At 43.5% G+C, this 576,716-nt stretch overlaps 7 protein-coding genes and 1 long non-coding RNA gene across 19 annotated transcripts in view; 5 read left to right on the forward strand and 3 right to left on the reverse strand.

Annotated features, from left to right (window-relative positions):
• Window positions 1-1,088: 1,088 nt before the first annotated feature.
• RAB11FIP4 (RAB11 family interacting protein 4) lies at window positions 1,089-119,037 on the reverse strand. Of its 2 annotated transcripts, XM_030862101.2 has the most exons (15): window positions 118,857-119,037; window positions 85,575-85,662; window positions 82,809-82,897; window positions 18,168-18,397; window positions 16,267-16,461; window positions 15,610-15,744; window positions 15,309-15,344; window positions 14,069-14,168; window positions 13,696-13,799; window positions 12,470-12,610; window positions 10,396-10,477; window positions 9,466-9,603; window positions 9,213-9,371; window positions 7,954-8,097; window positions 1,089-6,866 (listed from the first exon to the last, which is right to left on the reverse strand). In XM_030862101.2, the coding sequence occupies exons 1-15, from the start codon at window positions 119,013-119,015 to the stop codon at window positions 6,750-6,752; spliced, it is 1,917 nt and encodes a 638-aa protein (XP_030717961.1). In that variant the 5' UTR covers window positions 119,016-119,037; the 3' UTR covers window positions 1,089-6,749. The 2 variants fall into 2 exon arrangements, with proteins under 2 accessions (XP_030717961.1, XP_060146195.1); XM_060290212.2 differs by lacking the exons at window positions 82,809-82,897; window positions 85,575-85,662; window positions 118,857-119,037 and adding an exon at window positions 43,467-43,609.
• Window positions 119,038-131,804: 12,767 nt separating this feature from the next.
• NF1 (neurofibromin 1) lies at window positions 131,805-382,220 on the reverse strand. Of its 8 annotated transcripts, XM_060290045.2 has the most exons (59): window positions 382,021-382,213; window positions 326,309-326,452; window positions 324,473-324,556; window positions 320,448-320,638; window positions 315,660-315,766; window positions 311,281-311,348; window positions 310,961-311,036; window positions 310,051-310,208; window positions 297,156-297,329; window positions 296,569-296,691; window positions 296,239-296,313; window positions 294,607-294,636; window positions 291,129-291,260; window positions 283,459-283,593; window positions 279,773-279,886; window positions 269,299-269,378; window positions 267,631-267,754; window positions 265,823-265,984; window positions 264,417-264,666; window positions 263,792-263,865; window positions 263,481-263,564; window positions 256,978-257,418; window positions 256,436-256,575; window positions 256,070-256,192; window positions 255,512-255,595; window positions 254,647-254,763; window positions 253,315-253,496; window positions 252,984-253,195; window positions 249,698-249,859; window positions 249,457-249,560; window positions 243,529-243,664; window positions 239,563-239,625; window positions 234,781-234,939; window positions 234,146-234,243; window positions 232,746-232,892; window positions 230,262-230,408; window positions 227,479-227,589; window positions 179,665-180,097; window positions 178,738-179,078; window positions 176,131-176,333; window positions 166,911-167,104; window positions 165,383-165,523; window positions 164,948-165,227; window positions 164,252-164,466; window positions 163,952-164,013; window positions 163,694-163,808; window positions 163,059-163,160; window positions 161,668-161,808; window positions 158,560-158,686; window positions 156,693-156,824; window positions 155,550-155,685; window positions 154,228-154,385; window positions 150,855-150,977; window positions 150,315-150,445; window positions 150,057-150,157; window positions 148,634-148,776; window positions 148,237-148,283; window positions 146,788-147,004; window positions 131,805-135,487 (listed from the first exon to the last, which is right to left on the reverse strand). In XM_060290045.2, exons 1-59 carry the CDS (start codon window positions 382,078-382,080, stop codon window positions 135,345-135,347), a joined length of 8,556 nt encoding a protein of 2,851 aa, XP_060146028.1. In that variant the 5' UTR covers window positions 382,081-382,213; the 3' UTR covers window positions 131,805-135,344. The 8 variants fall into 8 exon arrangements, with proteins under 8 accessions (XP_060146028.1, XP_060146031.1, XP_060146030.1 ...); XM_060290048.1 differs by lacking the exon at window positions 146,788-147,004 and having other exon boundaries at window positions 382,021-382,220; XM_060290047.2 differs by lacking the exon at window positions 150,855-150,977 and having other exon boundaries at window positions 382,021-382,217.
• On the forward strand, window positions 182,547-186,874 carry EVI2A (ecotropic viral integration site 2A). 2 transcript variants are annotated; one of them, XM_070044444.1, is made up of 3 exons: window positions 182,547-182,771; window positions 183,228-183,297; window positions 185,256-186,874. In XM_070044444.1, the coding sequence occupies exons 2-3, from the start codon at window positions 183,295-183,297 to the stop codon at window positions 185,973-185,975; spliced, it is 723 nt and encodes a 240-aa protein (XP_069900545.1). In that variant the 5' UTR covers window positions 182,547-182,771; window positions 183,228-183,294; the 3' UTR covers window positions 185,976-186,874. The 2 variants fall into 2 exon arrangements, with proteins under 2 accessions (XP_069900545.1, XP_030717960.1); XM_030862100.3 differs by lacking the exon at window positions 183,228-183,297 and having other exon boundaries at window positions 185,256-186,871.
• Window positions 189,185-197,835, forward strand: EVI2B (ecotropic viral integration site 2B). Its single transcript, XM_030862095.3, has 2 exons — window positions 189,185-189,297; window positions 196,089-197,835. Exon 2 carries the CDS (start codon window positions 196,104-196,106, stop codon window positions 197,457-197,459), a length of 1,356 nt encoding a protein of 451 aa, XP_030717955.1. The 5' UTR covers window positions 189,185-189,297; window positions 196,089-196,103; the 3' UTR covers window positions 197,460-197,835.
• On the forward strand, window positions 201,989-204,714 carry OMG (oligodendrocyte myelin glycoprotein). Its single transcript, XM_060291035.1, has 2 exons — window positions 201,989-202,153; window positions 202,995-204,714. The coding sequence occupies exons 1-2, from the start codon at window positions 202,151-202,153 to the stop codon at window positions 204,324-204,326; spliced, it is 1,335 nt and encodes a 444-aa protein (XP_060147018.1). The 5' UTR covers window positions 201,989-202,150; the 3' UTR covers window positions 204,327-204,714.
• Window positions 382,221-445,722: 63,502 nt separating the features above from the next.
• On the reverse strand, window positions 445,723-480,599 carry LOC132594126 (uncharacterized). 2 transcript variants are annotated; one of them, XR_009560318.1, is made up of 4 exons: window positions 480,486-480,599; window positions 453,214-453,288; window positions 449,369-449,499; window positions 445,723-445,805 (listed from the first exon to the last, which is right to left on the reverse strand). It is a non-coding gene; the product is annotated as an uncharacterized lncRNA (long non-coding RNA). The 2 variants fall into 2 exon arrangements; XR_009560317.1 differs by having other exon boundaries at window positions 479,608-480,570.
• Window positions 480,600-480,701: 102 nt separating this feature from the next.
• Window positions 480,702-497,285, forward strand: WSB1 (WD repeat and SOCS box containing 1). The gene is made up of 9 exons (XM_030862085.3): window positions 480,702-481,040; window positions 487,526-487,694; window positions 488,526-488,794; window positions 490,110-490,241; window positions 491,552-491,652; window positions 493,906-494,078; window positions 494,585-494,698; window positions 495,745-495,852; window positions 496,128-497,285. The coding sequence occupies exons 1-9, from the start codon at window positions 481,001-481,003 to the stop codon at window positions 496,285-496,287; spliced, it is 1,266 nt and encodes a 421-aa protein (XP_030717945.1). The 5' UTR covers window positions 480,702-481,000; the 3' UTR covers window positions 496,288-497,285.
• A 65,621-nt stretch (window positions 497,286-562,906) lies between these two features.
• Window positions 562,907-576,716, forward strand: part of KSR1 (kinase suppressor of ras 1) — a 150,690-nt gene continuing 136,880 nt past the window's right edge. For both annotated transcript variants that reach the window (XM_060290110.1, XM_060290111.1), the window contains exon 1: window positions 562,907-563,490. In XM_060290110.1, the coding sequence (XP_060146093.1) occupies window positions 563,260-563,490 (231 nt within the window). In that variant the 5' untranslated portion in view covers window positions 562,907-563,259. The remainder of the gene's footprint in view (window positions 563,491-576,716) is intronic.

A 576,716-nucleotide genomic window follows, 5' to 3' on the forward strand; every position in this document is an offset into this window, starting at 1 on the left:
CAGCAGTTGCTTCCAGATAGCTGGGGTAGGGGAGGCAGGACCAGTCTCAAAAAAAAGTAGTGGCAAACTAAGAAGGAAGCCGTTTTTGAAACTGGGGTGCAGGGCCAGTGCTCAGGAATTGGAGACACCTGGCTGGCAGCAGAGGGGTCCTAAAAGGAGTGCGGAATGGGGTTGTCAGATAAAATACAGGACGCCCAGTTAAATCTGAATTTCAGCTATACAATGAATAACTTTAGTACTGCTTGGGACATACTTACACTGAAAAATTATTTATCTGAAATTCGAATTTAACTGGGTATCCTGTATCTTGACTTGCAGAATCTGGCAACCCTCAGGAAGGGAAAGGCGCGTTAGGAGGATGGAGAGAGTAAAGGTCCAGGTCACAGAACGCCCAGTGTTGGAAGAGGACTTTGCTGTGAGCCCAGGAGGCCGTGTGACTCCGATGAATGGGGCACCGTCTGCCCACTTGGGCAGACCTATAGCACCTGGGCCTGTGTGGGGAGCTAAGAGGGCCTGGGCTAACAGAAAGGCAGACTCACCTCCAGAGAGGCTGGGCCTGTGAACCCTGTTGACACCTGGAATTCCATAACCACCACCAGGGGCAGACAGGAGAGAGCAGGACCCTGGGGGTCCGGGCCACCAACCTGGAGCACCTCCAGTGCTTGGCGGGACCCACGCTCAAGTGGAGGACCTGGGCCTGTGACCCAGGGGAGCCATGGGCGCGGACACGGCAGAAGACGACATGGGGACCCCGTTAGCGAGCAGAACAAGTTGAGAGCCCTGGGAGGCCCCTGCTGGGAAAGGGAACGTGGCTGCAGTGAGGACACAGTTTTCAAACGTCACAGCCCCGAGGGCTGGATGGTGCCGTTATCAGGGCTTCTGGGATGCCCATCTCCTCTCCTAGGTGCTGTCCCGAGGACAGGCTCAAAAGAGGGTCTGCAGGGTGAGCCCCTGCCCCCAGAGGGGCACCAGCCACCCTGGTACACTGGATGAGGCCCGCTCTTCCTATGGGAGACTGACCCCAGGAGTTCTGGGACCAGGCCTCACCTCTTCCACCCTCCCTCCCCTACCACAGAAACACCGTCAAGTCAGGCAAGAAGAGCAAAGTGTTTATTTACACCTGGGTCTGTACGTGAGCGTTCCCGAGGGAGCCTGCCTCTGAGAGCCTGCTCCTTCTTGGCAGACAGCTCGGGACCCCAGGACGCAGCCTTGGAGCCTCCCCACCCTCTCCCCACCCTGGGGCCTGGAGGTGGAGGTCTCCCTCCAGCCCCAAAGCTAAACCTGCTTCCAGACGGAGGCTCCTGGGGCAAAAGACTCAGGTGAAAACCCACGATGCGTCAGAGCCACCCGACAAACCCTCGATGAGCCTCACATGCAGCTCAGCCCACCCGGGCCCCGGAGACCCCAGCCAAGAAAGCGGGAAGAGCCGGGGACGAGGGAGCCAGCGGGCTGCGAGCCAGTCCTCAGCGACGCCTGGTCCGACGGCGGTCCTGACCTCACCGGGGATTGAATGGCACCCGGGTCTGAGCACCTTGGGCAGATGAGGAAGAGCTGGGCAGCTGTCAGTGGCAGGCAGGGGATGCAGCCAGAAGCCCCTTCCTTCTGCCTGTTTGGGGTCCGCAGTTGTTTAGACACCAGATGGCGATGGCCCTGAACCCAGGCCCAGTACCAAGCACTGGAAGCGGCGCGGCTGGAGCTTCTCCCGTGGGCTGGGGTGCCTCCTCCGAGGGGCCCACAGAGCGGCCGCAGACCCACGACATCGCGGCCGGGCCGACGCCCAGCTTAAGAAGGTGCGCTCTGCCGGCTATAGGTACTGACAACACCGACTCAGGGAGGGGGCTGTGGGAGAAGCTGCTTTGCACAGAGTGAGCCTCTTCTAGTGTGCAAGGCGCCTAAACAGCGGCAGGCTGGACGACGGGCTGAGTGAGACCACAATGAAACACCTGTCCCAGGTCAGCAAGTCTGCACGGCTGAGCGAGCGGAGGAAGCGGAGCTGGGGCCTGTGGACGGGCGTGCGGGGGGCGGGCGTCGCGGGGCGGAGGCACGTGGACGCGAAGGGGGACGCTATGTACACTTTACAGGGCTTGGGTAAACAGAGGTCGTAGAAAAGGGGGCAGTGGAAACTCCTGTACAGTGGTGACAGGGGAGAGAAGGCACAAGGACAATGACCCCAAACCATGCAGACAAAACACAGCCTGTGCAGCACAGCAAAGCAGAAGGGCCCGGAGAAGGCACGTCTCCCCAGACGACAGCACCGAGATCCTGCAGGGCCGGCGCCAGGGTGCCTCTCCCAGCCACCCCCCTGCTGCTGGCTCCGGGCAGACATCCCTCCCCCTCCGTTACAATCACAGCGGAAAGAGGAGCCTACGAGGTCGGAGCACCAACGTCATGTGGCATCAGGCTTCGCAGGGTCTACGCTTCTAGAAACACACCTTTCTAGAAGGCAGCCTATTTCCCAGGTAGGTGGGGCGTGGCAGGAGGGCAGGGAAACAGGCCCATGGCTCCGGCCTCTCCTGCTCCCGTTCATGGGCGCACTCAGAACAGGGTGGCAGGGCCCGGAGGTCCCTAAGGTCAGCGGAGGGAACGGACTTGCGCAAAGTCACCCAGGAGGGCATGGCCCCTCTAGCCTGAGGCCTCTGGCCAGCCTGAAGCATAGCATTAGAGGAGCTGCTGGCCTAGTCCCAGAGGAGGAAAGGCGGGGCGGGTGCCAGGGCTGCAGTCCCGAATGGCCCCTCTCCTTAATCTAAAACCCACCTCAGCCCTGAAAGAGTTGCTGTAGATCTGCCGGGCGAACAGCCGTTTCCTTGGCACTATAGCCATCCCGACGCTTCCCCTGTTCCCATCGCATCGCATCTAAAGTTCGCTTTTAGGTTTAAATGCATTAAACACACATACCCAGCAGCACAAAAAGAGGGCTTAATTTCTTCAAGGTCCCACAGGCCCCACCGGCCCCTGAAGGCCTTTGCCCGTTATAAGTCCCTCGCTGGAACAAAAGAGCCGTCCTGACCCTCAGGACCTGGCTCGGCCAGGAATCCAGCAGATTAGCGCCTGGAGCCTCCAGGGCTGGGCGGGGATGCTGGTATGGCTACTAACAGGGGAGGTGCTGGGGTGACCTTTAACCCCCAGCCTGAAAACAGATCAGAGGCAAAACCCCCAAAGCGGGAATCCCCGCGGGCTCAGCTGTGCAGGTGGGTGGCTGCTGTTTCGGAGGCTGCTTTCGGCACCCACCCGCCCCTTCCCGCCCCCACTCCGTTCTACTCCCACTCTGGACTGTGTCTGATACATCCCAACACGTGCCACCCACCAGCTCCACGAGCAACAGGCAGAGACCGGCCCACTAGGGTTCGCTAACCCCTAGGCTAGTGAGAACAGCTGGATCCACCCATTCCTGAAGGCATCTGGCCTCCCATCCTGGGGGACGAGGGGTCAGCGAACGTCTCACCATCCGACATCACCATCACAGGAAAAGCCACCAACATCCCAGCAGGTGAACCCGCTGTTATCCAGCACCTGGGTTAACAAGCCCAACAGAGGTTTTCCTCTGCCTCTGGCCAGCAACCCCCGTGGCTGCACTCATCACCTGGGGAGCTCTTTAAACAGCTGGGCGCCTGGGCCACACCCACACCAATTAAATCCAAATCTCTGGGGGCTCAGGCAGCAGCATTTAAAAAAATCTCCCCAGGTGATTCCAATGCACGGCCCAAGTTGAGAAGCCCCGTTTCAGGCCCAGGAACTTTGCGAGGTTGTCCAGTTTTGTGTTTTTAATGGGTGAGAAATAAAGTGTATTAGGCGTTTCTAGATCAAGGATAATTTCCCTCTGACAATTCTTGAAGAATCTATGCATTTAAGATAACTTGCCTAACTCTGGCAATTCAAAGTTAATTTTTTTTTTTTTAAACACTTGCTGGTTCAACGAATTTTGCTGGGGCTCTGATTGAAGGCAAGGATAGCCCAGAGTCATGTAAAATGTGAATCTGCTGCAGAAGCCGCTCCCCACACCCCCAAACACCTCTAAACTTCACACAAGTTACTGTAATCCCTACTTGGTACAGTCGCCAGGCTTGGCAAAACCAAAACCCTCATGGGGCACCCAGTTAAATTATAATCACCTGGGGAATTCTTTAAAAAACAACAACACTGATGCCTGGGCCACGCCCCACACCTACGGAATCAGAACCTCTGGGGACTGGGCCCAGTTATCAGAATTTTAAAAGCTTCTCCATTTAATAAAATGTGTCCCAAGTACTGCAGGGAACACCTACTGAGTCATTTGCTTACCTGAAATTCAGATTTCACTGGGCATCCTGTATACTATCTAGCAGCCCCGCCGCTGAGAGACAGAAGCAGAACCCTCCACCGGAAAACAAAGGAAGGAGAAAACACAGGAAGAGAGCACGTTCTGCCCCACCTGGACCAGTCAGTCCAGCTCTGGAACCTGCCCAGAGGCTGTGGGGCTGGGACCCCTCCAGCAGCTGCCCCCCTCAGGCTAAAAAGCTACAGGCTCTTAAAAAGCCAATCTGATACATTCTGGCTGAAGTGAGAAGGTTAGATTTAACATGGGGCGTGTGTTAAGTGGAACTCAGTCTCATTTTACAGTCAGCCCGTTCCAGAGACCAGGTCCCGAGGGGCCTTCCCGACTAGCACTTCCCGCGGGAGTCCGCTCCCGTGGCGCCCCCTGCAGGCCGACAGCTTTTTCCACCGCTTTCCCCTTGGCCGAGATTCCTTCCCACCTTGTGACTTTATTAACTCAGGCCTCTGCGGCCTCCCCTGGAATTCCACGTCAGGGCGGGCAACACATCAACATGCTCATCCCTGGGCGAGTCCCCCACAGACCGGGGTCCGGATCCGGCTGGCCTCTCCGCAGGATGCCTCCCTGTAAAAGCCAGACCAAAGCCACCTCGGGATTCATCGTCTTTCCTGTCCTTTAACTCATGCCATTCCTCCCTACTAGCAAATTCTCAAGAGACCCACTCCTCGTGCCTTCTTTCCACCGCTGCTTCCGCCCAGACCCCTGGGGGGCCCAAGGAGACCAGTGTCCTTAGGGGGTTGAGAGACTCCCAGGAGACTGACCCCTGCCCTCATCCTCCTGGTGTGCGCGGCCCCAAAGTCCTGGATCAGACCAATGCAGCCCCACGATTTGCTGCAGGAAACAGATGCCATGCATACGCTTAGAAAGAAATCGCGAACTCCAACAAAAGCAAACGTTGGCTGGAATGGGACGAACATCAGTCCTGGCCACCGCCCTGCTCTGTGAGCGGGAACACACTTGAGGCCCTAGGTCCCCTCTTCACCCTCTCCTGCCGTCTCTCCTTTGAATACACCCCTCCCCAAGATGCCCAAGCTTTCCTGTTCACACTAGAAGTGCTGAAGGAAACAAGAAACTGCAGGGGGGAAAATAAGACCATACATTGTTTATATGTATTTGGATTAAGGAAACAATTCACAAGCCATACAAAACTGAGACACACTGGAAAACTCAAAGGGAAGTACCGTATCTACTCCCAGCCACCTAGAACCAAACATCACATGAAAGATCCAGAGGGTGAATTTCCACCACGTGTCACCAGGATGGAAGACTAAGGTTTCCCTGCAACTTCCCCAACCATCTCTCCCACCAGCACGGCGTTTGTTCCCCTGGCTGAGACCCGAGTACAGGTGTGTTTCTAAAGGCTGGAACACGGGGCCCTCACCACCCAACTGAGCCAAGCCCAGAGCTTGGATTCTGAAAATCCAAACCCAAGGCCATTCCCAGGGACAGGTAAGCAAGGCCCACTTCTAGCCCGAGGGAGCTGTCGAGAGGGTCCATCCATGCCCTCTCTTAAAAGGCATCCACAGGAAAGGATGCTGACAGGGACCTGAGCGTGCTGAAAATCGTGTCTTGAAATCGTGTCTTTGGTTGCCCAACGCCAATGCGTGCCTTAGACTGTCCCCAGCCTCCTTCCCCCTTTCTTTTAACCCTTCATGTACACCCAGGTGAACGCTGCTCATTTTTCAGTGTCTTAAAAAACAAAAAAGACAGAGAGGGAGAGGTAGGTGAGCAGGGATGGAGAAGTTTGCGGGGAACTCTCAGAACGCCAAGAATTCTCAGGATGAAGGTCGCCCCCTCCAGCTCCTCCACAAACCTGAGTCCTTGGGACACATTGTGCACAGCCTCACACGGGCTGCCGGCTGGGGGTGGGGGGGCTCGTGAGGGGCCCCTACGCGTTCCCCCCATACGCTCCTTCTTCCTCTCCGAGCTCAAGCACCTGGGCCTGAAAGGTGGCCGAAGAGGTTGGTGAGGCATTTGAACTCCTGGAAAAGATGGTAATTTTGCTCCCACTCCCAGGGGGAAACAGGGATGTGGTGGAAGAGCCTGTCTCACTAGAGTACTTTTTAATCCTGGTCCCCAGAGGTAGAATCATTTTATCCAGTATCTGAAACACAAGCTTCTAGCTCTCATCGTTACAGTAACTCCTGACTGCCGACCTCGCCGCCGCCCACCTCAGGGACCCTCTGCCCCACGCAAAGGGACCACAAAGTGCAAGGACGGCTAACAGCACAGATGGCGCCCGCGGCCACGGCCCACGCTCACCCCTTGCTGTGCGCATGGCCTCCCCACATACACACCAGTACACGTTACACCACCGTGGCCAGAGACACATTTACAGTGTGCGTGGGAGCCCGGCCTGGGCCGCATCCTCAGGCAGGATCTGGCCCTTAATCCCGGGGTCCAGGGGTCCCGAGGCCGCTCTGCAGCCAGGCCCCTCGTCTCAGTGCTTGATCTCGAGGATGGAGGGATTGTGGTCCAGGATGGCAAGGATAATCTTGTCCATGTACTGCCTCAGCCGGAAGTTGATCTCCTCCTGCTCTTTTAGGGCTTCCATGAGCTGAAGGGAACGAGAAAGAGAGGTCAGAGGCCGGGCCGGGGCTGGGGTGTGGGCAGAGCCAGTGCCCCAAGACCAGCCTCAGCGCTCGGGGCCAGGGCATGAGTCTAGGGCATCACACCCAGGGAGGGTTAAATACGAAGAGGCCCAGGCCACACCCCCAGAGAGGCTCATATCACCGGCCCACGGAGGAGTCCAGGTGTGGGTGATTTTCTGATAAAGGGAGAGAACACTGGCCAGAGGCATTTATAGTCAGGAGTGACATCCAAAGTCCTTAAGACTGCCAGCTCTTTCCTCTGCCTGGAACGTCCCTCTCACCACCCTCCGGCCCTGCCGTTGTCCTTCTCCAGGTCAACTCCTGCCGTGTCCTTTAGGCTGTAACTGAAATGCTGCCTCTGCCCGCAGGCTGGAGGCTGGTGCCCGGCTCACATGGGAGCTCCTTGAGGCCCAGGGGCCAGCTCTTAGCTGTGTGTCCCAAGCACAGGGTAAGAGTTCAGTGACTCATGATTCGTGTTGAAATCTAATCTGGGTATTTCGGAGGCCTGATCTTTCATAAGCACACCCCAGTGGGGCAGAAAGAGTGGGCTTTGCAGCTACAGACCTGGGTCCCTCTCCCTCCGTAAGTTGGGTGATCTTGTGTCCTGATCTCCCGATCTGTGACAGGTAAGTGTTCAGAAAGCCTTCGAGTTCTCAGAAGATTAAGTGAAGACATACCGCAAGCAGGTGGCCAAGAAATGCTAGCGTCCTTCCCCTCTTGACTTGGGGGAGGGGTCATCCAGCCTCCCCTGGATTATAAGTTGATGAAATCAACTGGCCATTTCGGCATGTTCCTGGCAGAGTGAAGACTCAAAACTCCATTCTGCTCCCAAACCCATATGCTCCTCCCACCACGTACAGGAAATCGGAGCGGATTTAACTCCACCTGCAGCCTCCTTGCCTCACCGCTCTCCCCTGTCACTCGGGGTCACTGCAGATGGAGACTTCGAGGGGCCAGGCCCTGGGCAGCCTGAGGCTTGTCGTCGAGACAGGTGAGATGGGGCAGGACACATGAGCAGCCAGGCTCCACGGCGAGAGCTGCTGGGCACCTTACCTCATCACGAGAGGCCGTGTCTATTTCCGCAGCCAGCGACTGGGCTTTGGTCTGGGTGGCAAAGAGGTTCTTCGCTTCGTAGAGGCTGAGGCTCAAGATCTGCCCGTTCAAGTCGTCGTTCTGGTCCCGCAGCTTATGATTCTCCTGGGGAGGGGGACAAAGGCGATACCAGCTCCCACCGGAACCCACTTCTCCGCAGCCACTGCTCCCTGACTGCCACCAGCACCCTCTCCACCCCTTGGGCGTGTGTCATGGCCCGTCCAGGACACCCACAGATGACGGGGCATCTGCCACGCTTGAGGGGGAGGAGAGCTGGGTCCTGGGAGGTCCTGGGGTTCTGAGGAGGAGTTAACAGCCCTGCTCAGGGAGCCAAGTTTCCAGACAGGGGCATGGCTCCAGGCCACCCCTTCCCCCCTGGCAGCCAGAAGAGGGGCCCCGCCCACCCAGTGGCTCCTTCTCCAACACTGGCCCTTGGTGAGGAGAAGTGATGCTCTAGATCTCTGGGCTGACAGGTCAGCTCATCTCCGTGGCCCCTCCTGCAGCTGGGCTCAGGAATCCCGCTCTTGGGAGTGCTTTCCAGGGGCACCCTCGCTCCTGAGTACAGCAGGCCCAGTACTGTCCTGCCCAGACCCTGGTGACCAGCCCTGCACTCCAGCTTTTGCCTCAAGGCTCCTAACTGCTCACACTTGGGGCCTAGGGCGCCCCCTCGTGGCTGAGAAGGGCTGGGGTTTAGGATTGCTGTGGGAGCAGAACCTCCAGCACCTCTGCTTCCGGGGGTCGGTTGGGGGGTGGTCAACTCAGAGTCTCTGGGTGCGGGCTTCCCGCACCATCATGCCCTCGCTGGGTCACTGCCCTACCCTGATCCCGCTTCCCCCACCCCCAACTGGTCTCCAATCATGGGAGTGCTTGCGGAAACCATCTGAAACGGAATCCTGGGCGCGGGGTCTGCTCCTGGGAGAACGCAACGCAGCGAGGCACTATTGGGTGGCTGGGTAGAGCCTCCTCCCACACCCCTCGCGCCCAGGACAGAAGACTGGTGTCTGCTTCTTTTCACGGATGCTGAGCAGAGCCCCTGGGATTTCCATCTGCCTCGGCTGAGCCGTGAGACGGGGACCAGTAGCCCTGACAACGAGGGTGTTGGGAGGAGCAGGCAGTTTCGTCGGGGAAGGGGGCGCTACGGCTCTCGGCCCCTCACAGGACACCCACCCGGAGGGGACCTGTACTCCTTATCCCGTGGGTCAGAGGCTCCCAGGGCCCACCTGCTTGAGCCGCTTGACCTCATGCTCCAGCTCCACCTCTCGGGCCCTGGCATTGAACTCGCCCAGGCCGGAGGACGAGCCGCGGCCCCTGCCCGGCCGCTCGCAGTCCAGCTTGTACATCTGCAGGTGCTCCAGCTCCTTGCGCAAGTCCTCGATGAGCTGCGGGGGCAAGAGGCTGGTTGGCGGGAGCAGGGGGCGGGGCATGCGGGGGGGGCGGGGCGGGAGCCCTGGCACCTGCCGGCCCGGGACCCACCTCCTGCGTCGCCTCCCGCTCCTTCTGGAACTCAAGGCGGTTCTGCCGCAGCTTGTCCATCATGCGCTTGTACAGGTCCATCTCATCCTTGAGCCGCAGGCTGGTGTCCTCCAGCCGGTCGGACATGCGCTGCCGCTCCTGGAGCCGGGGAGACCGGGGCAGGGGGAGAGTTCCCAGGGGGCCCGCTGTGCTCCAGGGGCTTTGCTGGGGGCCGGGGCAGCCACCTCGACAAATGGGCCATCAGATCAGCCCCTTGAACAGAGCCCTCCGAGGCACGGGTTAAAGAAATGGCCCGATCCCCTAGGAGTCTAGAGACACAGCTAGAAAAATCTCCGGTCTCTGAAGCCTTTCAATGATGCCAGATGGACCCGAATAAGGTAAGATGCCCTGGACTTCCCTGGTGGTGCAGTGGTTAAGAATCAGCCTGCCAATGCAGGGGACACGGGTTCGAGCCCTGGTCTGGGAAGATCCCACATGCCGCGGAGCAACTAAGCCTGTGAGCCACAACTACTGAAGTCTGTGCACCTAGAGCCCGTGCTGCGCAACAAGAGAAGCCACCTGCTTGCTGCAACTACAGAAAGCCCGTGCACGGCAACAAAGACCCAATGTGGCCAAAAATAAATAAATAAATAAATAAAATAAATTTTTTAAAAAAGGTAAGACCCCAAACAGAAGCTAACCTCTTTTTTTTATTATTATTATTTTCCCCTGTAATACAAGGAAATAGATATTCACTATAGAAAACTTGGAAAATAAGAAATATGGAAAAATGAATTATTCATGTTTGATGCCTTTTTTTTTTTTTTTGGCTACAGCAATTTTATTAGAATTTCAGAAACTAGAAACTAAAGGCCTCCGATGGCCCACGCAGCCTCTCTGTGGATTTGGCTCAAGATCCAAGTCTGAGCGACGCCGGGACCTGCTGCTTACCTCATCCAGCTTCTCTGTTTGCGACTTCAGCCGAGTCACTGTCGTCCTAAGCTCCGTATTTTCTTCCTCTAATTGCTGCACCCTGGGGAAAGGAGGAGGACAAGAATGTCAAAAATGGAGATTCCCTTACAATTTGACAGTCTGCAGCAATTCTCTGCTCCCTGGAGGGTACATACCAGAAATAAAAGAGAGAGAGAGAGAGAGAGAGAGAGAATATGAATAATTGTTCCAAATGGTAATATGGCTTTGAGCTTCCTGTCATCCAAGGCAAAATGGTAAAGACCCTGAGTTGTTATTATTTTTGGATAAAAGGAAACACTTGTTTGTGAATGAATAGGAACATAAGGTTCTTTCTGCATACTGCTTAGGGCCTGAAACACCCCCGGGGTTGGGGAGGGGGTAGGCAGTGGTATTCTTCTGCTAATGGAGAGAGTCCTCCTGTGGCATCTGGGGCAGGGCCCTCCTGTTAGGATTCACCATTGGAAGGCAACCTTCTCCCCCGCATCTCCCCCAGGGCTCTGCCCTCCAAGCGATCGCTGCAGCTGCCTCTGACGCCCACGGGCAGTGGTTCCTCTGTGTTAATGTTCACCAGGACTGTCCAGGTCAGTTTTCAGTGACCTGAGAAGAGGGGTAGGTGAGTTGGGCCGTTGGCCAGTGGCACCAGGACAGTGCAGGGCCATTTCTGGTAGGGCATTCCCTCTCCTTCCCACTGTCATTGTCCTCCTTCGTGGAGAGAGGGCTTCCTGGCCCCCGCTGCCCTCTGGGCTCCCCAGGAGACGCCCCGGGCCAGGGCCTAAGGGGGATTCAGACCACCCCACCACCCCCCAACGAGGCCACCTCTCTTGAGGCACAAAGCACACTGCAGACTCTGGGAGCGCTGCCTGCAGCGTCTGTGGGAACAGCGCCCCCTGGAGTTGGACAGGGGCACGGGTTAGGGGACAGTGCTCGGCCTCGGCCCTGGTCCGCACCCCCACGGTCTTCTTCCACCACCTGCGTCCCAGCCACCTCTCCCAGGCCAGCCGACCGGCCGGCTGTCAGAAGCAGGCAGAGAACGTGATGCTTAGTGAGGTACCTGCCTCATTAAGGAACAGATGCAAAACAGCAGCTTCTAGAACACCCGTGGGAACTTAAGATGAAGCCCCGGTCGATAAAGGGGACAAAGCGCGTCTCAGGCACCGGGGAGCTGGGAGGCCTCACCCAGCTGCACAAGGGTCCCGCCCACCAAGCTCCTTTGGGCCTGCTTGACCTCAGCAGGCAGGGGACCACCTGCCTGCCAGCTGTGAGGTACAAGGAGGGAGCCCACCTCCCAACCCACCCTCCACCCCGGCTGGACCTGTCAGACTCCAGAGGCTCAGCTCAGAGACCGGGGCCACAGGGGGCCTGAGAAGAGCAGGCTAGCCATCCTCTCTGCCAGGGGCCCAGGTGGCCTCCCTGGCCTGGGTCGGGGGAGGGCCTTGGCATCGTCAGAGCCCTCACCTGTGTGCTGTGTTCTGACGTGCATCAGCCGACCTGCCTTCCTGGTCACTCTCCAGGGAGGGCTGACAGATGGATACCGAGGCCCAGAGAGTGACCGAGTATGTCCAACATCATGGAGCTAACGCGTGACCAAGCCAGACTCCCAGGCCCGTCCTCTCCCTGCCTGCCGCAGGTTCCAACAGCCATGCTCCAGGCCCAGGAGCAGCCCTGCTTATCCTTGGTCCCTGGGGCCTGGGGTCAGTGCGCCCCAGTGTTCAGGGTCGGGAAGAATCTGACAGCAGGGGGCGCTCCAAGCCTGGACATCAGACCCAGTACAGGACTCAGGGCAAGACCACTGTGTGTGTGTGTTTTTTTTAACCTATTCTCCTCTTGACAGACAAGCGTCGTTTCCAGTTGTACCTACTATGAACATTCTTTTACTTGCTTCCTAAAGAACACATCCAAGTGTTCAAGTATCAAAAGTAGATTTCCAGGAGGCGTCCCCTTGGGGCTCAGTTTTCCCATCCATACAATGGGAACGGCACCTGCCCACAGGGCAAGAGCTGGGCGTGAGGGCGCATCAGAGGGCAGAGGGCACTGGGCCATCCCGCGGGCCCACCTGGTATTCAGCAGCTCAATCTCCGTGCTGCGCTCCCGTTCCAGCTTGCTGTAGGCCTCACGGTGGCGCCGAACCTCCTCCTCCAGGGCCTGCTCGGCCGTGGTCTCCTGATCCTTCACCATCTCCTCCAGTTCGTGCACCCTGAGGAGAGGGGCAAGGACTCCAGTGCAGGGCAAGCTCTTGTGGCCTGACTCTCCTCCCCGCAACCCAGGCTGCGACCACTGGGAGCCCCGGACCCCAAGACCCTGACACCCCGACTGTGGGCCGGCAGCTTTGCTGACAGATGAATGAGGGACCCCACAGCAACTAAGGAGAGGTGTGCCAGCCACACCCGCCACCGGAGCTGGGAGCGGGCGGCCCTGGCAGTTGAAGGGGTTCTCCCAGGGCGGGCACAGAGAGGGCGGCCTCGCCACAGTGGATCAAACAGCCCTCAGGCCTCACCTACTCCTTCTGCCCCCTTCCTTCCCGGCTGGTCCCCCTCTGATCAACAGCTCAGCTCGCTGGGCACCCTGACCGCAAAGACAGGCACATCCTGGCTGGTGGTGAGCCTGCCAGAGCTGGGTAAGGCCAGGCCCCACTGTGGACATCGTAACCCACTACTGGTGTATCAGTGTGGGGCACCTTTCACTGGCAACAGCCCCTCCATGGAGCTGAACTTCTGGGCTGTACAAGAGGACTCATCTTTGGGCCCTACGAGGTTGAGGACCAGACCCTGGACGGAGATCAGTTTACCAAGTTTATGCCATCCTGTGAGGACTACACCATACACGCACCACCGCACTGAGTCACGTTCAGTGGGCCTCTGTTGGGCGGAGAGCGCAGCAATGCCTGGACCCTTCCCCACCGGTGGCAGGTGTGAACCCCCAACTTGCACCAGCCTCTCCCTCTGCAGAGCTTGTCCCTCAGAAGGGAGGTCAGGCTCTCATCGTTGTGGGACAGAGAGAGACAGGAAATGGATCCCAATTCTTCCCTTTCACCCGAGCTGGGGCTGCAGACCTGGGGGGCCGAGGTCAAGCTCTGCCTGTCTCCCTGTCCCCAAAGACCTGTCCTCCTGGGCACCCAGTGTGGGCAGGGCCCACAGCCAGGGGCTGACGTATCACAGACCCTCAGAGCTAGAGGGACCTGCAGGTTGCCGCCCCCCCCACCTCACTCCGCCCAGCTTCTCCCGGGGGCTCAGCACACGGCCCACCCTCCACGCCCGCGTCCCAGCCAAGGCCAGGCCTCACCTGTGCACCAGCTGTGTGTTCTCCTGCTTCAGCTTGCTCTTCAGGTCCCCGTTGCTCAGGCTGTCATTCTCCAGCTCTGTCACCTTCTTTTCCAGAAAACTCACCTACCGTAGCAGGGCAGGGGTGGGGTGGAGGAAACCTCTAAGTCCACAGGACTGAGAACTTAGTGGGACTGACGGCTAGGAGTCCCGCATGACTGTGAGTGAAGAGTCGTGCTGGGTGGGGCCGGGCATGGATGTGCCCATGTGATCGGGGCCACCTATCCCCGACTCCTGGGCAGGGACAGGGTCTCCCAAGTCCCCAGGCGGCCGTCAGGAGCCCCTCCCCCCACCCCCGGGGGCCCACGTCACGTCCCCCACCCGACCAGGCCCACCTTCTCAGTGATGTCGTTATCACAGGAGTCGATGCTGTCCCGGAACAGGTCCTCGGTGCTGCCATTGCTGCTGCTGAAGTTGCTGCTGTGCATGAGCTGCCTGCACACGGGTGGGGGAGGCACGTCTGGCTGCAGACTCAGGCTATGGGGTGGGGGAGCACCCAGGACCCCAGGGAGGGTGCCCTCACCCAGTCAGGGGAGCAGAGCGGCCTGACCTCTGAACTCAAGAGATCATTGTGCTCTGAGGACGGCAGACGGGGCTCCTGAGCCCCAGCAGACACGGCCGGTCCATCAGAGCCCTTTCGTGCTGCGTCAGTACGCTGTGCACACCAGTGTTCCAGCCAGCAGCTGCCGCAGACCAGAGCTGGTGCAGGAGCCCCCCACCCCGGCCCCTTCCACCTGGAAAACCGCCCCGTGCAGGCAGCCTGGTACCACAGCCCCGGCAGAGGGCCCGGGCCGCCTGAGACCACCCAGCCAGCTCCCGCTACATCTCTGGGGACCCAGGTGGTGGGCAGGGGGAGGGAGACCCACCCAGGCTTTGCAGGACGGTGGGACGGTGGGTCGGTGGCTGGGACTGGAAACGAGCAGTGCTGTCCAGGTAACTCTTGCCCGAGGCAGAACCCAGCCGCTTCCCCTCCCAGCCAGCAGCCAGGGTCTCAGCCCAGAGACTGTCCCACCCCAGCTCCTGGACACTTGCTGGCAGCTCCCAGAGCCCCGGGTGCGGAACTGGGGTGAGTCTGCAGGAGAGCGGGCGCAGGACCCTGGCAGGTCCAAGAGGTCAGCTGTGCAGGATTTAACCTGGGGCAGAGGGACCAGCTCCAGTGGGGACACTCACGCCCCATCCCTGCCAGCGGGAAGCCCAGGGCCTCTGCTGGTAGAGCTGCCTGCTCCGGAGTCCAGGGAAAGGCACCGGCAGCCGTGAGGGCAGCTGTGTCTCTCAGGGCACCCCCGGTGTGCCTGCCTGAGGCGGAGGCAATGGAGGGCTTGGAGAGGCCGCCCGCTGCCAGAAGGGGCAGAAGGGATGAGGGACGGGGTAGGCAAGGAGGCCGGGCCCGCTTTCTCGCAAGTGGAGCTTCCTCTGCCTGCACCGCCTGGGACGCCTCATCCCCCTCTGCACGTGCAGACGCATGCAGGGCACTGGCTGGGTCTGGGCCGCTGGCACGGAGTCGGCCACCCTGTCAGCAGGAGTACAGCGAAAGGGGACAGCGTTCAACCCGCACTACCCTGAGGGAGGCCTTACCGTCCAAAGGCTGTGCTAGAGATCTTCCGGTTGGGGCTAGAGACAGAGAGTGGGGTGGGGGGAGAGAGGGGGAGAGAGAGGAAAGGATGGTTGAACAGAGAGACCTTTAGCCCACTCCTTCCTCTGCCCCGGCTGCAAGAGATCAAAGTGTGGGCGAGGCTTCTTCCTGCCCTCACTAATCAGCTTGGCCCTGAGAAGCAGCCCCCGATCACCTGTCAGGACAGAGCGGGGCCACCTTCCCCGCTGCTTCTCCCTCTGGTCCCCACCCTACCCGCCCCTATGCTGGGCCCCGGGGCCTCACCTGTTGGCCTTCAGGTTTTTCAGTCGGGCTTCCAAATCATTGAGCAGGTTGATTTTCTTGCAGCACTGAGAGCAGTAAACATCCAGCAATTCGCTGTTGTACGCGTGCCGCATCTTCCTAGGCGTCTGCCCCGCGCTGGGTCATGAGAGGGAAAGAAATCACTTTCTGAACTGCTGTCCAGGCTGGTGCCCTGCCCTGTCCTGCTGAGCTTATTACTAGATTCTCCAAGACCTGTGAGCCTTGTGTGTGTGTGTTTGGGGGTCGGGGGGTGGGGAGTGAAGTACAGCAATAGATCTCCCTCCTCCAGCGCTCTCAGAGAGGAAGCCAATGACTTATACCCATTTCACAGAGAAGGCAACTGAGAGCTAAGGTCAGAGTAATGACTCAGCTGCGTGGAAAGGTATCAATATGCCACTTGGAGGCTTCGGCCTTCCAGGTTTGGCTGTGTTTCTTCCCCAAGACAGAAGGAAGGAGGAATTCCAGATCCCCAATCAGCGTGCAAAGGCAGAACCCCCCACGCCTCCCCCCCCCACCCCGGTACAGGAGCAGAGCCCAGTTAGCTCAGGACTCCGCCAGCTGAACCCCCGCTAGGATGAGGCTGGACTGGTTCTGCCACTTTTCCTGGACCCCGAATGCCACTCCAGACCAAGGCGCCACCTGGAGGACACCGACGAGCCCAGGTCCGAGTAGACGTTGGTCCTGGTCTCGTCGTCAGGGCAGGGGCTGCTGGGGGCACAGTCCACGTCATCCGCCTCCCCGTAATCTTCGAACTGCTCCTCGTTGCTGATGAGTGAGGCGGTGGAGTGTGTGGAGAGGTCCGACGTGGTCACGGACGGAGTGTGGCCCAGGGACCTGAGTGTAAGACAAGGGTCGGCTGTGAACGAGGCGCCACCAGAGCCTGCGGGGCCCAAACTGGCCACACCTTCCAGGAGGTCCATGGGCGCCCAGATACCAGGAGCCTGATGAAGGCTGTACTTCTTGGCCTGGTAAGCACACTCCAGGGACCTTATCCTAAGGGAAACACCTCACCACAGAAAAGGTTTCTGCACGAGAGATGTTCAAACCGACGCTGCCCTAGAGCAGCCAAACATTGCTTACAACTTAATGGTGTATGGACAGCTACACTGAACTAGCTGTTAAATTATACTATATGTCAGTAAATGAAATGGTCACATAAATTATGGACTCTCAAATCGCTGTGGATAGGTTTGTAAAAAATACTGGCAGTAATGTGGAAAAATTAAAAGCGAAAGTTTTTTTTGATTGAAAAACGTTCTAAAAATTAAAACTAAACTTAAAAAAATTATTTTGAAGTTTTAAAAATTAAACTAGAAGTTAGATATAAAATTTTAGACATAACAAGTCTAAGCATGTAAAGGGTCTACACAGAAGAAGGTAAAGCAGGAAATAAAAATATTTAAATGCTTCCCTGGTGGCGCAGTGGTTGAGAGTCCGCCTGCCGATGCAGGGGACGCGGGTTTGTGCCCCGGTCCGGGAAGATCCCACATGCCGCGGAGCGGCTGGGCCCGTGAGCCATGGCCGCTGAGCCTGCGCGTCCGGAGCCTGTGCTCCGCAACGGGAGAGGCCGCAGCGGTGAGAGGCCCGCGTACCGCAAAAAAAACGAAAATGAAAACAAAAAACAACAATGAGCCAGTAGGCAGGATGCTTCTCCTACTCCACAGAGCGGATTTCTAGTCCAAAGAAGCCTAAGGCCACAGAACACAGGTCAGAGACCCCAGGCCTCTCACGGGTGACCCAGTGTGGCCTGGGACAGAGTCAGTGGCTGGCTGAACCCTGTCTAAAACCTAAGAACAAAGAAGTACAACTAACTCATCACCTGCCAAAACATATCCTCCCTCGAGTCGCTGTGCAGCAGCTTCTGTGTATCCTTACTCGTAAACTGGGAGCTCTCCAACCTGCTGATAAGCCTGTGCACTCAAAGAATGGGAAACAGTGATTTTCAAACTGTGCCCCTGAGGAACCCTGGTTTCCATCTAAGAATCACAGCCTTAACGATAGGGGCTGAAGATCAAGGCTCCGGGCATCTCCACCTTATTTTATTTATTCACTTATTTATCTGTCCTTGGGCTCCTGAGCGCCTCGGGTTGAATTAGTCACATTCCTCGCTGCTTTCTCCTGTAAATTTCACTAAACCTCTCGGCACCGCCACTGGCGGCCTCCTGGTGACTGGCCCCGGACAACAACGGCAACCATCAGGTGGCAGGTGATCAGCCCTATGACCAGCTGTCCTTGCCTGGCTGGCCGCCAGTGCAGCGGAGGGACCGCCCCCGGGAAGCAACACGGATGAACAGCTCCAAAGGGCCCCTCCTCGACAGTGGGATTCCCAGAGACCCTTGGGTTTGCGAACCCCTGCACTGAGGAAATGTACTAGGCTGAAACATATGAACTTGCCTTTTTCTTGAAGGTCGAACATGATTAAAAATCGACAATTTCGTATGGTAAGATTGACACCGGAAGCCCTCTCCTCCCTCTCCAAATCTCCGGCCGTGACCATCACCTTCTCCCGACAAGTGGAGCTCCAGGCAGTTTTAACTCACTTGTCCTCTGGAAGGAACAGGCCCCCGAGCCCTGCCTCCTTCTCCTCGGCAGGAATCCCGACCGGCCCCTCCAGGCTCCGGCTGCTCTCCGCGGGGCCGTCCATGTCCGACTCCTGGGGTCCCTCGGGCGGGGCCAGCGTCATGGCCTCGTCCTCATCCACAGGAAAGAAGCCGGACTCCCTGGGGAGGAGCTCGCCATCAGCAAAGGTGGGGTCTGGCACCTCGCTGCCCTGGGGAAGACAGAGGGGGGTAGCGCGAGTGAGCCTGGCTCCCCGAGGCGCAGCACCGCTCCTCAGACCGCAAGGACGCCAGCAGGGCCGGGGACGGCGGGGACGGCGGGGACTGCGGTGCCGGGAAGCCCAGACACTGAAACCTCGGGTGTGAGACCCTGGCAGATGATTAACCTCGGGGACCCCTCGTGCAAGGCCAGTGAGGGGTGGGAAGCTCCGGGACAGCCTTCCATGGAGAAGGGCCACAGCCAGGCCAGCTGGGCTGCTTGGCAGGGTCCCCAACACAAAGTCTGCACAAGAAACCAAGTGACCCCGAGAAAGCTTCTTGGTGATTAGAAAGGCACAGCCCCAATGACAATGACTCTGGCCTAGCAGAGCTTGATGCGGCATGATAGGGGACTGCCCAGCATGGGGTCTGCCCCCCACGGTTCTGGGCATGTCAAATAGCATCTCTGAACCTCAGTTCTGGCCTCTGTAAGTTGAGAATGGCGATGGAATCTTACAGAGGGATCACTGTGTCACAGCAGGACCTCAGTGGATAAGTCTAGGCCACAGATCTGCCCCGGCCCTGTCACAGCCAAGCTGGGGAGCAAGAATTCTAGGTCTTTCAAGTCTGAGCTTTGGACTGGTCCTCGGTGCCCAGCACCCTGCCCGGCAATGTCAGCGCACCATAAAGATTTGCCCAAACCTTTTGCTAAAACCATCTTACAGGAGAAGAGCTCTGGCTTTATTCAGTTTACCGAGTCCGAGAGAGGCATATCTCTACACACCATATCTCGGGGCTGCTTTGCCCCTGAGGAGCTGGGAACCTTGGAGGTGACAGCCTCCACCTGCTCCCACCGGAGATGTCAACTCTTCCCCAGGTTCTTCAGCGTGCTCCTTAGCTAGGGCTGGCAGGGTCCCCGTTAAAGGTGCGTCCTCCAGCCCCGGGACCACAAGAAGAGTGACAGTAAGAAGGGCTGTGAAAAGCCTCGGGGCATCTCAGACAAGAACAGGATCAGGGACATCCAAGGAAGGTGGTCAGCGAACGGCTTGGCTGTGTCCGCCCAGACGTGTGCAGCTGTCCAGGGGGTCTGTCCCCACCAAGACACACGCCAGCGCTAAGAACAGACGGCGATTAATGAGCTTGGCTCCTGCCTGTGCCACGACTCGGGCTGAGCACCAGATGGACCAATAAAGCCGGCAGCAGGCAGCCAGGAGCCTCTGACTGTGGAGGCCGAGGGGCTGTGTAATTAAACTCCCCCCTAGTGCTCACGCGGCCCTCTGCACCTACATGGCACTAATCAATCCCGCACAGCCCCCAACCTTATCAAATCTTGTGTCCTAAGTGAGCTCTTGTCTGCAAGCCCGGAGCTGTCCCAGTAGAAAAGAAAGGGAAACCAACATTTACAGAACCACCGCCGAGTTCTGGAGACCGAGCTACGAGTTAATATATTACCCCATTTGTGCTTCATGACCCTTCAGGACAGGGATTCCCATCCCTATTTTACTAACGAGGAAGTCAAGGCTCAGAGAGTTACCTGCCAGAAGTCCACTGGCCGGTAGGCAGAGGGTCCCACCTGCCTCTGGCCACCGCTGGCTTGGTTCCATTTATCACTGACGCAACCCACGCTTCACGGATTTTCAAACCCCATGGTGACCATGAGGAGAGACACATCACAGGAACACAATACTAATTATGAAGCCCAGGCACTCCGCCTAATGCTGCGACTTCCACATGCCGCCCCCTTCCTGCCCCCAGCAGGGAATGTCCGGGCTAGTGGGTGGTCACCCGGAGAGAGGCCCTCCACGGAGAGCTGGGGCTCGTGGAGAAGCAAGGTGCGTGTTCTGTTCCTCCACCTGCAGCTTTTCACCCTCCCAGACACACGGCAGGGCAAAGGCAGCACTGGCTGGGAGTCCCTGCTCTGTGGCTCACAAGAGGGCTTGGTCACTTTGCAAGTGGGTGTTTCTTCTCCTCCTCACAGCCCTGAGAGGTGGGTCTCCTTCCCCCTCTGTGTAGGGAGGTGAAGTGACTTGCTTGGGGCCACGTGGGAGTCAGTGGCAGGGCTGGGACTGGCCTGTGAGTCACCATCGCCCATGCTTTCCCCCTGGAACCGCGTCAGCAGGGGTCCGCAAGAGGCTGCCGCCCACGCTGCCCCCAGAAGGCAGGCAGGGGGCCAAGTGGAGCCCAGCACCTGTGATTAAGCATCTGGCTTGGCTTCTGGCCAACTCACATCTGCCTCACTGGACACTGAGATACAGAGGCCACGTTTCTGCCAGGCACTCCGTCCCAACACCCAACCCATGGTACACCGGTGGGACCAACCCCCTCACCTGAGGTCCCACAGCGACATACCCATAACTCCTGACACCTGGCCCAAGGCCCTGCCCCGGGTGGAAAGAGTGGTCTCGAGTGGCCTGTCTCAGCCACAGCAGGGGCAGCAGGAGGGGTCAGACACCCCACAGGGGTCCCTCCCTCCCAACTAGACCAACACCTCCTGGGCATATTTTTACCCTCTGACTAAGCAGAGTCCACACCTGCCCGGCCCTTCACACTTGACAAAGCATCCTGTCTGTCTCCCACACACACCGTTCAGCTCTCAAAGCAGCCCTGGGAGAGCTCCGGGGAGTGTACAGGGCAGGATGAAGAATTCATCTTCTCCATCTGACACTCAGGGAAGATGAGACTCAGAGAGGGAGGGGACTGCCTGGAACTTCCTGGCTACAGAGGGACCTGAGACCTGGAGCCAGGCTCCCGACGCGCCAAGTCCCAGCCCCTCACCCACCCCGACACCCCCCCTCTGCTACACACGTATGCACACACGCTCTCGACACGCCAGCCTTTTCTCTTAAAAAACGGCTGCTCTCCCTACGTCCACATCTCTTCATTCAAGCCACAACTGGTTGCCCAAGGAAAGTGGAAATTTTAACTACAACTTCAAACCCATTTCTAGTGCAGACGGTCCTCCAACTTACAGTGGCTCGACCTACGATTTTTTATTTTTATTTTTTTGCAGTACGCGGGCCTCTCACTGTTGTGGCCTCTCCCGCTGCAGAGCACAGGCTCCGGACGCGCAGGCTCAGCGGCCATGGCTCACTGGCCCAGCCGCTCCGCGGCATGTGGGATCCTCCCAGACCGGGGCACGAACCCGCGTCCCCTGCATCGGCAGGCAGACTCTCAGCCACTGCGCCACCACGGAAGCCCTCGACCTACGATTTTTTGACTTTACAATGGCGTGAAAGTGATAGGCATTCAGTAGAAACTGTACGTCAAAGTTGGAATTTTGCTCTTTTCCCGGGCTAGCGATGTGTGGTCTGACGCTCTCCTGATGCTGGGCGGCCGCAGCTCCCCGTCGTCACCCGATCACGAGGGTGAACCACCGATGTGCTTACAACCATTGTTTTTCACTTTTGGTGCAGCGTTCAATCAATTACGTGAGCTGTTCAACACTTAATTTAAAAATAGGCTTTGTGCTGGGTAATTCTGTTTAAGGTATTCTAGGCGAAGTTATGATGTTTGGTAGGTTAGGCATATTAAATGCATTTTCCACTTATCGATACAACGGGGTTACATCCCACTAAGATCTGTAGTTCCCCCCCCCCCAGTTTAAATAATATAAAGACAGCTATAAGAAAAGTAACTAACCGTATACCTTGGTTAGTCTGGGATGGTACCCGTTTGGCTTTTCTCCTGGACAAAAGTGGCCCTGTCACCCGTGCTCCTTCCTGGGGGCCTGGGTCCCAGCCCAGCTTCCACTCTCCCTGGCCCGCCAGGGAAGGGCTGAGTGTAGCACGGGGTTGGGGTGGGGAGGCAGCGCTGCTGAGGTTGGGGGACAGCCTGCTCTGATCCCAGACAGCTCAGGAAGGGAGGCAAGCAGGGATGGCTGCTGGAAGGCAACCTCTCACCCCACCTGGAGCCATCAATCCCTGGCTGGGAGAACCGAAGTCACAACAGAAACCCTTCTGAGCCAGTTTCTTTTATATTTTTTAGATGAAGTTACAGAGGAAGAGGAAGAACTCATCCATAATAAAAGTACCGTCCTCACGGGGTTTCCAGAAGGCCTGAGAAGATGCTGCACCTGACAGCAGGGGCTTCCTGAGGCCCAGTTACCCTCCAGTCAGGGCCCTGGGCTGGTCGGGGCCCCCAGGGAGCCCCCGTGTCACATGTGCTGCTGTGAAGAGGAAGAACTCTGGGGAATGTGCAAGAGCTAAAGAGTAATCTGCCTGGCCTGGGCGTGGTGAGGCAGATTCTCCTGTTGCTCCAGGATTCCAGAGTTCCCAGACAAACCCCAGGCCGATTCCCGACAGCAGGAAACTGGGCTGCGGCAGCCCCGGGATGGAGCTGGAGGAAGGTGGGGGGAGAAGGAGGACATCGCTCCACGGGGCACCTCCTGCTCGTGGGCACTTCTAGGCCAAGAACCCCAAGAGCTGCCAGCCCGCCCCAGGCCACCTGTCCACATCCAGACCTCCCTCCGCGGCAGCGAGCTCCTCGGGCGTCAGAGGACGCCTGGTGGTCCCGGATCCTGGGCCTGCTCTGGAGGGGTGGCAGGATCAGGGGAGTGGGTAATGGGATTTCACAGAAAAGGGGGTGCCTGATTTCTTGGGGGGGCCTTTAGGGAAGGGACGGTGTCCTCAGCAGGTAGCTCCAGGCAACATCTGTGGGTGACCCATGTCCCCAGGGCTCTGTTCCTCAGGACCCAAAGCCAGTCCTGCACATGGAGCTCCCTGTGCCGCCAGGGCCACGTGGGCGTGGCTGGCATACGTCCAGCGCACTCCAGGTCACCTGGAGGGGCCGCAGGACACCCCTGTGAGTGGGGTTGGGTGGCGGTGCTGCTCTGCGGCCTGGCAGACTGGGTTTTTAGTCCTGGCTGGCCCGGCCACTCACAAGCAGTGGGACCTTGGGCATGTGACCTCTGAGCTCCTGACTCCTTACCTACAGAATGGGGACAGTCATCCCTACCTCAGAGGCTACTCTAAGGACCACACGTGACAATTTTCACAGGCACCAAAGAGCTGGCAGCTGTGGAAGCATTAAATCCTGATCCGGCCTCCTTAGGGGCTGCGTGTTGCAGAAGCTGAGCTGCTCCTGCAGCCCATGGGTCCCTGGCTAGTCAACCGGTGAGATCCTGGACAGACAGGAGGCCAGGAGGCAGGTCATCCTCCAGAGGGTTTCTGGAGAGTTCTGAGGCCCAAGGCTGGGCAAACATGCCCTAGCCAGCCGCTCCGGCAGGGCAGGTTCTCCAGCCCCCCACCCCCGTCTCTGGCTGGGGCTGGATGCCGCCGGCCGGGGCTGGAAGTGGGAGCCTGGAGGCACAAGCCTGCCCGTGGGGCCTCCTTCTCCTGTCTCAGGAGCAGCCCTCACCCGCCAGCAGGCCCCAAAGTCACATCTTCCTCTGTAGCAAGTCGGCACGAGCTGAATTCAATGGCTGGTGTGAAGGCCAAGCATCAGTACCCGTGGGGCCCTTCCAGGCCTCGGAGGGGCCAACAACGCCCCACTGGCCACACCCTCGGAGGGGGTGCGGCACGGCCCAGACTCGACCGCCTCCTTTGGTCCTCCCCCTACCCCACTTGGCCCATTTTCCTGGCAGCTGACTCCAGGTGACCCCATTTCCACATTCCCGGGGAGAGGGAAGCCCCTAAAGGGGTAAACATGAGGACGTCCACATCTGAACCCCACGGTCAGCATCACAGGGAGCACAGGGCCGGTGATCAGCAACGGGGCCCGAACTGCACCGCGGATGGTTAGCTGGCGAGAGCCCAGCGCGGGAAGCCTGAGGCCTGGGCGCGGGTCCCCGCTTGGTCGCTGGCTGGCTGTGCCCCAGCTGTTGGATTTCTGGGCCTCATCTAAAAACAGGGATGGCGATACCTACCTGGCAAGACTGCCCTGGAGAATAATAATGCCTCACACCTCACGGATGCCTGGAAACACGGCGAATAGCGGGGGGCGGGGTGGCGTGAGAAGCAAAACTCTGCAGGCGGACTGACCGGCTCAGATCCTGGTCAGTCCACCTGCGCTGCGCTACCAGCTCTGCGCGCTTAGGTTTACCGAACTTCAGTGCCTCAGTTTCCCCATCTAGGGAATGGGGTTAACTATTAGCATTAAACGAGTTGGTACATATTCTAAGCAGAAAGTGCTCATACCTGAGCTATTATTATCTTCGTTGTATTGAGAAAAGACAGCCAGGGGTGCATGCTGGCCTACTGGTCTCTCTCCAGCCCCCGGGATCCTATCCCTCCGACCCCGGTGGCACACGGTGTGAAGGTAGGCTGGGTGCAGCTTCTGGAAGCCAGACGCCCCATGGTGCAAAGCCGGCCCTCCAAACAGGCCAGGTGCCTCTTTTCTCCCCACCAGGGTTGTCTTCTGCCCACTGTCTTGGAAGGTCTCTCTGAGCATTAATTATAGCCTTTATTAAGTGTTAGGATGAGATGCTGCCTGGGTGAGGGAGTCCGCGAGGCTCCCAGGCTCTGGCTATCCACCCCCAGCCCTGGCAATGGCTCTGCTCCCCAGGCAGTAATGTGGAGCCAAAGAACAGCTCCATGGGGACAGGGCTGGGTAAAAATAGCTCGGGCGGGCACATCCCAGCTTCCCATGCTGCCAGGCACCAGTGGGCACACGTGGAACCCCCTGCAGGGAAGGTATGGGGGGAGGGATGGACACAAACTAAGCCCAGGGCCGGGGAGAGGCCAGCCTGCCACCTGGCGAGGCTGAGCAGGCTTGAGGGGCCTGGGGGTGTGGGGAGTCAAAGCCCTCACCCACCCTCCCAGCCAGCCAACAGCCCAGGAACAGTGATAGGCCCGGTCAGGGTCTCGCTGCGTCCTTCCCCAGGTAGCAGACAATTCAAGTGAAGGAGCTAACTTGTTGGTGCCAACGCCCCAGGTGTGCAGGGAGGGGATGGGGTTACCTGGGCCAGGATGCACTACACACCACTGTGGCTCAGCAGCTCCCATCAAGCAAAGACGGTGGCAGCAGAGATTAGCAGCCATGCAGGCTGTCCCCAACGCCCGTCCTGAAGCCAGGCCTCGCCCTGCAGGCGGCTGGCGCTCATCAATGGCTCATAGGAGACTTTTCAGCAGAGGGTCGCCCGGGTGCCAGTCAAGGGGTGAGGGTGGGAATAAGAGGGATTTCGGGGTCCACACAGAGGGGCTGGTGCCTCAGCCTTGCCTTCGGAACAAAAGCAACCTTGACTCAGATACGAGGCCTCAGCTTGCCCACCACAGGGCCGAGGGCAAACCTGGGAGCACCAGGTCACCAAACTATTAGAGGTTATCCCCCGTCTCAGCCAGCCCTGGGGACTGACCTCACACTGCGAGATCGAAGCTCTGCAGCCCAAGCTTCCCACTCTGATGGGGAGGCCAAGGTCAGGCAAACAGACAGACTGCCACCCCCAAGGCTAGAGCAGAATCCCCTCTAGTGAAGCTCCCTCCCAGGGGTGGGGCGCCCAGAGCAGCTTTCAGGCTGTCTCCTCCCGGCCCGGGGCTCCAGGATCCACCTCCCGAACCCTCACTTCAGGGAGGGCACCACCGGCAGCTGAAGACCACCCTTGACTGGGCTCCCGCCGGGAGTGGATCTCAGCGTAGACGCCCTAGCGGCCACACTCCTTTCATCATAGAGCAGACCCGCAGACCCCGGGCGGGGGACGATGGTGACGACAGGAGCTCCTCAGGAGCTCACTATTGGCCTCAAGTGGGCAACACCAAGAGGGTCTGACGCTCCCATCACCCCCTGGAGGGAGGCACTAAACCAGCCTGTTTTGCAGGTGGGGGGACTGAGGCTCTTGGGCAGACTTGGTTCAGTCCAGGATCTGGCCTCCACCAGCTGTGGAGCCTCAAGCTGGTAATGAACGGAAGAGAAAGTCATGCTCGTGTTTCTCAAGAACCCCATTTACACACAGCCAAGGTGGTCAGATGAGTCAGTCTGCTGTTGCACACACCACCACCACCACGGAAGGGGTGTGGAAGGGGTGTGGAAGCCTGCACTGCCTTTTTTCAGTGTTTTAACTGCAACTCCTCAACTGTCTCTCTGCCTGATCTCCACACCCTCCCCGCAGCACACACACTGCTGCTAAGGTAGTGCCCCAGGAGTGCAAGGGAAAGGAGGGCATGACGTAGCTCCCAGAAGAACTGTAGAAATGAGGGATGCTGGATTGGCCGCCTGGCAGCCAAACTAAGGCCAGAGGTGGGCGAATCCCCTGCGGGGCAGCAGAACAGAGGGGCTGGAAGTCTTAAGGGTTGGGGTGAGATTCTGAGGCAGATCCTGGCAGCGACCACCCAGGCACTGGCCAGGGGTCTTTTGTCCGGTTGACCTGAATGTCCAGTCTGCCCTAAAGGCTGTGGGGTCTCGCTGAACTGGCACCAGAGCTGGAGACCACTCCATGCCCATTCAGACCTTCTAACCAGCTCCCCGGGGTCCAAGTTCACCCACCACCCTTCGGATCAGGACGAGCTTCCGATGAGCCTGGTGACAATGAGAGGAGGGCTGCCCGAGCTTGCTGCCGGAGTGCAGTGTTCACTGAGGATGAATCAGCTGGAGTTTTGGCTCTGTGTGTTCAAGGAGGGACAATCTGCGGGCATAAGTGGCACTCGAGTCCCAGGGGTGTGGGAAGGGCCAACAAGATCTGCTTTCCAAGCCCATTAGGCAACGGGTCAGACCCTGGACCCCGCTGGAAATGCCGCTCACACCAGGGCCATAGCCCCACCCAGGAGACACTCTGAGCCCTCTGTCCCCACTTCTGTTCCAATAACACATTTGAGCACGTCAAAAGGTATCAGTTAAAAAATAAAAATAAAAATGTGTTGCTAAAAATCTAATGGAGAAGAAAATGGAAGAGGAGAATACTTAAGTCATCCAAAAGGATTCAGGAAAAGGGAGGAAAAGAGAATCAAAGATCAGATTGGAACAAACAAAAAGACACATAATAAAGAGCTCAACCATATCAGTAATTCATTAAATGAAAATTGAATAAACCATCCTATTAAAAGAGAAATATTGTCAGACTAGATTAAAAAAAAACACGCCGGGCTTCCCTGGTGGCGCAATGGTTGAGAGTCCGCCTGCCGATGCAGGGGACACGGGTTCGTGCCCCGGTCCGGGAGGATCCCACATGCTGCGGAGCGGCTGGGCCCGTGAGCCATGGCCGCTGAGCCTGCGCGTCCGGAGCCTGTGCTCCGCGGCGGGAGAGGCCACGACAGTGAGAGGCCCGCGTACCGCAAAAAAAAAAAAAACAAAAACTACATGCCATTTACAAGAGACACAATTTAACCATAAGGACACATGTAGGCGGGAAATAAAAAAAGATACACCACGCAAACACCAACTAAAAGTTGGAGGGGCTATATTAATATCAGACAAGAGATAGAGAGACATTAAAAAAACGATAAAAATCAATTTAACAAGATGTAACACTCCTAAGCATTTATGCATCTAATAACGTGGTTTCAAAATATACAGAGCAAAACTTAACTCATCTCTCTCAGTAAATGATAAAGCACACAAACAAGATAATGAGAAGGGAGACAGAAGATGTGAACACAAGCTAGACAGGACACAAATATAACATTACACCCAACAGCTGTAGAATAAAACCATCAGATCAAAGGTTGATGAGCATTTGGATACTTGCACAATACCAAAGAATCACCCTACAGATTACTGCAACCCCGACCCCACCCCCAGTACCACTACCGTGGAATAAACAGGCTACTGTCATTTTAGTGCAGTGATCAAACCTGGCACCGCTAATTAGGACCAATCACACACCGGCCTCCTGATGTGTTCCATTATGAAGGACACAGCATCACCTATCACATAGTCTTTACAAAACATTTAATCCTAATGAAGCCTTAAAACCTAACCTCTACTAAATGGGAAAGCAGGGGACACAGAAACAAGTTACACATCACCACGGGGAAACAATCGGACATAAAGAATGTAGCACCTTCTAAGACAACCGGCCTGGTCTTTTCCAAAAGAGAAAGTCATAAAGAAGAGGGAGGGTCCCTGACTTCAGACTATACTACAAAGCTACAGTAGTCAAGACAGTACGGTACTGGCACAAAAACAGAAATATAGATCAATGGAACAGGATAGAAAGCCCAGAGATAAACCCATGTACATATGGTCACCTTATCTTTGATAAAGGAGGCAAGAATATACAGTGGAGAAAAGACAGCCTCTTCAATAAGTGGTTCTGGGAAAACTGGACAGCTACATGTAAAAGAATAAAATTAGAACACTCCCTAACACTGTACACAAAAATAAACTCAAAATGGATTAAAGACCTAAATGTAAGGCCAGGCACTATCAACCTCTTAGAGAAAAACATAAGCAGAACACTCTATGACATAAATCACAGCAAGATCCTTTTTGACCCAGCTCCTAGAGAAATGGAAATAAAAACAAAAATAAACAAATGGGACCTAATGAAACTTAAAAGCTTTTGCACAGCAAAGGAAACCACAAACAAGATGAAAAGACAACCCTCAGAATGGGAGAAAATATTTGCAAATGAAGCAACTGACAAAGGATTAATCTCCAAAATTTACAAGCAGCTCATGCAGCTCAATATCAAAAAAACAAACAACCCAATCCAAAAATGGGCAGAAGACCTAAACAGACATTTCTCCAAAGAAGATACACAGATTGCCAACAAACACATGAAAAGATGCTCAATATCACTAATCATTAGCGAAATGCAAATCAAAACTACAATGAGGTATCACCTCACACCAGTCAGAATGGCCATCATCAAAAAATCTAGAAACAATAAATGCTGGAGAGGGTGTGGAGAAAAGGGAACCCTCTTGCACTGTTGGTGGGAATGTAAATTGATACAGCCACTATGGAGAACAGTATGGAGGTTCCTTAAAAAACTAAAAATAGAACTACCATACGACCCAGCAATCCCCACTACTGGGCATATAACCTGAGAAAACCATAATTCAAAAAGAGTCATGTACCACAATGTTCATTGCAGCTCTATTTACAATAGCCAGGACACGGAAGCAACCTAAGTGCCCATCAACAGATGAATGGATAAAGATGTGGCACATATATACAATGGAATATTACTCAGCCATAAAAAGAAACGAAATTGAGTTATTTGTAGTGAGGTGGCTGGACCTAGAGTTTGTTGTACAGAGTGAAGTAAGTCAGAAAGAGAAAAACAAATACCGTATGCTAACACATGTATATGGAATCCAAAAAAAAAAAAAACGTCATGAAGAACCTAGGGGCAAGACAGGAATAAAGACACAGACCTACTAGAGAATGGACTTGAGGATATGGGGAGGGGGAAGGGTAAGCTGTGACAAAGGGGGAGAGTGGCATGGACATATATACACTACCAAACGTAAAACAGATAGCTAGTGGGAAGCAGCCGCATAGCACAGGGAGATCAGCTCGGTGCTTTGTGATCACCTAGAGGGGTGGGATAGGGAGGGTGGGAGACGCAAGAGATATGGGGACATATGTATATGTATAACTGATTCACTTTGTTATAAAGCAGAAACTAACACACCATTGTAAAGCAATAAAGCAATAAATAAATAACATTCAATAAAGATGTTAAAAAAAAAGAAAAGGGAGGGGGATTCTTCTAGACGAGTGGTTCTCAAACTTTAGAGTCATTTGGAGAGTGCAGTGGATTGTTAAAACTCAGACTGAATCAGTTTCTGATTTAGTAGGTTTGGGGTGATGTCTGAAAATGTGCATTTCAATAGGTTGAAATAGGTTTTTTTTTTTTTTCAAGTGCATTTCTAACAAGTTGTCAGGTTATGCTGATGCTACTGGTCCCAGGGCCACACTGGGAGAACTGCTGTTTTCAATTACCCAAGAGATATAAAAACCGAACGTTATCTTTGATTAGATCCTGGTTCAAGCAAGCAAGCCAGCAAACCACCACCCAGCTGTGAAAGATCTTCTGGGGACAAGCAGGGAAACTGGAATATGGAGCAGATACTGGGTGATATCAGGGAATGATGCTCGAGTTTGCTAGGTGTGTTAACCGTATCTAGTTATGAAGGAGAAATGCCCTTAGTTTTAATAACATCTTCCCGAATTTTATTTCAAACGGCTCAGAAAACAATCTCCCACACAGACATAAAGCAAATACGGTAGCAGCACCGGGGAGCACCCGGGCATGAGAATCCTTAACGGTGCAGTCTTCCTCCACAACCAGCTCCCTGATGGTCTGTCCTGGCTGCAGGGGCTGATCTGGGCTCCCCGTGAAACACTGTGGGGCTCCCTTGTGTGGTGATGGAGGCATGGCTATTGCAGGGGCTGTATGGTGGGCTCTGGAGCCACGAGGGCTGGGGAGCAGGTGCTGTGAGCCACTGCAGGGCACTGCTTACGGCAAAACCTATGGGAGTCATGCAGGTTGGTGGCCGAGAATGGCGGCCAATCCCACCCGCAGTGGCCTCCCATAATCAGTTCTTACAGGTCTCATTGTTTTCAACACGTCAGAAGTAAACCTTACATACATAGAGCGTGAAAGACAGTTGCCCCAAATTTGCTGAACTGGTTAAGGAAAAGTGTAAAATCTCTCATAAACTTAGCTCCATTTAAAAGGAATATGGCGGGACATCCCTGGTGGTCCAGTGGTTAAGACTCCGCGCTTCCACTGGCGGTGGGGGTGGGGGGTGGGGAGGGTGGTGCGGGTTCGATCCCTAGTCAGGGAACTAGGATCCTGCATGCTGTGTGGCGCAGCAAAATTAATTAATCAATTAATAAAATAAAATAAATAAAATGCATGAAGGATCTGAATAGACTTTTAAAAAGGTTTTAAAAATAAAAGAACTATGAAAAGGGGCAGCCACCCTTTAAAAATGCTATCCTAGGGCTTCCCTGGTGGCGCAGTGGCTGAGAGTCCGCCTGCCGATGCAGGGGACACGGGTTCGTGCCCCGGTCCGGGAGGATCCCACGTGCCGCGGAGCGGCTGGGCCCGTGAGCCATGGCCGCTGAGCCTGCGCGTCCGGAGCCTGTGCTCCGCAACGGGAGAGGCCACAACAGTGAGAGGCCCGCGTACCGCAAAAAGATAAAATAAAATAAAAAATTCTATCCTAAAGGTAGAGTCAGCGGAAAGAGGGAGCTCAGAGGACCAGCACAACATCCTTGGGTAAAACCAGCGCTTGAGGATAAGAGCTGAAGGGTGAGCAGTCTAGGTTACAAAGGACTAGATCAAGAGGCAGGGGCGGTCAAGCTGTAAGAATGTGAAGGGCCCCTCATCAGTGGCGGGCCTTTGCCTGAAGGTAGAGCTACCTCCCCTCTTGGGCTCTCCCTGGGTGCCAGGCTCCGCTCCCCCTCCCCCTCCCCCCTCAGAGGATGATTCCGGAGAACCTTTCTGTTATGGGCAGAATTGTGTCCCCCTCGCCCCCCAACCAGCAGTCTCTTAGAATGTAACTGTGTTTGGAGACAGGGTCTTCAAAGAGGTAATTAAATTAAAATGAGGTTATAAGGGTGGCCCTAATCCAGTGTGACCAGCGTCCTTATTGGGAAATTAGGACGTGGACAGACACAGGCACGCACACACAGACACACACACACACACACAGACCTAGCTGAGGGGTCTCCACACAGCCTTCCTAGAGAAGGAGGAAAGAGTATTAGTTTGCTAGGGCTACCCTAACAGTACTCCCTGGTCAAGGTCAATTCAATTCAACCTCCATAGAGAACTAACTATTGAATCTCCAGAACCTTGTCAAGAAACTTGGGATTTTTTTTTTTTTTTTTGGTCAAAGGAATTGTTGGCTTCCCTTCCATGATCATTTTGAGATACCGCTGCTTCTAGAGAGACTGTATCTGCTGACACTGAAGCCTGGTGGATCTACGATTTTCAGGACAATGTTTCATAAGCACTTTATACACGGATCTAAGTAAATTATTTCCACTTCTTGTGTTCTCTCAATAGCATAGGTATTATAGCTTCGTTGTAGAGATGCGTGTGTGCAGTTCAATCACGGGCACTTAAAACTGCAAAGCCAATTTTTGTTTGCCCAGAGCTGTACACAGTGTAGTCATAGTACAAATATAAAAGTTATTTTGCCTAAATAGTGGCTGGTTGACAAGAGATCAGCAGTTAGCCCCGGAACCACAGAGCCTCTAACCCTGGGCCAGGCCGCCTCTGTGGCCAGCAGTGCCTAGTAATTTGGCAAGATAGTGCCAGTTTCTCCATGCCAGGCAGTATTTCTGGCTACTTGAAATCTAGGGCAGACTTCTTCCCTCTGTTGTGGTCAGTTTAGGAAGGAGGGCGATCTACCACTCCTGGGACACGTGGGCACCCTCCTCGGCTGTGATGCCAGCCAGAACCAGAGTCCCCTCCCCCGCCCCAAGGCTGGCTGTCTAGGGTCAGTGATGGTGACCAAGAGGCCAGGCACATACTGCAGCTGAATTTGGCTAAGTGACCCACCTCCAAGGAAAACCACGGGGGAGGTGGTCCCAGGGTCCACTTTTGCTCCCACGGGCATCAAGCCCTTGATGGGGTCTAACCGTCCCCACAAAGCCCAGGGCCCCAGATCTGAGTGCCCTGGTGAAGCTACCCCTGAACACGAAGGATTCCAACAGGCCAGCTAGTCTCCCCCACTGCCCCTGAAGTAGAGCCAAAGGTCTTGATTTTCAAAAGAGAACATGGAGGCAAACTGTTGGGGATTATGAAAACAGAACTTCAACTGCTTCCACATCTGGAAACCAAACCCAGCGGCCAGCCCCAGGAATTCCAGGCACGTCAGCCCAGAGAGGCTGCAGGTCAGGGGAGGTGTTTCCTGTTGGCCGAGTACCCCCAGCCACCTCCCCGAATCCACACGCAAGATCTGTCTGCAAGAGGCCAGGTGGAGCCGCACCTGAGAGGAAGCCAGGAAAGGAAGGCAACACACGGGAGCGCTGACCACGCGGTCAGCGTCTGCTCCGTGCTTCACTGGGGAGGGTCTCGTTTTCCTCCCCCCAAAATCCTGCAAGTAAATACTGTCTCCTCCCTACAGATGAGGACCCTGTGTCCAGAGAATTTAATCCACTCTGCCCTGAAGTGATGCTGCCTGTGATTTAACTTCCATTGCCGCCTCTAAATTCTCAAAAAAGGATTCCCCGAGTACCCTCCGGGAAGCCCCAGTTCCCACCAGCCATCATATCTACGGCTCTTCCTGAGGAAACCACGGCCCAGGTGGAGAGCAACTCAAACATCAAAAGCGAATCCACAGGCCGCACATTGAAAGGGGGGCCCATCAAGGGCTCTCCTGGCTCTCTGAACAGGCAACTATTTTGGGCTACAAATTATAGCTTTGAAAGATGCGGCCGTCTGAAGTGAGGGCTTGATTACTCACACAGCCAAGAGTCTGTGGGGCTTGTCTTGGGGGCTCCCCGTGTTACCATCCTGATAAGAGGAGTTTAAAGTGAAGTCTGGGGAAGGGATATCAGGGGCCAGTCCTCTGCCCCCGAGAGCCCAACAGGTGGGCCCAGCCGCACTCCTTCAGCAGGGCACCCTCAAACGATGTGATATAACCTCCCAGGGGGCACACCTGGGCCGAGCTGACAGTCCAGAGCTAGGCTGGGTGCCCACCCCAGCCCCCCTCTGCCACAGGAAGCCTCGGGCCTTGAAAGGCCAAGAGGTGCCAGGGTTTACCCACAGCTGACGGCCAAGGCTCCTTCTGACCCGTCTTCCTGGAGTGGACAGGGTGGGATCAGGCAGGCCAATGACACGGTGGCGACTCTCCTCCTCCACACACCACAGAGCCCCCCTGCCAGGCTCTCTGCTTTTATAACCTTCCGGCACCTTCCATCAGCCCAGAGTCCCCGGCAGTGCTCCCGGCAGGCTCAGTCGAGGTGTCCCTTTTTGTCCTGCAGCCTTTGCCAGGTCCAGCTATCCAAGCTGCCGGTTCCAGGGGTGCAGCCCTGCACTGGGGCCACCAGCGCACAACTGGCCAGGGCTCAGGTGCCTTCCCAGGCGCCCCCCGCAGTGGGGACGGGGAGAGCACTAGGTCCCGCCAGCAGCCATAGCTTGGGGCTCAGAGGCGGGAGGCCCCCAGGGAGTCCTAGAGTACTGAAGTCCCTCAAGACCCCCACTGGCCACGGAACCAGGTCCTGACTCGCAGGCAGCACACACAGGCCCCGCGGCAGTCTCGGCCTCAGGACACGACCCCAAGCTCCTGTCCGGCTTCTCCCCCCAGCCCCCAAGCCCTGGCACGTGATATCCCTTATGCGCGAAACACAATTCCACCCTGAGTCACACATGCCTGTCCCTAAACAAGCCCCAGTTAGAAAGTCACTGTATCTGGGAGGCCAACGCCCTCCACCCACCCTCCACCTATGCCCCTCACCCCCAGGCCCAGAACTGAGCTTCTAGAGCCCTCCAGCCATCTCTGGGCCCCCTCCCTCCGGTGAGCCCTGTCTCTGCCCGTGACTCTCCCTGGGGCGCGGGGTAAGGAGGCACACGCCAGGCTGGGTCCTCATCCTCACCTCTCCTGCCCCTCATGTACCATTTTAAGGAGAGAAGGGGGAAGCTTTTCCATCCCAGCCTTGGCACAGCTAACCCACTGGCTCCCCCTGTCCCCAGCCAGGAGCTGTGTGGTAGCCTTGCCTCCTGGGGGTCCCACAGGGGCCACCGCACCAGGTATTATAGGCTCTTTGAAAGCAAAGTTCTGCGCCACCTGCAGCTCTGTTTCTCTTAGGGCTGGTTTAATTCATTACACCCCTTGGTACACCCAAAGGACAGAGGTCCACCTTTATGCCAGAGACCCAACACCACCTCATCAAAGGGGGGCTGCGAGGGCTTCCCTGGTGGCTCAGTGGTTAAGAATCCGCCTGCCAATGCAGGGGACACAGGTTCAAGCCCTGATCCAGGAAGATCCCACATGCCGCGGAGCAACTAAGCCCGTGCGCCGCAACTACTGAGCCTGTGCTCTAGAGCCCACGAGCCACAACTACTGAGCCCGCGTGCCGCAACTACTGAAGCCTGCGCGCCTAGAGCCCGCGCTCCGCAACAAGAGAAGCCACCGCAATGAGAAGCCCACGCACCAGAACAAAGAGCAACCCCTGCTCAACACAACTAGAGAAAGCCCACGCGCAGCAACAAAGCCCCAGCGGAGCCAAAAATAAATAAATAAATAAAATAAATTTATTAAAAAAAAAAAAAATTGGGCTGCCAACCCCTGACACTATATACAAAACTAAGGAAGTGGGGCTACTGGCTTTCATCAGCATCTTGAGAGGCAGAGAGGAGACCTCTGACACAAATAAGCTTTAAGACCACTGCCCACTCTGAAGGGTCTCCCTCCAGCCACCATCTCTCACTGAGCCCTCAGCCCGCGGCTCCCCCAGCCCTGCTCCTCCCTTAGGGAGCAGCACCCCTTGTCAATCTCACCCCCCACAGGTGCCAAGGCACTGACTGCTCACCCCATTCCCTCCCCCTGCAGCCCAGCCAGGCCACCCACCACATCCCGCTTATACAGGCAGGTCCCCATGCCTTCACCCGTGCTATTCCCTGCCCTGAACTCCTCCATCTGTCTCAGGGCATTTGCTTGGAGCGACACTGTCAGCTGGCACTCCCTGAGCCCTTGGCACCCAGCTAAAGAAACACAGGGTGGTCTTAAACATTTGAGGAAGACCAGGAGAGAATGCATCTATTAGGCACCTAGCACGTGCTGGGTGCTCCTGTGCGTCAGCCATCGTTCAGATGCGAAAACTGGGGCTCAGAGAGGTTAACCAATTGGAAAAGGTCACAGAGCTAGCTGGACTAGGGTTTGAACAAGGTCTGATTTCAACACAGCAAGGAAGGTGCAGGAATGCTAAACACACTTGGAGATGGCAGGGTCCAACACTCAGCATTGGAGCAGCCTCTCAGGCTGAGCCCTGCAGGCCATGGGCACAGGAATTAGCTGGGCTGGTGGCACCAGAACTTGGACTTGAGCTGAAGGTTGCAGGGACCACAGCCCACTAGACCACTGACTACTGTCAGCTGAGGCTCCTGGGGCTTGTGCCACCCTGGCCACAGGGGATAGCCCCCTCCCCTTCCCACCACAGGGAGCTTCAAAGAGGCTACATGTGGGAAGATTTTACAGAAAGGGAGAGGAGAGAGATTTGAAAGAAAATTGCTAAAGGGAAACATGTGAAAATGAAAACTCAGACAAAGTGGGAGGAGGAGGGAAGGAAGGAAAAGATGATGTTTAAGGATTGTCAACTGAGTCAGGAAGCCAAGATATGAAGGCCAGTTTCCCTCTGCTACCTTGGGGAGGCCAAGGACCCACTCCCTGCCTTCATTTTCCCTTTCAACCCAGGTGGAAGGGAGCAGTATGACCTCAGACAGTACCCAGCAAGAGAGAAACAGGGAAAGGTGCCTCGCACACAATCCTGATGACTGTGGAGCCATGACCCGCATCTGGTAGAGGAACAACCCAAGGCTCAGAGAGGTTGCTCTACTTTCCCAAGGTGACACAGCTTCTGAGCTGTAAAGCTGGAAACTGAGCCCAGGTCTGCCCAGTATCCAAGCTCATTCCCTTGAACCACATCAGAGTGTTGCTTTATGAATCCTCCCACCACTACAAGGTGGCTCTACTTCCTTCCTCAAAGAAACTGGGCAAATTATGTAAATTCTCTAGTGGTTACCTAGTTTCTGTGTTTCATCAAATCCAAGATGTCTTTGATTTTAAGATGCACTGTTATCTCGAGTGTACCAAGAAATGGCACTGTCAATTAAAGTATAACATACCAGCAAATGTATGACACATAGCAACTTGAGATGTTAAAACGTGAGGAAAAAGTTATGTCTTAGAATCTATAAAATACAGTGCGACTATTGGTGGGGAACGGGGATTCAGCCAGTTCCTTTGTGTGTGTGCGCGTGCGTACGCCGAAGGGTAATGACAACTCCGTGCATGCACGTCCGCGCACGCGCGCGCACACGCACACACCTGCTGCTGTGGGCTCCTTCTTTGCTAATAACTCTTGCAGATAATCACACAACAGTGTGCTGGCCAGACCTGCCTTGTCAACAAGAACGCTCATTTCGCCAGGAGGCCATCCATTCAAGGTTACTCAACACTGTCAGCCAGAGGCTGTCCTCACCACCACCCACCTGACCAGTCAGCCCGGCCAGCCTCGCCTCAGTGGAGCTGCAGACCTCTGAGCAGCCAAGCGAGACAGACAGGCAGGTCTGCTCCTTGGAAAACTACCAAGGGCAGCCACTCGACGTGGCCGGGTGGCTGCAGAGCCCACACCTTCCTACCTGGCCCCTCTCCAGATCTCCTGGGGCCTGCAGCCAGCCAGACCCACAGTGCTTCAATAAGGCAGGGACTGTGCTGGCAGCCCTGCTCCAAGCTGGCTTTTCCAGCTGAGCACAGGTGGACAGAGAGGCAGGTCCCGGCTGGAGGCAAAGGGCAGTGCGCAGAGGTGCGGACCCACTCTCCTGGGTAGAGGGGCCACGGCCGGCAGAGCAGGCGGCCTCTGGGAGGAAGGAACCGGCACAGTTCCCCACCAAGCCCCGGGGAGACGGCCGTCACCTGGGAACGTGCTTTGCATCTCATTCACAGACTGCCTCTCGGGCAGGCGCCAGTCACTTCACCCAGCCCCAGAGTCTGCATCTGCAAAGGCCAAGTTGGTTTCTTTAAAAGCACAGAAGCTGAGGAAGTGGAATCTTGCTCCTCCTGTCCTCGGGTAGCCGAGTTTTTCCCCTGCCACCTTCCTGTTTTGGGGCTGACATCTCCCCTGCAAGAACTTCTGTTAGGAGCTAAGGTTATCAGTCACAAGAATCAAACCAGCAGAAGCCTGAAGGAACTAAAAATAACAGCTCGCTTGTAAGCCAAGCATTCTTAAGTGCTTTTCATACCTTTACATATTTGATCCACGTAACAACCTTATGAGAGAGGTAATAGCATCATTCTCTTTTCACAGACAAGGAAACGGAGGCAGAGAGAGGTTAAATGATTTGCCTAAGATTCCGCACACACAGCACTGGCAGAACCAGGACCTGAACCCAGACAGCCCAACTCCGGAGCCCAGGCTCTCAGGGACCACACTATCCTGCTTCTAGCTGCCTAACCGTCCACCAGGCCCCAGCCAAGCGTGTGTCAGAACCCGCTCCGGGTATTCTAGGTCACAGCAGCTCATTATACCTGCATCATCACCCTGTGAGGTGGATACTATTATCACTCTCATTCTGGGAGTGGGGAAACTGAGGCTCAGCAAGGCGAGGTAGCTTGCCCAAAGTCCCATAGCTAGCAAGCGGCAGGGCCAGGACCTAGACCCAGGTGCTTCCTGGCTCTGACACTTTTTCTCTATTTTAAGAAAACAGGCATTGGGTTACCGAGCATGAGATGAAGGCACCTGTGCTTTTTGTTTTTTTTTTCTTTTAGCCGTACGCGGGCCCCTCACTGTTGTGGCCTCTCCCGTTGCGGAGCACAAGCCCCGGACGCGCAGGCTCAGCGGCCATGGCTCACGGGCCCAGCCGCTCCGCGGCATGTGGGATCTTCCCGGTCCGGGGCATGAACCGGTGTCCCCTGCGTTGGCAGGCGGACTCTCAACCACTGCGTCACGAGGGAAGCCCAGCACCTGTGTTTTGAGGCAGGTGTTTCTCCCAGGAAAACCGGTGTGCAGGAAGGAGAAACTTGCTCCTGTGTCTCTCCTATCCTAAGAGGGAGACTGCAGTCTGGTGCTGAGAGCAGAGCCCTCTCAGCTCTCTTACCCCGGGTCCACTGCAGACAGCACTGGCCACGTGACACACGTGAGACCCCTTTTTATGGTAATTAGGCCTGCAGAGCGCAGGAGGGTCGGGGTGACAAAAGATGACTCAAGAGCGAGAGGGTTCCCACCCGCTCTCCCACTCCAGCTCCGCTCAGGCCTTCCTCTTCTGGATCCCTTACAAGAGAAAAGCGCCCACGAGCAGAGCCTCAGATATTAAGAATAACTGCTACGGAGCTTTGCTTTCGTTTGAGTCGTGTTTACATTGCTGGGAAAGAACCCACTTGCCTGGGAAGATGAAGCAGGTTGAATCAATGAAAACAATGCCCAAGAGTCGGGCAACTTCCCCTTTCCTGAAGGAAGTCAAGAAGGGGGGGTAGAAAAGTCGGTATTACTCGCACCGCCTGCCAGACGAAGCTGGGCTGAGGTCACCCGGAGCCCCCGGCTCTGGACCACCGAGCTACCTCCTCAGACCTCCACGCGCCCCTCAGAGGATGCACTGATTTCTGGATGCCTATTCTCTCCTTCCACTACACACACACACACACACACACACACACACACGCGCGCGCGCGCGCGCGCGCGCTTGGGGCCCCCAGCTATACAGAGATCAGGTGCGTGAGCACCTCGGCTGGGCCCCTAAGGAGACCGGGGCACAGAATTGAGCTGCCACCTGGCCATGAGCAGCGGGAGTGAAGAGGGCGCCCAAGGAGGAGACGAGGAAGCAGAGCCCGGGAGCGGCTGGCCAGAGCGCGGACCAGGGGCGGCTGCCCGCTACCTCGTGAGTCTTGAGCGCTGCACCTGCTGCACCCCCGCTGCGCTGGCCCGTGGGGACGGGGACAGCCCCGACCGTGATCCGCCTGCTTAGACAGCTGTACGGACAGCACCCCGGTGGTTTTGGCTCGTATCAACAGTCTGGCAAGGACGGTTTCCATATCCACTCAGACAGGCTCATCTGACCCGACCCGCGCTAAGGGCAGGAAGTCCATGCAGCGATGGCCGCATGCAGGCACCTCTCCCCAAGGAACACCTTCAGGCCCAAACCCCTCAACAGCAAGGGTCTCAAGAGGACAGAGCACTGAAATGCATTCTGTGCCCGGGAGTTTCTAACCTCAGCTGTGCTACCTTCTCCTCCTGGGATTCCGGCTGTTGCCTGGCCGCGTCAGGCACCCCTGGCCTCTCTGTCCCGTCCCCTGGCTCACTCTCCAGTCACAGCGGCCTCCCTGCAGGTCCGCGGATGCACCTCGCCGGCCGCGGTCCTACCTCAGGGCCTTTGCGGTTGCTGCTTCCCCTGCCTGGGCCTCTTTGGTCAGAGGCCACCGTCTCAGCGAGGACTGCCCTGCCAACTCCGTTTAAAAGCACAGCTCCTTGCCCAGCACTCCCCAGGACCCCGCGTTCGCTCCTGCCGCCTCGCACGCTGCAGGTTTTACCTGCTTGCCTGCCCTGTGCTGCCATGTGAGCTCCGTGAAGGCAGGGACTGCTGCCGGTTGGGTTCACTGCTGTGTCTCCAGTGCCCAGCACAGAATCCAACACGAATTAGACGCTCAAATATTGCTGAATGAATGAATTGCCTGTAGTGGGCAATGTGCCTGGTGGGGGCTGGGTGAACAGACATGGGGAAGGATCTGTGCCCTGGAAGCCACCTGATGGAGGGGACTGTGTACCACAGCCAGGAGACACGTTCACACAACGTCCAGAAGGATGCCAGGTGCATGTGCCCAGTCCACACGCCTGTCCCATGCCCGGCTGGCCGTGGGCACGTTATCCAGCTGCAGGACTGGGCAGTAGGAAGACCTGAGCAGTCCTCCTCATTCGAGGGGCCGATGACTTGATGCCGTCAACGCTCAGGTGCTGAGTCAAGACACAGAGGACCCCAGCCCAACCCCAGGAATCCTGCACGCCCAGCAAGACCAGGGCACTGTGCCCACTGCCAACACCGGACAGCAGGCAGATCAGACAGATGCTTCCTCTTCCAAAGGCAATAAGCCTTGCGCCGGGGGGCAGGGCCAGGGCACAGGGCCAGGGCACAGGGCCAGACGGTGGGCTCCATCTGCCCAGGCTGTCCCTCCCCCGCCTAAGGTCCTGAGTCCCTGAGGTGCCTACTTCCAGGACTTGCTCACCTGCTATTAGGAGCCTCCCCCCTGCTCCCCTGCGCCTCCTCCCTATCCACACCTAAAGTATAAGAAGTGAAGTGAAACTGTGAAGCCCCCTTAGAGCAGAATCAGCTGTGAAAACATCCCTTGGCGTAACAGGCCACCTCAGAGGAGAGAACGCAGCCCTAGGAAAGGAAGTTTCCAGCCACTCTGATGTGGGGTGGGGAGGGTGCTGGAAGGTGAGAGCCGTGAAGGCCCCCGTAAGCAGCTGAAGAGACAGCCCTGGATGTGAAGGTAGCCGGACCCACCAGGAGGGGAGGAGGCTAGGAGAGGCCATGAAGGGGCCAGTGTGCTTTGGGAAGGGTCCAAACGCTCTGAAGAGAGGCCAGCAGGGAAGGAGAGTGGGGGCCAGGAGAACACCCACCAGCAAGCTCTCAAGCTGCAGCCCAGTGCCTCCCCAGTGCAGGCTGCTCCAGGCACCCTAATTTCTCCTCCTTCCTGCCCTTGCTAGACTGAAAGTCCTTTCTATGCACAGGCTCCGGATAGTCTCTCTTACTGGTCTTGCTTGGGGCAAAGGTCTCGCCTCTTGCCTGCTCACCTGGCCTGCTTAGTCCGGCCCCTCCCCTGAGCACTGTCTTATCTCCCGCCCGCCTTAGTCATCCACCCCACCCCTCCAGCAAAGCCGGAGTCACCAAATTACAAAGCTGTTCCCCAGCAAGCATGTGCCCAAGCAACGGCCTGCTACCCAAGAATCCCACAGGGGACGCACACGCCTAGTCATGGGGGCCTCAGAGACAACCCAGATCAACTCTGCCTGAGGGCTGGGGACACAGTGTTGGGCAGGGAGCGATCAGACCCAGTTTATCAGTCTCCCACCAGCCTTCAAACACCTTGAGGGGAGGGAAGTATCTGCATGTCGTAGCCCTTGGGCACGTAATCGGCATTTCACGAATGCCAGGCAAGCAGGGTAAGGTTTGGGCCAGTCTATCTGAGTAAGCTGGTGCCAGGTGGGTGGCAAGACCCCAGTCAATGGCAGTGACTCAAGGACTCCACAAAGGCTGGGTTACACGGTTACAGGGAGGGAAGGGAGGGAGGGGGAGAGAGAGAGAGAGAGAGACAGAGAACTCTACTGCAGAGGTCTGAGACACACACAGCTGGTACCCTCCCCCCCCGGCCCCCTGGCAATCACTGTAACCACACTGCACCAGGGAAAGGACCTGGGGGTGCCCCCTCCCAGGAGACCCTGCGATTAGCACCCGCCTCCAGGCAGGGAAGCCAGAGGTTTGGTGGATCCGCAGAAACCAGACCAGAGAGCTCCCACCCAAGTCCTATAGGCTGAGTGCAGGAACTCGGCCCCCTCACACTCTTCTGAGGAGGCGGCCTAACCATCAGTCAAGGGGTACTGGCATGTCCCTCGGGGCTGAAGGATGTGTCACCTCCAGCCATCTGTGGGAGAGCAGGGCTAGCAAGAAGGGGAAATGTGGAAAGACGAACACTGGAGCGTGCACGGCTGAGAAGAAATCAAGTCTGGGGCTGGGGAGGGTTCCTGCGGCACACACACTGTTCTCCAGAGGCTGCTCCCCCAAGACCTCAGAGACGCTTGTCGCCCGCAGAGAAGCGTCTGTGACAACAGAAACTACTACCGGGGCGGACTTGCCGGCTCTTGCGGCCCAGAGAGCTACGAGCTGGGAGCCCGCGCGCACCTCCGGCCTCCGCAGCCTCTCGGCTGGGAAGGAGCAGGGCCCTGTCCCCAAACACCGAACTAGGCTGGTCCTCCCTCTTGCCTGGCAGGGACCCTCGGAAACGAGGGAAGCCCGGGAACGGTGTTGCCTCCAAAAGCTACGGGAAATCTTCGGCCGTGCAGAGCCCGCTTCGGGACTCGGCGGGACCAAGGGAAGGGAGCTGGGGCAACACTGGTCCCGGAGGGGCAGGCACGCTGGGAGCCGAGGTGGGACACGAGGACGCGGGATGTCCCAAGGGAAGCGTCCGGGCAAACGAGCCTCTTTCCCGGCCAACTGGGTCCCCCTAAAAACACTTTCTGAAACGGCGCCGAGGAGAGAATTGGCCTCGTCTCCCCGCGCCCCAGGGCTAGTGCTGCCCAACCTCGCACCTGGGCGCCGGCAGAGGGTCGGAGGGGGAGGCGGGGGGGCGACTTCCCCGCTCTGGCCCAGCAAGCCGGGGGCAGGTAACCCGACCTCCCCGGCCAGGGCCGACAGGGCGGACCCTGCCGGGGCGGGCGAAGTTCCGCGCTCCGGCAACTTCCCCGGTGGCGGGGCCGCGGGCCGGGCCAGGTGCGTGTCGCCGGAGCCCCGCGACCCCAAGCCTCCCGGCCGCCGCTTACCTGGCCCCCGGGGACCGGCGGGGTGCGCATCCCCAGTCCGGCCGCGGGTCGGTGTGCTGCCGAAGGGCGAGAAGTGGGCGGGTGCGGGTCGGCGGGGCCGACGGGGATGCGGCCGGCCGAGCGGAGGGCGCAGAAACAGTCCGGTCCGAGCCGCGGCTGCTTGCCGGGTTCGGCACCAGTTGAAGGCGCCGGCCCCGCCCCCACCCGCGCTCGTTGCCGGGAGACCCGCGTGGGCCGAAGGGCTCTTTGTATCAAAGCTGCCGTGACATCACAAGGCGCCCGGGCTCAGGGTTCGAAGGGGCGGGGCCTCGCGCTGGGGGCGGGGCTAGAGGAGGAGGAAATGCGGCCAGGGAATCCGAGCCGCGGGGGGCGGGGCCCAGGTAACCCCGCCCCCTAAGGTAGGGGCAGGTGGCTGGGGCGGCGCCGACCATTGGCCGCGTGGCCGCGGGGCGGGCCCAGGCCACTGCACTCCTCACCGGGCCCCAGGGGACGCTCCGGAGGTGGAGCTCGCGAGGGTCCCTGTCGAGCCCGCGCAGCAAGGTTACTGCTGCAGGGATTTGGGCGGCCGGGACCTTGGGATTACGGGAGACGAAGTTTGTAAATTCAAGCGCCTCTCGGGCGGGCGCTGTGGCCGCCGCTGCCTGTTCCAGGCTACTCTGTTTGCTGTCCGCGCTTCCTGGTTCACATCTGCGGACGCGAACGAAGACCTGCCAACAGCCCGCCACCACCAGCAGCCTGAGTCTGGTGACTCCTAAATTGATTCTCATCCTGAATCCCACCTACAACTTTCCCAATCTTTTCGTGTAAAGTCAAAACTGTCTTTATAACCAGTACGGGAATACAAAGAACCAAGCGGCAACAAGAACTAAAAAACAAAAGAAGGAACGGACTCCTTCTGTTGGATCCTAGTACATATAATTTAAGTCCAAAATGTGCCCCCTCATAACTCTTCATTATGCTCCGGATTAAAAGAAGGAAAACTGTAAACCGGCAAATTTTGCAAGTGTGGTTTCCCTTTGACTTGACGTTGTATTGTGTAGCTGGGGGAGGGTGGGGAGCGGATTTATCTTCCTAATTGTCTGGTTCAGGCCCGTATGAAGCCACCTTTGCTGTCCTTGAGTCCTCACTGACCAACAAGGTGGCATTTTGGTATGGGCAGGACCCTTTCGTACAACTCCAATTCTCTCTCTCTCTCTCTCTCTCTCTCTCTCACACACACACACACACACACACACACACACACACACACACAGCTTTTCAGCCCCCTTGTCTCTGGCTCTCTGCTCTCAACTTCCTTCTCCCCAGTATCTCCCTTGCAAATAAATTCCCAGCTACCTTTCTGTTTACCAGGGCCTGTCTCTGAGGCAAAGCATCCCACTGGGGTTCCCAGACCTGCTGGGGACTCTCCAAAAAGGACAGTATTAGTCAGAGGGGGGCCTCCTGGCAAGGGCTACATGTGGGGGCGAGGCTGGGGTAGTGTGGGTGAGGTGGAAACGCCATCACAGCTGGCCCTCTCCTCCCTGCTTATGCCCTGCAGTTCAGAGATCTATGTGCGGAGGCCACAGGCTGTTTCTCACCCTAGTTTGTGTCCACCCCCACAGTCCCTAAACACGCAGGAGCACTGTGGTGTACCAGAAAGAGCACTGGCTTTGGAATCGGACAGACCTGGGTTTGAATCCTATTTGCCAGCTGTCAGTCTTAGGACAAGTCATATAACGTCTCAGACTCAGTGTCTTCATCTGTAAAATGGGAATGGCACAGTCCACCTCATGGGTTGTTTTGCACCCTGGCCCGGTGGGTACACTTGATCTTAGGCATTCATCAAAGGTGTGGTGTGTGAATGAGCCCATGCACCCTGGGCCTGCTCTTTCTGCCTTCCCAGCTCCAACCTGAGGCCTTAGCTCAGCTGCCTTAGGTGAGGTTTTAGGGTGGGGCTGAATTCAGGGTTTCTATCTCGGCTTCCCCTTTACCCTTCCGCGTCTCATGTTGCCCCTAAGCAGTGTGGGGCTCCAGAAAGCAGGTCACTTGACAGGGTCACGCAGAACTGGGGAAGAGAAGCAGAAACCTAAGGTGATCATTGGCTTTCTCCCAGAGAAGGTCAGTGGAGAGTCAGACCTGGCTTCCCTACCCCCACCAGGGGGGAACGTGATGGACACAGTCCAGAGCTCCATGGATGGGGGCTGCTAGTGGTCCCTCTTTATTTTTCCCCAAACTGGTGGGGTGGGGAGCATCTCCAGGTATTTGTCCTGAAAAGTAGCATGACAGAGAGGAGTGTCACAAGACATTAGCATCGGACACACTGAGTTGAAGCCTGCCAGTTCTACAATTTGCCGTGGGGAAGTCATGTAATGTTTCAGAGCCTCAGTTTTCCAACTTTATAAAATGGAAACAAGACCTTTCCTCTTCCAGTTGTGAGGTGTAAATGGAATGATAAAAGAAGTGCCTAGGGGACTTCCCTGGTGGTCCAGTGGTTAAGACTCCGCGCTGCCAGTGTAGCCGGCGTGGGTTCGATCCCTGGTCAGGGAACTAAGATCCACATACCGCGCAGCCAAAAACAAAACAAAAAACAAAACAAAAACAAAAGTAGTTATTATAATGCCTCCTGAGCTGCAAGCACTCAATAAATACCAGCCGCTAGTTACTCCCAGTGGCATGAATGAGCCCCAGTCTGACCCAGTGATTAGGTGCAAGAGCTCTGGAGCCAGAACTGAGGGTCATTTCTTGGCTTTACCACATTGTAGCCGGATGACTCCAGACAGGTTTAATTCCCAGTGTCTCAGTTTCCTCATCTATCTGGGAGATAATAGTGGTACATATTTTAGGATTGGTGTGAAGATGAAGATAATCAGGACCCATAAAATACTTAGAACAGGGCCTGGCTCATAGCAGGTGCTCAATAAACAGTAGCCATTATCAATTACCATATGGCAAGAAGCTGGCGAGGAACTAGGGGGAGGATTAGAACCTCAGGAGGATTAGAATTCTCAGGAGAACTGAGGCCATTGACTTTCTGGAGAGGCCCTGTCATCTTCCATAGTATTCAGGGAAGCAGTGATAGTTTTGGGGCGGGCGGGAGGGGGTGTGGGGAACTACTGTTTCTGAAATGGAATGTGGGAACTAAGGGCTCCAGCCCAGACTAGGGCACATGGAGAACTCACTGTCATCTGATCAAGAGGGGCCTGAGACACAGTTATTAAGCAATATAGTTCTGTCTCTGAGACAGCCCCACCTACGAGGCTGGGACAAGGAGGGTCTTGAGGTAGCTACTCTGGTCCCTTAGCATAGCTGTGTTTTAGATGTCATAGACTCTAACCATGTTAAGCTAGGAAGACTCTCTGGGTAAGTATCAAAAGTACTTGTCCCCCATTCTATGAATGGTAAGACAGTGGCTCGGAGAAGGCTGGGAATTTGTCCAATGCCACACAGTGAGATACCAGATAAGCAAGGACTGAAACTCAGGCTCCTGACTGCCAGTGCCGGACCCTCTCCTTCCTACTGATGGGGTCAGACAGGCTGGGGGTGGGGAGTGGCAGGGAGGTTACTCCCTCACAGTGCTTGTCCGGTGCTGTGAGTCTCCTAAGGGGTCTGACTTGTCTTATCAAGAGAAAGAACAATCTCATTAAAATCAGAAACCCAGGACTTCCCTGGTGGTCCAGTGGGTAGGACTGCGCTCTCCCAATGCAGGGGGCCTGGGTTCGAGCCCTGGTCGGGGAACTAGATCCCGCATGCCGCAACTAAGACCTGGCACAGCCAAAATAAAGGAATATTTTAAAAATAAATAAAGGCTTTAAAAAAAAAATCAGAAACCCTCTCCCAGGGAATGTATCCAAGAGTAATTTTTAGACTGCAAGTCCCTCTGATTAATTCTTTTTATGTCAGGAAACTGATTCTGCCATTGTTGATACCAGAATACTCCCATGACGCTGAATGCCAAAGCCAGAGAAAAGCCAACAGAACACTGACAAGCAGGCGTTAACGATCCTCCAGAAACTTACGGGGGCGGAAAACACATGGTCATCTGGGTGATCCAGGTGAGGGAAGAGATCAGTAAATTCTCTCTGTACCCCGGCTATCTACCTATGTCTACTTTCCTTCTGCTGTCACCACGCAGGAGTTAGCTCAACAACAGAGGGTGTAAAGAGGCAACGTTTTGCACATGTTTGGGGCCATATGGAAGGCCAGGCTAAGCATAAAGGGCATCACTGTAACAGGAAAGAGCTCTCTGAGCTTTACCCAGTGTTGACATTAGCCAAACAACGACTCCCAGTCGTTCCCAATCTGCCGCTTGCAACAAACAGAGCCCTTCCACTCCAGCAGGGGCCTGTCCGGGGGTCTGCACTGTGTAGGGAAGAGGAGGCATCTGGGACCATTCCTTCCTCTGGAAAGCTGCGGCTTGGACAGCACATTACTTCCCATCCTACAGCACACGCTCTCCCAGGAGCAGATATTGGACCAGGTGTGAGCCCCAGAAACATGAGCCCCCTTCCACTGGCAAACACCTCGGGGCTGGTGGCTGTCCTTCGGCCAGGATGCCTTCAGCAGTCTGCCCTGGGGACTGGGGTCCTGCGTGATGTCTGGCTGGACATGGAGCAGACGGGGCAGGACCAGGTCTTACTGACTCTAGAACTGGGCTGAGTGTTCAGAAAGGCTGAGCTCTATTTTTGTCAACCTGTGCAGACGTAAACAATGGGTTTTCTTACTCACACAAACCCAATAAGAGGGGAAAATGGTGAGAGAACCTCGTTTCCTCTGACTCATCCAATCATCTAAGAGGAGATGGTGGCAGGTGAGGAGGAAATGGAACAAGGTCTTCTTTGACTTGCATCAGGAGAGGACAAGGAGGGAAAACTTCCCTTTCCTGTACTCTCGGTAACATCAGGTGACTGCAGACCCTTGAGAGCATAAACAAGTCTCCTCTGTTTCAAATGCCTCCCCCCACCCTCCCTACCACCTCCCAGACCTGGCAGCCCACATCGCTGATTTTAGGAGTGAACAGTGAAGCCACAGTTCCAAAACTGCACTGCACACTAGCCTCACTTGGGGAGCGTAAAAAAGTCAACGCCCAGGTCACACCAAGAGCAAATGAATCCAAGTGGCTGGGGTGGAAGCCAGGCGTTAGCCGTTTTTGGTTTTTGTTGTTGTTTTTTTGGCCGTGCCACGTGGCATGTGGGATCTTGGTTCCCCGACCAGGGATCGAACGTGCACCCCCTGCAGTGGAAGCGTGGAGTCTTAACCACTGGACTGCCAGGGAAGTTCCCCCCCACCCCACCCCCCCAGCCCACCCCCCCAGCCCCCCACCCGCCACCAGCCGTTTTTAAAGATTCCCAGGTGACTGCAATGCCGCAAAGTTTGGGAACAATTGAATACTTTGCCAAAGGCTTGCTGACTACATCAGGAGTTGGAGCGATCGCAGGGCAAGGCATCGCTCATTAATTCATTCATTCCGTCATTCATTCACACATATTTAATCACGATCTTCTATGGGTCAGACCCAGCTGGAGATATAGCTGTAATCAATAGTCAGTTCTTGTGGCCCTTGCTTTCTAGTGGGGGAAGTCAGACAATGAACAAATAAATGAATGGATGATGTCCATGACACGTGCTATGAAGGAAAACGAAGCAGGACAGAAAGACTTTGGGGGCAGGGGACTATTTTCACCCTGGATTTAGGCACCAATTTTTGCTTTGGAAAGAGCAGCTGAGCCCTTGCCTGCTGTCCTGGACTTTACCCTGCTGTCTGGCTAAAACAGCTTTCCCTTGACAATCAGTCCTCAAGGTCCTGCCTTCCACCCCTCACAGGGCACCCTGCTTACCTCTTTCCCTTAAGCTATTTCTTTAGGTGGAGCCTGGCATCCTCGGCGCACAATGGTCTCCACTCCTTCTCCCCCTTTGTCAGCAGTAATATCAGACACAGGGCCTGTGCGAGGGCAGTGATCCACTAAGGATCATTTATGTGCAACCCACAGATGGATTTTAGGCTTATGAGTTGAGCTAGAGGTCGTGTGGAACCCCAAACTCAGAGTCCGAGGCCCTGGATTTGAGGCTTGGCTCTGCCACTTATAGGCAAAGGGCAAGTCACTTTAGCTCACCAAGCCTCGCTTTCCTCTTCAGTCAAATGGAGAGAGTACAACTTTGTAAGGCTGGGCTGTGCATTAAAAGAAGGTCAAAAACTTTTGGAAAGTGTTTTGCAAATAAGGGAACTCTTTAGAAATTAATATCATCTAGGCCGATATAGACATGAAATCACAGCACATTAAAGCTGGAAGGGATCCCATTTTACAAATGGAAAACTGACGCCTGGAGAGAAGAAATGACTTACAGTCACAAAGCTTACTAATGGCAGAAGGGTCCACACTGACCCCAGAAAGGGGTGGTGGTTGAGAGTAGACTGGGGATGCTGTTTGAGTATCAAACATTTTGCCTCCTCTGTCCATTAGGCAAACTCCTATTCATCCTTCAAAACCCCACTCAGGTGTGAACTGCCATGTGAAGTCTTCCCCTCTCCTTCATTGAGAGTAAATGACTCCTTGGCTTCATGATTTCCATGCCTCAAACATAAATTATGCTGCTGTGAGGAACACAATGTATGTCGGGATTGGCCTCCTGTCAGGCTCCCTACTGTACTGTATGCAATTCCATGTATACAATGGAATATTACTCAGCCATAAAAAGGAACAAAATTGGGTCACTTGTAGAGACGTGGTTGGACCTAGAGACTGTCTCATACAGAGTGAAGTAAGTCAGAAAGAGAAAAACAAATATTGTATATTAACTCACATATGTGGAATCTAGAAAAATGGTACAGATGAACCGGTTTGCAAGGCAGAAATAGAGACACAGATGTAGAGGACAAACGTATGGACACCAAGGGGGGAAAGCGGGGCGGGGGTGGTGGTGGTAGTGGGATGAATTGGGAGAGTGGGATTGACATGTATACACTAATATGTACAAAATGGATAACTAATAAGAATCTGCTGTATAAAAAAAATAATAAAAGAAAATTTAAAAGAAAAGAAATATTGGGCTTCCCTGGTGGCGCAGTGGTTGAGAGTCCGCCTGCCGATGCAGGGGACATGGGTTCGTGCCCCGGTCTGGGAAGATCCCACGTGCCGCGGAGCGGCTGGACCCGTGAGCCATGGCCGCTGAGCCTGCGCGTCCGGAGCCTGTGCTCCGCAACGGGAGAGGCCACAGCAGTGAGAGGCCCGCGTACCACACACACACACACAAAAAGAAATATTTATTGCTTCCAAAAATGTATTTTGTGGAGCCCCCATCCTACTGTGAAAGCAAAAATGGGCTCTGTGGTCGAATCCGCAGGCGGAACTCTTGGTTCCCCCTTGGAGACGTCACAGAGCACTTGAGCAGGAGAGAGACCTTCCTCGCTTTGTTTGAACCTGGGGTTTTCTCAAGGCTGTCCAGCTTTGGACAGGATCTCTTCTTCTCATTTAACTTCTAACAACAAGAGGACTCGGTGTTGTAAGGAACACACTTGGGAAAACAATGCACCAGGCTCCCAACATACACTCACACTCACACACACACAACAACAACATGATGTTATTATCTTCATTTTAAAGATATGAATAGCAAACACCTACAGGACACTTACTGTGCATGAGGTTCTGTTCTAAGGGCTTCACATGACATTAACTCATTTAACTTTCACAACAAGCCTATGAGGCAGGTATTATCCCCATTTTACAGATGGGGAAACTAAGGCTCAAAGAGGTTACTCAAAGACATAAAGCCAGTAAGTGGAGAGCCAGCCTTCAGACCCAGGGAGCTGATCCCAGAGACTGATGCAGCAAAGAAAGGGCGGCTCAGATTTGTAAAATAACTTCCCCAAAGCAACCACAGTGGAACCAAGGCCATGCACTCATGCATTCACTCGTTTATTCATTTATTCAAACAACGTTCACTGAGCAGAAACCACAGGCCAGCCACCTGGAAATATAAGAAGGGGATGCAGAGCGCCGCCCTCCCCCCTCCCCCCAGCACCACTGGACACCCAGGGCTGTGCGCTAAGAGGGGTGAGGGTGCCCTGCCAGGCACCGGCACATGTGCACACATGCGTGTGCTGGGTGTGTGAGTCATCAGAGAGGCCCCGCACTTGAGATGCTGGGGTCTAAGCGCTGCCTCGGCTGCTGTGGCAGCTGTGTCCCTGAGTGGCAGTTTCTGAATACAAAGGCTCCGGGAGGGTTGTGGGGTTCTGCACCAGCTCTTTCCACTCCCCACAGGAGCGCGGAGGCTGTTTCAAATGAGCCCCGAACACAAGCCCAGGCTCCTTTCTCGGTTTTACAGCTTGGCAGCCAGGCTGCACTCTCTGTTGGGTCACTGCGACCCTGCCCAGAGCCGATCTGGGCCGTAGCCTGCCCACCGCCTGCCCTCATCTGTTCTCTGGCAGGGTGGGGCCCCGAGGCCCTCTGAGCCCCCTCTCCGTGGTCACGGCCCCTGTTCACAGTCCTGTGAGCTCTCCCTGCATCTCTGTTCTCAGCCGGCACTTAGGACCTGCACCAGGGACGCTCCAGGGTGGAGGTCATTAATCTCGGGAATTTAGCCGGCTCCTGAGAGGAGACAAACTCAGAAAAGGCTGGGAGTGGACGCACACAACCTTACATCTTTTTTAAGGTCGGAAGGACATATCCTGAAGGGCCTGTAATTCTACTCGGAAATCACAGTCCCCCACAATTTTCTCCTACATTATCTGGAGATTAAAAAAACACCCCAAACCCACAACAAACAAGCCACCCCATAAATGAGAAAAGTAGGGCTGTGGGCTCTTCACGATGACAGCCCATGAGTGAAGGGGGCTGGGCAGGGCCAGGCTGCCCCTGAATAAACTGGCGGGTTGGGCTCATCTGGAGGCTGGAGCTGGCCTCCCTCTCAGGCACACACACCTCGTTTGTGCCTTCCCTCCCGGGGCCGGGCTCGGCAACGGGAAACCAAAGGCCCTGGCCCCAGGACACTGAGTCAGTGTTTCTCCCACTTAGGGGAAAACCGCAACCTGGCAGGGCTCAGTGGCTGCAGCCAGATGGATTGAAGGAGCCGCTGTGTTCAGGTACAGACACTGGTGAGGCCGAGCCCAGAGGAGGCCAGCGCAGGGGAGGGAGGGGCTGCCCTGAGAAAGAAACCTTTCTTCCAGGCCGGGCCCCCTGCTGTCTCACTGGACCACAAGGCCACATTCATGGCCGGGAAGTGCTCGAGCGCCCGGCCAGCCAGGCTCAAGCTTCAGCTCTGCTTCCCATAGCTGGCGTTCAAGTCAATTCCTGCCAGCCTCTGATCACAACATTTTCGTCAACCAATCAATACATAACTTTGTTTTATGCGTGTTTGTTTAAAGACACACGTTCTTAGATGTTGTTGATTCATTACCGTTGAACTCACAGCCGAAAGCATTATAATTCATGCTTAAACAAAGCTTCCCTAACACGTATTTTCTCCATAAGGTACATCATAGCCTCCCTGCGCTTGGGAACACTAGACGGTACTTCAGTACTACATCTGGGAGTCATTTTAAACAGCGAAACCCACCCCCCAAAAAACACCCACAAAAATGCAAAAACATGGCACGAAAAAGACTGTTAAAGGGACACTTGTTTACAGAATGAGCTAAAAAGTAGAGTCACATCTTGTTCGACCTCAGTCGGGCGACTCAAATTTTCATCCCTGAGCATGTCTGCAAATGAGCACGAAAACACTGTGAGTATTAATTTGGGGGTTACAAATACATTTTAGCAAGTAAGCAAAGTTGCAAATATGGAATCTGCAGAAAATGAGGATCAACTGTATCTGTGTTACAGGGTGACTGAGGGACAGGGTGGGAGCCGAGTGTTAAATGAAATAACTCGTGAAGAACACTTACAGATGTAGGCCAGTGGCACAGTAGACCATGCATCTGACGGCGATTCACAAAAATACTTAGCACCGGGATAGCTCCATACCTATCTGTACTGCCGCTACCTCTATTACCTGCTGACCGGGTAACGGACACCTTTGCTGTTCCTTGTGCTTTCTCCAGCTAGGGAAGCCCAGAGCCCAGGCTTTTTAAGTTAGTTTCCGGCTGGGTTTGAATCACACCTTTGCCGTTTGCTAGTTGGGAGCCGTCAGGCTAAGTCGGTTCTCCTCCTTTCCATCAAGCACTGCCTCCCCACTGCTCACACGCAACTGACACTGTGCTTAATAGAAGCGACCGGAAGAGACCCGCCTCCTGTCCCCTCCACACGTCTGCACACCCACCTGTGCAGGTGCCTTAACTGCCTTCTGACCGCTGCAGTATGTGGTTCCCAGATGGACCCTGTTCCTCAGATCCTGGGCGCCGCCCCCTTGAAGGTTCTCTGTCCCTGCGGCCACCTCACGCCCAGCCGCTCTGCATCACCAATGTCCCTTTCTCCACTAGTTCATCTCCATACCAGATTATGCCCTGGCTTTGAAAATCCCTCCCTAAACCCCACAGGGTGTAAATAAATAAACCAGGGCCACGTGGGTCCTCACCTCACTGCAGCACTTGACCCAGTGGACCTGGCCCCTTCACTTTTCCAGCCTGGCTTCTAGGACGCCAGCCCTCCTGGTCTCTTCCCCAAGGAGTGATTTCTCTTTTTCCTAGGGCTCCCAAAGGTTTATGTCCAGCCTGGACCTCTCCTCCGAGGTCCCAACTATTGTATCCAATCGTCCGTGGAGGAAGTTTACCGAGGAGGGAGTTAGGGATCAACGCAGCAAGGGAAGCAGGACGGGGCAGAGGGAGAGGCGGACAGCAATGCGGTTGTTAATGAGGTCTCAGACGACCCCACAGCTGCTCTGGCGCTGGGATGGCCCTTCAGAGCTGTCCCCCCAAAAAGGCAAGGGGACGAAACCCTCGCATCCCCACATGGACCAGTCGTGGGATGCAGGATGCCCCCAGGAAGGGTCTGTAATCTTGGGCCTTGGCCGCAGCCTGGGGAGGGCCTGCTGCGGCCGGCGCTCCCGGCAGATGGGAGAATGAGGGAGGGGCTCTGACCTAAAGGGGATCTGGACGCACATCACTGCATGTGAACGTCTTCAACTCACCCTCCAGTGGGCATCTCGAGTCACATGTCCACAACCAACTGCTGAATTTCCCTCCGAACCCGGTGCCTCCCTCAATCCCCCTCCCCATGCTGCAGCCCAGCTCAGCACAGGGCACCAGCATCCACCCAGGAGCCCAGGTGAGAACCGCAGGCTGGTCCTTCAAGACTCCTTCCTCCCCCCAACATCAGCCAAGCTCACTTCCTCTCACCACCCAGCCCGCCTGCCTGTCAGCGTCCTTGGCCAAGCTGCCACCACCTCTTCCCTGGACGAACGCACAGCCACCTTACTGGCCACCTTGATGCCAGCGCGGTCTTGACACCCGCCCCCCTCCGCCCACCCCGGGGATCTCTTTAAAACACCAAGTAGGTCTTGTCACTTCCCAAGGGAAAACCTTCACCTGGCCTCCACGACACCCAGGATAAACCCTATACTCCCCCACCCCGTCCCGCCCGGCCCCTTCCTCTCAGGCGCCTCTGCCCCACCTTCCAGTCCCCCCCCCCCCCCCCCCCCGTCTCCATCGCCTGCCACGGCGGCCTTCTTGCCGGCTCTCAAATCAACCAAGCTCTTTCCTGCCTCAGGACCTTTACACTTCTCTGCTTTTGGCCCCACCCCCAGCTTCACCCGCCTCCATCCCTTATGTCTCTAGTCCCCTCTAGAGATGACCACCCCCCCCACCACTCCCTCCCCTTCACTCTCTGTAATTTCTTCGAAGCACTTCTCTCTTTTATAAAAATATGTATTTATTTAGGCTGTGCCGGGTCCTAGCCGCGGCACGCAGGCTTGCAGCATGCATGCGGTGTCTAGTTCCCCGACCAGGGATCGAACCCGGGCCCCCTGCATTGGGAGCGCGAAGTCCTACCCACTGGACCGCCAGGGAAGTCCCCTCAAGGCACTTCTCTTTGTCTGCATTTACATTACTGACAATTTTCCTGGGTATGGTCTTGCCTTCTCCCCTTAGAATAAAGCTCTTGGAGGCAGGGACCAGGTGGATCTCCAGTGCCCCCCACGCAGCTTGGAATGAGTGCCTGGCTGAGCCCTGTCAGGAAACGGGACCCATCCGGGGTGGGTGGGAGGCCTGGAGGTGGAGACGGTGGGGTGCACACAGTGGAGGTGTCAGGGAAGCTCTTGGAACGATTAGCAGGACTCGGCCTTCAAAGCCCAGCCTGGTGCAGCCAGTCCCCTGTGCTTGCCCTCCGCCCCCCAGGGCAGAATCCGCTGCCCCCTCCTGGGGTACAGCTGGAGCACGCATCGCTGTGGGTCTCTACATCCTCGTAGACTGAGCTCCTCCAGGAGGGACGGGGCTGTCTCTCCACCAGCCTGCCCCAGGGCAGCTCCCAGCCAAGGTCCGGGGACTCGAGCTCCGGTGAGTGGACTTCTTCCTGCTTGTGACTCAGCGTGTGAGGGCTTAAGCCAAGGAACCCCACCACCTGGCACGGCCAACTGCTTTCGGACACAAGTCTGGACCCAGCCAGCAGGGCGCACTGCCTGCCATCTCAGGTGCCAGGCGAGGGGCCGGCCAGCTGGACGGTAACCGGGTGGCAACTCTCATCTTCACACCTGGCACTGAGAGCTCGGTCGCTGCTTCTGTCGCCCAGACCTCAGCTCGGTCCGTCAGCTCCCCGGCTCCTGTCAGAGCCCGCTCAGGGCAGGACTAGGACACGGCTGCCTCTCTCCTCTCCAACAGACCTGACTGTGGGTCCCAAATCCACCACTTCCCAGCTGGGCGACCTCAGTCCCATTAGCTGTAAAATGGGAATAAAATTGTATCTGTCTCGTGCGGTAAGGTCTCTAAGGCGTTTGCTTCCCACGACCTCAATATGAGTGTGCTTGGCATTACCACCCTGGCATTGAGTTTCGTGCACAAATACTACAACCCTGGACACTTTTTAAAAAGTCTCGTCTCCCACAGACATACTTTTGTCACACATAATTTTAACACATTTGCTTCAGCTTTTAACGCGGGCTAATAGAAATATGACACGTTTCTGTATTTAAAAACAATAATGTTGGTTACAAAAATAATATTTCCAGACTTCCCTGGTGGCGCAGTGGTTAAGAATCCGCCTGCCAATGCAGGGGACATGGGTTCGAGCCCTGGTCTGGGAAGATCCCACATGCCGCAGAGCAACTAAGCCAGTGCATCACAACTACTGAGCCTGTGCTCTAGAGCCCGCGAGCCACAACTACTGAGCCCGTGTGCCGCAACTACTGAAGCCTGTGAGCCTAGAGCCCGTGCTCCGCAACAAGAGAAGCCACTGCAATGAGAAGTCCACGCACTGCAAAGAAGAGTAGCCTCTGCTCGCCGCAACTAGAGAAAGCCCGTGAGAAGCAATGAAGACCCAACACAGCCAAATATAAATAAATAAATTTATTAAAAAATAAAATAAAATAATATTTCCATAGAAAACTCCATCTACTGTGTGGCCCATTGTCTCCTCAGTCATGACCCTCTCCATAAACTCCTGTCAGGTTCAGGGATGAGTCTTCACAAGCTCATCTGACACTCTGAGTCTTAGTGTTCACATCTGAGAAATGGAGATAAAAGCACCTACCCCAAGATTGCTAAGAGGGTCTCTCAATAACAGGTTTCTAGCACCTAGCAGAGTGGGTGGCACATTGTAGGTGCTTAAGGAATGTTGGCCCCATCCTGCCCCGCGCCTGCCTACCTGCTTCCCTCCATTGGATCATGGGCGCTATGTTTCCTATCCCCCCTTCTGCCACGCCTGTCAAACCCAGGAAGAAGCTTATTCCCCTGCTGTGGTTTTCTGGGCCCAATACTTGGGCTCCTCCTGCTTCCCTACTTGTCTTTTGAACTCTGATCTCTGTCTTATGGTTTGAGTGCATCTTGTACCTCACGCTGTGAGCCCCTCCAGGCCTCCAAGGTAACAAGTGAAAGAGCATCAATGGCCCCTGCAGGAATAAGTGCACCAAGTGGGTAGACCAGAAAGCCAGGACAGGGCTGGCGTCTATGGCCATGGGAGCTGGGCCTGCAGAGCTACACTCACGATGCAGGTGCCTGAGGACACCAGGAGCGCTTTCCAAGTCTGGGAGACTGACTGCTCTTGGAGTCTGATACCCCAGGGAGGTCACAGCCACTTTGGAAGTAGTGTGACCTCTGAGAACGCCTTGAGGTCCCATGAGCCTACAAGGGCATCTGTGCGTTTGTGTCAGCCATGTGGTGTAGCTGAGAGAGCAGGAAGGCAGTTGGGTGGAGGTTTGAATCCCAGCTCTACCACTGAGTACATACATCAGCTCAGGTAAGACCACCTCTCCCACCTGGTCTCCATTCTCTCATCTCAGAGTTGTCTAGGGGATCAAACAAGATAACATTTGTTTAGCTTCTAGCTGGACCTGGTCACTGTGCCAGACTGCCTTCATGATGGACATGCTGAAATTAAAGTAATAAGAATCCTTTCCTTCGTTTAATGTATCAAGAAAGGCCTTTCCTTATATCCCAAGTCAAATGATTTCATTTTTCTCTCCCCTAGAGATCACCTAGCACATCTTCACCTTCTCACACCATCACCATTCCATTTGGGATTGCGTATTTGTGTAATTAACTGATGGCCTGATTACCCCTCCCAGACTGAAAGCGCCAGGAGGGACCATTTGACCCCAGACCTCAACACGGACCCGGCCCATCGTGTGCACTAACTATTAGGTGAGCTAGTGAATGAACACATCTGCCAGCACCGAGCATGGTGCCGCAAGCGTAACACTGTACACACCTAATGTTCACGACAACCCTGAGAGGTGATAAGACTAAAAGTTAACACTTATGAGGGGGACTTCCCTGGTGGTCCCGTGGTAAAGAATCCACCTTCCAGTGCAGGGAATGTGGGTTTGATCCCTGGCTGGGGAACGAAGATCCCACATGCCGTGGGGCAACTAAGCCTGTGTGCCACAACTACTGAGCTCGTGCACCTCAACGAGAGAGCCTGTGTGCCGCAAACTACAGAGCCCATGCGCCCTGGAGCCCGTGCGCCACAACTAGAGAGAGAAAACCCGCACGCCACAACTAGAGAGAAACCTGCTTGCTGCAACAAAGAGCCCGCATGCCGCAATGAAAGAGCCCGCGTGCCGCAACTAAGACCCGATGCAGATCAAAATAAATAAATTAACTAAAGAAAAAAAATCAAAAAAACACTTACGAGGGCCTTACTCTGGGCCAGGCACTGTTCTAGGAGTTCCACACATATTAGCTCATTTGATCCTTCATAGTCCTACCAGGTAGATGTGTACACGTGAAGCTGATGAAACAAACGTCTAGGACACTTATGTGCTCCGGAGGGGCCCTGCCAGTGTGTTCAGATGGTCATGTGCTTTGTAAAGTGTGCAAAAGGAAGCTACAACAAGATCCTTCACCTTAAGGATGACTCCACACATTGTAAGAGCTTCAGGCCCCACAAAATCTGGATGTTCCAGAGCAGAGGCACTACTCTTCCCATTTCACAGATGAGAAAACTGAGGTTCAAAACAATTAAGTGACCTGCCCAAGGACATTCAGAGCCAGGATTTGGATGCAGGCCTGCCTGCCTGCCTCTCAAGCCCTTCCACTCTGCTGCAGGCCTCTCGAGTCTAGGAAACGGAGCCCTGGACCGTGGTGACATGTGTCTGCCCAAGGGCAGCTTCGCAGCTGTGGGTTCTGAGCGGAGGGAGGAAGGGACGGAAGGAAGGAGGGAAACAGAAGCTCTGATCAGAAGGGTCCCAAGTCCAGAGCCCAGAGCCCTGAGCCCCAGCACTTGGCGGCAGAATCCTTGTTAATCCTACCATCTCCTTCTCTACCCACCCCCTTGTGACCCAAATCTACTGTTTGCTTTTGCAACTCCTGAAAGCACTGAGAGCAAACTGCAATGAACCAGCCCAGCTCACCCCAAATAAACCTGCTCTCTGTCCCCTTCCCCTTCCTGGGCCCCTCCATCCACACGGCAGGGCCCAGCCCGTCTCTAATGCCAGGCTAAGGCAAACAAGAGCTGGCACATTCTGCCCTCGAGGGCAGGCCTCCCCTGGCTGTTTTGCAAAGGGCCGGTTTCAGCTGCCCGGGCATTCAGTTACCTTCATTAGAATGGGCCCTGAGAGCTGGCCGGGCACTGACCGCTCGGGCAGATTCTATCACAGCAGGGATGAAAGAAGAGAAAAAGAGTGGTAATGGAGCTGCCTCTCCCCTGGCCACTGAGAGGGAGAGGGGTGGGTGGTGGAAAGAGGAGGGGGGCCCAGTGCCTGCCAGGCCCGAGGCCAGGCCCTCCAAAGGCTTGAATGGCCTTGCTCAGTTCCTGAGTCCTCAGGGCAACCAGAGAGGTACTGCAGAGCCATTTCTGAAGGTGGGCACCAGCCGGATGCTGGGCCAAACTTCCCAATTCCAGCAGAAACACTCAGACGAGAACCGTCAGAGAAAGACTGAGGGTGGCAGCGGGGAAGGGGAACGCTGGTAAGAAACCACTTTCCAAACACCAGAAAGCTCGAGGAAGAGGCTCTTTTAAGGACACCTGGACTTTACTTTCTTTCCCAGACAAGGAAGTGGCACAAGGACCAGGAAAACATTCTCTTAGACCAAAATGCAGAGGTTTTAAGTGAAATTTCTTCCACCAGAAGTTGAAAGTAAGCTCTGAGTACAGATGGGCATTGCCGTAACCAAAACGGAGCTTTCGAGACTGAGGGTGGTCGTGTCCCCAGAAGCCCGTGTCCCCGTGAGGGACTTCTGGGACAGAGGTGGCTCTGTACGGCCACTTGGTTTCCAGAGACTCTGCGTTCCTGGCTAAAGGAATTGATAATCTATCCTAACCCAGAGTGTGAGTGAGCAGTTGGAAGCATGGGGAACGGTCCTTCCTGGCCAATCCGTGATCCACCAGCAGAGCTGCAGCTAGCAGGCAGGGCTGGGAAGGCTGTAGGCTCCCAGGCAGGGACTATGTGGGACAAGGGTTGAAGCCCAACCAGTCTTGCTGCTTGGTGGCTGTGCGACCTTAGGACAGTCTCTTAACCTCTCAGCATAATTTTCTCAGCCTGTAAACTGTGCATAATCATAGTGGACATGTCTGTAGACCTTACTATGTGCCAGATACTAATGAAGCACTTCATCTGTATTAACGCATCGAACCCTCACAGCACCTCAGGAAGGAAGCCTGGCTTCCCCAACCTACAGGTGAGGAAACAAAGGCACCAGCTGGTGAAGAAACAGGTCGAGGACCCAAAACTTGTAGATGCGGGATTCGATCCCAGGCTGCCTGGGTCCAGGGTGCATGTGCTTATCCATGACAGGATCCTGCCTATGTCCCCTTCACCTGGGACCTACTGGTGTCAGGTGTGCCTCATAAGTGATGCTTTCAGTGAAAGAAGATGAGTCAGGGGCTGGGATTTTTTAAATTTTATTTTTTTTGCGGTACGCGGGCCTCTCACTGTTGTGGCCTCTCCCGTTGCGGAGCACAGGCTCCGGACGCGCAGGCTCAGCGGCCATGGCTCACGGGCCCAGCCGCTCCACAGCATGTGGGATCTTCCCGGACTGGGGCACGAACCCGTGTCCCCTGCATCGGCAGGGGTACTCCCAACCGCTGTGCCACCAGGGAAGCCCCAGGGGCTGGGATTTTGATGCAGGACAGGCGCAGAGCACAGGGCTGGGGCTTTCGGCCCAATGGGGAGAGTCCCCAGCAATGTTTCCAAACTTTGGTCAGATGACCTTGCTGAGGGTGCAGATCCCCGGGTCCACCCCAGCTCCTGAGTCAGGCACCAGGGCCCAGGGATCTGCATTTCACGTGGAAACACTGGCTGAGGGGTGAGGTCTCTGGAGAACTACCCTTAATTCCTCCCTGGCTGCAGCGGTCATAGGTGGCAGGGGAAAGACCTCAGACCCCAGAGTCAGGAGGACCATGTTCCAGCCTGGCCCCAACTCACCACTGGGGAAGTCCAGGACCCTGTGTGGTCTGTTTCCCCATCTGCTGTGAGATGAAATGCTGTGAGATGAAAGCATCGCACCAGACGATCTCCATGGGCTCTGCCCTCTGAAATGCTGCAGTTCTGAGCCTACGGGGCCCTGGCTGAGAAGATCCAAACTCGCCCACCCCACCCCGTTTCTCTACTCTCCGTAATGAGGCTGCAGCGCTAACGTTTCCTTTTGATTCTGGGCTCCCAGAGGGAGGAATAAAAATAAAATAACCATGACAGTGACAGCTGCTCTGTCCCGAGTGGGCCCACACGGGGGGAAGAGCGCCACCAACCGTGGCCAACTTCTGCTGCCTGATGAGGCCAGGAAGGCTAGGGAGTCCCCACGCTGGCAGCACAGGTCTCCCCAAAGCCACCAACACACACATGGGACGCCCATTGAGCCCGTGTGTCTGGTAGAGGAGGAGAGAGGTACGTGTCAGCAGCCCCTGGCCCTGGAGGTTCAGGATGTGCCTGCTGGGGACCTAGGCTGGTGTTCCGGAGACTCCTGAGGCCATGCCACGTGACGCTGAGCCCTCAGTGACCCCGACTCACTCTGATCCGGTGCCCACACCTGCCAGGCCCAGCCTGCGGCTCTGTCCCCTCCATCCCACTCAACCTGAACACTCCCTGAAGCCGGGGAGTACCACTGTGCCCACTTTACAGATAAGGGAACTGAGGCCGGAGAGGCTGCAGGGCCAGTGTGAGGCAGCACAGCTGACAAGTGGCAGGGCTGGGGCTCAGACCCCGCCCACCTGGAGTCCCTCGCTCTCCACGAAGCTGAGCTGCTTCTCAGCGGGTGTTCATCACACAAGGGCACGAGGCCCCAATGCGCTTACGCCTCCAGCTTCGGTGGGTTTCGCTTTCTCGGCTTCAAGGACGGTTTGCTGGAAGCCGGAGCTGGCACCCAGCCAAGTAAGAGCAGAGCAGAGGCAGGCTTACTGATCAAAGCCCAGCTGAGGTTTTGGTTCAAGGACCAAGGTGTGGAGGCAGCACCTCCAAATGCCCAGGCATCAACTGGGAGCTGGCGTCAGGGAACGAAGTGTTGGGTCAGGCCTTGCAACCAGCCAGCTCTGGGACCTCGGGACAGTGCCTTTCTCCCCTGCGCCTCACTGGGGCGGTCCCAAGGCCTTAAATGCTTCCCTGCACACTTCCAAGCCAGTAACCCTAGACCCTCTCTAACGTACACCCATCCACACACCGGCCAGGCCACCTGAACCTTATGCCCTTCCTCTCACCAAGTCTTACTTACAAACACAAGCAATAAAACAGCTTATGGGTCCAGCGATAAGACAGAGAAGGGTGATTCCCAGACTTCTCTGCACATTAAAATCACCTGAGGAGCATTTAAAACTCTCCACGTCCAGGCCACACTTCAGGCCAGTGGAATCTGGATCTGGGCATGGGACCCAGGCACCAGCACATTTTAAAGTCCCCAGGTGATTCTCGCTCGCAGCCGAGCTCGAGCCCCAGTGACCGGCGGGCGCGCATCTCAGACTTCAAAAGAGCATGTGAACGGGCCACTGCTGTCTTGTTAAAAATGCAGATTCTGACGCAGCTGGTCTGGGTTCAGCCTCAGAGCCTGCAGTTCTAACAGGCTCCCAGGTACCATCCCCGGACCACACTACCAACAGAAAGGACCTGGCGTGTTGGTGACACAGTTTGCTCCTGAGGGGAAGACAGGGTTCCCTGGCCAAGTCACATCACCCTCTTTGACAGTCCCGAGGGACATCAGTGTATCAAACTGAGGCATCTTACACCCATTTATATCTGATTGGTTGGGTGGCTCACGGCAGTGCCGGGCACCCTGGTGGCGGTTCTTATCAGCGGGTGTTATCGGTGCATCTTAAGGACCGGCTGAGGGCTCTGTGGAGAGGATGGAGGTGCAGACAGGGATCTGAGTCAAAGGCCAGGCCTAGGCTTGTGTGTGTGGAGCGGTCCTTCTGCCTCACTTGCACACCTGCTCCTCTGTGGCAAATGGCCTTAGGGTACTGCTCAGACAGGTGGGGCTGGGGAGCTGGGGATGGTGGGGTGTATGAGGTGGGTGAGGGAGCTGCCGGGGGTTACCCTGGCTACAGTGGATGGGGGTGCGTGGGTAGGGACCACGAGCGTGTGGGGTCTTGGGTGGGGAGCCGTGGGCAGTGAGGGCTCAGCACTGGGTTTACAGCAGAGCTGTTCTTCACGAGTCGTGTGTGCTCCCTCCTGTGAAGTGATAAAAAAAAACATAGGCGATTTTGCTTCCGTGAAAAAACAGTCCCGGAGAGAAAGCCACCTGCTACTGCCAGTCATGGAAAGTGAAAAAAAATGAAGAGGTCCAAGAAATTCATGGTTCTTTGCCAGAAAAGAGAAGTGAAGTAGTAATATTTATAGCCACCAATGTTTCTAGCGCTCTGCTTTCTGTCAGGCTCCACCACATCCTAACTAATGCCACGGGCTTCGACTTGGTCTCCCCGAATCCTCACACCGAGCCTGAAGAAGAGAGCACCAGGCTCGTGCCCATTTCACAGACAAGGGAACTGAGGTCCAGAGACGTGACAGGACATGCCCAAAGTCTCACTAGGAAGGGGTTGAGCCGGGATTCAGACCCAGGTCTTTCTGACCCCAACGTCCATGCTCTCAACGTGATGCTCCACACTCCTCCCACGGACAGCAGACACTGACCACCTACCACAGGCCGGGTCCTAAATTAAGCATTTTAAATTTTTTTTTTTTTTTAAACAACAGAGAGCCCAGTAAGCCAAGACACTGAACATGAGTCTCCAATGCGCTAACTCTCCCACCAGACCCAAAGACTACTTTTTCTTTTCCTTTTTTTTGGCCGTGCCACGTTTCGCAGGATCTTAGTTCCCCCACCAGGCATCGAACCCGTGTCCCCTGCACTAGAAGCATGGAGTCCTAACCACCAGACCGCCAGGGAAGCCCCAAGACTGCTTTGGACCCCGAAGCCGACCTTGAAGTGTTCCACCCCATGCCCCGAGCCGGCATTAGCACGCCAGTCTGCCCCAGCCCAGCCTGGGCCTGTTCTGGGAAGGCGGCCGGCAACCATCCTGCCCAGGATTTCCTCCCTCCTGGGGGAGGAAGCTGCTACCACGTTCCAGTCCACTCTGGGCCCTTCCATCCGGAGCCCTGCTCTGTACCTGGCACCATGCAGGCTCTGGGCACCCCAGGCGGGTGCAGAGAAATGCCAACCCCTCCTCTGCCTAGAACAGAGGAGCCTGGCTGGGACAGGAGGAACCTTCCCTGCCGTGGGGGCGGGGTTGGTGTGGAAGGGGGAGGCTGTTTCCAGTGGGGTTTGGGGGAGAGGGCTGGGAACGGGTTCAGGCGTGGCAACTGAGCTCTCCCCAAAATGGTTAGTGCTGCAGATAGAGCAGAAGGCAATCCTAGGGGAAAGAACGGCATGGGCAAAGCCTAGGAGTCGGGAGGGCAGGCAGTGTTCCAGAAATACTGGGCAGATCAATCAAGCATGAGAGGGGGAAGGGCAGAAAGGTTTTGGTCAAAGTGACCAGACATTCACCAGGACCTAGGACGTGCCAGACACCAGGGGACAGGGATGAATGACAGACAGCCTTGGCCTCCTGAAGCTCAGAATCTAATGATAAAACTATAAGCCAAGCATTTTATCCTCATTTTACAAATGGAGACACTGGCCCCAAAGAGGTTAAGCCCAAGACGATAGAGCCCACCCATCTCAGAGGCAGGACTCCTCCCCCAGGGTCCTGCACAGCCGGAGGGTGCTTGTAGACCTCTGGCAGCTGGCTCTGGGGAGAAGGGACTTGGAGGAGGGTAGGACTGGAGAGGTGACACAGAGGAGGGGGGCAGGAGACACCAGAGGTGGTAGATTGGAGACAGGAAGTCAACAGAGAGGCTATTGCAACAGTCAGACGACCAGGATGAGGGCCAGGACCAGGACTGTCATGTTTAGCTGCCCAGGTTGTGCACTGCACAACTCCCAGAGGTGCCATTCCCACGGACGACAGAGAGATTAGTCCTCCCTGAAGTTGTGTAGCACAGGGACCCTCCTAGTAGATAGAGGGACCAGACTCACACATGATGGTGTATGTTGCCACGAGCCTTTTGGTCCCTGCGTAACAGTTGCTGACCAAACCCACACTGTTATCACAGGCCACGTTCTGCTTCCTCTGGGGAAGCAGTGGCAGCTATGCCCCAAACACATTTCAAACACATTTCGCACCACACTCTGGGCTACCCACAGGGCCCATCAGTTCCGCATTTCTGTAACAAAGATGCTGGTGCACGAAGGGTTCCCAGAGCAAAGAAGGCTGGCAACTGCCTTCACCTCCTGCTGGGGTCCCAGAGGTACACGTGAGCATTCTGAAGGCTCTCAGAAGTCCTGCAGCCAAGAAGCTGCTCATCTTTCCTTGATGAGTTTCTCAGACTCCCTCTCAGAGGAGCCCCCTTTCTTTCTTTCTTTTTTTTTTAAATTAATTTTTATTGGAGTATGGTTGCTTTACAATGTTGTGTTAGTTTCTGCTATACAGCAAAGTGAATCAGCCGTAGGTATACATATATCCCCTCTTTTTTGGACTTCCCTCCCATTTAGGTCACCACAGAGCACTGAGTAGAGCCCCCTGGGCTATACAGTAGCTTCTCACTGGTTGTCTATTTTATACATAGCAGGGTATATATGTCAATCCCAATCTCCCAGTTCGTCCCACCACCCCTCCTTCCCTCCTTGGTAACCATAAGTTTGTTCTCTACATCTGTGACTCTATTTCTGCTTTGCAAACAAGTTCATCTGTGCCATTTTTCTAGATTCCACATATAAGCGATATTATACGGTATTTGTCTATCTCTGGGGCACCTTTTAGCAATCCTGGCACAGCCCTGCACAGGCAGGCTGGGTGTGGCCAGCCTCCTTCACCAAGCAAAAGGCTTTAGGACCCTCTTTGTGCAGGTCAGGGGCCACGTTCAGGCTCCAAAGGTAGTAGGAATGGGCTGGGGGAATTCTTCTGCCTTCTCTCCCCAGCCCAGGCCTCACCTCAGCTCCTGGAATACTTAGTTTCCTTCCTTTCTGTGAAAGATTGTCCTCCAGCAATGCAGATCCTCCAGATGAGTTGCCTTTGATTCTAGGCAAACCCCTCAGGGCAGATGAGTCCCTCTGGTCCTTTCTCCCAGGTTGGGGGGGGGCGCGGGGGAGAGAAGTGAAGAGAGGCCCGGGAAACTCGAGAAGCCTCAGGAAAAGTGGATGCAGAGCTGCTCTCTGTGGCATCTGGGGTCAGACAGGTGCAGATTAAAGTCCTGGCTCTGCACACTGCAGTCCTGAGACCTTGGGCAAGCGACTTAATTGCTGTGTGAGCCTCAGCTTCCTTACCAGTAAAATGGGTCTAATGGTACCTACTTGGCAGGGTTGGTCTGAGTAAACAGGACAGGGGTGTGGTGGTGATAGAGATTAGATATGTAAACTGCCTGAGTAGGGCTGACATTCCATCTGTCCATCCCCAGCCCTGTCTTGTGTCTGACTCATGCTGAGACCTGAGGCCAACTGGAAGGGCCTCCTGGTGCTGGGACTGGAGATATCAGAGGGCCAGAGAGAGATGGGCTGGAGAGAGAAAGATTGGATAGACAGGGACAGAGAAAGAGAGAGCGCACAGGTAGAGAGACAGAAAAACAAGTTAAGAGAGAAGGGGTCCTGGTGGGGGGCGGGGTGGTGGTGTGTGTGTTGGGGGCACCGTGCTGCTCCCTCTGGGTCTGACTCCCTCCTCCGCCTTCCCACCCTCTCCTCCAACCTGCCACCCAGAAAGTGGGGTGCGGGAACTGGCAGTGCCGCCCGGAATTGGGCACCCTCTAGAGGAGGGGAAGCAGAGGGGAGGGGCTAGGTATGCCTCAGGGAGGGGGCAGGGGTCATGGCCCAGAGCTGGGGTCCCTCAGGGAGGGGCGGGGGTGCAGCCTGCTTGTTCCTATACCTCCCAGAGAGGCGAGTTCCTGACTCCAGGAAGGCCCTCATTCAGCCAGTCAGCGAACACTGACCAAGTAACTCACTCAGGCCCAGGACTGGGCTGGGCAGAGCGAGCAGTGAGGCTGGTCCCTGCCCCTGGGAGAGAACAGTCTAGACAGAGGGAAACGTGGAAGCCACTGGGGCCCACCCTCCAAATTCCCATTCTTGAACTGCTGGTCCTAGTGACCAACCAGAACAAAACGCTTGCTATCCAAATTTTGATGAAGCTTCCCTTCTTCCCCCAGTTCTGTGAATCGTGCCCACCCCTGCTGAGTCAGCACACAGCCCCTTCCCAGCAGCCCTCCAAACACAGGCTGGCCTCAGGGTAAACATTCCCTGATCCACTCCCAATGGCCAAGCCACCCTGTGCCCCCCTCCCCGAAACCCCCTCTTGCCTCACCCTTGAGATGCTTGGAGATCTTACGGTGAGAGCTTCCTCCCTGTTGCCATGGGCCCCTCCTCCTATTTCAAGAGTTTCTCCCCTCACCGGCCAGCTTGGAATAATCCTTTCAATTAGTCTCTCCTTATTAAATCCGAACTCCCCCCACGCCCCCCACCCCCGCCACCGAACTCATTTTTTGTTGTTGTTGACATCTGTGAAATTATTTACAATAAGAGACATTCATAGCTGGACTAATAAGATAAAAAATAAGCCCGACAGAAAAAGCAGGTAAATGAGTAAATTGTAAGTTGACTCACCATTAGCTCTAAGTTTTCTAACTACCAAGACAAACACGGGAAAGCAAGGTTAGTTACAACGCAATTCTTATTATCCGATGAGAGAAGGAAATCATTTCATCAGGAAAGACTTTTTTTTCTGGTGCAAAATCCTAAAAAGAATGTATTAGATCAAAGCGTGCAAAATGGCAAATTGGATAAGGTTTCCAGCAGCAATTTTAAGGAGGCTGAGGAAATATTCTGTTTGGCCTTACGCTGAGCCAAGGGAATAAAAACAAAATGCACATCCGTGAAGAGGTTTTTGTAATAAGGTAAGATGAAACAGTGCTTTCTGACATGGAAATGGATACCAGGAATGGAAAATCTAAAGGAATGGGGGTTAGTGTGTCCTCAGGAATACTTTCTCCCGTATCACTCTTCCAAGCTGAGTTTCTGCCTGTAAATTCAGGTGCAGCCCCTTTCCAGGACTCAGCTGATGTTTACTGCAGCAGATAAAGGTCCTGACGAGCCTCTGCCTGGGTGCCCGACCCCTCACCCAGCTCAGGGGTCCTTTCAGCCTGGATTAAAAATTCCCTTGAGGAAAGCAAGAATATTCCAAGTCACAGCACAGGAAGAAGCCCAGGCAGGGTGTGGTAAAGGCAGCTGTTCTGAAACGGGTTCTGGATGTAAAGTCTTGGCATCGGTGTTGAGAAGGTGCTCAGCTTCCCAGCCCCCAGGGTCAAAGGAGCCCTCTCTTTCCATCTAGGTACAGCGAGTGTGTACAAAGCAGGGGCTGGGCCAGGCTCTGAGGCTGGGACTTGTGCAGTGTCCCTCCTGCCCATCCGCCCTGTGCTGATAATCAAAGAGGCTTGGGGAGGGTCATAAACCTGGGACACGCACAGAGCCCACAGAAAGTTCCCCTCAAGAAGCAGACTTCTTGCCGTGTCTCACGTTATTTCCAGTCATTTTTACTGCCCTGGTCAGGAAGGGAACGCGGCAATGACCAGGATGGGAACAGCTGTTTATCCCTCTTATAAAATGTTTGGGCATTTTCCCTCAGGCTCAGTGGGTGTGGTTTTCATGCCCTCAGGCCCTGCCTACCCTGGGAGATGGGTCTGACACAGGAGTGGGCCCAATTCTGGGGAATGCCCCAGGGGGTGAACCTCCTAGCTGTGCAGGACCAGCCAGCAGGCGGTGGGGCTGTGAGATGCAGGTGTAGAAGGAAGCCTGGGACATAGACATTGCCTGTCAGTCCCTTGTCAGCAGCCCTGGGGCAAAAAGTATTCAAGTCTCACAATCTGTGCCTTGTGGGCTGAGAGATTCCAGCATTTTCTAGGCAGTGTACTGAGTGCTTTGCTTGTACTCTCATTTCTCGTTTTTTATAATAACCCTATGCAGAAGACACCAATTACAACCTCTGTTTAGCAAGGGAAGAAAGTGAGGCTCAGAGAGGTTAAGTAACTTGCTCAGGATGGTCCACTAGTAAGCGACACGGTCGGGAGTCAAATCCAGGACCCTCAGACCCCAAAGCCAACGCTCTGCCCAAGTTTTTTTTTTCTATTTTTTGCGGTACGTGGGCCTCTCACTGCTGTGGCCTCTCCCGCTGCAGAGCACAGGCTCCGGACGCGCAGGCTCAGCGGCCATGGCTCACGGGCCCAGCCACTCCGTGGCATGTGGGATCTTCCCGGACCGGGGCAACGAACCCGTGTCCACTGCATCGGCAGGCGGACTCTCAACCACTGCGCCACCAGGGAAGCCCTCTGCCCAAGTTTAAATCAGCCCTTTGCCTCTGGTGCTGGCTCTGCCCGTAAGTGCCTACACTCTGAACCAAAGCCTGTGGGAGCCCCTCAGCTTCCCAGTTCCCAGCCTGGTCAGCTGTCCTGTCCTGCACCGGGGCAGTGAGCCCGGCCTGACTTCCCCCAGACAGCACGCCCCCAGGAGTCTGCTTAAGGAAAGGAGCGCGGAGGAGAGAAAACAGAGCAGTGACAGAGCAGGCGGCGGAGCACGATTCCTGGGAGGGAATGTCTTGTCTGTCACTGTCACGGTAGCAGACATGTGGAGACGGAAAACCACGAGGGGCTCACCACATGCGGAGGTGACAGAGACTGCTAGAAACAACACTTCCTGGCAGAGGGTGGGAGGGGCAGAAGCAACGGGAGCACCCCCAGGCTCTTTCCACATCTTCCCACGCCACTGAAGGCGCTTGCAGGAGGTGCAGTCGGGCGACCCCAGACCTACTGGATCAGAGCCTGCCTTGTGTTAAGCCCCTGAGTGAGTCGTACACACACTAAGGTTTCAGAGCCCAGGTGCAGAGTCAGAGCAGAGTCATCCCCCTTTCAGCTCCTTCCTATGCCCTCCCCGCTCCTCCCCACCCAGCACTGAGTGTGGTTTTACAGCCTTTGACCTGAAGGGGGCACCCCTCAACTGCTCCCAGGCGGGAGGAAACCTAGCCCTCTCCTCCCCGGCAGAGCTGACCTTGCACAGCAGAGATGCATCCCTCCAACACGTACCGCCAGCTGCTCCGTGCCGGCACTGTGCTTGGCGTGGAGAGCACAGCAGTGAGAGAGGCAGGCACAGCCCTCCACCCACGTGGAGGAGACAGGCAGGACACACGTAGACAGTTAAGAGTGTGGCACACAGTGGCGCAGGCTCTGAAGGAAATGAGCAGGGTGTTATGACAGTGACAGGGGACTGCTGTAGAGGGGTTCCTTGAGATGAGTGGGAAGGGAAGGCTTCTCTGAAGAGGTGACGCTTGTGCTGAAACTTGAATGATGCAAGGGCAGCCGTTCAAAGACTTGAGGACGAGGGTTCTAGGTAGAAGGAACAGCCAGGCAAAGATAAGAAACTAGCTTCGGGGGTTTGAGGAACAGAAAACAGGCCAGTGTGGCTGGAACAGCGAGGATTATGGGGAAGATGGGATGGGACCAGGTCAAAGGTTCAGGCAAAAGTGAAAGCTGGTAGGTCACAGTGAGAAGTTGGGGTTCAGGATTTTACCCTAAGAGGACAAGTGATTAGAACATCTTAAGTGGGGGAGTTCTAGGACCTGGTTTAAGAGTTTGAAAGGACACTCTGGCTCTTGTAAGGAGGAAGGGAAGAGAGAGCGCGGGTGACCAAGTAGGGGGATGGTGTGAAGCTCTGACGGGGTGTAACGTGGAGGTGGGTGAAGGGGACACCTCGGGACGGGACGGATCCTGCAGATAAAACCAACAGGCCTTGCGGATGGGTTGGCTATGGGAGGAAGGAGAGACATTAAGCACAACTCAGTTCTTGGTCCGAGCGGACAGGTGGGTGGCGGTCCCAGCTCCTGAGATGGAGGATGGGGCAGCATCAAAGCGCTTTGGGCCAGACGGGTGTGAACCGGCCGCTAGGCGTTAGTGCCGTTCGTGCAGAGGGCGCTGTGGCTCCACACGGGAGTCCGAAGCCAAAGGCAAAACCAGTGGGGCGGCAACCTCTTGGGGGCCTCAGGTGATGGTGCACATACAGCGAAAGGTGGATGAACTATTCCGGATTAACGGAGACTAAAGAGACGTGACAACTAAATGTAATGTGTCATCCTGGATTGGATCTGAGATCGGACAGAAAAGCTATAAAAATATTGGGAAACCCTGAATGTGGAGTTTATATCAGCTAATACATTGCTGTATCAGCCACAGGTGATGAGTGTGTTGCGGTTATCGAGGAGGATATCCTTGCTCCTAGGAAGGGTCAAGTATCTAAGGAGGAAGTGTCATAATGTCTGCAACTAACTTTCAAATGGTCCAGCCCCCATCACCCCAAAGAAGTGTGTATACAGGGACGCACACAAACGCAGGGAACGCAAACTGCCAACATGTTAACAACCGGGGAACCTAGGGGGGCAGATCTATGGGCACTCGTTGCACTGCTCTCACAACTTTCCTGCAAGTTGGAGGAAAAGTACATCTGGTGGGCCTTTGTGAAGTCAGTGTGATCTACTCTCCGTTCTCTGCAGGGCGGCCTGAGCTCTCAGAAGTTTGCAGAACTGGGTGGCAGACGAGGAACTCTCTCAATGAGATTCCTGTCTGGGCTCTGACACATGGAGCCCCCGCCCTGCTGACCCAGAGTCCCCGTGGGCCCTTGCAGGCCTCCCTCTGGGAAAGCAGTCATGGCTCACTGGCCACCAAGAATGCTCCCTGCCCGGGCCTGAGAACCCAGGCGGCCCAGTTCTACGGGGGACGGACACCCTCCAGCCAGGGCCCTGTAATCCTGAGCCACTCTCCCCAGAGGATACTTCCGGGGCCAAGGGCAGCCGACATTTGAACACACACGCTGTGCCAGCCATTGGCCATTTTCAAGGTATAAGACTCTTCTCCCCACCCCCAGCCTCTGCGTTCCATGCTCAGGGAAAAGAAGTGTTGATGTAAACTGACCAGAATCCAGGACGTTGTACGGGTCATGGCTTCGTGGAATCCCGTGAGGAGCTTTAAAAAGTGCTGATGCCTGGGTCCCACCCCTAGAGGTTCCGGGTTCATTGGTCTGAGGGACAGCTGGGCACCCAGAACCTTAAAAACTCCCAGAGATTCTAATATGCCGCAAAGTCTGAGCATTCCTAGCTTAGATCCTTGGCTTGCAACGTTGGGTGTACATTCAAGTTACTTGGGGAGCTTTTAAAAATAGATGAATGGGGCTTCCCTGGTGGCGCAGTGGTTGAGAGTCCGCCTGCCGATGCAGGGGACGCGGGTTCGTGCCCCGGTCCGGGAGGATCCCACATGCCGCGGAGCGGCTGGGCCCATGAGCCATGGCCGCTGAGCCTGTGCGTCTGGAGCCTGTGCTCTGCAACGGGAGAGGCCACAACAGTGAGAGGCCCGCGTACCGCAAAAAAAAAAAAAAAAAAAAAAGGAGTGTCCTGGAAGTTGGTCTCAGTGGGCCAGCTGAACCCAGCCTTCCTAGGGTCGGAATGGTCAGGGGCAGAAGATGGGGGACAGATGGTCCAGGACAGACCAAGGCAACCATCAACATTGGCTCTGCTTCTGTCCCAGCCACCTTTGCTTTAATCAGAATTTAATTACTTCTCAAAGATATGACTTAAGGATCTTTTTATTCTTACAGAAATTCTTGGGCTTCGGATAAGTAAATTATTCTTTCCTTTGGAAGGAGAAAGGTGTTGGAACAGAAAAAAAAAAAAAACCCAAAAAACTGGGGCCAAATATGAGAGGAAAGGATCAAGTAAGGCCCCTCCCTGAGCTAGGAAACACCCTCCCCCCTCCCCTTACCAGCATAAGCATGGTACCACCAACCTACACCTTCACCAGCACAGCTGAATCAGAGGCTGTCAAGAAAAGTATTTTTAGAATTCAAAAGTATCATTGTTGCAAAAGTGGTTTTAGAAATGCTTGCTTCAAAATGGATGAAATTAAGCAATGGTGGACTTGGACCTTCATGTCCTACATACCCCCAGGCCAGCTCTGGAGAGAAGCTCAGAGCAGATTTTTAAAAACTGTTCTGGCAAGACTGGAGGTTGACCAAGCTCCTTCTGCTTATGAGCAGAAGAGCCAGGTTGGGCTCAGGCTGACGCCCTCATTCCCAGCAAACCCCGGTTTGTTTTGGCCTCCGGGGACCCCTTAAGCATAACCTTGTCAAGAGCTTCTGGTTCCCGCGAGGTGAGTTGGGCAGGAGGGAGGGTAAGAGGGGCTGAGGGGAAAAAGGAAAACTGGATCCTTATCTCACCACAGACATCAAAATTCACTCTGTGGATCAAAGCTTTAAACATGAAAACCAAATACATAAAATAAAAATAAAACAGAATATAGTGTCACAGCCTTGGGTAGGAAAGTTTTCTAAGCAGTACACCAAAGGCAGAAGCCGCAATGGAAAAGATTGAGTTGGCTATAAAAACCTTTTAGATTTGCTGTCATAAACAAGGTTAAAAAGAAATGACAAGCTGAAAAAATATTTGTGAGGTATGTCCAAAAGTTAATATTTCTACTTCTTTTACATCAATGGGAATGAATACATCTATGGAAATGAGGGTGAAGGATGTGGGCGGGCAACTAATGAAGAAAGAACTCCTGGTGACCAATAAAGGCAATTTAAGAAGTTCAACCATATTATAATTCAAAAGAGCAATCCTAATTTTAGCCTCTCAATGAGAAAGATTTGAGAAAGCAGAACAGCCAGTAAACAAAGGGTAGGAGGAATCTGACACGATCTTGATGAAAGATTAATTGAGACAACTTTTCTGGAAAGGAATTTGACAGATGTATTAGAAATTTTAAGATTTGTATCCTTTTGATAAAACGGTTTTTAGCTTAAAGGTTGGCAAACCTTTTCCGTAAAGGGCAGATAGTAAACAGTTTAGGCTCTGTGGCAGCCACTCAACTCTGCCATTGTGATGGGAAAGCAGACACACAAGGGTGAGCAGATGGGCGTGGCCATGTTCCAATAAAACTTTATTTACAAAAACAAGCTGCTAGATTTGGCCCACGGGAACTGTCGTTTGCCAACCTCTGGCTTGCTCTAAAACAATGAGTGCTTCTGTGGGGAACAATTTAGCTACAAGAGTGTTTAAAACACTGCTTTTGTTAATCCCCCGAAGTAGCTTAAGAAAAAAAAAATTATATATATATGACCAATAATAAGGAACTGGTAAATAAATGTGGTTGTCTTCTTGCAATGAAATATCATGCAGCTATTTAAATTTATGCAGAAAAAAAGAATATGGCTGCATTGTTATATAGATTAAGCAGGCTAGAAAATAGTTTGTAAATGAACTATTAGAACTAATAAGGGAGTTTAGTAAGGTCGTCATGACAAGATCAACACCAAAAATCAAAACGTCTCCTAGACACTTAGCCGTAACCAATTAGAAAATATCATGGCAAAAAGATCCTACATGTAACAGTGACAGAAATTCTAAAATAGAGTCACCCTATGAAGAAATGTGCAAAACCTATATGAGAAAATCATAACACTTTCCTGAAGGGCATAAAAGAAGGCCAGAAAAGATGAAGAGATTTACTATGTTCTCGGATGAGAGAATTCAATACTTTAAAAAGCCAGTTCCCTTCCACTGATGTACAAATTTCAAACAAAATCTCTAGCAGGATTTTAAATGAATTTCGACAAAAAAGAGTATTCTGGAAGAGAAAATATGTAAGGATAACCAAAAAATTTTTAAAAATAAAGAATGATGAGGGAGGCTTTTTCTATCAGATATCACACTGTAAAGCAAGGGTAACTGAAACTGGCTTAGAAAAAGGTAGACAAATAGATCAATACAACAGACCAGAGTCCAGAAAGAGACCCACGTTACACGGCAATTTAGCTCCCGATAAAGGGGTGAGATTTCAAATAAGTGGAGAAAGAGGGACTATTCCACAGCAGGAATGTGAACAGCTGGCAACATGTGGAACATAAAAATGCCAGATATTATCCTCACCAAAACCAAAAATAAGCTTCTGGTGGGTCAAAGAGCTAAACATAAACACTTTTTGTCTAAACGTATTTGAAAAACATATACAGGAGAATAGTATGTTTATAACCTTGAGGTAAAGGAGGCATCACATAATACACAAAACGTAAATGGCATAAAAGGACTGATAATGACGACATCCGAACTTTAACATTCTATGCAATAAAAGACACCAAAATTAAAATATAAGCAAAATGCATAGACTGACAGAATATATAGAGATTTTGTGTATATAGATTTCATATAAATCAATAAGGAAAAGACAACCCAGGGACTTCCCTGGCGGTCCAGTGGTTAGGGCTCTGCGCTTCCACTGCAGGGGGCACAGGTTCGATCCCTGGTCGGGGAACTAAGATCCCACATGCTGTGAGGCAAGGCCCCCCAAAAAAAGAAAAGGAAAAAAAAAAAAAGGAAAAGACAACCCAACAGAAAATGAGCAAGGACTATAAAGAGGCAATTAACAAAAGAAGAAATCCACAGGCCCAGTGAACAGAAGGAACGATGGTCTCCTTCACCAAAAACGGCAACACAGATCAAAGTGAGAGTGAGTTTTCCTCCATCAGATTGGTGAGCAGGAGAAGGGAGGGGAGAGGAGTAGAAGGGGGGCCTGTAGGTAGATGGAGGACTTCCAGGACTGGCAAAGGGCTGAGAATCCAGGCACTCTCTCATCTACTGTTGGATGATACAATTGGTACCGTCTTTTTGGAAGAAAAATTTGGTCCCATTGATTAAAAAATAAAATCTGCATACCCTTCGATAGAGCAATTCCATTTCTAGATTTCAAATCCTAGAAATACTCAGAGAAACGATCTATGGCACGTGGATAAGGGTGTTCGCTATGGGCACTGTGCTGGGTGCGAAGGAGATGAACTCAGCTCGAGCTCTGCCACCACCAGGTGAAAATGGTGTCGCCGTGTGGGGAACATGGAGCTGTCCTGGAGGGTGAGGTTAAGGCAGGGATGACAGAGGGCACAGGGCCCCAGGGAAGCTCAGCACAGGTTTCACTCCAGGCTGGGGGCAGAGGGAACTAGAGAAGGCTTCCTGGAGGAGGAGGTACCTACTTAAGTCTTAAACGATGAGCAGAAGTTATCCCAGGGACAGTGGGTGGGAGGCCATCCCAGGAGAAAGAAGAACTTGTGCAAAGTCTGGGAGGCAAGAGAGAACAGGGTCTTTTCAGTAAATAAGGAGCAACTGGGTGTCACCAATTTCGGGGTGTGAGAAGTGCGGCAGTGAGAGGTGAGGCTGGAGAAGTGGTGGATTTTATCCCACTGGTGATGAGGGGGCCACCGAAGTGGGGGTGGTGACAGCTCCTTAGGAGGATCCTGAGGCGACTGTGGGATGTGGGTCTGGAGAGAGAAAGGCCGGGGACGATGAGGGGCCAGGAGGCAGCAGAGGGAGAGGGGCGAGGGCTGAGTGGGGACCAGAGGACTCAGGCTGGCTGGATGTGGGGCGTCAAGGATGACTTTCTGGCTTAGGGGCTGGATGATGGTGACACCATTCGCTGGGATGGTGGTTACACAAGAGGAGCACCAGGTGGCCTGACACCCTATTCATTTTATGGGGTTCCCTATTAACCAGCCCACGTGGGAGGACGAACCAGGATCTCACATGAGGGCTTATAAGTCAGATTTCATCCCACTGCCCCCTTGCCTTTAAGGCCCGAGGGTGGGGCTCTCTGTGACTGCCCATGTCCCCACCCTACAGAGACCCCTACACCATAAGGTCTGGGAGCTGCACAAAGGGAGCGCAGTAGCAGCCCGCTAAGTGGGCCAGCCTCACGACGGACTCCCAGGGCGTTTCCTGAGACCTCAGCCTCGGGATGCCAACCCACGGACCCCTGCGACACCCAGCACCCCCTCTGACCAAACTCAAATCCACATGCATCAGAAAACTTGCCAACAGTTGGATTTACCAAGCCCTTTTTGCGCCAGGGTGCAGCAGGCTCTAAGGACACAGGAAGGGTGACATCCAGTGAGTTCAAGAGCTGGTGGGACAGATGGCCAATAGGCACGAAAAGATGCTCATCATTGCTAAGTATTCGAGAAATGCAAATCAAAAGTACAGTGAGGGCCTCCCTGGTGGCGCAGTGGTTGAGAATCTGCCTGCCTATGCAGGGGACACAGGTTTGAGCCCTGGTCTGGGAGGATCCCACATGCCGTGGAGCAACTGGGCCCGTGAGCCACAACTACTGAGCCTGCGCATCTGGAGCCTGTGCTCTGCAACGAGAGGCCGCGATAGTGAGAGGCCCGCGCACCGCGATGAAGAGGGGCCCCCGCTCGCCGCAACTAGAGAAAGCCCTCGCACGGAAACGAGGACCCAACACAGCCCAAAATCAATCAATCAATCAATCAATAAATAAAACTACAGTGAGGTACCACCTCACACTGGTCAGAATGGCCATCATTAAAAAGTCTACAAATGATAAATGCTGGAGAGGGTGTGGAGAAAAGGGAAACCTCCTGCACTGTTGGTGGGAATGTAAATCAGTACAGCCACTATGGAGAACAGTATGGAGGTTCCTCAAAAGACTAAACATAGAGTTGCCACATGATCCAGCAATCCCACTCCTGGGCATATACCCAGACAAAAGTATAATTCAAAAAGATACATGCAGCCCTATGTTCACAGCAGCACTATTCACAATAGCCAAGACACGGAAGCAACCTAAATGCCCATCAACAGATAAGTGGATAAAGTAGATGTGGTATATATCAACGATGGAATACTACTTAGCCAGAAAAAGAATGAAATAATGCCATTTGCAGCAACACACATGGACCTAGAGATTATCATACTACGTGAAGGAAGTCAGAAAGAGAAAGACAAGTACCATAGGATATCCCTTATACGTGGAATCTAAAATATGACACAAATGAACCTAGCTATGAAACAGAAACAAACTCACAGACATAGAGAACAGAGTTGCGGTTGCCAAGGGGGAGGTGAGGCGGGGGAGGGATGGATTGGGAGTTTGGGATTAGCAGACACAAACTATCACATATAGGATGGATAAACAACAAGGTCCTACTGTAGAGCACAGGGAACTATATTCAATATCCTGTGATAAACCATGATGGAAACGAATACGAAAAAGAATGTATATATATGTATATGTATAACTGAATCACTTTGCTGTACAGCAGGGAACACAACATTGTAAATCAACTATACTTCAATTAAAAAAAAAAAGAGCTGGTGGGATGCAGGTGCACCTACCCAGACAGACTTGCACTGCCTGGAGAGCAGGCCCAGAGCGCCTGGGTGACAGCTGGTGTGTGGGGGCTGGGTTCCAGGGGGCCTGGAAGAGGGGTGAACGGGGTGGGTGCCCTCAGGCTGCCAGGTTTGCATCTGTTTACCAACCAGCACCACAGAGTGTTTCACTACTTCACTACTTTAACTATGACCCTCTCGTCAAGTGTTGACGTCAGAGGTCCCTGCCCCACCCTGGGGGTGGGGGGAGGCATGCTCCTCTGGTCCCATCCTACGTCATCCTCGCTTGGTCCCAAACCACTCCTCCCCTAGCAGCACCTGGGAAGCCCAAGTAATGATCCAGGCTCCCTCTGGTTGGCTGGTCTCAAGCTGACCCCTAGGGGACAGCTGGGACACAGCAGGACCCTGAGGGCTGAGCCTGCAGGATGAGGACGTGCCCCAGGCCAGCCCCCTCAGCTCCCCCCAGCCTGAGGAGCTATGGTCTCGCCCCTCGTGGCCTTTAGCCAAATGGAACCCCGAGCTGCTCAGATGGTGCAGGAGCCTGAGCAGGGAGGGATTCATTCACACTACGGGGCCTCCAGGCCTTTTCAGCCCCTCACTGTGGGAGCCCACTGGTCTGGCAGGCTGGCTTTGCGCACTGCCCCCTCAGCCCTCCCAGCACCGAGGAGCCTGTCGTGAGGAACAGAGCCCCAGCCCACCACGCTGCCCACCGGGCGCTCACGGACAAGGCTGCCCAGCGTGCCCAGGGATCGACAGCCACCTCGCTGGGCTCCGACCACCCGAGCCACCTGTCAGGGCCAGACAGGTCGGGGGCAGAAAAGAGTTCACAAGGAGGGGCTTACACCTAAAGTCCCGAGAGAGGAGATGAGGGGGGCACTGGGGTTGCTGGGATTCGATCGACCTGATCTTTCTGCTTTTCTGTAACCTCCACATGTTGCATTGTGGAGAAAACAATATTGCTTTAAAAAGAAGAGCACTCTCGGGACTTCCCTGGTGGCGCAGTGGTTAAGAACCCGCCTGCCAATGCAGGGGACACGGGTTCGAGCCCTGGTCCGGGAAGATCCCACATGCTGCAGAGCAACTAAGCCCGTGCGTCACAGCTACTGAGCCTGCGCTCTAGAGCCCGCGAGCCACAACTACTGAGCCCGTGTGCCACAACTACTGAGCCTGTGTGCCTAGAGCCTGAGCTCCGCAACAAGAGAAGCCACCGCAATGAGAAGCCTGCGCACCGCAAAGAAGAGCAGCCCCCACTCGCCGCAACTAGAGAAAGCCCGCGCGCAGCAACGAAGACCCAACGCAGCCAAAAATAATAAATAAATAAACAAAAAGAAGAGCGCTCTCTCAGAGGCCAACTCCTCCACGCCTATCTCTCCCCTTTTCTCCACCTGCCAGTGTGGCCGGCCTAGTGCGGAGGCCACGAAAGCAGCCCACAGCTGCAGGAACGGGACCCGGCCCTGGTGCCGCTGGCTGGTGCGGAAGCCCGGCTAGGGCTCCACTCTGACCTCCAGCTCCTCACATGCAGGCCTTTATTTTGACGTGATTTTGAAACACCGGTAGCCAAGGGTGTTGGCTTCAGCACCATTTCTCAGCACCATTTCTCACTTCAGCACCATTTCTCACACGAATCCCTAAGACACGGCACTGGGAGGAAGGGGATTCTCACATATTAGCAGCCTGTTTTCCCACTGAATTTTCACAAGACGGGTATGGCGAGCCCTGTTTTACAGGCTCTGAGGAGTTGAGCGTAACGTGTCCGGGTTTGCAGGGCTCATCAGTGGCCGAAGCGGGGTATGGACCCAGTTCTGACTGGTCCCACAGCCCACCTCGTTAGCCCATTTCCTGTTCAGTCCACGAGGGCCCCGCTCCAAGACTCCCAGGACACTCTCAGGGTTCGTCCTGCATTGGGGTCCTCTGCTCTGGTCCTGGTCCCATCAGTCAGGCCCAAATGCATCTTCACCCCACATCTGCTGCCCCTTGAGGCAGGCCTGGAGCCCTCACTGCTGGCCTCTGCACCTCTTGGAGCCCAGCTCTCTTCACTCATCCCTGAGGGCACGGCACCCTGGGGTCCAACCACCTGAGACCTATCTTGGAGGCCCTGGTACCCGGCTTGGGTCTCTGCCACCTTTGAGCCTTGGCCTTCTGTAACACCATTTTGCTGGGCAGCTCTGGGCATTAGGGCCCTGTCAAGCGGGAAAAAAAAAAAAAAAAGCACAACTTAAAAGTCAAGAATTATGGTTTTTTTTGGCTGCGTGATGGCGTGGCATGTGGGATCTTAGTTCCAAGACCAGGGATCAAACCTGTGCTCCCTGCAGTGGAAGCACGGAGTCTTAACCACTGGACCTCCAGGGAAGTCCCAAGAATTATGTTTTATTTGGCAGACTTACTGAGGACTTACGCACAGGCAGATAGCTCTGAGGGACTGTTCCTAAGAGGTAAGGAAGGAGCCAGGACATACAGGAGTTTTGCAAAAAAACCCAGGTAGTCAAAACATCAACAGATTACTATTAATTTAAGAAAAACAGACATCTCAAGTTAATGAATTTAGCACTTTTCTATGTACGGGAAGATGCAAGAGTCTGGGCTCATTGAAATCATTCCTTTATGCACCTTAGCTCTCTAGGGCCAGTACCCTGTTTTCTCCATCCTGAATCCCCTCAGGGGGCACCGTTTGAGGGCGGGGGGCAGCAGCTGCAGTGGCTGATGGCTTCATGGCCACAACATCCTTTGTTACTGATGTGGCAACCTACATTCTTTGCCCACAGCCCCCTGTAGGGACCCCCTCCCCCAGTCCCAGCCCTAAGCCCACCACCCAGCTGGATCCCAAGAAGTATGCCATTGGCCAAAGTGACCTCTGGGGTCCTGGGCCTCCTTCAGCTATAGAAAAGACTCATGTTTGGGGTCAGATGAGGCACCAACCAGAGGGTGGAGAAGAGGTTTTGGAGCTAAGCCTGGATGACAAACCAAGACGATCCTCTTCCAGCCCTTCTGGCGGGCTGTCTCCGCCAGAAGGGACCCTAGAGACTGTCAGTACAGGCATCGTGAACTGTATTCGTCTGTAAGATGACTCTGCAAGTGTTTGGGAAAACGATGAAAGTTTCATAATAAACAAACCATTAGGTGATGATGACAGTAAGACAGAGCCATGGGGACTGTGGTCCTTGTCCCACTTCCTGGAACAGAGCTCCTAAAACCTTGGAACTTCCTGAGCGATAGGAGTGAATTTTATTATTCATAAGGAGTCCCTTTCAACCCCACCTGAGTTCATGCTAATGAGGTGACTCAGGTGGGATCCCCAGAGAGCCACAGGATGGGGCTGGTCACACCACAAAGACCAAACTGGTGATTTGAAGTGGGGAACTTTAAGCCCCACCCATGCCCACCTGCAGGAGGTGAGAGGGCTGCAGATGGGATCATACAAACTCTAGAGCAACGAGACCCGGAGCTTCCGGGTTGGTGACGCACTGCCGTGCAGGGACGTGGTGCCCCTGGAGAGGGCCCCCGCCTCCCGGCCACATACCTTGCCCCGTGCGTCTTTCCTGAATTGTATCCCTTATAGTAAAGCAATAATCATAAACAGAGTGCCTTCCTGAGCTCTGTGAGTTGTTCTAGTGAACTACGGAACCTGAGGGGGGTTGCGAGAACGCTGCATTTGTAGCTGGCCCCAGCAGAAGGCAGGTAGCCTGGGTGCCCCGTCTGTGGCAGCTCCCAAGCGGGGCTGAGGCTCTGGCCCCGGGGCCTGCACCACCTCTGGGCAGTCAGTGTCGGGAGTGGACTGGATTGCTGGACATCCAGCTGGTGTTGGAGAAAAGAGAAAAATTGTCTCCCTGCCTGCTGTTGACCTCGAGCCTGCCACTTTCCCTCTGGAGCTCAGCTTCTCCTCGGGACCTCAGAGCGGGGGAAGGTGCCCTGTGAGGACCCCCAGCCCCTACACCCTCTGCTGTGGCTTCCCAAGGGTCTGCACTGCTCCGGTTCCAAAATCTCTTTCTTGACTTTGAAGGCAAAGGGCCCTCAGCAGGGGCTCTGGGGTCTCCCTGACACCAAAAAGGCGAGGCAAAGGCAAGAAGACGGAAGACCAAGCAGGTAAGGCGGGCGGCTGGAGGCTCCCCATCCCTTCCGCGGTGGCCGCCCCTCTCACCTGCGCCACGCAGTCTGGGATCTCCAGCGCGCAGGGCAGTGTCCCAGCGCTCTCCACGGCCAGCACATCCTTCAGCAGCTCCTCACAGCCTGTGGATGGACAGACAGGCAGTGGAGGGTCAGAGCCTCAGCCCAGCCCGGCAGCTTTGCTCCTTTTTTTTTTTTTTTTTTGCAGGACCTTAGTTCCCTGACCAGGGATCGAACTTGGGCCCTTGGCAGTGAACGCACAGAGTCTTAACCACTGGACTGCCAGGGAATTCCCTGGGCAGCTTTGCTTCTGATGAGTAAGCCTTGGCTGGGTAGGGCTGCAGGGAGGCAGAGGCCCCAAGTCTCCAAGAGACCAGCTGATCACTCAGAGGCAGAGATGGGGCACCCAGTCCTTAGAGAAGCCAGTCCAGGGCCAGGCAGAGGGAGCCGAGACAGGTCCTTGCCCTCCAGACGTTCCTCCACTGGGACTAACAGCATCAGGGAACACACAGAAGACAGACTCCCAGTTGCGGAGGGGAGGCTGGGGCAAAGAGAATCCAGGAGGCCTTCCTGGAGGAGGGGATATAAGAACATGCTCCCTGCCTGGCTCACAGGGACTCCAAACACACACAGTCCAGGGCTGCGAGGCTGAGGCCCTCTGCAACCCTGCAAACTCCAGAACATGGAAGGCCACCTTCAGGGTGGCGCTATTTGCTGACTCATTACACAGCTGGCCTCCCTCCCCTGAACAAATGCCCCCAAATCGTAACGGACAAAGGAGGTGCGATATTGTGATTTATAAGAAAATACGTATTTGGCCTTCATTCACAGTTTGTAACTCACAGCTCCCAAAACCCTCAGAATTTCCTAAGTGTTGAGAGTGACAAAGGTATCTTTTTATGTTAATGAGGTGACTTGTGGACCCACCTAAGGATGGGGGCTCGTTGCCAAGAGAACCAACCAGGTGATTAGAGGGCTGGACCTTTCAGTCCCAACCTCTGACCTCTGACCTCCAGGGAGCGGTGAGGGCCTGGAGGTTGGATCAATCGCCAATGTCCAGTGATTTCATTGATCACGGCTATGATGAAGGTGCCACAGAAACCCAAAAGGACCAGGTTCGGAGAGCTTCCGGGTTGGTGAACACATGGAGATTTGGGGAGAGTCGTGCCCTCCGAGACAGCATGGCTGACCTGAACCTTTCCCCACACCTTGCCCCACGCGCCGCTTCCACCTGCCTGTTCCTGAGTCGTATCCTTTTGCAATAAGCCGCTAATCTAGTGAGTAAAATGTTTCTGAGTTCCGTGAGCCGCTCCAGCAAATTAACCCAACCCAAGGAGGGGGTCGTGGGAACCTCTGACTTACAGCCGGTTGGCCAGAAGCATAGGTAACAGCCTGGGCTTGTGACGGGCGTCTGAAATGGGGGTGGGGAGACAGTTTTATAGGACTGAGCCCTTAACCTGTGGAATCTGACGCTACCTCCAGGTAGACGGTGTCAGAATTGAGCTGAATTCTCCTCGGACACCCTGCTGGTGTGAGAAAATTGTTTGTTGGCATGGGAGGAACCCCTCACCTCCACACATTGGAACTGGTCTCAGAACAGCAAACAGGAGGTCAGACCTGCAAAGCACCAGCACGGGGACATGCCGGGCACAGTTAGTGGCGGCCCTACTGAGTCAAGCAACCCCATTCAGAAACCTTTCTGGGGCTGCCGTGCACAGTCTCCCCAACCTCTCTGCTCACTTCCTTTCGCCCGTCACTTCTATGCAAGGAATTCCTGCTTCCTCCCCACCCTCCCAGACTCTGAGGGACCCCACAGGGAAGGCTTCGTGCTGCTCTGAGCCACACAGACAGGGAAACATGGCATCCTCCACAGATAACAGCAAGGCCCAGGGACTTGCAGACGTAAACTGTGTTCTCCTCACGGGCTGGTGAGCTGGACCACTCTCTCCGGATGAACACTGCAGTAGCGAGTGGCCACACTCTGATTCCTGCAGGCGTCTCATAACTGCCTTTGAGTGGAGGGAAAACGAGAGGGATTTTTATGTTCCCCCCTAAAGGGAAGACAGGAAGGAATTTGGAGGAGTTAGGAGGAGGGAGTGGGGAGGAAACAAGTGAAGGAAATTCAGAACAGAGGCAGGGAGATGAGGGACCAGCTCTGAACTGTCCTCGTTCAAAACTGAAGCCTGTGTTTTGGGAAACTCCTCAGGAGTCTGATCAGCCTTGAGGGAGATGAGTTCCCTCAGGAGATGGAGGGGGAGAGAGGAGAGGAGGGGAGGGGAGGGGAGGGAGGGGAGGGGAGAGAGGAGGGGAGGGGAGGGAGGGGAGGGGAGGGGAGGGGAGGGGGGAGGGGAGGGGAGGGGAGGGGAGGGGAGGGGAGGGGAGGGGAGGGGAGAGAGGAGGGGAGGGGAGGGGGGAGAGGAGGGGAGGGGAGGGGAGAGGAGGGGAGGGGAGAGGAGGGGAGGGGAGGGGAGGGGAGGGGAGGGGAGGGGAGGGGGCCATTCTCGGGATGGGGACAGACAACGGGAAGGGTAGAAAGGCCTGGCTGCAGGTGTGGGACCACATGACAGAGGTTCAGTGACGCCCACAGCCCCTCTCCAGCGGGCACAGCTGTGGGAGCCCAAGTCCCTTCCCCTTGGCCCCCCTGGGGGAGCCAAAGGCAGAGCCTACTTCTGGAACCCATCCTGGGCTCCTGGGACCCCCGTAGGGAGGAATCTGAGCTGAAACCCAAGCCATGCCAGCCTCCCCAGCCAGACAGGATCCTGGGAGCCCCTAGGACCCCCCTCCCCCCAGAAGACCTCACCTTTCATGGCGAACACCCCTCGGCAAAAGTCCTTGAAGTTGATTCTCCCCAGGTCGTTGGGATCCAAATACTTCACCAGTTTTTCCACCTGTGGAAAGGAAGGAGGGACAGGTGTGAGGCTCCCAGAAATGCCCCCAGAGAGTTCACAGAGCTGGCCTGAGGCTGGCCAGGGAGGCCGGGAGGGAGGGAGGGTTTGTCACTTGAACCAAGGGGACGCCAGCAGTCCCCTTCCTAGCCCTGTCCCCCTCGGCGGGGTCAGCGCCAGCCCCAGACAGCGGTAGGGCCACTTTATTCTGAGGTCGACAGGCACGAGTGAGGAAAATCAAACCTATCACCGCAGTGCTCAGAACCCGGGTTTGTTTGGCCTGAGCTTCCGTCTCCGTCTCCGAGTTATTTCTCTAAGACTGGCACGTGGAAAACAAACACTGATTTTTTTTAACTTAGCAGCTTCTTTCATACAAAAATAATACAAATTCACTGCAGAAACTCTAGAAAAGACAATGTATCAAAACCCTCCCCTTGGGCTTCCCTGGTGGCGCAGTGGTTAAGAATCGGCCTGCCAGGGCAGGGGACACGGGTTGGAGGCCTGGTCCGGGAGGATCCCACATGCCACGGAGCAATTAAGCACGTGCACCACAGCTACTGAGCCTGTGCTCTACAGCCCGTGAGCTGCAACTACTGAAGCCACAACTACTGAAGCCCACGTACCTAGAGCCCGTGCTCTGCAGCAAGAGAAGCCACGACCACGAGAAGCCCGCACACCACAATGAAGAGTAGCCCCCGCTCACAGCAACTAGAGAAAGCCCGTGCACAGGAATGAAGACCCAATGCAGCCAAAAATAAAAACAAATAAATTAATGAATTGAAAACAAAAACGAAAACCCTCCCCTTTCCCACTTTTCTTTAAAACACATAGTTCTAACCACTTTTTTTTTTTCCTAGTTCTGAGACACCCTTGATCTACAGGGAGGAAATAATTATGTGACATACGTATCCATTATTTAAGAATTACAAATTACACATCAAGATTTAAGGCAAAGCCAATTATGGTCAAGATAGCAGCTACATCTGCAGAACTGTGCAGGAGGAAGACACCAGGGTCGTCTCTCTGTCTTGATCTAGGGTCTGGTTACACAGTGAAAACTCGCTGAGCTGTCCGCTTGTGGCCAGTGCACTTTTCTGTCCTCTTGTACCTTATACTTCAATAAAAATTGTTAAAAAAATAAATGTGTAAATAGGTGTAGCCCAAAGGAATCTGCCGTTCCTGATGTTGGGAAGTTTCTCCCCTACTTAACAGTATATCAGAAACACCTCCCCTCCTTGCCCAGAGGGTACCACTCACATTTTTAGTGGTTATAAATATTCTGCCCAGTAGCTATACCATAATTTACTTATTAACCACCCATAATAGCTGGGCATTTTGGTCATTTCCAACTTTTTGCTGTTACAACTCATCTTTGGGGGGTTCTACAGCTGTGCGAATGACCAATGGACTGCCTGGCCTTTGAGAACCTTGACTTCCTGTTGTCCCATATCCCACCTCAGCCACCCAGGCCCCTTGGCCACAGTGAGGACCCAGGCATCACTGTTGCTTGTCCTTCCTCCAACATCACTCACTCAAATGTCCTACTCCCTGACTGCGTACTTCCTCCCTTCCCACCGAACTCCCCAACATGGCCTACAACACCGTATATTTTCTGGCCCCTCCAGTCAAATCTCCTCCCACTGTTTCTGTCACTCACTGCATTCTAGCCACACTGGCCTTCAGTCAGCTCCTCAAGCAAGCCAAGCTCTTTTCTGCCTCAGGGCCTTTGCACATACTGTTCTCTATATCTCAAATGCTTGTCCTCCCCACTCATCATCTGGCAATGTCTGTTTATCCCACAGGTCTCCATTTATACCTCTATGAAATGTGTCTCCTGGACAAGCCTGTCCCGCCCATCTAATTAGGGCCTACCCCACTGTTACCCTGCCTTGTAGCACCCTATACTTTGCTTTCAGAACCATTTGTTGCAATACGTAATTATATGTTTATGTGATAATTTTATTAATTTGTAGCTTCCCCCCACCCCTCTAGAAAGTAAGCTCCTGAGATCAAGGATCATGTTTATTTTGATCACCACTGCGTACCTTGTAGCTCCCACCATTACTGGCATGTAATAGAAGCTTCATAAATATTTGGGGAATAAATGAAAAGAAATGGTTCTACAAGACATCTAAGTTTTTAAGCCTTTTGATAACAGTTGCCAAATTGTTCTCTGTAAGGATGTCTCAATTTAGTCTTTGATCAGAGCATCTGACTTCAACCTTGTGAGCTCTGGGTATTTTTTCCTAGTTTTTGTCAATGGCCGATTTTGTCAGAACCCATTTTTTCCCCCTGAGAGTTCCAATACCTGCAATGCAGCCTCTTGATATTTCTTCCAGAAGCCCACTTCTAAATCAACCTGTAATTTAGTGGCAGCCCCTCTACAGCACACCTGCAAGCGTTCGTTTACTTATTTATTCAATAAGGACGACTGGGTACCGCCTGTAAGCCGGGCACTCTGCTGGGGGGCGATGGGAGCTGCTGGCCCCCCTGGCTAATCACACACGGTCACGTGGACACACACGTGCACGCACTCTCACATGCTGGTGGCCAGGCACCTTTCCCCTCCCCCCCGTAATCACCATCAGTATCTAAAGCACAGTCGGGCAAGGATGAGCTCTTTCCCAGACTCCTTTGGGGCTGGGTTGCAGGTGGAGGGTATGAAAGCACTTTGGAAACTGTACACATAGCATGTAGGGAAAGGATTACCGTCACTGTTGTTATTGTTAATACTGTCACGGCAGACACCCTCCAGCCCACCACATTCTCCGAAGCCCAAGCCATCCTGGGGGATTCACCTATCCACAGGACCACGTTTCTTGCACGCCCACAGTACACTTTTCTAGTGCCCGCTCCAATTATGGGGACACACCCAGTGGGGTTTGGAAGATGAGTGAGCAAAGGGAAGACCCCATACAAGCAGCCCTCCTCCCTCCCTGACCCTGGTGGCCCTGAGCTTGTACCTCTGTCCCAGTGCTGACCCTGCTTTTCCACTCGGCTGTGACTCTGGGGGTGAGGGGTGGGCAGAGGCTGTGCATCGTCTCTCTGTGACCCCCCCTGAACCTGGCACCTAGCAGGCCCTTGGGAAAGGCTGGAAGAATTCCAGAGAAGGAGGAAGGTGGCTTTCTGCCAGCTCCCGCCCTGGCCGGCGCCTCCTCAGCTTTGCAGCTGTCCCCACACTGCCAGCCAGGCAGGCTCTGACACTGCCAGGCAATGATGTGGCTTCTGAGAATAGAAATGCCCAGGTGCCACCTTCAGGGCCGAGGGGAACCCACCCACCCTCCCAGCTGGTGCCCCGCCTCCTCTCCTCCTGCCCTCTCATCAGCGGCATTCTAGGGGGTCTATGAATGCAGGGATGGGCTGGGGCTCCCGGTGCGCACCCCTACAGTCCTCTCCAAGGTTGGGGTTATGCTTTAATTATCTCTGATGGGAAGCCAAAGGGCAGAGTCGTCACCGAGTGTTGAATGGCTGATGTGGAGGCCCAACCTCAGATCCACGAAAGGGGCAGCAGGCTGTGGATTCAGATTCAGATTCTGTAATCCATGGAGTCTGTAGCTCCCCAGGGCTGGGAGACACTGGTGGGGCCAGGCTATCTGTCCCCCTGCCTCCAGGGAAAGCCAGCCTGGAGCAGAGGTGCCAGGGTGCTCGATGACAGGCAGATAGATGGGGTCCTGGGGACCACTGCAAAGTCCCTGGAACACCGCTGAGCGGTGGGTCCAGGGCTCCCACAGGGCTCTTCAAAGAGTGAAGGTCCAAGCAAGCAGTAGGTATGAAGGTGCCACACCAACCATTATACAGCCCTGTAGGAAACAGGCAGGGCTCACCGAGGGCTCGCCATGAACCCTGGCTGGACTAGCCTCATTTTTTTCTTTTTTTGGTCCGCGCCGGGCAGCTTGCAGGATCTCAGCTCCCCAACCAGGGACTGAACCTGGGCCCTCGGCAATGAAAGTGCGGAGTCCTAACACTGGACCGCCAGGCAAGTCCCTGGACTCATCTCCTCTGATCCTCACACCAGCCTTAATAGCAGCTACTTCACAGTTGAGGAAACTAAGGCTCAGACATTTAGAGAGGTTACGACACTTAGAGCAGCGGTCCCCAGCCTTTTTGGCACCAGGGACCGGTTTCGTGGAAGACAATTTTCCCCACGGACGGGGCTGGGGGATGGGTATACAGGCAGTAATGTGACCAAGGGGGAGCAACGGGGAGCGGCAGATGAAGCTTCGCTCGCTGGCCTCCTGCTGCGCGGTCTGGTGCTGGTCCGCGGACCGGGGGTTGGGGACCCCAGACTCAGAGAATCCCTGTAGTGGTAACTCTTCCATGACCCCCAAGCCCTGCTGACCCGAGTTATCAGCCTCTGCACCCTACTGCCTTCCACAGAGGCAGGCTCTTGCCAGGTTGCACCAAAGTATGTTTCAATCCCCGCCCCGCTCCGTCCTCTTGTACATGGAGTAGCATTACCCGCTAGGGCTGGGACCCCTCACCTTGATCACCAAGAGCGTCAACCTTCCTGGACACTGGATAAACTTCTGCTGGTACCCCCGAGGGCACGGGTGCGCTCAGCTGACGCAGCCCTCGATTCGGCAGACGGGGAAGCCCAGTCGACGGGAGGCGGAGGGCTTGCTCAAGGTCACACGGTGAGAACAGCAAATAACCACCCACAGGTGGTCTTCGTGGTGAACCGGAGCTCCAGATGCTGGGGGCCTGCCCGCGGGCTGGGGGAGCGGGGCGCACACACCACGCAGGGCTGGGCTGCGCTGGGGGCGCGCCGGGCTCCCAGGCGGGAGGGCTGGGCGCACTGGGCCTGCCAGGGGCGGCAAAGCAGCTGTTGTTGCTGGAGCTCACACAGCTGGGCCGCTGACCTGGTTGCCAGGGAAACTGGTTGTTTCCCTGGCAGTGAAATATTGATCCTCCTTTTTCAGGCCACACAATTAATTAGCAGGCTTCCCCTTCTATTTCGGTTGCCTTTCTCTTCAGGCTGATTCTTTTCCCCACTCATTCCCCCGAGGTCACACCTCTTCTAGCTCAGACCAGACGATGTTCAGAGCTTCACGGCCACTGAACTCTGACTGATCACCAGCCAGATCCTCCCTGAGTGTGGGCCCGGCCACCCACGCCTCTCCAATTTCTTTTTTCTTTTTTTCTAATTTTTATTTATTTATTTTTGGCTGCGTTGGGTCTTCGTTCCGGCGCGTGGGCTTTCTCTAGTTGCGGCGAGCGGGGGCTACTCTTCGTTGCAGTGCGCGGGCTCCTCATTGCGGTGGCTTCTCTTGTTACGGGCTCTAGGCACGCGGGCTTCAGTAGTTGTGGCTCGCGGGCTCTAGAGCACAGGCTCAGCAGTAGTGGCACACTGGCTTAGCTGCTCTGTGGCATGTGGCATCTTCCCGGCCCAGGGCTCGAACCCGTATCCCCTGCACTGGCAGGTGGATTTTTAACCACTGCGCCACCAGGGAAGTCCCCGCCTCCCCAATTTTGACACATGCAAGCCAGACGGACTCAAGTGAGCTATTATCTGAACAAGGGAGATAAGCTGGCTCAGTCTGCAGGTCTAATAAAGGTTAGCCATTAAATTATTAATCAAACAAATGCTTAGTAACTCCTCTTTGATGCCAGGCCTGCGCTAAGCACTGTATACATACAAACTCAACGAAGCCTCACAACCACCTCAGAAGAAGATACCATTATTATGCCCATCGTACAGGTGAGGGCGCTGATGCTCAGGAAGGCCAAGTCATTCAGGGTCAAGGTCACACAGCTAGTAAGTGGCAGAGCTGGGACCTGAACACAGGCTGCCTGGCTCCAGAGTTTGTGCTCTTAACCAATAATTACTATTATTTCTACTAATATAATGATAATCACTATTACTATCACAAGTTTGGGGCTTGCTCTCACCAGAGAAAGGATAAACTTGTATTCTGCTCTATCTCTGCTTTTCTGCCTGCGCCACCTGGCGTATGGGATCTCAGTTCCCCAACCAGGGATCGAACCCAGGCCCACAGTAGTGAAAGTGCAAAGCCTTAACCAGGGAATTCCCAATTCTGCTGTCTTTTCACCTAGAAAAACTGAGTCCAAAGAGCCTTTGTTTCAGAATTTGAATATTTAGGAAATTCCCTGGCAATCCAGGGGTTAGGACCCCACGCTTTCACTGCCGTGGGCCCGGGTTCAATCCTTGGTTCGGGAACTAAGAACCCAGAAGCCACGCAGCACAGCCAACAAAAAAAAAAAGAAAGGTTTTTTAGTGCAGTGGCAAAAAAATTTGAATGTTTAAAGGAAAAAGTGTAATTTCAAATGCTGTATTGCTAAAGCTCAAGTCTCCAACTAGCATCCCAAATGAGGCCTGTAGACAGACTTAAATATCTAAAATGAACTGCCAAGCTCCAAGAAGCTTCTGGTGCAGGTTAAGATGGAGTCAGTCACATGACACTCTGTCTCTTTCACTGATTATAGCTAAAAACTCTGGACAGGATACATAAAGCAACTATACAAGGACTCTGCAAAGTAAATCATAGCAGGCAAACTAGGAGAAAAGTTAAAACTTGAAGTAAACAACAGCAACAAAACCCAAAAACAAACCAAAAACCTTGAAGTAAGATGAATACGGTGGTAAGTCCCCTGATTTATTTTTTCTCACATATTTTCCAGCCTAGACTCAGGTAGCTCAAACCGCAGAACTGCGCAGCAGATACGAACAGAAAAAGCTCCAGAAGAAACCCTCTCTTTTAGTTTTTTTTTTTTTTTTTTTTTTGGCCTCACTGCGCAACATGCAGGATCGTAGCTTCCCAACTAGGGATCGAACCCGTGCCCCCTGCAGTGGAAATGTGGAGTCCTGACCACTGGACCACTAGGGAATTCCCCGAAACTCTCTCTTTTTGATGAGAGGTCAGGGAAGGGGGCCCTTCTGGGACAGAGAGAGTGGGAGAAATGCCGTTTTTGTTTCTGTTTTTGTTTTTAATTCCATTTTCCAGCCCCACCCCAAGCTGCAGTCTCAGAGGTGGGTGGTAGCAGCAGCTACGGCAGCCAGGAAGGCACCTAAAACTTGGAGAGGAGGAAAATCTTTCTCTGTGGAATGATACACTTGGAAAAACGGTCCCTGTGGTCAAAATGGGGAGGGGGAATTCCTGGTACACGTTTCTCTCTTTTTCCTCTCACCAATGCGTCCTGCAGGTAGACCAGTCCTGGAAGGTGTGAAACAGCACAGCGTGGCCAAGACCTCAGATTTCTAACCAAAGGACCAGGAAGAGGGGCTCCTGGGAGCTCGTGGGGGGCAAGGATCACAGAGAAGAGAGAGTTTGAGATTAGGATCCGATAAGTTGTACTTGAAGTCCTGGGCCCACTCCTGAGCTGCATATACATGGAAGTAACCCAAAATAGTATGCCAAAGGCTTTGAGAACTGAACTACACAGTAGACAGTGAACAGACCGGCCCCAGGAGAGTGCACACTTGAGGTGGACCCAAAGAGCACTTCAAAGGCTTTGAGAACTAAACTGACTGAGCAGCTCAGAGGGCAGGTTGGGATCTGAGGTTTCAACCTAACTGGGTTGATTTCCTGATTAAAAACAAACAAACAAAAATTAATATTCTTCAGAGTATTTTTAACAGGACCCAGAGTCTCATAATATAATATTCAGAATGTCCAGGACACAATCCAAAATTACTCGACATGCAAAGAGACAGGAAAACCTCAGCAATGCACAAGAGAAAAGATAATAAATACCAACCCCAAGACGACCCAGATGTTACCATTAGTAGATGGAGACTTTAAAGCAATTATAACCATATTCCATGAAGGAAGGGTGAACACTCTTAAAACAAATGGAAATATAGAAATTCTCAGCAGAAAAATAGAAGCTATGGAAAAGAACTGAATGGAAATTTTGGAATGCAAAAATACAATAACTGAAATATTTAAAATTCACTAGATGGAATCAGTAGCAGAATGGAGATGACAGAAAAAACAGTTGGTGAACTTGAAAACAGTGCAGTAGAAATGATCTAATCTGAGCAAGGAAAATTACCAAAGATTAAGAGGAACATTATATAAGAGGGTCAACTCACTAAGAAGATACAACAATCCTAAATGGGCACGTACCTAACAACAGAGCTTCAAAACGCATGAAGCAACAACTAACAGAACTGAAAAGAGAAACAGACAAATTGACAATCATCATTGGAGACTTTAGCACTTCTCTTCAGTCATCAATAGAACTAGTTAGATTGAAAATCAACAAGGATATAAAAGAACTGAACAACACCATTAACCAGTTTAACCTAACTGACATTTATAGAACTCTCAGTTAATAACAGTAGAAGACATATTATTTTCATGGGCGCATGGAACATTCACCAAGATAGATCATATCCTGGGGCCATTAAACAAAACTTAATAAATTTAAAAGAACTGAAATCATCTAAAGTGTGTGCTCTGACCATACTGAGCACATACTCAACATGTACATCGAGCATCTTTGTGCCTATCACCTTGAACTCTTTATCAGGTAGACTGCTTATCTCCACTTGACTTGGTTCTTCTTCTGGGGTTTTATCTTGTTCCTTCATTTGGAATATATTCCTCAGTTGCCTTATTTTGCCTAATTCTCTTTTTATTTCTATGTACTAGGTAGGTCAGTTACATTTCCTGACCTTAGAGAACTAGCCTTATGTAGGAGATGTCTTATGGGGCCCAGCAGTGCACTCCCCTCTGGTCACCACAGCTGTATACTCTAGGGGTGCCCCCTGTGTGGGCTGCACAGTCCCTTCTATTGTGGTGGGCTGACTACTGTGTACACACTGGGAGGTATGGCTGGCTTCCACCCCAATTGGTTGCCAGGCCCTACCTAGTGTGGAGGCTGCTGGCCACTGGTGGGCATGGCTGGATACAGAGCACAGGGTTATGGGCTAGTACCAGCCCACTGGTTGGTGGAGCCAGGTCCTGGGGCCATTGGTGGGGGGCCAGGAGTCCTGGAGCTGGTATCAGTCTGCTGGTGGGCAGGGCTGGGTCCCTACAACTAGCTTTGGGGTCCTGGAGGTCCTAGGGCTACTGCTAGCCTACTGGTGGGGAGGGCCAGGTCCCAGGGTGCCTGGGAGGCTCAGGGTGCCTACAGCAGCTAGCCTGCTGGGGGGTAGGGCTGTGTCCCCCGCTCAGCTACCTGCTTAGCCTAGGGTGGTCCCAGGACTGGTGCTGACCAGCTGGTGGGCGTGGCCGGCTCTCAGGGCTAGCAAGCAGGAGGGAGGACTTCAGCATGGCACCTGTCAGCACCAGTGCCCACATGGTAGAATGAGCTCCCAAAGATGGCTGCTGCCAGTGTCTCTGCCCCCAGGGTGAGTCCCAGTTGCCTCCTGCCTCTCTGGGAGGCTCCCCAAGATCAGCAAGTGGGTCTGACCCAGTCTCCTTTCAAATGACCGCTTCCGTCTGGGGTCTTGGAGTGTGAGATTTTGTGTGCGCCCTTAAGGGCGGAGTCTCTACTTCCTACAGCCGTCTGGCTCTCCTATAAGCAAGCCCTGCTACCCTTCAAAGCCAAACATTCTGGGGGCTCATCTTTCAGATGCGGGACCCACAGGCTGGGGAGCCCAACGTGGGCTCAGACCCCTCGATCCTTGGGCAGAACCTCTGCAATTATGATTATCCTCCTGTTTGTGGGCCACCTACACGGGAGTGTGGGTGTTGACTCTACTGCGTCTCCACCCCTCCTGTCCGTCTTGCTGTGGTTCCTTCTTTACATCTTCAGTAGTAGATCTTTTCTGCTAGTTTTCAGGTCATTCTTATTGATAGTTGTGCTGTAAGTAGTTGTGATTTTGGTGTGCCCATGGGAGGAGGTAAGCTCAGGGTCTTCCTACTCTGCCACCTTGGCCCAAACCTCTCCGTCTTACAGATTTTAAAATTAATAGGTTAATAAGTACAGAGGATTTTTAGGGGAGTGAAAATACTCTGTATGATATTACAGTTGACCCTTGAACAACACGGGTTTGAACAGCATGGGTCCACTTATATGTGGATTTTTTTTCCAATAAATTACATACAGTACTGTATGATCTGTGGCTAGTTGAATCTGTGGATGCAGAACCACAAATGCAGAGGGAACATGGATACAGAGGGCCAACTGTGGGACTTGAACATCTGAGGATTTTGGTATCCACACGGGTCCTAGAACCAATCCCCCAGGGATACTGAGGGACCACTGTTTAATGATGGGCATATGTCATTACACGTTTGTGCAAACCCGCAGAATATACATTTGTATATTATTTATATATATAAGTAAATTTATTTATATATGAATGATACAACACAGCCAAAACCAAGTGGGGTTTATCCCCCAAGGCTGGTTCAACATTGCAACGTCAACCGATGGAATCGAAAGATGACTAAAGAAAAAAAACATACAATCATTTCAATCGATGCAGACGAAGCAACTGACAAATCTGACATCCATTCATGATAAAAACTCTCAGCCAACTCAGAATAGAAGGGACCTTCCTTAGTCCAGAGGAAGGAGAACTGATGTTCACACACGAAAAACTATACGCGAATGTCTATAACAGCATTATACACAATCGCCAAAACCTGGAAATATCTCAAATGTCCTCCGACAGGGAACGGATAAGCAAACTGTTCTGTAATAAAAAGGAACAACTGATAACAGATGGATGAATCTCAAACGCATTATGCTGGGCCAAAGACGCCAGTCTCAAAAGGTTACATATGACGATTCCACTGACGCAGAAAGGCAACACTATAAAGACTGAGAACAGGTCAGCGGCTGTCAAGGGCAAGAAGGAGGGGAGAGTTTGAATACAAAGGGGCAGCACCAGGGAATCTGGGGGGTGAACTGTCCTGTACCCTGATTGTGGTGGTGGCTACAGGAATCTATGCAAATATTAAAACTCATGGAATCATATGTCCCCTCCCCCAACAAAAAGTGAAATTTACTATTTGTCAAGCTAAAATTTTTAAAATTTCATTTATTTATTTATTTTTTATTTTTTGGCTGCACCGCACGGCATGTGGGATCTTAGTTCCCCGACCAGGGATCGAAGCTGCACCCCTTCACCGGAAGGCAAAGTCTTAACCACTGGACCGCCAGGGATGTCCTAAAAAATATATATATTTTTAAATAAATTTATTTATTTTTGGCTGCATTGGGTCTTCATTGCTGCGTGTGGGCTTTCTCTAGTTGCAGAGAGTGGGGGCTACTCTTCGTTGCGGTGCGCGGGCTTCTCATTGCAGTGGCTTCTCTTGTTGCAGAGCAAGGGGTCTAGGCGCGTGGGCTTCAGTAGCTGTGGCTCGCGGGCTCAGTAGCTGTGGCTCACGAGCTCTAGAGCACAGGCTCAGTAGCTGTGGTACACGGGCATAGTTGCTCCGCGGCATGTGGGATCTTCCCGGACCAGGGCTCGAACCCGTGTCCCCTGAATTGGCAGGCGGATTCTTAACCACTGCACCACCAGGGAAGTCCTAAAATATATATATATATTTTTTAATCAAGGAAACTGCACACACAGAGTGGGGTATCTGACCTTTCTTGAAGATTTGGAAACTTCCCCACAGCAACAACGGGTCACATTTGTGTTAGAGCATGCTCTTTAGACAGGCCTCTGCTCTGCTCCCCAGTATGCCACAGTAACCCCCAAACCCCAAGTTCCCACCCCTAGTCCCCCCCACCCCCCAGGCTGCTTCCCTTCCTGGGCCCATGGGCATCCTGGGAAGTCCTGCTGCCCTAGGGGGACCCCCAGCTGGGCTGAGCCCCTGAAGTTTTCTGCACCAGCAAAAGGAGTTCCAGGGTTGGGCTTGGGGGAGGGCAGAGTTGATACTCCCCAGCATAAAAAAGCAGCCGCAAAGGGAGGCAGGCAGGTAAAGAGGGGAGGCGCAGGCCCCTGGAGGGTCAGGGTTCCTTGAGACTCCCTGGGCCAGGCCAGGAAGTGCTTTCAGTTCTGGCAGGAGCCCTGCGACCACCACTGGGAATCCTGTGTCCCACACAGAGCTTAGACTACCTTCAAAGTGCTTCTGGGGAGGAGGCCCCCTGGAGGGGCTGAGGCAGCTGGTGGAGCTGAGACCCACTGGGGTAAGGAACATGGACGGGGGCATCCTGAATCCCAGGATTAGCTGGACAGTATTCCGCTGGGAGGGGGCTGGTGGGGAAGGACGTGGCCGGCTGCAAAGGGAGCAGAGTGGAGAGAGGGGTTCCAGTCAAGGCGAGTTCTGGCGTGTGGGGGCAAGGTGGGGTGAGCATATGGGAAGCGAGGTGTCATCAAGAATGAGGCCAGGGAGAGAGGGAACAGGGTCTGAAGTAGAAGGGCTTGGAAGCCACGCCCAGGAGGCTACACTTTATGCCCGAGGTCTGGAAGCACAGACACAGCAGTGACAGTCACAAGCACGCAGCTCCCAGCTGAGGAGCGCTTCCTAGGTGTCAGGCGTCCGGATAGAAAGAGGTGGGTCACTTCCAGCTCCTTCCCACCGCCCCAGGGGTTCCCGTCCTCCCCTCCTGGCCTCAGGGCCACGCGCTCAGGGCTGCTTGTTTATCCACTTTCCCAGGCGGCCCAGCTGCCTGACAGTCAGGGCACACAATGGGGCCCTGTGTTCTGGAGCCCCTACCCCCATCCCCAAGGGACAAAGGGCACAGGGGAGGGGAGGCAGCCAGCCGCCCTCTCCATTAATTCTCAGGAGCGGGGGAGGGAGGGGAGGGAAGTCAGGCCAGAGTTTCAGCAAAACCAGCTGGAGACAAGGACAGGGAGGGCTTCCCAAGTGGTCCTGCCGGGCCCTGCTTCTCTGGACCCAGCTGCAGACCACCCCCAGCCTCCAGAAGCCCACTCTCCCCCCGGGAAGGGCTGTCCCACGCAACCCGCCAGACTTGCCCTGACTGGGCCACAGGTGGGTGGGGAAAAGCGCCTTGTACGAAGCATCCTGAGGAGTCAGGAGCTGGGGGCTTAGGGTCAGCTCTGTAGTTCGTGGGGTCAGTGCAAATGGAGACACCAGGCCCCTCGTTCAAAATTCATTTGCAATTTCAAGATGGTGACCGCAGGGCATTAAACCCCGAGTGACTGCACAGCTTACTCGCCAGTAAAGCCGGCTCCGCGGGGGCTTCAGTACGTCCCCATGGTGCGACCTTGAGGCCTCAGCCTGCACGTCTACAGCGCACTCCTGACCAGCCCACAGGACTACTGTGAGGCTCGAGTGAGACTGTGGCTCAGAAAAGGACCCAATAGAGTGTAGAGCGCCATGGAAGTGTCCCGTGCAGAGGGGCCTAAAGAGGGGCGTGGCGGTGAGCCTCCACCCTGGCAGTGGCAGGGAGAGGCCAGCCAGCCAGCAGGGAGGCTGAGCGGTGGCCTGCAGTGAGGGTGAAGGTGGTAAAGTAGGGCGGCTCCAAGCCCCTTTGCGAGTCTCAGGGATGCTGTGCTTCCCTGGCCCTCAGTCCCGTACTAGCTCTGCCATCAATGACCTCACAGAGTGGTCTTGGAGAGACCCCTCCCTCTCTGGGCCTCAGTTTCCCCATTTGGAAAATGAGGGCATTGGAGCCATTAATATTGAAGGTCTCTTCCGCTCTGAAGTCTGTAGGATTGTAATGTTTTCCCAGGGAAGTCTGGGGGTGGGCAAGGGGTTAGGCGGATAAAGAGAAGAAAATCGGAGAACTAGATGAAGTAAAGGGCTGGGAGCAAATGTCTCCATCCAAGGCAGCTTCGCGAGGGACCCAGTAGATAAATGGCGTGGGAACCCTGGAGTGTGCCCCTGGGGGATTACTCAACTGCTCTGACCCTTTTACTTCCCCTCTTCTATAAAGTCAAGAAATTATGACAAGGGGCTTCCCTGGAGGCACAGTGGTTAAGAATCCGCCTGCCAGTGCAGGGGACAAGGGTTCGAGCCCTGGTCTGGGAAGATCCCACATGCCGCGGAGCAACTAAGCCCGTGCACCACAACTACTGAGCCTGTGCTCTAGAGCCTGCGAGCCACAGCTACTGAAGCCTGCGCGCCTAGAACCCGAGCTTCGCAACAAAAGCCACCGCAACGAGAAGCCTGCGCACCGCAATGAAGAGTGGTCCCCGCTCGCCACAACTAGAGAAAGTCCACACGCAGCAACAAAGACAAGACACAGCCAAAAATAAAATAAAATAATTAAAAAAAAGAAAAAAGAAATTATGACAAGGACTGAAGCAGATCTTGTTGGTCACCTCTATGCTGCCCCTCCTCTTCTCCCTCCCCTTTGGGCAGCCCTGATGTGGCTGAGATGAACAGTTGCCTTGGGGCACCTCAACCCCAGGGCACAAGTCCTTATTGGACCAAGCCAGTCAGGTGGGCTCAGCCCCCTTGCCAGTGATTGGTTTAGGCAAAAGCATGTTGTACATTTCTGGCCAATGAGACATGAGGAAACATCTGCAGGAGGCTTCTGAGAGAGGTTTTCTTTGATGATGGGAAAAAGAAAAGACAACTCCCAGGAAGGGCTCCCCGCCCTTGACCTCTTGGAGAGGAGACGCCACCCTGGGCCTCCCTGTGGGAGCTGATGGAATGGGGCTGGGTCCTGGATGGTGCCTCTGAGGCTCTGAAGGAACTAGCCCTGGAGCTGCCCTAACACTGGACCCAAGTGTTTGGACAAAGAATACATTTCCTCAGCATATAAGCCATTTTGCATTGGTTCCTGGTTCTTAAAGCGGTGGGCTCGTTGGGGGGGGCGGGGTGCTGACAGATGAAGGACCCCTCGTTTAGGAGCAGCAGGGGTTAAAGGCGGTGGTGGGAGGGTGGCTGCGTGAGCGAAGCGCTCAGCGCACAACCGAGAGGGGCCATGGGGTTGGGGTGCCTCTGGCCAAGTGGCCAGGAGGGCCAGTCACATGGTACCCAGGCCACCACCTCCAGGGCTGAAAATGCCCTCCTTTATGAGACCCCCAGTGTGTCCCACTGTCACCAGGCGGCCCCTCATCCACAGCCTGGCTTCTGCTGACCAGAGACCCTTAGGCCACCCAAGAGGGCTTTGTTTGGTGTCTGCATAGGAATGAAAGGGTTAGAAGCCCAGGTGGTCTCTGAGGTAAACTGGCCTGTGCATCCCTCTGTCCCTCTGTCCATGCCTTCAGCAAATGTCTCCGTGGCTCCCCAACACGACTGTCCTGTGGGGAGACAGACCAGCTCCCAGGAGGCTCCCAGGAAAGGGACAGCTGTCCTGATATATTTTTGAGTGAAATAAAAATAGCCTAGGGAACAGCACAAAAGTGTGTAGATGACTGTTAACACTGCCACAAGCCCAGGGGCAGTCTAATGTCACCTCCTCCATTTACCAGCTGTGTGACCAAGGGTGACTGACTCAGCCTCTCTGAGCAATAGCATCTGCCTCGCGGGATGTTAGGATTTAAAGGGAGAAACAGCGAGACTTAGCCTGGAACCTGGCACAGGGCAAACTCTAGATAAATGGGCGTGTTCCAGGCACACTGCGCCCGGAGGCTGGTCACGAAGCTGTAAACACAGGTTACCTCCTGCCGCTGGGATGGTAGTCCTTTCACCTCTTCTTTCCACATCCTTTAATTGGTTGAATTTTTTAAATGAATTGGGGACTTCCCTGGTGGTGCAGTGGTTAAACCCAGTGCCATGCTTCCTCTTCTAAATGTCCCTAAAGCGACAGAGGGTCCGTAAAAATAACCTCCCTGTATAAAGGGCTTAGGATGCAGCAGGCACTCGGAGCTCTGCCTCATTCTTTCATTCCCTGCTCACAATACCCCTATGAGGACAGCATCACTGCACCCCCATTTCCCAGATGAGGCTAAAAAGCTCAGAGACCTATCCCAGGTCATAGAGCCAGCAAGTCGGAAAGCTGGGAGCTGACCTCTGGCCTATCCAGCCCAGAACCTGAGTCCTTGACCACAAAATCCTCCTGCCCCGCAAACCCTCATCAGGCAGCCTTGCTTCCAAGTCACACGATTTCAGGGAGGAGCTCAGGAGGAGCCGGAGCTCCTGGGCACTGGGCCGGCCCCCTCCCCTTGCACTTCCTTTATTCACTCGCTCAGTCGTTCAGGTAACACTCACTGTGCCCTTGTTACGGGCCACATGCTGGGCTGGGTGCTGGGGACAGAGCAGTGCACGGACCCAGCTCTGGTCCTCGCATTCTGTCTCCCAAGAGAACCACAGAAACAAACGCTCCTCACGCGTGGTCCCACTGCCTGCTGTTTCTCTGTGCCCAACGTCACGTTGCCAGGTGCACCCTGGTTTCCTTTGGGGAACTACCCCTCCCCATTCCAGGGAGTTTGGGTGGCCCGCCTCTGGGGATGGGCACCTGACCAGGCCTGGCCTGTCAGCGATTCCCCGCTTCCAAGCATAATTCTTTGCCTCAACTGGGAAAAGAGCAAACATCATTAAAACATTTAATAGATGTTGGGAAGACATGTGGTACAATGTACCATCTGGTCTTGGATAACATTCTAACAAAAGGAGAATGGGGCAAGGAGGGTGTGGTCTTTATTAACGCGCTGAAGATGATACACCTAAACCCAGGTACCAACATTACACTCAATGGTAGTAAGCAACGGTCACTCCATTTAAAAACCTAATAAGAAAGGGATGGTGGGGGTCTGCTTCTGCCACCAACCCTTATACCTACTGGCTCCACCAACTAGTCCAGGACCAGAGCAGAGCGCAGGGAACAACCTCAGCCCTCCGGCCACTTCTGGCTACCCGACACCAGCTCTGCAGTCATCTGTGCCCGGCAAGTTTCAGTCTGTCCATCCCCCTGCTGTGCTGCTGCTGTCTTGTCTCCCTGCCTTTGGAGGCTGGCGTCCTCCCCTGACCCCCAGTCAAGACGCACGACTACCTCTTGCCAGCCTCTTCCCTCTGCATCAGACCCCCTCCCGCAGCAACACCGGCCTCGGCAGCACTGCCTTTGGGACACTGTCTGTGAGATCACCCAGGGCAGCTGCAGCTCAGGCACCTACCCTGGCCTGTTTTCCTCAACTTGCAACTTAGCCATCTGGCCAGTGTCCCAGCATGCCTCACTCCCGAGCCCTCCTAAGTCAGGGCCATGTCTCCAGTACCCACCCAGGTTCCAACTAGTTTTATTAAAAAAATTGTTTCATATTATACAATTTCCTTTTTAAAAATTTTTATTGAAATATGGTTGATTTACAACCAACTAGTTTTAGGTACTTCCCTGGTGGTCTAGTGGTTAAGACTCTGAGCTTCCACTGCAGGGGACGTGGGTTTGATCCCTGGTCAGGAAACTGAGATGCCACATGCCACGTGGTGAGGCAAAAATAAATAAATAAATAAAATAAATTTAAAAATAAAATAATAAAACAACCAACTAGTTTTAGAAATGCGTGTGAGTCCCATCTCAGAAGGAAAAGTTCCCTGGTGGCGCAGTGGTTAAGAATCTGCCTGCCAATGCAGGGGACATGGGTTCGAGCCCTGGTCCGGGAAGATCCTCCATGCTGCAGAGCAGCTAAGCCCGTGCACCACAACTACCGAGCCTGCGCTCTAGAGCCCGCGCACCCAACTACGGAGCCTACGCACTGCAACTACTGAAGCCCATGCGCCTAGAGGCCGTGCTCCGCAACAAGAGAAGCCACCGCAATGAGAAGCCCGCGCACCGCAACAAAGAGTAGCCCCCATGCGCCACAACTAGAGAAAGCCCCCGTGCAGCAACGAAGACCCAACTCAGCCAAAAATAAATAAATTAATTAATTAATAAAAAAGGAAAAGTCATTAGACTCATAAATATAAGAAAAGAAGACATAATGAAATTATTACTTTTTGAAGAGGACATGATTGCTTACCTAGAAAATCTCAAGAAATCAACCAGAAAAATTACAAGTAATAAGTGAGTTCATACCAGTGGGGAGATATGCGATACATTTGCAAAAATCAATTGCATTCCTATATGCTAGTGACATGCAGCTAGAAAAAAAAAATCAGTGGAAAAAAAGTTTCATTCTCAGTAGTAACCAAACACATTAAATACTAAACACTAGTTTAGCCTAATTGTAAGACATTTATTTTTAATGTTAATATTTTGTTCCTACTGGGAGAACTAAATATATAATAAAGATGGTAATACTCTCTAATTTAATAAGTTTAATGCAATACCAATTAAAGAACTTGAAAATGTGTTTACATACTTAAAAATCCATAAACGGTGAAGAATCAGAGAGAGCTTTTTTTTTAAAGGTAATGATGGCTGACTTTTATCAATTTTAAAATATACCAAGTAATAATGATCAAAATTTATAACGTTGCATTAAAAACAAGACCAAAACAATCTTAGAGCATCAAAAAGGAATAACGATGGTAATGCTAACACATGGGAAAGAAAAGAATCCACGAGTCCATAGCGACACTCAGGAAAGGTGGTGAAGGAAAGATCTTCTGTACAGAACAACCTGTATCTCTAGAAGGAATGAAAGAAAAATCACCATTTTGCAACCACCAGTATAATTTATGCGGGCAAGGAGCATCATGGGATGTTAAAACCATTGTGTGAGAAGCTATTTGAGAACCAAATATTTACACTGTCTAAGGTACCATCCCGCAGACTACGTATTACCTATAAAGGGGAAAAAGTACCATTATACTGACAAGATCAAGCAGACGTGGGTTTAACCAACTGATCAAACTCAGCATCACCGATAATGGGACACACTGATATCATGTGACTCCTTATGTGATGCTCTGAGGAGTACACGCCATCACCTCTCCTTGCCAAAAGTGGGAGGAAACAATCAGACATAGCCAGGCGATGGGACAGCCTATAGGACAACCGGCCCAGGCTTGGCAGAAAATGTCAGTGTTGGTTTACAGAAGCAAAGAAAATCAGAGATGGTTCTAACTTCGAGGAGATGAAACAGGAAAATGGCAAACTAGATGCCATATGTGATCCTTGACTCGATCCTAGATCAAAACAAAAAGAAGCTAGGAAGGACATTTTGAGGACAACTGGGGGAATTTGAACATGGACTGAATGTTACATGACTGTCGAGTTAGCATTCAGTCTTAGGTGTGATGGTGACGCTTGTTCAGACAGGAGACTCTCCTTGTCCCTACACTCTGAAGTGCTCATGGGGAAAATGTCAAGACGTCTTCATTTACTTAAAATGCTTCTGCAAAGCAACATTAAAGGAGACAGATGATAGATTATCAGTGGCAAAATGAAAGAAAGAAAAAGCAATTGTGACAAAGTGTTAACAGTGAATCTAGGTGAAGAGTATCTGGGTATTCATCACATCCTTCTTTCAACTTTGCTGTTCGAACATTTTCAAAATAAAGCATGAGAAAAAAATAGAAAGAAAGAATCAGTGTAATTCAGTTCTAGTTTAGAAATAAATTCAAACTATGAATAGAACCAAATGTTGGATGAACCTCATAATAAATTCCAAATGGGTAAAAGTCGAATATTTTTACAAATTGGGGGTTTTAACAAAATAGCTTATTTATTCTTGCTAGAGATGGGAAATAAGTTCCTAACTACTAAAAAGTGATCAATATAATTAGAAATAATGCAGATATGATATAACTGGAAAAAGAAATATTCAAATGTAGAACTTTTGAGTAATAAAATGTAATCCAGGACTTCTCTGGTGGTGCAGTGGTTAAGAATCCGCCTGCCAATGCAGGGGACACAGGTTTGAGCCCTGGTCCGGGAAGATCCCACATGACACAGAGCAACGAGGCCCGTGTGCCACAGCTACTGAGCCTGCGCTCTAGAGCCTGCGCTCTAGAGCCCGCGAGCCACAACTACTGAAGCCCACGCGCTAGAGCCCGAGCTCCGCAACGGGAGAGGCGACTGCAATGAGAAGCCCGTGCACCGCAACAAAGAGCAGCCCCCGCTCACCGCAACTGGAGAAAGGCCACGCGCAGCAACGAAGACCCAAAGCAGATGAAAATAAATAAATAAATTTATAAATAAATTTATAAAAAAATAAAAAATAAAATTATAAAGATCAAAATAAAAATTCCCCTTGATAAGCGCTCAACAGAGGTGGACATAACAGTTTATGCAGAAGGAAATACCAAGAATAAACAGCAACATGGAAAAAATGTGGTCTCGTTAGCAATTAAAAATGAAAATTTAAACAAGTTTGAAATACTATTATACACTCATTAAACTGGAGAAACAAGTCTGAAATAATACTCAGCGTAGATGGGAGAAGCGGGCATCCTCATGCTTTGGGCAAGGTCAGGTATTCGGCCAAACAGGAGGCAGGAGGGGGAAAGGGGAGGAGACTGAAGGAGAAACAAAGACCATCCACGGCCCCAGAAGGTGCGGCCAGAAGCCCCAAATGGCTGTGTCCACACGAGCGGGCAAACAGGCTCTCGATTCCACCCACTCAGTGTCTAGAACACGGGAGCAGGTGCCCCCTAGCAGTGCCCACTTGGGGTCAGGGGTTTTGAGAAACCCACACCAGAGGCCAGTCCTCTGGCTGGCAGCCAAGCGCTGGGCTGGGAAGAGGCCAAGCGGGCTGGGACTCAGGGGATGGTCAGTGGTACGGAGGGAGGTCCAGCCCAGCGTGCAGTGCAGGCTTGGGGGTGCCCAGGATCCTTCCCTCCTCACCCGCCACGTCCACTCTTTGGAAGCACTGCTCTCTTTGGGCTCCACCCCGCCCGTACCAGCTCAGGGGCTGGGCCCCGCAGAGGCTGTTGACGGGCCCGCCCAGGTTCCCCTCCAGGTGTACCCGGCAGAATGGAACGCAGTGGAGACATTAGTAGTGACTGATGGGATGGTCAATCCTGGACCAGGTTTAAGCAGAGAGGTGACATGGCTCTATCTGGCACTCAGACACAGGAAATATCACTAGACGGAAAGGGGCCAAAAGAACTCATACACACTGGTCACGACCGCATGTGGGTGACCGCTAAGGACAGGACATAGATCTTGAGGTCTAAAAATACAGCTTAACACTAGTTCGCTTTCTTGTCCTCTAGAGTTGTTTATAAAATGACAACAATATTTGGAACTCTTTTGTTTTAAAAATAAAGAGCAGCTGCTCTCGGGAGGACTCCTGAGAGTGAGGGCAGGCCAGGGAGCCCCAGGAGCTGCCCAGGCGTGTGAGCGTCCTGGAGCTGGCACGCACCCGCACCTGGGCTCGGGCCCCATCACCCAGTGACCTAGGTGGGGTCACAAAGGACTCATGAAAGGACGCTCTGTCCTGTTTGTCCCAGCTCCGTGCTGTGAGGTCCTGCAGACGGCCCGGCAGCCACCCTCTGACCCTCCCCTTCCCTCCAGCAGCTCAAACGCCCCTCTCCTTGTCCCTGGACCGGAGCAGAGGCCTCCCAGCTCGGCCTGCTTTCCCCCGCCCCACGTGATTCCAGATGGGCTTGTCTAAAACACAACAGAGACATGTCACCCTCAGCTTCAACCTTCGGGATGAAATCCACCCTGTCCTCTCCACTGTGCCTCCACCTGCTTGGTCAGCCCCTCCCCTCTCTCACCTGTCCGCCTCCTGCCAGGTATGCTTCTCCCCTGGCACAGCCATCCTTCCCTTCTGCCCTGGTGGACCCTGGTGTTCAAGACTCAGGCCCGGCATCACCTCTGGGAAGGCTTTTCCATCTCCGGGCAGAGCGAATCTGCTGTCTTCACACCCCACTACACCTAAACGGGCCTCCAGCCCTGCCCTTCTCACAGGTGGACCAAGGTTTCTATCTTAGGGGCCCCTCCCACGCAGAAGCGAGCTCCCTCAGGGGAGGAGTCCTAACCTCTCCCTCTGCGTATCCTCTCACACTGTCACTGAGGAGGACCCTATGGGGCCTTCCCAGGACAGACCACCCCCATGTCCTCACCTGCCTCTTACTTGTAGAAAAACTTGAGCCTCCGAGGCTTTCCCCGGGTTCCAAAGAGCACACTTAGCAGAGAAGTGGGAGAAGGCAGAAACAAAGGAAAACAGTCAAGCCAGACAAAATAACAATAATTTAGCCACTAAACACAGTCAAGGGCCTTTAGTTCCTCCTCAAGGGCTAGAGAGAATATTCTGAGCCATGGCCTTGGGCTATTATGCCGATACCGAAACCCCAGCAAGAGGAAGAAGTTAAGCGCATGCTGACCACGAGCATGTAGACCCCAGACCAGCTGGACCCAGAAGGCTGATGACGTTGACTCCTGATGACCTCACCACCAACCAATCAGAAGAATGTCCACGAGCTGATCTTGTCCCCTGCCACTCCCTCCCTCACTCTGTCTTTAAAAACCTTTCCCTGAAAACCACTGGGGAGCTCAGGCCTTCTGAGCGTTAGCTGCCTGGACTCCAGCCTTGGTGCCTGCAGTAAATGCCGCACTTTCCTTCACCACAACCCGGTGTCAGCAGACTGGCTTTACGGAGATCGGGCGAGTGGACCCAAGTTTGGTTTGACAGCACCAGACTTGACACAGAGCAGGTGCTCAAAGAGATCTGTAAAAGAATGGAAATGGAGAGCCCACCCAGAAAACCTAGAGTCAGTGGTGGTTAACAGTCACATTAGCAAACACATGTGGCTAACATTATCCCCACTTTATAGATGAGGAGACTGAGGCACAGAGAGGTTAAGTAACTTCTCAGGGTCACGCAGCTAGAAAGTGGCAGAGCCGGGTCTCAAACCAGGTGAGCCTGATGCCAGGACCCCGGCTCCCAAGCTCTTCTCTGTAGCACAGAGAGAAAGTTAAAGCTGACCTGGCCTGAACAGAGACACTGGAGGGAGGTGGAGGAGATGGGGAGCACGAGGGGTCAAGGCCAGCTGGGGCCACAGGGCCTCTGTGGCTGGGAGGAGACAGCAGCGCCAGCCTAGAAGATGGAGGAGCCCGGAGAACGTGGACTGGGTGCTGGCGGGGTGTCCGGATTGAGAGTCGGGGCCCTGTCCCTGCTACAAACCCATCTGGGACTGCAGAGGATTGCGGAAGGGCGCCAGGCAGGAAACCGGAGCAGCCAGAGAAATGCTGGCCTCCCGGGGCTCTTAATCACCATTTGCACAGGAAGTGGTGGCGATGCATAATTCAGGGCGTGGTTGCAGGCAGCCTCTCTCTGCCTGCCCCCTGCCACCTTCCACAGCATCTTCTGGGTGGCACACTGCCCGCAGCCCCACCTACAGGCAGTGCCTGCCCACCCTGCAGATTCCAAATCTACTTCTACTTACAGCCCCTGTCTGGCACTGCTCCACCCCTGGAAGCCAGACCACCCCAGATTTAGAAAACCAGAGGAAGCCTCGGATTGGAAGTTTCTATGTCAAATTTCTGAAACTCAGATCTGATCATTTTGCCCCCTCCCCTGACACTGGAACCTGGAACCCTCCAACGGCAGGCAGCTAAGGAGGCAGCTTTAGAATCAGACAGACCTGGGTTCACATCCCAGCTCCTCCAGTTACTGTGGGACCCTGGACAACTCCCATCACCTCTCAGATTCTCAGGGCTATTGCGAGGATGAAGGGAATAAGAAACACGAAGGCAGTCTACACCAATCCTTCCCTCACCTCCGCTGTCCACAGAGTCACCAGTGGCCGCAGGAGAAATTCTGGCCCTTGAACAAGGGAGGTCAGGCCTGGAAAAGTCCCAGGTGGAGGAAAGGGGCCAGAGGTGCACTCCTGGGGCTGAGAGCAGCAGGGGGTGGCAACAGGGGTCATGGAGTAGGTGGGCTGCAGAGACCACGCCAACAGGCGTCATGGCCGGCCTTAATGTATTATCTCCTTTCCTCAAAACAGTCCCACAAATAGGGGTTCTGACCACCATTTTACAGAGAAGGAAACTGACGTCCATCCATCATAATAAGCACCTTCTAAATAACCTGGGCTTTCTATTTTTTCAGAAAGGCTTCAGCCCTTGCCAGACCCAATGGCCTGTGTGGGAAGTGAGAAATCATAGAAACAGCTAACTCCAGTGAGGGTAGGCAGGTGCTGGTGTATTGCTGCCTGTCCAGAACTCATCTGAGCCAGTCTCACAGCCCCAGCCCCTGAGCCCTCCCTAAGGTCCCTGAGGTCACCAGCTGACCCCTTGCTCCAGCCTGAGCTCTCACCCTCCTGCCCTTCCTGTGCCTTCACCATGCGGAGCCACTTGTCGCTCCCTGAAAATGCCAGTCCCCATCCCTGGATCTGGGCTTAGGCTTTGCGCATGTAGATATTCAATAAATGCTGGGTGGTGGATGGACAGATGGGGAGGCTGGGGAGGCTGGTGAAAGGGTGTGTGAACAGATGGATGGACCAACGGATGGATGGGTAATGAATGGATAAGTAGATGGGTTGATGGCTGGGTTGATGGCTGGGTGGATGGATGGATGGATGGATGGATGGATGGATGGATGGTGGATGGGCAGGTAGATGGTTGGATGGAGGGGATGATGAATGTGTAGACAGATGGATAAGTGAATGTATAAATGGATGCATTATTGAATGGGCAGGTAGGTAGTTGCATGGATGGGTAGAGGGAATGAAGAGCAGCAGTTCTAGGAGCTAGACCTTAGTTCACTGTATGAAAGAGGACTCACCAGAGCTTGTCAAGATGGAACGGCCTTGCCTCGGCAGGCGGTGAGTCCCCATCTCTTGGCAGGGCTGTTCTGGAGCAACACAAGCACTGAATGGACCTCTACTCCCCTTTCGGCTTTTGTTTTCGTGTAAATCAACCCTTTGACTACCCTGTCCAGGCACTAGCCTCAGACTTGGGATCTCTCCTGGGGACAGTGCCCACCAGAGGCCTACGTGCAATGAACAAATGCTTCTGGAGGAAGCTGGCAATCTTCTCTGAGTTCTGTGCCACAGCAAGCGAGGTGTGGGTCAGACTCAAGGTCTCAGGTCTAAAGGGGACTCAGAGATCCTTACAGCTACAGTTTGGGCTGTGGCGACCAGGAGGCCCACTCTCCTCTTGATCACAGTGGTGTACACACTTCCGGATTCTGAGCTGCTTTGCTCTCCCTGTCCCCAAGAGCGTGCAACTACGGACAATGGGTCCCTCAGCAGTGACCCCAGGAGTGGTGGTCTGCAAAGAACTGGTGGCCCTAAGCTATGGCTCCTGGGGGGCCTCCAAGAATCAGAAGCTGCTGGGAATGCAGGAGACAGGGAGGGGCAGAAGGGTGCAAAGAGCCCAAGTCTAGCTGGGGGGGTGGCTCCAACCTATCCACTGGAGACGGCCAGTGGTCATACCAGCAGCACGTTCAGGCAGTGAATTACGGCTCTAGCCAGTTCTTACTCTGTGCGAGGAGGAGGCAAGGGCAGCTCTCAGACTGAGAGGCTGGGCAGACGGGCAGTCAGCATCCCAAGACGGGTAGCATCTTGCCTAGAAGATGCCTCTGGTCTGGAAGATGAGATGCCCCAAGCCAGTCCAGCTGAGTCCTTGGACCCCCAAACTCAAGCCTGGCTTTTAAAGGGGGCTGAATCCCACCTTATCAGGTTCTGTGTTCTTCCCTCATTTCTCTGTCATGGGCAGGGAGACCTAAGGGCCAGGGTAGAAGGAGGCAAGGGTCTGCCCGGAGGAGCAGGGCTGAGGCGCGTTCCTGGGATCTGTCCACTGCCGGCTCCACAGCCCCACTGGGACGCCAGGTGCATCTCAGGTTTCACAGGCCACCGTGGAACTCCTTGACTCCTTGCCCAACCTGCCTCCTGCCTCAGTCTTCCCCATCCAGCAAATGGCAGCCTCTGAGTTCTCCAAATTCTCTCCTTTCACACCCACTTCCAATGGGCTCTAGTTATCCAAAGCCAGCCACGTCTCCGCAGCTGCACCCCTGCTCTGCCTCCAGCAAGTCTCACCTGCATGGAGTGACAGCCTCCCCACTGGTCTTCCTGCCCAGCCCCTGCCCTCTCCCTTAAGTCCTCTTGCCATACCTCTAACCCCCAGGCCCCCTCCTGCCTCTGCCCGGATCAGTTGCCCCCAGATCTCTGCAAGGCGCAGCCCCCCACTTCATTCCAGGCCCTACTTCAATGTTCATCTATGACAGAGAGGCCATCCGTGGTCATTCTAAGGGCAAAAATCTTTTTGTCTCAGTATTTTCTGTTTCTTCCTAGTCCTGTACCTTCCTCCACCCAACAGTAATTGTCGTTCCTTTTGTCAGTTTCTTTTCCAGCCCCTCCCCCATGGAAGCTCCGGGCCACTCCTGATTCCCAGAGCCTGGAAGAGTTTTGGCATAGAGTAGGTATGCAAGATATTAATCGAAAAAAAACCTTTTTAAATCCTGGAAACAGGGCTTCCCTGGTGGGGCAGTGGTTGAGAGTCCGCCTGCCGATGCAGGGGACGCAGGTTCGTGCCCCGGTACGGGAAGATCCCACATCCCACATGCCGCGGAGCGGCTGGGCCCGTGAGCCACGGCCGCTGAGCCTGCGCGTCCGGAGCCTGTGCTCCGCAACGGGAGAGGCCACAACAGTGAGAGGCCTGCGTACCAACAACAACAACAACAAAAATCCTGGAAACATGTATTAAGACAACCACCAACCACCAATGCAAAAGGTATTTCCATTAAGGCTGCTCTAAAAATTTCAGGGCATTCACCCAATCATGTGAGGTCGGGGGAGGACAGCAGTTCACCCAGGCATGACATTCACTGTTTCCAGGCCAGAGGGCATTTCCCCTCCATCCCACCCCAGATCTGGTTCACCCAGCTCTAACTGTCCACCGCAGCCAGCTGTCAGCCTCCCCTTCTGTGCTCCACCTCGGGGGACTGCTCTAGGCCCCGGGGTGGGGACGGCCGTGGGGTGGGCCAAAGGGATCGCTGCAGCACAAGGCAAAGGAGCAGCCCCTCTCCACCCTACGAGCCCCGACTCACCCACACATAGTCCAGGGCTGGGGCAGAGCCCCCCTCCCAAACCCCTACAAATGGACCCGTGGACACGGGTGCTCGGGGTGGGGCACCTGGGTGGGACCCGCCAGGCACTTGGTGGCTGCGTCAGCCCCCAATCCGCACTGCCCCCTCAGGCTGTGGCAGTGGAGCCCTGGCCCACGGAAGGAGGAGCGGGTCCTCAGCCACCCATCCACCACCCAGCAGGGTCCTGGGTTCCCCGTGCGCGGGAATCCGGAGGTGCAGCCTCCCTCCTGGCTCTGCCTCCTCAGCCGCCAGCCACAGGGAAGGCACTCCTCCCTCTGCCCCGCTCCCACACCTCCCCATCTCCCTTCTCCTTCTTCGCTCCTCTGCTTCTCTTCCAGGTGCAGGGGAAAGCTCCCGGGCCTCAGAGTCAAGGCTGGATCTGACAGCCGCTCCGCCTGCCCAGCCTGGTGACCCTTCACCATCCCCCTGGGAAAAGGGGTAAGTTCTTCTTCACAGGGTGAATGGCCGATACCCATGCTGGGGCTTGTCTGGGCTTTGAGAGTCTCCACCCACCGCAACCGGGCCGAGGGCGTGTCCTGCTATTTGGAAGGCCTGATTCTACCCCACTTCTCCATTCAGATCTCAACAAGGGAGGCACGGGCCACACCGCCCTCCACCAAGCCCTCCACGACCTGGAGCTTCTTCCTGCTCTACATCCCGGTATCTTGGGAGTGAAGCTATAGCCCAGAGAGGTTTTGCCACATGGATTCAGGCTGTGTCAAGACTGCCTGACAAGATGGACCAGTCTCCCTGGACGCTCTTCTCACGCCCCTCCTCCCAGCACAGCCAAAGTGCGCTAAGAGCACTGGGCATCCTATCTGGGGCTTGGCCCCTCCCAGCCCGCCCCCGGAGCCTGGTGCCTCGCGAGGGACCGCAGCCTCAGCCTGGCTTCCACAGTGACCTCCAAGCTCAGGGGCACCAGCTGCACCCGGGTGAGGCACAAACACAGGGCCCTTTCTGGGCCCCACTCCCGTCCTGCTCCCCACTCATGGGTCACAGGCACCCCGACATTTCCTTCGAGGCTTGGAGAACCTGGGCCTTCCTTCTGTTTCGCCAGCTCTGTCATCCCCACCATGTCCCCATTAGGGTGGGGCACTTAGAGGGGGCCTGTTCTCCAAAAGAGCCTTAGATTCTTCCCTCCAGGAGTGGCGTGTTGGGCTCTGCAGGCCTTTTGGACCCCTGTCGGTTCTGCACCCGCTGCCACTGCCCAGGTCAGGACCCTCTTCCTCTCAGGCCAACTGTAACATTCCCCTCCTGGATCCAGCCCCTGTTCTCAAGCACACCTCTGACCCTGCTGCCTGGACCTTCCCACCAGCCACAGGGAACGGCTGAGGCTTTCCTGATCTGGCCCCGCCCTCCCCTCAAGTCCCTCCTCCTATCACCTCCCACCTCCAGCCACAGATGTAGGGATACAACTGCTTCTTCCCCAGCATCCTGTCCCCTCCTCTCCTGAGCAGACCCAGCTTTACTTCAGGGCTCTCCCTCCCCTGGCAGCCCCAGGACTGTCTCCTGATAAGTCTCGGCCCACCTAGAACCCCAACCCCTTTGCCGGTTCAGACACCCAGGCTGAAGCCAGCCAGCACCAGCATCTCCCTTGCGGCAGTCCTTCGTCCAGAGGGGACTTGGGGACTAAGGGAGCCCAGTCTGACCCCTTATTTCATCTCCTGCTCAATATGAACAAGGAGGCATGATGCCCCAGTTGCTTCCTACCTGCAAAGAAGCGGGGACGTTATAGACTAGTCCCAGGTGGGCGAAAGCTGAGTCACTGCCCCCAAATAATTACCACCACGCTTCCCAGCAGGAAGGACTGGCCACTGCTCAGAGGAGAGGGTACTGGTTAACAAATGGCAGAGACACCACTCAACTACTTTTGAGTCCATGCTTCTAGCAAGAAGGATGGTTTTCAAACTGGAAAAGGGAGAAGAATATATTTACCAGGGATGTGGCCCAAGACATCTCTGGCGCTCCCAATGCCTTCCACTCACAGATGCGGGAGGGCTGGAAGCTCAGAGCTGACAAGGAGGGTGGGCCGAGAACACCAGGGACTGTTCGCAGATCTGGACCTCAACCCCCAAGAACGCCCCAGCCTAGAACAGCCTCTCAAAGATGCTCACAAATGTTTACCAAAAACACCAATAGTAAGAGCAGCAGCAATTCTGAGAGCGGGCCTACCCCGTCCCGATACTGAACACTTTACATGTATTAACGTGTTCAAGCCCCACAATAACGCTATGGAATGAGAACTGTTATCACCCCCATTCTATGGATGAGTAAACAAAGCCCTAGAGAGGTTAGACACAACAGCAAGCTATCAGAGGTCAACACGGGTTCAGGGCCCTGGGCCATCATTTCTCGTCCTCGTCACAGTGGTCTTGCTCCTACTTATTACAGACTTTCAGGGCTGGGACAGCGCCCTCACGTTCTTTGAAACGTCAACCTGTGTTCTCACACACGACTCATGTTTTCATCGAATTTCCTTGTCTTCTCTTTTCTACTATGATTCCCAAGTCAATAAATTAGGGGAATATCGGAGGCCAACCTGATACATACATAACATTATTATTATTTTTTTTGTGGTACGCGGGCCTCTCACTGTGTGGCCTCTCCCGTTGCGGAGCACAGGCTCCGGACGCACAGGCTCAGCGGCCATGGCTCACGGGCCCAGCCGCTCCGCGGCATGTGGGATCTTCCCGGACCGGTGCACGAACCCGTGTCCCCTGCATCGGCAGGCGGACTCTCAACCACTGCGCCACCAGGGAAGCCCCATAACATTATTATTAACTGGAGTCTGTACTTTATTCAGACTTCCTTAGTCTTTGCCTGATGTCCTCTTCTTGTTCCAGGACCCCACCCAGGACACCACATTACATTTAGTTGTCACGTCTCCTTAGGCGTCACTTGGCCAGGACAGTTTCTCAGACTTCCCTTGGTTTTGATGACCTGGACAAAGGTGAGGAGCACTAAGCAGGTGTTTTGTAGAATAATGTCCCTCTGCTGAGATTTTTGTGATGTTTTCTCATGACTGGACAGGGGTGATGGGTCTGGGTGGGGGATCACAGTGGTAAGGTGCCTCTCCCATCACATCGTATGAAGGGTACATACTACCTACGTGACCTATCACCGCTGTTGTTGATCCTGGTGACCCGGCTGAGGCAGTCGTGCCAGGCTTCTCCACCGTAAAGCTGCCCTTCCCCCCTTTCCACAGTGTCCTCTTTAGAAGGTAGTCATATGCATACCTGACGCTTACAGGGTGGGGGGTTATGCTGCACCTCCTTGGTAGGGAATCATCTACATAAATTAATTTGTTCTGTATGGGAGACTCTCCTAGTATTTATTTATTAATATTAAATCATTTATTGATATTAGTGTGGCCTCATGGATATTTGTTTTACACTTTGCAACCTAGTATATTTTGATTTTTGCAAAGCATTTGATTCTGGTGTCCCTGGCATTCTGGGTGTAGTTGATAAAATATGGATAATCAGCTCTGATAAATTCACTGAATTCCGTATCTAATGAATGAGAGTTCTCCACCCTAGAGCACTGGCGGCGGGTACGGGGTGGGAAATCAAGGTCTCTATGTGATTTTTAACAAATGAGATAGAAACTGCCAGAAAACGTAGCATTTTGAAGGGGAAATGACATCCCTGTTCTGCAGTGCATGTGTGAATTTGGTGTGCAGCGAGCAGGGCTGAAAAATGTATTTCTGTGGGTCTCGGTCAGTAACACAGTGTGAACAGAACCACCCCTACGAGGCTCTGTCCGTGGTCCTGCCCTGGGTTTACACCAGCCTGGCAGATTGAGACATAAAGCACCCACTTCTCCAGCCTGAAGGCAGCACAGCATCGGAGTGACAAAGGTAGGATTGTAAATTCTCTCTATTGTCTGTTACAATGGGAGGAAATTAACAAGATGAAATTTAACAGGAATAAGGTCCAAGTTACAGGTTTAGATTTAAGAAAGTACTGACACAGACAACAGGCCTGATCTCTTCAACAAGTCAGGGTTATTCAAATTAAAAAAAAAAAAAAAAGAATTGCATTAAAGTAAGAGATCAGAATAACCGGATGCATTGCACAGTTCTGGCGAGGAAACTGGTTTGAACAAAACAGCAAAGATTGATGTTTTGGGGCCAAATAGAGAAATCTGGATAAGGTGTGCATGTTAAATGAGATGAGAATTTATTGAAGCAGGAAAGTGCTGATCATTTACTGGAAAAAAATCAGGTTACAAGACAGTATGCACAGCATGACCTCATTTTATGGAGAAAATCTACATATAAGCATAGAAACAGCTCTGGAAGGATGTGACCAAGGTGTCACAGGTAGGCTCCCTGCATAGAAACAGCTCTGGAAGGATGTGACCAACGTGTCACAGGTAGGCTCCCTGGGAGATGGGAACATATTTTATTCTTGCTTGTCCATATTTCTAACTTCCCGCAGAGCATATAAACTGATTCTGTAATGATATAAGATTATGCTTTAAAAAGAAAACTCACTGACCCTCCTCCAGGATGGAGGGGAATCTTGGCAGAGGCTGGTAAGAAAGATCCCCGGGGGTTTCAGTGGCCAGAAACTCGACATGAGTGCACCACTCCAAAGGCACCTCGCCCTGAGCCACCTGTGTGCGTGAGACGTGTTGGGGCCGGCACAGTCCTGGAGTCTCCTGGTCCAGCCCCTCCATGTCATTACTAGGAGAACTCCGTCACACAATTAGTCGATGGTGGCTTCAGGGCTGGAAGCCAGAGGTTTGGTCCCTGCCAGATTGTATGGAAACGGTCTGGGGCTTCAAGAACAGGGGGTGTTTGGCCTGGAGAAGGGAGGATGGTAGGAAGTGAGTGGGAAGGGGACAGGAGCGCTGTTTTCAAATATTTAAAGGCTGCCACGTAGAAGAGAGACCCACGTGGGTCCCCGTCCAGAACCACGATGACTAAGTGACAAGCAGGTTTGGCTCCAGTGTGTATGAGGAAGAAGCTCTAAGAAGAGGAGCTGTCCAGATCAGGGATAAGGCTGGGGCTTGTTAGGGGCTCACCACTGAGCCCACGTGGCCTCCTGCCAGAGCCTGCTGGGAAGCTCTTCCCACCAGTGAGACTGCGGTTCTGGAACTCCAGTTCCAGCCAGAGCCAGACTTCTCCCCTGCAGCCTGTGTCCTGAGAGGAAGGACTGGGGCTCTCCCCAGGCTTGGGCTCTGCTCAGCCTGCCTCGATGAGGGGAGGGGCTTGACCAGCCTTTGGGAAGAAGGACCGGCTGGCTGCAGGAAACGGTCCTGAACCAATCCCAGCAGAGGGAGAGGGTGGGCTCCAAAGGGGCTGTAGCAGTGAGCCTCCTGGGATGCGGTACCTGAGTCCTCGAACTTGACACTTGCCTCACCCTCTTTCACTTACTGCTCTCAGGGACTCCCAGGTCCCAGCCATGCCCAACGGCCATGCAGAGATGATTACCTATCATCTCCCCCTTGCCAGGTGACAGGGAAGCATGGATCCAACCCAGGCATGCCTTGGCTTCTCTTATGTTCTGAAATGCTAGGCCCCAGCTGTCCCCAGAACAGAATGCCAGCCAGTGCCCATGCAGAGCCTGAGGCCTCAGGTGGCCTTGGAAACTCACTACTCAGGGCTTCGTCTCCTGACGATTTCAGAGTGGGCAGTAGCAGAAGGGTGGGGATGCTCTCCCGCCAGGTGGGTGCCTTGCCGTACCCCCTCCCCCAGACATAGCCACCTGTCCCTGTGCCCATGGCATGAGAGTACACCTGTCTCTGCCCACCCCACTGGCAGCACCCACCCTCCGATCCCAGCTCTGCTAACAACCAACACCGTTCCTACTTTCCCTAAATCGACGCGGCCCGCCCTCCCCACCCCCCACCCCTTGCTGCAAATACTGCTCAGCTGCCGCTCCCCAGCTTGGCTCTGGGAGGTCTGCCGCAGCCGACACAGCCAGCTGCCAGCCAGGCCTGCCCATGGGAGCCCGCATGGGGGGTCATCGGGCGCTGGGCCGAGAATCCAGGAAGGTCGCAAGCAGACACCTCCCGCTGTGTTCTAGGTCGGCTGGGTGCAGTCAAGGAGCCGAGACAGCAGAGCGCCCCTAGTTGTCCTCTCGCTCCCTCGGCCAGGCCCAGTGGGGCGCGTGCCTCCCTCCCCCACCCCACCCCGCACGGCGTCCTGGCATTCCCGCACACAGACCTCTGCGTCTCGGTCTCCGCAGGGTAGGAAGGGGCGGGGGTCCCGGGACCAGGATCTGACGGCTCCTTCCCCCCACCCCCCAAACCCCGAGTGGGCTGCAGAGCGGTCAGAAGGGCCCGCAAGGGCCCGGGGTAGGGAAGATAGGCAGAGAAGCCCCCACCCCGGGCGTGATGCGTGACTCTCGCAGCGCCGGCGCTAATGGTGGAAAGCGAGGGTCCGACAGGGCGGGGATGCCCGGGGGCTCGGCCGAGAGCGGGCCGGTGAAACGGCGGGAAAGCCGGGGTGGGGGATTGGAGCGCGGACGCCCCCGCCGCGGGCCCTTACCTCCTCGCCTTGGCCGAAGCGCAGTCCGAGCGCCGCGACGCGCTCCACGCGCAGGAAGCCGTCGGGGTCGCGGCCGCACACCTCGAACACCTCGCGCAGGCGGCGCACCGAGCGCAGCAGAGCCGCGGGGGCGCCTGCCCAGCCCGCGCCGCCCGCCATCCGGCCCGGCCCCGCGGCTAGCCCGAGCCCCGCGCCCGCCGCGCCCGCCCGCCCCGCGCCGCCGCCGCCGCCGCCGCCGCCGCCATCGCCGCGCGCCCTCCGCCCGGCGCTGCGACGCGCAGCCTCCGCCCGGTGGCGGCGGCGGCCGAGCCGTGTCAGCAGCGGCGCCGCAGCCCCGCGGCTCGGGGCGGGCGGGGGAGGGGGAGGCTGCAGACAAAAGAGGCCGCGCGCCCCCGAGGGCGGCCGCCCTCGTGGCCCCGCCGCCTCCCCCAGACTCGGTGTCCCTCGGCGGCTCCGAGCTCGTCCCGTCCCCTGGGAAACCGGGAGGGTGGGTGTGCGACAGGCGCCCGGAAACCCAGGGCTGCCCGAAGGCCCCGCCCCTGCTTGGAGGAGTCAGAGAGGAGGCCCGAGTCCCCGGACCAGCCGCGCCGGGGTCCAACAGCCTCGCTTCCAACCTCAGACCCCCAACCCCAAGGCCAGGCCCTCTTCGTTCACCGCGTCCTGTGTGCGTACCCAGCAGTGTCGAGAGCTCAGTATGTCCTAGGGGTTTCCTACATTAGCGCGTTGGATTGTTACACTCATCTCCGAGGAAGCCGAGGCTCAGAGAGGTTGAACTACTTACCCTAGGTCACACAGCCTCTGGGAGCCCGGGTCAGGATTCCTAGCCAGTCTGGAGCCGGATGGAGCTAGACTCCCTATTCTTACCCTTCTCTGTGCTGCCTTTTAAAGAACAGTTTCCAGGCTTAGGTCCACACAGGCCTCCCCAACAGAACTCTGGGCCAGCTCTGGGCTGGGAAAGGGTGCAGAGAGGGGGGGCAGAGACCCTGGGACAGGAGAGCGAAAGAGGAGACCAGAACAGGCAAGAGGAAGGAAAAGCAAGGGCCACCCATCAGGCCTGCCTGTTGCAGGGCCGGGGGCCACCCAGCGCCTTGGGGAGGTTCCTTCCCTTCCCCTGGGTTCCCGCTCTCAGCCCTTGCAGCCCTGGACTTCAAGCTGAGAGCCCAGGACAAGAGTCTTGGCCCTGGGAGCTGGTGGCAGCCTCCAGGCCTGGACCTTAGCCTCCTCCCAGTCGTGCTCAGCTGAGCCTCCACCCCAGCTCCTGTGACTCCCAGCCTCGCCTGGGGCTCTGCAGAACCTGGCCTGGCTCTGCTCTCCTCCTTCCTTGTTGCTCAGCATGCCAGGCCCTTGTGGCACCAGTTGCACCCAACCCAAATACAGGTCTTGGCTGAGCCCACCCCCACTAATGCTCCCCAGCTCAGTTCAGAGGTTTCCTCCTCCAGGAAGCCTTCCCTGATGGCACTCCATCGTGCCTGTTAGTCTGATTTCTGGTCCCTTCCTCCAGATACCTACTTAGTTCTACAGTTCTCTGGTGGGCTGCCCATCTCCCCCAGCATGGTGGGAAACCCTCCGGGGCAGGATGTATCTTAGTCACTTCTTGTCCCTGACCTCCATTCAAGGGTGGGTCCAGAGGAAGCCCCTGCCTAGAGGAGATGCGGTCCTGCCCCATCGTCTGCGGGAGCCAAGAGCAGTGTAGGGACCCAGACAGAGAGGCTGGGGTGGGGCCCAGTTCTGCACATGAGCTGTGTGGCTTCTCTTCCCTGGACCTCAGTTTCCCCCTCTGTGGTCTTCCTGCTCAACTGTGAATATATCCTGCTCAGGGGCTGCCATGTGCCTTCTCTGATTCTCCCACCCAAGAGGCTCAGGACAGAAGGGAGATGGGCAGGGCTGAGTTATCCCCTTTGGGGAGCTGTAGAAATGGCTCTCAGAGCTCTCCCTGCATCAAATCCCCCAAAAGAAGAGAGCAGGGAAGCTGAAACACCTCAGCTGGCAGAGGTGGGGGCCTCAGACCTGAGCATGAACAAATCAGGTGAACCAAGCTCGAAGCCCACACCAGATCAGTGGTTCTCCCAAAAGACAGGAGCCCTCCCTGACCCCCGTCTCTCCTCACCCATATCTAGGAGCATCTCAGCTCCCTCCTGCCTCCCTCTTCCTGGGGCACCTCCTCACTCCTACCCTCTCCCCATCCCACTTTCTCTGGCCAACTCCCATCCTTCCAGATTCCATGGGAGTGGTACCTCCTGCAGGAAGCCTTCCCTGACCACACCCTCGCTCACCTTGACTGCCTCTCCCCTGTGCTCGTGTAGCATTCTGTGCGGGGAGGTGACAAGTATACACTGTGGAACCACCCTACAGCTGGGGATAAGGCCATGAGGGTCAAGTGATTTAATATGTGTAAATGTCAGAAGAGTGTTCCAGGTAGTAAGTGCCAACTATTGTGTCCTGATGCCTCTCACTCCTGGTGCCACAAGAACATCTGGGAAGCAGGTATGAAAGTTCACACAGTGACCATGAGGTCCGTGAGGGCAGGGACTGTGTCATTTCTCTTTTGATTTTCTAGCTCCAGGCTCTTAGCACAATGACCAATACACACAATTATGGTCTATGAAGGAATAAATTAGGGAAGGAACGGGCACACATATGGTGTGGTAAACAGAAACATGGCCTCTCAAAAGATACCCACATGCTGATCCCTGGGAGCTGGAAAACTACCTTATTGGAAAAAGATTCTTTGCAGGTGTGATGAAGTTAAGGCTCTGGAGATGGGGAGAGTCTCCTGGGGTAGCCAGATGGGTTCTAAGTGCAATCACGGTATCCTCATAAGAGGCAGGCAGAGGCCGATTTAACACAAACAGAAGAGAAGGCGATGTGGCCACAGGGGGCAGAGAGCGGAGGGATTTAGCCATAAGCCAAGAATGCCAGCAGCCACCCGAAGCTGGAAGAGGGGAGCGTGTGAATCATTCCTAGAGCCTCTGGAGGGAGCATGGCCCTGCCCACACCTTGATCTTGGGCTTCTGGCCTCCAGAACTGTGACACAATGAATTTCTTGTTGTTTTAAGCCTCCAAGTTGGTGGTACTTTGTTATAGCAGCCACAGGAAACCAATATGTATGGCATGAATATCATGGGGAAGTTATTACAGATTAAGAGCCAGGCTTTGGAATCTAAAACAGCTGAGCCAGGCACCAAGGGCTGCTACTCATTTAGCCCTTTGACTCTGGACGAGTTAACTTCTCTGAACCTCAGTGTCCCTGTCTGTAAAGTGAGGATAGTAGTTCCTACCTACAGAAGTCCTGCAGGTTTCACGTGAGAAAATGAATGTAACGTGGCTGGCACAGTGCCTGGCATGTACCTGGCCCGTGGTGATTATGATGCGTGTTGGCATGGAGAGGTTGAGAGCCAGTCTGAACGGGGGAAGCATTTCTGATTTTCACCTCCAGGCCTTGAATTCAGCGTCCAAGTTGTGTGGAAATGGGACAGGATTCAGTTTCTTGCTGCTCACAACCTGCTGGGTTTTTTTTTTAACCATGAATAAATATCGCTCTGGCGGAGAGGAAGGGTGTGGGAACGCCTGGGCCTTTTTCACCTGTCCTCCAGCATGCGGGGTCTGAGGCAGAAGCAGCAGCACTGCCTGGGGGGCCGAGGACCCTGGTAGGACTGGGGTGAGTCTGGGGTGAGCAGGGCGTCTCAAGACCCTGTCCTTCCTTGTCGGGAGGGGTGCCCGGGCTGGGGTTTCACTCACCCTGGGTGCCCACCCACAAGTTTCTCTGACCCTCAGAAGGGAGTAGGTCCATCTGATTGCTAGCGTTCCTTCCAGGATTCTAAGAAGAATGACAAAACCATACTTATTCTACCCAACTAGGCTCCACATCCTTTCAACAGCCTCAGAAATGGCTCCTAGAAGTGACTTGTGGCTGGGGCGGCTCGCGGTTTAGGTAGCGGCCTCCTGCCCGCGTCTCACCTACTGGAAGTCCTCTCGGATCAGCACGTTCCCTGCTCCCGGCCTTCTCTGCTGCCCCTTCTGCCGGAAAGAAACGCGGGAGTCCTCAGTTACAGACTGCATGGAATAAAGGGGAGAGTGGGAAGATTGGGGTGGGGTAGGGGCCATTTTTTACTGAAAGGTAACCGGCCTCACCCTGACTGATACAGGAGGAGGGATCCTGGTTTCCACGGAAGGCCTGACATTCAGAGAGCCAAAGACTGTCAGGATGGGAGACACCTTCCTCCCAACCCCCACTCCTCCAAGATCACAAAGCTTTTTGGTGGCAGAATTAGGACCACGGCCTAAGTGGCCTCCTGACCCCCATCAATGCTCCTTTCTGCACAGAAGCTTTGGAGCAGAAGGTCCTGGAGTAGAATTGCTGGACTAAAGCCCCAGCTACCTATTCTGCCATCCCCACCTGAAAAGCTTAAAAACGAAAGAAAACAGAAAGCCGGGGCGTCCAGTCCAGCTGAATACACATCTGGGAGGGAACAGGGGCTGGGGGCTGCGGTGCCGGCTGGGCCGAACAGGCCAGGATCACTGAGATTTAGCAGTGCAGAGGCCAAGGTCTTCCTCCTGGGAACCTCTCCAACAAGGACAACGCACGGGTGCACGGCTTGGTGACCTTGGGGTGAAGCCCTCCACAGAATTCTCAGAAACAAACTGAGGTGCAGTGTTTAGAGTGGTCTCCAGCAGGGCGCCAGCCCGAGGAAGCAAAGCAGCAGAGAGGGAGGGCTCCGCGACTCCGTCGATCCTCCTCCCCCGGAACAGGCCCGATTCTCCAGCGCCCCCTGCTGTTCAAGGGAGGTTTTAAAATTTAAGATCACTCCTTAGAAGCAGCGTTTCTTTCCTAGACTCATTCTCTTGACAAACAGGTATTGAGCGTCTACTACGTGCCAAGCCCTGTTCTAGGCTCTGGGGATACATCAGTGAACAAGATGGAAAACTTCTCTCCCTTCACCGAGCTCATTTTCTTGTGGGTTCTGGGGAATTCCCAAGGAAATTCTAGGCCTCTTCCGAGCGCCATCCTGGATGTAAATGGTAGAGATTTTTTTTTTCTGGCACATAATGTTTCGACAGGACTTATTAACTAATGCCACCTGGATTTGAAGACTCCATAAGAGCCAGGCCCACGGCAAGGCGCCAGGGACATAAGTTGTCACACAGACTCCCCCAGGAGTCTAGGGACCTGGGGTGAGAGTAATAAGGAGCCAGCCAACAACCCACAGTGCTCAACCCCCCAGGACAGATGTAAGCTGCCGAGGGAGCAGGGAGAATGGCCCAACAAGAAAGTCTTGCTGGAGATGGTCTTTCGGGGCGGGGGAAGGGGGGTGTCTCTTGGAAGACAAGGTAGGCTCCCCCGGGAGGAAATGATGTCTGCATAGGCCCCCCACACAAGAGCATCGCGAGATCCAAGGAAGCAAAACATCCCATTCTCAGGACTCATGTTGAGGGGAGAAGCTGGAACAAATCTGAATCACCATGAGAAAAGCCACCGCGCATGCGCAGAGTCCAATAAAGAAGAAATCCCTCCCACCAGGCAGTGATGGGCCCTGAAGGTGCCATGTCTCTAGGAGGATCTGTAAGGTGCCGACTGTGGGCTGAAAACCCCCTCTGTACCTCCCTGTAAAGCCTTCAGTAAAGTTTTGTGCAAGTGGATTCTTCAGTGGGTAGGAGATGCCAGGCCATGTTTCAGGGTGAGTTTGGGTTGAAAACAAGAGCAGAGGAAGGAGGGGACCGGTGATATTTAGGTTACATGTCATCTCAGTGCTTGCTCTCCCAGCTGAGGAGCTTAGAATGGCTGGAGCTAGAGTGGGTTGGAGCAGGAGATGGGCTTGAAAAGACAGGTAGGGGTCAAATGATGGCCTTGCATATCCTGGTGAGGGCTTTGGACTTTGTGTGTTGGTGGTGAGAAGGAAGCCTTTGAAGTATGTCCAGGCTGCACCTATGATGGGTTAGAATGTGGTACACCGGGGACAGTGGGTCATGCTAGAGACCCTTGTAAACAGGCCAACGAGCTGGGCCCCTGAATGGGCAGGGAGGTAATGGGGATGGTGAAGGAATTTCAGAAGGCACAATCAGTATAATTTGGTGACCATCCAGTGTGGTGGTGGGGATGCGTGGTGAGTGGGGAGGAATTAAGGATCATTCCCAGTGTTCAAGCTCAGGTGCATTGTTGGGGATGGCGGTGCCGTTGGCCAAGGCAGGGGCCCAGGAGGAAGTGCATTGGAAATCCTGTGCAGAGGTGAAGAGCTGCCGTTAGGTAGTGGCTATCCAGATCTGGAGGGGAGGAAGGAGGTGAAGTGGTGATGATGAATTAGAATCGCTTCACATAGTGTTAATAGATGAGAAGGTTCAGGAAAACACTTGCAGGGTAGAGAGCTGAGGGTGAGGAGGCAGGTGGGGGAAGTGCTGTCAGAGCAGTGGGAGGAGAATGAGGACAGGGAGCCAGTGCCTGGAAGCCCTAAGAGCTGAGGAAAGTGACTGGACTGTAGTCCGCGTGCACAACCTTCACGATGCAGTGCACACAGCTATACAAATTTCTAGGCCCCTTAATAGCCCGAGAGCTTCGTGAGCTCCAGGACCATTTCCAATCAGCCTTGTTAACTGTGAAAGATTGTAAGCTGTGAGCAGAAGTAATAAAGTCATAGGGAAGGGCTGGTGGTGGCCAGTGTGCTCTCTTGGGGTCCATGGAGTCAGCAGGTGTGTCCCCAGAACTGCTCTAAACCAGGTACAAAAATATGCCCCTGTAAAAAGAAAACAAACCCAGCTCCCTGGAATCTGAATTAGTTAAAAGCTACCTTTTGATAAAAGGAAAAAGACTAAGGTAAAAAGCATCGAAGGGATGGTAGTTGTTAATTTAATGCCTGAATAAGTTCCATTATTACAAATACCTTTTTAGTAGAACTGAAAGTCACCATCATCTTCACCTCTTAAAAACTTTTATTTTTAAATAATGCTCAATGTAAAAAGGTAATAAAATATAGACAAATAAACAAAAATTAACCATACATAGTTATTCATCTTTTTCCTATGTATAACTATAGTTTCTTATGTGTAAAACACATAGGTATTTTACATGATTGGGGATCTACCCTCAGATACAGTTCTTAATCCCTTGATTCTATTGGCAGTTTCCTCCCAAAGTTAAGTATTATTCTTTAAACCCATTTTTAAAGGGTGCATAAGGAAGCCCTGTTAGCTTCCAGAAAGTGCTGGGTGAATATAGATGATTTAGCCAAAAAATCATCCAGGTGTTGTCTCCAGATGTTTTGGTTGTCTCCAGGTGTTTTGATATTATAAGTAATGCTTTGATGAAAGTCTTAGCTTTCTGATCACTTATTTCTCTAGACTAGATCCCTGCACATAATATTATTGGGGCAAATGGTGTGGACATGTTTAAGGCTAATGATACAGAAGGATGAGGTCAAGTGCAGGAGCAAGTCCATCACACCACACTCTGGACCAGCACCGAGTACTAAATACATCTTTGCTAATTTTACAGATGAAGATGGTATTTCACTGTTTCAAGTTTGCATTTTTGTTGCTGTTGTTGTTTACTATTGAGCGTGATGACCTTTTGTATCATATAGTAATTAGCAAGTGGTACAGTATTTCATTTCTGTGGATTAGCCGTTCATGTCCTTTGCCCATTTTTCTTTTCTACTTGGGTCTTTTCTTAAAATCGATTCTTATGAACCCTATAATTAGAACAATCTCTCTGTTATTTGGCCTTTAAATTTGGGTGTTTTTTTTTTTTTTGGATATGGGGATATTTTATGGATTAGGTAGTCAAGCGTAATCTTTAGGATTTCTTCCACTGCTTTTAGGCGTACAAAGTCCTTCCCTGTTGTGGGAGTAAATGTTCTTGGCCAACATTTCCAGCTCTCCTCCTTTTGGAAGAGGATAGCTCTTTCTGACCCTTGTGATTCTGTGGAGCTGTGTGACAAGTTCTGGCCGTGACTGTGAGAAGTGGCTGCACATCTGCTCTCCAGCCTTTAACTGCTAATCTGAGACCCTCCAGATTCTGGGCTGCTCAATCTGGTAGCCACTAGCCGCCTGTAACTATTTACCTCTAATTTAAAATTTAGAAGTCAGCTCCTCAGTCTCAGTACCCACATTTCAAGGGTCTGCCAGTCCCGTGTGGCTGTGGCCGTGTATGGGACCGTTCAGCTATGGAACGTCTCCATCACTCCAGCGGCAACTGGATGGCGCTGTCTCAGCTCTCCTTCCCTCTGTCACTTGCTACGGTGGCTGACCAGTCTCTGGGGCCCGAGAAACTGCGGTGAGCAGAGTCCCCCTGCCGACCAGTGATGGACATGTAGTGGGGTGAGAAACTTTTGTGGCTTTTAAGCCAATGAAATTTGGGGGCTACTGGTGCTATTTTTTTTTTTTGACACCATAACATAATCCGGAACTTTTTGTCTTTTCCATTCTATTTACCTAGTCTAATTACCATCATCACAGTTTTAAATATTTAAAAATGTCTATGTTTTATTATCTAGTAAGGAAAGTTCCTATATATGCTCTTTTTTTTTTTCTTAGCCATGCTCTCTTGTCTATTTTGTAAGGTAAACCCTAGGATCATTTTCTTTGGATACACACTCTCTTCTTATAGCGGCCTTGATTGGAATTGTGTGGACTCAGTGATTAGTTTGGGAGCAACTGGCACTCTGCTTCTTCCCATCCAGCTCTGTGGGCTGTCTCTCCATTTACTCCTCTCCTTACAGCCCGCGGCCCTCACATGCCTGATTGCTGAGTGACGCTGTGCAGACTGAATCAGCAGCAACAGGAAGAAAGTAGGGACAACACGGTGACCTTCCATAAAGCAAAACTAAGTCCTCTTCAAGAACTATTTCTCCTCCGGTGAGCCCCTCTTGCCCTACTCTTTTTGGGGTTGAGATGCCCTATTATAAAAAGACTGTTCCTGGAATTTTTTTGTTTTCTATATGCATAAACTGACAAAATACATTTTCGAAACTTTCCTGATGTGTGAAATCTCAAAGTCTGGATTCGTTTTCAACAGGTCTTTATTACACAGGCCATCTCCATTTTGGTAGGGATTTTTGATGTTGTGAACGGGGTCTTTTTTTTCTATTCTATTTGTATAGTTTCCTGATAGCATAGAGCCTTAGGTGTTATTCAACAACCATCTATCCAGCTTCTTGAACAAGGCATAGTCCCTGTATTTGGAGGCCCAGAGTCTAACCAGGGAGACAGGAACAGTTGATGATCACAACCTTGTAACGAGCTGTTACAGGACCAAGAGAAAGGCTCTCAGTGCAGCCCATGGGAGAACAGAGAGCATTTCCAAGAGGTGCTGAAGCTGGAGTTCACTGAAAACAAGGGGCCCAATAAATGTCTGATGGATGAATGAATGACTGCTGTAAGCTTAAAAAGACTTTTTTTTTTTTTTTTTTTTTTTTTGCGGTACGCGGGCCTCTCACTGCCGTGGCCTCTCCTGTTGCGGAGCACAGGCTCCGGACACGCCGGCTCAGCAGCCATGGCTCACGGGCCCAGCCGCTCCGCGGCATGTGGGATCTTCCTGGACCGGGGCACGAACCCGTGTCCCCTGCATTGGCAGGCGGACTCTCAACCACTGCACCACCACAGAAGCCCAAGACTCAGTATTTTAATGAAAAAAAATTTTTTTTGGCCTCCTGTAGAATCCTAGACATGACTATATGGCGAGTGGTGGTACTGTTTTTGCTTAAGGCATACACGACCTAATTCCTTTCTGCCTTCCATCCGCAAATTATCAAGTTGGTGAGGGAGCATCCCTCGCCATCTACTTCTCATCCTCTTTTGCCTTTGGGCCAGACTCAAAGAGAGTACCCTTATTTTTGCTCTCTGGGGCTAAGGCATGCCTTCATGGAGTTTTTTTTTTTTTTTCTTCATGGAGTTTTTAAATGTACAAAATCAGGGCGCATTTCCCAAAGTGGGACGAAAGGAGGAAAATAAGAACAGAACGAGCCAGTCTCCTCTCTGGTGCGCTGCTTTCTGCCCGGATGCGTTTCTGCCTGGATGCTACATGTGCTCTCTGGGCCAGGTCACCCCCAGCCTCAGGTACCCCCTATACATTCAAGACTCCATAACCCTATTTTAAACTGCTCAGTGGACATATCCATCTGGACACACTTCTTGGTCATTTTTCAGGACCCAACTCCTCAGTCATCGAAGCTGCCAGTCACTGGTCCGCACCTTGGACACTGTGCTCACTGGTTACGTGGCTGTTTCCCCCACTAAATTGTGATCTCGCATAGGGCAGAGACCAAGCTTTCTTCTTTTTTGGCATCTGCAATGCCTGGCAAAGGGCTTGGCACAATTACAGTAACTGAAAACATTTCTTTGAACAAATGAATCAGATGAGGTTACCTCTGTTGACATTTTCTTTGTGTAAACATGTTTAAGTTGGGGAATGCTCTCTGAACCTCTGATCAGGAAGGGGCCCTATTAAGATTCCGATGTGAATTTCCTATTTTATATGGAGGAAGTGGCCCCCATGGGGGATGTTCTGAACTCTGTAACCCCACAGGATCCTCTTTATCGTGAATAGCTTGACTCACAGCATAAACACATGGTAAAGGACCTAGAAAAATTTGGCCCAATTTAAATATATAATGCGTCTTTGGAAATTTTAAATATGCATATATACATATATATGGTGTATGTACATATGTACATATTACAAGATATAAATGCATTTTCAGAAGGTACTTTAAAAAAAGCCAAATCTACTAAAATTACAATTCCACATTAACATTATGAAATATCCACTTACCATCAGCGAGTACTTTTAAAAGAACAAAGTGTGAGAGATTCAAACAAACGGGGACTACGTTGCTATAGTGTGGCCTAATATTTACAGAAACATAATCAACATTGTGAAACGGCTTCTTTTCAATTGGCAGCTAAAAGAGTCTTAAGTGGAACTTACTTCAGTAAGAAGATTGACTCTAATGAAGACAGGCCTGGCATGTTACTCGGGGCAACTGCCCTCGAGGGAGTTTAGATGCCACCGTGCGTTCTGGCGTGCAGCGTGCAGGCTAAGTTTCACGGATAGAAATCAAGGGAGAACGAGGGGTGAGGGCAAGTGTTACAGATGCTGGCCACCACTTGGGGCATGGGGGTGAGGGATGGGCTGCTTTTTTCTGGAAAAAGGAACACTGCGATGCTACCTTTGTTGTAGGTTAAGTTTTTACTATTCTTCCAGCATGTTTCCGCCCTACCCAAACCCCCTTGGGGATAAACTTTTCTGGCCAGACAGTTCAAAATTGCCAGACTAGCCTGGACTGTCCCAGAAAGCAAATCTGTGCAGGCAAAAATGGGCACAGGGGCCTGTAAAAGGTGGATGATATTGTCAATGTTCTCAAGGAGCTCACTGTCCGGAGATGGAGAGGTGATCACCCAAAGGCACCCCTACTTTATGATACTTTAGCCTGGAGGGAAAAGATAGCTATTTGCAGTATAGGTGACCCTTGAACAAGGTGGTGTATAATTTATAGTCGGTCCCCTCTGCATCCCTGAATTCAACCAACCACGGACCATGAAGCACTGCAGTATTTACTACTGAAAAACATCTGTGTGTAAGTGGACCCTTGCAGTTCAAACTCCACTGTTCAAGGGTCAACTGTACTTGAATTTTCAGTGGTCTTTAAGCCTGGTGCCCAGAGAACTCACCTGAAGCTTTACAGCCACACCAACACCCCCCACAGGCTCTTTCTTTCCCTCCCTCCCAGGACCCCACCCCTGGAGAGTATGCACACTCTGCCTCGGTCTGGCCCAGAGCCCAGAGTGCTGCCAAGCTCTCCAGGTGAGTTTCCTCTGCTTTCTCAGTCTTTCTGTAAACAGACCAGCACTTGCCTCAGCCCTGCAGGTGTCTGCTTCTTTTAGCCCTTTGTCTAACATACCAGACGCTGTTGCCCTCGTAGGCATCAGCTCTGTCCTGCCCACAGGGTCTAGGCTGCATTCTTTCTCCATCTGGGAGCTGCCCACATAATGGGGTAAAGAAAATGGTAAAACTCCCAGCAGTGGAGCCATGGAAAGCGTCTGACAGTGTTTACAGAGGCCGCGCCCGGGAAGGTTCTGCTGGGGAGAGCTGAGAGCTGGAGAGAATTGTGGGCTCCTAATATATGCCCTTTGGTTGATCTCGGGGTGTCCTGGCATTTCTGACTGCTCATTTTAAAAGAACCAAAGTCACCTTAACCCAGAGAACAGAGTCACCCCTCAGTCTGGCAGGCCCTAAAGAAGTATTTGATGGGGTTCAGGACATGTGACCTCAAAGTATGGCACCTTGAAGGAGCTTGAGGAAATGGCAGAAGCAGGAAGGTTTCTCTGACCTTTCCCCTGCCATCGTCTCCTGAAACAGGTCATAAAACCTTCACTTGAGAGGTGCCCTCCCTAACCCCGGAGGAAAGGAGCATCCTTATCTCTGAAGACAAGAGAGGGACTTCGAAAATTGGAACAGGCCTTGCTAGGTTTCCCCCACTTCACCGCACTTACCTCATAGTCTTTGACCTATCAGATTTTTACACAAATGCTCACTCTTCATCAAACCTAGGATAGAAATACTCAGGCTTAACTGATTTTTCGGGTCTTCTCATCTCTTTTTGAAGGCTCCTGTGTCATGTAAAATTTATATTAAATAAATGTGTGTGCTTTTCTCCTATTAATTGATCAGTTTAATTTTCAGACTCAGCCAGAGACCCTAGGAGGCTCAAGGGAAACTTTTTTCTCCCCTGCACATTTCACCAAAATTATTTTACCTTTCGTTTAGAGAGGTTCTGGAAATAGAAAGGTCCTTCCCATGGAGCGGGGGTGGTGGTGGTGGTTTGAGGAGAACCTAAGACATCCTTAAAAGAAAGGAAATGGCCTTAATGTTTCAAAAGATCAGGGAGGAGTGCGGGGAAGTGAGAAAACAGAGCTGATGCATGTGAAGAAATTAAATAACTCCCCACATCTTAGAGCAGATTGAATTTACATTTTACTTAAAAAAAAGGGGAGGAGTACATACACAGGGAGGAAAATGGGACGGGAACAACAATGATCTGAAATGGATTTCTACAGTTTTCCCCTACAATGGTAGATTTTGTCTGTTGGGCAGTATTTCTCCTGCTGGCGTACAACTGCTTACAATTAACGAGGTTGTAGACAAGGGAACTGCCAAAGTTTGGGCCTGAATGGAAAAGAGAGGAAGTTATCATATACAATGTAAGTTTACAATACACAGCATTTTCTTTAAATGATGTAACGCAGTCGCAGGAAGAAGTTAACAGTACTAACACGAGAATAATCAAATTTTTGTTTGTTATCCATGTACAGCAACTAACTGCTTTACAAAAAAGCAAAATAATACAATATATCATCACAGGTATTTACAGTGTAGTAAATATACTTTTCTGTCAAATTTTACACAAACTATTTACAGGTGAATATACTGCATTAAAAAAAACTGTGTGGCTGACACTAAGAGTGAATTTTTGTATTAAGTCCATTGCATAACATTGAATAAGACATGCCTCATTATGCCTGGGTTGGGGGTGGGATGTAAAAACAAAACCAAAAAAACCAGAAAAGCCAAAACAAAACTGAAAACCCCTAAAACCCACTGAGCAGGGAGGGTTGCCGGCTTACAGTCTGTCTCCCCCAGGACATCCGTTCATGGGGGTGGCAGCTGGCTGTTCTCTGTGGTGTCCTCAGCCCTGGCCCAGGACCTGCGCAGAGCCGGCACCCAGTAACGGACAGGTGCTGAGTGGATGCAGGACAGAGCACTTGCCACTTCCCCCAAAGCTAGTGAACTGGGTCTCGGTGCTGGCAAACAAGGGCACACCCCTGGGACAGGGCAGTGATAAAACAGGGAGATCATGCATGCCAGAAAACATGGTGAGTTAATGTTTTCCTTTTTAAAAAGTCAGGGGAAACACCCACAAACCCCAAACAAATTACTTTATAGAACTTACATCCAATTATGCAAAATAGGCAACCTACTATGAACTTCAGAATTTCTTGTGCAGGTTATAAGTATGAGGCCTAAAAAACAGTTTCATTTCTCAGAGGAAGCATACTGGTGAGAGATTTATCTCATGTGCATTTCAGTTTCTTGGAAAGCTGGATTTTCCTCAAAAGGCAGAAGTTCTTCAAACAAGGTAAATCTTAAACCTTAATAAGTTTTCAAATTCCCAGGATATACTGGTAAAAAGTATTTTTGCAATTCAAAGAAGGCTCAATTTTGATTTGTGCAATGCAGATCATTAATTTCATGAGGTACTTCAAGTGAATTCATCCATTCATTACACTAGAGGGAAATAACGAATAAATTTAAGACATAGCATACCTTGGAAAACTTGTTTATGGACAGATCAATATTTTTAACGGTAAACCTTTGGAAGTTCCTCTATTTTGATAGGAGAAGGAAAATAGCATAACACTACCCACTGTCATTGCACCAAACCAACAACGAAGAGGGAAAAACATGGAACCAAAATGATTAAAGGCTCACATCTGCCTTTTATTCCAGGAGCCAGGAAGTTGTGATGCCCATCCCAGAAGCTCTGGGGTGTGGGGGAACGTGGACCTTACCAGCAGCTTGGCATCCTTGGCACCGGGCTGTTAATGATCTGTTTCTAAACTCAGCTCTAGTCTTAATTCCTTATCGTCTCAGTTGCTCTGTTATTATAAACATTCTATTCTAATGAAGCGTCTACAATAGTTAAAAACAAAAGTTTAGTTAATTGCACCTGTCTTCAATATTTTCCAACAATTCAGTGTCAAAATAACTATGAATACTAACGTTTTTTTTCATTTTGGCTAACGGTTCTTACTTTTCCCAGGACTGTAAACAAATTAAAAAAATTAAATTCTTGTTATTTCTGAATATCAAAAGCAATTTTATTTACATTAACATATTACATTGTTACTGTGTGGATAAATGTGAAATGTGTTATATTATTAAAATCAGAACATTTAAATGTACCATTGATTTAGCTGTGGAATTTAATTTACTGAAATCCACTCATGAAATAGCACTTCAGGAAACTCCCCCTCCCCTAGGTTTCTTCTTCTCTCCCAAAGCCATTACACCTTAACATATAAAGGGAACCCAGGAATAGGGGGATAATATCTTCTTGTAATAAATATGGTTTAGTCCTAAATTGGAACATCCAGATACTAATATATTCACTGAAGTCAAATTATTTTGCACACTGCAGGTACCACAAAGAAATTGGATCTGCATTACTATGGAAATTCCAATGCCATGATAATCCATACCATTCAGTATAGCAGCAACTCTTAAGGTCCCCTATCGTCATAATAATGCAGGTTGACCAGTCTTTTCACAGTGATTAAATGCAATTCTATCATATAGAACCCAAATGTTTTTGCTAGAGATTCCTGACTTTTTTGGAGGGGAGAGGAAAGATTACAAGACATTTAAAATACATCTCATCAAAAAATTTTTGATAATATACACCACACTCTATGTTTCTGGGAAAATTATTAAACAAGATAAAAGCATCGTCTACTCTAATAGTCACGTACCATTCCATTTTGTTTGGAGCTAATGCAACCATCTACGGAAATTACCTCCTAGGAACAATTTGCAACACTCTGTTCACTGATTACCCTGCTCGGAATTATTTAGGAAAGAAGAAGAGGAGGGGAAAAATGTATAATTACTATACTTAGTATAGTTTTGGCTTACAAAAACAAAAAACGACTTTTAGCATATTTAAAGATTAAAAGATAATCAACTGGAAAAAAAATATAAACTAGTTTGGATGACTGAGTTTGGATAAGGCCTCAGAACTCATCTCTTTAATTCGGTAATGTTAAGATACATGTGGTTACGCTTATTTTCCTGTAATTATTGCTAATACTCAAGTGTTAGTATTTCTTAAGAACCCACTACAAAATACTAAATCCCTCCTCCCCCACCCCCCAAAGTACCTCGCCTGTGGCTTTATGGTATGAAGTCACTGAGGCTTGACCTCTATGGTTCTTCAGTTTTGTAAGGTAAAAAAAAGTCCACAGCTAAAAGTCAGATTAAACATACTGGGGTTATATTATTATTTCTCCCATTAACTTCTATCTTGAAAAGTGTGTAAATAAGACTAACACTTTACTTTGTATGTTGAAGAAGGGGAAAACATAGAAGGCAGAGCTCTGTGCAAATGGCTTTCATAGCTGGCCAGTAGTAGCAGTATTCAAGAAATCATCCTCTCTCACAATTGGGATGTTCTCAGTTCAAGTGTCCTGACCTCCCACTTTCTTTGCAGTTGTTCTGAACACTTGCTTAAACCAGACAAACCAAAAGTAGAAGAAAAAAAAGTTAAAGAAAAAAGCAGCATTAAATTTAGGCAACGCTTCCAAGAGTTGATCATCTGGCAACATGGCAGACTGGATGGGCTCATTATAAAACATGAAGTGCAGCATCACAGCACGGTGGTGAGGGGTCACTAGTGAAGAGCCCGTATAAGTTAAGTCTGTTTGAAAACGGAAAGAAAGAAAGCTTCACACGATCTTCTTAATGCTATTACGTTTGAAACTGCCAGCGCTTCTTTGCTTCTGCACCTGGCTTGCGGATCCATGACGAGTTCGCCCACTGTTACAGTGCCCAGTGGTAGGGGAGAGTTCAACATTCTCCTTGTCGATTCCTGGAGAGAAACAGAGCAGCCAGTTACCCCCTCTCCTGTGGTGTTGAGCTCCAGGACTGAATCTCACGATTTGTATACGAGATACAAGCTGGTGTATTGTTTTTGCATTCATTTTAATAGTCAGTTGCTAGAGTGTTTACAAAGATCTTGTCACACAGAAAACCTCACACTTTGTTAAGCAAAATTTGCTATCATGGCAGAAAAATAGCATAAGGAAAAAAAAAACAAAACAGAGAAGTTGCAAGGAAAAGCTAGAGGCAGGCAGGATTGAGCTGAATGAAAGGCTAGCAGCCACCAAAGACTAGAACGCCTTCCTCCAAATCAAAACAGAAGCTTCCAGCAGAGGTCAGCTTCTAGCCACGTAGCCTTACTGGTGTTCTATACACAGAATATATTCTGTAGTTGCAGAAGGTACAGAAATTCATCATTTCAAAGAAAGGCAGATGCTTTTTATTTTTTAAATCACAGTGCCTACCCCAAAGGAACTCAAATATTTACTGAGAAAATAATATATCAAAAAGGTCATACTGTAGAATTTTTGCTTTGATCTTCTTTTCAACTCTGGCAAGTCATTTTTTGTTCTGTACCGTAAACAGATGCCATTTATTTCTCTCATGGAGGGGATTAAACCTCCCCAAACTGGGCCCTACAATGTATTTTTATAAATCATCTAATTAGTAACTTCATAAAAGTAACTAGAAGCAAAAACAAGGTATTTTTTACTCATCAGATTAATAAAGATTACAAATTCGACAGGTAACAGAATAGTGGTTACCTCTGGGGAAGAAGTGACTGGAAGGGGGCATGAGGATGGTTTCTTGGGGTGCTGGCGATGTTGTTTCTTGATCTGGATTTTTAAGTATGTTTACTTCTTAAAAGTTCATTAGGTTGTAAGTTTATAATCTGTGTGCCTTTCTGCCATACTTGAATAAAATTTACTAAAATAATTAGACCGATTATACCCACCTTTGACATAACTACTGGTAGGAAAGCAAAAAGTATTTCAGCAATTTGTATCAAAATGTAAAGTACTGATTGATATTTACTGATACAGAAAAATGACCATAATTTTGGATTAGGGGGAAAAAATCCACATACAGGGGAAAATAAACAAACAAACAAACAAAAAGGCTGGGAAAACATTTGCCACAAAATGTTATCACTGGATGGTGTGATTTCAGGTAATTTTTACTTTATTCTTTTTTTTTTTGGCTGAGCCACACGGCTTGCAGAACCTTAGTTCCTCGAACCCATGCCCCTTGCAACTGAAGCGTGGAGTCCTAACCACTGGACCACCAGGGAATTCCCTGCTTTATTCTTATCTGTACCATCTGAATTTTAAAATAAATAGTAAATTTGACAATGGAAAAACTTCTGTTTTTGGACAAAAAATAGTACGTCAAGTCAAAAAGTATTTACGTTACTGAACATGTACATAGACCCACACATCTATTTGTTTGTTGGTTCTTGAACAGGAAATGGATCTGTGATGACCTCCTTCTAGGAGCCACACATCTTTGTTTGGATTCAGCCTTGAATTCAACTCAGAGTATGAGGCATCTGCAGGCACATGGTCTGATTTACACAGGCTCCACAGAGGTTTGCTGTCTTGAGCTTATCAAAGGAACACTGGCATATGACAAAGTGCACTGGGCTGGGAGTGTGAGTGCATCATTAAAAATGTCAGCAACACCTCTCCAGGAGGCAAGCATAGTGAACCCACTCTTGAATCTGTTCCAATCTAATCCTACGGGTAGAAAGATAAACGGAAGAAAGTACACTGTGATGTTCAGAGAACTTTTCTCTGGGTAGCAGAATTCTGGATTTTTATTCTCTTCTGCATATTTATTTGCATCTTCTCCAGAGCTATTTAGAAAAGAAATAACAAAATTGAAAGGAGACTGCTCATCATCCCTTGAATGCGCCTTGAACTCTGTAATGTGTATTTCTGTAGCTCTTTCAATTGCTTTACCAATCTCTACAAGATAAAATGCAACCCGTATTTTTTCTCTTTTTTTTTTTTTTTTTTTTTGCGGTACGCGGGCCTCTCACTGCCGTGGCCTCTCCTGTTGCGGAGCACAGGCTCCGGACGCGCAGGCCCAGCGGCCATGGCTCACGGGCCCAGCCGCTCCGCGGCATGTGGGATCTTCCCGGACCGGGGCACGAACCCGTGTCCCCTGCATCGGCAGGTGGACTCTCAACCAGTGTGCCACCAGGGAAGCCCCTTCTGCCTGTTTTTATATGGCATTTATATTTTGCCTATATTATCACAACTTGTGTATATGTCGTATTTTCTCTACTAGAATAAAAGCAACTAGAAGGGCAAAGATCGTTTATCATGCATTTTTATCTTCCTATAAGATCTAGTTGACGTCTTTTTCAACAAACATTGGTTGAACCGATGTTTCCATTTTTAAATGTGATGGCTGCAATTCAGAGCCAAAAAGCATGCAACCCCTGATCTCCAGTGGGCTGGCGCCATATTTTTATTGGAAAAGACAGTTTTTTCCAGCTTCTTCCATCTGAAGTGATCATGAACTTGTCTGAGTATTTGACTTTCCATTTCCTCAAATTTGCATGTGGTCTAAAAGTTCAAGTCCAATAGTTCCTTATCTAAGTTTATTTCCTTAATAGTAAATAAGATTCGGGCAAAACTAGAACTTTAAAGATAAGGGTTTGAAACAACCAGGGGACGGTCATCAGCAGGGACACAGTGCTGATGACCACTGGAGGGCCAGTGGCCCTCTGCCAGCAATCTGCCACTCCGGGGCTCTTTCTCGTGTGACCACCTTTGGTGCAGCCTTGCCACTGCTGGACTACGGCTCATTCTGGGGGTGGGGGGGGGGGCAGAGCAGTCATCACACTGCAAGGTGGCAAAGCTACTATTTGAGGACAAGGGCCTGTTCAGTTTAATTCTTAAGAATTAAAATTATATAAATTATAATCAGAGTAAGTCACTAGGGTGAAGGTTTTTCTTCAAAGACATACTAAGAATATTCCATTTCCTGTTTTGTTAAGCAAGTAACCGGGACTGTCACTGATAACCCAAAGCTTCAATGCTATGTGAGAGGCTGATGTCCCACTTTTACTCAATTTTCATCTCAATTCATTACCTGTTTTTGTGTATATGTTTTCTTCCTACTTAGTGACCCAACCCTACAAGTCACACACAGGTAAATGTGGCATGATGGTGATTCCTAAGTTCAACTTCACAGCAAAGGTGTTTTATTTAAGGATTTAAGGAGAAGCTGACATAAAAATCTTGGAGGTTTTTTTAAAAAAGCATTATATTTATACCAAGAAATAGCACCTTGAAAAAAACCAGGTTAGTATGAAACAGAATGATACCCGTATCCTGGATTCTAAGCATAATTCTCACTTTTGAGAATGTTGGCAGCATTCTTCTTTTTAACCCTCTGAAAATAAATCTAGAAACCTTTCTAGAATGTAGTGAAGGGTTTGGTCTCAACATTCTATAGGAAAAACTCTCAGATTATCAGCCTGACTGCCCAATTGGAGACAGCTCCATCTTGCTTTGGTGCATATACTGTATTTTAAATTGGTGAGCAGACCTTGGTGCTGCACTCTGCTCATCAAGGCCGCTTGAAGGCTTTGCATCCTGGTCTCTCTTATGCCCCTAAGCACTGGCTTTCCCTTCTGACTCTCAGTGGGCACAAAAGCAGAAATCCATGAGGTGACAGAGATCCAAAGGCCACCACCCAAGTGAAATAAAGGTAAAAACCTCTGTGGTCCTGACTTGCTAGTTTAAATTCCTTTAGATATGCTGTGGTTAAGCATGCAGCCAGTTACAAACAACATGCAGGGCAGAAGAAGCTGAAGATTCTCTACAGCAGTGTATGAATAAGCACTGTGCTTCAGTGAACTGTGGTAGTTCCAGATAAAGATAAAATCCTAAATAAAAGGTGTTATTGGCCAAAATTCAGTGAATTAAGAGGGAAAAAATTATTAGATTACACTATAGTTAAATAACATATATAAATAACTTACATATCTATTATATGTCTATCTCCTCTGCTCAAACATGAGTTCCTTGAAGGCAGGTATCAGGGTTTATTTTGACAACTAGGGATATAGTTCCAGGCTGACAAATAATTTTTAAAAAGTCACCTATTTTTTTAAACACCAAAATGATTTCTCAAACTAGAACCTAATATTTTCATGAAATAATAAAAGGATCGAATCCCTTTTAGCTCTTGAGAAGCTGAGGAAAAATGGGTTAGGTGATTTGTGAGAAGTTATTCAACAAAAATGAAAGACATAATAATCCAAACCTCCCACCACCTGCACAAGGCGACAGTAAGTTCCCTGAATCTGCATTGCTTAGTTTATCACATATATCACATGGCAAACCTGTCAGAAAACTCTTATTGCATCTATGAGAAGGCAAAGCTGTCAGAAGGCTCATTTGTTACACATACAGTGAGGCACATCAGAAGACCCAGGTTCCAGTCTGTTTGGATCAGAACTCTTATTTGGTTTCAGTTCTTAATCTGGCAATTAAAAATAACAGTAGACGTGCCTATTTCAAAGGATTGTTAGAAGAATCAGATAGGCTAGGTGAAGACTTTTTGCACACAGATAATTACAGCATAAATTAAGATGTTCCTAATACCTGAAAAAAAAAAAGACCAAGTGAAGTACTGAAAGGAATTGTAGAACAAACGCAAAGGACTCGAATTTTATACTAGAAATTGTAAAATTACTGACGCTAATGTAAATAAGCAAGAAATATGTCTTCTTAGAAGAAAAGATAACTATAGCTTGTTCTTATGCTATAGTAATACACTGATGGGAATGTGTTAAACATATATTTAGAAAATTCATATTTTGAGCTAGATATACAAAAGAGTAACTATAAGAATTTTAAAAATATTTGTAATGGTCTTTCATCAATTGCTAACACCTCTTTTTCTATACAGGTCTAATCTTTCTGTATACTAATCACTGAAAAGTAAAGAAAGAAAAGGCATCTTTTATAAATTAGACATAAGTGTATCACATTTTTTTCTTCTTAGTCCTTCGAGCTAACCTTAAGGACCACATTCCTTTCTTTTTTTTTTTTTTGCGGTACGCGGGCCTCTCACTGCTGTGGCCTCTCCCGTTGCGGAGCACAGGCTCCGGACGCGCAGGCTCAGCGGCCATGGCTCATGGGCCCAGCCGCTCTGTGGCGTGTGGGATCTTCCCGGACCGGGGCACGAACCCGTGTCCCCGGCATCGGCAGGCAGACTCTCAACCACTGTACCACCAGGGAAGCCCCATATTCCTTTCTTTTTAACACGGGTGACAGAGTGGACAGCCAGCTTTAATTTCTACGGAAATGCTGGGGTTGGCTTTGTATCTATATTTGGGGAAAATAACTACTTCCTAAGCTAAAAACTCTTCCCCAAACCACATACCCTCCTTTCTCTATTAACTCTCCCTGGAGTTTCTTGTTAACCTGCCTGTGTTAGTCCAGGGCTGCGACTGCATCTTCAGTGTTCAGGGGGAGCATGAACAGCTCTTTCATCAAGACAAGTCTCAGCCCTGTGGCACCGTAAGCATCCAGACCTTACAGTAATGGCCTTACAGATTCTTTAGGTGCCTGAACCAGACTCTGCTTACAGGGATTGGTGAATGAAGTCTCATGCCATGTGCCCAGGATGAGCGCAGGGTAAGCAGTATTTCCTGCAAAGATGACAAAAGTAAAGAGTACCTTGATGAGGCAACAGCTGCATGAAAACTGCTGATTTAGAGCAAGGCAGAGAAGCTTCACAGACACAGAATGGAAGAAAAAACAAAAGTGAGTGATATCTGTAAGATTTTTAAAGGGTGAAATATGATTAGATACTGGATAATTATTATCTTCCTTGGTTTTCAGGAGGATTCTTGTTTTAATTACTGAACTCTGACCATTAATTTCCCAAACGTTACAATCTCTAAATAAATGGCCAAACTTACAATTTTACAGATAGATGTGTTTTTACCACCTTTATTAGAAGTAAGAATTTTAGTGTAAATCAAGAATTACAATAAAAAATGAAATGGAAAATTAGCAGAAATTACACCAAGCAATTGCTCAGTTTAAAATTATTTTTTTCCCTTAAATATGGGGTAATAACAAAGAAAAAAGAAGAAAAACTAAATCAAGAATATACCAAATAAAGGTCTGGGATACGGTAAGCAGTTCCCTAAAACATTAAAATTGTTTTGGAGATTTTATGTAGTCTCAAAATAGAGGCCTCTAAGTTTCTTCTAAGAGGGAGACATTTTAAACCTGGTAAACACAGCAGAAGTGTGACTAAGTCTACCCTTTGGAGAAATGGTTTTGATAAACTAACCTTTTCTGCACACAGCTGTCAGCACTACTGGGCTAGCTGATCCACCCGGCTTCCTGGGAGGGAGGTCTGCATTACAGAAGCAAAGTGACCGAATAACTGACAGGCCTGGACATAGCCCCCAAATAAAGTGAAAGAAGTGAATTTAAAATAAAGTTCAACTAAATAGGTCTTTGCTCCATACTCTAATACTCTAATTCATACTCTAATACTAACAGTAAAATAACGTGATCAAAGAAAAAAATTAAAGTTTTTTTTTCCAAGTGAAAAAACATTTAAAATAGATCACAGGCTTATTTTTGTTAAAAAATTATAAAATATGTGACCTCACATATTTTTGAGGTCAAAGATATATTATAAAACTTTTGCCATAATTATTACCTGATTTTTCCGAACAGATGTCCCTTTGAATGATCAGAATAGTTTACAGTATAAGGTACAACATAAGTACAAAAGAGATCACGAAAGAGGGCAAAATAGTTATTTGTGTATACTTTGCCACTCTTACTGTTCTGAAATCTATTTGAGGGCAGGTCTCATGTCCTAGTAGCCCCCACCACTCCCTTGGGTCTGACAGAGTCCCTTGCATGTAGTAAACAATGAATATCTGGGATAATTCAAGATAAAATCTGGATTTCGGGTTATTTTCTTCAGAGCATTGTAGTATTAATCTCGTACCTAAAAATCAAAGAACTTGTGTACACAAAGAATTTGTTAAACAACATGACTCAGAAGGAAATAACAACTTTAGCTGAAACCGAATACTGAGATCCACAGGCAAAAACTGTCAAGTCTCTGGGGACCAGGGTCTCTCTCATCTTTAAATGTTCCAGAGTACCTAGTGTATACCTACGAAATAGGTGTCCGAACGTTTACTGAATTAAATTACAGTGTGAAAAATATTAGGAGGTCTCGGTAGAGCATAAATTAAATTTTAATACATTGGAAATGAACCTATTTAATTTCTTTCTAATCAGTACTAAAATCCATATAATTCCATCTGGATTTTTATTTCTAGTATACTTGCTCCTTAATATCTAAAGAGGATACAGGAAGACTATTTGGAATGCATTCTTGAAATGGTTATAAAGCACTCACAATATGGCTTTTAAAAAGGCTTCTTTGCTCATCCTGTAAGAGAGCCATTTATGGCTTAGCCTTAAGCACGAGAAAGTCCCATATATAACATTTTTAGTAGATAGGTTTTATTTTCTAGTTCTAATCCTGGTTCTTCAATTCATGTCCAGCTCAGCTACACTGGACCTAAGAATGGATCGCAATATCAAATTTGAAATATTCTTATCAGAGAGTAAATATTATGGATTCTCTTCAAGATTCTCATAGTGGCATGTGGGAAAATCTGAAGAGACAAAGTTTTATGTCCATTTGGCTTAAAGGACCACAGTTAACACAATTTCATATGCACTGAACTCTGAGTACAGTCCATTGGCTCCACTGATACCAAGTCAATTTCTACTAGGAGTGGGGTCAGAAGACAGTCATTTATGTAATTTTATATACAGAGTTATAAAACAATCCTTCTTGTGCTAAGGGGACAGACAAGTGGGCTATGATCATCTGTCAAGAATGGATTTTCAGAGACAACTGCTTTACGTAAATGACCGCTACTTCCTCAAAAGCTGGTGACTGATGAATTATCACCAAAATTTTTACCTAAGTAAGGTTTAGTGTTTCATGGGGGAGGGCGAGGGGGTTCATGAATTTCTTGTCTAGCTAATTTGACAGTAGAGAATATTGGAGACCAAAAGAAGATACAGCTTAGTGGCAGATCCTGCTAAGTACCAAAGATCTAGAAAGCAAAGTCTTGCACTGACAGAGAAAGTTTGAAGCAAAGGCTTGAGCTGTGTGCAGATCAGCAACTTTTGCTTTTTGACATAAAGAAACAGAGCTTTCACCTGTTTAAAATTCAGTAGACTAGCGCAGGCTGATGTTGGGTAATTTGATGGCAAGCCACACTTATGCTCCATTTCAGGGAGTGACACAGGGCTTCTTTAAATACTTCTGCTTAAGACTTGGCTGACGGAAGTGGAGACAGGGAAATATTCTGGTTTCTATACAACCAAATAGCGAAGCCGAAATGCTGGAGTGAGTTATGAATCTGGATTAGATTCATCACTTCTTTTAGCCCTTTGATATCAGCAAACTCAGATCCACAAAGAATTGAGGAGATAGGGATGTAAGATTACAAGGAGCTAAAGATATAAAACAGCATACCTAGTTACAAAGTATTAACTCTTGTAAGAGGTATTCCCTAAGAGCAAATGACAAAAACACAATAATTAGGTAAATAAATAAATCGGGATCCTTTCATGGAGATGAGCCCACAGTTTAGAGATACAAATGGGTTTCATCGAAGAGTAAAGTTACTAATGAAAAGATAAACTCTTTCTCTAGTAACATGTAGTAAAATAATCTGGTGAACCAAAGGACATACAATTTAGAGACAGAAAAACACCGTTATTCTACTTAATTAATTGTATTCTTTTAAAGCTTCAGTTTCTTTTGAGAATAGTCAGAGGTTTCCAGGGTGTTATAATCTATTCAAGCAGCCATCTTTGGAGAACTACTGGAGGTGACACAGTAGGTTTAAAACTGTAACCAAAACCACATATGCTATTCTTTGATTTCTCTAAACGATTCTAAATAAGAGGTTACAGAGTAGGACTACTTTTCTAAGCAAATGATATGGCTAATGTCCAATCAACACAGGACATGAACAGTTAATCAACTAGCAGAAGAACTTGTACTAGTACCTTTATTCTTAATCTGATTATTTTATTGTCTCCATCAGTGGGCAAAGATGGGCAGAAATACCCCTGACAATTAGTTTGGGTTAAAAAAAAAGTCAATGTAAAAACAACTAAACATTTTGACAGCTTTAACATCACTTTAGTAGCCCAAGAGGCAAAAGACTGGTCAAAATGAACCAAACTTTAAAAACAAGAGGATCAATATAGACAGTCTACGAATTTTCTAATTGTGATTAACTTCAGTGGTTGACTAACCCAGACGATAGAGAGCTCTACAGAAGAAAAGGAGCAGTGGACTTAAGGTAAGGCAGATGGAAGTAATGAGACAGAAATAAATAAATGAAACAAAAAGGGGAAGGGAAGGAAGAAAGATGACAGATACGGAAGGCAATGAATGTGGTAGAAAGAGCACTGGCCTTGGTTCTGGGTAAGAACTGTGTGATAAAGCAATTCACTTAGCTCTTCTAAACTCAGTCTCCCCTTCACACACAACATTGTGAGCCTAGAAGTAAACTACCTCTATAGTACCCCCTAGCTCCAAAATGCTAAGATTTTATGGCGGGAGGCAGGGGGTAGTGGTGATGAGGGAAAGAATTCAGTGGCTGCAGTATCTAGAAGAAAGTAAACTTAAAGGCTTGTCCTGGCTTTAACAGTTGAAATGCTGATAATGGGGCAAGATCATAGGCACACTCTAGTGCATAAGAATCACCTGGGTGTTTATTAAACACAGATTGCCGGCTGGGCCCCACTCTTGGAGTCTCTTGTGCAGGAGGTCTGGGGTGGGATTCTAGCGTTTGCATTTCTAATAAGCTCCTAAATGATGCTGAGGCTGCTGGTCTGGGACCACACTTGGAGAAACACTGTTCTAGGGAACAGGTGACAGAGGCCAAATAAACACAGTTATATGGGGAAAAAAAGTTGGCCAGATTTCTCTTATTTCTTGGGAGGGGAGAAAACCTGACTAGGTGCAGTAAGGTGATTGATAAGTAAATGCTGGATCAAACAATTTGTTTCCTCTGCTGACGAAGGCTTTGTTGTTGACCAAAGCTTAATAGATGAATATAGTTATTTAATACAATGGTTTATAATATGAATTGGGTATTAGATTTGCCAAGTTCTTCAGAACCTTCAAAACTATATATGTTTAAACATTCATGCAAAACTGAGATTATAAACTGGGAATTCTACTTATGGATCTTGAACGTCACAAAATAGTTATAATACATCATTTGGCTTTTTAAAAGAAAATCCATGCTAACACTTAACTACGTCTAATATTGATAACTTTTCCTTATAGCATGAGGTGTTTCATAAGTAAACTTTTCAGATAATGAAACTTTAAACACAAAACCTTTTTACTTTTAACCACTTTAGAAAGATATCTTTCTGAAAAGAATACATGACCACAACGGAAGCTTCCTTCATTACCCACTGCCATCATAAATACACAATGGCGTCAGTTCTGTAATGAATTGAATACACCTCCAGGGTTTGACCAGACTCATAAGAAATCATCCGCTTTGTCACTGAATAAGCCCAGAGTTCTGTACGTTTGCCATTTCTGCCATCTTGTTTATCTCAGCCCCACCCGAGCTATTAGCGGTTATTTCTCAGTTTATCTGCCTCTTAGTTGCATGTTGAATGGGCATACTTTCCCCACTTGGACCTAAGAGTGACTCCAGAGTCAGGAATATGCTTATGGGCTTTAAGATGTTATTGTTTTGAGCTGGCATTTTTGTCTGGTTGTTTATTTACTCCTAGATTTTCAGGTTGTTGCTGGCAGCAGGGAAAAGGGGCACTACTATATTTTGTATATTTTTGGGATCCAGTATGCTGTATCAGAGACACAGAAACACTAGGGCATGGTTAGTATATCTAGTAAGGGAATTATAATTCTGTTCACTTACAGGGTTATATACCTTAGGTTACTCTTCCTGCCTAAACTCTAAAAACTTATCAACCTTGGAACACTATGTGAACACTCTAAACACTTCACTATCTTTGTATAACTGTTTGAAAGTAGACAGCTTTACAGAAACCAAAATTCAAATCAGCTAAAAGGTAAAGAAGAAATGTAAGATGAATTTCATGATAAAAAGGAGCAAAATCTGCTATAAACTGATAACAAGGGAATTCCTAATGTTGGTATAGTAATATTATTGCTCAAATTTATATAAAGATTGCATTTACTGACCTGGGGAATGCTGGGAAGTTGCAAGTGAGGTCATGGAATTAGAAAGGTTAAGGTTAGCAGTAATACTAAGCTGGCTCTGCACTGCAGGAGGATAAGGAGATGTGGGTGTCAGGAGGGACTCCTCACTGGTTTCTTCATCAATTCCAGGCAAATACGTGTCAATCAAGGCATCAAGAAACTTAACAATAAGCTCAGCATAGTCTGGGATTTGTGTTTGCTGTAATGGAAAATAGGACATTATTTTAGCTCTGTTCTTTTTTCTTGTAAATCCCCCTTGAAGCCAAAAAAGATAAATTCAAATTTTGTTTTGGGCTTAATTTACTATTTTTCTTCCTTTGTACTACAGGTCATTAAAAAAAGGGGGTGGAATAATATGTAGACTACCATGGGACTTACACCTGGGAATTTCATTCAGCTAACACAGCTTCCAGATGAACCTGTGATTACCGAAGGCCACGCACAAAGACTGAATTAATTCTGAGAGAATCCAATCATCAGGAATGATGTCTAGTCTATTTTCCAAAACTGAGAAAATGAGCGGAGCATCATTCCAGCTGCCATTTAGAGATTCAACTAACTAAATACTGTGAAGGGCTCGGAGGGTTACTGGCAATCAAATTACAAAAGTTCCCGCATTAAACTTATTTCTGTGACTTCAGGCCCATGTTTTAAATGACAGCCTTTGCATATCAAGAGATATGCAGTAATAACTAAACGAAACAAAACTAAGTACTCAATCGTTAAAATTAGAACAAGGTTTATGCAATTCGTATTGATTTAGCACCCCTATCTCTAGAACACTGCACTAGGGGAAGAAAAAGAAGTCCTGCCTTCAAGGAACCTCAATCAATTTGGAGAGAGACCATATACAGAGAGAATAATTAAAAAACATTTATGTAGCATTATATCAACTAACGCCAATCAAAGAACAAACTGAATGGAGCAAATGAGGATACATTCAGGGATATATTCAGGGAAGAGTGAATCTAATGCAGCAGGTTGGAAGGAAAAATGTTTTCTTGAGGTAAATTTCTTTTTCATTATGTAATTTTTAAAATTGAGCTTTAATTGACATAAGTTCAGGTCATGAGGTAGATTTTAAACATACGTAATGCTCCTTCCTAATCACAAGATACCTAAATGTGTGCACTAAGATCATCAACTACATGAGGGACCGAGGGCAGAAAGCTTACAGAGGTTTATCATACGTTTCTGAAAAGTCAAGCATAAATTTAGTTGAATTTTTTTTTTTTTTTTGGTAAAAGCTAGTATATAAACATATTAAAGGTGCTGCCTCTTGGAAAGAATCTTGTGGTAGAAAACTTTTAATAAAAATAACATATGTGTTTTTTGTGAATCATTCTGGTTTTCAACATATTGTCTTAAAGCAGGCACAGTAATATAAATAAAACTTTCATTTTGTCAATAGAGAAAAAGATATTTTCTTACCTTTGAAAAGGGTCCTGCAAACCGCCATAGGCCATTAAAACCAAAACCTGCAACAAATCAAATGTTACTTATAGCAAGCATGACACTCTTTCAGTCTTAACAGAAATTATATAGTTGATGATATATAAAACCCACACACACAGTGAAAACATTTTTTTTTTTAGAATGAGTGTCAGACTAACACTCACTGAAAATATACCCAGTATAAAACCATATTTTAGTTAAAAAGTTGTCAACCACTTATTGTACTGAACACATAATTGAAAGTCAGAAAATGGCATATTAGAGAGGTGTGAACAAGCCTATTCCTCATAAGGAATTCTTCAGCCAGTGCATCCTTTAATAGCACACATGTTTGAAGTTCATCAACCATCCTCCTCCCGATACGTTTATTTACTTTGCAGGTAAGATGTTTGGTACTGTGGTGGGGATTCTTCATGGTACACCACACTTTGCACAATCCCATGGATTGGATTTAACAAATTTGGATCTTGGCACAATGACAACAGGGTGTTGATCTTAGAGTCCAACAAATTGTGCCTAAAAAAATAAAAGTCAACAGAGGAACATTTTAAAGGAAAATTAAGTGAAAATATATACTGGAAAATATTTTTCCCTAGAACAGTATGATAAAAATGAAGGGTGATGAGTGCTTTTCCAATTTTTCTCTAATGAACGTGTGTATCTGCTTTTTTGTTTTGTCTTTTGTGTTTAAGTCATTAGGAAAACATGGTAAAAGCACCTAACTGGCACTGTCACATAACCGTGCGTAACTATATACGGTGACTATTTGCTCAAGACAAGGCTGGCTTCTGTCTGCCACTCAGCATGCTTTAGCACCATCTCTTTCTGTTGATTATTGATATGTACCCAGGAGTTAAAACTAAATTTAATATTAATCAGTGTTTAATAAATGCTGAATCAGATCGAATGAGGAAAGCAAAATTAGCTTGGAGGGGGTGGAATATATGATTCAATTCAAACTTCTGAGGAAATTAACTATTTCTAACCCAGCTATACCCCATTAATAAAAATAACCAAGAGCCAAGTATATAAAATTCTGAAATTTATCAATAAGATTAAACAAAAACAAAGAAATAATGATACTACCTAGAAGGCCTAGATTAGGAATAGAGTTTCCCAAGTTTCTTTGGGTTATCTAGATTTGAACACTTTGAGGCTAATATGATTTTAGCCCTTAAGAGAGAATAAAATTCATCTCCCAAATAAGAAGTCAATTTTGTTTTCACTCAGCTGTGGGTTAAAAACAAAAGCCTTACTGAAAAAGAAAACAGAACAGGTATGCTGATTTAAATATAGCAATCTAACAGCTTTCTCCTAAGTGAGGAAATAAACAATGCTCATCACAATGAACAATGTAAGAAAATCACAAGATAAAAAAATGCTTTTCCCACTCTGACAAGTACAGGTTTCTGGTAACTGACTATACTGCTGAACTGAATGAATAAGCATTTTCAGAACTCCAATGGAAAACTGATGAATTCATAAAACTGCTAACAAAAGATCAAGATAAAAAAAATTAATTACATGGGACTGAGTGAACTGATGAGGATGATTATAATTTTTGTGACTTTCTGTTTGAATTAAAAAAAAAAAAAATGTTTTTCCCGATCGACAGGCCAAAACTAGTCCTAGGTCCCATTAAAGCCACTGTCTCTAAGCTAAAAATCACTATCACACTACTTCACGTTCCCCTCTCCACAACCAGTGAACACTACTGGGTGATACTTTTCCTAAGCTTTTATAAACATTTGACTTCAAGACAGATACAAAAGTTAAACACAAGTGGAGATACTTACACAACAGGAAAAACTTTGGGGAAAACAACACTAGCTTCTGCTAAGTATTCATAAAGAATTCGTTGATCAAACTCATCTGTGGTGTATTTCACCAGCGTAGCCTGCAAAAAAGTAAACAAAAAACATTTTATTTTGTGGCTGAATTGTTACCTGTTTTGGTGAGAAGCAGAATATGGCCTTCCTTTCATGTTTTTAATATTTAAGGGCCTTCTAAGAGTAGACTGGAAAAAAAACCCCACAAAAAGCAAAAAATATTACCAGAACAGTAAGAAGAAGTGCTTGGATCTTCGGATCAGTAAGTACTTCCTCATCTAAGAGAACATTTGATTCAGACACTGAAACTTTACGTAAATGTGGGTGCTGTTGTGATGAGGAAATCCTTTGAGTTTCTGTGGTAAGATATGGATTAACACAATCAGCTATATTAATCAAATATAACACACTAGATACTATTTCACCTAACAGATTTTAATGTCACTTCTAAAATTCGATAGCTTTTTAATAGACACTTAAAAAATCAACATAAATATCATACAGAATTACTATTCACCTATACAGAAGTTCTGGCTAGCTGTATACAATGTTGTATATCATATGTATGATTACTTTCTACACATGTTTCAGGATATCTGTCATTTTAAGGACTGTATAGCTTGTCTTTGTCTTTTGAAAAAGAGCAAATGTTTCTATATTTTATCCTAATGATACTAAGAAATGTCTGGAAAGCAAATATGGCTTTAATGTACTCTCCCTCCTTACTTTCAATGATCTAGATTAATTATTAACTTTGTTTCTCACCCATTTCATAATCAGTTTCTGCTACTCTCCTCATTTTGGGGGGTGTTGTGATCCCTGATTCCATTTCTTGCCTTTTAGGAGCCTTTGTGTCTGATATCAAGTGATCAAAACTTTTCCTTGTTCCTATAAACAAAAGTTACAGAATATGGAAGTTCATTAACCACAGTGTCTGTGAATAGGAACATACTAAAAAGAAAATGTTTGGGCATAAAGTGTTTAAGTTTTCACTTATGGACCCAAAGAAAGCTCAAACATATCCCTGGGGCAGAGTTCCTCTCCTTTCCTGTTTTTTTCCATCTTCTCAAGGAATTTTGGCCACACAGCTATTCTGTTTCAGGACAGGATGTGCCTTATTGGTCCAAATTAAATTGAGATTACATGCACTACACTGGAGGTAAACCAAACTCCACCAACAAGTACAATATTTGATAATAAATACAGAGATATGTGCTGTTTAGTAGCAAAGATCAACTATGTCTGAACAGCCTTTTTTCAATTTAAGGCATTCTGCTGGTGCCAAGAATGAGTCATTAACCTATGAAGAATTTCTAAAAGTAGACAAAATCAAAGTTTGATTTTACTTCTTCAGGCTTTGAAGAAAGGATGTGCATGCCTCAAAGTACTAAATAATAGATACACTGGGAGATGCTTCAAAAATAGCAAGCAGTAACCGTTTCCCACTTGGCTTTGAGTTTCTCTAATCATGTATTATATCGATGTTAAATACCTTTCTCTTAAAGTAAAAGTATTGAAACTGGATTATTTGGAACTTATATATTTCTGTTCTTTATATTCCAAGAACTTCTCTTATTCTTCTTGGTACAGCTCTAAGAGCAAATCTGGAATACTTCTGACCGTATTATTTTTTAAAAGCCAGAACTGAAGCCACTATAATTATATATGACAATTGAACACTTGAGAAATTTAATGTCCTATTAACCTCAAGTTTTAATACTAATAATTATTCACAATAGTCATAAAAATCAAGGTCAAATAATTTAACAGCCCAAAAGAATCTAGTCCAACCTCTTCATTTCCTGTCCCTGGAAACTGAGGAAGCCATGAGCAGTTACGAGATTAGCCGGAAGTAGCAAGGCTAGGCATCCAGTTAGTGACCAGACGTAAAATATCAAATTTCCTAAAAACCAATTCGTGCTTTCATACTGCATGAGATCAGGACACCACTCCCTACGTTTAGTTTTCTTACTTTTCTCATTCTTCCTTTTTTACTTTACACTCTGCATTCTTCCTGGGAAATCTCCTTCCACTACCATAGCTTCAGTGGTATAATGAACTAATCAATTCTAAATGTGCCACTTGTCCGCTTCTCTCTTCCTGAACTCCAGATGTATATTTTCATTTATCTCTTACATATACACGCCAAGAATCCTGAAGGGATCTCAAATATAACATCAACCAACCTAAATTTATCTTGTACTATAAATATATTAGTCGATCTCTGTGAATGGAATCACTATCCAGCCAGTTTTTGAAGCCAGAAATTTCTGACATCCTTCACTGCCTTCTCCCTCCCCACCTGGCCCAAACAGCCAGGCACTAAGTCTCACACCTGACTTCTTTTCTCCATTGTCCCACTGCTCCTGCCTTAGTGCAGGCCTACACCATTTTTTGCTTGGACTGCTGTAACGATCTCTTAAATGATTCCTTTGTGAAAAAACTCTTCCTATTTCTCCATACTGTAGCCAAAAACCTTTCCTAAGAATAAAATTTTGTAACGTCTCTCCCCTACTTAAAGATCCCTGCTGGATACGTGATAAGGCTAAATCTCTTAACATGGCACAAAGTCTCCCACAAACTAGTTGCAATTCTTCTCTAGCCTCATTTCGTACCCAAGTGCTTTTCCTGACTTTGCTTTATTCATGCTATTTCCCCCCCTCTCTTGAATACATGCCTTCCTTATCCTGTGCCTACGGGGCAAGCATGTATTAAATTTTCAAGATCTGGTTCAAATGTTACCTCCTCTCTGTAGCTTTTCCTAATTTCCTTACTTTAATGGCACCTGGGGATGCTGTTGCAATCATCTGATTTTAAGTCTTAGCCACCAAACTATGAGCTCCTCCAGGGCAAAGACTATAACTTTTTCGTCTATCACATGGGTTGAATGAATTCAATATTGCATTTTCTCTGAAGTTAGTTTTTCATTTACAACTTCCTTGGCATGAAAACTCAAAATCACAAAACACAAAGTAACCAGGAAACTCCTAGAACATTATTTATGGAAAAGTATAAAGAGAAAGGAACTCAAACAAAAGATAACAGTCCTTGGGACTTCCCTAGTGGTGCAGTGGTTAAGAATCCGCCTGCCAATGCAGGGGACACGGGTTCGAGCCCTGGTCCGGGAAGATCCCACATGCTGCGGAGCAACTAAGCCCGTGTGCCACAACTACTGAGCCCATGTGCTGCAACTACTGAAGCCCGTGCACCTAGAGCCCGTGCTCCGCAACAAGAGAAGCCACCGCAATGAGAAGCCTGTGCACAGCAACGAAGAGTAGCCCCCGCTCACCACAACTAGAGAAAGCCTGTGCACAGCAACAAAGACCCAATGCAGCCAAAAATAAATAAATAAAATAAATAAGCAAAAGATAACAGTCCTATGTGACTAGTAATAGTGATTAACATTCATGGTTTCAACTTGTCTCATGGTTTATTGGCAGGTTATTTATTTTATACTTCTTTAGCCAAAGTTGTGTAAGAGCACCTTTGCATTCAATCTGTTGTGAGGTGGGATCAGTGGGCTCTCTCATTATTTACTTCAGTTTTTGAAAAGGGAAAAAGTGTCTCACAGCATTTCAGGTATATTTCTCATGGTCAAATGTTGATATAACTGAGCAATTTTAACTTCCAAGAACCCTATCTTCTCACAGTAATAAAAAAAATACAGTAATCAAAAACTCTTACCTTTTTGTCTTTTTAAAGAAAAGATGGCAAATAGTATTATTATAGCTTCATAGCCTATTGATGTATTCTGTCTTCAGAGGGTAATTTTGGGAAATATATTGTTAAAGGCCCTGCATCTGAATGCTGCAAGACTCTTCCTTTTCTGTGAGTATCTAATGTCTTACTCTCATTTCCCTTCTGCCTGGCCAAGGCAGAATAAAACAAGTAGAGCCACAATATTTAGTCTAAGAATCCCCCCAAAACTGTTTCAAGATCTCATTCTCATTCCTCTATCTTAACTGATATGGCTTAACTGATCTATCAAACTCTCTCATAATTGGCATCAAAAACTTTGCTACATCAAAAACAGATTTTGATAATCTTGAACAGCTTCAAATAATTTTCCAGGAGTGAAAGTATCTGACCATTTTTGAAAAGAATTCTAAAACTTTCTACATAATTTAGATAAACTAACCAAGCAACTTCTTCGTGTTGGCCTGAGAAGGCTGCCCCATGTCCAAACTCATGGATTTCCTGGCTCGGGGACTGGTCTGGCCCGCAGGTGGATAGCTGGCTGCGAGGTACCCTTCAGAACCTTTGGGAGAGGACCATGGCTGATTCTCCTTTAGTGTCCTGAGAGAGTAAAACAATTGAGAAGAATCAATAAACATGATGACAAATACAACCACTGCTGGCCCTTCTAATTGGCTACTATATTTCCCAATGGCAGTGGTCAAGTAATTTTAAAACTGTACTTTAAAGCTCGCTCTTTAGGGTACAAACTCTTAATCTATCCCCAGGAAGTATCCACTTTCTTGCCATGACATCTTATACACAGTAGGTACTCAACAAATGCTCAACTGAACTGTACTGCATTGATTTTTTTAATCAGGGAGAATCAAGTCTAAATAAGCAATTGTATCCCTGGTTTAAAAACCAAGGGGGAACACAGTCAAACTCCCTTTCTCCTTTTCATGACAAAAAAGGGCATATCTCAAAGAAATATAATCATAGGAATGACTGAAGAGTAAGACTACTGAAAGCCAAGTATGCCTGGAAAGCTTTTGCATACATTGTTAACATCTCAGCTGGAAACTGCTGAGGGCTTTTTATCAAAAAGTGGGATGTTGATAAATTTAATGATATAAGCACTACAAATACAAGATTATTTTCCCATGTTCAACACTGTACCTAAAACTTAAAGGTATCTTTGTTTAACAGAAAATATAAAAAAAAACTCCAAATGATGCTATTTTCATGTAATTTCTCTATGTTTTAGTGAAAAATATACCACTCAAAGCAACATACAACAGGATATAATTTGATTATCTTAACATCTAAATCTTTACTATAGAAAACTTTTTAGTAACTTTAGTGTGATATGAGTAAATACAATAAATATGTTGGCATGTGTATCTTTTTACAGATCTGTATAGCTTAGTTTTCTATCATTAAGCATGTAATGTTGCTTATATTTCACATTAGGTTTTCCTAGGCCTTTTCCTAGGAATCTGATACTTTCAAGATCATCTCTTTTCATTATTCAATTGATTTGTGCTTAAAAAGAGGCAAACCAATGTTAACTAATTAGCACAATTAGAAGAACTTTCCTTCAACTAACACACATAAAATAGTGTACATTTATAAAATGCGTTTTGATTTACACACTCTTCCTAGGTTATCTTTAGAGTCCCTCCTATACTACCTTCTGGATTACTCTGCCCGCTTGCCTCCATTGGCATGGAATACTGAAACCTGATTGTAATTATGTAATTGTGGGAGAAGAAGTCCATTTACCTATAGCTAGGGTCACCGTGATGAATGGGATATGTATCCATAGGAATATTTTCCATTGAAATATCAGTAAGAAGAAGAGACTTTCTATGTTTTAGGCTACAGCGACTTCGAACCTCCTCAGACACTGTAAGTAAAGCTAAAAGGAAAAAGAAGGAAGATTTTAAAATTTAATAAATCACAAGTGTGACTTACATTAGGTTATACTTCTTGCAACCTCCTGAAGAGAATAATAGCTATTAAACATGAGAGTATGAAGTTTAAGGATATAAAACACTTAGGACAGACTTGTTTATGTTAAAGCGTTTACAGTCTGTTTTGGAAGACTGCATGTAAACATGAAACTTACAAAAGAGTCAAATAGCACCTTATATTAGTCAAGTGCTTTAATAAACACTGGACCTCAACAAACACAAAATGTAGGCAGGGCAGGACTATAAGGTCCATTTCTTAGATAAAGAAAAATACTCTGAAATGTTAACTGATTTGCCCAAGGTCAAATAATTCAAACAAAAAAGTTGCCACACACTGAAGTCTGCTAAACTGGGAATCAGCACTTTCCAACAAACAACGATGTTCAAGAACTGTGTTATACATAAGTGCTAAGTGTTGTTGAGAGGAGAATCACAAATCAGGTAAGAGCAGATAGGGATGGTATAATGGAATGGTGGGGATGGGCAGACAGTCTAGGTAAAACAAAGGGCATCAGAAATGAATATTAAAGAAGCATAAAGGCACTTCGAGGAGATGGCAAGTAGATTAGCTTAAAATAGCCCATCCATTTGGAGAGGTAATAAAAAATGAGGCCTATGAAATTGGAGAAAGAGGACAGAATCAGGAGGGCTGCTTAAGGGCCCAGGATGCTAGGCTGAGGCTTTTAGATTTTATGACAGACAACAGGGAGCCACGTGGTGTCTTGAACCAAAGATGACTAAGGGAACACATTTCACATATTAATGCAAATTCTTTTATAAGGAAAAATGTTTTGGCAAAACTTTCCAAATTTTGACCAACACCACAGGACTGAACTGTGAGCTCTTTACCCTGCCAAGCAACCAGCGGAAGGACCCAGAGGTGTCTGTACCTTTTTCATGGTCCTTAGATATAACTGTGGTAAGATTAATTTTGTCTACTTTGTGTTTTTACCTGCCAAGTAAGCCACGCTCTGTGTATTCACCTCAAATTTGTCACAATTTCTATGTTTATTAACCAGAGTTAGTAGTGTATGCAAAATTCTGACTGTTCTTGCAACAATGGCAGGTGAAGGATGCCTGTATCCTACAAAAAAAACAAACAAACAAGAAGTTAATTCATTCTTTCAACAAGTATCTGTTGAATTCTTATTCTGTGACTAGCAACTTTGCAAGGAAAGGAAGTATGTAAGGGGAATAGCCATTTGGGAAGGTAAAATATATACATATGTTAATAGTTAATTAATTACATATAGGATTAAGCACCAAAAATGTATAGAATAGAATAATGTTCCCTGGAACTCAAAGGTACCTCAGGGAGAGGAAAATTAGAAGATGATGGTGTTTTCAGATCTTCTACTCCCTAAAGCAGCACAAGGAATTTTTAAAAACCTATTTAGTATAGTTTGCCTTAAGATATGCTTTGAAAATAGGGTTCTATCACTTAAATTTTTTTTTTTTTTTTTTGCCGTACGCGGGCCTCTCACTGTTGTGGCCTCTCCCGTTGCGGAGCACAGGCTCCGGACGCGCAGGCTCAGTGGCCATGGCTCAAGGCCCAGCCGCTCCGCGGCATGTGGGATCCTCCCAGACCGGGGCACGAACCCGTGTCCCCTGCATCGGCAGGCGGACTCTCAACCACTGCGCCACCAGGGAAGCCCTTAAATTTTTTTTTTAATTAAAGAAAAAAGCCTTATGATATAGGGAGTATAAGCTCTCAGAGCCCAAAGAATCCGGTTGATTAGAGGGTAAGCTTGATCTCTGGACAACTTTTAATCACTAATGCTACTCCATTTAAAATAGGGGATTTGTACATTGAAATTATTTGGTATTCTTTTAGAAATACAGAATAAACAAGCATTTTATCAGCCTAGTTGCAATCCATCTTCTTGGTATCCTGTAGTAAATGTAATATCTTTTGAGCAATGCCTATTCACTTTAGAGATTAAAACTGTCAATATTTTTTGCAGAAATTTCATAAGGTGGTGAAATCATATGTATACATTCACAATGGTAGGTGTATATATATATATTTGCTTAAAAACTGGAGGAACCTCTATGATCCCTCAAGCTTAACAATCATTTAAATTGATACAAAACTGCAGATTCAAGCTCTAGTTTGAGTCTCTAATTTTGGCCAAATCTAAAGCCAGCAACTCATGCCGGCTCCTTATCCCAGGCCATACTTTACACTGTTTTTGCTTCTGACTCACCCCATTTGCTGTTCCTGTTAACTGCAGTCTTGGGTCATGACTGCCCCACATTGATAAACCAAAACTAACACTCAGCGAAGTCACCAGTAGGGAGTAAAGTCAGGTGAGGGAGTGAACAAGCTGGCTCTGAGGAGGAGCTGGAGGTCGCTGCTGTAAGCAGTACAGAAATGCGGAGGTGGGAGGATGGGGCACCAGAAGGGTGAGGGTCTATGGTATGTGATAATCGGACTGATCAACAGTAAATTAGTAACAAGTTAAGAAAATCTGTGGTCAAATCTCTAACATAACATTTTCTAACATGAGTTACTCAAATAACATTTATTGATTTGCAGTCTATCTTATTTTGATAATCAAAAAGATACTTATCAATAAGTAGCATTAATTGATAAAACGGCTATTAGAAAGTACTTAGAAATTTTATAAGAATCAACTCCTTTGCTTTTTAAAGGAAATTTGATACGTGATGTGGAAATTAGGCTCTATTGAAATATATACTGAACAAAACATAACTCAGTAAGACATACACTTGCATTTCAAGCACTCAATCATTTCAGTTACTTCTGGCTTCTCAACACCATTTCATAAAAATATTCTGACATAAGGCCTCTCTACCTTTTAAGAGGTGTCCAACCAGTGCGAAGTTAAAGTTAGAGTTGAAATTGAGTCCAACAAAATGATCCATTTGTTTGCAGTGCCATTCCAGAGGATTCCGGATCGCCATGAATACTTCCTCTGGACTCTATTAAAAAATAATCATGAGATGGTTGACGGGGTCCACACAGGAAGGATCACTTATTGGTTTTTGTTTGTGTTCAACAGCTGTGACAAGGTAAATACTCCTTTCAGGTTGAGAGAAATTATTTTCAGGTGACTACAGAAAACCACAGAACATTTAAGGTACTGCAAATAAATTCGTGCAAGATAGTTAAGCACACAAATAATAAGGTGATGGAAGATAAAACAGCTTTGATTTACAATGCAAAGTCAGTGACTGTCAGTTCATATCCTGGTGACTTTTTAAAAACTAAAATTATTGTTATTTTCAATAAGACGATGCACTGAACTGTAGCTGGCACTTCGTGTACTATGATGACTGGAAATTCAACAGAATGAAGAGAGTTCATATTTACTGAGCGCCTGCTGTATAAAGTGTTAGATACATTATTGTATTGAAACCTTAAAGCAATTCTATGTAATAGGTATTAGCTCTACTTTACAGATTGACAGATTCATTCATTCATTCTTTTACTTATCAAATACTCATTATATGTTTTGATGTGCCAGGCATGGTTCTAGGCTCTGCAAGTAAGTCAGTGAACTAAACAGACAAAAACTACTCGCCCTCGTGGATGTGACATTCTAGTGTGGGAAAACAAGGAAGTTGAAACTCAAAAATACTGTGTAACTTGACCTCTAAATTAAGATTTTTTAAAAATTGGGGTATAGTTGCTTTACAGTGTTTTAGTTTCTGCTGTACAAGGAAGTGAATCAGCTATATGTATACATATATCCCCTCCCTCTTGGACCTCCCCACCCCCACCCCCACCCCACCCATCTATGTTGAAACAGAGCACGGAGCTGAGGTCCCTGCACTATACAGCAGGTTCCCACCAGCTATCGGTTTTACATATGGCAGTGCACATACGTCAATGTTTCCTAAAGTGTGGTACCAGGAATACCTGCTTTAAAGTCACTGATGATGCTTGTTTAAAGGTGGAAAGTACTGCGTTCCATCTCAGAAACATGAGAGGTGATAAGGACCGGGAATTTGCATTTTTAAAAAAAGAAGCCCTGTGATTTCCTTATGCACAGAGATTTTTTTAAAGCAAAAACTGAAGGTATTTAGGGTCATGTTCAGGTCTGTCTAGATTTCTATCTCAAAGAAAGAAAAGCATGAGTCTATAAAATAAGTGTAGAGAGATGTTTCGAGCATTTTTTATAATAGAAAAGATGAACAAATCAAATGTTCATCAATGGGCAAATGGTTGAATAAACTGTGCTTCATGCATACTGTAAAATACTCTGCAGCCATGAGAAAGAATTATACACACACATACAAATGTATATATATACACACACATTTATGTGTGTGTGCATATATACATGCTTAGAAAGATGTTCACTTTATGTTGTCAAATAAAAAAGCAAATTGCAGAATATCATAAATATTACATAAAGTATTAACCTACTATATGTTCAATTTATATATATATTTTCAGCTTTATTGAGGTATAACTGACAAATAAAATTGTAAGATATTTAAAGTGTGCAATGTGATGATTTGAACGATGAATATATACCCTTTCACATACATGTTGTGAAAGGATTCCCCGCATTAAGTTAATAAACACATCCATCACCTCACATATTCATATCCCATCCCCCTTTTTGGTGAGAACATTTAAGTTCTATTCTCTTAGCAAATTTCAATTATACACTACAGTGTTATCAACTACAGTCACCAGGTTATACAACAGATTCTCAGACCTTATTCATCGTTCATTCTGGTGACTTTTAACAGGCTTTATTATCTCTGATTCCTAGTATCCTGGGGCACTGGAGGCAATATTAGCTTCTGCTAATGGGCTATTCTGGCAATGAAAATGCCAAGGCAGATATTCCTAGACAAACACTTCACTTACGACTATTCTTATATTCACAGAAATGGCCAATAGCTAGCTATCTCTCTGACCACCACTGTCCCAAGACCACCCCAGAAAACGGCAATGGGGATTAGGAAAGAGAGGTTCTAGTCCCACATCAGATGTACAAACACGAACAAGTTACTTGACTTCTTTGTTCTTTTCTATCTTGTAAAATGGAGGTCTGACTGATAAACTTCAAGGTAGCTTCTACCTCTATAATTTTGTTTCCATACTTCCCAGAGCCCCAGCTGTTCTGGGTCTACATAAGACTGAACAAATAATTTTTAGATGAGGTACCTTCACACTTAAAACCATGCTCTGGTTCTGTTTCTTTCTACCCACAAGCTCTGTTAATTTAATTTCAAGCAAATCTCTTGTTATATACACACATCTATCTTAAAATTCCTCTCTTTTCTCCTAGACTCGTCCCATTTTTTTTCTCCAAAGACAAAATGAATACAATTTCTTACTGTTATATTCCTTCCACTATCCTCTGTGAACCAAAATCCAACCTCAATCAAGGCTGATAAATGTTAAGAGGGGTGGTGATGGTATGTTTTAAAGTGGGATTAAGCAAACAAAAAACTAGTACAATTAAGTATCCAAAAGCTTCCTTTAGACTCTCCAAATTCCTTATCTGCTTCTAATTATACCTATTTTCCATTAAGTACCATAATTCAATAAAAGTAAGCTAATTTTCAGATTATTTCTTTGTGAAGTGAAATGGGGGTGGGGAAGGCTAACCTTTACCTTTGGGTTATGAAATTACAATTGAGTGTACAGTGCATTGGACAGCATAGGGCCTAGCATGGTAGCTATTATTATTACTATTTTTATACCTATTCTGTTTACTAATATTGAGCAAATACTGTTTTCTGCTATTTTTATATTAAAAACATGCAAAGTTTAAGCAGTTTTTATGAGCTGGTAAGGAACTATACTCATAATAAGTTGCATTACAGAAATTCATATTTAAGTTATGGACCTCTTCTGATTTTAAAAGATAACAACAAGAAAAGAGGGAGGAGCTCTAATGTGCTTGGCATTTAGGAATACCAAGTGGAAGCTTATTCACCTTGTCATTGAATATCCGGAGACTGTCTAAGGTGTGCAGGTTTTGTTCCAGAAGTGCGGTGCCTGCTGAATACAAGTTGACTTCATCGAGCTGCAGCACGGCCACAGCTACCCAAAAGAGGGCTTTATGCAGAGGGGAGTCCTGGCAAGGGAGACGCACTACAGGTTAGCAAGATGAACCACAAGCAGCCTCATCAAAACACACTGCAGTACAAAACAGATCATGTTATCCCACAAATTATGCATGTTTTCTCTTCTGGATAAGGTAAATATATCAGTAAGTTCTTCCTCTATTCCATGTGTGTAACTAAAGACACTGTTACCAGGCTGAGAACCTTGGCATCTCCTTTGATTGCTCCGTATTCTTGGATTCTAAAACCTGGTCACCAAGTTTTGTTGATGCTTCCAAAGTAGTCCCTTTCGTGCCTGTTTATTGCTAATAACACTGTGCCATGCCAACCTTCTTTATTCTAAATGCAGATTCTTTCTGCCTCCAGTTTCTCCCTGCTCCAATCCACTGTGCACACGACCGCCAGAATGACCTTCACCCTCACAGTGAAGACGAGAGAACCATTTTGTATACGATAGGATTAGAATGTTTGTAGAACATATAACTCAATACCAGGAATATACAAGTATTTATTTCTCAGTAATCTCTCTGAAATCTGGCATATCTTTGTACTCAATTCACAGAATACAACTTCAGAGTTGGAAGATAATACTACGCCATCATCTAGTCCATTTTACTCATTTTATCAATGTGGAAACATGATGTCCAGATGTTAAATGATCTGCTTGAGGTCACAAAGCTGCGATGATCTCAGACCACCCTAAAACAGTGGCTAGTATCATCTTACTCCTTTTAAACATTACCTTCATTTAGCACCCAAACTTTTGATTATCAGGTATACTTTACCCAGCTTTACATTTCTTCACGATAATGGTCACCAATTAATATATCATGCATTTTAATTACTTTGTTTATTAGCTAGCCACTCCTCAACTTCCACATTCACCCTAGAATGAAAGTTCCATGAAGGCGGATCATTTTATTGGCTTTGTTCAGTTGTATATCTCTAGTACCTAAAACAGTACTTGGCACATAGCAGATGCCCAATTATTACTTACTGGATTAAAGAATTAAGAATATATACCCATCTGTCCTTTAGCACTGATGAGACAACACACAGGCATTTGAGAACGTACTGCCCATAGTTATTCTTCCTCTAACGTAAATACTTCAAACAACTAAATCTTAAGGCAGGAAGTTCTACTTTAACTATATCTTTCTTTGTAACTTCTCAATCCATCTTATTTTCTGAATTCTGAAAGAAAATAACATTTAACACTGATACCCAAAATGAATGCACTCATTTTCTACACAGTAATTACCTTATTAAGAAGTGGTTGTAACTTGGTTAGTGCTATTACTGTAGCTTCTATCAGAACTTGACTGTTGTAAGTATCAGGTCCTTTTAAGCAACTCTCAAGCGCCTTTTAGGGAAACACAATTCTTTATTTTACTTTCATTGAAAGAAAACATTAACTCCTAAACTGAATCTCAGAATTATTTCAGGAACAATTCCTTATTTAATAAGTGTGAGAATTATTTCCAGTGCTATGGTGGTTTTGGTAGCTAGCTCAAAGCACATTTGGGTTCTTATTTTAAAATATTTCTATATTATATTCTAATATAAGAAATCAAGCATTATTATAGGTAATTACAAATTATACAATTTTATATAAGGCTAGTCTTACCATCTAGTTAAATGCTTATAATAAAATATTAAGAGTATCTTCTACCAAAAGAAATACTTAATTTTCTTTTTAAGATATGTTCTCTAGAGAGAGGTTTCTTCACTTCAAAGAATTACAATAAAAAAATAATCAAAACCCATTTTTTAAAGATTCAATAAGCAACATACAAGATATTTTATGAAATTCAAATTTAAATGTCCCTTAGAAAAATTCAAGATATACTTTACAACCTGGGAGCAACCAACAGCTGGGAGGAGAGGGGGAGGTACCTTGCTGAGGATGCGGATAATCTGCTTTATCTGTCCATGAGACACCCGTTTGCTGATACAGCCGAAGACAACAAGGGCTCTTGGTTGCAGGGATGGATTATACTGGAACGCAAATCTGCAAGTTAAAGATCCGAAGAGCTTATGAAAACCTCTGTGTTTATATATATTAAATAATTAATTAAAATATTGATTATGCAATAGTATCTATTGTTTCAACAGTACACGTACTTTTGCAACTTAAATTTATTTGGGACATACCTTTGAGCTAGTTCTGTCCACTGGTCCAGCCACTTGCATGTTGGAATATCTCTCATACATGCCTAAAAAAAAGATACTCCGAATATATTTATGTATATAAATGTTTATAGAAACATTAAAAAATGTTTATTATAATGGCACTAAACAAGTGACATATATATTACCAATAAACACATTCCATGGGAGTGTTTTTATTTAAGCATTAAGTGCAAAACAGCAGAATAAACCAGTATTTCTTCTATACAGTACCACTGGATTTTTAAAAATGAGCTTAGTTTCTTGTCATTTTGCCTTCTATACCTCCATGATCTCCAACAAAGCTTCTGTGACTGTTTCCAAGGATGTCAAAGCAAAAGTCTCCCTCTCATAGGAGCCAGGAGAGAATGACCTGTCCCGGTAGCTGGAGCGGAAGGCAATGACAGCAGCTGACTTGACTTTGCTAATGCCAAACAGCAGGTAAAATTTGGGTAATGAGAACTCTGTCAAACTGAGTCTCAAAACTTGCTTGGTCTCTTCTGTAAAAGAAAAAAGGAACAAGTAAAGACTTTAAAGATACTATTTTTTTAATTCTAAAGTACCATGTTTCATTTTGAATTTAGATAATTTGAATATCATATCAAAATTACGTAACAATGCGCCCTAAACCAACCCTCTGGATGTGTGAGCTTAATGCTCATTACTTAACTCCCTTTATGTACAAATTTGTGCTAGTAAAGCAACACTGTCAACCAGTGCTGAGCCTTTAGCTTATGTGATAACTACTAGAGTCTACATGACAAACGTGCACAGAATATCTTTGCCATGGCTTGAGATGGAATGCAAGTAATTCATTCTTTTTCTTTTTGATTTGATTATATTTCATATCATTAACATAGGCTTGATTAAGCAGCTTGGTATTAAGGTACCGTAATAAATAATAAGGTAATCTATGCCAGTCAAGTGGTGTAAAATGGAGAAAGGAACTGGTGAAACACAAATGGCTTTCCTGGAACTTACCACTAAAATGAAGCTGAGAACAAGTACACAGAGAGTGAATGATATTAATGACCAATCCATGTGTGGAAGCTCTAAGGGAGAGTGGCCCTGTGGCTACTAAGAAAGTAACGACGTGGAAGAGGTAGGGGAGATGAGCTGCCACATCCAGGGAATTGTTGAAGGACAGCATCAGCATGTAGCGGGCTAGAATAGCAATATCGTCCCACATAAGATGTTGCTCTAAAGTAGGAGTTGGAGATAAGCATGTCTTGTCAATTATTTTGCACATCCTTCCAATAACCTATAAAGAAGCAGAATTTTAAAAAACATGGGAGTTAAAAAGTTTTATTACAAAAAATTTCAGTTTAAAATGACTCGTTATAAAACAAAAGATCTCCTGATAATAAAAATAGACACATCAAGCCATAGCCCAGAAGGCAAAGGAAAAGGGATTACCTTGCTTGAAACCAATTTCACATTTCCAGAAGCCAAAGCTACAGCAGTATCTGCCATCACCTCAGCTTTTATTGATCCCAAGCCACCCGTTGCACTGGTTTTGATGAAACTGTCTAGGACAACATCAAGGAGGTCTGTAATCTAGTGGAAGAGGGAAAGATAACTTATGTTTTAGCCATTCTGCCAACTTAATTTTTAACTTAAAAATAGTTCAAGGAGTAGCCCAATCAACATGAAAATTCTATGTTACCTGAGGCCTCCAAAATACTAGACTTTATTTAAAGACCTGTCAATAAATATAATTTATCATAAAATATCCAGGAAAGGATGAGAATATTCCCTCAATTCCTTCAGAGACTGGCATTCAAAAATTTAAAATCTCTACATATATTATTTTCACTTTTTTTTTTTTTTACTATTTTATTTAATTAATTAATTTATTTGGCTGTGTTGGGTCTTCGCTGCTGCGCACGGGCAGGCTTTCTCTAGTTGCGGTGAGCGGGGGCCACTCTTCGTTGCAGTGTGCGGGCTTCTCATTGGGGTGGCTTCTCTTGTTGTGGAGCACAGCATCTAGGTGCGCAGGCTCAGTAGTTGTGGTGCACAGGCTTAGCTGCTCCACGGCATGTGGGATCTTCCCAGACCAGGGATCGAACCCGTGTCCCCTGCATTGGCAGGCGGATTCTTAACCACTGCGCCACCAGGGAAGTCCTATTTTCACTCACTCTTAAAGCACCTCTGTTCTCTTCTAAGACAGTATGTACGAGCAGCATAAAGTACAATTATTTTAAAATACAGGAATGACATCAAGTACTGAGATGTTTTGTAGAGCTACAAAAATGGCTCCAAGGTCATTTAAAATTATTTGGAGGATTCACAGCATTGAGTAAGGGTATCGCCTCCTTCAATGATTATCTTGAAGAAATGGTAGCATAAATCTTGTCAGATAAAAAATAGTTACATTATACTATTTTAATATTGGCATTCTTATGCTGGTACTATAAGTGAGAGCAGGTGGCCCAAATAACATCATTAGCAAACATTTACTGACACCTATGGTATATAGGGTACTAGAATCCACTCTAATGCACTATTTATTAAAAACAACATCAGATTTTTACAGTTAAATTCTACATGCGGCCATCCCTTGGTATCCTTGGAGATTAGTTCCAGGACTCCCTGCAGATACCAAATTCCCGGGATGCTCGAGTCCCTTACATAAAAAATGGCATAGTACAGTTGGCCCTCAGCACCTGTGGGTTCTACACACTGAGAGTTCTGTGGGATGACTGTAATTATGCCATGGAGGAGAGTGCTAAAATAATTAGTGCTTCTCTGGCTCTGAGACATGCATTAGACTTGAACAATTCTGAAGCAGATCAAGAATTAGGTGGGTGTCTGCATGCTTTTTGAAAGAGGGGACTGTCTTTTATACAGCTATATCCCTAGCTTAGTGCTTTGTACAACGTGGGTATCAGATAAATATCTCCACCAAGGAGGTACTAGATAAATATTTGAGCAAACTCAATACCTGCCCAAGGCTCCCCCATATTTTTGCTTGAATAGATGGATACATCTGTTTCTCGTTTATAGTCATTGTTATCAGCTTATCAAGAATCGCAGTAACTCTTTGTCTTTTGGCATCATCATTGTGCTTACAAAAACGTACTAGATTTGACAGCCACGGAGTCATGTATTCCAAACAAAGGTGTTTCAATTCAATACCTGGGGAAAAAAATACACTATTAGCACAGACGGTCCATGAAAATTACATCAACAATTATTTTAAAATAAAAGATTGGGGGAAAAACGGTAAAAGATAAAGACCATTACCTAGAATCAGACCTGGAGAAAAGAGACTTGGCAAATATATGACTGAAGATAGAGATGAAGAAAGAGAACAACCCTTAAAGAAAGTAATCTTCAAAGTCATTAAGCCAATTTTTGAAAAGTTTTATTTTTCTCCCATTTTAAAAAAAATAAATTTATTTTATTTTTTTGGGCTGTGTTGGGTCTTCGTTGCTGCACGCGGGCTTTTCTCTGGTTGTGGCGAGCAGGGGCTACTCTTGGTTGCGGTGCGTGGGCTTCTCATTGCGGTGGCTTCTCTTGTTGTGGAGCACGGGCTCTAGGCGCACGGGCCTCAGTAGTTGTGGCACGTGGGCTCAGTAGTTGTGGCGCACAGGCTTAGCTGCTCCGCGGCATGTGGGATCTTCCCAGATCAGGGCTCAAATCAGTGTCCCGTGCATTGGCAGGTGGATTCTTAACCACTGCACCACCAGGGAAGTCCTTATTTTTCTCCCTTTCAATAACTTCTAGTTAAAATTTTTCTTGCTTTATTCTAATTGTAAAAGGAATATGTGGGTAATCACAGGAAGTTTGGTAAAAGGAAAGTATCACCACAATAATGAAACCGATATCAATATATTGGTGTATCACTTGATCTCTCCATAGGCTTTCTAATCTATGCAAAGATAATGTATATTCACGTGTGTGTATACACACACATAACCCATCACAACTCCTCCACAAAAAATTAGGGTTACGCTATATATCTAGTATGATCTAAATATTTTTTTCACTATATACTATACTGAGATTTACTCAACATTAAAAATTCTCCAAAGACATTTTATAACTTTTTATTTTGAAATAACTTCAGACTTACAAAAAGATACAAAAATAATGCAAAAATTCCTCTATATAACTTCACCTAGAGCACCCAAAACATTTTTTAATTATGTTAAAATATACATAACATAAAATCTGCCATTTTAAGGTGTACAGTTCAGTGGCATTAAGTACATTCACACTGTTGTGCAACCATCGCCACCATCCATCTCCAGAACTTTTTCATCTTCCCAAACTGAAATTCCATACCAAAAACGTTTTTAATGGCTTCATATTATTTTATCATATGGAGATCCAACAAAGTAGTCAGTTCTTCATTATCTACTTTTAGACTGTTTCAATTTTTTGCTATTATAAATAATGTTATGTGAAGTTCAAAATAAATCTATGGCAACAGAGGTCATAATACTGGTTATTCTTGGTGAGGACAGGTACTGACTGAGAGGAGCCTTCCGGATGCTGGAAATGTCCTGTATCTTGACCTGGGAGATGGTTTTGTGGTGTACGCACATGTAAAACTTAATCAAGCTGTTCCTTTAAAATTTCGGCACTTTATTGATAAGATATACCTGAATTAAAAAAACCTAAATAAAAAATAATGCTATGATAAACATATGAATATTAATTCCTTAGGATAAATTCTAAAAAGTGGAATTATGATTCCAAAAGCTATAAACATCCATAAGGTTATTGATATCCATGTCAAAACTGCTTTCTAGAAAAGCTGCCCTGTTCACAATTCCAAAGACATCGACACTGAATTTTTAAAAAAATATCTTTGCCAATTTGATAGTTGAATATATTATCTTACTATTCTTTCAGTTTGAACTTCTTTGAATTTATTAGTGAACTCTTAAAAACATATTCTTTCTTAGTATGACCAGCATGTTACTGTTGATCCATTTTTCTTATTAATCTGTAAGAATTTTTCATGATAAAGATATTACGCTTTTCTCATATCTGTTGCAAGCATACTTAAGTTTTTTTTTTAATCTACCTTTTACTTTTTTTTTTAAATTAGAGATTTTGAAGTTTTACATGGTAAAAACTGTTCACCATTTCCTTTGTTTCCATCTGTAGTTTTTTGCTTCGTAAGTCCTTACTCACAAAGCAACTAGATATTATTCTTCCTTTTCTTTTTTAAATGGTCCCAGTTTTTATATTCTTTTTTTTGAATTTTATTTTTTTATACAGCAGGTTCTTATTAGTTATCCATTTTATACATATTAGTGTACATATATCAATCCCAATCTCCCAATTCATCACACCACCACCCACCCTCCCCCCACCGCTTTCCCCCCTTGGTGTCCATACGTTTGTTCTCTACATCTGTGTCTCAATTTCTGCCCTGCAAACCAGTTCATCTGTACCATTTTTCTAGGTTCCACATATATGCATTAATATACAATATTTGTTTTTCTCTTTCTGACTTACTTCACTCTGTATAACAGTCTCTAGGTCCAACCATGTCTCTAAAAACGACCCAATTTTGTTCCTTTTTATGGCCGAGTAATATTCCATTGTATATATGTACCACATCTTCTTTATCCATTCATCTGTCGATGGGCATTTAGGTTGCTTCCATGACCTGGCTATTGTAAATGTGGCTGCAATGAACACTGGGGTGCATGTGTCTTTTTGAATTATGCTTTTCTCTGGGTATATGTCCAGTAGTGGGATTGCTGGGTCATATAGTAATTCTATTTTTACTTTTTTAAGGAACCTCCATACTGTTCTCCATAGTGGCTGTATCAATTTACATTCCCACCAACAGTGCAAGAGGGTTTCCTTTTCTCCACACCCTCTCCAGCATTTGTTGTTTGTAGATTTTCTGATGATGCCCATTCTAACCGGTGTGACGTGATACTTCACTGTAGTTTTGATTTGCATTTCTCTAATAATTAGTGATGTTGAGCAGCTTTTCATGTGCTTCTTGGCCATCTGTATGTCTTCTTTGGAGAAATGTCTGTTTAGGTCTTCTGCCCATTTTTGGATTGGGTTGGTTGTTTTTTTAATACTGAGCTGCATGAGCTGTTTATATATTTTGGAGATTAATCCTTTGTCCGTTGATTTGTTTGCAAATATTTTCTCCCGTTCTGTGGGTTGTCATTTCATCTTGTTTGTAGTTTCCTTTGTTTTGTAAAAGGTTTTAAGTTTCATTAGGTCTCATTTGTTTATTTTTGTTTTTATTTCCATTATTCTAGGAGGTGGATCAAAAAAGATCTTGCTGTGATTTAGGTCAACAAGTGCTCTTCCTAAGTTTTCCTCTAAGAGTTTTATAGTGTCTGGTCTTAACATTTAAGTCTCTAATCCATTTTGAGTTTTTGTGTATCGTGTTAGGGAGTGTTCTAATTTCATTCTTTTACATGTAGCTGTCCAGTTTTCCCAGCACCACTTACTGAAGAGACTGTCTTTTCTCCATTGTATATCCTTACCTCCTTTGTCATAGATTAGTTGACCATAGGTGCGTGGGTTTACCTCTGGGCTTTCTATCCTGTTCCATTGATCTATATTTCTGTCTTTGTGCCAGTACCATATTGTCTTGATTACTGTAGCTTTGTAGTATAGTCTGAAGTCAGGGAGTCTGATTCCTCCAGCTCCATTTTTTTCCCTCAAGACTGCTTTGGCTATTCGGGGTCTTTTGTGTCTCCATACAAATTTTAAGATTTTTTGTTCTAGTTCTGTAAAAGATATCACTGGTAATTTGATAGGGATTGAATCTGTAGATTGCTTTGTGTAGTATAGTCATGTTCACAATGTTGATTCTTCCAATCCAAGAACATGGTATATCTCTCCATATGTTTGTATCATCTTTAATTTCTTTCATCAGTATCTTATAGTTTTCTGCATACAGGTCTTTTGTCTCCCTAGGAAGGTTTATTCCTAGGTATTTTATTCTTTTTGTTGCAGTGGTAAATGGGAGTGTTTCCTTAATTTCTCTTTCAGATTTTTCATCATTAGTGTATAGGAATGCAAGAGATTTCTGTGCATTAATTTTGTATCCTCCAACTTTACCAAATTCATTGATTAGCTCTAGGAGTTTTCTGGTGGCATCTTTAGGATTCTCTATGTATAGTATCATGCCGTCCACAGTGACAGTTTTACTTCTTCTTTTCCAATCTGTATTCCTTTTATTTCTTCTTCTTCTCTGATTGCCATGGCTAGGACTTCCAAAATTATGCTGAATAATAGTGGTGAGAGTGGTCAACATTGTCTTGTTCCCAAGCTTAGAAGAAATGTTTTCAGTTTTTCACCACTGAGAATGATGTTTGCTGTGGGTTTGTCGTATATGGCCTTTATTATGTTGAGGTGGGTTCCCTCTATGCCCACATTCTGGAGAGTTTTTATCATAAATGGGCGTTGAATTTTGTTGAAAGCTTTTTCTGCATCTATTGAGATGATCACATAGTTTTTATTCTTCAATTTGTTAATATGGTGTATCACATTGATTGATTTGCGTATACTGAAGAATCCTTGCATCCCTGGGATAAATCCCACTTGATCATGGTGTATGATCCTTTTAATGTGTTGTTGGATTCTGTTTGCTACTATTTTGCTGAGGATTTTTGCATCTATATTCATCAGTGATATTGGTCTGTAATTTTCTTTTTTTGTGGTATCTTTTTCTGGTTTTGGTATCACAGTGATGATGGCCTCATAGAATGAATTTGAGAGTGTTCCTTCCTCTGCAATTTTTTGTAAGAGTCTGAGAAGGAAGAGTGTTATTAGCTCTCTCTAAATGTTTGATAGAATTCACCTGTGAAGCCATCTGGTCCTGGACTTTTGTTTGTTGGAAGATTTTTAATCACAGTTTCAATTTCATTATTTGTGACTGACCTGTTCATTATTTCTTCCTGGTTCAGTCTTGGAAGGTTATACCTTTCTAAGAATTTGTCCATTTCTTCCAGGTTGTCCACTTTATTGGCATAGAGTTGCTTGTAGTAGTCTCTTAGGATGCTTTGTATTTCTGGAGTGTCTGTTGTAACTTCTCCTTTATTTCTAATTTTATTGATTTGAGTCCTCTCCTTCCTTTTCTTGATGAGTCTGGATAATGGTTTATCAATTTTGTTTATCTTCTCAAAGAACCAGCTTTTAGTTTTATTGATATTTGCTATTGTTTTCTTTGTTTCTATCACACTTATTTCTGCTCTGATCTTTATGATTTCTTTCCTTCTGCTAACTTTGGGTTTTGTTTGTTCTTCTTTCTCTAGTTCCTTTAGGTGTAGGGTTAGATTGTTTATTTGCGATTTTTCTTGTTTCTTGAGGTAGGCTTGTATTGCTATAAACTTCCCTCTTAGAACTGCTTTTGCTGCATCCCATAGGTTTTGGATTGTCATGTTTTCATTGTCATTTGTTCCTAAGTATCTTTTGATTTCCTCTTTGATTTCTTCAGTGATCTCTTGGTTATGTAGTAACATATTGTTTAGCCTCCATATGTTTGTGTTTACGTTCTTTTCCCTGTAACTGATTTCTAATCTCATGTCATTGTGGTCAGAAAAGATGCTTGATATGATTTCAGTTTTCTTAAATTTACTGAGGCTTGATTTGTGACCCAAGATGTGATCTATCCTGGAGAATGTTCCATGCGCACGTGAGAAGAAAGTGTAATCTGCTGTTTTTGGATGGAATGTTCTATAAATATCAATTAAATCTATCTGGTCTATTGTGTCATTTAAAGCTTCTGTTTCCTTATTTATTTTCATTTTGGACGATCTGTCGATACCAATCGTCCAAGTGAGGTGTTGAAGTCCCCCACTATTACTGTATTACTGTCGATTTCCTCTTTTATAAAAGCTGTTAGCAGTTGCCTTATGTATTGAGGTGCTCCTATGTTGGGTGCATATATATTTATAATTGCCATATCTTCTTCCTGGATTGATCCCTTGATCATTATGTAGTGTCCTTCCTTGTCTCTTGTAACATTCTTCATTTTAAAGTCTATTTTGTCTGATATGAGTATTGCTACTCCAGCTTTCTTTTGATTTCCATTTGCATGGAATATCTTTTTCCATCCCCTCACTTTCACTCTGTATGTGTCCCTAGGTCTGAAGTGGGTCTCTTGTAGACAGCATATATATGGGTCTTGTTTTTGTATCCATTCAGCAAGCCTGTCTTTTGGTTGGAGCATTTAATTCATTCACGTTTAAGGTAATTATCGACACGTATGTTCCTATGATCATTTTCTTAATTGTTTTGGGTTTGTTTTTGTAGGTTCATTTCTTCTCATGTTTCCCACTTAGAGAAGTTCCTTTAGCATTTGTTGTTTGGTGGTGCTGGTTTGGTGGTGCTGAATTCTCTTAGCTTTTGCTTGTCTGTAAAGCTTTTGATTTCTCCATTGAAGCTGAATGAGATCCTTGCCATGTAGAGTAATCTTGGTTATAGATTCTTCCCTTTCATCACTTTAAATATGTCATGCCACTCCCTGTGGCTTGTAGACTTTCTGCTGAGAAATCAGCTGTTAACCTTATGGGAGTTCCCTTGTATGTTATTTGTCATTTTTCCCTTGCTGCTTTCAATAATTTTTGTTTTTAATTTTTGCCAATTTGATTACTATGTGTCTCGGCGTGTTTCTCCTTGGGTTTATCCTGTATGGGGCTCTCTGCGCTTCCTGAACCTGGGTGGCTATTTCCTTTCCCATGCTAGGGAAGTTTTCGACTATAATCTCTTCAAATATTTTCTCTTGTCCTTTCTCTCTCTCTTCTCTTTCTGGGACCCCTATAATGTGAATGTTGTTGTGTTTAATGTTGTCCCAGAGGTCTCTTAGACTATCTTCATTTCTTTTCATTCTTTTTTCTTTATTCTGTTCCACAGCAGTGAATTCCACCATTCTGTCTTCCAGGTCACTTATCCGTTCTTCTGCCTCAGTTATTCTGCTATTGATTCCTTCTAGTGTATTTTTTTATTTCAGTTATTGTATTGTTCATTTCTGTTTATTTGTTCTTTAATTCTTCTAGGTCTTTGTTAAATGTTTCTTGCATCTGCTCCATCTTTGCCTCCATTCTTTTTCCGAGGTCCTGGATCATCTTCACTATCATTATTCTGAATTCTTTTTCTGGAAGGTTGCCTATCTCCACTTCATTTAGTTGTTCTCTGGGGTTTTATTTTGTTCCTTCATCTGGTACATAGTCCTCTGCCTTTTCATCTTGTCTATCTTTCTGTGAATGTGGTTTTTGTTCTACAGGCTGCAGGACTGTAGTTCTTCTTGCTTCTGCTGTCTGCCCTCTGGTGGATGAGGCTATCTAAGAGGCTTGTGCAAATTTCCGCTCAACTCTTAAATATGTTGATAGTTAGAACTTATTTTGGCATCTTGTGGTTTGGCATTAAGATGAAGACCCAACTTAACTCATTTCCCAGCCTCATTTCTTAAATGATTTACTCTTTCTTCTATTAGTTTGTGATACTTATTTATCAATCTGTTTCTCTTAAAGTGACGTGACTGCTGATTTTTGAACACCTGTTTAAATTATTGCACTGTTGTTACGTGTTAACATATTTGTTAATTCAAGCCCCTCTCAGTTTTCTTTCCTTTCAATATTTTCTTAGCTATTGTACTTTCTAGTGAAATGTACAATCATTTAAAGTTCTACCTCATTCTTTTTTTTTTTTTTGCGGTATGGAGGCCTCTCAGTGTTGTGGCCTCTCCCGTTGCGGAGCACAGGCTCCGGACGCGCAGCCTCAGTGGCCATGGCTCACAGGCCCAGCCGCTCCACGGCATGTGGGATCTTCCCGGACCGGGGCATGAACCTGTGTCCCCTGCATTGGCAGGCGGACTCTCAACCACTGCGCCACCAGGGAAGCCCTCTACCTCATTCTTAATCCTCAAATCTCATAGATATTTTAAAGGAATTACATTGATATTGTAATAATCTGGGAAGAACTGTTCATCCAGGAACACAATACCTGTGTCCATTCACTCAAATCTTTTTTTTCATATTAATATGTTTCAATAAGGCTTTATACTTTTCTTGTTTTGTCAGTCCTACAGATTTTCTTTTTAGGGTTATATTCTTACATCTCTTTACTGTAAAAATATATAGTGATCTGGTCTCACGGAATTTTCAAAGCTTTCAATTACTTAATACAGAAAAATCAAAAAAAGGTGTTTCAATGCATAAAAAAAAGTTTTATGTATTATGGAGAGAGAAAGGGAAGGGAAGAAAACGTCAGGAGGGACTTCCCTGGTAGCGCAGTGGTTAAGAATCCGCCTGAATGCAGGAGACACGTGTTTGAGCCCTGGTCCGGGAAGATCCCACATGCCGCGGAGCAACTAAGCCCTTGTGCCACAACTACTGAGCCTGCACTCTAGAGCCTGTGGGCCACGACTACCTAGCTCGCGTGCCACAACTATTGAAGCCCACGTGTCTAGAGCCTGTGCTCTGTAACAAGACAAGCCACCACAGCGAGAAGCCCATGGACTGCAACGAAGAGTAGTCCCTGCTCGCTGCAACTAGAGAAAGCCTGCATGAAGCAACGAAGACCCAACGTAGCCAAAAATAAATAAATAAATAATTTTAAAAAAACTATAAAATATTATTCATGACATTGATAAATTAAAAAAAAGAAAATGTCAGGAAATAAGCTGGGAGAAGAATAACATTTATACTACTATAGGATCTGAAGACAGACAGACATAAAGAGTAGATGTTAAATTTATGACACTTATCAAAGCCAAGTCAGGAGTTGACTCTGGACTCTGTATTTTGTGCCACTGCATTCTCCATGAAGTGTACATGAACAATAAAATCACAGTTCAAAGTCAACCTGAAGAAAAGAGGAAATGGCTACTTCCCTAAAATCAAGGAAGTGGATACTTTACTCATTGGGAATAACCTGCTAAGAAGAGAAATACTAAAGCTAATTAAACTGAAATAGTACGAAAAATGCTTTGTAAGTTGCCCAGAGACATAGATGGTATCAAAATCTTGCCACCTTGCTTGTATTGCCAGAATTTTGGTGGATGTCTCAATGTGGTCTACCATGAAGTTTCTTCAGTCAGATGAAAAAACAGAAGTAAAGAAGTGGAACTATACTAAAGATTTCACTGGCAAATTCTGAAATGAAACGGTTGTCTCTGAATCTTCTTAGAATCATTGTTAGTATCAAAGAAAATTATCATTACTTACTAGATTTGCTAAATCCAGAAATACACTCTTCCAAAAATTCTAAGGTGAGGTGTGGCTCATTGGCTGCCAGTGTCTTGCTAATAGAGACAATAAATAGGGTGTTGTTGGCTGGGATACATAAACCTGATGTCTCTAGTAACTGGCCCTCGATTTTTAAATTAAAGGTACAAGTTAAGGCACACAGAAGATTATAGGCAGCTGACCTAGGAGAAAACACAAATTAAGTTGTTTTAAAACTTATTCTTATAATTCCAAAATTTTTTCATAACATACAACTTACGATTCTATTACCAAGCATAGATCAACTATTTTTAAATTTTATGATCAATTAGAGATAAGATTTTGTGATTCTATGGTAAACCCAAAATACCCCTTTATCATTTAGGGGTTTTTTTAAAAGGGAAATCTTCACATAACCAGAAGAGAACTGTGAGGCTCCTGAGACAGCGAATATAAGGCCTTTCTAAAAGACATTTCATTGGGATATAAGATATGAGAATTTTATGGTCTTAAGGTGGATCAATATAAAGAAAGTCAGAATAAGGCATATCATATTTTCAGTGAGGCCAAAACTCAAATTGTGGCTCCCGCTCCCACTAGATCCAGTTAAAACTGGGATAATGAGAAATAAGATGGCCCTCATCAAATTAGATTGTTAAAATCTTTCATCAGCATCTACTGAATTTCTTTCTAGGCGTCCTACAAGTTATAATACAAACTAGAGGTCAAACATTTTTTAAATATAATTAAGTCCCCCCTGCCATTTTTTTCTTTTATGAATTCCTACTATTATACATAAGCACTAAATTAAAAAAAAAAAAACAAAACCCAAACCATAATATATATCCAGGTTCCATGAGAACTAAAAGCTCCCTTATAAATGTCTAAATATACACTTAAACAACTTAGGAAACAGCTCAAAAAACTCAATTTTTAGATTGATTTTTCTCCCCTATCCACAAAAGAAATGGTTTGCTCAGTAAATTTCAGGTTTTCCTTACCTCTGAACTTTCATCATGCTAATATATTTACGCAACAACCATATGGGGGGAAAAAGCCACTGAAATTATAAGTTTGCCTCAAGGCTTTTTCTCTGCGACAACATGCTTCAGCAAAAAGCAGAAGCTGTCAGCTCGCTTTATTTCACAAGAGAATAGAGGTTCATTCAAGCTAATAATTTTTGGAAGTTTGCTAGCATTCTTCTATAAGGAATTTTGAATTAGAAATTCAAGACAGACTTATAGTTCCATTTTCCTAAAATGGAAATATTAATATTATTGTTTCTAAGTTTATCTTTTGCAAACTCCTAGGAATTCTGAGTGATACTATTTTGACAGTGACCTTCACTCTGTATATTTCAACAGCTACAAAGAACTGGGATTCCTCAAACTGGGAGTAGGTGTCACAGACTCCTCTGAGATAATGAAAGCTAAGTATACATGAAGTTTTGTGTATATTTTGTGGGAGTTCATGAACCCCATGAGGCCCATCCAGGTAAAGAAATCTTGCTGATTTTTTTTTTTCCTCTCAAATAAGGGAGAATTTGGAATTCTAAAAAGCCCATTAATAAACCTGGGTTATATTATACCCAAGGGAAGATTTTCTGAAGCTAAGAATTTATATCTGTAAAAACTTGACAGTCCCAAGGTACCTGGAACAAAAAATTATCTTAACATGAAAAAGAGAGGGGCAGAAGAGGGAAGTGGTGCAAAGGGACGATGGCAGAGAGAGGAAAGGGTGGGTGCAAGTTGGGAGGAAATAATCTTGCTGAGCACGAACTATCTGCTAGACGCTATACTACACTACCACACATTTATTAAACCTTTGTAGGTCTATGAGGAAGGCAACGTTACCTTTATTTTAAAAATGAGGCGACTAGAGCTCAGAGAACTTCAGTACCTTGCCCAAAGTCATACAGAGAAGCAGATCTAGATTTAAACCTAATCTACTGACTCCACAGGCCCTGCCCTTTCCTCATTCATGCTTTGATTACTAAGCCTAACCAGAACCAATTATACTCTGCTCATCTGACATCTGTATTTGTCTTAAGCTTTCTTTCAAGAATTTTGTTAAAGTTACACAGGTGGAAACTATGCTACGTTACTGAGTTACTGAACATTAAGCCTTCCTTTTCTTTTCTTTTTTTTTTTTTCTTTCAGTTAAAATGCTAAAGTTATAAGCCCTCCTTTTCAAACAATGATAATCTAATTTGACTGGGAGGAAACTTAATAGTGATGTACTTTTGAACATCGGAAAAATTTAGAGAACTCAGAAAAGGAGAAACTTAATTTAGAAATAGACTTTTAGGGAAAAAAAAAGACTTTTTTTTTAAAAAAAAACCAAACGAACAGAAAAACCCCCACCAAAACTGCTATGCTGTATGTTTCAGCTGCAAGTTGAAAGAACATACATTGGTTTAGTGTGAATCACCCTATTCACAATTCCACAGTTCATGCGAACTGGATGAGGTCATACTGGTTAACCAATATAGAATACCTGCCAATTTACAGTATTAAGGTAGAAGCTGCTTTAAAAGTTTATTAATTGGTCTCATTTTAAAACCAACAAACCCTGAATAAGATTGAAATGAGTTTTTTATAAACCTACCGTAAACTAGGGTCTGAACTGCCTAAATTAAGTAACGCGATATTGAGCAGTGTCCCAGGGACATCTTTTGGGCGAATCTTGGTGTGCTGGGGGATGGAGTCGGGCTGCGACAGCTCCCAACGTGTCCGGATGTGAATGATAGACTGAACAATGGCTTCACACTCTTGGTGCATGAAGGTCAGTGGTGTGCCCTGGTTTGCAATAGTTAAGGTGAACTGGTTCTCATCCACTAGGCAGATCTCTTCAATTTCCGAAGCATAATAGATATCATTTAGAAAGACTGACTGCCCCAGGACTTTTGTTCGCTCTGCTGAGGTTACTTGAACAGCAGTAGAACCAACCTGAAAAACGGTAGCAAGAGGGTAGAGCGGAAAAGAATTAAATTTCATTACGTAGAATTCTGAGAGGTTTCGAAAACCAACCAAACAAAATACCATGTTAACCATTTAAAGAAGAGTTACCACCATTACGTATTCAAATAGGTTCAATAATTATTGTCATAAATGCTGTCAAAAGTGACTGAAAACAGCAGAAAAAAGTTATTTTTTAAAAGGTCAAGAATCCTATGGATAATTACAGGTTTTATCTTGAAGGCTCACCTTCCTTACTCTGCAAAAAGCATGTAATAATTAGAAGAACTCTCAATAGGTAATTTTCCACTGTTCACATATTCCTACTGTAAGACGCATACACAGCAAACTGCCCATTCTACAACACTCTCCTGCCTCCAGTCCAACCTGGAATATTATTAAGGGTACACCTCTCCAGTTTTCTGCAGGACCTCCATGAAGATACAGAAAGCTTGGTTTTCCTCCATCTGGACTTTACGTTTGATACATTACTACCGGGACCCTGGGGAGTCCAGTATATAGTCAGGTTAGTCAAGAAAGGCAATGAATCACTTACCTAACAGGGAGTGAAACTTACTTTAATAGAAACCTTGGTGTCTTTGTGAGCTAGCTTGAGAGCATTGTGGAATACCTTCAGGTCCTCTTCTAAAGCCAAGGTGGCAGCAGGTAGTTTCTGTTGTTCATGCTCAATGTGCTCGGCCAGTTTCCCAGGACAGTCTATGAAAATGAGTCTTTTGCTGCCTTTGAGGCCAGTCAGCAGCCGCTCGTGATACTTGGTGTATTCCCTGACCCAGGAGTTACAGTTATAGATATAGACTGCAGAGACATTATCATAAGCAAAGCCAGGAAAAACAACAAACCACTTGGAGAGAAAGTCTGTTTTAAAGCGATTGCTAGGCCCAGTATGGGTAAGGTCCACTACAATTTCATATGGCTTTGCATAATATGGCTTTAAAGTAAGTAAGACGTGGTATATCAGCAAATCGCCATTGATTTGACCAGTTTTGAACCTAAGGAAGATGAAAAAAAGTACACAGATCATTAACAAAGTTCTGAATGGATATACAGATGCTACTAATCTACTTTATTCCCTTATATTCTGACTAGTTTTCTAGAGAAAACTAACTATAATATTAAACAATTACACAAAGTCTGAATCCATTTTTTAAATCACTTGTTCTTCAGACACTGAGAAGTAAGGCTGAAGTAAAATGGAAGAGACAAATCCCCAGATCAGTAACTTTGAGCAACAATAACAACTACAAACCTGCCCACCATAGTCAAGCAAGGAGGAAGTCAATGGACTTTGGTTGGTTGCTTCTAGGCCCATCCAAGTTCCCAGGTGAACAGTCTGGGTGGGAATGACCTACTTGGAGTCCTGGAGTAAACTGAATGACTTATAGTCAATTCCTTTATCCCACCGTGACCAGAGAGGATGGTTCAACAATGATCACATGACTCAAAGCAGAACAACCAGGGCCAAAGAGGCCCAATTCAAAGACTTCAGCTTAAACCGTTGGGAATCGAGAACTTTTTCTTTCCTGATGTTTATAAATGAGGGACCATATAGCTCTGGCAGCTGTTAGCTCATATCCTGAGATATGAAGGAAGAGCCTGTCTAAAAACTGAGGAAATGGAGCAGAGAAATGAAGAGCGAAACTGGGGCCCTGGCCATTTCATCTGAGTCCTAGATAAAGCCCCTCTCCTGGGATCACATTTATCCCTGTGCTACTCAGTTGTGTGAGCCAATAAATTCCACTTTTTGATTAAGCTGTATTAGGTCATATGTTGCTTACACTCAAAAGAATGCTAATCAACGTGAGGAGGCAAAATAAGGACCATCAGAAAGCCCACAAATTACAGTACGGGAATTTCAAATCAAAACCACCAGTGTTCTATACTTGATGACTCAGGTGGTACTACGAAGTAGGCTAAGATAAACATCCTTTCCTAAGAGTTTTAAGTCTTACTGGGAGAAAATAAGACAAAACTATGACAAGTCAAATGATTTTAAAATAAAAGAAAAATATTTCAAGAACAAAGAAAAGATATGAGGTAGTATGTAATCACTTGTCAAAGAAATTGCAGAGAAAAATACTTTTGTTAAGTTCAAAGGAGTGGAGAAATCAACACAAACTGGGTAACCAGTGAAAACTACATAAAAGATGCTGAAGCGGGCAGGAGGAATTTCAAACTCAACAGGAAGAGGGATGGGCAGGCCTCATGGAGAGAGGAAAAGGAGAAAAATAGGTGACCAGATGTGTTGAGGTAAGCATCAGCTAGTTTAGCTAGAATGGAAGATTCACGTAGAGAAGTTTTAAGAGATAAAGATGGAAAAATACAGAATAGCTAAATTGTGAATGGACCAGAACTGTTCAACTAAGGGGCTCAGGTTTTCTCCTAGGAGCCTGGCATTTCTCAGAGGATGTTCTGTGAAGCACCAGCATCAGAATCAACTGTGGTGCTTGATAAAAATGCAGTTTCCTGTCCCAGCCCAGACCTACTATATACGAATTTATGCAGTGAAGCCTGGGAATTTTCATTGTTTTGAAACAATCTTCTCATCTGATATTTATGTGCACAAACATTTCTGAATTGCTGCTGTAGGTGTTAGGGAGTTATTCAACCACATTTTTTAAAAGAAAGGGGTGTTATGATCACAGAAAGTGATATATACAACATATATGAAGGAGTCGGGGCTAGTAAAAAAAGATGTTGTAGTAGTCTAGGTATGGTTTAATAAGCATCTAATATACTAGGGTTACGGTGAAAATAAGTGACAATGAAAGAAGAAACTGACTCAGAAATATGAAGAAAGGACCGACATGATCCAAGGTCTGATCAGCGCTGAAAGAAAGGACTTGAATTAGAAGGACTTGCTGTATACCAAGGCTCTGTCATTACAAAGAATGTTGCTGCCATGAACAAAAACAGAGATCATGAGGGGCAGCCACTTAGGGGGGAAAATGAAGTCCATTTTAGACTGAATATGAAGTGATGACAGGACATTCTAGGGGAGTGTGTGTGTGTGTGTGTGTGTGTGTGTCTGTATATACACTAAACCACACAAAAGCATCTTCTGTCCCTTATAATCTAAGTGTATCAGATATTCTCTCTAAATTATTGTTGCAGTTCCACACTTTGAGATGTTGGTTATATACATTACTGTTTCTATTATCTGACCAATACCCCGGGTCTCCAAACTCAGGTTATCAAATCAGTCTGTGGTATACAAATACAATTTTTAGAGATGATTTTAATGCTCAATCTCAGGGAAAATGCTATTCTCTCTTCATTTTAATGATACTAACGTATCATTCAAGAGCATACAGCAGGCATACATAATAAATGTAAGGTCAAAAGGCATTAAGCAGGAAACCCTCCCTGCCCTGGAGGCGGGGACTTGTTCTACAAAGCCTCCTGTTATGCCAGTGGCCAACTAGACAAGTTGGAGTTTTTTTCCCCTGTGACATGTGCTTTAGTTGCAGTGGAAAGGAAATGTGTCATCTGTGGTTAGTGGAAAGCTAGCTGTACATATCCTTTTTTACTGCAGATTTACTTTTAGGCTCAGATTCTTCAAGTCTATTCTGCCTTAAATTACTTGGAAGCTGTGCTTCAAGACAAGAAAAGAAGTGGCTTATTAAAATCAGGTTATAATAAGATTTTGACCAAGCATTTTGTAAGGTAGGTCATATATATGGCTTTTCTTATGCCTTTTCACTTGTAACTTCATACAGATTAGTGTTTGAGGAAGTGCTTTCAAGCAGTACTTAAGTATCTTACTAACAAAGTAGATTTAGTAATGGAAAACATATGCTCTTTTTTTCTCTCCTATTAAGTAAAATTTAAGTAAGAAATGGAAAGATTTACCATCAACATAGAGCTTTAAATTAGGATTAAGAAGGATCTAAGCTTAGACTCCAGAGTGAATTGCACAGTTTTATTTGTTATTAAAATAAGTTTAAAAAATAAATTTCTCATTACTAATGCTTAGGCATTATAAATTTTATTGAAAATGACCAGAGATAAAGAAAACTTTTGATAACAACCTGGCCTCCACTGCATAAATCTGGGATGTAGAGACAGCTCTCTACTCTTAGGCATTTGTAAGGGTAAGAGAAAGTCTCATTTTGTTAACAGTTTGTTTATTTGGAGATGACAGTACATCTGGCTGAAGACAATCAACAGCGGGCCTATTATCTATCCCATGGTGAGCACTGTTAAAATGTGTACGAAAACTATGATGCATATTACGTTGTTAATGAACTAATGTGACAAGAATAATAACCCGCTTTAAATCATTTTAGCATCTAATGCAGAAGTCCAGTCTAGTTTAAAAGGATGGAAATTACTTGCGAACCCAATTTAAAGTATTTCTCTTTGTGGAAGAATCATAAAGTAGCCAAAGATTTATGTCATTCAACTTAAAAACTGAAGCTGGACACTACTAGATAGAAGTCAGTGCACAGTATCTTTAACTGTCTATTAAAGATCATAATCCAAAAAGTAATCTTACTTCTAGAACACATAAGAAAGGTTTCTTTCCCTCCCTATTATCAACAGAAAATATTACTTCAGAAGTCAGTTTCCAGTTAGCATTGTTTACTATATGCTAATTTTGTTTGTATAACAATATTTCACATTTGTTATTCTTAAGTCAACTATACTTCAATAAAAAAAACATGTACATGTACACTTTTTGAGAAGAAGAAGAAGCATGAGTAGCAGCAGTATCTGTGTCACCTGAGTGTGGGTTAGAAATCTTAGGTCCCTCTTAGACCTATGGAATAAATCTGCATTAAAAAAACCAACAACAACAAACTCCCATGTACATTTTTTGAGAAGAACTTATATAAAATAAAGTTCTTAGACAGGCAATTTTTTTTAGTACATCTCAGGAGAATAATCTAGTTTCTGCTTCTACTTCCCTATTCATATAAATGCTAACAATAAAAATACTCTTACAAAAGTGGCTCAGACTGCAATACTATTTTGAGAGATAGCTCAATAATGGTAATAAATCTTTCCTGCTTGTTTACCAGTACCTGGAACAGATATGCTAGTTGTATTTAAATCTTCAGTCTTACAGTGAATAATGAAAATCAGGATCAGACTTTGTCCCCTTTGTGGACTGGCTTCCAGAGAGCTCAGAGCCAAAACTGAAATTCCACTTTTTCCTTTATAGGTTGAGACTCATGATCTGCCTTGACTTCCCAATTGAGTCAAAATCCCCTTGATCTTGATGTTGTATTTATTTCTATTAAATATTTTATTGTATAATTTATTTTTAAAAATTATGTCAAAATATTCACAGAAAAATTCTAAGCATAAATAATAATGAAAAAAGTCAATAATTTTTGTTGAACTTTTGAGATTATTCAAAAGAAACTTGCCTCTTTTTCTCTGTTAATGCCAAATGTTTAGGATGAGAAAAGTCGCATGCCTTTGCTTTCAGAAAGCCACAATAAGTCGGGGGATATAGAGGTGAAGGGAGACCCACCACCATAACACTGCTTTCACAACTACTAGGAATATATTTCTAAGTACCAGCTTTATTCTAAGCTTCAAGATAAACACCCAAGAAGAAAAAACAACATCTTGAATTCCTACTTGAAGTCCGTTTTCTTTTGGTTGCTACCACACTTCCCCGTTCCTGAACTGCCCCCCCCCCATCACCACAAAGCCATTTGCATTTTCTTTTCATACATGAAGCAAAATGTCCCATTTCTCCTTTACTATAAAGACTGGTGACTCATTTGTTAGAGGATGGGGAGTTTCTACAAGGAGTTTCCTTAAATGGTCAGGAAGAAAAAAAGGAGGAATCAGAAAAGTAAAAGCCGAAGTATCTGACTCAAAGCTGAAGTCTAGCATGCTTAAGAGGGAGAAAACTATAAAACCACGGTATTCAGTTTACAACGATTAGTAGATTATCTGTAATGCTACCTTTTAGCATTTAAACAATTAACAGAAATTAAATTGTTTCTTTATATGTAGCCTAACAGAAAAAAAAAATCAGTTCAGAAGGAATTCAAACAGGATAGCAAATGTTAGGCATGAGCTTGCAGCTAATTTATAACATTATCAGCTGTCTATCTTTTAACTACAATTACCAAAACGAGGAACCGTTATTCTTTCACAAGTTAACAAATTTTCTTGCTATCCCAACAGATTACCAGTATACTCACGGACATGGAACACACAGGACATTACCTGCATCTTGCCTTTCTGATGACAACAGTTTTTTCTTTGTCTCCTGGAACAAAAGCAAACTATACCCATCTGTGGGCTAATAATACTACTGTCTTGGATCCAGATATTCAAAGTAAGATGGGCAGAAGCCAAAATGAAAACATTAACACAAACCCTACAACTCCTGAAGTAGATAAAAAAGTTATTTCTACAAAAATGCCTGAAATAGCAACATCATCTCACATGGCATCTTTAACTCCTAAATCTGAACTGGAGCTTTATATATCTTCCGTTGTCAGGAACAGTTCTCCAGCAGTACATAGCGTTGAAAACACAAGCAAAAGTCACAGCGAAATTTTCAAAAAAGGCGTCTGCGAGGAAAACAACAACAAAATGGCTATGCTAGTTTGCTTAATTATAATTGTGGTGCTTTTTCTTATCTGTACAATTTTATTTCTATCAACTGTGGTTCTGGCAAACAAAGTCTCATCTCTCAGACGATCAAAACAAGTAGGCAAGCGTCAGCCTAGAAGCAATGGCGATTTTCTGGCAAGCAGTGGTCTATGGCCTGCTGAATCAGACACTTGGAAAAGAGCAAAACAGCTCACAGGGCCTAACCTAATGATGCAATCTACTGGAGTGCTCACAGCTACAAGGGAAAGAAAAGATGAAGAAGGAACTGAAAAACTCACCAACTAACATATGCTTTAGTGAAGAAAAATGCAAAGTAGCAATGAGAAAGTTTCTGGAGTAAAAATGAAGTCAGTTTGATATTTAATGCCAAGGTGTTGTTCTGATGGTCTAAAATTTAACACGGCAGGCTGTTCAATTTAGAATCAAGCAGGTGAGAAGGGGAGAAGTATGCCTGCTTACTTAATTACTTAAACTGTGTCTGACACTATTTTAAAAAGCAAAAATAAAACCACCAAGCATCTGAGGAAGGTTTTAAAGACAAGCTGAAGGAACTGACTAATACAGGTAGAAAGGGACAATTAAATATTTCCTGTTCAGCAAGAGTAGTTAAATGATCTCTGTCCGAATGTTATTAAATTTGAAGAGTTTTAGTGTGTCGTTAGAGGCAAGTGTATGCTTTAACATCTAACAGAAGTCACATTCTTAATGCATAGAGTTGAACTGTAGTTACGTGGTACTTTCTTTGCTGAATGTGACAGAATCCATACCAGCTCATCTATCAACACAGCTAATGTTATGCTAGATGTTTTCATCTTTATATACGGCACACATAAGAAAGTGGTTTTCTACTCTAAATATTTAATTAAAACTTTAAATTTTGTATAATAAATTAAGACTTGTTAGAATAAAAGTGACTACGTACATTTTCATTCACTTTATTATTTTAGAGAATACACTGTCAAGATCAATAAGAAATAGAGCTCAACTGAAACAGATGAGATTTATAGCCACAACAGAAGGCTGAGTGTAAATGTAAAGTGTATCTTACTGTTTAAGTGTAACATAACTCTACTCCATAAATATTGCTTATTGGATTATTTATAGCAAATATCCAAAGGCTGATTATTTTTTGGACTTTGAGAATGCCAAGTGGACTAATAAATGACCAATTTTATTTATTATCCAATATGACATAAGCAAAGGAAAGACGTGTGTGTGTGTGTGTGTGTGTGTGTGTGTGTTTATTCTAATTTGGAAAACAGGATACTTCAGGTAATTCTTTAACCTTTAAAGAAACTGGGTTCAAGTAAAATAATGACTTACATTTAGGTCAAGACTTCCGTCATCAATTCAATATATTACAAAAATTGTTTTGAGAGACTTTCCAAATGTCCATTGAAACTGACACAGGGCATACTTAATTAAAGATCAGACCACATTTAAAACATCTCATCCCTTACTGAGCATTTATTTTGGGCAATATGTTAGACATTTAAGAAAAGATTTTATATATTTTTTCCAAGTATTACCACCATCTTACCCTCCCTTCTAGGTTAGTGATTCTCATCCCGACTGCAAATCAGAATCACCTGAAGAGTTTAACTCACCAGTGCCTAAGTCACACCCCTTCCTTCTGATTTAATTAGAATGGGGTGAGCTCGAGCTCCAGGCATTGATAATTTTTGCATAATTCCCTAGGTCACTGCTCTTGGTCATCAAATTCAATTCTTAAAATTTCCACAGCTCCAAAGATCTAGGTTACATTTTTTTTAAGGTTACCTCTTAAAATGAGAGGGGGGAAAAAAGCATCAATTTTATTATCAATTTATTACCAATTTATAAAAAATCCATTTCCTAAATAACAAATCATAACCACATTATTTCAGAAAAAGGTAAACATCAACAAAGGAAAAAGGAAAGCAAGAGAATACTCATGCCGATTGTGGTACATCAGGTTATCTTTTGAGGGGTAAAAAGGATCAGACTTGAAAGGACACTGGTTGGGCAGAGCTCCCATTCTGTGCAAATAAAAAATCTGAGATTGTGTACTAGAACAAACAGTGACAACACAAAGCAGTCCTTGAATCAAGTGTCATATATAAATACTTGTCAGTAAACTGAAACAAATTAGTGCCTTTTTAAAAAGAAGAAATTAACTAGACAACTACTTTCCTATTCAACATACATTTTCTCACAAAACAGAAAGCTATTGCAGGAATATTTAAAATTCATCACTCACTATCTTGGCTATTAAACACAGATACTCAGATTGACAGTATCCAATGGTAGCTCATGAAAAGTGGCTCCTTTCCCAACTTGACCAGTGTTTAAAGATGATAGGTTAAGATATGTTTTGAATTCAAAATTTAAAAGTTATCTTTGAACTAAGACACTTTTGTTTTCTACCCTTGGGGTGCTATGGTCCACATGCTTATTAATCCAGGGATTTAAAAATAGTGAAACAAAAGTTTATACCATATTTAAAAAGTTTATAGCATATTGTATACTATATATATAGCAAATTATATTACATAAAATAAGTTTATAGCATATTTAAAAAAAATTATTCTTTTTGTACCAAGTTTTAAGTGCCTTGAAGTTAAGAACGAGGTCTTAACAATCTGTGTTCCTCTGCAGTGACCAGGGGAAAGCGGGGCATGGTTTAATGCTTACTGTATCTACTATAATAGGTGCTATGCTAGGCACTTTACACTTATCTAATTCCATAATACATTTATAAATTAAGAATTATGATCTCCATTTTTCAGATGAGGAAAGAGGCTAGAAGGTGACATGCCCAAAGAAATCTGTATTCAGACTGACTCATACTCTTCTCAACATACTTTGCTTATTAGTTAACTTATTTAAAAAATGATTCCCAATTTATTTTACTTTGCACCGACACTTACTTTGTCGGTAACCAAAGAGCTGTGGACTTGAACTCAAAAATCATTTAGGAAAGTATTTGGTCAAAAATTAATCACACTTTTACCTGGGCTTAGCCTAAATTATGTATGAGGAAATAACATTAACATTTACTGGGTATCTACTGTGTGTAAGGCATTTACACATGTTATGTTATCTTACTTAATCCTCACAAAACTCAATAATAGAAATACTCCTCCGGAGGAGGAAATGGTGACTCAGAAGTGCAGCGACTTGCCTAAGGTCATACAAGAAAACAGGATACATCATTCACTTGTTATGAAAAGAAATCTCACTATGGGTAATAACCTGACTGGCAGTTTTTCCTTACAACATATAATTTTCTCTCCAAGGTTCTATTTTAAATTATATAATCACATTACTAGAGAGTCTCAAATGTTTACCTCTAAATGTTAATTAAAAGCACTCAAATCATGTAGCTCCAAATTGTTTCAAAATAAATTCTGTTAAAGTAGTACATTTCTTAGTCATTTTGTGGCTTACTGCACTTCCGGAACCAACTATTGATAAACTTCCTCTTTTTCTACAGAAACCATTTCAGTTTGCTAAAGGACCATTTTTAATCTAAACTGAACCACCCCTTTTGCTTTCTTAGCCAAATGACCAAAATGTCCAGTTAGAACAAGAATTCAGCATTCTGCAAAACAAGTTAACAGCTGAGGTAAGACAATTTTCACACTGGTAATCTGGTTTGATCTTTGCTTTATACAGAATTTATTTTTAAAACTAAAATTTCATTATTATTTTAAACTTAAAGTCTGAGAGTCTAAAGATGTCTATAACAGGTATTGTGGTTTTGTTGCATGGAATTTTAAAAATTCAGTGTTGAAAAAAAAATTTTCACCTAGGTTTCTATAATGTTAACCCTTTAAAGTTTATTGATTCACTATGTTTGTTGACCTTAGCTCTGTAATTAAAAGAAATAAATCTATAGCCACGACAGAAAACGCTAAGGGTTGGAAATAAAACTAGAATTCATGGGGATATGACTGAATTTACAACCCCAAAATACCAATTGCTAAAAGTTCTGATTTGCTGTCTATAAAATTCTCCTGTATATAAGCATAATCCACAGACCTAAATTATTTTTACTTTTTAATCCCCTTTAGTTTCCATGGTAAGAATGGTCACCTTCGCCTAATTAAAAAAAAAAAACCCAAAGATGATTAGATGAGATATTCAATTATCATCATATATGCTTTATTTTTCACACAAATAGAATTTTAAATTTAAGTAATAATGATGACATGAAAATATTATCCTTCATTTTTACAGCTAAGAGAAAACTGCTATGATAAAATGTGTATATATATACTCATATCATCTACATATTTATGTCATGTATTATAATCTGAGTCTTTGGTAAACAGTGTAAAATAGATATAGAAAAAAATACCCACAGAATAGAAAGTTGTTAATATGGAGAAAAGATGCTTATTCTGTAAGTAAGCTGGACAATTACAAAGTGAATATCCTCCAAAATAAAAACTGCAAAGAGTTTACATAGACTTGTAATATAACAGTTATAAAGTGGGTGGTGATATCCTATTTCAACATTTCATTAAATACTTACAACTTTCCCTCATATAAGTCCACTTTGGATTTCTTCTAAGTAACTATTACAGAAGTTAAAAAAATAAAGATTTGTATCTCTTTTTTTGGGCAAGACTTGTCTATATATATACATATATTTTAAAAATAATTAATTAATTAATTAATTTTTGGCTGCGTTGGGTCTTTGTTGCTGCGTGCAGGCTTTCTCTAGTTGTGGCGAGCAGGGGCTACTCTTCGTTGCAGTGCTCGGACTTCTCATTGCGGTGGCTTCTCTTGTTGCGGAGCACAGGCTCTAGGCATGTGGGCTTCAGTAGTTGTGACACGCAGGCTCAGTATTTGTGGCATGTGGGCTCAGTATTTGTGGCTCACAGGCTCTAGAGTGCAGGCTCAGTAGTTGTGGCGCACGGGCTTAGCTGCTCCGCAGCATGTGGCATCTTCCCGGACCAGGGCTCAAACCCGTGTCCCCTGCACTGGCAGGCGGATTCTTAACCACTGCACCAGGGACGTCCTGTCTATATATTTTTAAAGGGTCAGTCTCAAATGTAGAGTTTAATAGTGCTTGTGTTTTTCAACTAATGCCTATATAATTCTACTCAGAAGGAAATTATGAATTCTGAATAAGTCTGAAATTGTTAAATATAAATCTGATGCCTATCAATGTCCAATCTTTAAAAATCACCTCAAATATGACAGCTTATAGGCTAACCACTCAAAACTCCCAGAGCTGTTTTCATAGTCACAGGACTAAAATGGTTTCCTGGTAGTTCTTGTCCAACCTTTTATAGAAGACTAACTCCAAAAGTTACTAACATATCTGTTCCCAGAGAGCTCACATCTCCTCCCCTCATAAAGCATTCCTATTTCATAATTTTACTACGAATGTAACAGAAGGAAAGAGCTCTAGTACAGGACTGACTGGTTTCTGTATCAGTGCCACTGTTTAGAGCTGTGACACTTTGGCAAGTTACCCAACTTCTCTGTGCCTCAGCTTTATCTGTAAGATGATGATAACATCACCTTGCTCATTAAAATAGGATGGTGCTGAACATTTGGCATGTACTCAGTAAATGGTAGCTATTACTATTGATAAAAAATAATCATCAAATAATTCCTATCATAGTTCAAAGTTAATTTCCCTTTCTGCCTTTCCTCAAGATATGGAACTGCTGTGTTCTTCCTTTTCTGGTTTCATAACATTACTAGTTGGAGATACAATAAAATTTAGGTACACTATATTTTAATCTATTATATTATAACATTATATCAAAGTAACCAAAATTCAAATGATATTTTTGATACTGCTACCTACACTTGCCTTGTCTAGGATATGCTATCCAAATCTCCTTGATTCCCCTTAAAAGACAACGACATCTCTCTTATCATATCCAACTTAGCATCAATTTTAAATGCTAAATCCTTTATGTACTTATGCATTATATCTATGAGAACATGTCTAATATGTGGGGACTCCTACTTCACTATAACTGCCTTTAAAATGCCTAGTTAAAACAGCTGATTTTTTTCTTCTTTTTAAAAAATGTTCTAGACCAAAATCACAGACTTAAACCTCAAAGTCCAAAACTAAAATAATGAGCAACATACTGCCGTGTAAAAGTAGACAAATTCAGGGTTTCCCTGAGCAGCAGACTAAGGGATTTCTAGAAAAATGCTATATAGATTGTGCATAGGTTATTTAGAGTAATTAACAAGTATGCTTCTGGGTAGTGCCAGGAAAAAAAGGGAGGTGGGGAATCTTAAGGATACTTAGAACAGATAGGAGAGCCTGAAATGAAAGGTAAGTGAGTTTGAGAAGGTGGGTGATTTAAGTCCTGTCCTCCATTTTGGGAAGATCGTTCCTCTTTGCTGGTTCCCTGTATCCGCAAAGACGGAGAGCAGCATTTTGTGGTTCCTTCTTTCTTCTACTTCAATCTTCTCCCCCAACGTCTAATTTTGTTCACTTTAACCTTCTACCCTAACTTCTTGCTAAATGCATAAGCACTATTTATTCTTCAGCTTTTTTATTAACTTTTCTTCAATACCTTCTCTAATCCATTTACCTTCCCCTTTTCCATGTATTTGCTGCTTACTCTAAGTTTTGCTTTATTTTTCTCCTTTGTGTTATTTTGTATTTCTTTGTATTCCTTTTTCATTTCATTTAATCCAATATTTTCTCCTCCTTTTTACTCCCTTGCCCCATATGGTTCTTTCTTTCTACCCTCTTTCCCTGCAGAAGCAATGTTGGTATTTCAGGTATACATGGCTTATATACATATTTAAAATACATATGTTAAATAACTTTCTGCATTGGTAATAACACTGGCCTCACTGTCTCTGAACTAGAAAAAGAAAGCCAGTTTCTTCACTATTATACCCCCTATTTATTCTTTTTTAAAATCCTGTTCCTTTTTTCTGGACTATTCTGAATTGCTGTAGTAGAATTCTAAGACATTCTAGTATTCTGACGTAGCAGACCCTAGGAGGTTAGATAGCTAACTGAGGAGTTGGAGAAAGGAGTAGGATAGGTAAAAAATAGAATTTGGTCTTAATATTGCTGTAACCCTTAAATGACAAGTGGCAAATCTCATACACTGAAGGTCTACGACGTTCCTATTGACAAAAGAGGCTATGAACCTATCAAAATTGATCTTACAGACTAAACTGGTCTGATAATTATATTCCTATTTGGGTTCTTTCCTTCTTTAATGCCTTTTTCAGCTAACTGAAAAAAGGAACTGTGTGGGTTTTTAAAAAAAATTTAAGAAAAGTCACAAAAGAAGAAACACTTTTTTGGCGAAGACAATTCATGGCCTATGTTTTCTGTTGCTTTGGATGGCATTTTTTGAAAACTAAAGTTAAACTCTAAAGAATAACACTTTCCAATGAGGCCTTTTTTGGGGGAAGGGGTAATCTGTAAGAATAGGAGGTAGGAACTGCATGGATGATAACCAACTAGAGATGATTTAAATTCCCATATTTATGCCGAAAGTTTCAATTTTTTCCTTATTAAACCTTTTGCAAAGTTGATATAAAGCATAATTTAATAACTCTGATTTTACCTTCTCTGCTTACATTCTGGTAGAAGTATTAATAAACTGAAAAACTGACATGGAAAAGAACCAAGAAGCCCAATACAGGTTAAGCGTTTACTGAGCTGCTGACACACACAGCAGCACTCTGCTGTAAAGGAATCAAAATATAAAGACATGAGGCAGCTTGGGGGTGGCAGAATAGAGCATATGCTTTGGAATCAGATGGTCCTGGGTATAAATTCCCAGTCTGCCACTAATAATGACATAACATTTGGCAAATTGCTTAAAGCATTTGAATTTCTCTCTTTATCTATAAATCAAGGATTACTCCATCTTTCTCAGAGTTATTTAAAGGTTAAATGAAATGAAGTATGGAAAACACCTGAGATGGTGCAACACATAGGATGTTCTAGATAAGGAATTTTCTTTGTTTCTTTCTGCCTTCTTCAAGGTTCTTTAAAACCTTGTTTGAGGGGGTGGGGATAATAAAAAGAAAATGTGAAAAGTAATTTAAAAAACACAATTATTTAAGAGAAAAGAAGTGTGAGTGAGGTACATACATGAAGAATTATCTAAGGAACTATAAAGATAACAAGAACTTCGGGGATTCAGGGAATGGCTGAGCTCTTTGGGCTGTGGTCAGTCACAGAGAATTTGGTCTAAGAAGGGAATTTAAGCTGAGGTCTGACAGACGAGGACAGGTTCAGTTAGGCAGCCAGAGGGGGAAGAAGAGGCTGGGTTTGGAAGAAAGAACACACTCTCAGAGGGTGAAAAATAGCATAATGAAAAGTGTCTGTTTAGTTAAAAAAAAAAAAAAAAAGTGTGTGTTTAGGGAGTATGTAAGATAAGGAATGAGAAGTTTCAGTCATGAGATATGAATCTGGACTGGTAATCTTGAGCCAGGTGGAAGAAAATTCAGTTTAGAATTTTTATCTTGACAGCAATGGGGAACTCTCAAGCAAGGGAACAGTAACCTAATCATACATGCTTGTAAGAAGACTAATTCATCAGCAGTGTGCAGGGGGTTTAAAGGAGAAATATTTTAAAATTTAGGCTTTAAGTATTACAGAGAAAATAAAGAGACTGTACAGGAAAAAAATTACGTCTTTTTTTCTACTGTGTACCGAGTGGCAGAGGAGTAAGCAATGAAAACTACTCAAACATACTGAAAAATCTATTTGCAAAACTTGAGGGAGTTCTTCTTCTATTACTGTATCCTGCACAGACCATCAAATCTCTCTCAGATTGCCTAAAAATCAGAGAAAAACTATAGTTTCAAATCATACAGACCAGGATCTAAAACCCTGAGATTTTCCTTTCCCTGATGTTAAGAAATAACCAAATAGTTACCATTGTGTTTAATGATGTGCAAAACAAGTATATTACACACGGAGCTGAAAAGCATCCTCACTTGACAGATAAGGCATTTGAGAACAGGAGAGATTAAGTGACTAGTTCTCATGGTTAGATAGGTAGTTAGGTGGTAGAAGTAGAACTGGAACTTAAAACTCTTCAAGTTTTAGCATCTGCCACATCCCACAAACTTATAGACGTGCCTTCTTTTCTTAGGTCCTTTATGTTGTTCCCCTGGCTGGAATGTTTTATTTGCTTAATTAATTCTTACAGACCTTTCAAGATTCAGTTCAAGTTTTACTTCTCTGAGAAACCTTCCCTGAAGCCCTCCCAGGCTAGCTTAGTTCCTCTGTGCATCTTCTGCAAACCTTTGTGAGAAAACTTATCAAATTATATTTATTTATTTATTGTTTCTACCAATAGAAACTTAAAAAAAAATTGGGGGGGTATCTCCTAAACCAGAACAGGGCCTGACACAATGGTGGTGTTCATCAATTAATAAGTGAAGGCAGCAGCAAGACTGCCTACTCAGCCAGATTCAAAGAGCACTTGAGGATTCTGAGCCTAGGACGATGAGTTGAATCTAATCCTTTAAAAATATGAGGTCCTAATATAAAGACACTGTGCTGGACACTGATGCTGCTGCAAAGATTATTTAATACAATAGATTCTGTGCGTGAGAAACTCACAAAGGTAGTACCATTAACAAAAATAGAGAATTTAGGACAGGAGTCACTATCGAGATGAAGATGAATTCTGTTTTTAATATGTTCAATTTGCTGATAGTGATATATATAATGGAAATGTCCACCAAGAAGTCACACAGATGGAACAAGAATTAAGGAAATTTAGGCTGGATATACAGGTTTGGGAGTTAGAGCATAAAGGTAAGAGCTGAAACCTTACAGATTCAGGATTAAGAAAAGTAGTTAAGAGTGAGGACAGAGTACATATCAAGTTATCAAGTACCATATTTAGGACGCAAGAGAAAGACAGGAGCTAGTGAGATGAGCATGAAAGAAAGATGACTACGAAGAGCTACTCGAATAGCAGTGAAGGAGTAATCAACAGTGTCAAATGTGATCAAGAGAGGAAAAAAAGAGAAAGAAAAGACCACTGGATTAGGTAATAGACGGTTACTGGTGTCCTTCGAGGCAGCAGGATCAAAGTATTTCTAGCAGTAAACAGAGGAAAAAGTAGCATGCACATGGTACCAGCATATAGAGCCTATGCATTTGAGACGTATGACTGTGAAACGAAGGACTGTAATGTAATAAACCTACAGGGGCAGCAGGGCCAAGTACAGATCTTATGAAAGAAGAGAGATCACTGCCTATGAATTCCAAATGTTATATGATAAATTAGAGTATATTTAAGAGTTGGTCACATTAGCCCATAGTGTATCAAGTCTAAATTAGGAAAGATAAGTACTTATCAAATACCTACCTACTTTATGCCAGATAGTAAATGATACCTAATTGTCCTTCTTTCTTTTATTATAAAACTACTGGTAAAGAGGAAACATTCTGAAATGGATCCCAAATATTTCACCATAATTTTGTTTTGTGGACATCTGAACGACACTTGTTTCTCAGAGACAGAAGCAGCTACAACAGAGAAGCAACCACAGTCTCCTATATTTAGAACATCAAGGTCATACGTCTCAGCTAATTCTCAAAGCACAACAGAGAATCCTTTGGGTCAACCAACACAATTCAACAACCTTTCTTCTGGACAACCAATAACAACTGCCGAAGTTGCTGCTGGACAACCAACACCAGCTGTCAATGTGTCCTCTGGGAAACCAGCAGCACATACTTCTGCTGGACAACCACTTGCCTATAATGTCACCAGACATCCAATACCAATGGCCAACACCTCCTCCCAAGGGACAGCACTACCTGTGTTCACCTCTGCCAGACAACGATCAACACCTGCCCATTCTTCTACCAGACAACCACCAGCATCTGTCTGTACTCCCACTCAACAACCATCATCTATCCACACCTCCTCTAGAAAATCAATACCACCAACTGCTCATAATCTATCCATACAACCAACACCAACTGTCAGAAGTTCACCTAGGAGTACACCAGGATTCAACCTAGAAACTACCACTAGAAACAAGAGCCCACAGAAAACCAATTCTAATTCAACAGTGGCCATATTAATTGGTTTAGTTCTGACTGCTATGGTGGTAGCTATAATCATGATTGTATTGTGGAAATGCCTGCGAAAACCAGTGTTACATGATCAAAATTGGGCAGGTAGGTCTCCATTTGCTGATGGTGAAACCCCTGACATATGTCTGGATAACATTAGAGAAAATGAAGTGTTTCCAAAACGTACATCAATTGTTTCACTTAGGGCCTGGAAACCAAGCAAAAGCACACTTTTAGCAGATGACTTAGAAATTAAGTTGTTTGAATCAAACGAAAACATTGAAGATTCTAACACTCCCAAAACAGAGAAAATAAAAGATCAAGCAAACGGCACATCAGAAGACAGTGCTGACGGATCAACAATTGGCACTGCTGTTTCCTCTTCAGATGATGCAGATCCGCCTCCACCGCCTCCTCCCCCTCTTGATTTGGAAGGACAGGCGAGTAACCAATCTGACAGACCCACAGTGACAACTGTATCTCCTCTTCCAAATGATTCCACCAATCTCCCACCACCTCTGGACTGCCCCAATCACGTCTGTGAAGATCATGATTCTGAGTTCAAACAGTCATTTCCACCTCCCCCTGACTCAGTTAACTTGACCCTGCCTCCAGGAGATTTTATGAAAAACCAGGAGATCCAGTGTCAGCAGTTCCCTAGTCCTCCTGACTTTGATCAAAATCTCAATGAATCCCTGCCACCCCCACCTGCAGAACTGTTATAACTACTACTCGCTTTTTAGCTGATTTTCTATTCTTCTCAAAGGACTCCAATCTTTTGTTTTTCTTCATGTGATGAAATACATTAAATGGCAATTGGTAGCCACTTTTGATTTTTATTCAGGAACTACCTGAAATCTGCTCAAAGCCTATGTGCATAGGTGGAACTTTAAAAAAAAAAATTATATAACAGTGGTCTATTTACTGGCTATAGGCCCTAACTTTAATGTACAGTACATTTTACATATGTGGATGGTATGTGTATCAATAACTTAGCCATTTTGGAAACAAGCAATCTACATATGCTTATTATTACCCAATAGATTTTTTTTTTCCCTGAAAAGCTGTGTATAAAGTTACCTTGAATAAATAAAATTTTATTTTTCCATTTCAAAGTTTGAGGGAGTGTGTGTGTGAGAGAATTTAAATATATACTCCAAGTTTTAAACAAAACTGTAAGTTTTAAATTAATACCTCGGGTATTAAATAAATATTCCAAGTGTGTAGGGATGAGAGATTAAAATGCATGTCTATTTGAGAATAAATTTCCTTTTAGCTCTCATTGGAAACTGTCAGACAAACATATTAAAGCATCAAATTGAGGGGCTGAGTTGGGGACATTTACTCTGAAAAAAATACGAGCACACACCATAAAACGTAGACATTTTTCTTATCTTGTTGGGGGAACACAAGTTTTAGAACTAACCACTTTAAAAAGTTTCTTCTTCTTTTTTTTTGGCTGTGCTGCACACCTTGCGGAATCTTAGTTCCATGACCAGGGACTGAACCCGGGCCCTCAGCAGTGAAAGTGTGGAGTCCTAACCATTGGACTGCCAGGGAATTCCCAAAGTTTCTTTATATGCCTCAAGCACCCCCCAAAAATGAAATCTTATAAAAGAAAAACAAAAAAAAAAAACCCCAAAAAACACACCAAACCTCTATGGCTTCATTCCAAATTCGGATGACTTTTTTCAGAAAAAAAGGATTGTATCAAAATACAGATGGTTCTCAACTTTAAAAAACTCTTAACTACCTTTCTTACACAGAATTTCATCTTTTATTCATTACCTGACAAGTGATAAATCTGAGTTATCAGAGTAGGGGCGGGCCCAATCTTTGTCAAAGTTAAGACGGAGAGAGTCCACTGGCTGATCCTTGTGGAGATGCCAGCCCATGCCTGCAGAAGTGCTCCTCTGCCCAAAAGCGCACATTCTCCCGCCTTACCCCACTCGAACTCGGGGGACAGTCACTTAGAATGAAAGACGGAGGCCATAGTGGTAACCTACCCTTGGAGAACCTCTCATAGCTCTGGGATTTTTCAGAATAAAATATGGTATTTACTGGCAGCACTGGTGTTCAAGAAACCAATAAAGCTCCACCTTAATAAAAACTAGCAGGCTTTTGGACACCGAAATTTTACATACAATGTTTCTCTTTAAATCCTTTAAAGAGTACCTTACTGACTCTTAAACAACTTTTTATCTGCAGACACACTTCCTTTGCACTTCTTATTTTTCTTGAATAAGCATGATGTTTATTGTCATATTACACTGGTTTTCCTCTGTCTTCCACATTAAAAAGTTCTTTCATGTATTTTTCAAACTTACCGTTTTTGAGGTTAATTTATTTAGCAGCAATTAGGAGGTTAAGAATTTCTGCTTATTCGTTTGAATTTTAAGTATTCTAGTTAGGGTAAATAAAGTATAAAGTTTTTATATTTGGTCAAGACTTTGACATGCCTTAAATCACCATAACCTTTCTTGCTTTACATATAGGATTGTTACCTAACGGGCTCTTTCCATACTTTTGCTCTTCTTTTTCATCACTTTCTTTTCCTGACCTCTTGAAGGAGCAGTATTGGGAAATACCAACCCTCATAGACAAATCAAAGAGCTGATGACCTGGTCATAGTCGTGTCTGATTTCTTCAAACACTACAGAGGCAGCTTTTCTCCTTCTGTTCTTTGTACAACGGAAGAACAGACTCCTGTCAGCAGCTGCTTTTTGTTTTTTAAGAAATTCTCTGCCAGGGGGAAAGTAATTCCTATTTACTGAATGCAATTTTCCCCACTGAGGTCAGTGGAAGCTGAGCAGCCAAACAGTGGCAATCCTTTGCCTAATCAGCAGAAAGAAACGCAAGCTAAAGAAACACAGGAGAAAAGAAAACGCTGGAACAAAGAAAAACCTACAGAAAAGACTAAAGAAGCAGGATTCAGAAGAGAACGTTTATTTCATGACTACGGCAAAAGGACAAGGCACAGGGGAATAAAAGGTAGACTGAACTACATACTACACAGCAGTGGTGCTCTTACCAGATCCCATTAACCAGAGTCAGAACAACCCTCAAGACCATCTAGTTCAGCTCCTTTTATTTGTTAAATGCTGAGAAAACAGGCCCAGAGAGAGTAAGTGACTTGCTCAGAAGTGGTAGTGAAAGCTGAGTTTGTTACCCGACTCCTGGTTCAGCATTCTTTTCACTAACATAGGACCAAAGAGCACCTACCTCACACATCGCAACATACATTTATCACACATGTATTCCATTTGGTGTTGGTGGTGGGCAACACAATGAATTAGATGAGAGTGACTCTAATTGTTGTTATTACCTAGTTCTGAACAAAAAGTGAAGTAGCAAAATATATGGGCACCTATAAGTAAAACACTGCGATATTAGTACATGATTAGACAGATCAATGGTACAGAATGGAAAGTCCAGAAACAGACTCAAATCTCAAATCAGTATTGGGACAACTGGATAGGTACTTGAAAAAGATGAAACTGGATTCATACTACATTAGAATAAACACCAAATAAATCAGAGATATAAAACATGAAATTATATAAAAAATAGAAGAAATATGAGTGCATTCCTTTATAATCTGAAAGTGGGATAAACCTTCCTAGTTGAGACTCAAAATCCAGAAGCATTAATTAAAAAAAAAGGAAGTCCAATTACATAAAACTTTTAAATGTAAAACAAACACTATTAAAAAAGAAAAAAAAACATACCTTTGTCAAAAGACAAAGGACAAACTGGGGGGAAAATGTGCAACTTAAGTTAAGACAAAGGGCTAATATCCCTAAAGTTTAAAAAACTTAAATACAGACTGTGGCGGGGGGGATACCCACAACACACTAGAAACAAACATGCAAAACATATAAAAGATAGTCACAGAAGAAAAATTTAAATGATCCTTAAAAACATATATAAAGCATACAACTTTTCTTATAATAAGCAAGATGTATTTAAAATTGAACTGAGATACTATTACCCATCAGATGGAAATAAATCCAAAAGGGAGAGGCCACGACAGTGAGAAGGCTGCGTACCTCAAAAAAAAAAAAAGAGTGGAGCAGAAGTTGTCATAAATCTGGTCTTATTTTATAAAGCCCCTAATGAAAGTTTTCCCTTTTACATTATTTCATGTAATTTAAAAACAATGTAAATTGTTTTCTCAGTAAGATAAAATGTGAAACGTTCTGAAGAAATCAACTAAAATTTATGCTATTATTATTATTTGTTTTGCGGTACGCGGGCCTCTCACTATTGCGGCCTCTCCCGTTGCGGAGCACAGGCTTCCAACGCGCAGGCTCAGCGGCCATGGCTCACGGGCCCAGCCGCTCCGCGGCATGTGGGATCTTCCCGGACCGGGTCACAAACCCGTGTACCCTGCATTGGCAGGCAGACTCTCAACCACTGCGCCACCAGGGAAGCTGCTATGCTATTATTTTTAAAACATAAAATCAAATAAATGGTCATTCATATAGTACCAAAGATGTCTCTGGAGACAACAATATTCATATCCACTGACCAAAGTAATTTCATGAAGAAAAAAATCCTTAACCCAAAAGACATCAAATAAAATACATTTACTTTACTACATGAACTGATAATTAAAAGAATTAGATGCTCATTAAAAAATGCAGCCTCGTTTGTGCATAGCCTGGGTCAAACAATCCTTTGTATCAGAAAGATAAAAACAAAATAATCATATTTAAGTACTTATGTACTTCTCCAAAAGATGAACAGTTAGGTGGTTGATAAATGTGAAAACCTGATTGTATATAATAATCACCATATTTGGTGGGGGGGGGGTACATAAAAAAACCAAACAGATTGTCATATGTTATTTTAAAAAGTGGTAAGACAATTGTACCATTTTAGAAAAAATAAAAAGGCAGAGTTAAAAAATAGTTAAACTAATATCTTAGAAAACCATCCACAAGGAAGGTCAAATTCATTTTCAACATTTTTCAATGTATAAAATGAATGAACAGTAGGCGCAATAAAAAGAACCACAGATTCTTCACGAGGTGAATGTTAAAATGTGGAGCCTAAGCTCAAATACACAGAAATGGGTAAAGGCCAGGTCTAATGTGCACGAGGTTTTCCATCCTACAGCAAATCTGAGATATATGGGTACACTCAACACTAAATTAAAAAAAAATTTCTTTTGGTCCATTCTGTTGCGTGTGCACCTCTTGCAATAAATTTGAGTCAGCACCAATGACAGCTCTGCAGTCCTCCTATGTGGTACTGATCAGGTGGTTGCAGAGCTTCAGCTCACAGCAACACAATGCAGCTGAGCAGGCAAGCACAGCCCACAGCCAGAAGCGGTTCCTACTTTCCAGAACAAGGCGACCTTTAAGCTTAAGTTTCCCGGAGAAAATGAGATGCTGATGTAGAAGACAACACTATGGTAAGCTGTTATTTAAATCAGTAAAAAATCGACTTCGGAATTTTTTTCTTTTTCCTTTTCTTAAGAGAAAGTCAACGTTAGGATTGAATATATATTCAATAGCAAGTGCATGCACCAGAAATTTGCTGCAGTGTCAGTTGAGGGATTTCTTTCTAATATTCATTCACTTTGTAAATATACACATTGTTTTCCTTTAGAATCGGCACTGAAAAGAAATCACTTTATAAAATGTGAGATTTAAAGGTATGGTGTTGGTCAGATTTTTCAAGTGCCTTAAAATGTTTTGCAAGGATATATTTATCCTGAAAAGACAAAGATGCATTTCAAAGTATTGTCTTAATATCTAAATAAAATCTCATCCTACATACACATTGACTATTTTATTACTGCAGAGATCTGAAAAAAACCAAAAACCAAAAATAAAAATAAACAACCAAAACAGACACGACAGCCATTTTTTTCCCATCTGAGTAAGGAAGAATATTATCAGAAATAGTAATAGCTTAAGATTCCGACTCTTTATTTGCCGAGAATGCCATTTTATAATATCAACATTCTGGGAAGATAAATAAGAAAGACTATGGTAAAAGAAGGGAGAAAATAAATGAGAAAATGCAGAAGACAGTAGGGGGAGAGAGTCTCTATTACATAGCCCCAATTGAAGGATTAAGCATTTGGACTATAAATGAAGGGGAGCTTTGTTAGTTTAATCACTGGAACAATTATAAAAGAGCTCAACAACAACGAGGTTTATTGAAAATTTTGCCTAATGCTAACTGACCCATGCAGATGCCTAATTGTATTTGCATATTAAAAGAAGGGTGTATCTGTTTGTTTCCAGGCTTTGATGGAATATCAGATATTGAAAATGTCTCCCAGCCTGTTCATCCTTCTGTTTCTCACACCTGGTATTTTATGCATTTGCCCTCTCCAATGTATATGCACCGAGAGGCACAGGCATGTGGACTGTTCAGGCAGAAACTTGACTACATTACCATCTGGACTGCAAGAGAATATTATCCATTTAAATCTGTCTTATAACCACTTTACTGATCTGCATAACCAGTTAACCCAGTACACCAATCTGAGGACCCTGGACATTTCAAACAACAGGCTTGAAAGCTTGCCTGCTCAGTTACCTCGGTCCCTCTGGAACATGTCTGCTGCTAACAACAACATTAAACTGCTTGAAAAATCTGATACTGCTTATCAATGGAACCTTAAATATCTGGATGTTTCTAAGAATATGCTGGAAAAGGTTGTCCTCATTAAAAATACACTGAGAAGTCTTGAGGTTCTCAACCTCAGTAGTAACAAACTCTGGACAGTTCCAACCAACATGCCCTCCAAACTGCATACTGTGGACCTGTCTAACAATTCCTTGACACAAATCCTTCCAGGAACGTTAATAAACCTGACAAATCTCACACATCTTTACCTGCACAACAATAAGTTCACATTCATTCCAGATCAAGCTTTTGACCAGCTCTTTCAGTTGCAAGAGATAACCCTTTACAATAACAGGTGGTCATGTGACCATAAACAAAACATCACTTACTTACTTAAGTGGATGATGGAAACAAAAGCCCATGTAATAGGGACTCCCTGTTCTAGCCAGATATCACCTTTGAAGGAACATAACACATATCCCACACCTTCTGGATTTACCTCAAGCTTGTTCACTGTAAGTGGGATGCAGACAGTGGACACCATTAACTCTCTGAGTATGGTAACTCAATCCAAAGTGACCAAAATACCCAAACAATATCGAACAAAGGAAACAACGTTTGGTGCCACTCTAAGCAAAGACACCACCTTTACTAGCACTGACAAGGCTTTTGTGCCCTATCCAGAAGATACATCCACAGAAACGATCAATTCACATGAAGCAGCAGCTGCAACTCTAACTATTCACCTCCAAGATGGAATGGTTACAAACACAAGCCTCACTAGCTCAACAAAACCATCCCCAACACCCATGACCCTAAGTATCACTAGTGGCGTGCCAAATAATTTCTCTGAAATGCCTCAACAAAGCACAACCCTTAACTTACGGAGGGAAGAGACAACCACAAATGTAAAGACTCGCTTACCTTCTTCTGTGGCAAGTGCTTGGAAAGTAAATGCTTCGTTTCTCTTAATGCTCAATGCTGTGGTCATGCTGGCTGGCTAAGGGTCTGCATTTTCTGAAATTAATGAAAGAACTCCTCCCTGATGTATAGTTGGGAAGATATGCCCCTATCTAACCAGTGACTCAAGCTATATTATGTATTCAAGAAAGCCAGTCTCACATTTCCGACTCTGATGTGGATGAAGCAACTCGTCTTAATGAAGAAGTGCACAATGTCTCGGTACTTGCTGCTACTTTACTGTCTTAATGAAGTAAAACTAATGAGTTTCTTTTTTTTAAATGAAATGTTTTCTTTTTAAGGCTTCAATTTACTGCACAAAATATAAAGCATCTCAACTTTAATATGTATTTTATGTATGTTTACACTGTCAAACATCTGGGAAAAAATAAAAGGTCTATGCTCATAACTGTGTCACTGGCTTTCTAGTCATACCAACTTAATCTACTTGGTAGAATCAAAATGACTTAACCTTTTTTTGTTCTAGGGTACCTTGGTAAAGTCTTTATGGCAAATGTAATATTGGAGGTATCCAACAGTTCTGTCACCACATAAAGTAAAACTGTGGTTGCCTCCCTATGAATGGTTATGTCACATCATTATTTTGCACACAAGCCATGATTGTTTTAAATCTAAATGATGTCCTGCTTCTGAGGAACTCTTGGCTACTTTACAGATTATATAATGGACAAAAGCTCTTCAAAAAGCTAGAAGACACTAGGCTTTGCATTTTAATAAGTAAAGTTTAATGGCGTTGTTTTTTGTATTTAAGGGAAGTATTAAAAATGTAATAAAACTTTCAAGCTTAAAGACATGTTAAAATATTTAAAAAATTAAAAGCATCCTATGTGCATGAGAGGGAAATTTATCTTTTGCACATTGGAAGTTAGAATCTGACTTACCTAAGTTAAAAATAAGATTAGTTCCAGGATAAAATCATGGGGGTCTAACAAACATGGGCAGTACTAAGGAAGGGAAGGAAAAGGAAAGGAGAAAGGGAAAGAAGGCTGGGATTCATCTGGTGCTACGACCAGGTGATGAACCCAATAAAAGAGACAACAGGAATACAGCTGGGCATGGGACAGATCCTGACACTCCAAACTGCACTGGGACTTCAACTAGAAGAAAACAGAATTTTCTACAAATATACAAGTAAGCCATCTTTTGAATCAGAGAAACACATAAGTAATAGCCAAGAGTCAGAAAAAGAGGCCCAGCAACACAGCTAGATTAAAATGCAAGACAGCATAACTGAAATGGGTGAGCCACAAATGAGGAATTTAATTTGTGAGACATAAGGAAGAATCTATTTCAAGCATTCTTAGAGTTGGTAAAAGACTACAGATAGAAATTTTTGGGCTCCTTCCTAAGGAATTTTAAAACTAAGATTTCTTTCCACATTTGGAAGCATTTCTATTCAGAGACAGAGAAAAGTAACAACCTTTTAATATGCTCTTTCTTTTTTCTTTCTTTAAGGGGCAGGCTTATGGAAAAATTACTTTTAAGCTTCAATGAAGCAGTTCCTCTCCTATACTGACTTAGTACTGTGACTCCTGAACATTTTTCTGCCCTGGCAAACCTAACTGGCTCACTATTGTCAGGAGGGAATCTCACCATGAAGAAAAGAAATTATATGAAATAGTCCCTAAATGATTTGAAAATGGGCAAGCTGCTTCTCCTCCCTCCCAATCAACAATCTAGTATCTTCACCATCAATGGTAGAGGCTAATTGCTTAGATATTTCCTAATCTACCACATACTTGCATCTTGTTTTAAAAATCCACACACAGAATTGCACAGAAAGTAGGTTTCTTAAAAGTAACTGTCTTTCACTCTGAGGGTGCCAAAAATTCAATGCTGTCTTAGAAATCCTATGAGGAAAAGTGACCAAAAAGTGAAATTTTGTATTATAGCATTAGCAGCACCTATACATTATGCCAATCTTACTGATGTGTCTGCAAAATGCAGAGAAAAAAATGCAGTAAATTTACAAGTACAACATATGTCAACCACACAGACTCTTAAGTCCTCAGAAAGAAGTATTATCTAGCCTTATAGTAATTACATACTTCCTTCTAAGGAAATTGTGTTCTTATCATTACTGATGGTGGAGGGAACAGTATAGTATTTGCCACTCAAACAAGAACTACCATATTATTGGGCTCCATAAACATTTCAAAATGTATTATCCTCAGTGTCTATCTCTCAAGCTCGTAAGTTATATATCCATCCATCCATACCTAAGGTTTGATTTCATTTTACAAGTAACTTTTGTTTCTCCCCAGTCAAGAGAATTCAAATAAGAGCACAAATACAAAAGCAAATGCAATAAGGGATAAAATAGCGGTGAAGGGTATTGTGCTCTGGTGTCAAATGTTCTAGGCCTAAATCCTGTCTCTGCTGCTTCTCAACTGTACAACCCTGGGCAAGTTACCAATGCCCTAAGTCATATGGGCTGGCAGAACTTATTCATAGTGGGTATTTTTTCCTGAGGAATAAATGGCATAATTCATATACAGTCTTATCACAGTGTCTTGGCTCCCCACATTCTACACACAGTAATTTTGCTGTTAGTATTATTATATGTGTGTGTCCAAACCCATGCTTTGAGAAATTCCCACATATGTAAACACCCAAGCGCCACACTCTAAGAGCAAGAAAATGAAATAGTATATTTTTTGCTTCAGTCCCTGATCCTTCACCCTCCAGGATTCAGGTTCAGATGTTAGTGAGACGGAGACCCAGAAGAAAGTCAGAGAAACATTCTCTTATCACAGCAGAATGAGAAAATGTCTTCTATGCCTAACTTAAAAGATGACAAATATGTGCTATTCAATGATCTTCCATAACAACGTTCTGAAGCAACAGCAAATTCCTTTACACCAAAAATGTCACACAAAAGTCAGTTTAAAACCTTTATAAGATTATTCCTTATGAAATACATTGTAAGAACTAGATAAGGAATGATACCATGTACTGTAAATGTCATGCTTAAAAGTGAAAAATTATATTTCTATTAAAATCAAAATCAAAACAACAATGCCCATTACCATCAACCTTTTAAACATTATTCCAGAATAAAAAACAACAGACATAGGGCTTCCCTCGTGGCGCAGTGGTTGAGAGTCCACCTGCCGATGCAGGGGACACGGGTTCGTGCCCCGGTCCGGGAAGATCCCACATGCCACGGAGCGGCTAGGCCCGTGAGCCATGGCCGCTGAGCCTGCACATCCGGAGCCTGTGCTCCGCAACGGGAGAGGCCACAGCAGTGAGAGGCCCGCGTACCACACACACACACAAACAAATACTCAAAGAGAAAAACGTAAAGGAGATTGTTAATCAAATGCTCATAAAATTGATAAGAAAAATACTTAGATTTCCCAATGGATAAGTGGGTAAAGGACACAAACAGAATGTTTAAAAGATAGGAAGCATGGGGATTGATAAGTATATGGGAATATGGCAAACCACATAATAACTGAGAAATAAAAATAAAATGTGATACCACGCTTATTACTGAAACAGCAAGCAATTTTTTAAAAAGTAAAAAAAAAAAAAAAAAATCAATGCTGGGGAAGACGTTAGGAAATAGTCACATTCACATACTGGTACAATTCTTTGGGACAGCAATTGGCAATTGCGATGAGAAAATAGCTATTCTGAGTTGCTGCCTAAGCATTTTACAGAATGACAACCCTACACAGACCCAGAGTCTGGACATTTAGATAAGGACTCAAATTAGGATTACCACCAGAAATTCCCACTTTGCTTTTCCTGGGGCACCTTTTAAAATAAGCACTTAGAGTCGAGCCTGTAAAAATTTAAGTGACTGTCATCCCAACCACCTTGCAAGAGGTGCTTCCTACCCTGTACTGTATCTCTTGAACTGGGGAAGAGGACTGCTCTTCCCCCAGCTCACTGTGCACCCCCCCAGCCCCTGGCGACGTTTCTGGGATCTCTAAATAATAAATCTTGTGACTTTACTTCCTTTTTCTGAGTGTATTGAAACTGAGCCTTCAATCAAAATGACCCCAGGGGTTTTCACTTCTCTTGAAAATTGAGGGAGCTACTTGCCAACCCCGAGTGGGTGGCTTGTGCCTCCTCATTCAACAAGTCATAATCTGCATATCTTTAAATTAATATACCAATTAACGCAGGAGGGCAACACAGCAATGATCAAAAACCTAAAATATTTTAACCTTTAACCTAGTAAATTCTAGGTAAATACCAGAAAAACAGAATGCTAAATATCTACCATTAGGAAACTGGTCAAGTACGTGATGACCCATGGGCCAGAATATTACATGTCCAATACAAATATTTATGTAGAGGTTTTTTTTAAGTTTGAAAAGTGGAAAATGCATATACTAGAAAGATAAGCAAAAACTATAGGATATATAAACATGCATGTTATAGAACTATGTATAAAAACAACAAAAAAGATAAATATACCAAAATGCTAATATGTATACCAAGTGTGTTTTATCACCTGCTTTGTCTTTGAAAAATGCAAGAGATCTTAGAAAAGAACTATTGAAACAGCTGTCCAAGGGCTCTAGGCTGAGTAAGAAAATGAGATGATGCAAAATGAACTGTGAATAGGAAGGGGTGGTTAAGAAACTAGAGGGTATCATGGAATAAAGATCAGAGACAGAGATGCACGATCAGATTTCTTGGAAGCACATACTTATTATATTAGCTTACGTTAGCTCTACATGGTTAACTGCTGTCAGGATTGTTCTCCAACAAATCTAACCAGACAAGCTCTTTTCTCTCCTAATAACAAAACAAATGAACAACAACAACAAAAACCCCTCCAAAAAACTTTCAATAATTTCGCATGTCTCAGAATAAAATCTAAATTCTCAATATGGCTTACTATATGATCGGGCCCTTGCCACCCTTTACAGTATCATCGTAAGATTTTCCAGCTCCCTCACACTGTATAGTTCAAACAAAACATCTTTCTGTCCCTGTAATTCACCATGCTCCCTCCTGCCATCAGGCTCTCAGAGATTCTTCACGTCCTCACCACTACACTCCTTTCCCTCTTCTTCCCCTGGCAAACCTTTATACATCCTTTTTATCTCTGTGTAGATTATCACCTCCTGCTAGGAGGTCTTTTTTCAGGGCGGGGTGGGGAGAGGGGCTAGCTTGATCTGAATTTATTAAATAAAAGGATGAATTAATACAGATCAAAGATATGACTGGTGCGCTAACAATAACCTACTTAAGACAGACCAAGTCAAACCTCAAGTCTTTCTTATTCTAGAGCTTAAGTTTCTTCCAATAGGTCAAAGTCTTAGCTTCATAGTCCAGGGAAAAGAGAGATGAAAGAAAAGTTATGAATGAAGGGGATTTGGCTAGGCTGCTACTTGTCATATAAGAAGTTAGTTCTGGGCAGTGGGGAGTTACCTTTGGAACAATTTCAGAGAACGGTTAATTCTGATACCTGTGAACAATTTAGTACACGTAGATTGCTCAAGGGAAATCAAGGAAACAAAAAAAAAGCCACCTCAATGTGTTAATAATGTGTTAAGCAGATTAGTCTGCTCCACACTTTAAAAACTGTGATACATTGGGGCTTCCCTGGTGGCGCAGTGGTTGAGAGTCCGCCTGCCGATGCAGGGGACGCGGGTTCGTGCCCCGGTCCGGGAGGATCCCACATGCCACGGAGCGGCTGGGCCCGTGAGCCATGGCCGCTGAGCCTGCGCGTCCGGAGCCTGTGCTCCGCAACGGGAGAGGCCACAACAGTGAGAGGCCCGCGTAATGCAAAAAAACCAAACCAAAACAAAAAAACTGTGATACAAGTGAGGTTCTTAAGAAGCTCATGTTTTACGAAATGTCACTTTGGTTCAACGGCCCCAACTCTGTTAAACACGTTCAGGAACCAGTTGAGACATATGCCCAATACACCCATTTATCTTTTCAATAAACCATGGCCTGATATTCTGAATTTGTTGGAAGTTATTGATGAAATCTAAGTACAGAAATTAAACATACACACACAAACACACAATAAAAGCAGCAAAACTGTAGTTTTTTCTGATCAAAACAATTCGAAGAGTATTTAAAGTACACTGGGATTTAATAGAAAGAGCGTGAGATAAGACTGTCATCAAAAGCCTGTGTTGTTATCTTGGGTAAACGATTAAATGTGTCCTCTGGTAAAAATCTTGTTAAGAACACGTGTTCCACATGGGTATTTTAAAGAATAGATAAAACATGTATATTAAAGCACTTTGTAGGTGCTACATAAATATTGTAAATATTACTCCTATGTCTTGTATAAGAGATTCTCGGTAATTAAAAAGATCAGAAATGGAGATAACTGAACCCATAGTGGTACATAATTCCCCATGTATCTGTCTTCTTTAGTTACACTTCAAATAACTAATTTACAAGGTTTGTTATTTATTTATTCCATGGAAAATATGATTTATCAGTAAAAAATTAGATATCTGAATATTTCAAATGGGTATCTCAAGGCCAAGTATCAAATAAATCTGATGAAATACTCAATACCAGGAAATGTAGTTCTTTACTTTGTGCTATTTTGTTGCCCATAGTCACAGCTCAAAAAAACAAAGTGAACACTTCTGGAAGGCTGAGGGAGTTCAAATGCCTGTCAAATGCTTGCCTCAACAGAAAATAAACTAAGATTTAATGGCTTTTCATCGAGAAAGAAAAGAACAAAACATCACTAAGGAAAAATAAAGATGCCATACACCACAAAAACCACTGGAAGGCCCTTCCTTGCCACCCAAAGCCTCAGTGACGACAACTGCACCTGAGACATTGTATAGTGTAAGAGTAACTGGCACACAGCCACACCCATTTACCAGTTCTATTACTTAGCATCAGATACTCAGCTGCATTTCCTCATACCAATGACAAATAAAGAAAGACAATAAATGTTTAAAAATAATTTCATCTATCTACAGGCTCTAGTATTTCCTCATGGTATGGCTTTTCTACAATGAGTAAATGAAATCTTTCTTGCTTAACAAAGTATACTTTGATGAAGTGTTATGAGTCTCTTGTCCTGACACTAAATCATAAAAAAAAAGTTGCAGGACATTAAATATAAACTTAGAAACACACTGTAAAGGCTAGTCTCTTTAAAACATAGTAAAAGTAATCAAAGGATGAAGGAGTCACCTGAAACTAGTAAAATATCTTCATATATTAACAATGAGTTGACTATAAACTGATTTAAATTTTAAACATAAATGTCACATATCTAAATTTCTTTACATTTTTCTTCAAAGCAGTTATGTTTGAGTCTTTAAACTCTTATTCCAATGAGGCTGTCATTAGTGAAAACACGTTTGGGGCCCCTCCTTTCAAATATTACTAAGAGCCAGTTTATATGTCACACAAGAAAAAACTCATCTTAAACAAATATATTACTAAATGACATTTTGCCTCATTAAAAATTTCAAATATGAAGATTTTCCCACCACATTTAAAAAGAACATGTTTTAGACTTTGACAACACGTCCAAAAATGTATTTCCCTAAAAATGTGTACTCAAAGGCATCAGGGTTTGAAGTAAGTACATCACCTCCAACAGCGGCTCTTCTGAAGGGAGCAATATTCACTTGGATGTATTTACCCTTAGATGCTTGTTTTAGAATTTTTCCCTATTGTTTCATAAAATCAAACCTCATAAATACATCTTAGGATTATTTCCTTTCAAGGATTATATATTTACACTAAAAGAGGTGAACCACAGTTGATTCAAAAAAAACAACTGTGTTTTCATAAAAATAGATGGATTGCAGCCACTGTTTCTTTTTAAGTACTGTCTAGTCATAAATCACTAAATCATCCTTGATGAGTAAACCAAAGCCTTGTTTCACTAACAGCCAAGGCCACTATACTTCTATAAACCAAGAATCACAGAAAACAAAACCACTCGAGTAATCTTTTGGTTCAAATCAGGACTCCAACTCTAATCACTGTTATTAAATCAAGTCTTCTTCCTTTAAACTAGAGTCATGTGTGTCCATAATTAAAACTGGCGATTAGTCTTAACACTAGCACTGAATGATTACATACATATAATAATTAAAAGCTAAGTTCATTTATTAAGTGTTCTATGAAATGCCACATGCTCTGCTAGATTCTCTGTGTATCCAGATAAAGACATCTAAGATCTAGGAGCTAAAAGTCCAATAGATGAGCAGGAAAATAATATCCTATGTACCCACATGTTTATTGCAACATTATTAAAAATAGCCAAGATGTGGAAACAACCTAAGTATCAATCAATGGGCAAACGGATAAAGAAAATGTGGTGTAAAAAGACCCCGAAGAGCCAAAGCAATCTTGAGAAACAAAAACGGAGCTGGAAGAATCAGGCTCCCGGACTTCAGACTATACTACAAAGCTACAGTAATCAAGACATTATGGTACTGGCAAAAAAAAAAAAAACAGAAATATAGATCAATGGAACAGGATAGAAACCCCAGAGATAAACCCATGCACATATGGTCACCTTATCTTTGATAAAGGAGGCAAGAATATACAGTGGAGAAAAGACAGCCTCTTCAATAAGTGGTGCTGGGAAAACTGGACAGCTTATATGTAAAAGAATGAAATTAGAACACTCCCTAACACCATACACAAAAATAAACTCAAAATGGATCAAAGACCTAAATGTAAGGCCAGACACTATCAAACTCTGAGAGGAAAACATAGGCAGAACACTCTATGACATAAATCACAGCAAGATCCTTTTTGACCCAGCTCTTAGAGAAATGGAAATAAAAACAAAAAACAAACAAATGGGACCTAATGAAACTTAAAAGCTTTTGCACAGCAAAGGAAACCATAAACAAGACGAAAAGACAATCCTCAGAATGGGAGAAAATATTTGCAAATGAAGCAACTGACAAACGATTAATTGCCAAAATTTACAAGCAGCTTATGCAGCTCAATATGAAAAAAACAAACAACCCAATCCAAAAATGGGCAGAAGACCTACATAGACATTTCTCCAAAGAAGATATACAGACTGCCAACAAACACATGAAACAATGCTCAACATCACTAATCATTAAAGAAATGTAAATCAAAACTACAATGAGATATCATCTCACACCGGTCGGAAGGCCATCATCAAAAAACGTACAAACAATAAATGCTGGAGAGGGTATGGAGAAAAGGGAACCCATATACACTGTTGGTGGGAATGTAAATTGATACAGCCACTATGGAGAACAGTATGGAGGTTCTGTAAAAAACTAAAAATAGAAATACCATATGACCCAGCAATACCACTACTGGGCATATAACCTGAGAAAACCGTAATTCAAAAAGAGTCATGTACCACAATGTTCACTGCAGCTCTATTTACAATAGCCAGGACACGGAAGCAACCTAAGTGTCCATCGACAGATGAATGGATAAAGAAGATGTGGCACATATATACAATGGAATATTATTCAGCCATAAAAAGAAATGAAATTGAGCTATTTGTAGTGAGGTGGATGAGCCTAGAGTCTGCCATACAGAGTGAACTAAGTCAGAAGGAGAAAAACAAATACCAGATGCTAACACATATATATGGAATCTAAAAAGAAATGGTCATGAAGAACCTAGGGGCAAGATGGGAATAAAGACGCAGACCTACTAGAGAATGGACTTGAGGACACGGGGAGGGGGAAGGGTAAGCTGGGACAAAGTGAGAGAGTGGTAGTGTATATATGGCCATATATACACTACCAAATGTAAAACAGATAGCTAGTGGGAAGCAGTCGCACAGCACAGGGAGATCAGCTCGGTGCTTTGTGATCACCTAGAGGGGTGGGACAGGGAGGGTGGGAGGAAGGGAGATGCAAGAGGGCAGAGATATGGGGATATATGTATATGTATAACTGTATGTATATTTATAACTTTGTTATAAAGCAGAAACTAACACACCATTGTAAAGCAATTATACTCCAATAAAAATGTTAAGACAAATAAATAAATAAAAATAAAAGTGATGCATTCTGAACAGCCTAACACTTGTATGAGGCTCTGCTTCAGCAAATCACAATGCCACAGTCATTTCTCCTTAATGACTGAAAGTGATTCAAGAGATGGGTTACCCACCAGAGAAGGCTCTTCATGCTGAAAAATCTGTGCATATAAAAATATATTTAAGACCACAAGTATGAAAATTATCAAGTAGCAAAAGATATGGAAAGACTCAGGAACTGTCACAGCTTGGAGAAGACGAAGGACACAGCAACTATATGTAATGTGGGATCCTAACTGGATTGTGGAACTGAAACGGGATATAAGGGGGAAACTAGAATTTGAAGAAGTCTTTAGTTCGGCTGACAGGAGTATACTAATATTAATTTCCTGGTTTGATCATTGTACTGTGGTTTTGAAAATTATAAACATTATGGGAATCTGAGTGAAGGGTATGTGTGAACTCTCCGTACTATATATTTGAAACTTTTTTGTAAGTTTGAAGTTATTAAAAAAAAAGGCTTTATTATAGAAAAAATATATATATATTTAATAGCAAAAAAAGAAAATGTGGTGTATATATGTATACACACACACACACACACACACACACACACACACACACACACACTATGGTTGCCAGGGACTAAGAGGGTTGAGGGGAGGGAGAATGGGGAGTGACTGCTGATGAGTACGGGGTTTCTTTTTGCGGTGACGAAATGTTTAAAATTACGTAGTGGTGATGATTGCCCAACTGTGTGAATATACTAAAAACCACTAAATTGTACACTTTTAAAAGGGTAAACTTCATGTGAATTATATCTCAGTAAAGCTGTTTTTTTTTCTTAACTTGCCTAGAGGAATGAGAGTCAGGTTACTGAGATGGGTCTTGAATCAAAAGTAGGAGTTTGCCCTCTATTAACGGCACCCAAAGCCAATGGTAAGCCTATGCAAAATCACAGAGGCATGCCAGAGTAGGAAAATGGTGAGATGGTCAGTGTTGCCGAAGCAAAGGCGAGACATCTTTCTACAGCTGTTACTACACACTGTGATGACTAGTCTTCTATTATTAAACTTAAATGACCAATTGAGAAAGTTATTTTAAGACTTTATTAACCAATATAGGAGGTAATGTGCAGAATGCTCATTTGGCATTCTGAGCTCTCTGGGCAGACTTCGTGGCTTTGCCAGCTCCTAGAGTCTTCTTCACAACTGCCCTTAAAGATACCCTCAGCAATGCGTCATGAGCACACTTTCCTGAGAACAGCCCAGAAAGCACACAAGGCTTACTTGGAACCACATCAATGACGACAGCATCATGAGATTTCCAGAATAAGGCCAGCATCTCTAGCCTCTTACCAAAATGACTTTCAATCTCCTGCTTTAGTTCAGCAATCTTGCAACTACTGTGAACAGTGTAAAAGATTATGAAGAGACTTGTATGATGCTAAGGAAAAAAGGTTTATCTTATAAGTCAGTGGTTTTTTGAAGTGTGGTACCTATATGATGGGGTGGTATATGAAACAGTCATTTAATAATTCCGTATTTCTTTTTTACTGTTATCTTTTGTTTGCTGGTTTTCTAGTTATGGCAGTCAATACTGATTTTCTGTTTATGGTATAATACAAAATTTCCCTTAAGAAAAAAGTCAATAAAAAATATTGAGTAACTAATAGGATAGATCTTACGAAGAAACGCAAAAACCCCAGAGGTGGTATATGAATGCCTTAAGTATAAAAACTTAGTTAATAGAGCACATAAAAAGTTTTATCTAAAAGTTACACAGTCATATTTTAGAGAGATCATTCTGGCAGTAATGTGGAAGAAGGAGGGGATGGGGTAACATACCGGTGACAAAGAATCCAAATAGGAAGTTATTTCAACAGCCTAGAACAGAGTGCAGCAAACTATGGTCCACTGGCGATATCCTGCCCACATGCTACTTGTGGCCTGTTTTTGTATGACCTGCAAGCTAAAAATGGCTCTTATATTTTTAAAGAGCAGATAAAAACCAAAAGCCAAACAAAACAAGAAAAAAAGAAAAACTTTATGTGGTTTATAAAGCCTAAAATATTTACTACTGCTCCTTTGAAAAACAAGTTTGCTAACCCCAGCTTAGACAACTGATAAAGCTACAAACTGAGTCTGTAATGTAAGGATAAAGTACAAAAAATTTTTTGAGGCAGAATCAACAGGACTTAGTGATTAATCAGATGTATGTGGTTAAGAGAAATGAAGATTGATCTTTAGCCTTCCATTTAAAACTCAAGGTGGATGAAGATACCATTATCCAAGAGAAGGAAACAGAAAAGCCTCTTTTTAAAATTAAATCACTTTTCTTCATTTATAATGAAAAACAAGAATAAATAACAAGCCAAGATTAGATAACAGGCTTACGGTATTATACTGTAATAATACTGGAAGACAAACTTGTTCAAAGACAGACATTTCCCCTCAGAACGTGTATTTTGCCACTAAGGAGAAATGTGTTCTTTTTCCTGTATTAGATTCCTACAATGAAGAGGCTGAAATTTTACTGTAAAACTGCTTATGTACAATTCTAAAAGGTACTCACATTTAAGTCTAACATAACAATAGCCTGTTTTTGCACATCTCCATATCCACTTTCTCAGGAAGTTTCCAAAAAGATTTTTGAAACCTAACTGTCCACACTGAAAAGCCACTTGCTACTACATACTATTGAAAAGAAAAAAGAAAGAAACAACAAGCACCAAATGGAGTCACTTGTGCTAAAATGGAGACTTAATACCTAAACTAACTGCAGTTACAGCCTTCTCCAGGAATGTAATCCTAACCAGTCAGAGTGAAATTTTCTGGTCAGCACCAAAAGGAAGACGAGATAATCTGCCACATAGACAGACCCTGTCCATCCCCCATGGTAGGTTACTTAAGCCTGAAATAACTTCTGTTTATGACTTCCTTGTCTTGCCTTTAAAAACTTTCCATAAATCTAAAAAAAAACGGTACTGATGAACCTAGTGGCAGGGCAGGAGTAAAGACACAGACAGACACAGCGGGGGAAGGGGAAGCTGGGACGAAGTGAGAGAGTAGCATTGACATATATACACGTAAAATGGATGGCTAGAGGGAAGCTGCTGAATAGCACAGGGAGATCAGCTCGATGCTTTGTGACAACCTAGAGGGGTGGGACAGGGAGGGTGGGAGGGAGACGCAAGAGGGAAGAGATATGGGGATATATGTATACATATTGTAAGGCCAACTGGCCCGAGGCAGGGGAACACAATCAGATTCACAGTTTGCAACAGACCGAAATTCTCCGGACCACCCAGTTCCAGAAACTGACCTGGGGACTTTGAACCCAGCCCAGCCTTCCCGCCTTTCGAGGGGCGGGACTAACGGTCCCCCAGGATACCCGAAAAGACCACCAAATAAGGAATACCCTGCGCCCTCCCAGATTCACCACAGCCCTTTCCCTTCTTCCCCTATAAAATCTTGCCCAACCCTCGCCCGGGTGCGACTTCTCTGGTCCCCTTTCTCTCGGACCAGTGAACCTCGCCCGGGAGCACTCCCTAATAAAGCTCACTTGAAGCTTTCCTCTGTTTCGTGGTGCCGTTTGTTAAGATCCGACCTTACACATATAGCTGATTCACTTTGCTGTACAGCAGAAACTAACACAACATTGTAAAGCAATTATACTCCAATAAAGATGTGGAAAACAAAAACAAAAACTTTCCCTTTCCATAATCCTTTGGAGCTCCTCTCTACTTGTTAGATGGGATGCTGTCCGATTCATGAATTGTTCAAATAAAGCCAATTAGATCTTTACAATTTACTCGGTTGAATTTTTGTTATATAACACAGGTAAAGGATATGAATGTACATTATGATCCACATCATACAAATAAAGAAATCCTCTCAAAACAGCTGCCAGAAAGTAGAAATAGGACTTTATAATGCAGGGAAAACTGCAAATGACCAAATGTCTATTATTTTAGACATCACTAATGATATCAGCCCTCAGACATGAAGAAACAAAGAGGTGTTTCAGCAAATTCCAGTGTTTGTTGTACCCTATTATGTACAAGTACTCACTGTGCTAGCAGGTACAAAGAATAAGAAGTAGTACCTGACCACCTAGAGGGGTGGGATAGGGAGGGTAGGAGGGAGGGAGACACAAGAGAGAAGAGATATGGGAACATATGTATATGTATACCTGATTCACTGTGTTATAAAGCAGAAACTAACACACCATTGTAAAGCAATTATACCCCAATAAAGACGTTAAAAAAAAAAAAAAAAGTAGTAGTACCTGATCACAAGGAAGCCAGAATTTGGTTGAAGAAAGACTGAGGATACATCTATAGTAAAAAAACAGACTCTGATAAGTGCTCTAGAAGTACGAAGTCCTAAAATGTCTGATTCTGAAGTATAGAACTAAGGAAGGCTCTCATAAAAGGTGCTGCCATCAGAGTTAGACCTTGAAGGAAGAATGCAATGTTGAATGAGGAAGAAATACTTTGGGCAGATGGGGAAAGCTGCACAAAGATAAAGAAGTGGGAGGTATTTAAAGACCTAAATAATTGAAAATGATTTTTTGGGGGGCGGGGGAACATTTAAGTGGGGAGTGTTCAGAATTTTTAATTTTACTTAATTATCACCGGGAGGCTTGGGCAGCTTAAGATCAATAAGGAGACAATAAGAAATTCAAGGTTGGAGAGCCATTTGGCTGGGTAATGACGCAGTTAATCGAGAAAGAGATTATGAGAAAAATATGTATTGGCCAAAAAGCTCTTTCGACTTTTTCCATAAAATCTTACCAAAAAACCCAAACGAACATTTTAGCCAACCCAACATAGGAAGGGGAAAATGTTGAATTTAAAATTTTAAATAAGTTGAGATTGAGGTGTTTGAAGCATCAATAAAAAGTTATCTGTGCATTATCTTAGTACTCTGACTTATAATATCTACTCTGAGGCTTTTTGTATTTACTTCTTAGGTCTGATCACACAAATCTCCAGTTAAGTTAGGTTCTATACAATATGTACCTAATATAAATAAGATTTAGCAAGCACTGGTTCTCTTCACTCAGGAGGAAAAAGAAACCTACATAGCAAAGTAAAACAAGTCAGGAACATGTACTGACTTGTACTTCTGCCACTTAGGTAGCCATTTCCTTGTATGTCAACACCATTGTTCACAGCCCTGCAATTTCTTAAAAGAGCCAGCTAATGTGATGAAAACATTAGCACAATGCAACCCAACTTCCCTGTATACCACTTATCAAAGAAAAGGAGTGACCGAAAGATGAAATTCCTTTAAAGAATTCACTTAATGTGCTTCAATGTGGGTGATTTCATGTACTAAAAAAAACTCTGCAAACTCAATGTGAAAAGTATCACTTTCATATGCAATTCTTTTCTTATTTAGCTTTATGTTAATAAAGTTTAACTTCTTTTCTAATAGAATAATTATTTACTAGAAATTAAACTCCTAGAATGCTATATTCTTGAATTATTTTTAAAACTTCAAAATAATCCTAGCCAAAAACTACCTACCCTCTAAACATATATACAAGATGCTTTAAGAAAAAAAAAATCTATCTCTAATATACTTACTTGATTTTAAGTCATGATAATCACAGCAGGCAAAGAGTATATTCCTCCAGTTAGTGCTAATCCAATGAAGACATTCACTAATATACACATGGATAAGAGGAATAACAAAGTGGTATTCACAGGGTTCTTTAAATAAGACACTAGATTTTAGAGGAACTTTATTTGAATTCCTTGATTTCTGCCACAGTCCATCTGTTTGCACCAGTTTGGAAAGCACTCAATAGGTTATTTCCAAAGAGCAAATAGCAGGTCAAGTTTATAACATGTGACTTACTAATTTTATTTAAACAGCACACAGTGAGTGAGAAATTAGATCCCCCACGGGACACTGGAGAAAGCCTGAAGTTTTCATCTTCAAAGAAAAAACATCAAAAGGTAATATTAATTTGAAATTTTCTCAATTATACATTAGAACCAAAAGTAAATTTTAGCATATATTAGATTTCTAAAATTAAAGTTTGAGATTTAAGTTAAAAAAAAGAATAGTTATCCGTGTTCAACATGGGCTAGCTGCTTTATCTCAAATGTGGCAAACCACTAGATTTGAATATATGATTAAAAAAAAATTAGCCTTACTTTAAAAATGGTTTACTAGTAAACATTTGGGATATGTCTATACTATGCCTATGTCATAGTCCCCATCTACTAAAGAACACTAGACTAAGGCTCAGATTCAAGTTCTAGTTCTGGTCATTTTTAGATATGCATCCTTTTGCCTTTGTCTGAGCCCATCTGTAAAATGGAGGAGTTGATATCGATCTCTTCTGAATTTCCTTTTATCTTAAAAACTATGAAATTTGTTAAACCAAGGTTGGCATTTCCTCAGTGCTGAGATAAGGTTTCCTTCATTCCTCCTGCCCCCTCACCACCACTTTTAAAAAAGCAAGTTCTTAGATTTGCTTGTGATCCAAGTGTTATATTAATTTTCCATAATTATTTTGAAACAGGAAAATGATGTTCAAGCTATTACTCAGTCTGCTCCTCCTGTTGGTTGGTGACACTTTGCAGTCAACTCCAACACTGACGACCTCAAATTCTATGACAGCTTCTACGCAGATCAGCACAAATTCTGAGACAACCCCAAATTCCAAGACAACTCCAGAGCTCCAAACATCTCTGGATCCCAAGACAACTTCAAATCCCAGGACAACTCCAGAGCTCCAAACATCTCTGGATCCCAAGACAACTTCAAATCCCAGGACAACTCCAGAGCTCCAAACATCTCTGGATCCCAAGACAACTTCAAATCCCAAGACAACTCCAGACCTCCAAGCATCTCTGGATCCCAAGACAACTTCAAATCCCAAGACAACTCCAGACCTCCAAGCATCTCTGGATCTCAAGACAACTTCAAATCCCAAGACAACTTCAAATCTCAAGACAACTAAGTGTACAGAAGTGGTCCCAAAGACAGCCACAACCACGAACACGGAAAGCGGCGGCACCACAATGAATGCAGTGGACAGCACTCACTTTCTTTTCTATGTAATATTTTTGATGTTTTGTGTACACTCAAGCTGAAGTGGACTTGGACTGTTTGCATTGCTATCTCAGTTCACTATATCTGCTGAATGACAAGCACACTAGGAAAATTAAATTTATTTCAACTTACTTCTGAGTTAATTATCATATCCTAGTTCAATCTGGTTGTTTGCAAATTTTAATTGTGTAAGCTTAATTATTACCTTAATATGACGGTTTCCTTCCTTATAAATGCTAAAAAAGGCAAAATACCACATGTTTGCCTTTTAAATGTTTGCAAAACTGAGTTGAAACTCAGGTTTTTACATTAAAGGTGTAACAGAAGAAATTATGTTGGCAACGTTTAACCAAAGTATGCTTCTGTCTGTGTGTGTGTGTGTGTGTGTGTGTGTGTGTGTGTGTGTGTAACGGATAGCGGGTTGGGGATGGGGACTGAGGAGTGGCGTGTGTTGTTTTTGTATTTATTTTATTTTTTATTAAATAGACAAAAGGATAAACTACAGTGCTCTACAACAGGGGTCCCCAACCCCTAGGCCTGTTAGGAACCGGGCCGCACAGCAGGAGGTGAGTGGTAGGCAAGCGAGGGAAGCTTCATCTGCCGCTCCCCATCACCCGCATTACTGCCTGAACCATCACTCACATTACCACCTGAACCATTCCTCCTCCCCACCCCTGCCGGGTCTGTGGAAAAATTGTTCTTCCACAAAACCGGTCCCTGGTGCCCGCTGCTGTACAAAACAATACATCTATCTGTGTCACCATATTCCATGAATGTGTGATAGTAATACGTTGTTACAGTAAAAAAGGTTCCAATTCGGCTAACCTTTGGAATGCAGACTACAGCTGCTCCAATGACAAAATTATTTTAGAGTAAACTTTTGTCCTTTATTGCAAAAGGTCATTTGTAAATCTGATGCCTAGAATTCAGAATTCTTCCCTACAGAAATATGTCCCATAACTACTGGTAAGATTTTCATGCTGGTCTACAAAGACTGATTTAACCTAAAAACCTAGTGTGTAATTTTAACAGTGATAATAAACACGTTATCTTTTTAATAATCATGTTATTAATAGTGCAGTTGTTAAGGTTTGAAACCCAACTCTGATTCTTACTAGTTGTACCACCATGAATTAAATACCTGACCAGTGAGACTCCCAAACAAACCAGTAATAAACTGACTATGAATGAATCACTTGGGGTGTCTGTTAGATATACAGATTAGGCTCTACCCTGAAATTTTGATTTGGCAGCCCAGGTAGGGCCTTGGGATATATACATTTGCTTGCTTTAATTTCCCAGGTCATTCTGATTGATACCTACATTTGTGAATGACTAACAATTTCTCTAAATTTCAGTTTACACACAAGTCAATCACTGGTAATAATAATAGCTCAGCAGGTTACTTTAAGGGTTAAATGAAAAAGTATATAATATGCACAGTTTGCCTGATGCAGAGAAAGCACTCAGTAAGTTTTAGCTACTACTGACACCCAAAAGGCAACTGCCAGGTATCACAATATTCCTAAGAGGAAGACTCTTCATTGTACTTCCAGGTTTTATATTTTTAATTACTCTGACAAAAATAATATGTGCCCCTGGCAACAAGTCAAACAACAGAGATATATAATAGAAATACTATAATTGATCCTCTACCTGCTCCAATCATACTCCCCTGAGATAAGCAATGTGAACAGTTTAATGTGTATACTTTCACACACTTCACAGTCTATACATATCATATGCCTGTGCACATACACACCCACATTCCTCTGCACCTTGCATGATAAATGTCAGAGCCAGCCTTCTGGATCTTTTTAAAGGTGCATTAGAGGACTTCTGTTACTTTCTCCTGCTCAGAATCCATTTTTCCTCATTCTGATATCGGCAGTCCAATTTCCCTTTGGGAAACCCTGCTCCCATCCCCCCACCCCTTTTAGTTCATGCAGTTCAAGCTGGCTTCACCACTGAGCTCCAGGGATGGGCACATAATTCGGGCACAGACAACCAAGAAATTCCATTCCCCTTGCCATAGCGAAGGCCTCAGAAATTGGCAGGTGACTCAGGCCAATGAGACCAGTACTTTTGCTGTTACTACTGGGAAAGAAGTGTTTTTCCACTGGGTTGTTAAGCTGGGAGAACACAAACCATCACTGGCTGTAGCTTAGGAAGAGCTGCCTGGGAATAAAATCAACACAAAGAAAGTAGAGTCAAGACACAGAGAAGACAGATGTTCTCCAGATGATACTGTTCAAAGCTCTGCACGTCGTCATGCAAGAAGCCAGTCCGTCTCTTGATCTTCTTGGGTACATGTGGCAATTGATATCTTTCCTGGTTCACACAAGTTTAAATTTCATTTCTATCACTTGTAACAAGCAAACTAGACTTAACACATTGCATATTATTCCATAATAGAGATGTATCATTATTTATTCAACAATTTCCTTTTGATACAGTTATATTATTTTCAGTTTTTTGCCACTATAAACAATGCTGCAACAACTGTCCTTATATTTATGGTACTTTAACTATTACAGGCTAGGAGCAAAAGTGTATAGGAGGCAATAGCAGGAAAAGATTAGAAACTAAATTAGGTCAAAATTATGGAACACCCAGCATGCCTGACTTTATATGAACCTGGACTTTATATGGGAACTCTATTTAACAAATGGAGAGAGACAAGATTAGATCTGAACTGGAAACTGCCTCCAGAAGCAACGTTCAGATGACCTGGAAGTAGCCTGTCAATGCAGGGGACACGGGTTCGAGCCCTGGCCCAGGAAGATCCCACATGCCACGGAGCAACTAAGCCCGTGTACCACAACTACTGAGCCTGGGCTCTAGAGCCCGCGAGCCACAACTACCGAAGCCCGCGTGCCACAACTACTGAAGCCTGTGCGCCTAGAGCCCGTGCTCTGCAACGAGAAGCCACTGCAGTGAGAAGCCTGCGCACCGCAATGAAGAGTAGCCCCTGCTCGCTGCAACTAGAGAAAGCCTGTGCGCAGCAACAAAGACCCAATGCAACCATGAATGAATGAATGAATGAATAAATAAATAAATAAAAAGATGACCTGGAAGTAGTTATGTGGGGTTTAGGGAGTAGGAGAATAATGCTGCATTAGTACAGGTTAAAGCTAATAAGAGAGTCTCACTAATGGCAGTGGGAGGGAAATGAATTCAAAAGACATTTCCAAAGTACCGAAAAGTGATATTAAACCATTAAGACTCAATTCAAAAAAATTAAAACACAGGACAGCCCCTGATAAAGGAATAGCACTAGGAGGTTATTCTGAATCACATGACTGCTAGGCTAGGAACAAGTACTTGACTTAGGGGCAGCCAGAAATCTACTGGCTGGCCAGCATATAGCATTAAGGGCTTTGCCAAACAGGTATTTTTAGCTGAACATGTTCTCCTTCTGGAATTGAAGTGTGCAGTGTTGAGGTAATGAAGGACTGACTAGCTGGGGCTAAAACTGAAGAAATACAGAAAGAGAAAAATTATGAGGTAGACTTGAACGTGAAGCCAAGAGAGAATTAGCGCAAGCTGGTTCCAGGACTGACAGACATCTAAGTTCTGTCTACATCCGGGCAGGCCCTGCTCTAATTCATGTTTTTCCTGAGGCCTATCTTCTTGAGAAAGTAAGAATGCCTTCTTTGTAGTAACAGGGCCCTGACTAAAACAGCCTAACTGATGAGCCTAGATCACACAACTAAAATCAGACATGGTGATTGATAATGAGGAGGATAAAAGAAAGAGGGAAGAATTTTAAATGATTAGGGTTTCTAGAGTGAGAAGGGATGGTGATGCTACTGAGAAAGAGAATATGGCGTGAAGAAGAAGTTGATTTGAATATACACTGAATTAAATTTTGGACATTTCAAGTGCGAAATGTCTGTGGAGTATCTGTAAGGAGACTGGAATCCACAGCTCAAAAGACATAAACTAATACATGGTAGTCTAAGCCACAAAAACAAAGGAACATCAAAAAGTCAAACCTAAGTGTTCTCTGACAAAGTTGGCTGAGTTACTACCTTCCCCTGCTTTTGTATACAGTGGAGGAACTGGGCCTCTCTCTACTCTGAGCTATTACGTGCTCATCTGTCCTGGACCGGAAGCTTCACACCAGGTGACAATGAAGGCCAGGAGGCACTCTCGTAGGTCTAAGTAAGAAACTGAAACATCTGAAAGTCTGAAATTAGTAAAGTCATATCCCAAAACAAAAACAACCAAAAAAGAAAACCTCAAATATACTCTGTACAGAACTTTATAGGTCACAAAATACATTATGGGAGATGTAGGCAGGATAGTTTTTATAAGCATCTCCCCCTCTTTAACATATGAAGAAACAGATTCGTAAAAATTAACTTATCTAAGAAGCAGCAGAGCCGGGAATCCTTAGTACTCTCAAGTCACCATATTAAACACGTTTCTTGGAAATCCCACTGATTTAATACCACAGAGGGTGTCTGCATCAGGCCCATGCTACTTTCCTTTTGGCCTGTATAGTACAGACCACTGCAGAGAACGAACACAATCTTACACTCTGATCCTGAAGAAAAAACTCAGCTTTGAGGTTTTCCAGAAACCTTTCTGACTTGTAAACTAACAAGAATTTAAAGGGGCAGGGGAGAGACATATGTCTATCTACCTCTCTTACCAATGTCTCACTGTTAATTACTTCGACAAAATAGGGAAAATCAAAATACACTGGTGGGGCTTCCCTGGTGGCGCAGTGGTTTGAGAGTCCGCCTGCCGATGCAGGGGACACGGGTTCGTGCCCCGGTCCGGGAAGATCCCACATGCCCCGGAGTGGCTGGGCCCGTGAGCCATGTCTGCTGAGCCTGCGCGTCCGGAGCCTGTGCTCCGCAACGGGAGAGGCCGCAACAGTGAGAGGCCCGCGTACCGAAAAAAAAAAAAAAAAAAAAAAACACTGGTGGTGTTAAAGATTGGGGATGGAATACAAATAGGGTTCATCTCAAATGCAAAAGAAAATTAAAATCATCTTAGGCAATTTAGAAACAGCATCTGAGATAAAAGGTAGAAGACTTTCATGGGAAGGTGAAGAGATGTTACTCAGAGTTGTTAAAGAGAGGGGCTAAGGATAAATGCAAGTTTCTATGCCCTCTTGATTCCCTAACACCCCAGTTCTTAGGACTTCTTGGTGTTAACGCTATCTGAATTATCCAATTAACTGAGTTTCCCACCTCCCACCTTCCTTTTTTCACTCCTCTGCCACTACTTCTCAACCTCCATTTATTTCCTATACACTGCCAATTTTTTGCCATTCATGACCATTAAGTCTACTGACATAATTCCTCAATTTATGTTAAATTGAGGTAATTCAGAAAGATTAATTCCCAGAGCCTAGTGGAACAGCAGAACAAGAGTAAACATAGTCCTTGAGATTCCAAAGCCAGTGGTCTCTCTATTATATCACACTGTCCCTAAGGTTCAATTACCATGAGTTTATGTCACACTAAATGAGAAGAAGTAAAACTGACTAACGTCACAGACAAGTTCTCAAAAGGAAGGCAGAATGAGGCAAGAAAGAAAAGACAATGGCAGGGAAAGCAATGCAAGCATTATACCTATTGTGAAGGAGGAGCACTGCCAGAAAGGTTTTCTAGGAACTAGCCTGGACTGAAAGGCAGCATGAACAAATACAATCAATTTTTCAGGCTGTCACCTGTGCCATATCTTTATAGAAATTTCCCATAGTGTCTCTGAATTGTTTGTTAAATCACCCTGATGTTGTCTTACACAGCATATTACCAAAAGTTCTCACTAAGACTCTTTCCGTTTAAAAAAAACTTTCTGAGTATCATGTGATGGATAGTATTTAATCAGAATACACCAGAAAATAAAAAGTTGTGATTTTTTTTACTCTTGGTAATTAATTCATTGTAACGTGGTATAAAAAAATTGATGTAACAAAGAGAAGCCAATACGAAACAGGTAGTCTGAAAAGCAATTTCTAATGTACTGAGCATCATTTAGGGACAAGATGGCTGTTTACCCAGCTACATTCTCCCAGAAAAACTTGTCTCCAATTCTAGTAAAATCAAATGGGAAAAACCAAACTTCCTGTCTCTCTACATTTGATATCATTTTAAAAGCTCTGGTAAGATAAAACATAGTGTTTCTTACCTCCGTGCAACATAATAAAATATAGGATTCCCAGCTTTGGAAGTCCCAGCTTGGTAGAAAATACTCAAAGTTTTCAAAGCTTTGAACTCTTCTTTTTCATGTACTTGATGCCTGAAAGAAAAAAAAGAATAGAGTAACTCATAGGCTTTACATTGTCCACTGAATATCTACAAAAATCCACAACTGCACCAATGATAAAATATACAAAATGACAAAATATTTTAAAAGCAACACGCTTTCTGAAGGGCAATGTGGTTAACATGTACCAAAAAATTCAAGGTGTTGTTCTTTGAACCACAAACAGTGGTTCTTAGGATAATGCTAAGAAAACTACTGGACAGGGATATTAACCATAGAATTGTTTTTAATCATTTTTCTTTCTAGACATAAATTTTTGAGTTTTTACTTACTTGTTTGTTTTTTAAGAGTTCAGTTTATCAACCTTTTCTTTCCTGGCTTACTGATTCTGAATGAGTGAGAAAGGCCCACCTGTTCTTCTTTATGGGAATTTGTCCTCACAAATAGCGTTATCTTTTTCCAGATGGTTACTTACTGGTACAGTTGTACCAACACAATTTATTAAAAGTCCATTCTAATCTCCCTGATTCTGAATATCACTTTTATAATTATACTCATATATATTTAAACATACTTCCAAAAAAGGCATGGTTTAATTTTTATATATTCTGCTCAGTACTCAGTGTGTGTCTTTAACCTGAAGATTTTTGTCAGTCAACAACCCTGGAAAATTCTCATTTGTTGTCTTTCATATATTACCTCTTCACTATTCTCTTTAAGCTCTATTTATTAGATATGCTGGACCTTCTCATTCTCACTTGTATCTCTTAAACTCTTTCATATTTTCCATTTCTTTATCTCTCTGTACTGACTGTATACTAGGTAATTTGCTCCAAAATTCTCTTCTAGCTATGTATGCATTTATTATTTTTCAAAATATCTTTATTGGAGTATAATTGCTTTACAATGTTGTATTAGTTTCTCCTGTACAACAAAGTGAATCAGCTATATATATACATATATCCTCATATCCCCTCCCTCTTGAGCCTCTCTCCCACCCCTCTAGGTTGTCACAAAGCAACGAGCTGATCTCCCTGTGCTACTTTATTATTAAAATACATTTTCTTTTACCTAGTTTTTCTATGTGTCTTGGGGGTGGGAGGAGAGGCTGCATTACCTCAGTTCATCATATTGCTTGTGCCAGGTCAGCATTTGTTTAATATTAATGGAAACAACATAGATATCACTTGATAAGGCAAATAGGTGCACATGTGTATAGGTAAATGACTGGGAGGCTATCTGCCAAATGTTAACTAAATTATCTCTAAGGGATGAAATAACTGAAAACGTTTTACTTTCTTTTTTAGATTTCTTTGTTTTGAATAATTTAACAATTTTTATTTTTATGGTTGACAACATTATAAAGCTATTTCCATTTTTTTAAAAGAAAAATGAGTCTCAGCATCAGTAGGAACTTAGAACAAAAATATCACCTAATATTTATTAAACAGTTTATATATACACGAGACATTGTTCTAAGTACCTTACACATATTACATCATTTAGTGTTCAAAAAGACAGAAGGTTGCTTTGTAAGGAAGGTAGGGTCTTAGGTAAAAGGACTAATAAAGAGGTTTTCTCTGAAAGATGGAAAAATGGCAAGGACATCCTTAGTAATGTTGCATAAAAAATAGTTTTACATTTTTGGACTGCACAATTTTCAGCTAGGTAACATGAAAATTTTGTATGGAAAATATTCCTTTAATTACATAGGAATAAGCATTTGTTACACAGAAAAACGTAACAGAGCTAAAAAGATAAAAATTAAGTAACAGAGCTAAAGACAAAAATTAAGTTTGAAAGGAGATTGTTATACATTCATACATTCTTTTAACAGTATCAAAATATGGGAGTCATGTGTACAAAACTATGGCCTGTATGTAATGTGATTAATACCAGGCACTTACAATGCCTGGGACATTATGTGCAAATCATTAATGTGAATTAACTTCAGAATGTCATATTCTGCTTTTTTCTCTCTGCCTCTGGCACACACCATGAACAAAACACTTAACCCACACTCACTATGAAACACTAAGTGACTAAGTGCAAAGTAGTATGAAAGGTACTTTATAAGGACTAAAGAATTCAGCAAACTATCTTCACTGTAACATCATAGTGGTGAATGTCTAACAATGAGGATCCAAACTAAATCCATCTAAATGAGATTCAAAACAAATGTCTACAGAAATTTTATAGCAATATTAAAGTAAACTATATTTTCTGAGCCTCAATCTAAAAGAAGCTAGTATCATTAATTTTCAGGAGGGTTCTAAAAAATGTTACAGTGTAGTAGAAAGAGTTCTGCACTTTGAACCAAAGGACCTATGAATCAGGTATGGAATCTTAGGCAAATTAATTATTCACTTTGAACTCTGTTTTCCCTAATTATAATATGAAAATAATGTTATCTACCCTCCCTTTAAACTATTAAACGCAAAAACACCTCAAAACAATATGACAAAGTACTATTCAATAAGATGCTATTATTTTTATAAGAAAATCAACTATGAAACAAAGCATATTTCAACAATATATAGGGTAAGAGAAAAGTGGGATTCCAAAACATGGCAATGTGGTCATTAAGTACATCCTTTCTAATAATTCTCTATCAAATATACAAGCATATCTAACAAGTGGCCTGGTGGTAAACCTTGCATCTCATCGAAAAAGAAAGCAATCATCATTTCAAGGTGATACTTTACCTAGTCATAAATTCCTCAAACTTTGAACTGGTAAGGTTAAGGCTGGACCAGTGTGTATCTGCCACAGGTTTGTGCTCTGGAGGACCCAGGTATGCAAGAAGTGTTGCCATCTTATCAAAAGGTCGTCTTCCAACAGCTTTGTGATCCCTAGATATAGCAAACTACTTAGGAAAAAGGTAGCAGTTCACATTTAGCAGAACACATTTCTTTAGATTGTCACTGGCTGCTTTTCTTTTTACTGTCAGCTGGTGGTTCCTGTTAATTTGTAAACAGAATCCAAAAGAGCTCAGGGGTTTTAAGTTTACACTGAGATGTCTTAGAAATATGACCACTCCCCATACTACAAAATTCACATAAAAATTCATTTTGTTCTAGCATTAATCCATTACCATTAAATGGGCAATCAGCAAGTAAATATAACATTCTGATCCACTTTTTAGGAAGTGGACATACTGTCCCTGATATCAGATTTCTGCTTATCAGGGTAAATATGAATTTTCAACAACTATTAAACGTTTAAAACTAAAGATAACGACATTACTTCACAAACATCAAACTGGCAAAAACATCATGAAGTTTGCTAATGCCAATTTTGATGAGGATGTGTATAAAGAGGTACTCTCAAACAGTGCTGTCAAAGTGTAAATAAGCATGTACACTGTGAAAAGTAATGTGGCAACATCTAGTAAAGTTGAGGCTGTGTATACCCCAGAACTCAGCAATTACACATTTAGGTAATACACAAGGAGACAAACATGAAGAATATTTATTACATCACTATTTAAAATAATAAAAAACAGGAAACCCTAAATATCCATCATTTAGGAAGTACAAAAATAAACTGTGATATAGTCATTCAATGAAATACTAAGTTAAATAAATGATAAATCTCAAATAGAATATTGTGTGAAGAGACTATACTCAGTGTATCACTGCTGTAAAATTTTAAACCACACAAAACTATATTATATGTACCTATGTTATACCGGTAATTTCCTTTTTCTTGTCAGTTACACAAGAGAGAAGTAATACCTTTTCTTCCCCAAGAAATAAAATGTTATAAAGATCTGAAGTAATTACAGAAAAATAAATAATGTTAAAGCTAGGTGGTAGACATGGGTCTCTGTTACATTATGGTCTATACTTCTTTTTATGTTTGGAATGTGTCTTTTTTTAAAAAACCAAATTGAAGAAAAACTCTCTAGTATTAAACTACATGAATATGATTGTAAGTTATATAAGAGTTTGTGCTTAAAAAATGCATTTAAAAGAATGCTTGCATTTAAAAGTTCCACAGTTTAAGTGCCACACAGATACAGAAAGCATCTTCCTCTTTCTATCTTAGGCACATATTAGTCAAACCCATGTCTACTTCAAGCCATTAACAACTCTTAAAGGATTAAAATGCTCTCTCTTTTAAACTCCCATTTCCTAACATGGTCTTCTATTTTTCCCATGAATGAGCAAACCATTTTTATTGCCATTTAAAAGTAATCTGGACTCATTTTACCTTTGTAAGAGAACTCATACGTAGGAATTTGGGCCCTTTATAAACATACATAACTAGAAAGGACAGCAAATGATTCAGGCTACAAGAGACTTTAACTAAAAACAGCAAATGAAACAATTCCCAAATTAATAATTTTCAATTATTAAGTATTGTCTATATAAAGCTATTTGCATATAGAGTATCACAAATGGGATTATTATAGGATTGTAATAGAATAGCAATGTTTTAATTATTAAATTCCTAAGAATTAAGCTGCTCTTCAGATTCAGATGCCAATACTCACTTGAACTTCTAGTATATTTAAATTTCTCTGTGTCTTGTTGTACATTATGTTTGCAAACCAGAGAAAACCCAAAAGGCTAGTTTGTGAATTCTTAGCTTAATTTTTTTTTTTTTTTTTTTTTTTGGGCTGTGCCGCATGGCTTGTAAGATTCTTAGTTCCCCCACCAAGGATCAAACCCAGTGAAAGCGCCGAGTCCTAACCACTGGACCACCAGAGGATTAATTCCCTCTTAGCTTAATATTTTTTAAAAAGTCTGTAGCACTGATGTAGGTTGGTTGATCATTTAATATGACTTAACCTGTTGCCTATATACTTTTAAAAAGAGTCTACATTTCTCTTTCCAAATCGTAATTCTTATCTAAGAAGATGCAAAGTAAAAAGCATTCATGACCAATAATTTTATTGGTATGAATTTAAACTGGGCCTTCCCTGGTGGTCCAGTGGGTAAGACTCCACATGCCCAGTGCAGGGGGCCCAGATTCGATCCCTGGTCAGAGAACTAGATCCCACATGCATGCTGCAACTAAGAAGTCCGCATGTCACAAATAAAGATCCCACATGCCCCAACGAAGATCCCACATGCTGCAACTAAGACCCAGCACAGCCAAAAATTTATTACAAATAAATAAATACTAAAAAAAAAAAATTTAAGCTGAGACTTTTCAATATCCCCATGACAGGGAAATTTTACCTGTTGCTGGAAAGATACTGGCCAATTTTCTCTTGATTGTTCCAGAGTAGACGATGTAAAGCAAGCACATTGCCATCACTGATGAAGGAAAGACTGTGATTTACTGCATCACTTGTAGGACAATCGGATGCTATATCAAGGAAAAACCTTCAAAAATGCAAAGTTATTAGAATTTCAAAAACCAGATATACTCATATCTACGCTTGAATTAAATCTATGTGAAGTAACTTTGTGAAATTACTGCTATTACAAATATGGAGGTTTTATCATTAAACGAAACAAGAAGAGACAAGGAGAAAGTTGGTCTTCCATTTCTGATACCTGGCTACAGCTTCAGAGCAGGCTCTGAGGTCAGACAATGAAATTTAAACAGATGAGACTTTGTAGAGAAGCCAGTACTTTACAGATAAGGAAATGGAGGCCCAGACAAGACAAAAGACCTCCCCAAAGGTCAGTACAGGCTCTTAGGTCAAAGCCAGGATCAGAACCTTTGTTCTTTTAACTTTCTACGGGTAGTCAATCTGCCAGAATATAAATCCTATGCTGACATTCACTTTCTTTCCAATGTGATTTGCAGTCCAACAGTACACCTTTTAAACTCCAATTAGACAGAAGTTCGCAGGAACTATAATGAAAAATTGGAAGACAGTGTTGTACAAGTATAGCTTAGACTGTGAGCCAAAACAATTAGATTCACACTGTATGAATAGTAAAATTCTTGATGTCAACTTACATTTACAAAGCACTTTCTCATAAGTTATGTCATTTGCTTCTCTAAAATCAACTCACAGGCGAACATAGTGTTATACCTACTCTACAGATAAACCAGCAACTCAGAGAGAGAAAGAGAAGCAACTAGCTAGTTATGGGAACCTAGCAGAACTCAAGTTTTCTAAAATCATAAAACTTCAACAGTTATCCAGTTACTCATGAACAAAATCTTACGCATTTGCATCACGTGGTTTAAAGAGTAACTTTTTAGTTTACATACATATCCAAATTAAAGTATCAAAAATATTCTAACATCAAAAAAACCTGTGATTATACACTATAATGCATTATCTGTACCAGTTTGGTTTTAGTTTTTACTGAAAGAAATCTTTTTCCTTCTTCCTCTCCTCCATATTGTGTCAAACTCAAATCCTTTATTTTAGGAGATATGTCAAAAACCCCTCCTGGTTTTTAAATACGGAAATCACTACCAGATTATACAGAATATCATTTTATTTCATTACTGTCTTTTATAGTGGAATAAAATAAGATTATGTTCTTGACCAAGAGAGAAAAAAGAAAACAACCTACACAGGAGCTTCATGTAGATCAAGTACATAGACTTGAGTGAAATTGAAAATATTTGATCCAAACAGAGCAACTGGCTAAGTATCAGGCTGGCTGCTCACCTTCGTGCTGCATCAAAGTTGCTTTTCACAAAATCATTAAAAGGCCGCATGTGCTCTTCTTTTGTGAAAAGAACATGATTGGCAATACTCTGAAGTACCTAAACAATAAAATAGGGTTATAAAGGATCTGATTATTTATTTATGAAAGCTACACATTCATATATTCTTTAAAAAATATTAATTTTCTCACTGATACAATTTCTACTGGTAGTTAAAAATCAATTATTGCTCATTCAATAAATACTGGGTTTTGTTTCTATGCTTTCCCAAATATGAATATAATTATATAAACACGTATATATTTACATATATAAAATACAAATTAAAATTTTAATGTATTTTTTAATTTAAAAATCATATAGTATACATTTTGGTTTCCATTTCAGAATATCCATAATGATTACATAGAAAACCATCTTCAGAAGACATTTGCTAAAATATTTTCAAATGATAATAAGGTCCATCGGTATCAGTCTAATGAATTTCTTTGTAATATAAACAAAAATAAAACAAAAGCATATAAGTGAAAACCACAGGGCATTTCAAAAATTAAGAGAAAGTACAGTGAATACGAAAAACTGAAAATTTATGGAAGAGAAATTTTGAATAGCTATCTTATCAAAATGATTCTTCACCTTTGACATTAACTTCAAGCCTCTTTCGATTCTAGGTGGCGGCTTTTTATCTAGAATCCCTGCTTCATATGGTGAGACAATGGCAGGATTGATAAATCTGAGAAACATGGCACTTCCCACTGCACCGATGCTGTTCTGAGGGAAACGCTGGCTAACCACCTAAAAACAAGGAGTGGAGAATTCAGTATATGGTTTGAATTAAAACAAGGAAATGGGAAGAAAGGGCTTGAAAGTCAAACTTTGCACAAAAATGCTGAAAGACCAATCCTTGTGAACAACACATGTCTAATTTTTCCTACTCCCAAAACATCAGTAAACAAAAATTTATCCTCAATTCTTGCCCTCTATCATTTAAAAGCACAATAAAGGCATCTAAGAAAAAAAGAGAAGTCTCATAGATGAGTTGTGTAGAAGAGATCTGAAAAAAGATCTTAATTTTATCATCACTGTTTATACTGCAGATTTGATGAGCAACAAAAGCAGAACAAATTTTCACACAAGGATTATCATATTTTACTAAGATTACAAAACACGAGAGTGTGGTCAACTCTTGTAAGGCAAAGCTAAATAAGTTTTCAACAGCATACACCTGAAACATCCAATACCTAATGGTAAATACTTACATTTTGCTGTATACCAGGTACAATTAAATTTCTTGAGCAAAATGCTTGCCATATACAAAACAAAACTTAGTTTTCTTTGATTCCTATCGAGAGAAAAAACTTACTTACAAGTAACATTATTGCCAGTTCTTTTTCTTCATCAGAATGCTTTATAAGGGCCTACTTATTATTTAAACCATGGAGGAATGGGAATTCTTGGGGACCTAAAAGAAAACAGGATCCCACCAGCAAAAGAGAGAACCCCTATGTGTACCTCAATTTGTCAAATAAAAAAAGTTAAAGATACAAGAAATCGTTGCCCACACTGAAAAACAATGTGAGCTCAACATTTTAAATGGATTTATTTTCTCTTTATAAAACATTCCACTTTGAAGGTAAATTAGACTGGGAAAGTGCTATGAAGCTGGCTCAGCTCCCATCTTTTCCTAGCATGTCCTGTTTTAAATTAACACATGAAAATTATAGTTTTCTGAAATTTACATTTGTTACAGATAACACACATATTTATTTTTAAAGAACACTCATATAACATTTAAATCTCTACAACTATTCATGCTTAGCGTGCCTAACTGCTGCTTAAAGCAGTGTTGACTAACGGCAAGGCCGCAGTGCTCCACTCAATGTTCTGGGATTCCAAGGATAAACCTGCATTTCAAAGGCTACTGGGGGAAAATGAGAAAACAGGATTTATATGCAGAATCTCACACAGCTCTAGTTTTCTTCACAATGCCTCAAAAAAATAATACTTCTTGTCATGAATTCTCATGGCTGACTGACTCAAGATTAACTCTGGAAAGAATGAGAATCATTTCACTTCATTCTATTTTCTTCAGTGCTTCATGTGGTATACATTTTAAATGTGTTCTTATTCACTGCCTAAAATCTTAAAATAATTTTCAACTATATATGATAGGAAGTTAGTAAAAATAAGACTTTAGAGAATGCATTTTTAAGCTGAGAAAATCTTTCTGAGAGGTGATAACAAGGGTGAGTTATAACTAATATATTCTCACCTTCATGTATACTGCATAGCTCAGGAAGCTTTCTTGGTGTTATAGTACTTGGAGTGCTATTGCATGAAGGACAAGCTTACACCTCAGTAAGAGGAAACCGGTGAAGGTGGCTAAACACAGCAGTCTTAGAAGAATGGCTTTAAAACCTAAGTACTGTTTTAGTTATTTTTAGCTGAAATACAGTTTTGGAAACAGAATTAAGAAGAAAACACAAGTGCTTTTACTACTCTAGTACAGTGCTTAACCTTTCGGGGAGTAGGAACAGAAAAATGAACGTTTACTTTCGCACAGACAAAACTCTTCATAAATTTTAGAATGTTCACAGACCACCATTGCTACTGATTGTTTCTTTTAGAACTCACAAATTTTAATCTTAAAAGATAAGAAACACCTCAACAAACCTACAAATTTTTAAAGCCTTTAAGGAGTGAGTTAGCAAGAAGGAACGGGATTAAAAACTGCTTTATATTTATAATTGCAAATAGGTTGTTTTAAAAGAATCGCATATATTCAGTTTAATCCATTAAAATCCTGAAATGGTTTTTAAAGAAGTAAAAGTTAAGAATTTGGTTTCCAAAGGACTGGTTAATTGTAAAATACTAACCTGCTGGGAAAGTGTCTCAAAAAAATCAATTACTTATATGCACACAGAGAACTCTTTTAAAATGCACTTTTAGAGTAGCTATTTCCTGGTTTTCTCTAGGACAGAAAAGCTTTTAAAGTGTGATGCACATTTATACCTGATTTAAACTCAATATTACTCAATCTCAGAATTTAATGAATATCTGAGTGAATTATTTCCCTAACGGAATATTGTAAAAATTATGAAAGGTACTACACCTTCACTAACTTCCACATCTTCAAAAATAATTCATGTCAAAACTCAAAAGTATCCACACTACAAGAACACATATTATTTCATGTATCATATAATTATGTAGCTCACCAATAACAGTATATTTTTGGAACTAAAACCTGATAAAACAATCAATATCCATAAAAATGCTCAACAACAAATTTTATGGTTAATTTATTAAAATACTTCTTTTCCTTTCACCACAAATTAACATCAGTGTAATTTTACCTCATAATATACACATACTCAAGTTGTTTCTATTTTTAATCTGCAAAAATCTAATTTGTATCCAAAAGACATTCTGCATAAAAGGTCAAAGTAGGGCCAGTCTGAATGCTGAAACCAATTATCAGTCAAATGTCCCCTTTACTTACCTCCCCGCCCAACCCCCCATAAAAGCTGAACTACAGGTTACAAATAAAGGCAGTCATACACTGTACATCATCAAGAGAATCACAACCCATCTATCCTTAATTACCTGAGTTAGGTTGACAACTTCTCAAAGGAAATCTAATTTACAGTATATGTTTGAATATGATAAAGAGAATTATCTATAATATGATTACACAGCTACAAACCAGAAGCCAGAACCTTCTCTCCATATTTTACATATTACAATCCATGGTACATACACCCCAAAAGAAAGTTAACTTGCTTTTTAGATCAGTAGATTCTGTTAAGCCAACAACTCCATAAACCAACATTTTAAATTTATAATAACTATACTGTCTTCATACTTTGCAATGTGTTCTAAATATCTTAAATTGCCAATTAGATTTCCTTTGTTTCCACAAGGACCTCATATCACTTGTGCTGAGAAATACATTCCAAAACTTAGTGTTACCCAGAAACATTTTTTTTTTTAAATCTGAAAATAACACTAGTAGAAAAAAACATTTCAAGGAACAATTTTAGACAAAATCTTAATAAATAAAGCAATGTTAGGAAGGCTAAAAAACATGCTCTAGAGAAAAAGAGAAAGCCTGAATTTTAATTTATGTGATATACTACACAATGGTATTAGTAAAACACCAAACAAGAGTGTTAGAAATAGTAAATTAATTTCAACAGTGATGGTGTATATTATGTTAAATCCACATATGCTGAGAATTAGAAGGCTGAAGCATTAGAAAGAAATGTTTTTATTAAGTAAGATGGCCATCCAATCCAATTCATTTGCTCACAGCTGACCAAATTTACTTAACCTATCCAAAAAAGAATCTCTTGAATGGACATAAAAGCATGTCTCTAAATTTTAATTTAGTTCTGAATTTAAAATAGAAATTTATTATATGTAAAGCTCAGACGAGAAATGAAAGATGAAACCAGATGAATACTCTACACTAAATTTTACCTTTTAAAGTAAACTACCTACGTGACTCCTGAAGCTTTTCTTTACATCTTTCTCTAGATTTATTTGGATTGTACGAACAAAGGTAGTACTGAGCCTGATAAAGATCGGTCACACTGACAGATAATGGCAAATTTAAAATGAATGCACGTTAATATTTTGGACAAATGTCACTCACAGGAAGAAAATAATTATGACTACCATAATTTTCTTCCTTTTAAATTAGGGCAAGTTCGTAGAAGCAGGTAAGTATATGCATATCATTTTTGCAAATAAGGTGTTTCTCTATAAATATGGGCTCACTTTTCCTCTATTTCAGAAGTACTATAATTCTCAGTCCCAATAGTTTAATAATGATTTTCTCTAAGGTAAAAGTGGTTTTGTTTTACCATTAGAATTTTTATAATCTAAGCACAATTATCTAAATCCTGGCTGAGACTGTCTAGATAAAAATATAAGAAGTAAAAAATAAACTTTAGCTACTTTTAGGTAAGGTTTATTAGAAAGTGACACTTTCCTTCCATGTACTTCTAACAATTAAGAAAAACTTTCATCTCTAGGAAAAGAAATCACTCACATTACCTGCAAACAAGAAGCAAGAATGAAGAGAGTCAGCATTTCCTAAGGCCTTGAAATTAAGTTTCTTTGGCATTCATTTATAATTTAAAGAATAAATAATAAAATTAGACCAGGGATATCCAATGCAACAAATGCCCCCAAAACACCTTTGGGATAAATCAAACCAAAGGAACACAGAGAATGTTTCAATGTAACTTAATTCCAGGGTTAATTGAAATGAAAGCTACTTTGTGCCAGAATTAGTAGAATGATTTTACAGTGAAGGTCAAATAGGCTGAAGTGAAGATGTTCTTAACAAACAGCAAAAGATTTTTGTTTTGCTTTGAAAGAAACAGCTAAAAAAAAGTTCTCCAAACTTACTGATTTTTTGTTTTCCTTTTTTTCTTTTACTGTAGCTTTATTCAGTAGGGAGTGGCAAGTTGCCTACAGAACAGAGATGAGCACAAACAAGTCACAGCACCAACTACATACAGCAACAAAAACAATGTTGGCTTGTACATAAAATTACATGATCAAAATGTAACACAAATGGAATCAACAAAAAATTAGGAATCAACTTAATTTCGAGGGATGAATTTTATCTCTGGATTTTAATTTTTATTACATTTTTAAGCCAAAGCATAAATAGCAAGAAATGTTGAGACAATCATATCTACTATTTCTGGCTATAAATCGCAGAAAAGCTCTCCTCAAGTGAATGTGAGGATATTTAATATTTACATTTCAGTTAAATCCTAGCTTTTGATAAATTTTATATAAGATGTTCATTACAAATAGATCATACTCTAAAAACACTTCTATGCGTCTACATAATTTTTTCTTGATACATATATTTATATATACTTCTCTGTGTATCCTTCAATTGACTTAAAAAGTTCTTTTTCCAATAGCTGGCACTGAATTCCTATCCTACTGATTAAAAAAATAAACATTAAATGGCTAAATATAATAGAAAAATACACTTTAGAGATTCTGAGCTAGTCTCTCTCTCTTTAAGAAAGATTACTCTTACAATTTCACTTATTTTTGTTTGCAGGCTACTTCCTGAAAAAGTTCTAATCAGAGGAGGTTAAAAGCTCTGCAACGTTTGGGAAAAGAATGTTATCAGCTCAACTAGAAATAAGCATTAATATTAAAGTGAAGAAACTGCAGAGAAAATTACAGAATAAAACTGTAAGCCTGCTTAAAATTTTTCACAGATTTGACCATTTATCAGAATGTCTCCAAAACACACACACACACATACACACACACACACACACACACACAAACCCCAAAACCCACAGAGACATATTGGTTTCATCTCTCCGAGCTCCTTCTAGGCCAAAGAGCTCTGTTAAAATTAAAAGACTCCTGATTGGACTAGACTAGGCACAATAATTATTTTTAAAATATCTTGAAAACAAATTAGAATTCTTTAATCCACCATACATGGCATTTTATTCTAAAAATTCTGTGCATTCAACACCATAACCCATAATAACTTGGCATTAGTTTGATATTTGTTCATCCATCCATCCATCCATCCATCCAAGTAGTTACTGTGCACCTACTTGCTAGATACCATTCTAAGCACTGGAAGAAAGCAATAAAATAAGAAGACATGGTCCTTTCCTCAAGGAGCTTTGATTCAAACTTTAGACTATATACAAAAGCACTAGTAACCCAATTTATCCCCAAAATGCAGTTTTATACACTTTTTATTTTCAATTATGGTATATAACCATCAATTATAGCCTTAAAATTTTTGTGTAAACGACTTCTGTTTGGAGAAGCACATTTGCTAGGAAAAGACGACATTTATTTAGAATCATATTTAGCTCTTTCTCAGAATTCTCTCACCACAACTTAGGAGAATATCCAATCTGGGAATTATTTTCTCATTATTCCAAAACTATCAGGAGGAAAAGTGGAAATAAATACATGAGAAAATGTCTCAGTTATAAATCTAACACATGTTCACAGTTGGCTATTCCTATATAATCTTAACCCAGTCCACTAAGTAAGGAGGCATATAAAATGAAAGACATGGTTAAACCATGATTTTAAAAAGGCTTAACAGTCAAAAGTACTAACTCAAGACCTAAAGCTCAGAGAAATTTATTAGCTAGCAATATACTCAGCTTTCAAATCTTCCCCAGTAGGTTCCAAAGCAGGAGACATATTTACTAGAGGGAAAAAAACAATCGACTACTATCCCTCCCAGCACAACATAAAAGTACAAATGGACCATTATGTTATTTCCAAAGTCAAAAGGGCAAGGAAAAGCCAGAAGAGGGAAGATGAATAAAAACAAAAGAGCAAACTAAGGGAAAAACTACATTTGGAAGGAGACTCAATGAAAGAATATCTTGAGATCAAAGTTTATTTGTTTTTCATTTTTAATTAGTAAATGTAAAATTTCCTATAATCAGTCACTTATTAAAAAACAAACTTTTATTTATAAATAACATAGCATATATTTCCTCTATAGTATTGTACATTCCAACAATAAGTTTATCCAATACGTCCCCAAAATGCACTAACATTTAAATAATATTATTAAAGGGAATAATTGTATGTGAAATTTTAATACAATAATTCAGGTCTGTTGTAATATGGGATATTGTATTATGGAATGTTTTAAAAAGCACAACACATAGTGGTTAATAAGCCACCAATTATCAACTAGCATTATTTTCTGCATTATTTTCACTTCCCTCCCTTCCTAACTATGAAAGCTGACAAGAATCTTGTTTACTTGGGTGGGAGAAATGGGGTTATTTATTCCTTCATTAAATATTTTCTAAGTACTTACTAAGTGCCAAGCACTTAGTTCCTTTTTCCTTATCAAATGGGACTCCAAGTTTGCTGATGATACAAAAATTGTTTTCTTTTAGGGAGACAGCCACATGAAGAATTTCTACTAAAATCTACTAGAGACCATATATGTAACCAGGTGGTTAGGACCCGTTCACTTCTAACCAGCTGAAGTCAAAGCCACTGCCACTTGAGAAATTCATTTGCTCTCTGAAAACAGTTACTATTAGGCCAACCAAGAAGTTGGTCCAGACTATTTTTAATAGGTGCTCACCATTTCTTATCTGCCGAGTTTTATAAACAGAAAGGACTGAATTGGATTTAAAGAGAAACCTGAATAATGCCCAGACTTAAGCTATTACTTACTGTATTAGATTTCATATTATAACTAAACCACCCTCTGGTCTCAGATTTAACTAGCTGAAAAAATTATGTGGGGCTCTCCTAAGCTTCCTTGAGCTATTTTGAAAAGGCAGGAAAAGTCATGATAAATTAAATTAAGAGAGTTTTAATGCTAAGTATGCTTCATCATCTACAAACATGATGAAACATTTTTTTATAGATACAGCAGATACATCTTTATAAATAGCAACGGGGGAAAAATTCACAAAGAGCAGCCTGAAACAGCTTTTTTAAATGACAATTTCACTGATCTTGCTAATGTCTCTAAGCAACCAAAGCCCTGTGCTAAAAAACAAATGGCTGGGGATAACTCTGCAAAGAAAAAGACACAAAAGGCATGGGTTTTGATAAAAACATAAATTTTTTCCCCTATACCTGCCCCTGTCCCAAACTCCAGACCCACTAATGTTTCTTCCAGAATCACAGTTTTAACAGGCTAATGTGGATTTGTACTAATCTCCCTTGGAGTGATTAAATCATTTCTGAAACTGCATATGCCAATCAAAAACACAGTGGAAGCCATAAAAGAACACAGATGCAATTTCCTTAGCAAGTAGGGGGTGACTGTGGACATCTGAACTCAGAAGCATTGCTTGCAGTTCTAGTGTTGGAAAGTCTAATAATTTGACATGAATGATGATGCAATATATTTTATAAGTAGCATTCTACATAAAATAAAACATCAGCCTGTCCTGGGAAAACCTGACACAAACACAATAGAGCTTAATAAAAAATCAAAATTATGGATCAAGCATTTCACAACACAAAAAACAAGGAGTAGACCAGCCTCATATGTGAAAGACCCTATGAGTAATTTAGGTACAAGATAAAAACAACAACAAAAATTCCATAATATATCTCATTTCAATCACATCTATTATACCCAGTAGATTTGGTGCATTTTAAGCTTGTTCTCAACGCAAGGAAAATTTATTATTTTTAAAGTACCCCCTTAAACTACTTTATATTTTTAAAGCCAATTTAAACAATTCTTAATGTATTATTCATCCAAATTGATTCAGTATTATCAACCACACACTATTAGCAGCTAAATCCCTCTTTGGTAAAGCATTTTTTAAAATTTAGCTGTGGATTAATAATGGTAATCTCTAACCTTAAGCATACCTGGTACAAACAGTGGCACACACTTCGTAGCTGAGGGGGAAATTCGGAGGAGGAACTGATGATGGCATGGAAGAACTTTTCGGTCATCTGAAGGAGGTTTCGCTGGTTTTCCTCAAGGCTCTCTGACTGTTCTAACCTACCGAGAGGAAAAAGAAAAAAAGCAAAACCAATTAAAAACAAACAAACAGACAGACATACTCCTTAAAAGAGACTCCTTAAGAGACATTCAGCCAAATGCAACATTTGGACTTTGTTGGGAACCTGATTTAAACAAACCAACTATAAAAAAGGCAATTTTGAGAACTGTGTATAAAAATTCTTCTCCCTCTATATTTTCACAAATTTAGTATATGATTTTATTTTTTGTCCATCTAGTAGGTAGGAGAGTGCATCTCACATTTTTAACTTTTATTTCCATGACTTCAGTAAAGTTAGACATGCTTTCAATATTTTGTGGCCATTCAGGCCCTATTTTCAACTGCCCTTCATATCCAGTTTAATATCTCTAACTGCTAGGTGTCCCTCTTGCCAGTACCTAAAACTCAGTTTGTTCAAAATCAGCTGATTTTTTTCCTCCTACTTGTATGTCTCATCCTGTGTTCCCCATGTTGTCAACGGCACCATCACTGTTTCAATCACGTCATTCAGGTGACCTCTGATGTCGTCTTTGCCTGCAGTACTCCATTATTCCCCACATTCAATTATTGTTGCTAATTCTTCTGTATGATTCTTTTTGTTTTAAGGTATTTATTTATTTATTTGGCCGTGCTGCACAGCATGCAGGATCTTAGTTCCCTGACCAGGGATTGAACCCGTGCCCCCTGCAGTAGAAGCACGGAGTCTTAACCACTGGACCGCCAGGGAAGCCCCTCTTCTGTATGATTCTAAAGTCTTGGTGCTGTGATTAAAAACAGATATTCAGAAGGCAGACTCACTAGGTTTAAATGTCAGCTTTACCACTTATTGACCATTATGACCTTGGTCAAGATACTTAACTTCTCTGAGCCTCATTTTTTCCATCAATAAGACAGGAATAATTACAATGCCTACTTTATGGGGTTTAAATTTTACCCAGTGGCTCTCAAATCCACAAACCTTTACTTGAGCTGCCCAACCGAACTCTCAAAACACATTCCCTATGAAAGTCACTACTTAACTACTTGTTATATGTCTTATCTCCCCTACTGAACTGTAAGATCCTTGAAGGATGTATTCATCTTTGACCCCTTAAAAACTAGCATAGTACCTTACCAAAACAATTATTGAATAAATACTTGTTTTCAACCTCTTAACTAGTAATTTTCTTTCTATCCTAATTTACATATTACATAAAAGTTTGGGACACTCCAGATTCCTTCAGCTCACCATGTGGTGCAGCATATGGATACAGTAAGAGTTTGGAAATTAATGTAGATGACAGGCAGGAAAGATTTCACGGACTAGATGAGTTCTAAAGGAGGGAAAGAATCTGCACAGGCAAAAAGAAGTAAGGGCATTTCAGAAAGAAGAAGGCAGGACAAGCACACAGTTCAATCTGATAAACATTTGTCATGCATCTACTATTTGCCATCTTAATGCCAGGTGCTGAGGATTCAACAATAATTGGCCTCTGAACCTCTCAAAGAGCAGAGAGAAGTACACACTAAGTAATGAGTACAATTATTCAAGGATATAAAAGACAAAATAGCAAACCAGAGACAGACACGATTAATTCACATGGCAACTGGTTGCCGGGAAGTCAGAGGCAGAAAATGAACTTGGGATATATGGGGAACTAAAAAGAGACTGGTCTAAATATGGGGGCTTTATGAAGGGAGATCACTTAAGAAGCTACAATAGTAACTCAAATCTGAGATATGGAGGGCATAGAAGCTTTGCGTATGAAAGAAAATATTAACAATATATTTAACAGGGCTAGAAGAGATTCCTAGAAACCTTGACAGTTCTTGTCTACTTTGTGGGAACTTTTTCTTAATGAGTCAACACAGCAGCAGGTGTGCTGCTGGTCTGTTTCAGATGTCCCTCTAATACATCTATCCCTCACGCCTCCCACATGCCAATGATAACTTATTGGCTATTCCATTAATTCTGATCTATAATGAAGCTTTGTGTTCAATTATTTAAGTGTTTGTGTGTATAAAACTTTTTCCCTCTGATTTTCAATCAGCTTTTGTTTTTGTCTCCTATTGTTTTCTTGTTTTTAATTTCATTGATTTCTAATTTTTATCTCTTTCCTTCTGCTTGCTTTAGATTTATACTGAACTTTCTCTAATTTTCTAAGGTGAAAGTTTAGGCCATTCATTTTAGATCTTTCTTCTTTTCTAATATATGCATTTAATGCTGTAAATACTACATTTCACTACATCCCACACATTCTGAGAAGATGCACTTTTTCATTTAGTTTTTCTTTTTCTTTGCATTTCAGTTTTGGAAATGTCTATTGACATATCTTCAAGTTCACTAATTCTTTTCTCATTTGTGTCCAGTCTACTGATAAGCCCATCCAAAGGCATTTTTCCTTTCTGTTACAATGTTTTTGATTTCTAGCATTTCCTTTTGATTCTTTCTTAGAGTTTCCATCTCTGTTTAAATCACCCACCGGTTGTTGCATGTTGTCCACTTTTTTCCATAGAGCCCTTAACATATTAATTGTAGTTATTTTAATCCTTGTCTGATAATTCCAAAATCTGTCACACCTGAGTCTAGTTCTGATGCTTGCTTTGTCTCTTGAGACTGTAATTTTTATTGCTTTTTAGCATGCTTTGTAATTTTTTTGTTGAAAGACCCAAGACATAATGGGTAGCAGGAACAGAAACAAAGAGGTCTTTAGTGTAAGGTTTTATGTTAATCTGGCTAGGACTTAGGTTGTGCTTAATGTTTGCTGTAGCTATAGGTGTCAATTTCTTCCGGTGTCCTTGTTTTTGTCTACCTAGTTGTCTGGGATTCCCTAGTTTTCCCTAGGAATTCCTTCTTAGAGTCTCTGTGTTGAAGCTCTCTGCTGTAACCCACTTTTAATACACTGGAGTCCTGTTGATGTAGTAGTGAGGTACTGGGGAGGGGAAGCAATCTATAATCTTATGTTTATATCTCCACCGTTTTACTGGGCCAGAGTGGCTGGGTTGTGACCTTCAGAAGAATTTCTTAGCCTTTTTTCTCCCCTTATGTGAGTCAGGAAGGCTAGAGGAGGCTGAAGTTGGGTAACTGCCCATCCTCCAGGTCAGATAAGGCTCTGGTAGCAATCCTTAAAGGCAGGCCTTTGTAAGGGAGAACAGAACACTATGGGCATATTACAAAATGGTTACTTTTCCCCTTCCCCTGCCCAGAGCACAAGGGGACTTTTCTTCCACCTTCACCATGAGAACCTGGTAGGGTTTCTAGAGGTCAAACTCACAGAAGTGTGGGGGTCCCCCTGACACAGGGCCCCCAGGAGCTTTCATTCTCAAGCTAATCCACACTCAACCTCCAGCAAGTTGTCAATTACAGCCTAAGTTCCTGCCAGTTACTGACTCCAGCAGCCGTTTCTCCCTGTAAGCTGGGATTCTCTGAATTTGGCTGTCACACCAGTTTTTTCCCTTTTTTTTTGGGGGGGGGGTGCCCTTCAATTCTCTGATGAATTTAAGAAGAGTTGCTGATTTTCTGTTTTCAGCTTTTTCTTGTTATGAACATAGCAGTGTCAACTTCCAAGCCCTCTCTACATGTCAGAAAAGATGTCAACTTGATTTTAAGTAACCTGAATATAGGTAGCTTGTCATCTAGTTCCCTTCTCTGTGCCAAAGTACTTTAGTACAGTAGATTTCTTTCAGGCAGTAGTTCACTCTCTAAGTAATTTTTACCCTTTAGAAAGTGAAATTGCTAAATGGTAACAAAATACAAGATGACATTAAAAGAATGTCGCTTTTAAGTTTAAACTACAACTTTTTAACCATTTTAACAATAACTGGTTCATTTAGGTGCCAGAGTTCTGATTAGATTTTACCGTTGATACTTCAGCAAAGGCAGAGCCAAAAATATCAACTGATACGAAGTTGCCAAATAAAATTTTTAGGAAGAGAAACCATCAAGAAGCTCTGAACTTGAAAATAAAAAATAAAATAATGTTAAGGTCCTAACTGAAAGACAAGAGATGTGGCTTAGCAAAAGCAAGCATAAGTGTTAAAAATTTCATTCAACAAATATATATGAAATGCCAACTATAAGCCAGATACCATGGGGACAGGTAGAAAGCTTCATGGAGATGGTGGTTTTTAAACTGCACCTTACATTACCCCTTGGCCTCTTTCCCTTCTCCTAAGTCAATCCACATTATAGGAGGAAGAGCGAGATAGATTAAAAAAAAACAGAGTCAAGCATGCTCAGTTCAGTGCCATCCTCTCCATTCTAGATATGTCTGCCTGCAGAAAAGATATAATCTGGTCTTCTCTCCACTTGTGATAAAAAGCTTGCCAGCCCCTGTGATGGAAGCCTGTAGTTTACCCAGCTGTGCAAGGGATGGGGAAGATGATTCTAATTCAAAGTGATGTATTAGCAAGCCTATGCTACATGCCCACAGGATCTAAAGCCCCACTCTTTAATCATTTTTATCAGAAATAAAGGAGATAGCTGATTCCTGGGTGCTTCACTCCCATCCCTCCCCTCCCTCTGCCCTTTTGGTTTTGAACTTGGCGGGGGGGAAATGGGTATTACTTATTAAGCAACTCTAATCCCAATGAACCCCATGTTGTGAAGCCACTTTAAAAATGTACAACATGCGCGTATTTCACTGGAGTTAAAGTACAGAGAACACATGAAAGAATGACAAGTAGTGATGTGGATTATAGTCAGATGAGTTTTTTTCTTGCAGTCAATGGGGAACAACTGATGGTTTCCAAGAAAAAAGTGACAAAAAATTTTAGGTTTCAGAATAATTCCTGCAGTAAATGATCTGCAAATAAAAAGATAATGCTAGGACAATAATTAGAAAGCTACTACAAAAGTCAATGGGATTGGAATTTCCCAGGTAGCACGGTGATTATGAATCTGCCTGCCAATGCAGGGAACACGGGTTCAAGCCCTGGTCCGGGAAGATCCCGCATGCCGTGGAGCAACTAAGCCCACGTGCCGCAACCACTGAAGCTTGCACGCCTAGAGCCCGCGCGCCGCAACAAAGAGTAGCCCCTGCTCGCCACAGCCAGAGAAAGCCCGCACGGAGCAACAAAAACCCAATGCAGCCAAATATTAATTAATTATTTTAAAAGTCAATGGGATCGATATGGCATTGGCTAAATAAATTATGATATTGCCAAACCACAAAATATTATGCAGCAGTTAAAAAGAATCCGATTCATTATCTTTCTATACTGACAAAGAATGATCTAAGACACAGGGTTATGTTAAAAAAAAAAGTTGCAAAACCATGTATATATTGATAATATCTTACCATTTATATTAAGTGCTCATATTATAATATAGTTTCTACCACTAGAAATATGTATATGCAAATGAATTGAAAAAAGGACAGAAGAACGGCCTAACTAGTAACAGTACTATGTCTCTAGAGGTGACAGTCAAAGATACCTTTAATGTTATTTGTAACTTTCTTTAAGAAAAATGTATTTGAGGGACTTCCCTGGTTGTGCAGTGGTTGGGACTCTGTGCTCCCAGGGTCGGGGCCCGGGTTTGATCCCTGGTCACGGAACTAGATCCCACATGCATGCCACAACTAAGGAGCCTGCGAGCTGCAACTAGGGAGCCTGCCTGCTGCAACTAAGACCCAGCGCAACCAAATAAATAAATATTTTTTTAAAAAAAAAGAAAAGAAAAATGTATTTGTGTGTAACTTTTATAATTAAAGACTAATCTTAAGAATCAAGGGGAGAAATTATGAGGGCCTTGCCTCATGCAGTGGAAATGAAAAAATGAAGAGCTGTTGCAGATGAGAGGATGACACACCTGGTAGGATCTACTTCAAAGCTAACATGCTGCCAATCAGAGGATGTGATCACAATCCGTAATAAAGGATCCAGGAGTTTCTGTAGGTAGGTAGCACCATATACCTAAAGAAATACACAAGTAGGAATTTATTATGCCTGCTCCAAATATCTTACATTAAAGAAGACATTCTGCTCTGTACATAATCACTGTTTGGCATATCTCCGCACCAAAAAAAAAAAAAAGATAAATGGATACAAACCTTGAAACAGAAGGTCATTATTTTACTGGCCAAGCTGTTGCCTCGGAAAAGAGTCTGCATGGAGTCTGCCAATTCTACTTCCTTAGAAAACATGTTCCAGAGCAGTTGGTAGAGTAAATGCCGAGAGTCAAATAGAGTCACTAGAACTCGAGCTAGTTCATCCTGAGAACAAAATAAAATTGTGTCAGTGTCAACAGTTCCATTTTTCCTTAAGCAGGAAACTGAAAGGCAAATTCAAAGCTGACAACCACCTGCTGAACTGAGGTATATGGTGACTGATTAAGTTTTCCCCTGGGATTTATCTGTGTATATCTGTCTATGACAGATGACTATTTCTATACATCTACAGTAGCTGCTAACTCTAAGGATTAAATGATAAAAGGTAAGAGAGGTCAAGGGTTTACCAGAAGACAAAAAAATCCAGGATTCAGTTCAAATTCTATGACAAAATGAAAGAAAACAGAAATAGAAGATGATGGCAAAGAATTTGACATGCACAGATCATTTTCTTAGAAAATCAATGAGGGCAAATAAGACTTCGGTGACCACAGAGCTCTACTCTCTTCTCATATGGTGAGGGAAACTCAGTGAACGCTGAACACGGCTAGGCAAGAAACAACAAAAATGGAAAAACTACAGGATTTGCAGCAAGTCAGGAAAAAGACCTAGGCTGTGCATTCAGAACCCAAAGATTAGCCAGATTTACATACAAAGTGGGGATGAGTAGCTAATTCCCATCTAGGTCCTAAACGGTAAGCCTCATAATTCCCCACAGTAAAGTATCTTTTGGTACATTCAAGAAAAATGAACGTGATAGTAAATCACTGTTTAACCATACATCTTGGGAAGAGATTTAGAGAGAACAGGGGTAGCCATAATAAGATGGCCCAAACTTCAATCAGTGTCAACAAAGCCAGGATCATGGCCTGTAGCTCCTCTAATTCTTGTCTGGTCCCAGGATTATTATAATCTGTTATTCGAATAAAGGAAAAAATTTAACAATCCTAACCACAGATAACTGAAGCCAAATACGACCCAATACGCTGCTATACTTCCTACAGTTACATAATACATAATTGACTAGATATAAAAATTCTATCCTCCATTTAAAGCCAAGTGTAATTACGAGAGATAATTCAGTTACAAAATAAAACTATTTTTAGACTGTTGTGCTAGTTTTTTCCACTCTAATCCCTCCCCTGCAAAATTCTGAAAACTTTAAGCACCAGAATTTACTTATTTATTTTTTATAGTATTTTAATTTATTTAAGAATAACATAATAAAAATAACATCATAAATCCATAACATGTTAGCATAAACAATAGTTTTTGTAAAAATAATTATATTTTCCAAAACAACAACAACAAAAATCTGTGAAGAGTAGTGTTGTTTTGTATTTTTGCATTTTTTAAAAGTATCTGGCTTTATAAATGGTAGTTGAATTTTCATATAAGCACCAGAATTTAAATTTACAAAACAGAACTAAAATTTTTAAAGTTATCTTGTATTTTGTTTAGATACAGTTCGAATAGATCTGGCCTAATATAAAAGTCCTTCTGTAAAAAAAAGTCATTTAGTATAAAACACATAAGAAATGATTTACTGAAAGAAAACAAAATGATTAAAGCCTCTTGGACTTAACTAATTCTATTTTATTGAAAAAATTACTGATAATTTTTAGCGCTAATTATAGGTAGGTGCTAAAAGGTAATTCAGAATTCCATTTTCAAAATATATGAAGATCTGTGAACTAATGTTAGGCTTCAAGAGGATTTCAACAATTTCCTTTTTCTAACTCACTAGCTACAAGCAGGATTCCATCTTCATTCATTAAACGATTACTTACTGAGTCATTGTTATATGCCAGGTTGTACTTCAAGACCTGGAACTACAGAGTAAACAACATAGACCATAGTCTGCTCTCATGTAGCTCACATTGTGGTGGAAGGAGACCAAGCAATCAAATAAACAAGATAATTTCACATAGTAAATAACTGCTGCAAAGAAAATATAACAAGGAATGGAATAAAATGACTGTGAGTGTGGTTTTGATTGGATGGCCAGAAAAGACCTCACTAGGAAAGTGATATCTGACTTGAAACTTGAATAACAAGAGACCAGGGAATAAGTATTCTAGGCAGCAGCAGCAGCAAGGGTGCTCAAGGGTAGAAATAAGCCTAACATGTTTGATGGCCAATGTGGTTTCAGTCTGGTGAACAAGAAGGAAAATGGCATAAGATGATGTCAGAGATGAGGCAGGACCCAGGCTGGGTAGAGCCTTGCAGACCAGGGTAAAGAGTTTGAGTTTCACTGTAAGTATGAAGAATAAGATCCTACAGCTTTTAAGCAGAAACACATCTACAGGCAACAACAGATTAGATATAATTAGATACAATTATAGATATAATTATAAATTAGATATAATTTACTAAAATGAAATGAAATCATTTTCAGTACAGTATAAACTAAACAGCTTTTTAACATGGAAAGGGACAAGCTTTCTCAAATGTTTAGCATGTTACCCAAAATGACATGGTTCTAGGAAATTTTTTATTAACAGACGCCAAATAGCCATATTATGTCTTCTGTATTTAAAACAAGCAATGCCACAATTTCAAATCCAAATAAGAGTGGTTAAATTTTTAAAAAATTGTATAACGTATTACAGAAAAAAAGAGTTGTGAACTAGAGGTATATCAATAGTAAACAGGCATAAGCCTTGAATTCTAGTTCTAGCATTACTGACAACTAAATATGAGATTTAACCCTAATTATCTCATTTAATGTATGAAGACACCAGACCACATCAGGGGTTTTAATTTTCTTTTGATGAGTGCTCAAATGGAATTTTTCAGTGGGTCAGGTAAGGAGTTTGAGTTTTACTTTAAATATGTGAAATAAGATCCTCATATTTAAGAAATCTAGTGAGGGCTAGAAGAGCCAACCACGTTCCACAGCTGAAAATCACTCAAATAATATCTGAAGTTTCTTCCAGCTCTAAAAGTTTTAGCAATTAATTCAATTCACTGATACACACTACTATATAGAAAATAAACAAGGACCTACTGTATAGCACAGGGAACTATATCCAGTATCTTGTAATAACCTATAATGGAAAAGAATCTGAAAAAGAATATATATATATGACTCAATCACTTTGCTGTACACCTGAAACACTGTAAATCAACTATACTTCAATTAAAAAAAAATTCATTGAATGAATGAATTTTGAAGCATCTGCTATGTGCCAGGCACTGTTCTTCTGCTCTTACTCAATGAACTTACCCACTGAGAACAAGGGACCACATTGGCCAGAGCCATAGCTATTGGGAGCTCTCCTTGATCACCCATCATTGTGACCAACTCCACCAGTCTCTCAAAACGATCTGCCAACACGGTTTCTGCAAGTGTGTCAAATTCTGTGCCTTGTTGAAGGATTTTTGTCAGAACTTCCATAAATGTAGCTCTTGTCTGAAGATCTTTGTGATAACCTAAACCTGATATGGACAGACAGATGCAAATTTACTAACATGGTCTTTCTGAAGTAATTCCACTTGTCTCACATGCCAGTTCTCTAGGTTTTAAATTTCTAAATGAAGCTTTCATTTTATCTCACCGATGGAGTGCATGAGGCCACTGTCCACGTTAGCATTGAGTAAGTTTGACATTGCCAGGACTGTACAGTGCCTCAGTGATGCCAGCCTCCGAGACATGCCACGTTTCCTGCCACCTGTTTGTGCATTTTCATCTTCAACTTCACTACAGTCGTTCAAAAGGTTCATAAACAATGTGAAATACCTGTGAAATAAAAAAACTGACCCTTACCCAGTGAAGGCCACATCAACCAGACAGCGAATCAGACATTCTGAAACCATCACATGTGCATCACATGAGTGGCTCTGGGTATCTGCTTCTCTCCAATCTTGGGGTAATCAGCCAGCATGGCTCATTATGAAGTGTTTTGTGTTGAATATGATTTTATCCTGACAAAGCTCAGTACATATTTCGTAATACAAACACCAAATACATGCAGTGTTTCCTGGCAAATGCATCACTTTTAATGTTTAGAATATAAAAATTATTGGTCCAAACAGTTTAGACAATGACATTTTAAATGTCTTAAGGAGGTGATCTGGGTTTTACTACCAATAAAAATTCACCAATCGGACTTCCCTGGTGGCGCTGTGGTTAAGAATCCGCCTGCCAATGCAGGGGACACAGGTTCGAGCCCTGATCCGGGAAGATCCCATATACCGCAGAGCCTGCACTCTAGAGCCTGCGAGCCACAACTACTGAGCCCGCGTGCCACAACTACTGAAGCCCGCACTCCCAGAGCCCGTGCTCCGCAACAAGAGAAGCCCCCGCCCGCTGCAACGAGAAAAAGCCCACGCCTAGCAACGAAGACCCAATGCAGCCAAAAATAAATAAATAAATAAATTTTTTACAATTCACCAATCAAATTATTTTCTTTAAAAACCACAAAACACTGGATTACTGGACTGAATGTCAATATTATGACATAGTATGAGTGTGTTTCATGTTTGGTAATTGCAATCATTGTTGCTTTTGTTGTGGTCATCCATTTACAATGCTTGGTGTCAGTTTATTTATCTCTTGTAAAAATAAAATACAGTGTGTGTGTGTGTGTGTGTGTGTGTGTGTCTGAAAAAAAAATACAGAGTGTTCAGTAGAAAGAAAAGAAAATTAAACCACAAAACACATGTGCATCACATGAGTGGCTCTGGTATAGGGCTTCCTATACAAGCCGTATCATGGATAATACTGCTTCAAACACGTTATATTTTGTGAGACAGCGGCTGATGGCCATAATAACAAAGCAACTGAGGTCCATTTTCTAAATACAATCATTTGCTACTTTGGTTACACTTTGTTTTGTTGTGTGTGGGGCTTTGTTTTTTGCTTTGTATTTTTGGTGACTGAAATTTACTTAAGAAATAACTGTGATTTGGCTTCCATCAATTCCACACCATCTCCTTCCTCAGGCTGCAGCGGAAGACCAGCCAGGAGTGAAACTACTGCTTCCATGCTTGCCTGGTCCAAATCTCTGAAGAAAAAAAAAGTTTAAAGACCACAAATCTTTCAGGTTCTTCCACTCCACCTTGCCCTCAAATAAACTTCTTCCTAACAGATACAAACTTTAATAACTACCTATTTCATTAAACAAATTACTATGAAAACCTAAATAATTTGAGTTAATATGCAGAGCCCAGAATGCCAAGACATTTCAAGTTGGGGAGAGGGTGATAATAACTTTCTACAAAGTAATCTTGGCAAAATGACTACCTTAAATTAAAAGCACAAACTATGGAACCAAGGCTGGCCAAAGAGATATACGTGAATGGTTTTTGTGTAATACATAATGTTTAAATATTTCTGATACATTACAGTAAGTGTTTATCATTAGAGCAAACTTAAGCAATTACATTTTAGAAAGACTCAAAACGACTAAGTTCCTCAAATAATATCTTTATCCAATCAAAAATTAAAAACAATCTAAGGCTTTATATACCTTATTTTCCAACTGTAGACTATCCTCCCTAAACAGACAACCCAAGCTTTCCAAACATAACACTCTCTCACATTTGTTTTTACTGAAAGTCTTTTAGTTAAAAAGAAAAAGAAATAATAAAGATTAGTATCTTTATATAATTCAAATGCAAAAGCTTGATATCCCAAAAAACAATTTCAATACACATAAAATATATGTATACAAACTATAATGAAGTAGTAGTAACACCTAGAGTAAACCTGCTGATACTTAGTTAAAGGTCTTTTTTTTTTTTTTTTTTTACCTTGTAAGACATTTGACATCATCATCTGCTGCTTGGTTTGATGTTCCCATAACCCAATCTGTCAGGTATTCTACCATCTTATTCCTATAGAATGGCAGAGAAAAAGAAAAGAGGACACAGCTTTTTTAAAGCCACACATACACTTTTAGTCATATAAGAATTTTTAATAGTTCAAGTAATTTTCCAAATCACCCAAGCAACATGACAATTTCATAAAAGAGATACTGCTATTACAAATCTAACAGTGAGAAGGGCGCAAACATGAGCAACCTGGGTACCCATCCACCACATCAGCCCTTAGGTATGGTATCCATTTGGATACAGAATCAAATTTTTGGCTCAAGTGTAGTGTAATTTTAGAAAAAGGGAGCACTGTCATGGGCACAAAGGTTTGGGAAATTTGAAAAGATGTGAAGAGAAAAAAAAACCACACACACATAAAATGCTCCTTTTTCACCTTCCCCACTTCCCATGATAACCAGGTGCACACTACTTTTCTGTACTTCACTTAACATAATAAGATTTACAAGACTTAACTTTGCTCTTTTGAGAACTCACCTAAATTTCATCTCTTGACAAAATGAGAGGTCGTCTCTCCTTGCCATCATTACCTCCACTAACTGACACAGTTTCGTTTTTATTTGAATTGCATGGACCATATTCCCAAGCACACGAACATATCTAGACACAGAAGCATTAAAAAAAAAAGATCCGATATAAACAAAAGAGAAGATTTTCTAAATGCTTTCACATGTAACCATAAGAACTATAAGATTTTCATTTTGTTTATATGAGAACATATATAACTTCTAATTACCTTATTATTACACCCTAATTTGGGTGCAACAGAGAAAAGGATAGCAAATTATTTCACTACTAACTACCGACACCAATGAGTCTGCTACACTTCAGTAGAATGCTTACCTGACCAGATTTAACATCATTGTTTCAATGCTAGCTTGCCCCAGATGTTCAGAGCTGCCTTCAGTATGATTATCTAGTAAGTTCTTCATTATAGCTATGGTTTGCTCCACGAACTGAGTATTGGTGTCAGTCAATAAAACCTATACGAAGAACAAAACATTGGGAATTGATTTGGGAATCAATGCACAGCAGACAGACCACAGAGAGATGAAGCTGCCTGATCTAAATGTCACACACATGCAGAAATTCAACCATGGGCACATATCCAAATGTGCACACAGATACACACAGACACTCATATCCACACCCAAGACATTGTTAACCCCAGGCACGCCCATGCACTAGAGTCCCTAAAAAGCAAATTGACTCCTACATTAGACGATTCTTCTTTTTGCAACGTTTTCACCTATTTTTTTAAAATTATAAGTGAAAGTTCACGCCAGTATCGAAATTAAATAATCTAAAAGGAAAAGGCTTCATTATTTCAAATGAGTCACTCTATTCACAGGGAAGGGTGAAAAATAAAACAGAGAACACTTTACCTGCCCTTGGGAGTCAAAAAACTTGCTGATGGTATTCTTCAGTTTGTTAAAGAGCATTGGATAAAGAGCAGGACTCAATTCTAGACCCACCAGATCCTTAACATTGGTCCGTATCTGAAGTCCCACTTTCTCATGGTTACAGACCATTAAGGATAGCAATCGATCCATAAATTTGCTGACAGGTGTATCTGCGTTTCCCTCTGAGGACATCACTGAAATCATGGAACCCTTGCGTTCACTGACTGGGCCCATGGGTGGGCTATAGGTTGCCAGGCCAGAATTGCTTCTCTGCTGCAGGCATACTCCCCCAAGGGCACAAAGGAAGCCAGTCATGTTGATCCATTCTTGTAGGGAGTCTGTGTCAGACAAATCTATGGATCCTCCTCCACTCACATGAGACATTCGCCTCTTAACGATGGTCTTGTGAAGGCTTTCAGCAGCCTAAACACAAAATTTTTATGGAAAGCATGAATTCAACCTCAATTGGTTGAGAGATTTGACAAATTACTTTTTATCCAACATTTCTTCCATGACAAAAGAACATTTTTTACATTTAAAAAATTCAGGTCTTCACTCTGTAATTTCTAGTCACATCAAGGTACCTTACTGCTTGAGGATGGATGAGTCTTAAGTTACAGAATTGAAGGTAGTGATACACGTATATCCAGTATCAGATACAGAAGGTGGTGATGGAATGCAGTTCAGGAAGGAACATACTTTCAAAACATTTGCTTATATCAATTCCTGGACACAGAGGCCATATCTGTGCTGCTTCAAGGAATATAAGCATTTGGAGATTTTTAACCAAGTAGTGTGTGCACTTAATAACTTAGTGATTGCTGAAGTTGAAGTGCTCTGGGATCAGCTTTGTAAACATTGTACTACTATTAACATATTGGGTTAGCCAAAAAGTTCATTCGGATTTTTCCATAAGCTCTTACAGAAGATCTTATAGATTCCCACATGGCAAGATGAGAGTAACCAAGTGGAAGAACCACTGAACGTAGAAAAGAGTGTAATGAAGGAGTACAGAAAAATTTAAAAATCAATAGAAAAAAATAATACTCTACAAGAATTTGTAACCTGACAGAGGAGGAATCTTCCAGGAGTTCTGGTCCTTTCAGTTTATGGAATAGAGATGAGAAAGAAAAACTTACTATGTGTAGCAAAAATTTTTCAGATTCAATTTCCCAACTGCTTGCAAGCATAATACTCACCTTACTATAGAGGATATATCAACCTAAGAAAGCAACATATTAGGGACAATGGATGATGTGGAAGTGCCACTGCATTTGTTTCATTAGGTATGTCTGTTTTATGGGGAAAATGACCTCTCGTGAATGACTGCTTTGAATATGGGACTCTTAAAACTTTGCCATTTCTTACAGCACATGGATTTACTACAGTTGTTATCTAGTATTAGAATATGGCTACATATCTCTGCTGTCATGTAGCACATTATCTCTTTTAGGACCTACATTATCAGGTATTTATGCAAGTTCCCTGATCAGGAGTTAAGACCGAGCGGGGCTCACAATACGGATGACTTAAAGTGTACCACAGGGAAAGAACCATTGAATACAATGCTATGCTTTGTTTTTTTTGCGGTATGCGGGACTCTCACTGTTGTGGCCTCTCCCGTTGTGGAGCACAGGCTCCGGACGCGCAGGCTCAGCGGCCATGGCTCACGGGCCCAGCCGCTCCGCGGCATGTGGGATCTTCCCGGACCAGGGCACGAACCCGTGTCCCCTGCATCGGCAGGCGGACTCTCAACCACTGCGCCACCAGGGAAGCCCTTTACGTGATCTATTTTGACTAAGAGGTTGACTGGGCTCAGTCAAATAATGAATCAACTTCACACCTTCAACGATATATGTAATAATGAGTCACTAGCATCAGACATAGAAAGTCCATCGCAAAAGAACTTGCAGACTGGCTTATAAGCAACAATGTGGTAGAGCAAATATATGGACTGAATTTCATACTGAGATTATCAAACACTGTCAAGTGACTGAATTTTTTTTTAGCAGCAGCAGGATGACTGAGTACTTAGCATATTGACTACATTTGGGCTGCAGCACAGCTGAAAACACTGTAGTTGGTATATGCATGATTTATTTCCTTTATTCATCAAGAATTTGGATCCAGTACCACTTAGACATCTTCTTAATCTGGTTTCAGCTCTTCAGCCAAGTGTTCGTACTGAACAGACATTATACTTGGCATTGATGTTAATTAACGCATTATGGAATAATGTATTATCAGCTAAGGCTCAGCTACCTAAACAGTTATTTGGCATCTTTATTAATCTTCCCATTGAAAATAAGAAAGAGGAAGAAGAGCTCAGAAGACCAGCTCCATCACCTTGGTCACCTGCAGTTAGTCCTCAAAGCAGCAGTAACAGTGAAACTCATCAGAATGGAGGCAGTGATATTGAAATGGATGAGCAACTTACACATAGAACGAAACAGATGCAATAGCAACTTTCAGACACAAAGAAATCCAAGCAATGAAGTTCTGACAAAACTGCCAACAGTGGTGAAGATGGAAGCAGTGGTCCTGGAAGCAATAGTAATGGATCTAGCAATGAGGTGAATTCTACTAATGCAAGCCAGTCAGCTGAGTGCTCTGGTAATGAGGGACAGTCAGAAGACACTGCAGATTTGAAGCCCTTCAAGAAGATGCAGATCATGGTCATAATCCTCTTAAAAGCAGTTGTGGTACGGATCTTTGGTACAGAAAGTTAGAAAGTCAAGCAGGCATTTGCTTAGAGGATTCCCAAGGCCCATCAGCAAGCAATGGAACAGGAAAGGACCTGTTTTCTAACCCTGAGCCGATGCCATCAGTAGATAATCAAATACAAATGCTGGATGCCTGTTCACACGCTGAAGACCCAGAACATATTTCAGAGGAAATGAATGCTGCTCATATAGCAGAAGCATCTCAGGAATCTTGCAGTATTACACGCACTGGGGACTTCCTTGGGAGACGATTGGAAATGAATTATTTGCTTGTCGGCAATTTAGCATCACTAAATTCAGCATCACTACCACCACCACCACATCATCATCACTACCACGATGGGCATATGGCTGATGATAAGCTAAGTACAGATGATGTCAGTTGCCGTAGCTCCCAGGTCAGTGCAAAATCAGAGAAAAATATGGCTGATTTCGATAGTGAAGAATCTGGGTGTGAAGAGGAGCTAGTTCAGATTCATTTCACAGGCAGAGCTACCATCTCATCTCTAACAACATCTTGCCAATGTAGCATCTATTTACCATGAACATCTTAATCAAGAACCTATAATTCATAAACATCAATTCGACAGTAATTCTGTGAAAGACATTAATTTGGATATTGTTTGCAAGAAAGGAAACACCTTGTTGTGGGATACAGTCCAAGATGATGATACAGTTAATCTTTCTGAAGGATTAATAAATGAAGCAGAGAAACTTCTCCGTTCCTTAGTATGTTGGTTTACAGATAGATCTGAATGAGATTTATTGAAGGTTGCCTCGAAAATAGGAAACAACAGGCAAATAGGAATTAAAAATTTTTTTATGCAGTAGTCAAAGTTCATTTTGCGTATTCTTATCAAATAGGTGTGGTGAATTCATAGCATTTAACGTACCATTATCAACCTATTTTTTAGTAATTGTGGTTTTCGTATTAGGTTTAAAGACTTCCCTTACAGGGTTCATATTGGGTTGGTCAAAAAGTTCGTTCGGTTAATGAATATGTTGTTCAATAAAGTTCTTGGTGAAAATGAAAAATGTCCTTAAAACCCAACGAACTTTTTGGCCAACCCAATATTTTATCATTGTCTTGCTTTTATCAGTACTTTTCAGCACTTTTCTTGATTAGATCATCTCCAACAGAAACAAAGGAGTAATAGTAATACTTATTCTCTTCTTGACTCTGGGAACATAGTGGTGATTACTCTGGTTTCAAATTACAGTTAAATGTTCTTAAACTGTGTCACAGTAAATATAAAAGAAGCTAAATAAGTGACGCGACGTTAAACTGAAGCTGAAATATAAACATTTTGATTATGACACTGTCCTTTCATCTGGGGAATCTTTTGTGTCTTGACTTTTATAGTGCAGAAAGAATTAGATTGGTGTTTGTTGTCTAGTTTGAATTCTGCTATATATTTATATACTTCTTATCGGGGCTCAAATGATTACCACAAGTTTCTTGATTTTCAGTTCTGTTCCACTGGTACAATTTCAAGTTTCCCTTGTCTTATACTGTTTTGATAATGTTGTCCCATTCTCTGACATAACTGAATATATTATATCATATCATATCATATCATATATTTTCAGAGCAGCTCTGCCCAGGCCTGATATAAATGTCTAATTTTATTGAATATTTAAGTGCTTCAAAATATTTATCTAGTTGAATTAGAAAAAGTATGTACAATATTTTATTTCCTACTTTTGGTCTTTAAAGGGTTATAATTTGAACAATCCCAAAAGAAAAATTGCTTGTTCGTGCAGGTATAAGAAAGCACTAATAGACCCCTGTTAGTGGATCAGTTGTCTCATTTTGTATATACTCTTTAAAAGGAATGCTTTCCATGGCTGGATGATATGTGATCATTTCCACAGATATTATGCCTGTTCACTTTAAAATGTTAGTTATCTTTTACAAGTTTTTGTGAAACTGTCAAACAGTTTTTCAACGTGATTATATCCATTTATATTCCCCATATGCGCATCTGCATACCCTGTGACCCAGCAATTCCACTGTTCAGTGTGGGCCTTACAGAAATACATCTATAAGGTCAGCAAAAGACACGTTCAAGAATGTTCAGAGCAGCACTATTCAAAGTAACTAGTCGGTGTATAACTATCCAATGCCAAAAAAGAATAGAAAAGAAAAATTGAGGACTGTTAAACAAAATAATATATTGCAATAATAATAAATGAACTACAACTGCACGAAATAGTGTGGCTGAATCTCACAAACATTATGTTAAGTGAAAGAAGCCAGATACTAAAGTATACTTCTATTGCTCTGTTTATATAAGTTTAACAACAAGAAAATGATTGCGTTCAATCAGGACAGTGGTTACTCTTGGTCATTAGTGACCAGAAGGGGCACAATGAAAGCTTCTGGGATGCTGGTAATGATTTCTTTCTTGATGTGGGTGCTGGTTGCACAGGTATGTTCACCTCCTAATATTTTGCACTGTCACTTTGATTTACACATATTTCTGAATGTATACTTCTATTTAAAAAAACTATGCAAAGATGCAAAAAAAATTTTTTTAAGTAAAAAAACCCAAACTTAAGATTATCATATACATTTTTAAAGAGCCACTAAAATATTTTTATCATAGACTAATATAATCAACACAGGATATCAAATTTCTTTTAAAAAGCTTTGATTTACATGAATGAACCTTGCAAACATTATGCCAAGTGAAAGAAACCAGTCACTAAAGACCACATGTTGCATGATTCCATTTATATGAAATGTCCAGAACTGGCAAGTCTACTCACACAGAAAGTAGCTTAGTGGTGGCCTAGGGCTGACGGCTGGTGGCAGAGGTGCGGGGGAAGGTTAGGGAATGACAGCTAATGGGTGTGGGTTTTTATTAAATTGTGGTGGTGACTGCACAACTCTGCATATACTAAAAACCACTGAATCACACATTTTAAACAGGTGAATTTTATGGTATGTGAATTGTATCTCAACAAAACAGCTACCAAAAAAAAAAAGCTTTCATTTTAAAGCCACGTGTCCCTCTCCCAATAATGATATTAGGTACAGATTTTTGCTTCACAAAAACATAACTTTTTTTCTTGTTCTAAAAAGCATGACAAGAAAAAAACAATGGGAGACTAATGAGTTTTTCTAAAACACCTAATAATGAGAACAATATGGCCATTACAAATCAAACATACAGAAATATCAATTGTAAATGTTCAGGGTAACAGATGATAACAGTTGATGAATGAAATGCCCAAATTTTAAAACTTCATTTAATCTATGGTTCAGTCTTCTGGCCACCAGATCCCTTAATTAGAATACCTAATAAGATAGTAAAATGTATTGTTTCAATTTTAATTTATTTTTCTCTACCTTTGTTGCTCCTTTCCTGAAAATTCTGTGATATACTCTGACGGAGAAAGAGAAAGAAAAGAGGGGAAAGAAATGGTCCTACCATAAATCATCTCTAGCTCAGAGCTGTCCAATATTTCTGCAATGATGGAAACATTTAATATCTATGCTGTCCAATAGAGTAGTCAACTTCCACATGTGGCTACTGTATGACAGAGAAACTGAATTTTAATTGTTTTTAATTTTAAATCAAACTTTAATTTGACTAGTGGCTACCATATTAGTGCAGGTTTAGATGAACCACAACTAAATATCAGTCTGAAGACATCTACATACTTATTATACTAAGAGGTCACTCACAAAAGATGAAGTAAAGTACATATGTTTAGGAGATCAATCAATAGACAAAATCAACTTCACAAACTCACCTGGCCATCTTCCATTTTGGCTTTTGGGTAGTTGAGGATTAGTTTTGTAGCTTGTTCCCACTTTGCATGTGTATCTTCCCAAGCCTGAAATGAAGGCAATTACCGCTTGAAAGCAACTTTAAACCTAGAGCTAAAAATCAATCAGTAATAGGCAGGTCTCAAACCTGGTGCATATTATAATATCCTACTTATAATATGCACATATTTTAGACTTGCTTCAAAAGCTATTCCTGGTCACATATGCGTAACACCAGGCTTCTAAAATTGAGGGTGGGGGCCTGAGAGGGATATTTCTGTTGCCAAGGGCATACCTCAGTGTTTCCTGCGGTGGGATGCTCAATTCGCCGTAGTAATGCCATCACTCTTTTCTGAAGTGCTGCTCTTCCTAAGCAAAGACAACAACAAATCAACCTACTGCACTTAGAGCCCTGCTTGCCAACAGAGAACCTGGCAAGCCCAACCCAAAAGGCAGAATAGGAGGAGTGGAATGAATACTTCAAATGATAAAGCTGAACACTTCCTTGTACCAGCCTCACAGGAAAGGGGCACTTAACTGGGACTCCACAATGTCCACAGCCTAAAATAGCTACTCCCACCTAAACTTACTCACAACATGTGCCAATGTTTTTAAAACTTCACTACATACAGTTCAGGCAGAGTAAATTATATAATCTATAACTGAAAGCAATTTATACTGCCAGTTTTTAAACAAATGTATATGGCATATTAAAAACTCAGTGAGAAATTAACAGCTTATTTCAAATACTATTTACTTTCACCTTACCTTGTGCAGAAAAGGATTTCAGGTAAGCTATCTGAATTAGCCCTGTAAACTTACAAAGTAGTAATCTTAGATACATTCTTATTTTCCTAGAGCAACCAGATGTCACGTGATTCAAGGCAGACTGAGTGAAAAAAACATTACCCATGATTTACCTGTTGACATCATATTGCTGACAGAGGCAAACTCCATGAACGTGTTATAGTTGGGCAAGAAGTTGTGCACTGACACTTCATCCACCCCACACCGGATATCCGCTTCCTCACAGAGGTGACGAAAACAGGACATGGCAACCAGAACAGCTTCAGTGTCAGGGCTCCACAGAAACATGTACAGGGCCACTTCTAGTTTGGTCTGGGCTTGTCGGCATATTGGCGGGGTTCCGCTGTACCCTGCTGCACTATCCTGGGAGTCAGGAGTGGGAGGCAAGTATTTGCAACTTATGTAATTTTACTTACAAAACCCAATAATACAACAAGCTGTGTATCAGATATGTCTGCATACACTAACCCGCAAGAACTTTTCCCCTTTAACCATGATAGGATTTTCAAACCTCAAAATATCTCACCTGAATGAGAACTCAGATTATTTGTACCAACACAATACTACTATCTGTTCAATTTCAACTAGAATAGGTATCCTTTCCAGATCCCAGAAATGTAGATTAAGTCTAATATGAACACAAATAAAACATGCACAACACAAATCTACTCAATGAAAAATATAACACACTTCTCAGTCAATCATAAACGACAAAGGAAGAGGAAGTAACATGAAATTCTATCCACCCTGAGGGAAGAAATAAAATAATCATGCTGCAAAACTGACTTAACTAAGGACATGAATAAAAACTAAACATTACTGTAGAAGATACACTGGGCTCTGGATAACATATTCCCAAAACACGAAATAGAGAAATCCTCATTTACAAAATGAATGCAAATTCTGCAGGTAAGACAAGAGTAAATACCACACTGCTTAGTAGTTGTTTTTTTCCTTCAACTGAAGATTATATTGTAAATTATGGATTAAAAAAAAGCTTTGGTCTGAAAAAGAAACTCTAATAATTTGATATTTTCACTGGTACTATGATTTATTTTTAAAGGGAATTATGGACACAGAAGTCATGAGAACACTTACGCATAACATCAAGCAACATGCTTTTGTTCCCAGTAAATCTGTACTCTTTTTAGTTGACAGAACTTTTAAACTTCTGGGGTGTGAATGGTCTTTCTTATGGGATAGAGAGTTATAATAATTATAGTTATCAGTTAAAGCTTATAAGTGTCAAAAAATCAAGTGCTGTTTACACATAATCTCATTTAATCCTCACAACAATTCTGGGGCAGAAATAATTATTATCCCCATTTTAAAGTCAAGGAACTGAATCACAGAGATGTTAGGAACTTGCCTGAGGGTCCACAAAGAGCAGTAATAGAACTACAAGCTAAGCAGTTCTTCACTATGCTATATTACCTAGTTGAAATTTACCCAAGTTCATTCCGAAAAAAATACAGAGCACAGATGATGATACAAGAAAACTACAAAAGAAACTCCTTACCATGGATGAATTTCCTTTTCCCTTTCGGAGAGACGTCCCAGGAGTACAAGTACGTAGTAATTCTTCATGATCTATGGACACCTGACTGGTATTTCCACTTGAAGGAACATCACATCCTACTCCATAAAGGAAGAGAAAGTGACAGGAACTTCTATCTGCCTGCTAGAAAGAAAAAATAAGCCTTTTCAAAGTACTGATAACCAAGAGAAATAAATATTTAATATAAGTTGTCTTTCTGTTTGAGACTATCCTGGAAAACCTCTCCTTCCATCTCCTGTTCCCCTCACACTGAAAAACATTCACTAGAAACCCAGTAGTACAAATAATGTTTCCTCAATATCTCTGAAACTCCTCTCAGTTTTCCACTCTTCAAATCATGAGAATCAACAGATTCTAGAAATGTAAATTAACGTTTCTAGGTTTAACAGAGACACAAGTAAAACATCAACAACATAAAGCTACCACATGAAAGATATAATGTACTTCTCGGTCAATTAAAAACGACTACGATTGCCTCCCATAAGACTTATATCCTGTGCTATGGTCAGGATAACTGGAAGTTGACTCTTTTGAGATTAAGTTCCTCTGGACCAGAATTAACACTGGTATATAAGCCATATATAAGAGTGACTTCACTGACCAGAAGACTACAGATTCATTACTGGATTACCAATGCTTGTACTCTGGAGAATTATACCATAGGCAAGGGCATGAAACATGAAACATCTTGTTCCTTATCTTTGGAATAATGCCAAATTCCACTATATTAACACACTAAGATAAGCCAGATATAAATAAATCCAACTTACCATTAGCCCATTTCTAAACAAAGAAAATTTAACAAGCTGCATGGTACACTGAAAAGCATACGCGTTTGATACATTTAAGATTTCTCGGGCTTCCCTGGTGGCGCAGTGGTTGAGAGTCCGCCTGCCGATGCAGGGGACACGGGTTCGTGCCCCAGTCCGGGAAGATCCCACATGCCGCGGAGCGGCTGGGCCAGTGAGCCATGGCCGCTGAGCCTGCGCGTCCGGAGCCTGTGCTCCGCAACGGGAGAGGCCACAACAGTGAGAGGCCCGCGTACCGCAAAAAAAAAAAAAAAAAAAAAAAAGAAAGAAAAAGATTTCTCATAGATTTTATCCATTCTAGAAATGGATAAAAATTCACTGAATCAAGTACTCCTAAAACTATGCTGTAATAGAAGAAATTTTAATTGACTAATTACAGAAACTTTATGTTAAAAAAAAATTAAGGCTCTTCTCTAGCCCCCAAAACCTTCTCACCATACCCCAATAGTTCAGGATCAAAACTTTTCACTCAACCCCAAGGAAGAAGACTCCTGGTATTTTCAAGAGGTAAAAGCTTTCTCGCAGAAATATAAATAAACCTAGACTGAGGGCCCTCAATCTCTTCCCTTCAGCTTCTTTACATATACAGATAGATAACATTCTCTGGGCTAGCCTAGCCATAGGATTCAAGTCTTATGTATGAACTTGAGAGGACAGATAGACTATGTTGTTACTCAATCTTCTTTGGTTATAGCAGCCCCCACTCCTCCTAGGACTGCCCCACAGAGTCCGGATTAACTCAACTAGACTTTATCAGGATTGTGGCTTTAAGGCTAAAGGCTCAGAATAATTTTTAAAGAGTTGATTTGTCAGCCATTGTCTTCTGCACAAAATTTCCCTTGAAGAGTGTAGGAGAGAGGAGCTGAATTAGGACTTAATTTGGCTAATAAACACTTCCTTAATGTCTTCTCATTACCATTCCAAATATTCTTCCATTTTGAAAGATGTCACTTTGCTTACCTTATTTTTAAGAAGAAATTTATTCCTGCAGATCAAAATTTCCCGCAACCATTTGAGAATTTCTGTGCTACTAAGCATTTGATGGCTAGTTAATTTCTTGCAGATGTAAAAAAGCATTTGTGAGCTGCAGAAACAAAGTTCACTGTCACCAGCATTGTCAACAAACAACATAATGCAGATAAAATCAGTCCATAAGAATGGCATTCTCTAATAATGGACAAAGTCTAGAGAAGCTTATTTTCCTTTCCAGGATTTGTTTTAGAGAAATGATTATCAAAATGTTAACAGCATGATCATCAAATGATGTACGTATACGGACTACGTTAAAAAAAAAAAAAAAAAAGCAAGTACTTCTAAGCCCCCTACTCTCCCAACTTCCAGCTGTTTTATCCATACATCTCATCCTTGCAGAGGACTCAAGAAAAAATTATAGACCAGGTGCACAGCACAGACTGTATGTGAACCTAATGCTCTAGAGCAGGGGTCTGCAAACGACTGCCTGCAGGCCAAATCCAGTCCATCATTTGCCTTCGTAAATAAAGTTTTAGTGGAACACGGTCACACCCCACTCATTCATTTACATATTGTCTATGGCTGCTTTCATGTCCCAACAGCCGAACTGAATAGTTATAAAAGACACTACCTGGCCCACAAAGCCTAAAATATTGACTACCTGGCCCTTTAGAGAAAAAGCTTCCTTATTCCTACTCTAGAGCTGCACTGTCCAACACAACAGCCACTAGCCAGCCACATGCGGCTGCTGAGCACTTGAAATATGGCTTGTCTAAACTAAGATGTCCTGTAAATATGAAACATATCAAATTCTGAAGACTTTATTTAAAAAAGAATGTAAAATATCTTTTTAATAACTTTTATATTAATTACATGTTGAAAACTATTATATATATACTGGGTTAAAAAATATACTATTAAAATTAATTTTACCTGTTTCTTTTTACTTCTGAACGTGGCAACTAGAAAATTTTAAATTACATATGTGGTTCACATTACATTACTATCAAAAAGCATTGCTTCAGAGTCTAGGATTTAACTCAGCTGCCAAGTGACTTGGTGTACCCACTTCTATAAGAAAATGACGAAACTTGAGGCTTACACACTTACATTTTCCTCAATGTGTTACCTCTGTGCTCACTGAAAGGTAATAATTTATATAACCAAGGAAATAAATTATAAAATTTATATATATTTTGCCTTCTAAGCAGATATTCTGTATTAATTCATCCACCAAAAACACTGGTATTATCGAAAATGTATGAAAGATCATAGTTTAGAAAACTGAAATAAACTATTAACATTACAAAATTTTAATACTCTAAGATTATAACTGTGAAAATCAATTTAAAACACAGTTGTAACCACACAAAATTCCGAAATAGAAGAGAACATACCAAATAACAGTACTTATGTTTGGATAATGAAATTTAGCACAATTCTTAAAAATTTATTTTCTAAACTGCTGTGACAGTGTTCTTACAGTTAAAACAAGAAATAATCTAATAATTTCAAGTCAAATAAAATACAAACTCATAAAACCTCTGGAGGTATAAATGAATAAAGTTTTATAATAAACTAAGTACTACAGAGTTAATATTCAAAGACAAAAAATACAAAATAAAATTTTAAATTGAAAAATAACAGTGCATATACCTGATTTCCCAAAATGTTTCTACAGGAGCATCAGGATTCCACAAATCAATGCTATCTAACTGATGAAGAACCAACAGAGCCTGAATTTTTAAAAAAGAGAAAGAGAAGACTTATTCAAAAGAGTTTTGGTAAACATAACACTGGAGTATTTATTTTACAAATGCTAACTAATTGAGCTACTTAATTGTAGCCTCAACACACAGTATAGGGCACAACAGAAAAACTCTGAAGAACCAAAACCTCTAGGGGATTATATGTATTTTATATATATATAATAATATATATAAAAAATGAAGTTACTTTATTCCTATCAGTCTTACTTTAAATGGCATATACACAGAAGTTATATACTGATGAATTCAGAATAGCAATATACATGTGTAAAAAGTGCTTTAAGACACAAACAAAATAATTTCAATAAGTATCAAAGAACTCTATAGAAAATAAAAATAATCCCCAAGTAAGGAGATCTCTCCAAAACTAATACACACAAAAATATTTTACCTCAAGACAATATGGTACTGGCACAAAAATAGAAATATAGATCAATGGGACAGGACAGAAAGCCCAGAGATAAACCCACACACCTATGGTCAACTAATCTATGACAAAGGAGGCGAGGATATACAATGGAGAAAAGACAGTCTCTTCAATAAGTGGTGCTGGGAAAACTGGACAGCTACATGTAAAAGAATGAAATTAGAACACTCCCTAACACCATACACAAAAATAAACTCAAAATGGATTAGAGACCTAAATGTAAGACCGGACATTATAAAACTCTTAGAGGAAAACATAGGAAGAACACTCTTTGACACAAATCACAGCAAGATCTTTTTTGATCCACCTCCTAGAGTAATGGACATAAGAACAAAAATAAACAAATGGGACCTAATGAAACTTAAAAGCTTTTGCAAAGCAAAGGAAACCACAAACAAGACAAAAAGACAATCCTCAGAATGGGAGAAAATATTTGCAAACAAATCAATGGACAAAGGATTAATCTCTAAAATATATAAACAGCTCATGCAGCTCAATATTAAAAAAAACAACCAACCCAATCCAAAAATGGGCAGAAGACCTAAATAGACATTTCTCCAAAGAAGACATATAGATGGCCAAGAGGCACATGAAAAGCTGCTCAACATCACGAATTATTAGAGAAATGAAAATCAAAACAACAATGAAGCACCACCTCACACCAGTTAGAATGGGCATCATCAGAAAACCTACAAACAAATGCTGGAGAGAGTGTGGAGAAAAGGAAACCCTCTTGCACTGCTGGTGGGAATGTAAATTGATACAGCCACTATGGAGAACAGTATGGAGGTTCCTTAAAAAACTAAAAATAGAATTACCATATGACCCAGCAATCCCACTACTGGGCATATACCCAGAGAAAAGCATAATTCAAAAAGACACATGCACCCCAGTGTTCATTGCAGCACTATTTACAATAGCCAGGTCACGGAAGCAACCTAAATGCCCATCGACAGACGAATGGATAAAGAAGATGTGGTACATATATACAATGGAATATCACTCAGCCATTAGAAGGAACGAAACTGGGTCATTTGTAGAGACGTGGATGCATCTAGAGACTGTCATACAGAGTGAAGTAAGTCAGAAAGAGAAAAACAAATATCGTATTAACGCATATATGTGAAACCTAGAAAATGGTACAGATGAACCGGTTTGCAGAGCAGAAATTGAGACACGGAAGTAGAGAACAAACGTATGGACACCAAGTGGGGAAAGTGGAGTGGGGTGCGGGTTGTGGTGTGATGAACTGGCAGACTGGGATTGACATGTATATACTGATGTGTGTAAAATGGTTGACTAATAAGAAAAAAAAATAATTATAAAAATAAAAATAAAAAATAAAGTCAGTCCATAAAGTCTGACAAAAAAAATTTTACTTCTAGGCCATAAGATAAAGTAGAAGTTATCTTATTTGCCACAAATTCTTTTGGAACAGACAGGACAAATTATTTTTCAAAAAGGAGAGAGGGGGAGGAAAATAGATTTTGTATTTCATAGCAGATTATTCATCCTAAAATACCTCAATTGACCACAGAATTGAAATTGGATTTGGCTCACAGAACATTAACAGGAATACACAACTAATATAAAAAAAACACTACTATTAAATAAATTAATGCCATCAAGGGTATAAAGAGTAAAACTAGACTCTTCCTTCAAACCAGCCCTATCCTAACTCCAGCTCCACAACGTTTCCCCCAGACGCACACTGTTGAGCTCTGCACATTCTCCTCAGTCTTTGGTCAGCACATTTGGAGATTCTTTACTCCTCTTTAAAGCCTTTTATTAAAATTCCAATGAAACACTGTTTGGAACACATAATGAGATCTGATTTCTTCTCTTAAAACCAAATTAAATGCATAAACTGCAAATACAGCTGCAATGATAACCTGCCTCACATTAGGAAAAATAAGTCAATTTCTAACCTTGTTCAACTTTGTAACTCCGAAAGTTATAAATTATATAAACACCAGACCTATATTTTCTTATTTCAAATACTTTCACTGTAATTATTTTGAGATGTTTAGTGAAAACTGCAATTCGCTGTGAGAATCTTCAAAAATTATATAGGTTATACCTCTCATATCAAGGAAAAACAGCACAAATTAACATTCAATTTTGTTACTATTGTGCAAAAATTTAGTTACTGACACTTTAAAGTGGCAAATTCTGTAACATTTTTGTTTGACAAACCATTTTTTTGAAATATTCAAAGAAAATGTGTTAGTCTTTCCTCTGCCTTAATATGAATGTTTTCCTTTTCATGTTCCTTTCCATTTTTAAGTTTTCCACATATATTTTAACAAAACTGTAAACACAGTATACTCCTTTGACATTTCATAAATATTTTTCCATATTGCTTTGTGATCTGCACGGTTTAATGGATTTTTTTTTGAATTTTATTTTATTTTTTTATACAGCAGGTTCTTATTAGTTATCCATTTTATACATACTAGTGTATATATGTCAATCAGTTCACCAAATTGAAATATCATTCTCTTGTTATTGAATATTAACACATTCTCTTACTAGTGAATATTTAAAATTCTCCTAATGTTCTATTACAAATAAGAGCAGTAAGCATATATGTGTGTAACTTTTTCCTTTTAACTTATATTCACAGGATTAAAAAATTACAGGAATGTAATTATTTGACAGAAAAATGGACATCTGTATAGCTCCTGCTAAATACTGTCAAATAGCCTTCCAAAAAGAATGCAAAGTATATACTGTTTTATAGAACCAACAGCAATGTACACAAATACAAGCAATGAGTGTAACAATGAGGCTGAAACACTTTTGGTAAAATAAAGCATGATAAATAATGAAGTAGCAAATCTTAAATATACAGTTCAATGAATTTTCACAAATGAATATACCTCATATAACCATTACCCAGATCAACATTATTAACACCCAGAAGCCTTTTTCACATTCCCTTCCGGTCATCAGCTCTTGACAAAGGTAGCCACTGTTCTGACTTCTATCACCATAGGTATTTTTGCCTGTTTCTGAACTTTGTATAAATAAAGGGAATCATACAGCATGTTCTCTTTTGTGTTTGGCTGTTTTCACTCAATATTATGTATGTGAGATTCAACCATGCTTTGTACTTAGTGGTAGCTTGTTCTTTTTGCATTGCTTTAATAAGTGGAATGATAATGTTGATATATTTGAGTTGTTTCCAGCGTTTTTGCCTACTACAAATTATGCTGCTATTAATATTTTTGTATGTGTCTTCTGGTAAACATACATATACATTTCTGTTGGATACATACCTAGGAGGAGAATTGCTAAGTCATATGTTTAGCTTTTATAGATATATTGCAAAACAATTTTTAATGATGGTTGTACTAATTTACTTTCTTACGAGCAGGATATATGAGTAAAAACAAAGCACAGTTTGATCCTTGAACAATGAGGTTAGGGGTGTTGACCCCCCATGCAGTAAAAAATGCACATATAACTTCTGACTCTCTAAAAACTTAACTACTAATAGCCTACTGTTGACTGGAAGCCTTACCAATACCATAGTCAATCAACACAAATTTTGGATGTCATATATATTATATACTATATTCTTACAATAAAGCTAGTAAAAAGAAAATGTTTTTAAAAAATCAAAAAGAAAAAAGATCGATAGTACTGTACTGTAATTATCAATACTGTAAGTTTACATCATGTTTACAAGATGAATCAGCTTTTTCTATAACAATGATGGCATCTTCGATAGTGTAATCCTTCCAGACTTTCATAATGTTCTCTCTATTTGGGTTCTCTTCCATAGCGTTGACAATCCTTTTCACAGGGTACCGAGTGTAATGAGCCTTAAAGGTCCTTATGAACCCCTGATCTAGAGGCTGAATTAGAGACATGTTTGGGGCAATCAGGCCACTTTGACACCTTCAGTGTTAAACTCATGGAGTTCCGGGTGGCCAGGGGCATAGTCCAGTATCAAAAGAACTTTAAAAGGTAGCCCCTTACTGGCAAGGTACTTCCTCATTTCAGTGACAAAGCATTGATGCAACTAATCCAGAAAAAGGGTTCTCACTGTGCAGGCTTTCTAGATGTACAACCAAAAGACTAGCAACTGGTATCTACCTTTTCCTTTCAAGGCTTGGAAGTTAGAAGCTTTATAAATAAGGGCAGTTCTGATCATAAACCTAACTGCATTTGCACAAATCCTGGTGCTTGCTTCTCTTCCTTACTAATAAATGTCCTTTGTGGCATTTTTTTCTAGAGTAGCACACTTTCATCTGCATTATAAACCTGTTCAGGCTTACATCCCTTCCCCTCAATGATTTTCTTAATGGCGTCTGGGAACTCATCTGCTGCCTCTTGGTCAGCAGAAGCTGCTTCTCCTTTACCTTGACATTTTTAAAGCCAAAGCTCTTTCTAAAAGTATCAAATCATCCTTTGCTGGCATTAAATTCTCCAGCTTTTAGATCCTTCACTTTCCTTTTGCTTCAAATTGTCAGATAAAGACTTCACTTTTTCTCGAAGTCAATAGGTATGCCTTTCTTATAGCAATCCTGCACCCACATAAAAGCTGCCTTTTCAATACAAGATAAAAAGATATTTCACAAAAAGTGCAAGGTTTCATGCCACCTGGAGTATCTGCAGCAACAGCCTCATGAATTTCCATTCTCCCCCCAACCAACAGTCCTTATGTTGGATTCATTTATCTTGAAATGGCAGACAACCACAGCTGTCTACAATCTATAGCACATATCAAACAATTCAACTTCTTGTAATGTCATGACTTCTTTCTGCGTTCATCACTAGTGGCACTTCATATGGGTTACATGGTGTTATTCAAGGTATGTTACTGCACTAAAAATGATGAAAAATACATGAGAACCACAAGAGATCGCTTTTTACTGATACACAATTTACTGATGAGATTAACTGCTCATGCAGAGACTATGAGCCTCACATAGCATTTTAAATGGATACTCATGACACTTGAGCTCACCAAAATAGTAACAAAATGCAGTTATGAAATCATTACAGTAGTACAGTATGTACTACAGTTGATTTTATGCAGTTATGATTTAATACTGCATCTGTACATTTTTTTATATTTATTTTGACTGTGAAAGATGCCATGTACAGTCTGTAAGTGTGTGTGTAAGTTTTGATAAATTTTAACTTTTTATAATAGATTTATAAATGATAATATATGGATAAACAAGGTCTTACTGTATAGCACAGGGAGCTACATTCAATATTCTGTGATTAAAACATAACAGAAAAGAATATTAAAAAAAAGAACGTATGTATAACTGAATTACCTTGCTGTACAGTAGAAATTAACACAACATTGTAAATCAACTATATTTCAATTAAAAAAAGTAAAAAAGTGTAATAAAATAAATGATCCAAAAAATGATAATATAGACTGGTATCCATATATATTTTATGTCATGACATACCTTTTTCTTATTTTTTTTTGGTATTTCTAGGTTAGCAATTCATTGGCAAGTTTTTTCAAATTGTCGTAAATATTCAGAAAGTTTTCCAACATATTTTTTGAAAAAATCTGCATACAACTGGAACTGCACAGTTCAAACCCATGTTGTTCAAGCATCAACTGTATAGTCATTTGATCTTTCATAAACCTTTTTGTTATCTGCTATCTAGCTTAATTTCAATGTAGTCATAAAAAATTTTTTGGATAATTTCAATCCTTCAGAATTCGTTGAGACTTGCATTATGCTCAAGATATACTAAATGTTCCACATGTACTTGAAAAGAAAATGCATTTATTGAATGCAGTGCTCTGTAAGTGTCAAACAGGTCAAATCTGATAACCATGTTGTTCAGATCTTCTACCCTTACTATTCGTTTGCTTGCTTATTCTACCAGACACTGAGAAAGGTATGCTCAAGTATCCCACTATAACTGTATTTGTCTATCTCTCCTTTTACTTTACATGTTTTTATATATTTAGAAATTTTATGTTTTTGCTTTATATATTTTAAATCTTTGTTGTTAGACTCATATAAAGTTTTATTTTCTGGATGGATTGAACCCTTTGCAATAATGAGATGTCTCTTTTTATCATCCAACATAGGACCACCTAAATACATAAAGCAAATATTAGCAGACATAAAGGGAGAAACTGACAGTAACATAATAATAGTAGGTGATTTTAACACACCATTTACATCAACAGACAGATCATCCAGACGGAAAACCAATAACGAAACACTGGCCTTAAACAACACGTTAGTCTATATCAACTAACAGATACGTAGAAAACATTCCATCCAAAAGCGGCAGAATACACTCTTTTCCAAGTGTACATGGAACATTCTCCAGGATAGATCACATGTTAGGCCACAAAACAAGTCTCAGTAAATTTAGGAAAACTGAAATCATATTAAGCATCTTTTCCAACCACAACACTATGAGACTAGACACCAACTACAAGAAACAAACTACAAAAAAACACAAACATATGGAGGCTAAACAATATGCTACTAAACAACCAATGGGCTACTGAAGAAATCAAAGAGGAAATAAAGATACCTGCAGACAAATGAAAATGAAAACACAACGATCCACAAAAATCTATGAGATGCAGCAAAAGCAGTTCTAAGAGAGAAGATTACCTCAGTTCTAAGAGGAAGCCTAGCTCAGGAAACAAGAAAAATCTGAAATAAACAAGTTAAACTTACACCTAAAGGGACGAGAAAAAGAAGAACAAACAAAACCCAAAGTTAGTAGAAGAAAAATCATAAAGATCAGAGCAGAAATAAGAGAAACAGAGACTAAAAAAGCAATAGAAAAGATTAATGAAGCTAACAGCAGTTCTTTGAAAAGATAAACAAAATTGATAAACCTTTAGCCAGCCTCATCAAGAAAAAAAGGGAGAGGGCCTAAAAGAATAAAATCAGAAATGAAAAAGGAAAAGTTACAACTGATATCACAGAAATACAAATGATCATAAGAGATTACTATGAACAATTATATGCCAATAAAATGGACACCTGAGAAAAAAACAAATTCCTAGAAATGTACAGTCTCCAAGACTAAATCAAGAAGATATAGAAAATATGAACAGACCAATTACCAGTAATGAAACTGAATCAATAATAAAAAAAAATCTCAACAAACAAAAGTTCAGGACCAGATGGCTTCACAGGTGAATTTTACCATTTAGTGAAGAGTTAACACCTATCCTTCTCAAACTATTGTAAAACATTGCACAGGAAGGAATGCTTCCTCACTCATTCCACGAGGTCACCATCACCCTGATACCAAAATGAGACAAAGCTATGGCAAAAAAGAAAATTACAGGCCAATATCATTGATGAACACAGATGTAAAAATTCTCGACCAAATATTAGCAAAATGAATTCAGCAATACATTAAAAGATCACACACCATGATCAAGTGGTATTTATCCCAAGGACGCAAGGATTTTTTTAATATCCACAAATCAATCAATGTAATACACCACATTATCAAACTGAAGAATAAAAATCATATGATCATCTTAATAGATGCAGAAAAGGCTTTTGATAAAATTCAACATCCATTTATGATAATAACTCTCCAGAAAGTGGGCACAGAAGGAACATACCTCAACATAATAAAGGCCATATGCGACAAACCCACAGCTAACATCATACTCAATGGTGAAAAGCTGAAAGCATTTCCTTCTAAGATCAGGAACAAGACAAGGATGTCCACTCTTGCCACTTTTATTTGACATAGTTTTGGAAATCCTAGCCACAGCAATCAGAGAAGAAAAAGAACTAAAAGAAATACAAATTGGAAAGGAAGAAGTAAAACTGTCACTGTTTGCAGATGACATGACGCTATACATAGAAAATCCTAAAGACACTACCAAGAATCTATTAGAGCTCATCAATGAATTCAGTAAAGTTGCAGGATGCAAAATTAATACACAGAAATCTGTTGCATGTCTCTATACACTAACTACAAACTATCAGAATGAGAAATTAAGGAAACAATTCCCATTTACCATCGCATCAAAAAAATAAAATAAAATAAAATACCCTGGAATAAACCTACTTAAGGAGGCAAAAGACCTATACTCCGAAAACTATAAGACACTGATCAAAGAAACTGAAGACAACACACAGATGGAAAGATACACCATGTTCTTGGATTGGAAGAATCAATACTGTTAAAATGGCCATACTGGCCTTCCCTGGTGGCGCAGTGGCTAAGAATCCGTCTGCCAATGCAGGGGGCATGGGTTTGAGCCCTGGTCCAGGAAGACCCCACATGCTGGGGAGCAACTAAGCCCGTGAGCCACAACTACTGAGCCTGCACTCTAGAGCCTGTGAGCCACAACTACTGAGCCCATGTGCCACAACTACCAAAGCCCATGTGCCTAGAGCCCATGCTCCGCAACAAGACAAGCCACCACAATGAGAAGCCCACGCACCGCAATGAAGAGAAGCCCCAGCTCACTGCAACTAGAGAAAAGCTCACGCGCAGCAACGAAGACCCAATGCAGCCAAAAATAAGTTAATTAATTAATTTAAAAAAAAAACAATGGAAGAAAATAAGTGGTGCTGGGGAAACTGGACAGCTCCATGTCAAAGAATGAAATTAGAACATTCTCTAACACCATACACAAAAATAAACTCAAAATGGATTAAAGACCTAAATATAAGGCCAGAAACCATAAATCTTCTAGAGGAAAACAAGCAGAACACTCTTTGATATAAATAGTAGCAGTATTTTTTTAGATCTGTCTCCTGAAGCAAAGGAAATAAAAGCAAAAATAAACAAATGGGACCTAATTAAACTTAAAAGCTTTTGCACAACAAAGGAAACCATTGACAAAATGCAAAAACAGCCTACTGAATGGGAGAAAATATTTGCAAACTATATGACTGATAAGAGATTAATATTCAACATATATAAACAGCTCATACAACTCAACATCAAAAAAACAAACAACCCGATTTTAAAAATGGGCAAAAGAACTGAATACACATTTTTCCAAAGAAACATATAGATGGCCAACAGGCATATGAAAAGATACTCAATATCAGTAATCATCAGAGAAATGCAAATCAAAACCACAATGAGATATCACCTCACATCTGTCAGAATAAACCAAAAGAACACAAATAACAAATGTTGATGAGGATATAGAGAAAAGGGATCCCTTGCACATTGTTGGCAGGCATGTAAACTGGTGCAGCCACTGTGGAAAACAGTTTTTTTCTCAAAAAACTAAAAACAGAACTACCATATGACCAGTAATTCCACTCCTGGGTACATATTGGAAAAAACAAAAATACTAATTAGAAAAGATACATACACCCCAATGTTTATAGTAGCATTATTTACAACTGCCAAGATATGGAAACAACCTAAGTGTCCATTCATCCAACAGATGAATGGATAAAGAAGATGTGGTAATGAATACATATATATACAACAGAATACTACTCAGCCATAAAAAAGAAAGAAATTTTGCCATTTGCAGCAACATGGATGGACTTCGGCAGGCATTATGCTAAGTGAAATAAGTCAGACAGAGAAAGACAAATACTATATGATATCACTTATATGTGGAATCTAAAAAATCTAACAAACTAGTCAATATAACAAAAAAGAAGCAAACTCACAGATACAGAGCCCAAACTAGTGGTTACCAGTGGGAGGGAGTTTGGGGGGCAGGCAATACAGGGGCTGGGGAGTGGAAGGTACAAACTATTGGGTGTAAGATGGGCTCAAGAATATATTGCATAACATGGGGAATATAGGTAATATTTTGTAGTAACTGTAAATGGAAAGTAACCTTTAAAAATTGGATAAAAAAAATTTTTTAATAAAATAAAAATTAAAGAAAAAATTTAAAAGGAATAGATTAAAAAAAGGAATGTACGTAGTTACAACTTTACCTTCAAGAGCCTAGAATTCATTTTCCCCTTACCTCCATTGCTTCCTGAGCAATCTCTGGCATGTGTGACTGAGGTACCAGTTGGACGAGCCCTGTAATTAATTCTGCGGTACTGCCTTGAGTTTCAGGCCCCTGTTTTCTCGGATTCTGCAAACAAAAAAGCAAATTTCAATTAAAAAAAAAAAATCGATGGACAAAGGCTGAAGGGTGGAGGGAATGGAGACTGACTGCTAATGGGTTCTAGGTTTATTTTTGAGGTGATGAAAGTGTTCTAGATGTTCTAGACCTAGATAGTGGTGATGGCTACACAACCTTGTAAATATACCAAAACCAGCGAACTGTACACTTTAAACAGGTAAAAACTTCATGGTACGTGAATTTTACCTCAAAAATAATAATAATTGTGGGGTTTTTTAAAAAAAAATCAAAACTGCTTTTGTTAAGAATTCTCAATCTACATCTATACTTGTTCATTAACGTGAATAATATCCAGAGAAAATCCTAATTAAAATAAAACAAAAACTAGGTATTAGCTTTTCAGTTAAGAAATTACATCAATAATGGAAGTAAATAATTTTTTTTCAGCAACACTACATTGGCTAAATAATATACCTCTGATTTGGAACTTCTGGTTTGGGATCTTAAACTTGTGATGAAAGGCAAAGAATGTGCATGCTTGATGAGGACTGCACGATTATCCTGTGTAGCCCTCTTGTCCAGTATAAGGACCTACCCAAATCCACACAGGGCTAGAATCCACACCTCCCGATACCCATACTTCAGACTTTTTCATTGTGGAAAGACATTGTATACAAAACAAAGCAGTATATAAATGTGAATGTCTACCTACTTAAAGAGACTAAAATGCTTCCTGTAACTTGGAAGAATCTATTTACACTTCAAGCATATATGGTTCATTTAAGTGAGGCCAATTCAATTAGTGCCCATATTTTATTTTGTTAACTACACACTCTTTCCCATTACAACAATTAAGGTAAGCCCTCACCCCAGTGTATCTATAATTCAAAAACTGCCTATTTTTCTGACATTTGTATTAATTCATTAATAACCCAATAACATTTACTGAACACCAAAGACACAACAAGTAAAAAAGACATGTTTCCTACCCTCTTGGAGCATGTAGTCTGGTGGGAAAGACAAACATCAATAAAATAATTAGATCAACAAGTTTAAATTGCAAATGAGAAAGAATTATGAAGTTACATGCTGCTATGAGCACTTGTAACAGGGAAATGTGGTATAGGCAGGGATGCTTCCTTAGGGCAGCGATAACAGCTCAGAATTAGGAATTACTATGTGAAGAGGACAGAGGATAGGGAAGCATACTGTAGGCAGAGGAACTGCAAGTGCATGGATAGGCATGAAGGAATGTAGTAAGAGGGAGTGAAAGGCCATCATGACTAGAGTAAAGACGACAAATATAATGCTAGATGTTGCAGAGGTGGTAGGTGGGAGACAAACGCTGCAAAACCATGTAGGTCTATTTGGAGTTTGCTTTATTCCCAAAGCAACCTCAACTAAAAGGTTTTAAGCTGGGCAGGAAGCATAAGATTTGCTTTTTGAAGATATCACTGTAACTTTAGTGCAGAGAAATGATTAAAAGGAAGCAAGAGATGATGCAAGCTGAGCAATTAGGAGGCTTGAAAAATTGAGAGTAGTATGAATTAGGATAGAGAGGTAGAGACAAGACAATAAAATCACATTACTTTAAAAAACCATGACTGAAATCACTTAATAGTTATTCCTATATTAATCCTATTTACTAAGATTTAGATTTTTATAGGTAAAATATAAAATAATCAAATATTTACAATGAATCTTTCACTATTTTAGCTTACCTTTGATTACTCTGAGAAAAGTTATTTAACCACTAGATGGCAGCAAAGAAAATAACTTCTATTTTAAATGATCCTTTTCTGCTTGCTAAATTTTAAACGTGGAAAACAGCACTTTTTGCTTAAATTCTTGTTCCTTGACAATAAAATATTTAACACAGAAGGCACTGGTGACTTTGATGTATTCTCTGATTCCGAATTATAGCTATGCAAACAGAGTGGTGCTAATATATGACATGCATGATGAAACACCACCACAAGTAACCTGGGCTACATAACAAAGAAATGAGGGGAAAACGTTATTTCATTCCTTTTATAAAGTCTTAATGATAGATTTTAGGACTTTTTCCACACCAAAGTTTTAACAATTTATTCTATTAGACTCCCAAATTTGGATGGGCTTCTCAAAGAGTTCAAAACAACACAGGCCTTTTTGGGGGGGGGGTCACTAACCCTTTTGGGAATTCTGTCTCTCATCTCTTGTCTCTCCAGAAAAAATATTTACATAAATATTTTTTTAAATTCAGAGGATTCAAAGAACTCTTGAAAATATGGACATCAAGTTATGAACTCCTATAGTATAGTAATTTGAAAAATATACCATCAAAATTAAAAGTACCCTTAGCACTTAAAAAGCCTGTTGCTGAACAAAGCAATAGGAAATCGTTCTGTATGCTGCTCTCCAAGGACTGAAGAAATTCCACAGGGGTTAAATATGCTATCCTATGAGCTTCACAATATATTTCTGTTATGTTTGGGGCATTAATAATATTAGTGTTAATGTTAACTGTATTTTATTAATAGTAATAATACATAACATTTATTTAGTGCTCATTATGCATTTATTTTGCATTGTTCCTAAAAGCATGACATGTACTATCTCAGTCTGCTTAACAAGCTAAGGTAGGAACTATTATTATCATCACAATATTTCAGATAAGAAAACTAAACACAGAGAGGTTAAGTCACCCAAATCACATAGCTAATATGTCTCCAGAACCCATGTTTTTCATCCTTTCATATAACTGTCACTCATTTTCACTCGTTAGTTCCTAATTATCTTGTGTACTACAGTGATGCTTTCAGGAATCTAATACCATCTGAGGCTGTTAAGAGCAGAGTTGCCACAATAATTGAGCGCTAACCATACCCATTTTTTTTTTCTTTCTTTTTTTTTTTTGCGGTACGCGGGCCTCTCGCTGTTGTGGCCTCTCCTGTTGCGGAGCACAGGCTCCGGACGTGCAGGCTCAGCGGCCATAGCTCACGGGCCTAGCCACTCCGTGGCATGTGGGATCTTCCCGGACCGGGGCACGAACCCGTGTCCCCTGCATCGGCAGGCAGACTCTCAACCACTGTGCCACCAGGGAAGCCCTAACCATACCCATTTTTAACTCCTTTTTCTCCCAATACAGTATACATAGGCAAAGCCAGTGACATTAAAAGGCTGATGACAGGAAGAAAGGGGGATGGAAAAACTCAATTTTTTGGCAATAGCAATTGGAGACTTAAAAAACCAACTGTGTAGATATAGGAAGCACTCAATTTATGGTTGCTTCATTACATCTAAACCCCATCCCAGGATTATGCCTGAATAATATATAATCTGGTAGCCGGGTAGGGACAGAAGATCTTACCAAAGTATGTTAGTTTAATGATAAGAAAAATTAAGACAAAAGGTTAAGAAATCTGATCTAATTATATTAGTATTCTCTGTAAGTTCGTTTTCTTAGGGATCTCTTAGGTTTCATGTATGATCAGGAAGGTCAGTAAGTGTTCTTGAGCTAACAATCACCTTCAAGGTTTTGGCTTTCCAGCTAAACCAAACTAAGTATAATTTCAAGGCATTTTATAAAAAATACTTACACAAAGCAAGAGCTTTGGATCTGCATGAATTAGTTTCACCATGGACAAGAGGAGATACTTATAGCTTCTTGTCTCCAGGTCTGTAGGTTTTTCTTTAAATTTAAGGCTTGTTACTTTTTCTTTAAATGTAAGACTCTAAAAACAAAAACATGACATTCACCTTGTAAGAATCAGACATCAGAATCAGGATAATAGCTATTCAGCTTTTTCAAGTAAATCTATTTTTAAAAAGCTTTGAAAAATAAAGGACATATTTTACACCACCAAATGTGCAGTCTTAGTAGAAACGTTCCATAGGAAGCACAAGATGAATATAATTAAGCTTGAAAAGCAAACAAAAATTATTTTTGCAACATTATTATATAATCTAATAAAGTTTAAGTGAAAATCTGCTAAGGTACTAAAAGCTTTAATATAAGGTTGACTCCTATGTTAAAAACAATTTTTCAAATGTGAAAATATTAGAGATAAAATATTTATTCTATAGATCTCACAGATACATACAGTAAGCAACTCATTTAACAAAACATCTCATACAGGTATACACAAATATTTCATAGAATCAATGATGTTATCAACTGTAAGATGCATCATCATTTTATGTACCACAAGGAATGAAAACTCACTGTCAACTGTAAGACATCATACAAATAAGATGAACCCCAATTTCAGAAATGTTAAATAGGTACTTCTTAGAATTGATGAAATATGCTATACAGGCAATCTCTGTATTTAACAGTTTAACTGTAAGATTTTCTTTTTCCTTTAATGGTATTCCATCTCTCTCAATTTACAGAATGCATGTATTTTGCCTGAAGAACATTGATAAAACAGAGAAAGAATTCTTTGAGAAAAATTAAATCATGGAAAATGTGTTTCAATTACAGAGATACTATGGCAGATGCTGTGTTAATACTATAATTATGGATGTTATTCAACTGGAAATCCAACAATTATATTCTGGATCCAATACCACCTTTCTATCTGTTCTTACAAAACATTTCCCCCTTTCCTTTAAAAGGAAACAAAAATGTATGCTTTTGACATGTATGTTTTTATATGCAAATACACAGGAGAATATCCAGCATCTATGGACTCATAATAAAAATGTCCTTGTAAAAGGCTGACCTTCAAAGGTAAAAAGTAGAGATGCATATCTATAACATACAGCAATTATTGTCAATGTTTACATGTGAGAAATGCATTTGTTATTATGCCCAAGAACACTGAAGGTTTTTGTCCTCAGTGTGGAAGAAAAACTATCTAATATACTACAGGAATGTCACTACAGAAAATAAATAGCAAAACTTACAAATAACAAGTTGCTTTTATATTTATAATCCCACAACAAACGTCCTACCAAATACATTTAATAAATGCTGTTTTTACTGTTTGCTCCCATTAAACTTCTTTTCATTCTAAGTCGAAGTAACACTGTAGATCAAGGTAAAACTTTCATTAAACAAATTTATTTATTAAAATGTCACTAAGTGTAACTGTTCTTCCATGATGCAGCCATTGCACAGGAAAACGGAGCAGAGAACAATTAGCAGATATAAAAATTATCCACTTATTAACCATTTCCAGAAAGTAAATAATAGTTTGATAATATCATATCAATCTCAGATAGCAGCATACAAATTTTGTTCCAGCATGGCTGCCTAATACAAAATGTAAAACTTGAAAAATTCTACACCACTCACAATTATTAACTTGAAATAGACTAAAGACTTAAATGTAAGATTGGAAACCATAAAACTTCCAGAAGAAAACAGAAAAAAAAACCTCCTTGACATGAGTCTTGGCAATGATTTTTTTTGTATATGACACCTAAAGCACAAACAACAAAATAACAAGTGGGGTGTTGTTTTTCAAACTAAAAAGCTTCTGCACAGGAAAAGAAATGATTAACAAAATGAAAAGACAACCTAGGGAATGGAAAAAAATGTGCAAATCATAAATTGATAAGTGGTTAATATCCAAGATAAGTAAAGAATTCACGTATCTCAACAGCAAAATCCAAATAATCCAATTTTAAAAGGGGTAAAGGACACGAATAAACATTTTTCCAAAGAAGACATACAGACACATGAAAAGGTACTCAAATCACTAACCATCAGGGAAAATGAAGTCACAATGAGCTATCACCTCACACCTGTGAGACAATGACTATCATCAAAAAGACAAAAGATAACAAATGCTGGTGAATATGTGGAGAAAAGGGAACCCTTGTGCACTACTGGTGAGATTTAACTGGTACAGCCACTAGGGAAAACAGTATGGTGGTTCCTCAAAAAATTAACAATAGAATTACCATAAGATCCAGCAATTCTACTTTTGGGTATTTGTCCAAAGAAAATGAAAACACTATGTCAAAGATATATCTGCATTCCTATGTTCACTGCAGCATTACTTACAACAGCCAAGACATGGAAACAAGTGTCATGAAACTGTGGTACATACACACACACACACACACACACACACATAATGGATTATTATTCAACCATAAAAAAGAAGGAAATCCTGCCATTTGGACAACATGAGTGGACCTGGAGGGCATTATGCTAAGTGAAATGAGTCAGACAGACAAAGACAAATACTGTATGATCTCACTTATATGTGGTACCTTAAAAACAAAACAAAACAAAAAACAAACTCATAGAAAAAGAGCTCAGATTTCTGGTTACCAGACACAGGGAGTAGAGGTTGGGAGAATTGGATGAAATGGTCAAAATATACAAACTTTCAGTTATAAGGTAAATAAGTACTGGGGATGTACAACATGATGACTATAGTTAACACTGCTGTATGGAAACTTGTTAAGAAAGTAGATCCTGAGTTCCCATCACAAGGAAAAAACCTTTTTTTCTTTTTTTTTTGTATGTATATGAAATGATAGATGTTAACCTAACATATTGTGGTAATCATTTCACACTATATGAAACTTAAGTTATTATGCAGTGCATCTTAAACTCATATAGTGCTGTGGGTCAATTATATCTCAATAAAACTGAGGGAAAAGACTTGAAAAATTTAAATAAATTTTTCAATTCAAACACCTTTTAATTAGTGACCATTAGTGGGTTACCTAAAGTCAAAAATAACATGCTAAAGAAGAAAGATATTTCTTGGCTAGAAATGTAAGAAAAATAAACCATCCATTAGTTTATTAATTAATCTTCCACATTGCAAACAATAGTAGGAATCCAACCTGGTATATGCACATTGGCCAAAGAGGAGAGGCAGTCGTGCCCAGGAAAAAATTCATGAATCAGAGTACTCAGGTGTTTATGAAGGGCCAAAACCATCTGTTAAGTTAATTAAGGCCATGACTGAATTATAGGCATGTAGGAAGCATGTGCTGAGCCAGGATCCCCTTTAAGAAGGAAAATTTTCGTGCAGAATCTACACATATTATTAACAGGCTATCTTATTTTTAAAACATAAATGATTAGTGCTGAGATAAATATCTCAAATTTTTAAAAATACTACAAAAGTACAAAATGGAGAAGCTATGGCTCAATGTTCATATGGAAAAGGCTAAAGAGTTTAAATGATTAAAAGCTTAATCTAAAATAATGCAATCCTTGACTGTATTAGTAGAAACATCATATGCAGACACAGAAGGTTAACAGTTTTCATCAATTATTATACCACATCTAGAACACTAAACTCAGACCTTAATATGTCATTTTCATTGAAAAAAAGCAACGAAGATTCTTTCCAGAAGAGAAGCATACCAGATGGAGGAGGGTTTTGAAAGCAGGTCAAGTAAGATATTCAACAAATATGTACTAGATGCCTACGACATGCCAGATACTGTTCTAGGGACCAGGAACTGGGTGCTGGACAAGCCAGACAAGGCTCCTGCTTTCATCAAGCTAAAACAAGGGTAGGGGAAGACAGCTGAAGAACTGGAAAGACACTGGACTGAATGTTGACTATTTACTAACCATGTGATGATATGTCTTTCATTTAACAGTACTTGTGCCTCAGTTTCCTTAGCTGTAAAAACAGAGGAAACAAAGTGCATACCTACACACACTTTTGAAGAACCCTTAGCAGTACAGTATAACTTTATTCAAATATCTGCAGTGCTGTCTTTGTGTGTGCGTGTGTGTGTGTGTATGGAGCTTGTTTTCTTTATTTGATCTCCTGTGCCGCTTCTTTTTTTTTTTTGATTGGAGTATAGTTGCTTTACAATACTGTGTTAGTTTATACTGTACAGCAAAGTGAATCAGCTATACATATACATATATCCCCTTTTTTTTGGAGTTCCTTCTCATTTAGGTGACCACAGAGCACTGAGTAGAGTTCCCTGTGCTATACAGTAGGTTCTCATTAGTTACCTATTTTATACACAGTATCGATAGTGTATATATGTCAATCCCAACCTCCCAATTAATCCCACCCCCCCTGCAGTGCTGTCTTATGGAAGAATCAGAAGGGTTCTCTAGAGCTCCAAAAAAAGAGAGAGGATTATGATAGGTGGGAGTGATAGGGACATGAGTTGATCTTGGTTGGAGAAAAATTTTTAAATACTTGGCTCTTTACAGAAAGAAATTTATCCAAATCCAAAATACAAAGTAGTTGTAAAGCCTAGAAACACATATTATTTTAACTTGACACAATGAAATCCTTGATTAATTCTGCAGCAAACTGAAAGCTAAGGTTTATCAGAGCCACAAATTATCTGAGGCAATGCAAATAAGAACAACCCACTGAATATATCCTATCATACAGTGGCTCTCAACTGGGGGCGATTTTGTTCCCCAGGGAATATCTGAAAAATGTCTGTAGACATTTTTGTTTTTCATGACTGGCTGGGGGGCAAGAGATGCTGCTGGTGTCTAGTCGGTAGACGCTAAGGATGCTGTTAAACATCCCACAATGCACAGGACAGTCCCCTACAACAAAGAATTAACCATGCCAAAATGTCAGTAGTGCCAAAGTTGGAAAACCCTGATGTGAAGTATCTCTAAACCATTCATTATGTATATTTGACTGTTTCCAGACTTTATGGGCACTGTACTTGGCTCTTCATTAGAAGTTTTCAAGCAAAACCTACAAGACTGGCATCTCTGTGACTGTTCAGCTCATCATGCTTCCCCAGCATTAACAATGTGCTTGGCAGCTAGCGGAAATTTGATACTTCCTATATGTGTTGTCAGACTGTTCACTCACCAGGCTTAAGAGAGATAAGATTCACCTTAAGGATCATCCAAATTGAAGCATTTTCTTATCCTAAAAAATTATTTCATAGTAGATTTGATGATTATTTTCCCTGATAAGAGTATCAGCCAGAGCTTGGATGGGAGGGGAGTTTGGGGGAGAATGGATACATGTATATGTATGGCTGAGTTGCTTTGTTGTACACCTGAAACTATCACAACATTGTCAATCAGCTATACTCCCATATAAAATAAAAAGTAAAAAAAAAAAAAAAGAGTATCAGCCAGGAAGCTGTCCCTTGGCCATTATGTACAAATACATATACATATAAAATTTCACGGACTTCCCTGGTGGCACAGTAGTTAAGAATCCACCTGCTGGGCTTCCTGGTGGCACAGTGGTTAAGAATCTGTCTGCCAATGCAGGGGACATAGGTTCAAGCCCTGGCCCGGGAAGATCCCACATGCTGTGGAGCAACTAAGCCCATGTGCCACAACTACTAAGCCTGAATTCTAGAGCCCGCAAGCCACAACTACTGAGCCCACGTGCCATAACTACTGAAGCCTGCGCACCTAGAGCCCATGCTCTGCAACGAGAAGCCACTGCAATGAGAAGCACGCCCACTGCAACGAAGAGTAGCCCCCACTCACCGCAACTAGAGAAAGCCCGCACACAGCAACGAAGACCCAACACAGCCAAAAATTAATTAATTAATTAATTTTAAAAAAAAGAATCTGCCTGCCAATGCAGGGGACACGTGTTCAGTCCCTGGTCCAGGAAGATCCCACATGCCGCGGAGCAACTAAGCCCGCGAGCCACAACTACTGAGCCCACGCGCCTAGAGCCCGTGCTCCACAACAGGAGAAGCCACCGCAAAGAGAAGCCCGCACACCAAAACAAAGAGTAGCCCCCACACCACAATGAAGAGTAGCCCCCACTCTCCACAACTAGAGAAAGCCCGTTCACAGCAACGAAAACCTAACACAACCAATAAATAAATTAATTAAATTAAATTAAATTAAATTAAAAAGTCAAAATTCTAACTTCCCAGAGGATATTTGGAATGAATAAATAGGTCAGTAAATAATTTTTAAAGTTTATTTTAAGTCATTTTCTAAAACTTTTCAAAAATAAATGTCAAGTTAATAACATTTAAGTAGCTATTATTTATGTTTATCTCCAATTGATTTATACTTGGATTGAAATTTTCATTTTTTTAAAAAATTAAGTACTTGGCATTACGAAAACTAAAGATAACTTTGCATTTTATTTAATAAAACATGACTGCCATGCTCTTTTGGCTATAATTTTTTGGGCTAAATAATCCCAAAATATATGGTGTAGCAAACTTCTCTATTTGAACATCTAAGATAAACAATCCTCAGAAACAATGGCTGACAACTGGATCAGACTGAACTAGAACTGTATAAAACCAAAATATTTTACTGACTGAGGGAACTTGGAAAAAGAGATGTATGCCAGGAAGAAAGCTGTTTAAATTATCTTTTAAGTGTGAAGTGGCTAATTTACTATTAAAACCAATAGGTGAAAACATGCCACATGCCACATTTTCATGTGAAATGACATGATGTGACTATAATGGTAACTATACACAGAAAAGTCAAAGAAACCAAGGACTTTTCTGAGGTAGTTACAATGGTCATACATACAGCCACTGCCCACTGCCATGCAAAACAGTGACTGGTTGGCATCTGACCATGTGAGCGACAGTAGCCAAAAAGAATAGAAAATAAGAAGCAGAAGACAAAGCACTACCAATCGATGTCAAGAGTTGCCATGTATAATACTCCGGCTATACATGAATACCAAGAAATGACTTCTACCATCTTCTAATTGTCTTTTTAAATTGGTTCTATTTGAGTTTCCAAATTAAGAGTATTAATCTGTGAGAATGCTTATTTGAAAATATCTACTTTTATTAAGTTTAAACAGAGTCAAACTTTAATATCAAAGTGCCTGTCATTTTTAATGTTCAAAGCATGTTTAATGAAATATGAAATATTTTTATTTTAAATATAAACTTTAAATTTTATTTGTAATTTCCTGTGTGCAATATTCAGCATCCAATGGGCAAAACTGTGCATTAGTAGGAACATTCACTCTAACCCAGGAGTCAGCTTCCCTTACTCACCCCCAAAAGATGAGGAGCTAATCAAAATATTTTGATTCATAAGGAAAGATTAAAGGAAAAAGAAACTAAAAAAAGAAAGAAAAAGTGACATTCATTAAGACTTTAACAGCATTTTGTTAGAAAATATCTCTAAGAAAAGTAAGTTAAACTCACTGAAATAGTGGAAAACATACATCATTAACTAGTATTGCAACAATATTGCAGTATTCAACATACCACAATACTTACCGAAAAGAAAGGTCTCATTTGATTTTCTAAAAAAATCAAAACAGCAAGAATGGGATAAAGGCACTGAAAATGCAACTGCAAGAAGGTGGAATTCAAAATTCACGATTAATCTTACCGGTGCCATTCGTATCGCTGGGTGCGCTCCACAACCCTGGACTGCTTTATGAAGTGTTTCACCAAACATATTTCGAAGTTCAACTGAGTGACAATATACGGCATCAATCTTAGGCCACCAATCCAATGCAGACTGGAGAAAAACAGAGACCATAAGAAAGGAAAAGTCCAAATTTGCATGAGTTATATGCTCTGGTAATCACTGTAGTTTTATGGTTTATCACTTTGTGAGAAATTTCCTAAGACCATGCAAACACACACTATGATTTCCAAAGTCTTCAAGTAATGTCTTTAATTCAAACACCAAACCATACATCTATTTTAAAATATCATAATGAACATGAAACAAATCCCTCACTACGTAAGCGTGAGCATTTGAGACTGTCTTTTCTCACTGATAATTTAGTGAATCTGAAAAACAAAGTTTTTAGAGGGCTAATTCTGTAGGCAATCTTTTTCTTTTTTATAAGTTTAATGTTTTACACATTTCAGAAACATATGCATATATAGTATATATTTCCCAAGGCAAGAATTCTATTATCAGTTTTAAAAGAGATTAGTGGTTCAACACAGTGTTGAAGGAATATGTGATAAACCATTACTTATATGCCTACAGACAAACAATGATAATTACAACATGAAATTAGTAAATGAGATAAAGCTATTAGTAAACCTATAATCTTAAATTGATATGCAATGATGGCACAATACATGAGAAGACTAACGATCACCACAAAGACAAAATGATCATAGCTAAATATTTTTTTAAGTAATTATTTTATGTAAATATTTTTCTACAGTTTAACCTGTTTATTTAGCTTTGATTCTAGTTTTTAGTGCCTATTTTATTTGAAAGTGTATCTTTTACTTTTAAATGAATTAATTACTATATTATGGAAAATGACAATTATGAAAATCACTAAAACTATTAAGTTTGTCTATCAGTGAATACAAAAATGACTGGATGAATTTTCACTATATAGAGAGAGTATGCAAGGAATAGGATGACTTAAAATACAGGCTTCCAATTTATAAAACTCCTGCTATAAGAAATACCTGAAAGAACAATTTGAAACACTAGATAAGGGGATGTGATAGCTTCACATCCTATGCCCAAGTTCCTTCTACTTTGAAACTAAGCTAATTAAATTCTCACCATTTAATTTTTTTAGCCATAACTCTCAGAATATTTACAGTAGCATCAGGTTATATTACCTAAACCCCAAATTTTGGATTACAAACTCTATTTACTGTATAGTATACTATAAAACCAATTTATAAAATACAATCAATACTGAACTCCATTTATGAAAAAACTCCTAAGTTATGAGGGAAGAAATACTTTTATTTGGATAGTATGATTGTTTCTATTTTTCTCTCAAACTCTTAATTTACTTCCTAACAAATGATCAAGTTTTATTAGTTTCGTTATATAATGAATTCTTTAAATGTTAGTCAATCTGGTCACCTGACTTGCACAGAGCAATCAATACACCTTGATTTCCATATATCTACTAATTTATACAGCTTGTGTTAATCAGCTTAAAGTAACAAAGACTGAATAATCACAAAATGCTTTGAGGTAAGAGTCCTCACTCTACTGACCCTATAATATCTTGTCAGAAACTGCTGAACTAAAGACATATGCATCCCATGTAACATCCTATCCAAACTACTATGTCATTTTGACAGCTGCTGAAATTGTATCATGGTACCAGGTATACCCTATTAAATAACTTGATTTTAACTTAAGATTTAGTTATTTTCAAAATTTCTATTTTTCATAATATATAAAATCATTCATTTTAAAGTAAAATTTAAAGATACACTTTCAAATAAAATAGGCACTAAAACCTAGACATTATGTAGTTGGTAAAAATTTTAGTTTTCCAAGCAGTTATTAAATGTGTCCTTTCTGAAACCAGTCAACTAAGGTAGACTTATTCTTTTTTGTCCTTGAAAATTCTAAGTTCATTGCCAAACAAATGGCAATACTTTCATAATATAAGCAAACCATGTGGCAATTCTTCAAGATTATTTCAATAAATTTCACATGCCTTGGAAATAATTTCTTCAACCAAACCCACTCAATAGAATGAGATCATCTCATTCTCAATATGTGAACTATCCATAAGTAAACTACACTCAACTGCCATAAGGAAAAAACAATACTAAGTACTATACCAGCTATAGCATGTTCCACTGATGGGAGAGATATTTGGTTCATATATGTATATATTATTTCTTTAACTGCCCAATTATAACAACATATCTAATCTAACCTAAAGGAAGTGTATAAAGATTAAGCACATAACACAGATCTTTTAACTACAATTCATATCTTATGGCATTCCGTAATAAAAAAGGTGATGGTACTAAACGTACCATTTTAGAAACTGATAAAAGCTTAAATTATAATCAAATTCAAATAGTGACTGGATTTTCAGATTTCTTAAGAAGAAACAGTGGACTCTTTTAGACCTAAACACAATACTTATGAACTGAACATGAGTATGTTTCACGAAAGCAAAACAAAACTGCAAACATCATTACTACTTCTATATACACCCTCAAAACCACATCATTTATCTAATTTGAGAATGTGGTAATTTTAAAAAATCTGTGAGCTGGCTGAAAAAGCAAGAAAGAAGAAAACTTATGAGGTGTATTGAACCAAGAATCATTTAAAAGGAAATCTCTTTTTTTTTTTTGGGCGGTACGTGGGCCTCTCACCGCTGTGGCCTCTCCCGTCGTGGAGCACAGGCTCCGGACGCGCAGGCTCAGCAGCCATGGCCCACAGGCCCAGCTGCTCCGCGGCATGTGGGATCCTCCCGGACCGGGGCATGAACCTGCCTCCCCTGCATCAGCAGGCAGACTCTCAACCACTGCGCCACCAGGGAAGCCCAAAAGGAAATCTTATACTACAAATAAATTTAAGATTAGGAGTCCAAATATCTAAGAAAAATTTTATGTGATTTCAAGACAGGATATTTCCATAATATCTACATTAAGTGAGATTCTATAACAGTCAATTCCATAAATTAGCATATTTACTTTATACACAGTCCTTTTCAATCAGAAATTACTTCAGATTCAATATCTCTTAGCCTCAAACCAAAGGAAAGAAAAACCCTAACAAGAAACAATTTATCAAACAATCTATTGTAATAAAGTATCATTATCTAAGGTCCAACTATAAAAGATATTTTATAGACTCAAATTTATGTTCCTTTTCAAGCTAATCATTAAAAGGTTACTAACACTTAATATTTTAAAAGTTAGTCAATATAGGTTTTTCTTTATAAAAATAGATTTCGTATTTATGTGGCCTCTGATACAGACACACTCCACCTTCACACATGCAGTACTCATTAGAGTACAGAAGGATGCACAACCACTTCACCATATACATTGAGGCATGCATGAAGTACCACTCCAGGCATGCTTTAAACCCACAAAGGAGCAGCTCAGCCACTTACAGCAGTGCCAAGTCCATGCTTGAAAGTGCTCTATATATTCAATTGTAGACAAAAATATTTCACAATTAAAGTAACTAGCCACAGAGTATCAAAAAAGTATACACTTGGGTTTATTAAATACAAGCTTTAAGCATTTATGTAAACCATCCACTCTAATAAACAGAATGTTTTTAGTATTATAAACCAAAGGAGAAAAAAGTAATAGTATTTTATTTCTGAATTACACATAAACATGAAGGGTAAAAGTCATTGTTTTTAAATTAATGGCCTTGAAAGTAAACAAGGGTACAATGTCTTAGTTCATTACACTGGCAAAAGCAAAATAAAAATTTTTCTAAGTTTTTAATACAAACATACCTTATCTGCAATGTCAGATTCATTAAAATTTCCCTTTTGCAAAAAACTGTAGTTAATATTACTTCTACCTATAACTGATCCTCAACTGAGAGAGGAATCATTCCCTTAGGCATTTTTAGTTATTCATAGTGTCTGGGGGCAGAGATGGGAGAGGAGGGAAGTGGCAAAAAAGGTATTTAATGAAATGAGGACCAGGGATGCTCAATGTCCTACAATGCACAAGGCAGTCCTGCATTGTAAAGATTGTCCTGACCAAAAATGCTACTTGCACCCCACTGAGAAAAACCAAATGTGTCACTACATAGTTTTATTAACAGTTATTATTCCTCTGCAGGAATGGATAAAAGAAAATGTGGAAGAATTTGATATAGTTCAATACATCCAAGGTAAATGAAGGTGAGAAGGATATTTTTAACTCACTAGAGACACTCTTTTAAAATGAAATTTGATTATAAAGAGGACAAATATACCCAAGTTATCAATGATTAAAGTCCTTTTTAAGGGAGGAAAACAGGAAAAAGTTGAACAATTTACACTTACGTGTGAATATCTAAAAATGGATAAAAGTGGAGCTATGGTAAATAACACTTGAAGACCTTCAAAATATGATCAGAAGAACAGAATTTTTTAAATCCATGGTCCAAATCTAATACGGTTACTATCTTTCTACTTGATGTACTCACATCAGAGTCGAAGGTTTCACAAGTACCTTTTAATAAGTTTGCTTATTTTGTCTGATATGCTTTTATATCATGTAAACACCTCTAAGTGTTAATGTTTCACTTGTTTAAGGAAGACTAAAAAGTGCAATCAAATATGGTCTCACCATTTTTTTAATATACATAATGCGCTACAACATAAATACTACTACTTTTAACTTAAACAGTAAGGTGACAAGTAAGAACGTATCAAATGCTGGGAAAGGGCTAAGAGTATTAAAATAATATGTGAAGAGCTTTGGGATGAAAATGTTAAATTATATTTTCAGTGGCATTGTTCTCAAGGGCTTCTGATCCAAATATCTTTTAAGTTTAATCTTTCCAAAGGATCCCACTAACTCCGTCTTCCTCAATAAGGGCCCTGAGGTCAAGATTAAATATGAAAAATACAATTGTATATCAGTTATTAGATAGAATCATGTGTAAGAAATCTTCCTATATCATACATCTAAATTCAAAATCTTTTGTAAACCAAAAACGTCTTTCTTAAAAAGAAATAAAAAAGGAGTAAAGAAAAAAAATTTTTAAGTAATTTAGCAATACCTTTTGGACTTACATTGGTGATGATTCGATGGAGTGAATTTACCAGCACATAGTGAAATGTAGAAGGGGAATTCTGAGCCAGACAGATCTACAGAGGAAAGAAAAAAAATGATTATTACTTTTATGAGAAAAATATATAGTAATATATATGAGGACAAAAGGAACAACAAAAAGAAAGTTTTTTTTAAAATAGAATAAATTTTTAAGGTCTTTAAATTAACTTTAACATATAATAATGAGCAATACTGATAAAGGTGTAATCTATTCATTTTTCTACTCTTTTCACATTTAAAAGGATCAACAGCATCAGTAAACACAATTGGATCAAAACCAATGCTCTCACCTTAAAGTGTTGGTTGTTGTGAGGGCTTATACGAAAGCAAGAAACAAGGCAGTCAATCATTAGATCCACATCTGCAGGCTGACTGCCTCTTGAGAATGGTTTACTTGGATTAAAAAGCAGGTTCTATGAAAATCCCAATAGAAAACAAAAGCCTTTAAACAGTCATGCAGTATTTTTTCTACTAGTATTTAATAATAACACATCATCCACACAGATGGCAGTAACATTTAGTTCCCAGACAAAGCACTAATATTGTGGTTCATCAGTCTGACAAAATTCAAAATTCTTACTATACCATATATGGTTCCTTTCAGGCCCAAATTTCTACATTATTTTAAACACAAGTCTGAATATTTATGCTAATTTAAGAAAACGGGTTCATTCTGTGTTTTCTTCATATTCTAAGCCACCTTATGTAGCCAGAGGAACAGTAACAAAAGCAGGTCCTAAGAACTTAATAAAAGAAGACTCAGAACTTCTGTGTTGCAATGATCTTTGACAGTGATCTAGTATACTATTTATACTACAAGTTTATTCTTCATTTAACGTTTTTTAAGTTTGTATAAGAGAAACAATAAGCATGTTACCTTAAGATCAACCACCATGGACTGAACTAGTAAGAAGATGACAGAGTTATCTTCCCAATTGATGTAAGTACTTGCTTTACACAGTTTGACACAGGCAATTGCAGCGCTTTCAGTCAGCTGCCTGCTTCCTCCGTGGCCGGCAAGTGCTTTTCGTAGACTGTCCAGAAACAACTTCTACAAAATTCAAATACAGCAATTAGATAATATGTGCAGTTTCTTAGATTTCAGACTTACTTAATAAAGTAGGAAATTAGCCTCTAAAAATCATACTCTAGAAACATATAATTGATATTTGTGGTTTTAAATTTCATAATTTAAGTAGCTGTCATTTAAATGTTTCTTGAATACAAAAAAAGGAACCTGTTCTTCCCTTTCTTTGTTGAATTATTAAAGGAACATGAGAAAACATCCTTCCCAAACAATGCAGTTGACTTCCCAACCCTGAATTTAGCTGATCAAATTCTTTTTTTTTCTCTTTTTTATATTATCTTTAATTTCTAAATATTATAGTTTCTTGGTTAATGTCTATCTCAAATTGTTCCATCTTTATCTAAAACTCCAGGCTATATTCAAGCTTCAGCCTTCTAACTAAGGATATATCTAAGGTTGTTCTAGTGCTCTAAATTCCATTCCTCATAGAAAGTTATGCATTCTTGTGATCTCAAGCCCTCTCTACAGCTCATTAACAAATTTCTCCCTTTGGCCTTACTCCTAACTGAAAATAATACATCTATACTTACACACCTTCTCGAATATAACCTGCCAAAAGCTAAACTCACGCAACAACAGCAGAATATACATTCTTCTCAAACACACAAGCAACAATTTCCAGGATGGACCATATGTTAGGCCACAAGTCTTAATAAATTTAAAGAGATTAAAATAATATATATAATCTTTCTGATCACAATGAAATGAAACTAGAAATCAACAGCAGAAGGAAAACTGGAAAATTCACAAATGTGTAAAAATTAAACAACACACTTGGTCAAAGAAAAAAACCACAAGGAAAGTTAGAAAATACCTTGAGACAAATCAAAGTAAAAATACAACACACCAAAAATTAAAGAAAACAGTGCTAAGTGGAAATTTTATAGCTGGAAACTCTTACATTAAAAAAGAAGAAAGTTCTCAAATCAATATGAAATAGAGAATAGAAAAACAGGGGAAAAAATCAACAAAATCAAAAGTTGGCTCTTTGCAAAGGTCAAGAAATTTACAAACCTTTAGCTAAATTAAGAAAAAAAGAAGACTCAAATTACTAAAGATCAGAATTGAAAATGAGGACATTACTGTTTTTACAGAAATAAAGATTATTACACTATGAAAAATTATACACCAACAAACAGGATAATCCAAATGGGCAAATTCCTAGAAACACACAATCTACCAAAACTGGCTCATTAAGAAACAGAAAATCTAAATAGAACTATAACTAGCAAGGAGATGAAATCAGTAATAAAAAACCTCCCTACAAAGAAAAAGCCCAGGATCAGACGGCTTCACTGGTGAATACTCTATCAAGTATTTAAAGAAGAATTAACACCAGTCCTTCTCAAACACTTCCGGAAAATTAAAGGAGAAGGAACACTTCCTAACTCATCCCATGAGGCTAGCAATACTCTAATATGAAGGCCAGACAAAAACACTGCAAGAAAACTATGGACAAATCTCCCTTAAGAATATCTATGAAAGAATCCTCAACATGAATTAGCAAACCAAATCCAGCAGTATAGTAAAAGGATTATATACTATGACCAAGTGGGATTTATTCCTAGAGGACATGAATGGTTCAACAACAAAATCAATCAACGTAATACATCACATAAATAAAATGAAGGGAAAAAAAATCATCACCATTGATGCAGAAAAAGCATTTGGCAAAATTCAACACCCTCCAACGACAGAAACACTGAATAAGCTTCCTCAACATGATAAAAGCTATATATGAACAACCCATAGCGAACATCATACTTAATGGTGAACAACTGAAAGCTATTGGTCTAATATTAGGAACAAGATATGGACGCCTGCTTTTGCCACTTCTATTAAACATACTAGTGGAAGTTCTACGCAGAGCAATTAGAAAAAGAAAAGGAAATGAGAAAAGAAAAAGAAATAAAAGTCATCCAAACTGGAAAGGAAGAAGTTATCTCTGTTCTCAGATGACATGATCTGTATGTAGAAAACCTTGAAGATAACACACAAACACACAAAAAGCCTGTTAGAGCTAATAAACAAATTCAGCAAAGTTGTAGGATACAAAATCAACACACAAAAGTCAACTGCATTTCTATACACCAGCAATGAACAATTTAAAAAGGAAATTAAGAAAACAATTCCACTTATGAAAGCATCAAAAAGAATAAAATACTTAGGAATTAACCAAAGAGATGAAAGACTTGCACAATGAAAGCTATAAAACAGTGCTGAAAGAAATCAAAGAAGATATAAATGGAAGCACATCCCCTGTTCAAGGATTGGAAACTTAACACTGTTAAGATGGCAATACTATCCAAAGCACTCTACAGATTCAATGTAGTCCTTATCAAAACCCCAATAGTGTTTTTTGCAGAAACAGAAAAACCCATCCAAAAATTCATATGGTATTTCAAAGGAAGCCAAAAAGCCAAAACAATCTTGAAAAAGAAGAACAAAGTTGGAAGACTCAAACTTCCTGATTTCAAAACTTACTACAAAGCTACAGTAATCAAAACTCTGTGATACTGGTACAAAGACAGACATATAGACCACTGGAATAGAAGAGAAAGTGCAGAAAGATATCCTCAAATATATGATCAAATTCAGTGGAGAAAGTACAGTTTTTTTCAACAAAGAGAGCTGGAAAAACTGGATGTCCACAGGCAAAAGAATGAAGTCAGAACCTTCCCTTACTCTATATACAAAAATGAACTCAAAATGGATCAAAGATCTAAACAACTAAAGCTATAAAATCCTGTAAGAGAATATACAAGATAATCTTTACAACACCGAATTTGGCAATGATTTCTTGATATGATACCAGAAAAAGCACAAGCAACAAAAAATAAACTGGACTTCATCAAAATTGAAAAGCTTTTGTGTATCAAAGGACATTATTGAGGTGAAATGACAATCCACAGAATGAAAGAAAATATTTGCAAATCATATATCTGAAAAGGGATTAATATCCGCAATATTTAAAGAACTCCTACAACTCAACAACACAAAACACTGTGAGTGTACTCAACACCACTGAACTGTACACTTAAAAAGTGTTAAAAGGGTAAATTTTTTGCTACTTCACCACAACATAAATAAGTAAATAAAAATTTAAAAGCTAAACTCATATTTCCTCTGAACCAACTCCCACTTTGGACTTCCTTTTGATCAGTCTCAAACACTATTCTGCATATCTCACCTCTAACCCTAATCTTTAGACTTCTCCTAATTGTCTAAAGAACAAAGTTTAAATCCAAACTGGCTCACAATGTCTTCCAGATTACTCACATCTGCTCTTCATCTTCACTTCTTGTAACTGCCTGTGTGAACCTTTCACTCTCTAGCTAACTTTTCTGAACATACCTTCAACATTTTTATATCCATTTTCTTGATTACCCTGGCTTGAACAACACTCACTTTCTTTCTCTAATCTAAATTCCTTTCTTGTTTCAGGTTCAACTAAGGTTCCATACCTCTTCCATAAAACCTTCCTAACTATCCTAGCTTCATCTGAATCCTTACAGCACATATAGCCTGTATTATTATCCTAGTAAACAGGTACTCTTGATAAATAACTTTTTATCCATAAAGGAATAATGGGGACTTCCCTGGTGGCGCAGTGGTTAAGAATCCGCCTGCCAATGCAGGGAACATGGGTTCGATCCCTGGTCTGGGAAGATCTCACATGCCGCGGAGCAACTAAACCTGTGAGCCACAACTACTGAGCCCACGTGCGCCTAGAGCCAGTGCTCCGCAACAAGAGAAGCCACCGCAATGAGAACCCCACACGCCACGATGAAGAGCAGCCCCGACTCGCTGCAACTAGAGAAAGCCCGCACGCAGCAACAAAGACCCAACACAGCCAAATATATATTTTATTTATTTATTTATTTTAAAAAGAAATAACTGGGAATTCTAGGGAGACAGCAGTCTTAAGCCATCCTTGACTGCTGATCTCTCCTCTAGCTCCTTTATTCCTTGGTTCCCATGTTCACCTCTTGTTCCTGGAGACATAGCCATATTTCTCAGCCTCTCTTGCAGTTAAATGTGGCTATATGACTGAGTTCAACTAATGAAATGCGAATGAAAGAGATGCATGCTATTTAAGGGCCTGACCCACAAAAATCCTCAGCATGCTTTTTTTCTATGTTATATTTTTCCCTCTGGCTCGCAGAATGGAAACAACTCCCACAGAAGCCATGTATGGAAAATGGCAGTCGTTGCTGGCCAAGGTCCTAAGAAACCACAAAGAGGAGGACTGTCCTGCAGAGCTACTCAGTTCGGCTGCTCAATACTATTTCATTAAGTATAATAAAGTTCTATTTGGTTGAGCCGTTATACTACCTACCCTAATACAGTAAGATAGTAATACAACTAAAAATAATAATAAAATTTAGAAACTGAAAAATAGAACTGCTTTCCATACACAGTCTGCAGTCTAGGATTGGTGTAAATGAAAGCCTGATCCGATCTGTCTAGGGTTCTATTTGTTTGTTGTTTGTTGCCTTGCTTGCTTTATAATAAAGCACTATGCATGATTACCAAAGCCTGGAAGGAGTTCTGCCACACTGCCAAAGTCAACTGGCTACCTGTGGGAGCCCGGCCAGCTAAACCAAGCATTTCTCACAGCATACTATCTCAAGCCACCTACAGGGTAGTTCTAAGAGTAGTATTAAAGATTTGCATTAAATTCTGTGTCCTACTAAAATTATACACATTCTACTCTGATGACCATGAAACACCTTTTTAAACAAATATGTACCACAATTAATTTTTTTAATCACGAAAAACTAACAATTTAGAAACTATAAAACATTCCTCTAAGTCAAATATGGCATCATTAAGTAACAGAAATTAGAAATTGATAATTACTAAAATTGAGGAAACTTCATCTGAAAACCAAGACTGCTGCTAAAAAGTAAAATCCAAAGCCTTCCAGATACTTCTACAGTTTTTTAAAAAATTGCAAATAGATGAACTAAACCATTACCTCAGAAAATAAATGTTAGAAAATATAAAGTCAAAATGCCAGGTTTTGGGCTTCCCTGGTGGCGCAGTGGTTAAGAATCCGCCTGCCAATGCAGGGGACATGGATTTGAGCCCTGGTCCAGGAAGATCCCACATGCCACGGAACAACTAAGCCCACGTGCCACAACTACTGAAGCCCGCACACCTAGAGCCCATGCTTCGCAACAAGAGAAGCCACTGCAATGAGAAGCTTGCACATCACAACGAAGAGTAGCCCCCGCTCACCGCAACTAGAGAAGGCCCACGCACGGCAACAACGACCCAATGCAGCCAAAAAAAAAAAAAAGCCAGGTTTTAAAGACCAATAGAATAGATAAACCCTAGTAAACATGAATAAGGAAACATGAGACATATTAGAAATGAGGAAAGAGTTATAAACATGGATATTGAGGAAAATAATTAGAAGAGAATATATAAATATTATAAATAAACATTGTGTCTATATATTTCTATATTATAAATAAAATATGTAGATATAGATATACATAACTCCTTGCTGATAAAATTGAAAAATATATTTCCTAGCAAAGAATAAACTGTCAAAAGTAATCTTAAAGGAGACAAAACTTCCTCAAAAAATTAAAAATAGAAGTTACATACAATCCAACCATAGCACTTCTGTGTATATATACAAAAGAATTGAAAGCAGAGTCTCAAAGAGATATCTGTATACCCATGTTCACAGCAGTATTATTTGTAATAGCTAAAAGGTGGAAGCAACCCAAAAGTCCAGGGACAAATGAAATTGGATAAACAAAATATAGTATATACATTCAATGGAATATCACTCAGCCTTACAGAAAGGAAATTCTGACACATGTTACAAGGTGGATGAACCTTGAGGACATTATGCTAAGTGAAATAAGACAGCCACAAAAAGACAAACACTCTATATTTCCACTTATATGAGGTATCTAGAGTAGTCAAATTCATTGAGACAGAAAGTAGAATGGTGGCTGTTAGGGGCTAGCAGGAGGGGAATATGGGGAGTTATTGTTTCATAACAAAATGAACAATGGTTATTAAACTTTAGTGTGCACAACAATCGCTTAGAGGGTTTGCTGAAAACAGGTTGCTAGCTGTACCCCACCCCTAGAGCTTCTGTTTCAGCAGACCTAGAGTGGGGATCTAACAATTTGCATTTCTAACAAGTTTCCAGGTGATGCTGACACTGCTGCTCTTAAGACCACACTCTGAGAAGCACTGAACTAGATCTTGATCCCAATCTCTCTGTCTCATAAAAATTTTAAAAAGTAGACTAGAAGGATATATACCAACCCTTGACAGTGGCTGTTCCCAGGGAAAAAGGAATGAAAATGGAATTAGTGGAATCAAAGGGGACTTGAGCTTTATCTGGAATTAAAAGAGAATTTATGCAACTATTATTTGTTCAATTTTTAAAATCATATGTAAATAGAAAAAAGATAAGCAATATATCATAATGTTAATATGAGTACGGGTCATTGTTATATTCGTTGTACACTTCAATTATTTCTGCCAAAAAAGATAATATAGTCAAAAGAAATGATGGTCTGGAAAAAATATTTACAACCAACTGAAAATAATGGATTACTGCTCCTAATAAACAAAAAGTCCCATTAAGCTCTACCCACCACCAGTCCCTCCCATCAGGAAACTTACACAAGCCTCTGAGAAAGCCTCATCCACCAGAGGGCAGACAGCAAAAGGAAGAAGAACTACAGTCTGACAGCCTGTGGAACAAAAACCACATTCACAGAAGGACAAGATGAAAAGGCAGAGGGCTAGGTACCAGATGAAGGAACAAGAAAAAACCACAGAAAAACAGCTAAATGAAGTGGAGATAGGCAACCTTCCAGAAAAAGAATTCAGAATAATGATAGTGAAGATGATCCAGGACCTCGGAAAAACAATGGGGGCAAAGATTGAAAAGATGCAAGAAATGTTTAACAAAGACCTAGAAGAATTAAAGAACAAACAAACAGAGATGAACAATACAATAACTGAAATAAAAAATATACTACAAGTAATCAATAGCAGAATAACTGTGGCAGAAGAACGGATAAGTGACCTGGAAGACAGAATGGTGGAATTCACTGCTGTGGAACAGGATACAGAAAAAAGAATGAAAAGAAATGAAGACAGCCTAAGAGACCTCTGGGACAACATTAAACACAACAACATTCGCATTATAGGGGTCCCAGAAGGAGAACAGAGACAGAAAGGACAAGAGAAAATATTTGACGAGATTATAGTTGAAAACTTCCCTAACATGGGAAAGGAAATAGCCACCCAAGTCCAGGAAGCACAATGAGTCCCATACAGGATAAACCCAAGTAGAAACACACCAAGACACATAGTAATCAAATTGGCAAAAATTAAAGACAAAGAAAAATTACTGAAAGCAGCAAGGGAAAAACAACAAATAACATACAAGGGAACTCCCATAAAGTTAACAGCTGATTTCTCAGCAGAAACTCTACAAGCCAGAAGGGAGTGGCATGATATACTTAAAGTGATGAAAGGGAAGAACCTACAACCAAGACTACCCAGCAAGGATCTCATTCAGGTTTGATGGAGAAATCAAAAGCTTTATAGACAAGCAAAAGCTAAGAGAATTCAGCACCACCAAACCAGCTGTACAACAAATGCTAAAGGAACTTCTCTAAGTGGGAAACAGAAGAAAAGGACCTACAAAAACAAACCCAAAACAATTAAGAAAATGGTCATAGGAACATACATATCAATAATTACCTTACACATGAATGGATTAAATGCTCCAACCAAAAGACACAGGAAGGCTCAATGGATACAAAAACAAGACCCATATATATGCTGTCTACAAGAGACCCACTTCAGACCTAGGGACACATACACACTGAAAGTGAGGGGATGGAAAAAGATATTCCATGCAAATGGAAATCAAAAGAAAGCTGGAGTAGCAATACTCATATCAGATAAAATAGACTTTAAAATAAAGAATGTTAAAAGAGACAAGGAAGGACACTCCATAATGATCAAGGAATCAATCCAAGAAGAAGATATAACAATTATAAATATATATGCCCCCAACATCGGAGCACCTCAATACATAAGGCAACTGCTAACAGCTATAAAAGAGGAAATCGACACTAACACAGTAATAGTGAGGGACTTTAACACCTCACTTACACCAGTCGACAGATCATCCAAAATGAAAATAAATAAGGAAAACAGAAGCTTTAAATGACACAATAGACCAGATAGATTTAATTGATATTTATAGGACATTCCATCCAAAAACAGCAGATTACACTTTCTTCTCAAGTGCGCATGGAACATTCTCCAGGCTAGATCACATCTTGAGTCACAAATCAAGCCTCAGTAAAATTTAACAAAATTGAAATCATATCAAGCATCTTTTCTGACCACAACGCTAGGAGATTAGAAATGAATTACAGGGAAAAAAACGTAAAGAACACAAACACATTGGAGGCTAAACAATACGTTAGTAAATAACCAAGGGATTACTGAAGAAATCAAAGAGGAAATCAAAAAATACCTAGAGAAAAATGACAATGAATACACGACGATCCAAAACCTATGAGATGCAGCAAAAGCAGTTCTAAGAGGGAAGTTTATAGCTATACAAGCCTACCTCAAGAAACAAGAAAAATCTCAAATAAACAATCTAACCTTACACCTAAAGGAACTAGAGAAAGAAGAACAAACAAAACCCAAAGTTAGCAGAAGGAAAGAAATCATAAAGATCAGAGCAGAAATAAATGAAATAGAAACAAAGAAAACAAATGCAAAGATCAATAAAACTAAAAGCTGGTTCTTTGAGCAGATTAACAAAATTGATAAATCATTGGTCAGACTCATCGAGAAAAAGAGGGAGAGGTCTCAAATCAATGAAATTAGAAATGAAAAAGGAGAAGTTACAACAGACACCTCAGAAATACAAAGCATCCTAAGAGACTACTACAAGCAACTCTATGCCAATAAAGTGGACAACCTGGAAGAAATGGACAAATTCTTAGAAAGGTATAACCTTCCAAGACTGAACCAGGAAGAAACAGAAAATATGAACACACCAGTCACAAGTAATGATATTGAAACTGTGATTAAAAATCTTCCAACAAACAAAAGTCCAGGACCAGATGGCTTCACAGGTGAATTCTATCAAATATTTAGAGAAGAGCTAACACCCATCCTTCTCAAACTCTTCCCAAAAATTGCAGTGGAAGGAACACTCCCAAACTCATTCTATGAGCCCACCATCACGCTGATACCAAAACCAGACAAAGATACCACAAAAAAAGAAAATTACAGACCAATATCACTGATGAATATAGATGCAAAACTCTGCAACAAAATACTAGCAAACAGAATCCAACAACACATTAAAAGGATCATACACCATGATCAAGTGGGATTTATCCCAGGGATGCAAAGATTCTTCAATACACACAAGGAGAAAAAGGAGAAGAACCATATAATCATCTCAATAGATGCAGAGAAAGCTTTCGACAAAATTCAACACCATTTATGATAAAAACCCTCAAGAAAGTAGGAATATAGGGAACTTACCTCAACATAATAAAGGCCATATAGGACAAACCCACAGTCAACATCGTCCTCAATGGTGAAAAACTGAAACCTTTCCCCTAAGATCAGGAACAAGACAAGGTTGCCCACTCTCACCACTATTATTCAACATAGTTTTGGAAGTTTTAACCACAGCAGTCAGAGAAGAAAAAGAAATAAAAGGAATCCAAATCGGAAAAGAAGTAAAGCTGTCACTGTTTGCAGATGACATACTATACATAGAGAATCCTAAAGATGCTAACAGAAAACTACTAGAGCTAATCAATGAATATGGTAAAGTTGCAGGATACAAAATTAATGCACAGAAATCTCTGGCATTCCTATACACTAAGGATGAAAAATCTGAAAGAGAAATTAAGGAAACACTCCCATTTACCACTGCAACAAAAAGAATAAAATATCTAGGAATAAACCTACCTAATGAACAAAAGATCTGTATGCAGAAAATTATAAGACACTGATGAAAGAAATTAAAGATGATACAAACAGATGGAGAGATATACCATGTTCTTGGATTGGAAGAATCAACACTGTGAAAATGACTATACTACCCAAAGCAATCCACAGATTCACTGCAATCCCTATCAAACTACCACTGGCATTTTTCACAGAACTAGACCAAAAATTTCACAATTTGTACGGAAAAACAAAAGACCCCAAATAGCCAAAGCAATCTTGAGAAAAAAAATGGAGCTGGAGGAATCAGGCTCCCTGACTTCAGACTATACTACAAAGCTACAGTAATCAAGACAGTATGGTGCTGGCACAAAAACAGAAATATAGATCAATGGAACAGGATAGAAAGCCCAGAGATAAACCCACGCACATATGGTCACCCTATCTTTGATAAAGGAGGCAAGAATATACAGTGGAGAAAAGACAGCCTCTTCAATAAGTGGTTCTGGGAAAACTGGACAGCTATATGAAAAGAATAAAATTAGAACACTCCCTAACACCATAAACAAAAATAAACTCAAAATGGATCAAAGACCTAAATGTAAGGCCAGACACTATCAAACTCTTAGAGGAAAACATAGGCAGAACACTCTGACATAAATCACAGCAAGATCCCTTTTGACCCACCTCTCAGAGAAATGGAAATAAAAATAAAGAAATGGGACCTAATGAAACTTAAAAGCTTTTGCACAGCAAAGGAAACCATAAACAAGACAAAAAGACAACCCACAGAATGGGAGAAAATATTTGCAAATGAAGCAACTGACAAAGGATTAATCGCCAAAATTTACAAGCAGCTCATGCAGCTCAATATTAAAGAAACGAACAACCCAATCCAAAAATGGGCAGAAGACCTAAATAGACATTTCTCCAGAGAACATATACAGATTGCCAACAAACACATGAAAGAATGCTCAACATCATTAGAGAAATGCAAGTCAAAACTACAATGAGGTATCACCTCACACCGGTCAGAATGGCCATCATCAAAAAATCTACAAACAGTAAATGCTGGAGAGGGTGTGGAGAAAAGGGAACCCTCATACACTGTTGGTGGGAATGTAAATTGATACTGCCACTATGGAGAACAGTATGGAGGTTCCTTAAAGAACTAAAAATAGAACTACCATACGACCCAGCAATCCCACTACTGGGCATATACCCTGAGAAAACCATAACTCAAAAAGAGTCATGTACCACAATGTTCACTGCAGCTCTATTTACAATAGCCAGGACATGGAAGCAACTGAAGTGTCCATCAACAGATGAATGGATAAAGAAGATGTGGCACATATATACAATGGAATATTACTCAGCCATAAAAAGAAATGAAATTGAGTTATTTGTAATGAGGTGGATGGACCTAGAGTCTGACATACAGAGTCAACTAAGTCAGAAAGAGAAAAACAAATACCGTATGCTAACACATATATATGGAGTCTAAAAAACAAACAAAAAAAATGGTCACGAAGAACCTAGGGGCAAGACGGGAATAAAGATGCAGACCTACTAGAGAATGGACTTGAGGATACGGGGAGGGGGAAGGGTAAGCTGGCACAAAGTGAGAGAGTGGCATGGACATATATATACACTACCAAATGTAAAATAGATAGCTAGTGGGAAGCAGCCACATAGCACAGGGAAATCAGCTCGGTGCTTTGTGACCGCCTAGAGGGGTGGGATAGGGAGGGTGGGAGGGAGGGAGACGCAAAAGGGAAGAGATGTGGAGATACATGTATATGTATAACTGATTCACTTTGTTATAAAGCAGAAACTAACACACCACTGTAAAGCAATTATACTCCAATAAAGATGTTACAAAACAAACAAACAAACAAAAAACTACGCTTAGGGACTTCCCTGGTGGCGCAGTGGCTAAGAATCCACCTGACAATGCAGGGGACACAGGTCGAGCCCTGGTCCGGGAAGATCCCACATGCCACGGAGCAACTAAGCCCATGCACCACAACTATTGAGCCTGTGCTCTAGAGCCCACGAGCCACAACTACTGAGGCTGCGTGCCGCAACTACTGAAGCCCGTGCACCTAGAGCCCATGTTCCGCAACAAATGAAGCCATCGCAATGAGAAGCCCACACACCGTAACGAAGAGTAGCCCCTGCTCACCGCAACTAGAGAAAGCCCGCGTGCAGGAACGAAGACCCAACGCAGCCAAATAAATAAATTAAATAAATAAATAAATTTATAAAAAACTATGTTTAATACTGTCCTTTCTGGTAAAAGAATGCAACTACAGGATTATTTTAAGTCTTTAATCAATGACTGTTATCACTGATATCATATTTTTCCTCCAACTAAATCTACGTCCAAGTATGTCTCTGCTAAGGACAGGAAACAAAAAAACCTACAATGATGCAACTAGAAATGGTCACATGAAATATCATGCTTACAGAATGCTAAGCTTAAAGTAATATACACCTTGAGTAAAATAAATTGCTTCATGGGAATTCCCTGGCGGTCCAGTGGTTAGGACTCGGTGCTTTCACTGCCGGGCCTGGATTCGACCCCGGTTGGGGAACTAAGATCCTGCAGGCCGCACAGTGTGGCCAAATTTAAAAAAAAACAAAAAAACAAAAACTGCTTCACATCTGGACATGATGGAAACAACTTTGCCCTCCTCACCTTATTCATGTTGTTTTCATCAACCACATCCTTGGATATATCCTGGATTATTTCTGGACACAAGATAAGGAGAATGATTTGTAGTGGCCAAACTGCTGCTTTACGTTTGGTGCTTTCAGCAAAACCATCCACTAGGTCAAAGAGTTTTTCTGCACACTCTACGTGAAAAATATAAATATTAAATGATATAATTAGATGAGAAGAAAATCTCTGGCATTAAATTAAAAGCTGGTGCTATCCAAAAACCCAAAGGCCACATTTTTAAAAGATAAACTTGGAAGTTCACTTAACTCAGCAAATTCATTCAATTCAAGCAATGTTATATGGTCTATGTATTAGAAGAGGTTATATTGTCTATGTATTAGAACAGCTATCTTGATCCATCCTAGAAAAGTCCAAATTTTAGAATAGCCAGACTTGTATTTAGTCTCAATGTGCAGGGCCTTATGCAAAGTGTGATGTATCCAAGAAACGAAGACTGAATAGCTTCTCAAAGGGAATTACCAAAGCTCTCCAGGAGTCTATTCTCCTTCTTGCAGTTGTGTCTTGAGAATTCCAAGTGGGGATATTCCTACTTTACACACATCTCTCTAAATACAAACTAAAGCCTCAGAGCACACACAGAAAAAAGGTGCTTCTCTACACCAAAGAGCCATCAGTATCCAATCTACAACTCTAATTAAAGATCAAAGCTTCATTTCAAACTTCCTTATCCATTTGCTCAAAGGAAAAAGGTTGAGGCTAATTTAGAAATATAAGAAAAAAATAATATTTCCTATTTGACACAAGTTGAAAAGATTAAAAGCACCATAATCACAAAAATAACTTGGAAAATGACAGGTTTTTACCTCATAAGTAAGAGTTTAAAAGACAAAAACAAACCAACAAAAAAAACCAATCTTATCCTTACCAGCCATATCAGTCTGTGGAATCTGGTATAACTTTGTAAATTCATCTGGATAATTTTCTACCCAGTTCCAAAATGCCTACAAATAACAAAACATATGTTTTTATGTCATATTTTCTTAATATAGTAAATAAAATAACATATGTCTCCAATTATATCACAAAATTCTAATTTCCTTCGGAAGAATATTGCAATGCAGTCTTCCTAAAAATTAATGTGAAATTATCACTCAAGTCACAACTCCTTGATTCAAAATACTGAAGACAGCAACACTTATAACCAAAAATTAACAAAACTTTAATATCAAAGAGGTTATTACTTACCTTTTCCAGGCTATTTATAACCGCTAATTGTGCAACTTTCTTTAGGGCTTTAAATTTAAATGCTGTTTCTGGAGAAAAAAAAAAAAAAGTTTTACAATTAACTCTAGTTTAATTAGTTAACACAAATACAACTAAGAGCTACTGGTAAAAATAACTTTCCTTTTATATACGAACTGTTGTTCCAGTATTATTTATAAGCAATGTAAAGGTAAAGATAATTAGTATAAGCCAAAACCTCACTGGTTATGTCCACTAAAGACCAAACTGAACCTTGAACTTCAAAGGTTGTTGTGAATTTTTCCCTTTGTTTTGTTTCTAATAATAACTACATTTTTAAAAACTGGATAAAATACACGGTCATTGTAGAAAATTCAAAAAATACACAGCAATCTAAGGGAAATTTAAAACATTATCTATGATTCTACCATCCAGAGACAATCACAGTTAACAGTTCGGTGAATTTTCTCCCTTCCCTTTTCTATGCATGTATAAGACAAATACATTTACCATAACTGAACAAAACCTGTTCATATCAAACCTGTTCTTTACATTTCACATCATATCCCCAACTTTTTCCATATCATTAAAAATTCCTCATACATATATTTGATGGCTCTATATACAATAATAACTATTACTTGAACAATTACAACATGCCAGGTATTTTCAATCTAATATATTTAATTCTTTCAAAATCTTAATGCTTTCAGGTATTACAGATGAGCCAACTGTGTTTCTGAGGTTACAGATCTAATAAATGATTGAATTGGGCTTCAAAGCCATAGTCTTTTCAGTAATACGCTTTGATGTCTTTCAGAATATTTAAGTCACTGTATTAAGTCACTGGTTATTTAAATATTTTCCAATTGTTGCATATTATTTCCAATACTGCACTATTATAAGTAACATTAATACTTTTATATCCAAGTCTTTTCCACATTCCGATTATTTCTTTAAGGCACATAAATACCTAGAAAAAGAGCTGTCCAAAGAGATGAATATTTTTAAGGCTCTTGATAAATATTGCCAACCTGATTTTCGGAAGGGTTGGGCCAAAGGCCACTCCCACCAAGCAGCATACGAAAGTGCCCTTATCACATCCTTGCCATCATTAAATGTGTTCATTTCTTTTATTCTGCTAATTTGATTGTTCAAAGCAGTAGAATGCATTTTTAAAATAAGACTAAACATTTCTCCATATAAATATATTAGATATTTTAATTTCCTTTTCTGTAAATGTATTGTCCACATTTATAAAAAGATTTATATCTGGAAAAGATGACCCTTCTATAAACTATATTACTGGTAACAGTCTCTTGGCAGAGAACTCCCCATATGGACTTTTAATGAAGGGATGCAGGTACTTAATACAATTACATAAATATAAGATAGAGATGAGTCTACAAGTTATAAAATTGTCTAAATAATCCTTTAAAAGTCACTTTTTTTCCTGGACTTGGAAATGAGCAGCTTGCTCTCCAAGTCAGTTTTAAAACATACCCTTCCAACCTTCTTTGCTCTTGCTCTCCTCTGACTTCCAAACAAAAGCATTACACTTTACAGTGCTCTTGAGTCTTTTTGCCTTCCTATGTTCATCAACTTTACCTTTATGACACTTTAAATGTGTTATACACAGTAGTCTATTCTCAATTCCAATGTATAAATATTTTATTACTCCAGCTCTACAAGTTTCTGACTGGATACCCCCTACCAATACCTCAAACTCAATAGATCTAAAACTGAATTTATCATTTTCCTGGCCACCTTCTTCTCTGCTTTAACCAGCTTGCTCTGTAACACTTGGTGATACTTCCCTTTAACATCACACACCTAAATTAATCACCAAAAGCTATGCAATGTATTCTACTTCCTAAATACCATATCTAATTGGTCCCCACCCTACCCCATTCCATCCAGACCTCCACTATCATTTCTACCTCACGTTACTATACAACCAAGTCCCAGAAGTTCATTTAACTTTCTATCAAATCATCCTGCAAATTTCAAGCAAAGTGGCATATCTAAAATAAAATACTGATCAAGGTAATTTCCACCCAAAAGCCTCTGCATCACTTCCCATGGCCACTAAAATAAAGCCTAATAACCTAATAACAGTTAGGTACTTCGGTTCTAGAGACACACAGATGTGACCCTGCCACTCAATAGCTGTATGACCTTGTAAGTGTTACTTAAGCCTCAGTTTCCTCATCAATATAGGGGATGATAATAATAATATCTGTTTCACAGGGTTACTGTGAGTATTGATGAGAAAAAGCACGTGAAGAGCACAGCGTGACATCTGGCATATACTGAAAATGCAACAAATGTTACTATGTTTTTATTAATATGATCTGACCTACTCTTGTACCTCTCTATATCTTGCTCTTTTCCTCTTAACATCTCCCACCCCCAAACCCACAGATACTTAATCTCTCACTTTATGCTCACTCTATTTAGCTTTGCCACACTGCTTTGCAAATAATCTGATAATATATTTGTCTCATAAACCAGGCCATGAGCTCCAAAGGGAGAGATTCAATACTTTATTAATCTTTGTAAGCCCGGCACTTAGTATGGTTCCTTACATACAGTTTCCCAACAAAAGCTGCTGAATCGAATTTAAAACACATCACTACTTTTACTATTCCATATTAGAGGAAGTTTCCATTCCTTTCACCATTATTATTATCATGTAGAACCATCTTTTGCTGGTCTATCTAATATTAGCTTTATATTTCACATTTATCAGTATAAACTCTAAATTTATGATCATAAGGAAGCTGCATTCAATGGGGATAACTTACCACAATAAAAAGAAAGTAATTTATCCACACACTTAGTTTCTCTCATTTGTGCATGGAGAACCATCTCAATTAATTATTATGGATTAAACATTTCTAAGAAAACTGATCTTTTAAACAAACAAACAAAATCCACAGGTACCCTGGACTAGATTTCCCAAATGTCACTGAACAGTTATGAAAAAAAAAAATCACAAAACCCCACTTACATTTCTTAAATATTATACAAAGATTAAATCTCTAAATATTACCATTCACTTCCTTAACTTTTCAATGTTTAATGATAAATATTAAAATCTTGAAATTTCAACTGACTTGAGTGGTAGTTTATTATAATCTAAAATAATTGCTGCCCACTTGTCCGTATCTTGACATAATAGCTAAAATGATCCATTTTTCCTTTATTAAAGTTACTAAAAAGTGATTTAACTGTTGCTTGGTTTTATAATGGTAATGATCTAAAATCACAAATTCTGAACAAGGTAATATAGCTGGAACACAGCCTTATAGTATTCATCTATATAGGTACAGCCTTTTTACATCTCTGGTGAATAGTTGTTGAGTTTAAAGCAAATGTTAAGAAAACTAAACATGGTATTTTGAAAACTACACACTGTAGAACTGTTGAGGGTTTCAAAGTTAGTATAACTAAATTTCCTTTTAGGTCAGACATTAAAAAACATTATTGACAATTCCTATATCAATATACAAAGTAAAATAAAAATGAGTGTGAATCATATACTATAAGGTTCCACATTTAAATTAGCCAGGATCCAATATTACATAAAATTAAAATACAATTTTTGTGAAATGAATTTAGGTATTTATACTCAGTTTATTAATAATACTCAACGATATTTGATTTATATTAACACATTCCTGCTTACCACAAAAATTCTCTCAATTCCTTCTGATAGTTTATTTCAATCAACATAATCATAGAAAGCACTTTCCAAAGCTTTACAAACACACATTTTATGCATTATAACATTCCCATGTGTGACTACTACTGACATGTTCTACAAGGAAGCAAAACTAAGCACTGAAAGAGTGAAAGACTTTGTAATGCTATAAAGTCAGTCAGTAAGTCCATAACAGAATTGAAAACAGAATGTCAGAAATGAGATTCCCGACTCAATTTCTCCTCTCATCGTAAGACCACAATCTTCTGGTTCCATCTGCAATGAAACTTTTATATCCTGCTAAGCTATCTGCTTTTAGCACTACCAATAGCTAAACAAATAACTTCTATAACCTACTCGCTACCCTCAAGAGGTGAAATTCTAGAAAAATTAAATAATAGCATCCTCACATTCTCTTTATTAAAAGCAAAAATTGTAGTTGAACAAAACTTTCCATTGCCAAGACTTAAGATACTAATTTTTGCTAATGTATTGTTTTCAAAGGTTCAAAAATTACTGAACCATAAAGTATTACTGTCCATTTCTCAAGGACATTTGCACTATAAAATCCACTTTGATGTTCTAGCTCAACACAATTAGTATAATTAGTACATTCAACATACTGGTTTTTCACCCACAGTGATTAATTTCAGATATATCATACATTTAAACTTACCCTTCAGGAGTCGTTTTAATTTTGCACAATCCACATTGATATACTGTAACAATTCTATATCATGAACATCAACATTGTCTTCTGAACAAACAGTCAATTCCTGTAACCTGAAAAGTAAAAACCAAGAATAATTTATCAACTGAAGTCTTAGGATAGTCTGAAATTCTGAATTCAACAGACTCTTCTCACCCTAATGATGAGTTTATAAGAGAAAATACACATATAAAAATAAGAGAATAAATTTTTTATGAAAATCTAAAGGAACATAACTAATTCAGGGGCTGTGACAAAAGAAACCGTGATAATCCAGTAAACTTCACAATGTACATCAAATCACCATGTTGTAAAATATACAGAATTTAATATACAGAATTTTTATTAAAAAAAATCACAGCATGCTGATAACTGTTGAAGCACAGTAAGAGATGGTATTTGAAATACTTTCTCTCTGCTATGTGTATTTTAAATTTTTTTCTATAATATAAAATTCAAATTATAAGTTAAAAAAAGATAAATTTTATTAACCTCTATTCACACCAACTAGACTTCAGAAACATGAATGACATTTTATCTACATTCACAGGATACATTTACTTTGTATTAAAAAAAATGAGTAAGCCTTTATTCACTGCGCTTTTCAGTCTGTATGTGTGCTTACGTGATTATTTAATTAGTGTCCCTCTCTCACAGAACTTAAGCTTGTAATGACGAAAATCTTTCTAAACTCCAAATTTCCCTCTTATTAAATATGAAGTTACCAAAAATGTAGAAAAATTTAGCACTTAACAAAAATATAGATGTTTAAACTGCTAAGAAATTCACTTAAGCTTAATAAATAAAAGAGGTTAAAGTTTTCTTCTTTTTTTTTCACTAACAACCACAGAGGTCAGCTTTTCAAAGTTGGTACTGCTAATCTATTGTGTGTGCTTCCTAATGAAGCTTGCTTATTTCAATTAATAGATATCAAAAATGTAAGCAATAGAATGAAATTACTAAGTTTCATAAATGCAGAGAGAGATGTGTGAAAAAGCACAAATAGTACATGACCTTATTCAAAATATTAGCTCAAAGTATAACCATTTCAGTGTAATTTAAAATTGACATTAATCATCACACTAAACCTTCAGTTGCTAAAAATGAAATCAATGCTATTTCTTCCTTCTCAAATTCCTCTTTCACTCACTTTAGCCCATAGATGTATAGCTAACATTAAAATTATTCTAAGCACTTACACTAATGTTCTTCTTATCATCAGGGTGAGAAAAGCTTAGCAGTTCACACTGGGAATGAGAAGGTCCTCAAAACTGATTTACATGCTACAAATTCCACAGCTGCTGCAAAGAGCCTAAAAATATGGAATATGACTCCTTAAGAAACACAACTTAATAAATCAGCAACACCAACTTTTGAAAAGCTAACTCTTGTGGTTGTTTGTGAGTGGCTGTGGTTGTTTTATAGTCCAGTTTTTACCACAAGGAAGGAACATTCTGTGAATTTATAAGGCAGAGAAATCAAATAAAGGGTATTCTTGGCAAAAGAAATGAAGTGGAAAACCTATCACTAAAACATCTAGAAAAACTAGGTAAACTGAACAACAACAAAAAGATATTTTAAATGTATAGAAATAAAGCAAAACAAACACTAAGTACCCACCCAAGTCCAGAAATGGAAAGGAAACTGAAAACCAGAGATGGTTTTGAAGGCATGATCTAGCCCACAAAAGAAGGGTGAGAGTCAGAGTTTTTGTCTCTCCTTAACCTAGGGGTCTGGGGCTAAAACATCCACACAGGACTGGATACAAAGTCCTGTACCCTCATAATGCAGAGAGTAGAACCAGGGGCCTGCATAAAACATGGCTAGAAAGAGCTACGCACTTCCTTAAAAGAAGAAAGAGACACTGAAAGAGAGACAGAGACATAGAGAAAAGAGAGGGAGGGGGGAAAATCTACCAGCACAAGAAGTCTGTCTGCTCTGCCTAAGCTTTGGGTAGGGGAAAAAAATCACCCAGGGCTGTCACCTTACAAGGGTTTGAGGCCCACATCTGTACTACCCATACAATCTGGGGCTGAGAAATTAACAAAAATATAGGTCCAGAACTGGGTACTTGGCAAAAGCAAATGCAAAACCATCACTAGGATACTCCCACAGTCCCAGGCTACAAGAGATTCCTAAAGAAAATACAGACTGCACTAAAGATAAATTTGCAATCAAAGGTTTACAAAACAGAGAAAAAAAATTCACTGTGAATGACAGCTGGCACACACAAACAAATGAGATTATTTAACAATCTTAAAGAGAATATATAATAAGTATGTTTTAAATAACTAGACATATAAGAAGAAATTTTAAACTATTAAAAACAATAAGAAACCATTTTAAAAAAACAGCAGATTTGTAAAAGAATCAAACAGAACTTTCAAAGTCATTGAGTCTTCTGCTTCTGGTATATGTCAAATTAGGTATTTTTCAGGACCCTCCAACTACAAAACAATTAGATCCAGTGCATTGTATAATAACTCTGTGGAGAAAGCAGCTAATGCTCTACATAAAAGAGTACTATGAGCCACAGAATATGGTATACTTCAGCAGAATAAAAAAGCTATCTTATGATCTATAACTCATATTATTCCCTTAAAGAAAAGCAAAGGACAGAAATATCAAAAGCTAATGTTAATCCTAAAAGAGAAACATCCATAGACAGGTAGAATGGTCAAGCACAACAAATCTTCATGATACTGATTCATCTAGTACATACGAAGTATAAAATCAATCTTCAGAAAGAACTGCCATTCCAGTTCCTTGCATATTTTGTCACCTAATGCTACGACAGCAGTGTCACAGGATAACCCCATCTCAATTAAACCATCATAATGGTTTTTTAGGTAAGTGACCCTCTGATAAGATCAGCTCCTATTTCTGGCACCAACTAAATGAAACAGCAAGTGTAGTTGTCTGAACATGAATTTCATAGATCCCATTTCTGAGCAGTCTGTCCCCTGAAAGCTAAAGAAACTGGCTTATTCTGGAGACATTTAACTTCTACTCTGCAAACAGTGAACTAGATTCAGGAAATACCCAAAAGTTGTCTAGTTTTACACGTGCCAATGCTGCAAAATAAAACCTTTGGTGACCAGAAGATTTTTAGAGTTTTCAGAGGTGGCACATTTGCTGTGTTTTATTAAAGCAATTCATGTTTGGATAGACTAAAAAACATTTTACCCTTTTGATCATTTTCTACCTTCAATGTAAGATTATTTCAAACAGTAAGACTGGTCTAGTAGTCACCTAAACAAAGAAAGGGTTTGGTTTGGTTTTTTATCACTTTAATGCATCCTATTACCTAGGTGTTTGCTACCTTGCTGCTTCAACCAGTGTACTATTTATTCAGAATATGAGATGTTAACACTCAAGAGATTTCATGAAGACATTTTTCTATTGTATAACCATTACCCTACATTAGCAGTCATATTATAACATTAGATAAAATTTTAATTTTCTTTGCACCACAATTCTGATGAGAGGTTGGAAGAATACTGTTGCCCAGCATCACCATCAAAGAAATGCCATTTTTTATTAAAAAGACTGCAGGATTTTGAAGTTAGCCAATTCCGCCTAAAAACCACAGCACAAATTCTCAAACTATGATGTATGTTCTCATTCACATCTGTTGGAAAACAACATAAGAATGAACTAAGCTAATGGACGTCCACTCCTCACACAACACAGACAAACCAAAGATGCAGGTGCCATTAAGCATTCTGCGTTAGTCTTTGATCCACCGAATCACTAGGTGATTTACGTTATACTTCCTACTTGGTCTTAATTAGGGACCCATTTGACTCTACTTGCATGAGAAAGGCAAATCGTCTGCATGAAATTAAGATCCAGAGCTACCTGCTACCATCAGCTACAGTTCTATATCCATTTCTCCATCTCTAGCATTATCACAATGAATGCTCACATGATGATTTCTAAGCATCAATAAAAGCTTAAATTATACTTATCATGCAATTTTAAAGCACAGCAGTGGATATTATAAAAAGGATTTCATCAAAATGCAGCTAACACAGCAGTACCAGGAAGCAGCCAGGCACAATAAAACAGACAGACTCTGAAGCCAGCCCGACTTCGAAGTTTGGGGTCCTCTGGTACTTGGCACAGCACCTTGATAACTTCTTTAGTATTAGTTTGCTTACCTATAAAATGGGGTGTCACCTACATTTCAGGGATACTGTGAACATCAAACAGCATAGCACATGCTGTAAATGCTCAACAAATGGGAGATTTCACAGTTCATACACTTAAAATACAGTTCACTTTCTAGAATTACTCATTTCCTTGTGCTTCCACATTGCTGGTTTGGTTTTTTTGTTTTGCTTTGTTTTTTGATAACTTAGGAGCTTGTGATAAGGATCAGAGCGTTAAGATCATTAGAATTCTGACTACTCACCAATTATTCTGATTGACTAATTTCATTACAAGGAATAATACGTTAAAAAGCCAAACCCAAAATTTATATCTATCAATAGTATTAAAAAAAAAAAAAAAAAAAAAGCCTGGTCATGGGTGACATTTTTTTCCTAAAATTTAGACTTTCAAGTTTATCATAGTACTCACATTTAACTGTACCCACCAATAACACAACATTACAAAATAAAAATTTCAAAGAAATCAATGTAAAAAATTTCAACAGAAGCCCAGGTTAAACTCATTTCTGTCAACTTTTTACTTTTACGTAGACGAATTTTATATTACTTACAACATTCCTATGTAAATTTACACACTAACCTGGTAGAAATTCGACTAAAGACTGCATTGAAGTTGTTACAGCTGAGAGAAAATAAAACCCCAGAGGCAGAATTCCGAAGTTCAGCTGCATGTTGGTTTCCCTCACGACAAGTGTGAAGAAAATGGCAGATTTCTGGCAGCAACTGTTTGACCAGCATCGTTTCATCTAACCTCATCGTGTCCTTTGGTTGCTAAAATAGAAATAATCACATAATTCTAAAACTTTCTTAAACTTACGTGTAAATATTTTCTATTATGGAAAATTTCAAACATACATAAGCGATGAAACAGAATAACGAACACCCATATACTCATCACCTAGATTCCACAATTGTTAATATTTCATCATGTTTGCTTTATCTATCTACCATTAGTTTAATAAAGAGGGTGGTTCCATCTTTCACTTCTTAATCACAAGAAAAGTCCAGGTACCCCCATCCATCCTCCTCAGCACCCCAATTTCTGCTTTTTCCCCTGTTCATCAAATCCCTACATAAGCCCTTCCCTTCCTGGGAATCCCTAGCTTATTGTGAGTCCTAAATAAACTTTACGCATATTCACTGGTGAGTGCACTGTGTCATCTGTCTCAACATCCAAATTAATTCCTGGGTGAGCAATCACATCTACCTTTGGGCAGACTGACCAAAACAGATATTACTTATTACAAATAATTTTGTTTTGGTTTAACCATTTCAAAGTAAATTACAAACATCATTACTTCACTACTAACTTACTTCGGCATCTCTAAAATATAAGAAAATTCTCCAATATAACTTCAATGCAATCATCACACCAAGGAGAAAAAAAAAATTCCCTTAGATCAGCTAATACCCAAACCATATCCAAATTTCCCCAATTGCCCCGTAAATGTCTTTCATAGCTGTTCTTGTTTTATTCAACCAGGATCCAAAAAAGGTTCACAGATTGCAACATGATTGTAACATTCCTTTAGTCTCTTTATCCTAAAACTATTTTCCCCTCACACACCATATAGATCATTTTTATTTTCCATAACACTGACTTTTTTTAAGAAAATAGACCAGTTGCCTTACAAAATGTTGTATATTATTGATCTGATTATGTCTTAGTGGTGAAACTTGTTCTTCTAGTTGTTATATTTTCTGTTAAGCTGGAATCTAAATATAACAGTCTGATTAGATTTAAGTTAAACACTAGGTAGAATTCACTACAGTTTGTATTACATCACATCAGAAGTACATAATGCCAGGTGGTCTCTCTGTTAATGACACCAAGTTTGATAACTTTGGTGTTAACACTGAGGTTTCTACTTTGTAAAATAAATCTCTACAATTAACAAAACAGCCAATGGATAAGCTACTCTTAGGTGAAAATAGACTGTTCCACATCAGTATTTTGCCTAATGGCTTTAGTATCCTTATATGAAGGACAATTTTGATAATATCAAGCATAATGACAAAGAACAAATTTTTGTAAGTGTGCTATGATCAAATCTGTAATTGCATTCCAAAAGCTTTCAGATGCAAATACACTGAAATATTTGGACAGTAAATAAACAGATATCACAAAAACCTGCAAAATTTGAGTTACAATGCTCTTTCTTATTTATAGGCTAACCAGACAATACAGGTGTTGAAACCAACTCCAATTAATATACAAATAAAAATTATAGAAGTGTTCAATCTTTTGAATAATGGTCATATATACAGGATCAAAAATACTTAAGATTCCTCAAATTCTACAAAATTTTACTCATAAAATTTTGGTTTTAATCATGATATTGATAAGTATTTGTTCACTTTCATTTAGCTAGTTCAACTACTAATATGATAAATATGTACTATAGGGCTCAGTTCTTAAACTGTCTCAACTTACTTTGATCTAAAAAGGAAAACCAATAACCAACAAGGACCTACTGTAAAAAAAAAAAATTTTTAATAAAAAATAAAATAAATAAATAAGTAAAAAGGAAAATCAGGACACAACCATAAAGTCATTGAAGGCAATCCAGAAAAACACAGCTGTTCAATAATATGAATAGTATTATTTTTAATTATAAATTTAATTTAAAAATTTATACATTTTCAATAGAGCAGAGCAAGCTAATATATATTTTATGTATTATAAAAGCTGTACCATGCCCACTTAGTAGGGATTCAATTAAGCTATCTCCAAAGAGTATCAAATTAAACAGGGGTCAATGATATCAGTGATCATTATCCAAAATACCTTTACCACTACCTCTCAATTATAAATGTTAATGGAGAAAAGATGTAGAACTGAAGAGGCAATAAACCAGCCTACCCCCATTCAAACATGGGTGTCACTGATATACTGGCATCTACAATCAAAGTAATAAGACCACTACAAAGAATTGATTCAAGAGAAGTTGAAAAACTGTCCACCTTCAAAATTCCATCATCCTATTTAACAGCTTTTTTGCTCTTTCACTCTATTTTACAAATGAACAGCCCATCACAGATTAATACATAGCACAAAGCTAAAACAGAACTAGCTTGTCCTCAATTTAAGAAGAAAACTTATAAGCACTGTCGCACAATTTTGGAATGTGGACGAGGGTCAATAAAAGAATTTAAAACATTATGCTTAGGTTTTGTGGCCTATAGTCTTAAATATTATACTTCTCTTCCCTAAGGATACATCATTGTGTGAATGTAATTATTTTTTCCAATTCCCTACCCTACCCCTTTTCCAACTCCCTACGCTACCCCTTCTTTAAACACTTTGTTCTCTCTGTTCTCAATTGATCAGTCCTCATATGTCGAAGTCCCTTCCCATCTAGTTTTACTATAAAGAACAATTATAACATATGTGGAAGAGAGAAGCAATTCTGAATAAAAGCAAAAGATGGGTCAAAGGAAGAGAGATTATAATCTCAGAAGAAATAAGTTAACCCCAATACATATTGAATAGACAGATCTTTAAAATGGAGGTATTAAATTTATATATTTATGTAAACTCCTACCATTTTCCAGGAAGAATTAAAGCTACTAAAGTATAGAAGCACTATGCTTTATACAACAGAAACATTCTTGGGGACTTCCCTGGTGGTCCAGTGGTTAAGAATCCACCTTCCAAGGCAGGAGACGCAGGTTCAATCCCTGGTCGGGGAACTAAGATCCCACGTGCTGAGGGGCAACTAAGCCCGTGCACCACAAATACTGAGCCTGCACGCCGCAACTACTGAGACCGCGCATACTGGAGCCCACGCACCACAACTAGAGAGAAGCCTGTGTGCAACAACTAGAGAGAAACCCGCCTGCAACAACTAGAGAAGGCCGCACGCCGCAATGAAGAGCCCGCGCACCACAACGAAAGATCCTGCATACCGCAACGAAGATTCCTCATGCTGCAACTAAGACCCGACGCAGCCAAATAAATAAATAACCAGAAATATTCTTGAAAAATTTCTAAGTAAGTCATGGTTGAAAACTCTGAGATAACTATTTAGAGGAAACATGAAAAACAACTGTTTTGTACTCAACTACTCCTCCACGTATCTATTTTATATGTTCATATTTACATAACAAGTGTTCTTAAGGTAGAATCTATCACAGTAATAGTAATAGTTTTAATTTTTTAAGTTCTCTTTTACATAGATTTGAAAAGTAAAATATAAAATCAGATTCACACAGGGGGAAACAAGATTCTCTTGGTCTTTAACATCACATTCTTTGACAGCTAAGCAATGCCACAGGCCTAACCAACTGGAGAAATCAGTTAAATGAAATAGTGACTTTTCCACAAAATTTTTTCTAGAAAACCTGAGAGAGAAGAGATGTGACTCAAGCTTAACACTTTATAAGTAATCTTAATATCTATTTAATTTACAAAAGATGAGAATATAATTTTTTCTTGAAAATTTCTCTATGCTACCCAGTCAGCTCTGTTAACAAAATTCATTTTCATGTCTTAGACAAAAAGTCCATGACTCTTCTCCTTGTCCACACCTATGCTTCAGGACATCAGATCATTCTCAAAACTGAATGCACAAAACCTGCCTATTCAAGAATAGATTTACTCACCCCAGCAAGACATTTTTCCAGTGTATCCAATATAATCAACTGAGAGAGATATAAATTTTTTTCAGCAGCTTCTCCAAATATTCTCTAAAAGAAAAGATATTCAGAACACTAAAAGTTGGTTATTACTCTCCACTACAAATCAGCACACATCTGAAAAGTGAGGGCCTAAGGATCAAGAAAATCAATAATCATTGTATCTCCCAGATTATACTATATTTAAATCTATTATTTCTGATTTTCTCCTAATGCTCACACAAAATAAATTCTCAGGCAAACAATCTGTCATCAGCCTGCCACAGTAAAAGATACTCTGGGTTATACTTTAAAAAATATGTAGTAAATGCACTTTGAAACAAACAGCAGTAAAGAGATGCTAACATTAGGAAAATCCCATGTTCTGTTATTTTTTAAGTAAAATTTAGATTTGAACAATATAGAAAAAAATATGTAGGATTTAGGTACACATATAGATCTTTACCAGAATCTTGAACTGAACATTTATGTAACCACACTTTGATGCCACAAAATAATCAAAGCCTAACTCTTACAGCAACAAAATGCTGTAACACCAATTAAAGCGAGTTTTAAGCATTCACTATCTTTAAATCAAATACTACACTATTAACAGCAGACTATGGTTCCCACAATTCAGTTTACTCAATAAGCACTAAATGAATGCCAATATCTCAATACTGTTTTTGTTTTTAAAAGAAGGGTCCAAATACTAAAACATTTTCAATATGAGAACATGGCCACTTATCTATAAAAGCAAAGTCCTATCTGTATGACCCACACACTATGCAACAGAAGCGTTCCATAAAATCTTAAATGTATTTCTGTAAGTCACTTTACATATTTATAAAAGGTCCTTTTTTCAGAAAATCTTAATTTTTTTCCATAAAGAGAAAATATGATTGCCCAGTCCTCCAGTTTACCAATTTTGTAAGCCTGGGGTATCTTCCAATCAACTTTTTCAAAAGAAAACACACCAAAGATGATGTGACTATGAAAATGGTACTGATTTTCACAATCTACAACCAGAAATCAGTTTCACTGCTCAGTGCAAACAGTATAAATTGTGGTTATAAGTGCTCAAAACAAGCAGAGCAGTTTGGAGTTAATCAAGAAATATCCAGATCGGTTGTTCTGGACTGAGTATGAAGGAGATTTTAGATAGAAACTGACACAGAGGAAAGAATCACCAGACAGCAAGAGGAGAAATAATATGTTCAAAGGTACAGAGAGAAAATAGTTGGAGTACCTTGAAGTCTAGGGAATGTAAACAGATTTTATGAAACAGGAAAATAAGAAGCAATTATGAGCTTTTGACAGTGGAAATACTTGATGAAGTATTTGAGGAAAACTTTCAACACAGGTTCTCTACCATGGAATCTTTCACAGGTTACAGGACGAAGGAAATAAAACAGCATCTTCACAAAAGCAATCTCACATTTTAGGACTACAAAGTCATATTTTATTTAGCATCTACTTAAGACTGGGACAATCTGATATGTAAATATTCAAATGAGAAGCTAAGGAAAAGATTTTAATAGATTACTATGGTCAATTTAAATATGACAAAATCTGTATGAAATCCTAATTCCAGAAAAATGGATCAGTAGATATAGGGTCACAAATAAGCCAAGTATCTAAGAAAAAGAATTAAAATCTAAAAAGAAAGTTAAAAGGTTACCTGTGCTCATCCATAAATTAAGATGAATGTTTATATCCAGGGTCCACAGAAAATGACTTTACATATTTCAAAATATGCTGTTCCAAAGTTTAAAATCAAAAACAAACCGAATTCTCCCGTAAAACAGTAATGCAAACACTCACCATATTGTTAACATTCTTTAAGATAGTGGTGAGGCCGCTTATAACCAAAGAAAACTTGTATTTGGAAATATTGATAAGACATTCCTTGTTGTGTTCGGTACTGACTTTGGTATGTGTGTTCTGCTGTCCTGTTTTTATTGGAAGCTGAGGAAAAAAAAAAAAAATGTTAGCTTACATTTTAAAATGACTACCGAGAACTCTATTTCTCATTGAAAATCATGAGATATTAGGAAAATTTTATCAACCACAATTACCTATATTTGTATCTCAAGCTCCAATTTTCAATACATAAAGGAATTTATAGCAAATCTAAAATTCTTTAGAAATTTCAATTTTTGCAGCTTTCTTTCTAGAAGTCATAAATCTCTATCTACCAAATTAAATCTTTACCCAGCACTATGTAAGACAGAATGATGACTCACAGAAATAGAGCTACTTCCTTGTAGCTAAAAATTATTTCAGAGAAATATGTCTGCAATAAAATGCGATCTTTTCTTTTATATATTGAACTCAAGCATTAAAAGAACAACAGACCAAGAAAATCTATGCCTTAGACCTCTAGTCAATAATGGCAAATAACAGCAGATTGTGCAGAAAAGAAAACAAACTGTATAGCCTGGAATATACATAGTAAGACTGATTCAGGTAAGATAATCACCGTCAGGTACACAGCTGAGGGAGTAACAGAACAACAAAGAGATAAATCTCATGGAAAAAAATATCTTTTAAGGGAGATATTATATTTATATTTACCTATATTTATCTGAGAATGAACTAAGTGGCACTACCAGGAAGTTCATCTCTACCCTGTTTAAGAGCAGCATTCTGTATTGAAAGCATCACGAATATCTTTACTGTTTAAATATTAGATCCTGCTAACACTAATACAGAACACTGACGAGGTTCCTCCGTGAAGAAACAAACCTGTGTCCAGCTTCCTCATTTTTAAAATGGTGCAACAAAAGGTGGAAAGAGACCAAGCAGCATGCCCGAGTTTGCTTAGTCAGTTAATAATGTGACTAATTTGATGGTAAAGAAATACTAAATAAAAGAGGGGAAGCATGTTTAGGGTTTAGAAGATAGGGCAGAACAGAAGCTACAGAATTACATAATGTTACAACATTATGGAGAGAAAAAATTCTGAAAGACCGAAAAAAGAGGACTGTAGAAGATGGCAGTGGCTGCACCAAGAGGAAACTGTAATGTAAACTGTGGACTTTGGGTGATTATGACATGTCAATGTGGGTTCATCAACTGTAACCGAAGTACCACTCTAGTGGGAGATGCTGATAATAAAGGAGTCTGTGCATGTGTGGAGGCACAGGGCATATGGGAAAACTCTTTACCTTCCACTCAATTTTTCTGTGACCCTAAAACTGCTCTAAAAAATAAACTGTTAAAAAATGCAAATAAATACACATAAGATCTTTTACATTTGATATTAAGAAAATTAAGAATTGTTAATATCCTTAAAAAGAGAGACAGAGAGAAAAGATGGCAGTGGCTGCAATGTAGCTTGTGAACCTCCCCAAACCCCTCTGTGAGGGTTCATTTTACATGGCAACTTGACTGGATCATAGAGCACACAGATATTTGGCTGAACACTATTTCTGGGTGTGTCTCTGAGGGTGTTTCCAGATGAAATTAGCATTTGAATAGGTGGACTCTGTAAAGCAGTTTGCACCCCGTCCAATGTGGGTGGGCATCAGCCAATCCACTGAGGGCCTGAATAGAATAAAAAAGGCAGAAGGAGGAAGAATTGGTCCCTTTTGCTTAACTACTTAAGCTGAGACATTGATCTCCTGCCCTTAGTGTTCCTGGTTCTCAGGCCCTCAGACCCTTCTATCTCCCCTGTACTGGTTCTGTTTCTTTAGAGAACCCTGACTAATACACCCCCTCATAAAATAGCAAAGAAGCCAGAATCGCAAAACCCATGGACCATATATCTACATCAAAACTAGGGGACAAGGCACCCCACAATAACCAAAATACAAGCAGCAAATACAAACAAACCACTTACAGCTACAAAACTGGTGTGGTATAAGCATCTGTGCAAGAGACAGCAGAGGGAAGCATAATGTTTGATGGGTCTGACAAGGAAAATCCCCAAACTGCATTAGATCCTCAGTGAAAAGTACAGCAGGACAAGTTTAGAAGCTTAGCTAAAATACAGGGGTTTTTGTACACATGGCAATTGGCACATGTGTGCAAAAGGTCTATAATAAAGTCTGAAAAGAAGATAGCACACTTTAAACCATCACTGTCTAATAGAACTTTCTGTGGTTAGGATATTATACTATATCAACAATGCTCATTACAGTAGCCACTAGCCATATATGGCTATTAAGCACTTGTTATGTGGCTAATGCAAATGATGAATCAAATGTTTAATTTTCTTTTAATTTATTTTACTTAAATTTAAGTAGTCATTGTACCCACTGGACAGCACAGTTCTAAACCAACCAGCTAAAGAAACACTTCCTTCAAGGATGAAGCCCATGCTGAGAAGAAATTGCTGAGATTCACTCCAGACTGAAACAAGAACAACAGGGCAAAAGAAAAAGATCCAGATAAAGGTGGAAGAGAGGAAGGAAGCCAAGAGAGCTCACAAAGAATGCGATGACGTATTTGTTTAATTTCATGAAAGCAATAGAAGAGCTCCAGAGCCATGAAGACAGAAATTATCCTGGCCCACATTTCTCTCCTACCAATTCAGGAAAACTAATTTCACATAAAAATGAGCAACAGAAAACACTGTAGTCAAATCATATGTGAAGTTATTTTGAGAAAAAAGAATAAGAGACAGAATAACATTGCAACAGAAAATGAAAACACACCAAAAAGATATGATCACCAACAGATGAAACTGTAAATTATTAATTCAAAATGAGCCAAGAGAAATTTTTTTAAATGATTAAAGATATGAAATAACAAATTAGAATTACAAATAGAAATAAGTTGACAAAACTCAGGAAAGAATTAGAAAAAAAAAGAAAAATCATTTCAGAAGTGAAGACTAACCAGAAGATATTAAAGAGTGAATAAAACAAAATATAGGGCTTCCCTGGTGGCACAGTGGCTAAGAATGCGCCTGCCAATGCAGGGGACATGGGTTCAAGCCCTGGTCCGGGAAGATCCCTCAAGCCGCGGAGCAACTAAGCCCGTGCACCACAACTACTGAGCCTGTGCTCTAGATCCCGCGAGCCACAACTACTGAGCCCACGTGCCACAACTACTGAAGCCTGCACGCCTAGAACCCATGCTCCACAACAAGAGAAGCCACCACAATGAGAAGCCCGTGCACCGCAGTGAAGAATAGCCCCCGCCTGCCTGCAACTAGAGAAAGCCCGCACACAGAAATGAAGACCCAATGCAGCCAGAAATACATAATTAAAATTTATTAAAATATATATATATCTAATGCTTTAAGAGAAAAAGAAGGTAAATAGGAGGAAAATTCTAATATCAAAAAAAAAGAAAGAAAAGAAAAATGAGATGGGATTTGCAATAAAGTGACAGAGAAGACAGGCAAACAAGATCCAACATATGTATAACAGGAGTCCTCAAAGAAGGAAATCAAATCAATGGAGTAGAATGAATATTAGAAACTAGACTTCAAGAAAACGTTGCTGAAATTTTTCAAAAACACTTGAAACTATATATTTAAAGGGCATACCACATACCTGGAAAAACTGACCCAGAATGACCAATACCAGGGCATATTTTAGTACAACTATTGACCTTCTGTGAACAAGAAAGAAAAAAAAATCCTTTGAACATTCAGGCAGAAAGAGAAAGCCACTTACACAAAGAACAAAAATTAGACTGTCATCAAACTTTGACAATACTATATGCTAACAGAAAATGAAATAATATTTTAATATTCTCAAGAGAAGATAAAGTAAACCAAGGATTTTATATGCAGGCAAACTGACTCCCAAGTACAATGGTGACAATCAAACTGTTCTGAACTGTAAGAACCCAGGAAATATTGTTCCCTTAAGCCTTTCCTGAGGAATCTACTAGAGAATATACTTCAGTCAACCAAAATAACAGGAGACACATCCACATTAAGAAGGACCATTAAATACACATTTATTAAAAGAACTGAGAATAAATGACGAGAGTAAGAGAAAAAACATACTATATAATTGCTATGTATAATGACAGTATAGATACAGTACAATTATCAAAAATGGGGAGAGGGTAGTGAGAGTATACAAAAAGTAGGATGTTTCCTGATTACCTTATGGTACTAAGAGTAAAAGGGTATTATTTTAAACCAAATGCTAGCTGACGAGATGAGAATAATTTACTAGCTGTTTCAATATTGCTTACAGAAGAAAACCACTATATAACAACTTGCCCTCCCAAGAAAGGGAGGAAATTAGAGCACTATACAAAGACATCAATATAAAAGTAACCAACAGAACAAAAATACAAACTGCTGGTTTGTGCTGGGTGAGCAGTGGCACAAGCCCATCACCAGATGCTTAGGTGAAAACCTACAGAGGGGGTAACTAAACACAGCAAGGGTTTCCCACGTGGCTCTCTTCAAGCTTCTCCTTCACAGTCGCACTTTAGTGGCTGGACATAGTTGGCTTCTCAGATTTCCCTAAAAGCTCCAACTTGTCTACCCATTGTCACTAATTTAGAGGATCTGACTAGTGACTCCTTCTCTGATCCTCCAATTCCCCCTTCTAGATCTTCACCCCACGAGTCCTCTCAAAATTGTATATGGTCTAATTTCCATAATAAGTCCCTTCCCACATCACCCAATCAGCTTCCCTGACTGAACCCTAATACACAAACCTTCTGAAATACCAAAAAATATGCTGGGAGAGCAAATAACATAGACCACACAATTACAAATGACTTAAAATAAAAGACTTGTATAAATATAAATGTAACATAAAAAATATGACAGAAATGAGTCCAAATTCATCAAACTATGGAACAGTCTCCAGGATATATCTTTAAGTTAAAAAAACAGGGTGAAGAAAAGAGTATACAGTATGCTACCATCTAAGAAGCAGGAGGAGAAATAAATACACACACACACACCTCTTCACACAAACAAAAGCAGAAGGATGAAACTTAAAAACTTTTAAGTGGTTACCTTCAGGAAGTGAAAGAAAATAAAGGAGAGGTGTTGAGGATAGAATCTATATTCCCTGGTTTTTGTAGATTTTATTTTGAAATTATGTAATTTATGTAAATATAAAATTAAATTAAAATTCTAAAAAATAAAATAGAAATCAAAAATAAACAAATGAACTGAAATTTGTATCCAAATTTTTAATGGCATAGTCACAAAGAGAAGAACTATTCTAAGTTATTTTAAATCATATTAGGTTGACTTCCTAATGGAATATACTCTAGGGACAAAAAAATGAAGATAAATCTTGATCCTGTATGTATTGTGGGATCATGGAAATGAGTGATTCGGTGATATTTTAATTCTGTCACTACTGGTGTCATTAAAAACTGCGACTCTCAGAACAGGAGAGGTACAGCAAAGTAAAAACCCTGTAGTCTTGAATTGGAACTGGAAGTATCTATATCAATTCTTAATGTAGTTTTATCTTGTATGAAGAAAATAAAATATATTTTTCTCCCTTTGTTTGCTGAAAATGCCTAAAACAATGACCAACCCTGCAGTAATGATCTTGAGATTCCATTTCCTGGTAAAAGGAATTGGGACCCCTTCAGAAAATGGCTGATTCCACATCTGAGGCAAAAAGGTACATGATGAACCTGGAACACTTTGTCATACCAGATAGCAAGAAAGCTGCCAAAGAAAGCTATCAAAGGGTCGAGTCAAAAAGACTCAGGAATAAATTTTGAGGAGGTTCCCACTGACCAAAAATGGAATAATTTGAACACTGTTAAGGACAACAATTTTAATTTATTGAAACATCAAATATGTTTTTTTTTCAAATATGTTTTAATCCATACTTCTGCTTCCAAGGTAGAGTAATTCACAGCAAAACAACACCTCCCTCCCCCAAACTCACACACACACACAAAAAAGAAAAAATACAAAAATCAACTGTTTGAAGATTTTAGAGAGCTACTGAAGGAATGAGGACTAGAGAGGCTAAGTTTCAGAAAAAGGGTGAACTATGGAGAAGCAAGGTGATCTTCTGCAGCTGTTTCCTCCCGCCCTGGGGCATTTGCAGAATCTGCTCCCCCCCCAAAAAAAAAGCCTCAGAAATATGCCTTTCCCAAGCAAAGTACCTCTGCTGAGGGAAAGAGGAACCATCAGAGATTCTGGTTGTCACTGAGAGCTGGAGTGACACAAATGAAGACATGAGGGAGTCTCAAATGCATAATTGGGTGGAAAATGGTAAAAAAGCTAAGCCAAAAACTTCTGAAAAGCAGAACAGAATTTCAAAATCTCACAGCCTCAGAAAACAAAGATTAGAGTACAGAACCTGCTAAAGAGAGAGGGACCCTAGTAAATGCACCCAGTTCTTAATTGTACAGCCTGGAGAGTAACATCCTAAATAAACAGGGGCAAATCACAGCAAATGGAACTTTTGTACATTACAAGTAGGAGTGTAAATCAGTAATTACTTTGGAAGACTGACATTATCTGCTAAAATGGAACATGTACATACCGTCATCCCTCCAAGTCTGCAGGACATTGGTTCCAGGAGCCCAGAGGATACCAAAATTTGTGATACTCAAGTCCCTTATATAAAATGGCATAATATTTGCACATAACCTACGCATATACTTACATGTACTTTAAATCATCTCTAGATTACTTACAATACCTAATAGGATATAAATGCCATGAATAGTTTTAAATACAATGCAAATGCTACTTAAATAGTTGCCAGTTGCTTGGCAAATTCAAATTTTGCTTTTTGGACCTTTCTGGAATATTTTTTCTCCGAATATTTTTTATATGCATTGGTTGAATCCACAGGTGTGGAACCCATGGATACAGAGGGCCAACTGTACTTAGCAACTTCACTAGGTATATACCCAAGAGAAATGTGTACATATGTTCACCAAAAGATATGTTCAGCTATGTTTATAGCAGTGCTTTCATAATTTCCAAAAACTGGAAACACTCCAAATGTCTATCAACAGCAGAAATGGTTTTTAAAAATGGTATATTCAAACAAAGAAAAACTCTGCAGCAATGGGAATAAATGACTTACAGCTATAAACTTTATTTCATAAATATAATAGTGAGTGAAAGAAGTCAGAACAAAAGATCCCTTACTGTATGATTGTTACACAAATTTCAAAAACATGTTAAATTCAAGTCAGGATAGCAGAGACCCTTGGAAAGAGCAAGTAATGACCAGAAGGAAAAGGAAGGGGAAAGAGGAACTCCTGGATTGCTAGCATTATTTTATTTCCTGATCTCTGTACTGGTTACACTGCTGTGTTTACTTGGCAAACACTCACTGAGCTGTATATTTACATACATTTGTGCATCTTTCCATACTTATAAGTCAATGGCAAGTTTTCTAAATAATACATATTTAAATCCATGAGTTAATGATACTAAAAAAACAAACTGGCCACTCCTAGTGGATACAGGGGAATTTTGGTAGGCACTGCTGAGGCACTGCTCAGCTCCACATTCAGGGAAGAACTTAACTGCTGGAGTGCTGTCAGTCAGCCCCTCAGGGATCGCCTCATCTGAAGAGAATGATCCTGCCCAGGTGAAAGCCTTCCTGGGCAGCCCACATCCAATGACCAACTGATAATGGCAATATAAAGGCCGGAACACCTCAGCCCAATTCTGGGAAACTCAAAAGGGCCATTCTAGCTCCAGAGCTCCCCAAAGGGGTTGGCCAAACCTGATTCTGGGCCTGCTCTGTACCATGAATTCTGCATCTGCAATCCTCCCTTCTCTCGGGTGTGCATCCCAAGGGAACACCTTAATGAACATCCTGCACTAGGCTCTCAGGGCAGATGGAGCAGGTGCTAAGATGTGAATTTAAAGCTGGCAATGAAGGAGAAACAGTAACCTCAAAAACAACTGAATTTGAAGAATATTACTAAACTATTTGAGCTCTGCGAAAAAAGAGAACAAAAAGCTGACTGCCGATTAGAAGCTAAGTATGAAAGCCAGAAGGCCTCTCTGGAAGCACACAAAGATGCTCTCCTCTCCTCCAGCAGGAAGGCAAAGAAACCTAAGGACAAGAACCAGAATTATCAGAGTTTCTAGGTTCCAAAAGTTAAACTCCCAAACAAGGCAGGTCTGCTACGCCAAGATGAGAGAGCTGTGGTTGGCAAAGAATAATAAGACTCTGACACATGTAAAGGAAACATCTGGGTTGGTGCTCCCCAAAATCTTTTATCTCCAAATTGCCCTGAACCCTCAAAGTCTACAGAAGTGGCCCATTACTGTTACTAAGAGCAAGCATTCCCCACGCCTGTCTGAAGACAATTCAGAGGCCTCTCCCCTGCAAGACAACAGATGTTCCCTCAGGAGTTGCCACCACCTCCCTTCCTGGCCAAAGAGGTACAAGGGAATTTGGGGGGTAATGAAACTTCCTATATCTTGATCATGGTGAGGATTACATGAATGTGTGTATTTGTCAAAACTCAGAATTAAGCAGTATAAATTCAAGTGAGAGTGTTATAACATTAGGGCATTCAATGTAATCCCTCTGGTAACCACAAAGAAAATAGCTGTAGAATATACAAAAAGGAAATGAGAAAGGAATTTAAACATTCCACTACAAAAAGTAAACACAAAAGAAGACAGTAATGTAGAAAATGAGGGACCAAAAAAAGCTATAGGGCATATAGAAAACAAATAGCATGATGACAGCAGTAAGTCCCCTCTTATCAGTAATTACTTAAAATATAATTAGATTAAACCCGCCAATCAAAAGACAGATTTGGCAGAATGATCCAACTATAAGTTGCCTACAGGAGACTCACTCGACATCCAAAGACACAAGCAGGTTAAAGAAGAAGGAATGGAAAAAATTATTCCATGCAAACAGTAATCAAAAGAGAGTAGGCTATACTAATATAAGACAAAATAGACTTTAAATCAAAAAGTTATGAGACAAAGGAGGACATCATAAATTAATACAAGGTTCAATACAGCAAGAAGATAGATTATAAACATTTACACAGCTAATTACAGACCATCAAAATACATGAAGCAGGGACTTCCTTGGTGGCACAGTGGTTAAGAATCTGCTTGCTAATGCAGGGGGACACAGGTTTGAGCCCTGGTCTAGGAAGATCCCACATGCCACGGAGCAAATCAGCCCGTGCGCCACAACAACTACTGAGACTGCACTCTAGCGCCTGCGAGCCACTACTACTGAAGCCCACATGCCACAACTACTGAAGCCTGTGTGCGTAGAGCCCGTGCTCCGCAACAAGAGAAGCCACCGCAATGAGAAGCCCACACACCACAACGAAGAGTAGCCCCTACTCACCACAACTAGAAAAAGCCTGTGTGCAGCAACAAAGACCCAACACAGCCAAATATTAATTAATTATTTTTTTATAAAAACTTCATATGTGACATAGTCACAATTAAAAAAAAAACACGCGAAGCAAAAACTGACAGAATTGAAGGGAGAAACAGAGAGTTCTACAATAATAGTTGGAGACTTCAACATTCCACTCACAATAACAGAGAAAACAACCAGACAGAAGATAAGTCAGGAAATAGAGGACTCAACACAATAAAACAATTAGACCTAATATACATGTACAAAACACTCTACCCAACAACAGAATATACAATCTTAAGTGTACATGGGACATTTTACAGGTTAAACCATAGGTAAGGACACAAATAACATCTCAATAGATTTTAAAGGATAGATATGCAAAGTATCTTCTCTGACCACAATGGAATGAAGTTAGAAATCAGTAACAAAAGTAAAACTGGAAAATTCACAAAACTGTGGAAATTAAACATTATACTTTTAAACAACCAATGTTTCAAAGAAGAACTCACAAGGGACATTAGAAAATACTTAGAGATTAATGAAAACACAACAAACCAAAGCTTACGGGATGCAGTGAAAGCAGTACTAAGGGGGAAATTTATAGCTATAAATGCTTACATTAAAAACAAGGGAACTAAAAAAAACAAAAAACAAGGAAACTTTCAACTCAACAACCTAACTTTACAACTTAAGGAACTACAAAAAGAAGAACAAAGGAAACCCAAATCTAGGAGAAGGAAAGAAATAAAGATGAGAGCAGAGGTAAGCAAAATAGTAAAACAATAGAGGAAAATCAATGAAATCAAGAGTTGGTTCCTCAAAAAGATCAACAAAATTGACAAACCTTTAGCTCAATGGACCAAGAAAAAAGAGAAAACACTCAAAGCACTAAAATCAGAAATGGAAGTGGGGACATTACTATCAATTCTACAGAACTAAAAAGGATTTAAAGAAAGTACTATTAACAACTGTATGCCAAAAAGACTGGAAAACTTAGATAAAATGGGAAAATTCCTAGAAACACAAAACTTACCAAGACTAAATCACAAAAAAACAGAAAACCTGAATAGACCTATAACTACTAAGGAGATTGAATCAGTAATCAAAAAATCTCCCAAAAAAGAAATATCCTGTACTTGATCACTTCACTAGTGAATTCAACCAAACATCTAAAGAAAAACTAATACCAACCCTTCTAAAGCTTTCCCCCAAAATTAAAAGAACACTTCTAACTCACTCTATAAGGCCAGCATAACCTGGATACCAAAGCCAAAGACACTACAAGAAAATTATAGACCAATATCCCTGATAAACATTGATGCAAAAATTCTCAACAAAATACTAACAGAATTCTGCATCACATTAAAAGGATTGATTGTGCTTCCCTGGTGGCGCAGTGGTTGGGAGTCCGCCTGCCGATGCAGGGGACACGGGTTCGTGCCCCCGGTCCAGGAGGATCCCACATGGCACGGAGCAGCTGGGACTGTGGGGCATGGCCGCTGAGCCTGCACATCCAGAGCCTGTGCTCCGCAGCAGGAAAGGCCACAGCGGTGAGAGGCCCACGTACCGCAAAAAAAAAAAAGAAGGATTATTTATACACCATGACCAAGTGGGATTTGTTCCTGGAATGCAAGAATGGTTCAATATATGAAAACTGATCAATGTGACACACCACATCAACAAAATCAAGGGAAAAAAAACCCACATGATTATCTCAGCTGTCAATACTACACAAAATGATCTACAGAGTCAATGCACTCTCTATCAAAAATCCTAAAGACATATTTGCAAAAATAGAAAAACCCATTCTAAAATTCATATGTATCTCAAGGGACCCTGAATAGCCAAGACAATCTTGAAAAAGATGAACAACCTTGGAAGATTCACACTTCTTGATTTCAAAACTTATTAGAAAGTTACAGTCATCAAAACAGCATGGTATTGGCATGAAGACAGACATGTAGACCAATGGAACAGAACAGACAGCCCAGAAATAAACCCTCTTGTATATCGTCAAATGATTTTTGACAAGGGTGCCAAGACCAGTTAAAGGAGAAAGGATAGTCTTTTCAACAAATGGTACTGGGAAAACTGGGTATCCACATGCTAAGGAATGAAGTTAGACCCTTACCTAACACCATATACAAAAAGTAACTCAAAGTGGATCAAGGACCTAAATGTTAGACCTAAAACAATTAAACTCTTAAAAGAAAACACAGGACACTTCATGACACTGAATTTCTTAATGATATCTTGGATATGACAACAAAGGTACAGGTTACAAAGGAAAAAATAAACAAACTGGACTTCAGGAAAACTTTAAAATTTTGTGCATCAAAAGACACTATCCAGGGACTTCCCTGGCAGTCCAGTGGTTAAGACTCCATGCTTCCACTGCAGGGAGCATGGGGTTCGATACCTGGTTGCGGAACTAAAGATCTCGCATGCCACACGGTGAGGCCGAAAAAAAAAGAAAAAGAAAAAAAAAGACACTATCCACAGAACAAAAAGGTAAACCACAGAATGGGAGAAAATATTTGCAAATCATGTATTTGGTAAGAGATTAATACCCAGACTATATAGAGAGCTCCTAAAACTCAACAATGACAAAAACCTGATTCATAAATGGACAAAGGACTTGAATAGTTATTTCTCCAGAGAAGATAAACAAATGGCCAATAAGCACATGAAAAGATGCTCAACATCATTAATCATTAGGGAAATGCAAATCAAAACCCATTAGGACAGCTAATATCAAAACACACACACACACACACACACACACACACACACACACACAGAAAACCAACAAGTGTTGGTGAGGATGTGGAGAAACTGGAATCTTTGTGCACTGCTGATGGGAATATAAAATGGTATAGCCACTGTGGAAAACAGTATGAAATTTTCTCTAAAAAATTAAAAATAGAATTACCATATGATCCAGCAATTCCACTTCTGGGTATATACTCAAAAGGAGTGAAAGTAGGATTCAAAGAGATATGTGTATACCCACGTTCACAGCAGTATTATTCATAACAGCTAAAACATGGAAGGAACCCAAGTGTCCACTGACAGATGAAAGGATAAGCAAAATGTGGTATATACATACAACGGAATATCATTCAGCCTTAAAAAGGAAAGGGCGGGCTTCCCTGGTGGCACAGTGGTTGAGAGTCCGCCTGCCGATGCAGGGGACATGGGTTCGTGCCCCGGTCCGGGAAGATCCCACATGCCGCGGAGCAGCTGGGCCCTGAGCCATGGCCGCTGAGCCTGCGCGTCCGGAGCCTGTGCTCCGCAACAGGAGAGGCCACAATAGTGAGAGGCCCACATACCGCAAAAAAAAAAAAAAAAATGATTAAGATGGTAAATTTTATGTGTATTTTACCACACACAGAAAAAGAAAAAAAGACTATATACATAAAAGGGAAGGACACATAATATAAATTTATACATTAATTTTTCAAAATCTGAGATCAAGGAAGAATTCTAACAAACATTTATTGAATATCCGCTATGTACCAGATAGCAATGTAGGTACTATAAACACAAAGATGAATAAATGTACCCTCAAGGTACCAATAATTCTGAAATTATCCCCTAATCTCTCTTCTGTTCACCCTTTCTCTTGGGCAATCTTGTGTATTCACTGACTATCCTACTGATTACTACTATGATGACTGCTAATGACTAAGCCCCAAGAGTCTCATTCCTTGGTGGACACACCCTGTATAATTCTCTTCCTTAAAAGTGAGAAGGACTTGCATGAAGGGATATCCCTTTCATGACTGTTACATTACACGGCAAAAGGGACTCTGAGGATGCAATTAAGGTCCCTAATCAGTTGACTTAAGTGGGAGATTATCTCAGATGAGTCTGTCCTAACCAGGGAAGCCAAAACAGAGATATGAAGCACCAAAAATACTTTGTTGGCCTTGAAGAAGCAATCTACCATGCTGTGGGGAAGGCCACATGGCAGGGAACAGCAAGAGGCCTCTTGGAGCTGAAGGCCTCAGTCCTACAACTGTAAGGACCTAAATTCTATCAACAACCAGTGAGCTTGGAAGAGGACCCCAAGCCTCAGATGAGATCATAGCCCTGACCAATACCTTGATTTCATCCTGGTGAGGACCTGAGCAGAGAACCCAGCTAACCAGTGCCCAGATTCCTGACACACAGAAACTGTGAGATAATAATTTTGTATTGTTTTAAGCCACTGTGTTTCTGGTAGTTTGTTACATAGCAATAGAAAACTAATACAACTACCAAATCTGTATGTTCAAATGTGTCATCCAAATGCCTATTTGGTATCTCCACGTGGGTATCTTAAGACACTTCAAAGTCAGTGTTTCTAAAATTTAATTTATAATCTTCCTACCATACTTCCTATCTTAGTAAATAGTACCACAATCCACCAAGTTTCTCAGATCTGAGAGTCATCTCTGACACTTCCTTTATTCCCCTCCTTTCATCCTCCTTTAGTCAGTCAGATTGATAAAAATGAGAATAATAAATAGGTACACACAACTCAGCTCTACTCTTCTTTACTTGGGAACAGGCTTGTTACAGAGTACAAGAATTTTCCTCTATATCAACATTCCAAGAGTTGATCAGGGGACTCACCCTGCAGAAGGGAGTAACCAACACTGCCTGAGACTAGGTGGGTAAGTCTGCCTAATTCTGAGGTTTAGATAGCACGCCCACTGGGTCTCTAACTTCACAACTTCACACTGAACACACACATACATATAAACACAAATATTTATATATTTCATATATATTTTGGTCTTTACCTTTGGTCTTCTATTTCTGAACTTGTTCAGAAAACAAAGAGGGAAGAAAAGTATATGCAGGCCCCCCAGGCTCTCATACCAGCCCTAAAATCTATGTAGAAGAAAAAGCAAGATTAGGGGTACTAAGCAACCAAGATTCTATCAGATAAGGTGGTCAGGAAGATCTGACATTTGAGGAGAGACCTAAATGAAGAGAATGGGAAGGCCTATGCAAAGGTCTAAAGAAGAACATTCAAGGCAGCAGAGGCAGGTAAAATACATCTGACGCTGGAACAAGTGTGGCACATTCAAAGCCTAGCAAAGAGGCCATTGTGGCTAAACTAAAGGGAACAAAAGAAGAAAATACAGGGGATGAGGTCAGAGAGAGAAGCAGGGATGGGTCAGATCATGAAAAGCCTTGTGGGTCACTTTAAAAGCTTTGAATTTATTTTGAGTTTGATGGTGTGGCAGATTATATTTTTCAAATACAGTCATGGTATCTCTCAACCCACATGCTCTCCTGTAATAAGATCTTGCCATTCCCACATCAAAAAGTGGAGTCTATTTTTCCATTTTCTTGCCACTAGGCAGGTTCTGTGACTGTTCTGACCAATAAAATATGGTAGAAGGGACACTGTGCCAGTTCTAGGCACAGCCCTTAATTGGTCTGACAGTTTTTCTTTCCCTCCTCCTTGGAAGCCAGCTGCATGTAAAAAGTGTGATTATTCTGAGACCACCATACTGTGAAAACTCCACGCCACGTGGAGAGATCATGAAGAATGAGATGCCATGTGGAGACAGAGGCCAAGAAGCACTGAGGTGCCAGACATGTGACTGAAGAAGTTGTACTGGGAGGGATTCTCCAGCCCCAGCCACCCCAGCCAACACCTTGTGGAACATTGTTGAACCCGTCATGAAGTCCTGACTCCCAAAATTGTGAGCAAAATAAACAGGTCATTTTAAGCTATAAAGCTTTGTAGAACTTTGTTATGCAGCAATAGGTAACGAAAAAGAGAGGGAAAGAAGATATTGAAGGGATGTAAACAAGGGAGCAACATGATCAGATTTACGTCTTTTAAGAGTCTTCTTGGGACTTCCCTGGCAGTCCAGTGGTTAAGACTTCGCCTTCCAATGCGTGGGGTGCGGGTTCAACCCCTAGTTGGGGAGCTAAGATCCCACATGCCTCGCGGCCAAAAACCCAAATCATAAAACAGAAGCAATATTGTAACAGAATTCAATAAAGGCTTTAAAAATGGTCCACATCAAAAAAAAAAATCTTAAAAAAAAATTGTTAAAAGAGTCTTCTTGCTGCTGTATGTTAGAAGATAGTCTAGGCAAGAGAAAAATGGTAGCTTAAATTACGCTAATAAAAGTAGAGGAGGGACTTCCCTGCTGTCGCAGTGGTTAAGAATCCGCCTGCCAATGCAGGGGACATGGGTTTGAGCCCTGGTTCGGGAAGATACCACATGCCGCAGAGCAACTAAGCCCGTGCGCCACAACTACTGAGCCTGCGCTCTAGAGCCCACGAGCCACAACTACTGAGCCCATGTGCCACAACTACTGAAGTCCATGCGCCTAGAGCCCATGCTCTGCAACGAGAAGCCACTGCCATGAGAAGCCTGTACACCGCAACGAAGAGCAGCCTGCTTGCTGCAACTAGAGAAAGCCCACACGCAGCAACGAAGACCCAACGCAGCCAAATACAAATTAATTTTTTTAAAAAAAGTATGTCCTTAAAAAAAAAAAAAGTAGAGGAGAAGCAGTGAGAAGATATTATAATGGATTTGGAAGATGTGGGGCTTATTTAAAATGGCAAATTGATTCTGAAGTTCACTTGAAAGGACAAATTTGTGAGAATACCAAATAACTTTCTGAAAAACAAGAACCAGAGGAGACTTGCATTATCAGGTACTTAAAACATTCTATTCAATATTAAGCTTTCATAACAAAACCAATATATTATAAGGATAAACTAATTATAGTCATAGAGCAGATATTAGTATGTACATAGAAAGTTAACATGATAAAGTTAATATTTCAAATCAGAGGTAAAAGAATGATTTGTCAACAGAACATTTTAAAATACATGCGTGTGTGTGTGTGTGTGTGTGTGTGTGAGAGAGAGAGAGAGAGAGAGAGAGAGAGAGAGAGAGAGATTAAGAACCTAACGTAAAAAAAGAAAAACAGTCATAAAATTACTAGGAAAAATACTGAAGAATAATCTCATAATATTTGGGTAGGACAGATTTTCCTTAACAAGACAAAATCCAGAAGCCATTAACAAAAAAACACCAATATATTTACCTACATAAAAACGTTTTAATCCTGCTTTAAAAAAACAAGACACTACTTACAAAGAAAAAGACAAGTAACAGGAAGTAAAAGAATGTGCAACAACTAGCGGCCAAAAGGTTTACATACTAATATAGTATAAGGTTATACTATATTTATCTGTTTATTTGTTTATTTATTTATGGCTGTGTTGGGTCTTTGTTACTACATGAGGGCTCCCTCTAGTTGCAGTGAGCGGGGGCCACTCTTCGCTGCGATGCATGGGCTTCTCATTTTGGTGGCTTCTGTTGAGAAGCATGGGCTCTAGTCACACGGGCTTCAGTAGTTGTGGCACATGGGCTCCGTAGTTGTGGCTCACAGGCTCTAGAGCACAGGCTCAGTAGTTGTGGCGCACAGGCTTAGTTGATCCGCAGCACGTGAGATCCTCCAGGACCAGGGCTCAAATCCGTGTCCTGTGCATTGGCAGGGAGATTCTCAATCACTGTGCCACCAGGGAAGTCCCAGGTTATATTATATATTAATAAGACTATTTAATGCAAAAACTGAAGAAATACGAAGCAATTCACAGAAGATGAGTAGTCAATAAATATATGAAAATGTGCTCATTTCACTAATAATTTTAAAAGTGAAAAATAAAATGAAACCATTTTTGTGACTCTACAGTTTTCCAAAATAAAGTTAAATCCTAGTGGAACTCATAATAAAGAAATGACTATGCCTGGAGTGGGTATTTTTTTTTTAATTATTTTTTAAGATAAATTGTATCTGAGAGGTAAAAATGAGTTAATTTTTTTCCTCTCTTTTACTCTTATGAGTTTCTCTTACTGTCAATTGGCATGTATTACTTTCCCAATTGGGAAAAAAACTTTTTGAACATTTCATGCTACCTTATATAAAACTTTGGATATTATTGCAGAAATGTAAAGGGCCTAAACTACAGGAAGAAAAATAACCTTTTAATATGATCTGTATTAAGCTGTTAGCTACTTAAGATAGAAGATTTCAACAAGTAAGAGGATTTAGCAAGAGAAGGCATAACATTGAGCAAAGCACTGTGAACAATGGATAATTTGTTCCTAGTTGCACTCAGAAAATTCTTGAAAAGGTCATAGGCTAAAATCTTTGCCTCTGTGTACATTTTAACCAATTTCTAAAAGGCCCTCAGACCATGATGGGGTTGGGAATGACATTAAAATTCACTTAATATAAGTCTTCATCTAAATGAGAAAAAAAGCAAAGAAAAAAATCATACTGGGGGAAAAGACACCTAGAAAAAAATCATGCTACCAAAAAAAAAAAAAAAAAGACCAACAGGCTCTAGATATCAAGTAACAAACACAAATCAGGAAAATATATCGAATATTTATACTGGTTATATTAACACATTTCCCAAAGTGGACTCTGCACCAGTGGGTTGTAATATGACTTTATATGGCACCTAATGAACTTTAAAAATTTTAAGTTTTACATTCATTTTAACATGTGATAACAAAAAAAATATCATTAGCACTATGATTACAAAGATACTATTCCTTTGACAAGGCTAAGTGAAAAAGGTAAGCCAACTTCAAGTTAAGCTAAGTAAAGGACACAGGATATGGCTAAACTAATAGTACATAAATGATTAAAGGTAAGAAAATACTGCAATAACATTCTGAAATTTAATACTGAGCTCATAAAACAGGTTATTAAATAATTAACTTGTTTTTTTTAACGGACACTGTAAGACTATATGGACACTTGTAGGCAAGGATATTAACATAGAGCCAAACCAATTTTATCAAGAAGTGAATTCAAACATCATCCTTCCCTAAACACTTCTTGCTTTTAGTTTATTCCCTTCCTACTATTCTGAGCTTACCAACTACCCAAGTTTTTCCATACATAGAAGTCTCTGATTCACAAATAAAGAACCTATTTATACCAGTAGTCCCAAATACTAATGAAGTTCCAAAAGCAGCTTCCCAAATGCCCTTTCCATTGTCTCCAGATATCTACCACGGCAGGGGAAGATTTGTTTCTGTCAAACATAAACTTGGATCACATTGTTCCCATAAAATATGCTGGCTCTTCCTTTCCCTTCCTCTCCCTTCCCTTCAGTAAATAATTCAATACAAAAGCCATTAAGAGGGGTAGAGCAAGGTAGGCATCTGTGTGTGCTTCGGGGAGGAGATGCAGGAGTCGGAGCAGGATGAGTAAGGCATTTGTGTAGAAGAAATGGAGCATGAACAGGGCGAAGAGGGTGTCCACATGTGGAAGGCAGCCCAGCAAAGGGTGTCAGAGCATGAATGGAGTAAGGAAAGACTCCCATTGAGAGGGCAGCCAGGCATGGGGTATTAGAATCTAAGCAGGGTGAGAAGGGTATCTACATGGGAGAGCAGGCCACATAGGGTGTCAGAGCTGAAATGGGATAAGGAGGGTGTCCATAAGGAGGATAGCCCAAAGCTGAGTTTCAAAGCCTGAGTGAGACTAAGAGACAAGAGAGTGGGGCCCAGCCAGGGCAGATGGACTGTGTTGGGCATTTGCATGACGAGGGAGACGGTGTTCTGGCACAGAACAGGGTGAGAGGGATGTCCACATAGGGAAGCAGCACAGGGTAAGGAATACGAGCCTGAGCAAGGCAAGGAGGGCACCCACATAAGGTGGGGGTGGCGGTTCAAAAATCAGGGGCGTTGGAGCCCAAGCAGAGTGAGGAGGGCATCTGTACTTGGGAGCAAGTGGTGACAGGGAATGACAGTGATGGGAGATTGGTTACATGAAGGGAGAATAATCAAAGAAGTAAATATGTTAAGAATAATGACAGCCAGGTTTCTTACTGTCAGAGAAAGAAGTTACAAATAAAGAAAGGGAGAAAACTACAAAAGACCCTCGTGTTGAAATAAAATTAGAGGCAGTGTAAACACAGAGCTTTCAATATATAGATATGGAAATTAATATTGATATAAATATGTATACACACACATACCTGGAATGTGTGGATAGGACTACGTCTATTCCCTAACTCTGTTCACTAAGAAGACTTAGAAACAAGGACAACTCAGTAGTAATGAGTCTACCTAGCCCCTATATCTTGGTTTTTAAAAACCATTCTCCTCTAAAAGGAACCAGGGCTCCTTAGAGAAACAGCTGATGATTTCCAGCTCTGAAACACAAGGAAGATCCAGAGAAGTCTGGAACATTTTGTCATGTCAGAAAAAAAGGAAATGCTCAAAGAATGATGGAGACATGTCAAAAGGACACAGAAGCCAGACTAAGGGGGCTCTCACTGGCCATATCTGGAATAATTTGAGCATAAAAATAAATAACGATAAAACATATCATCCATTGAATAACAGAACAATTAGTCTGTACTCTTAGGAATCCCTGAATAAACTAAAAGCTTGATGAAGACTGAGATATTGGGATTCCCTGGTGGCGCAGTGGCTGAGAATCCGCCTGCCAATGCAGGCGACACAGGTTCAAGCCCTGGTCTGGGAAGATTCCACATACCACGGAGCAACTAAGCCCGTGTGTCACTTCTGAACCTGTGCTCTAGAGCCCACAAGCCACAACTACTGAGCCCGCATGCCGCAACTACTGAAGCCCGTGCGCCTAGAGCCCGTGCTCTGCAACAAGAGAAGCCACCAAAATGAGAAGCCCACGCACCGCAACAAAGAGTAGCCCCCGCTCACCTCAACTAGAGGAAGCCCACGTGCAGCAACGAAGACCCAACACAGCCAAAAATAAATAAATAAAATAAATAAATTTTTTTAAAAGAGAATCCATTTAAAAAAGAAAAAAGACTGAGATATTTACACAGTTTCTAAGCATGCCCATACAATGTAAAGAGTAATTCTATAATGAAGAAGTTTGGCTCATCATCTTAATCAAGTTATCAAAGTTAGCATCATCAATAGCTGGACAGTCTGAATTGTGTCACCTGATAGGATATAAGGACACAGCATTGCATCTGAGATATTCCTATCAAATATGTATAACATAAACCTAACCATGAGGAAATGTTAACAAATCCAAATTGAGGAACAGTCTACAAAATAACCAGATGATACATTTCATTCCAGAATGAAAGAGACAAAAAAAGACGTAAGAACTAAATATAACATGATTCTGGACTTCATCCTTCTGATATAAAGGACATTATTGGACAAATATAAAACCTGAATGGGGCCTGAGAATTAGGTGGTAGTAATAAGGCATCAATGTTAACTTCCTGATTTTAATAGGTGTGTTATGGGTAACACAGTAACATTTTAATTTGTAGAAAAGGCAGTGAAGTATTCAGGGGTGATAGGGCATCATATCATCAACTTACGACTAAAATGGTTTGGGATTAAAATTCTTTGTGCTTTACTCGTAGCTTTTCTGTAAGTTTATGATTGCCTTAAGATTTTTAAAAAAGATTTAAAAATTCTGATTGAGCTCTGATTCAATACAGGCTAATCTTCAGGTTTTAGAGGGGGAGGAGTTTAGAGGGTAGGAAGAGAACCTAATACTATTTAAAACAGCATTTCCATAGGGATCAAGTATCTGAATTCCACACAGATTTAACAAGTGAAGTGTCAGCATAAAACCTATTCACAGGCTGAGGGCTGTAGTGCCCTCAGTAATAATTCAGCTTTCCGAAATGTGATGCTCAAGCTCACGATTTAGGAAGAAAAGTACCTCTGAAAGCTACAAAATAATTTTGTTCCTAAACTCAAACAAAAATCTCCTGGCTCTTAATTTATAGAGAAGGCCCATGTTCTCTATCCATAAGTGCTAAAGCCCAGTAATCATTTATTTTTTAATAAAACATATAATAATCACATACAAGTAAAATCAAATATACCTACAAATAATACCTTTTGTTTACTTTATTCACTTTTCCTTGAAGACTTAAAACCACAAAATTAGTATTATTATTATACACATAAGGAAAATCATAAATTTCTCTACAGCAGGACAACCAAACTAAGTCAGAACTGAATCACACACAAACATGCCCCAACCCGCCCCCATCTGTGATGGGCCTTTCCCAATGTACAATGTGTATCTGCATTACACATGAACCAGACCTCCTCTAGGCAGGAGGATATAATCAACCTTTGAGAAAAATGGTCCCTTTCTTCTGATACCAACATTGTAATTTTAAGATTACTATTTCTTTCGCATCCTATATAGGGGGTCACACTGACCTAAAGGCTCGCTCTGAACATACATACCTGACCAAAACATCTCTGATGAACTTTATGTATAATATGATCCATAATTGTCTCAAAAATGCATAACACTGCATCTCTAGCTCCTAACTGGTAGAACCTTAGAAAGCTTGAGAGTTTGTCTCCTGGGTTATAATCCTCAGTTTGGCTTGAATAAAATTCTCTTTTTTTTTTTTCTTCTTAGCTTGACTGTTAATTGAATTTTTATCTACATGCATTATTGTAAGAGACTGAAATTTATAATCTAACAGGATCTACAAGCTATAAGCATCTAACCCAATTTTCTCTAGTACCCCCCCAACATTAAGTTGAAAGTAGAAAACAATGAACAATTTTCTGAATAAATCTGAGAAATATAAAAAGGACAAGGAAGGGAAAGGGGGAAAAGAGAAGAAAAGAGAGAGTAGCAAAAATGCCAAACCAACAAGCTCGGAAATGTGGGAACTCTCAATTTACAACAGAAACAATGTACAAATATTAATCAAGCTCTAGTTTAATTAACCTATACTTCTAAATATATTTGATACACTGGGCTGGAAGAAGTTGATCCCGCTGACTGAGTGTGGGGCAGGCAGTCTCTGAGATGGCTCCAATGAGCACACCTCCTGATATTCACACCTCCCACACTGTACCAGGGTTGGTCATTCTAATCGCTAGACTACAACAGATGTGATGATGTCTGTCTTCCGATATTAGGTTATCAAAGACGGAGGATTTCATCTCCAACTGGCTTGTTTTCTCCGCCCCTCCACCCCCCAATCCCTGCCTCTTCCTCATCACTTGCTCTAGAGAAAGCCAAGAGCCATGTCATGCGGACACTCAGGCAGCCTATGGAGAGGTCCACATGGCAAAGAACTAAGGCTTCCTGCCAACGATAAGAGAAGTGAATTTAGAAGCACATCCTCCCACGAATCTTTCAGATACCTTCAACCCCAGCTTGACTGCAACTTCAAATGAGACACTGAACCAGAGGCACCCAGCTAAGCCACTCTCATATTCCTGACCCACAGAAACTGTGAGATAATAAATGTCTGTTGTTTTTTGAGGTAATTTGTTTTGCAGCAATAGATAATTAATACATCATAGGTCTGAGTGCTGGAGAGCTAAAGAGCAACAATTATACTCCCCCAAGAGAAGAAAAGTACTTTGTCCTAACAGATTCTTGCTGGCTACAGAAAAGGTATTGAATATATATGAAAAGGATAATATTTAAATTCTAATCAAAAGGCCACTTGCAATTCCCTTGAAGGAACACGACCAAACAAATGCCTTAGTAAGGAAAAAAGTAAAGTATTTCTTGTATCTGAAATCACATATCCTTCCCAGCTTCTAGGTTACCCGGAATTTCTAGTACTCATTTTGGATTCTTTTTCTTTTATAAATTTATTTATTTATTTATATTTAACTGCATTGGGTCTTCATTGCTGTGCGCGGGCTTTCTCTAGTTGCGGCGAGCGGGGGTTCCTCTTCATTGCGGTGCCCGGGCTTCTCATTGCGGTGGCTTCTCTTGTTGCAAGGCACAGGCTCTAGAGCGCAGGCTCAGTAGTTGTGGCGCACAGGCTTAGTTGCTCCACGGCATGTGGGATCTTCCTGAACCAGGGCTCGAACCCGTGTCCCGTGCATTGGCAGGCAGATTCTTAACCACTGCGCCACCAGGGAAGTCCCCCAAAGTGCTTAGTCTTAAAAAAAAAGAATCTGAGGGACTTCCCTGGTGCGCAGTCATTAAGAATCCGCCTGCCGGGCTTCCCTGGTGGAGCAGTGGTTGAGAATCTACCTGCTAATGCAGGGGACACAGGTTCGAGCCCTGATCTGGGAGGATCCCACATGCCGTGGAGCAACTAGGCCCGTGAGCCACAACTACTGAGCCTGCGCGTCTGGAGCCTGTGCTCCGCACAAGAGAGGCCACGATAGTGAGAGGCCCGTGCACCGCGATGAAGAGTAGCCCCCGCTTGCCACAACTACAGAAAGCCCTCGCACAGAAATGAAGACCCAACACAGCAAAAATTAATTAATTAATTAATAAACTCCTACCCCTAACATCTTCTTTTTAAAAAAAAAAAAAAGAATCCGCCTGCCAATGCACTGGACACGGGTTCAAGCCCTGGTTCAGGAAGATCCCACATGCCGTGGAGCAACTAAGCCCGTGCGCCACAACTACTGAGCCTGCGCTCTAGAGCCCACGAGCCACAACTACTGAACCCCGCACACATAGAGCCCATGCTCTGCGACAGCAATGAGAAGCCCATGCATTGCAACGAAGAGTAGCCCCCACTTGCCCACATGCAGCAATGAAGACACAATGCAGCCAAAAATAAATTAAAAAAAAAAAGACTAAGCACTTTGTATGTGTCAGACACTATGCTGGGTGCTGGAGATATAACTGTTAAGAAGTTAAGCACAATCTCTGCTCTAGCAATACTCTGAAATACCAAAATTTCTATACAACAAAGGATTTTTTTTTAGTAATAAATGATTCTATGAATATATTGTTTTATTGTACTGTTAACACAAAACTTTTATTTTTATAAATTAAATACTAAAAATCAAATGTCTATTTGATCATCCAATATAATATTCCTACAAATAATATAATTACTAGTTAACACTTATTGAGTACAAGTACCAGGCACTAAACACATTCTATACCTCATTTAATCTCACAATTATTATTATCCTGAATAAGATCTTTAGTCTCATTCTTTGCCACTCTCTTCTCATTTTCCCACCACTTTCCTGATTCATACTTTCAGAGATGCCATCCCTGAACCCCAGAGCAGGTCTCCTATATATGAATGCTCTGTGAGCCTCCAACAACTGTAATTAAATAACCAGATGATAAATTGTTTAATGTCCATCCTTATGCAAAAATGCAAGTCCCAAGGGAGCAGGGAAGTATCTTTCTTGTAACCTACTTTATTCCCTGAGGTCAGGGGTTTTAAAAGGTAATTAATAAATGCTTGCTGAATAAAAGAATGAGCTAGTGTGTCACACCGACTCTTACTTCCCTTAACAACAGCCTCTTTATTACCTAATGCAGTGTTCTTCAGACTACATCCAGGAACAACAGATGGTCCCTACTAGTCTATCACCCAGTCTACAGAGTTAGGGGACTTCAGAGGAAGAAACCCAATTAACCATTTCCTTCATCTATATTTTACAAATGTGAACCATAAAATAATATTTCCACAATAATCCTATTACTTCCTAGTTGAATGAAAACCTCCACACCATAAACCACCAGCCCCCGTTCATGTGGCTCTCAGAATCCTGGAACTAGACATATATGGGACTAGACATATATCTTCCCAGGTAAGCAACTGGGTAGTATTTTCCTGGAGAAACTGAATGTCCAAAGAAAATATCTGCATTTGGAGGGCTTCCAACAGTGAAGCTAGCTCACCACCAACTCACTCCATAGTCAAGCCGATGTGCATAAGCTTCCAATTGTCTCACATTTAAGAATAAATATTTAAACTGAGAACAGACAGCCTAGAATGACCAGGCACAAAGAAGGCTTGTTAGCATGAAAGAAAGGGAACCAAGTAAACACACACAAATTAATTTTTAGAAAAAAAAAAAAAAATTCGGGAATGAGAAGAAAATTTCACACATAAAAAAAGTTAATTACTAACATCCTAAAAGACACTAGGAAAGATTTTAAAGGATGCTATTTTTAAAAGAGAGAGCAAGTGAGAATAAAAAATAAAGAACATTGGGAAAGTTAAATATGACAGTGTGTCGTAAGCCCCCAAGACCACCCCAGGTTCGGTAGTATGCTAGAAGGACTCACAGGACTTGACACACAGTCACATTCACAGCTATGATTTATTAGAGCAAAAGGATACAAAGCAAAATCAGCAAAAGGAAAACGTACAAAGTCCAGAGGAAACTAGACACAAGCTTCCAAGGGTCTTCTGCTTCCAAGGGAGTCAGACGGGGGATGCTAAATTCCTCCAGCAATGGGTTGTGACAACATATGTGAAATATTGTCTACCAGGTAAGTTCATTAGAGACCCAGTGCTCAGGTGGTTTTTTTTTTTTTTAAGATTTATTTATTTATTTATTTAATTTATTCTTGGCTGCGTCGGGTCTTAGTTGCGGCACACAGGATCTTACATTGGGGCTCTTCGTTGTGGTGCACGGGCTTCTCTCTAGTTGTGGCGTGCAGGTTTTCTCTTCTCCTTTAGTTGTGGCGCGCAGGCTCCAGGGCGCGTGGGCTCTGTAGTTGTGGCACGTGGGCTCTAGAGCATGTGGGCTCTGTAGTCTGCAGCACTCAAGCTCTCTAGTTGAGGCACAAGAGCTCAGTAGTTGTGGCGCACGAGCTTAGTTGCCCTGCAGCTTGTGGGATCTTAGTTCCCTGACCAGGGATCCCCTGCACAGTAAGGTGGATTCTTTACCCCTGGACCACCAGGGAAGTCCCTGCACAGGGTTTTTATTGGAGGTACCGTCTGCCTAGCCATACCAAAGTTACAGACACCCAGATGGAAAGCAGGTGTTCAGCATAAATCATGTTTGAACAGTTTAAGCACACTGAACCACTCTTATTGAGGAATGGTGGGAACCCTTCCAAAATCCAAGGTCCCAGACACCAGCCAAGGGCCAACCTTGCAAGCAGACCTTTCTAAGGGTAACAGTCTCAGGCCTGCTATGTTAACTCTGCACAAATGGATAAAATAAAAAATTAAAGAGTTGGAAGATAAAGTCAAGACCCTCTCCCGGAAAAAGAACAAAAGAAAACACTATGAGAGGAAAACGGTTTTAAAACTCACGATGAATCAATTCCAAAATGTGAAAAAAAAAAAAAAAAAAAAAAAAAAGGCAGAGAAAAAAAGAACATGGAAGGAAGAAATTACCAAAGAAATAATACAAGAAATATCTCAGATCTGAAGAATATGAGTCTCCAAACTGAAAAAGACCCATTAAGTACCCAAGTATGTTATTACTCAGGGGTCCCCAACCCCCAAGATGCAGACTGGTACCGGTCCGAAGCCGGTTAGGAACCGGGCCATACAGCAGGAGGTGAGCAGCGGGCAAGTGAGCAAAGCTTCATCTGCTGCTCCCCATAGCTCGCATTACCGCCTGAACCATCCCCCCACCACCGTCCGAGGAAAAACTGTCATCCACGAAACTGGTCCCTGGTGCCAAAAAGGCTGGGGACCACTGTTATTACTGAACTGCACAATAGCAAGGACAAAGGAAAAAGTCCCAAGGGCTTCTACAAAAGAAAAAATTTAAAAAGAAGCTAGCTGCTCACAACATTATAGGAACCAGAATGTCATTAGATTTAGCAATAATTTCAGTGATAAACTAGAAGACAATGAAGAAATGCTTTCAAAATTCTAAGAAAAATTTTCTTTCTAGAGCTTAATACCCAGACAAATTATCAAATAACAGAAAGGTAGAATAAAAATATTCTCAAACATTCAGGGTCTCAAAATTTATCTCTTCTCCACCTTTTTGTTCAGCAAGCTGTGGAGGATGTGCTACAAACTAATGGGATCTAAAAAACAGGGAAATCAACACAGGACACAAGCAATGGGAATTTCCAAAATGACAATGAAGGGAGAACCTCAGGCTGATAGCTACACACCTGGCCTAACAAGGAGCCATCTTTAAACAGGAGAACGGGAAGAAGTCCTCTGGGAAAACAACTTCAACAGATAGATTAATAGGCTTGACCCTGTGTGAAAAACAGTACTGAAAGCATGTTAATAATATGAACAATTAACAACTGGTAAACCGAAAACAAAGCAAATGGGAAAAAAAAATGAGGCAGTTACCAACTTGAAGAGGCACAAAACATTGTACAAGAAATTAAACTTAATCACACTAGCTGGCTCAGCCTCAAACAACATTATAAACATCTAATGGTAGTCCCAGAAGCAGATTAATAGAGATAATAGGCAAGAGACAATATTTGAAAAGGTAATGACTTTCCATATGATCCAGCAATCATGCTCCTTGGTATTTACCCAAAGGAGTTGAAAACATATGTCCACACAAAAATCTGCCATGGAGGTTCACAGCAGCTATGTTCATAACCGCTAAACTTGGAAGCAAATAATATGTCCTTCAGTAGGTGAATGGATTAATAAACTATTGTTACCTCAAGACCATGGAATGTTAATCAGCACTAAGAAGAAATAAACTATCAAGCCATGAAAAGACAAGGAAACTTAAAAGTATGATGTTAAGTGAAAGAAGCATATATGAAAAGGCTACATACTGTATGAGTCCAACTTGAGGACATTCTGAAAAAAGCAAAACTATGAGACAATAAAAAGATCAGCGGCTGCCAGGGTGGAGTTGGGGAGATGAACAGGCAGAGCAGAAGATTTCTGAGACAGGGAAAATACTCTGTGTGATATTATAATAATGGAGATGTCATTATAGATTTGTCTAAACCCACAGAACATACAAAACCAAGAGCAAACCCTAAGGTAAAGTTTGGACTTTAGGTGATTATGATGTATTGACGCAGGTTCATCATTGGCAAAAAAAATGTACCATCCTGGGACTTCCCTGGTGGTGAAGTGGTTAAGAATCCACCTGCCAATGCAGGAGACACGGGTTTGAGCCCTAGTCCAGGAAGATCTCACATGCCACAGAGCAACTAAGCCCATGCACCGCAACTACTGAGCCCGCATGCCACAACTATTGAAGCCAGCATGCCTAGAGCCCGTGCTCCGCAACGAGAAGCCACCGCAACGAGAAGCCCACGCGCCACAACTAGAGAAAGCCCACACGCAGCAACGAAGACCCAACACAGCCAAAAATCAACTAATTAATTAATTAATTTAAAAAGATGTGCCATTCTAGTGAGTGATGTTGATAATGGGGGAGACTGTGCGTGTATGGGGAAAGGAGGTATACGGGAAATCTCTGTATCTTTCTCTCAACTTTGCTGTAAACCTAACACTGCTCTAAAAAAATAAAGAAGGCCAAGGTCAACTGCGGGGGGGAAAAGGTAATGGCTTAAATTTTTTAGAACTTTATACAATGACAATCCTCAGCTCCAGGAAGTCCAAAAATCCAAACCATAATAAATAAGAAATCCAAACATCTACAAACATTTCAGTGAAACTGCAGAGCAACAAAGAACAAAGCTAAAAAACAGCCAGAGAGAAAATATCACCCATAAGGTAATGACAATTATGGCTAAATTCTCACCAGCAATGGTAGAGCTCAAAAAGATACTTAAATGGTATCTTTAACATACTGAGAGAAAAACAAATCCCTAGAATTCTATCTTCCCAGTAAAACTACCATTCGTGAATAATGAGGAATAAAGACACTGACACTGAAAGACATTGAATGAGAGGAAAACAGCAATTACCACAACAGATTCCCATCAAAGGAAATTCTAAAAAATATGCTTCAAGCAGAAGAGAAATGAGCCCAGAAAGAAAGTCTGAGATTCAGGAAAAAAAAAAAAAAAAAGAAAACGTTGGACAAATAAAAGGCATATAATAAAATGTCAGAAGTGAATCCAAATATATAAGTAACCACAATGAATATCAACGGGCCAAACTCTCCACTTACAAGGAAAAAAATTCAGACTGGTTACATACGTGCTGTTTATAAGAGATGGACTAACATAAGGGCACAGAAAGATTACTGGTCAAAGAATGGAAAAAGACTACCAACCAAATATAAAACAAAAGAAAACTAGAGCAAATGAGAGCAAAAAGCACTGGAAATAAAGAGAATCACTACATAATGACACAAGATTCAAACCATCTGGAAGATACCATTTTAAAATCTCTACTTTAAAATAATAATTCACACACACACACACACACACACACACACACACACACACCTGACGCATCTACAAGTAAGTTACAAAGAGACCCTCTGCAAAAGAATCACCTAGCAGAGAAGAAAGAAGAACTACAATCCTGCAGCCTGTGGAACAAAACCACATTCACAGAAAGATAGACAAGATGAAAAGGCAGAGGGCTATGTACCAGATGAAGGAACTAGATAAAACACCAGAAAAACAACTAAATGAAGTGGAGATAGGCAACCTTCCAGAAAAAGAATTCAGAATGATAGTGAAGATGATCCAGGACCTCGGAAAAAGAATGGAGGCAAAGATCGAGAAGATGCAAGAAATGTTTAACAAAGACCTAGAAGAATTAAAGAACAAACAAACAGAGATGAACAATACAATAACTGAAATAAAAAATACACTAGAAGGAACCAACAGCAGAATAACTGAGGCAGAAGAATGGATAAGTGACCTGGAAGACAGAATGGTAGAATTCACTGTTGCAGAACAGAATAAAGAAAAAAAGACAGCCTAAGAGACCTCTGGGACAACATTAAACACAACAACATTCACATTATAGGGGTCCCAGTAGGAGATGAGAGACAGAAAGGACAAGAGAAAATATTTGAAGAGATTATAGTCGAAAACTTTCCTAACATGGGAAAGGAAATAGCCACCCGAGTCCAGGAATCGCAGAGAACCCCATACAGGATAAATCCAAGGAGAAACATGCCGAGACACATAGTAATCAAAATGGCAAAAATTAAAGACAAAGAAAAACTATTGAAAGCAGCAAGGGAAAAAGGACAAATAACATACAAGGGAACTCCCATAAGGTTAACAGCTGATTTCTCAGCAGAAACTCTACAAACCAGAAGGAAGTGGCATGATATACTTAAAGTGATGAAAGGGAAGAACCTACAACCAAGATTACTCTAGCCGGCAAGGATCTCATTCAGATTCGATGGAGAAATCAAAAGCTTTACAGACAAGCAAAAGCTAAGAGAATTCAGCACCACCAAACCAGCAACACCAAACAACAAATGCTAAAGGAACTTCTCTAAGTGGGAAACATGAGAAGAAAAGGACCTACGAAAACAAACCCAAAACAATTAAGAAAATGGTCATAGGAACATACATATCAATAATTACCTTACACATGAATGGATTAAATGCTCCAACCAAAAGATACAGGCTCGCTGAATGGATACAAAAACAAGACCCATATATATGCTGTCTACAAGAGACCCACTTCAGACCTAGGGACACATACACACTGAAAGTGAGGGGATGGAAAAAGATATTCCATGCAAATGGAAATCAAAAGAAAGCTGGAGTAGCAATACTTATATCAGATAAAATAGACTTTAAAATAAAGAATGTTACAGAAACAAGGACACTACATAATGATCAAGGGATCAATCCAGGAAGAAGACATGACAATTATATACGCACCCAACATAGGAGCACCTCAATACATAAGGCAACTGCTAACAGCTATAAAAGAGGAAATGGACAGTAACACAATAACAGTGGGGGACGTTAACACCTCACTTATACCAATGGACAGATCAACCAAAATGAAAATAAAAAAGGAAACAGAAGCTTTAAATGACACAATAGACCAGATACATTTAATTGATACTTACAGGACATTCCATCCAAAAACAGATTACACTTTCTTCTCAAGTGCGCATGGAACATTCTCCAGGATAGATCACATCTTGAGTCACAAATCAAGCCTCAGTAAATTTAACAAAATTGAAATCATATCAAGCATCTTTTCTGACCACAACGCTAGGAGATTAGAAATGAATTACAGGGAGAAAAACGTAAAAAACACAAACACATGGAGGCTAAACAATACGTCAGTAAATAACCAAGGGATCACTGAAGAAATCAAAGAGTAAATCAAAAAATACCTAGAGAAAAATGACAATGAATACACGACGATCCAAAACCTATGGGATGCAGCAAAAGCAGTTCTAAGAGGGAAGTTTATAGCTATACAAGCCTACCTCAAGAAACAAGAAAAATCTCAAATAAACAATCTAACCTTACACCTAAAGGAACTAGAGAAAGAAGAACAAACAAAACCCAAAGTTAGCAGAAGGAAAGAAATCATAAAGAGCAGAAATAAATGAAATAGAAACAAAGAAAACAATTGCAAAGATCAATAAACCTAAAGCTGGTTCTTTGAGAAGATAAAGAAAATGGATAAATCATTGGTCAGACTCATCGAGGAAAAGAGGGAGAGGTCTCAAATCAATGAAATTAGAAATGAAAAAGGAGAAGTTACAACAGACACCACAGAAATACAAAGCATCCTAAGAGACTACTACAAGCAACTCTATGCCAATAAACTGGACAACCTGGAAGAAATGGACAAATTCTTAGAAAGGTATAACCTTCCAAGACTGAACCAGGAAGAAATAGAAAATATGAACAGACCAATCACAAGTAATGAAATTGAAACTCTGATTAAAAATCTTCCAACAAACAAAAGTCCAGGACCTGATGGCTTCACAGGTGAATTCTACCAAACATTTAGAGAAGCGCTAACACCCATCCTCCTCAAACTCTTACAAAAAATTGCAGAGGAAGGAACACTCCCAAACTCATTCTATGAGGCCACCATCACCCTGATACCAAAACCAGACAAAGATACCACAAAAAAAGAAAATTACAGACCAATATCACTGATGAATATAGATGTAAAACTCTGCGACAAAATAGTAGCAAACAGAATCCAACAACACATTAAAAGGATCATACACCATGATCAAGTGGGATTTATCCCAGGGATGCAAGGATTCTTCACTATACGCAAATCAATCAATGTGATACACCATATTAACAAACTGAAGAATAAAAACCATATGATCATCTCAATAGATGCAGAAAAAGCTTTTGACAAAAGTCAACACCCATTTATGATAAAAACTCTCCAGAAAGTGGGCATAGAGGGAACCCACCTCAACATAATAAAGGCCATATATGACAAACTCCGAGCAAATATCATTCTCAGTGGTGAAAAACTAAAAGCATTTCCTCTAAGATCAGGAACAAGACAAGGATGTCCACCCTCACCACTATTATTCTACATAGTTTTGGAAGTCCTGGCCACGGCAATCAGAGAAGATAAAGAAATAAAAGAATACAAATTGGAAAAGAAAAAGTAAAACTGTCACTGTTTGCAGATGACATGACACTATACATAGAGAATCCTAAAAATGTCACCAGAAAACTACTAGAGCTAATCAACGAATTTGGTAAAGTTGCAGGATACAAAATTAATGCACAGAAATCTCTTGCATTCCTATACACTAATGATGCAAAATCTGAGAGAAATTAAGGAAACACTCCCATTTACCACTGCAACAAAAATAATAAAATACCTAGGAATAAACCTACCTAGGGAGACAAAAGACCTGTATGCAGAAAACTATAAGAAACTGTTGAAAGAAATTAAAGATGATACCAACAGAGGGAGAGATATACCATGTTCTTGGATTGGAAGAATCAATATTGTGAAAATGAGTATACGACCCAAAGCAATCTACAGATTCAATGCAATCCCTATCAAATTACCAATGTCATTTTTTACAGAACTAGAACAAAAATCTTAAAATTTGTATGGAGACACAAAAGACCCCGAATAGCCAAAGCAGTCTTGAGGGAAAAAAATGGAGCTGGAGCAATCAGACTCCCTGACTTCAGACTATACTACAAAACTACAGTAATCAAGACAATATGGTACTGGCACAAAACAGAAACATAGATCAGCGGAACAAGACAGAAAGCCCAGAGATAAACCCAGGCAACTATGGTCAACTAATCTATGACAAAGGAGGCAAGGATATACAATGGAGAAAAGACAGTCTCTTCAATAAGTGGTGCTGGGAAAACTGGACAGCTACATGTAAAAGAATGAAATTAGAACACTCCCTAACACCATACACAAAAATAAACTCAAAATGGATTCGAGACCTAAATTTAAGACCAGACACTCTAAAACTCTTAGAGGAAAACATAGAAAGAACACTCTTTGACATAAATCACAGTAAGATCTTTTTTGATCCACCTCCTAGAGTAATGGACATAAGAACAAAAATAAACAAATGGGACCTAATGAAACTTAAAAGCTTTTGCACAGCAAAGGAAACCATAAACAAGACGCAAAGAGAACCCTCAGAATGGGAGAAAATATTTGCAAACGAATCAACGGACAAACGATTAATCTCCAAAATATATAAACAGCTCAGCAGCTCAATATTAAAGAAACAAACAACCCAATCCAAAAATGGGCAGAAGACCTAAACAGACATTTTTCCAAAGAAGACATACAGATGGCCAAGAAGCACATGAAAAGCTGCTCAACATCACTAATTATTAGAGAAATGCACATCAAAACTACAATGAGGTATCACCTCACACCAGTTAGAATGGGCATCATCAGAAAATCTACAAACAACAAATGATGGAGAGGGTGTGGAGAAAATGGAACCCTCTTGCACTGCTGGTGGGAATGTAAATTGATACGGCCACTATGGAGAACAGTATGGAGGTCCCTTAAAAAACTAAAAATAGAATTACCATATGATCCAGCAATCCCACTACTGGGCATATACCCAGAGAAAACCATAATTCAAAAAGACACATGCACCCCAATGTTCACTGCAGCACTATTTACAATAGCCAGCTCATGGAAGCAACCTAAATGCCCATCAACAGACGAATGGATAAAGAAGTTGTGATACATATATACAATGGAATATTACTCAGCCATAAAAAGGAACGAAATTGGGTCATTTGTTGAGACGTGGATGGATCTAGAGACTGTCATACAGAGTGAAGTCAAATCAGAAAGAGAAAAACAAATATCGTATATTAACGCATGTATGTGGAACCTAGAAAAATGGTACAGGTGAACCGGTTTGCAGGGCAGAAGTTGAGACAGAGATGTAGAGAACAAACGTATGGACACCAAGGGGGGAAAGCCACAGGAGGGTGGGGATGGTGGTGTGCTGAATTGGGCGATTGGGATTGACATGTATACACTGATGTATATACAATTGATGACTAATAAGAACCTGCTGTATAAAAAAATAAAATTCAAAAAAAACTAATACTAAACTTTCTTTGGGTTATTTGTATGGAAATATATTAGTATAAATGTTTCAGACATTACATGAAATTCCTAAAAACCTTATATGTTCTAGTATAATAAGTCATAATTCTAGTTATTGCTTTAAAATGTATATCTAAGAAATAACTAAATTTCCTTGTCAACTGCATTATTATGAACTTCCATCAAATCTTTAACCGTGCTCATTTTTAAGTCTTTTGTCATTTACAGACAGTTCTGGATGTACTCTGATGCTTTTGCAAAAATGTTCCTATAAAAGGGTTTCATCTTCAAGGAATTCATGGAAAAGACTCTGACAAGTACAGGTTTCTGGTAACTGACTATACTGCTGAACTGAATGAATAAGCATTTTCAGAACTAATGGAAAACTGATGAATTCATAAAAGTGCTAACAAAAGATCAAGATAAAAAAAATTAATTACATGGGACTGAGTGAACTGATGAGGATGATTATAATTTTTGTGACTTTCTGTTTGAATTTTAAAAAAAAATGTCAAAAAAGAACCAGCTAGCAAAAAACTGAGGCCTCCAGCCAACAGCTGTGTAAATGATCAGGTTGGAATTAAATCTTCCAGGCCCAGTCAAGCCTTCAGATGACTGCAGTCCAGCCAAGAGCTTGACTGGAACCTCATGAAAGACTGTGAGCCAGAAACACCTAGCTAAGCTGCTACTGGATTTCTAACACACAGAAATGTTATGAGATAATAAATGTTTCTGGTCCAATATTGCTACATTTGGGGGAATTTGTTACATAACAATAAATAACTAATACAATGCTCAAGCTCATAAAGCTAACTTCAAATTTGAAAGTACTGGTATCATACAAACCATATTCACTGGCCACAGGACACTTAAGATAGGAATTACCAACCAGAAGAAAACCAGGAAAATGTCTGAAATCAAGAAACACTCTGGGTGAGTGAGCTATAACTAAAACAGCATTTAATAAATCATTACTATTCTTTATTTTTATTTTTAAATTGTGATTTTCTTCCTCAAATTATTGCTCAAGGAACTTCAAACATTAATTTTTTTGCTTTAAATAGTCAAGTGCCTAGGCTTCAGTAGCCTAATCTTTTTTTTTTTTTTGCGGTACGCGGGCCTCTCACTGTTGTGGCCTCTCCCGTTGCAGAGCACAGGCTCCAGACGCGCAGGCTCAGCGGCCATGGCTCACGGGCCCAGCCGCTCCGCGGCATGTGGGATCCTCCCAGACCGGGGCACGAACTCGTGTCCCCTGCATCGGCAGGCGGACTCCCAACCACTGCGCCACCAGGGAAGCCCCCAGTAGCCTAATCTTAATGGGAGATACTTCCTCTACCTCAAGTAAATTTGATTCTTATTCTCAATTATTGGGAGGTAAATTACTTCGATGTCTCATGCTTTATCTTAAAAAGAGATGCAAATTCTGCATTCTATTCCATAATAGCCATATTAGTTTAAATTTTCAAATTTTTTCAAAAAAATTTAAATAAAATCATCTTCCAAAAAGACTACCCAAAATATGCTTAAGAGTTGGAGCCTAGCATACCTACTTGGACTTACGTTACATATGCCTAAGAATGAAAAACACAGTATGCAATTTCTGTAGAGTCTACAGTACTGAATATTGATTAATCTCACATCTGAAACCCAAAGGTGAAAGAAGAAAAAAAAAATACCACTTCAAAAATCAGGAAACACAGGAAACTGGTAAAAACAAAATAGATTTTTAAAGTATGTGAATTATTTGGGAATTTGTTACTGACAAACTTTGAGTATGGACCGTGTATTAAAGAGAACAGTATAGTTATCAAAGTTAAATTTCCTGACTTCAGTAACTGTACTGTAGTTAAGTAAGAGAAGTCCTTACTTATTAAGACATACTGAAGTATTTAGGAATAAAGGAACATGATGCCTACAACTTACTGTCAAATGCCTCCTCCACATGCAACAAATGAATATTATGTGTGTGTGTGTTTATATTATATACACACCCATGCACAGACACATGGACAGAGAGAAAGAGAGAATAAATAATAAAACGTAAAACAAAGAGCAAAATATAAACAGCTAGTAAATCTGGGTAAAGAATATATGGGACGTTTTATACTACTGTTGCAACTTTTCTATAAGTTTTAAATTATTCAAAATTCTAAAAGTACACAGGTAGCATTGGCAGCCCCAGAATTCCAATGTAGTGTTTACCTACCAAAACAATCTGCCTCCAGGTCATCATTTTATCTAGTATTTAAATTATGTTCAATTGTGAAAATTATTTTTCTAATACAGTTTTTTTAAAGCCAGCAACCAAACTTTCAAATCATCCTGTTTTTCTAGTTATGTAAAGAAATAATGCAGTTGATGTTAAAAATGAAAACGGACATCCAAATAGTAGAGCCCAAATATGCACACTAAATGTTTATGGTGTTTACCTCTGGCATTCAAATTTTTAAGAACATATTAACAAAATATTCTCATACAGTTCACAAATTGCAAATTTTAATAAATCTAAAATTTCAGAAGAAAAGTCAGAACAGTCAGTGAAGAGTCCAAACCAGGCTTCACCTCTTTCCTGAGGCTGAGAAAAGATTTTTTGAATGGCAAAAATTCTGTTTGCTGGTTGTAACATGACATGTAAAACGATCCTAAGGATTTCCCTGGTGGCGCAGTGGTTAAGAATCCACCTGCCAATGCAGGGGACAAGGGTTCAAGCCCTGGTCCAGGAAGATCCCACATGCCGCAGAGCAACTAAGCCCATGCACCACAGCTACTGAGCCTACACTCTAGAGCCGGCGAGCCACAACTACTGAGCCTGCGTGCCACAATTACTGAAGCCCACGTGCCTAGAGCCCATGTTCCACAGCAAGAAAAGCCACTGCAATGAGAAGCCCGTGCACCGCCACGAAGAGTGGCCCCCACTTGCTGCAACTAGAGAAAGCCCACGCAGCAATGAAGACCCAACACAGCTATAAATGAATGAATGAATGAATAAATAAATAAGATCCTAAACTCATTCCAGGAAAGGAGAGGTTTTTCAAATAACAGAGCTCAAGAACCTGCCACTGTGCTTAGCTTACTACTTAGTTCACGCCAGAAGCCCAAGCTTCTGTACTAATGGCCATTTGTTACTATCAGGCTGAATGGAAGAGAATTTCATTCATAAAAAAAGAAAGCTAACGATCAAAATAAACTTGGAATCATCATGAAGAGGCAAAGTAGAGGGCCATTCTACTAGCTGTTGTAATTCATCTGGGTTACCTAGGAGATAAAGGACTACTGCTACATAAAGACAGGGGAGGACTCTGCGTGGAACCCTAAGGAGTCTCTGAAATCTCTCTTATACGTGTGTAATAGTAAAAGTTAATGGAAAATACACACACACAAAGCAATGTGTGAAGAATACATGAGGATGTTGTGAAGAATATGTGAGGACACATATTCTTCACTAATGAAGGTCTGGGTTACCCCACCAGCTGAGGCCCTGAATGAGGGCAAAGGAAACATGGAATGAGCAGTAGAAGAGAGTAGTTAACAAAAGCAAAGACTACAGCAGTTACACATATATTCTTCTTTGCTTACTACAGAAGATTTTGCGTGAACGTATAAACCAATTTCTTCTCTCTTCTCCTTCTCAATATGTTATACAAATTTTATTAGTAAAGGTTAACTTTACAATTTAGTCTTTAGGTAGCATGATATTCAGATGGGACTATGAATTTGAGACATAATTAACATAGCCTAAAAATGGATAGTGTGAAAGTCACCCAAATATGGACACAATGAGTATTGGGACTTGCTTCCCATTTTGGGAAGAAGGTAAGGATATCTTCAATTTTTAAAAAATTAATTTAATTTTATTTATTTTTGGCTGCTTAGGGTCTTCGTTGCTGCGCACGGGCTTTCTCTCGTTGCAGCGAGTGGGGGACACTCTTCACTGTGGTGCACAGGCCTCTCATTGCGGTGGCTTCTCTTATTGCTGAGCATGGGCTCTAGACCTGTGGGCTTCAGTAGTTGTGGCTCATGGGCTCAAGAGCACAGGCTCAGTAGTTGTGGCGCACGGGCTTAGTTGCTCCGCAGCATGTGGGATCTTCCCAGACCAGGGATCAAACCTGTGTCCCCTGAATTGGCAGGCAGACTCTTAACCACTGCGCCACCAGGGAAGTCCCAGGACATCTTCATTTTTATAAAGAAGACTTCCATCTTCTTAGGCAAAAGCATAGTGTTTGTCTTCTGTATACAAGATCAAATATCTGTATAAAGGCACGGATGGCTGCTGAGTAGCCAAAGGAGTGCACTGTGCCAACTGCTAAGTTGCTGCCTCTCATCTTCACACCTATCCTTCTCTACCTTGTTTTCTGATGGCTGGGCTACTGCACAAACTACATTTCCCTTCGCTAGCTGGCTCCTTGTTAAGCCTCTGCCAAGGGGACACTAAAGAAATCCTGTCAAGACTGGAGGAGGTGGGACTTCCCTTGTGGTCCAGGGGTTAAGACTCCGAGCTCCCAAGGCAGAGGGCCCGGATTCGATCCCTGGTCAGGGAACTAGATCCCGCATGCCACAACTAAGAGCCCACATGCCGCAACTAAAAGATCCTGCATGCCGCAACTAAGACCCGGCGCTGCCAAATAAATAAATAAATACTTTTTTTAAAAAAAAAAAGACTGTAGGAAGGACAAAGGACTTGATTCTTCCTCTTTTCAAAATATCTACACTAACTTAATCTTGAGAAAGAACAACAAACTTGAAGTATTTACAATACCTGATTTCAAATGACTATAAAGCTACAATAATCAAGACTGTCGACTGGCAAGACAAAATAGGCATATAGAAGCACACTAAGTACAAAAATTAACTAAAAATGAGTCATAGACCTAAGTGTAAAATCTAAAACAAGATTTCTAGAAGAAAACATAGGAGAAAAATCTTTGTGACCTTGCATTAGGCAAAGGTTTCTTAGACATACCATCAATAACATGATCCTCTTTTTTTTTAAGAAAAACTGATAATTTGGACTTCAGCAAAATTAAGAACATCTGCTTTCAAGACTTTGAGAAGAAAACAAAAGCAAAAAAACAAAACAAAAACAAACGAACAAAACAAGCCAGAAACTGGGAGAAACTATTTGCAAATCACATATCTCGTAAAAGACTTGTATTCAGCATATATTACAAGCTCTCAAAAATTCAGTAATAAAAAATCCCAATTTTTAAAAAATGGGCAAAAGATTCAAATATACACTTCATCAAAGAAAATATTCAGATGGTAAATTAAGTACATGAAAAGATGCTCATTGGTCATTAGGGAAATTCAAATCAAAACCAGAATGATATACCATTTCCCACCCACTGGATGGCTATAACTTAAAAAATTTTTAGTAAAAAAAAATTTTTTTAAGCAAATAAATGTTGGCAAGGATGTGGAACAACTGGAATCCTCATATACTCCTGTAAAATGACATAATCACTTTGGAAAACAATGATTGGCAGCTTCTTAAAAAGTTAAATATACACCCACCATATGACCCAGCCATTCTACTCCTTTGTATTTACTCAAGAGAAATGAATGTATACATCCACACAAAGTCATATACATGAATCTTCAGGACAACTTCATTTGCAGTAGCTAAAAACTGGAGCAACCCAAGTGTCTACCAACAGGTGAATGAATAAATATTGAGAAAAACAGCTCAGCAGGTGCCCAGAAACGGGATGGAGGTACAGAATGGATTATGGGGGCTGGAGGAAACTTCTGCAGGTGATATATATATTCATTATCTTGATTGTGGTGTTAACACAGGCTTAAAAATATAGGAAAAGTCATCAAATTGTACATTTTAAATATATGCAGTTTATTTATTTATTGTATGGCAAGTTTGCCTTAATAAAACTGTAGAATTTCTATCATTCTAGAAACTGTAGAAATCCTATTCTAGAATTTCTATAATAATAAAAAACGGAACTTCCTAAAGTTCCTAAAAAGTTCCTAAGAACATGGGGGGGAATAAAAGGCACTGTTTTGTATATTTATTCATATTGGGTGTGTATTTACTAATTTTACACCCAATTGGGTGCTCTTCATTATTTTCTATAGTTTTATCCTTCCACTTGACATGTTTCCCCTCTGCCTAAAGAACTTCCTTTAGTAAGTCTTACAGAGCAGGTCTGCTGGCGATTAATTCTCTCAGCTTTTGTTTGTCTAAAAATGTCTTTATTTTACCCTTATTTCTGAAGGATACTTCTGCTGGGAACAGAATTCTAACCTGACAGGCTTTTTTTGTTCAACACTTAAAAAATGTCATTCCATTATTTCCCAGTTTCCACCGTTGCGTTCAAAATTCAGCCATCAGTTATATTAGTTTCTTTGAAAGTAACATCTTATTTTTTTTCCATCTGGTTGCTTTTAAGAGTTTGTCTCTAGTTTTCAACAGATCAATTAAGGTATGTCTGAGTATATTTAGAAAGTGTATTTTTCTCTGTATTTATCTTGCTTGGGGTTTGCTAAACTACTTGAACCTATGGGTTGATATCCTTCATCAGTTTTGGAAAATGTCTTACCATTATCTCTTCAAATATTTGCTCCCACACTAAGTTCCCTTCTCTACTTCTGGGTTTCCAATTACGCATTACTCAACTTTTTTTTCTTTTTTGGGGGGGCCACGCTGGCATGTGGGATCTTAGTTCCCCAACCAGGGATCCAACCCCGCACCCCCTGCATTGGGAGCATGGTGTCTTAACCACTGGACCGCCAGGGAAGTCCCACACATTATTCAACTTTTTACTAGAGTTACACATATCTCTTTTGTCCTGTCCTACTTTTTCCATTGTTTTTTCCTTCCTGTGCTTCAAACTGGATCATTTTCCATTGACTTGTCTACAAGTTCTGTACTGTTGTCTTTTATTGGTATAGTCTATTAAATCCACCCAACAAATAATTAATTTCAGATACTGTGGGCTTCTTGTTGTTGCATGTTTTTTGTTTTATTTTTAATGTGTCAGGCACTAAGCCCTGGGACCACAGCAGTGAAAAGACAGACACAGTCCGTGCTCTCATAGAACTTAAATGGTATATATTCGATTGACCTGTTTTCCCATTTTTTTAGATAAATGAAGAGTAAGGCAAAGGGTGGAGTGAGATACTAGAGTCCTGCACCAAAGTTTTCTCAGTAACATATAAATGACAGACCTTAAGCTACTGACGTGTTTTTGATTCTTAGAATATCCATTTAATTCCTTTTCATGAATTCCAATTCTCTACAGAAATTCTCCACCTTTCCATTTTGTCCACGTTTTCCTATATTTTCTTTATCATATCATAGTTATTTTAAAGTCCCTGTCTGATCATTTCAATTACCTGTAGGTCTACTTCTACCGTTTATTTTTCTTCTTGATTAAGGATCACAGTTTTCCACCTTTTCAAATTTTTAGAAATTGTTCATTGTACGCTGGATACTGGAAATGAAAGAGCATCAGAGACCCCAGAATATATCTTCCCAGTGAGCACTCTCTATCTACTCTATTAGGCAAAAGGGATGAGAGAGGCTCATCATTTCAATCCATTCACGAATTGAAATGTGTCAGTGCTACGCTGCAGTTTTAGTAAGACTCAGTTCAGCTCTGGTTCATTCTTTTTCTTCAGTCTGTGTCCAGAATCAGCAAATGTCAGCAATCCTCTTCTCACCTACAGAGGGCTCTTCTGTAACTGGAATTTTAATTAATCTAGTCGTGATTACTTCTACAGGCCTCCAATATTTTTTAAAATACAATTTTAAAAGTTCATTCAGTTTCTTACTACTCACTGCAGTGATATAGATGACTGTACTATGTACTATATAGATGACTATACTACTCAGAAGCTTAGGTCTCCCTGCGTATCATACAGTGATTCCCAAACCCAGCTTTACATCAAAGTGACCTGGGGAGAGTTTTTAAACTACAACTCATTGTCCATAGCTCTAGAACTCATAGATGTTCAGTGGGGCCAGGAAATCTGTACTTTTAACAAGAGTCTTAAGTGATCTGGTAAAGCTGACATTTCTAAAGAAACTAATGTGGGAGTTCCCTGGTGGCCTAGTGGTTAGGATTCCGGGCTTTCACTGCCGTGGCCCAGGTTCAATCCCTGGTCCGGTAACTGAGATCCTGCAAGCTGCCCGGTGTGGCCAAAAACAAAAGAAAGAAAGAAACTAACGTGCCTGTTCCTCCTGTCCCTCATCCCCAGCTCGGTATTGATAAGGCCATTAGAGAAAGAACACACACTACCTACAACAGATAAACTGACACATGAATATAAAAAGTTAAAAGTTCAGAATCACTAAAGACTTTAACGATAAGATGTTAAAATAAATATGTAAAGCCTTCAAAAAATATATTACGATCAAGAAGAGGAGGAAGGAAAGGCAAGAATCATTAGAGTACATGGTATAATACCTATAGGAGACTGAAAGTAGAACTATTCAATTTTATTTCTAATTGTTTTAGCAGAAAACAAAATTATCTTCAAATGTGAGAAAGAGTATTGTTGACAGCCATCAGAACACTTAGATAATGCATAAAGACCCCAACTACCTGCTTATCTGAATTCAAGTCTATATGAATTAATCCAAGGGGACACATGAAAATTTTGAAATGTGACAAGGGGAATGCTGTCTGTGAACTCTGAGAACTCACATAAAACAGAAAGGCGCCAGACTGGGAATGAGAAAACAACGGTGCCTCAAAACGCAGGTGCGGCTAAAGGTGAAAAGGTCATTTTAGGACTATGGACTTAATTTAATGTCAACACCCAAATAATTCTAGGACTGATTATTATGCACATGACTTTTAAGCACTTACAGAAGGAAGCATTATTTACTAACAATAATGAAATATTACCTGTGTAAAGCAAGTTTACAAACTACCTTCACATACATTCCCTCGTATCTTTGATTTGTGAAAAAGAGCAGGTAGCATATGTCTCCTCCCCAACCCTCATACACACTCTTCAAAATACTCAGATAGCTTGACTTGCCCAGGTTAACTCATTCCTCAGTAGACAATTATGACTCAAACTCAAGCCTTCCCCACTGAGTACAGTATTTATATCGCACAGCTCTTAAGGTCAGCATGAGTTAAGAATAAGTCACACGGAAATGATAACTGGGATTGCTTCAAAATAATGAAAACGCACAGAGCAGGAAAGGGGTAGGACTATGGATGAAATAAAACTAAGTAGAAGCTGGGTAATGGGTACATGGGGGTTCACTTATAATCATCTCTCTATTTTTGTATATGTTAAAATTTTTCATAATAAAACTTAAAAAAAAATACACATGCACACACATGTTCTTTGATAGGTTAACTGTACCAGTAATCAGATGAATACCCAAAATACAGAGTACCTGAAGTTCAGCATTTTGTAAGCCTTTTTTTAAAGTCTCACATAACACTCTCATATACAAAAATACTTAGAAAAGGGATGACAAATGATATGCCTGAATACTGACCACCACTGCACCAAGAGAAAAAACAACCACGATAGTGAAATATCTTAACAATTTATACTATAAATAATTGAATGAATAATATATTTCGGGGTCGGGGAGACAACCCTGAGGAATACTTAAGATCTGTCTTCCAACATTTTTTATGTAAAAAGACAAACATTCTGAAGAGTTATAGAGAATAGAATTAGGAACAATGAATAGAAGACTCCAGGAGGCCAAATTCCAAACTTTTCTACTCCTCCCACTCTTCCTTGAGGCTCATGAATCATGTGCTACTCACTAACAAACCTTGTCACAGTCACCTACAAATTTTCTAGGTATTTTCCTCATCATCAAAACAATTTGACTCCTGGCTCAGTTTTTCCTCTACCTCACATCCATTACCATCTAGGTGAGTGTTGCCTGATAAAGTACAGGACTCCCAATTAAATTTGAATTTCAAATAAACATAAGTAATATTTTTAGTGTAACTATATCCCATGCAATAATTGGGAAATACTTATACTAAACATTTACTGTTTATCTGAAATTCACATTTAACTGGGCATCCTATATTTCCATTTGCTAAATCTGGGAACCCTAATCTAGGTGACTTCAATGTCAAGGTGGACCACCTATCCAACAACTGGTCCTCAACACTCCTTGATCCCTTCAATTCTAGTGACTATTACCATAACAAAGACATTGTCTCCAAACTCAGCTGAGTCCTTAATACTGCCCAATATTGCTAAGTGCCCTTAAACTGCACTTTCTCTCTCATTTACCCCAACAGTTATTATAGACCAAACCCATTCTTTCCTTCTCTACCATCTCAGTCTCTAAATCCACCACCTGAATTTAGATCCCTATCTTCTTCTACCTCCTATGGTACTTCATTCCACATTTCCCTTTATTATATTTTTCAACCTCTCCCACCAAAGCATAAGCCATTAGATGAAATTACATTCACCCAAAATCTTCAAATGAGAGCTTAAACATTTTAGTATGGCATATAAGAACCTACAAGATTCACAACTTAGTTCAGGCTTCACTTTCTGTCAAGCTCTCCCTGGCTGCCCAGTCTAAATTAAGTGCTCCTCTCACACACTCCCATTGTATCCTATGCATCCATCATAACATTCACCATAATTTTCTTTTCATCCTTCTCTCTTACTAGACTTTAGGTTCCTTGAGACCAAGAGCATGTCTTGTTTTTATTTCCGCAGCATTTACCACAGTGCTCAGCATCTACCACAAATAATAGGAACTTGAATGTTTAGTGATCAAATAAGACAGAGGAGGCTCAATTTAAGGGACAGTTTCTAACAATTACAATTCTACTAATGGAATGTGTTACCTTGAGATGTAGTACCCCTGGCTGCCCAAAGGGTAAAATAAGATTGCATAGCATAGTACTATTTATAACAGACAGGAAAAAAAGGATTTATCCCATTGTCTGTAGAGGAACTGGTCAAATTTTGTGAGGTACAACCATACAACCATCCTTGAAAACTCTGAAATCAACAGACCTGTCAAGAAGGCTTCTCTTGTGGGCAGGTCATGATCCCCTCTCACCTGGACAGCTGAAGGCACTGTAACAAGTTCTTGTACTTTAATAATTTTTTATAGTCACCTCATTCTGATTCTACTCTTATGTTAACCTTACGCTGCTAAAAACTGAGATTTTTTTTTTACATTAATACATTCCAGTTACATTTTATAAAGTAACATTTATTTGCTTTGTTACCGATTGTTTTTCTGATTATAAAAATACATATTCAGTGTAGAAAATTCAAAATTTATTTTTAAAATGTTAAGAAAAAATAACAATTACATATAATACCTTAAATTTTTAAATAATGTAAAAGAAAGTATAATCATCTGGGCAAATGCTCACATTATATTATGTTAAAAGAGCAGATTATAAGACAGTGTATCTCATTCAATCCCAACAACCTAATAAAAGCAATAGTATCTAACATTTACTGCCAGAAACTACGCCCCGTGCTCTACATGTATTTCCTAATATAAATCTCACATCAGTCTCTGTGAAGTAAGTACTATTATTGACCCCTTTTTACAAGTGAAGAAACTGAAGCCTGAAGCTAAATAACCTGGCCAAGGACTAGTAAGCAATGGCAGAGCCCAAGCTCAAGAACTCAAACCCAAGGGGTCTAATTTCAGAGTTTTAACTGTGGTTCTCCTCTGAGTTGTGCTATTATAAATGACTTTTATTCATTTATTGTGATTTTGTTACATTTCATATTCCTACAATGAATACGAATTACCACTCTATTTTTTTTTTTTTAATAAATGTCCAAGTAGAGGTTGAACAATTTTCTGTCAGGGCTATTGCAGAAGTGGATTTAAGTAAGCTCAGATTCCTTCTAACTAAGGATCTGTCACTAATCAATTAGTGACTGCAATTATTTTCTTAGTCAAAACAACTGGCTTTAAAAAAAATGAAACAAACATCAACCCATTTTAAGAATTATAAAAGCTTTGGACTGTCAGATTGTATTTTTCCTGTTTAACATTCAGTAAATGAAATAGCTCAGAATTGAAGAGATTTACATAATATAGCAAAGGTAGTTCGTGTTAGGGCAGAAACCAGAGCACAGGTCTTTACTGATCTTTGTTACCAACATTTAACCAAAACAATGCTTTCTCTCTCTCCCATTCCCTACTGTAAATTCAGTTATCAGAGACCAAAACCTGAAACATAACAGGAAATACAAATGCTTCTTTTCTTTCCCCCTTAGTCCATTACCCAAAAGGAAGAAGACCTGCCTGGAGCATAAAGTTAAAACATCTTCCCAGCCCTGAGCTGGGACAGAAGTGAAAGGCACTGATAAAGACAGGAGATTTGGAAAGATACTCTAAAAGACAAGATGAATGATTTGAAAGTTGTTATTGGGGATGGGAGCGGGAAGGAGCTGAAAAAGTAGACAAAGGAAGGAAACAAGGAAGGAAAGCAGACGGGCACAGACAAAAAGAAAGACCCAGAAATCCAACAGAACAAGGCATTCAAACACTACCAAAGTTTAAAAGGTAGTCTCAAATTTAATCAAATCCTAAATGGAATGTTCTTAGAGTATGAAAAGCAACTTTATAAAACTTGACTGTAAAATGCCAGATAAGAGAATGAAATAAAAACATAATCTCATATTTATAATTATACATTCCTGTTGGTATGCTCACAAATTCTACTCTCTCACCTTCAGAATTCAACTCTCCTCACCTAAAAATCTGCAGTGAGTTATAAAATGTTATAAAGCTAAATAAAAGGGAACAATGTTACAACTTCTAACAGCCAAGAGAAGCTTTGATAAGGTGAAAAGAAGAATGATAAACAATGAAATCAGTATATAATGCTTAAAACATGTCTATATATACCGAACATAAAATAGATAGGTAGTGGGAAGCAGCTGCATAGCTCGGGGAGATCTGCTCGGTGCTTTGTGACCACCTAGAGGGGTGGGATAGGGAAGGTGGGAGGGAGGAAGACGAGAGGGGGAAGGGATATGGGAACATATGTGTGTGTGTGACTGATTCACTTTGTTATGAAGCAGAAACTAGCACACCATGTAAAGCAATTATACTCCAATAAAGATGTAAAAAAAAAAACTTATGTCTAACCCATAACCAATCGAAAAAGATTTCCAGATACTCTTTTATGAACATAAAAGGTAAAACGTAACATGTCATTTTTGAGTGAAGAAGCAATTATACTTTCCTCACTCTACATATTTGTGCTATCTGTTCACAAAATTTAGGCCTTTTTATAAAGCTCTATTTACTGAAAGTTACTGCTCTAAGGATTAAGACACCCACACTCTAGTTTAAACTCAATTAATTACATGTCATATGATTGTGAACAAGTTGCTTTGCCTCTTGTTTTTTTTATGCATTATAGAAATAATAATAATCACCAAACTATTGATATAAAGAAAAGATAGAAAAAATACTGCACAGGATAATAATCATGGCAATACACTTTTATGATTATTTACAGCTTCCTTTCACATAAAAGAGTCACACCTAAGACACTAAACAAGCCCATGACGTAAGTAAGGCAGATATTATCCCCATTTTACAGATGAAAACAGAAAACTGAAGTTCAGAGAGGCTGACTTACCCAAGGTCACTCTGAAAACTGCACAGTCAAAAGCTCTTTCTCTTACTACATAGTATACTATGTGCCATCACAAATTTGAGGCAGTAAGAGTCATGCCCAAATGGGCATAGTCATGCCCAAATGACTATGAGGACTATCCAAGGAAAGCTGCCAATAATTAAACAGAAAAGGGTCGCTTGAGATTCTTATAGCCATAATTACCCACAAGGCCATTATCTGGATATAAAACTATGATTTAAAATAAGTTAAATAAAAGTCCTTTAAAGTAAATTTCTAGAAGTCCTGCTATTTACTAACTTAACTTCATGCCTCTTGCACTAGACACAACACCCTGCTTTGGGGGATGTGAAACGGAGGGGGTGAGGATTTCACCAGAAAAAGTTAAGTAAGTTCTCTGAAATCCAACAGGATAAGACACTCCAAACTATAAAATATGAATAGGGGCAGGCAACAGCTTGTAGACCGTAGTGGCAACCCTAAGCCAAATCACAAGAGTGCCAGGCTGTGGTTTAAAGAAAACATGCAATCTGTAAGTCTGCACCTCAAGTTATTGCTACAGCAAAGTGATTAGTACCATTTATAGCAAAAATACGTAAAGTTTAGAGGATAATTCCAATTTTTCATCATAACAGGATGGGATTCCATATGAGCTTGGGGCTTTCTTGTCTTAACAGTAGCCCTTCTGATGACATAATCAATGGCTCCAAAGCCACTCAGAGAACCAAAGAAGGTAACTACACATCTCAGGCGTGTAACATTTGAAGTGGTCAAATATGCCACCGACAGCAGGCACCTGGAGAGAGTTTATTGGAGGCACTATCAATTCCAGTTATTTATATTCTACAACATTAAAATTTTCTTCAGCACAACCTCTGAGTGTGCTCTGTTTTCCTGAAGGCGCTACCACACAGTATGAAACAGAAATTTACAAATTGCTGAAACCTTGAACTTAATTCACAGCCACCACAATGTAAAAACACCTTAACTTTTCTATTCTTCAAGGTCAAAACAGACTTTGTCTCATCCCTCCCTCTCCACACCCAAGAAAATGGGGTATTCTAAAAGATGTCAGACGGAATAAGCCAATGCTTTTCATAAATCCAAGTCAATCCTCAGCAAAGGGCTTAAGATGCCCATATTCTACTTCAGTATTGATTCTAAGCCTTTTAACAGTTTAAGCTGACCACAAATCTCCCCTTCTACTTCTTCTATAGAACATTCTCCTTAAACTTCCTTTAAAAAATGAGCCTTCCTATAACTCCCATCCCTTGTCTTATATACATACAGACACACACAAAACCCTCAATGAAGAGTAGACTGAGGCCTAGTGAACACATGTGCAAAACACATTTTTAATACACTGCTCACCCTGAAAAGTATGTTGTTATAATGCAACAACAGAGAGTCTATATGGAACACCATAACAACAAATATGAAAATAAAACAAAAATGCCCCACAGCAGTCTGAGTAATTTAGAGAACAAAGATGCAAAACTAAGGCATGCTTACTATTATAGTATATCTCTAACCTTTTCTTTAAGGACGAAATTCTCCATGCTAATTACATCCAAAAAAAAAAAAAAAAGGGGGGCTTCCCTGGTGGCGCGGTGGTTGAGAGTCCGCCTGCCGATGCAGGGGACACGGGTTCGTGCCCCGGTCCGGGAAGATCCCACATGCCGCGGAGCGGCTAGGCCTGTGAGCCATGGCCGCTGAGCCTGTGCGTCTGGAGCCTGTGCTCCGCAACAGGAGAGGCCACAACAGTGAGAGGCTCGCGTACCACAAAAAAAAAAAAAAAAATTTAAGATTCTAATTTCCTATTGGTCAAAAATGTCAAAAACTGTAGAAATATTTAAAATCTAATATAACAATATTGCTGGCCCAAGTCACACACACCTTATGACATTTTTCTATTACACTTCCCAAACTTGAAGAGCTGTATATTATGTATGCCACAAATTAGATGATAAACAAGAAAACAGATCGATTATAGTCATCCTAAGGACCCTCTCAGTACCCTAAGTATTCGCAGTGAATGCTAAAGTAAGGTATATATTGGCCAAGGTACATACAGGGGCATATCCAGAGACTAGTCAATCTCCTTTATTTAGTGAAAACATAATAATCAGTCAGCAGTGAAGAAAATGTATCAGTTTTACATCTGAATAATTTTAGTCTTTTCAAAGTGTTTCACATTCATTATCCTATCAGACCACTGCAAAAAATTTCCTTATGTAGAGACTTGCCCCTAAAAGTAAATGACAAATTCAAGATCACAAAGGTAGTTAATTGGATCTGAAACTTGATTTAAAAATGTTAGCTCTGTTGGAGGAAATATAAATATATACAAGTTCCTCCTTAAAGCTCTCTTTTCTTAAAAACCTATTCCTACTTAAAATATCACTTAACTTAATAAGACCGAGGCTACCATAAACACTAAATTAAAATTCAGTTATTTACATTTAAAACAAAGCCAAAATTACCACTCTTTTTAGCTAGTCTACCTTTGAACCAGGAATCATATGAAAAACATTCCATCAATGACTCACTGTGTGCTTCTAACTGTGCTGGACCCTGGGGTGACTATTAGGGGAATTCTAACCATGGCTTCTTGCTTTTAAGAAAGTTTATACTCTATCTGATAAAAAGATAAAAGAAAACAATGCTAAACTATGTTCAACCTACCCTCCCAAAGGGAGACATGTTAAAGGGGGGTTCTGTAGAACCCCAGGTGACAAGCACACCAAGAAGTGAGGCTGCAGTGAGTTTAGTCTAAAAAGACTTCGTGGGAAAAATGAAGCTTGAGCTGCCCATTTAAGTGTGGACAGGAATTAAAAAAAAGATAAAGGCGGAATTAAAGCATTTAGGCAGGGGCTGGTGTAAACAAAGGCTGAGAAGCAGGAATAAGCTTGACATACACAGAAGAGACTAAGCCAGCTTGCCTGGAACACAGGTGCACACTGAGGCATAATGAGAATACGTTAGGTAAATTAAGTGGGGTCAGCTCCCGATAGACTGTTGCGGCATAGGTAGATGCTGTTAAAGTATTAAAATCATCGAATATTTAAACTGGAAAGAAATCGTACAGATTTTCTAGTCAATTCCAACAGATGAGGAAATCTAGGATCCACAGAGATCTAATGGCTAGCATAAAGACTGAGGCTGTAAATAGCAGAACAAAACTCAGACCCTCATTTAGGAACCCCAGTTCAACAATGGGCAGCATGGTATGATAGAGAAAGCACAAGGATTGATGAGAACATCAACATATAAGGATCTGCAAGCGTACATACAAGACAGTATTGTGTCTTGGGAATTCGAGGAGACTGATTTCCAGGGGTAACGGAACACCACAGAGGCATTACAGTTGATCAGAAAACCACTGTTTTGCCAGAAGAAATCACTTTCTGGAAAGAAGCAATCCAGAAGGAAAGAAGAGGCAAAAGCTAGTTTTCAGAGAGTTCTGAAGGATACAGGTGGATAAACAGTAGAGGCAGCAGGTATCTGGCAACAAAGGAAGAAGACGACTGATCTGTACACAGAAAGCTACAGGACCAAGTAAATGTTTAAAAGAAAAAAAATCTAAGTTTGAAGGTGAAAAGGAAGGCGCTCACATAAAGAAAGACTGAATTAGATGCTAGATAAGGTGGGGGGAGTGAGGGAACACAGAGAACTAATTGAGGACCAGTTGGAAATTGTTTTTAAAAGATGAGTTCCAGAATAAAGAATAAGCAATTTTTCTCACTCACCATAACACAGCCCTTGTCAAAAGAATATTCATTTTCAACTACTTATAAGGCCTTACAAACGCAGAACAAGCTTTAAGAACAAAGCTAAGGAGATTTTTTTTAAATCCAAAATGACTTCAAAGTTTTACAAATGTATCTGGCCAACTAACATGTAGCTTGTAACTTCAAAGACACTTGCCAATCATTTTATAACGTGAATTTTCTACCACATATTCGAACGACATTCCGATTAGCGTTCAATTTACAACAACAAATATGCTACTATTAAAAATAAAAAATCAGGGTTTACTCTCTAATATGTTCTTTAAAATGTTATTTTTTGGCTTTTTATATACCATTTTTACTTGACCAGATATGGAAAATGTAAGTGCTTAAGTGAACTTAAGCAAATCATTTGGTGATATCTTCTCTCAATTTCTTAAAACAAAAACCTTCCTATGACCAGTTTTCCTATACTCCTTTCCAGGAACAAAGTCCTACAGAGACTGGTGGGGCGTATGGAGCTAGGTGAGGCATGTAAGAAGGTTCTCCCTCTCATTGTAAGCAACCTGGATAATGAGCCACAAATTAAAGCTGCACACCTAAAATTTGCCAATTTCAATTCAGAAACTTACCACTCAGCACCATAAAGGCAGGTTAAGAAGAAGCAGAAGATATAACTTATCCATTCAGCTTTCTAGCTGCCCACCTTCACAACTCCCATCCCTAATCAAGAAAGTACTTACTTTTTGTTTGTTTGTTTGTGCATGCGGGATCTTCCCTGACCAGGGATCAAACCCGCATGACCTGCAGTGGAAGTACGGGAGTCTTAACCACTGGACTGCCAGGGAAGTCCAGTACTTACTTTCAAATTGTTAAGAATTGTTCAACTTAGGCCATAAATATTAGGTTTAGTTGCAATACCAGCAGGTTACAGGAATTTTATTTTACCCACTTGGAAACAAGGACTTGAGCTCAAAATGTCAAGATGGAACACTACCACTTGCTTAAACTGGGTCTACTGCACCAAGCTGCTGAGCAATACCCATCAGAGTACAACACATAATCAACAGCGGCTAGTAATGCATTTCTACTTTAATCACCACAAATATTAGAAGTCCAACCAAAACATCAATTCAATCATAAATAGAGCTGCCATCTTTAGACCTGCACATGATCTCTGCCTCAACACATGCCTTAGCTATAATAAAAGGACGCAGCCCACCTACCCCTGGACCCAGTGAAACAAATTACAGTCAATATATCCAAAATTTAAAACTTTTAGACATAGTTGAAATGCTTAAGACTCTCATACAAATATCTCTCACTACATGCAGGTTGTTTTCTCCCCTAAATAAAAAGGTAAATTCTTCTCTCCTAACTATACTTTTGGATTATTAAAACAAATCCTATGGGATACTTATCAGAAAAAATATTCCTGATTGTCCAGCATTCAATGCTTTTCATACTGAGGCTCTTATTATTAGGTCTGCTATGTGACCTTGGAAAGTCATTTAACCACTCTGAGCCTTAGTTTTCTTGCTTTCCAATCTCAAGGTAAACTCTAATTTGAATTAAACGTTTATTACTTCTATAATAAATTAATGTATATAAATGCCTTATGTTAAACACCGAAACTCTTATACTTTTACATCTCCAAGTCAGTGGGCTTTAACCTTGTAAGAGAAAAATGTGAGGAATAATTTGTCCTATGGATCTTTCTCTTAATTACAACCTAAGGAATATATTTTTTTAATGCTTCTGTTTAAAATTCTTACATCCTTACTTTTTAACAGATGGTGGTGAGTTTGATTCCACAATATTCATAACAAAGCAAACAACAAAGCCTAAGGTCTTTTAACTCTGGGGACAAAAAGAAGGAAAAATTTACTTGCATTACTGGGCATATAATCAAAATCATTCCTCTTGTAAAATATAGAAAACTATGTTTGTCATATGTGGCAGATAAGCCTAAAGATCAACAGGTAAGAAGTGAAGAAATAAAGTTTAAAAACTGGAAAATATTTTTAACTAAAAAAAACCTGGAAACTACAGTCGTGGTGTGAATCTATCAAATTCCCGCACCCAGATTAAACTGTCCACACAGATCAGCTTTGGGGTTCTGTGGGTCTTTTAAATCCTTTTTTAAAATTACACAGAGAAAGTCTTTTCTTTCAAGTTTTAAATCTAAGGCTCTATCAATAATACAATCCAATATATGCAGTAACATTTCACTTCCTCAAACAGATTAGTAGCACAGTCGTTTACATACTTTTTGGTCTGGAAGCATAAGGATGTGTGAAAGAACTTGAAGTCTCTGACAGCTTAATAATTCTATTTTATCTAAGTAGTTTCTTCTCAAATTTCTTCTCAATTCCTCTGCCTATTCCCAAATATCTTTCAGATATAGGTCAGAAACACTATGAGTCCCATAAGAAAATGTTTATGGATCAAATAAAAGTGGAGCCCTCCCCCCATTCAGCTCCCATAATCAGTTTTATGATTATATCCAGTAAACAAAATAGATTGACTCAATCTCAAACAGTTCCCCCATCACAGGAAGCCCATGGTAGAACTGCAGCTGCAAAAAGCATCCCTTTAAACGATCCCCAACTACCTAAGCAACACAAAGTTAAACTAAATCCTACTGACAAAAGGCTCCGGGTGCATTCATTCAGATCAGCCCCAGGATTTAGAGTTGAAGCTCAGGGAATAAAAAGGCACCTCTCCAAGCTATGAAACTTTTTTTCCATCTCAAATATTCTCAATGAAAGTTCTCTTGTCAGCTAAGAGGTGAGAGTTTAAAAAAACAACAAAACACTATTAGAATTAACGGCTTCAGGACCACTTCCCAGCTGTCTTTGCTCTCTGTTGTCAGTGGCTCAGATGCAGTTTCCCACTTTCCTTTCACTCTTCTCCCCTTAATCCCCAAGATTCCCACTATAGAAAGCAACATTCACATTCTCAGATCTCTGGCAGAAAATAAAGGGGGAAACTGCAACTACCAAGGAAGGGGAAAAAAAAAAAAGAAAAATATTTCAGAAGCAGGAGGGAACCAGAACCATGGTTTCCACTGCAAACGGCAATGTAAAAGCCAGTCTTGTCTTATCAGGGTATGGGGGGACGCCCGTGTGGGGCATCAAAAAGACGTGCAGAGTGTGTGCACTCGGAGCTCTCGGGGCGGGCTGAGACGACGGAGCAGAAAGTAACAAAACCTGTGCTTTCCCTGCTTTCTTCCACTCTTCCCCCTCCAAGAGAGGAAGCTGAAGAAACTGGGGGAGGGGCGGGACGTTATCGTTCTCCCATTGGGGGTACAGAAGACGGGCCTTGGGGGTTCCTTCAGTTACTCACCCCCAGTTAGGAGATCCACTGAGGGAAGAGGAAACCCCTAAATGTTACCCACCTCCGTTCACAAAAAAATAGTAAGGGGGGGGATGATTAAATCCACATGGAGAGCCCCTGTAAGCGTCCCCAGGTCACTCATCCCTATTAGCAAGCGGAAGGACTAGGATAAAGGGGATGGAGGGTCGGAGGGGTGGTCAGGGAAAAGGCCCCACCCCCGACTTAGGAGGGAAGGGGAGCTCGAGCCACCAGCTGTCCCTTCCTTGCCGCACCTCCCCCCTAGGCCACCCCCAATTATCCCCCCAGTCTTTCCTCTAGAGCCCGAGGCGGCCGCGGGGGAGGCGGCCGCGGGGGAGGCGGCCGCTCCTTCCTCCCCTCACCCACTCCGTCCCCACCCCCGCTCCGTCCCCACCTCCCGCCGGCCAAGGGCCCGTTACCTGCTCGTCGAAGCGGCTGACCACGGCCTGGACCCATTCCACCGGCCTGTGCGCGGCCATGTCCTCCCCGCGGCCGGGGGGCGGCGGAGGGACCGGGCGGCCGGCGCCCAGGGCCGGGAAGAGGGCGGGGAGCGGGGGCTGAGGTGAGGGGAGAGGCGAAGAGAGGGTCTGAGGAGTGCAGGCGCCGAACGTTCCCACGGGGGTGGGGATGGGTGGCCGGCGCCCGGCCGGGAGGGGGAGAGGGGAAGGGGGCGTTGGCGAGGAGGCTGGGGGGAGGGGGACGGGGGAGGGGGACTCGGGGAGGGGAGGGGGCCTCTTGGTCGCTCTCCCCACTAGCGCCGTCTCCCCACAGCCATCACAGTCCGAGACGCCGCCATGACACCCCACCGGAAGTGGGATCCTTTCCACGGCCCGGGGAGAGGGAGAGCGAGCGAGCTCGAGATTGAGAGCGCGGCTGGGAAAGGGGAGGGGGAAGCGAGAGGAAAGGGGGCCTGCGGCGCATGCGCCCGCTCCGGCCGGTTTCATTAATGAAAAAGCGAGTCCTCCTGGAGGTGACGTCACCTAACTCCTCCGGGCCCGGAGGCGCGCGTCCCTCTACGCCGCCGGGCTCACCTCGACTCGGACTCTGGTGGTAGCCGGAGAGAGTCTGAGCTGACCCGGGAGCATCCGCTCCCATCCCACCAACACCTCAGACTCCCCGTCCCCCGCCAGCCTCCGAGTTTGGATTGCTCCCCGGGTTGGAAGTTAGGGCGCCCTGAGGCTAGCATTTCTCCCTGCACACAGATCTCTGCCGCTGATTTCTGGGGAGCTATGCTCTGCCTTAAGCTCTCTCAAAAAATAAAGCACACAACCTCAGGTTTCCAGGTTCTTCGTAGCTACTATAGCCTGCTGAGTAACAGGAAAAAGTAAGGCCAAGGGAGATTCGGTGATTTTTTTCTTTTTAAACGTTCTCTTAAATCCCAATGCTAGACCCGATGGCAAAGTACTCAGACTCCGGAATCCCAGTCGACTTCCTCTGCTGAACTGATAGGCACCCGAGTTAATAAAACTTTTGCTTAGTTGATAATAGAAAGATTCAAGTTTCACCATCCTCAAAAAGCCTTTAAGGGCTTGGCATACATTATTAATTCAACACATTCATCCTTTCATTTAACTCTTTCAACGAGGCTTTCCAATAGGCATCATTACCCTCATGTAATGAGTCTGGGTCACAAGAGTTTCTGTGACTTGGCTGAAATCATAGAGTTGGTTGGTAGGTGTCAGAGTCAGGATGCAAACCCAGGTGGTTTGACCCCAAAGACAATAGAGACAGATTGTGGCTCTTCTGAAACAAAGGCGTTTTCTGTGCCCCCAATACCAGAGTTGAAATGATTTCGTGTGGAATTGGGTCATGATGGTTTTCCAGGTTTACATCCAAAACAATGGATGATCTATCTATATCTAACGTGAACTTTGGAATGTGTTCTTTTTAATTTCATTTTCCTCGATACACTTTACTTAGGCTAATGTTAAAGTGAGTTTACACATTCTGAGCACATACTAATTAAGAGCCAGTGAGGCCACACAGCAGGTTACTAACTGGGTGACAAGGTAGAGCAAAACCAGAATTTTAATTTTACCACAGAAAACCCACAAAGCCAATAGCACTTATACAGAGAGATATATCTGTGAGAGAAGTTTCCAGTCTCTGCCGGCTGGTGATTGTCCAAAATACATATTAAGTTAATTAATATTTCATTCCAATAGAACAAGAGGACAGAGTCTGGATGGTTCTTTTGTCCATTCTTTAAGGATGCAACATGAATACTGACTAATGTCTTTTAGATGATGTCAGAAATGATGCTGACAGTATTGAAGAAAAGGATGAATATTAAACCAATGTCCATCTATGCCTTCCCCAATTAGGACCCCCCAAAAGGCTCTCATTCATATGCCCACGAACGATCCCAGGGCCTCTACTTCGGGGCCGAACTTCCAGACCCACAATCTATCTTTCCTTTTCTCATACTTCTTCTGAAAGTCCCTAATTACTTCCCTGTTGGCATGGCTTTTTCCCTGTCCATTCCTCTCATTTTTGCTAGACTGGACGTAACTGCCCAAACTCTTGGCTCCCTTGCCTCCAGTGACATTTCACTGCCAAGGTCCCTCTGTGCTTCCCTTTCCTCTCCTTCTCTGGTTCCCCTAATTCCCCATTCCTCTCTAACTCTATGGTAAGACACCCAAACTTCAGGCCTTTGCCCTCTGCTCATCTTGCTTTACGCAGGCTCCAGCCAGCATGTCATTAATTTATCCTAATCAGCACTTGTTGTCCCGGGGCCTCCCCTGAGTGCCAAGCCACTCATTACAATTGGAGGTCTAGACGTCACTCCAAACCTCCTCTCCAATCAAATTCATTCAATTCCACTAAACCAATATTAAGTGCCCAAACACCTATTATATATATCATGCACATTATAGCAGGAATTCTAAACAAAAATGCCAAAGAAGTTCAGAAATTCACACATAGAGACGGGTGAACTATGGAGCACATCCCCTCACGTAAAGGAGCAGCTGTCACTCAACTCCAGTCAATTCCTGCCCTGCAGGAATGTTGACACAGTGTTGCTAGATCTTCCATCACTCAAGACAAGCAGGAGCTCTGAACTTACATATAAAACTCTTCCAATTTTTACACAGTGGCAGCCAATTCGCAGTTTTTTAAACACTGTGCAGCCAAACAAAATACATCTGCTATCTGAACTTAGCCCATGGAGCACCAGTTTGACTAGCTCTGGTCTAGTAGGAAGACATGGCCTTCAGAGTAAAACAGAATTTTGTGTCCTAACATCCCCCATTCTGCACCGTCCCGCACAAGAGGGTTTAGGGGAACTACTAGTGTTTGATACAGTTTGAAATGCATCTCTTTCCTTCATCTTCTGTTTCTTGGTCAGGCAACAATCTGCCGATCTTTTTCTTCAAGCTCTTCAAGAGGAGCATCCCCTCTATTCTCTTCTCTCTCCCACCTCCAGCATGCCAAGGAGCAAGCAACTTCTTAGGACCGAGGCGCCCATTTCCCCAGCCCTGGAAGTGTTGCTGGCCAACAGCGCTCAACAGAATCCCTTTCCGGGAATCGCCCTCTTTCAAACAACTGCCTGGAGCAGGTCACACCGTTGCCCAGGGGAGCTCGCACAAATGACCAGGAGATGCAGCCTCAGGGTGAGACCACCCTGGAGGGCCCTTCCCACTCCAGAGTCCCCTTAAGGGATCAGCTCCCAAGGGGTCAGCTGAGGCCTCAGCTGTGACTGCATTTAGTCCAGCTTCTCTTTCTACTGAATCCTACCCCTATATGGGGGAAATAGCAATTTAAGAACTACGGGATTGGATAGCTATCGATGGAGGAAATCTAAGCTTCAGGAAAAGACAATGCAAAGTTGAGGGTGATTAATCACCAACTAAAGGCTTAGGATGAAAGCTAGAGTGCCTCCTTAGCAGCATATAAATGAGGTGGGGGAGGGGGAGGAGGCAGAAAAAGCGGGGGATCAGGCCCAGGACTGAATTAGCAGCTTAGGAGAACTCCCAAAAGGTTGACTTCTCAGCTCTGGGAAGTGTGCTATGCCAAGATCAGGGCTGTAGCCAGGAAGCAGAGGGGTCCTGACACTTCGGATGGGGTATCTGGGTAAAGGCACTGAGACACCTTAAAATCCCACATCACCCTGAGCGCTGGGTTTGTAGAAGTGCCCTGCCCCCTGCTTGAAAATGAAGTCTCTACCCTGCAAGGCTCTCAGGATCTACCTGTACATTTCCTACCAGACCAATAACTAAAGCCAAGTCACAAAATAACCCCACTGAGGAATTGCTGGACCTGCCAAAGGAGGAGAGGTACTATGCAACCGGAAAGAGCTAAAGGACCTAGCTAACGTATATACACTTGCAGAAGCTGGGAGTATATGTGTGGGATCAAGTCCCCAGGGTGCTGAATTGGGGAGGAAAGAGGACAGCGTAACACCAGACAAAGCAGAATTTACTGACATGAGCATATTCCCGTTCTACAGTATTTACATCCTGGCAAGGAATCCAGGAGATAGTGCTAACAGGTTGCTGGGATGGTTCTAGGAAGCTTGGAGAAAGCAGTGGTCCACCTTAGGTGAAACAGAAAGGCTGGAGCTGTCATGGAAGACGACAGAAGAAGGGAGCAAAAGACGCAGGGAAGTGGGCAGGCTAGAGGGATATACCGCGTACATCCCACCAACTGACTACGTTCTGCCACTTAGCACAAGCCAACAAGGAATGCACTAGGGGAAGGGACATCAACCTCACTACTACACTCCTCTCTGCAGGCCTGGGCTGATGACGGAAGATACTGTTACAGAGCCAGGCTTCCTGATAACAACAGGCCTGACAGGATCCTGAAGAAATGGAGACCAAGTGGCAGCGCTTAACCAACAAAATTAAGTGGCATTGTTAAGAGTGGCAACCAAGGGGACATGACCCACAGAGAGCTATGGAGATAGTTAATAGAACACTGTGTACCTAAAGGAAACTGAGATGGGCAGCCAACCAGGGTTCATCGTGTACACTTTTTTTTTTGAAGTATAGTTGATTTACAATATTGTGTTAGTTTCAGGTATACAGCAAAGGTGATACAGTTACATATATTTTTTTCAAATTACTTTCCGTTATAGGTTATTACAAGATATTGAATATTGTTCCCTGTGTTATTCAGTAATACCTGTTGTTTATTTTATACATAGTGGTGTGTATCTGTTAATCCCATACTCCTAATTTATCCTTCTCCCAGCCCTTTCCCCTTTGGTAACCATAAGTTTGTTTTCTTTTTTCTTTTGTGTGTGTGTGGTTGCGTTGGGTCTTCATTGCTGTGTGTGGGCTTTCTCTAGTTGAGGCGAGCGGGGGCTACTGTTCGTTGCAGTGCGCGGGCTTCTCACTGCGGTGGCTTCTCTTGTTGCAGAGCACAGGCTCTACGTGTGCAGCCTTAGTAGTTGTGGCACGCAGCCTTAGTTGCTCCACGGCATGTGGGATCTTCCCGGACCAGGGATCGAACCCGTGTCCCCTGCATTGGCAGGCAGATTCTTAACCACTGCGCCACCAGGGAAGTCCCTAAATTTGTTTTCTATGTCTGTGAGTCTGTTTCTGTTTTGTAAATAGATTCATTTGTATTATTTTTTAGATTCCACGTATAAGAGGTTATAATATTTGTCTTTGTCTGACTTACTTCACTTAGTATGACATTCTCTAGGTCCATCCATGTTGCTGCAAATGGCAATATTTCATTCTTTTTCATGGCTTAGTAGTATTCCGTGTGTGTGTGTGTGTGTGTGTGTGTGTGTGTGTGTGTGTGTGTGTTTATTTATATATACCACATCTTCTTTATCCATTCATCTGTCAATGGACATTTAGGTTGCTTCCATATCTTGGCTATTGTAAATAATGCTGCTATGAACACTCAAATTAGAGTTTTCATCTTTTCCATGTATATGCCCAAGAGTGGGATTGCTGGATCACATGGTACCTCTATTTTTAGCTTTTTAAGGCACCTACCTACTGTTTTGCATAGTGGCTGCCCCAATTTTGTGTACACCTTTTAAAACTCAAGTCAGTTTCTACCTGAGACATCAGAGTTCAAATGACAGCACTACCTCTTACTCTCTTACTAACTACGTGACCTTGGCAAGTTAATTCATCTCTCTAAGCGTCACTTTCCACATCTATACATGCGATGATAATAAAAGTACCTGCTTTGTAGGCTGTAATGAGAGTTAAATAATACTTATAAAGGGCTTGGCACAGTGCCTGTCATCCAGTAGGTATTTCCCAGTTGAGGAGAGGAGCCCCCAAAAAGCTGGAATAACAAAGATCCAGTTTGACTCCTGAAAGAAAGAAGAGAATAGTAGTGGAAAGAGAGGGGGTGATGAGAGGGGAGTTTATATGTGTACCTGTGTGTTAGCAGAGGTTCAGGGAGCATTTCGGTGGAGAGAAATACAGCACACACCGCCAGCTGCCTAACCATCATTCTTTCCTTTCTCCCCCATTTTTGTTCTTAGGGGACAATGTGCCTACTTTAAAAAAACAAACAAACAAAAATCCTTACCTTTCCAGACTCTCTTTCTGCTATAGATAGCCAATTGACCCAATACTCCCAATGAGATATAAGCAGAACTCCAAGGGGTGGAGTTTCTAAAAAACTATTATTTTCCTGAATTTAAAGAAAAAAGAAAAATAAGAAGACAGACTCAGCTGGCATGCATGAAGCTTTTGTCATTTGCTTTTCATTCCTCTCCTTCTTCCTGCTGAGAACACAGATTCAAAGCCTTGAGGTGAAGCAACCACTTTGCAAAACATGAAAACTAAAGGGAACTGTGGTCCCGGACACTTCCTCAAGCAGTGATACCAGCCCTGAACTGCCTACCCCTGGAATTCTGGTTACACACGGAAAATAAAACCTCCATTTAGTTACACAGGTGCATACAGGTGTCATTACATGCAGCTGAATGCAACCCCAACTGACACCAGTGGGTATTAAGAAATGGAAAGAGGGGCTTCCCTGGTGGTGCAGTGGTTAACAATCCACCTGCCAATGCAGGGGACACGGGTTCGAGCCCTGGTCCGGGAAGATCCCACATGCTGCGGAGCAACTAAGTCCGTGCGCCATGACTACTGAGCCCCCGCACCTAGGGCCCATGCTCCGCAACAAGAGAAGCCACCGCAATGAGAAGCCCGCGCGCCGCAACGAAGAGCAGCCCCGGCTCGCAGCAACTAGAGAAAGCCCACGTGCAGCAACCAAGACCCAACGCAGCCAAATATAAATTAATTAATTAATTTACAAAAAAAAAAAAAAAGAAAGAAATGGAAAGAGAGAGGGCTTAGCAGCTGCTGATTGGAGACCAGGGGAATTGACCGAGAGTGACTTTCTCAAGTGTTACTTTGAGTTGTAAATTGAAGAAAGTACATAGGAATTACCTTTCACTTTTGGTTTCTGGATTCTTTTTCTGAATACAATACCACTCCAAAACTGGGCCATGTGAAGCCTAGGACTTTTTTGAGTTATTTATTGATCAATAAATATGACATCAGGAGTAGCAGTTGTATCATTAGAACTATTTAAACACTGTAATAGGAACAGCAGGGGCTGGGGAAGAGCCCACAAAGGGAAATGAGAGATAGAAATTGACTCTATTATGCCTTCACTCGTTTTATCTGGGCCTGAAATAATTTTTCTTCTGTTTACCCTTTCAAACCCACCTGAGCCAGACAGAGAAAGACAAATACTGTATGGTATCACTTACATGTGGAATCTAAAAGAAAACGTCAAACTCATAGAAATAGAGAGTAAACTGATGGTTGCCAGGGGCTGGGGAGTGGGGGAAGAGGGGAGATGGTGGTCAAAGGGCACAAACTTTCAGTTATAAGATGAATATGTTCTGAGGATCTAATGTACAGCATGGTGACTGTCATTAATAATACTGTATTGTGTATTTGAAATTACTACGAGAGTAGATCTTAAGCATTCTCACCAAAAACAAAAACAAAAAAGACAAAAAATGGTGAGTTGATGGATGAGTTAATTAACTTGATTGTGGTGATCATTTCACAATGTATAAGTATTGCAAATTATCACATTATATACTTTAAATAGATTGCAATTTTATTCGTCAATTATACCTCAATAAAGTTGGAGGGGGAGGGGGAAGCCTATCTTATGCCCCCACGGCTGAACGTTCCCTGGCCACCCCAGTCCTTACTCCCTTGACCTTTAAAGCACTTGTAGTCATCTTGTCTTCATCTCAGGTTGTGCTAGACTTCTAGCTCCTAGCAATACCAAACCACAGGAGAACCATAATAAATTTGTTTTGAATGATGAATCAAAGGGGAGCAGATGGAAACAATTAATTACTGGCTAACTGTTATCAACTGTCTAGGTAACAAAAGCTACTACGAATACTCATCCTATATGAGTGTTCTGGTCTAGTCATTAAAAGGTGAGTTATAGACAACCAAGAAAGAAATGTTTTTCCTTCAGTCTTTGGTGCTATACTTAGTCTCCCAAACTTTCATTTCAGAGAATTCTGCTTCTATCATTCATTTATGAGTGTCTATGGCAGCTAAGTGTTAATAGGACTTGTAATAGATGACTCAACCCTTGCCCTGAGGAAGTCTAGTTGTGAAAGATGACAGCTCTCTAAACAATTATCCTAACTTTCTAGTATCATGTAATAATAGAAGCTTCCTTTCAAGAAGTGATTACAAGATGTCAGGTACTATGCACTTATATATAATACTAGGCACTTATATACAATACTAGGCACTTATATACAGTATCATTTTAAAAGTTTATACAAGCATATGAGGTGCTATTCCTAGCCCCATTTTACAGGTAAGAAACAGAAGGTCAAAAAGATTTAGTAACATGTTCAGGGCACCCAGCTAGTGTGTGATGAGGCTGGTAGTTAAATCCAGCTCTGACTGCCATTCAGGGCCACTCTCTTAACCATCATACAGCATTGTCCGCAGAAGGCTTCTTGGAATCCTCATCTCTTCATACGTTCCATGACTAGAGGAGTTTGAGAAACGCTATGCACTATGGCCCCTTAAGGTCAATTCACAGGGTCATTTTGCTTTATAATGTAATAGTTTAGGCCCATGGTACTCAAACTTTTTTGAAGGCGTATTTCTATCACTAAAAAAAATTTAAGCACTCATGCCCAGTAGAGGTTTATTTATTTACTTAAACATTCTACACATATTCTAAACTATTCTGTTTTATTTAGTAATATATTACTTTTTGTTCTCACTCAAATGTCTAATAGTAGCAATATTATTAATGATATTTAATATACTGTTATAATATATTATAAATCATAAAATATTATGAATGTTGTTTATCATAATATTTTTACCAAGAGCATCGTGATGGGACTTTTTTCGTCATCTTGATTTATTGATCTTTTCAAAGTTCTGGCTCTAAAGGTCAGTTTATTTTGTTACTTCTTTAATGGCTACCCTCACTTACAAGTTTCCTCTAATGATATTAGTTTTTCAGCCCTAGTCACTAACTCTGCAAGGGTGCTGCTACTCTTGTAATGCAGTTAGTGTATTTCCATTTTCCCTGAGGTCAGTCAGTTGTTTTTCTAAACTAACAAATGGATTCAAAATCCCCTGAAACATGAACTTCTTACTTTAAATTAGAAATTTTGACTTCCAAATTTAAAAGTGTGCAGCTATGAGCACTTTTGTGAGTGCACACGGATGTTTTTTAGGAACAAACCACATAACTACAAAATATTTAAAGATCTGTTTTCCAAATGCCCTCTCCATAGCATGTTTCTTTAGGAAAGGAGTTAGTCTCTCTTGCCATCATTGTCAGATAACACCTTTATCTTGTGTGAGTGCATGTGTGTGTTGGGGTGTGTGTGTGTGTGTGTGTGTGTCTGTTTTTTAATACTTAGAGTGCTACTGACAGCCTCTGGCCTTCACAGGAAAGCTCCTTATAGTTCCAATGTACAAAAGATTGTTGTTACCCAAGTACAAAGACGTACTTATGTCCCTAGCCTTGGATCTCAGAAAAGAGTACATTCTTTATCATCTGTGGAAGTCTAAGATAAGGGTTTATCTTCGCCTCTACCTATGTAATTCCAAATGCAGGAATAATTTCGTACTCGTCAGGTTCTCGGTTGCACACATCAGAAGCAACCTGCAGTTTACCTGAACAGACAGAGAAAGTACTGGAAAGATATTGGTGGGTCATAGAATGGGTGCGGAGGCTGAGTGACAGGCCCCAGGAAACAGGCAGGAACCAATGGAAGTGAGTCAGCAGGAAACCCAGCCAAAGACGTGACACAGGAATATTACTCACGGCCACAGGCACTGCTGTGAGTGCTCTCTAAGGGCTCCTGTGTCTTTGCATCACCATGCCTCCGTAGCCATCTTTCTCTGCTGGAGCATCCTGTTGGCTGAGCCAGGAAGCAGGACAGGGACTATCTGACCTCTCTGAGCTTCCGCTGCAGGCAGGGACCCTCCCTTCAAGACCTTCCAAAAATGGAATTCCAACTAAAAGGGAATGAGATTTAGGTGCTGCATAGGCAAAAAAAAAAAAAAAAAAAAAAAAAACACAATTTGGAAATATCTGAAAAAAGGACTAATTTTTATCTTTTTCCAGTTTTAATTGAGAGACCTGGTAGGGTTTTAAGGACGTATTTGAGACCCAGACTATTCAATTTGTCTTATGCTTAGTACTTTGGAGGGCAGTATAGGAGAGGGGGTTAAGTATGTGGCTTGAACTCAGACCAGATCTGGGTTTGAAGGCCAGGTCTGCTGTTTCTGAGCTGTGTGGCCATGGGCAAGGAAATCAGCCTCTCTGAGCCTATGTTCATCTGTAAAACAAGGTCACTATACTACCTGCCTCACAGCTTTGGACTTTGAGGTTTAAGTGAGATAATGCTTGTGAAGATCTTACCAGTGCTTGGCACCTGGGAGACACGCGTAAGTATCAGCTACGATCATTGAGTGACCTGTCCTAAGGTATAAGAAATTCACATGGTCCCTTTGGGCCACATACCTTGGAGGCTCTGGCCTGACTTTAAGTCTAGGCAGGCAGAGCCACACAAGCGTAGAGGGGTATCCAGATGTTCACTTACATATACTCGTATTTCCCCCTCATTCCTTTTATTGTTTAAGGCCACGGGCTTTGGTGCTAGAGATTTTGATTTGAATCCAGACCTGTCAGATAATTGCTGGCCGCCTCACGTAACCCTCCGTTTTTTCACTGAATAATGCTATCTCTCACATAGCAGCGCTGTGAGAAGTAATTGAGATAACTCACATAGGGTGCTTAGCACAGTACCTCATAGATGAGGAGTGCTCATTGTTGGTTCTTATGGGCTAGGAGAGAAGCAACACCTCCCAAGAGGATTCAGTTCCTTCTGTAACACTCATCACATGTAAATTCCCCTCTTTGGTGTGAAAGTCACCTGGCAGGGATTCTTTTAGCTTCTACAGAGAATATTTTTTAATAGTCCTTCCCCCCAACCCCCAGTTTTATTGAGATAACAATCGACATACACACAACATAGTAATAAATACAGCTCTGTTCAGAATCTACTGTATTATAAACTTGACCTAACAGTAATATGTAAGCTGTAGTAAACACTCAATTAAAGGTAATTTTGTATGCCCCCTTAGACTTTAAAAAAACTTTTAGGATGATTGAACAGGCCAGCTGTGTTTTAAAAGCTGCCCAAAGAAATTGTATAATTTGCCTTCTTTTTTTCCTCAGGGCCTTCTATTTTTCTCATTACATTTAAAATTATATCATTTGGTTCAGAGCCACACTTGACACTCTGTTGACAGCCATCAGGCTCCTTCATACTCCTCTGGGAAGCTATACAAGTGAAAAGAAGCACCAGGAGTTTCCTCAGAGAACTGCTTAGGCAGACAGACAGGCAGAAATCTGTATCCTAACTGTGGCACATATATGTGTATGTGTCTATGCATGCATGTGTGTGCATGGTTTGTGTGTGAATATATGAGTATTGTGTGCACGCATGTGTATTTGTATGTGCGTTACAGGTGCATGCATGTAAGCACATGATTTGTGCACATATATGTGAGTATATCTGCATGTGTGTGTGTGTGCGTGCTTGTTCACGTGTGCATGTCCTGGGGGACAAAGAATGACTTGAGATACTGCTTCCTGAAAGGTGGTAGGGGTTTGGGGTAACACAAATTTTTAACCCCTGTTTAAGTCAATCCTTTCCAGTGAGTCCCTAGAGAGAGGAAGAATTGCAGAAACCTTTCAAAGAAATAAAAGAGCAACGTAAAGACTGGGCACTATTAACTCTTACAAAGATGAGTGAAAATGTAAATAAAATGCTCAATTGAGCATTAAATCCATCAGGATGCTAAGAAGGAACAGGCCTGGCTCTATTAAATTATCCTGAAATCAGGGAGCACTATTTCTTTTAACATTTAAGGTGTTTTTCTTTTTTTAAAGTTTTTTCTAGGTTGGGTTTCCCAGAACAAAAGCTTGAGGTGAGGAACTGTGGGCACATGATTTATTAAGGAAGGGCTCCCAGGAGAAATCAGTAAAGGAGTGGACAAAGGGGAAAGGGAAGAAACCAGCAAGGCTGCCATTGGGCCTGATGCTGCAGGGGACTCTGGAATGCAAGTCACACCTGTGTCTCTTCCAAACGAAGGCAAGGCATTCCCACTCCCCACCGGTGGCCACCAGTTAAGGACTACCCCAGGAGGATGAAAACTTCTCAGCACTTCCAAAACCATGCCCTTGAGGGAACAGGGGCTCCCGAAGAGTCACAGGTTAGGCTGTTGTAAACAAAAGCACACTTGACGCTGGGGAGAAATGACCAAAATGATAAAAAAGATCTGGGAGGATTTCAGCAGAGACCCAGTATCCTGCCCTCTCTAATGGTCGTTTACTGAGACCCGGGCCCGGCACGACGATGAAGAGGGAATCAACAGCCCAGCAGCACAAGCCACGAAGGAATGTTGTAAGAGGCATTTGAAAGTCTTGGAGGACCATAAAGAATTAAGATGTATCTGCTAATTGCAAACTGCAAACTGTAATACTATATATAAAACAGATAAACAAGGCCCTACTGCATAGCACAGGGAACTATATTCAATATCTTGTAATAAACTATAATGGAAAAGAATCTGAAAAGGAATATATATGTAAAACTGAACCACTTTGCTGTATACCAGACACTAACACAAGATTGTAAATCAACTATATTTCAATTTAAAAAAAAAGAATTAAGATGACTTCCAACTTCCGACCTTCTCTTGTTACTTTTTGTTTACTTTTTTCTTTTGGGAAGCGTCAGCACGTGGTGGCTAACAGGCGCCCACCAACTGGAGCTACACAGTCTTGGTTTTGAATATAAAATCTGTCATTTATTTGTTAAGAGACCCTTGGCAAGTTTCCTAATCTTTCCGTGCCTCAGTTTCCTCATCTACAAAACAAGGATAACGATAGTACCTACCTCATAGGGTCATTATAAGGAATCAACGAGTTACGCATTGTAAAGCACTTAGAGTGGTGTTTGGTAATAAGGTAAGCACTCTATTAGTGATTGTTAAATAAAAATGATTATCATGTCCCCTCCATTGTTACTAGAAAAAAAAAAAAAAACTTTTGGAGATCTCAAAGGGGTTCTCTGCTTTTTCCCCAGGAGCAGCAGAATGGGGGTTGGGTGGAGAGAGAGGAAAAAATTGTGTTGAAGTCAGTCATGGGTCTGGGAAAAGGGAAACTAGGTGAGGGCAGGAGCAGGAATGTAATTGTGGATCAGACAGTAGGTAGGCCCAGCACTGGGGTACAGAATGAAAATGAATATGAACAAGGGACCTAGCCTGAGAACCCAGAGTGCTTTCAGAACATGAGGAACTCTACTGCAAGTGGCTGGTGAGCCCACACACAGGTGAACCCTCACACCAAAGACTGTACAGTGACCTAGAAATCACCCATGATTTAGCCAAAAGCAGCATGCTTGGACCACAGCTGCCAAACAACTGGATGAATGGGTAGAGTCTTTGAAAATTGGCTCATGGATGCTGGGTAACTGGAAACGTGCAGGGCAGCTGTATGTGAAGTTGAGATAAGTGGGATTACCTGGATGGTTATATTGCTGGAGATCTCCAACCCCCAGGATACTGGCCTTCAGACTAGGGCACCTCACTCTCTCATCCCAGGAGCAAAAACAGCAATACAGGCGAAGGGTTTGGATTCACACTGCCTGGGTTATATCCTGACCAGAAACAAACTGGGTGACCTAAGCCAAGTGCATAACCTCTCTGAGCCTCAGTGTTCTCATCTATAAAATGGAGTTAATTACCTCATGGTGGTGGTTTGTTTTTGTTTTGTTTTCAATTTTGTTTTGTCAAAACAAAACAAAATCTATAGCACAGTGCCTGGTATATACTATGAGGTCTATAGCATAGTGCCTGGTAAATACTATGTGATCAAAACATGTTATCTGTTATTATTTGGCTAAAATTCCTGAAACAATCCTCACTCTTGTTGAGCTTATTTAAATACCATTAGCTTTTTGGTTAGTTATGGTTTATAAAAGCAAAGTATAAAAATATTATATTTTGGGGGCTTCCCTGGTGGCGCAGTGGTTGAGAGTCCGCCTGCCGATGCAGGGGACACGGGTTCGTGCCCCGGTCCGGGAAGATCCCACATGCCATGGAGCGGCTGGGCCCGTGAGCCATGGCCGCTGAGCCTGCGCGTCTGGAGCCTGTGCTCTGCAATGGGAGAGGCCACAACGGTGAGAGGCCCACGTACCAAAAAAAAAAAAAAAAAAAAAATATTATATTTTCAGGCTGAGAAGAACATTTTCAGACTTTTTAAAAATCAGTGAAACCCTGTTTTCAAACCAATTTCTATTAGAAGCCTGATATGTAAAACCAATGAAAGCTGCTCTGGGGGCTGGAGCCTAGACAGCTGGCCTCATCCTTCTTCGTCAGCCAGCCCCTCAGACACCTTGGGGAGCCCTGGGCTCCTGGAACAAGAACAGCCCCACTTGCCAACATTTCCCCTAATACCCCTCTTATTTTACAATCTGAAGTTTACCGGAGGAAGTGACTTGTTCACGATCTCCCCGGCTGGGTGGGGGAGTGGGAGGTACAAACTACAGGATGTAAGATAGGCTACGAGGATGTGTTGTACAAGGCGAATATACCCAATATCTTGTAATAACTGTAAATGGAGTATATATATATATTTTTTTTTAATTTTTTTTAATTTTTTTGCGGTACGCGGGCCTCTCACTGCTGTGGCCTCTCCCGTTGCGGAGCACAGGCTCCGGACGCGCAGGCTCAGCGGCCATGGCTCACGGGCCCAGCTGCTCCGCGGCATGTGGGATCCTCCCGGACCGGGGCACGAACCCGTGTCCCCTGCATCAGCAGGCGGACTCTCAACCACTGCGCCACCAGGGAAGCCCAATGGGGTATATTTTAAAATTGTGTTAAAAAATAAAAATTAAAACAAGATCTCCCCAGCTGGGCATAACAGAGTAGGTGCCAGAATCCGGTCACCCTCGCCTTTGACAGTTTCCCACACTTCTATCACCTGAGCAATTTGCAGTTTTGCTGACTAAAGTAGCATTTGATTGGTTTATTTAACAACTACTTGGTTAATATATGTACTTCTTGCAGTGATTCCTCCTTTTTAAATTAATTATTTATTTATTTGCTTGTTTATTTTTGGCTGTGTTGGGTCTTCGTTGCTGCGAGCGGGGGCTGCTTTGTTGCAGTTCGCAGGCTTGTCATTGCGGTGGCTTCTCTTGTTGTGGAGCACGGGCTCTAGGCGTGCAGGCTCAGTAGTTGCGGCTCGCGGGCTCTACAGCGCAGGCTCAGTAGTCATGGTGCAAGGGCTTAGTTGCTCCGCGGCATGTGGGATCTTCCCGGACCAGGGCTCGAACCCGTGTCCCCTGCATTGGCAGGCGGATTCTTAACCACTGCACCACCAGGGAAGTCCCTCCCTTTTTAAAACTCTTAGCCGTGTTATAAGGAATCATATCCATGAATCTCATATTTGATGTTATATATTTTTCTCAATATACATTTAAACTAAAAAATGTGAAAATTAAAAAATACTTGTTCATAAACCACTTAAAGTTCATGTATGTACACACCCCCTGACCCCTTCAGTGATTTCCACAGTACATTTTGGAAAATACTGCTCTGTGTGCAAAAGAGAAAATACCTTAGCTTTAAGGAAGCCAGTTCAGGGGAGGAACCGTGTCTTTACCAGAGACCAGGAGGTCCAGGGATTTGCTAGGCCCTGTTCCCTGTGGGCCTCTATTCAACAGGATGACACAAGTTCAGAATGAGATTAAAGGATGATTCCAGTGGAGTTGGTTTGAGTCTTAGTTTTTTGTTTTGTTTTGTTTTAACTTAGAAAGAGGAGGTGGGAAGGCACTGAACTGCAAGCTCTTTAGAAACTGTCTCCTGTTCTGTGATTAAACGAGTTCTAAGCACTATGCAATGTTTGGGTTTATAACTTTTAAGAGCTTTTCTGTATATTTTTACTGTGTACACTTTACATTAAGAAAGTTGCGGTTAGTCCAGCCTTTGTAATCACAATAAGATGCTTCAGGGCTTCATATGGTGAGGAAATAATTCACACCTTGGAATGTTAATTGCATTTGCTCCTCAGCCTAGAGGCTCAAAATACAGCAGGATTTTGTGCAACAGTATACGCCCTGTCTTGTCTGGCTGGCTCTGGCTTTCAAAATGAAGAAAGAAGAAAAAAAAAAAATGAAGAAAGAGAAGGAAATCATTTAAGTTTTGCCTAGAGTTAAGGTTAGTCTTTTTAAGGGTTCCCCCCACTTTAAATAAAGCAACCTATATAGGCTGTACAGGATATAGAATTGTCATGCTTTTTCCATCCTCTTCAAAGGTCAATTTGTTTAGCTGACTTTTTCCATTTAGTGCATCTCTTACCATTGGCTGGTCACCTTAGATATGACACAAAGGTGATATAATCCAGGACTGGTCAGATGTACCCCTTCTTTGGATTCCACATTCAGAAGATCTAATATTTTTTTCCAGTTACACAAGTATCAGAGTCCCAGTGTTTGCAAAAGTCTTCTAGAAACTTGGGAAACACAGATTAGCTAGTCAAGCTGGCCCTCACGGATGGACTAAAAAAAATGGTAAAAAATAAAGCATCATCACTACACTAGCTGAAAGCACAGACTTTCGTTTTAGACAGACCTGAGTTTGAATCTTGACTCTACTGACTGCGAGACTTGGGGCAAGTTCATTAACTCTGTGTGCTTCAATGTCTTCGCTTCTAATGTGAGGGTACACATAGTACCAACCTCATAGCTTTTCTTTGAGGATTAAATGAGATAATGTACATAAAATATTTAGCACAGTGCTGGACACACAGAAAGCACTCCAAAAAATGCTAGCTATTATTTTTATTGTGACCCTCATGATTACCACCATTCTGTCACACAAGTTACCTGAAGTAGATATGGTCATTGTGACAGATTCCATAGATTGGCTTGTACAACATCCACTCTGACCCTTTCCAAAACTCCCAGCACCTGAATTATTTCGTAACTAGGGTCCTGCATATGACCCAGGTTCTGCTAAGCAGATGCACGTGTGACCCCGGAAGGTGAACGTGATTCAAACGGAGTGGCAGTTGCACATGGGTGGATCCATCTTTTTGCAAGCACAATGGTGAGAAGCTTTGGTGAAAGTTCCAGTGTCCAGGACTTCCCTGGCGGTCCAGTGGTTAAGATTCCGCGCTTCCACTGCAGGGGCTTGGGCTGGATCCCTGGTTCAGGGAACTAAGATACTGCATGCCGCGTGGCCCAAAAAAAAAAAAAAAAGACTGTTCCAGTGTCCAGCCCCTAGTATCATAGGTATTGAGTGGTGAGTAGCCACAATGGGGTTTCCATGAGAACAGTCCTGTTTATGGTTGGGCATTTCTCCTGGGACTGTTCTGGCTGTGTGGTATCCTAGCCTGTTTCCGTGGCACTGCTGGAAATCCTCTAATCTACCTAGTACTCTGCTCCAATCCTGTTCTGTTAAAACAAGCTAGAGTGGATTCTGTTGCCTGCAACTAAGGACACAGTAGTTATCAAACGATCAGTACAGTAATTATCAGAATAATCCTAATTACCACTGTCAAAAAGTTTTCTTTATTAAGTATATTGTCTCCTAAAGAGATCAAGAACAGCATGTATAAAAAACCTTGTCCTTGCCTTCAAAATGCATTCATCCTAAAAGATACCACATGTATAGAAACTTGTTTTGTTGTTGTTGGTTTTTTTTAGGCTTAATTTTCTTCAGCAGCAGAAAGCCTTTTGTGAACAACTAGCAGAAGGAACTGATTAAACTTGAAGCTTTCCAGAAGAGAATTCTCATTTGGGTCTTTATGGAGGATGACAGGTGAACCTAACGGGCTGAGTGTTCTCTTATAAATTATAATGGGAGAGCAGAAAGGAGTCCTGGAAAGCTAGTTAATGTGTATTCGTACTTGGCTCAGTGTGTTGTATAGGGTCATTAACGTCCTCCCCTCTAGGAGGGCACCCAAATACAATGATGAGAATGCCTTGAAAGACATTAACAAGGGCACTGAGATCTATCTCCAAACAGATTCTGAATTAATGAAAAATGATAGTGTGATGGGTATAGTCCTGGGTGAAGTGTGGTTTCGGTTTTACTGGGCTTCTCATCTGTTTTTGATCTTGTTGTCTTAAAAGCATAAGGTAAAATTCTTTCCCCCTACAAATACTGCTCTTAAGGGCATCTTCTCTGAGTGACTGTGGCCACGCTGACAATTCTCTTGTCATTTAATACCTAATTTCCCATTTTTTCCCTTTATATCCTCCTGGCAAAATGAAATGACCTCTTCAGAGCAGATCAGGGAACGTCCCACAATACTGAACTAATAGGCAGAAGTGTCAAGTGCTTAAGTTACTTGTTTTATGTTTTTCTCAACAAAAGCACAAAAATGCTGGATCCCTGGCTTAGTCAGTCAGGTGGTGTATTTGTTTCCTATTGCTGCTGTAATAAATTGTCACAAACCTGGTGACTTAAAACAACACAGGTTTATTGATATCTTATAGCTCTGGACATCAGAAGTCTGAAGTCAGTTTCACTGAGATTTAGCCAAATGTCCTGAGGACTGGTTCCTTCTGGAAGTTTCAGGAGAGAATATGTTCCCTTGCTTTTTTCAGCTTTTCCAGGCTGCCTGCATTCTTTGCCTCCTGGCCCCTTCCTCACATCACTTCAACTTCTTGTTTCCATGGTCACAACCCCTACTACTGACTCTGACCCTCCTGCTTCCTTCTTATATGGACTTGGGATTACACCGAGCCCAACCGGAAAATCCAGGACAGTTTGTCCATCTCAAAATCTTTCATCACATCTTCAAAGTCCCTTTTACCCTATAAAGTAACATTCACAGGTTCTGAGGGTTAGGATATGGACATATGGGATGGGGGCCAGAAACAGAGTTCTAATCATGTTTCCTCAGTCTGGGGGCTTACTATAAAGTTACATGGGGAAGTGAGAGAATAGGAGATAAGAAAACCAACTGGCATTTGGGATACAACACAGATACCTGGTTATCGTGCTGGCCTCTCAACAACAGGTGTCTTTTGCTTGCGACTCTAGACTTGCACCGATATCATGACTGTCTCTCCTTCCTCTTTTTTCTTACTAATTACCTCAGCATCTCTCACAGTCCAAGTCACCCAGACACCATCCTGCAGAAGGTCCTCCTTTTCCGCCAAGCTCTTGTATCAGGACATCTCATTGGCTGCTGTCTAGCCTATAAAGGACAACTTTTGAATCACGTGCCAATCCTTGGTCCAGTCAGCTCTGGCCAAGGAAGTGTGGCCACAGGACCCAAAACATAGCCCCCAGTGCATAGGAACCACAAACATTTTTCTCTGAAAAGGGCTGAGAGGTGGCAGGCTTTCGGAGATTGTCACAGACTTCTCACCAAAAACAATCAATGACCTCAGAGCTTGGGCAATAATTTTTTACCTCCTGATTTTAAAAGCCGATACGTTTATAGGTGCTTGTTACAAATGGGTTTTGGTTACTATTTACAAAGCCTTAAGAGAAAAAAAATTATAAAATGTCCAAAAATAAATAAAGAAGGAGTTCTCCAGGAAGTTACAGGCTTGTCCTGATGGCCTGTAGTCTAATCATTGGCAAGGATATGCAAATCATTAAAAGGAAGTCTTCAAGGTCAAAGGCATTTATGGTACTTCAAATTATATAAATCAACATACTGGAGTTCCCAGACCTTGAGCCATCCAAGAAAAATAGCCCTTATAGCTTCCAGGACACTGAGTTTAATTCAGAAACCATTTGATAAACATTTACTCTTTCATAGAGAGAAGAGATCTAAGAAAGGAGAGAAGTCATCTGGAACGTAGCACTGACTTCTCTTTAATGGGAGGAAAAGAGTGTGTTACACTTATATTCTTGGATTATGTCTGATAATCATAGGTTCAGCCACTGGATTAGTCATATCATGAATTTCATAATCACTGTGTAATTGACACAGACCTTTAAACAGTCCTTTCTCCCTGGAGCCAGTTTATTGCCGGAATTAAACGAACTGTTACTCTCTGGGGAAAATGGAACCAACTTTTCACTTGGCTCTTCTTGGCTGTGAGAACGAGCTTTCCAGGAGTTCGTTCTCTTCCTAATCAAGCTGTCCAAGTGGAAACAAGTAGATTGTCCTTAAGGATGCAAAGATTCTCTAAGTGGGAGCCTGGAGGAAAGGTAAAGGAGAAAGTATTTAATGCCCAGACTGTTAGAAGTAATTAACTGACTGTGCTGTGTGTGTTTCCACTGTATAAACACCAGCATTTAATTAAGCCTCCATGCAACCCAGGCACATCCACTCTAGCCTGGACTCTGGAGCCAGAAGGACAGTTCCAATCCCAGCTTGGCCACTTGCCAGCCATGTGACCTTTAGCAGATGGGACCAACGGGGGTGCATGTTCCACAGGACTCTTGTGATGATTAAAAGCAGGTAAAATAAAATAAAAGTAAAGTAAAATAAAATAGTAAAGTAAAAGCAGGTAAACTGCATGTCAGTCTGTGTGAGTAGCAGCCCTCAATGTACCTTATTTACCTTCGTTATCCATCAATCACTCTCACCACCTCAGATCTTGAAGTCCTGTCTAGAGTAATGTCACACTCCTCAAATCACCAAGCTATTTCTCCCTTCTTTGATACTCAGTCCTTTGGGCTCTCCAACCACCCAGGAACACTTTCTAACGCCTACACGTAGTCTGGGTACCGTTTTTAAGTACTCCATTTGGCTTTTGACGGCTTCTTCTCCTTCCCTATATTCTTAAGCAACTTTGTTATGTGAGAGTCTCCTCTCTTTCTTTCCCTCCAATTCTTCATTCCTGGTCTTCTCTTTCCCTAATCTGGTCCCTCCAGAGGCCAAAGTCTAGACTGGATAGGAAATTTGCATCAGTTTAGAACATGTAAAATGTGGTCAGCTTGGGAGAAGAAGGAAGGGAAGGAATCGTGCCTGTTCCTTTATTTCTTTCCCACATAAATTCAGCCCCTTGTAAATTACTCCTATCCTTAGGCAGCTTCTCAACCTTCTTTTAATCCCCTTAGAACAATATAAATATCTCTTTTCACACCCCACCCCAACTGTATTCAAAATTTCAAAATAAATGGATCATAACTAAAACACATTAAAACAATGGTCATCTTAGAATATTCTTATTCAAAGTACACAAGCACCCACAGAGATTTGAAATCTCTTCCCTGCTCCCATCTCCCTTCCCCGGCAATTGACAATCTCTGCCTGGGTTTAACAGTTTTCTTCAACAGAATGTACCATACTTGTGAGTTTCCGGGCCAGAGCTGGCTTTTTGAGTGTAAACTCCCAAATCTGGTAACCATCTCTATCTAATTCTGTTAGTGCTTCATCCAGAATAGTAGTGTACAAACAAGCACTTCAGTCTGCCTCTTGATAAAGATTTATCAGCAAATATTATGTATGGTCAAGAGAGCAGGTTTTGCAGTCACACTGCACACAGGCAACTGCATTTCCTGGCCTCCATGACAGTCAGATTAGGGCCATATGACAGGGTTCTAGCCAGGTGAATGAGGGCAGATGGGATGTATGCCACTTACAAACCTGGCCCCAAAACACCTCACACAATTTTCCATACTCTCTCTCTTCACTAGTTGGGTGGTTGTAATAGAAAAGATCTAAGGAAGAATTTTAAGGATGCCCTGGGGGGTTATAGAGCTATAAGGTGGAAGGGGCCTGGATCCCTGAGTCACCACTTGGAGGAGATTGCCCAGGAGAGCTGCCCAACCCACTGTGAGCTGAGGAAGAAATGAATCTTTCTTGTGCTAAACCACAGAGATTTGGGACTTCTGTGCTATAGCAGCTAGTGTTAATTAACCTAATTAATACACTTTAAAAGTTCCTACAATATAATAAGGGCTTAATTGTTAGTTTTTATTAATATTATTATTTTATTCAATCAACTCATATTTATTGAAGACTACAGGTATTTTCTCATATGTTTCCCCAACCACTCAGGAGGTAGATACCTAGGCCTTGCTCCCTCCCACTGCAGCACCTTCATCTGTGTTCTTTCTGCCTAACCTGCTCCTTCCTTCCTTCCTCACTTTGACCACTACACATCCTTAAGATCGTAGCTCAAATGGGATCTTACCCATGAATACCTTCCCCAACATCTAGGCTTGGTCAGTGCCCCCTACCACATGACCTCATAGGTCCCTACATTTTTCCTACAGAGAACTTATCACAATTTGCCATGGCATGACTGTTTATGTAATTCTTTGGTAAATAGCTCCCTTCCCCACCACAGAGTAAGCACCAAGAGAACAGGGGCCATCCTCTTTGATTTGCTGTTGCATTTCCCGTGTGCCTCACCCAGTGGCTGGCATACAGGACATGCTCAAAAAATATTTGGGTTGTGCATGTCTCTGCACAGAGTAGGTCTCACAGGCTGTCTGCTTCTTAGTGGGGTCAAATGTCAGTGGTGGATCGGGGCTTTCATCTTTGCAAGTTTAGAAACTTAATTTTTCATGGAAGCCCAGAATCTGGGAAATGATTCACAATAACCAGACTTACAGGATATCTACTTCCTGGCCTTAAAGTCCCTGGAAAAGTAAACTAGTTAATATTCAGAAGTGCATTTGAAAGAGGATGGTTTTGAGAGGAATTTACTTCTTCTAGGCTGGAGAATTAACCTGGCTCTCTTAAAGAGTGTGTGTTTTTTCCAAATATAGCTTTATTCCTCCATTGAAGCCATGCTTAGTGAAGGCCATGGCACATAATAGGAGCTCAATAAAGACCCGAATAACTCTCTCTCAATCTTATTGGTTAAATGACTGACTAATGTACTTATGCCTCTCTATTTTCTAGACCCCATGCTGATAATTACGTTTTGTCGTGATAGTATCTGTCCCTGTATCTCTACCATGGAAGTTTGGGAGGAACTAGTGACTATGAGCCAGACTCAAGACTACAAATTCCTTGAAGTTAAGAATCATCCCCACCCCCACCCCCTGCCAAAAAAAAAAAAAAAAAAAGATCAGGCTTCCCTGGTGGCACAGTGGCTGAGAGTCTGCCTGCCAATGCAGGGGACATGGGTTCGTGCCCTGGTCCGGGAAGACCCCACATGCCGCGGAGCGGCTGGGCCAGTGAGCCATGGCCGCTGAGCCTGCGCGTCCGGAGCCTGTGCTCCGCAACGGGAGAGGCCACAACAGTGAGAGGCCCGCGTACAGCAAAAAAAAAAAAAAGATCATCATCAGAGCGAACATTTATCACGTACTTTTCCGTACCAGGCACTATGCTGAGCCCTTTACCACTCTTATTTTATTTAACCCTCATAACAACCTTGTGAGCAGCAGCCTCATTTTATAGATGAAGAAATGACGCCAGGAGAAGATAAGGAACATGTGGAAGATGACCCAACTAGTAAGGAACAGAGCCAAGACTGGAACTCAAGCCTGTGTCACTGCAGAGCCTGTGTTCTCATCCACCGCTTGCAGCACGTTCCAGCCTGTAGTCATCTCGGTATCCCTACAACACCTGGAAATGGACTTGGAACTGTGCATTCAAAACATGTGTGTATAGTCAATTCTTGGTTGTGAGCAGCAGAAAACAACTCTGGTTTATTGTAAACAGAAAAGAGATTGTAGGGCTACAAAGAACTTACAAGAAGCTGGAGACTAGGCAAAAATTGAGGTAGGGCCAGGGCCTAAGGAGGAGAATACAGGATACTCATCTTTTAGCAGGAACAATCCAACCAGAATACCTCAGACCAGTCTTTCCAACGCACACATATCCTAACTTTCCATTCATCTTTGCTTCGTTTATTCACAATTTAAAGTTTAGGGTGAGAGCGTCTGATTGGCTATCCTAGGTCATTTGCCCTTATTCGAAGAGCACTTGGGGGAAGAGATTAGTCCCTAGACCTTTCTGCTTCCCTGTGGGGCATGAGACTTACTTTGACTCACGCAGTGGGAAGTTCCCCCAAACAGAGGGAGGGCTTGGATGATAGATAGACACAAACATTGGCAAATGCCCTCCACACCATGGGTGAATTAACTCAGACCCATTGCAATGATTGAATCACAATTTATGTTATACTTTAGTCCCCTTGCTGATACTATTTTTTTTCCTTTTCCTTGGCCGCGCTGTGCAGCACGCGGGATCTCAGTATCCCAACCAGGGATTGAACCCGAGCCCCCTGCAGTGGAAGCATGGAACCTTAACCACTGGACCGCCAGGGAAGTCCCCCCATTGCTGATATTAGAGAAATGTCAGAAACACATTTACATGTCACCATTAGCATACTTTATATGATTCAAAATTCACTTTGGTTTTAGAAGGTGATATTCTCTGACTGACATGGAGACGCTGCCTAATCAGGAGCCTGCAGCCTCTTGCACCTGATTAAAGGAGCCCATTCATGAGGCTGCCCAGGCTTTAAGTGGAAGAGGACCATTCCCACCTGGGTGGGGCTTCGGGGTGGGGTGTCCAGAGCCAGGGGTAAGAATTGCCTTTTGATTGTTGTTAGGTAAACTAGCATCATAATATCGCACAACATGGACACTTCCTGCCTCTATGAAATCTCAGTGCACCTGGCCTTCCTGCTGCTCACCTGCCACATCTGTGTTTACTTTATGCCTAAATCATGGGAAGGCCCAAAGGGGTGATGTCAGTGCAGCTGGGCCAGCTGTGTCTGGGAACAGTGGTAGCTCCATGTTTTGAGGCCAAATGGAGGCTGTAGTGGTCTGGGGGTCGGGGAGGAAGAGAGGACCCTGGCTGTCATAGGCTCCCCGGCATGGATCTGGATGTAGAAGTAGGGGCCGACTAGCAGCCCTACGTGATGAAAAAGTACATCACCCCATCCCCAGAGCCTGCTCCCAACATCCTCATCGGACTGACTGTTTCTTTTTTTAATAAAATCGTTTGAGGCCTCAGAAAAACTTGAAAATGGCTGTAATAAGACACCTACATTATAGCTGTCCCGACTCTCTGAAATATACGACCAAGCTTAAAAAGACACTCAAGGTCCAAAGACACCACAGACTTGGCAACACTGTCTTGGGTTCACATGCCCTGAGACCGACTCCTGAAAGTGACACGGGCAGTTTTCTAAAATGCTTGCTACGGCTTCCCTGGTGGCGCAGTGGTTGAGAGTCCGCCTGCCGAGGCAGGGGACGCGGGTTCGTGCCCCAGTCCGGGAAGATCCCACATGCTGCAGAGCGGCTGGGCCCGTGAGCCATGGCCGCTGAGCCTGCACGTCCGGAGCCTGTGCTCCACAACGGGAGAGGCCACAACAGTGAGAGGCCCGCGTACCGCAAAAGAAACAAAAAAATGAAGCACTTGCTACAGGTTCTGAGCACACTGTAATGGAACCTCCTCATCAGAATTATACACAGGTGAATGTCACTCTAGACCTGTTTATAATGGATATCCATCACCGTGGAATAGAATGGAGTATATATGGGGAATTCCCTGGCGGTCCCGTGGTTGGGACTCCATGTTTTTACTGCCGAGGGTGCGGGTTCAGTCCCTGGTCAGGGAACTGGGATCCCGCAGGCCACATGGCGTGGCCAAGACCAAAACGAAACAAAACACCAAAAATCAAAAACCAGCCAAACAAAAAATCTATTAAGTCTACTGAGAACCAAATTTAAGAAGTCTATTTATAAGTATTTTTGCATGTCTTTGTATTAGTAGTTTTCAAACTTGAGAATGTATCAGAATTACCTGGAGGACGTCTTAAAACAGATTGCCAGGCCGCAGCGCAGTTTCAGCTTTGGCAGGTCTGAGGTAGGCATCCAGGAATTGTGACAAGGTCCCAGCTGACGCTACTGCTGCTGGTCAGAGGCCCACTTGTGACAACCTCTGCCTTATGTAATAAAAACGGATCCTGCTTTCCTTTCTTTCCTGGGTCTGATGTGGGGCCCGCCTGTTTCACACTGCACACTCCTGGGAAATACCACGAGAAAGAAGACAACACAGAAGTGGGCGAAATGATATTTATTAATTAGAAACTTCTTCATTTGCAATTCTGTATTTCAGCCTAAGTTGAAAATTTATTGTGCCATTACCCCCCATTCCTCATGGGTCTGGAGCAAGGACAGGCAGCAGGTAAGGTGGGTGGGGAGGCGCTGAAAGGAGTAGGGTTGGGTTAGTTTCAGAGCAAGTGAGGTGTCTCTGTCCCCCTCCCCAGCGTGGGGCAATCCTCCTCCTCCAGGCAGTCTTCAGTCTATTATATTATTGTAAAAGTTTGGCTTATATAAGATTTTGTAAAAGCCACTTATCATGAAAGGTGTCAAACATATTGAAAAATTGGAAGGAGAGTACGATTAACATCCATATACCTACCACCAAAATCCAATTGTTATTCTATTTTTATATATATACATATGTATGTATATATATGTGTGTGTGTGTATATATATATGTATATATAGTGTACTTTTTGCTAAAGCCATCTCCAAAATATAAGGACATCTTCTACATTAACTACAAAACCGTTATCACCTAAAGAGTAACAATATTCCCCAATATCATCTTATACATTCTTTTTTTTTTGGTTTGTTCCCCAAAAGTTTTATAGATGCTGGTTTTTCTGAACTAGGATCCAGTCAAGGGACACATGCGCTCTTAAGCAGAGCAGGGGCTGGGATGAGGTGAGTGAAAGGGATGCTGGAAAACTCAATACTCAAGGGAAGTGATATTTCAATGCAATATTTTAAAAAATCAAATTGGTGAATTACAGACCGCAGGCCAGCTGCCTGTTTTTGTAAATAAAGTTTTTGTTGTTGTTGTCATTACGGTTGTCCAAGGTTTATTGAAAATATTACAGCACAGCAGAAAGATTCAAACGCCTCCATCTGGTGTTTTGAAATTCATGAACCTGGGACCACATGCAGCCTATGAACTGGAAAGTGTGTGTGACCAACAGCTCAGAAGGGAACTAAGCGCATCCGTGTCACCTCTGGCAGAGAGTTCCACTGCTCTGTGAGAAGGAAGAAGTGGGTCCCTCACCATATACAAGGCTCCAGGAGCTCTCCCAAGATGCTAATAGCTAGTTCCAATAGCAATCACAGGAGGTGCAAAAGGAGCTGCCCATCTTCAAGGAGTTCCTTAGCCCCTGACACGGCTACATTGCAGAGCCAGTTTCCCAAATCTAGGTTGCTTTCTCGTATTTCTGTAAAGGAAGATTCTTCTGCCTGGATATCCTTCCCATGCATAATGCGTCATTAAGAGCAGGGCCGTGCCTGGAGTTGTGCAGTGAACAACATGCACAGCTATACACAGCAGCCCTGGGTTAAAGAATGAGCTCCAGAGTCAGAGAAATCTGAGTCTAAATCTCACTTCTGCTATTTATTCTTTGTAAAACCGTGAGCAAATTGACCTTTCTAAACCTCACTTTCCTCATTCATAAAGCTGGAATAATTACAGTAGCAACCTCTTAGTGGTGTTGCAAGGATTAACATAAAATAATATATAGGTAAAGATTTTAACACAGTGCCTGGCACAGAGAAGATGTTTAACAAAAGCTATGATAATAATGATTATTCTCCATGACTAACTTTAACTCTACCTTTAAGATCAGCCTATGTCAGCCTGGATGGGAGGGAAGTTTGGGGGAGAATGGATACATGTATATGTATGGCTGAGTCCCTCGGCTGTGTACCTGAAACTATCACAACATTGTTAATTGGCTATACTCCAATATAAAATAAAAAGTTAAAAAAAAAAAAAGATCAGCTTATGTGTCTCCTCTCCTGGAAGACTTTTCTAATTCCTCCCAAGCTGGGTCAAATGCTTCTACCATGTGCTCTCACCTCCTCTGGTTTGCCTCTAACACTACTGAGATTCCTCCCAGAACTGTGACCTTTTGATGCCAGGGGCTGTGTCTTTCACGTTAGGACTGCCAGCACCCAGAACAATGCCTGGCACATAGTAGGTACTCAATAAACACTAGTTGAATGAATGAATGATTAGATGTTGCCTTGATGGGACAAAAGGGGAAGCTTGCTCTTCTTATTTTCTCTTAGAAACCGGTGATAGAGGAAAGAGGCAGAGAAATGGAGAAGGAGAACATGGATTGGACACTTGCCAAAGGCAGGTCAGCCCCTTTCTGTGGTTGTTTTTTGGGTAGAAGAAAAACTGAGTGAAAACCTCGTACCAAACTGGGCCTAAAAAGATAAACAAGCCAAGCGTTCCACCTAGACAATGGCCCGATTCTCCCTGACTGGGGAAGGTGGGAACCATGGGGAACCAGACAAACATCCCCTTCCAATTCCCTTCCATCTGTAAAGCATCACAGCCCATACCCCACCCCACCATGGCCTTTCCCTCATCGAAGGCATCTCCAAATCCAAGACAGCCTCTTATCCGGTGAGATCTTTGAGGCTGGTTGGAGTTGCAGTCAGTCTGAATCAGCCCTAACCACAATGGCCTTAGAATGACAGCAGGCTTCTGTTTCCAGGGCGTGTTCTAAAGTGAGTTTTTGTGGTCCAGTTTGCTTCTGTGTGGCCCCTGCCAACCAGGAGCTGAGATTAGCAGTTTGCATAGATCAAATTATCAAACTTCAAAATACCCAGGAAAAATTGTAAAAACAAAACGACAGCAGAAGTACAAAGCTGAGTGAGATGTGGTTTAACAGGCGCACGTGTGAAAAGGGACTTAGCAGTCCAGACGCCTGTAGGCCCATCATGAGTCAGCAGGAGGATGTGGGTGCCAGGAAAACCTCAGGCAGCTCTGGACCCAGTGGAACTTCCAGAAAAAGAAAGGGAATGGCTGAATTTACCCCACACTGGTCAGACCACCCTGGAGGAGGCTTGGCTCTGTCTGGATGCCCCGTCATGTGAGAGGAAAGGGTGTGTCCTGAGTGGAATTACTCAGATTGGGGGTGGGGATGGGGCAGTGGAGGGACTCAAAACTGTGCCAAAAGTTGGACAAGAGGAGGAGATGAGTGCCCTGGAGGAGAAAGGGCTTAGGTGGAGGGGTGAAGGTGTGGGGTCTGCTGCCTGTAACTTCTGCTTGGAAAGCCTTCGCCTTCATCTGCCTGGAGAACTCCTATTCATCCCTTAGGCCTCAGCTCCTGCCACTTCTTCTGAGAAGGCTTCCCTCACTTCTCTAAGTAGAACCAGCCATGCCTCCATCGGGACTTCCTCTTCCTGCACCTGGGAGCCAAGTCCCTTCATTCACAAGGAGGGATGTTGGCTGAGCAGAGTCCCTGTCCTACTCTTCTTTGCAACCCTAGTACCTGGCACAATGACTGTTCTTCAGCTAAGGTCTGATTAATTAAACTGTGGGCATGAAGATAGTCACTGAACATTTTGACCATGAGGAAGAAAGATGATATTCTTTCTATGTGGCTTGAAAAAAAAAAAACGGAACTGGAAGAGAGGGTGGAGATTATGAGAAGATGGATTTCAGCTCAAAATTAGGAAGTGCTTTATAATAATAATGATGATAGATTTGTTGGGTGTTTTGCTCATCTATTGCTGCATAACAAGTTACTCCAAAACATAGCGGCCTAAAAGGATAAACGTTTGTTAATTCATGCATGTTATGTGAGTCAGGAATTTAGGAGTGGCTTAGAGGAGTGGTTCTGGCGTGGGATCTCTCCCGAGGTTGCAAAGATCCCGGCGGGGGCTGCAGTCATCTGAAGGCTTAATTGGGGCTGGCGGATGTGCTTCAAGATGGTTCCCTGACCTGGCTGCTGGCAGGAGGCCTCAGTTCCCCCACTGAGGGGAACTCTCCATGTAGTACCTGAGTTTCAACCTCATAATATAGTAACTGGCTTCCACCACAGCAAATGATTTGAGAAAGAGAGCAAGGAGGAAGGGGCAATGTCTTTTCCAACCTAGCCTCAGACATCCCTCTCTGTTATTTCTGTAATTGTCACGTGGGAAGAGACTACACATAGGGATGAATACTACGTGGCGAGAATCTTTGGGATGGTCTTGAAGGTTGGTTACCACTAGCAATGTACCAGCATTATGCTAAGTGTTTTATACTGCTTCTCTCCTGTAACCCTCACAACCACCTTAAGAGGATGGCGTGTTTTATTATCTCCATTTTATTTTGTTTATTTAAAAAATTTTGGCTTTCAAATTACTTTAATCTTTTTTTTTCAAGAATACATTTTATTTATTTATTTATTTATTATCATTATTATTGTTTTGGTTGCATTGTGTCTTTGTTGCGGCACGCGGGATCTTTCGTTGCAGGGTGCGGGCTTTTCGTTGTGGCATGGGCTTCTCTTTAGTTGTGGAGTGCGGGTTTTCTCTCTTTAGTTGTGGCCCGCAGGCTCAAGAGCGCCTGGGCTCTGTAGTTTGCGGCACGTGGGCTCTCATTGAGGCACGCGAGCTCAGTAGTTGTGGCACGCACGCTTAGCTGCCCCGCAGCATGTGAGATCTTAGTTCCCCCACCAGGGATAGAACCCTGCATCCCGTGCATTGTAAGGTGGATTCTTTACCACTGGACCACCAGGGAAGTCCCACAAATTACTTTAATCTTGATCACAGAAAGAATATATGTACAGATTGTAAAGATGATAGATAGATAGATGGATAGATAGATAGATAGATAAGAAATTGTATAAGCAATTTCCTATGTATTCTCAAATTTACTTAATGGAAGTGTGGATGTCCATGTATATTCTGCAGTTAGATCTGATGGTGTATTTTCAAATTCCCACTTTATAGATATGGAAACTGAAGCACAGAAATATTAATTTGTCCATGATCATATACCTAGAAAATCTCTGAACTTTGGTTTGAAACTAAAAACCCGAAGTCCTTATATTTTGTGCTGTATTCCAGTGCACGATGGTGCCTCTGGGATATCCACTAGTCAGGATGCTGGAGCAGTGATGCTCAATCCTGGCTGCACATACACTCAGCTGGGAAGCTTTTACCAATTCCTGATGCCTGAGCCCAACCTGCAAGTATTCTGATCTCATTGGTCTAGGGTTTGAATCTACTATGCAGGGCTGAGAAACCGCCAGCACTGGCTGGGGGTCAGATCATACCTTCCCTGAAGTCCCTTCCAAACACTACATGTTATCACCTGGGTGAAATGAAACATATTTTTATTACCAAGCAGTAGGGACTCAAATATAATGTGTAGATGAGTACCTAATTGTTATCTCAGGCCCCACAGAGGTAACATCTGAGCTGTAGGCAAGTAGATGTTGAATAGACTGAGAGGGAAGTGTTCCAGCTAGAAGGAAATACTCAGCAGACACCTAATGCCAGGGTAGAGTTTCAGGAATATAAATTGTGAACAAGAGGGTTTTTACAGAAGACCTCTCTCCGATCCTCTAGCTGCCAGACTAACTTCTTGCCTCCTTTGTCCATGTCCCCAGCTTCTACTCACTGTACACTTTGGTCAGAGACAACTTTCTTGAAGCAGATACGGAGAATAAACAGAAAAAGAACATAGGGGAAGGAGTTGCTGGAATAATAAATCCCTGTGGAGGAGGGAGAGAGGGGGAGAAAATTTCTTTTAAATTAATTCTTGTCCTCTGCTTCTTGAATGTGACATTGACTTTGAACCAGGGGGCCATAATTTCAACTGGTCATTATAAACATTGGAAGAATAGTTGAGGCTTCTATGTGGCTTTCTTGTCAAATCACACCACACCTGCCTACCGTGCTCACCAGTGTAAGCACACAACTGCCTATAACACTAATCCTGGAGGCAGAATGGTATAACATTCACTCATCCAGCAAATGCTGACTGAAGGACTGGGCTGGGGACTGATCTGGGCATTAAACATGAAGCCGTGAGTAAAGCAGAGGTCTCGTTTTCATGGAGCTATCCAGAGAGAAAAGCAGATAATCTCTAAGGGGACAGGAAGTAGGCTGACGTCAGAATCCTCAATAGGACTCAAGAGGACACTAGAGAGATGCTTCTGAAATGTTGAAAGAAAGGAATTTTGACCCTAGAATTTTTTTTTTTTTTTTTTGCGGTACGCGGGCCTCTCACTGTTGTGGCCTCTCCCGTTGCAGAGCACAGGCTCCGGACGCGCAGGCTCAGCGGCCATGGCTCACGGGCGCAGCCGCTCCGCGGCATGTGGGATCTTCCCAGACCAGGGCACGAACCCGTGTCCCCTGCATCGGCAGGCGGAGCCTCAACCACTGTGCCACCAGGGAAGCCCGACCCTAGAATTTTATATCAAGCTAAGCTATCTTTTGAGTGAAGGAATGAATTGAAGGTAGTGTCAGGTGCTCTAGGAGACCCTCAGAAGATTTCTGACACAAAGACCTCATCTGAAGACTTTGTTGGAGGGAGTTCTCCAGCAAGGAGAAAAATAAAACCAGAGAATGTTTTGAAATATATGGCATGGAAATAAATTAGTCAAGTTCTTTGCTAGCTGAATAAATGATGACAAAAAAAAAAAGGGGCTTCCCTCGTGGCGCAGTGGTTGAGAGTCTGCCTGCCAATGCAGGGGACACGGGTTCGAGCCCTGGTCTCGGAAGATCCCACATGCCGCGGAGCAACTGGGCCCGTGAACCATGGCCGCTGAGCCTGCGCGTCCGGAGCCTGTGCTCTGCAACAAGAGAGGCCGCGACAGTGAGAGACCCACGTATCACGATGAAGAGTGGCCCCCGCTCGCCGCAACTAGAGGAAGCCCTCGCACAGAAATGAAGACCCAACACAGCCAAATAAATAAATTAATTAATTAAAAAAAAAAAAGAAAAAGAATATAATAAGCCATAACCCAATCTCCAGACAATACCAAGAGCAGAAATAAAAAAGATCAGAGCTAGTGAAAAGTACCCGGTCCGTGTCTCTTTGGGAGAAAACAAATAGTTATTAATAAGATTAAGAAGTTAAATGGAGGTGAGTATACATATTAATGTGTGAGAAGTAAACCCCAGAAGAATAAAAATAGAATGTACAACTTTTTCAGACAGAAGCTGGGAAATTTTTGCCTACTGCAAGATCACAAATCTTTTCTCCTATGGTTTCTTCTAGAAATGTTAGTGTTTTAGGTTTTACATTAGGTCAGTGATACGTTTGAGTTAATTTTTGTATATGTTGTGAGATAGGAATCAAAATTCTTTTTTTTGCATATGGATATCTAAATTGTCCTAGAACCATTTCTTGAAAAGACTATCTTTTTCCCACTGAGTTGTCTTTTCACTTTTATTAAAAATCAGTTGTTCGTGTATGTGCAGCTCTGTTTCTGGACTCCATTCTATTCCATTGATCTATTGGTCTCATATCAATTTTCTTGGGTTCACATTAAGGGTATAGAAAAAGAAGAGCAAATTAAACCCAAAGTAATCAGAAAAAAAGGAAATAATAAAGACTAGCGTGAAAATCAGTAAACTAGAAAAAAGAAACACAATAGAAAAAAAATCAATGAAACCAAAAGCTGGTTCTCTGAAAAGATCAATAAAATTGAAAAACCTTTAGCCACACTAATCAGCAAAAAAAGAGAAGACAGAAGTGAGAAAACAGGGATGAGAGAGCTCACATCCCTACATATTCTATAGATATTAAGGAGATAATAAGGTAATTCAACTTTATGCCAATGAATTTGACAACTTAGATGAAATGGACAAATTTCTTTTTCTTTTTTCTTTTTTGGCCACACTGCACAGCTTCCAGGGATCTCAGTTCTCCTACCAGGGACTGAATCCAGGCCACGGTGGTGAAAACCAGGGATCCTAATAACTAGGCTACCAGGGAACTCCCTGGACAAATTTCTTGAAAGACACAAACCACCAAAGCTCACTCAAGAAGAAATAGATAACCTGAATAGCCCTATATCTGTTAAAGAAATAGAATCTGAAGTTAAAAATCATCCCACAGAGAAAACTTCAGGCCCAGGTAGCTTCACTGGTGAATTCTCACATGTTTAAGGAAGATATAATACCAATTCTTGATAAACTCTTCCAGAAAAATGAAAAGGAGTGAACACTCCCCAACCCATTCCATGAGGCCAGCATTTTCCTGATGCTAAATTCAGACACTGCAAGAAAAACAGCAACAACAAAAACAAAGAAAACTACAGACTTTAATCCCTCATGACAAATATCCCTCAATAAAATTTTAGCAACATGGTCATGGATAAGATGACTTAGCAATTCTAAGTTGTCAGTTCTCTCCCAAATTAATCTGTACATTTATGTAATTCCACTAAAAATGCCAGCAGGATTTTTTAAAGTAAAATTTTATTGAACTGTAACATATATCTAGAACCCCACACCAATCACAAGTATATAACACAATGAATTTTTGCAAAGTGAGTAACTCTATATAACCATGACACAGATAAAAAACTAAAGCATTACCACCACCTCAGGAACACCAGTGGTCCCCCCAACCCTGGTAACTAGAGAATAGCTTTGCCTGTTTTGAACTTTATATAAAAGGAGTGGGGATTGGGCATAAAAGGAAAACTATAATTGAACAAAATAAGAGCAATTCCTTGAAGAAGAAGATGATGGTGATGTGCCATGAATTAAGGGGTATGATTAACTCAACTCTCTCTACCTGAGGTCTCCAAAAGCCTACAAAACAAGCTTCCAGAAAACTAAGACTCTGGTGAGCCTAATTTACCAAGTCCAGACATGTGTGAATTCCAGCGGTAGACACAATTCAGGGTAAAACTGCTTCCAGCCCCACCAGCTCCAAACAGAACCAAGTCCCTGTTAGGACTAAAAATACCTTTGGCTAGATGTTAGATTCCCAGTTCTTATAAGCTGGACTTTTCTCCTCACCTCTCAAGTTTCTTCATCTGCTAAATAGGTTTACTTGTCCCATCTAACTCACAAGGATGTGAGGAGGAAGCTCAAAATATGGTGAGGTATATGAAAACAACTTGTAAAGTATTATTAAAATAAAAGCCATCATAATGATTATTTTATTTTTTTAAATTTATTTATTTTATTTTTGGCTGCGTTAGATCTTCGTTGCTGCGTGCAGGCTTTCTCTAGTTGCAGTGAGTGGAGGCTTCTCTTTGTTGTGGTGCACAGGCTTCTCATTGCGGTGGCTTCTCTTGTTGTGGAGCACAGGCTCTAGGTGCGCGGGCTTCAGTAGTTGTGGCACGTGGGCTCAGCAGTTGTGGCTCGCAGGCTCTAGAGCTCAGGCTCAGTAGTTGAGGCACACAGGCTTAGTTGCTCTACAGCATGTGGGATCTTCCCGGACCAGGGCTCGAACCCGTGTCCCCTGCATTGGCAGGTGGATTCTTAACCACTGCGCCACCAGGGAAGCCCCATAATGATTATTTTAAAGGAAAAATTTTCCAAGTGATTCCAGCCTAGATTTTTAAAAAAATCTTTATCATTTTTAACGTGAAATATTTAGTAAGATATAAGAAGTATTTTGATTTGTGGGGAAAAAAGGAGCCCCAAATTGTACTCTTTAAATGCCATGGTTTATGTATATTATTTATTTATGTGTTAAACTTGAGATTATGTGTAATAAACTATCTGTGGTGCGGAGCTATTGATTTTCCTGCATTAGCAGCTGAATTAAATGTGCATTATTCTGGGGTTGGTCTCCATGGGGGAAGCTTAAAAAGTTTTGAGGGGGAGTAAGTGAAGCCCATTAAGGCTCTCGAGGCCCCATCTCCCGTTGATCCCTGTCACCCTAGGGAAGTTTTACTGCAATTTGGTCGCATGTACATCCTTGTCTTAATGCTTCCTCTAATGGTGCCTAATAGCAGCGTGGCTACATCGCTTGCTTTATAAAGAAACAGCTGCCCTCCCCAACCGTGTCTCAGATGTGTTCTAAAAAAGAGTGGTGTCTTTGAGCACCTCCCATGTAAAATACAAAATTCCTTGGTGAGCTTTTTTTTATTTCATGTTTTTATTAGCTCATTCACTCATTTATTTAACCAACTAACACTTATTGAATAGTTACATGGTTCTGAACATTTAGCCAGTTGTAGACTTTATGCTCAAGTTTAATACTTATCTCTGTGATCAAGTGCCTGGAAGTGAATTACTACCCCCTTGTTTTCCATGGAGAATATTAAGATATTAGAAGAAGTAAAGAGGTGGAGCTCTGGATTGAATACCCACCTCCATCACCTAACAGCTGGGCGACGTTGGTCAAGTTATTTTTCAGAAACAACTGAGCTTTTCCTTGTAGCCCAGTAGATGATCAATTTATATAAATGCAATATATGTGTTTGAAGCAAATGATATTTAGTGTGTATAGGGTAAAAAGTTTGGTATAGAGTCATTAAATCAATGCAATAAATTATTTATTAGAATTTTCTATATTCTCATAGATTTTTTCTTCATCTTTCAAATTAAAAACATGACCAGAGTGCATTTAGGTCTTGTTTAAATCAATTGTACCTCACACTCTTTGACCTTTTGAACTTCAGTGTCACTATTTTCAGCTCTTGAATGCTCCCCCCCCCCCGCCCCTTGATTCTTTGAATGTTTCTCCTATTTTATCAGTTCTGTGCTCGTTTTTTGAGGTTCCTGTTACAGTTGCCTTTAGCCAGAATTCCAAAATCTTCAAATTCTCTGAAAACCAAAACTTTTCTCAGGAGGTGGCAACACTTATTTGGCAGTAAACCCTGACCAGGCATGATATGAGACTATTTATTGTCTTTATTTATTTCCCTCAGTGTTTCACTGCAGAAATGTAATATTTTTGATTGCAGAGTGCTGACCTAGACCGCATGAGGGATGGATGTATTATCCGTGGATACACTACGTCACCTCTCTAAAACCCCCCAAATGCCGACTCCAGAAGCGCATCTGACTCCAGGGGTTTTGAATAAAGAACTGTTAGCCTGTATGTCTACCTTGGATCTCCTGAATAAGCCCTCCGCATCACTTTTGGTTTTGTAATTTTCATATGTATCCTGAGTTCTAGGTGAATTTCTTAAGTTTATCTTCTTCACTAAATTAATTTTTGGCAGCTCTGCCTCCAAGAAGTTTTTCATTTGGCATTTGTTGTTTCCTTCTCCATGAAAATGTTTCCGGATCTCAGAGGGATCCCTCCTTACGACTTCTTGCTCTGTATTGGCCAATGTTTCCTTCAATTTGGCTGGATAAGGACATGAAGCAGAAGCTCTGTGAGCCAGGGCCTTTTCACATGCAAGAAACAGAAACCCAGCTGGAAGTGGCTTGAGGGAAACGGGGACTTTATTGGAAAGACACTGGGGAAGCTGACAGAATGAAGGCAGAGTCTCAGAAACGAGGATGTCTCCAGGGACCTCAGAGAGGGATTGAAACCAGGGTCTTCACAGTGCCGGCTCTCTCTCTCTCTCTCTCTCTCTCTCCCCTTGCTTAGCCTTACTGGCTTCATTTTCTCCTACTGCAGTTGGATTTTTGCCCTCTGGTTAGAAACAAGAACATTAGTAACACCAAATTCATACCCTTTCAGCTCTGTAACCCAAGAAGCGATAGAATTCCTCTCTTCTGGCTTCATGAAATATTTCGGGGATAGGCTTATCGGTCTACCCTGGGTCTCATTCCCAGACCTGTGTCCATTGGATGAAGCCAATTGTCAAAAGAGGTGGGGGAGGGATGCTGAGCAGATTAAACAATAACATCCACTTCATACATTTTCTAAAATGTTGCGTAAACTTACTTCAAATTGGAGAATTCCTCCTTATTCTCCAGGGTGGTCCTCTTCTTCGGATTTGCAGCATCTTTTCATAGATACGGTGATGTCTCCCCGTTTGTTTGTTTTGGGGGAAAGCCCTACTGGATGCAGGTACTGCCTGGTGCAGCTGTCTGCTTGGAGAGAAAGCCCTGCTGTGCAGGCTTCCGTCCTGCTGTGTCTGCCTGTTCTCACCCTCCACTGTCAGAATTAGCCTAGCACCAAGTCCAGAAGCATTTCAATGGCATCCTTTATAGTGTTGTGTCTGTAAGGGTTCTGTTTGTTACGAGTAACCCAAACCCCACTCAAACTGGCCTAAAAAAAAAAAGAGGATTTATTGGGTCCCATAACTGGAAAAGTTCATCACTAGGGGTGGTTGGATATGATACAACCAGGGCTTTAGCTTTGGTTCTTGGGATTCTCCTGAGTTGGATTCGTCTTGCACTAGTAGCAGGATGGCTGCCACAATTCGGAGCCTCACCTGACCACATGCAGAGGAAGCCAAATGGCCTCTTCTAGTAGGTATCTCTCAAGCAGGAGGATGTAACTTTTTCAGAAGCTTACAGCAAACTTCTCTTTACACCTTATTGGCTGCATCTGGTTACCAACCCCTTTGTGAACTTGTTCCCATGTCCAGAGAATCGGTGTGTGTTAATTGACGGGGTTCTTGAACCAATAAATGGCAGGGGGATAAAAGTCCTCTCAGGGCAAGCAGGCCAACTCTTGGTGCTGGGCATGAGGTCAGTTCTTCTGGAAGCACACAGTTATGTGAGGGAAGATGGGAACCTGAATAAAAGTTGGGGTGCTGCTGGGAAGGAGGGAATGGGGGCTGGGTAGGAAACCCATAAATAGGACTCTACCTGGTTTCCACGTCTGAAGCAAGTTCTCACCATTTAAAACTCTGTTGGAAATTCCCCATGAGAATCTGGGAGGGGATAAATTCAGTGTTTATACTCACCTTCCTATTTTACCCCCAATCCGTTAGAGACCACCCAACTCAAGCCCCTCACCTTACAAATAAGGACACTGAAACCCAAAGAGAAAAGTGGCTGCCCAAGGTCAACTGTGGCTACAGCTGGCTGTAAAGTCCTTTAAACCTCCCCAGCTGTTTCTCTGAGACGTGTGATGGTCAATTTCATGTGTCAACTTGGTTAGGTCACGGTACCCAGATATTGGTCAAACATTCTAGATGTTTCTGTGAAGGTATTTTTAGGAAGAGATTAACATTTAAAGTAGTAGACTTTGAATGAAGCAGATGACCATGATGTGGGTGGGCCTCATCCAACCAGTTGAAGCCCTTGATAGAAAAAAGACGAACTCGGGCTTCCCTCCTGGCACACTGGTTAAGAATCCGCCTGCCAATGCAGGGGACACAGGTTCCAGCCCTGGCACGGGAAGATCCCACGTGCCGCAGAGCAACAAAGCCTGTGCGCCACAACTACTGAGCCTGCGCTCTAGAGCCCACGAGCCACAACTACCGAGCCCATGTGCCATAACTACTGAAGCCTGCGTGCCTAGAGACTGTGCTCCGCCACAAGAGAAGCCACCACAATGAGAAGTCTGTGCTCCACAACGAAGAGTAGCCCCTGATCACCACTAGTAGAGAAAGCCCGCGTGCAGTAACGATGACCCAACACATCCAAAAATAAATAAAAATAAAATTAATTAATTTTAAAAAAAAAGAAAGAACAAAGACCAACTTCTCCAGAAGAAGAGGAAATTCTGCCAGCAGACCACACTGGGCTCAAGCTGCAATGCTTCCCTGGGTCTCCAGCCTCCCACCTACCCTGCAGATTTTGAACTCACCAGCCTCCACAATCAAGTGAGCCAATTCCTGAAAATACATCCCTCTCTCCATATACAGCATACCTTGTTTCATTGTACCGCACTTTATGGCGCCTCGCAGATATTGCCACTTTTTACAAATTGAACGTTTGTAGCAACACATTCCACAAAGAAGAATGAGTATGCTGCTCTGCAGCTGAGTGTAAGGAAACTGATTTCCTGAGATGGAATCTACTCCTGGTGAAGATGCTGTGAAGATTGTTGAAATGACAACAAAGGATTTAGAATCCTACATAAAATTTGTAAGCAGCAGCAGGGTTTGAGAGGACTGACTCCAATTCTGAAAGAAGTTCTATGGTGGGTAAAATGCTATCAAATTGCATTTCATGCTACAGAGAAATCATTCACGAAAGGAAGCGTCAATCCATACAGCAAACTTCATTGTTGTCTTATTTTAAGAAATTGCTACAGCCACCAATATCAAGGTAAGACCCTCCACCAGCAAAAAGATTACCATTCGCTGGAATATATACATATATACATGTACATATGTTTATGTATACATAAAAATGAATCACTTTGCTATACACTTGAAACATTGTAAATCAACAATACTTCAATAAAAAAGCAGAACAAAACAAACAAAGGACTACGACTTACTGAAGGCTCAGATGATGGTTCGCATGTTTTAGCAATAAAGTATTTTTATTTTTATTTTAATATTTATTTGTTTATTTGGCTGTGCCAGGTCTTAGTTGTGGCACGTGGGATCTTTAGTTGCAGCATGCATGCGGGCTCTAGTTGCCTGACCAGGGATCGAATCAGGGTCCCCCATGCTGGGAGCATGGAGTCTTAACCACTGGGCCACCAGTGAAGTCCCAATAAAGTAGTTTTTTAATAATATTTTTAAAAATCAATTAATTAATTATTTTAAAAATTTTTTGGCTGCGTTGGGTCTTCGTTGCTGTGCGCGGGCTTTCTCTAGTTGCAGCACACGGCGGCTACTCTCCATGTGGTGCGCCGGCTTCTCATTGCGGTGGCTTCTCTTGTTGCAGAGCACGGGCTCTAGGTGCATGAGCTTCAGTAGTTGCAGTGCATGGGCTCAGTAGTTGTGGCGCACAGGCTTAGTTGCTCTGCGGCGTGTGGGATCTTCCCTGGCCAGGGCTTGAACCCGTGTCCCCTGCATCGGCAGGTGGATTCTTGACCACTGTGTCACCAGGGAAGCCCCTAATAAAGTATTTTTAAGTTAAGGTCTCTACATTGCTTTTTTTAAGACATAATGCTATAGCACACTTAATAGACTACAGTACAGTGTAAACATAACTTTTATATGCACTGGGAAACCAAAAAATTCATGTGACTCACTTTATTGCAATATTCGCTTTATTTTGGTGGTCTAGAACAGAACTCTCAATATCTCTGAGGTCTGCCTGTATATACACAACCTATTGGTTTTGTTTCTCTGGACTGATAGACCATCATTACTTCCCTAAAGACCCGACCAGCTCTTTATCCTAACCTTGGACGTAGACCTACATTTTAAGAAATAATTTTCGAAAAGAGCCATTGTTCAGCAATGGGTACAGGATTTTTAAATAACTAGTTTCATGTCGGTGATAATTTGGTGGAGTTTTCCCAACTGTACCAAGGATGTAACAGCAGGAAAGAGGCTCACCCTGGGAAAGGTCAGAGTCAGGTTAAACATCAACAAGGATCCTTTCCTCCCTGCTGTGTCACTTCCTGTTTGGCGCAATCTATCCATGTGGTCAGAATCCGCTGTATGCCACCAGGCTCCCTGTGGTTGCCCCATGGGCTGCCCACATCCATTCCCACTAAACCGTATCCAAAATTTCCTTCTGGGGCATTATCCCTCCCTGATTGCGCATGGGTCATTGCGGTGCTGCTCTCCTATGGGAACTCAAGGGGCCAGATCTGCCTCTCCTGGCTCAAGTTCAGCTGCAGCAAGAGTGCATGGCTTCAGCTCAGTCAACCAGGTACTTTCCCTGAGGACTTTGAATCTTGAGCAAATGACATGATACTGGGCTTCCCGGGTGGCGCAGTGGTTAAGAATCCGCCTGCCAATGCAGGAGACACGGGTTCGAGCCCTGGTCTGGGAAGATCCCACATGCCACGGAGCAACTAAGCCCGTGCGCCACAACTACAGAGCCTGTGCTCTAGAGCCCGTGAGCCACAGCTACTGAGCCCCCGAGCTGCAACTAATGAAGCCCACACGTCTAGAGCCTGTGCTCCTCAACAAGAGAAGCCACCACAATGAGAAGCCCGCTCACCTCAACGAAGAGTAGCCCCCGCACCGCAGGTAGAGAAAGCCCGCGTGGAGCAACAAAGACCCAACACAGCCAAAAAATAATAATAATAATAAAATAAAATAAAATAAAATAAAAAGACATGACACTAAGAAAGAAAGGTTGGCACCATCCATTGCAGTCGAGGCGGAAGAGGCATCAATATTTTGAACAGGCTCCTCTGGTTATGAAACAATTTCTGGACTTTCTGTGAACACTGCCCAGCTTCTTGGCCCTCCAGAGGGCTCTTAGTTGCTGATGTCTCCAGGTCTGACTCTCAGATTCCCATGAACTCTGACAGCCCCTGTGAGCCTTTGCTTGAGTTATCCAGAATTGGCTTCTATAATGGACAACCACGACCTCTGACCAATACACATCCTGGGCACTAGTTTTGGCTCTACTTCTAACATAGTGGTAAGTCATTTCACTTCCATGAGCCTCAGTTTCCTCATATGTAAAATGAGGAAATGGGACTTGATCTGTGTTCTATTGTTCAAATATTTTTCAGCCACAAAAAAAAAAAAAAAAAAATTGTGCGTAAACAAAATCTTCCTGAGGGGAGCAGATAAATCACAAAACTGATCAATGCAGCACTGCTCTGGCTAAAGAATTTCAAAACTCCAGAATCCTGTCCCCTTAGCTCTTTCTCAGTAGCACCCCACTGTGACTTCTGCTCTAATATAATGGGAAAGGATTACACTTCCCCTCTCTCATTGCAGCAAAAGACAGGCTGGGTTGACTTCATTAACTCAGGGAGGCATCATGCCTTCAGTTTCTCATTGACAAAGATTTGTTTCCTCTTGAAGAAATGTGCTAAGCACACGCTTATGAAATGTTTAAACACACACGCACACGCACACACACATACGCAGTCAGCCAATTTAACTGCCAAGTTTTAGGAGCACTCTTTATTGTGGAGAAGACACAACAAAATCACAAAAAGCAAACAACAAAAAAGTATTGGAGTGGGGATGTCGTACTACTCTTTTGAAAGCCTCTGTGAACATATGTCTTGTCCATTTTAGATGATTTTATTAGGTCTTTGAGGGACAGAATTGAAACTTCCTTCATGATAAATACATAAATTAGTAATTTTGTGGATAAAACAAATATAACTTTCACCACTAAGATCTTCTGTATTTACAATGGAAAAAAGACAGTCTCTTCAGCGAGTGGTGCTGGGAAAGCTGGACTGCCATATGTAAATCAATGAAGTTAGAACACACCCTCACACCATACACAAAAATAAATGCAAAATGGCTTAAAGACTTAAAGACATGACACCATAAACCTCCTAGAAGAGAACATAGGCAAAACATTCTCTGACATAAACTGTACCAATGTTTTCTTAGGTCAGTCTCCTAAGGCAATAGAAATAAAAGCAAAAATAAACAAACGAGACCTGATCAAATGTACAAGCATTTGTACAGCAAAGGAAATCATAAACAAAATGAAAAGACAACCTATGGACTGGGAGAAAAATATTTGCAAATGATGCGACTGACAAGGGCTCAATTTCCAAAATATACAAACAGCTCATACAACTCAACAACAAAAAAACAAACAATTCAATCGAAAAAAAATGGGCAGAATGGGGCTTCCCTGGTGGCGCAGTGGTTGAGAGTCCCCCTGCCGATGCAGGGGACACGGGTTCGTGCCCCGGTCCGGGGCACATGATCCCACATGCCGCGGAGCGGCTGCGCCTGTGAGCCATGGCCGCTGAGCCTGCGCGTCCGGAGCCTGTTGCTCCGCAACGGGAGAGGCCACAACAGTGAGAGGCCAGCGTACCGCAGAAAAAAAAAAAAAAAAACAAAACAGGGGCAGAATGGGAATTCCCTGGCAGTCCAGCGGTTAGGACTGCACACTTTCACTGCAGAAGGTACAGGTTCAATCCCTGGTCAGGGAACTAAGATCCCGCATGCCACGTGGTGCTGGAAAAAAAAAAAAAAAAGGAAAGAAAACTGGGCAGAACACCTAAACAGACATTTATCTAAAGAAAACATACAGCTGGCCAACGGGCACATGAAAAAATGCTCAACATCACTAATTAATTATTAGAGAAATGCAAATCAAAACTGCAATGAGGTACCACCTCACACTAGTCAGAAGGGCCATCATTTAAAAAGTCTACAATACTGGAGAGGGTGTGGAGAAAAGGGAACCCTTCTACCCTGTTGGTGGGAATGTAAGTTGGTGCAGTCACTATGGAGAACAGTATGGAGGTTCCTCAAAAAGCTAAAAATAGAATGATCCAGCAGTCCCACTCCTGGGCATATATCCCAACAAAACTATAATTTGAAAAGATACATGCACCCCAGTGTTCACAGCAGCACTATTTACAACAGCCAAGACATGGAAACAACCTAAATGCCTATTGACAGATGAATGGATAAAGAAGATTTGGTACAGGGACTTCCCTGGTGGTCCAGTGGGTAAGACTCTGAGCTCCCAACGCAGGGGGCCCGGGTTCGATCTCTGGTCGGGGAATTAGAGCCCCTAAGTTGCATGCCACAACTAAGAGTCCACATGCCGCAACTAAGAAGTCTGTGTGCCACAACTAAGAGTCTGCAACCTGCAGCTAAGACCCAGAGCAGCCTAACTAACTAACTAAATAAATACTTAAATAAAAAATGATGTGGTGGGCTTCCCTGGCAGCACAGTGGTTAAGAATCCGCCTGCCCATGCAGGGGACACGGGTTCGAGCCCTGGTCTGGGAAGATCCCACATGCTGCAGAGCAACTAAACCCATGCGCCACAACCACTGAGACTGTGTTCTAGAGCCCGCGTGCCACAACTGCTGAAGCCCGCACGCCTAGAGCCTGTGCTCCACAAGAGAAGCCACTGCAGTGAGAAGCCCACGCACAACTAGAGAAAGCCCACACGCAGCAACGAAAACCCAACGTAGCCAAAAAGAAAAAAAAAAAGAATAAAATAAACCTTTAAAAAAAAATGATGTGGTACATATATACAATGGAATACTACTCAGCCATAAAAAAAATGAAATAATGCCATTTACAGCAACATTGATGGACCTAGAGAATACCATACTAAATGAAGTCAGTCAGAAAAAGACAAATACCATATGAAATCACTTATATGTGGAACCTAAAATATGACACATAAGACTTCCTGGTGGTCCAGTGGGTAAGACTCTGCGCTCGCAATACAGGGGGCCCGGGTTCTATCCCTGGTTGGGGAACTAGATCCTGTATGCATGCCACAACTAAGAGTTCACATGCTGCAAATGAGACCTGGTGCAGCTAAAATAAATAAATAAATAAATATTTAAAATATGACACAAATGAACTTATCTACGAAACAGAGACAGACTCGCAGATATAGAGAACAGACTTGTGGTTGCCAAGGGTGGGGGAGGGATAGACTGGGAGATTGGGATTAGCAGATGCAAACTATTATATATAGAATGGATAAACAATAAGATCCTACTGTATAGCGCAGGGAACTATATTCAATATCCTGTGATAAACCATAATGGAAAAGCATACGAAAAAGAATGTATGTATATGTATAACTGATTCACTTTGCTGTACAGCTGAAATTAACACAACATTGTAAATCAACTATTCTTCGATAAAATAAAATTTAAAAAATATTTGATGTATTTAGGATCATGTGAGAAACTCAACACTATCCCTCCCCTTGGCCTGTTGTACCAGGTTGTGTGCTAAGAATTTGCACACACAGTCTGGTTTACTCTCAAACAACTCTCTGGGGAGGTACCATTTCTGAGTCTTATTTTATAGCTGAGGACACTGAGGCTCAGAGAGGTTAAGTAATCTACCTAAGTTCACACAGCTAGTAAGTAGCCACTAACTTCATGGCTCCAAAGCTTTTATGCTTTCAAATATGATATTCTACTCATCTAGATAATGCTATGCATCTGGATCTTTCAAAATGTGGAATAAGTTGACTTTATATTTGTGGTCATTCAGCTTTCTAATCCAGATATGCCTCAAAGGGGAGACCTGGAACTCATGGCCGAAGAAGCACCAGAAACCTCTGGACACCTCTTTTGGGTCCCAAATGCCTTTGCAGGGACACTAGCAGAGTCATTTCTTAAAAAGAGCAATCCTTTTAACCCTGGGCAATTTTCTTTCCCTATAGTCAGTTAAAATTTCCTCTGGGAAAGCAAACTAACTTTAATAAACCATAATTGAGAAGAGGAATTTGCAACTAAAAAGAGCTTTTTGTGAAAATGAATTCTCTGAATCTTTCTCTGTTACTCTACATATATCATCAAATAGTAACTGAAGATAATTGTGGGATTATAGGATATGGGACATGACCTTCCTCAAACAATTATGACCTTCCTCAAACAATCCTAATTAAAAAAAATATTTATTTATCTATTTATTATTTTGGTTGCACCGGGTCTTAGTTGCAGCATGCAGGATCTCTGCTGTGGCATGCGGACTTCTTAGTTGTGCCATGCATGTGGGATCTAGTTCCCCAACCAGGAATCAAACCCAGGCCCCCTGCACTGGGAGCACAGAGTCTTACCCACTGGTCCACCAGGGAAGTCCCAACAATCCTAATTTTTAATTCTTGGTTATCAACCACTTTGTCTATGCCAGTTGTTCCCATTTCTAATAATGATGGTTCTCTGTAGATAATCCAAAGAGTATTCATCCCAGTGGAGTTCACCACTATTTGCATATCGCTGTTTTATCATTAAATGAGATAATACATATCTAGGTACTGGTCCTGCATATGCCACCATGTAACTGAATGACCTTGGATAAGTCACATAAACTCATTGGGCCTTACCTTTTTTTTAAATTAATTAATTAATTTATTTATTTGTCTTGTCTGCGTTGGGCCTTCATTGTTGCACGCAGGCTTTCTCTAGTTGTGGCGAGCGGGGGCTACTCTTCATTGTGGTGCGCGGGCTTCTCATTGCGGTGGCTTTACTTGTGGCGGAGCACGGGATCTAGGTGCATGGGCTTCAGTAGTTGTGGTGCACGGGCTCAGTAGTTGCAGCTCGTGGGCTCTAGAGCACAGGTTCAGTAGTTGTAGCACACGGGCCTAGTTGTTCCATGGCATGTAGGATCTTCCCAGACCAGGGCTCAAACCCGTGTCACCTGCATTGGCAGATGGATTCTTAACCACTGCGCCACCAGGGAAGCCCCTCCTTACTTTCTTTATCTCAAGAAATGAGGGATTTAGATGAAACACTTTATACTTCAACTCTTTAATTCTAATTTTGCTGGTTGCTTTAAAGGACCTGAGAGCCATGCAATCCCAAATGTGTCCAGGAGAGGTCAGAAGAAGTCACTAAAAGCTCTGAGGTCTACATTAATCCCAGTTACCAGTGTAAATACAATTTTACTGTAAATACAGTACTTACCAGTGTAAATACAGTTTTTCCCATTCTGCCCATTTTTTTAGGGACAGTTTTACGGAGTCCCTACTCTCTGTTATTTACCTGATTTTTAAGGTTGGGCCAGACATAAAGGCAGGTATTTTTCTTAAAGGATTAAAGCAGAGATGCATTGTCTGTTTTGGGCCTCTTTATCAAATGTAAAACCATTTCCCAAAGGGTGAGCAAAGGTAAATTGCCTGACAGAGGTGATACAAAGGTATGCTTAGAGTTAATATAAACAGTAAGCTCGCTACAGAAAATTCCATTCATCAAAAATCTTTATAGCAAAGGATTCCTAACCCTACTTAATGACCTATTTACTTTGAAAAATATTTACCTCAGCAAAACTCTTCCTTTTTTTTTGTGTGTGTGTGTGTGTGTTTTTTTTGGCCACGCAGTCTGTGGGATATTAGTTCCCCTACCAGGGATCCAACCCACAACCTCAGCAGTGAAAGCGCTGCGTCCTAACTACTGGACCGCCAGGGAATTCCCCAAAATTCTTTCTTTTTTTCCCCAGCTTTATTGAGATATAATTGACAGATAACACTGTGTAAGTTTAAGATGTACAACTTAATGAACTGATATATGTATATTGTGAGAAATGATTACCACAATAGGATTAGTTAATGCAACCATCACCTCTCATAGTTAAAATCTGAAAAATTCTCACAATGGGGTTGGACCCCATCAGAAAAATTATTCGGGAAATACACCATTACAGAGATGGAGACTTCTAGTAAATATTTAAATACGATAAGCATTGCTTTTTTAGGCAGAAACTGGAGGACTGGTTTAAATGTGAATTGAGGTGAAGGAGTTGGGAATTAAAGAAAGCCCTGTGGCCAGGTCAAACCCATCCCAGCTGTTTAAAGAAAATGCCTATACTTAGGCAGAATTAGGTGGCTAAAGATTTGAGCTCTGGGTAAAACAGATCTCTGTTTGAACCTTGTTAAAGTTACTTAACCTCCCTAAGAGATAAACTCCTCAGTAGACTTATCTATAAAGTGAAGATAGTGATAAAGCCTCCTAAGATTGTTCCGAGGATTAAATGAGATAATACATGTTAAGAATTTAGCAAAGCATCTGCCACCTACCACGTGATCACTAGGAGAGAGCTATTGCCATCATGTTATTGGTGAGGAGTTACTGTTTTTAGTAAAAAACAAACAAGGAAGAAAATCACATGCCTTTTTCTTTTCTTGTTTTTTTTTTTTCTTTAATGTTTTTTCATTTTCTTTTTTTTAACCATGCCTTTTTCTAAACCTTTTATCTTGACTATCCCAGACTAGGTTCAATGTCTGCTGTGTGATGCAGCCATCGCAGCTGACAGACCCTGACCTGGTCACCTGGCCCGTCGACTGGCACCACCACCCCCGTCTTGGGCACCTCTGAAGTCCAGCAGAGGCAACTGGATGCCCGATGCCCATCACACTTCCTGCCAGCCCATCAGCAACAGTCGGAGATCTTCTCCCTACGGACAGGGACCTTCCCCACTCCCAAGCCTCACCTGCAAGGGCCACGTTTGCGATGGGCCTCCAGCTCCTGGCTCAGCGGCAAGCTCTTCCTCCCGATTCTCCACCTTTGGCCTCGGGACCTTTACTTTTTATCTAATGCAGCTCTTAGTTTTTCCTTAATGCAGCACTCAATTTGCTGATTGTCATTACTATGTTTCTCCTGCTATGCCAGGCTTTTCCAGGGTGAGGCCTGTGCCCGTCTCTCCCACCATCATAGACCCGTGGGCCAGCCACGGAGGATGCACTGTGTTATGAGGACAGCCAAGAGCAGGGGGCCGAGAAGAGCAGGGAGCCGGGGGTATGTCCCGAGGAGAGAGAAGCTGTGTCATGCCGTGCTTCTAGGATGAAGTGTACAAACAGTGCAGTGAGCGGGGCCAGGGCAGGGTGTGGGTTCCTGAGAAGTTCAGAGGGGGTGAGCAGGGGGCGTGATTACACGGAACCCTCCAGACCAGATATGGTGTGCAATGCTTGGAGGAGACAGGGGTCAAACAGGGATGGGCAGAGACAGGACCTGCTACCATCTGCCCACATTCCAGAGACCATTCCAAGGACCAGTAGCCAAGGGACCTCCCAATGACTCCGGTTCAAAACTGAAGATTAAAAGCAAGACAGTTGCTTCCTTACGCTGACCATAGCTCAGAGCTCCTTGGAAAGGGTTTTAAAGCTTAGGGTTTCTGTTTGCTCAAAATGAAAAGAAAGTGGGAGGAAGTACTGATTCAAAGAGAAATGTTCTGCTTCCGTCTGAAGATAACTGAATCCTGACCCTGACTCTGGCAACTGTCTTGCTGAGACCCAGCCAAGCTCTGCACTCCTCTGGCCTTGCTTTTGGTGCCTGTACCAGAGCTCCGGGGTAACAATGGCAAGCCCCTGCCTTGAGGAATGGGGGAAGCAGTGAGAGTAATTTCTGATTGCTGGTATGTGATGCCCACGTACCTCAAACACAGCATGGGAGACACGCAGTTATCATGTGATTTAAGATGTTTTTATAAAACTAAAAAAAGATACTGGGCTTCCCTGGTGGCGCAGTGGTTGAGAGTCCGCCTGCTGATGCAGGGGACGCGGGTTTGCGCCCCGGTCCGGGAAGATCCCACATGACGCGGAGCAGCTGGGCCCGTGAGCCATGGTCGCTGAGCCTGTGCGTCCGGAGCCTGTGCTCCGCAATGGGAGAGGCCACAACAGTGAGAGGCCCGCATATCGGAAAAAAAAAAAAGATACTTCACACCCAGTAGGATGTGAACTATCCCAAAAATCCCAGAAAATAACAAGTGTTGGTGAGGATGCGGAGAAATTGGAGCCCTTGTGCACTTTTGGTGGGACTGTAAAAGGGTGCAGATGTTGCAGAAAACAGTAGGGAGGTTCCTCAAAAAATTAAAAATAGAACGACCATATGATGTGGCAATTCCTCTTGGGGGTATATACTTGAAAGAATTGAAAACAGGGTCTTGAAGAGATATTTGTACACCCACATTCACAGCAGCATGCTTCACAACAGCCAAAGCGTGTTCATCTACGGATGAATAGATAAACAAAATGTGGTATAGACATACAATGGAATAGTATTCAGCCTTGAAAAGGAGGGAAATTCTGACACATGCTACAACGTGGATGAAATTGGAGGACATTATGCTAAGTGAAATAAGCCAGGGACTTCCTTGGTGGTCCGGTGGTTAAGACACTGCGCTTCCTTTGCTGGGGGGAGCGGGTTCCATCCCTGGTCGGGGAACTAAGATCCCACATGCCTCGTGGCTTGGCCAAAAAAAAAAAAAAGTGTAATAAGCCAGTCATGAAAGGACAAATACCATATAATTCCATTTACATGAGATACTTAGGGTAGTTAAATTCATAGAGATCGAAAGTAGAATGGTAGCAGCAAGGGGCTGGGGGGAGGGGGTATGTAGAGTTACAGTTTAGTGGATGGAGAGTTTCCGTTTTACAAGATGACAGTAGTTGTGGGGGTGGATGGTGGTGATGGCTGCCCAACACGTGAATATACTCCTGAACTGCAAATTTAAAAGTGGTTAAGATGGTCAATTTTATGTATATTTTTCTGCAATAAAAAAAAAATTGGGTAATAGATAACTAATAAGAACATACTGGGACTCCCCTGGTGGTGCAGTTGTTAAGAATCCACCTGCCAATGCAGGGGACACAGGATCAAGCCCTGGTCCGTGACGATTCCACATGCCGCGGAGCAACTAAGCCCGTGCACCACAACTACTGAGCCTGCACTCTAGAGCCCGCGAGCCACAACTACTGAGCCCACGTGCCACAACTACTGAAGTCCACGCGCCTAGAGCCCGTGCTCCTCAACAAGAGAAGCCACCGCAATGAGAAGCCTGCACGCTGCAATGAAGAGTAGCCCCCACTCGCCACAACCACAGAAAGCCTGCACGCAGCAATGAAGACCCAACGCAGCCAAAAATAAAATTAAATCTTTAAAAAAAAATACACTGAAGTAAATGAAAATAAAACATACCAAAATTTTTTTTTAAAAAAGACCTGCTGTATAAAATAAATAAATAAAATAAAATTCAAATTTAAAAAATTGGAAAAAAAGAAAAAAATTTAGCATGTGTTGTTGGAAAAATCTCTTTGGGAAAATGTTAAAGTAAATAATGAACATGTACACTGTACGTATAATAAAAGTATGTGGAATGAAACTGAGCAGGACCCTGTGGGGCCTTCCCGGGGATAGACCTCCCCGCCCCAACCCCTCATCCCACGTCTCTTGCTGATGGAAAAGATTTAGCCTCCTAGGCCTTCCCCAAGTTCTAAAGAGCAAATTTAATCGGAGAAGTCAGAACATGCAGAATCAAAGGAAAACAGACAAGCAAGACAAAATAATAATAGTTTAGCCATAAAAACAAAGGACCTTTGCTTCCTCCTCAAAGGCTATAGATAATAATCTGAGCCATGACCTTGAGTTGTCTTAAAGATACTGAACCCCCCATCAGGTGGAGGAAGTTAACCGCATGCTGGCCACCAGGATGTAGACCCCAGACCAGAAGGTTGACAATTGAGATTCCTGAAACATCACCCTGTTACCTCACCATCAACCAATCAGAGGACTGTCCACGAGCTGATCACGCATCCTGCGACGCATTCCATCACACTGTCTTTAAAACCCCTTCCCTGAAAGCCACTGGGGAGTTCGGGTCTTTTGAACATCGTTCTCTTTGCTTGGCGCCATGCAATAAACACTGTACTTTTCTTCACCACAACTCAGTGTCAGTGGATTGGCTTTGCTGCGCTACGGGCAAGCAGACCCAAGTATGGTTCAGTAACAGGAACCCCACAAGGGCAATAACGCTGTTCCTTCCACTTTATAGACAAGGAGAATGAGCCGTAGGGAGAATTAGGCAATTTGCCTAAGTGTAGACAGCTACTAAACAGCAGGTCCCAGGCAGGCATGACTGCAAAGCTGGTGCTCTTAAACTCCTTCTGGGTCTCTTCTCTTACAGGGAACTCCCTGCTTTGCTCATCCTGTTTCAGCAGCACTGGCAAGCTTGGGGTTCCCCCGCAGTCCTGCCTCAGGACCTTTGCAGGTGCTGCTCTCTCCACCTGGAATGTGATTCCCCCAGATACCTATCTACACGGCTCCTTCCTCCATCACTCCTTCAGGTCTCTGCCCACCTGTTACCTTATTACAGAGGAGGCCTTCCCCCAACACAGTAAACTAGTATACCTCCTCTTCCCCTCCCTCTCCCCCTCCCTCTCCCCCTCCCTCTCCCCTCCCTCTCCCCCTCCCTCTCCCCTCCCTCTCCCCCTCCCTCTCCCCCTCTCTTTCCCCCTCCCTTTCCCCCTCTCTTTCTTGCTGCTCTTCATCCCTTACTGGTTTGATTGTTCTTTGCCTGTCTCCCCACTGGGACAGAAGTCCATAAGGTCAGAGGTTTTCTTTTGCCCATGGCTGTATCTTCTGTCTCAATGAATGAGTGAATGAATGGGTGGCTACTGCGATTAGCGTGGCTGATGGGCGGAGCAGAGCCATAGGGCTCTAGATGCCAAGATTTGAGGGAAAGCCACCTCCAAGCCCACTGATTAAACTGTACAGCAGGGCCCAGTTCCAGAAGCAGTTCAACAGCCAGGAGTGACGCCCGCCTCCCTCCCTCTTCCCCATTCCACTCTTTATCAGAAGACTCACTCTCCCCCCCACTCCACCCTCAGTAAACACTTTCCCCTTTGGACCTTTTCTGCTCAATGTCTGGATCACAAAGTACTAAAAGTTAGTCTAACTGGGCATGGAAGTGAAGTTTCCGGGGTTGGGTGGGGGGTGAAGGTGGGAGAAGAAAAGTCTGTAAACACCACCTGTTTTATCCCTGAAATCCCCATGTGATCCCTCTGGGGGAAAAGAAAACTTCCTTTTGGTTGGTCAACTAGAGCTGACTTTTCAAGACTGGCTCAGACTTCCTTGCCTGCACCCCACCCCCTGCCCCTATTCTAGTCCAGGTTAATGCCCCTCCTTGACAGCCCCAGTGTTGTGTTGTCACAGCTCTTTGCTTACTTATTTTTAATTTTTTTGGCTGTGTTGGGCTTTCTCTTGTTGCGGAGGGCGGGGGCTACTCTTCGTTGCGGTGCACAGACTACTCATTGCGGTGGCTTCTCTAGCTGCAGAGCACGGGCTCTAGGCGCGCCGGCTTCAGTAGTTGCAGCACACAGGCTCGGTAGTTGCAGCACGTGGGCTTAGTTGCTCTGCAGCATGTGGGATCTTCCTGGACCAGGAGTCGAACCCATCCCCTGCATTGGCAGGCAGATTCTTAACCACTGCGCCACCAGGGAAGTCTCCTTTGCTTATTTATTTATCACACCTTTATTGTCTCCTCTGCTCCAGACTGAAGGGCTTGCCTTTCTTCCTGGGGCCTCGGCCATCACAGCCTCTTGCAGATGGCGAGTTCTCAAAGGATTGTTTGTTGATGAAATAAAAGGGGAGATGGGAAGGTGACCGACCTCACATGTTGAGGGCCAGCACTACACATTGTAAATTACTGCTGTGGTTCTCTCCTATGTCTTCTCTAGCTACCAATACCAATGCCAGCCCAGAGTCCCAGAGGTCGCTGAGATTTATTGGGGATATATATCTGACTCAAGACAAATGGTGCTTTACCTGCAAAACTAGTGTTGCTGATAGCAGGTTAATTCCGAATTAGCCCAGCGGGTAAAGCACCAGCATCTGGGTCCTCTACCTCCTTCCTTCCCTCCCTCCAGCCCAGGAGTTATTGTTGAACCATCTTCCCCAGGCTAACTCCGCAGTGGGGGAGGTGAGGAGTTAGATTTTAAAGAGGGAGGGGTGGTGGGGGAGCCCTGAGCGTGGGTGAGCCCCACTGGAAACCCCAGCCAGGGACTGATGACTCATCTTTCTCCCAGTTCCCTCTGGCTCCCCGGGAAGGAGGGCCCCTGGCTGGGACGGTTCAGGAATGGTCTCAGTCACATTCAGAAAGAACCTGGATAACTCTGTTGCTGTTTTCCGGGTTTTGTTTTCACCCCACCTGCAGAACTGGTCCACCTTCATTCCTGGCCCAGCCAACCTGACAGGAGAGCAGTGACCCAGTGACCATCCCCTCACCAAGCGGCACCCTCACCAGAAGGACTGCCATTCTGATGCCTGGTGTGTGTGTAGGGCGGGGTGGTGGTGGTGGTGGTGCTGTGGGTGGCTTTAGGCAGCACCTACACTTTGAGAACCGCTGGTCGAGACTGGAGCCAGCTTTCCCAAACTTGCTGGGCATCCCCTGGAGGTTCTGATTAGGCAGATCCGGGGATGCCCTGAAATCTACATTGGAAGCCCTCCGATGATTTCATAGCCAATGAAAATCAAACTCATTAGCATCTGGCCCCTTCCTACCCGCTGGGCCTAATTTCCTGAGCCTGGCCCTGTGCTGTATGTGGTGAGCTCTGCCTACGACACCCTTTCTCACCCTCAGCACCCATGTGCGGAGCTCTCCATCCATCGAGTCAGCGGAGGCTGGGTTTCCATCACCCTCAGCACCTCTGCAGAGTTAGGTGTGTTCTCTTCTGCTCCCACAGCTCTGTGTGTGTTTCCCACTTGGAGCCTATGGCGGACACTCTGTAGGTTGGACCCAAAGCCCTTCCAACTTTCTCTTTCCTTGGTTTACTCCTTCATTGAAAACACACCTTCTCACCTCCCTTGCACTTGGAAGCTACAAGACAGCTCTGGCCAGTGGTGAATAAGCACAAGTCCGTAGGGTTTCTGGAAAGCCTCAGCTTTCATGGTCCCAGGACTGCACCTTTTCTTCTTCCGACGTGGCTGCAGTGGCTGGATCTGTCATCTTGGCACTTGGAGGGAAAGGCCAAGGGAATCAGGGCCTTCCACCCTTGCACTCTGGGGCCACTGGGCCACCAGCAACACCCCACTTCCAGACTGCTTATGGGGGTGGGGCGTGGTCAACCCTTATTTATGAATAAACCAACCTTTATTTATGAATAAACTAATAGTTGGCCTTTCTTTGGTTCTAAGTAGAATTGTTACCAAGGCTGTAGCCCCAGAATCCTACCCCTGCCCTGTCTTCAAATGGAAACCAACAGCTCTTATCTAAGTTTCAGGAGGAAGCTGCAAAGAGAAAAAAACAAGAACTAGTTATAAGCATCTAGGCCCAAGGTGGCAGAAGATGTGACTTCCAGTAGACCTTGAGCCTCATTATAAGCTCATTGTAATACATTAACTAAATGACACACCCACCAGCGCCATGACAGTTGACAGTTGCCATGACAACAATCAGAAAAGCCCAAACAAGGACTGAAGAGGAGTGCTGCGTCAATTCCGGGGCCAAACCACACCACCGTTCTTGGATGTCACGAATAATCCTCCCACTCTTTCCAATTCCCTCCCTCTTACCTCAACCCTCCTATATATTTGGTGTCTCTGCCTGAATTGGGTTGGGAAGTTTTGATTTGCAAACAAAGCTCCCTCTTCTCTGTCCTTTGACCACTGAATAAAGCTTGTGCTCTTCCAGTCTCAGCACGGGTTTCGTCACTGGCTGCGCGAATCCGCTTGGAAAGAGAACCTCCCTGGTCAAGACAAGGAGTCTCGGCCCAGGCTAGGATCCCGGGGCAGGTCCAGTCAATCAATTTGGTAACAGAGTGAGTTCGCTAAGTGATACACAGCAAAGGTGCCTGCTTTCCCTGGGACAGCCTCAGTTCATACCTGTTTTCAGGATGAAATTACTAAATTGCATCCCTGTCACTCTCGAAAGTGTTCTGGTTTGAATTGTAAATTACCCTTTGCATTTTTCTTTTTGCATTAGATGTATTTCATTCCAACTTTTACTAAACTAAATGCGAAACTTCGTAAGTATTAATTATCATCTACCCAGCCTCCCTCAAATGAAAATAAGGGTCATGGTGTTGCAGCTAAAGCCTGGGAAAATGATATGCAATTTATAGCTCAGGAAATGTTGGCCATCACTGGTGAGACCCATGTTAGCCCCAGAGAAAACTGGTAAAATCCTTAACATATAAAAAAACCTTGGCTTGAACTTGAAGATATACACGTTTTCTTCTCTGTTCTCATTTTAATATCAGAGTTCAACAGTAAAACTTCCTGTTTTAAATTATCCCATTTCTCTCATATCCTCTTGTATTTTGCTAGACTGACCTCACAGAGGGCAGGGATATTTGCTTGTCAGGTTTCATGCTGCCATAGACTCAGTGCTCGGAGAACATTTGTAGGAAGAACTGGATCCCTCTGACAATGTCTCAGAATCTGAGCTTCTAAGATTACACAGGTGGTCTTTAACTTATTTCAAGGCATTTAGGATCAGAAGAAGGTTTTCATGTTAAACATGTCTGCAGAAGCACAAGTGCTCCTCAAAAATACTTGGATTTGTAACTGAATTGGATTCCTAAGTTTTCCCCATCACTAAAAATCTGATTCCATGAAATCCCCCGTGAACATCACCCCAGATATCATCTAGGACAGTAACACTGAACTTCTAAAGACCCTCTGCCTCTAAATACCAGAGACACTGACAGTCCCGCAAAAAGTAGTATAACCTGATGTTCTGGTGAGGGTCCCATGATCACACCATTAGTCTGACGGTCTTAGGAGATGAGAATCCAGCTGTCTTACCAACAAGCCATGGGAACTGCTCATAATCTGAGTTGCTGATTTATACAGTTGATCAGTATCACTCACCAATCTAAAATCCTTTCAGTGGCTTCTCACTGTGTTGGGGATAAAGTCCAGGGATTCAAGTTGCCAGGATGCTTCAGGAGCCCTAAATGACCTATCCCACCCCTTCAGGCTGATGTCCACCAATTCCACCTTCCTTGCATTTTCTCACAAGCTCCACACCTTATTAATGCTCCCTCTGCTTGGAATGCCTTCCCTCACCTGACTAGCTCCTACTCATCCGTCAGAAGCCACCTCCTCTGGGAGGCCTTCCCAGGTTGAAGAGAGGTGAGCAACAACCTCTAACCAGACAGAGAAATCAGAATGCCCCCAAATGAGGGGTTGAACAAATACACTATTGTGTAAAATGAAATAAAAATGGAGATGTGAGTTTTCTTATTTCTCTATTAAGCAGTTTAAAAATACTGTAATTACATTACGTTCATGGTCAAATACTCAAGAGTGTACAGGGAAGAGTTAATCTCTCACTTCCTCCTGACTCCAGTCTTCCCTGAGGCCCCCACTGCTGTCAGTTTCTTGGGTGGTTTTCCAGAGATGTTCCACATATACATAGGTATATAAAAGTCGAAGTGAGAGAGGTAAGAGGGGACATGAAATCCATTTAAGACATGGTTCCTGCTCCTGAGAAACTCACAGCCTTCTTGGGACAGTAAGTCAGTCCCAACCCATTAGCTGGCAGCATGGAGCAGTATGTGGGAACCTGTATGGTCCTCACTCAAGGCCACTCAGAGCCAGGATCCAAGGCCCAAGCCCGGGCTGATTTCATAAACCGTCACCATCCGTAAGTAAAGACCATGCCACCCATAAGTAGAATGAAGACACGCTTCCCAGACCCAGTCCCTATAAATAGCTTGAATACACATATTTTAATCCTTGTTTTGTAGAGTTCCAGCTCTTGGGCTTTTAAAGCTGGGATACAGCTGAGTCTGGGGTTGGAAACTAGGACTGGCACGGGGCAATAAAATTAACCATGCGTCAAGTTTTTTTGCTTGAACTATAGTTACAAGTTATTACAGGAAAAACAAAAATAGCCTATTAAGTGGAGCCACTGTGATGAAACTTAGGCTCCAAGAACAGGAACCATGTGGAAATGTGGCATCTTTTGATCTGCATCTTCACTTAGACCGTCTGATAAATGAGGAAACCCATGGAGGGAAAATGACTTGTCTAAGGTCAGCGGGTTAGTTTTGACAAAATGAAGACTAAAGCATGTGGTTCCAACTTCTGGGTGGAGTGCAGTGTCCACAGCACGGCCTCCCCCAACACAAAAGAACAACGTGAGTACGTTAATATCCTTCCCTGACACACGGTCTGGGTCCCTTCTCTTACTTCAAGCGGAAACTGATGAGAAAGTCAGGCTTGGAAGGTCAGGTCAGGGACTCAACTACTACTGGCTGTCATGGTTCCCAGCTGGAATCCATAGAAATGGAATGACTGAATTAAGCAGAAGATGTCTCAAAAGGTTAATGGGCAGTTCACAGAACCATTGAGAACTAGGCTCAAAGCTACACAGTCAGAAACATCACCCCAGATAGAAGCTTCATGTGTGCCATGCCCCCGCAACACCAGGAATCCAGATCTGCTACACTCTCCCCACTGAAACATAGGAAGTGCTGGGGCCAAAAAAAAAAAGGAGACAGAGGGAGAGGGAGGGAGAGAGAAATGTCCTCCGGCTACTTGAGCTGGTGCACAAGGAAGACAGGTCCTGGAGCTGGCAGCTGGGCAGAGGAGAGCCCTCGGCAGGGACAGCGGACAGGTGGGTCTAGCCAAAAAGTGCAATTTGACTTCGTGGTACAGAAACGTGGTGTGAGAGGCATAACTCCACCGTCCCCAACACCCCAGGACAAGAGTTGCCAAATGCAGGTCACATGCCGGGGGAAACTGCAAACACAGGAAGGGAAATTGAGCAATCCCAAGGAGAAATGAAGTCCTGAATATGTTCCGGGAGGAAGGGAAGGTTCATTTCTCCCAAGCTTGGTTAAGAGATCGTTTGACGGGGGAGGAGGAGGAAGAGGCTAATGCGTGACAAACACTCGCCTTCTTTGAAGGCCAGGCAGGAGCTGGACTGTAGCTGACATATCTCCTGTAATATGGAGAAGAGTATCAACTTCGAGGAAGAAAGGGAAACGGTACAATCTGGATAAGTTGGGAGAGGTCGGGGAAAGACTCCTTTCCACTTGTCACACCCTCCTGGCTTCTCTCCCTCTCACAAACCTCTCTTAGAAGGAGGAGGTGGCAGGCCGTGCAGGGCTGCCTAAGCCTCGCCTCCTGCTTTCCTTCCAGTGGGGTCTCCGGCCAGCTGGCCAGCTGCAAGCACAGCTGTAAAGGAGCCAGCCCTGGAGCGAGGATCAGGGCTTCCAGCATTTCTGACCAGGTGCAGCGAGGGGGGCGGGGGCGGGGGGGATGCAGTGGGGTGGGTGGTGGTCTAATTCTGGGGATGGTATTAGGAAGTTGGTCATTGCCTAGTTCACCTAAATCTACATCACTAAATCAAGATACCTCGATTTTAGACTTGGTCAGTTCTCTGGAATTCAATCTATACAGTCACAGAAATTCACTGATAGCGTTGAAAGAAGTCTTTCAATTTGTTTCTCATTCCGGACCACACTGCCAGCAAGGCACTTCATATTAAGTATTTAAAATATAAATTTCTAATTGCCTTCCAAGAGTGGCACAATTATAGCTCATTTTCTGTATACCTGTATCAGTATAGAGAGCTAAAATAATTTGGTAAATGGCAACATTAAAAATAGGCTGCAGGGCTTCCCTGGTGGCACAGTGGTTAGGAATCCGCCTGCCAGTGCAGGGGACACGGGTTCAATCCCTGGTCCAGGAAGATCCCACACACCGCGGAGCGACTAAGCCCGTGTGCCGCAACTACTGAGCCTGCGCTCTACAACCCACGAGCCACAACTACTGAGCCCACGTGCCACAATTACTGAAGCCCGCGCGCCTAGAGCCCGTGCTCTGCAACAAGAGAAGCCACCGCAATGAGAAGCACACCCACTGCAATGAAGAGTAGCCCCCGCTCACAGCATCTAGAGGAAAGCCCGCATGCAGCAACGAAGACCCAACACAGCCAAAAATAAATTAATTAAAAATAAATTAAATAATAATAAAAAAAAAAGTTTAACTAATGTCCCATCAGTATGCCTTATGAATGCTATAGTTTCCTGGGTATTCTCATCTTCCTGTGCTTAGTATAAAGGAAACTGCTTATCTACACAGAAATCATATCACCATACTTACCAGTTATTTTCCCAATCAAGAAATATTCTTAATGATAAAAGAAAGGACATTTACATAACCAGTTAAATATCTGTCTAATTAGACAAAAAGCCAAAAAACCTGACACTCCAGGTCAATACCAGACACCAGATAAACCCAATCAGATGGGAGTTGTCATATAAGCATAGTTGAATTTAATGTTCAATTGTTAATCCTTTTAGGGTATTATCGCTCTACCTCAGGGTTTCCCCAAATCCCTAGGCTCTGCCTCCCCATCCAGGTAAGATCTTTATCTGGCTGGCAGCTAGCTTTGACCCACTTATTAGAGCCCACACTGGCAGTATCTTGGTTGAAACTGGGGATGAGCTGAATCCTGCGCACAGGTGTGTTTTGTTGAGTCTGTACTGCATTTTAGGAAAATGTGAGCTATGTCCAGTTAAACAGAGCAGATGGATTATAAGAGATTTTCTTATCTTCTTACAGAGACACAACTTAAACATTAGTAAAGGAATTTAAAAAAAAAAAGGACTTCCCTGGTGGTCCAGTGGGTAAGACTTCGAGCTCCCAGAGCAGGGAGCCCGGGTTCGATCCCTGGTCAGGTAACTAGATCCCACATGCCACAACTAAGTCCTGGAGCAGCCTAAATAAATATGTAAATAAATTTTTTTTTAAAAAAGCCTTAGGACAGGGGCTTCCCTGGTGGTGCAGTGGTTGAGAGTCCGCCTGCCGATGTAGGGGACATGGGTTCGTGCCCCGGTCCGGGAAGATCCCACATGCCGCGGAGCGGCTGGGCCCGTGAGCCATGGCTGCTGAGCCTGCGCATCCGCAGCCTTTGCTCCGCAACGGGAGAGGCCACAACGGTGAGAGGCCCAAGTACAGCCAAAAAAAAAAAAAAAAAAAAGCCTTAGGACAAAGAGAATAGGAGAGAAGACATAAGAAATTTCAAGATGTTTTGGGGAAGGCAGGAGAGTGATAAAAGATCTAGCATAGCAGAAGAAAATAGAAACTAAAATGCTTGCAGAGGGGAGACTGGTGAGAATAGGGGGATTTCCCCCTAAACCCCTAAGAGGTCAAGGCTACAAGGTACAGTAGAGGGAAGGTCTGGCTGAGAGTGAAGACAGGGGAATTAACACAAAATCTGGTAAGACCACCCCATCCCCAAAATGTAGACTAAATTAATTTAAAGGGCTCCAGGAAGAGGAGAGGGCAAAGACGGAAGCATAGGACTGAACACAAGGGGATCAAATACTTGACAAAAGGTTGGACCCTCAGCTTCCCCTTCTTCCCCATTCTTGTCTGCTCCCAGAATGCCTGTAACCCGGTTGTTACATCTTAGGTAGTATATTAGGGATTTTCCTCTGGGAAACCAAAAAACCCCAGAGAAAAATCCTTTATATGAGGACATTAGGGAGCTTGGTAAGAAAAAAATCATCTCCTTCCCCATTAGGCTAAGGAGCTACCTTCAGTGAACAAAGCCTGTTCCCACATGTAGTTTCCAATGAGACTTTTTTTTTTTTTTTTGCGGTACACGCGCCTCTCACTGCTGTGGCCTCTCCCGTCGCGGAGCACAGGCTCCAGACGCGCAGGCTCCGGACGCGCAGGCCCAGCTGCCATGGCTCACGGGCCCAGCTGCTCCGCGGCATGTGGGATCTTCCCGGACCGGGGCACGAACCCGTGTCCCCTGCATCGGCAGGCGGACTCTCAACCACTGCGCCACCAGGGAAGCCCCAATGAGAGTTTTAAAGCCTCCTTTTTAAATATAAGCAGGGAACCAGTGCACACCAGACGTTTTTAGACACCTCAAGCTGTAAAGGAGAAAAGGCAAACAAAATGAAGGGGAAAAAAGAGAAAAAAGGATCTCTGAGGAACAGAGACAACATAGAAAAGAGACCAATAATTAAAGTTTTAATTAATATCTCAGCTAGGTAAGGGAAGATCTTATAATCATACAATGAGATTAGGAAGCTCCAAAAAAGAAACAGAGAACAGGTAGAAGTCCTTGAACATTGACCATATGATGGAGAAATAAAACAGTCCAAAGAATAACTGGAAGTGAAATCAAGGAAATCTTCCAGAAAGTAGAACAACAACAACAACAAAGAGATGAAAAAGAGGAAAGAAAAGACATTTAAGGAACAAATCCAGATATCCCAAAGCTCCCTGCATCCCCTGAAGTACACCGGGAGAGCACTGGCCATGGCCTTTGGGGACAGGGACACTCGGACCTTTCCAGTCCTCCTGAAAATGGGACCATTGAGAGCTGTGGTGGCCTGTGCATCATAGCAGGGAGAGGGGCAGCAGTGACCAGAGATCCTAGAGGTCACCTTGAATCATGGAGATCACATTCTAAGCCTCATTTTAACAATTATTATTTAAATGTTATCAGTTTATGTTTTTATATAGGTACTACATTAAATATTCAAAAGGGTCAAAGTGAAAAGTCTCTTTCCCACTGCCATCCCCTAGCCCTCCAGTCCCCTAACTGTATTCCATATCCCCCAGTTTCCAGTAACATTTTCCTATAAGTCCACATTTTCTCCAGATACCACTGGGTTTGTATAAATAGTCTTGTTCAAGGTATCTTGAGCTTTCACAAACTCTCCCCTCAAAGTCCTTCCAGCTTCTGCCCACTGCCCTGTTCCAAAGCACTTCCACATTTTTAGATATTTGTTATAGCAGCCCCCAAATCTATATTAGTTATCTAATGCTGCATAACAAATTAACCCAAAACTTAGCCGCTTATTAAAAAACCAGTAAATATTGATTAGTTCATGTACTTTCAGTGGGTCAGGAATCTGGGCACATCTTAGCTGCTGGTTCTGTCTCTGGGTCTCTCATGAAGCCACAGTCAAATGCCAGCTGGGGCTGCAGTCATCTGAAAGCCTGACTGGAGCTGGAGGATCCTCTTCCAAGATGGGTCACTCCCATGGTTGTTGGCAGGAGGCCTCAGTTCTTCTCTACCTGGACCTCTCCATAGGGCAGCTTGAGTATCCTTATGACATGTCAATGAATTATCCAAGAGAGAAGAAGACATAATCCACAATGTCTTATGCCCTAGTCTTGGAAGTCACACACCATCATTTCTGTGATGTCCTATTGGTGTGACTAACAAGTCAGCCCAAAATAGCCCATACAGGATGTGACTATCAGAAGGCTAGAAATCTGGGGGGGATCTTGGAGCCTGACAATCATACCTTCCCCAGAAGCAAACAATGTCCCTAGCCTCTTATATGTCCTTTCAGAGTTATTTTATTCAGAAACAAGCAATTATAAATATATGTATCTTTGCTTCCCTCCTTTAGACAAATGGTAGAATACTCCATATACCATTCTGTACCTTGCTTTTCTCACTTAAAAATACATCATGCTGATCATTCCACATTATTATTTAATGCATGCCTACTTCTTTTTTTTAATAAATGTATTTATTTTTATTTATTTTTGGCTGCATTGAATCTTTGTTGCTGAGCGCGGGCTTTCTCTAGTTGTGGCGAGAGGGGGCAACTCTTCGTTGCGGTGCACGGGCTTCTCATTGCGGTGGCTTCTCTTGTTGCGGAGCATGGGCTCTAGGTGCGTGGGCTTTGGTAGTTGTAGCACTCGGGCTCAGTAGTTGTGGCTTGCAGGCGCTAGAACATAGGCTCAGTAGTTGTGGCGCACGGCCTTAGTTGCTCCACAGCATGTGGGATCTTCCCGGACCAGGGTTCGAACCTGTGTCCCCTGCATTGGCAGGCGGATTCTTAACCACTACGCCACCAGGGAAGCCTGCAAGCCTACTTCTTTTTCACATCTGTATAGTGTCCCACTGTATAAATGAAGGATAATTAATTAAACCAGTCCACTATTGTGGGATGTATAAGCTAGTTGGAATCTTTTTTTCTTTTTTTAAGAGCAGAACCTGGCTCACATACTTCTAGTCATACAACTTTAGTCAAGTTACTTAACCTCTTTGAACTTGAGTTCCGTCATTTGTAAAGCAGGAATTTAAAAAGTCCCTCCTTCACACCTCACAGGATCATTGGAAGAATTAAATGAGATCAGTATGTAAAGTAAATAGCACAGAGTCTTCACTGGGCAGTGCTTGGTCGTGTGTGTTGTCTTCCTTTTCACTGTAATGAGCCCCCAGAGCCTGTCCTGCCCTGGGGAAGTGCTTTCCTATTTCCAGTCCCACACACTGGTATCTGGCTTCACCTCCTGGCTCAGCGACAGGAGGTTCAACTGGAAGAAAGGACCCCAGCATGCTGTCCAAGGGAGCCTATAAGGGGGCTCTCTGACTGCTTCTCACGCCCTTGTATTGTCACACATTTGCCAAAGGGCCAGCCCCGGCTGTTTGCCTCCCCGACACTGACCTAGCTGGCAAGGACTGCAGAGAAAAGTCAGGCCTGAGGCCTGGCACATCCTAGGGATGTTACTGCAGAGCAAACATGAGTTTGCTGGGCTGGGTGGATCCCAGTCAACAGGGAGATAAACGGATTAAAGACAAACAGGTCAGAACTCCCTGCCATGGAAACAGGAAGAAGGCGGGCTGCTGCTTCTGTTTGGGGTTGGTTTATCACCTATCTATCTATCTATCATCTATCTATCTATCTATCTATCTATCTATCTATCTATCTATCTAATAAATAAAACAGCTTTAATGACATTCATATGCCATGCAATTCACCCATTTGAGGTGTACAACTCAGTGGTTTTTACTATATTCAAGAATTGTGGGGAATTCCCTGGCGGTCCAGTGGTTAGGACTACGTGCTTTCACTGCTGAGGGCCTGGTTTCGATCCCTGGTCAGGGAACTAAGATCCTGCAAGCTTCGAAGCATGGCCAAAAAAAAAAAAAAAAAAATTGTGCAACCATTGTAACAATGTCATCATCCAAAAAAGGAACACCGTGCCCACCAGAAGTCACTCTTCCCTTCCCATCCCCACCCCTCCAGTCCCAGGCAACTGCTAATGTACTTCCTGTCTCTATGAATTTGCCTATTCTGAAAACTTTCATATAAATAGAATCCTATAATATGCAGTTTCATGATGTTTTCAAGGTTCATCCATATTGTAGCATGAATCACTGCTTTATTGCCAAATAATATTCCTTCCTATGCATGTACTGCATTTTGTTTATCCATTCATCAGTTGATGGGCTTTGGGGCTGTTTCTGCTTTTTGGCTATCATGAATAATGCTGCTATGAACACTCATGTACAAGTTTTTGTGTGGACGTATGTTTTCCTTTCTCTTGGGTATATATCTAGAAGTGGAATTGCTGGTTCATATGGTAACTCTATGTTTAACTTTTGGAGGAATTCCAAACTATTTTCCAAAGTGGCTGCACCATTTTACTTTCCCTCCAATAGTATATGAGTGCTCCAATTTCTCCACATCCTCACCAACACTTGTTATTATCTGTTTTTTCTATTATAGCCCTCCTAGTGAGTATGAAATAGTATCTCATTGTAGTTTTGATTTGCATTTCCTTGATGAATAATAATGTTGAGCAGCTTTTCATGAGCTTATTAGCCATTTGTATGTCTTTTTTGGAGAAATGTCTATTCAGAGCCTTTATCCACTTTTTTGTTGTTGTTGTTGTTGTACGCGGGCCTCTCACTGTTGTGGCCTCTCCCGTTGCGGAGCACAGGCTCCAGACGTGCAGGCTCAGAGGCCATGGCTCACGGGCCCAGCTGCTCCGTGGCATGTGGGATCTTCCCAGACCGGGGCACGAATCCGCGTCCCCTGCATCGGCAGGTGGACTCTCAACCACTGCGCCACTAGGGAAGCCCTATCCACTTTTAATTGGATATTTTTTTTTTATTGTAGGTTGTAAGAGTTCTTTACATATTCTAGTGGGGGGGTCTTATTTTAATCTTTTTGAAATTACTGTTTTCTCAGTCATATGCATACTTACTAGAGCAGTAACATGTTTGAATAAAGAATACAAATAGATGGGTTTATCAGGATGTTAAAGTGTTTGCAACCTGGTGCAACATTATGGGAGCCCTAGAGACCCCTGGAATCCAGGAGATCCAAATAGCAACTGTAAAAGAATCTGTTCAATCTCAGTAAAGATATTTCCTTTGTGTGTTTCTGTGCCTTCCTTGAATGGAAGGAAACAGAACTGTTCTACTACCTCAAGTCCACATCCCCAAGGGGAAATGACTCTGCAGGCAACAGCAGAATAGAGGCTATGGGACATTCCACTGTGCAACGGACATCACGATCCAGAAAAGCTTTCATTATTTCAGGCCGTCTCATTTCATTTCAATAAACATTTAATGAGGATTTCTTATATGTCACAAATAGAGATACGAAGATGAATAAGTCATGGAGAGAGAAATGGACACAAACAAAAGATTTTTCAATACTGAGTGAACAGACATTGTCCAAAGCATGCTGGGAGTGTGGAGGAAGGGGCAATTCCCTCCGTCAAGAAGGGGTACTGGTGAGAAGGGAGATTGGGAATTACGGTATCTTCACAGAGGAGATGATGTTCAAGCTGGTCTTGAAGAGTGAGTATGAGCTTGTCAGGTGAACAAGGAGAGTTAATAGCATGTGCAAGATCACAGAGGCATAGCAGAGCATGGTGAACTCCTCCTGTGCCTTTATAATGAATGGCTTTTGGATGAATCCATGAATTCCTATAGGGGCGTTTGATTCCAGCCCATCTTTAGGTTCAGAGTGGACGTGTTGAACAGAAGGATAGGGCTAGGGAAGAGAGTTCACCCCAATGCAGGCTGGGGCTGTCTGAGAGTTCAGCCTGATTCCTTAGTTTTTAAGGTCCAAGCTGGGTTGGATCCAGCCCAACACAAACTCTCAGATGGAGCATCATTCTGTCTCCTGTGAAAAAGTCAGGGAGAGGCGCCTCTAACCGCAGAGAGGGGTGGGTATGGCACTATAAAGGCGATTGGTGAGTGGGGAAGGGAGGGGACTCAGAAGATGCACTGTGTTTGCTCTACACCTCTGTTTGTCCTTATATCTAACCTAGTGTCTACAGACTTATAATGAGTAACTAAATCAATGACGTCAAAGCTGGACTCTTGGTGTAAAACAGGTACTTTTCTTCAGTCTTAAGGGCCAAAACACATTCCATTGCCCCTGGACCCTTGTCCTCAGGAAGCTGGTAAGAGGCCAAATCACAGTTTTCCAAGAAGCTCCAGGTGAGCTGCCAGCTGGCTGTGAATTTAGTCCCTGCTGCCCTTGTCTGGATTTGACCTGCTGCCCTAGGTGTGTGTTGCACTGTGAGAGCCTGGTGTGTCGGTCAGGAAGCTTCCTGATGTAAGTCACTGAAAGCTCAACTCAAAATTGCTTCAACAATAATGAAAAGTATATTCACAGAACAAGAATTCTGGAAGTCGGGTGGCTTCAGAGTTGGTGAACTTACCAGTCAAATTGGGTCATCAAGGACTTAAGTTCTTGCCATTTCATCTTCAGTGCACTGGCCTGTCCCCTTCAATGTCACAGGTCAGCTCCCCTCATGGTCCTAAGATGGCTGCTGCAGCTCTGTGCTTCACACTGCAGATATCAATGCCTAGCATTAGAAAACGTCTAATTCTCGCCATTCACCTCTCTTTAGGAGCAAAGTCCTCTTTTTTAGGACTTTCTCAAAAGTCCCCAGCAGACTTTCTCTCACATCTTAATGCTTATAATGACTTCACATACCCTTGCCTATCAATGACAGGCAAAGGGAGCAGACAACTGTGATTTGCTTAGAGTCTGACCAATCAGGATTCAGCCCCTGGGGCTTGAGAGGAGGCCAACCTCCCTTGAAGCTACCACCACCTTATACCCAATTAAAAGCTGAGGTCTGTTGGGTAAGCAATTAACAATGCTTGCCACACACAGGTCTCTGGTGGGCATTGCACATGCTTTATAGGTTTTTTGAGGAGGACAAACTCTTCCATTGGAGATTTTATCTGCATAAAGTAAATCGATTTTACTTCTACAAGTTCTGTTTTGTTCATTTTCAACAGCCCTTGCTCGTTACTCAGACTTCTAAGTGTCCCAATTTGAATGTCCCAGCTCTGATAATGTCAATGTCAGGTGTTTTTACAAGTCTGATTCTGCATTTGTGTCCTGTAGGCTACCATTTGTGATGCCTTGTTTCCTTATGTGTTTATTGATTTTTCTCAATTTTCTTCTAATTTATCTAGAGAAATTCTTTGAGCCCAAACCTAAAAGTGGAGTTTTTCAGAAAGAATCTGTGCTTGTTTCTGTCGGGCACTGGAGAACACTGTCTGCCAATGTACATCCTCAGTTTGGGGTTTTAAAGTTCAGGTTGCATCCCTGGGTGAGAACCAGCTTGGGTTTCAGATTTCTTGGGGGTGGGCTTAGGGAAGGAGTTCCCCACCGTCCTCAGTGCCAAGATTTAAGACAGGCTATTTTCCTTGTAGACTGCTGGGAGCAGGGTGGCATTTTTAATTCATCTTTACCATGAGGGTGTGGACATTTGGAAGCCCGTATTGGTGAGGGGCTCTGTTACTAAAATCCTCACATTCTGCAGGCCCCAGAGCCTTGCTGGGTCATGAAGTCAGTCAAGTTCACCAGATCTGGCAAAGACCTCAGGGTCAAAGCTGCCTTCAGTGCTCTCCTCTGCTCCTAGCCTGAGGATTTCTAGCTTTCTGGACAGCTCACAGATACTTTCCAGATGATACTGTTACTATTTCATTGTGGTAATTGACTGCTCAGAGGGAGAGTCAGTAGTTAGCTAGTCTGCCATGTTACCAGACACACAAGCTATTTTTCTAATTCTAAACTCATATTCATCGGTTAACAAAAACTGTGAAAGAAAGATTTAAGGTGAAGGAGCCCTCTGGAAAACTCAGTTTTCTCTTTTTAAAAATGTGTATTTTTAACAGGCAATTGGTCCACATAGTACAACACTCAAAAGGTACCATAGGACATTTAGTCTATTTGGACATTAAAGTTTCCTTCCCACCATCCCCTTCCCCAGCAGCCCCTCATTTCCCTCATCTTCCAGAGACAGTCTATACACATATAGAAATTACACATATCCTTCCCCTACTCCATCCCCTTTTTTTTAAAGAACGCAAATGATGGCAGGTTATTTTTCACCAAACAATATATCTTGGAAATTGTTCCCAACTACTACATAAAGAGCTTTTTCATCCTTTTGTATGGTTTCATAATATTCTGTTATATGGATAGTATAACCTACTTAAGCAGTCCTCTTATTTTTGGACAGTTAGGTTGTTCCCAGGCTTCTAAACAGTATGACAATGAATAACCTGGGGCATATATCATTTTATGCTTCATGAATATATCTGTAGGATAAATTCATGAAGGGGAATTGCTGAGTCAAAGGGCAGGTACATTGGTAATTTTGATAGAGATTACCATATCACTCTCTATAATGGTTGTAACAATTTGTACTTAATTCCAACATCAACATATAACGTGTGCTATTGATCTTTGTCAAGCTGATAGGTTAAATACAGTATCCAATAAACAAGAAACAAGCTTCTTGGCATCCTAGAGAAGTAACTGGTAGGCAGGAGGCCTGAGAAAATACTGTGACCCCTGTTGACCCAGAAAACAACTCCATCAAATCAACTCCTGGGATTTCCAAACAGACAATAGACTGGATTAAAAATTGCAAGTATTGGGGACTTCCCTGGCAGTCCAGTGGTCAAGACTCCACGCTTCCACCGCAGCGGGTGCGCGTACAACCCCTGGTCAGGGGAACTAAGATCCTGCATGCCTCACAACGCAGCACGTCCAAAAAAAGAAAGAAAGAAAAGGAAGTAGCAAAGAATTTTGGCAAAGAATTCTCTCTGACTTAGTCAGATAGAAGATTAAAAATAAAAAAATTCTAGTCTTCCTAAAACAAGTTCTGATAAAAACCCCTAAACATCCAAAGTCAACTAAGTACAGAAAGTTTAAGGCAAAGGAATTTCCCTGTGTCCCGCCAGGAAGAGGAATGTTTATAATCTCTGCACTGGCTATCATAGTTACCCAAAGAATTAGCTTCCTTTGTTTTAATTTCTATTAGGTGGGAGAGCATAAGGGATTCTCTAGACCACAGCTATCCCAGCAGAATTTTCTGTGATGCTGGAAATGTTTCATATCTAAGCCATCTATATGGAAGCCACTAGCCATGTCTGTCTATTGAGTCCTTGAAATGTGGCTGGTGTGACTGAGGCATTGAATTTTTAATTTTATTACATTTTACTTAATTTAAATGTAAATAGCCACGTGTGGTTAGCGGCTACTATCTTGGACTACACAGTTCTGGGGAGACAAGTTTAGAGTTTTCTTTTGCTAAGAGAGATGCCCATTTCTTACTGGGTCAGAATGCTCCAGACTGCAACATCGGGACATAAATGGGGTTGTCGTCTAAACTTTACTCCAGATTTCTCTTCTCTGCTCAGGGCCTACCTTCCCCTCAACTTGTTGAACTTCTAGCCCTTCTCCTCAGACCCTCCCCACATCATGCCCCTTCTGATCTGCTCCAACCCCTCCCAATTCAGGTTCATTTTCTTATCTCTCCATCTTCTTGTTCACCAGCCATCTTGGCTATGCCTAGAAGGCTTCCTCTTCAAAGCCAGTCATGCTTTGCGAGATATGTTCTTGAACAAAGACATTTCACTCCCTGTGAGAAATTATGTATTCGGTGCATAAAGGAATATTTCATTCTCCTCAGCACACTACACTTCACCTTACTCAACAGCGTGGTTTTCCTCACGAGTGCCATGTTCCCTTCCCTTTATGATACAAGAGGTTTTCATGGTTCCCATGTTGGTTTTTTTCTACCTCTTGAGCTTTGAAAATTGAGAGATTTCTCTAAATGTCCTATAAGGCCCTGAAATGAGTAAAGTGATTCTCTTGGGATCCCATCACTATCTCCCCCCACCTCCCCACCTCTCCCAGATGCAGCTTTGAGGCTCTTCTTAATTTGAAAGCCTCTTTGATTCTCAGCCTAAGGGTAGAAGGAAGGGCTCCAGGGCTATAAACTGATGGGCAGAGATTTTGATTCTATGTGTTTGATGATGCACCTCTGCCAGCTTTCTCTGATGGGTGTGTGACAAGCCTGGGGGCCCCCAGGCCCCAGGTAGAATCTAGCCTATTGTTGTGGCCACCAACTCAGGAAGGCACTCCCTCCACCTTCTTTATGAGGTAGTCACTTGTAACCTTGGGCCTCACACACAACTGTTTTTTTAAAGGTAAAAGAGATTGCAAGTGGAGTGATGACTTAGGGCCAAATTTTACCTTTCATTTTCTGTTCCTTCTAATTAGGAGAGTCAGTGGGATCCAGGATCTCCAATTACTGCAGGACTCTGCTTCCTGAAGGGAAAAAGAGTCAAGGTCAAGGTGTTTTTCCTTCAATGCAGACTACCTGCTGTAGTCCAGTAGAAGTTCTTCAATGATATCCTTTATCCTCTTCTAGCTCTGGTACTGATTCTCTTTTACTCGTGTTTTATTCCTTTCTTTCAGGAACTGGGGTTGCAAGGTGGTATGGAATTAGATGTTAGCCTTCAAAGTCACCGTCTTATCCAAAAGTACTAATAATTTCTTTCTTTCTTTCTCTAATTCATAGAAAAGCTCTTTAAGTTTAAATCAGATATTCATAACATTTTGAGTTTTGACCATGTCTGGAGAAAGGGCTTACTCAAATAAATATACTATCAAAACCTAACTGCTATAGCACACAGGGAGACAGGGTAGCATTGCCTCTATTTTCAAGATAATCTTTGGATTTCTTTACTCCTGTTCTGTTAGGGGGGGAAAAATGGGTTTAGAGAAATCTGAACAGTTCCCAAAAATAATAACCAGTTGAAAAGTCCTTTTGCTACAGTTTTCTCAGGAAGCCGAGCAAGCCTTTCCATTTCCTAGCAGGTCCCTCGAAGGTCAAAAGAACAGGGAATGTTTGCAAAGGCATCTTGTTTGCTTTTGTTCCCACCAGCACTTAGATCCCCTGGGAACACCAGACTCTAATAAGCAAAATAATCTAAGGAGAGGAAGAAGTAGCAGGCACCTTTTAGATGGGACGCACTGCAGCCAGAACATCGACCTGGGGATGGCTTTGCACCACATGGGTATTTTGAACTTGGAAAAGTTCCATCTGTTTGGTAAATGCATAGCTTTTTTTTCATTTTACCTATTGACCCCCTTCATTTAAAAAATAAAAATAGTTAACAAGATTTAACTGAATTTTCAAAACCCAATACACATTTTGGCTTGATGTAAGTAATTTCCATTTAAAATTTTGGTATTTATTAAATATAATTGTATTGCCTTTTAATTCTAATAGCTAACATTAAGTATTTTAGAAGTAAAATAAGGGACTTCTCTGGTGGTGCAGTGGTTAAGAATCCACCTGCCAGTGCCCGGGACATGGGTTCGAGCCCTGGTCCAGGAAGATTCCCACATGCCATGGAGCAACTGAGCCCACATGCCACGACTACTGAGCCCACGTGCCACAACTACTGAAGCCCATGTGCCTAGAGCCCACGCTCTGCAACAAGAGAAGCCACGGCAATGAGAAGCCCACACACCGCAACGAAGACCCAATGCAGCCAAAAGTAAATAAATAAATAAGAACTTTGAAAGTTTATGAAAAGTAATTATTTTGATTTTATACTTCATCTATTTATTTTATTTTTATTTTTAATTTTTGACCACGCCACACAGCATGTGAGATCTTAACTCCCTGACCAGGGATCGAACCAGTGCCTCCTGCAATGGAAGCACGCAGAGCCCATTGGACTGCCAGGGAATTCCCCTTAATTTATATTTTGATAAACTATATTCAAATTTTTTACACTTTGGATATAATAAGAACATATTTTTTTAATCCTTTAGGTCATTACTGTCAACAGAACACAACTATGTGAAAAATGTTGATTATCACAATTTTGTTATAATTTTGCTGAAACGAAGGTACAAAGTACAAAAAATAAATTTCATGAAATAAATATAGAATAACTTACAAAGTGTGCTTGCTTTATTTTATTACTCTCCCAAACATCCCTGACCCATCAACTGAACAGCAAGACAAGAGTTCCAACAGTTATTCTTGGTAACCTTTGATAATTTACTGATTTGGGCATATAAAACTATAGCTGTACATGTATTTTTAAATATTGTCATTTCAAAGATACAGTTGTCAAGACTGGAGAGTGGAACACATTTTATTTACCAGTGTGTTCACCTGATCTATGATTTTTAACATTTAGGCATAGGGTGTGTGGGCCTCTGTGAGTGCATTAGTCCCAGGGCCTGCAAATGTCAGGGGTAGCTAATCAGAGCTTCCCCAGGGATCATGGTGCGATCTTCTGCACTCAGCTTATCTCTTGAGGAGGAGTTCTTCTAGAATTCTAAGAAATATCATTTCTTCCACCACCTTACACCTAAAAGATGATTAATTTCAAGTCCCTTGACCATCAGGTTCTAGCTGTCACATAATTTGCCTTTTCAGTGTGATGCTCTCCTACTGAACCAGGGCTGGGGCCTTCCAAACAACAAATTAAGAACAAAACCCAGTAAGAACTAAAGAGCTGGAAACAGGCTGAGTTCTATGACACCTTGCTATTTCAAGTGAGGTCCTGGGAGCAGAAGCATTGGTGCTCCCTGGAAGCTTGTTCGAAATGCAAAATCTCAGGTCCCACCCCAGACTGACTGAATAAGAATATGCATTTTAATCCCCAGTTCATGGGTATGCCCATTAGGGTGTGAGAAGAACTTCTCTAACTCTGGACTGAGACAATTAGGGGAAAGGTGAGGAAGAGGGGGAGGATGGTGACACCGGATCAGCTAGATGCTTGGGGAGAGACACCCATGGGAGTAGTTTGTCCTGGGTTTCACTGACAGCAAGGGCACTCGGGTAGCAGCATAGGAACCCAATGTGGTGACTGGGCCACTGGGCCCCAGAGTGGGGAGGATGTACCAAAAGACATTTTAGGATGTCTGCCCACGCACTCTCTCTTCTGGGGGACTGCTGTCCCTAGATCCAGTTGCACTGGAGTGATCATGTCATAAACCGTGTGATCCTGAGCCCCCTGGTTATAACCCATATAATCAGAGATACATCTCAGGTCCAAAGGCAGCTAATTCATGGTCTGGTCAGTGACGTGACTTGTGGCCTAGCTGGAATATATAAGCTAGGCCATCAGATTCCTCCCTGGGGGGTTTAGGTTGGTTAAGGGCGGGGAGGTAGGCGTTCTGGCAAGTTATAAAGAATTAAGGTTGGGTGGCCCTAACAGGCGATGTGCAGGCCTAAAGTATGAGGCAATGGAGACACTGACTAAGCAGAGGAAGCTGGCCAGAAAAGAAAATGGGAGAGGAATGGAGGAGATATGCACACGCGCAAGGGGGCGGGGGGCAGCTGAGAAAGAGAAGGAGGTGAGAGAGCAGCCTCAGTTGCTGCCCTTCCTCTAACCCATGTTTAGTTTTTCCAGGTATAAGTCTTTGATTCTAGCAACCAACAGACCCTTGACTAGAAGAGTAGGTGAATTAATTCCTAATAGTCAAAACCTGAGTAAGCTGAGGCTATTGAACTATAATCCATCTATTAGAGTTGGCTCAGAAATTGGAAAGAGTGAAAAGAGTGAACTTTGGTGGGAAGAGATTGACCTCTGAGGACTGACATCTGGGTGTCTGGGCACTCAGTTTAGTACTCATGTGTAGCCTAGAGATTACAACAGCATGTCTTATTTGCCGTTACTTGGTTTGTCTCTCTGTTTTTCAAAATTGGAGGAAAATGTTCAAAAGTCCAACAGAAAGCTCAGATTAGGGATATTGCTGGTTAAGTACTTATTTCGAGCTTGGATTATCCAAATCATTTTTGTTAATAAGGTCTTAATATTTGAACATGTTAGAGGAGATTAATTAGGGAGAATTAAAATAATACTTCTGTAGCAGTCTTGGCTTGAACCTAACTGTGTCCACCACTGGGCTATTTAGACATATGTGGCCATGGGGGTGGGATAGTGCAAGTAGGGGCTCCGAAGGAGTCTGTTCTTGGGGCTCCATTTGTACAGAGTTGTTGAAGAAGGAGCATGACCTTTGCCCATGCCAGCAGAGGGGGTCTTGGGAGGGGAGTCAACACTGCCCTCTGAGCGCTAGGGAGAGCGGGGCTTCCAAAGATGCTGAAAGAGCTGTTGTCCCTAAGAAATCTGAAACATCAGGGCAAAAACCTCATTGTTTTGATGTCTGGGTGACATTGAAATGTGACCAAAAATGGTGGAGGGGCTCCCCCACTTCAGCAGCAGAGCCTCACGTGGGCCTCTGGGCACTGAGGGCAGTGGTATGACTCAGACACCCCAAGCCTGCTGGGCGAGCTACATTCTGTTTTAAGTTGGCTCTTACATGTCACATGAACTTGCTTTGCTCACAGTCTACACCAGGGGTCCCAAACCCCCAGGCCTCAGACCAGTACCCGTCCGTGGCCTGTTAGGAACTGGGTCGCACAGCGGGAGGTGAGCGGCAGGTAAGCAAGCGGAGCTTCCTCTGCCGCTCCCCATCACTCCCCATCGCTCGCATTACCGCCTAAACCATCCCCCCTCGCCCTCCGACCACAGAAGAATTGTCTTCCACGAAACTGCTCCCTGGTGCCAAAAAGGTTGGGGACCACTGGTCTACACCCTTAAACTCTTGCCCAACACCTGTTTTTTGTTGTTGCTGTTTTCAACTCCTGATGTCATGCATATCCCAAATCTTTACTTGTCTACTTGTGTCCAACAGGACTTACTATTGTGATCTCTTATCTGTTCTCCCCACTGCCATTTTTGCTCTCCTACATTCCATGTTCAGCGGAATAGCCAGCAGGAACTTTTACAAATGGAAACTTTCTCTTAATATTCCAATGTCTTCCCGTCATCCTTAGCATAAACCAAACCCCTCACCCGTGTAGTCTGGCCCCTCCCCATCAGGCATCACCTGCTTCTGCTCTCCTTGCTGGTTTCACTCCACCCCTGTGGACTTTCTCAAACACCTTTGAGCTCCTCAGTACATTTGTGGAAACTGGTCCTGCTGCTTGGGGCTCCTTCTTCTGTCAACTCAAATGCTACCTCTATTGCTAAGCCTTTCTTGACCCCTCTGTCTAAGATGGCTAGCTCTCTGCTGAAGCCACTTTCTAGTATCTCCTTATGTTTATGTTTTCATTGAATGTGTCACCATCTAGAATTTCCATGTGTCTGTTTCTTGTTTGTTTATTGCCTTACTCCCTCCAGTACAATGAAAGCTTCGTGATAGCAGAGCCCTCATCTGCCTCATCCGCTGCTATATTGCCAGCACCTAGAACAGTTTCGGGGACACAGCCGGTGCTCAGTAAATAGGCATGGAAAGCACAATTTAACTCCCTCCTATGTCTGATCTCCCACTGGTTGCTTAGCTCACATGCCTACATTTGCTCCTCTGGCTGTGGAGGTTCCCCTTTTATACCTGCTTATACCTCTTATACCTGCTTCTGGCAATTCTGATAAACTACTCAGATCAAGCCTCATCCCTGGAATTTTCTCTAGTCCCGGAAGAGGAAAGCTAATGGGTGGTTGACTCTGTGCGTTTAGAGTGTTGGTGTTTGAAATTATTCCTATTCCACACCCACTTGACTGCAGAGAAATCCTTTCTACCAGTACTTTGCTCTGTCTTGCACTTCTCTGCATGTTGACTCTTTTCTAAGATAGCAGACCTGCTTACTGGCAGCACCTGGGCCTCACATCCGAAGAGGTCCCCACCAGCCAGATGCTGGTTCTCTCTCCTAAGTTCCCATTTGAAAACTCCTGCGGGAGGACTAGCCTGACTTGTGTCATGTGCCCACCCTGCATCAGCCAGCTGTGACAGGTGGACTGAGTCCCACCGCCCAGGCATGACCACTGGGGTCCACTCCTGAGTCTCAGGGCTATTTTTGGAGAAGGGAAGCTTGTTGTGAGCTGGGAATATACCCCAATCTCTGTCTCTTACAGTGGCCCTCCACCCTTGGCTGACAGGACTCACAGTGGATATCTAACACAAACTGAGCCAGTAAGAATTCCTCTCTTAGAATTTTGAATAATAAATTAGTGTAGGGTAAATCAACTTTGTTGAGGCATAATTTACGTACAATAAAACACACCCAACTTAAATTCAAAGAGTTGTGACAAATGTACACAGCCATGAAATAACCACCATAATCAAGATATAGAATATTTAAATTATCCCTCAAAGTTCCCTCATGCCCCTTTGTAATCATCTCCTTCAAACCATACCTAGGCAAACACTCATCTATTTTCTGCCTCTACAGATGAGTTGGGCCTTTCCCAACTCATCTGTACAAAAGGGATCACACAGCGCGTATTCTTCTGTGCCCGGGTTCTATCATTTGGCACAATGCCTGTGAGATTTCTGCATGTTGCCCCATCTATCGGTAATTTGTAGAACACCCAGTTTTGGTCACAAAGTAACAACCGATCAACAGACAGAGAGGAAAGAAGCCAAGATACGGAGGGAAGTAGAGATGGAAGGCCACAGGGTCTAGAAGGGCTAGAGAGTAAACTCAGAGCCTGGTTCTAAAACAAAAACTTTAAAAACCACTACCACTACCCAGGAAAGTACAATACTATCCCATTTATCAAAACAAAGGGGAGGAAAAACAAGCCCATATATGAGTGTACTTGTCTGGGCAAAGGCTGGAAAGATACATACAAAGGGGTTAATTGTGGTTATCTCCGGGTGGTGGGATTATGGGTCTTTAAAAATATTATTTTTGCTTATCTAAATTTTAAAGTTTCTACAATCAACAAGGGTTATTTTTACTTTAAGGGGAAAAAGTATCTTTATTTTCAAACGTGCAGCTTTTAAAATCAGGCCGGGAAACTTCTCAAATGCTTGACATTTTTTAATGATGCAAAATGTTCCTAGCTACATTTCAAACCTCTGATGTGGCAGTTACAGCTCTGCTGCAGTTGTTTAAAAGCAAAACTTCCGAAATAGGATCATTTCTGACGAATTATTCACTAAGCTCAGTTATGTTGAAGGCCCTCTTAGGTCCTCTCAAATTCTAACTGTTCTATTTGTGGGCTAAAACCTTAACCCAGCTGTCCTTGTGATCCTTGAGCCTGTGGTCAAGTGGAAAGGATTGTACTTCCATCATTCTCAGAATGTGGGCCAGCAGAATCACTTGGGGTGGTTATAAAAATGCAGATTCCTGAACTGCACCCCAACATATGGACCCACAGTCTTTGGGAGTGGAGTTCAAAGGGTGACTTTTAACAACCCAATTAGGCTATTCTGAGACACACTCAACTTTTAGAGTCAGTGTGTTGATTTCTGACCAAATAAGCTTAGTTCCTCCCCTTAAACAGGCTTCTGAGGACTCCCACATCTAACCAGCTGATATTCACCTCAGCTCTGCCTCTGCTCCCAGGACTAGTCATAACCTCAGGCAGAAGAGAACAGAGCTGGTATTGATTCTGTTTTGTTTCAAAGAACTGTGTCCTTTGCTTTCGTGTGTTTACTCTCTCGGGAATACAAGCACCACCACCCCTACTCCTGAATCTCGGGCCTTTGTGGCGTTCTTGCTGTCCGGGGACCCCTTAGTGTCTAACTGGTTTGTTGCCTGCTTTCACGGACATCCTGTTATGTCCCAGCCAGGGGTTCTATTGTTTTGCATTACCTGTCTCCTGGGAGACCCTGATAATTTTTAATTATTTTTTCTTTTTGCGGTACGCGGGCCTCTCACTGCCGTGGCCTCTCCCGTTGCGGAGCACAGGCTCCGGACGCACAGGCTTAGCGGCCATGGCTCACGGGCCCAGCCGCTCCGCGGCATGTGGGATCCTCCTGGACCGGGGCACGAACCCATGTCCCCTGCATTGGCAGGCGGACTCTCAACCACTGCGCCACCACGGAAGCCCGACACTGATAACTTGATGACTGCCCTCCAGACTGACCCTTCTCTATTTGTGCTCATGTAGAGAAGGTTCAGTGCTCCTCCCCACCCATCCACTCCTACTCCTGGTCTTTGCTCTGCACTGGTGACTGTGCTTATTTCTAGATGCAAGTCCCATTCTGCTGAGTGGATCCTAAAAGATGACAAGAAGGAGATTGGCTCTAATAACTTAGATTTCTCTTGGGCTCATCCTTCCAAGTTCAACAATGGATGTTGAGCGTATTGAGTCTTATTGGGTCTTAGTGAAGTTGTCTCTAATTATTCTTAGAAGATTTTCTGGGTGCTGCTTTATCTGTACTTACCTTGTCCTCATTTCTTTTTTTAAGTTTTAATGATGGCATACGTTGAATTTGTCCTCAAGAATAGAAATAGTTGGACTTCCCTGGTGGCGCAGGGGTTGAGAATCCACCTGCCAATGCAGGGGACACGGGTTTGATCCCTGCTCTGGGAAGATCCCACTTGCCGTGGAGCAACTAAGCCCGCGAGCCACAACTACTGAGGCCGTGTGCCACAACTACCGAAGCCCATGCACCTAGAACCCGTGCTCTGCAACAAGAGAAGCCACCGCAATGAGAAGCCCGCGCAACGCAACGAAGAGTAGCCCCCCGCTCGACACAACTAGAGAAAGCCGGTGCACAGCAATGAAGACCCAAAGCAGCCAAAAAAAAAAAAAAAAAAAGAATAGAAATAGTCAGTAGAACACCAATGATCTATTACTATAATGTCTATATCACAGTTAAGATCCAAATAGTGTTGTTTTTTAAGTCAACTCGATCAAAGTCCACTACTTCAGAATCAACAGCCTCTCTGAAAGCACAGTAACACTTAAATATGGTTAAAACTCAAATTCAGAAGTTTGGTTAGTTGAAAGGCTTAATAAATTTCCAATTTGTCCAAATAGAATTACCAAGAGCAAAATTTAGGGTTTTTCTTACAGAAATACAGTGCACTAGAATTACTAATACTAGACAGTTGTTAGAAAATTTGGAGTCCTGAGATGCAGAAAATTGTGTTTTTCAAAGATGGCTACACAATATCTCCCACCTCACATGCTCCTCTCCCTTCAAGATGCATTCTTGAATTCCTCTCCCCTTAAATCTGGGCTGGTCTTCATGACTTCTTAAACAATAGAATTTGGCAGAAGTGAAGTTCTGGGATTTTCAGGGACAGGTCATAAGGAGCTGCGCACTTCTCTTGAGATGCTTGCTCTGGGACAAGTCCGCCACCATGTAAGAAATCCAACTCTCCTGAAACAGCTATGTTGTGAGCAAACCCGAGCGAGCCATGTGGAGAGAGACAGCCACGTTGCCCAGAGCCTAGCTGCTCCAGCCATGCCAGCCCAGGTACCAGACATGTGAGCCAAGTTGCCATCTTGAGCATGAGGTAACAAGGAATCCAGGCCTATTTCAGACAGTTTTCCTGTTGTTCTTCTGCCTAGTTAGAGGTTTGTGTCAAACTATACCACCATTGGCCATTGTGGCCTTAACGAGAGTCCTAAGTCTCCTAAGTTTCCACTTAAGTGTTTCCACTTAAGTGTTTTGATATGCTTTTTGCCCCTTCAAGAGCTTCTGTGCTGAGGGATTCCTGGTTGACTGGGCAGCAGCCATTCCCACACATCCATGGCTGGCCGTCAGGAATTTTCAGATGTTGATGAACATCATGGACTGGAAACTGCTAGGCAGCTTTTGGCAACAGGAATCCACCTTTTCTTGGCCCTCCTGGGATTCTTCTCTGCTTTACCATCAGCCATATGGAATTCTGCTGAAGCTCAAACCACAAAGCAAAGGGCCAACTGCACACAGAAGAGATCGCATTGCACTAAGAAGATTTCTGATACTCTCACTGAGGTCATGGGGAAGCTGTCCTACAAAATGTAGCTGATCTAGGGCCGCCTCCTGAAGGACAGCTTTTAAAAGCATTTCTTTCAGCTCTATCTGGCTTTAACCCTTGAGGCTACAGCGTGAGGATTCACTATGGCCACAAAATAAACACAAATGCTTATTTCCTAAATCAGAAATAACTACAGAGGGATTACCTGTTGGTCTAACACAGATTACTTTGCAAAATAACAGCCAACTTGGCGGTTGGTTGAGGAGGTTGGACTGTTAAACTTGCAGGGGAGAGGGTGTTGTGACTCCTGTTAGTATCTTCATCCTTTTGTTTCTTTTGTTATACTCTTTAGTAACTTTTTGAGGCAGTGGATGGGGTTAGCTGGTAGTAGAAGGGATTAGCTCAGGGTTACTTTTTGCTTCAGTGTGGGCTATTGTTGAAAGACCATCCATACCCATTTAATGCTATGCCAGGGCAGCAGAGAACATACAAGAAAGCTTTTATTAAGTTTTGTTCCTAGCTCTCACCAGTATTTACTGGGAAGACTGTGGCAACAGAGGCAATCTCTAGCCAATAGTTTCTTAGCTTGGGAATTCAGATGATTTGAAAATAATGCAATATGGAGGAGAAAAAGAGGGTCTCGTTTTACAACTACCTAAATAATTTACTTAATATTGACACCCAAATTTGCTCACCTTTGTGTCTATGCCTTGCTCTATACATTGAAATTTTGTTCATCATAACAAGGAAATACTAGTGAGTGAGAACCACAGTGGTGTTGTCTTGGTTTTCCAAGGTTTCATCCACAAAGGCCCTAAAGACAGCACCGGATTTTAAAGGTGCCAGTGCAAATATTTAAACATGATTACACAGCATGTTCCCCTTGAGAAGCACATCTTGCATTAGAAAAGTCAGCTCAGGAAGTCTAAAGCTTCAGAGCAGAGAAAGACATTGTTTGTATCACAGCGAAATATGGTCAGTGTTACGTCACTGCTTATGTCAAAGCAACTGAGTAATACCACAAATTAAAAAGAAAACAATTTGCTGATTCACTGCATCCTGGATCAGAATTGCAAACAGAGTTGGTTTTAGTGAGCACAATGAACCAATGGAGAAACATATGGAGAAAGTGTTTGCTACTCTTTTGTCTTTTTTTTTTTTTCCAAGTAGGGATAAATGGAAATTCTGGCTATGGTAGAATTTGTAGGTTTTCCCTGAGTGCTTCCCTACTCTCCCGCCCTCCGCTGAAGCCCAACTAAATGAGACTATCATTTTGGCTTTTATTGCCTGAACAAAGCAGGGCAGGCCAGCTAGCCTAGGATTCCAGCTCTGGGTGTTAATCCCCTAGGTGACCTTGACATCTTGCTACTGAGACCCCACCTGCAAACTGCTCTGATCTTTGAGAGCCTGGATGTCATGGAGAGACGTGCTAAGCTTCTGTAGGATATTTGTAAGATTATATGTCAATATTTCTGGGATATTCAGAAATTTTATTGGTGGTATGTTTTTTAGTTCACAGTGAAATTATAGCATCCTTTGCTATTTAATAATACAACCAATTTGCTTATTAAATTTGGCTTTCAGGGCTTCCCTGGTGGCGCAGTGGTTGCGAATCCGCCCGCCAACGCAGGGGAAACGGGTTCAAGCCCTGGCCCGGGAAGGTCCCACATGCTGCAGAGCAACTAAGCCCGTGCGCCACACTACTGAGCCTGTGTGCCACAACTACTGAAGCCCACGTGCCTAGAGCCCATGATCTGCAACAAGAGAAGCCACCGCAGTGAGAAGCCCGCGCACCGCAATGAAGAGTAGCTCCCGCTCGCCGCAACTAGAGAAAAGCCCACGTGCAGCAGCGAAGACCCAACACAGCCAAAAATAAATAAATAAAATAAATAAATTTATTTAAAAAAATTGGCTTTTAAAAACTCATATGCACTCTTTGAGGCATTGCGAACTAAAAAAAAAATCACAGAAACACTTCTAATTTTCAACCATTTTTAACAAATAGGGGCACATACAGTGCCTTTGGAAGGTGAGCTCATTAAATCTATGCGTCTATAGAAATCTTTGCAGGTAATGGGCCTCATACTCCATAACATGTACAGTACATGGATAAATGAAGACATTGGTTCTTATGACAATCTTGTTGAATATAGAAAACCCATATAGTAAAGAAATGGTGGAGGAAAGCTCCACCACCACGACCCCACCCCCCCCAACCAAAGACGAATGCCCTATGGTATTCATTGTAAAAGTAGAAACACTCTCAGAGATGTGAGGTCTGCAGAATGACTGAGGCATAGAATGATTGAGGCAATACCCATAACACAGTAAGATGAGCTCACTGAGAAACTGAGCCATGCGGCTGAGCTCCGCCAGAACCCCCCAAAAACCAGGAAGGCAAGAAAAATGGGGCATACCTTAGGATCCAGAGAAAAGAAATCTGTGAAAGGGGTTTGATAACTCCTATTTGTCCGAAGCAGAAACACTTAAAAATTATTTTTAAAACTTCCTGTAATTTAAACATCTTACCTCTACCTTTGTGACACAATCACTGTAATTCTTCAAGTTATCCAATTTTTATGCAAAGTATTGGACTGGTTGAATGCCATTTTATAAGTTAGATTGATTTCCTTTATATGGTTTACAATTTTGCTTGCTTTTTGTGTTTGATATGATCAACTTCTACTAAGTTCATTTTTATAAAGACATAATTTATGGGGCTTCCCTGGTGGCGCAGTGGTTAAGAATCCGCCTGCCAATGCAGGGGACACAGGTTTGAGCCCTGGTCCGGGAAGATCCCATATGCTGCGGAACAACTAAGCCCTTGCGCCACAACTACTGAGCCTGCACTCCAGAGCCCGCGAGCCACAACTACTGAAAGCCCGCCACCTAGAGCCCGTGCTCCGCAACAAGAGAAGCCACTGCAATGAGAAGCCCACGCACGGCAAAGAAGAGCAGCCCCTGCTCGCCGCAACTAGAGAAAGCCTGCTCACAGCAACGAAGACCCAACACAGCCAAAAATAATAAATAAATAAAACATAAATAAATTTATTAAAAAAGACATTTATTTTGGACGAGTTTTCCTGTAGTGGAGATTTTTATGACTATCTTTTCTTTCCTAACTTTTGTTGTCATGGAGAAAGCTGGGAGAAACAGATACAATGGTTTTTGTTTGGGGGGGCTTTTTCTGTTCTGTTGCTTATATTCCATGTCGTACAGTGGAAAGAATGATGAACTTCATCTATGAATAGCTTAGGAGAAAAAAGGGAGACCTAAATTTAATTTATAATTAAAATTTAAAATTTAGGTATAGTCCTTCCTTTCATAACACTTTCCCTGAAAAAAAAAAAAAAGAGAGTGAGTTATACTAAATGGAAACAGTTTGTTCATCTAAAAACATTAACTTCTTGGCTCCACCGTAGCACTTTTCTTAATACTCAAAATTTAATACGTGTCCAGCTTCACCTACCCTCTACTGAACAGTATGCATTGTTCTTGCTTGTTAAACAGCGTAAACAGCAATTCTTAAATTCCACTGTGATAACAGAGAAACTTAAGCCTACCTACTTAAAAAAAAAGTAAAACCACAATTCACCTAAATGCCAAGAGGTAAGAAAATAAATCAGATTACTACAGAGATGATTCATTTGGAGGCCTTTTGTTTGTTTTCTTTTAAATAAGGTGGTGATTGAAAATGAAAAGGCTCTGAAGTAAAAGCCTAGCTCTGCTATCTTTTATTAAAAATTTAGGGAATACAATTTTAGAAACCTCGGTTTATCCAGCAGTTATCTTAATTTGGGCAGTAGAAAAGGAGCAGGGCAAATATCCCTGATGATGGACTTCTAGGTAATTTCCAGGAATGAAATACCACTATTCTTTTTTTCCTCTTGCAAGTCATTTTTCCCAAAGTACACATGGTCCCAGGATTGTTAGATGACTTTTCCATTGTTCTCTTGGTAAGGGGGCAGGATGCATACTTGAATCCTGAACTATTTATTTATTATGATAATAAATTACTCAAAATTCCCTCCCTGTATGTTTCTGGCTAGGGTGAACTACAAGATACATTTTTACACAGATCTGGGGTTTGGAAGCAAAGAAGCAACCACTTTTTTTCTTTATAAATTTTATTTATGTATTTATTTATTTTTGGCTGTGTTGGGTCTTCGTTGCTGCATGCAGGCTTTCTCTAGTTTTGGTGAGCGGGGGCAACTCTTCGTTGCGGTGCGCAGACTTCTCATTGTAGTGGCTTCTCTTATTGCGGAACACGGGCTTCAGTAGTTGTGGCGCATGGGCTTAGTTGCTCCGCAGCATGTGGGATCTTCCCAGACCAGGGCTCGAACTTGTGTCCCCTGCATTGGCAGGTGGATTCCTAACCACTGTACCACAAGGGAAGCCCCAAGAAGCAACCACTTTGTAGCTAACATTATTGCTTATCTGCTGGCTTATCTTGATGGCATGGGACAGTGGCTGGACCTACAACTGCTCCACCTTCCCCTGAATCGTTCTCCAGCTTTTTCAGCTCCTGGGTTAGATATATAATGAAGGGGACAGCTTCTCCCACAGGCTGTCTATACCATCAAGGTTAGAGGCAGTGAGAAGTGACATGGTTTCAGTCTGTCCTCCTGGGGTTTTAGCTCATGCTTGTAGTTTCCAGGTTGTACTTGCTTTTCCCTACTTTATATCTATCTTCCCTTCCAGGCTGTCTTTGCTGAAATCTTCAAGCTCCAGGATTAGGTGTGATCACAACAGCTTTACAGAGACTGCTTAAAGAGGCCCCACAATTGCGTAAGATTAGATATGATTTACATGATACACACACACACACACAAACACACACACACACCACACACACACACACACACCACATACCACACACACACACCACACACACACCACACACACACCACACACACACCACACACACCACACACACACACCACATACACACCACACATACCACACACACCACACACACCACACACACACACCACACACACACACACCACACACACATACACACACCACACACACACCACACGCACACACCACACACGCACACAACCACACACACCACACACACCACACACACACCACACACACACCACACACACACCACACACACACACCACACACACACACCACACACACCACACACACACCACACACACCACACACACGCCACACACACACCACATACCACACACACACCACACGCACACCACACACATACACCACACACACCACACACACACACCACACACACACCACACACACCACACACACACACACACACACACACCACACACACACACACACACGCACCTCCTAGTGCATTCTGCTCCTTCTGCTCCTGTGGGTTCTGAGGCTTCAACTGAATCCTGGCTGATTGTATTTCATTGATTTTATTATAGTTGGGTAAATGCATTATCTTCTTTGGGTTTGCACTTCCAAAAACTTTATCATTCAGAATAGTGTACTGCAGGTTGGTTATATACGTTTTGTATTTTTAAGACGAATTAAACTCAATGCCTGAATTTGAAGAACAATAAACTTGATCAAATAAACAGCTTGTTCACATCTTTCAGCTTTTCACAATTGCCTAACTTATAAAAATTGCTCTGGGACAAAATAAAAAGAGATAATATACACATTGTTCTTAGAAATATGGAGGTAGACATCAGAAGAGAACAATTTAACCAGTTGACCAGTTGCCTCTGGGTGGCAGGAAGTGAGGATAAGGGCATCCGGAGATGCTGCTTTTGGTAGAAGACTTTTTAAGCATCATTTGACTCCCTAAACTAGCTGAATGGAATATTTTGATAAAAATAAGCATTGTTACAAGAAAGTTTTCATAAAAAGCCAAGTTCTGTGCCACCTATTTGTAATAGGGCAGGCAAACAGGAAGGAAATAGTGGACTTCCCTGGTGGTCCAGTGGTTAAGCCTCTGTGCTCCCAATGCAGGGAGACTGGGTTCAATCCCTGGTTAGGGAAACAGATCCTGCGTGCCACAACTAAGAGTTCACATGCCGCAACTAAAGATCCCACACATGGCAACAAAGATCCTGCGTGCCACAACTAAGACCCGGCACAGCCAAATAAATTAATTAATTAAAAAAAAAAAAAGAAGACGAAGAAGAAAGGAAATAGGAAAGGTTATCGTTTGAATTGGACAGTAGAATTTAGTTCTGGAGAGGTTCCAATACAAGTTGAAAGGAAGGTCAAGTTTGGGGAGGAATATGAAACAGTAAGATTTCAAGGGATAAGAGGATGAGCTCTTCCTTCTTTAAGACTCATTTGCTACAAAAAGAAAATCTTGGCAACAAGTGTCTCTCCTCCCCAGCTCTCTGCCTTCTCTTATCTGTATCTTGTGAGCTAAATGAATGAAAATTTAAGAAGTTATTGAAACAAGATAATACATTGAAGCAGCTCCTTTCAGAGCCATGTTTCACGGACTTGAGGAGCCTTGAGTTCTGGGACTGGTATAGTGACGGCCATAAACAATAATTTTCACTTAAGAAAAAACTTTAATTCCTCTCACGGCTTAATTATATTTTAGCCTCATTTATCTCCTTTTCATGACTCAAGCCCTTGGATTTCAACTTCTTGCCAATTCTTCCACATCCTCAATTTGACCTTTCCCTTAGCATTTATTATTTTCCACCCAAGTTCACATATAGAAACATAATTTGGGAATATCAGTACTAATTTAAGTCAAGGCATTGGTGAAAAAAGTTAGGTAGTTAACCCCTTAACAATACCCTCCTCCAAAGGAGTAAATGCATGAGAGATTTTTTTTTAAAGAGAAAAAAGATAAGGTTGGGACGAAAACAACAAGAAAGACATAAAGAAAAGTTCATGGAAAATGGTTCTACTCTGGCAGAAGAAAAACAAATTGTATATCAGCAGCTTCACTAGTCCTATTTCAAAGCAATAAAATAGTTAGGTTTTCTCTAACTCATTCACTTGTATCCATTTTAGAACTGCCTGCTCCTCCATCCTTCAGAGCTTATTCCTTAAATCATTTGGGAATTCCAGCTACATAAATTTCTAATGAGTCCAATGAAGCCTGAGAGCTGAATGAAAAGTATTACATTACTATCCTGCCTTTATACATAGTTTTTCCTTCTAGAGACATAAAGCATTTCACACATACTTTCTCTTTTACTCAGCAGGCATTTCTAAGAGTGGAACAGCAGGCTGCGGACCCTAAGTCATGTGAATCGCCAGCAAGGGAGACTCAAATTCCAGACTTCAAGTTCTGGACTTTTTCCACTGAACTCTGGCACCACTCGAGATCCAAATGATGTACTTTCCAGACTGTGGTTCCTTCTGATTGATGAGTATTCAAGGGATCCCTCCTAGAGACCTTTCTCTAGGTCAGTTTCATTCTGTTATCAACCCCTCTGGGTAAAAATCCTCCACTAGTTACAAATTCGGTTCATGTCTGTTCTTCCTGACTTCTCATCGAAGAGTTTCTACCCTGGCGTCATGGTCACATTTGCAGATTCTTTCCTGAGATGGGAATTGTCTGGGCCTGAAGACAAGCTCTTTTATGAGACTACCTACACTCGTAATTCCTTCTCACCTACCTCAAGTTTTAATTCCCTTTGAGAGATGTTTGTTTGAAATCACTTTTGGTTTGAAATCACTTTTTCCAAGAGAAGAAATCAAGAGCTTGGCAAACAATGAGAGATTTTGTCTGTTGGCTTATTCACTGACTCAAGGACTTTCACTATTCCCTGCTCTGCGACTCTGAAAATAATTTCTTTGTGCTTTCAAATTGCCTATCAATACAATTGGAATCTCTCCGGTGATAATGACTAATTTAAAAATATTTTAAAGCATTGATATCAGAGGGGGTCCCAACTTCTGAAACATCATTTACTACCCACAATCCTTACATTTATTGACAAAGAAAATGATTAGAATTTGTGTGTGTGTGTGTGTGTGTGTGTGTAATAGGCTGTGTTGGGGGTGAAATGGTAAATGAATTATCCAAAATTAGTGATGTTATCAGACAAGCCATTTAGAAGAAGGATATGTCACTCGCTACCTCCTCATGTGATATGGATCCATTAACCTTTGGCTATATTTCAATAAATAAAATTGGAAGACAGAACACTTATTTCCCCATTTGAAGATATTCCCCAGATACTTTACAAAATTTATGCATTAAAATATGTGATACAATGGACCATGGAGATGGCAGTGCCGTGGCTGAGGCAGTGTGAGAACTGTAGGGTGGGGCGTCCATGGAAGTTGAAGGAGGAAGTATTTATGAATGACCTGCTGAAATGTGAAAAGAAGATGATATTCTCTAAGGCATCAGGCTGCTGGAGGACCTGCTGCCCAAAGGGAGCAAAAAGGAGCAATAGGTCTATATCTTCTACTTGACTGAGGGCACTGCCAGCTCAAGGAATGGGAAAAGACCCTAAGATATATACAGGGGCTGCTGCAGGCAGAGCAGTCAGGCTAAGGAGCTGAAGAAAGGAGAAAACTGTCTCTGTCTCCCCTCCCACATCGGCTCCTGTCCCCCTACTCCCCGCCATCCCTCTATCCCCACCTCGCTTTGCTCCTCATCCCAAATCCCTCTGAATTCCTGCTTATTAAGATTCCTCCCCCTCCCCTCACTTTAGGCCCTTTCAATCTCCCTGTTAATGGTCTCCCTCCAAGCAGGTCCCCCTCAGCCTCCGCTCACCTCCCCAACCCCTCACCAAAGGCCTTCCTGGTAAGATTTAGGAGCTAGCCAAGTCGATTTATAAATTCTCTCAGCATGTCTAGTTTATGTTGATTCTTAGCAGCATTAATTTGGGAATTTCAATTTTTTAAACCAATTTCTCAAACTTTGCCATTGCTCTAATCATGTCACAGAATGATGCAAAATAAAATAAGGGCCGAATGGTACTAATGCAGGGAAGAGAGATGGAACGAGGGGCCTACAACGCGAATCCACTTGTGTCCCTTTGTGAGGCGATGAGAAAACTAAGGAAACCCATGACTGGGCAAAGCAGGCAGAGATAGTAATGGCTTAGGATCCTTTGATTTTTTGAATGGTGGCAAAATCAAACTAGAACCCAGATCTCCAAATGTATAATTTCATGGTGTCAGTGAAGCACATGAGCTTAAGAAGTAGGAAGGGGAGTTCACAGTCTGGCTCTGCCTCTTAGGAGTGTGAGAATTGAGGAAAGTTACTTAGCCTCTTTGAAACTGTTTCTCCTTTTGTGAAATGGGATACATTTGCTGCAGGATTAAATGAGCTAACCTGGCAAGGGCCAAACTGAGTTAAAAGTCAGTCTTTGCCCCAGCCTCCTCAGCCCTTTGCTTGACAGGTGGAGCAAGCCACAAGGATTGCACAACTCCTAGATTCGCAGGTCACATCAAGGGAAGGAAGGTGGCCGAATCTTTATCAGGAATTTAAACCTGGCTTGTTTGCCCCTGGCTCAAACTTATCACTGTGCTGGGGTAATTCTCCAACCCTCTCTGGAACTCAGTTCATTCCTCTGTGGGATGAAGAAATACAATCTATGCCTTTAAAACACGGGTTAGATAAGAACCAATTAATGTTTATAAAATACAGTGTTACCCAAGGATGAGAGTACAGGGTCAAAATGCATTTTCAATACATGCTATTATAGGTCAGGGTAGTGTTTCCCAAATTGTGGAGTTTGAATTGCTGGTGGTATACAAAACAGTTTTTGGCTGCCGCATAAAATGACAAAAAATATGTAGAGAGAAAGTTGACTCCCTTTCAATTGTCTTTAATTACATCAAGAAGTAATTCTCATTTGGAGTCTCTAATACTTGTTTCTCTCTTTAAAAAGAGAGTAAACCTTGGGAGCCATGCCTTCAGCAAGAGGAGGAATTAAGGAGAATTTAGAAATATTTCCAAAGTTTTAATTTTTATGTTTGTCTTCTAGTTATAGCAAATAACACTGGTTTCCCATTTATGATAATGGTAACCTTTTTTCTTAAAAGTAAACGGAAGTTTTTTTAAAAATAAATTTATTTATTTTTGGCTGTGTTGGGTCTTCGTTGCTGCATGTGGGCTTTCTCTAGTTGTGGGAAGCAGGGGCTACTCTTCGTTGCAGTGCGCAGGCTCCTTATTGCGGTAGCTTCTCTTGTTGTGGAGCACGGGCTCTAGGCGCACAGGTTCAGTAGTTGTGGCTCGTGTGCTCTAGAGCACAGGCTCAGTAGTTGTAGCACACGGGCTTAGTTGCTCCGCGGCATGTGGGATCTTCCCGGACCAGAGCTCGAACCCATGTCCCCTGCATTGGCAGGTGGTTTCTTAACCACTGCACCACCACGGAAGCCCGGAAGTTTTAAAATACATTACATATTAGAAAATTTTTAATTTTAAAAATAGGGAATTCCCTGGTGGCCCAGAAGTTAGGACTCTGCGCTCTCACTGCTGAGGGCCCGGGTTCAATCCTGGGTTGGGGAACTAAGATCCCACAAGTGGCAAGGCATGACCAAAACAAAAAAACTTGATTCAAATAAAAATATTAAGTAAATACTAACATAAATGATATGTGGATTTGGACAAATTGAAAAGGTAGTTTTCAAATGACTGAAGTTTGGGAAACACTGGCCTCATGGATGAGGAGTCCAGGGACCTGTATTCTAGCCCTGCCCCTGGTAGAAACCTACCACGTGACTTTGGCGAAGCTGAGCCTCAGCACCTTCATCTGGAACTAACAGGGCTTGCTCAGTTGGTCCCTAAGGAAACTTCCGGCTCTAGTATCCTATCATTTGAAGCAGATGACTAAGACATTTTCTGTTTTCCGGTTAAGAATCAGTTGTTCTGTTTTCTCTCCATAACCCCCTTCAGGCATTTGATACCTAATCGAAAAGAAATATGCATCTCCATTTTATTAACACTCATAAGTTTAACTAATGCATATGTTGTTCCAAAAATGCAAAAGAAAGGAAGGAATTCTTTGTAATGGAAAGAATACTGGATTTTGAGGGAGATGACATTCATTCTGGTCCTCAAATTTGCCATTTACTGAAAATGTGATCTTAGGTAACCTTAAGTTCTCTTTAGCACTAAAATTCTATGAAATGCAAACAAGTCTATAAAAAGGAAGTAGATCAGCTGAGAATTCACTGCCTTTCCTTTCTAACTGAGATATTTAATACCCCACAGTACGATTTTAATATAGACTCAGAGCTGAAAGGAGATCTTCATTTATTTTTTCTCACTCCCCAAGGAGATCTTCATTTTAACTCTCATTTTGATACTAGCATTGTACTTGGTACATAGTAGGTAATCAATAAATATTTAATGAATAAACAAAAAGTGGCTTCTCATGAACATGAGGCCAAGAAGAAACACATTTCATCAGGTAAGAATTTAATTAATTCAAAGGGAGTTAATTGAGCACCTACCATTTGGCGGCCATACTTGCCAAGCATTATACCTTTTACCTTCCATAAATAGCAAGATGAAAAAGACATGGCTTCTGTCTTCTATTAACCAATGACACTTTGAGGGGAGATGGCATGTGTACAAATAACCACAGTATGGTAAAAGAACTACAGTGCAATGAGAAAAGTGCCAGGCTCCTCACGAGCAGAACTGTGCCCCATCTTCATTCTTTTACTAACTAGTTGTATGAATATGAGAAACTCATTTGTAGAGTCAAATACCAGTTTCATCACCTGTAAAATAAGGTTACACTGTATGATCTCTAAGGTCCCTTCCAGCTATGAATCTGAAAATGATTCTATGCCCCTGAGAAATTAGTTTAAATGCTAGTCTCGAAGACTCCTAACTATACATTGGAGATTATTTCTTAAATACACTTATTTTTCCAGGTAAAAATAATAAGCAAAATCACACAATTTTTTTTATTGGCTTCAATCACAATTGCCTTAATCTTTGAACTCTCCTACTAGCAAACTTTCGAATTTGATTTCTCTTGATTTTTGTAAAGACAGTAATAGGAACACCTGCTTTCTCAGTTTACCTCAAATACCCTAGTGGGAAGTTAGATGAAAGAGTCAATTCAATTCCATTCAACAAACATCTATTGAATATCAATTATGTGCAAAATCCTAAAAATGACTCCAAGATAAAGAAAAGTCATGGGGCTTCCCTGGTGGCGCAGTGGTTGAGAGTCTGCCTGCCGATGCAGGGGACATGGGTTCGTGCCCTGGTCCGGGAAGATCCCACATGCCGTGGAGCGGCTAGGCCCCTGAGCCATGGCCGCTGGGCCTGCGCGTCCAGAGCCTGTGCTCCGCAAAGGGAGAGGCCACAACAGTGAGAGGCCCGCGTACCGCAAAAAAAAAAAAAAAAAGAAAAGTCATGGCCCTCAAGGAACCTAAAACCAAGTAGAGAAAATGAAACATTTTCATTATAACAAGAGAATTCATTTCATAGAAAGGAAAAAACAAATTCAGAAAGTAAAACAATATGGAAGATTAAAAAAGAACTTAAAAAGAAACGATATGGAGGAGGGTTGGAAATCAGTCAGAAATTCCTCAGCCTAAAAGAAACGATGACCCATATGTTAGCAAGTAAAGGTATCAGTTGGAAGATCTTGCATTCAAATCCATTCCACCAGGGCAAGACTGGCTGGGGCCAGCAGCTCGAGTAGAGATAGCTTGTGAGCTGTCCGCAGGACTCTCTGGGTCCCGGGAGAAGGACTCAAATTCCAGCCAATGCTGGCACCCTCCAACAGAAGGGAGAAAGAAACAGCTGACTTAAAAAGTTGCCCCCAAAGTCAGGCAACCGAAGTTGAGAAGAGTACAGAAGCATTTCCCAAACAAAGAACAGAGGGGAGGACAAGCAAGAGAAACACTTGCGTTTCATGCAGTCGGTGAAAGATAATTTTCTTCTCCCTCATAATCTCTACAGATGGTCATAGGTAGGAACATTCAGAAAAATGAAAATGCAAAGCTCTATCAGAGGAAGAGAAAAATGATTGATATGAGGAAAATCTCCATCACTGCATGGAATATTCCATTTTATACAGATTTCTCCTGAAGGTCCAGGACTGAGCTAAAGGACTGAGCCTGCGTGTAGGTGCCCTGAGTTTGCGGGTAAGGAGAGGAGAAGGGGATGGAGCTGAGTCAGCTCAGCAACAAGCTCTGGGAATCCAACAGAACACTGGAGACAGGGTCTCTGCTTACCCTTTTAGATACAATACGATAATTTCCTATAGGCTGCCAGGAGCGTTCTGGCTCAGACATAGATGTAGAAACATCTAGACTGGCTACACCATTTTCCACACTTTCGGCCATTCTGGGTATAGTTGTAAACTAAGATCAAATTACACATCTTTGAAAACCTGATACTAACGTTCTGCTCATACCACACTGTCAAACACCTCACAAAAAATGTGAAATCAGGAAGAAAAGTGAAAAATAAGACAGCAGGGTAAAAGTAGGGGCATTTCTAGACACTTCATCCCCAGCAAGACTACCACAGACAAAAGGAGTTGCCTCCAGAATTTTCCTCTGGGCTCTATTATTTTTTCTGTATGTTCTACAACTATCAAGGTATCTACTACAGTTTATTAATGCACATGTTTGTGTGTATAAATTATGCTTGTCCAGCTAAATTCTGAGCAAATTCCACACTCTTCAATCCAGGATCCCAGACTTAACTCCACAAATCCCAAGATCCGAAACTCCTGCTCTAGGACCCAAGCACTGAATAACTATGGGCGAATTCCTAGGCTTAGCCTGGGGGAGCTGTAGCAACAATAGCAAAAAGGTCCAAAAAGCAAAACAAACAGGCACACAAGCAACTTTCCTATTGCTTAAACAATGAGGCTGTTCTTAACTTTTTGTTTGGTCTCAGTCAATAGTGAGTCAAAAGACTATGGCGGGTCTTCCCTGGTGGCGCAGTGGTTGAGAGTCTGCCTGCCGATGCAGGGGACACGGGTTCGTGCCCCGATCCGGGAAGATCCCACATGCCGCGAAGCGGCTGGGCCCGTGAGCCATGGCCGCTGAGCCTGCGCGTCCGGAGCCTGTGCTCCACAATGGGAGAGGCCACAACAGTGAGAAGCCCGCGTACCGCAAAAAAAAAAAAAAAAAAAAAAAAGACTATGGCGATCTTTTTCATCTTTGAGATTTAACCACACTAGGGGACAATAAAATATTTGGGATTTTGGATGTTGGTTTGTTGTTCTGTTTTGTTTCTGTTTTGTTTTGTTTTGTTTTTCTGGTGGTGGTAGGCTTCAAACTCCTGTTGTACAATTATTAGTGGGTTTCTTTTTTTAAAGTCATGTTTGATTGTTATTTTAAGTAAACATTGCTTCCCTTTAGTTATAGGAAGGGAACACTTACTTTCTACTCTCACCAGGATATATATTCAGAAACAAGATCCTGCAAGAATCCTTCCCAATTTAAAGCTAATTTAGAGGTTTGTCTGTAACTTCAGAGACAACCCACTTGAATTGTTCTAACTTTTGGTGAATATGGAGTCTCCCAAAACAGGCCACAATTTTGAACTGGATACATTCATAACATCAAGGGGAATATACCTACACTGTCCATATGAGTAATGAGAGTTTAATTACAGGAGAAGCCCACCTTTCTGCACTATTAAATATCATGTATTCTGAAGAAGGAAAGGAAAAAAACTCACCTCCAAATGAAGTTCAAATTACCTACAATGATGTGGTGAAAAGTTTATCTACATAGGAAACTATTATTTTATCGTGAGAAAGAAAAAAAGCATGACACAAAATTTTCTATTGTATTCTACTCCAAAATTCTAATTATTTACATATAAAATGGTTATATTTATTGTCCTTAAACAAAAGAATGTAATAATTTTTGCTTCCCCTCTCTAATGCTATGTACTTCTCTGTCAGTATAAGAAAACAGTGTAGAAAAATACATCCTTAAGAGATATAACTACATGAAAATGCCAAATTGTGTTGTTGTTGTTGTTGTTTCTTTTTGGCCAAGTTGCGTGGCTTGCTGGACCTTAGTTCCCCGACCAGGGACTGAATCCACACCCTCAGCAGTGAGAGCATGGAATCCTAACCACTGGACCCCCAGGGAATTCCCAATGCCAAACTGTTAATACAACATTTTGCTGAGAGGTGAGAAAATGGAATAAGACAGGATGTAAATTTTTAAAAAATTATATTTCAAGATAGTAAATGTTGGTTCAAAAATTTTTAAAGAAATGATATCCACATAAAAAAATCATGACTAAATCACCCTTAGTAGCTAACCACACAGCAGCAATGTTTTCTGAATAACTCAAGAATGAGATTCAAGAAAACGGGTTTTTAGTGGTTGGATCAGCTTTGTTTTGGAAGTGAATGCTTTCCAGAACTTTTACTTATGATTTTGATTATACATATACTTGATGTTATTTTTATGGCTCTTTGCCAATCCCTTATATTTTATGAGATTTTGATCTTTCACTTTTGCAGCTAGCTGGGATTATTATGTAGAAAAATAGTATCTAACACTTACATCTTACTCTTAGTATCTGACACTCTGTTGCCAGACCCTGTTCTAAATGTTTTTCTCATATTAACTCACTTAATTCTCAAAACTGTGAAGTAGGTAATATTACCATCTCCATTTTACAGATGAGAAGATTGAGGCATAGGGAGGTTAACAAATTTGCCCAAGGACACACAGCTAGTAAAATTTTAAAAGCCTAGGAGGAAATGCACCAAGGTATTGATGGCGGTTTCTTAGGGTGTGGGGTTATAAAGGAGTGTTAAGAGAGATGACATGACAAGCTCTTGAATTAAGACAGTGGCAGCTGTTTTGGAACAGAGAAGACAGACTCCAGAACGTTTAAGAGAAAATACTGGCAGGGCTTGGGGACTGATTCATGCCACATGGGGTTGGGGGAGAGTGGCCTGAGTCTGAAAACACTCCAGCTTCTGGCTTGGGTGACTGGATGGACATGCTCACTAGGGTAGGGAATATAACAGATGGAGCACCTTTGGGAGAGAAGATTGTTCTCAGTTGTGACATATCAGGCTTTATTGTAAGTATCTGAATATGTAAATCTGAAGCCCAAGAAAGAAGGCAGGTCTGGCCTTGAGAGTCTTCACACAGAGCTGGTAATTAAACCCCAAAGAGAGGTTGTCATAACGCAGGGAGAGTGTGGAAGAAGAAAAACAGCTGTGGAACAAGAATAAAGCTCTGGAGAATCTCAGCTTTATGGGATATGCAGGTGATAAGAGAGACATTCGGATTTGACATTAACATAGCAAATATAAATATGAAATGCCACGTACGTATTTACTTCTCATGGTAGGGTTCATTTATGAGAGACAAGGTAGCATGGAAGTGGGGCAGGGCAGTAGACAAGTTTGGGTTCAAATCTAGCGCTTTATCACTTCGGAGCTCTGTAACTATCGTCAAGTTACTAACTGTTGGTAAAATATAAATGATTAATACACTGCTCATACTGCTGTGGGTATTAAATGGGTTAATCCACAAAAGCACTTATATGGCACGGTGCCTGACATGTAGCATGGACCCAATAAATAGTACATATTAGCACTAATGAGTATGCAAGTCATACAATTATTTTTCATTCCATTGTCATACTTTGCCAGTTGAGGAAATGGTCTGGAAGTCTGTTGACTAGCAGTAATGAACTAGAGTGGAATTAAACAATTGTACGAAAAAGTCACCAAAACAATTCACAGACACTCAAGAACTGGTATTTTCCATGAATTTGTTTGGTACAGTACATGTAAACAGAGGTACTAGCAGTTCGTTAGAAGAATTAGCAGGGCCTGATAGAAATATTGGTATCTGAGCTACAAGACTGCATTAAAATTTTTCTTTTGTTCTACTATAAGTATTCAACAACTAGCCCCAGTATCTGGCACAGAGTAAACCATCAATAAATATGTTGACTGAATGTAACAAAATGATTTTTTTAAAAAAGGAGGGGGGATGATTTCTTGTACCTGGTATTAAACATCTCACCATTGGAAGAATTATCCTTATGCAAAGAAAAAGATGAAGTAGCCATGCCTAGGTGCTGTCACTTGAGATCTCTCAAAAGAGCTTGGCTATGCAACTCCTCTCCCATCAGCATCTGCTGCATATTTGAAATTCCCAGCCTTAGTTGTCCTCCTTTGGAACTTTAGAGTTTAGAGTCCACAGAAGAGCCAATTAAAATGCAAATATGTCATCTGTATACGGGAACCAACTTGGCTTCTGGCAGACACTGACACGTTTATCAGCTCTGCTGTGTGAATGGTTAGCTGCCTCCCGGAGGCCTAGACCTTGGGCGCAGTAAGGGCTGCTTCTCAGCAGACACAGTGAGGTCTGCTTTGGCCAGTGGCAGGGACACTGCTGACCGCCAGCCTCGCTGCAGCCCCGAGGCAGGCCCAGCTGCAGGAAGCAGCCAGGACAAAGACAGCCCCGGGAGGTCTCATGGTGGGGCGGGACGCCATCATGCCCCGGTCTCCCTGTTCCTGAATTCGGGTCACCTCGGCCCTTCCAAAAACCGGCTGGCTCTCGTCAGAACGTTCGCGGCCGGACGTGTGGGTGCATAGCGATGTTCATTGTCTTCTCACTGTTTTCATCACTGCAACCTCCAGTTCCCCGGCACATGAGGGCCGGGGAGGTGGCCAAACCGAGTTAAAACCTGAAACGTCTTTTTTGTTCTTTACAGTTCAGTCAGTTTAAATTCCATGCAATCTTTACGGTGTGAGCTAATATGTATTATACAATTCTGTGTTTGCCTTTTCAAAGGCTCTTCAACTTACAAATACCATGCTGGCCTCCCGGCCGGGAAAATAACACAATTAAAACGCACAGTCGGTAAGTTCCAACCCACCGTTTGGGGCTGGGCTGCGGCTGCAGCCTCCCCTTCCTCCTCCGCCCCGGCGCTCTTCCGGCTCCCCTTTCGCGTCCCCAGGACAACGCCCGCGCGCACCCGGAGAGAAGGCGCGGCGCCGAGCCGAGGCCGTCACGTCCCGAACGTCGGGAGGCTGGCCATCACCCTGTGACGTCACGAGGCCCCGCCCCCGCTGCCCTGCTATCCCCCGTGGCACGCGCCATTTTGTCTCCAGTGTCTCGTTTGCAGTCGGTTGTGTGGAGGGGAGCGTCTTGGTCCGTAGGCGTGAGGAAGGGAACAGCATCTTTTGTCTGTGTTTGACTCCGTAGTTTGGTCCGAGGCCTCCCGGAGCTTTCCCGGGGCAGTCGGCAGAAGCCGCCGCGACCGCCCCGCCCCTCCCCTCCGTCCCCGGGACCGGGAGGGACCCAGCCCGCGTCACGCCCCTCGGCTCTCGCCGTTCCCTTCTCTGTCGTTGCGTCCGCATCGCGCCCCCGGAATCAGACGGTGCCCCATAGATGGCCAGCTTTCCCCCGAGGGTCAACGAGAAAGAGATCGGTGAGGAATGGGACGATGGGTGAGGGTTGCTGGTGAGCGCGCGGGGGCTGCGGAGAGGCAGAGGTTCGGGAGGAAGCGTCTCTGAGTGTGAGGAAGAACAGTGAGCCGGGGCCAAGCCCTGGAGCGAAGAGAAAGGAAGCGGCCCTGCGCGTGGGTGTCGCCGAGGGTAAATGGGGTCTGCATTGATGCGGCGCCTGCTGTGCGCCTGGCACGGAGGGAGGCGGTGCGCGGATATTAGAGGCAAAGAGAACCTGGGCGCCGAGTGGCGAGGGTTGCAATGATTGTGTGGCCGGAGATGGACACGCTTCCCCGGGGACCACCCCCCCACCCCACAGTTTTCTCATCGGAGGTCCGCGCAGGGCCGGCCATTCTTCTGGATTTCTTCTGGCTAAGGGGCTGGGGCGTCGAGGGGGCAGGGGAGGGCTGGGCAAGTCTCCAGGACTCTTAAAAAAGTTTCCAGTGGGGAAAAGTAAACTTGTGTGACCTGAGCTGTTATGAAAGGATGGGTCTTCGTGTATACCAACAATTATAAGGAGAAATGCAGCCGAAGAATGCCATCAGCCTGGAAAAAGCAGTATTTTAAAAAGTGGCATGGCGTTAAGAAAGGCAGCGGCTCTGGGGAGGACTCGGTTATCTCTCACACTCAGAGGAGCAGGGAGGAGCAGGGTGGTTGGGTGGAGTGACCGGAGAAAAGCTGATCTACGGAAGAGCAGACTCCTGAAAAGGCTGTCTGGAAACTGGCTTAGTGGCCAGCCCTGCCAAGCAGAAGACAGGCCAACAGATGTCGAAGGTCCTGCGTCAGGACCCACCCACTGACTCAGTAGAAAGCACCTCACATTATTTAAATCCTCTCTCAAGGTAATATAACTGGAACAGCTTTGGGGCGAGGTGCGGGTGCTGTGCATTGATTGCTATGCTTGTAAACCCTGAACTTGTCAAGTGATGTTATACACCTTATTTAAATACATACAGTTTTGGGGACTTCCCTGGCGGTGCAGTGGTGAGGACTGGGCGCTTTCACTGCGGGATCCCTGGTCGGGGAACCTAAGGTCCCGCAAGCCGCGCGGCATGGACAAAAAAATATAGATAGGTAGATAGATAGACAGTTTTTATTTAAAAAAATAAAATAGATTTAGCATCTCCTCATCGCTCCCCAGAGCCCAATACTGTGTGTTAATTAAATGAAAATTGGAGGTAGCTACTGAGCAGAGAGCCTTTGCATTTTCTTGTTCTTCAACTAAACGTGTGCCTTTATTGAATCCTTGGAGGAGGTTTTCTAGAGAAAGGGAGAAGCTGAAGTATCCAAAAGGCCCTGTATCCTGTTTGTGGGTGAATTTTTATACCTAGAGACAGCTGTGTTAGAGTTCTGGACTTTTGTTCTCTTAGAGATAAGGTTGAATGGCAGGTTAGGAAGGCACTTTAACTCTGGTTTTAATGACTATTTTAAACATACAGAGAAAATTCATGTCCAATTTTTATTTTAACTGTGGAACATAGAACTCAAAAGTTCTTATTCTCAATTCAGTGCTATTTTTTTTTCCTACTCACAGCAGTATTGCAGGTGAGTGATCTGCCTTTCATTTATCTGTATTTTATTTCATGTTGATGAATCATTTTGAAAACTTTCCAATCCTCTCTTCTAAGGGATGGATGGAGGTTCTTAGCATACCTGCATAAGGTAGAACCATGCACTAAATAGCTTTTTGAATTAAAAAAAATATTTTTTTGCATATTTGTCTCAGTGTTATTTCCTGGATATAATATAAAGTTACTATATAACTATATAAAGTTACTATATAGTATAAAGTTGCTATGTTTAAAAGAACTTTGGCCTTTTGTAAGTTTTTTTTTTTTTAAAACCCAGGTTTTTGTTTCTTTTTTTTAAATATCATTTGAATACAAAGTTAAACACTAATACCTCTGCGTTGCTTTGTATCTATCAGTAAGGACTAACATTTTTTCTTGGGTATTAATTATAGCTGTTTGGTTTCTCAAGTAAGTACTGAAAGAGGAGGCAAGATTCCATGAATGATTGAAGAAGTCTCTGTGACAGGGAGTTACTGCCTAGAGCTACTGCCCTCTTTCACAAGGTTCTGCCACAGATCTTCTCTTTCTAGTTATGAAATTGCAGGGAGGAATGTGAAGAAGGAACTGAATGTGGTTTGCTTGGTTGAGCAGTGACTCAGATGATGTGTTACTACTGTGCGGATATTAATAATGTGGTGTTGTATCCAATGGCCAAGTTCCCATGGCAGGCAGCTTTTCCCTTATACAAGGTCATTAAATTATAGTATCTTAGGATACTTACATTCAACAGTTGCAGGTAGTATATAAAGATTTAATTAAAATTTTTTCTTCATTATAAACCTCGTGCTAGTTTATAATAGTATACCAGTAAGTATTTAAATGAGTGTTTAAATTATTTGATTAAAATGCAGTGATCATTTTATATGCCTGTTAACAAGCAAAGAAACACAAGGTAATTATTAATTCAGTACTTGTTTGTATTTATTTGGCAGTATTTTTTTACGGTGGCCCTATTTCTTGAAAAATATATATATATTCAAGAGTAGATTAGCTTATTATTTCATGGTCTTTGTTATCTGAACCAATTCTTTAGTTAATTTATTACCACCCTTTACACAAGAGGAGTTTTGTGATTGTGGTCAAGGTGAAAGAAGAAAAATACAGAGTGATCCTAAAATACAGATTTTAAAAAATGAGTCTTCTGTAGGAAAGTTAGTCTTGCTTATGCTTGCTAAAGGAGGAATGAGTTTTAGTCTAATTTACCAGATGCGTTTGAAGTTGAATGCAAGGGCCAGTCCTCTGTTTTTTGAGATGGAAGTTATATAAGTATACTCATCTAGTTTAATCAGGGGCTTTCTCTTTTTAAGATAGTGCTTGCATTTTTTAGTTGAATTTTAAAACTTGCTTCCCTCATTTGTGAACTTTGATTTTCTTTTTCTCCTAAAATTTGTGGATTTTAAAAGATAGATGTGGTTATAGAAACCTATGTTTAAAAAAAAAAAAAAGATTTAGGCAGGGGTTGCAAATTCAGGGACCAGGCACATAAATGAAAGACTGTGGGCTTGGAGGAATATAGGGGACATGGAGCAGCCAGCCCTTTCAAAAATCATTTGTGTGTGAGTGTTTTGGTTTTGGTTTTGTTTTTTTTGGCCGCACCGTGCAGCTTGTGGGATCCTAGTTCCCCAACCAGGGATTGAACCCGGGCCCTCGGTAGTGAAAGCCCAGAATCCTAACCACTAGGGCACCAGGGAACTCCCTCATTTGTATATTTAAAAAAATCATTCTACAGGCATAAGAGTGTCACCGGTTTGTGAATTTTGTATTAAAGTCATGTGATACAAGTGGGGCAGGGGTAGGTGGGGGGTTCTGCTTTGATTAAACCACACTTGAAGTATTGTGTTTGGTTGAAAAAGTTCCACTTTTTTGAGGGCCATTACTAACTGGAGTTTATCCAGAAAAGTATGAAAGTGTAGGTGGAGAATGGACTTGAAACCGTGTAATTGAAAACTCACCAGATTTTATCCTGGTGAACAGATTTAGTTGCTGATGTCATGGCCGTCTTCAATATATGAATGTCATGTGAGAGCAGGATCAGGCTTATTCTTTTAGATCAGACCCAGTACTGAGTGGGTGGAGTGTCACGGAGGAAGATTTTGAGTCATCAAAAGGAAATTTTCCAATAATTTCAGCTGTGCCAAAATAGGTGCATGTTTATATTTATGAATATCATAGGAAAACAGATTTCAGTTTTGCTTTGTTTTACTTTTTAAACCATAATCTCATTGTTAATGTATCAAAGAATTGGGCAAGGAAATAATATTTATTTGTTTATTAATTATTGTTTTAAATATTTATTTTTGTTTTATTTATTTGATTGCACCGGGTCTTAGTTGCAGCAGGCAGTCTCCTTAGTTGTGGCTTGCCAGCTCCTTAGTAGTGGTATGCGAACTCTTAGTTGCAGCATACGTGTGGGATCTAGTTCCCTGACCAAGGATCGAACGCAGGTCCCCTGCATTGGGAGCACAGAGTCTTATCCACTGCGCCACCAGGGAAATCCCGAGGAAATATTTAAATCGCTTAAGAATGGGAACTTATACACATGCTTTCATATTTGTTCAATAAATATTTTCTGAGCCCCTGTCACATGCCAGGTGCTACACTCCCTGTTGGTGGAGCACACGTGGAGACTGGAAGTGTCACTGAATGAATACATTGTTGGGGTTTGTATATATATATATATTTGCTCTTGCAATCGGAGTATATGTGGTTCTCATTTGAACTGCAGTACGTAGAATATATTGAAGTTTAGTTGTTGGAAACTTTAAGCCCAAAACATAAAAATAGACCATAGAGTTGAACACGCAACAGATCACAAAATAGATAATAGGGAAACTAAACCGAAGGTGACTTATAACTAAAAAGGAAGAGTAGCAAAATTTGAAATCAAGACAGACGCAAGAGCAGTGGTGATAGACTGATTAAGAGCCTTTCCCTGGTGGTGCAGTGGTTAAGAATCCGCCTGCCAATGCAGGGGACAGGGGTTCGAGCCCTGGTCCTGGAAGATCCCACATGCCGCGGAGAAACTAAGGCTGTGAGCCACAACTACCAAGGCTGCGCTCTAGGGCCCGCGAGCCACAACTACTGAAGCGCGCGCGCCTAGAGCCTGTGTTCTGCAAGAGAAGCCACCGCAAGGAGAAGCGTGCACACCGCATCGCAGAGTAGCCCCCGCTCACCGCAACTAGAGAAAGCCTGTGCGCAGCAACAAAGACCCAATGCAGCCAAAAAAGAAAAAGATCTTTTTCCAGAATTGAGGAAATAGCAGCCGCATTTGCATGTGCACGTGTACAATAGGAACTTGTTGATTATCCTTCTTGTTAAAGGCAGAAGAAAAATTCTCTGTACACTCTTAATATGCCAGTTTTATTTTATTTTATTTTAAAAGTATATTTATTTATTTGTGGCTGCTACTCTTCGTTGCAGTGCGCGGGCTTCTCATTGCGGTGGCCTCTGTTGTTGCGGAGCACGGGCAGGCTCTAGGCGCGCGGGCTCAGTAGTTGTGGCTCGTGGGCTTAGTTGCTCCATGGCATGTGGGATCTTCCCAGACCAGGGCTCGAACCTGTGTCCCCTGCATTGGCAGGCGGATTCTTAACCACTGCATCACCAGGGAAGTCCCAAATATGCCAGTTTTAGTTATGAATGCTAAATTTAAGTTCTGGTAACTAAATTTAGAATATATGAACTTGTTCTTTTTTTTTTTTGTCCTTAAAAACCAAAAGAATTACTTCCGTTTTTGGGTCAGTTTGTGGCCCATTAGGAAGACGCTTGAGGACCACTATTCGAGAATCACAAATAACAATGCATTTTATTTATTTGTTGGCACCGAGCAGCGTGCGGGATGTTAGTTCCCCTACCGGGAATTGAACCCGTGCCCCCTGCAGTTGAACCCCAGAGTCTTAACCACTGGACCGCCAGGGAAGTCCCAAATACAGTGCATTTTAAAGCACTGGTTGGGGAGGCTGGACTAAGTAACCTTTAAGTTCCTTCTACTTCTGAGGATTTTGTGGTTTTTGTGACTTGAAAAAGATAAGAATATTCATGTTTGACTTCATGTTTTGACTAGACCATTTTATAGTGCTTTTTTTTTTTTAATTTAATTTATCTTTGTCTGTGTTGGGTCTTGGTTGCTGCTCACAGGCTTTCTCTAGTTGCGGCCAGCGGGGGCTACTCTTCGGTGCAGTGCGCAGGCTTCTAATTGCGATGGCCTCTCCTGTTGCGGAGCACAGGCTCTAGGCACGCAGGCCTCAGCAGTGTGGTACACGGGCTCTAGAGCACAGGCTTGGTAGTTGTGGCGCACGGGCTTAGTTACTCCGCTGCATGTGGGAATCTTCCCGGACCAGGGATCGAACCCCTGTCCCCCCCATTGGCAGTTGGATTCTTAACCACTGTGCCACCAGGGAAGTCCCTATAGTGCTTCCTTTGAATAGTGATATAAAACTTTATTTTATAGTGGTTCATGGTTTTTGAAAGCTACAAACTTTTTGGAAGATACTTTTCCTGCAGAGCAACTTCAGTTTCTTGCATTTTAAATGTTAGTAATTTGAGGAAAACGTAAGGCAGTGCAAAAGTCAGGACTTCAGTAGTTGCTAGCCCTGATTGATCATTACATTATTGTTATTTGACCAGTTTTTTTTTTGTTTTGAAACTTTCTTAAAAAGCTCTTGATTTGGGAAATTTTAGGAGGATCACTTTATCAAAACTTAAAGATGCTTATTCTCATTACAGGGTCTTCACACCACACATCTCCCCTCAAAGGGTAGAATGCAGAACTCATTGTACCTTGTCTACATAGAAAAAGGAAAAACTCAGCGGAGCTGAGTGGATCCCAAAGTAACATGGATGCTGTCTCAAATTCATTGTTGGTTATATATGATATCCTATATTTTTTATTTTTCTTTTAGTGAGATCACGTACTATAGGTGAACTTTTAGCTCCTGCGGCTCCTTTTGACAAGAAATGTGGTCGTGAAAATTGGACTGTTGCTTTTGCTCCAGATGGTTCATACTTTGCTTGGTCACAAGGACATCGTGCAGTAAAGCTTGTTCCGTGGTCCCAGTGCCTTAAGAACTTGTAAGACTGTTTTCTTTTTTGTATTTTGTATCTATCTGTTTCTAGATTCTATTTTTTTCTCTGTGTGGAATAATAAGATTATTTTGATATTTAAGTTTTTTCCTTTGGAGACTGTTGTAAATGAATTTTACTCATAAGCTGAATATATTTGTTGGAAAATTTGTGGGAAGAATTGTCTGGCCTTATATATTATAGAATACTTTCTCAGATACTTTGGTGTTTTTAAATTTTTCTTTTCCAAATATCAAAAGGCAGGTTAATTGTGCCTTGGTAGTGCAATTTCTAAAATGTATCTACTAAGTTTAATCTTTCCCTCCTTTTTGTGTTTAGTTCACCTTTATGGTTTTCGTCATTAATGTCCTTATTACATATTAGATTAGGTCTAGAACGTATGGGAAACTACTTATTATTATGGGGTTTAAGGTAGTTTTCTGGTGTCAGCTTCACAATATCTTAATGTTCTCAGAATTTTTTGTTTTTGTTTTTTGCTTGTTTATACTTTTGGGTTAATTAAAGGAATCCTGGTTGAGATAGGATTTCTATATCAATAAGGATATATTAAAACAAATTTGAAATGAATAAATTATAAATTGCTTTATTGTTGAACTTTTTCTCATACACTGAGGATTTCTTTTAGTCTGAATTTATTTGGTCATGCCCATGTAGCTTGTAGCAACTTTTCCTCTTCCCATCTATAAGGATTCTGTTGTTATTCAGTATCACTATAATAATACTGAAGTTGTTTTAACAAACACTTATCATTATTTAGTATTCACATGAGTCCAGAGTAAATAATAACTAGATTTCAATCTGACCTTTTTTTCTACCCAGTCTCTTGCATGGCACCAAGAATATCACCAATTCAAGCAGTTTAAGATTGTCAAGACAAAACAGTGATGGTGGTCAAAAAAATAAGCCTCGTGAACATATTATAGACTGTGGCGATATAGTCTGGAGTCTTGCTTTTGGATCTTCAGTTCCAGAAAAACAGAGTCGCTGTGTAAACATAGAATGGCATCGATTCAGATTTGGACAAGATCAGCTACTCCTTGCCACAGGGTTAAACAATGGGCGTATCAAAATATGGGATGTATATACAGGTATGGAGTCATAGTTTTGAAAGCAAACCTGATTATCTCATGATGCAAGCATAGCTCATAGGCACTGGAAGAATACATAATTTGAGGATTTTAACTCACAGAGAAGCAAGAATTGATGCTATGAATGTATCTTTATATTTGGCCTAAATAGCATCTTCAGCTCATAGTTTTAATTTAGGAAAATAGAGTTCATATTGCTTAATCACTCTTCAGAGAATATTATAGTAGGAAGGGCACGTCTAAGGAATGTTTAGTTAATTATCACTTATAAACTGGTAATTTAGTTTATGACTCAAATTGCAAGGTGTTTTCTTATATACTTTTTCAATGATTGATAGCTTAGAGGCTTTCAAGGTAAATCTGGTTTTCAACAATCATTATCTAACCTCTGGAAAGTTTTAATGACATTTTATCTAAAGTTTAACCAGATAGGTTGAGAAGTTAAATTCTTTGGGCAATTAAATGTAAATGTGTTGTGGGAATTCACTGGCGACCCAGTGGTTAGGACTGCAGGGCACATGGGTTCGATCCCCGGTCAGAAACTAAGATCCCGCAAGCCATGCAGCACAGGCAAAATAAAGTAAAATAAAATAAATTTTTAAAAAGTAAATGTGTTGTTCACTACCTAAAAGTTTCTGGCTGATAGTATGTACTCCAAAATTTAAAGGATTTTTTAAAATGAGCATTAAAACTATGTACATTAGAATACAGCAAGTGATACTAACACTGAGTGGGGATAATGAGTCAGTAAATTTGATTGAATTCTGGGAAAACATTTAAAGTAAGCACATTGCTTTTCATAGAAGAACAAAACTCTATAATATTAGATGAATAAAGTACCTTTTTTTCATCGAGATTATGTTTAAAAATTTAGGCTGTTATAGAATAACATGTATCTTTGGGGGAGTTTGACAGTCCATTCGTAGTCTAAGCCAAGTAAAAGAAAAGGAAAATTTTGATTTTGTATTTTAAAATCATACTATACAAAGATTTTTAAATGGTGTAGATTTTCTTGATATTAAATTGACTTGATCCAGGAGTTTGTTCACATTTTAGGAATTCCCTTTTAATTTTTCTAATTTAGGCTTTGGTATCTTGGAAATAATCTATTTTGTAACAATGTAAATACTGAATCTTTAAAGATAATAGTAAAGGCACTAGTAAATAAGTCATTTTACACTTGGTAAACTAAGGAGGTACACAGATATTTCTATTCTTTTTTTTTTTTTAATGGTGATCTCAACCCTATTTTTTTAATATGGAAGCTGATTAAAATTATTAACATTGTCTCTTTCCCACCTTCCATTGCATTTAGGAAAACTCCTCCTTAACTTGGTAGATCATACTGAAGTGGTCAGAGATTTAACTTTTGCTCCAGATGGGAGCTTGATCCTGGTGTCAGCTTCAAGAGACAAAACTCTGAGAGTGTGGGACCTGAAAGATGATGGTATGTCTTTCTTTCTAGGCTGTGGAAAAGAATTAGTTTCTGGATATTACTACTGAAAGGTATTACGAACACTTGGGGCATTTGACATTAAAAGTGACATGATCAAAGTTTCCTTTCCTCTGCTTAGTCCTTTGGTCCCTTTCCCTGTACAGATCAAACAAAACCATAAATGTGACCCAGAATAGGAGCCAGCAGTTACTCTAAGTAAACAATCTGATGTTACTCAGAAACTAACTACACAGATCTGTACCAACTATTTGAGGACAAAATCTGGATCAATCTTAGGGTTTTATTTGAACTGGTCTGTGTTTTATTTCCTTTATATTGGGGAGGATTATTAACTTCCTTCATTTGCCTAGTGAAAATTTAAGTAGATCTTGACCTAACAAAAGATATAACTTAGTAATTAATAAAATGTAAATTCAAACATGATTTATACACCAGAATTTATAGGATGTAAATACTAATAATAATAAGTTGGATAGTTTAAGTAAGAATTATAAAAAGTGAGAGATTTGCCCTCCAATATAGTAAAAGGAATATCAGTGTCAAGGTTTAGCTTTTTCGGAAACATTGATAATTGTGATCCTTTTACAAAGTTTTGGAGAGTCTACCTTGTTTGAGAAGACCTGAGGTGAGCATCTCTTCCCCCTTCTTAGCCTCTGATGAAAGAGTTTACAGTTTTAACTGAAACCATATATTTAATTAAGATCTGCTAGTGCTCTACCAGCCTCAAGCTAGAAGTTGACAGGCTTGTTTGGGGAAATGTAGCTTAAATTGAATGTAGTAGAAAACAAACCCCTCAGATTTGGAGACTTGTTGCAGCTTATGGGTAATAACCATTGCCTTATAGAATAATACACTAATACTATTACCAAATTATGTGGCACCTCTTCTGCATTTATCAATTCTCTGATTGCTCAGTTATTGAGGGGTGAAGGGATCCCAATAGTTAAAACATTTGAAAATTAAATTTTATTTTCTTTCGCATATCATATGGAACTTGCTCTCTCAACATACTTTCAGTTGTCAGTCAGCTGACCTTTTCTTAAAGGGCCAGATGGTGAATATTTTAGGCTTGTGGACCATGCTGTCTCTGCAGTAGTTACTCCACTCTACTGTCACAACAATGGGCATGTTCCAGTAAAACTTAGGTACAAAAATAAGAAACTGTTGTATATTGCCAACCCCTGTAATACATTAATCACTGCCTCTGTAGAAGTTTGTGATTCTGTGATTCTGCCATTTTTGAAATGCTGCTTATTTGAAGTAGATTCTAGGGTTAACCCAGGTATTTTCCTTTTGTTCAGGAAACATGATGAAAGTATTGAGGGGCCATCAGAACTGGGTGTACAGCTGTGCATTCTCTCCTGACTCTTCTATGCTGTGTTCAGTGGGAGCCAGTAAAGCAGTATGTGTCAAAGTTCTTGTATACTTACTGTGAATTGGATTATAATTGTGCATAATCATTTTAAATCTAAGCAACCTATTAAGTCTGTGCTCGGTGTCTTAAATATCTTAAATGTGTTATTTCATGATGGGGGAGAATTTGCATGAGGGAAATTAAATAAGTATAGTTATTGATTGTAAAGTGAGAAATTTGATTGTTTTAGTTAGAGATGATATTCATGAAATGAGGGGTATGTCAATTTTATTTTTTCTCAGATCTAGGAGAGTTTATGTGCTATAGAAGAGATTTAGTCCAAATGTTAAGACATTCCCTTGCTAATTATTTTCTTCTCTGTTCTTTTTTTTTTTTGGTCCAGTTTGCTGTTTAAAGTTTTAAGTCCCAGCTGGTCCTGGACATTTAACTGAAAAAAAGTAACTTAAAAATCTAATAAGAATAAAAATAACAGTCATGTATGTCCTGGAGTGAATTTCATCTAAATTTGATATGATCTGTCTTGCATAGCATACCTGTAGACAGATTAAGTATAAAGTGACTCTTAAGAGGGTTATGCTTATTGATGGACCCTCCTTTAGTTAGTGTCTACCAGCTCTGAGTTAGTATAGTTAAAGAGATCTTATTAGCTTCAGGTATTTATGAAAATGGTTGAAGTCCAAATACATGTGATGATCACAATACACTTTGAATTAATGGGGGGTGGGAGGCTGGTTAAAATGCATTTTATTTAGCCAAGAAGTGTGTTAAAATGATAGTTGAAAATGTTGGCAGTTTAGAAAAAAATATTCAGTTCTTTAAAAATCATAAGAAGAGCAAAGCTAGATGTTGACATTGCTATTTTAGGCTGTGTGTTTTCCATATGCTTCTTGCTTTCCCTGTCACAGGTGGTGGCAGCAATATTGGTGTGATTGAGGTTATGCTGGCACCACTCGCACACAGGCGCACAATGGTGTTAGCTGGGCAGAAAGAGTGGCATCTCTGGCTACCGGGCTGGGGGCGACCTTTACCATAGGATGAAGTAACCTTGCATTCGGCTGCAAGGTGTACTGTACGTACACAGGTGCTGGTCGATGTCCACTTTCTGCTTTTCTTTCTTTCTTTTTTTCTTTTTAAAAATAATTTTCCCCACAGTGAAACCAACTGACTCCTCCGATGTAATTGATCTTCCAGTCTGGTGGAATTGGGAGTCTAACATGTGAAACCAATTTAATGTAATGTAGTTGGCTTTCAAATGGTTTCTCTGTGCTATTTTTTGGAATTCTTTGAGATACTAGAGATACCTTAAGTCTTTGATCCAATGTAAAATTTGTATTTATTTTTCTTTGGAAATAATATATTGTGTCTGTGCAGAAAAACGTAGCAAAAAGGATTGCTTTACTCCAATAGGAGGAGAGTTTGTCTTATTAGGATTGTAATAAACCTCCAAGCTCATGTTTAATATAACAGATTGAAGTAAACATTAGAATCCTGTTTAGAGCTATTCTGCACAGTATAACTACTGATCTTTAGAATCTAAAACTATGTATAAACTTGTACTAAAGTAATTTAAATGTTTTATACTTAAAATGACTAATGATTGTGGTTGGTTTGGGAAAAATAAGATTGGCAAATCTTGATTCACAGAAATGTTGTTAATTGTATTATTTTCGTAAATTAGCATTTTCATTTTGTAATGTGGTTTAACATCCTTGTTGTTTGCCAAAGAAATTTCATTTGGCTGTGAAAAATTCTCTTTGCTTGCAGTATCTGTTTCTCTTCCTAGGCTCACGTTGGTGACCCAAGCCTATTGTAAACAAGTGATTATCTCAAAGGGAGATGCCAATGGAGTAACAATTTGTTAACCTTATATTTTCTGTCTGTATATTTTTTAAAAATTTGGTAGTTTCTGGAAAAAAAAAAAAGAAGGGGGTTTGTAGTACTTAACCCTATTTATTTCTGTATATTTTAGTTAATTAGTTTTTGGAATAAATGAATGTCAGTATAACTTTGTGGTTAAATTGCATTGCCTTTTTTGTGTTTAGGCTTATTTTTAAATTAACATTTAACAGAAACATTTGAAATAGAATTTGCATGTTTAATTAACTTAAAAACTGATTTTAATCTTTGACTATGACACTGAGCATATTCTTTCATAATTATTCATAATTTATAATGTTTAATTTAATGTAATCTTAATTAAATTTAGCAGTTTTAGTTTAAGATGTGCCATTTTGTCCTCTGCATGTCTGAATGAAGCTATAACATTTGCCTTTTTTGCAGGTTTTCCTTTGGAATATGGATAAATATACCATGATACGGAAACTAGAAGGGCATCACCATGATGTTGTAGCTTGTGACTTTTCTCCTGATGGAGCATTACTGGCTACGGCATCTTATGATACTCGAGTTTATATCTGGGATCCGCACACTGGAGACATTCTGATGGAATTTGGGTGGGTACAGCATGAATTATTTTAGTCTGTAATTCATCTCTACTATCACTGTAGCTTTTAAGAAGTCATGGGGATGATTAGAATCATTAACATGTGAAATCTAAAATTGCACCCTGTCATAATTTAAAATTTCGGTATCATTTAGGCCCTTTAATAATGCATCTAAATTCTACAAATAAATTTGACTTTCTTGATACAGATCTTGTTATTGTTACTTAACAGTACATGACTCTGTAGAGGTGGTAATTATATTTAGAGTTTCCTGTTGGGAAACATAATTAAAACTAAAGTTGGACTTAGTCTTAAACCACTCTGTAAGACGGCGATTAGTAATTAGGTTTAATCGCTTCGTTTAAAGTGGATAGACCAGCTCTGCTCAGTCTTCTCAGTTGTGTTTGTTAAGGCCACTTTAAACATTATTCCAAAGACTGATGTACTCTGTACCTGGGTAGTTTTGTTTCTTGAAGTGACTCTCATTTCCACTGAAATCATGTCTTTGACCTCAGGCACCTGTTTCCCCCACCTACTCCCATATTTGCTGGAGGAGCAAATGACCGATGGGTACGATCTGTCTCATTTAGTCATGACGGACTGCATGTTGCAAGTCTTGCTGATGATAAGTAAGTGTGTGAATTACAGCTTGACCTATTTATTATTGTAAAGATTTCCTTTCATTTTTCTACTTAATAAAAAACATTCTTAAGGATGAAAAATATGGCCTTTTTGCAGTTTGGGTTTTAATGGCCCTTTTTCTAGACAAGACCTTGGGAGATGTTGATGTGTCTTAATATTGGCCTGCACAGTATTTATGTAAACTAAAGATAATGCGTGCCTTTCCCTGTGTTCTTTGTTTGTTAACTGGTTCAGGCAAACTGGGTGCATTTTTAATTAGCTTTTTAGCTCAGCTGACAGATTTTCTTAGTAATATCTTATAAAGGTTGAAACAGAAGAACATTTTCAAAGTGAAATAAATGATTAAAACAGTCATTTGTATCCACTGAAACTGAGACTATAAAGATGAAATGTCACATGAGTGAGATTTGCTGCTTATTGGTAAGCAAAAACTAGATGTAGCCATTCCATTTTCTCATACTTTTATCAATGTGCATGGATATAGCATTAAGCAATTTGGTCACATCATTCAGAAAGTGACTCATTACCATCTTTCTAGAATGTTAGCAAACGTATGGGGAGAGTTCTTTATTTGCCAGCAGCCATTGTTTTCCTGTTTGTTCAGCTAGTTTCTGACTATCAGTTGTCTGCTATTCCTAGGCACACTCTACCTAGGTGAAAAGTTTCATAAACTTCTTGAAAAGAGTCAAACAGATCAGATACCGATTATATTTTAAGTGTAAGGAAGTAAGGAGAAAGTTTCCGGTTGTGGGCATATTACAGATCAGAACACTGGGAAGTGAAGGCAGCCATGCTTTATAGTCTCTTAGTGTGAATTAATCCAAATTACCAATTGGTATAAACTATAAAATCTTTAATAAAGCAAGTTCCAGTCATTGCTGCAGTGATTTGTGGTGTGTGTGTGTGTGTGTGTGTTTGTGTGTATATTTTGTGACTCAGCCCAGAGTGGTGGCATTTCTTTCTGAATTTTAAAAGTTGCTTTTACCTTAAATTTCCTACTAGATAATCACTGGACGGTTTATTTCCTTTCCAGAATGGTGAGGTTCTGGAGAATTGATGAGGATTATCCAGTGCAAGTTGCACCTTTGAGCAATGGTCTTTGCTGTGCCTTTTCTACTGATGGCAGTGTTTTAGCTGCTGGGTAAGTAATTTTTCTCTTTTCTTTTAAGAGGCAATTTAAGGTGGCTTTTAGTCAAAGCAGCCTGTATTTTATTGTCAGTAAATCTTCCATAAGGGCTCTTTATAATATTATTAATTTGTCATAGAGGGAGATCACTGGGCGGGTCTCCTGAATTAGGTTTTAATGTGCAGTTTGTGGCTCTAATTCACAGCCTCGGTGGTAGTTGTATGAGCTTTTGGACGATGAAATACATGGATTTGTGTGACTGAGCTTGTGATTTGTTTACTTCTGTGTAGGACACATGATGGAAGTGTGTACTTTTGGGCCACTCCAAGGCAAGTCCCTAGCCTTCAACATTTATGTCGCATGTCAATCCGGAGAGTGATGCCCACCCAAGAAGTCCAGGAGCTGCCGATTCCTTCCAAAGTTTTAGAGTTCCTCTCCTACCGTGTTTAGAAGATGCTGTCTTCCCTAGTATCAGGGACTGACAACACACTTTACACAAACCTCAAGCTTTACTGACTTCAAGGTTTAGGAGATTTATTTAATTTGATACATTCTTGTATTGCATTTTGATCAGTTGAGCTTTTAAAATATTATTTATAGACCTTAGGAGAAATATTTCTGAACATATCAAATGTAAATTTTTTTCTAAAATGTAACTGTGAAAACATATACATACATGTATATATTTCGATATAAGCTGCTGTGTGTTGAATGGACCCTTTTGCTTTTCTAATTTTTAGTTCCAACATGTATATATTGCTTCAGTAGAGCCACAATATGTATCTTTGCTGTAAAGTGGAAGGAATTTTATTCTGGGACATTGAGTTAGATGGTAAATACTGACTTAAGAAAGCTGAATGCCTCATAACAAAATGTGTATTTGGTTGGGAGGTAGTCAGACAACTGACCTTCAAGTAAAACAGCTTTTGTCTAGGGAAGGATTTTGTTTTCCTTAGGAGTGGCATCTGAGAGGTAGAATTTGAATGTGACATTATTAAATGAAAAATAGCCGGGATACACCAGGAGAAAAGGGTGTCGTCTTCTTTTTTTTTTCCTAACTACTGCTGTGGGCCTGAATTTTGGAAAGCAGCTTGCAACTTTAACCCCTGTGGTATAAGTAAAGTATTATAATAAATTTTAGTTAATTTGAAAACTCCATCTACTGCATTATTGCTAAATATTTTGTTGTTTGTACTAAGGGACAATTATTTTAAGACCGTGGTGGGTTTTTTTGCTTTTTGTTTATTTTTTACACATTTTATCCTGTGTTTCTGCAGGGGATAATATTGGTGACTTGCCAAAGAGAAGCAATACAATTAGTATATCTGCTTTTGCCTTCTGTTATTTATCTTACCTGCAGATATTAAGAATGTATGCATTATGTAAAATGCTTGATTATATATTTTTGTTGAGTTTTTTAATTAAAGACTTGTAAAACAAAAAAGCCACTATCGTAAATGTTTCTTAAATATGTTGGAAGCACCACAAGCAAATTAAATAAGAACGGTAATGAAGAAATAGCACAACTGTAGGGCACTGCTTGAGACTTAATGCTTCATGAATGCAACCACTTTTACTTGGTTTGTTCTTGGAGAAATGTTGCAGAAATGCTTACTTTAAAATAACTACTGAGCAAAAGAAAATTATGATCTTTTAGGGGACCTAATAGGCTTATAGTAAACCTTTCTGGCTAAAGTAACCATAAGAAAAAAAATCTAGTGGTGTGGGCCCTTTGAGGAGGCAAAATGAGGAAAACTTTTATTAGCCATGCGTACCCTTGAAGACTTGTCTCCACTGAGAAACTTTTCTGAAGTTCTTACAAGTTGCTCTTTTCGGGGTGTATATAGTTGTAGCTTATAAATTTAAAAGCCAGTGGAAAATCTACCCAAGTTACTTCTTGAGAATCACCTGTATTTTACAAAAGTATCTTATCTTTAAACCTGTTGTGATTTTTTTTTCATTTTACTTTAATACATCTACTTTATAAAGCAGTAAGATACCAATACCCTTCACACCATTAAATTATTTACTCTCCAACCAACAGAATCAATTAGGTAAAAATAGCATTTTGGGAAGATACATTCTCTGAGAAAGCCAGAATTGCTTGCCATCTCCCCATGAAAACCATAGTGCAAGATGAAAGGAAGATTGCAGAATATAAGTAGAAACACGCTTACATTTTCCGTATGTCTATCAGGAAGAAGTAATAGCAGGATGGTAATGCTTTAGACTGAGTGACCAAAGGAAGGTAGGGAAGACATGATTGGGATACTAACATGGGTCAGATTCTAGCTACATAATTTTAAAATGGTACTGCTGCTTTCTCTCATGTCATTTGGAGAACTGACAAGAGAGCCTTTCCGTTCAGATTTCATTTCCTGTTCTAGGGCCCCACAGGGGTGCCTATGAACATAGGAAAACGCCTCTCCCCCTCAGTAGCCAAGCAATGTTTTCACAACTTCAAGTGACTTATGACCTGTAACTTGATCTGAGGTTGGCAAATCTTAAACGTATGGTCCTTGAAATTCCCTGCCTGCTTGCATTTGAGGTAAATTTGGATTCGATTGGTTTGCCCTGCCTTCAGGGCAGCAAGACCAAAAAAAGGCTGGACTGCAACTGTAGCATGCTTCTGGGTGGAAGCAGCATCTGACTGGTGCAGAGGACTTGTCTATTGGCCAGCCAATGCGAGGCTAAGAAAATACAAAGAATGAGAAGTAAAACATTGTCTCATAAGCCAGAAATCATAGAGATGGTGAATCCAATCTCCAGATAAACCGGAATGGTCTGTGGGTGACAAACGTTTTGTCCAAGTAATTCTGACCAAGTTCTGGCCTAAGACAATGCATTTTAACTATAGAATGTTTAGATAAAACACAAGCAATAGCGACTGTAGAGGGACTTCCCTGGTTTCGCAGTGGTTAAGAATCCACCTGCCAATGCAGGGAACACGAGTTCGAGCCCTGGTCTGGGAAGATCCCACATGCCGCAGAGCAACTAAGCCCATGCGCCACAACTACTGAGCTTGCGCTCCAGAGCCCGCAAGCCACAACTACTGAAGCCCGTGTGCCTAGAGCCCATGCTCCACAAGAGAAGCCACTGCAGTGAGAAGCCTGCATACCGCAGTGAAGAGGAAAAAAAAAAAAAAAACCAACCCTAGACTGTCAAAAAAAAAAAATCTCCAGTAGAGTGATATTTGGGTTTACTATTGTATGTTGGTTTCAAAATCATAGATAAAGCATCATTTGGAGTACTGATTTTTTTGGTGGTCCAGTGGTGAAGAATCCGCCTTCCAATGCAGGGCACGCGGGTTCGATCCCTGGTGGGGGAACTAAGATCCCACCTGCCGCCAGGACCCGGTGCGCTCTGGAGCCCGTGCACCACAACTGGAGAGAAACCCGTGCGCCGCAACAACGAAAGATCCTGTGTGCCGCAACTAAGACCTGACTAAGCCAAAAATAAATATTTAAAACATTATAAATCCTTTGCCCTGAGAAATGAGATCTCTTGGTAGTGACAGTAAAGTGCAGCCAGGAGAAAGGTGATCATTACCATGGCTTATGTTTATGGTAAAATGTTTGGGAGGAATGAAGATCAGTTAGCGGTCTCAACGTGCTCTTTCCTCTGTAAAGCTTGCCTTTAGCCAAAAGCAAAATGTCTGGTCTGAATCGAGTATAAAATGACCTATTTATATTATAGATGTTTGGGTAGCTTTGTGTGGTTGTGATATGGCATTCTTAAAGGTTTAACAGTTGAGAAATCAGAAAATAAAAAAAAGATTGAATGAGACTAGGATTGGGGAAGGAAGAATGATTTAATTCAATTTTGATGAACAGCATTATTTTCCTTTTTAGAGACTGCAACTATGATTATCCTTGTGGTTTCTCTTTTAGAGATACGATAGAAATCTAGGAACTTTCTCTACCTGTAATACCACAGAGAAGTTGCTCTTCTGGTCTCAAAATAAACCCTAAACTTTGTCTAGGAAAATCTATAATACAGTGATGATGGTGATTTTTGTTGTTGTTTTGTTTTAAAAGAGGCTGAAGCACTAATGGCTCTTTTTAAAAATTGTTCTCCAAAAACAAAGTGTGGACCATAGAAATCATCAAGTGTGGGTCAGGAATAAGATGAATGACTTGCAACAAAGATAGATGAAGTGGCGGCTCCAATAAGTTTTGTGTATAAGCTTCTCAATTTTTGATTAATAATGAAATGTTCTTACAGAAAAAAAAAAATAAGGATGATGAATATTCAAAGATATCCGAGAAAGATAATGATACAAAATAGAGCCAGGAATGAGGCTAGTATAAAATGGAAACCATAAAGACACATTTGCACTAGGTGAACATACAGATACCCATTTCTTTGTATTCCTCAACTATCTCCTTGCCTCTAAGACCCCCCTGCTAAGATGATGTGGCAGGAATTCTGTAGGTTTCGAGCTCCCTCTTCAGTGATACCAGTTTAGCTTAGAAATGGGAACTGTGGGCCAACTGTGTTGCAAGAGTCAGCAGCCACCAATTCAAAGGTGTCCCCACCACCCCCTATTTTATGACACGAGCCTATTTCACTCAATTTCACGACATGCCCAAATCTTGTAGGTATGTGAGTTTATGACCTAGACGGTCTCTCTTTGGTGGTCACAGACAAGCTACCCCAGCCCAGAGTGGTCTTGCCCCTTTGTTTCTTGAATTCCATCCATCTTAATTTCCACACCATTTGCTTGGCCTTTCAGACATGCCCTGTTGCTGGTTACTTCTAAGGGTTTGATGCCCCGTTTAGAAATGCCTCAAACTTAGCCGGGGCTCTCAGCGTTCTCCTACAGGGCTCTGCCCCTGGCTGGCATTTGGGTCAGAGTGGCAGGTTGTTTGTGCCTTGGAAAGGAGAGACTGGCCCCTGATCAGCAGGCATGGAAGTACCCCTGGTCGGGGAGTTGGGATGGGAGGCAGAGCGCCAGCCCATCCAGCTTGTGCTGCGTGGAGAAAGCAGTTCTCTCGGATTGGGGCATGATGTTCAACACATGGCGAAGACCCAGCCCTTCTAGGCTTGGCTGCATCCAGCCTCAGATCAGGAGGATGTTCATAGGGTAGGTTGGCCCAGTTTCTCACCCCAGGGCCAGCTGCCCAGAGGACTTTGCAGAAGTGCGGGCTAAGGCGGCATCTCAAGAAAGACGGGTGATCGCTGGCTTGACTGCTAAATAGTATGCAGCTTCCGGAGTTTCGATATTTAAAAACTGCTGTAATAGTGCCTCTCCTCCGTGAGTGGTGTTTAGCTTTATTTTCTGCACAGTGTCAGGTATGCGGTAGGCGTTCGGCATGTGTTACTACCATTTGTTGAGCGTTGGCTGTGTGCTCATGGCTATTCTTGGTGCTTCCCAATGACTCTGAAGTATTATTATCCCCGTTTTATAGCTATGGAGGTTCAGAGAGACCAACTCACTCCCCAAGGTCATACAGCTAAGAAATGAGATCCAGGATTTATTTATTTTAATAAATTTATTTATTTTTGGCTGGATTGGGTCTTCGTTGCTGCGCGCAGGTTTTCTCTAGTTGTGGAGAGCAGGTGCTACTCTTCGTTGCGGTGCGCAGGCTTCTCATTGCTGTGGCTTCTCTTGTTGCAGAGCACAGGCCCTAGGCACGCAGGCTTCAGTAGTTGCAGCACACGGGCTCAGTAGTTGTGGCTCACGGGCTCTAGAGCACAGGCTTAGTAGTTGTGGTGCACGGGCTTAGTTGCTCCGCAGCGTGTGGGAACTTCCCGCACCAGGGCTCGAACCCGGGTCCCCTGCATTGGCAGCAGATTCTTAACCACTACGCCACCAGGGAAGCCCAACATCCAGGATTTAAATTCCAGTTACTTTGCCTCCACAGCCCTGTCTCTCTCCAAACTGGCCATGAACAGACACTAGACTTCAGGGAAGGCACTCATTCAGTCAACCTCAGACTCCTAAGTTAGTCCCTGCCTGTGCTGCCAACCCCCTGGGGTTAGCATGGAGGTCAGGCTTAACCTCCCCCAACACACTCCTCCTTTCCCTGGATCATAGAAAAATGAACTAGAAGGAATGACTCCAAATATAATTTGGTGATTGAAACCCACGCAGACAAGAAAAATGATTGTTGAGCCCTGTGCCTTGCCCACTGCCTGGGGAAATTACACTGGACGTTGGTTAGTTCTGTTCTCCTTATAAACTTACCTCAAACAAATCATTTTTTAAAATTTATTTATTTATTTATTTATAGCTGCGTTGGGTCTTGTTTCTGTGAGAGGGCTTTCTCTAGTTGGGGCAAGCGGGGGCCACTCATCATCGCGGTGCGCTGGCCTCTCACTATCGCAGCCTCTCTTGTTGCGGAGCACAGGCTCCAGACGCGCAGGCTCAGCAATTGTGGCCCACGGGCCCAGTTGCTCCGCGACATGCGGGATCCTCCCAGACCAGGGCTCGAACCCACATCCCCTGCATTGGCAGGCAGACTCTCAACCACTGCGTCACCAGGGAAGCCCAAACAAATCATTTTTATTGCCCACGGGAACAGTCCAACTCAGGCCAAAGCAGGAAGCAGTAAAGTGGTCACTAAAGGTGAGAAAGTCAGCTGACCTTGGGACTTCCCTGGTGGCTCAGTGGTTAAGAATCCACCTGCCAATGCAAGGACATGGGTTCGAGCCCTGGTCTGGGAAGATCCCACATGCCATGGAGCAACTAAGCCCGTGTACGACAACTACTGAACCTGCGCTCTAGAGCCCGCGTGCCAGAACTACTGAGCTCACGTGCCACAATTACTGAAGCCCAAGCGCCTAGGACCCATGCTCCGCAACAAGAGAAGCCACTGCAATAAGAAGCCCGTACACTGCAACGAAGAGTAGCCCCCGCTCGCCACAACTAGAGAAAGCCCTCACGCAGCAACAAAGACCCAACGCAGCCAAAAATAAAAATAATAAATAAATTATATATATATAAAAAAGTCAGCTGACCTTAAAACTACTGGCTTTAACGATCAACACCAGGTCAGGTTACAAATTACCACATCCCGGGGAAACCTGAGCCCTTCGCACCAGCTGTGTGCACAAGGTTAGACACGCTTGCTTGGAGCTGACCCAGTGGGAATACCAGCCACGAGAGTGGCGTTGGGCCATGTGGAAGAGTTATCCAGGTCAACTGACCCAGATGCAATGGAAGGAGCAGTGACAGTTCACAGCCAGGGAGGGCCCAGTTCAGGAATAAAGGATCAGATCATTCTTACCATTCATGGATCGAAAGCTATACTTTTATCCCTCCACATTTGAACATCTCTGAAATTGGGACGTATTTTAAAATCTATCTTGTCTCTAATTTTTTTTCTTTCTTAAGTGGTACACACTGATGGTACGGATTATAATCAGTGGCATCTAGGATTTGATGAAATACAAGTCAGCGGTATTTACGTACAAGTAAAACATCTGTGAGATGTTATAGATAATGTCAGGAGTAGAAGACACCAGAAGCAGATGGTAAATGAAGTGTGAGACTCGATGAGGCAAGTGAAGGGGGATCCATTAGCCCTTCCTGAAAAATGGCTTGACAATGAAATCCAGCTAACAAAAATCTATTAAAATCTCAAAATAGCTAACGTTTATAGACATTTGCTATGATCTAGGCATTTTCCTAAGTGCTTAACCTGCATAATTTGATCCTTGCAACAACCCAATGAAGCAGATTTTCTTACCCCCATTTTATAAATGAAGAAACTGAGGCATAGAGGGGTTAACAAACTTGCCAAAAAGCCACCTGATAGTAAATGGTGGAGCCGGGATTCAAACTTAGGCTTTCTGACTCCAGGTCCTGGCAAAAAGAAGGTAAAACACTCAATGTGCAAATTGAGCACAAAGTTCCACTTCGAGCTTCCTGGCAGGCAGAGCAAAATAGGATCTAAAAGTAAATATATGCTCCATAGAAATAAATCTCCACAGGTACTTTTAAAGTAATGTCTTCATAACTTTACTGTTTTGAAAGGCAAATGCTCGTGATTTCTTCACGTCAAGCTACGTGGAAAACTACAAAGTTGACAAAAACTGCATACTATTTCTTCTCCTAGAAATGACATAGAAGAAGATCCCATGCCTGGTATCTCATTTTGTATTGGGTTGGCCAGAAAGTTCGTTCGGGTTTTTCCATCAGATCGAACGAAATTTTTGGCCAGTCCAATAATTGAGAGGGAGCGGGGCGGGGGTCAGAGAGAGAGAGATGTGGAGCGTCCATCTGGAACTTTTCTGTAGAAAGTGGGTCACTTTGGCCTGTTTTCTAGGCACTAAATAATTACTGAAAGGCCATTGACACATCCTCAGACAAGGCCAAGGCAGAGTCTGGTTATACACCTATGAGATCATAAGCTTCAGAGTCAAGAAATAACTTGGTTTAAAATCTTTGCTCTAACTATTGATACTTCGAAATTGTGTGGCCTTGGGCAAGTCCCTTGACCTCTCTGAACTTCGTCTTCCTCACCTGTGAAATCATCTTAGTACCTAAAACCCAGGGTTGTCAGGATTATACGAGAACAAGCCCCAAAAGCCCTGAAAGCATTTAGCATGGGGCCTAGCCTAAGATAGGGAACTGTTATTATGCCTAAGAGTCCACAGAAGCAGGGGCCTTGGGTGTTTTTGATTATCCCCTGCCCCCAGGCAAGTTTGAGGCAAATCAAATTTTTTTAGCGTGTTGAGCCACTGTTTTTAGTTTTCTTAGTTGTTTTTTTTTTCGTGAAAGAAATGCCAAAGGCCTTAAAAGCAGCCACGCCCCACTCCGGGCCTCATGTGACCAGTCAGATGATCAGGGAGGGCTGGGAGGCAGAGAAGTAGAGCTTGGCTTCCTGCCCCCGATACACAAGCCCTGGAACCCAGGGAGGAGCCTCCTTCCACTGGGGGGAAAGGCAGAGCCTGGGCGTGGGGGTGGAGGGCAGTGGGGAGGCTGCAGCCCCAAGAGGCGGAGGGTTTTGCTGGAACCAGTACTTGGGCTGTGGGCAGAGACTGTCAGAGAACATTGTTTAGCTGCCTTGGGTATGGACTGATCAGGGCACAGAACCACCCTCTTGGGCCTGAGTCCTGCCTCTGCCCAGGCAGTGGCTGTCCTACCCTGACTTCCTCGACATCCTGGGCCTCCTTCTAACCCCGCACCTGTCATTCACAAACTCATTCATTCATTCTTGTCTTCCTTCCTTCCTTCATTTATTCACTCAGCGTATCTTGAGCACTTGCCATATGCCTGACCATGCAGGTGCCGGGGATACCAAGACAGTTCCTGCCCTCCAAGGATCGCAGTCTCGAAAGCAGATGAAAACAAATCTGCAAAACTAAACAGCTAAGGAAAGAAACCTCATAACTGCTTTAATGGGCCATAGGCAGGATCACGCTTCACGGCCTTATTCAGTGGCTTTATCACTGGAAGCAACAGAAAGAGTCGGTTGACAGCAGAGTCTGCAGCCAAACTGCCAGGGTAGGCACCCCAGCTCTCTATTAACTAGCAGTGGGACCTCGGGCAGGAACTGAGATTCTCTGTGCCTCTGTTTGGCTATCAAATGGGGATAATAGTAGTTATGAAACCGTGTATCTCAGACTGGGACTAGAACCAGCCGGAACCCAGATTGAGACTTGAACCCACGGTCTTTTTTTGTGTGTGTGGTACGCGGGCCTCTCATTGTTGTTGCCTCTCCCGTTGCGGAGCACAGGCTCCGGATGCGCAGCCTCAGTGGCCATGGCTCACGGTTCCCAGCCGCTCTGCGGCACGTGGGATCTTCCCGGACCGGGGCACGAACCCGTGTCCCCTGCATCGGCAGGCGGACTCTCAACCACTGTGCCACCAGGGAAGCCCCTAACCCACGATCTTTTAACTGAGATCACACACCTGGTCTCAGGACTTAATGAAGCTCAGGTTCTTGATGTCTCATGGCAGAAAGAATTCAGTGAGAGACAAAGGGACAGGTAAGAAGTGGATTTATTTAGAGAGAAACACATTCCACAGAGTGTGGGCCATCTCAGAGGCAAGAGCGGCCGTGGTATGGGGTTGTCAGTTTTTATAAGGGTGGGTACTTTCATAGGCTAATGAATGGGAGGAATATTCCAGCTACTTTGGGGAAGGGGTGGGGATTTCCAGGAATTGGGCCACCGCCCACTTTTTGACCGTTATGGTCAGCCTTGGAACTGTCATGTTGCCTGTGGTTGTGTCATTTATCTTGCTGATGTGTTACGATGAGCATATACTGAGGCTCAAGGTCTAGTGGAAGCCGACTAGTATGCCATCTTGGACCTATTTTGTTCTAATCAGTTTATGTCGTGTCCTCGGGTTATGTCATTCTTTTAAAGCCTGTCCCCTGCCCCCTTCCCTCCTGTTTCAGTTACATCCTCATAGGGTTGTCATGAGGATTAAAGGATTTAAGACTGGAATAGGGGCTGCTCTCTCTTTCTGAGATAGCCCACACTCTACCTGTGGAGTGTGTTTCTCTCTAAATAAATCCACTTCTTACCTAAAAAAGAAAAAGACTGGAATAGGGCCTGACATATAGCAGTGTGTTTCAGTCAGTTTTCATATAGCAATGGGGTTCTACACCCACCCCACCCAAGCTCACAGTGAGCGTGCCCCATGGCCCTCCCCAGAAAATGAATGAGCTATGTTGACCGTAAGAGTTACTTGTGGAATTTTGGAAAAAGTACCTGCCAGGCCCCTTCCCTGGACATTCTGAGTTGGAACCACAACCCAGGTGTCAATGAAAAAATGTTGCCTGCCATATCAGTAAACAAAGGATGCTGCAGCTACCAAGCTATCACATTAGAGCCGCCCGGAGGGTGAGCCCTGAAGGAGCTCAGAATAGAAACAGGATGCCCGCCAATCTAGCAGCCAGACACTGCAGCCACCCCCGATGGTGCACCCTGAGGAGACTCAGGAGGAGAAAGCACAGACTACTGGCCCTAGAGAGCTAAGGTGCATATCAAAGGAATGATTTCAGTGAGCCTAGACTCTTGCCTCTCCCCATACATAGAAAAGTGCTAAATTCCTTAACTTGAGATATCTGGTTTTCTTTAATGAACAGTAATTTTTTTAAGTTCTGACTACCTGGTCTTTGTTGCAAAAACTCCTATATATCCTAGCTTCCCCGTTACCTCTTCAGAGTGTGATCTGAGAGCCCTGTCTCCTGGGCTTGAAGTCCACGGTATGTCTGCCGAATAAGACACAACTGTCAACTTTTAGGTTGTGCCTTTTTTTTCAGTCAACACAGGCCACATAGAAGTATGTTCCCAGTTGAAAACCACTGATCTGGTTCAAACCCCTTAACTTTATTGAAGTCAATCAACTCCATCAAGACAAGGTTAAGTCAGCAGCAGAGCCCAGATGGGGAAAGTGAGGGGTTGTTTCCTTTCACTCCTATTGTTGGAACCATGGCCCCAGCGGTCCTCACAGCAAATGGGACCCTCAAAAGGCGGGGCCATGGGGGAGAGCGCCAGAAACCAGAGAGGATGCTGGGAAGCCACAGAGGATGCTGGGAAACCAGAGAGGATGCTGGGAAACCAAGAGGATGCTGGGAAACCACGTGGGGTGGTGCTGCTATCCTTCCCATGGCCTCCTTACCTGGCTGCCTCTTCTAGTTCGAAGCACAGTCTCTGGCCCCCTTCTTCAGGGCTCCTTCCTTAGGCAGCAGTAGTGCCTGCTCGTGGTCAGAGCAAGGCCTTGGGACAGCAGCCTTCAGCCTTGGCTGAAGGAGGGAAGGGAGAGATCAAGGGGCCAGAAAGGCTGTGAAGGCACAGATCTTCTTCGACTTACGATGGGGTTACCTCCCAATAAACACATCATAAATTGAAAATATCCTAAGTAAAAAATGCATTTAATACACCTAAACTATCGATATCACAGCTGAACCTAGCCCACCTTAAACGTACTCAAAACACATATTAGCCTACAGTTGGGCACAATCATCTAACACAGCCTGTTTTATAATAAAGTGTTGAATATCTCAGGTAATTTATTGAGAACTGTACTTAAAGTGAAAAACAGAATGCTTGTCTGGATCCAGAATGATGGTAAGTGTATCTTTGTGATCGCGTGGCTGACCGAGAGCTGTGTGGCTGCCCTGCCCAGCATCGTAAGAGAGCATCAGACCACATATTGCTAGCCTGGGAAAAGGTCAAGATTCAAAATTCCAAGTATGGTTTCTACTGAATTTGTATTGCTGTCACACCATCGTAAAGTTGAACCGTGTAAGTCAGAGACCATCTGTATTTGTGTATATGGCTGGAGACCAGACCAGGAGGGCAGGCAGGGCCAGTCGCCTGTTCATCTCTCCATCCGATTGTTATGATTCAGAAAGTGTCAGGCGTTTCAAAGAAGGGAGGCTCTAGATGCAATGCAAAGTTTGGAGGATGAGTCAGCGTTCACCAGGTTGGGTGAGGGGTGTAGTAAAGATACAGAGGTGTGAAGCAGCTTCTAGGCGTTTTAGGAGAAGGGAAGCAGTAAAAGGCCAGCAGTGCAGTTACAGGGTTATTCTGCTTGTCAGCTATGTGACAGCTGAGGAAGAATGTACCAGAGCGGCAAGGCAAGAGGCAGGGAGAGTGGAGAGGAGCTGATGACATCATTAACATTTTTTCCACTTTGCTACATAGAATTAGTTATTATCATTTATAATCACTACCTGATATTTCAGAATGTTATGGCTTATTCTGTGATAATAATAATAGAATATTTACGCTCACGTATACTTCACGTATTTTACCGTCTTTAATTCTTTAGTTGTTGCTGTTTTATTTTTATTTTTTTAAATTCTTTGCTCCACACGGCTTGCAGAATCTTATTTCCTCAACCAGGGATTGAACCCAGGCCCTGGCAGTGGAAATGCAGAATCCTAACCACTGGACCACCAGGGAATTCCCTTGGTTTTTTAATTTTTAGATTTTTCTTTATTTTTTCTTATTTAAAAAATTATTTTCTTAAAAATTTTTTTAACTTTCTTTAATTCTTACAATAATCCTGTGGGAATGGCCCAACTCTAATCATCATCCTCATTTTACAGAAGAGGAAACTGAGGCACGGAGAAGGGACATAACTTTCTCTAGGTCACACAGCTAGTTAGTGGCAGAGCTGGGACTTGAATCGGGCAGGCTGGCTCTTGAAGCTGTACCTCTAGCCACTATGTTGCATCTCTTGGCTCCACTGGCCCTCAGCCTTTTCCGGAGGGCCCTCTTTGAGCCTGGGCTTCACGCATAGGAGGAAGTCCCTGTATCAAAGGAGCTTTTCAGTCTAACGAACAATTTCCCTCTGGTTAGACATTTAAGCTCGCTCCCTCTTTTCTCCTATTAAAAATAGCTCCCAGGAAAACAAAGCTTTGATAATCCCGAAAATGGACTAGTGGGTCAAAAGTTTTACTTTGCAGCTCTTTTGCATGCTGCCAGCTTGCTTTCCAAAAGTGTAGATTCCATTTAAACCAGAGCAACAGCATGTGTGTGGGTATGACGACTTCACTGCAACCTCACCAGCACTGGGCGTTATCTTGTCCCAAAAATGTTTGGTACCCAGCATGTTCAACAGGCAACTGCTTCCTCCTGCGGTCCGCATTCCCACCACATCCCTGAATGAAAGGAAAAACTCATGAAAGATTATTAGCTTATGGAGAAGACAGAGGAGCCATGCAGACCTGTGAAGAGAGCCAGACTCATGGGGGGTTTTGCCTTTAGGCTGCGAATGTTACTGTCTTTTCCTTTGTCTAATATAAAAATGTGTCCTTGAGGCAATAATGGGATTTCAAGAGCAAGAGGTACAGGCAGAGAACATATAACCTCGAGCAAAAATATGTAAGTGGAAAAAGAAAGAAGGTGGATGGACAGATATCACATTCCCTGCAAAACATTTTCACCAAGAGTAAATATTCCCCTTCATTTAATGGCATCAACCTCCCTCCTACCCACGCCTCCTCTTGCATCTATCTCATTGTATTGTGATTGTTTCTGCTCCTGTCTTGTGACCAGACTGTGAGGCTAGACCTAAGGGCAGGGACATTTTCCCACCTAGTTTCCGGGAGTAAACAGTGATACCCAGTGAGTGGCTCAAGGGACCCCAAAAGAAGGTTCTCTGAGAATGCTCTGTAAACTGTTCTGAACACCCTGCTTCCACACCCCACCACCGTAGATGATACTGATTTCTAACATTCATGGTATAGTCTTTTTTTTTTTTCTTTTTAATTTATTTTTGGCTGCATTGGGTCTTTGTTGCTGCGCGCGGGCTTTCTCTAGTTGCAGCGAGCAGGGGCTACTCTTCGTTGCGGTGCGCGGGCTTCTCATTGCAGTGGCTTCTCTTGTTATGGAGCACGGGCTCTAGGCGCATGGGCTTCAGTAGTTGTGGTGCACGGGCTCAGTAGTTGCGCCTCGCGGGCTCTAGAGCACAGGCTCAGTAGTTGTGGCGCGTGGGCTTAGTTGCTCCGCAGCATGTGGGATCTTCCCGGACCAGGGATCGAACCCCTGTCCCCTGCATTGGCAGGCGGATTCTAAGCACTGCACCACCAGGGAAGCCCCAGTATAGTCATTGTGAGAAAGAAGAATCACCTGCACTCATTTTTGTTGGGGAGGGGGATGGGCGGGAGGGAGGCAAAGCTCCTTAAAGCCATCATGTGCTGTGACAGGATCTGGGGAACACACAGTACTGGGGAGAAAGTGGACCCAGGTTCGTGTTCTCTATTTTTCTTTTCTCACCCCCAGTGCTTGGCCCAGAGCTGAGTGGGCTCCATGAAGCCCTGCAGCTTGACTAGCTCACATCGGTCACTCAAAGCCACCTGAGTGGACTGCGGACCACGCATTAAGACAATAAGCAGACACACTCCCAGCAGAGCCCTGTGGCAGTGGGGAGGGTTTGATTTGCATTTGGAGACAAACTGTTTCTCTATCTTTGTCTCTTCCTTAAAAGGAGGGAAATGGAAATGTGTTACCAAAGCTAGTAGGCAGGGCCACTAGGCTGTAAAAGGGAGGCTTTGCGAGCCCCTGGTGGCCCCCCATGGTGGGGGCCACAAGTTCTGATGGCCAGAGGGAGGTGTTTGATGGCAAATAAGAAATTTGGGGGAGGAGGTCAGGTGTGCCAGAAGGACCCCAGGGTGTGTGCACAAAGGCAGAAACTTTAGACTGGGCTGCTTCCTGGCTGGAGGGTGAGGGGCAGGCCAGGGAGCAGGGGAGGCTGACGTCTGGAACTGCTCCGTGAGTTGGCTCAGTGCAGCCTGCCCTGCGCCTGTCAGCCCTTTGCCATCACAAGCTTTTAGAGAGAGTAGCAGAAGCGTGCACTTCCTTTGCTATCACAGTTCCACTTTTAGAAAGTTATTCCCTGCAGATGTGCCTGCAGTAAACCACAGATGTGTACTGTAAAGGTAAAACCAGGGAACTCCCTAACTGTCCATCTGAGAAGGCCGGGTTAACCATCTGTGGGATGTTAGGAGCCTGTACAAAAGGAGATAAAACTGTAGGAAGAGAACAGAGCAAGTTCTAGAATGGTATGCTCAATTCATAGTTGAAAAATCTTGGAAGGATTTACACCAAGCTGTTAACAGTGAGATGTCAGTTGGGGGAGAATTGGACTTTCATTCAGATTCGATTTTATATACTTCTGTCTTGTTTGGACATTTTATAGCAAACATTTTTAAAAAGTCAATTTAGGACTTCCCTGGTGGCGCAGTGATTGAGAATCTGCCTGCCAATGCAGGGGACACGTGTTCGAGCCCTGGTCCGGGAAGATCCCACATGCTGCAGAGCAACTAAGCCCGTGCGCCGCAACTACTAAGCCTGTGCTCTAGAGTCGGCGAGCCACAACTACTGAGCCAGCATGCCACAACTACTGAAGCCCACATGCCTAGAGCCTGTGTTCCACAACAAGAGAAGCCACCGCAATGAGAAGCCCACGCACTACAGTGAAGAGTAGCCCCTGCTCAGCGCAACTAGAGGAAGCCCACGCGCAGCAACGAAGATCCAACGCAGTCAAAAAAAAAAAAAAAAAGCCAATTTAGGGAATTCCCTCGTGGTCCAGTGGTTAGGACTCCACGCTTTCACTGCGGAGGGCCTGGATTCGATCCCTGGTCCGGGAACTAAGATCCTACAAGCCGCACAGCATGGCCTAAATTAATAAGAACATAAATAGTCAATTTAAAAAATGCTAAAGACAAATTTCTGCCTTCAATTCTGAGAACAGGTCACCCCAGCAAGGGCGCAGAGCACCAAGCTGCTTTCCCCTTTATTCTGGCCACATTCTCTACAGTGGGGAGCATGGGGGGCTTGGGAGCTAAGCCTTTCTGCCATTCTGCCGTGTTTCCTGGCACATAATTTAGCCCTTCTGTGCCCACACGTAATGCGGGCAGAGGTGACACTGTGTTAGCAAAACTCAGTGTAAGAGAGGCCTTGCAGCAGCCCGACTTCACGGCCAGGGCAATGTGGGTTCAGAGTCAGACTCAAGCTCAAGGTGGGGAAGGAGGCAGGAAAGAGAGAAGGAGAGAGAGGAGAGGAAGAGTTCGTTTCTTCTGGACTCAGACCCTCCTCTACCTGACTCTCTCGCTGACCTCCCTGCTGGCATGGGAGGTCTTCATGTCACTTGGGCCCAGAGCTTCCTTCCCTGACGCTGCCCCCAGCTTCTCCAAGGTCCCGTCTTCCTGGGTCTCTCCAGCCATCTCCAGCTAAACAGACTTGGGCTGACAGGCTGCTTCTAGCTTCCCTAAGACTGTGTAGCTCACACCTTTGGACCAAGCGACAAAAGTGTCCTCTTTATCAGCAAAAAGTGAGAATTTTGGACAGACAAAGAAATGCAGACTGCAGACATCCCAGGGCAGTTTCAGAAGCAGAGGGAAGACTGGATGGGCTTGAGTGGGCATGGGAGACCGGTGGCCACTGCAGCCTGGGATACAAACACAGACCCCAATGGTTGGATGCGGGGTGTGTGTGGGATGGTGGTAGGGGGGTGACAGAGTGAGAGGGGGTGTCAGAGCCAGTCAGAGAGGTGGATCCCAAGGGAATCCAGTGTCAGGATGAGGTGTCCCAAATCCAGCAGCTGAACTTGAGATGCAAAGGGGAGACCAGTGATTTGGGGACCCACCCAGGCAAGCCCAGCCTCCAGGGTCTGAGATCACACATTCTGAACTCCTGTGGCTATGGCTCTAGAAGTTCCCTAGAAGCTGCCTGTCAGAGTGTCTCCTGACCCGCCTGGCACTTTAGGGACTCCTCAGATATCTGTCACATGAGTGCACCAGGAAGGAAATGGAGATGCCCTTCCCACTCACATCCTGCCACTGGGCCACTGATGCTCAACAGCAAACAAGGCCACCGGCCTGACCCAGTTTCCCCGCTGTGCCAGCCAAGCCCGAGGAGCCGCAGATGAGGCCAGAGCAGGAGTCCAGGGTGACTCCGAGGCGCCGCCCTGCGGCCCCGCTGCCCTCCTCTCCCATCGCCTTGGACGGGCGGCGTTTCTGACTTTGGCCCCGGCCGTGACTCCTGTGACTCATCTCCGGGAGAAGAAAGGGGCCTTTGTGGTCTGCGAGCTGGCCCGAGGCTGGCGCGTCCCTTGGGCAGCACCGCCCCCCGGTGGCCGCGGCGCCCCGGGGGCGTAGCCCAGCTCCTGCCCTGCTGGCCCTGCGATCGGGAGCCCGGTCCGCCCCCGTGAAAAGGGAGGGGATCACCACCTTCCTGAGGGTGTGGGCTGCGTTCTGGGTGAAGGCTCAACAAAGGATGGAATTGTTCGTCCAGCGCTCGGGGAAAGGGCAAGCTCCGGCATCCCGGACCCCCGCTCGTGGGGAGCCCTTTTACAGAGCGGGGCGGGGCCACTGCCTTTTTCTGGTGAAAGCCTGGCTTGGTTCCTGCTTTCCGCATCCCCGAAATCACGTGTCTGCTGCATTTTAAAAATAGATGCGAACATCTGCAGTTCCCCTTTTGTGAGTGGCCTATTCATATCTCTTGTCCATTTTTTCTATTTTTTTTTTCTCTTACTGATTTTTAGAAGTTCTCCGACATGTTGAGTCTGTCACGTGCTGCAAATATTTTTCTAAGCTTAGAGTTTACCTCGATTTTGTTTTTAGCGATTTTTGACACACACACGTTACATTTTTATGAGGACCTTTTGATGTTTTGCTTTATTCTTTCCCCCTTTGCTTTCTGCTTATAGGACTGTTTCCATCTGAGTATCAGACAAAAGATTTTCCTAATTTTCTCTACAGCTCGATTTTTGTTTCTTTTCTCCCCCTGCCCACCTTCCTCCTTTTTTTCCTGCTCCTCCTTCTTCATTAGCTTTTTTTTTTTTTTTTAATATTTACTTACTTGGCTGCCCCGGGTCTTAGTTGCAGCATGCGGGATCTAGTTTCCTGACCAGGGATTAAACCTGGGCCTGCTGCATTGGAAGTGCGGAGTCTTAACCACTGGACCACCAGAAAAGTCCCTTCATTCGCTTTTAAATCCTGGAATTTATTTTGCTATAAGGGTGAAGTAAAAATCTAAGCTTATTTTTTTCCAAATGGTTAGCTAACTTCCTAAATACCATTATTCAGCCTTTCTCCTTTAGGAGAATATTTCCTTACTGATTTGAAATACCACCTCGATTATAGAATAAATGCTTGGGCCCGTTTCTGGCCAGGACCCCGACGCTTATACACAAGTCAAAGGGTATAGACTTCTTAAAAAAAAAAAGTATTAGACCACTTCTCATGGATTTAGGACATATTCACATTCTTTAAGATCCAGTTAAAAATGCAGTCCTGAGTGAGACATCTGCACATGAAAACTGGATGGGAAATATTTCATTTAAAAGGACAAGAACATTTGGGGGAATTCCTTGGCAGGCCAGTGGTTAGGACTCCGTGCCTTCTCTGCCGAGTGTGTGCCCAAATTAAACAAACGAACAACAACAAAAGTACAAGAACATTTTAAATTCTTATAATACAAAATGCCAAGCTTTCCTCCAGAATGGCTAGACTAATTTATATTCCACCGGAAGAGTATGAGAATGCCCTTTCCCTATACTCATGCCAAGGTTGAGTATTATTTGTAAAAAACGGGTCCCAATTTGAAAGACAAAAAATATCCCTTCATTGTTCTGTCTTAATTTACCGTTCTTTGCTGCTGGGGAAACCCTTTCAGCAGGACCACCTGGGCAGGGATGGCAACTGACCTGTTTCCTCACCTGAGGTTCACCTGAGACCTGCCTTTGCCTCCTCTCTCTACGCCTTATGGATAGGTGACCGTGATATTTTTTTAAATTGAAGTGAAATCCACCTAACATTAAATTAACCATTTAAGCGAACAGTTCATTGGCATTTAGTACATTCACAGTGTTGTGCAACCCTCACCTCCATCTAGTTCCAAAATATTTTCATGACCCCCAAAGCAGACCCACATCCATTATGCAATCACTGTCCATTCCTCTCTCCACAGTGTGGTGACCATGAATCTGCATTCTGTCTCTGTGGATTTAGCTATTGTGGATTTTTTTATATAAATGGAATCATACATTATGTGACCTTCTGTGTCTGGCTTCTTTCTTTTAGTGAAATGTTTTTGAGGCTCACCCATGTTGTAGCATGTATCAGTACTTTGCTCCTTTTTATGGCTGAATAATATTCCATTGTATGGCTATACCATAATTTGCTTATCCATTCCTCCATTGATGGACTTTTGGGTTGCCTCCATTTTTTGACTGTTGTGAATAGTGCCATGAGCATTCTTAGAGACGATGATTTTTATGAAGTAATACTTGGGGAGCGATCTGACAAAGCAGGTTTTCTAATCTGTGACTTTTTTAATACGAAAATTTCATGGTGTTGTAAACGTAAATCACATTTTGACATACATTGAATGATATCAATTTTATTGATTTCCAGGGATGCCTGGGTAAAAAAGAAAAAAAAAATCCAAAACCTGTAGAGAGTAGGGAAGTGAATGAGCATTTGTTGAGCACCGACGTGCCGGGTCTAATACTGTGCTGGTAGCAGAAGCTGCTCCTGGGCCACCTGGAGTCACCTGCAGATAGTAGCTTTAGGAAAGTAGCTTTGGCATCTCCGCCTCAGGACATACCCTGAGGGGCAGCTCAGAAGTACCAAGGAATTGCCAATACCCCAGTTGTGACCCACAACCAACGAGGAGCATCGTTACCCCTCTGCCATATCCTGATGTGTGTTCTATGCAGCCCCTCAGAGGCTCCCGGTGGGAGTGACCCCAGGTGCCCACAGTGGTCACTTCCTCATGAGTGCAGATTTCAGGGGCCTTCCTCCCTTCCCTGTCTCACCTCCCCTCCTTCACTGCATGTTGGATTTCCGACTCCTCCCCTTGTTTTTTGTGTGTTTGTTTTGTCTTTTACCTGGAGCGAATTACTCAAACCCTGTGCCTTAGGGACCTATTTATAACATAGGGCTAGCCCTAGTACCTGCCAGGATGAGGACAAAATGAACTAACACGTGTGAAGTGTGTAGATAGTGCCTGGCACAGAGTATGTGCTCAAAATGTCAATCATGATAATATAAATAGGACCAGCATGGGCTGTGGGAAATAACACACCTGGCTTCAGTTTCCTCTTCTGAAATGTGGATTAAAATGCCTCTTTTGGAAGATGAGGGTGAGGAGTACATGGAACAACGTAACCTATGTAAAAAAGCACAGGGCCTGGCCCTAGGTGAGGACCGATGCCGGGCAGTCCAACCACGCTATCTTTATCTACTGGCTATGCCATCGTGAGAGAGTGACCTCCACCAAGCTGGAGGAGCCAGTGCTGGGGCACAGGCGAGATGGTTTCAGAGTCCCTGGCCGCTTCCTCCTTTATCTCTGGAGAATGGTGTGACCTCAGACGGGTTATGTCCCTGAGGCCCTGGTTTCCACATGCCCTAAAAGAAGTGAATTTAGGGGACGGCTAAACGCCCTACTGGCTCTAAAGATCTAGAGAGTGTCCTGTCCTGGGATGGACACACACACACACCCGGCAGAGAGGAAGCATCTGTGTGTCTGCTGGGCCACTTGAGTCACCTCCTGGAGCTGTAGGCCCCAGGCTCTGTTGGCCTTGAAAATCACCCCAGAGAAGAATAATGAGTCTGGAAAACTTTTCCAGGCATTTTCATGTGTGAAAGATGTTTTCTTCCTAGGCCCCTCCTCCCCTTTTGTCACTTTGCAAATCCGTGGTTGTCTTGCCAAGTCTTGGAAGCGGGCCACATCTCCCTGTTGACAGCTGTGTTGAGGGGTTGGGGGGGAGCCTCGAAAGATCAGCCTGCCCCTTCCTTTCTCACTGCCCTCTCCCCAGCTCCTGCAAGAATCTAAGTAACTCAGAGGAAGAAGTAAACAGATCACAGTGTTTTACAGGGGTCATAAAACGTGGCTCCACCCTCCAGAGAAAGTCAAGATTGGGAAGTAACCACAGAACAGATGGGGCCTGGGGAGGGGGCAGCACCAAGTGCAGAGACTTAGAGGAAAGGGGTGGGAGGGACTGAGAGAGCATGCGCAGTCCACGCTCCGGGCTCCAGGCCTCAGATCCACAGGCTGGGTTTTCTCTCAGTGGCCAGGCATCTCAAGGGGTGGGGAGGAGACATAGAAGTTTCTTTATTTTCTACAACCGTACCTCATTTCTGAGTCCCTTTTCCATCAGGCTGGTGGGGGAAAATATATTACATCTTCCAGGAGCTATATCCTAGTTCTGAGATCTTAATGCAAAAACGCGTGGTAGGAGGATGGCGTTTCGGTTCTCGTGAAACAATCCCCAAGTCACTTCTGAGGTTCTCCTGCCCTGCCCGCAGGCCCCCGTCTGCAGGCCCCCATCCTTCAGGTCCGATGTTTTCCTGTTACTTCCTCAGGGTCACTGTCACAGCCCAAGGGCATCCCCAAACCATTCCCCCCAGGCTCCCACTGCCTCCTGGGGCCTCTGTCATTCTCCTTCAGGCCACGGGACCCTCCTTCTGGTTCTGGACCAGGGTCCTCTCCCCACTGCTCTGGCCGAGGTGTCCCGAACACTGGCATGTGTTCGAGCCACATACATTAATATATACATCCTGTTTAATCTCACCACAATCTCCTGATACTATCCTCATTGTATGGATGAGGAAACTAAGGCTTAATAAGGTCACGTAAGTAATAAGTGTCCTTTCCACCTGTATACCCAAACCACTTTGTGAAAAGGGGTGCACGAGTTGAGCGAACAAAAGCCTAAACTTTGTTGTTACACGGACGAACTCTTTTTTTTATTTTTTGTTTTTTGCGGTACGTGGGCCTCTCACTGTTGTGGCCTCTCCTGTTGCGGAGCACAGGCTCCGGACGCGCAGGCTCAGCGGCCATGGCTCATGAGCCTAGCCGCTCCGCGGCATGTGGGATCTTCCCGGACCGGGGCACGAACCCGTGTCCCCTGCATCGGCAGGCGGACTCTCAACCACTGCGCCACCAGGGACGCCCACACAGATGAACTCTTTATGCAAACAGAACTTCCATGGGAAACCTGAAAGTGTGTTTCTGCTCTGGTTGAGGGTGACTGGTCGGAGGCTCCATGTACAGCCTCCTCCTCCCCCTCCCCCCTGGGGGGGCACCTGGGGCATTTTAGTGATGTCCCAGGCCCAGGAGCCATCTGGTCTGTATGGCCTCCAGGCCGGCTCTACAGTCAGGCCCCCAGACCTGGATGGGGACATTTCTTGGTGCCCAGCCCAGTGGATTTCCTTGGAAGACATCAACTTCATGGCACACGCAATCGTAACTTCCCGCTTTGCTCTTCCTTTGAGACTGCCGGGCCCCAAGCCTGGACACCGTGTCAGGGCCAGATCTATGGGCTTCTGAGAGGGTTTGGAGGCTTGCCCATCCCCGCTGCCCAGTCTCTCCACTGTATCCACTGCAGTCAGCCAAGGCTGCATGGGGCCAATTGCTTTAAATAAACGTTAATCCTGCTCAGAGCTAGATTGACAGGGCCTTTGGGAAGGGCCGGAAGGAATAGGGCTATAATTTATCCCCTGAGACTGTTGCTGTTTTTACTTTTTGGCAGATCTCTTCTTTGAGGCTGCTGCTATCTCATCCCATTTTATTCATAAAATGGATGTTTCAAGAAACACTAATAGCCCTTGGGCTTCCATAGCTAGTTATTTCATCCATTCCCTCACTGGATAAACATTAGGTGAGCACCTACTGAGTACCAGGTCCTGTGCTAAGCACCAGGGATGCAAAGGCAAGGAAGATGCATCTCCTTCACAGTCCACAGGTCATAGGTCACAGGTCACAGTTCATGCCTCTGTGCTTTTCTAGCCCTGGGAAATTGTAGTGGACATTTGCTGGCCCTTGGCCACTCAGCATTCATTTCCCCTAACAGCTCTCTGGTTTCCTTTCCCATGACCTGCCCCCCACAAGCACAGCCTTGCTGAGACAATGAATCAGGGGAAACTTGCCCTCCCCTCATGGAAATCAAAGGGGTGTCTGGAGGTTTTCTCAGCCACAGCTGTTCCTCTCTCTGCCCCAATGAGATCAAAGCCTGGAGACACGGCCCAAGGCCTGCTAGTCAGACCCCTTGCCAGGACTTTGAAACAAGGCTGGGAGAGACAGTTGGTATACTCACCCCAGCAGCATAACCTAACTGCCAAGGAACTTCTCTTCTGCTTCCTATACTTCTTCCAAGCCTAGCCCTCTAGCCTTCTTATGGATTTTGGGGACCTCCCAAGTTTTCTTTTCTTTTCTGTAAGACAGCCAGAGTTGGTTTCTGTTGCTTGCAATCGAAGAATCCTGACCAGTATCCCAGGTTCCAGCTGTTATCTCAATTGCTTCTAACTTGCTTGCCACATCTGTTGCTGAGCACCTGTTCTGGGCCAGGGATTGTGTATACATCGATCTGGAGGAAGATTGATAAGCAAACAGCTAGTGTTTCAACTATTAGAAGTGTCCTGGAAGCTCAGGGAACAAGGGAGGAAGAGGTCAGCTCCACCTGAGGGCAGGAGGGAGCCAAGAAAGCAGGTCACCCAAACGAATCCCTCTCCTCCCCTTCTTCAACCTTCCCAACACAGCAGCTGGAGGGATCTTTTACAAATCAGATCAAGTCACTGTGAGCTCAAAGCCCTCACTCAGCGTACAAGTCAAGTCCTACGACGGCCTACAGACCCTATGTAACCTGGCTCCCCAGCAAAGGACTGTGTCTCCTAATCCTGTGCAGTGGGGCAGGGCCACGGGGTCAAGCTCTCTCCAACCAGAAGGAGAGAGGCTACCACAGAGACTGTTTAGTTTTAAATTTTAATTACGGGAAAATACACATAACCTAAAATTTATGAATTTAATCATTTTCAAGTGTACAGTTCAGTGGCACTAAGTACACTCACATTGTTGTGCAACTATCACTACCATCCATCCACAGAACTCTTCAGCTTGTAAAACTGAAACTCTATACCCATTAAACAATAACTCCATTCCCCCCACCCCACTCTGTCCCTGGCAATTCTTCTAACTCTGAGAAGTTGACTGCTCTGGGTACCTCCTATAAGTGGAATCTTATAGTATTTGTCCTTTGGTGACTGGCTTATTTCACTTAGCAGAATGTCTTCAGGGTTCATCCATGTCGTAGTGTGTGTCCGAATTTCCTTCCTTTTTAAGGCTGAATAATATTCCACTGTATGTATATATCACATTTTGTTATTCATTCACCTGTAGATGGACACTTGGATTGCTTCCAACTTTTAGCTATTGTGAATAATGCTGCTGTGGGACTTCCCTGGTGGCGCAGTGGTTAAGAATCCTCCTGCCAATGCAGGGGACACGGGTTTTAATCCTGGTCCGGGAAGATCTCACATACCGCAGAGCAACTAAGCCCGTGCGCCACAACTACTAAGCCTGTGCTCTACGCGAGCCACAGCTACCGAAGCCCAGCACCTAGAGCCCGTGCTCCGCAACAAGAGAAGCCACTGCAGTGAGAAGCCCGTGCACGGCAACGAAGAGTAGGCCACGCTTGCCGTAACTAGAGAAAGCCCACGCGCAGCAACGAAGACCCAACGCAGCCAAAAATAAATAAATAAATATATTAAAAAAATAATAATGCCGCTATGAACATGGGGGTACAAACATCTCTTTGAGTATCTGCTTTCAGTTCTTTCTGGCGGACACCCAGATCAAATGAGGAAGCACCATACTGTTTTTGTTTGTTTGTTTTGGGCTGCACCACACAGCTTGCAGGATCTCAGTTCCCTGACCAGGGATTGAACCTGGGCCTGGTGAGTGATAGCACCAAGTCCTAACCACTGGAGCGCCAGGGAAGTCCCGACCACCATACTGTTTTTGACAGCAGCCACAGCATTTTGTATCCCCACCAACAGTGCACAAGCGTTCCAGTTTCTCCACATCCTTTTCAACGCTTCTTGTTTTTTGTTTTTTGATAACAGCCATCCTAATGGGTGAAGTGGTATTCCACTGTGGTTTTGATTTGCATTTCTTTTATGATTAGTGATATTGAGTATGTTTTCTTGTGCTTATTGACCAGTCCTATATCTTCTTTGGAGCAATGTCTATTTAAGTCCTTTGCCCATTTGAAAATCATATCGTGTGTTGTTTCGTTGTTGATTCATAGGGGTTCTTTATATAGTCTGGATATCAACCCCTTATCATGTATAGAGTCTGCAAATATTTCCTCCGGTTCTGTGGGCTACCTTTCCACTGTGTTACTTGTGCCCTTTGACGTACACCATGGAGAAGATTTTAAAGGGCTGGTGGAAGTCAGCCAGTTTGGGCAGCAGTGGCGCGAGAGGAAGTTGTTTCCGTCAAAGGAAACAGCCTGTGTAAACACAAAGAGGAAAGAAACAGAAAAAAGTAAGTAGTTGAGTTTTGCTAGAACATGTGTGCAGGGGGTAGGAAGTGGGAGAGGTGAGGCTGGAGGAACAATAGACCAGCTAAGTGGCTTGGAGTCTATTCTAAGATGGAGCTACTCAAGGAGTGGCCCCAGGACCCCTGCCTCAGCATCCCCTACTAGGAGTTTGTGAAAAATGCACTCCTGTTGCTTCAGCTCTGACCTACGCTGGGCTGGGGCCCCGGGATCTGGGCTTTAACAAGCCCCTGGGATTATTCTCACGTTCGGTCAAATTTGAGCGCTGTTCCAAGGGTACTGAGGAGCCACCGAGGGGTCCGGCTAGGCTGATGGAAAGATGACTTGGGCTGTGCTTCAGGTTGGCGCACCCCGGGCATGGCTCTGCCCCCTACGTCCTCCAGCCACCCCACGTCCACCTCCCCACTCCGGCCACCTCCATCCGTCCAGCCCCACCCCCCACCCCCAGCACCGTATCACCCCCTCTCCCCCTAGTCGCCTGACCCTCTGCAGGGTCCGGCGTCAGAGGCGGAGACGGCCCCCGCTGCCGAAGCCAGGCCCACATTCCTCTCACTTCCGGCCATTGTCCCGGTTTCCTGTAGCCGCGACTCTGCACTCGCCCGGGGCCTCCTCACGGCCCCGGGGAGCGATGACTCATTTCCCTTCTCCCCAGTGACATAGTCCTGCGCCCAGTTTAGCCGGCCCGGGCGGCGGCCCGGCACCCTCCCCGCCGGCCTCGATCGCCGGCACTGCGAGGCGCTTCTCGGCCCGCAGGGGGTGCCCGAGCCCGCAGCGCCTTCCCCGGGCGCCGGAGCCGAGCCGGCTTCCCTCGGCTGCCAGGACTCAGCTCCCCCGGCCGGCGAGGAGCGGGAGAAGCCGAGCAAGGCCTCCGACCCGGCTCTTCCCCGCCCTCTGCCCGGAATCAGATCCCTGACGGTCACGGATGGGGAAACTGGGACCTGGGGGAGGGCGTGTGCCTTGACTAAGGCAGCGCAGCCCATCCTGGGAAGCGGGGGACTGGAATTCAGCACTCTCGCCGCACACACCCGCGGGCATTAATTTTACCCTCCTCGCCCCTCCCACCACCCCATGGTGTTTCCCGTGCAAAGTTTGCAGACGATAATATTTCCCAGATTCTGATCATTTGTGGGCCCTGAAACAAGGCCACCCCTGCAAGCAGCAGGAGCGGAGGGCAGCTGGGGCTCCACTTGGGAAGCAAGGTGATCAGTGGTGGCCTTATGACAGCGTGGTGTCTTCATATCTCCTGTGGACGCTGAAGATCGTTTTTTTAAAAAGTCAGCATTTTTGGGGGGGTGCTGCACCGAGGACATTCGGGATCTTAGTTCCCCAAGGAGGGATGGAACCCGCGCCCCCTGCACTGGAAGGGCTGATTCTTAACCACTGGACCGCCGGGGAAGTCCCCATAAGTCAGCATTTTTGAAGTGGGTGGTTGACATCTGGGAAGCGTACCTCTAAAGGCGGAGCACCTGTGAGACACCTGCAGGGCATTCCCAGAAGGTGCGCGGGAGCTGCTGGGGACAGAGCCAGAGAAAGCCCGATTCCTGTTACGTGTGGCCCTATTTCTATCAATGGACTGATGGGGGCTTGGAGGGCTTGCGCTAACACAGCTAGCGGGGAGTGGGCTTGCTGTCCCTGGAAGTGTTCAAGCAGGTTCTGGACTAGCACCCTGGGCGGGTGGCATAATGGGGGTTTACCTCAGGACGGGAACCTGGGCGAGGTGGACCTCAGGTTGCTGCTCGGAGGCATGAACAGCAACGCAAAGGGCATCTCTGAGACCGCCCATTCCTGGCCCTGCAGCCATGATGCCTTGAGAGCAGAGGCTCAGGGCAATGGAGTATGCTCCCGCGCCTTCTGGTCTGCATGTCCTCCTGAGGGGTGGGATAGCTCTGACCTAACCCTGCCGTCCTGCCTGGTGGCCTGGCTGCCCTCTGATGAGAAAGTGAGTGGCAGTGGAAGGAGCCTCGCAGGCTCTGGAGTCAACCAGATCTGAGTTCAGATCCCACCTCCACCACTTCCTCAGCAAATCCTCTTACTTCTCTGAACCTCAGGTTCTTCAGGTATAAAAGGAGAATAAAAATATTTACTTAGAATTGTTGCAAGGTGATGTGTGTACAATGCCTGGTGCAGAGTAAGAGCTGAAAGAACATCCATTCTCTCTGACTCGCTTTAGTTCAGTGGCCAGGCTGTGCCCTCTTGGGAAGAGTTGAGAACATTCCTGAAAAGAATGCTGAATGTTGAAAGGGTCTACAGATGACTTTAATAAAAAGCCTTTTCACTTTTTCCCTGCCCATCTGAAAACTCTTTTTAACAGTGTATGTGGCTGGAACACAACTGTCCTTGGGCAACTCCCTTGACTTTTCCAGTCCCAGTTTATTCCCTTTTAATATGAAGACCGTGGGAAAGGGATTCTCAAACACCTGCTAGCAGGTCCTGTCAACATTCTTCGATGTGGAAGAACTTTGTAAACCATCTCAGCTTTAGTTCTTCAAACTAGCTGAATCTTTCCACCCAGGCAGCTTCCACCCTGCCTGGATTTCTAACATGTCAGGAGCGGTGGGAGGATGTGGGTTTTGGCATCACACAAAACTCAGAATCCTAGCTTCCCCATTTGCTTGCTTTGTTTGCTAACCTCAGAATGAGGACAATAATAGCTCCTTTGCAGGGTTGCTGGGAGAGTTGAATGGGAACGCATGTGCCAGGTGCTCGCACTTATACACTAGGTGCTTAATAAATGGTAATTAATATTTGCATAAAGTGCTTAGAGTGCTGCCTGGCACATAGTTAAGTGCTATATAAATGTTTACTAAATAACTAGAATTGTAGATAGATTAAAACATATAAATAGATATGTGCATAAATAGATATAGAGATAGCAGCTAGATCAAGCTCTTCCCTTCTATACCTCCCAGACTTCTTCTGAAAATTTGTCCACCAACCTCCTCCCCTCCCAGTTCTGACCCCAAATTCCTCTGGCTGCGCCAGTGAAATTCAAGGTTTGAGGACTTAAAAGATGGTTCTTACTCACAAAGAAGTTGCAGATACTGAAAGAGAGGTCCTTGCGGCTCAAACCACTTATCCATCATTGGAGACCCCTCCTTTGTGATAGCGTCTTTTAAGACATTTACTCACATAAACTCTTATTTATGTTCCCCCAACAGCCCCAGGAGGGGTAGTAACGATAAAGATTAGAACAATTCTGTGAATGTACTAAAAAACATTGAATTGTACACTTTAAATGTGTTGAATTGTATGTTATGTGAATTATATCTCAATAAAGCTGATACAAAAAATAATAAAAAAGTGATTTGAAACCTTCATTGTTGTTCCTTGAGAAAAGACTAGAAAGGAAAGTAGTGGGTTAAATGGTGGCCCTCCCATATGATATGTCCACATCTTAACCCCTGGAACCTGATAGGTCAGAATGTGACCTGATTTGGAGAAAGGGTCTTTGCAGATGTAATTAAGCATCTAAAGATGAGATCATCCTGGATTACCCAGGTGGGCCCTAAATCCAAGACAAGTATCCTAATAAGAGACACACAGAGGAGAGATAGGTAGAGAGAAGAGAAGGCCGTGAAAATGGAGGCAGAGATTGGAATGATGCAGCCCAGGAACATCTGGGGCCACCAGAAACTGGAAGGAGCAAGGAAGGATTCTCCCCTAGAGACTTTGGAGGGAACGTAACCCCAGCAACACCTTGACTTGTCTTCTTGCCTCTAACACTATGAGAGGATAAATTTCCGTTGTTTTGAGCCATCAGGCTTGTGGCAACTTGTTATGGCAGCCCCTGGGAAACCAATACAGGGAATTACTGTGATAAGTCAGCAGAACTTTTAAAAGCTTGTTTCCCCAGCTGTCTCTCTCTTTCTCTGTCCTTCTGAACGTGCCTCTCTACGTCTCTCTCTTTTTGTTCCTGCATGTGTGGCAGCGGCTGCCAGTCCCCCACCCCAACCTCAGCTCGTTCCATGGAAACCTAGCTGAGGCCACAGCAGTTCCCCTGCTTATCCCTAAAGCCCAGGATGGATATGGGCTGAGCCAGAGCTCTCCTTGGCAGTGGAAGGAATCGGCAATCGTGAATGGCCATCCTTGTTTCTCCTGTCCAGATCTTTCTCAGGAAACAGCCACATGGTTCTACCTACTGCCTTTTGAGTCTTCCCTTTCCCTTTTTCCCAACATCCTCTCCATCACTTCCAAACAACTGTGGAATCAGCCCAATTCTCTCCACCCTTTGCTTCTCCCTGGGTTCAGGCCACCAGCATCTCCCTCGGACCACTGCACCACCTTGGGTGTACTGCCCAGACAACCCATCCGTCTCAGTCCATTCCGGCTGCCGGAACAAAATACCAGAGACTGGGTGTCTTGTAAACAACAGAAATTCATTTCTCACCATTCTGGAGTCTGGGAAGTCCAGAATCAAGGCGTTGGCAGATTCAGTGCCTGGTAAGGGTCTGCTTCCTGGTTCATGGACGATCATATTCTGTGTCCTCACATGGTAGAAGGGTCGAGGGAGCTCTCTGGGATCTGTTCTATAAGGGCACTAATCCCTTTGATGAGGGCTCTGCCCTCGTGAACTAATCACCTGCCAAAGACCCCACCTCCTGATACCATCACAGTGGGGGTTAGGATTTCAATATATGAACTGGGGGGAGGGGGGACAAAAACATTTGGTCATTTGTTGGTTTTTTTTGACCACACCACGTGCAGCATGAGGGACCTTAGTTCCCCGACCAGATATGGAACCCGTGACCCTGCGGTGGAAGTGTGGAGTCCTAATCACTGGACAGACGGGGACTTCCCAGCATTTGGTCTTTAACACCATCCTTTACACTTCGGCCAAGCAGAGTGTTCCAACACTGCAAGTCTGAACATGCTCCACCCCACCTCTTACCCCTTCAGTGCCTTCCTTCTGCTCTAAGACTATATCCAAAGTCTTTAGTATGGTTTGTGGGAGCCCCTTCTCCATCCTTCCAGCCTCATCAATGCCATACAATCCAGGCTCAGCCCTCTCAAACCAGGCTGGTCCGAGTTCCTCTAATACCTCCTTGCTTCTGCACTGGCCAGTTCCCCTCCCCTGAGCACTCTCCTACCCCACCCCAGTTACCATAGTAACCCCTCCTCAGCCTTCAGCCCCCAGCAACGCTTCCTCTGAGAAGCTTGTCTAATCCTCCAAGTCAGGGTTAGCTGCCCTGGGCACTTAAATTTATCTCGATGGTAACCTTGTCATACACAATTTATAGTTGCTGGGACTTCACGAGGCCCGTTTCTATGTGTCATTTTTGTTCATCACTGGACTTTTACTGGCCAACCCTGGAACATACTAGGCCATCAACAGATATTGCTAACTTAATTATTTAATTATTTGGAGGAACCAATTAATTCTTGGCGGAGAATACGGCCATTCTTCATATTGCCAAAGACGTAGGGCAATAGGAACAAGAAAAGATGATGAGATTAACTTTGCTGGGATAATGATATTAACTAACATTTATTAAGAATCTTATAAGCTTTTAGGGACGTTTAAGCACATTTATTCATTCCACAAACATCTGAGCATCTGCTATGGGTCAGCTACTAGGAACACACATATGGATATGACAGAGCTTGTCCTCAAAAAACTCATAATCGGAGGATCTAATTCTGCTGAATCCTACAGTAAGCTGCTGAAATGAATATTATTAATCTAAGTTGATTAGGATGTTTTTGCTCCAAGTGACACGAGACCCAACTCGAGGCTTGAGCAAAAGAGGGAACATACTGGGTTATGTGACTGAAAGGTTAAGGGGGGCATATCTGGCTTCAGGCATGGCTGGATCTAGGTTCAACAATGCCTCCTGGACCACACTGCCCTGACTCTTGTTTCTTCTCACCTTGAGGTTGGCAGCATGTCATCACCCCAGCATCCCTGTGGGTCCTCTCATAGTCACCATCTGGCTGCAGGTTCAGATCCCTAGAGTTCTAAGGCCAGTGGGAGAACAGAAACCTCTTTCTGGGAGCTCCTGCAAAAGCCCAGCCACCCACCCCAAAAACCAGCTCAGGTCACTGGTATGTCCTTGAGCCCATCACTCCAACCAGAGGAGGGTGACGTCCCAATGGTTGAGGCTCTTACCAAAAGCTCCAAGCCCATCCAAATGTACCACTGAAATGAGGTGTGGTGCCCTCCCTAACCTCATGGACGAGAGCAGGGGAGGGGTGGACCTTCTAAGTGAAAATCAAGGGGTTTTGCTCTAAGGTGGGGGCACAGAAGCCAGAGAGGCAGACAAAAAAGGTTTTCAAGCCACTCTGTTTCAGATGTAGGGGCATAAGGTACATAGAGAGGTAACTGACACACCAGGTCACACTGCTGGTACCTGGCAGAGTTAAGGCTTGAATCCCAGTCTGCCTGCCTTCAAGTGGCTCCTTGCACAAAGCCACCTTGCCCCAGGGATAGCCTTACACACAGGAAGGACTGTGCAGTCCCTACTCAGAGGCCCTTCTTTGTTTTTTTTTTAAAAAGTAGTTATTTATTTATTCATTTTTGGCTGCGTCATGTCTTAGTTACGGTGCGCGGGCTCTCTAGTTGTGGTGTTTGGGCTTAGTTGCCCCGCGACATGTGGGATCTTAGTTCACTGACCAGGGATCAAACCTGTGTCCCCTGCATTGGAAGGTGGATTCTTAACCACTGGGCCAACAAGGAAGCCCCCAGAGGCCCTTCTTTTAAATCATAAGGCGTAGGTCTGTCCTTCTTATGAACTGGGATTTGGTCGGTGACTCTGTAAAAGGAAAACACTGCATTCTTTGCCCTGGGAGTCTTCCTCTATCTGTTTTCTTTTAAGAAAAATTCCTCAGGAGGGATAAATTAGGAATTTGGGATTAACACATACACACTACTATACATAAAATAGATAATCAACAACAAAGACCTACTGTATAGCACAGGGATCTCTAGTCAATATTCTGTAATAACCTATATGGGAAAAGAATCTGAAAAAGAATAGAGAGATATATATGTATAACTGAACCACTTTGCTGTATACCTGAAACTAACACAACATTGTAAATCAACTATACCCTAATATAAAATTAAAATTAAATTAAAAAAAATAAAATGTGATACCAAAAAAGAAAAAAAAAAGAAAGAAAAAGAGAAATTCCCTCCGTCCCAGTCCTCCCGGACCTTGCCAAGGATCCTTTGGCTCTAGACTGAGCTGCTGCTCTACCGATGAGGTCAATTCAGCAGCAGCTACAACCCAGAGTGTCTTGCAGAGCAACGCTGTGACCTGCACAGGGTTCCTTGCAAATGATCAGGACAGGCCCAGGAGCTGCTGGCCTCCCCTCCTGGGCTTCCTCTTCTGCCTGCATGGCCATCCCTCCTACCAGCTGGAGGACAGATAGACGGAGCAGCCAGGAAAAGCACAAGACAGTCTGGTGACCGAGCACAAACCAGGCTCCCGTCTCTGAGCCCGGGGCGGTTGGGCCTTCTCCATGGGGCCCTGTCCAGCCCTCCATCACCCCCTGAGCATGGACAGCCTACTCCCCAGGCACGGCAATTTCTGTTCAGCTTCCTCTGCTGAATTGCTTTCTACCACATTTGGTGGTAGAGGGGTTGAATAGTGTCCCCCCAAAAGATATGTCCAAGTCCTAACCCCTGGTACCTGTGAATGTGATTTTATTTGGAAGTAAGATCTTTGCTGAGATAATCAAATTAAGATGAGGTTACACTGGATTAGATTGGATCTTAAATCCAGGGACTGGTATCCTTATGAGAAGAAGGGATTTGAGTGCAGAGACATACACAGAGGCAAGAACAATGTGAAAACACAGACACATAGGGAGGAGGCCATGTGAAGACGGAGGCAGGTATTGGAGTGAGGCGTCTGCAAGCCAAGGAATGCCGAGGGTTGCTGACAACCACCAGAAGCTAGAAGAGGCTGGAAGGACCCTCTACCAGGGACTTCAGAGAGAGCAGGGCCCTGCCAACACCTTGATTTTGGACGTCTAGCCTCTGGAGCTATGAGAGAGTAAAGTTCTGTGGTTTTAAGCCACTCAGTTTGTGGTAATTTGTTATGGCAGCCGCAGGAAACTAATATGGGGTAGAGAGAGAGAGTTAACAAAAAGGTACTGGTAGCTTAGAACCACAGAGAGACCTAGACAATCATGGGTTCAGAGAAATGGTTGTTTACGTCTTAGCTGTGTGAACTTGAGAAGGTTACTTCACCTCTCTGAGCCTGGACTTCTACACAGTGATTGTCAGTAAAGTTTAGGAGCTTGTTAGAGCTCTTGGCTGGGAGAAGAGAAGACAGGGTGGGGAGGGGAGGGGAGGGTGAATACAGTCTTTAAACATTTGAAGGCTGTCATGAGGACAAGGCACTCATCTATTCTGTGTGACAGGACCCTCAGGGGAGAAGTGAAACTGAGGAAGAGCAGGACTGAGTCAGGGAAGAACCTTCTATCAAGGAGATTGGCCCAGTAGTGGCAGGGGCTGCTGGGAAAGGTAATGAGCTCCCCATGACTAGAGGAGATGATGAAGAGGCCAAAGGACCGACCATCAGTGAGAAAGCCGCCCATCACCCAGAGTGACCCTCTGCTACGACACAGCCAGGATTTAACCCTGAGCTGCCTGACTTCAAAGCCCATTTTCTTTAGCTATTAACCTCAGCTTTCTTACCTATTAAATGGTGGAGACATCATGAAAAGTCACCGTTTGAGGCCCTTCCTAGCCCTGAAGTTTTCTTTTTCTTGTAAAACTCTTCATGTTTTATTTATTTATTTTTTAATTTACAGGGGAATTTGATTTGATTTGATTTTTTTATTAAAGTATAGTTGATTTACAGTTTTATATTAGTTTCAGGTGTACAACGTAGTGATTCAGGATTTTTATAGATTATACTCCATTTAAAGTTATTACAAAATCATGGTTATACTTCCCTGGGCTGTACAATACATCCTTCTCGCTTATTTACTTTATACACAGTAGTTTGTAGCTCCTGAATTCCCTCTCTTGCCGCTTCCCCCACCCCTCCCCCCACTGGTAACTCCTAGTTTGTTCTCCATGTCAATGAGTTTGTTTCTGTTTTGTTATATCCATTTGTTTGTTTTGTTTTTTATTTTATTTTATTTATTTGTTTATTTTTGGCCACACAGCAGTGGCTTGTGGCATCTTAGTTCCTCCACCGGGGATTGAACCTGGGCCCACGGCAGTGACAGCGCAAAGTGCTAACCACTGGACCACCAGGGAATTCCCTGTTTTGTTTTTTAGATTCTACATATAAGTGATAACATGGAGTATTTGCCTTTCTCTGTCTGACATTTCACAAAGCATTATACGTTTGGGTCCATCCACACCGTTGCAAATGGCAAAATTTCACTCTTTTTTATGGCTGAATAATATCCCATTATATATATATATAAAACTTAATAGGGATTGCATTGAATCTGTATATTGCTTTAGGTAGTATGGACATTTTAACAATATTAATTCTTCCAATCCAAGAGCATGGGTTATCTTTCCATTTCTTTGAATCATCTTCAATTTCCTTCATTAATATGTTATAGTTTTCAGAGTCTTTCACCTCCTTGGTTAACTTGATTCCTATGTATTTTATTCTTTTTGATGCGATTTTAAATAGAATTGTTTTCTTGTTTAAACTCTTTATGTTTTAACATCTTCTAGTTTCTTCCACAGGTCATGGGAAGGTTTCTTGTAGTAGAAACTTAGATTATTGATTTTATTTTTATTTTTTTGTGGTATGCAGCCCTCTCATTGTTGCGGCCTCTCCCGTTGCGGAGCACAGGCTCCGGACGCGCAGGCTCAGCGGCCATGGCTCACGGGCCCAGCCGCTCCGCGGCATGTGGGATCTTCCCGGACTGAGGCACGAACCCATGTCCCCTGCATTGGCAGGTGGATTCTCAACCACTGCGCCACCAGGGAAGCCCAGATTATTGATTTTAGATCTTTTCTTTTTGTACTACATGTATTCAATGCTATAAATTTCCCTTAAAGCACTGCTTTTGCTGCGTCAAATAAATTTTGGTATTTTGTACTTTCATTTTCTTATAGTTCAAAATATTTAAAAATTTCTCCTAACGCTTCCTCTTTGACCTGTGTGTTGTTTAGAAGTATGTTGTTTAATCTCCAAATACTTTGGGATTTTCCAGCTATCTTCCTGTTATTGATTTCTAGTTTAATTCCACTGTGGTCTGAGAACATAACTATAAAGGAACAGGATTGTATCTTTGGCATTGTGCATGTTTCATTGTAGGGGCTCTGGATTCTGTTATATTCTCAAAATGTGTTGATATTTTATTAGGCAATTTACTTCAAACTGCTCTTTGGATGGCAGCCCAAATCTCAATTCAGTTTTTTTTTCCCCCCTTAGCTGAAGTCACTTCCATGCATGTGTGGTTCAGGGATCAACTGGAGCTTTGAACCAAGTTTATGCACAGGACCCAAGGCTCTCCCTCCTTGGCTAAGGCTGCCGCCTTCACTTTCTAGTACCTGTGGTTGATATGAAATTTTTCCTTTGGTTCTTCAAGCCAGAAAGACTGCAGATTTTCTATCTGTGCTGTGCTGGCTATGGTCTGCTCTCAAGTTCAAAGCCATAAAGAATGGTTAAATTCTCCCTTGTTGTTCCCTTTTTCCAGAGTCTACTTGCTTTTATTCACTCTCCAATGCCTTGAGTGTGTGTGTGTGCACGTGTGTGTGTGTGTTTTGTCAACAGTTGTTATCTGTGGGAGGGTCAGTTCAGTAAGATCTCATCTGGTTACACTGGAAGAGAAAACCCCAAAACCAAATCATAGAGAGGTATCATCCCCACCTCATGGCCACGCAGGTAGCAAATTGAAGAATCAGCATTCAGACTCTGGGCTAACCTGCTCCAGTCCCTGTATGCACTTTTTATTATATGATCTGTTTTCCACCCCTTATTTGCCAACTGAGTCCCAGAACCTCTTAATGTTCAGGTGACAATGGTGGGGCTTTGCAGAGTCTCTGACTTTTCCTTTGCATAAAATCGATTCCAGTTAAGAAGGGGATTTTATTTATATGGGCTTGGGGTTTTTTGTTTTTGTTTTTGTTTCTGGGTTTGTACATTTTCTGTCCAGAGAAAGAATTGTGATCAAAGTGTGTCAACTTTGAAGTTAGAGCTGTCTTCCAATCCCGCCACTGACTTTCATGTGACCTTGGGCAATCCCTTCAGTGTGCTCAGCTGTAAAATGGGGGAAACAATAATATTGACCTCAAAAGGTTGTGGTGAAGGTTAAATGAGATACTTCACATGAAGGTCAAAGCTCAGTGCCTGAGACACAGTGAGCACTAATCTGTGAGACTCGCTAGAGTTTTCTCCTACCCTGAGGTAGTGGTGGCCGCAGTGGGATGCTACAGGAGGTGTTTCCCCAGAAGATGGTGCAGTAAGGGCCTGGGCCCCTGAGAGGATGCTGCTGACCTCCCTGGTCGGGCAGGGCTTCTGTCACCTCAGCCTTGGTGGCACAGGAGCCTGGAGTGGGGTGATTGGGTCCACATTTGTGGGAAAAGACACCCAAACCCAGGAAGATTTCACCGCCGCCTGAGATCGTAGCAGAGCTGGGAGGTCAGGCCAGCTCCCTGAGCTCTGCTTCCTAAATCAGTGATGTGTCCACTCTGGTGAGGTGCCCACTCCCGTCTCAGGCTGAGCCTCATGAGCAGGGGGTGGGTGCATGGGTGGGAGGGCTTCTTGGAGTCCAGGGGCCCAGGAGGAGGGGGCTGGGAGCGCTGTCACAATAGGAGAATTGAGGAAGAAGTTTCCGTTGTAGTCTTTTCCAGCGAGGGGGCTGGAACCATGTCTAGAAGGGACACAAAGAGAGGCGGGGAAATTGCTGTCGGAAGAAGGAAAGGCACAGATGGGGGAGTGGGGGCTGGTGAGTGGGAAGGGAAGAGGGGCAGGAAGAAAGCAAGCCGCTGTACCTGGGGCTGGTTTGGGCCTGGACACAGGCCAGCAGGCAGCAGCCGGAGCAGCGGTTGCCAGCCTCTCCTGGGGAGCTGGCGCTGCAATGCAACAGGAAGAGAGAGCAGGGAAGGGTACTGGGTGATGGGGGGAGGCTCTGCCCACCCATCCCTGCTTTGCCAGGGCAATGCCCGTGCACGGAGCCCTGAACACGCTATGCTGTTTTATCCATCAAACTCACTTAATTTTCAAAAAACCTCTGCCCAGACAGCTACTTGGGGTCTCTTTTTTGTAGATGTGGATCACGAGGCTCAGAGAGGTTAAAGGAGGAGCCTGAGGCGCCACCCAGCATGTCGGTATAGAGCTGGGATGCCCCTTGCCTCCACCAGCTGCCTCTACCATCCTGAGCTGTGGCTCGGCTGGGTGTGAGAAGGGACGGGGACCACAGACCAAGGCCTTCTTGGTCTTGTTCCTCTGCCCACACCTGGCAGGCTCTTCCTTTTTTTTTTTTAAATATTTATTTATTTATTTTTGGCTGCGTTGGGTCTTCGTTGCTGTGCGCGGGCTTTCTCTAGTTGCGGCGAGCGGGGGCTACTCTTCGTTGCGGTGCATGGGCTTCTCATTGTGGTGGCTTCTCTTGTTGCGGAGCATGGGCTCTACTTGCGCGGGCTTCAGTAGTTGTGGCACGCGGGCGCAGTAGTTGTGGCTTGCGGGCTCTAGAGCACAGGCTCAGTAGTTGTGGCGCACAGGCTTAGTTGCTTTGCGGCATGTGGAATCTTCCCGGACCAGGGCTCGAACCCGTGTCCCTTGCACTGGCAGGCAGGTCTTTGCTACCAGGGAAGTCCTGGCAGCTTTTCCTGAAAACCACTCTCTCACATCATTTACTCATCCATTCATCATTCCTGAGTCCTAGGCTGTGCACTGGACCCTGGGGAGACCGCACTGAGCAAGCTAGAGGTGGTCCTTCCCTCCCAGAGCTCGCAGGCTTGTGCGGCCCCTGAGGAAACTCAGAGTGATCTGGAGTAAATTTTAAATCCAGTCTCCCCAGTGCCAACTTACACACACACGCGCACACACACACACGTGCACGCACGCACACACAGAGTCCATCTGTTCTTTGAGTGGCATGGGATATTAACCTACTTTAGCTCTCAGCCTGGGCCAAGCATCTCTCCCCAGCCACCAGGGGGCGCTATAAGGGCCGTGAGCAGGATTCCGGGGAGGGAGCCTAGGGTGATGGCAGGCCCTCCAGCTCTGTGCGCCCTGCCCCTTAGGGATTTTGGGGATTTCTTCCCATGTGAGCCTCATGTGAGCCTCACGTTAGCCTCTCGGGCCACCATGTCTCTCCCCTCCTGCTTCAGCCCTGTAGGAAGAACATACCCGCCTTCACGATGCCGGGTTTTGATGTTGTCACAAAGCCACGCAGAGGCTCTTGGATCACGCCTGAGCCCCAACTCTCAGCTGAGGTCGCGTTTTTCTCCCACGAGCCTCCAGAGTTCCTCATGCAGACACCCTCTCCCCCTTCCATCCCTCCTCCTTCCCAGGCCTGAGTGTCTGTGGTCACTCAGGCTCAAGCTAGAACGGCTGCTGCCCTCAACCAACAGGCCAGCTTCAAATCAGGCAGTTTAGGTGGGGAGACCCCAGTCAGCGGAAGCTGAGGCCAAGGCTCTCTTCCTCAAGCTGATGCCCTTTTCAGTTGCAAACCTTAGAAACCACGAGGTGCAATGGATTCAGCTCTTCTAGCCTTCAGTGGTCCAGGGAATCTGTGTTTGAGGGGAGGTAAAAGGAAGACAGACCTGGCAACTGCATGCCAGACGCTGTGCTGTGGGAGCTCCTCAAAGATTTTCTCAGTCCTGATAGTGACTCTGTCGTGGGACTATCTTTATATTTTACAGGGTAAGAAATGGAGACTCAGAGAGGTTGAGTAACTTGTCCAAGGGCACACAGCTAGGAAGTAGCAGATCTGGGATTCCAGCACCTGTGCTCCTGCCCCTTCACCGCATTTCAGGGGCTTCTGGTGCCCCCACCCTTCTCCCTGGCACTGTAGACAGCACGGTGCCCTCCTCCTATCCTGACCCCCCAAGCTATTAGACATTACTTCTCATCTTCTCCTCCACTTCCCAGCAGGCAGTCAGGGCCGCCTTCCTCCCTGGTGCTAGGGAGGCTTTGAAAGGGAAGCACAGCACCTTCAGGCCACAAACAGGCCAGGACCTCCTGGCCCAGGTGACTCCAAAGCAGAGTTACAGGGAGGGCTGAAATGACCTCTTCTTGAATCAAATCACCCAAGTTACAGAGATGCTGGACCAGAGCCAGGGAAGGAGAAAGAAAGCTAAAGAGATGGCTTGGAAAATGAAATGCTCTGATGGGTGCCAGGGGCCTCTGGGGCTGCGCACGTGATGGGAAGCCAGATTTCTCACTACCCATTCAGCCCCAGCCATGGCTGCTGTAAGCCTGGGTTATAAATAGCTGGGAATGTAAATGTTGGGCAGGGAGAGCAGAGTCCAGCTCACTCCTGGGCCGAGAAACATGGAGTGGGGATGGGGGACAGTGGCTGGTCTGGAACCAGACTTGAGGTTTGCTGGAAAGATCTGTGTCCTCCAGCAACAGCTGTGAGAGAGATCTGGGTCCTGAGTGGCCCTAGATTGGAGGCCTCCACAGGACCCCGGGATTCACGTGCACCCTGCTCTGGGTACCCAACGGTGCTTAACTCCATCCTAGATGACCATGGACGCTTCATCAGGGTGAGGATGCCCCGAGGTCCCTGCTGATGAGAAGGGAACTCACACATTGAGTACCTGCTAGGTGTTGGGCACTGGCATATCATGATGCCATCGCTGAAACGAATGCATTAATAACAACCACTTCTGGAGTAGCTGCCACATCAGGAAGTACGGTTAAGCGCTGTACATACAATGATATTATCGTGTTATGATTGTTAATGTCAACAGTAACACAATAACAGAAACTAAAATCTCCTGAGCATCTTTGATGCTTCAGGATCTGGTTTAGGCTTTACAGAGTACTTACACTACCACAGCCAGCAGCATCACCAGGCTGCCACTGCTGTCTAAGTACAGCTGCTGTGTTCAGCATTTATTAAAGACTGTTGTCTGTCTAGTTTAACTTAATTCTTACAACTACCTTATGAGGTAGGTAGTCTTACCCCCATTTTGTAGATGAGGAAACTGAGGCACACAGAGATTAAACGACTTGCCCAAAGTCACATGGCTAGTAAGTGGCAGGTGGAGATTTGAATTTGGGTCTCTGACTCCAAATCCTTAGCTCTCCCCATGACACATCCCTTTCCAAGGGAACAGATGCTGAGAAATGCTTTTTGGATGAATGAATGAGCAAAGGAACATGTGTATGCCAGAGGTGATGGGTGGCATTTCCAAGCCCTGAGAGGCTAAGCAGGTTCAAGGTCACAGAGCCAGACAGCAGCAGAGTGGGTAATGGGGTCTGGCTCTGGGCTCTTGGTGTCAGTTTCCTCACAAACCTTCTTGCTACTCCGGGCAGAAGCAGCCTCTTTTTGGCAACCGCTGTGTCCTTACTCATGCCTAGGGTAACGGGGGATTCTGATTTCCAGACTCCTTTCCCACCCTTCAGGGAGCCTGGCAGGAGGCCCAGGGCTGGGCCCGCCCCTCCCCACTCAGGCAATCGCGGGCAACCAGCCAACCAGTCACGGGAGAGTTGTTTTATTATCTCTCCCTTTTCTCGAGGCGCTTTCAGCTGGAGGGATCAGCGCTCCTGCTGAGTGGGGAGGTGTTCCCTGGGGCCTCCAGACTGGCTGGGCACCCCCTTCCCACCCAAGCCTTCCAGGACATCTGCCACTGAGGGTCTGTGCAGTGGTGTGGGGACAGCTTTGTGGCTTTGGGCAAACCACAGACCCTTCTCCGGGTCTTAGCTTTGACTCATCCCCCCAGAAGGGGGAATCGGGGTGGGGGGGGACCTTGATGAACGGTCAGCAGCTCCCCTAGCCTCACTCTTGCTTGGAAGTAGAGGGGCAGGGAAAGAGTCGGGGCCTCCTGCCAGGCTCCCTGAAGGGTGGGAAATGAGTCGGCCAGGAAATTAGAATTTGCTTTTAATCCAAGCATGAGTAAGGGCAAAACGGTTGCCAAAAAGAGGCTGCTTCTTCTCCAAGTAGCAAGAAGGTTTGTGAGGGAAGCTTGTGCTGAGAGGCTGAAGCCAGGCCGCCTTACCTGCTCTGCTGCCCGCCGCCCGCTCTGGCTCCTGTTTCCTAGGGAACGGACCCCTCCTTCTCCCCTCTCTCAGTCATGCTTTTCCAAAGTGTGTCTACACACCCTGGCTTCACATCCTCATCATTTGCCCTTTCACCTCTTGCCATAGAGTTCTTGACCCTTCTCTCCTGTCCCCTGTCTCTGGTTTCATCCCCTGTGATCTCTGTGGCGGTTGGCCTTTCTGACCACGTCATCACTATTGTAATGCCCCACCCTCCTGTCTTCCTCAGATCTCACTGGCTGCATTCTCTCCATCACTTCCCAAGTACTCACTCTTTTTTTTTTTTCTTTTTGCTGCACCTCGGGGCTTGCAGGATCTTAATTCCCCGACTAGGGATTGAACCTGTGCCCCGGGAAGTGAAAGCTCCGAGTCTTAACCACTGGACCGCCAGGGAATTCCCCCCAAGTACTCACTCTTAAATACTTAAATACTTTGTGACCACCTAGAGGGGTGGGATAGGGTGGGAGGGAGGGAGACCCAAGACGGAGGGGATATGGGGATATATATATATATATATATATATATATATATAGCTGATTCACTTTGTTATAAAGCAGAAACTAACACACCACTGTAAAGCAATTATACTCCAATAAAGATGCTAGAAAAAAAAATACTAGTGTTCTCCAAGACTGTGTTCTCACTCTCTTTCCCAGCACTTCCCACCCTCCCCAAGTCTCTCATTCACTCCCAAGCCTTAACAAGACCCCTGAGACTCAGCATTCAGCCCAACATCTCTCTTCTGAGCCCTGGACCAAGGAAAACTCCAATCTCCCCACATTTTCTGAGGATGGCCCACAGCCCCTCAGATTCAAGATGTCACAGCTTGAACTCATCCTCTTCCTCCCCGATCCTGACTGCTTTCTGAAGGTGCCGTTGTCCACCGGGTTGCTAAGGCAGAAGCATGGGATGCTCTAGGTCCTTTCTCTGCCCCCCACTGCTTCCCAGACCCCTCACCCATAGTCAGAAATTCTTGAAAGCCTCTGCTCTAGCCGCATAGTTGCTCAAACTGTGTATGTTTAATGACCAAAGGAGCAAATGAATGGCCTGGCCTGGCAAGGTCTCCCAGTTTACTGGATATCTCAGGATTCATGACATTTCAGCTCGGAGTACAGTCCCTCCAGTGGCAGTAGCGGGAGGAGCTGGAAGGCTTTCTATTGCTCACTTCCTTTCAGTTGAGCTTCCAGGTTGGCAGCTTCTCTTCAGTCTGGTCTCTGTCTTCCCAAGTATATACCTTGACACATCCATCCCTGGGATTTCTCTGTGTGAAGAAAGTCTGGTTACACCAGGTCACGTAAAGATGAACAGTTGCCTTTATTGCAGGACTTCTCAGAGCCTTTAATATGCTAAGGGACACTGTGAATCTGGAAGAGGGACATAGAGCTGGCATCACTCTCTAATTTGTTTGAACACCAGACTTTTCCTCAATCATATTGGCCAAAAGGTGGGAATAACTCAAGTGTCCTCCAGCTGCTGAATACATCATCAAAATGTGGGATATCCATACAATGGAATATTATTCAGGCATAAAAAGGAATGGAGTACCAACACATGCTACAACATGCTGGACTCTGCAACTATTATGCCAGGTTAGAGAAGCCAAACACAAAGTACCACATATTATATGACTCTGTTTATGTAAAATGCCCAGAATAGGAAAACCTATAGGAACAGAAAGTAGAAGAGTGGATGCCTGGGGCTTGGGAACATGGGGAATTAGAGGGTGATAGTCGCAGGGCGGAGTTTCTTTTAGAAGTGATGAAAATGTTCAAAAATGGATTGTGGCAATGGTTGCACAACTTTGGATATACTAAAAATCATAGAATTGTACAGCTTAAATGTGTGAATTGTATGGTATATGAATTATATCTTAATAAAGCGTTCCAAAGCACAAAAAACAAAACTGCCTTTCCTCAAGGAGCTTTTTGAAGGACTGGTGTTCTAAGGAACTTACTTGGGAAACAAAGGTCTAAGTCAGGCCAGCTGGGTCTCCCTGGTGGCCTGGAGGACAAGGTTCACCTGCGGGTCTTTTTTTTTTTTTTTTTTTTTGGCTGCGTTGGGTCTTTGTTGCTGCGCGCGGGCTTTCTCTAGTTGTGGCGAGCAGGGGCTACTCTTCGTTGCGGTGCGAGGGTTTCTCATTGCGGTGGCTTCTCTTGTTGCAGAGCACGGGCTCTAGGCGCATGGGCTCAGTAGTTGTGGTTTATGGGCTCTGGAGTGCAGGCTCAGTAGTTGTGGCTTGGGGCTTAGTTGCTCCACGGCAAGTGGGATCTTCTCAGGGCAGGGATGGAATCTGTGTCCCCTGCGTTGGCAGGTGGATTCTTAACCACTGTGCCACCAGGGAAGTCCTCACCTGCGGATCTTGGGAATTCCCCAAAGGAAGTCAACATGTTTTTTCTTTGTGAAGAGAGCGAGAGTCAGAATAAGTGCCCTGCATCCTTTCATTCCCTCCTGAGGGCGCAGGGACAGAGCCAAGGTTGGTCTCCCTTTGGGACCTGGACAGAGAGGACTGGCCCTTCGGTGCTCGTTTACCAGCCTCACCTGGGAGCCGGCAGGCAGGGCCATGCTGTCCCATAGGCGACCTCTGTCCCGGTGGGGAAGCCAGCCCAAAATAGCGCAGGCTGGGACACCATTTGGGAAACCAGATGGGAAAGTCTGGGGCTTGGGAAGACGCAGATGTGGGTTTTGTTCCCAATTCTGCTGCCATTCTGTGTGACCTTGGGTGCAGTGTTCAGTCTGGGTCTGAACTTTCCCACTTTGGAAAAGAAGAAATGAATTTCTGCTCTTCTCTGTCAACAAGCCTTCTGGGGGAATCCAAGCCGAAGACTGTTAAGGTTGGAAGGGACTCTGATGCTTGAATCTGCTCTCTCCTCTCCCCACCAAGTGGACCTGCTTGAAGCCTTCCAGTGCTAGGGAGCTCACTACCTCCCATTTCATTGTTCAATAGCTGTGAAAGGTCATTGGGCCCTCAGACCTCCCTTGGTGCCAGGAGGCCACTCCCCACTCAGGGCAAACTTGCCCATTCCTGCTTGTTCAGGACAAATGTCCTGCTCCATTCCAGCCCCTAGCCTGTCTCTTACCTCCCTGGTCTGGGCCACCTGTCCCAGCCTCCTATCACCTCTCAGGTGATGCTGTATGATGCCTTGGCGGCTCCCCTTCCCATCCAGTGGTGAACCCCAAGTTCACCCACCCCTCCTAACTGCCCACCCTCCCCAGGTGTGCAGCACTTTGAGCTGAGCACAGGCCTCCAGCACAGCCTAACCAGGGCAGCCTGGCCACAGCAGGGCCAGGCAGGGCAGAGGAGCGTTACCTGTCTACCTTCTAGAATCCACCTTCTGTTGATGCTTAGATGTGTAAGGTCACAGGGAGCAGAATACCCGTGGCATCTAGGAATGCCATCCTCCTTAGATGTACCCATGTGGTACCACTGTCTCCTTTGTTCAGTGCCCTGATGGGTGTGAAGTCCTATCAGATGACGCCCCCGGGATGGCTCCCTCTCTCACCGTGTGACCTCACCACGTCCTCCCCTTCACTCCCTAGACCCCCAGGCCTTCATTTGCTCTTCTGTGCATTGATAAGTTGGGTTCTGCCACTGGCAAGCCTCTTTGGCTCTTCAGGGCAGCCCGGTGCCCAGGCTGTCCTCCCCCCTACATTGGACATCCTTGCTGTGTTGGGAGTCTAGCCCACCATGTCCCTCGTCTGGCTGGCTAGAAGCAGCCGAATCCCGCACCCGGCTGCTATCTCATGAGTCACTGCACCATGGCGTGTTTATTAGGACGGTGGGAGCTCATTTTGCCAACTTGGAACCACAGGAGCTGGCTAAGTTTAGAACAAGGCTTGAGCGTGAGGACGACCTGTTCCTTTTCCTTCTGCCAAAACACGAGACTTGAGCTATTCTTTTCATCTTCATTCTCCCAGACAAGTCCTAAGCTTCATTTACCACTAGATCTGCCTTCTCCCAACACAAACTCCTCTGTAATTAAGTGGGGGAAGCACCCCCGATCATCCTAAGGTTGAAAAGCAGCAGATCGTTGGAATGTTTCAAGGAATATAACACAGGCTCTGAGAAATAGATGCTTCTATACTTCAAACAGATGTGCCTAACCCAGTTCCCGCGGATGGGCTTCATGGAACACAGGACTCCCTGAATTCTTGGGTGACTGTGCTTTTCCCTGGGGAAATGGCTCACAGTTTTTATCAGATTCCCAAAGGGGTTCGTGACTCTTGCTAAAAATTACACATCTCAGATTTAGGAAAAGATGACCATTCTGTGCTTGCTTTGCAGAGCCCTCCCTAGCTTTGGGGTTTCCGTTATTAAATATTAGACGCCCTCTCGAGATCAGCATTGGGAGTGAAATCCCCAGAATCTGGGTCAGGCTTGGTTTGAAGAAACCGCACTGTCAGAGGAGAGAGGTCTGGAGCATTCGATCTGGTGGATAGTGAAGTCACCAGTGAACTTGGGGAGTAGGTCAGATGGGCCAAGGCGAGTGATTCCGAATTAAGAGGATAATAAAAAAAGAAAAATAAAAGAGGGTAATAAAAGGAAGTGAGAGGGCTTCCCTGGTGGCGCAGTGGTTGGGAGTCCGCCTGCCGATGCAGGAGACACGGGTTCGTGCCCTGGTCCGGGAGGATCCCACATGCCGCGGAGCGGCTGGGCCCGTGAGCCATGGCCGCTGAGCCTGCGCATCCGGAGACTGTGCTCCGCAACAGGAGAGGCCACAACAGTGAGAGGCCCGCGTACTGCAAAAAAAAAAAAAAAAAAAAGGAAGTGAGAGGCTAGATGAGAGGTGCTACCAAATCAGACACCGAGATGGGTCCAATATTAGCACTTACAGGGCCAAGTACTATTGGTCTGTTAACTTTCACTTATTCCATTCACAGTGATTTGCTGTTTTCTGTTCTGGAGAGCACGTACTTTAGAGTTGATGGCACACACTTATTCTCCTGTTGGCTGCCTTAAATCAACTGAGTTCTTTCATGTCCCTTAATCCCACTGCCCTAAACTCAAATGTTCTGCAAACATGGAGTACATGGCCTTGACCTGAAAATTCATGTGAATGTAACTGAGATCCTACGTAATTGGGAAGGTAAGCCTGCTGTCAAAAGAAAATAAGTGATTAAGTGATATATTCAGGTGTCAAATGCCTGTGACCTTTTGCTTATCTACAGCACCACCAGGCCTCCCTCCTTCCCCAAGAAGTTAATAGAGAGTTACATGTATCCTGCCAAAGTCTCCAGGGTGTGAAACTGGAGGAGTGGGAGAGTTACCTAGCTAGTATCCATTAGTGGGCAGCAAATTAGTCCATGTGCTAATACCTCTGCCTTCCATTGTGTAATCTGACCATTTAACTGATGGCTGCTGTCTGCATTAAGGCCTAGACTCCATACTGAGAGCTGCCATTTGCAGTGACCTCGGGAAGTCACTAAACCATTCAGAACTTGATTTTCCTAACTTAAAAAATGGGGAAGGGGCTTCCCTGGTGGCGCAATGGTTAATAATCCACCTGCCAGTGCAGGAGACACAGGTTCGAGCCCTGGTCCAGGAAGAGCCCACATGCCACGGAGCAACTAAGACCGTGCACCACAACTACTGAGCCTGCACTCTAGAGCCTGTGCTCCGCAACAAGAGAAGCCACAGCAATGAGAAGCCCGCACACCACAATGAAGAGTAGCCCCTGCTCTCCGCAACTAGAGAAAGCCTGTGCACAGCAACGAAGACCCAATGCAGCCAAAAATAAATAAATAAATATATATATTTTTTTAAATAAGGAAGATGATGAATCCTTGCCTATACACCCTAGAGAAGAATTTGAGAGGTAAAAGAACTCACACGTATTGACAATCTACTGTGTGTCAGGCCTTCTGCTTACAATTATTATCCTTTTTTAAACTTTACAATCTTTAAAAAAATCTCCCAGGATTGCTATAAGTGCCCGCTAAGAGCAAATACTCAACAGATGTGAAGTGAGCACTTTATTCCAGGTCCTGAGTATACAGCAATGAGTAAGACGAAGCCCCTGCCTCGTGGAGCTGATATTCTAGCAGAGGAGACAGACAATAAGCAAGTAAATGTGTACAATGTCAGGGAGTGATAAGGGTAATGAAGAAAAATGAAGCAGAGGGGAAAGAGAGAAAGGAGGATGTGTGTGCTGTTCCCGGACAGGGGAATATTTGAGCAGAGAACTGAGGAAGTGAAGGAGCAAGCTGGACTCCGGGAGGAGAGAATTCCAGACAGAGAGACCAGCAAGTGAGAAGGCCCTAAGATGGGGATGTGCCTGGCTTCTTTGAGGAACTAGTGGTCAATGGGGCTGGAGCAGAGCGACTTGGGTGTGAACGTTATGGGGGCAAATTGGTGAGAAAATAGAGACCCCATCAGGACTTCGAATACTAGGACCATGGATACGAAAATGCACAGTTGACCCTTGAACCATGCAGGGGTTAGGGGCGCCAATACTCCTCTCCCCGCTGCCACACGCACTTGAATATCCTCGTGCTGCTATCTCTGTCTCAAAAACAAAGGGATTGATAAATGACTCACTCAAAGGCGAGAAGCCGAAACAGTTTGGATGTTTTCAGGTCTCAAACTCTAGTTCTTTGATTCCACATATTGTGATCTCTAATCAAAAGCAAACTTTTCCCTACATTTAGTTAACTTAAAGATCTGTAAAATGGGGACTTCCCTGGTGGCACAGTGGTTAAGAATCCGCCTGCCAGTGCAGGGTCGTGGGTTTGATCCTGGTCCAGGAAGATCCCACGTGCTGCGGAGCAACTAAGCCCGTGTGCCACAATTACTGGGCCTGTGCTCTAGAGCCCGTGAGCCACAACTACTGAAGCCCGCAATCCTAGAGCCTGTGCCCCACAACAAGAGAAGCCACCGCAATGAGAAGCCCCTGCTCGCCACAACTACAGGAAGACAGCCTGCAGCAATGAAGACCCAACGCAGCCATAAATAAATAAATAAATTTATTAAAAAATAATAATAAAAGAAAAAAGGCTTTAAAAAAAGATCTGTAAAATGAAAATACAGGTACTATATTTATTGGAAAAAAATCCTCATATGAGTGGACCCATGCAGTTCAAACCTGTGTTGTTCAAGGGTCAACTGGACTACAAATAGTTAAACACTGTGCCTAACAGATGCATCTCTCCATTTATCTGTCTTAGGAGTCTTCCAAACTTTTGTATATTTTTGAAGAGGTATATATTTCATACAGTAAAAAACTAGATTTTTAAAGTACCATCCAATGTAACCATCATGTAAATCAAGGTAAGAACATTTCCATCACCCCAGAAGGTTCCCTGGTGCCTTTTTTCGATGAATATCCTACTCCCCAGAGGCAACCATTGTTCTGATTTCTATCACTGGGAACAAGAGATGAATGTTCCCAGTCCTTGAACTTCATATAAATGGAGTGGATTCATACAGAGCGTGCTCTTGCGTGAGGCTTCTTTAACTCAGCATAAAATGTTTGGGAGATTCATCCATGTTGTCTCATGTATCTGCAATTCATTCCTTTTCATGGGTGAGCAGTAGTCCATTTCCCAACACCTGGAATTGTTGGCCTTTTTACTTTGAGTCATTCTCAAGGATATGAAGTGGTAACTCATCATGGTTTTAATTTCAGTTCCCTAATTATGAAAGATGCCAGCAACCTTTTTATTTGCTTACTGGACATTCGTATGTTTTCTTTTTTTTTTTTTGCGGTACGTGGGCCTCTCACTATCGTGGCCTCTCCCGCTGCGGAGCACAGGCTCCGGACGCGCAGGCTCAGCGGCCATGGCTCACGGGCCCAGCCGCTCCGAGGCATGCGGGATCCTCCCGGACCGGGGCACGAACCCATGTCCCCTGCATCGGCATGCGGACCCCCAACCACTGCGCCACCAGGGAAGCCCTCATATGTTTTCTTTTGAGAAATATCTGTTTAACTCTTGTATTTATCTTTTGAAAAAAATTGATTTAGTAAGAGTTCTTTATATGTTCTAAATATGACTCCTGTGTCAGATTTATCTGTTGTGAATATTTTCCCCCAGTCTGTGGTGTGCTTTTTTACTTCCCTAAGTGTGTTTTTTGGTGTTTTTAAATTTGATCATGACAAGTTTACCAATTTTTTAAAATACTTAATCCTTTAATGTCCTGCCTAAAGAAATCCCAAGGTCAAGAAGATATTCTCCTATGTTTTCTTCCAGAAGCTTTGTAGTTTTATCTTTTACATGTCGGTATGTGATCTGTCTTGGATTAATTTCTGTATGTGATGTGAGGTAGGGGAAGCTTTTCCCATGGATATTAATTTGTAGAACATGGAAATCTATTTGACGGAGTCGCACACATAAATTGTCCTGGGTAAGTTATGCTTGTCATACACTCTGTCTCCCAAAGTTGGTTATCCAGCTTCCTGTAAAGCCCCGGCTTGGAAGATAAAATGATGACAGTGAAAGAAACAAATCCCTAGTTGGAGAAGAGAAACATCAGAAAAAGTACCAATTGCCCATCTGTAACTTTGTCCAGCCTTTAGCTTCCCTCATTGTCTAAGCTGTGTTTGCCTTCCCATGGCCAGAGCCAATGAGGGCAGAGGTGAAGGGGAAGACAAACTTGGAGCTGGACGATAGGAAACACCGGAGCAGCGGCTGAGAAAGTCCCACAGAGCTGAGCCAGGCTTGCTTGAAGCTGGCTGGTTCTTTGGGGCCCTTAGCAGGAATGCTAACTGCCCATCCTCTCTATGTCTCTCTCCTGTGATTTGCCGAGGCCGGGAATAAGAAATCTCAGCGGTGCAATGCAGATGACTGGTTCTGTGGGCCAACCCCTCCTCCTACAAGGCTAGAATATCCTCTGCAGCATTGCAACCTGTGATCTGGAAACAAGGTGGGTGGGAGGACCCAGTGCTAGTTGAGCATTGACTATGCAGCAGTTATCTTCATCCTAGGGGCTTGTGTATGGTATTCATTCATTCCTTTGTTTCATTTGCCCTACCACCTTACGAGAAAGATTCCTCCTAATTTTACAGATGAGGAAGCTGAGGTTCCAGGAGGTTGAGTATTTTTCCCAGGATTTCCCCACTCATAAGTGGGGGAGTTAAGATTCTCTTTTCCACTGTCCCCTCCACTGCAGCACATTTCCACTGTGCTCCAGCGCCCCCCCCACCCTAACCACTTGCTGCAGAGAAATCAGACCACTGCATGGCCACAGTCTTTCATCCTGAGGAACTTGCAAACAAGCAAAAAGAAATACATATGGTGTATTCCCCATTGACGTTTACCCCCAAATAACCCCAGTTTCTTATGACACCAAGAGCCTTTCAGGTCCAACGCAGGGATTTTGTCGTATCAAATAAAATCTAATATAAAATTATTTTAGACATTCCTTTGGACTTAATTGACTCAACCGACCCTCTTGAGATGGTACTGAAGAATCAGCAAGCTCTTTGCACACTGCCATACGTCTTAATCCATCAGGGCTGCTACAACGAAAAGACCTTGGATTGGGTGGCTTAAACACCAAACATTTAGGGAAGCCCCCACCTGTGCACATTCGCTCCAGAATAAGATCTGGTGTAACCCCTGGTCAGCCAAGGCCCATAGAAGTGTTTCTTCCAAAAACAACAGGGGCTGGTGCCCCAAAGTCTAATTTAAGACATTTCCTTCCCCAACACAGAGAACAAGGAAACTTTGAAGTTTATATTTCTTTTCCTCTAAGAAAAAGTTTCAAAAGTCTCAGATAAATGTTTTAGACAAGACTCAAGGGTAAAGCACTGGGCTTCGGGCCCCCTTCCCCTCCTTTCCCCTCTAGGGATCTCTGCACGTGGAAAGGTGTCCGCAAGCCCAGCCCCCTTGGAGGGAAGGCAGAGGAGTAGGAGAGACTGCCCCCTCTCTGGGGCAAACCCTGGGGTGTAAGGTTTAAGTTCTTCTATTTGTCATTTTCCTGTTATACCCACTTCTGTGCCAGGCTTGGTAAAGGATTGTACTGCTTCTCAGATGCCAATGGAGGCTCAGAAGGAAGTAACGCAGGGTCACACAGTGACAGGCTGAGCTGGGATTCCAACCCAGGCTGCCTGGCCCCGGAGCTTCGAGTTTTATGTTGAACCAGCAGCCTTTCCTGTCTTAAGTCTTTTCATCCAGCCAGCCCAGGGCTCCCTCACTCTTGCCCTGAGGGAAACTTCCTCTTGTCTACCTTGAGTCTCTCTTGCTGTCCCTCTTGCTTTGCTTCCTCTGCCTTAGATGGAGACGCTCACTCCTCTGGCAGTCTCGGGCATTACTGACCACAGCCATCTCTCAGCTTCTCTCTCCTTCCCCAAGCAAGAACTCCATCCTCAAGCCCAGTGGTTTCAGATAAACCCTTCAGTCCAAACCTCTCCCTGCTATCACTTTGTGTTTCAATGCTGGCTTCTCCCCACCTCCTCCCAGAGTCCTCCTGGGCCCTGACTGGGTGCCGCCGTGCCCCCTACACTCCGTGTGGCTTTTTCCTCCATCTTAGCTATTACACAGGCTTCATCATCTAATGCTTTCACTCCTACTTATGGAAGTCATATAATTCAACCTGTTCTTTCTAACTGCTCTGTTCTAGTTCCCGGAGGCCCTGCATGGGCATGTCCTATAGAGGTGATATTTTCTCTCTGGCTAGGGTAATGGCAAGAATGCAAGTTCTCAGGCCTGAAAGATGGGCATTGAATTCTGCTTTGGCCACTTACCAACTCTGTGGCTTTGAGGGACCCTCTTGGAGGGTCAGTTTCCTCGTCTCTATCTCTCTTCTCCTTGGACTCTTATGAGGAGTAATTGGTATAAGTGTTTCATTCATTCCAAAAATATTTCCCTTTTGAGCGAGTGACATGCATTGAGTATCAAGCACTGTGTCCCCACCTTCGGTTTAGTAGCTTACAAGTAAGCAGATAAGGTACCTCCTGGCTGTGTCTGACATGCACTAGGGACTTAGAAAATGTGTGGTCCCTCCTCCCTCTCTGGACTGGGAAAGATCTCTTTACATTTATTTCACTGGAAAATTTCCCATTTCTCTGCAGTTTCCCAGGAACAAGCCGTCTCTGGTGTGGTTTTGCAAATTAGTACATCCCTCTGCAGATGGCAGGCCTGAGATCAGAGAAGTACACCCCGGCTACAAAGTCACATGGCAGGCTGCTGGGTGGGTGTCAGCGATGGTACCAAATTGAGTTGGAAGACTCTGTTTCCCCTCCCCTCCCTGCCCCTCTCTGTCCTGCTTGGATAGCTCCAGGCCTTGCTGAGTTCCTGGTCTACCCTCTCATCTTCTCCATCCTGGTGTGCCTACTTTTCTCCAGCTCTAGTGAAAAAGAGCATTGATTAATTTGTGTATCTGGAAAGCCCAAGGGCAGGGCAGGCAAGGCTCAAACAAGGTCTTAGGACTCTCTGTCTTTTCTGCTGCCCTTTTATAGTCCCCAGCTGACCTTCATGTAGTAAGAAGGATGTTCCACGGCAGCCCCAATTCTGTTTCCAACTCACTTAACACCTCTGTGGGAAAGACCACCTTTCCCAGGAGATTCAGCACAAAACTCCAGGGGCGGCCTCTGACTGGCCCTGCCTGATCACATGCCTGGATCGGAAGCATTAGCTGTGCAGGTAGGGTTGGGTATTCTAATGGGGTGTATGTCTACCTTTGGGAGCTGGCGTGAGCAAAGGGGCAGGGCTAGCTCCCCAGGACCTCACAGAATGAACTTCCTCCCAGAAAGAGTGGCGTGTTGCCAGAAAGGAGGAGGGCTGTCGGACAGGCAAAACCAGCAGATATGGCCCATCGATGCCTTGACTTTCAAAGCCTCAGTTCTGTACCCACAGCTGCTGGTGGCGCCTCTGCCTCTTTTCAGAGAAGCTACAGGGAGAAAAGAGCGTGGTTGTTGAGGCCAGGTGGATCTGGGTACAAACTGTATTTGTGAGAAATTCCCTGGTGGTTCAGCGGTTAAGACTTGGCGCTTTCACTGCCGGGGCCTGGGTTCCGTCCCGGCTTGGGGAACTAATATTCCGCAAGCCGCACAGTGCGGCCCAAAACAAAACCAAGAACAAACAAACAAAAAACAAACTGTAGTTGTGTACCCCAAACTGTGGGCATGGAACTGTGTGACACGAATCAAATTCCTCAATTTCCTCATCTATAAAATGGGGATAACAGTTCCTACTTCACAGACTTACTGTGAGTATGAAACAAGCCAACCACCAAGTCCGGCAGTTGTTGTAGACGAGATAGTTAATCTATGTCTGATCTCCTTGCCTTTGGTTCCTGACCTCCAGCTAGGCTCCTGGGTCCCAACTCCTGAACTCAGACCAGGTCTGTCTGTACTTAGGGGCTCACCCTCTCCTCCCGCCTGGACTGAATTCACAGAGGGGCTCACTGTGGTCAAGTGGCAGAAGTTCTTACCAGGACATGATGCACGTGGTCGTTGTTCTTTTTTTTTTGCGGTATGCGGGCCTCTCACTGCTGTGGCCTTTCCCGTTGTGGAGCACAGGCTCCGGACGCGCAGGCTCAGCGGCCATGGCTCACGGGCCCAGCCACTCCGCGGCATGTGGGATCTTCCCGGACCGGGGCACGAATCCGCGTCCCCTGCACCGGCAGGCAGACTCTCAACCACTGCGCCACCAGGGAAGCCCGATGCACGTGGTTTTGTGTTTGTTTGTTGTTTCCATCTTGATGAAAAATGTGCCGGTTTTACGCTGTCACAGAACAAAGAGAACCTTGACATACGTGAACCTATGAACATACATAGAACCTCTATTTATGTGCCTGATTTAATTAATTGAGTTTCATGTTCTATCATCTTAAGAATGCTGCATTTCTTAGGGATGGAACTTTCCCCTTCCTTCCTTCCTCTCTTTCTCTCTCTCTCTCTCTTTCTCTTTTAACCAATACTGCCTTAGTACATGCTGTGCCCCCAGCTCTGGGCTAGATGCTGGGGGTCTGCTGGTGAACAAGATGGACACAGCCCCACCTTCACAGAGCTGAATGGCTAGCAGGGGTTATATATATACATATATATATATATGTATATATATATATACATATATATACATATATATATACGTGTATATATATATATACACGTATATATATATGTCTTTTAAGTGTAGCTGACAGGACTGCATTGGATGTGGGGAAAAGAAAGAGAGGAATCAAGAACGATTCCAGGGCTTCCCTGGTGGCGCAGTGGTTGGGAGTCCACCTGCCAATGCAGGGGACACGGGTTCGTGCCCCGGTCCGGGAAGATCCCGCATGCTGCGGAGCGACAGGGCCCGTGAGCCGTGGCCGCTGAGCCTGCGCGTCTGGAATCTGTGCTCCGCAACGGGAGAGGCCACAACAGTGAGAGGCCCTCGTACCGCAAAAAAAAAAGAACAATTCCAAAGATTTTGGCTGCGCAGATGGCAGGGTGATGTTGCCATGGTCTCATATGAGGGAGTAGCATGGTCTAATATGAGCTTGGGGGATCAGGAGCTCTGTTTTGGACACACTGAGTTTGAATTTGTCTGGTAGAAATCCACATGGATATGCAGAGAAGCAGGTGGAACTTGGAGGTCAGGGCAAGGTCAGCTCCTGGATGAGCCCAGAGGGGAGGGGAGGACCAAGGCCTGCCTCAGGCCTCTGCAGTTGGAGATTGGACCATGAGGGAAGCCCAGCAAAGAGACCCAAAAGGAGTAGCCAGGGAGGCTCAGTCATCATCCTCAACTTCAGTTTCCTTGTATCACTAGGCATTAGTGGTTAATTACCCTTCCTTCCTAGGGTGGGTGAGGCTCTAGGACGACGCAGTAGAAGTGCTCAAGACAGTGCAAGTATATCTTAGCTAAAAATAAACACCTTTTCTCTGACCCTTCTCAAAAATTGCTAAACCCTCCTTCTGGTCTTAGCTGTGAGGTGAAAGCATCTCGGGGAGGGCTGGAGCCCTACTAGACCAGGCGGTCCAGGCATCTGGCACCTAGGACTAGCCGAGGCCCATCCCCAAGCCAGCGGCCTTGTGCAACAGCCTTGGCCCCCGAAGGGGAGGCCTGGACACCCCCAGGGACAGGGCCTGGCTGAAGCCTGTGATTAAGGAGGGTGAGCATTTCAAGTCCTTGTAATTGTGCTATTCAATAGAAATGTGACCTCATTCTATGCTCCTGAGCCCTGAAGCCCTCTCAGAGGTCCAGGGCAAAGGGAAGAGAGGCAGGTGTGCTCCATTTCAGCCTCCATAAAATGGGACTAATAGCTGCAGATCTGTAAGTAAGTGTAAGGACTAGTATCTTTCAGTAGCCCCCTCCCTTCTTAGGCACTCACCCCTTCACCTGCCTCAATCTAGTACCATCTAGGGGAATAAGAATGTCAGTAGAGGACTTCCCTGGTGGTGCAGTGGTTAAAAATCTGCCTGCCAATGACGGGGACATGGGTTCGAACCCTGGTCCGGGAAGATCCCACATGCCGCAGAGCAACTAAGCCCGTTCGCCACAACTACTAAGTCTGTGCTCTAGAGCCCGCGAGCCACAACTACTGAGCCCATGTGCCACGTCTACTGAAGCCTGAGCACCTAGAGCCGGTGCTCTGTGACAAAGAGAAGCCACCAGAATGAGATGCCCGCGCACCGCAACCAAGAGTAGCCGCAACTAGTGAAAGCCCACGCACAGCAACGAAGACCCAACACAGCCAAAAATAAATAAATAATTAGTTAAAAAAAAAACTTAAAAAAATATATATAAAAAGGGACTTCCCTGGTGGTGCGGTGGTTAAGAATCTGCCTGCCAATGCAGGGGACACGGGTTCGAGCCTTGGTCCGGGAAGATCCCACGTGCCGCGGAGCAACTAAGCCCGTGTGCCACAACTACTGAGCCTGTGCTCTAGAGGCCGTGTGCCACAACTACTGAAGCCCGCACACCTAGAGCCCGTGCTCCATAACAAGAGAAGCCACCGCAATGAGAAGCCCGCGCACCACAACAAAGAACAGCCCCCGCTCGCCGCAGCTAGAGAAAGCCCACGCGCAGCAACGAATACACAATCCAACCATAAAATAAATAAATAAATAAATTTATATTAAAAAAAAAGAATGTCAGTAGAAAAAGACAATAAACTCTTCTCAAATGGTGGCATTTCAGGGCCCACAGTTATCAGGGTGTGGGCTGTGCTTACAGGATGGAGGTGGCACAAGGGAACCTTTTCACGACTTTGCCTTCTGCCTGGGACTAGGTCAGTGCTGTCTCTACTTCCGGTAAAGCAAGACCTCCCGGGATGTTAAATCCAGCTTGAGAAAGATCTATCTATTAATTAAATTGTCTCATTTAATTCAACAATGAATCACACACTTTGGGAGCACTGGGCTGTGAGGCAGTGAGGTCCAGTGCAGGAGGCAGATGAGGAAATGAAGAGCTTCAAGCCAGGGATGTCTTAAGATGCCAGGGGCAAGTTCTGAGAACTTTAGCAGCTTGGAGGAAGTGAGCTGGGCCAGTCAGGAGGTGAGGGAGGGCTTCCAGGAGGAGGTGGCACCCGAGTCCTGAGTGGTGAGTTGGATCGCATGAATAAAGGTGAAGGTCGTTTGGCTTGTGATTTGATAGGTCCAGGGACTGAGGCTACATTTCTGGTTATTCTGTGAATGTGTGGGTGACCCCTGACAGTCACCTAATTTCTCCGGTTTTAAACCCATGGAGCTACTAACCACATCTGGGAAGTGTGCAGTTCAAGCAAAGTAACATAGGTCAAAGAACTCTGAAGAGTTCAAGAATGATGGGACAATAGAGATGCAATGCATTCTCATTACCATTAATTATATTAGAGGTGGGGGAAGTAGTTCTTGCCCCTCAGATCCTAGGAATTTTTGAACCTGGAATCAGATGTGTGCTTGGTTACCTGGAAGCAGGCAACACAGCAGGGGCGCTGGAAAAAGAAAGAGTTTGGCTTCAATGAATTTATCTAGAATTATGCAATCAGAAAATCTAGAAAGAAGCTGTTTTCATTTTAGCATACATCCAGATTTTGTGTTTTATGGCTTTGATTTTGATTTTGATTCATGTTTGTGGGAATGGGCACCATCATTTTTTCGATGCTTTGACCCTGGAAAGGATAGTACAATATCTTAAATTTCTAGTCAGTTCTCACCCCTTTCCAAACAACCTTCCAGAAACAGCTCAACCTCAACTCAACTCCCTAACTATGTTCATCACTCCCTTTTGCAGGCTGTGATCATTTGGAAGCTTCTGGAATCAAAAAATCATATCATAGCTCTGGAAATTATTGATACTAAACAGTGTCCTGTGCCAGGCTCAGAGGTCAAAGACTTTCTATGCATTGTCTCCTTAATCCCTTTGACAGCCCTACCCAGGCAGTTTACTCAGGAAAACCTTGAGCCTCAGAGAGACAAAGTGACTTGATTGAGGTCACATTGTGAACGAGGGTTAGAAATGGAATTAAAACCCGGTCTGCCTCACTCCGCAGCACTGGCCCTTGACCATTCCTTGTGCTAGCCTCCTGGAGGCTAGAACCAGAGGGGGCAGAGAGATGATCTCATTCTGAGTCTTCACTTAACAAAATTACCTGACATTAACATGGTACCTCATTTACTTCCAAATCCCTATGGCCAGATTCTCTGCTCAGGTTACTTTTACACCTATATGTGATATATGTGAGTATAAATTTAATAGGAAAGGAGGTTCCTTTCAAATGACCCAGTAGAATATTTAAGTGCCTATCAAGAAATTCAGTCTTGCAAAAGCAAAACAGTGTTCTTAAATTACTGATTTTATCTTGCTCTGTGACATTTGCAAGGTTCCTGACCATTCGTTCAATAAGGATTTATTTAGCGCCTGCTGAAACTGTGCAACCCAGACTGGGACTTGAACCCATGGTCTTTTAACTGAGACCACACACCTGATCTCAGGACTTAATGAAGCTCAGATTCTTGATGTTTCATCACAGAAAGAATTCAGGGAGAGAAAAAGAGATAGGTAAGAAGTGGATTTATTTAGACAGAAACACACTCCATAGACAGAGGGTGGGCCGTATCAGAAGGCGAGAGGCTCTGGAATATGGGGTGGTTCATTTTTATGGGCTGGGTAATTTCATAGGCTGATGAGTGGGAGGATTATTCCAACTATTTCAGGGAAGGGGCGGGGATTTCCAGGAATGGGGCCACTGCCGGCTTTTGGCCTTTTATGGTTAGCCTCAGAACTCTCGTGGCACTGGTAGGTGTGTCATTTAGTATGTTAGTGTATTGCAATGAGCATAAAATGAGGCTCAAGGTCTACTGGAAGTTGAATCTTCCGCCATCTTGGATCTAGTTAGTTCTAACCAGTTTTTTTCATGTCCTATGGCTATGTCATTCTTTTAAATGTTGTGCCCTGCCGCCTTCCCTCCTGTTTTACTGCTGTATACCATGCAGTAAGTCCTAGAGATACAGGAACGGGCAAGGCTTCTGGATAACAAGTGCCTATATAAACAAGGAGACAAATCCCTAAACCAACCAGGTTGACAAATGGTGATAAGGTTGATGAAAGAAGCAAACAGGGCAGCATGACACAGTGACAGGGCAGGGAGTGGCACTCTGGAGAGTTTGGTCAAGGAAAGCCTCTCTGGGGAGGCGGCACCTGAGCTGAGAGCTGAAGGATGAGAAGGTCCTGTGCATCTGGTCAACCAGAGAGCAGACACAAAGGTGACGGTCCACGTGAGAAGAGGGAAAGGCCCAGGGCTGGGCTCTGGATCGAGCCAGTGTACAGGATGAGGGGACCGCAAGCAAGACCAAGAAAGAGCAGCCTGAGGGGAGGAGGAAAACCAGATGCAGCAGGGGCCGGGAAGCCAAGAGAACTGTTTCAACAAGGAGGGTGTGGCCACTGTGCTGGAGAGGCTGTCTCTCAGATTTGGGAACGTGGAGGCCACTGGTGACCTCGAGAAGAGGAATTTCAGTGGAAAGTTTGTCAGGCTGAACAATGGAGACAAAAGCTGGACTAGGGAGTTGGAGAAAGCATGTGAAGTGAAGACAACTCTTGTTTTGCTGTGAAGGTCGGCAGAGAAATGGGGCAGAAGCTGGAAGGGCGTTTGGGGTCAAGGGAGGGTGTGCTGGCCAAGCTCCCATCCAAGATCCCTTCTCTGCCTATGTTCTGCTCTGGGTTCTGGGAGGGTGACCCTTCTCTACTGCATCACCTGGGCTCTCCTGTTAGAATGTGCCCAGGTGGGGTCAGCCCAGGGGAGGCAAAGGCAGGAGAGCCGAAGGCTGGAAGTAAGGGAGGTCTGTGTTCTGCCCCTCGCCCCAAACCCCTCCCTGCTTCCGCACCTGGTCTCCGGGCAGGAATTGTGTCCCCTGTGCCTGCAGGTCCTCCTGGGCTGCCCCTCCCCCATGGCTCTCAGAACACTATTTCTTCCCTTGGTCCTTTCTGAGCTAAGAGTTATCACCCCTACCGAGCTTGGCTTGTCTCTGGGTACCCAATATCCTTGTTTCTTCCCTTAACTTTGCAAGTAGCCCTTTCATTGAGGTCGGTTGAATCATCTACGTGAATTCTGTTTCCCTGCTAGAACCCTAACTGAAGCAGAGGAGTGCTTTCCCTCCCTCCCTCCCTCCCTCCCTCCCCCCACCTCCCTCCCTCCCTCCCTCCCCCCACCTCCCTCCCTCCCTCCCTAGCCCCACTTCCCTCCCTCCCCCCACCTCCCTCCCTCCCTCCCTCCCTCCCTCCCTCCCTTCCTTCCTTCCCTCCTTTCTTCCCTACCTCTCTCTCCCTCCCTCTCCCACTCTCTCTGTCTTTCATGAAGTAAGTTACTAGGACATGTCTGTGTACAAAAGAGAATAACAGGGCAGAAAGGGAGAAGATGCTAATGCAGAGAAAAGCAGGTACTTCCTGGAGTGGAGGCCACAGGCCTGCTGGAGGCGATGGATCCAGAGTCCAAGCAGAAGGTGGTTGGCCTTAGACTGGTTACAGGAGAGGCAGGGAGCATAGGCACAGGACAGAAGGGCTGGTAGATTCGGTCTGATGGCTTCTAGCTTCTCAAGGAAGGATGAACCAAGTACATCCATCGAGGAGTGCAGGGTGGTTTGTGGAGACAGAGGAAAGCATGGAATAGCCATCTCTGAGAACAGGAAAATGAACTTTCTAGGAAAGGCTGGTAGGCTTGCCAGGCATGAAGAGCGCCAATTTGAGGTTTGTGGTCATGAATTTAAAGCGCAGCCGTCAGCAAGGCTGCGTGCTTTTCCCCAGCACCCGTCAGCTGCTGGCACAGGCCTGGAGAAAGTGGAGGGTGGGGCTCTACGAGGGCTGGGACTTGGCCAGGTGCGTATGGTGGGAAGGGAAGGGCAGTTTATGGCGGGGGTTCGCTGGGGAGCAGTAGTCGTGGTAGAGTGTGGAATCTGCATGGGGTAAGGAGGGAAGGAAGGCCATGAGCAGGTGATAGTGGAAAAGGTGCTCATGGAAATGGATGGGGGTTACGCTGAAGCATAGGGATGGAGAGGAAGCTGGGACCCACAACAGAAGACCTAAAGTGACGGGGAGATTTTGGTACAAGAAGCCACAAGGTGGGGGAGCACACAGTGGACCCTGATGGCTTCAGAAGGACAAGGATTGGAAGCAGAGGAGGATAAATGGCTTGGACAAGGTAACTGGGGGCCAGGAGGGCACCCACATCACCTCGGGGCCTTCCCTGGACTGGTTTCTCCCTGCATCTCCCGGAACAGCCCTCTCCTGCCAGGTGGCCTGAAAAGCCCATGACAACTTGGGTGTCTTCAGTTTCAGGGCTGAGACGGCCATTTGTCAACTTGGCTCCTTCCTGTGACCTGACCCAGAGCTGGTTCTGACACACGGCGCAGGTGGTGGTGATGTATCCTAGAATGAGCACCTAAGGCCACAGGGGTCAGTATCCCTCAACAGAGGCCCTGGTTTCTTCACCTGTAAACTGCAATCCATCCTTTGTTTACTCGAACACATATGAAGCACCGCTGTGTGCCAGGCCTATCTGCTTTATTTCACCTACCCCTCTCAGCCACCCTGGAGGGAGAGATCATTATCCTCATCTTTGCAGAAGAGAAAATAAAAGCTCAGGGAGGTGAAAAACTTGCCCAAGGTCATATAGAGTCTATTTGAGCCCAAGAAGGCTCATTACCCAGTCAGGGAAACAGGCAGAGAAAGAACCAAAGATACGTGAAGTTGCAAAGTTTGGTGGGAATCCGGAAGTTAGAAAGATTGCTCCTATCGTGGGAGAGGGGTGGCGGGGCATGTGAGCTAGATCTACACGATGAACAGAAATGTATCTGGGGAGACGGAGAGAAAGGACTGTGGGCACTAGTGCCAGCCTGAGCAAAGGCGTGGTGACATGACTCTCCACGGTGTGACCCAAGATTATTGAGTAAAGGCAGCAAGTGTCAGCAGTTGAGCAGGGTTCCTAACCTCGTCTGCAGCCCAGGGGTTCAAGGATATGCTTAGGGGGACCCACAAACCTCCTGAAGTTGTATCACAATTGTGAGTAGACGTGTGTTACTCTTTTTTTAAAAAAAATTATTTATTGGGCTTCCCTGGTGGTGCAGTGGTTGAGAGTCCACCTGCCGATGCAGGGGACACGGGTTCGTGCCCTGGTCCGGGAAGATCCCACATGCCGCGGAGCGGCTGGGCCCGTGAGCCATGGCTGCTGAGCCTGCGCGTCCGGCGCGTGTGCTCCGCAATGGGAGAGGCCACAACAGTGAGAGGCCCGCGTACTGGAAAAAAAAAAAATTATTTATTTATTTTTACTTTTGGCTGCTTCGGGTCTTAGTTGCAAGGGATCTTTGCCGTGGCATGCTGGATCTTTCATTGCGGCACGCTGGCTTCTCTCTAGTTGAGGTGCATGGGCTCTGTAGTTGTGGCGCGCAGGCTTAGTTGCCCCGCGGCATGTGGGATCTTAGTTCCCTGGTCAGGGATCGAACCCACGTCCCCTGCATTGGAAGGTGGATTCTTTACTACTGGACCACCAGGGAAGTCCCCTTGCATTATTCTTTTCTGGAGAGACAATTTTATTTTCATCAGATTCTCATGTTGGGGGACATTGACTCAAAAAAGCCTTGGGTAGCAGATGGGCTTGGAGAGGTCTGTAGGGCCTGGGAATAAAGGACCTCATAGGCCTTCTTTCAGGAATTCATACTTTGCTCTGAGGTCATCAGCAGCCCATGGGGACCAACATGGGACGGGCCTCAGGAAGACAACACAGGCTACTATGAGCTCAAATCAAAGTCCTTTTATAAACGATAAAGGGACGTACTGTTTATTGCTCTATTCCCAGAGTGTGGCACAGTGCTGAACACATATTGGGGGCTCAGTAAATATTTGCTGAATGAATGAATGAATAAGAGCACAGGAGTATGTAATAACAGAGTTCATCTCTCCAGGGCAACTCCACAAATTTCCTGGACAATTTGACTGAAGGTGAAATCCAGGAATCCAAAGTTCCCCCTGCACTGTTCTAGGTTCTAAGACAATACTGCCTGAGTCCTGAGTTGTGGGTAGAGGTGGAAGGGGGAGTGGGCGTGGCACGTGAGGGTGTGGCCGCACCTGACTGAAGGGTAGGGCTCCTCCCACCCTTCAGTGACCCGGAGTATCTTTGGAGAAGCGGAGGACAGCCAGGATGGCCGAAATGATTTCTTTCCTCCTTCCACATTCAGCCCATGGGCTTGTGCTGTTGACTCTGTCTCCAAAACGTGTCCTCCATTCCCCCTCCTCCCCCTGCACCTCACCTGGGCCCCTGCAGCAGTCTCAAATCCAGCATCTCTGCTTCTGACCCTGCCTCTTTACCATATCCACTCTCCTTGTGTTGGCCAGAGGAATCTTTTATTTCTTTTGGCTGCACCAAGGGCTTGCGGGATCTTAGTTCCCCAACCAGGGATTAAACCCGGGCCACGGCAGGGAAATCTCGGATCCCAATCACTAGGCCACCGGGGAACTCCCCAGAGGAATCTTTTAAAACACTTCGCAAGGAACGTGGTTTTCTTTCCGTGTACTTAGAGAGCTATGCTTCCAAAAATTTAAAATACATTCAAGTTACGTGGAGATCTTGCTAAAATCCAGGTTGCGATTCAGTTGATATGGGGTGGGGCTTGAGACTGCATTTCTAACAAGCTCCCAGGCGATGCAGCAATCTTGGACCACATTAGGACTAACAAAGACTTAGAGAAAAATCCAAACTTCCTGTCCACGTCCTAAGTTATCTGGCCTCTGCCCAGCATTCCCACGTCATCTCCAACCCCTGTTTTTTCTCTTGCATCACGCTGTAGCAACACTGGCCGGCCTTCATTCTGTTCCTGGAGTGTGCCAACTTGCTCCTGCCTCAGGGCCTTTGCACGTGGTGTTCCCATTGCCTAGAATGCCCCTTTCCGAGAGCTCCAGCTGGCTGGCTCCTTTTCTTTATTTAGATCTTAGTTCAATGATCAGTTAGACAGTACTTCTTTGACCACTTCATCCGATGAAGCACCTCATCCCCTGGGAATTTGCTATCACTATTTGCTTTTTTCCCCCTTCATAGCACTTATCATTCTGTGAATTTATTTTGGCAATATAGTTGTATTGTTAGTTACCTGTTCACTTGTTAGTTACCTGTCTTCATTCTCACATTTGTTTCACACGAATAAAAACTTGGTTTTTCATGTTTGTGGGTCTATTCATGAATGTGCTTGTATGGCTGCTGGGGTGTTGAGATGCAGGTAGGGGAGTCCAAGCTGGGGAAACTTACAGTGATGCTACCAGAGGTGCCTGAAGCAGAGGGGAGGGAGGAAGGAAGAGGCGAACTTTCTGTACTGAGGGTGTCGCAGAAAAAGTCTCAAGAGCTGAAGCCAAACCTAAGAATCATCACCTGATAGATGAATTCATCTCACTAGAGGAGACTCACTCTGGAAGGTGGGGAAGGAATTTATGATGAATTTATTTACTGAATAAATAAAAATAAGTATGTGGAACCCTTACTTTGTGACCATCATTTGCATAACTATCTCTGTTCATCCTCACAACATATGATCTCCATCTTGCAAATGAGGACCAGGGCTATGAGTCAGCAGACTTGCCCAAGGTCATACAGTCATTCAGAGACCACTCTGAGAACCCCAGTCTCTAAAACAGCTCTGAAACGTCACCCTCCCGGTCCCCTTCCAGGCTCTATGCTGTGCACAGCACCTGTTACCCCCTAACCCACTGTGCACTCTCTTTATTTATTTTCTGTCTTCTCACACCAGAATATAAATTCCTGGAGGGTAAGGATCTTTGTTTTGTTCACTACTGTTTCCCAGAGCTCAAAACGGGGCCTGCCACTTAAGTAGACACTTAATGAATACTTATGGAATGTTAAAAGGATGAACGAAGGGATTATTTTAAAATCCTCACTTTCTGTATCTCTAAGAGGCAGTTCTGTGAACGGGTGGCCCACCCAAACCCAGTTGAGAAGGATGGAGTGCATCTGAGATGAAGTGGGAAGGCAAGCTGCGGCTCACTGAATGCTCTCCACCAACCAGAAGGAAGATTCTGTCCACAGAAGAGGGACCGGCTGCATGCCCTGGCGGGAGTGTAGCCAGGGATCTGGGGCTTGTCCAGTCTCCAGCCCTGACACCACTGCCGTAACGGCATGGGTAGGTGTGGATGCCACAGGCTGGCAGTGGCCCTTCGCAGGATATGGCTTCCACGTAAAGTGGCCCTGCAGAAAAATGTGTTGACCAGGCCCCAGTTACAAGCTTGCCGTAACTGCAGAGTAGGCGTCTATCAGGAAATCTCTTGTGAATTGACTAGAGTGAGACGGTCACTCAAGCCTGGCGGCTCTGGCTGCTGAACAAACAGAGGTTCTGAACCAACCAGGCTGCAGCCTCGTTATGGATGGTCCCTCGAGATAGTTCTCCTGTTCTGTGACCTCTCTCTGTGCCAAAGATTCTCAAAGTTCAGCCCCCAGACCAGCAGCATCAGCATCACCTGAGAACCTGTCAGAATGCAAATTCTCCAGCCTCATCCTCAACCTACTGAGTGGGACCCTCTGTGAGTGGGGTTCATCATTCCGTGGATGAACAAGCCCTCCAGGACATTTTGATCCACTCTCAAGCCTGAGAGCCACTGTTACACAGTTTCTCTTTCAGGGCATAGGACCTGTCCTAAGAACTCATGAATTGGATTGCACAGCTTTATGGAGCCCCTGCTGTGTGCCATGCTCTGTATTTGGCTCTGTGAAGAGGATACCAAGATAAATTAGCCAGCCGCTTCTGCAGCCAAGGAGCTTAGGAGAGAGATTTCTTCTGGTTGGCAGATGTTGGAAGTATGGATGTGTGGGACCTTTGATCAGAGTCTTGTCTATTCAGTTTAGGCAGATAATAGAGCTCAGGGGAAGTGGCAGGAGGTGGGAGGGGAGGGTGAGGGATGGGGTGGGGATGGAATGCTGAGTTAGAAGGCACAAAAAGGCACAGACAACTACCAGTCCAGGAGCAGTATTTCACCCATGCCCACTGCTCAGGTGTGGAGACATGCTTAGGAGGTCTGAGGTTGAATAGTAACAATTGCTAACATTTTACCTAGTGCCTACACGTGGCAGTAATCAATCTAGGTGCTGTACACACATTAACTCATTCTTCCCGTGAACCCTATCAGATAGGTACTAATATCACTCCATTTTGACTGATGGGGAAACTCAGACACTCAGAGGTGAGCCAACTTTGCCTAAAGTCACAGCTAGGCAGTGGTAGAGACTGTCTGAACCCGTCGGTTTGCTCTAGAGCGCTCCCAAACGCACGACAAATCAAGGGGTCACCCCAAGCGTCTGGGCTGGCCTGCTAGGTTGAGGTGGCGGAGGGATGGGACCCTTATATTGGTGGGTAAATAGCATCTAGAAGAAAGCCCTACGTCTTTCCAAGCCTGTGCCTTTCCTCTGGCGTAGACACTCGGGAGTCCAGTAATTTGCGAACCACCTACAGGACAAGTACCTTAGGCCCCTTCCCACTAGATGGCGGCCCCTAAACCCACACAGTAATTCTGAAACCTCCACTGTCTCCGTCTTCCAGTGTTCCGCTGCGGTCGAGGAATTGCAGGAGGCGAACCTCCCTCCAGTCCAAAGGGCCGCCGGCTCCTACCGCGCCCCATCCGGGGGGTCGCGGGAAGTCCCCAGCCCGGAGGAGGGATGGGGAGGAGGCGGGGGTGGGCGGGGAGATGCGGCTCCCCAGGCTTCGGGCGCCGGGGGAGGAGCTGGCGCGGAGCAGCCACTGCCGGGGCGCAGAGGCGGGGCGCTCCCGCACAGCCTGTGCCCACAGCGGAAGGGAAGGCCGGGACCTAGGGGCGCTGGAGCCGGCGGGGACCCTGAGGGCGCGGGCGGCGGCAGGTGCGCGGCGCGGACTACAGGTCCCAGCATGCCCAGCAGCTCTGACCCAGCCCCCGCTGCCACTTAAAGGCTCCGGGAGCCTCAGCCGTCGGGTCGCCGCGGCTTTCGCTTTGCCGCCGCGGCTGGGCGGGAGGGAGAGGCGGGCTCGGCGGCCGGCGGGCTTGCGTCCTGGCTCCGGCAGCGTCGAGGGGCGCTTCTCGGCCAGCCCTCCCGGCTCAGGGATTCCCTTCCGAGGCGCCCGCGCCCCCGGGCTCCCCGCCTCGGCCACCCCGCGGCCCCGATGCCGAGGCATGGATAGAGCGGCGCTGCGCGCGGCGGCGATGGGAGAGAAGAAGGAGGGCGGCGGCGGGGGGGACGCGGCGGCCCCAGATGGGGGCGCCGGGGCCGCGGCCAGCCGGGCGCTGCAGCAGTGCGGGCAGCTCCAGAAGCTCATCGACATCTCCATCGGTAGCCTGCGCGGGCTGCGCACGAAGTGCGCCGTGTCCAACGACCTCACCCAGCAGGAGATACGGACCCTGGAGGTAAGGGGCCGCGGCGCCGGAGAAACGGGGGCCCGCGCTGGGTCTGAGGAGGCAGGAGTCGGCAGCCCGGGAAGCGCCCCAGCGCCTCCCTCGCTGCTCCAGGTCACTCCTTCCTCAGTTGCATCCTTGAGCCCGGTCACCTCCTTTGCGTCGGCCGGAGGACCCGGGACCAGCCCCTCACCTTGGGCGGGATTTGGGGGGAGGGGCGTAGTGGGACCTGGGAGGGAGGCTGGAGGAGCCCGCGGGCGGGATGGGCAGCGCACGGACATCCCCTGCCGCCCCCCCTTCGCCCCCACCCCATTTCTAGCTCGCTCGGCCGCAGGACTCATTCTCCCACTGAGTCACGTGCTGGACTTTTCCCTGGGTGACTGAGCCCAGCAGCTGTGGGCCGGGGTGACTGGGCGGGAGCAGGTCCCCCTGAAGTGTGAGCGCAGGCCCGTCGTTCTCTGCCTTCCCCTCACGCCCCAGACTTTGTCTTGTTTCTTCCTTTGCTCTTCTCCAGGTTCTTGTCTGCCGCTTATCAGTGTTTGATGAAACTGCATTTTTGCCGTTCAGACGTTGGGTGCTTCTCTTTCGCACTGCCACAGCATTTCACTGCTCTACCCACTGACACCCCCCCGCCCCCCGGCCCCCCCCCCCCCCCTATTGGACTTTGGTTTAGGAACAATTATGCTGAGGACCAAAGGCTTTGATGGGAAGATGACACTATTTAAGGGGTTTTCTGGTGGAGACAGCCTCCAGTGTAAAGAAGAAATAAGATGCAGGCCCTACTGTCTCAAATGATAGCTGCGAAGTGCCGTATTAAAAGGATTTGAAAGAATCAACCAAAAGGGTTGTTGGGTTCTCAGAAGGGAGAGTCTCCCCCTCCCCCATACATAATAGAGGGAAACTAGTGCATTCCCAACTTGCTTTAGTCCAGAGGCTGGGAAGACTGTGAGATTCCCGGCACCACTTAGTAGCTGCTCTGCCTCTTTCCACCTTGCACTGACACATCTGGCCTGCTGCACATCTGGAGATGTTTTATTAGAACCTTAACTCCTCGTCCTACACCCTCCACACCCTCTTACTGCTGATTGCCTCTGCTAGCAGTCATAGGGCCAGCGGGTGATTTGTGGCAGTCATTACAAGACCCAGTCCTCTGTGCACACCACAAGCCTGAATCCCTGTTTGATCCAAAATGCTCGAGAGTGACTTCTTTTTTATGAATTAATTTATTTTTGGCTGTGTTGGGTCCTCATTGCTGCGCGCGGGCTTTCTCTAGTTGTGGCGAGCGGGGGCTACCCTTCGGGCTTCGCATTGCAGTAGCTTCTCTTGTTGGGAAGCACGGGCTCTAGGCACACGGGCTTCAGTAGTTGTGACTTAAGGGCTCTAGAGTGCAGGCTCAGTAGTTCTGACACACGGGCTTAGTTACTCTGAGGAATGTGGGATCTTCCTGGACCAGGTCTCAAACCCATGTCCCCTGCATTGGCAGGTGGATTCTTAGCCACTGCGCCATCAGGGAAGTCCCCTTGGGAGTGACTTCTGTCCTTCAGTTCTATTTTCTTAAAAGCTACAAAACCAGGGACACGGGAAGCATCTAATCAGCGCTGGCTGTTATTATTTTTGTTACAGTCGCTATAGCCGTTTCGACCAGGGTTCTACTTAAAAAACAAACCAACCAGCAACACCCCGTCCCCGCCCCCCCGCCCCAGTCCCTCCTGCATGCATGGTGCTGTTTTCCAAGTGGCGAGAGAAACTGGTTTCTTGAACATAGCCGGGTGTGTTTGCCCAGCTAAGTTCAGTTTTTAAACTGACACAATAGGGGACCTGTGTGGCTTCGTTCTGGGAGGAGGGGTCGTTGTCCGGCAGCATGTGTCTTGTTGGACGCTATGTTGTTGGGATGAGAGGACGTTCTCTGTTGGCCTCTCTTGGATTCTCCCCGCATCGCTCTGAAGTGCTCTTGGTTTGCAGATTGGACCCGGGAGAAAAAGTGCGGCTCTTTCTCTGGAAATGGCGCCTTGCCTTCTCTGTACCCTGCCTTCCAAAGTCTCTCATTTTTACCAAGGTGTGGCATCGGGACACTCCAGAGCATCGCCTTATTTAGGTCTCTGACCTGGTTTATCTGGTAGCCGCCCTTCTGAGTGTTTACTGGATGGTCGGCTCTGGCCGCCAGAAACCCATCCAAAGGTCCAAAGGGGATTTGCAGTGGGAACGGGAACGAGTACCCAGCTCCCTGTCCTCTCCACTCTGCTGTAGGTTCAGGTCCACCCTACTCCCTGAAAAGGCAGGACCTGGGCTGTTTGGGGGAATGGGACTTTATACCCCCGGATCTAGTTCCCTAGGCCTCAGCCTCCTTCCTTGAACAGGGGGATTGGAGTGGGTCTCTGCGGGCTCTCGTGGCTCTAAATTCTGTGGTTAGGGAAGGGGCCTCAGTTGGGTTGAATCAGATGTTTGTTATGCACGCCACTGTGTAAGAATATCCATGATTAAGAATTGTTCTAAAATCCAGTTTTACCAGACTGATAAAATAGGGGAAAGTTTATTACTCAAAGAATCCTGACCTTTGGGGCAGTGTGGCAGGCGGAAAGCCCATGGCTTGGAAATCTGGTCCTGGTTCTATCTGTCTGACCTTGGTCAAGTCCCATGACTTCTGAATCTCAGGCTTTCCCATCTGTAAAATGGGCATGAGTCTACTTAAACCCGCAACCTTGTCGTGAGTCTGTAAGTCCGCATGCTTTCTGACAAGAGATTCTGCCCGTGAACTTTCCTCCTGAGGGTCCAATGCGTTCACGCCACAGGCCACATTTAGGGGAAGGCACTTTGACACCTTGCTCTTATTTCCTAGAGGTGGGTGAGACAGGCCAGGAACCAATCCCAGCAGCCTGTGCTGAGGTCAGGCAGGGTCGTGGTGATGTCCATTCTGGCTTTCTTTCCTGTTCTGCAGGCTCCTCTCACATTCCAGGCCAGGGCCCCCAGAGACAGGACTTGCAACATTCGATTCCTGGCTTTTGAAGAAGGGGCTGACCGGAGGGCTTGGCTTACGCAAGCACGCTAGACTTACAGAATCTGAGGAGCCCCAGCCCACCCTGGTCCTCACTGAGTAAGCGCTCTGTGTAAGCACTCACTGAGTAAGTGAGCACTGAGTAAGCGCTCAGTGAGGTGCCTCGGGAAGTCCCAGACCTCCGGCCCCACTGCTGGTGCCTGACTGTAGGTCGGATGATGTCTGGGGGTCAGCGTGTCCGGCTGCCCCTCCCTCCTCCACGCAGTGGTCCAGCTTGGATCCAAAAGAGTGGAAGGAGCCAGGGTGTAATGTCTGCCTCCTACCTGCCGGTCAGTGTGCTGGACCCTTCTCAGTCTCCGAAGATTTGCTGGAAATCCACCAACCTTCATCACACGTGTATTTTTTTCTCTCGACATGGGAAGCGGAGGGGGATAAAATCTGAGCCCAGGGTCTGAATCTGTAAACAGAAGTTGGGAGGCCACTGCATCCCAGCAGAACCTGCTGCCCTATCTCCATCAGGCCCTGAGAACTCCACCGAGGCAAGGTGGAATGTTCTCGTTCCCCAGATGTGCTCACACAGGGATACCCGGCTGGCCTCACAGCTGGGCCTGGAGCCCCACGCCAGTTCATTCCCTCACTTGTGCATCCTCTTGGGGCCGGGCAGTGGGGAGATAGTGGTGCCTCACGAAGATGCACGTTTTGTGGGCCCTGTAACTTTGCCTTATCCTGCCAGCCTCCTGGTACTTTCCAGAGACAGGCCTTGCCACACCGAGTCTTCCCGTCTGGTGCTCTTATGGAGAAAAGTCCCTCCTAAGCAAGCTGACCTAGAGAAAGGGGTCCCCAAAGGGCCTCGACCTTTGCTCAGCTCTGCTGTGGCAGAGGTCAGAGCCCTGTGGTGTGGAGGGCCTGAGCTCTCCCTGTGGTCCTCTCCCCTGCCCCTCGGAGCACCCGGATGGTGGAAGTGCTGGGAAAGGAGAGGGGTGCCATGGGTCCTCACAGAGCAAGTACTCGGGGCGTGCGTGGGCGTGCATTCACTCAACAAACCTGCAGTTATTACTGATTTGCCTGATGAGCTGCTCACTGCCACCACCCTGGCAAGGATTCTGAGGTAGGTGGGATGCTTTCCCGGTGTTTGGAGATGCTTTCAGTCCAATGGGGGAGGCAGACAGGCGAACAGTAGTGACTCCAGTACCACGGCCTGCTGAGAGCGGTTTGGAATTGGGAATATGACCGGACGGTTGTCCAGTCCAACTCCTGCTTTTCTGGGAAATACTCCCAGAGTCTTGCTGGCGACTTGTCCCACGTCACACGCCCCTGGCAGAAATGAGAGTGAAGCCTGGGTTCCCTCTCCCCACCCAGCCCCTGCCTCGGAGTGGGGCTTGTCTCTGCTTTTGCTCTACCCCGTAGTTTTAACCTCCTGCTGAAGGCTTTCACTCCAGCTGTCCCCGGAGGGAGCCAGAGCTGGGGCACTGTTTCCCTTGGTGTCTGCTTTCGCCTTGGCAATTTTTTTCCTGGTGAAACTTGCCACCGGCGATCCTCGGAGGCAGTCTGGAGAGGGACCTGTAGTTCCCAAGACTGGGGAGGCCTGCGGGGCGCTGGAGGGAGGCCTTATCAGATCTGCAGCCCAGGTTAGCCTGAGTGCCAGGAGGCCTCTGGTTTGCTGCCTGGGGACAGTGATGGGAATGCCTCCTTCCACGCCAGGTTAGCTCAAGATCCAGGAAAGCCGCATTCCCCACCGCAAGTATTCTGGACCTGCCTGGCCAGTGTGATCCCGAGAGGGACGGCGAAGGCCCTGATCCTTGGTGGCAGTGTCTGCAGTGGTTGTGCTGGTGGTGGGAAGTAACAATACTGTGGCCAAGTCTCTCTCGGCTATGCTTTTTAAAAAGGACATCCTTTCAGAATAGGCTGATTGGAATCTTTTTCTACATTCAGTTCAAAGGGAAAGCTGAGTAGAGGTGCATTCGGGGTCACGGGAAGGCCCTTCGAGCATAGCGAGGGCAGACGTGGAACGAGGAACCCTCTCGGTCGCCTGTTCTGTGCTAGGCTTTTGGCATATGTTCCCCATTTAACCCTCACATGGACCCTGTGAGGTTTTCTCCCCATTCTGCGGTTAAGGACATTGCGGCTCAGAGGAATTGAGAGACTGAGTTAGTAGATGGTGCAACCTGCGTTGACTGGTCTTCGGTACTCATGTTCTGAACTTCGCAACAGCTTCTAGAAACCATAGTGGAGGGGACGGTTTCTGGTCAGGGTTGTGACGGCTGAGCCCAAGGAAGTGGCCGGTAACAAAAAGGGCTGGCCCAGGGCCACTTGGTGGGTTAGTTCTAGATGACCGGGCCTTCTGGTGGCCACGCCAGGCTGTGCAGCCTCTGAGCTCGGGCTGGGGGCCGCTTCCCTAAAGTGCAGGCCAGCACATCCTCAAAGATGGGTCCCTGTCGGCGAACTGTGATGCAATCGCTCTGTGTTGGTCTCATTCTGAGAAATGAGAAGCTGTCTAGAGATCATCTTACTCATAATTGTTTTAATGGATACCTGCCTTATCGTCTATGCGTAATTCCTCTGGTAAGCACTACATTCTTTAACTTTCCAGTTGTATTAAAATATCTTAAAAGACACATAATGATATGTGCTCACTATTAAAAAGAAAATTCAGTTGAATAAAAATAAAAACCCCCCATAATGCCACCTCTCAGAGTTAATTCTTGTTAACATTTGGCTATATAAATTCTTCTAGTGTTTTTATCCTCTGCATTTGCATACAAATGTAGATGGATGGGGGCTTCCCTGGCGGTCTAGTGGATAAGACTCCATGCTCCCAATGCAGGGGAACCAGGTTCCATCCCTGATCAGGGAACTAGATCCCACATGCACGCTGCAGCTAAGACGCGGCACGGCCAAATTAAAAAAAAAAAAAAAGTACATGAATGTATTCGTGGAGCTCACCGTGCTCACTGCCTTGTAAACGTCTTCTGTCTGCACCAGTACCCACAGATATACAGCATCACTGGTCGTGGCTGCATCGTGTGGTCATATCATAAATTCATTGAACCTGTCCCCACTTGTCAGCCTTTCAGGGTGTTTCCATGTCTCGCTGTTATAAACCTTGCTGCAGTGAGTGCATGAGTGCATTCCTGGAAGTGGAATTTGCTGGGTCAAAGTGTATTAACACATTTAACAGCAGCCCTATTCTTTGAAATCTTTAGGGCCTGATATGTTTCCCCCACCCCGCTCCCCAGCAGGACTGCCAGGATTTTCAAAATGGCAGCCTATGCGTTTAGCCCTTTGCCACTGGATCTGTGTCCACCTTGAGGGCGAGGTGTGTGAACAGGAGACAGGACGTGGGCCCCGTGGCTGCGGTTCTGGGTTCTTGGTCAAGGATTATGGATTCTAGTTCTGTGGTTACCCGTGGCAAGGGGCGGGGGGGCCTGCACTGACCATTTAGAAAAGGGATATTTCCTTACTCCCATGCAGCAAAGCAGGGGCTGGATGTCAGGGCTCTGTGTCCGGGGACTGGTCACTTCTGGGCAGTGCACAGCCATATGGTGAAGTTTTCATCACCTGAGGCTCATGAAAGGCATCTCAGTGAACTGTAAGCTCGGATTCATCACCGACCACAAAATAGTGATCAGAGCGCTATTTGGGGTGCCTTGGCTTTGGGGTTGATTTAACAGTCATGGGTTCCTAAGGTAAGTGGGCTACTAAGGTCTTGGAATTCTCATCTGGTCCAGCCCTCTCATCCGCAGGTGAGGAAACAGCGCCCAAAGGGGAAGTGACTTGCCAGGAACACATATTAGGTTATGAACCTGAACAAAACAAAGAGTGGAGGAGAGACAGGTGCTTATAAAGGAGCCCTGAGTGGGGAGTCACGCCCTGGAGTGAGACATTATACCACCTTGACCAACGGCAAAACGGCAGGCTGCTATCCCACTCTCCTATGTTGGGGGCAGGGGGAGGGGGTCCTCAGCCTCAAGACGTTTCCTGCAGGAGGAAGCAAATGGGTTTGTTTTCCCAGCCCCATCTCAGTGTCTTAAGGACCCTGGGGACTGGAGAGATTCTTGGGGAGCAGTCTGGGGTGTCCAGTGGGTGGGGCCTTTTTTGAAAGCCAGCTTGCCCAGTGGGCTGGCTCAGCCCAGGTGGCCTGTTGGAGTCTTTGAACCTGACCTGACTGTACCTACAAGGGCTTCTCATCCTTCCAGTGAAAGATCCTCTGGGACTTGGGTGGGTGAACATTTTCTCCTATAAGGTTGGGTTTATGTCCTAAATTTGTGCCGATTTTACATTCGATACCATGATATTATACAGTGTTTACCATTTTGCTTCCAGAATATACAGCCTTTTGATCCAATGTCTTTGTGCCCATATGACATTCTCCCCTGTTCCAGACCCCAGGTGGGGATGCAGAGCCATACCCTGGGGACAGATGTTGGGATCAAAAACGCTTTGTCATTTATTCCCAGTTAACGATTGTTTCTCATCTGCATTGAAGAAGTTTTAATTCAAACTGCCGCCACATACAAAACCTATATATTTATATATATCTGTATTTCCCTGTCATCCTGGCCTTGGTGGGCAACTGTGTGCTTTAACTGGGCGGATTGCCTTTGAAAATAACGGAGCTGAAGTCATCCTGTTTGCTTGCCGTTTTTCTCCCCCCTTTCATTTTTCCACCTTCAGAATAATTGCAAGAATGAATTAAGAGTTGTGCTTAAAATTTAAAACACGGCCAAGGGAGAAAGCATAATGCATTATGTGGAATAGACCAGCCATGGTTAGGAAAAATAACTTTTCATACAGCATAAACTGTAGACATGAATCTGCAATATATCGATCATGAGGGTTTTGCTTTCTGCAAAGCTGATGAGATAAGCTGCTTATAGAGTGGTGGAACTTTTCTTTGACAAGGCACCTGGAGGTATTGAGTCCCAGTTGAGCCAATTCATTTGGGTTGGGTTTTGTTATGGATTAGCAGAACCGGCTTCATTCATGGTATGCAGAGTTTTGCTGGCCAGAAAAAGAAAGTTACAGGTCGTATTTAAAAAGTGACCTGAGTGTTCTCATGCATGGGGCACGATCCCTTCCTCCCAGTCTGGGACCCTTGAGAGGACTTGCAGCCTTTCTTATACTGTATTCTGCAAGATGCTCTTGTGAAAGAAAGCTTCAAGTAGCTGCGTCAGCTATTTTCCTCCTGGTGATTCCTGAAGATGAAGATTAGTGTTTTAAAGGCTCTGAGAAGTCCTGCAGCAAGGATTCCCAAACTTACTTGTCCAGGGCATCTTCTCTCCCCTGAACACAGTTGGGAAAACATGAACAGGGAAGAGACAAGAAATGGTAGGTATAGTTTCAACTACTGTTTTTTTTATGATACTGAGGTTCCATTTGAGGTTCCAGTTAAAATTGGGTAGTTTGAGGAGAGGCTAGTGACCCCATACACTTATCTAGCTGTGCAAAGTTGCCTTTTGTCAAGGGAGGTATTTTCCAAAGGGAGACAGATTGTGTTCTGGGTACCACACTACCCACTTAGAGACAGATTTCACTTAATCCTCCCAACAAGATGAGGAAGACGTACCCAGAGAGGTTTATATGTCTGGAGTCCTCGAGTCCTACCTCTTCCTGGCCCCACTGGCCAGTTAGCCCGGTGCCAAGGGCACACTCACTCAGGGTCTGCCAGGAACCTCCTGACCCCAATGGTGGCAGCAAACAGTCCAGGAGAAATGCAAATGTCTGTGGGTGTGTTTGAGCCTGGGGCTGTGGAGGGCAGGGGAAGGGCTGGGCTGCAGGCGAGGAATGCTTTTTGAAACAAAAAAGGAAATACTGGCTCAGAATGGAAAGGAAAGGAAGCAACTTCCTGTTGCTGGTGCTGGCTTTTACAAGGAGGAGCTCTCTCTAGCTCCTTGGCCAGTGGAGGCCTGGACTGGCTGGGACCACTCCGGGTACACTAGACAGACACACGGCTCCCACACTGCTGCCCGAGGGCTCAGAAATAGGGGCTGGGTCCACCCCTTTTCATTTTCCCCAGGTAACTGATCAAATGGATGTGTGGTTTTCAAAATGAATATTTATACATGTTATTAAATAGATGTGTCGCGATACCTGACATTTCCTGAGAGCTTACTCCATGCCTGGCCCCCTTCTTAGGAGTCTTATGTGACGTTTACTCCTTGCAACGACCTTGTGAGGAAGGTTCTACTGTTATTTTACAGATGAAGAAACTGAGGGTGCAGAGAGGTTGAGTGACTTGCCCAGAGTCATACAGCCAAGGAAAGACTAAGCCGTGACTCGAGCCCAGACCGTTTTAATTACCCACTGGCACAGCCTGACTTGCATTTACGAACTCCTCATCCACCTAGAAAATCTGTTTGCACAGAATAATTTTTTTTAAAGACCCGGGGCTTTTGTCTGGCTCCAGAGGGCAAGTCCCAAAGCCTGCGTCAGACCCTTGGTGATTCTTAGGTGAAATGCCTGCGTCTGAGTTTTCATCTTTAAAAAAAACTTGATTATGGAAACGTTCAAACATGTACATTGTTGAGCCACAACTACTAAGCCTGCGCTCTAGAACCCACGAGCCACAACTACTGAAGCCCGTGCACCTAGAGCCCGTGCTCCGCAACAAGAGAAGCCACCACAGTTAGAAGCCCGTGCACTGCAACGAAGAGTAGCCCCCGCTCGCCACAGCTAGAGAGAAAGCCCCTGCGCAGCAACGAAGACCCAATGCAGACAAAAATAAATAAAAATAAATTAAAAAAATTAAAAACTAAAAAGAATAAAATTTCCCCTGAAGCTTACTGTGGCGTCTGGCAGCCCACACATTACAGGAAGGTCATCTGGTTCTGTAAGCTGACACTCCTGCTGCACCGAAAGCTGTTCTCACGTGGCAGAGTCAGGGAATGTCCACGGCCTTGCTTATTCCCACAGCCCCGCCTGAGACCGACCCTACAGAGTCACATTGCGACAGGCCTGACTTCCAGGCCAGTCTTCTCCATATTCTAGTATCTCCTCTTCTACTTTTCTTTCTTTTTTTTTAATATAAATTTATTTATAATATTTGTTTATTTTTGTCTGCGTTGGGTCTTCGTTGCTGCGAGCGGGCCTTCTCTAGTTGTGGCGAGCAGGAGCTACTCTTTGCTGCGGAGCACGGGCTTTAGGTGCGTGGGCTTCAGTAGTTGTGGCATGCAGGCTCAGTAGTTGTGGCTCATGGGCTCTAGAGTGCAGGCTCAGTAGTTGTGGCTCACTGGCTTAGTTGCTCCACGGCATGTGGGATTTTCCTGGACCAGGGCTTGGACCCGTGTCCCCTGCATTGGCAGGCAGATTCTTAACCACTGCACCACCAGGGAAGCGCCTCCTCTTCTACTTTTCCTTGTTGCTTTATCCACACGTCATGAGATGAGTGTATTTCAGCTAACACTTACTGAGCGCCACGGTGTGTGCGCCCTGGGAGGAGAGTCGGCGAGCACAGGCAGACCCTCTCTCCAAGGAGCTCCTGGCAAACCCTCATCTCTGCGATTCTGACCTAAAAATGAGGTCCAGTACCCACGAAGGGGCTTCCTTGCCCTTCATGGTTCTTCTCATGGTTCTGTTCAGTCCTCCTGAAGCCTGGTCTTGCCCGCCACTCTTAACATTTCTTTCTTCTGTGGTCTCTTGCCCCCAGCAGACGTGGTTTTCTTTGTTGCTTTCTGTTTGTTTCATTTTGTTTTGTTTGGGCTGTATTCTCCCAAGTGTTTCTCAGCGTGTTGCTTTTGGCCAGCTGCTTCAGATCTTTGAATTCGGCCTCTCAAACACAGTCATGATGTCATTATGGGAAAGGATGGTCTTGGGCACTTAGTAGGACATTGAGGGCTGCATCAGGACTTCAGGGTGTGCCTGGGCTCGGGCCGGGGGGGGGGGAGAAGGTCACAGTCACCTCCTGACTCCATTCCTTGCTAGCTCTGTGACCTGGGGCAAGTTCCATAGCTCTCTGAACCTCAGTTTTCTTGTTCGTTTAAAGGGGATAAGAATAGGTTTATTTTAGACTCTTGTAGGAGTTACTGAGATACGGAAAGTGTGCTGCATGGTACTTAGAAGGGATTCAGTATTTTTTTTAACCTCCTCTCACTTAGTATTATTCTAGAACACTTGTCCTTGTTTCTCTGTTATCTTCCTTTTGACCCTTTTAATCGCTGCATGATATCTCATCCAGTGGGTATGCTGTAATTTGCCAAAACATTTCCCCTGTTATTGGACATTTTGGTTGTTTCCAGATTTCTGCTGTTATAAACAATGTGACTGGAGTCATCTTTGTACAGGCACCTCTTTATTTTTGTTCCTATTCTGAATTCATTTCCTTGGGATAATTCCCAGGAATGGAATTACCGGGTCAAAGAGCATGGGTATTTTTTGTGATGGGAGTTGCAAAACTGTCCTCCATTTTCTGTTTTTTTTTTTTTAAAGATGTTGGGGGTAGGAGTTAATTAATTAATTAATTAATTATTGCTGTGTTGGGTCTTCGTTTCTGTGCGAGGGCTTTCTCTAGTTGTGGCAAGCGGGGGCCACTCTTCATCGCGGTGCACGGACCTCTCACATATCGCGGCCTCTCTTTGTTGTGGAGCACGGGCTCCAGACGCGCAGGCTCAGTAGTTGTGGCTCACGGGCCTAGTTGCTCCGCGGCATGTGGGATCCTCCCAGACCAGGGCTCGAACCCGTGTCCCCTGCATTGGCAGGCGGATTCTCAGCCACTGCGCCAGCAGGGAAGCCCCATTTTCTGTTTTTTGAATGATCTCTTAAAATCTGTACTCCTGGTTGACTAGCTCATTTTTTTCTTGGTAATCCTTTTTGGTCTCTGTGCCTTTCCTCTTCTACCTGGCCATTTTTGGGGGGCCTTGTTAAATCCTTTCCCATCTTCCTTTTTTTAAAAAACATCTTTATTGAGTTATAATTGCCAAATAAAATTGTAAGACATTTAAAGTGTGCAAATCATTCTCCATCTTGAATATGCTATTTATTTCTATTTTCTGCCCATTCATTTATTGACTGTTTATTGAGCATGTACTGTGTGCCTGGTTTTAAGTACTGGGAAAAGAGCGGTGAAGAAGACCAAGCGGTTCCTTTAATGGAAAGAGAAAAATTAAAAAGCAACCAATAGATAGAGAAAAGTGGGCTGAGCAAAAGAACACTGCAAGTGGGTTAGTGCTGGGGTGGGGAGAAGGCCGCTGCTTTAGATTGGGTCGTCAGGAAAGCTTTCTTCCGAGAGAAGGTTTGAGCTGAGTCTTAAAAGATGAGAGGGCAGTAGTAGCCTTGTGAAAAGCCGGGTGAAGAGTATTCCAGGCAGAGGGACCAGCATGTACAAGAGCCCTGAGGCAGAAATGAACTTGTTGAAAGGAGGCCAGTATGCTGCCTGGAACACAGTGGGAAGTGGTGGTCCATGAGGGCTGTGGTCCTCCATGGCCTCAGGGAGGTTGCCTGGGGCTACGTCCCTCAAGTTGGGCCTCAAGAATTAATGCACTAATTCAACAAATAGTTGTTGCACCCCCCAGTTATGTGCCAGGCACTGTTGTGGGATATGAGAGTGAATGAGGAAGTCAGCTCAGCGGGGGCGTTTGTAGATGAGTGAACTCATGGAAGGCGCTGGTGAGGTGTGAATGGAGGCCCACCGTGCCGCCTGGCCGGCTCGTCTCTGCATCCTGAGATGTGCGGGGACTCGGAAAATATTTCTTGCTTTGAACCAAGCTGTGCTCTGCGCTGCCAGCCTTCACTGTGGCAACTGAAACTCAGTTGTCTGCTGTTAGGTCTGGCAGTCTCAGCCTGCCAGGGAAGGGGCCCCAAGAACTGAGGTTGCCAGCTCAGAAGTGGGGCTGCCGATATCAGGTATGAGTATCTAGGCACCCCTTATGGGAAACGAGCCTGCGGAGTAGATGTGGGAAAGCCCCTGTTTACCGTGCTGCCCTGCCCCAATCTTCCCTGAAGGGGGACTCTGATTTGTGACTCTCGTTGGAAATGTAGACTTGGGGACTTTGTGCTTGTCCTCATTTTCTTCTCTTAGGGTGGGGCAAAGAGAGGGGGTTCCCAAACTTTGGGACAGCCTATACACCTAGTGAGCTGTGACCATGTGGCAGTTCCAGGAAATGGACCTGGTGGAAGACGTTGGCTGCCATTTTGTTTGGAGGTGACTCATGAGGACAGGTCCTCTGATGCCATTGAATTGGGGCCAACTTTAACCAGGCTCAACCTGCTCCTTGGGCTCCTTTCATGTGAACTTGTGGCCAGATGGGGAGGG

This window comes from Globicephala melas, chromosome 20, assembly GCF_963455315.2.
Source record: "Globicephala melas chromosome 20, mGloMel1.2, whole genome shotgun sequence".
NCBI lineage: Eukaryota > Metazoa > Chordata > Mammalia > Artiodactyla > Delphinidae > Globicephala > Globicephala melas.

Coding starts and splice junctions, on each gene's coding strand:
- RAB11FIP4 (XM_030862101.2), bottom strand. CDS start 119,015: ATGGCGGGCGGCGCGGGCTGGGCAGGCGCCCCCGCGGCTCTGCTGCGC. Junction 16,462..18,167: donor CTGTTCCTTCCAGAGGACAA/GTGAGTTAAAAC, acceptor TCTTACACTCAG/GTCCCTGGGCCACACTCCGT. Junction 10,478..12,469: donor ATTGAGCTGCTGAATACCAG/GTGGGCCCGCGG, acceptor TCCTTTCCCCAG/GGTGCAGCAATTAGAGGAAG.
- NF1 (XM_060290045.2), bottom strand. CDS start 382,080: ATGGCCGCGCACAGGCCGGTGGAATGGGTCCAGGCCGTGGTCAGCCGC. Junction 279,887..283,458: donor ATCCAAAGCTCTTGCTTTGT/GTAAGTATTTTT, acceptor TTTTGTTTGCAG/AATCCGAGAAAACAGGGGCC. Junction 165,524..166,910: donor TATGGGGGAGCCTTGGGCAG/GTATTGAGTTTG, acceptor CTCTTCCACTAG/ATTACAGACCTCCTTGATGT.
- WSB1 (XM_030862085.3), top strand. CDS start 481,001: ATGGCCAGCTTTCCCCCGAGGGTCAACGAGAAAGAGATCG. Junction 481,041..487,525: donor GGTCAACGAGAAAGAGATCG/GTGAGGAATGGG, acceptor TTTTTCTTTTAG/TGAGATCACGTACTATAGGT. Junction 491,653..493,905: donor CAGTGGGAGCCAGTAAAGCA/GTATGTGTCAAA, acceptor CCTTTTTTGCAG/GTTTTCCTTTGGAATATGGA.
- EVI2B (XM_030862095.3), top strand. CDS start 196,104: ATGGATCCCAAATATTTCACCATAATTTTGTTTTGTGGACATCTGAAC.